This window comes from Canis aureus, chromosome X (assembly GCF_053574225.1).
Source record: "Canis aureus isolate CA01 chromosome X, VMU_Caureus_v.1.0, whole genome shotgun sequence".
Lineage (NCBI taxonomy): Eukaryota > Metazoa > Chordata > Mammalia > Carnivora > Canidae > Canis > Canis aureus.
The window spans coordinates 3,351,947-3,928,662 of NC_135649.1; the positions used below are offsets into that span (position 1 = coordinate 3,351,947).

At 38.3% G+C, this 576,716-nt stretch overlaps 3 protein-coding genes, 1 non-coding gene and 4 pseudogenes across 18 annotated transcripts; 5 read left to right on the top strand and 3 right to left on the bottom strand.

The window, feature by feature from the left end:
- Positions 1 to 19,458: 19,458 nt before the first annotated feature.
- On the bottom strand, positions 19,459 to 20,510 carry LOC144307856 (chromobox protein homolog 3 pseudogene; annotated as a pseudogene).
- A 6,033-nt stretch (positions 20,511 to 26,543) lies between these two features.
- Positions 26,544 to 27,358, bottom strand: LOC144308980 (small ribosomal subunit protein eS6 pseudogene; annotated as a pseudogene).
- Positions 27,359 to 72,069: 44,711 nt separating this feature from the next.
- GABRA3 (gamma-aminobutyric acid type A receptor subunit alpha3) lies at positions 72,070 to 398,767 on the top strand. Of its 2 annotated transcripts, none has more exons than XM_077889787.1 (10): positions 72,070 to 72,216; positions 153,690 to 153,864; positions 177,827 to 177,948; positions 268,513 to 268,580; positions 294,214 to 294,434; positions 324,522 to 324,604; positions 340,413 to 340,556; positions 362,857 to 363,009; positions 375,781 to 375,992; positions 396,492 to 398,767. In XM_077889787.1, the coding sequence occupies exons 2-10, from the start codon at positions 153,725 to 153,727 to the stop codon at positions 396,825 to 396,827; spliced, it is 1,479 nt and encodes a 492-aa protein (XP_077745913.1). In that variant the 5' UTR covers positions 72,070 to 72,216; positions 153,690 to 153,724; the 3' UTR covers positions 396,828 to 398,767. The 2 variants fall into 2 exon arrangements, with proteins under 2 accessions (XP_077745913.1, XP_077745912.1); XM_077889786.1 differs by lacking the exon at positions 72,070 to 72,216 and adding an exon at positions 72,523 to 72,732.
- Positions 192,674 to 194,241, top strand: LOC144307860 (dead end protein homolog 1 pseudogene; annotated as a pseudogene).
- Positions 299,620 to 299,724, top strand: LOC144309299 (U6 spliceosomal RNA). Its single transcript, XR_013375347.1, has one exon. It is a non-coding gene; the product is annotated as a U6 spliceosomal RNA (small nuclear RNA).
- A 98,906-nt stretch (positions 398,768 to 497,673) lies between the features above and the next one.
- Positions 497,674 to 504,245, top strand: LOC144307601 (uncharacterized). Of its 3 annotated transcripts, none has more exons than XM_077887489.1 (3): positions 497,674 to 497,812; positions 502,099 to 502,171; positions 502,333 to 504,245. In XM_077887489.1, exon 3 carries the CDS (start codon positions 502,353 to 502,355, stop codon positions 503,775 to 503,777), a length of 1,425 nt encoding a protein of 474 aa, XP_077743615.1. In that variant the 5' UTR covers positions 497,674 to 497,812; positions 502,099 to 502,171; positions 502,333 to 502,352; the 3' UTR covers positions 503,778 to 504,245. The 3 variants fall into 3 exon arrangements, with proteins under 3 accessions (XP_077743615.1, XP_077743613.1, XP_077743614.1); XM_077887487.1 differs by lacking the exon at positions 497,674 to 497,812 and adding an exon at positions 498,704 to 498,811; XM_077887488.1 differs by lacking the exon at positions 497,674 to 497,812 and adding an exon at positions 498,710 to 498,863.
- A 4,218-nt stretch (positions 504,246 to 508,463) lies between these two features.
- On the top strand, positions 508,464 to 515,123 carry LOC144307602 (melanoma-associated antigen 8-like). 12 transcript variants are annotated; one of them, XM_077887501.1, is made up of 3 exons: positions 508,464 to 508,558; positions 513,251 to 513,344; positions 513,506 to 515,123. In XM_077887501.1, exon 3 carries the CDS (start codon positions 513,526 to 513,528, stop codon positions 514,609 to 514,611), a length of 1,086 nt encoding a protein of 361 aa, XP_077743627.1. In that variant the 5' UTR covers positions 508,464 to 508,558; positions 513,251 to 513,344; positions 513,506 to 513,525; the 3' UTR covers positions 514,612 to 515,123. The 12 variants fall into 12 exon arrangements, with proteins under 12 accessions (XP_077743627.1, XP_077743619.1, XP_077743622.1 ...); XM_077887493.1 differs by having other exon boundaries at positions 508,465 to 508,558; positions 513,251 to 513,325; XM_077887496.1 differs by lacking the exon at positions 508,464 to 508,558 and adding an exon at positions 508,586 to 508,610 and having other exon boundaries at positions 513,251 to 513,325.
- A 49,990-nt stretch (positions 515,124 to 565,113) lies between these two features.
- Positions 565,114 to 565,836, bottom strand: LOC144308343 (large ribosomal subunit protein eL19 pseudogene; annotated as a pseudogene).
- Positions 565,837 to 576,716: the final 10,880 nt, after the last annotated feature.

The window sequence follows — 576,716 nt, forward strand, 5'->3', positions numbered from 1 at the left end:
CTGAAATGAATTAGATACAGACTTGCTCAAATGGCATGCATTTCAGTTAATTATGAAAGTTTGAGAGTTGACAAGTTTTACAAATTTGATGTTTAACAAGTTCTGTTAGCCCTTTTCATAAATATATTGATTTCTGAAAAAATATTTTTAGTAACTATATTTAGTTTTAAAAAATACATATTGATCAGAAGTGCAAATTAAAACTCTACTTATTAAATTAATAGTACTTATGATAATTAAAAATGGATTCACCTCTCAAACGAATGGATTCATCTCTCCACAAGTCTTTTTTTTTTTTAAAGATTTTATTTATCCAAGTTTATTTTTGCTTTTGTTTCCCTTGCCTCAGGAGATGTATCTAGTAAGAAGTTGCTATGGCCAATGTCAAAGATTTTAGGTTTCTTGTCTCACATTTAGGTTTTTCATTCATTTTGAATTTATTTTTGTGTCTGATGTAAGAAAGAGGTCCAGTTCCATTCTTTTGCATGTGGCTGTCCAGTTTTCACAGCACCATTTGTTGAAAAGACTATCTTTTTTTTCCCATTGGATATTCTTCCCTGCTTTGTTGAAAATTAGCTGACCATATAGTTGTGGGTTCATTTCTGGGTTTCCTATTCTGTTCCATTGATGTATGTGTCTATTTTTGTACCAGTGCCATACTGTCTTGATCACTATAGCTCTGCGATATAACTTGAAGTCCAGAATTGTGATGCCCCACTTTTGCTTTTCTTTTTTTAAGATTGCTTTGGCTATTCAGGGTCTTTTATGGCTCAATACAAATTTTAGCTAGCTCTGTGAAAAATGCTGGTGGTATTTTGATAGTTTTCAGAGTACAGGTCTTTTACCTCTTTGTCAGGTTTATTCTTAGGTATCTTATGGCTTTTGGTGTGATTGTAAATGGGATTGATTCCTTGATTTCTCTCTCTGCTGCTTCTTTATTGGTGTATGAAAATGCAACAGATTTCTGTATGTTGATTTTGTGTCCTGAGGTTTTACTGATAAGGCATTAATGTCCAAAATATATAAAAACTTATTAAAGTCAACATTCAAAAAAACATATAACCCAGTTAAAAAATGGGCTGAAAACATGAATAGATATTTTTCCAAAGAAGACATACAGACAGCCAAGAGACACATGAAAAGATGTTCAACATCACTTATCATCAGGGAAAAACAAATCAAAACTACAATGAGAAAAAAAAAACTACAATGAGATATAATTTTACACCATTCAGAATGGCTAAGATTATCAACTCAGGAAACAACAGGTGTTGGCAAGGATGCAGAGAAAGGGTCACCCTCTTACACTGCTGGTGGGAATGCAAACTGGTGCAGCCACTCTGGGAAACAGTATGAAGCTTTCTCAGAAACTTAAAAATAGAATTACCCTATGATCAAGCAATTTCACTACTAGGTATTTACTCAAAGAATACAAAAATGCTGATTTGAAGGGATAAATGCACCCCCGTGTTTATAGCAGCATGATCAACAATAGCCAAATTATGGAAAGAGACCAAATGTCTATTGACTGATGAATCGATAAATAAGTGGTATATACATACAATGGAATATTACTCAGCTACAAAAAGAATGAAATCTTGCCATTTGCAATGACATGGATGGAGCTAGAGAGTATTATGCTAAGCAAAATAAATCAGTCAGAGAAAGACAAATACCATATGATTTCATTATGTGGAATTTAAGAAACAAACAAAAAGTGAGCATAGGTGAAAAAAGAGAGGCCAGCCAAGAAACAAACTTTTAACTATGGAGAGCAAACTGATGGTTACCAGAGGGGAGGTGTGCAGGGGATGGGTTAAATAGGTGATAGGTATTAAGGAGTGCACTTGTGATGAGCACTGAGTGTTGTATGGAAGTGTTGAATCACTAAATTCTATACCTGAAACTAATATCACATTGTATGTTGACTAACTAGAATTTAAATGAAAACTTGGAAGAAAAAAAGATGCTAAAAATTGATGCCAAGTTACAAAATGAATATAAGAATATAACTAGAATGAATATAGAATAAAACTAGACAAAAGGTATAGGTTAGGTAAAAATGGAGGTTGAGTAGATGTCCTTTTTTTAATCCAAAAGTCCTTAATACACTAGAAAGATAGCTCAGTGGCTAGATGAAGTTAAGATTTACTTTTGGCACAGAGTCTGATGTGAGTTTAGTTGTGCTCATATGTCTTGTTCCCTCTGGAACATGTGGGCTTCTATATTACCAAGGCAGAAGAAGAGAGAACTTTGAACCCTTATGTTAGCCCTACTTGAGCCATAAAATCTAAAGTTTTTTCCTAGGGCAGCCCCAGTGGCCCAGCGGTTTAGCGCTGCCTTCAGCCTGGGGTGTGATCCTGGAAACCAGGGATTGAGTCCCACGTCAGGCTCCCTGCATGGAGCCTGCTTCTCCCTCTGCCTGTGTCTCTGCCTCTCTCTCTCTCTCTCTCTCTCTCTCTGTGTCTGTCATGAACAAATAAATAAAATCTTTAAAAAAATAAAGTTTTTTTCCTAAAAATAAAAAAGTGAAATTGGTTAAGTGTGATTTTAAAAGTAAGAAAAACACAGATGAGGGCAGCCCCGGTGGCGCAGCGGTTTAGCGCCGCCTGCAGCCCGGGGCGTGATCCTGGAGACCCGGGATCGAGTCCCACATCGGGCTCCCTGCATGGAGCCTGCTTCTCCCTCTGCCTGTGTCTCTGCCTCTCTCTCTAGCTGTGTCTCTATGAATAAATAAATAAAATCTTAAAAAAAAAAAAAGAAAAACACAGATGATATTGGAAATGATAAATGAGGCATAACCCAGAAGATGTTTTATTAAATAATACTATATTAAACATCTGCTAGGAATTTTGTAAATTTTTTCAAGAAGGGATAGAAAATCTAAATAGAAATAATTCCTGAATTACTGATAGAATTTCTGAATTAATCTTATATAAGAATAACTAATAGCTATAGATAAATTGGAAACATATGCAAAAGTTTATCCCTAAAAAATAATAATAGGTCCAAGTAATTTTATAGGTAACTTGTATCAAATCTTCAAGAAACAGATAATCTCTATGTTATATAAAAGGTTCTAGAGGATAGAGAAATATGGAATGCCATCCAACTTATTTTCCAAAGCTGTCACAATAATGACACAAAAACTAATCAAGGATAACACAAAAAAGGAACTGTAGACTAATTTTATGTATAATAATAGCATAATCTCATTGAGTACATACTATCATGCCAGACTTAGTTCAAAGTCTTTTAAGCACTATGCTGTCTCCCAAAATAATGGAGAAATTCCACTTCCAGTAATGGTGGAATAGGTTGTTCCATATTAACCCTCCCATTAAGGATAATTACCACTGAGAATGGCTTGAGAAGCTGAACAAAATATTTTAAAACACTTCTTAAATTCATCAGGGAGCTGCTAAGAAAAGATTTCCAGGGCCAACATCCCAGAGAAAATGGAAGTCAATAAGAGGAGTCTGGCATTTGGTGGGGCTTCACCATTCTAGGAAATAGCTGATTCTGAAAACCTGTGTATAAGAGACTAAGAAGTTGGCCTGAGCTTTTGCCAGACTCGTGGAAATCAATAAATCAAGAGTTTAATAGATATGTGTAAGAACTGATTTAAGTATAGCTGAAGAGAAAACTAGTGAACAGGAAGATAATTGTAAAGAACAATTTTTAGACTAAAGGACAAAGGGACAAAATGATAGAAAATACAGAAATGAAGGTTAGAAAGTATGGCATAGTGTGAAAAATATCTAACGTATCTGGGATTAGAATTTCAGAAGGAGGGAAAAGAGAGAAGCAATGTTTGATGAGATAATAGCTGAGATTTTCTAAAATTGATGCAACATGTTAAGCCAAAGATTCAGGAGTTTCTCCCACACACATCATAGTTAAGCTTCTGAAAACCAAAGACAAAGCAAAAATCTTAAAAGCAGCCAGAAGAAGAAAAGATATATTCTCTTCAAAGGAGAAACCGTAATGATAATGACTTTTCGTAAAAATAACAGAAGCCAGAAGCAAACAAAATGACATACTGAAAGTAATTAAATAAAATAACTGCCAATTTGGAGCTCTGTATTCATGAGGTTATCTTTTGTAAATAAAGGCAAAACAAAGACTTTCAAATAAAAAATGCTTTAGAGAATTCATCACCAACAGGCTGACACTAAAGGAAAAACCTTAAAGAGCATTCTTCAGGCAGCAGGAACATTACCCAAGAGGAAGCCAATAGATTTACAGAGCAATGGAAAAGTAATTATTACTATATAGAAAAATCTAAATAAATGTTGATTATGTTAAACAGAAACCATGTCATATAAATATAAATATTATATGTATACCTCACCATAAATAGCTCAAGTGACAGGAGAGAGTTAATGAGATTAAAGTGTTTTAAGGCCCCATATAGCCAGCCCTGTACTACTTCATAATTCACTCTGAAAATTCAGCCATACATTTGCATTCCCTAAATTAATTACTAAAAGAATAAGCAGATAAAAACATCTAAGTATATAGAACATGTATATGGTTAACATGCTTGGCCAATTGACATTTAACAATGGTGAAATGTACTTTTTTTCAACTGCACATGGAATATCTACCAAAATTGAGCATATATTGGACCATAAATGAAGTTTCAAAGAATTCAAATCATGCAGAATAAATTGTCTAACCATAGTAGAATTGAGCTAGAAATCGATAACAAAAAGATAACTGGAAAATCCCCACATATTTGGGAATTCAGCGACATATTGCTAAATAACCAATGGATCAGAAATGGAATCATAGTGGAAATTAACAAATACTTAGAAAGGCAAGGAAAATGAAATATAAAACTGTAATGGAAAGGAAAAAGGCAAACTGTCATTATGTACATTTCTAATTATAAAATCCAAGAAAATCAACCTGAAGACTATTGGAACTAATAAGCACTGAAAGAAATGACTTATGACCACATAAAACTCAATAGCTTTTTTATATGCTAGCAAAAGCTAATTGGAAGATATCATGGTAAAAATATTCCACATCACAATAGCAAGAAATCCTATCAATACCTAGAAAGAAATCTAACAAGAAACATTATACCTTACTGATAATGGATAGAAAGACATGAATAAATGGAAAAGCCTGAATGGGATGTAGTGTAGAGTTCAGAATACTGACTCTGGCTCCGGGAATCTGGAGCTTATACTGCTCAAGTTCAAATCCTGGATCTGTGACTTCCTAGCAGTCAGGCCTTAGCCAAGTTACTTAACCTCTTTTTGCCTTAGTTTCCTTTACCTGTAAAGGAGTGATAATTATGATAGTTTGTACCTTATATAGGAAGTACTAAATGAGATACTGTTCCACAAGTAATGTATGGAAAGCTATGACCTGTACCCTGCTGTCCTGACCCCTTTATTACCTTTTAACATGCTATGCCATTTACTTATTTCTTATATTTTTGCTTATTGCCTGCCTATTTCTGCGAAAATATATGCCCACTGAGGGCAAGAATCTATTATTATTTTTCAATTTTTAGAAATTTCTGTATTTTTTTGCAAATATATCCCAGATGCATAGAAAATTACCTGGCAAATAACAAGCACTATTCTTAAAGTGTCAATTCTCTAGAAATTATAAATGTAATTCAATCCCAATAGCTATCCCAGTGAGATATTTTATAGAGCTTGAGAAGCTGACTCTAAAATTCCTTAGAAAGAGAAATTAGGCAACAACAGCCAAGAAAAATTGTACAAAGAACATGGGGGAAGGGCTTGTCTTACTAATAATTAGCACAGGGCAGCCCTGGTGGCCCAGCGGTTTAGCGCCACCTTCTGCCTGAGGTGTGATCCTGGAGACCCTGGATCGAGTCCCATGTCAGGCTCCCTGCATGGAGCCTGCTTTTCCCTCTGCCTGTGTCTCTGCCTCTCTCTCTGTGTGTGTCTGTCATGAATAAAATAAATAAAATCTTTAAAAAAAACTAATAATTAGCACAACGAGTTATTGGCATGAGAATAGACAAAAAGATCAGCGAAATTTTCCCTGTGTGTGTGTGTAAAAATGGAATTTCATATAAGTGGGGGAAGAATAAACCCTTCCATACATAATGTGGAGGTAATTGGCTGTTAGTTATTTATCTATGAGATCACTCCCACACACTACAAGCTTAAAAGCAATTCTCAATGGTTTAAATAGCTTTTGTGTTTGATCATCTACTATCATGTTTTTTAAATTAAATCAATATTTTCTCATTACTGCTTACAACGATTTGAAGGTAGTTATGTATGAGCTCTGTACATATATTAAGCTGGACCCCAAATCAAAAGAGCCCTGGTTTAAACTCTTGCAGCTGCTACTAATTTTCTTTGTGTCCTTGAGCAAATCACTTCCCCTTTCAGTGCTCAGTTCCATTGTCTACAAAGTGAGAACATTTTATTAGATTAATTGATGCAGATCCAGACAGGTTCAACTATAATCTCTTGAGTTCCTGCAACTGTTTGGTGATATTAATTAATTCTCACAACTCCATTTTCTCCCTGTTTAGTTGAGGAAAGTAGGGGTGGTAAGAACATTTAGCCAACTTTGGGACCTACTGGGTTAAGGCACTGAAGGCAAAATATTGATGAATTAATTATTATATTTGGTACCATTATATCATTATGACATATAAAGTATTTATAATATTACATACTATTATTATTATCAATAGAATTTTCCATCAGCTTCCCCATGAATGGGTATGAAGGCTGGGAGGCTGTGTCACAGGCACCTTGCCTGCAGAGAACCAAGTAACCCAGAGGTTATCACACATTAAGGAGTTTGCCTCCTTCCTTGCCAGAGGGTGCCATATTTGGAAGAGCCTAACTTATTGGTGCTGCATCCTCCATTAGCACTTTCACAAGGTGCTTTAGCACACATTTGAGGCTTCCTGGGTTGAAAAGCCAACACAAGCAATTTGCAAAGATGTATCTCCTGGGATTTACAAAAGTACTTACAAATAAATCTCTTCTCTCTTATCCCCTAACTAGTGGGTCAGGTAGCTTTGTTTCACTTCTGTGTAGGATCTGCGCTGCACAGGGGTTAAGAGTCCAGCTGTAGAGTTGGTAGTGTCAGTGGACAAGGCTGGACCTACTCTGGAGCTAGTGAGGAAGCCAAGCTCTGACTGGAGTTCCAGGCCAAGGTGTGGCTCAGGAGCCAGTGCAAATCTGGAACTCACCTCTCACCTTTGCAACCAGCTTCCTGCCTTTCCCAACACAGAGGCTGGAGAAGCAGAGGTAAGTGACCATCATCTGGGTAAATTAGCTCATTACCAGTAAAATTTGCCTTGCTCAGTGTAAATTTTTGTGGGTTGTCACAGAAAAAGATGCAATTAGGGTGAAAGCCTACCTCTGGCTGCCAGGTAGGAGAAGAGTGTGAACAAGGGGTCTGCAGAGGCCAATCAGGCTCAGTTTACAAATGGGAGCTGAAAGTGCCTTGTCTGTTGGTCGAATTTATTTATAAGCCATATATTTTTGGACATGGGTAGAGGCAGCTTACAAAAAAGACACAATGATGCATAAACTATTTAGTTTAGTAAAAGTTAAAGTAAATAGCATTTGTTATTTCAGTATTTCCTCATCAAAGTCTCACCAGAACAATAATTCTGGAGCGCATTCAGAGTGGATGGATCAGTCCAATTACTAAACTACTGTAATTAAGGCTGAGCAAGAGGGATTTGCTATTACAAGGATAAGGTGCAGGAAAAAGAGAAAGGGCAATTGTTGATCTGTAGCGGGAGGTATTCATTACCCCAGTGAGGGCCAGGTTTGCTGAAGAAAGAAGCCTATCTATAAAGGTTTTGGTCTAAATGTTAATAGCATGGATACCACAAAAGCTTTATCAAGGATACTTTCATCAAAAGATAGATAAATTATGGAAAGTGAGAAAAAAGAGAGGCAGTTGGAGAAGGACATGAATGTATTTCAAGAAGAGATTTTGGACGATTTATTTATTTTTTAAGATTTTATTTATTTATTCATAGAGACACAGCTAGAGAGAGAGGCAGAGACACAGGCAGAGGGAGAAGCAGGCTCCATGCAGGGAGCCCCACATGGGACTCGATCCCGGGTCTCCAGGATCATGCCCTGGGCTAAAGGCAGCACTAAACCACTAAGCCACTGGGGCTGCCCCAGATTTTGGATGATTTAGAACAAGTTTGCTGGTTAAGTAAACAGAAAAGTAATGGTTAATAATCACCTAGTTATAACTACATATCAGACACTGTTCCAAATATTTTTTAAGATTTTATTTACTTATGAGAGAGAGAGAGAGAGAGAGAGGCAGAGACACAGGCAGAGGGAGAAGCAGGCTCCACACAGGAGCCCAATGTGGGACTCAATCCCAGGGCTCCAGGATTGCGCCCTGGGCCAAAGGCAGGCGCCAAACCACTGAGCCACCCAGGGATCCCCTGTTCCAAATATTTTACAGGTATTAACTCATATTTATGCTCACACTAATCTTATGTGGTAGATACTAGTATTATCACTCCCATTTTATAGTTGAAGAAACTATAGACAAAGAGAGGTTAAATAATTTTTCAAGGCCAAAATGCTAGTAAGTGTTGGAACCAAAACTTGATACCAGAAAGTCTGGTTCCAGACCCCATTCTCTCAATCAGGGGCATTCAAAGTGTGGTTCCTGAACCCACGGCATCATGAGCACTTTGGAACTTATTTAAAATGCAAACTCTGAAGCCACCTCCAACCCCCACAGACCAGCTGAGTCAGTAACCTCATTGGAGATCAACAATTTGGTCTAATCTAAGTTACCTCTCTTTCTCTCTGCATTTGTGTCTGGTAAAAATGTCAACACCGTGTGAACATAGAAAATAGAAGTCTCGATCCTATAATCCCACTTGCCAGAAATTATATATTAGTTTTTGATTGCTGCTATAAGAAATTACCACAGGGATCCCTGGGTGGCTCAGTGGTTTAGCACCTACCTTCAGCCCAGGGCGTGATCCTGGAGTCCCGGGATCGAGTCCCACATCAGGCTCCCTGCATGGAGCCTGCTTCTCTCTCTGCCTGTGTCTCTGTCTCTGTCTCTCATGAATAAATAAATAGAATCTTTAAAAAAATTTTTTATTGGCGTTCAATTTGCCAACATATAGCATAACACCCAGTGCTCATCCCACCAAGTGCCCCCCTCAGTGCCCATCAGTGAGGGTGACAAAACATGAGAGACACCTAACTCTGGGAAATGGGGTGACTAGGTAATAAATATAATCTATATAAAAAAAGAAATCACCACAAATTTAGTGGCTTAAAACAGGATACATTTATTATCCTACAGTTCTAAATATCAGAAATCTGCTACAGGTCTTATTAGGCTAAAATCAAGTTGTTGGCAGGTTGCAGTCCCTTCTGAAGGCTCTAGGGAAGAATCTTCTTGTAAACTCATTCAGGTGTTGACAGAATTCAGTGACCTGGCAATCCTGAGGTCCTCTTTGCATCACTGACTGTCTTCCAGGGGCTGTCCTTAGCTCCTGGAAGTGTCTTTCTGGTCCTCTCGCATGGCTTTGTACTTCTCAGAACTAGCAAAGGGTTGTCAAGGACTTCTCACACTGCCATCTCTTTGATTCATCTGGGGTTTTTCCACTTTTAAGGACACGTGTTTAGATTGGGTTTACCCAGATAAACCAGCATGATCTCCCTATTTGAAGGGCCACAGCCTTCATCACATCTGCAAAGTCATTTTTGCCATGTAAGGTAACATATTTACAGATACCAGGGATAAGGTGTGAATGTTTTTGAGAGACACATGTGTTTCTAGTAGATATGAATGTGCATGCATGTGTGCATGTCTATGTTTGCCCTATATATTTTATCTCTTTTGTTTTTAAGTAAACAAAGATTTTTACCAAACATTTTGTTGTGCACGTGGCTTTTTGTTCACTTAACAGTATATCATATACTTCTTTCCAAATCATTACATACGGTCCTGCCTCATTCTTTTGAATGACTGCCTAGTGATCCAGGAGACGGTTTCACCACCATTTCTATTAACCTATTATCATTAATAGACACATGAACTATTTCTATGCTTTTAAATGCAGAGGTAGTGATCATAATTGTACAATTCTACATGTTTGTTTTCTTTTTTTTTAATTTTTATGATAGTCAGAGAGAGAGAGAGAGAGGCAGAGACACAGGCAGAGGGAGAAGCAGGCTCCATGCACCGGGAGCCAGATGTGGGATTCGATCCTGGGTCTCCAGGATCGCGCCCTGGGCCAAAGGCAGGCGCCAAACCGCTGCGCCACCCAGGGATCCCCATGTTTGTTTTCTTAAAGTCTGTCCTCCACATAGCAAACAGGTTATGATCATTATATAATATAAGCTTAATGAATACCTTTCAATGTCTTCCCATCTCACTTAGCTAGAATTTAACTTCTTTACCATGGTCTATCAGGGCCTTCAGGATATGGCTACCTGTCACCTCCATGACCATCATTTTTCCTATTGCTCACTCCACTCCAGCCACAATGGCATTTTCTTAAACATACCAAGCCACTTTCTGCTTCAGAACCTCTGAATTTTCTGTGTGGCTCACTCCCTGACTTGCTTCAGGTCTCTCTGACATGTCATCTTATTAGAGAAGCGTTCCCTAGCTGTCCACCCAACAAACAATGATATCGCTCCAGTCCTCCTATTATGTTTTCTCTTTCATTTGTTATATATTATTTCATACATGTGAAATGCATACAAAATAAAGCATGCCATGTATATTTAGGTTATGAATGATTATGAACAAGGCAACAAAATGAACACAGCTATACTTTATTTTCTTTCAGAGCACTGATTACCATCTGACAGTTTTTGTAGTCTTACTCTCTACTGGAATATAAGAACCCTGTAAAGGATGCCTGGGTGGCTCAGCGGTTGAGCATCTGCCTTTGGCTCAGGGTGTGATCCCAGATTCCTGGGATGAGGTCCCACATCGGGCTCCTTGCATGAAGCCTGCTTCTCCTCCCTCTGCCTGTGTCTCTGCCTCTCTTTCTGTGTCTCTCATAAATAAATAAATAAATAAATAAATAAATAAATAAATAAATAATCTTTTTAAAAAAAGGAACCCTGTAAGACTGTAGCTTTAAGTTGTTTACTGCTATCTCTTCAGTGTTCAGCTCAGTATCTGGCACACAGTAGGTGTTTATTTGTTGGACAAATACATTTGTGAAGATGAATTACTAGAAGTGTAATTTCCAGATCAAAGGAATTTCAAATTACCTTTTAAAAGGCCACACTACTATACACTCCCACCAACAGTATATTGTTTCCATTTTAATGACTTTTTATGTGAGATACTGTTTTTGAAATATGTAGGTTGTTAGTTATAAATAAAAATGAATCATAGGACTCTGGCAGTAAAGAATAACTTTTTTTCTTACAGAGGATGTGCTGAAAGCTTGACAATGGAGGAGTTTATCTTCAGCTTGCTTTCCACAATTTTGGAATAGAAGGGCTTCTCTCTCACAATGTTTTTCAGCTGGAAGAAAACGTAGAGAGCAAGGCAAGAGAGTAAATTTCTGTGAAATAAAAGATTAGAGGTTAAATGCAGTCAGATAAAATGTTTTCTTCTCATGAAAGTCTTCTCAGACTAGTCTGTATAATATCATAACTCCCATCCTATTAGTTTTTTTATTTATCAGTTGTATTGAGGCTTTATTTACATAGAAATTCATACATTTTAAGTATTTTAAATGGTATATGGCCCTGAGGTACTTCTCTGGATAATTAGAAGATTGTTTCCTACCAGGAGGACACCCTGGATTTGGTGATTAACAATTAGCACTTTAATGTGAGGAGCTTGATGTAGGCAAGACAACTGGACTAGGAGATAGAAGGCCTGGTCTAGTTGCCATTAACTCCTGAATTCACAGACTACTTAGATATTTAAATCTGTATGACATATAACTGTGATATGAAGCAAAAAGAGCGTAAAATTTTCTAGAATATTCTTAGAAAAGTTCAGATGACAGAGAGATTAACTCCAGCTACTGGAATCAAGGGAAATTCCATGGAGGTGGTGGCATCTGAACTGGCACTTTGTGATTCTGGCAATCTGAATGTTTGGAAATACAGAAACAATCCAGGCAGAAACAGAGGACAGAAAGTTTGGTATATGTATAGGGAGCATTGGGTAATTGTTTTCTGAAATGTGGATTATATTGAGTAAAGAATCTGAGATGAATATGGAAAGATTAGTTAGAATAAGATCATGGAATGGATAACATTTTCCTTTAAAACTCCAACCGTGTATGATCCTACTCTTCCTTCCTTTGGCTTCTCTTGCTTGGTTGAATCATGTTGGTCTCTTCAAAACTAACTTGGCTAAATACTCAAAGAAGCCAGTAAAGAAACTGTCAAAATGCAAATGGGCACATGAAAAAATGTTCAACATCGTTATCCATTAGGGAAATGAAAATTGAAAACACAATGAAATGTCACTACACGTGGTATAGCTAAAATAAAAGACAGTGACAACACCAAATGCTGGTGAGGATGCAGACAAACTGGTGGAATGTAAAATGGTACAGCCATTCCAGAAAACATTTTGGCAGTTTCTTAATTAAAAAAAACTAAACACACAACTATAATCCAACTCAGCAATTGCATCTCTGGGCATTTATCCCAGAACAATAAAAACTTATATTCACACAAAAATCTATTCAAGAATGTTTATAGCTAAATATTGGGGGGAAACATTCATGTGTCCTTCAGTGGCTAAATGGCTAAATAATCTATGGCACACCCATATCATGAAATACAGCAAGCAATAAAAAATAATACACTTCTGATACATGCAAAAACTTAGATGTATCTCAGGGGCATTATGTTGAGTGAAAAAAATGAATCTCAAGTGGTTACACAGTGGATTATTCCATGTGTATAACATTTTCAAAATGAGAAAATTTGAGAGATGAACAATTGTTGGTTTCCAGGGACAGAAATAGGGATAAGAATGTGGGAGCAAAGTAAGCAAGGTTATAAAAGGGGAACATGAGGGATCTGTGTGGTGATAGAACTATTCAGGATCATGACTATCATTTTAGTCACACACACATATACACAAATGAGTACAGATAAAACAGGAAATCTGAATAAGATTGGTGGATTGTATCAATGTCAGTATCCTGGTTGTGATGTTATACTATAGTTTGGTAAAAATGTTACTGTTTGAGGAAACCAGATAAACTGTACCTGGGAACTCTCTGTATTAGTTCTTGCAACTGCATTAGAATCTACAATTAATAAAAATTTCTTTCTTTTCTTTTTAAAGATTTTAGTTATTTATTCATGAGAGACACAGAGAGGCAGAGACATAGGCAGAGGGAGAAGCAGGCTCCCTGTAGGGAGCCCGAAGTGGGACTTAATCCCAGGACCCCGGGATCACGTCCTGAGCCAAAGGCAGGCACTCAACCACTGAGCCACCCAGGTGTTCCTCAATAAAAATTTCAATTAAAAAATACCAACAGTACTTAGTTCTCAAACCCAATTTTTGGAACTACAGTAATTAACATGAAACCTTAAAAAGCACACGTCTTCATAGTTCCTCTGCCTGGCCCCCAAATCCCTAATTAATGTTTATGTGGTCATCTTATATTCCGTTTCTCAGAAACTGGTCAACGTATTCTCTCCTTTGAACATGTCAAAAGTCCATATTCTAACAGTGTCACCTACCTAGGATTCTCCCATTAAGCCTTGTTTTCTAATTCAAAAGACCTGCTTCAGTCACAGATGATTAGAATGAGTGGCTATAACTTCTGGGTGAAATTTGATCTCCTTGTGTGGCAGCCATGACAATGCATTGGTTGGATCTCTCTTTAAGAAATAGCTTGCTGGTCATCTGCAAGGAGTGCAGTGATCTGTGTTGAGGAACATCATCAGAAAGACTTGACATCCAATTGGTCTGTAAGCTGGACTCTGGCACTTGATGCTCCTCATCTCCTCTCCTGTCCTCGGAATTTGGGTTCCACTTGCCTTTTCCACTCCACTCCCAGAGGCTGTCCCAAGGACATAGCCTTGAGATAGTGATGTGGTGTTGGGAACACCTGCCTGGTATACATGACTGAACCAGTTAAAGCCTCTTTATAAATTTTTAAGATTTGGCAGATAGGTACAGGGACCCATTTATCTTGCCTCTGCCCAAGACAAGCCTCATATGTAACTTCCCATTGCTTATTAATACTGCTACTTACCAACCTGGGGTCTTTTGGGTCTTTCTTTGCCCTCTGAGTACAGGGGCTAGTTTCAGATTCTACCAGGGAAATTTCTGGGAGGTTATAAACTAACAAGCTGACACCCTCCAGGTGTAACATCTTTATGATCTGCCTTAGTGTTTGAGGGGAGGCTCAAGAGTGTCTTAGACCTGCATTTTGATCTGAAGCTCTCCTTGCCAAGTCTTTTTTCCTCCCCATTTTCCTTTCATAGATCCCAGATCTGCAGCACAGTTGGAAGGCTTTTTCTGCTCATCCTGTTTCTTTCCTTTCCTTTCTTTCTTTCACAGGCATTACTCCTCAGTAAGCCTCTTACACTCCTAAACTCTTCAAGACTTGCTTCCTGGACACCCAGACTGACATACAATAAAAGTACCTTTAAAAAGTCCTCCAGTTATATGCTTGCCATACAGTAATTCTTTAGCTGAATAGTAACCATGGCAACTCTACTCCAAGAATTATGAAAATTCAATAATAGGATGCTTGTCTTCTCATAGTAGTGGTTATATTCAGTACAGTCAGATGCTGTTTTATAGTAAAGTTGGCATAAGGTGATATGTGGCTGGAATGAAATGCAGATAAAGGAAGGAGGTCAGTGGGGTTAAAGTGTGAGGAGAACAGCATGGTTCAAGCATTCATTGGGACACTTATGGATGTCAAACTTCCAACGTCAAAAGTACAAGACAAATACCATACGATTTCACTCATGTGTGGAATTTAAAAAACAAAAAATATGAACATAGGGGAAGGGAAGGAAAAATAAAATAAATGAAAATAAAGAGGAAGGCAAACCATAAGGGACTCTTAACTATAGAGAACAAGCTGACGGTTGCTAGAAGGGAGGTGGGTGGGGGATGGGGTAATTGGGTGATGGGCATTAACGAGGGCATGTGAGCTGATGAGCACTGGGTGTTATATACAACTGATAAATTATTGAACACTACATCTGAAACTAATAACACACTATATGTTAACTAACTTGAATTTAAATAAAGGATTTTTTTAAAGTACAAGATAGGAAAGAAGAATCTCAGCAGTCATGCGAGACACCTACTTACTGGATTGGTTGAAATTTATGTTTCTTGGAAATTGAGTGGTGATCTCATTAAGGGCAAAGTTCGCAATCAATATGACTTTGCCAACTTCCGCCTCACTGCTTTAGAGAGAGATTTTGACTTAAGCTCATGACTGTTTATAAAATCCATGATAACTTAAAATTAGTGCAAGAATATTACAGGCTCTTAATTAAAAAAAAAAACAGGAAACCTAGAGGTTCCTGGGCAGCATATATATATATATTTAATCAGAAAGTCATTTCATATTTTGAAAAAGACACTCCTCCTCACATACTTACTCTGCCCTCTTAGGAAATGACTCCACTTCTGTTACTCCTTTTGATTTGTCAGATTTTCTGGCATGTCATTCTGACCCTACTGATCACAACTAGAATTCATGCTGGCAGATTCTCTGGGTACAGTGGGTCAACTAGAGAAAGAAAATAACTGTATTTGGTGAAGATGTTTTCTTCTCTGTTCTTAATGCAAATTAGGACTGTCTGAATTAGTTTATTTTGTGTAGTTCAAATTCTTTTAACTTTGCTTTAATTTTTGCTATTCATTGGGATTTTGAATTCATGATATTTTAATCATTCAGAGTTTATTTTAAGTAAACTAATGTGGGAATCAATTTTATTTTCCATATTAAGTATCTCAAGAAGGATCCAGAAATTGAAAGGCTGGGTAACCTGTGTATTATACATAACATATCTGGCTTGATACTTTTATTTTAGTTATGATGTGAAAATTAAGAATATTTAGGTTTCAGGTGACTCAACTTGACATGTGACTCTCTAGACCTAAATCATTCATCGATTTGTTTATTCTTTCAACAAAGTTTTGAGTACTTGCTGCATGCCAGGCTTGATTCTAGGTCCTGGAGTTTGCCACAGTAAATAAGACAATATCCCTGTCCTAATTTAAGCTTATAGATTAGTGGGAGAAAGAGACAATTAGATTTTTGATATTGTTTTTTTATATAATGGATATTGTTAAGTGTGAAGAAAAATAGAGCAGGGTGCAGGGCTAGAGATATCTAAGGCATTCTGTTTTAGAAAAGCTAGTCAGAAAAGTTCTTTTCAAGGAAGTATCATTTGGACACAGATTTCAAAGAAGTGAGAGTAAGCCATGAAGATTTCTAGGGAAGGAGTGGTCCATTTAGAGGAAACAGCAAAGGTGAAAGCACTGAGTAGGAGTTGCCTGGTATCTGTGTAGTAAGACTGCCATGTTTGGAGTATAGTGAGGTTTTGAAAGTCAGCAGAAGCAAGATACTGTAGGACTCATGATAAGGATAAGAATTGTTTCTAAGCATCACACTTCCATCATCTTTATCACCTTAATCCATCAGTCATCATATTTATCAGCGTTGTCAATAAGTGTCTGATCCCCTCACTCTAAATTGCCATTGGATTATTTAACACTCATTTGCTAGGCACCTATTTTGACTTAAGCACTGTGCTTATTGTGTTTAGCTGTGGACATAAAAAGAGAAACAATACCTAGTCTCTGCCCTTTGATTGCTAACAGTCCAGTGAAGAGATGCAGACACATGCAATATCACCACCATTTGCTTCTTGTTAGCAAACCTTGAGAAAAGTATGAGGCACTATGGAATACTGTCTGCTAATTTTCCTATTGTAAGGGAGAGAGTGCAGCATTAACACACCACAAAAATAATTTCTTACATTTTTAAAGTGTTTACTGTTTATAAGGCATTTTTCATTATGGTTATAATCTTTACTGAGATAATTATTTATTTATTTATTTATTTATTTATTTATTTATTTATTTATAAATTCCTGCACAGATTCAGAGAGAGGAAAACACATAGACAATAGTGAAAGGAATATACAGCATGTTGGGGCCTTTCACTCTAATGAGTTGGGGGATATGAATGTGCATGGCTGATATATATACAGAATCCCCAGACAAAAGGGAAAATTTTACTTAGCATAATGCCCTCCAGTTTCATCCACGTTGTCAAAAATGGCAGATTTTCTTCTTTATTAATGCTGAATAATATTCCATTGTATAAATACAGTACATGTTCTTTATCCATTCACCTGCCAACCTAAGTTACTTCTATACCTTTGCTACTGTGAATAATGCTGCTCTGAACATGGAAGTACAGGTATGTCTTTTATATAATGGTTTTGTTTTCTTTGGATATATTCCCAGATGTAGGATTTCTGGATCATAATGGTAGCTTCCTGCACCCATTTAAAAATTTCTTTGTTATATCCTATAATATTTATTAATGAAAGCCCTATTGGCTGTCAGAGTTAGGTGATTTGGAGTCTCATCCTGGGTGGCAGCTGCAAAAGAGTGACAAGTTTGTGTACAAGCTCTTTCCAGGGAGATACTGGTGGCTTGGTTTATCATTTGAGCCAGGAGGAAGGAAGGGGTGAGGGCAGTTCCCACTGGCTTCCCTATCTCTGAGGAGGATTGCAGCCAGCCTCTAAATGCATATTAAAGTTAGGATCCAGACTTTCAGGCAACACCTTGTAAAATACACAGACCACTTTCATGGAAAGACTGGGAGATGGGTGTTTCTGTCTGCTATCTCTGTGCCAAGACCTGGTGTACCTATGCTGAGCCTGCTTGTACCCATTAAGAATTGCCTCTTTGGGGCAGCCCAGGTGGCTTAGCGGTTTATTGCTGCCTTAACCCCGGGGCCTGATCCCGGAGACCTGGGATTGAGTCCCACGTCGAGCTCCCTGCATGGAGCCTGCTTCTCCCTCTGCCTGTGTCTCTGCCTTTCTCTCTCTGTCTGTCCCTCATGAATAAATAAAATCTTAAAAAAAAAAAAAAAAGAATTGCCTCTTTGTTTGCTATAGTTGTCCAGGTCTTATGAATGAAAACCCTGTTGTCTTTCAGATATAGGTGTTTTGGGGGGCCCATTTGGGGGTAAGAGTCTTAAAAGTTGGGGCACTAGAAGCAAAGCGTCAAAACGTCAAAGCGTCCAAACGCTTTGCTTAGGGCGGGGGTGGGGGTGAATGGGTGACGGGCACTGAGGGGGGCACTTGACGGGATGAGCACTGGGTGTTATTCTGTATGTTGGCAAATTGAACAACAATAAAAAATAAATTTATTATTTAAAAAAAACGCTTTGCTTCTCAGTGAGAAGCTGGGGACTGGGGGGTCCCTCCCAATTGTACAACACTTTGCTTGGGTGGGATTTTTGGTGAGAGTGTCTCAGCCTTTCCTACCCATTTTGCTATGGGTATTTTCTCAATTGCCTGATGTATAGAAGTTGCTCAGCTAGTTTCTGGGTTTCTTTCAGAGGAAATTGCTCCATGTGTAGCTGTACGTTTGGCATGTGCATGGGAGGAGGGAAGTCCAAGAGCCCTCTATGTCACTATCTTGTTTTTTGTTTTTTTTTAAAGGAATGTGAAACTATTTATTGACCACTGTTTACCAGTATTTACAATAAAGTAAACAATATACAGTTGGATAACATTCTGACTACAAAGTTATTGTTTTTCCTGGTTTCTGCTGAACCAGTAATTCAAATACTGAGAAGATTGAGCCTACATGTTAGGAATGAGTTGGGGTGAAGAAAAAACATGCAGGTCAAGAATTTGGATTATAGAAGTCTGTCCACCCATTTATCCCAGTAGGTGCTAAATTGCCAACATTTCTAACACCTGGTTATGATTAGGTTTCCACGAATGAAGTCTTAGACACTCCATGAATCATGACCTTTTAGTCAATATAGCACAAGGGTTTTCAACTTCTTGGAAAGGAATGGTTCACTAGAAGGAACCTTTAAATGCCCATTTAACTAAGTTTTGCTTACCTAATTAAAGTACACCAAAACTTATCTAGTTTTGCCCTTTGAGTGGGGAGGTTGTCCTTTCAGGGATCTTGCAAATAAACTTGCATTTATATGACTGTAACTAGGGATATGGATTCTTTTTTTGGGAAGGGTATGGATTCTTATATGGCTGCTTTAAAATTGTCCAATTCAAACTCTTTAATTATATTTATATTGTCCTAATTACAAAATTTGAAAGGCTTCAGGAAAAATTTCAATGTAACTTAAAATGATTTATTTCTTAAGTTGCTGAAAATTATAGCATCCCAGAAACATGGGCTTATCCATGGTTATAAAATGCTGTTTTTGGTTCGGTGAATGTTTCAAAAATAACAAATAGAAAAGAAAACCATTTATGTATGTACTTTTAAGTATACACACAAGAAGCCCTAAATAAACAAGAAACCCAGAATGGTCCTTAGGCATATAGGAGTTAAACACCAATTCTGACTGAATAACGACTATGAAGATTTCCCCCAACATTTAGAAAAGGTGTTCTCTAATGCAGGGGGATAGTATGCCATGGTCTCAAATATTCTTTTCTGATAAAGGAAACAACTACAGAAAGCTTTTATTTGTTCAAAGTAACTAGTGCTATAGATGCAAAAAACCCCAACAACTCCCCCAATACTACTTCAAAACAAACATATCAAACTTGATTTTCATTAGAATGTTATTTCTTCACTAATAAATAAAAAACAAAGACCCAGATTTTATATATATATACATAAATATATATAAAAAGCAACACAAACAATTACTGAGCTTCATCTTCTGGACAAGAATGACAAGTTAGTCTCTCTTCATAAAACACAATTACAATTTGAGAACATTTCATATTTGCCTCTTTTGCCAGCACCAAGTCTGCCTCATCTGAATCTTTCCATTTCATGAGAAACATTAATTCTCCACTGCTGTCTGTGGCACCAATTATTCGTTCAGGATCAAGACCTCTGGCAAAGCCTCTTGGTTTATTAGCCTTTTCACTTTGGCTGCTAAAGCATCCAGAACCAAATTTGTAGTCAACATTTTTGCTTCTCATAGCATCTCTTTTCTTCTTTGATTTTCTATCATGTGATTTGCTGTCAGATAAAGATTTTCTTTTTGTACCATCTTTTTCTTTACCAACTTTTTGAGAATTAAGAAATGTTTCAGTTAACTCTGGACAGTCTAAATTTTCTTCAGGTTCCCAAGTATAGTCAGCATCTATAAATCCCTTCCACTTCAGGAAATACTCCACTTTCCCATTCACTACACGGTGGTCCAGTAGGTTTTCCACCACAAATTCTTCAGGCTCCGCCTCTTCTACTTTTTTACTCTTTCCATTCTGTTTCTTTCCAATTTTTTTTTGCAATGTAGTTTTATTGGAGGCCATTTTTTATTGCAGACTTGAAGAGCTATTTATTACTCACCGCCTCCAAGGTGCTCCAGGGCCACGGTCTGCGGGGTCTCCTGTCACTATCTGGTTAAAGTCCTCTGGATGCTTTCTATTTTGATTGGACCATTTGCTAATTTACCCAGTTGACTGGAATTGTAAACATGTAGGAACTGCCAATGGAGGCAGAAAGCAACAAAACCTCTCAAGAAGCATTGCTCTTTTGGTTTGCATGTTAGATTATCACTGAGGAACTTGGTTCAGACAAATTTGAGTTAAATAGTTCAGCATATTTGGTCATTTGATACTTGAATGGAAATTTGTACCAGTCCTCAGGGGCAAGAGCTGAGAACATTGCCAGGAAGAATTTATTTAAGACTCTAAATCTATCTTTAAACAGGCATTACACCTCCTGCTCTGTTCTAGAGTTTCCAATTGCATGCAATGTCTGGAAAATTACAGAGTCCAGGAGACCTGGGAGAGTGGCTGAGCATAGCTTCTAGCAGCTGTTTCCTCTGTATTCCATTTCTCTCTGGGAATCCTATAAGACCTTTTGATTCAGAGTTCTATGAAGAAGAGGGCTGCTTTTGTATCTGGAGTCGCTTTTCCCTCTTGGATGGTCCTTCCTTTCCTTATTTTCCCTTTCATATTTACTAAGTGCTTGCTATGAACCAGCCCCTGCTCTGCCTTCATCCTCAATCACGAACACATGAGTTGATTCATCATCCTAAAGCTTAGCTCTGATTTATGCCACTTGCCTATTTAAAAAATCTTCGTGAATTTCTCTGTAGCATCTAACAGAAAGCTCGATCTCTGCCTTGGGCACTAGTCTTGATCTTTGCTTTGTGATCTTGGACTAGAGATTATCTGAGACTTCTCTCTTGGGGCTTGTGTGATTCCGGGCTAGGGGGCCCAGCTTAGGTTCCGACCTCGTTTATTTGTTTACTACTATATCCCTTAGTCAATACAACAGTGTATGATCCGTAGTAGTCACCCAATAAATACTAGTTGAGTGTATAAGACAAAATAAATTGCTTGTCTAATCTACCAAATCATGGCTCCCTGGAAAGATCCAGTTCTATATGTTGTCCCTGATCATTAATCATAAGAAAAGATGCTTAACTTCGTTTACATAAGAAACATGCAAATTAAAATTGCAATTATAGGGGCACCTGGGTGGCTTTGACAATTAAGCATCTGCCTTCATGATCCCAGGGTCCTGAGATGGAGCCCTGGATCAGGCTCCCTGCTTAGCAGGGAGGAGCTTCTCCCTTGCCCTCTGCCCCTCCCCCCCATGCTAGCTCATGCTCTCTCTTTCTCTCTCTCTCTCTCTCTCTCAGATGACTAAATCTTAAAAAAAGAAATAAAATAAAATTACAATTATATTACCTTCAACTGTTGGATTGGGAAAGGTGAAAATGTTTGATAGCATACCGTGTTGGCAAAAGCTTGGGAAAGCAGGCATTATTATATGTGGGAACGTGAACTAATACAACCTCAGAGGGTAATTAGGTAGTATTTAACAAAATTAGAATTGTATTACTCATGTACATATAGCAGTTCTATGTGCAGGATTGTTTTTTTTTTTGTACAAATGTACTAGTTCTTTCACCTTTAAGATCTTCTGAACAACAATTTGATTTTTTTCTCCTGGAATGTTGTGTCATAGCAGGAATGAATGTATCGCATACTGAATTTCTGTCCTTACTCCCAAACACAGTTATTGCACAATCTTCCCTTGTTAATATATGGCAAAGCAACCTTGTGGTTGTTCAGATCTAAAATCTTGTAGTCACTTTTGATTTCTCACTTTCATATATTTATTTAGGGCAGGGGACCTGAGTAGACGGTTTTCCAAGGAAGACATACAGATGGGCAACAGACACATGAAAGATGTTCAACGTCACTAATCATAAGGGAAATGCAAATTGAAAACATTTAAAAAATTTTCCTCTAGTTGTTGTAAGTTTTTATCTAGTTTATAGTCTTGCAAAGTTGATTCTGATATTTTTCGCCAGTTTATTGGTTGCTTTTGTGGAACACAGAGCTATGGAGTGCCCATTCTGCCATTTTCTGTGATAACATTATGTTCATTTTGATAAATTTATTGAATTTTCCTTATTCTTTTTTATTCTTCAGTGCTTGGTTGATTTTCATTTTTTACTTGTATTCTACTTGTGGTTACTTGAAATTTTTCTTTTCATCAATTTTATAAAAAGCAAATACCTGTGTTTATAAAGCTAAGACCTGTGTAATCATGATTCAGCTCAATGATAGAATATTAGCAGCACCCTGAAAGTTCAATGCATGTCCTTTAGAATTCATTTCCCTCTATTTCTTTCATAGGAGAAATAGATATCCTGAGTTTTCTGATTAGAATGTTTTTGTTTTCATTACAGTTTTACCATACATATATGTATCCCTACACAATATTGTATAGTTGTACATATTTTTTGAACATTATATAAGTATAATCACAGTGTATATATTTTATTATATTGGTTCTTGCTGCTTTCTCTCAATGTGAAATTTATGAGATTCATGCATATTTGGTAAAATGAGAGTTCAAGGATTTTGCCCACTTAAAGAATTAGGCTGTTTGCCTTTTTATTCTTGAAGTGTAGGAGTTTGATATAATCTCTATACAATTCCCTTGTCAGATATATATACTTTTTTCCAAGTTCTTTGTAAAAAACTTCTCTTAGTCTTCTTAACAGTATCTTTGGAAAAGAAAAAACCTTTAATTTTAATGAAGTCCAATTCATCACCTTTTCTTTTGTTTAAGATTTTATTTATTTATTCATGAGAGACAGAGAGAGAGGCAGAGACATAGGCAGAGGGAGAAGAAGGCTCCCTGCAAGAAGCCCAATGCGGGACTCGATTCCGGAACCCCGGGATAACGCCCTGAGCCAAATACAGACGCTCAACCGCTGAGCCACCCAGGCATCCTGCATCACCTTTCCTTTTAGATTTGTGGCTGTTGTGTCCTATTTAAAAAATATGTTCCTATTCCAAAGTCACTCAAATTTTTAAGTTTTCTTCTAGAACTTTTATAGTTTTAGCTATTACATTTAAGTCTATGATTGATTTCAAGTTAATGTTTTTATATGCTGAGAAGTATCGGTCACGGCTCTTTTTCTTCATATGGATATTTAGGTATTCCAGTACCATTTTGTTGAAATGATTATTCTTTTTTCACTTTATTGCCTTTTCATTTTGTCTGTATGTCAATTGGCCATGTATGTGTGAGTCTACTTCTACACATTTCACTCTGTTTTTTTTTAAATTTACTTTTTATTGGTGTTCAATTTACCAACATACAGAATAACCAGTGCCCATCACCCATTCACTCCCACCCCCCGCCCTCCTCCCCTTCTACCACCCTTAGTTTGTTTCCCAGAGTTAGCGGTCTTTACGTTTTATTGAACCATATGTTTATATTTATACCAATGCTACACTGTCTTGATTACTGTAGTTTTATAGTAATTCTTTATTTATTTATTTATTTATTTATTTATTTATTTATTTATTTTTTATTTTATATTTTGTAAGATTTTATTTATTCATTCATGAGACACAGAGAGAGAAGCAGAGACATAGACAGAGGGAGAAGCAGGCTCCTCACAGGGAGCCCTATGCAGGACTTGATCCCCAGACCCAGGATCACTCCTGAAGCCAAAGGCAGATGCTAAACTGCTGAGCCACCCAGGCATCCCTATAGTAATTCTTTAAATAATTATAATTATTTTCTTTTTCAAAATTGTTTGGTTATTTTGCATTTCCATATGAATGTTAGAATCAGTTTGTCAGCTTCTACAAAATAGTTTGCTGGGGTTTGATTGGCATTGCATTGAATATATAGATCAATATTAACAATAATAAATTTTTTATCTATGAATGTAGTATATTTCTTCATTTATTTTGGTCTTCTTTGGTTTCTCCCAACAAGGCTTTGTAAATTCTATTTTTCATGTCTTGCATATCTATTGTCAAAATTTTCCATTTTATTTGAACATTTTCTTATGCTATTTGAGAGTATTTAATTTTTCATTTTTGGGATGGTATTTTAATGGTAATTTGAAATTTGTATGTCAATTTCTAAGTGTTTATAGCTAGTACCTAGAAATGAAATTAATTTTATATATGGACCTTATATATTCTCTAAATTTTTTCATAGTTCATATTAGTTCTAGCAGCTTATTTGTGGATTCTCTAAAATTTTCTACACAGATAATCATGTCTCTACACAGATGACCATGTCTTCTGCTAATAAATACAATGTTTAATCTTTTTCTTTTCAAGCCCTATGCTTGTTTTCCTTGTATCTTTTCTTAATGCAGTGGATAGCACCTCCAATACAACTTTAAACAGAAGTCTTACCTTAAAAATGTTATACCACTTTTCATGTCAGAACAATACAGCAGTATGCTTCCATTTTTTCCTCAAGCTTTTGTGTTTTTTTAAATACATTTTATTTAAATTCAATTTGATTTTTGTGCTACTTTTGTTGCACATTTTACTGCTCTATGTTTCAAATGCCATACTCAGTATGTTGTCATTATTTTTTGTTAAAAAATTATATTCCCCCCTTTTTCACTTTTAACTTTTTTTGGCAAGATAACACTGCACAAACTGTTCAGTAACTATAACACAGCTCACACTGCATGCTAAATTCATGTACATTATCAGCAGCAAATTAAAAACAGAAAAAGACATTATTGAGCTATAAATCTTTTTTTTTTTAAAGTAAAAGGAAGAGGGATCCCTGGGTGGCGCAGCGGTTTGGCGCCTGCCTTTGGCCCGGGGCGCGATCCTGGAGACCCGGGATCGAGTCCCACGTCGGGCTCCCGGTGCGTGGAGCCTGCTTCTCCCTCTGCCTGTGTCTCTGCCTCTCTCTCTCTCTCTCTGTGACTATCATAAATAAATAAAAATTAAAAAAAAATAAAGTAAAAGGAAGAACAATATTAGTTAAGTCTGCTCTGAACAGCTGAAGATTTGAAGGAGCTTCTTCACCTGCCATCTTCTTAAGTTTTAATATTTACAAATGCCTAATTTAAAGGTAACAAATCAGCTGGTTGTATCTACGGCATACTATTCTGGTACCACATTAAAAAGCTTTCAGACATTATATGTTCTCATTCATTTGGGGAATATAAATAGTAGTGAAAGGGAATATAAGGGAAGGGAGAAGAAATGTGTGGGAAATATCAGAAAGGGAGACAGAACGTATAGACTGCTAACTCTGGGAAACGAACTAGGGGTGGTAGAAGGGGAGGAGGGCGGGGGGTGGGAGTGAATGGGTGACGGGCACTGGGGGTTATTCTGTATGTTAGTAAATTGAACACCAATAAAAAATAAATTAAAAAAAAAGCTTTCAGAAAGGAAGTTCATGTATATTTTCTTAGTAGCATCTAACAGATATCCAAATACCAAGAATCTTAACTTATGAATTATAGTGTTCTGATACTCAAAAGCAATCTGATAAATTAGTATCGGAATACAATTAAGTGTCTAAGAAAAGAAAAATCCCTTGTCAAAATCAGAATTCACAAACTAAGTTTTCCATTTTGCAGAACTACTTTTAATATTGGGCTTGGATCTATAAGATTATAGTTTTCATCAAATTTGTAAATTTGGCCATTATTTTTTCAAATAATTGCACTCACTTCTCAGTCACCAGTTATGCATATGTTAAGCCACTTGTTGTCCAATAGGTCTCTAATACTCTAATAATTTTAAAAAATATTCTTTCCCTCTGTTTCATTTTGGATAGTTTCTATTGCTATGTTTGAAGCTCTAGCAGGGTTTTTTTTTCTGCAATGCTTAATCTGTTGCTAATTTAATCCAGTGATTTTTCATCCCAGATATTATATTTTTCTCTAAAATTTTAATTTGGATCTTATATCATCTATTTCTTTGCTCATCATGTTCATATTTCCTCTACCTTCTTATATATATGGCATATACTTATAATTGATGTTTTGTCATCTTTGTCTACGAATTCTTTTTGGTTTTTTGTTTTTTTTGTTTTTTTTTTTTTTTTGGTGTCTGATCTTATTTATTTTGTCACTCTTAGAAAATCTCATTTTTGACTGGACTCAGACTTAGAGGTAGAAGCTCTCAGAGAGGACAGCCTCCGTCTCTTGGCAATCTGTTCCTGGCGTTTTTCTTTGGCCTCCTTCGTTCTCTTGGCCAAAAGTTTAGCATATTCTGCAGCCTCTTCCTTATTTTTCTTAGTATGCTGTTTCTTCAAAGCAATACGCCAACGTTTGTATTGGAGGACACGTGGAGTAACAAGACACTGAATCTTGGGTGCTTTGGTTCTAGGTTTCTTACCTTCTTTGTTTAGGGGCTTTCTAACAACATACTGGTGAACACCGTCTTCTTTTGACAGATTAAAAAGCCTTCGGATGCTGCTGGCTCTTTTGGGCCCCAGGCGAGGAGGCACAGTAGTATCAGTGAGTCCAGGAATATCCTTCTCCCCTTTTTTCACAATAACCAAATTGAGAACACTGAGATTGGCATCCACAATGCAACCCTCCCACAGATTTGCGCTTCCTCTCTCCAGTCCTCCTGGGTCAGTAGCAGGAATGCCTCTTTACTCAACAGCAGGCGCACATGGCCATGGGTCAAGACACCCTGCTTCATGGGGAAGCCTTGTTTGTCATTGCCACCACTGATTCGCACCACGTAACCCTTCCATTCCTCGCCCAGAGCATCGGCAGCAACTTCTGTCGCCATAGGCTTCTTATAAAAGGTACGCAGTTTGCACTCATCATCCACTTCAATGAGTTTCTAGCAGCCAGTAGCTGGGAAAGAGATGTTCAGCTTCATCCTGAAGCGGCCTACCGCCTCGGAAGCGCCACGAAAAAGAGCTTTGTTGTTGTTCTTGCTTGTTTTTTAGTTTTTTAATTTAAATTCAATTTATTTAACATATAATGTATTATTAGTTTCAGATGTAGTGTTCAATTATTTATCAGTTGTGTATAATACCCAGTGCTCACCACATCACATGCCCTCCTTAATGCTCATCACTCAATTACTCCATTCCCCTACCCACCTCCCCTCCAGCAACCCCCAGTTTGTTTCCTATAGTTAAGGGTTGTCTACTAATTATATCATGTGTCATTTACAGTTCTTTTTCTGTGGATTGATTTTTCTTACCATTAAGGATTTTAAGTTTTTATTTTTTTAAGTTTTTATTTTAATTACAGTTAGTTAACATACAATGTTGTATTCGTTTTAAGTGTACAATATAGTGATTCAACGCTTCCATACAACACCCTGTTCTCATCAGGACAAGTGCACTCCTTAATCCCCATCACCCATTTAACCCATCACCTACATCCTCCTCTCTGGTAACCATCAGTGTGTTTCTATAATGAAGAGTCTGTTTCTTGGTTTGCCTTTCTCTCTCTTTTTTTTCTCTCTGCTCTTTGTTTTGTTTCTTAAATTCTACATGTGAATGAAATCATATGGTATTGTCTTTCTCTGATTTATTTTGCTTCATGTCATACTCTAGTTCCATCTATGTCATTGTAAATGGCAATATTTTATTCTTTTTTATGGCTGAATGATATTCCACTGATGGACAACACTTGGGCTGCTTCCATCATTTGGCTATTGTAAATAATGCTGATATAAACATACAGGTGGATGTATCCCTTTGAATTAGTGATTTTGTATTCTTTGGGTAAATATCCAGTAGTACAATTGCTGGATCTATTTTTAATTTTTTGAGGGATCGCCATACTGTTTCCCACAGTGGCTGTACCAGTTTGCATTCCCACCAACCATATATGAGGGTTTCTTTTTTCTTCACATCCTTGCCAATACCTGTTGTTTCATGTGTTGTTGATTTTAGCCATTCTGACAGGTGTAAGGTGATATCTCATTGTCTGATAAAGGGCTACCATCCAAAATATATAAAGAACTTATAAAACTCAACACCCAAAAATGAATAATTCAATTAAAAAATGGGCAAAGACATGAACAGATATTTCTCCAAAGAAGACATACAGATGGCCAACAGACACATAAAAAAATGTGTATCATTACTTATCATCAGGGAAATGCAAATCAAAACTACAATGGATCATAGTTTTTATTTTTTGCATGCCAGGTAATTTTTATTGGATGCCAGACATTGTGTTGTAAATTGTGCATTGGATTATTTTTGTATTCCTCTAAATATTCATATATTTTTTTCTGAGACAAAGTTAAGTTACTTATAAAATTTTTGATCTGTTCAAGCCTTGCTTTTCAGTTTTATTAGGCAAGTCCAGAATAGATTTTAGTCTAGAGCTAATTTGTCCCCACTATTAAGGCAATATTCTTTTGAGGTCAACTCTTGATAGATTTATTCCAAACTAGTTTAGTTTTTATGGTATTGTAAATAGTATTTTTTATTTTATTTTATTATTGTTAATGGCTGTTATGTAGAAATACAGAAACCGTGCTACATTTATTTATTCTAATAATTTATAGATTCTTTTGGATTTTATATATATGCATGCTTATGCTGAGAATGGTAGTTTTATTTCTTCCTCTCAAATTGTACTCCTTTCTATTTTTATTGGCTATGACCTCTAGTACAATGCTGATTAAAAGTTGAGCTAGAAAAAAAAAAAGTTGAGCTGGTTATCATCCTGGCTCTCTCCTGATCTTGGAAAATTACTAAGATTATATTAAATATGATATTAGCTATAGATTTATTTGTAGCTACTCTTCATTAGATTAAGGAAATTCCTATCTATTCATAATTTTTAAGACTTTTTTTAAAAAAAGATTTATTTATTTTATTGGAGAGAGTGAGAGAGACAGAGAATGAGAGAGAGCATGAGCAGGGAGGAGAGGGAGAAGCAGGCTCCCCACTGGGGAGCCTGTCGCAGGGCTCCATCCCAGGACCCCAGGATCATGACCTGAGCCAAAGGCAGGTGCTTAACTGGTTGAGCCATTCAGGTGTTCCCCTAATTTTTAAGACTTTAAAAATATCATTGATGGAACACTTTTTATTTAACTATTGAAATGTTACATATTTTTTCTTCTTTATTTTGTTAATGTGATGAATTATATTGATTTAAAAATTTGTAGCCACCTGTGCATTTCTGAAATAGATTTAACTTTCTCATGATGTTTTTAAATCTTCTTTATATATTCCGTTATTCAGCTTGCTAACCTTTTGTTTAGGACTTTTGCTTCTATATTTATGAGTAATAATCACCTCTAATTCTCTTTCCCATACCATTTAAAATTTTTTTTTAAGATTTGTATTTATTTATGAGAGACCGAGAGAGAGAGAGAGAGAGAGACAGAGACAGAGACACAGGCAGGGAGATAAGCAGGCTCCATGCAGGGAGCCCGAAACGGAACTCGATTCCGGGTCTCCAGGATCACGCCCTGGGCTGAAGGCGGCGCTGAACCGCTGAGCCACCCGGGCTGTCCTCCCATACCATTTTTATCAGGTTTTGGTATCAAGGTTATGTTGATCTTATAATATGAGTTGAAATATTACCTTATTTTCTCTTTGCAGAAAGAGGTTACGTAATATTGGCCTTTTTTTTCTATAATTGTTTGATTGAATTCACCAAAGGTATTTTGAACTGAAGCTTTATCTGTGGGGAAGTTTCAATTACAGGGAATTTTAAATCACTATAGGATTAATCAAATAATATACTCCATCTGTTGTCTTTGTCTTGATTGTTATATTATTTTCCTTTCTTAGAGATTTCAGGGAGAATATCCTACTTAGGTCTTGCAAGTCACTAATTTAATCTTTAGCTATCGTTTTCCTCAGTTTTATTTTATGTTGAATTATTAAAACTTTAATAATAAGTATTTTAATTTATTAGAAATCAGGTCAGTACAGTTTCATAGCAGCATGTTCTTGTTTTATTGTTTTTGAATTCCTGTTCCTGTTGACTTTTTTTAAAAGATTATTTACTTATTTATTTATGAGAGACACAGAGAGAGAGGCAGAGACATGGACAGAGGGAGAAGCAGGCTCCTTGCAGGGAGCCTGATATGGGACTTGATCCCCAGAGCCGGGATCACTCCCTGAGCTGAAGGCAGACGCTCAACCGCTGAGCCACCCAGGTGTCCCTCCTGTTGACTTTCTAAGAAGTTATTAAGTAAAATCATTGTAAAGTCTTTCTAAAAAATTATCTCTCTTAGGGAAATTGTTGAATTTGTTCATCTTGTCTTTTGTCTTTGATTGCCATGGTTTTCTTCAAATATCTGGTGATTCTTGATTGCCTATTCATATTCACCAAGGAAGGTCTTGGTTCATGAATACTAGCCGAAATGGATTTATTTTGCAGTTATGAAGGGTACATTGTCTCAGTAAACTTCTTCAGTGAATGGAAGATTGAGTAGTTTTCCCTGTGTATAATTGAGTGGATGTGTTGATAGGCTTCCCTCCAGTGTACTTTGGTATAAAGCTGCTAGGCAAGCCAGAGATTGTCATTACTGTTGTTATTGCCAAAGTAAGGAAGTCTTCATCCTGGTGTAGAATACTTTAGTGTACTTACCTCCTATGCAAAGCCGTATTTCCACATATCCTACCTTTTTTTTTTATTTGAAGCTAACACTTGTAGTCCCAATACACATAATAGAAGTCTATCATGGAATATACTCCATGTTTTCAAAACTTACAACTGACGTTAGAGTCAAAATACTGTATGCAGGTACTCCCTATACATATCTTGGTATTTGTATTGGTGTTGGGAGATGTAGATAATTGTTTCAGCTGTTCTCCAGTATTTTGTCACCATGATGACTTTTCTATGACCTGCTTATGCTTACAGCTTTTGCTTCCTCAAAGCTTGTAATTTCCTCTTATCTCTGCAAGAGTTGCCTCCCTACTCTTCCTATTTCCTATGCTCTGGTTTTACCATCAATATTATACTTGCTTTCTATCTTGTAAAAGTTCTTCAGGGTTTCTTTTTTGTCTAATGATAGTTCCCCTATTTGTATTTTTCATTGTAATATATCATTTTCTTTACATTTTTCTATTATTTCAATGGGCACTTGGAACTCAAAGAGGTAAATAACTGAGCGCAATTCACAGACTCAAGAAAGAAATCCATGTTATCTCTCTAATATTGATCTCCTTTGCATTCCTTTTCCACTGGACTTTTCTTTCTGAGTTACAAGGAGGTAGTAGGTATTTCTTGTTTGTGTGTGTGTGTGTTTCTTTGCTTTATAGAATAATTGTCGCCTAATTTCAAAATGTTGAACTAATTTAATATACTTTTTTTTTTTTTTTTTTTTTTTACAGATAATCTTCTACAGCCCTTGGTGGTTGGGAGAACTTCTAAGATATTATTTCCAAAGTTTTCCTCCTCATGAAACAGAGTTATTAGCTTAAAGCCTTAAGTAAAGCTATTAATATAGGCTGCAGATAAATAGATGTCACATATAGTCTTGACCAAGGAGAATAGGCTAAACTTTTCCAATCACATTGTGTCAGAGGAAGATGGGCCTTTAAAGACCATTCAGACTAACTCCTTCATACATATGTGGGATAAACTGAGTTAAATAAATTGTTCAGGTTCACACAGATAGCTAGAGATAGAACCAAGGGTGAATCTTAGACCTTTTGTGCCTTACACTCTAACATGATGCTTCTTACCATAAAATAATGATAGTAAGCTCTGTTATTTAATGTTATCAGAGTGGTTTAAAGTCCAAATTCAATTTCCTGACTTTCAAATATTCTAGTCATGTGACCACCCCATCTGTTTTTTATTACTTTATCTGCTCTATCTATCTAGATAGATTGTTACTTGCAAACTTATCTTTCTGTATACTTTCCCTTTCTTTTGTGAACATCTTTTCCCCTTTTATCATGGATTATTTAATTTTTAATTAAATTATATATTTAATACTTTAAATAAAATTTAATTAATTAAATTTTAATTAAATTATTAAATATTTAATAAATTAAAGATTTATTTATTTTAGAGAAAGAGAAAGCAAGTGAGTAGGGGAGGGGCAGAGGGAGAGGAGCTTCAAGCAGGCTCCTCACTCATGGCCCCTGATACAGGGCTTAATTCCATGACCCATGAGATCATGACCTGAGCTGAAACCAAAAGCTGGATGCCCAACCAACTGAGCTACCCAAGTGCCCCTTAGTTGTTTATTATGCAGGGACACATTTCCCATGAAGACTTTTCAACCTTTCCCAGTCATCAGCAATGGTTACTATATTTATGTTCCTATAGTACTTCTTCATGTGCTTGTCATGGTGCTTATTTCATGATGCTCTTCAAAACTTGTGAGTTTTAAAATAGATTAGAGATTTTTATTTTATAATGGTTCCTTTGGGTTGACAATAGACCTCTTTCAGCTCCAATCTTGTGCCAAGAAGTGTAGAGGAGTCATATTACTTTATCGTGATATGACAGAAGAAGAGATACAATGTCAGTTTTAGAATTGGACTTAATATTCCCATTAAGGACAGGAGGTTGGGAGACAGAAGTCACTAGAATGGGTTAGACACTAGAGATAACAGAAATAGACCTGCGAAGTTCCCCTGTGGATATGAAGAATTCTCTGGTGAAGCCTTGACACCCTGTTGAATTCTGAGCAGACTTTACCTGAGTAAAACTGTTCGGAGTAGACCTGAGTAGACCATCAAAGACACAAATTTATTTGAGCCTGATAATAATGACTAATTTATTCTTGAAGGGAGATTTGTGATTGGTTCTGTCCAGTAACAAGACTATTCCTATGACATGGTTGTTGAATGTGCCAACAGTGAAAGAAATCCCATGAAGAAGTCTTACTTTCAAAGGCTAGGAGTTATGTTGGGTACTACTCACTGGGAGCTTGGAAGAACTGAGCATATGCAAATAGTTTTGAGAGATCAAAGAACATTGGCAGAACTTTGAGAGACTAAGAGAAATTTGGTCTTAATCTGTTGATGCTATTTTCTTTTAAATCAGATCTCTACCCACTCTGCCATCCAGGGGTGATATTCTAGGTGTAGGTTCAGCCAAACAAAGGGTGATAAATCTCTTAGTATGTAAATTATGCCTTTCATCCTAAATGAGTTGTTTTATACTTGTGTTATTCTCTCTGTTCAAATACAAGCACAGATGGAGCTGATACAGAGCAGATTGCATTTGTCTCAATGTTCCTTTCCTAGCTTTTCTTTTCTACTTTCAAACCCCTGGCTTGGCACAGAATTTGGTTCAGGGAGATGTTATTGACAGGATCGAGTGCATGTTGTAAGTTTCATTTTGTAAGCTGTATTGCTGGAGACATGGCCATGATGGGGGCAAAGTTGCTTTCTAAATATTTTCCTAAAATCTTAGTGACTTATTAAACATTTTTCTCTTTCTGTTGAAGACCAGGTCAGACCATTCATCCCAGTCCCATTAAATGATGGAGAAAAGTTTTTTTTTTTTTTTTTTTATAGCAGTGTGAGAGGCACCTCTAGTTACCAATGACCTTTCCCAAAGTTACAGATGGGCCAAATATTGCAAAGTTTGTATTTTAATTAAACAGTTTAACTTTTTGTTGGACAGCTTTATCATGCTCTCATCAATTCATCTATCTACCTCTCATTATCTGTACTCAATAACCTGCATCACTTCTATTTCTTTGAACTATGTGCACTTCCAATGTTAATCCCTCCACTTGTACAGCACTCCATTAAGTTTCACCTCTCTCTTGCATCACCAACCTTTCCTTTTCTACTGAATTATCTACATCTGTTGACTAACATGCTACAATACCTTCTATCTTAAAAAAAATGAAAAATGACTCCTTGGACTTCACTTTCACCTTCTGATTCCTTAAGTATGTCTTTACTTTTCTTTACAGCAAGTTTTCTCAGAAGAGTTTTCTATGCTTTCTGTTTCCTCTTTCTCTGTCCATTGTCTCATAAATCCATTGCAGTCAGGTTTTCAGCTTCATCACTGCAATGAAATTTCTCTTGTCAAGTTTGCCAAAGAACTTTATCAAATCCAATGGTCAAATCTCATTCTTCTTTGTACCCAATTTTTCAGAAGCATCTGAAACTTTATTTTCCTTTCCTTTTCTTCTTGAAATTCTATCTTCCCCTGGCTTCTGTCACCCCATTCTCTCTTTATTTTCCTGCCTTATTGGCCACCCTCCGTTTCTGTCATTCATTTCCTTTCCTACTTTCCAAATATTGGGGTGTCCCTAGGTTCAGTCCTAAGACCTCTTATCTCGATTTAGTCTCTTCCTAGGTGATCTTCTCAATGACTTTAAGTATGATCTCCATGGTGACAACTCATATCTCCAGGCTTATCACCTTTCCTAACAGGTATATTTCCAACTACTTAGCATTTCCACGGAGAAGCATGTCCCAAATCCAACTCCTAACTGTCTATGTCTCCTAAAACAGAAAACAAAAACCTAACAGCAATAAGCCATCACTATATACACCCTTCATTTTCCCTACCTAGATTATCCTTGAGGTTACCTTTATCAGCTACATAATTTGGAACAGCTGGTATAAAGTTAACAGATGTCAGACAGAAAGCAGAACTACTCAGCTTTCATTTTGTGCCCATATTTTCCAATAAGGAGAAGAGTCATCAAACTGGAAATGATAGATTGAGTCTCAACCAGCAGAGGTACTATTCCACTAGTGAGTGTTTGTTATCATATGTGTAGGTTCTATAGTTACACAATAACTGAAGGAGGGGAACATGTTGCTGGCGTTTAGTAGGCAGGACCTAGATATGCTAAAAGTCCTTCAAATTGCAGGATGGTATATGATAGAGAATTGTTCTACTCCAGATGCTACCAGTGCCCTCATTTCAAAAAAACTAGAGTACATTTTTTAGAGAAAGAATTACATTCTGAGAGAAGATGGAAAACAAATAAATACATAAATTCAGTTCATAACACAGGTGAATTTCATCTTAGAATGCTGAAAGAACTTTATGATATTATATTTGAAGCTTCGTCAATCTCCTTTGTAGAATTATAACCAGCAGATGGGAGCAGATCCAGTTTAGTAGTCAAACAAAAAATAGTCTTAATGTGTTATAGACCCATCTCATTCCTTATCAAACTTGTGTTCCTAAGCCCACTGTAATTCATTTTAGTTTAAATATAGGAATATTTATTGAGCATCTATTGCTTCTTAGCCAATGGTTAATCTTCTGTCCTTATCTTACTTGATCTCTCAGCTGCATAATCTTTGAAGTTCCTTCTAACCGTGGAATGTGAATATTCTGAATTTTGGGCTCTAAATGGTAAAAGCATTACTTGAAGCTTCTTCCAAGAAGAATAGCCTCTTATTGGGCATCAGCAACTTGAAGCATGTCTGTTTGGTTTGGGTAGAGCTATGCCTTGCTGTTGTGAAAGTAGTTATTGAATTATGAAGTTTTATATCCTTTGGGCAGCTGAATTAATAGCATGGGATGATGGGGCATACGTGTGTCCTGCTTTGGTTCTACAGAGAAAAATGGGCACTGCCTTCCCTGGCCAATCTTCCTTTCCAGTGCTTTTTCTATATGATGTACCAGCTTCTGCCATTAGGAAGAAGTGCAGAAGCATGGCTTCCATTACAAACCATTCTCCAATTCCTCCTTAGATGGGGAGGAGGAAAAAGCAGTTATAATATAATGTATGATTAATAACACAATTATAACTGCTTTTCCTTCCTCCCTAACTGGGTATTTGGTGGAGGGGTGGAATTGGAGAATGGTTTATAATAGTGATGCATAGAGCACACAACTTGGCTGCTGGTTTTAGTAAACAAACATACTCTAGTTATAGAGAATCTGACAGGTCATAGGTTTGTGTTGTTTTTCACAAAGACCAGTGACTGTGAGATAAATTGGTCCTAGAGCCTCTCCCAAGTGTCACATACAGTCTCAGTTCTGAAAATTCTCCAGGTAGTTTTACATTTCCTTGGAATTTTGATTCTACGTTTCAGCTGGCTGATTGTTAAGGCCTTAGTAGGTTAATATCTTACCTTCCAACCCTGATAAATCATCTATAATTTTTATGGGTTCTTCAATGTATAAAGATAATGGGATAGTTCTAATGGTGGACACAGCAATGTAACAGACTTGTGAGGACAGAGTTCTTTCTGGGGCATAAAATTAGACTTAGAGCCCATTCTCCCAAGTTTTCACAGACCCTGAGGTTTTTTTTTTTTTTTTTTTTTACTGCTCTATTTTATTTATTTATTTATTTATTTATTTATTTATTTATTTATTTATTTATTATTTTTAGAAACACAGCATGTCCGAGTGTGTGTATTTATAGTACAATTTTTTAATAAATTTATTTTTTATTGGTGTTCAATTTGCCAACATATAGAATAACACCCATTGCTAATCCCATCAAGTGCCCCCCTCATTGCCCGCCACCAAGTCACCCTCACCCCTTCCCACCTCCCCTTCCACCACCCCTAGTTCATTTCCCCGAGTTAGGAGTCTCTCATGTTCTGTCTCCCTTTCTGATATTTCCCACTCATTTTTTCTCCTTTCCCCTTTATTCCCTTTCACCATTTTTTATATTCCCCAAATGAATGAGACCATATAAGGTTTGTCTTTCTCTGATTGACTTATTTCACTCAGCATCATACCCTCCAGTTCCATCCACGTTGAAGCAAATGGAGGGTATTTGTCGTTTCTAATGGCTGAGTAATATTCCATTGTATTCATAAACCACATCTTCTTTATCCATTCATCTTTCGATGGACACCGAGACTCCTTCCACAGTTTGGCTATTGTGGACATTGCTGCTATAAACATCGGGATGCAGGTGTCCCGGCGTTTCATTGCATCTGTATTTTGGGGTAAATCCCCAGCAATGCAATTGCTGGGTCGTAGGGCAGATCTATTTTTAACTCTTTGAGGAACCTCCACACAGTTTTCCAGAGTGGTTGCACCAGTTCACATTCCCACCAACAGTGCAAGAGGTTTTCCATTTTCTCCACATCCTCTCCAACATGTGTTGTTTCCTGCCTTGTTAATTTTCCCCATTCTCACTGGTGTGAGGTGGGATCTCATTGTGGTTTTGATTTGTATTTCCCTGATGTCAAGTGATGCGGAGCATTTTCTCGTGTGCTTGTTGGCCATGTCTATGTCTTCCTCTGTGAGATTTCTCTTCATGTCTTTTGCCCATTTCATGATTGGATTGTTGGTTTCTTTGGTGTTGAGTTTAATAAGTTCTTTATAGATCTTGGAAACTAGCCCTTTATCTGATCGTCATTTGCAAATATCTTCTCCCATTCTGTAGGTTGTATTTCAGTTTTGTTGACTGTATCTTTTGCTGTGCAAAAGCTTCTTATCTTGAAGAAGTCCCAATAATTCATTTTTGCTTTTGTTTCTCTTGCCTTCATGGATGTATCTTGCAAGAAGTTGCCGTGGCCAAGTTCAAAAAGGGTGTTGCCTGTGTTCTCCTCTAGGATTTTGAAGAATTCTTGTCTCACATTTAGATCTTTCATCCATTTTGAGTTTATCTTTGTGTCTGGTGCAAGAGAGTGGTCTAGTTTCATTCTTCTGCATGTGGATGTCCAATTTTCCCAGCACCATTTATTGAAGAGACTGTCTTTTTTCCAGTGGATAGTCTTTCCTCCTTTGTCAAATATTAGGACCATAAAGTTGAGGGTCCACTTCTGGATTCTCTAATCTGTTCCATTGATCTCTGTGTCTTTTTTTGTGCCAGGACCACACTGTCTTGATGACCACAGCTTTGTAGTACAACCTGAAATCTGGCATTGTGATGCCCCCAGCTAAGGTTTTCTTTTTTAATATTCCCCTGGCTATTCAGGAGACCCTGAGGTTTATATAGTGATGAGGAGCAGTTCCTTAAGGAAGCTGATGGTGGAGGAGCAGGAGGCCAACTTTTTGGATATGGCAATTGCTGCTAAAGGAGATCTGAAGCAAATGTACACAATTAAAATTGAAGCACCATAATAATGATAGCTACCACTTATATGCAGCCTACTACATGCTGAGTATTACTCTAAGTACCCCTCCCATATTAATGCCTTTAAGGTATGTGGCAGGTTAGGTCTTATTCCCCATTTTACAGTTCAGAAGCTGAGGTACAGAAGCATCCAATAACTTTCACAAGATCACAGAATTAGAAATGATAGAACTGGGATTTTAACATAGCCACCTCTGGCTCCATAGTCTAGGCAATTTATTACTTGTTAATTTCTGCTTCCTCCTCCCACACTTCTCTTTGAGACTAGAACATTGTCTTTTTTTTAAAAAAATATTTTAGGTATTTATGCATGAGAGACACACAGAGAGAGGCAGAGACACAGGCAGGGGGAGAAGCAGGCTCCCTGTAGGGAGCCTGATGTGGGACTTGATTCCAGGACCCCAGAATCATGACCTGAGCCAAAGGCAGACACTCAACCACTGAGCCCCCCAGGTGCCTCCACATTGTCCTTTAAGCTTTAACTCTAGTAACTGCCTTTAGTAGCTGCATAACTTTGGGAAATCACTTTACTTCTCTATGTCTCCATTTTCTTGAGAGCAAAATGAGACCTTTTTGACAGGGCTGGTGTAAAGTTTATAGGAGTTCATGTATGTCAAAGCATACTTCAGAGCACTTAATAGGTGTTTTGTGTTAACATAATCTGAATTTAATCATCTAATTTTGCCTGATTTACTCGAGGGACTCTGGAACTTCCAGGTACATCAGAATCATCTGGTGTGTTATAAAGATGCAGAGTTGTGGGTTTCATCCCAACACTGACTCAGTAGTCTTTTGCAGCACACAGGAATTTTTATTTTGCAAGAGGTTCTGCTATACATAATTTTGGAACTACATTTTGAGAAGCATTGTATATGATAAAATGTCCTTTCCCTCCATACCTGCCCTGTTACTCTCTCTAAATATATTTAAATATAGGTATATGGATACTTCATTTGGGTAGTGTTCTATCTGTATTTGGCATGGGACTACAGCCTTTATGTAAGAGTAGAATACCATCTGTGAGGTCATTCACCAGGGAGAGAGAGGAGTATGATTTAGCCTAGAAGCCAGAAAGCCAGATCTGAGTGAATATAGGGGAATCAATTTCTTGTGTGTCTGTCTCTCTTTCTCTTTCTCTGTCTCTCTCTCTCTCCATTCAATGGATGTTATTAGCTTGTCCAGGGGGAATCTTTGGGTGGTAGGTTGATGTAAAAAAGAAAACACAATAGTCATAAGGTAAAGAAGGAATCAAGGCAAGGTGCTGCAAGATTGTGTCAGTTCTTTAGATCAAGACAGTGGATGGAGTCGGTGGGGACTTTTTGTGTTTTGTACTGTTTATGTTTGTTTTTAAAAATTCCTCTTTTTTTCAGATGATTATTCCATTTTATTTTTTATTTTATTTTGTTTTTTTATTGGAGTTCAATTTGCCAACATATAGCATAACACCCAATGTTCATCCCATCCAGTGCCCCCCTCAGTGCCCGTCACCCAGTCACCCCAACCCCCTGCCCACCTCCCTTTCCACCACCCCTTGTTCATTTCCTAGAGTTAGGAGTCTCTCATGGTCTGCCACCCTCACTGATATTTCCCACTCATTTTCTCTCCTTTCCCCTTTATTCCCTTTCACTATTTTTTATATTCCCCGAATGAATGAGACCATAGAATGTTTGTCCTTCTCCGATTGACTTACTTCACTCAGCATAATACCCCTTAATATTTAAAACAGGGTTTTTTTTTCTTTGAAAAAAATTCTGATCTTTCTTAGTTATGTTAAGGGGAAACTAAGTGATAGGATTCTGGGGGGCCAAAGTGTTAAATTGCACCCTTGAAGAAAAAGTGAGAGTCAGGGTGATGTAGAGTTAGTACTTATTAGGTATCTTCAACTTGAAATTCAATTTCTAGTATTAAACTTTTGTCTGTGTTTGATTTTACCACAGTAAGTACATGAGTCAACTTAATCCTACTAAAGATATGTTTAAGCAGCATCCATTCCCAGGACAAGAGCAGACATGGTTAGCATAGTTTAAGACTGGTAATATGTGTAGGGCATGCCAGATTCTTCTAGTAGCCTTGTGTAGAAAGTTTTGGGTCCTACCTCTAGGGCCACCATCATCCGTATTTATGACATAACAGTTCTGAGATCTTGACCAAATTTGTCTTGAATGCATATACATTTTAGTCCCTCAAATCCTTGCCAATGGCACTAAATATTGTTTTGATATAAGATGTACTTTGTTTAAAACTATTGAAAGATAATAGACTTCTTGAATCATTCACTCCCTCAGAGCATACATGTCCAAAACAGCACTGATTTGATTCTACCTAATATTGTATTTAGGTGACTAGCTTTCTACCTCCCTATTAGACTTTGATCTCCTTGAGAAAAGACACTGTGAGTTTCAATCTGAATCATTTCCCATAATTTATTCTCAGGAAATGCTAAATTGAAAAAATATAAGGAAACCAAGAAACAGCTGCATACAAAACTCATCTGTAAAAAACTAGTTATAGACCTAAAGGTCACCTTCATTTGTAGCAAACTGAGATGAGACTGTGCTCTAAACATTTCTGAGCATCTGGTCTCAGGAGGAGATACGGTCAGGCCCCACATTACTCTTCCTGTGGAGATCAACACAACTAGATGTTCTGTTCATTTCTCTTAGAATAAATCTCCCCAAGTGGCTTTCTTTAGCTACGTCTTCAGACAGAAACTATATATGTCTTACTCGGTTGCTGAGAGACTGACTTCAACCTGAGTCACTTGGCAAAGGACTTGGAGATGCCTGTCAGTGAGAGTGTGTTAGTCAGGTTTGGGTAGGCAATGCTGTGGTAACATATTCCTCCCTCTCCTCATCTTAATATCTAAACACAACTGACATTTGTTTCTTCCTTTAACTACCTTTCCAATGCTGATTAGCTTGGATAGCTTTGCTCCAGTCACTCAGGGACTCAGACTGATGGCATCTTATGGCTGCATCATTTGGCACATTGACCTTCGTGGTTCTCATGGCAAAATAAAAGAACTGAGGAATGATACAGGAGCTTTTCAGAACCTCACCATAGAAGTGGTACATACATACATTGAGTTGGCCAGAACTAGTCATGTGATGCTACTCAACATGAAGGGAACTGGAAAATATAGGAGAGCAAAAGAATATTTGGTGAACTTTAATGTCTCTGTCAGATAACCCAAAAGCATCTGGGACATCGAGTGGTAAATTCTGGCATTAGAGGAGAAGCCTGGCTGACTTACGGCTGGTGAGTAGTAGTATATATGAATAGTTGGCAGATGGATGGTTTTGAATTTTATATCAATAGAAGCAGCAGAGCGTCTTTTTGCCTTCTTTATGAATGTTATTGGTCCAATTAAAAAACCACCAGAATCCTAGTTGGAAAATACCTTACTGGTTACCTAATCCGACCTCCTATTTGGTGCACTAACCCCCTGGAAAAAAACCCTGTTAAATAGCCATCAAGGCTCTCTTTTCTCCCCGATGTGTATTGGTAGAGAAACTATGTAATACATAATCCAAATTGTAATACTTTTGTGAATAAAAGTGGACACTATGAATGAATATGCTGGGACAACAGGTAGAACCTGAGAGTTTTCTGCGCAAAATGGAATGTATGGTCACCATAGATATTGAAGACTCACTTACCATTTCTTATAATTCATTCCATTTAGAACAATTCTTTTAAAATTATTTTTTAAGGTAACATGTACATATAGTTATATCAAATAATACAGTCAACCTCCAAACTTAGATAAATGCCTGATACTAGAGCAGCTGACTAGCACTGGCAAAAAACTACAAAATTGGATAATTTGGTGGTTTGGTGCCAGTAAAACATCATTTTTTTCTTCCATTCTCGACTAAAACCTCAACACTGACATTATTTTTGTCTTGTGGTTGGCATATTGTTTTTCTTGTCCAAAAGTCATACAACAAACCATGAAATAATGCTGAGACCTCCACCCAATGTGCCTCAGAGAGACTTTCACAAAGCCTTTTTTTCCTATCAACATCACACATATACATGGTTTTATTTTTTTATATTTTTTATTTTTTTAAAGATTTATTTATTTATGATAGACTAGGGAGAGAGAGGCAGAGACACAGGAGGAGGGAGAAGCAGGCTCCATGTCGGGAGCCTGACTCAGGACTCAATTCTGGGACTCCAGGATCTCGCCCTGGGCCAAAGGCAGGCGTTAAACCACTGTGCCACCCAGGGATCCCCCATACACATGGTTTTAAAAGTCTGATAGTAATATTAAACTTCAAAAAAGGTTGTCTCCTTCCCTAATTCCCTTCATATCTAATTCTCTGTACCTGAACATAATCACTTGAAATGACACTTTTCTGTTAATTCCATATTTCTAAATAACTTTTATAAGCTGTTATTTCTTTATATTTTTCTATTTTTTATATTATCTATTTGCTTTTCTATATGAATGATAAGGACAACTTTCTCATATTCATTCTGATCAACCAACACACACACACACACACACACACACAGAGACATATACACACTCAGACACACCCACATATCTTTTTTTTCCATCCTCTCAATAGAACTTGGTAACATAGTATAACATGGTCACAGTTCTGTTATACAACCTGTTGTCTTCCCAGGAGTTCATGGTATCTTGTTTATTTGTCTGTTTCCTTTTACCCTGATCAATCATGAAGCATAAATATCTTTTATTTTCATTTTATTTTTTTATTTATTTATGATAGTCACAGAGAGAGAGAAAGAGAGGCAGAGACACAGGCCGGGGGAGCAGCAGGCTCCATGCACCGGGAGCCCGATGTGGGATTCCATCCCGGGTCTCCAGGATTGCGCCCTGGGCCAAAGGCAAGCGCCAAACCGCTGCGCCACCCAGGGATCCCATAAATATCTTTTAAATATGTTAATTCTTTCAAGAATAAATATTAGGTAAGCTCTCAATTACATATTTTTGGTTGGAGCCCTCAGTGTTGCTTTAGTTTGAACTGGTTGCTCTTCTAGGTCTGCTACACAGCTATTGTCCTAGGAATATCCATTATCAGGACAATTTGGGAATTTCCTTTTGTACTATTTTGGACTATAATTCTTGTTTATTTGTTTCTCATTTCTTTCTGTTTCTTTTTTTTATGATAGTCACACACAGAGAGAGAGAGAGAGAGAGGCAGAGACACAGGCAGAGGGAGAAGCAGGCTCCATGCACCGGGAGCCCGACATGGGATTCGATCCCAGGTCTCCAGGATCGCACCCCGGGCCAAAGACAGGCGCCAAACCGCTGCGCCACCCAGGGATCCCTTCTTTCTGTTTCTTAAATGATGACTATTTTACTGGAGCATCTCTTCTAGTAGCTCCCTGAGAAAGAATGTATTGGTGATAAAATGTTTTAGCTCTCAGATGTCTGTACAAACATTTATTTTGTTTTACTTTATTTTATTTATTTATTTTTGAAGTAATCTCTACACCCAACGTGGTGCTTGAACTCACAACCCTGAGACAGAGTTATGTGTTCTTCCAACTGAGCCAGCCAGACACCACTAAAAACATTTATTTTAGGGGAGAGGGGCAAGATGGCGGAAGAGTAGGGTCCCCAAATCACCTGTCCCCACCAAATTACCTAGATGACCTTCAAATCATCCTGAAAACCTATGAATTCGGCCTGAGATTTAAAGAGAGACCAGCTGGAATGCTACAGTGAGAAGAGTTCATGCTTCTATCAAGGTAGGAAGAGGGGGAAAAAGAAATAAAGAAAGAAAAGGCCTCCAAGGGGGAGGGGTCCCTGAGGAGCCGGGCTGAGGCCGGGGCGAGTGTCCCCAGGACAGGAGAGCCCCGTCCCGGAGACGCAGGAGCTGCACCAACCTTCCCGGGCGGAAAGGGGCTCCAGGGAGTTGGAGCAGGACCCAGGAGGGCGGGGATGCCCTCGGGCTCCTGGGGACACTAACAGGCACCTGCGCCGCGGGAGAGTGCGCCGAGCTCCCTAAGGGCTGCAGCGCGCACGGCGGGATCAGGGAGCAGCTCGGAGGGGCTCGGGGGCGGCTCCGCGGAGGGGACTGAGGGGCGGGAGCAGCTGGGGGGGAGCTCAGGCGGCGGCTCTGTGGAGAGGGCTGAGGGGCGGGAGCAGCTCGGAGGGGCTCGGGGGCGGCTCCGCGGAGGGGGCTGCGGGGTGGGAGCAGCTCTGGGGGCTCGGGGGCGGCTCTGCGGAGGGGGCTGCGGGGTGGGAGCAGCTCTGGGGGCTCGGGGGCGGCTCCCCGGAGGGGGCTGCGGGGCGGGAGCAGCTCGGGGGGCTCGGGCGGCGGCTTCGCGGAGCGGGCTGCCGGGCGGGAGCAGCTCGGGGGGGCTCGGGCGGCTCAGCGGAGGGGGCTGCAGGGCAGGAGCAGCTCGGGGGGCTCGGGGGAGGCTCCGCGGAGGGGGCTGCGGGGCGGGAGCGCGAATCCAACAGCGCAGGCCCCGGGGCACAGGGCGCCGGGACACAGCCCAGGATCCGGCCTCCCCCCGGGACAGGCAGAAGCCGGGAGGGCCCAGGACAGCAAGGACGCTCCTGCCCCGAGCTGAGCAGATCAGCGGCCCCGCCCCGGAGCCTCCAGGCCCTGCAGACAGAGAGCTCCAGAGTTCCTGCGGGAGCTGACTCCAGGGCTCCAGAGCTGGCCCCGCCACTGGGGTTCTTCCTCCTGGGGCCTCACGGGGTAAACATCCCCCACTGAGCCCTGCACCGGGCAGGGGGCAGAGCAGCTCCCCCAAGTGCTAACACCTGAAAATCAGCACAACAGGCCCCTCCCCCAGAAGACCAGCTAGACGGATAAGTTCCAAGGGAAGTCAAGGGACTTACAGTATACAGAATCAGAAGATACTCCCCCGTGGTTTGTTTGTTTGTTTTTTTTTTTTTTTTTTGATTTCTGATTGCTTCCCCCACCCTTTTTTTTTCACCTTTCTTTCTTTTTCTTTCTCTTTTTCTTCTCTTTTTTCCTTTTTTTCTTCCTTTTTTCTTTTTTTTTCTCTTTTCTTTCCTTCTTTCTCTCTCTTTTTCTTTTCCCAATACAACTTGTTTTTGGCCACTCTGCACTGAGCAAAATGACTAGGAGGAAAACCTCACCTCAAAAGAAAGAATCAGAAACAGTCCTCTCTCCCACACAGTTACAAAATCTGGATCACAATTCAATGTCAGAAAGCCAATTCAGAAGCACTATTATAAAGCTACTGGTGGCTCTAGAAAACAGCATAAAGGACTCAAGAGACTTCATGACTGCAGAATTTAGATCGAATCAGGCAGAAATTAAAAATCAATTGAATGAGATGCAATCCAAACTAGAAGTCCTAACGACGAGGGTTAACGAGGTGGAAGAACGAGTGAGTGACATAGAAGACAAGTTGATGGCAAAGAGGGAAACTGAGGGAAAAAGAGACAAACAATTAAAAGACCATGAAGATAGATTAAGGGAAATAAACGACAGCTTGAGGAAGAAAAACCTACATTTAATTGGGGTTCCCGAGGGCGCCAAAAGGGCCAGAGGGCCAGAATATGTATTTGAACAAATCATAGCTGAAAACTTTCCTAATCTGGGAAGGGAAACAGGCATTCAGATCCAGGAAATAAAGATCCCCCCCTAAATTCAATAAAAACCGCTCAACACCTTGACATTTAATAGTGAACCTTGCAAATTCCAAAGATAAAGAGAAGATCCTTAAAGCAGCAAGAGACAAGAAATCCCTGACTTTTATGGGGAGGAATATTAGGGTAACAGCAGACCTCTCCACAGAGACCTGGCAGACCAGAAAGGGCTGGCAGGATATATTCAGGGTCCTAAATGAGAAGAACATGCAACCAAGAATACTTTATCCAGCAAGGCTCTCATTCAGAATGGAAGGAGAGATAAAGAGCTTCCAAGACAGGCAGGAACTGAAAGAATATGTGACCTCCAAACCAGCTCTGCAAGAAATTTTAAGGGGGACTCTTAAAATTCCCCTTTAAGAAGAAGTCCAGTGGAACAATCCACAAAAACAAGGACTGAATAGATATCATGATGACACTAAACTCATATCTTTCAATAGTAACTCTGAACGTGAACGGGCTTAATGACCCCATCAAAAGGTGCAGGGTTTCAGACTGGATAAAAAAGCAGGACCCATCTATTTGCTGTCTACAAGAGACTCATTTTAGACAGAAAGACACCTACAGCCTGAAAATAAAAGGTTGGAGAACCATTTACCATTCAACTGGTCCTCCAAAGAAAGCAGGGGTATCCATCCTTATATCAGATGAACTAAAATTTACCCCCAAGACTGTAGTGAGAGATGAAGAGGGACACTATATCATACTTAAAGGATCTATCCAACAAGAGGACTTAACAATCCTCAATATATATGCCCCGAATGTGAGAGCTGCCAAATATATCAATCAATTAATAACCAAAGTGAAGAAATACTTAGATAATAATACACTTATACTTGGTGACCTCAATCTAGTGCTTTCTATACTTAATAGGTTTTCTAAACACAACATCTCCAAAGAAACGAGAGCTTTAAATGATACACTGGACCAGATGGATTTCACAGGTATCTACAGAACTTTACATCCAAACTCAACTGAATACACCTTTTTCTTAAGTGCACATGGAACTTTCTCCAGAATAGACCACATACTGGGTCACAAATCGGGTCTGAACCGATACCAAAAGATTGGGATCGTCTCCTGCATATTCTCAGACCATAATGCCTTGAAATTAGAACTAAATCACAACAAGAAGTTTGGAAGGACCCCAAACACGTGGAGGTTAAGGACCATCCTGCTAAAAGATGAAAGGGTTAACCAGGAAATTAAGGAAGAATTAAAAAGATTCATGGAAACAGGGATCTCTGGGTGGCGCAGCGGTTTGGCACCTGCCTTTGGCCTAGGGCGCGATCCTGGAGACCCAGGATCGATTCCCACGTCGGGCTCCCGGTGCATGGAGCCTGCTTCTCTCTGCCTGTGTCTCTGCCTCTCTTTCTCTCTCTGTGACTATCATAAATAAATAAAAATTAAAAAAAAAGATTCATGGAAACTAATGAGAATGAAGATACAACCATTCAAAATCTTTGGGATGCAGCAAAAGCAGTCCTGAGGGGGAAATACATCGCAATACAAGCATCCATTAAAAAACTGGAAAGAACTCAAATACAAAAGCTAACCTTACACATAAAGGAGCTAGAGAAAAAAACAGCAAATAGATCCTACACCCAGCAGAAGAAGAGAGTTAATAAAGATTCGTGCAGAACTCAACGAAATCGAGACCAGAAGAACTGTGGAACAGATCAACAAAATCAGGAGTTGGTTCTTTGAAAGAATTAATAAGATAGATAAACCATTAGCCAGCCTTATTAAAAAGAAGAGAGAGAAGACTCAAAATAATAAAATCATGAATGAGAAAGGAGAGATCACTACCAACACCAAGGAAATACAAACAATTTTAAAAACATATTATGAACAGCTATACGCCAATAAATTAGGCAATCTGGAAGAAATAGACGCATTCCTGGAAAGCCACAAACTACCAAAACTGGAACAGGAAGAAATAGAAAACCTGAACAGGCCAATAACCAGGGAGGAAATTGAAGCAGTCATCAAAAACTCCCAAGACACAAGAGTCCAGGGCCAGATGGCTTCCCAGGGGAATTCTATCAAACGTTTAAAGAAGAAACCATACCTATTTTACTAAATCTATTTGGAAAGATAGAAAGAGATGGAGTACTTCCGAATTCGTTCTATGAGGCCAGCATCACTTTAATTCCAAAACCAGACAAAGACCCCACCAAAAAGGAGAATTATAGACCAATATCCCTGATGAACATGGATACAAAAATTCTCAACAAGATACTAGCCAATAGGGTCCAGCAGTACATTAAGAAAATTATTCACCATGATCAAGTAGGATTTATCCCCGGGACACAAGGCTGGGTCAACACTCGTAAAACAATCAATGTGATTCATCATATCAGCAAGAGAAAAACCAAGCACCATAGGATCCTCTTATTAGATGCAGAGAAAGCATTTGACAAAATACAGCATCCATTCCTGATCGAAACTCTTCAGAGTGTATGGATAGAGGGAACATTCCTCAACATCTTAAAAGCCATCTACGAAAAGCCCACAGCAAATATCATTCTCAGTGGGGAAGCACTGGGGCCTTTCCCCTAAGATCAGGAACAAGACAGGGATGTCCACTCTCACCACTGCTATTCAACATAGTACTGGAAGTCCTAGCCTCAGCAATCAGACAACAAAAAGACATTAAAGGCATTCAAATTGGCAAAGAAGAAGTCAAACTCTCCCTCTTCGCCGATGACATGATACTCTACATAGAAAACCCAAAAGCCTCCACCCCAAGATTGCTAGAACTCATACAGCAATTTGGTAGCGTTGCAGGATACAAAATCAATGCCCAGAAATCAATGGCATTTCTATACACTAACAATGAGACTGAAGAAAGAGAAATTAAGGAGTCAATCCCATTTACAATTGCACCCAAAAGCATAAGATACCTAGGAATAAACCTAACGAAAGAGGTAAAGGATCTATACCCTAAAAACTATAGAACACTTCTGAAAGAAATGGAGGAAGACACAAAGAGATGGAAAAATATTCCATGCTCATGGATTGGCAGAATTAATATTGTGAAAATGTCAATGTTACCCAGGGCAGTTTACATGTTTAATGCAATCCCTATCAAAATACCATGGACTTTCTGCAGAGAGTTAGAACAAATTATTTTAAGATTTGTGTGGAATCAGAAAAGACCCCAAATAGCCAGGGGAATTTTATTTTATTTTAATTTTTTAAAAATTTATTTATTATAGTCACACAGAAAGAGAGAGAGAGAGGCAGAGACATAGGCAGAGGGAGAAGCAGGCTCCATGCACTGGGAGCCCAACATGGGATTCGATCCCGGGTCTCCAGGATTGCGCCCTGGGCCAAAGGCAGGCGGTAAACTGCTGCGCCACTCAGGGATCCCAGCCAGGGGAATTTTAAAAAAGAAAACCATATCTGGGGGCATCACAATGCCAGATTTCAGGTTGTACTACAAAGCTGTGGTCATCAAGACAGTGTGGTACTGGCACAAAAACAGACACATAGATCAATGGAACAGAATAGAGAGTCCAGAAGTGGACCCTCAACTTTATGGTCAACTAATATTTGACAAAGGAGGAAAGACTATCCATTGGAAGAAAGACAGTCTCTTCAATAAATGGTGCTGGGAAAATTGGACATCCACATGCAGAAGAATGAAACTAGACCACTCTCTTGCACCAGACACAAATATAAACTCAAATGGATGAAAGATCTAAATGTGAGACATGATTCCATCAAAATCCTAGAGGAGAACACAGGCAACACCCTTTATGAACTTGGCCACAGTAACTTCTTGCAAGATACATCCACGAAGGAAAAGAAACAAAAGCAAAAGTGAACCATTGGGACTTCATCAAGATAAGAAGCTTCTGCACAGCCAAGGGTACAGTCAATAAAACTAAAAGACAACCTACAGAATGGGAGAAGATATTTGCAAATGACATATCAGATAAAGGGCTAGTTTCCAAGATCTATAAAGAACTTATTAAACTCAACACCAAAAAAACAAACAATCCAATCATGATATGGGCAAAAGACATGAAGACAAATGTCACAGAGGAAGACATAGACATGGCCAACATGCACATGAGAAAATGCTCTGCATCACTTGCCATCAGGGAAATACAAATCAAAAACACAATGAGATACCACCTCACACCCGTGAGAATGGGGAAAATTAACAAGGCAGGAAACCGCAAATGTTGGAGAGGATGCGGAGAAAAGGGAACCCTCTTACACTGTTGGTGGGAGTGTGAACTGGTGCAACCACTCTGGAAAACTGTGTGGAGGTTCCTCAAAGAGTTAAAAATAGATCTGCCCTATGATCCAGCAATTGCACTGTTGGGGATTTACCCCAACGATACAGATGCAATGAAACGCCGGGACACCTGCACCCCGATGTTTATAGCAGCAATGTCCACAATAGCCAAACTGTGGAAGGAGCCTCGGTGTCCATCGAAAGATGAATGGATAAAGAAGATGTGGTCTATGTATACAATGGAATATTCCTCATCCATTAGAAACGACAAATACCCTCCATTTGCTTCAACGTGGATGGAACTGGAGGGTATTATGCTAAGTGAAGTAAGTCAATCGGAGAAGGACAAACATTATATGTTCTCATTTATTTGGGGAATATAAATAATAGTGAAAGGGAATATAAGGGAAGGGAGAAGAAATGTGTGGGAAACATCAGAAATGGAGACAGAACATGAACACTCCTAACTCTGGGAAACGAACTAGGGGTGGTGGAAGGGGAGGAGGGCGGGGGTGAATGGGTGACGGGCACTGAGTGGGGCACTTGACGGGATGAGCACTGGGTGTTATTATGTATGTTGGCAAATTGAACACCAATAAAAATAAATTTATAAAAAATTTATTTTAGCTTCAAAATTGCTTAGTACTTTGTCTGGTACAGAATTCTAGGTTGGAAATAATTATTTTCCAGAACTTTACGGTAATATCCCATTGTTTTCTAGCTTTCAGTGCTGATCTATAGAAGTATTTTTTTTATTAAACATATTGGATATTTGGTGATCAAGTTACCTGATTTTTCTGTTACTTAGTTTCCTAATGCATTAGAATTTGTGGTAATAATAATAACTATCAATTAGCATGATTTAGGATAGTAACAACTAATTAGTGTGGCTTTACATATAGCATCTTAAGGAATTAAGATTCAATAAAATTCAATTTAAATCCAAAAAATTGCTGCATGTAAAGTGTTTAGAACAATGGCCTAGTGCACAGTTAACACTATATAAGTGTAACCTATTTTACTTTTTGAATTACTCTTCTACCTTGTTGTAGGCTGAATGATGTCCTTCAAAGATGTCCATGTCCTAATCCCAGGAATCTGTTAATACTCTACCTGACATAGCAAAAAAGGACTCTTGCAGATGTCATTAGATTAAGGATCTTGAGATGGGGAGATTATTATTCATTATCTGGGTGGGCCCAGTGTAATCACAAGAGAAAGGTAAGAAGGTAAGAATCAGAGAGATATATTACAATGAAACAAGGAGAATAGAGGAGAGGAGAGGAGAGAGAGAAAGAGTGACAAAGATGTTAAGAATTGAAGATCCTGTGCTGCTGCTTTGAAGTTGATGGAAGGAGCCATGAGACAGTGATTGAGGGTAGGCACTGGAAGCTGGTAAAAACAAATAATAGATTCATCCCTAAAGCCTCCAACAGAAAGGTAGATTTTAGTTTTCTGACCTCTATAATTGTAAAAAAGTAAGCTAGTGTTGCTTTACCCCAGCAGGTTTCTGGTAATTTGTTATAACACTTTCAGGAAACGATTTCATTCCTGAATTGTATATCTCATCAGAATTCCTTTTAAAAACTAGGTAAACAAACCACTTATTTTTTCATTATTTTGCTATTGTTTATTAGAATGCTTTATATGAGGGAAGAGGGAATAATAGGTACAATGTTTCATTTGTTCATGTATTCTTTTTTTAAAAAGATTTTATTTATTTATTTATGATAGACACACACACACACACACAGAGAGAGAGAGAGAGGCAGAGACACAGTCAGAGGGAGAAGCAGGCTCCATGCAGGGAGTCTGATGCGGGACTCGACTCCGGGACTCCAGGGTCATGCCCTGGGCGGAAGGCAGGCACTAAACCCCTGAGCCACCCAGGGATCCCTGTTCATGTATTCTTTCAATAAATATTTATTAGAAACTTTTTGTATGTGAGGAGCTATTATATTTTCTGAGGATGAGCAAGTATAAAAAATTCAGGCAAGTTGTTTGCCTTGATAAAGATTATATTCTTGTGAAAGGATAGAAAATAAAGTAATAGATTTGGTCAAATGGTAAGCGCTATGGAGAACATAACACAGTAAACGGGAAAGAGTATGTGAGTATAGGTTATTGTTAAGTTTTAACTTAGTAAGATAGTAAACCACTCTATCGAAGTTACATCTGAGCAGAGACCTGAGTGAAGGGAGGGAGCCATGTGGGCAGAGTGTTCCAGGAAGAAGCGAACTCACACTTGATGTATTTGAGAATGGCAAAGAGTGAAGTGATGGAAAAGGAGAGTAGTAGTTTAAAAAGATAAAGTTTAAAAAGTTATTTAGGGTTTTGTAGGACATTATGAAAACTCTATCTTTGTTTTTTAAAAAGAGAGACACAGAAAGAGGCAGAGACACAGGCAGAGGGAGAAGCAGGCTCCCTGTGGGGAGCCGGATGTGGTACTGGATCCCAGGACTCCAGGATCATGCCCTGAGCTGAAGGCAGATGCTCAACCACTAAGCCACCCAGGTGCCCCAAAAACTCTGGCTTTGACTTTGAGTGATGTGACAGGTTGTAGAATTGTAAGCAGATGAATGACATAATATTTTGTCTATTTTGAAAGGCTCACTCTGGTTGCAGAGAGAAGAGGCAGTAGGGGTTCAAAGGTAGATGCAGGAATTCATGAGGCTATTACAATAGGCCAGGTTAAAGATAAGGATGGCCAAGACTATAGTGGTAGCAGATAAAATGGATGTAGTGAGATGTGATTGGATTATTAGTGTACTTCAGAAGCAGGGTCAAAAGGATTTGCTCATGGATTGGATGTAGGATGTGAGAAAAAGAGTGAAGTTAAGATAACTCTCAAGTTCTTTGTGGCATCTGTAATGGGAAGGTTGTAGTTGTTATTTTATGAGATTATGAAGACTGTAGGTTGAACAAGTTTAGTGGTAGAAATCTGTATTTTTGGTTTTGGATATGTTAAGTTAGAGGTGCCCTTCAGGGAAGTGATCCAGTCTAGAAATATAAATTTTGGAGTCATAAGCATATAAACATATTTAAAATGAAGAGGCTAGATGATATTACCTGAGGAATGAGCACAAAAAGAAAAGTTAAAAAAAGAAAAGTTTTAAGCACTAAACTCTAGGGTTTTCCAATATTAGTAGCAGAGAAATGAAGAATGGACAGCAAAGGAGACTAATGATAAGCAGCCAGTGGAGGAGGTGGAAAATAAAGAGGGAAAAGTAATGGTATTCTGGAAGCCAAATAAAGAAAATGTTTCAAGGAGTCAGTGCAATACTCATGTTGCTGAAAAGTTGTGTGCATTGTCCATCGGATTTGGATTTGGCAAAAGATTCAGCAAGGGTGAAGTTAAGTGATATTCTATATAAAATTATCAGTGGAGTGGTGGTGGTGTTCTCTCTCTCTCAAGAGAGAACAGAAGAAGAGAAATTTAGGATAGTGTGTTTAGACAACACTTTGAGGAGTTTTACTGTACAGGTGAGCAGAGAAATGAGGCTGTAGCTGACAAGAGATATGGAATTTAAAGAATGTTTTTACTGATGGGATATATTACACAATACTGATGAGGATGATTCAGTCAAGAGGGAGAAATGATGACACACAAGACAGAGGGTAGAATTTTTGCAGTTCTGTGCTTGAAGAAACATAGATGGCAACCAGTGCGAAAGTGGAAATGTAGGAGCAAGGATAGTTTATCCACAGTACTGAAAAGAAGGCATGATATATAGGCATGATGCTAGTTAGTGAATAGATATTGTAAACTGGTAGACATTTTCTTTGAATCCCCTGTCTTTTCTCAGTGAAACAGGAAGCAAGGTTACAAAGTGAGAGGGTGGGATGGAAAAAAGTATTGATGGTTTCAATAAAGAGAAAGTAGGACATAGTCTTCTAGGAGAGTCTGAGAATGGATCGAAAGGACATGTGGTTGGATTGTTGAGTACCATCAAGGACCTATTTGTGTTCAGACAGGCCAATTTGATTATATTTATTTTTTTGTCAAGCCACAATCACAGTATTTGTAAAAATGTGTAATGCACAGCAATCTAAATCTTACAAACAAAATGTTGAGGAAAAGAACATAAGCTTTGGGCATAAACCACATACTCAGAAATAGAAATAGCTTTTTAACCCAATTATTTAACCTCTCTAAGCTTCAGTTTACTGATTTGCAAAATGGGGATAAAAGTAGCAATTTAGAACATGTTTACATAAGGATTATGAGACTATACACATAAAGTAATTAAAATAATGTCTAGAGCATAAAAAACACTCAATAATAGTTTTAACATTATTGTTGTTTTTATTACTATTGTGACTAAGAAAATCCTATTCAGGTGAATTTTAAATTGTTTTTTATTTGACATCACAAGTAAAGACAGTAAAAGCAAAAACAAACAAGTGGGAATACATCAGATTGAAAAGTTTCTGTACTGCAAAGGGAATAATCAACAAAACCGAAAGGCAACCTATGGAATGGGAAAAGATATTAGCATATGACATACCTAATAAAGGGTTAAAATCCAAAATACATGGGCAGCCGGGGTGGCTCAGCGGTTTAGCACCGCCTTCAGTCCAGGGCCTGATCCTGGAGACCCTGGATGGAGTCCCACATCCGGCTCCCTGCATGGGGCCTGCTTCTCCCTCTGCCTGTGTCTCTGCCTCTCTCTCTCTCTCTCTCTCTCTCATGAATAAATAAATAAAATCTTTTTAAAAAGCCCAAAATACATAAAGAACTTATAAAACTCAACATGTACATGATGAGATGAGCACTGGGTGTTAGACTATATGTTGGCAAAGTGAATTTGAACAAAATTTTAAAAACACAACTCAATACCCCAAAATGAATAATCCAATTAAAAATGGGCAGAAGACATGAATAGACATTTTTCTAAATGTCTATTGGCTAATAGACACAGGAAAAGATGATCAACATCACTGATCATCAGAGAAATGCAAATCAAAACAAGATGAATTATCACCCCATGTGTCAAAATGGCTAAAATCAACAACACAGGAAACAACAAGTGTTGGCAAGGGCGTGGGAAAAAAAGGAATCCTTTTGCATTATTGGTGGGAATGCATATTGGTGCAGCCACTTTGGAAAGTAGTATGGAGTTTCCTCAAAAAGTTAATAATAATAAAACTAGTCTATGACCCAGTAATCATACTACTGGGTATTTACCCCCTTAAAACCAAAAACACTAATTTGGGCTAATGTTCAAAATACATAAAGAACTTGTAACACTTAATATCAAATAAACAAATAATCTAATTTAAAAATGGTCAAAGGACCTGAATAGACATTTTCCCAAAGATATACAAATAGCTAACAAGTACATGGAAAGGTAATTTTTTAAACCTTTTTTCACTTCTAAATAGATTTCATAATCAACCTATATAGTTGCACAAAATAAAACAAAAACCACTGCTAATATTTTTACTGTCTCATAGTTTTGCCTTTTCCAGAGTGTCATATGGTTGGAATCATACAGTACGAAACCTTCCCAGATTGGCCTCTTTCACTTAGTAATACACATTGAAGATTGCTCCATGCCTTTTCATGGCTTGATAGCTCATTTCTTTTTTTTAAGTTTTAATTTTAATTCAAGTTAGTTAATATCTAGTTTTATATTAGTTTTAGGTATATAATATAGTGATTCAACACTTCTAGACATCACCCTGTGCTCATCATGACAAGTGCACTCCTTGCTCATTTCTTTTTAACACTGAATAAGATTCCATCTTCTGATTGTATCATAGTTTATCTATTCACCTACTAAGGGACATCTTGGTTGCTTACAGGTTTTGAAAATTATGAATAAAGTTGCTATAAACACCTGTGTGTAGCTTTTCATATGGTCATAAGTTTTCAACTGCTTTAGGTAAATGCCAAGGAGCATGATTGCTGGATCATAGAGTAAAATTAGATTTAGTTTCGTAAGAAGCCTCCAAACTGTCTTACCATTTTTTTTTTTATTCCCAACGGCAATGAATGAAAATTCCTGTGCTCCACATCCTCACCAGCATTTCATGTGCCCAGGATTCTGGATTTTGGTACTCTACTAATTTTTTACTGCAAGTCATGCACCATGTATAAAAGAACCACAAAGGCTCTTGAGGAGATTTTTTAAAAAAGATTTTACTTATTTATTTATGAGACACACACACAGAGGCAGAGGGAGAAGTAGGCTCAATGCAGGGAGCCCAACGTGGGACTTGATCCCGGGTTTCCAGGAAGTCCTGGGTCTCCAGGATGAGGCCCTGGGCTGAAGGTGGCACTAAACCGCTGAGCCACCCGGGCTGCCCTTGATGAGATATTCTAAAGAGAGTTACACCTTTCCCCTTTTAGGCAGATAGGGTGAGGGGAATGCTTACCTCAGTCCAATTAGATATTGAACTGAGTGAGGGCTAGACTGCAGTTTTAGTAAATCTCAGTTTACTGGTTTGTTCTTCTTATCTAAAATATAAAACCTAAAAAAAAATAAAAAAATAAAAAAAATAAAATATAAAACCTTGGTGGGTCTTTTTTTTTTTTTAAGTTGTTGAAAGACTGCAAAGGATCCACATCTGCCATTCACAGTTTACAGCCTCCCATGACTTCAAATTCTAGCACATTTGTTTCCTAAAAACTGGGTGGTTTCTGGAGATTTCACTTTACTTTTTAGAAGTATTTGACCTAGCTCCCTGTATTCTTGTGTAGTACCAGAAGTCAGCAAATGTCTGGTAGGGGAAATCTGCTGAGCATTTAAGTCTCATCAACTTTTCAATTTGTCAACTAGCCCTGTCAAACTGTTAAAGGCTTTGTTGGTTTTTCTTTCTCCCAGTAGAGGCTTTTTGCCTGGGTAAGCCTGATCCTCAACCTGTTCTTAGTGTTGGTACATTTTCCAGAGGAGAAAAACAGTTGGGGATTGTCATTCCACTTTGGGAAAGTTTTGCCTTCCTTGGAATGTTGATTTATTTAATCCTTATTGTTTCTGTCACTGGTACATTTAAAATTATTTTTGTCAATTATTTAGTTTTTTTCTAGTTATAGAAGGATTTGTTGGCTCTCATGACTTCTCAGAGGTATATCTGAATAAATATTTTTGATCTTATAACTGGAATCTTTTAACTGCTATGTTTCCTGCTCATTTATAGAAAATTGATTTTTGTGTATCATTTTTATATCCAGCAATTTTCCTAAAGTTCTATCTTAATGTAATAGTTTATCCATAGTTTCTTTTATTTTTTTTTAAAGATTTTATTTATTTATTCACAGACACAGAGAGAGAGAGGCAGAGACACAGGCAGAGGGAGAAGCAGGCTCCATGCAGGGAGCCCGATGTGGGAATCGATCCCAGGTCTTCAGGATCACAGCCCAGGCTGCAGGCGGCGCCAAACCGCTGCGCCACCGGGGCTGCCCCATAGTTTTTTTTTAGATTTTTCGATGTAATTCATATAATCTATGAATAATGATAATTTTATATTTATTTTCCCATATTTATGTTTGAATTTCTTTTTTGGGAGGCAGGCTGGGTGGCTCAGCAGTTTAGTGCCGCCTTTGGCCCAGGGCGTGATCCTGGAGACCTGGGATCAAGTCCGGGATCCAGTCCTACATCGGGCTCCCTGCATGGAAGCTGCTTCTCCCTCTGCCTGTGTCTCTGTCTCTCTCTTTCTGTGTCTCTCATGAATAAATAAATAAAATATTTTTTAAAATTTTCTTTTTTTGTTCTTAATGAACTGAACTAAATAGGGCTTCCACTATAATGTTGAATAGTAGTGATGATGGCAGTCACCTTGTCATATTCTCAATGTCAAGGGAGTATTTTAATATATTACAGATAAGTGTGATGTTTTCAATAAGTATTTTTATAGATACATCCTACCATATTAAGGAAGCTCTTTTATATTCTTTGTTTTTTTGGAAAAGAATGATCATCAAATTTTATCAAAAGCTTTTTTTCTATGCCTTTTTGCATAATCAAAATATTCTTCTCCAAAATATTAACGTGGTGATTTACATTTTAAAATTTTTGACCAGAATAGCATTTCTGAGATAAACCCAACTAGGTCATGATATATTAGGCTGTTTATATATTGTTAAATATGATTTATGAACAATTTTTAGGATTTGTTCATTCATGACTATGAATAAGAAAAGACTTATAATGTTATTTGCCCATATAGTCCTTGTCAGGTTTTAGTGTCAAGGTTATGCTAGTGTCATAAAATTATTTTGGTACTGTTGTACCTTTGTTTACTCTATGGAAGAATTTTGTTAGATTATAATTATTTCTTTCTTAAATGATTGGTAGAAATTGCAGTAAAGCCAATTTGGCCTAGGGTTTCTCTGTAAGAAAATTTTAGTTTTTCACTTAATAGTTATAGTAATATTCAGATGATCCTTTTGTTTTTGTTTTCTAACAGTTTTATTATTATGTAATATGCATACAGGGGAAAATCCCCAATCTCAAATAAAGAAAAAGATGAATTTTGAAAAAAAGATACATTCATTTAAGCATTATCTAGATTGAGATAAAGAACATTCCATGATCCTAGAAAGTTCTCTGGGCCCCTTCTAGTCACTCTCCACTCCCTTAAGTTACCATTGTTCTGACTTCTCATTTATAGATTACTTTTGCCTGTTCCTGCTCTTTATAAAAATGGAACCATAGAGTATATACTCCTCTTTTATCTCACTTCTTTTGCTTAGCATCATGTTTTTGAGATCTGTGCATGCTGTATTTGTGAGTAGCTTGTTTATATATTCTATTGCTGTGGACTTTGTTTATCCTCCATTTTTTAGCTATTACAAATATAGCTGCTATGAGTTTTCTTGTACAAAGCTTTTTGTGAAAATATAATTTTCTTTCTATTGGTTATATAGCTATGAACAGTATTGCCAGACTATAGGTATAGGTTTATGTTAAATTTTATGAGAAACTGCCAAAGAGATTTTTCAACCATTTTGTACCATTTTATACTTCCACCCTTAATGTATGAGAGTTCCATTTGTTTACATACTTAATACAGTGAATATAAGTTTATCTTTATCCATCCCAGTGAATTACAGGGATATCTCATTGTAGTGTAAATTTGGCTTTCTATAATGACTAATGATGCATCTATACTTATCAGCCACTGTTTATCTTTTTTTAAAGAATTTACTTATTGACTTGACAGAGAGATAGAGTCAGAGAGCACAAGCTGGGGGAATGGAAGATGGAGAGGGAGAAGCAGGGTCCCCACTGGGCAGGGAACCTGACATGGGACTCCATCCCAGGACCCCAGGATCATGACTTGAGCCAAAAGTAGATTCTTAACTGACTGAGCCACTCAGGTGCCCCCTGTGTATCTTCATGTATCTTCTTTTTGCAGTATCTATAAAAGTAATTTTTCCAACTTTTTGTTATTTATAGATCATTTTGAAACTCTAGTATAAATGTCAAAAATATTAAAAATAAATGTGACTATAATAACTTTCAATGGATACATAACATAAAAAGATGTAAATTATGACATAAAAATATAAAATGTGTTTGGGGGAGTAACAGGGTAGTTTTTGTATGCAACTGAAGTTAAGTTGTTATTAGCTCAAAATAGGCTATTGTAACTATAATATGCTTTTTAAAAAGAGTTTATGTATTCATGAGACACACAGACAGAGAGGGGCAGAGACTTAGGCAGAGGGAGAAGCAGCCTCCATGCAGGGAGCCCGATGTGGGGCTTGATCCCAGGACTTCGCGTTCACGCCCTGAGCTGAAGGCAGAGCTGAAGGCAGACGTTCAACCGCTGAGCCACCCAGGCATCCCACCATAATATGTTTTATGTAAGTCTGGTGATAACCACAAAGTGGAAGCCCATAGAAGTTATACAAAAGAAAAAGAGAAAGGAATGAAAGTGTACATAAATCATCAAATCATAAAGGAAGATAGTAAGAGATGAAGATGGGAACAAAATGCTATAAAATAGAAAACAACAGGATGATAATATTAAGTTCTTATATATCGATAGTTACTTTACACATAAATGGATTAAATATTCCAACCAAAAGACACAAAGTTGCTGAATAGAGTTAAAAAAAAAACCTGAAAAAACAAGACCTAACTCTATGATGCTTATCAGAGATTTATTTCAGTTTTAAAGACACTCATAGACTCAAAGTGAAGGAACGGATATCAGGTGTAGCTATAATCACATCAGATAAAGTAATCTTCAGTATCCCAATTTCAATATTGAATAGATAATCCTGACAAAAAATCAATAAGGAAAACAGTAGATTTGAAATACACTAGGCCAAATGAAGCTAATATATACAGAACATTCCATTCAATGGCAACAGAATACACATTCTTCTCAAGTGTACATTGTACTTCCTCTAGCACACATCATATGTTGTGCCACAAGCGAATCTTAACAAATTTCAGATAAGTGAAATCATATCAAATATTTTTTTTGACCACAATGGCATGAGACTAGAAATCAATAATAGCAAGAAAAGTGGAAAATTTACAAATGCATGGAAAATAACACAGTGCTAAAAAAATCAGTGGGTCAGAAAAGAAATCAAAATGTAAATCAGAAAGTATCTAGAGACAAGTGAAAATGGAAACGCAGCATATGGAAACATATGGGATGCAGCAAAAGCATTCTAAGAGGGAAGTTTACGCTGATAAACACCTACAATAAGAAAAAGAGACCTTAAATAAACAACCTAATTTTATACCTCAAGGAACTAGAAAAAGAATAACAAATTAAACCCAAAGTTAGCATACAGAAAGATATAATAAAAATTAAAGCAGAAATAAATGGAATGGAGACCAGAAAGAAAATAGAAAAAAAAATCAAAACCAAGAGTTAGGGTTTGTTTGTTTTTTTTTTTTTTTTAGATTTTATTTATTTGAGAGAGAGAGAGAGAGAGAGAGAGGAGCAGGCATATGCATAAGGGGGTGAGGGGTAGAGGGGGAAGCAGACTCCCTGATGTGGGGCTTGATCCCAGGATCCTGAGATCATGAATTGAGACAAAGGCAGATGCTTAACTGACTGAGCCACCCAGGTGCCCCGAGAGTTAGTTTTTTAAAAAGATAAACAAAATTGACAGATCTACCTAGATTAACCAAGAAAAAAAGAGAGGAGTTAAACATAATTATAAATGAAAGAGGAAACATTATGACTGATACCACAAAATATAAAGAATCATAACACTACTATGAACAATTATATACAAATTGGATAACAGAAAAAAAAAGAAAAATTCCTAGAAATATATAATCTACTAAGACTGAATCATGAAGAAGTAGACAGTATGAACAGAACAGAGTGAGGATATTAAAGCAGTAATCAAAGATCTCCCAACAAAGAAAAACCCAGGAGAAACAGGTTCACTGGCAAATTGTGCCAAATATTTAAAGAAGAATGAAGGCTGATGCTTTTCAAATTCTTCCAAAAAACTGAAGAGAAGGACCACTACTGAACCGATTTATGAGGCCAGCAATACCATGATACCAGTGCCAGATAAGGACACTACAAGGAAATGAAACTGATGAATATAGATGCAAATATTACAACAAAACACTAACATACTAAATTCAGCAGCACATTAAAAAAAAAAAAAAACCATACACCATGATCAAACTGGATTTATCCCTAGGATGCAAGGATGGTTCAACGTACACAAATCAATAAATGCGATAACCATATTAATAGAATGAAGGATAAAAAAGCATATGATAATCTCAAAAAATGCAGAAAAACCAGTTGAAATAATTCTATATCTTTTTATGATAAAAACTCTAAACAATTTGGGTATAGAAGGATTGTACCTCAACATATTAAAAGCCACATATGAGAAACCCACAGCTAACATAATACTCAATGGTAAAAGGCTGAAAGCTTTTCCTCTAAGATCAGCAATAAGACAAAAGATCCACTCTCACCACTCCTATTCAGCATAGTATTGGAAGTCCTACCCAGACCAACTAGGCAAGAAAAATCAAAAGCATCCAAATTATAAGGAAGAAGTTAAATTTTCTGTTTGTAGATGACATAATCTTATATTTAGAAAACCCTAAAGTTTCCACAAAAATTGTTAGAATTAATAAATAAATTCAGCAGAGTTGTAGAGTACAAAATTAACACACAAAAATGAATTGTATTTGTATATCTTAAAAGTGAATGATCTGAAAAATAATGTAGAAAACAATTCCATTCACAATATCATCAAAAAATAATATCCTTAGGAATAGATTTAATTAAGGCGGTGAAAGATCTGGACACTGAAAATGATAAGACATTGGTAAAAAAAAAAAAAACTGAAGGAAATACAACTAAATGGAAAGAGATCCCAAGTATACAGATCAGAAGAATTAATATTGTTAAAATGCCCATACTACCCAAAGATATCTATAGATTTAATGCAATACCTATCAAAATTCCAATGGTATTTTCAATAGCAATTGAAAACAATACTAAAATTTGTATGGAACCACCAAAATCCCTAAATAGCTAAAGTGATTCTGAGAAAAAGTATCAAACCTGGAGGCATCATGCTTCCTAATGTCAAACTGTTTTAAAAAAGATATAGTAATCAAATCAATATGGTACTAAGAACAGATACATAGACCAATGAAACAGGATTGAGAGCCCAGATAAAAACCTACATATATATGGTCAACTAATACTTGCCAAAGCAGCCAAGAATACTCAATGGGGGGATCCCTGGGTGGCGCAGCGGTTTGGCGCCTGCCTTTGGCCCAGGGCGCGATCCTGGAGACCCGGGATCGAGTCCCACGTCGGGCTCCCGGTGCATGGAGCCTGCTTCTCCCTCTGCCTGTGTCTCTGCCTCTCTCTCTCTCTGTGACTATCATAAATAAATAAAAATTAAAAAAAAATACTCAATGGGGGAAAGGATAGTCTCCTTAATAAATGGTGCTGGAAAACTGGATATTCACATGCAAAAGAATAAAATTGAGATGGATTAAATCTTAAATGTGAGACTGGGAACCATAAAACTTCTTGAAGAAAATATAGGGGAGGGCAGCCCTGGTGGTGCAGCGGTTTAGCGCCGCCTGCAGCCCAGGGCGTGATCCTGGAGACCCTGGATCGAGTCCCATGTCAGGCTCTCTGCATGGAGCCTGCTTCTCCCTCTGCCTCTCATTCTCTCTCTGTGTCTCTATTAATAAATAAATAAAATTAAAACAAATATATAGGGGAAAAAAGCTCCATGACATTGGGATTGACAATAACTTTTTGGATATTATACCAAAAGTGCAAGCCACAAGTTAACAAATGGGAATACATCAAACTAAAATGCTTCTGCATGGAAAAAGAAACAATAAACACAATGAACAATGAAAAGGCAACCTACATGGGGATCCCTGGGTGGCTCAGCGGTTTGGCACCTGCCTTTGGCCCAGGGCGCGATCCTGGAGTCCCGGAATCGAGTCCCGCGTTGGGCTCCCGGCATAGAGCCTGCTTCTCTCTCTGCCTCTCTCTCTTTCTCTATCATAAAAAAAAAAAAAAAAAAAACTTAAAAAAATCTCCCTGGAGAAAACCTGGACATTAAAAAAAAAATGGCAACCTACAGAATGTGAGAACATATTTACAAGCCATGTATTTGATAAAGGGTTAATATCCAAAACGTAAAAAAATATCCAAAACATATTTTAATAACCTTCATAATATTCAATAGCAAAAACAAAAAAAAACCAAATAATTCAGTTAAAAATGAGCAAAGGACCTGAATAGACATTTTCTCAAAGAAGATATACAAATGACTGACAGGTACATTAAAAGGCTCTCAACATAAAAAAAATTCTCAATCAAAACTACAATTCAAAAAAGATAAGAGGCAACAAGTGGAGGATGTGCAGAAAGTGCAACTGCTACGCACTGTTGATGAGAATTTAAGTGGTACAGCCATCATGGTAAGCAGTATGGAGATCCTTCAACAAATTAAAACTACCATATAATCCACAAATCTCACTTCTAGTTATATATCTGAAGGAAGTGGCATTAATACCTCCAAGAGAAGTCTGTATTCTCAAGTTCAGTGTGGCATTATTTACAATATCCAACACATGGAAACAATCTAAATGTCTATTGATGGATGAATGGATTTTAAAAATGTGGTATATATATGCAGTTGAGGGGATCCCTGGGTGGCTCAGCAGTTAAGCATCTGCCTTTGGCTCAGGGCATGATCCTGGAATCCCGGGATCAAGTCTCACGTCGGGCTCCTTGCATGGAGCCTGCTTCTGTCTCTGCCTCTCTCTCCCTCTGTGCCTCTTATGAATAAATAAATAAAATCTTAAAAAAATATACATGCAATTGAATATTAGCCATAAAAAGAAGGAAATCCTGACATTTTTGACAATATGGATGGACGTTGAGGTCATTTATACTCAGTGAAATAATCAAGCAGAGAAAGACAAATACTGTATGATTTCACTTATATGTGGAATCTAAAAAAGCTGAACCCATGGAAACTAAGAGTAGATTGGTGGTTGCTAGCGGTTGGGCAAAAAAGGAAGGAACACTCCCAAAGTAATTTTAGGAGGCCAGCATTAATTACCCTGATACCAAAACTGGAAAAGGATACCACAAGAAAAGTATAGACCAATATCCCTGGTAAATATAGATGCAAAAATTCTCAGCAATTATCAACAAATTAAATTCAACAATTAAAGAATCACATACCATGATCAAGTGGTATTTATCCCTGGGATACAGGATAGTTCAACATACAAAAATCAATAATTGTGATACACCACATTAATAGAATGAAAGACAAAAATCATGTGATCATCTCAATAGGTGCAGAAAACGTTCTTGTGAAAAGACAGCATCCTGTCATGATAAAAACTCAGCAAATTGGTTATAGGAAAAATGTACCTCAACATAATAAAGATCATATATGACAAAACCACAACTAACATTATTTTCAAAAGTGAAAGGTTGAAAGCTTTTTCTCTAAGATTAGAAACAAGACAAGGGTGCCTACTCTCACCACTCTTATTCAACATAGTACTAGAAGTTTTTTTTTTTTAAGATTTTATTTCTTTATTCATGAGAGACAGAGAGAAAGAGAGGCAGAGACACAGGCAGAGGGAGAAGCAGGCTCCATGCAGGGAGCCCGACGTGGGACTCGATCCCGGAACTCCAGGATCACGCCCCGGGCTGAAGGCAGATGCTCAACTACTGCGCCACCCAGGTGCCCCAGTAATAGAAGTTTTAGCTAAAGCAATCAGGCAAGACAAAGAAGTAAAAAGCATCCAAAAAGAAAGGTAGAAGCAAATTGTTATTTGCAGATGATATAATCTTATATATAGAAAATCACAAAGCAAAATCTGTTGGAACTAATTAACGAATTCATTAAAGTTGCAGGGTTTAAGATCCATATGAAATTAGTTGCTTTCTATACAGTAGCAATAAAATATCTGAAAAAGTAATAAAGAAAACTATTCCATTCACAAAAGCATCAAAAACAGTAAAACAAATTTCAATATTTGATTAAATCATTTATTTTACTAAATAAATTTATTTTTAATAAATAATAAATTTTTATTAAATAAATATTAGTGATATTTATTAAAATTCATTTTATTGTTTAAATAAATAAATTTAACCAAGGAAGTGAAATATCTGTACAGTGAAAACTATAAATTTTGATGAAAGATGTTAAAGAAAACACAAATAAGTGGAAAGATATTTTGTATTCATGGATTGAAAGAATTAATATTGTTAAAAAGTCCATGCTACCCAAAGCCATCCATATATACAGTGCAATCCCTATTAAAATTCCAATGACATTTTTCAGAAAAAAGAAAAACTATCATAGAATTAGTATGGAACTACAAAAGACCCCAAATAGCCAAAACAATCTTGAGAAAGAAGAACAAAGCCAGAGACATCACACTTTCATGTCACATTTTATGATTTCAAACTATACTACAAAGCTATAGCAATTAAAACATGATTTTTTTTCTTTATCTTCAATTTTTCGTAGTTTGAGAATGATATACCTAAGTGTAGTTTATTTTTGTTGGGGGCATTTTTCATGCATGGCGTTCTATGAGCTCCTGGAACAGTAGTTTGTGAGACATTCTCAGTCAATATTGTTTCAGATATTTCTTTTGTTCCTTTTTCTTCCGTATCTGGTATTCCTATTATGCATATGTCACAGATTTTGTAGTTGTCCCAAATCTTTGGATATTGTGTTCTATTTTTTTCAGTCTTTGTTCTTTTTGCTCTTCAGTTTTGGAGTTTTTATTGATATATGCCCTAGTGTAGAGATTCTTTCCTTAGTAGACTGTGTCCAGTCTACTAATAAGCCCATCAAAGCATTCTTCATTTCTATTACATTACTTTTGATCTTGCATTTCTTTTTTTTTTTTGGCATTTCTTTTTGGTTCTTAGGATTTCTTTTTTTTTAAGATTTTATTTATTTTATTTATTCATGAGCGACACATAGAGAGAGGCAGAGAAATAGGTAGAGAGAGAAGCAGGCTCCCTGTAGGCAGCCCTATGTGGGACTCCAGGATCACTCCCTGAGCCTAAGGTGGATGCTCAGCCACCCAGGCATCCTTGGTTCTTTCTTAGGATTTCCATCTCTGTTTACATTGCCCATTTGTTCTTCATGCTGTTTTATCCATGAGAGCCCTTAGTGTATTTATCACAGTTGTTTTAAATTCTTAGTCCAATAATTCCAACATCCTTGTCATGCCTGTTTCTGATGCTTGTTCTGTTTCTTCAGATTGGGTTTTTTCACCTTTTGGCATGCCTCGTTATTTTTTCTTGGTAGTTGGGCATGATATACCACCTATAAGGAACTGCTCTATATAGGCCTTCACTAATGTGATGGTGAGATGTGGGGGGAAGTGTCCTATTGTCCTATGATTAGGTCTTAGTCTTTAGGAAGCCTCTGCCCTTGGGCTGTGAACTTCACATGTGCTTCTCAGTTCTTTTCTCTCAGGGGAGAATGAGTAGCCTGGGCTGGAATCAAACTAGTGCTGATTGGAGTTGGGTATTTCCTTTCCCCCAGTCACTCTCTGATAATACTCTAGCAGATTAGGCTGTGATTAACTAGGTTCTCCTGAGGGCGGGCCTTGTTAAGAACAGAGAGCTCAGGCATATTTCAAAATGGTTCCTTTTTCCCCTCCCACTGCCAGAAGCCCAAGGGATTTTTTTTCTTCAATATTTATCGTGAGAACCTGGTCAAGCTCTCCGAAGTAAATGTCACAATATTGTGAGGGCCCCCCTATTAATGAATTTCCCCTGGGATTTTTAACTCTCATACTTGCTCACACTGAGCCTCCAAGAATTCATGAAATTGTAATTCAGATTTTCCTACCTTGGCATTGGGTTCTTTGCCAGTTTCAGTGAGGAAGTCTCTGTTGTGAGTCCCTAAATTAATTTCTATGTCTCTCCAGTCTTGGAGGCAGCAGTTTGCTCTGTGTCTTCACCTCTTTTATGGATCCAAGACTTGTGTTTTTTTTTTTTCAGTCTGTTCAGGGTTTACTTGTTAGAATGAAATGGTGATTTCCAAGTTCTTCACATGGGGAACTGGAATATATATTTTTTTTTCTTAAATTTCAGCACTTTAGAGATAACTTTTTTCTAGTGAGAGGTCAACAATTGTATTGTTGTTCCTCAGTATGTTATTTTTTCTAGATTCTTTTAAGATTTTGTCTTTATATTTGATTTTGAGTAGTTTGACCAATTTTTTTTTTCAAGATTTTATTTATTTATTCATGAGAGACACAGAGGGAGAAGCAGGCTCCTCGCAAGGAGCCTGACATGGGACGCAATTCCAAGACCTGGGATCATGACCTGAGCTGAAGGCAGACAGTCAACTGCTGAGCTCCCCAGGCGTCCCTAGTTTGACCCATTTATCTGGCTGTGGTATCCCGCTTAGTAGGGGGCTGACTTTCTTGAATATACTAATTAATGTTTCATTATATTTGGAAATATTTTAGGCATTATTTTTCAAACATTTTCCCTCTCTTATTCTTTGCCTTCTGAGACTCCAATTATATATGTTAGAGTTTGAAATTATCCAACAAATTACCTAGGCTCTGTTAATCTTTTTTTAAAATTTTTATTTATTTATGATCGTCACACAGAGAGAGAGAGGCAGAGACATAGGCAGAGGGAGAAGCAGGCTCCATGCACCGGGAGCCCGACGTGGGATTTGATTCCGGGTCTCCAGGATCGCGCCCTGGGCCAAAGGCAGGCGCTAAACCACTGTGCCACCCAGGGATCCCTGTTAATCTTTTTCAATCTTTTCTTTCTCTGTAGTTCAGATTGAATAATATTTATTAATATGTCTTCAAGTTAACTTATTCTTTCTTTTCTCATTTCCAGTCTGCTGGTGAGCCCACTCAGGTAATTTTATTTCAGATATTTTCATTTTCAGTTCTGGAATTTGCATCTGACCATTTTTAATTGTTTCTATATCTCTGATATGAGTTTCTATTTGCTCATTTGTTAAAATGTATTGTCCTTTATGTTCATTAGTGTAGTTATGATAGATGACTTAAAATTCTTTTCTGCTAATTCCAACATCTGGTCCACATGGAGCTGTTGTCCCCTGATTGCCTTTTCTCTTGAGTAAATATTTTCCAGTCTCTTTGTGTTCTTTTTCCTAGTAATTTTGGAGTATACCCTGAACTTTGTGAATCTCTACATTCTTTTCTCTAGAAAGTAATGCTCTTTTAAAATTTTTTTTTAATTTTTAATTTTTTTTTAGGAGTCTCATGCTCTAATGACTGAGCTAGCCAGGTGCTTTTTTTCCTTTTTTGTTTTTTTTTTTAAGTAGGCAGTTAACTGAACTGAAACTCTAAACTCTCCCTTGTGGTGGGCAGCAGTGAAAACTGTTTAATTCGTTCAGCTTTATTTAGACTCTTTGGAATCTGTCCCCACATGCATAATTTATGGTTCCAACAGAGATTTGGTTGGGCAGTTTATACAAAGAATTGGGGTCTCCCACTGTGGTGTTCTCTCCATTCTTGAATTTCTCTCATCGCATTCCAGCTTCAGTGGTTATCCTGAATTTTGTCTTCTTGTTCTTCAAGCCACTAGGACTGTGAGCAATTGTGTTAGGCAGCTGAATGGCACTGGCTTGTGAGAGCCAACTGTGTACATCTCTTCCCAACTCTGTGTTGCTGGAATTGGCTGTGGTGGGAATATTTACACTATGGAAATTGAGAAATGCTATGAATCAGGCTTTTATTTATTTTATTTTCCTGAAGAGCCAGTTGTTTAACATTTAACAGCTGCAACACTTACAGTTTTTCTAAGTTTTAGTTACTGTTTTGGCCTGGGACCTGCCTCATGGGACCTGCCCACAGGCAAAAATTCCTTAAAAATGGAAATTCACTTTCTTATAATTGTCAATCTTTCATTGTTAACTCTTTCAATTTATGCCTGCTTATGATCAGTTTCCAAAGCATTCAGATTGTTGTTTTATTTTTGTCCAGAATTTATTGTTATCTGCAGCAGGATAGGCTTGATAGAAACTGCTTTATCACTACCAGTAGTGGTCTAGTAAAGTTTTTCTGTGGTTTGCAGTGAACTGAGAACGTTTATGAAAATGCTATTAATTTTACCCAGAGCTAAAATTGTATGATTTAAAAGAATAGCTTTTATTATGAGAATATCTTCATCTAGCTTATTTGAGTTAAAATATCTTTTCTTTATTTTTTTAGACTTTATTTATTTATTCATGAGAGACACAGAGAGAGGGGCAGAGGGAGAAGCAGGCTCCATGCAGGGAGCCTGATGTGGGATTTGATCCCTGGACTCCAGGATCACACCCTGGCCGAAAGCAGGCTCCAAACCACTGAGCCACTCAGGGATCCCTAAAGATTTTATTTATTCATGAGAGACACACACAGAAAGGCAGAGACATAGACAGAGGGAGAAGCAGGCTCCCCATGGGGAATCTGATATGGGACTCCATCCCAGGACCCCAGGATCACAACCTGAGCCGAAGGCAGATGCTCAACCACTGAGCCACCCAGGCGTCCCAATATCTTTTCTTTAAAAAGGATATAACAGATGGCTTATTTGTTAGTATCTTTATTTCACAAAAATAAAGTTTGCCACCATAGTGCGTTGAATAGCATTTCTCCCCAAATTCATGTACACTCAGAACCTAAGGATGTAATCTCATTTGGATGTGTGATCTTTGCAGAATTAAAGATCTCAAGATAAAATCATTCTGGACTTAGGATCGGCCCAAATCTAATGACTGGTGTCTTTATAACAAAACAGATGGGGAAATTTGGTCATACAGAGACACAGAGGAAAAGACAATTTGAAGATTGAGGCAGAGATTAGAGTGATTCTTCTACAAGCCAAGGAATGCCAGGAGCTACCAGAAGCTGGAATAAGCAAGGGACAATTCTCCTCTAGAGCGTTTGGGGGAAGTGTGGCCCTGCCAGCCAGCACTTTGATATTAGACTTTAGGTGGCCTCCAAAACTGTGAGACAATAAATTGTTGTTGTTTTAAGCCATCAAATTTATTGTAAGTTGTTATGGCAGACCTAGGAAATAACACAGCAGCCTTATGTCAGTTCATACATTTCTTTTTGCCATTTTGCTAATCCATTAAATCCAACAGACATTTATGTAAACAAATATGCTTGCTTTATGTAAAACTTACCTGTTGCTTTGGTGGAGAAAAATACTATGGGACCAGCAGACTGAGTGCTGGTTTTGATTTTATCACTAATTCACTATAAGATTGTGTGAGCTATATCAATTTCTCTTTTCTGCAGGTCAATTCTCTTCTGCAGGTCAATTTCTCTTCTGCATAATGAAATGGTTATCTCTCTGGGTCCTTTTAGCTCAGTGACTCTGAGCTTATGGATCCCTAACTCTCTGTATAATCAGTATAGGGGTATATGCTTTAGAAGAAGTGTGTTAGTTGAAGTGAACACATGTTTCTCACTGGACAAGAGTAGAGTATTGGGAATTCGGGGTAGGGGATAAAAATAGCCCACTGTGGGATAAATTTTAAATGCCTACCATGTCTGAGTCACTGTAGGTACATTGAGACCAGTATTTTTATGCTAAACATTGTATGTAGGCTAGGAGTAGCTCTTAAAACATATGCTTATATTCGTATTGCCCTTAAAACATTCAAAATGGAATGTCATGTCAGTGTGATTTGGGATCCCATTTGAGGACCCATCTTTGGAGAAATCTTGAAATTTGGTAGTATTTTTTCACTATCAACAAATGAATTTCTTCATCACCTGGGATTTTTTTTTCCTGTTTTAGAGCCTAGATTCTTAGGTATCAAAGAGTCTTTCAAGATCATCTACATCTCACCATTCGTTTTGCCATTGAAGATATACGTTGAGAGCCAGATTAAAGAAGTAACTTGTCAAGGTACAGTGGAGCAATTTTTAGAGGCAGGATTCAAACCTAAGTTCCTTTATTTTATTCTTAGCCTAGGTCTCTTTACCCTCTGCTACAATTCTTCTACATTTTAAAGAATCTCCTTCTCTTCTCCGTCCCATTCCCCCATGTGCAAATGCACATGAGGCTCACACACTTACCTATACCTATATTCCCTTCTGAGGTTCTTGAAAGGAAAGCATTGTGGTTCTGCAGCCTGTCTGTTTTGCCTAGAGGGAAGCTCCAATTGACAGTTCTGAATTGGTTTCACACCTACTTGGTGGGGGGTGGAGGTGGCAGTTAGGTCGTTAGGGAATCGATGTGGCTGAACCCTTTCTTCTTAGTGGAGAGGGAATGACAACCTCTTTGATGTAATTTTTTTTTTTTTAGCTCATTACTGTTCGTAGAGATGGAATGTGAACAGACAGGATTGTGAAACCTTTATTTGGAGCCTGAGCTAAGAAGACACACCCATAGGGATATAAGGGAGACAGACCGCTTGTTTTCTGTCTTGGAGCAGCTAGCAAGCATTACACATCAGCATGGTAATCCATACTTCCTTTATCCTCCTATTCACTGCTCTTACCCTTTTGCTCTCTTTCTCTTTCCCTTGCTTCCTCTGCTCCTCCCCTTCCCTCTGAGCTTCTCTCTATTTCTCTGCTGGAAACCTTAAATAATAAAATACTACTTTAGTCTTTCCTAAAAGCACCACAGATCCAAAGCCTTGCAGCACTGTATTCCGGAGCCCTAGCACAGCCGCGTGCTCAGCACCAGGGAATGGTGAATCTAAAGCCAGCAAGGGGGAGGGGAGGAGGGAAGAGAGAAGAGATAGGGAGAGGCGGGAGAAAGAGAGAGAGAGGGAGAGGGGGAGGAGAGAGAGGGAGAGGGAGAGCGTGAGCGCGCGCAAGCTAGCGAGCAAAGCAGAGAGACGAGAGGGACCAGGAGAGAGACCCAGAGAAAGAGAAGAGGAAGCCGAGCTCTGTGAGGACTCAATCTCCAACTTGTTTCAATACATTCATCCTTCTCTTCTCTCCGCTTCGGGGAAGTGACTGTGGCGCTTGGTAAGGAGCATAGCTGGCCCTCCTTCCCCCTCCCCCAAGCCCAGGTCTCCTTTAGCGATAGCATCTCTCCCCCGTACTGAGAGTCTCCTTGGGTTGGCCGGGGAGGCGAGACACGCTCTGCAGCTGTGATGCTATCCTGGGTTCCCCTGTGGGGCTGGTGGGAGCCCAGAGTTGGCATCTGGGCAGAGAGGAACTGGGGTAAAACCTGATTTGGGGAGGGGGGTTGTGATGTGGTGTATGCGTGATTTGCTTCATTGTCAGTGAATTGTTTTGTTCCTTTTTGGAAACAGGTCAGCCTTGACCTTGCAAATTGCTTGGGGGGCCCGGCAGCTGCTGCAGAAAGCCACCCAGTGTCCCCTAGCCAGAGCAGACAGCACAGTCATGACCCCCCAGACAGCCCTAGGCACGGGGATGGGGTAATGGCTGGAGCTTCCTTCCTCCTTTAACTCTTTCTCTGCAGCTGTTTCTCATTGCTGGAATTGAGAAAGAGGGAGAACACCATGCAGCCCTTCCCCTCCTCTCCCTGTTACCTTTCCCAAATGCAACTGAGTAGAAAGTTGTAAATAACTGCTTCCTTTGAAAGCAGCTTGAGACCTCCCCCCTTCCTTTAAGGGGTTCATTGTGGGGTTGGGCCTGAGTTCCTTTACAAACTTGGGAGGCTTCTCTTGCTTCCCCGTGGGAAGCCCCATTGCCTGCGCACTCCCCATCCTAGGTAGTTGAACAGATAGGCTAGACCAGGGATTCAGATACCCTACCCCATCCCACTGGCAGGCTTGGTATTAAGTCCAGCTACGTCCTTGAGAAGGAAGAAACACCTGATGGTTTGTCTGGAATTGGCCTCGCAGTTTGCTGGTCCTCTAATTGTGGCCGAGGGTGGCATAGGCAGGAGGACTGGGGGAGGGGTGGCTTTTGGATTTAGAGCAGGGTGAGGAGCCAGCATTCCTGGTGCGAATTGTATGGTTTATCGAGGATCAGCTGGTTCTGGATATCTGGAGGATTGGCTGAAGCTGTTGTAGTAAGCCCCTCTGAACTGGTAGGAGAAGGGATCTGGATGCTTGATGGAGCTTTCTGAGTTAGCAACACTGCCATGCTTATGGCAGTAATTATTACATCAATACTAATCGCTAACATTGTTGAGTGCCCAGTATGTTTTGGATCTCAGGCTGAGGGTTTAATGTGTATTCTTACACCAACACTATGAAGCAGATACTATTATTATCCTTGGTTTACTGATGAGGAAACTGAAGCACAGAGAGGTTAAGTAACTTGTCTAAGGTTACAGAGTAATTAAATGTCCCAGTTAGGAGTTAAAACACAAGCACCCTGGGCCTAGAATGCATAGTCTTGACGTTAAGCACTACTGCTTCCTTGGGGAAAATTTTGCACCTCTGTTGGTTAGGCAAGTGTAGGTGTAGTAGGAAGGGTACTGCTTGGCAAAAGAATTTTTTTTGGAAAGTAGTAGCCTAGCCTTTGTGTAAGGTAATAGGAACTTAGAGTGGGGGGGCCTAGAGGCTGGCCTAGTGGCTGGCCTAGTGGCTGGCCCAAGCTTCACCTGGGTTTCCTGGAGTTGCCGCCCAAAAGGCTTCCTTGGCCAGCCTTCTTTCCTTGGAAAGGCTACCTGGAAAGACTTCACTTTTTCAGTCGTCTATCTCATATCCACAAAGGCTGCCTTTTCTCAGGACCAGATCTTTCTCTTATTTTCTGAGGGCTTAGAGTCACCTTGTCCTGAAAATTTTAGAATATTAAAAACTTGGAACTGGAAGGTCATTAGGCTTTACTTCTCCACCCAGTTCTTCAATTTGTCCTAAGCATTCAATTCATTGACTGATTTCTATTTGATCTCCCTGCAGTGACAGGGAGCTCATTAGATGGCTCTTTTTATCTTTGACCAATTCTGGTTGCCAGAAAGTAATCCCCATTATAAGCCAAGGTCTGTCTTCCTGTAACTTGTATTCATTGGTTCTTTGGGACTAGCTGCAACAAATTTGCTTCTTCTTAATAATAGCTCTTCAGATAGTTGAAGACAGCAGTCATACTTCTGCCCTCAAAGCCTCAGATATGACAAGATCACAAGTAAAGGATCATCGCTTGCCTCATTTTGGAAGCTAGACTTTTATTAATATGGCGCAGTATCCCATTCTCTTGTTTGTCAGTCACAAACCGAGCATACTGAGCTTTCTTAAGCAGTCTTAATGGTGTATGTTGTCTTCCTTGGAAAAGCTTGCTTTTTGGTATCAGGTGGACTCGTGGGAACAAAGAAGCTCTCTTTTTTCCCCTAAAGACCAGAATCAGTTAGTGTTAGTCCTTCTGAAGCTCCAGAATGTCCATTATAGCAGCCAGAGAATAGGCATGTGGGAAGATTTGAGCAACAGGGATTAAGGGCAATTAGCATAAAGGAGACACTTGAAATAGTGGTGATTCAAGGTTCACACAGTATATGGAAGGTAGAAGAATATATTCTTGAGTCAGAAAGTATCTCAGAAACAGTGACATCACCGAGGGGATGGTGCAGAATGAGACTGGGTGGAGTAGGAGTGAACACCCAGTGTGTTAGAGTGGAGGACTGAGCTGGGAGTTAGGGAATTTGAGTTCTATTCCTAGCTCTGCTAATTTGCCAGTTTCCTTGGACACCTGAGTCCTTCTCCATGGACCTCAGTTTTACATCTAAAAATGATAAGGTGGATTGTATCACCAAGGGACTTTTCAGATCCATGATTCTCCATCTGAAGTAAATTATAAAATCTCAGGGTTCTTAGGGATTCCAAAATCATCTAGGGGAGTGCTTCTCAAACTTTAATATGCAAAAGAATCTCTTGGTGATCTTGTTAAAATGCTAATTCTGATTGATAGGGTCTGGGGGTATAATCTGAGATTTTTCCATTTTAACTAATTACCAGGTAATCCTGAATCTGCTGTTCCAGTGCTTTTCAAACTACCTTGTTCAAAGACCAGTTTTTAAAAATCTTTCAATCCATCATAGACTGTTAGTTCAATAAAATACATTATGAATTATTAGAAAATGAAAGAGAAGGCAAAATATAAGCCCACATTTTTATTACTAGATTCAATAGACATAAAAATAATTTTTAGGAACGCTTGGGTGGCTCAGTGGTTGAGTGGCTGTCTTTGGCTCAGGTCCTTATCCTGGGGTCCTGGGATCGAGTCCCACATTGGGTTCCCCATACGAAGCCTGCTTCTCTCTCTGCCTATGTCTCTGCCTCTCTTTGTGTGTCTCTTATGAATAAATAACTAAAATACTTAAATATTTTTTAAATTGCTATAATATTTTATAAGTGCTTATTCTCAATTTCTGCACCTAGGTCATTACTGCCTGGCAATAATAGTTTGCAGACAGGCATTGATCTGTAGACCACACTTTGAATGGCAATGCACTAGGCTGCCACTAATTTAAGAGGCCCACTTATAATTTCAAAGTCATTTTTGCTAAATGATTTTTCACCATCAGGTTAAATGTCTCCTTTGACAGAGAACTTAATATTCTTACAAAGTAGCATCACTTGTTGTGACTGTCATAAACATTTTTTTTAGATTTTATAAATGCCCCTCTTAGATATATATTACAAGTAAATTGTCACTCCAATTTATTGTACTAACAGCCACTATCCTAGTGTGTGGTGTAGAGTAGATGTTTAATAAATGTTCATTAAGTGAATGAACAAGTTACTTGGTGTTGGTTATGCCTTTTGAAGCCATACAGTCCTTAAAGAAAGGTAATTTTGGTTTCCTTCTAGTATTTGGGAGGCAGTATTTATTCTATTTTATAAATCTCTAATGATAAATATAAGGCCAGTTTACCTGGCATCCCTATTTTATTTTATTTTATTTTATTTAGATTTTATTTATTCATGAGAGAGACACACAGAGGCAGAGACACACAGGCAGAGAGAGAAGCAGGCTCCTCACAGGGAGCCTGATGCGGAACTCGATCCCGGGACTCCAGGATCACGCCCTGAGCCAATGTCAGGCGCTAAATGGCTGAGCCACCCAGGGATCTCCCCAATTTTATTTTAAATGAATTATAGCAAGCCAGGCAAAGATTTTATACACCCTAAGTCCCAAATCTTTACCTTTAAATTGGTTGTTCATCAATTTAGTGGTTCAACAGCTATTTATTCAGTGATGTGATTAAGCACCATGCAGATGATACAAGGGTGAGCAAAACAGATATGGCCTTTGCTTGCTTGGAACTTATAGTTTGATGGGGAAGAGGCCATAAATCAGATACTCACACAACTGTTATTTCAGTCAGTAATAAATGCTATGAAAGAAAAATATGAGGTTGGGGCTATAAAAGTATATAACAGAAAAAAAACTGATCTAGTGTGGGGTTTAAGAAAACCTTCCAAAAAAAAGAAAACCTTCCTTGAGGAACTGATCTTAAGGTTGAGTAGAGACATGGGGGGGTGGGATGAGGTTATGGTGGGGTGGAGCAGTTTTGTAGATTAAGAGAAGAGCATGCATGAGGGCCTTGAGATGCACAGTGAATTTAAGAAATCAACAAAAGCTGGTGTGGCTGAAGTGGGACATTTTAGGGATTTTGATGTTTATTCCAGAAACACAGGGACTGATTAAAGGCTTTTTAAGCAGGATGACTGATATCGCCTAAACTGAATCCATTCAGTATAAGGTTACTAAGTGCTATGAACCAAAGGCAATGTGGGAGATACAGGCTGATTTAGGAATAGCTTCTGCCCTCTGAGATGACAGAGTCAAGTAAGAGAGCGAAGAAATATATAAACAACTATAATTCTAGGAGAATGAAATCCACACACATAAAAGAAGGGCATGCAAGGAGATCAAAGACAGCTTCCCAGAAGTGCTGTTTGAAGTGGGCTTCAAAGATTAGGCAAACTTTGGAGACACAGTTTGCTGTTCTAGGAAGAGGCCAGAAAAGCAGAGGACATGGATTAGGAACAGTGAGGAGCTTAGTTATGTTAGAGTAAAATGTATGGTAAAAGTATGTAAGGAATATTCGGCTTGGCTGTAAAATAATGTTAAATGCTAGCTTGGAGAATTAGAACTTCTATATGCAGTAGAGAAGCAATTCCCTTATTTTATGGGTGATCCTGACTGATCCTGAGACGGGGAGTCACTTGATTTGACTGAGGTCACACAGGCCAGCTAAAGGTACTGGGTACAGTTGAAAGAAATGTGGAATTGGAGCTCTCAAAATAAGTCAGCTGGAGAGTGATTTGGGAGTAATTGATATAGACACAGTACTTGAAGTAGAAAGAATGGATCCAAAGATCTCTTCTTTGAGGAATGCTTATGCTTTAGGATATGAGAAAACAAAGATGAGCTTGTGTGAAGGCTACAGAGGAGAGGACAGGCGTGTGGAAGGAGCATTTGAGAATACAGCATGATGAAAGAGCCAGTAGAGGAGAGGTCTCATCTATTAGTTGGACAAATATTTCTTGAATACCTATCATTTACTAACATGGAGAATGTAATGGTGAGCAAAATAAACATGGTTTTTGCTGTTTGGGCTCACGAATTAGATACTGAGATAGACCTTATTCTACAAACTATTGAATTATGTGCTTGTACATTGTGATTAGTGTAGAGAGGAAAATATACTGCTCTAAGAAGGAAGGCTGGGTTACCATTATTAGACTTTTCAGCAAAACTGTGTACTGACAACACCCAGTTTCTAATAGTCCTCCCCGTTATGATGCTCACAGTGCTTACTAAAAGACTGGATGATCATATCCATTTTGCTGTTGTTTGGCAGATGATAGTGCTGTAAGGAAAGGTAAGATTCCCTCTAGTCTCATGTCCTCAAGAACACAGGCTTACTTGAAACCAGGTTATATGTCGTGCTGCTTAACTGAAATTCTCAATGAGTCAGCACTCTTTCCAGATGTTCACTCTTCCCATTCAACAAGTTAGAGAAAGACACACTTGATAAGACAAAAATATGAAGAGTTGGATATTAAAAAACTCTCTGAAGATGAGATTTCAGATAGCCTAGTCTAGATTCTAGTCTTAGTTTGGAGGCTTAGTTTCTTGTGACAATCACTTGTTTGAGCCTGTTTCCATAACTGTAAAATGAAGAAAATTGGACTAAACCACACTGAAAGATTGTATAGTTTATGCTCTATTCTTTACTACATTCTGATGGTCCAGTGCTGGTAGTTCAGGCTCAGTCACTTATTTGAGCAACACTCAGGATTTTATATGGAATTCTGAAGGTTGCTAATTTTGTTGGAAGTATTCATAGGGCTTAGAAGAGATCACAGGAATGCCCTTTCCTGTTCTATTCCTGAGATGGCTGAAATCATCACTGTTCTGAAAGCTAAGAAAAGAACTGACTGTGTTTTAAAATCTGTAGTAACTGAGTACTGGGTGATATTTTCACCACTGCTGATTATAATATGAACTAAGGGCACTGTAAAGAAAATGGTACAGGATACTGTGGAACAGAGGCAAGGTGATTATCTCATATGCTGAAATGTAGTGGTCCAGACAGTCTCTTCCTATGTGAAACATAGATGTGGTAAAGGGAAATACTGGTTGGTAATAGAAAAACACTTTTTATACTTAAAACATGATTTTAAAGGTATTGATGTTTGTACACAATGTCTCCTCACTATACACAGAAAGAAGAATAAAAATCTCCAGGATGTATATTTTGAAGGGTATTCTTTTCTGTTTAAAAATGATTTCTTAAAAGGAATCAAGTATTACATAGATTTTTGGAAGGGAAGGGGAGGTGGATGGGGGTGGAATTATGTAAGTGATCATAGCATAAAATAACTTTTTAAAATAGTACAAGAGGAGCTCAGAAATAGCAGGGTCCTTACCAATCATATAAAGGCAGTCTTATCAACTGATACATATGGTCATTTATTTTCAGTATGAATAGCTCTGGGAAAGGTTGCTTAACACCACCTGATAACTGTGATTGTTAGCAAGTTCTTTATACTGATCTGACATCTGTCTTCTGAATCTAACCCATTGGTTGCTCCTTGGAGCAACAGGAATGCTGACTAATTTCCATTTCCTTGCCCTGTAATTAGCCATTCAAAAGTTTAAAGAGAGTTTGTTCTTTTCATCTTTTCTTCAGTCCATATATTCCCAATTCTTGAGCTCATATGACATATATTTTGAGTATCTTCTATAGGAGATACTTAAGTTTTTAATATCACTCTTAATATAAAATATCCAAAGCTGGACCCAGTGTCCTTGACATGGCTGATTAGCACCACCATTTAAAAAACTTTGTACATTTATTAATCTTCCTTGAGACTGTAATATCTACTTCTAATTCTTTCTACTTATAAAATGAAACAACCTCATAATGGAAAATTTTTAAAATGGAGAGAAAACACAAATCACCTCTAAATGCCTTGTCCAAAGACAACTTGCTCTGCTTCCTCCCAGGTGTGTTTCCATGTTTACATAATTGGGATCATACCTTACATGTATTATTTCGTATCTGGCTTCTCCATTGGTATTACACTGTAAGCATTTCATCATATCATTCACCAGCCTTCAGACAGTTTTTAATGGCTTCATAATTTTCATTTGTACAGTTGTACCTACATTATTCAACAGATCCTTTATCAGTCATTTAAATTATTTTTAATCATAAGTTATCATGAATAACCCTGCAATGTATACCTTTATGCACAAAACTTTGCTTCTTTGAACCTCACCTGTTTTAGGCCTTTAATTCAAATGTTACCTCCATAAGGTCTCCTATAACAATATCCATAAAAATGTAAGCCCTACACCTCCAACACTCACTCTTCTCTTTTCCTACTTTATCTTTTTCTCCCTGATCTGTATCATAACCTAATAGTTCAGATAGTTTACTAATTTATTGTCTGGATCTTTGTATTAAATTGCAAGCCCCTTAAGCACAGAGATTTTTCTTTATTTTGCATTCACTATTGTACCTTCCAGTACCTAGAGCAATTTATTGATACATTATAGATCCTTACTAGATATTTGTTGAATAAATGATTTTCTTAAGATGGGTTTTTATAAGAGGCATTATTGTACCAAAGAATTAAATTTTTTTTTTCAAAGAATTAAATTTTTAAAGGCTCTTGATATATGTGTGAAGTTGTCTCACTGTATAAGACAGACCATTGCTCATACACCTATACTAATACTGGGTGTTTGTTCTTTTAAAATCTGCAAATATAATAGAGGCAAAATGATATCTTACTGGTTTAATATGTTTTTTTATTAAACTGAGTATGAAGACTATCTTGTGTTTCTTGGTCACTTTTGTTCCCTCCCCATGAACATATATTCATGACATGTATACATTTTTCTATTGAGAACTTACATGTCATTCATTTGTATGGACAGTGTATAGATTTAATAGACATTAGACCTTTCTTTGGTATATGTGGAAAATATTTCCCAGGTTTGTGTTTTAAATGAAATTTTATGCACAAATTAACATTTATGTAATTACATATATCTTTCCATTCGTATTTTTTAAGGTTTTATTTATTCATTTATGAGAGACACACAGAGAGAGGCAGAGACACAGGCAGAGAGAGAAGCAGGCTCCATGCAGGAAGCCGGATGCGGGACTTGATCCCGGGACTCCAGGGTCATGCCCTGGGCTGAAGGCAGGCGCTAAACCACTGAGCCACCCAGGGATCCCCTCATTTGTGTTTTTTTCTGAATTCATGTGTAAGTTTTTCCCCACCCAAGTTAGATAAGTGCTTAAATGGATTTTTTTTTCATTTTTATTGCTTACATTTAATTGTTTAATCCTTTTGGAATTTATTTTGGTGTGTGATACGACATAATTTTCTAAATTGTTTTCCCTTTCAATGTTTTCACAGTAACAAATACTGAATAATTAATCCTTTTCCACTGTTCTGTGATGCCACATTTAATATATATAAATTGTTATATATATAGTGGATTCTCTTTGGGATTTATTTAATTTCCATATTTTGTAGCCTGACTCTTTCTGTCCTAGTTACAAAGTTTAAATATTTTGTAGCTTTAAAATAATTTTTATTACCTCAGCTCTTCTACTTACCAGCTGGGTGGAATCTGACCCTCTATATATCTATCTCTATAGAGTGTATAATAGTAAGATTTATGTTATGCTTTTAATTTTGTGAAAGGGATCTTTCATTATTTCTGCTAATTTATTATGGCTGGTATACAGGAGATTTGCTATTTATAATTTTAATTTCTATTTCTTCATTTTGCTCAAATTTATTATTATAAATTTATCATTTATACATTTATTTTATGTTTCTTTTTTAAAGTTTTGAATACTCTGAAGTATTTAGAAACTCAGAGAAGCATCTAAAACAATGAGCAGATTACTACATATATTTGCCTGTATGTTGATCGGGACATTGGCTTGTAAGTTCTCTTTTTTAGTGGTGTCTTTACCTGATTTTGGTGTCAGGGTAATGTTACCCTCATGGAATAATTTGCAAGTTTTCTTTCCTTTCCTATATTTTGCAGTAGTTTAAGAATAGGTATTAAATCTTCTTTAAATAGTTGATAGAATCTGCCTGTGAAGCCATCTGGTCCTGGACTTTTGTTTGTTGGGAGTTTTTTGATTATCAACTTAATTTCTTTGCTGGTTAATGTTCTGTTCAATTTTTCTATTTCTTCCCTTTTAAGTTTTGGTAGTTTATGTTTCTAGGAATTTAACCATTTCTTTTAGGTTGTCCAATTTGTTGGCATATAGTTTTTCATAATATTCTCTTATGACTGTTTATTTCTGTGGTGGTGTTTATTATTTCTTCTCTGTCATTTGTGATTTTGTTTGAGTCCTTTCACTTTTTTTCTTGATAATTCTGGCTAGAGGTTTATCAGTTTTGTTGATTTTCTTGAAAGAACCAACTTCTTGTTTCTTGATCTCTTCTATTTTTTTATTTTATTTTTCAGTATCCATTCATTTATTTCTGCTCCAATCTTTATCATTTCCTTCCTGCTGCTGGCTTTGGATTTTGTTCTTTTTCTTACTCATTTAGGTATAAGGTTAGGTTGTTTGAGATTTTTCTGGCTCCTTGAGGTAGGTCTGTATTGCTATAAACTTCCCTCTTAGAACTGCTTTTGTTGCATCTCAGAAGTTTTGGACCACTGTGTTTTCATTTACATTTGTTTCCATGTATTTTTATTTCTTCTTTGATTTCCTGGTTGACTCATTCATTGTTTAGTAGCATGTCATTTAACCTCCATGTATCTGTGGTCTTTCCAGATTTTTTTCTTGTGGTTGACTTCTAGTTACATAGCATTGTGGTCAGAAAAGATTCATGGTATGAATTCGAACTTCTTGAATTTGTTGTGGTTTGTTTTGTGGGCTAGTATGCGATCTATTCTGGAGCATGTTCCACGTGTACTTGAAAAGGATGTGTATTCTGCTGTTTTACGATAGAATGTTCTGAATATATCTATTAAATCCATCTGTTCCAGTATGTCATTCAAAGCCCTTGTTTCCTTGTTGATATTCTGTTTAGATTATCTGTCCATTGATGTAAGTGGGATGGTCAAGTCTGCTACTGTTTTTTTTAAAGATTTTATTTATTTATTCATGAGAGAGAGAGAGAGAGAGAGAGAGAGGCAGAGAGACACAGGCAGAGGGAGAAGCAGGATCCATGCAGGGACCCTGATGTGGGACTCGATCCTGGGACTCCAGGATCACGCCCTGGGCCAAAGGCAGGCACCAAACCGCTGAGCCACCCAGGGATCCCCCTGCTACTGTTATTGTATTATTATTGATTAGTGCCTTTATGTTTGTTATTAACTGTTTTATGTATTTGGGTGCTCCTGTGTTGGGCTCAAAAATATTTAAAATTGTTATATATTCTCGTTGGATTGTCCCCTTTATTATTATTTTTTTAAAGATTGTATTTATTTATTCATGAGAGGCAGAGACACAGGCAGAGAGACAAGCAGGCTCCATGCAGGAAGCCTGATGTGGGACTCAATCTCGGGACTCCAGGATCACTCCCTGGGCCAAAGGCAGGCGCTAAACCACTGAGCCACCCAGGGATCCCCATCCCCTTTATTATTATATAGTGTCCTTCTTTGTCTCTTTTTACAGTCTGTTTTATTTTTTATTTTTTAAGAGATTTTATTTATTTATTTATTTATTTATTTATTTATTTGAGAGAGAGAAATAGTGAGAGAGCATGAACAGAGGGGAGAGAGAGAAGCAGACTCCCTAATGAGCAGGGAACCTGATATGGCACTCCATCCCAGCACCCCGGGATCATGACCTGAGCCGAAAGTAGACATTCAACTGACTGAGCCACTCAGGTGTCCTACAGTATGTTTTAAAGTCTTTTTTTTCTGATATAAGTATTGCTACTTCAGCTTTCTTTTGACATTCATTTGCATGCAAAATATTTCACCATCTTCTCACTTTCAATCTGCAGGTGTCTGTAAGTCTAAAATGGGCCTCTTTGTAGGCAGCAGATAGATGGTCTTATTTTTTATCCATTCTGTTACCCTATGTCTTTTGATGGGAGCATATAGTCCATTTACATTCAAAGTAATTGTTGATAGCAGTGTACTGTCGTTTTGTTATTTGTTTTGGGTTGTTTCGGGAGATTTTCTGTGATTCTTTCATGTTTTGCTGATTTTTAAATGATATATTCTTTCTCCTTATTCTTTGCATATTTATTAGTGGTTTTTGATATATTGTTGCCATTAGGTTTGTAAATAACCTCCTGTGTATGTAGCAGTTTACATTATATTGATGGTCATTGAAGTTTGAACTCATTGTTTTCTCCTCCCCACATGTTAGGTATATATCCTTTTTTGTGAGTTCCTTGACTGATTTTTAAAGTAGAGCTCATTTTGCTGATTTTTACTACTCATTTTCTGACACCATACTGTCGCTTTTGGTCTCTCCTTTCCACTTAAAAAGTATCCTTTAATATTTCTTGCAGAGCTGGTTTAGTGGTCATGAAGTCCTTTAGTTTTTGTTTGTCTGGGAAATTCTCTTATCTCTCCTTCTATTTGGAACCATAGCCTTGCTGGATAGAGTATTCTTGGCTGCAGATTTTTCCCATTTAGCACTTTGAGTATACCACGCTACTCCCTTCTGGCTTGCAAAGATTATTTTGAAAAATCTCTTGCTCGTCTTGTAAGTAATGACTTCTTTTGTCTTGCTGCTTTTAAACTTTTTTCTTTATCACAATATTTGCAAATTTAATTACAATATGTCTTGGTGTGGATCTGCTTTTGTTGATTCCGTTGGGGGTTCTCTGTGCCTCCTGGAATAGGATGTCTGTTTCCTTCCCCAGATTAGTGAAGTTTTCAACTATTCTTTCTTCAAATAAATTTTCTATCCCTTTTCCTCTTTTTCTGGGACTCCTATAATATGAATATTACTCTGTTTGATGGAGACACTGAGTTCCCTAAGTCCATTCTTGTTTTGCATAATTCTTTTCTCTCTCTTTTGTTCAGTTTATTTTCCATTACTCTGTTTTCTAGGTCACTAATTCATTCCTTTGCTTCTTTTTTTTTTAAAGATTTTTTTTTTTATTCATTTATGATAGTCACAGAGAGAGAGAGAGGCAGAGACACAGGCAGAGGGAGAAGCAGGCTCCATGCACCGGGAGCCCGACGTGGGATTCGATCCCGGGTCTCCAGGACCGCGCCCTGGGCCAAAGGCAGGCGCCAAACCGCTGCGCCACCCAGGGATCCCTTTTTTTAAAGATTTTATTTATTCATTTGAGACAGAGAAGGAGAAAGAGAGAGAGAGAGAATGAGAATATGAGAATACATGCATGAGAAGAGGCTGAGGCAGAGGGATAGGGAGAAGCAGATTCCCTACCGAGCAGGGAGCCCCACACAGGGAGCCCCACACAGGGCTTGACCCCAGTACCTAGAGGTAGATGCTTAACCATCTGTGCCACCCGGGTGCCCCCATTCCTCTGCTTCTTGCATTCTACTGTTCATTCTATCAAGTGTATTTCTCATTTCATTTTTTTGTGACCTTTATCTCTGCTACGTTATTCCTCATCTCTGTATTAAGCATCTCCCTCATGTCTTCCACTCTCTTCTCAAGTCCAGTGATTATCGTTATGATCTTTGCTTTAAATTATCTATCAGTTATGTTACTTCTATCTTCTTCTCTGGCGGTGGCCTTGTCTTGTTATTTCATTTGGGATAAATTTCTCTGTCTCCTCATTTGCCCCTCTGTGTCTATTTTTCTGTGTTAAGAAAGTCAGCTGTGCCTTCTGCTCTTGAAGGTAGTGATTTTATCAAGAAGAGATCCTGGAGTGCCTTGCAGTGCACTGTCCCCTGTTCACTAGAACCTGGCACTTCAGGAGAGTCTCCTATGTGTGTTGTTTATACCTTGCTATTCTGTCTATGTAGCTTTGCCTTTCAGTCCAGACTACTGCACTGACTCTCTGCCTGTTGTGAGCTGTTCTTGCTCTCTGTGGTGTTAGTGGGACACAGGCAGGCCAATTCTGAGGGGGTGTTCCCATTAGAGAACTTGGGAGCAGGGCAGCAGCATTAGCAAAATTTGTGCTGGGCCACTAGTCCTATGCTGGATCACCTGAAGCTATGTAGCAGCTGGGGGCCACATGCAAGGTTGGCCAGGGGTGTGAGGCTGGGTGTGACATGCTACAGTGGCTGAGGCCATGCAGGGTGGCACATGAAGTAGGCTGTGGGTGAGCAACTAAGTGCTGTGTGCAAAGGAGGGTTGGGCATATGCTCCATGGTGTGTGATGGCAGCTGAGGGCTTAAGGCTGGGTACAGCATCTCAGTGTCTGGGGATGTGTGGCCAGGCACATCACAGTGGATGTGTGCAGTGCCTGATGGCAGCTGGGTACCCAATGGTTGGGCAGGGTCCCTACATGGCTTTAACAAAATTTGCCATGAGCTCAGGGCTGAGTCCAGCAGGCTTGGAGTAGGTAAGTCCTTAGGATAGCTCATGGGTTTGGCACACTGCTAGCAGATTAAGTAGCAAGTGTCTATGCAGCCCTACATCTCACAGGTGTCTCTGTACTTATGCTGGGGGGTTGGGGGAGAAAAATGGTGTCTGCCAAGTACTTTGTTTTCAGAGAACTCCCCTAACAAGCTCCAAAATCAGTATAGACAGATCTATCTCCTGTTTGCCCCAGGCATTGTGTAAACTGCCATTTTTATTTTGGTTCATCTCTACAAGCTGCTGTCTCTTTAAGGGCCAGCACTCAGCTATCGCTTGCCCTCTGAGGTCACCCAGTGCTGTCAACTGGCTTTTAAAGATCCAAGCTTCAAGTCCCAGTGGTTATACAAACTTATGGAATTCAGCCCCTCTGATTTTTTTTTAAAGATTTTATCAATTTACTCATGAGACACACACACAAACACACAGAGAGGCAGAGACACAAGCAGGCTCCATGCAGGGAGCCCGACATAGGACTCGATCCGGGTCTCCAGGATCACACCCTGGGCCCAAGGCAGCGCTAAACCGCTGAGCCACCCGGGCTGCCCAGCCCCTCTGATTTTTAAAGCTATGTGGATTAGTCTTTAGTCTTCCCTGTGTGAGCTCCCTGGTTCAAGGGCCCATTTTTCTGCCCTCTGCATGCCCAGCTCCCTCCCTTCTGTGGGCAGCCTCCTTTGCCTTTCACCTTTTGCCTTTCTGACTGTCCCAATGTTTCAGATGCAGCTTCTTCTCTATATTTGGTTGTAGAGTTTTTCTGCCAGGCTTGGAAACATTGTCCAGTTTATTGACTTGGAAGTGGATGATATCTGGTTGTAAACATGGGACATGGTGAACTTAGGGTCCTCCTACTCTGCTATCTTCACAAGCTCCCAATAGAAAAAAAACCAAAAAAAAAAAAAAAAAAGCTCCCAATAGTGTCGTGTTTTTAATTTCAAATTTCAATTGTTTATTGCTGGTATACAGGAAAATAATTGACTTTTGTATATATTAACCTTCTATCTTGCCTTGTCTGTCTTTATTTTAGCCCTTCTAGTGAGTATATAGTGGTAGCTCATTGTAGTTTAATTTGCATATATATCCCTGTGACTATTGATGTTGAACATCTTTTCGTGTGCTTACTGGTCATCTATACGTCTTCTTTGGAGAAATGTCCATTCAAATGGTTTGCCTATTTTAAAATTGAGATATTTGTATTATATTTCTTTTATTAAGTCGTAAAATAAATGTATATTACAATCCTTTAAGAGACAGGTATTTTGAAAAATATTTTCTCTCATTCTGTGATTTGTGTTTTCATTTTCTATGTGGAGTTTGTATTATGACTTTATCTTTTGTATTCTGAGAAGTCTTTGCCTTAACTAAGTTCAAAATGGTTTTCTCATTTGTTTTCTAAAATTTTATAGTTTCGGTTCTTTGATTTACATCTTTACATCTTAAAATAAGTTATTATGGATCTTTCAGCTTTGTTCTTCACACAAAAATATTTTGCCTATTCTAGGTCCTTTGCATTTCCATGTCAATTTTATAACCAACTGATCAGTTTCTTCTCCCAAAAAATCCAACTGAAAGTTTTAATGGGACTGAAATCAATTCATACATTAATTTGGGGATAAATTACATCTTAATAATCTCGAGTCTCCTGAAATATGAACACGGTATAGTTTTGCATTATTTATTTCTTTAAATTCTCTCAATGTTTTTATAGTTTTCAGTGTACAAGTCTTGAATATATTTTGTTAAATTTATTCTTAGTATTACATTTTTGATGCTTTTATGGCATTTAAAAATTTCAACTTTTGAATGTTTATTTTTATATACAGAAATATAATTAATTTTTATATAGTGACTGCATTCTGTGACCTTACATAACTCACTAGTTCTAGTGACTTTTTTTCTTAGATTGTATTTTCTATGTAGATGATTATATTGTCTAAAAATACATTTTTAGGGGATCCCTGGGTGGCGCAGCGGTTTGGCGCCTGCCTTTGGCCCAGGGCACGATCCTGGAGACTCGGGATCAAGTCCCACGTCGGGCTCCCGGTGCATGGAGCCTGCTTCTCCCTCTGCCTGTGTCTCTGCCTCTCTCTCTCTCTCTCTCTCTCTCTGACTATCATAAATAAATAAAAAAATAAAAAATACATTTTTATTTCCTCTTTTCTAAATTGTATACTTGTTTTGTTTTGTTTTTGCTGTATTTGAACTGAATAGAGCCTGTAATACAATGTTGAATTGAAGTGGTTAGAGCAGATCTCCTTGCCTTGCTCTTGATCTTACTGGGGAAAGTATTCCATCTTTATCCATTCAGAGCATTAGACTTGTCTTACATGTCATTTTTAAGTTTGAGGGAGTTCTCTTCTATCTGAAGTTTGCTGAGGAATTTTATCATGAATATATGTTGGATTTTTTTTCAAATGATTTTTCTGTATCTATTGAAATAATCTTTTAAAAAAATCTGTTGAAAAAAAAATAAAAAAATAAAAAAATCTGTTGATGTGCAGAATTACAGTGATTATTTTTCCAGTGTTGAGCTACCTTTGCAGTCTCAAGATAAAACTCTACTTGGTTATGATGTATTATTGTCCTTTTACGTATTTCTGGATTCCAGTTGCTAATATTTTGTTAAAAGATTTTTATTTGTATGCTCATTAGGATTATTGGCCTTTAATTTTCTTTTCTTACATTTATTTGGATATGGTAGTTATTCTTGTCTCATAAAGTGAGTTGGGCGGTGTTTCTTCCTCTTTTATTTTTCTAGAAGAGTTTGTGTAAAATTGGTGCTATTTCTTCCTTAAGCATTTGGTAGAAATCATTACTGAAGCCATCTGGGCTTTTCAGAGTTTTTTTTTGTTTGTTTGGAATTTTCTTTATGATCAAAGTTTTAAACTATGAATTTAATTGATTTAATACCGAAAGGTCTATTCATATTATATATTCTTAAGAATTGGTGATTTATGTCTTTAAAGAAATTTGTTCATCTCATCTACATTATCTCTATAAACTTATTCATGTTTCTTTGTAATCCTTTTAATGTTTGTAATGTCTATAGTGACATACTTGTCTTCATAACTGATAATGGTAATTTTTATCTTGTCTTTTTCTCTATACCAGTTTGTATAAAAGTTTACTAATTCTATTGATCTTTTCGAAATACCAACCTTTTGCTTCACTTATTTTAAAAATTGTTTTCCTATTTTCTCTTTTATTGAATTCTTGTTTCCTTTCTTTTCTTCTGCTTTCCTTGAATTTAATTTGCTCTTCATTTTCAAGTTTCTTTTTTTTTCTTTAATTTATTTTTTATTGGTGTTCAATTTACTAACATACAGAATAACCCCCAGTGCCCGTCACCCATTCACTCCCACCCCCCGCCCTCCTCCCCTTCTACCACCCCTAGTTCGTTTCCCAGAGTTAGCAGTCTTTACGTTCTGTCTCCCTTTCTGATATTTCCCACACATTTCTTCTCCCTTCCCTTCTATTCCCTTTCACTATTATTTATATTCCCCAAATGAATGAGAACATATAATGTTTGTCCTTCTCCGACTGACTTACTTCACTCAGCATAATACCCTCCAGTTCCATCCACGTTGAAGCAAATGGTGGGTATTTATCATTTCTAATAGCTGAGTAATATTCCATTGTATACATAAACCACATGTTCTTTATCCATTCATCTTTCGTTGGACACCGAGGCTCCTTCCACAGTTTGGCTATCGTGGCCATTGCTGCTATAAACATCGGGGTGCAGGTGTCCCGGAGTTTCACTGCATCTGTATCTTTGGGGTAAATCCCCAACAAGTTTCTTTTTTCTTTAATCCCCTTTATCTATTTCATCTACCCCCCTGCCCTGTTCCAATCCACCTCTCCTCTGACAACCATCAACTCTCAGTATTTAAGAGTTTGTTTTTTGTTATCTGTGTTTCTTTGTTTGTTTTGTTTTTTAGATTCTACATATAAGTTAAATCATATGGTATTTGTCTTTCTCAGTCTGATTTATTTTACTTAGCATATTACCCTCTAGATCTATGTTGTCACAAATGGCAACATCTCATTCTCTTCTATGGTTGAATATATATATATATCTCACATCATTTTTATTCATTCATCTGTTGATGGACACTTGGGTTATATCCATATCTTGGCTATTGTAAATAATACTTCAATAAACATGATGTACATTTATCTTTTCAAATTAGTGTTTTTGTTTTTGGGGGATAAATCCTAGTAGTGAAAGTATGTTAGAGAAATTAGTGCCTGTGTTCTCTTCTAGGATTTTTATGATTTCAGGTCTCACTTTTACGACTTTAATCCATTTTGAATTTATTTTTCTGTATGATGTAAGAAAGTGGTCCAGTTCATTCTTCTGCGTATTGCTGTCCAGTTTTACCAGCACCATTTTTGAAAAGACTTTCTTTCCCCCATTGCATATTCCTGCCTCTTTTGTCATAGATTAATTGACCATATAATTGTGGGTTTATTTCTGGGCTATCTATTCTATTCTATTCTATTCTGTTGATCTACATGTCTATTTTTGTGTTTTGGTGTTCTTTTTAATGAAACCTTGGAGAAATATTTAACTTTAAATTCAATCTCCATATAATTTTGATAAAGGTCAAAACAGATTTAAAAAAATCATGACAGTATTACGAATAGCTTTAGGCCATTACATTAAAAAACAAAATAAATGGATAAATTCCTATGAAAATAATATAAGAAATTGCAAACTGGAAGAAACAGAAAATTGGACCAGGAGGTTAAACATTAAATCTCCCTCCATATACCCTGTATAAAGAGGGAATGGGATCACACAAGAATCAAGTCAGTGGTGTTAAACTATTATGAAAGTTAATCTTGACTTCTGCAAACTGTTCCAGAAACTGAAAAAAATTGAGCTATACAACCCGTTTTGTGAACTTAGCATAATGTTGATTTCAAAATTGAAGAGAAATAATAAAATCAACTTAATGAACACAGATAAATTTTAAAAGCGAAAACAAATACAGTCACATATAGTACATAGCCAAGTAGATTTATCCAAAAAATGAAAGGACAGTTCAGTATTAAATAATCTATCAATGTAATTCACCATTCTGAAAAAATGAGAAGGGTCCAGAAGGGGTTGAATTACCTACAGTAATTTAAAAATATGTATGTTAACATTATATTAAGAGAAATGTGTGAACAGCTCAATAAATGAAGAAAAAAGCATGCAATGAAAGTCTCCTCTTATTCATGATAAAAATCTTAGCATAGAGCCACAAGGAAACTTCCTTTATTTGAACAGTATCTACCAAAATCTACACCAAATGCTGTACTTAATGAAGACATTTTCAAAACAATCTCACTTAAATCAGGAACAAAACTAAAACTGCTGTATCCCTATCTCTAAGCAATATTCTTTTCTATGTCCTAGCCAAAATAATTAGAAAAGAAATAATACATCAATATAAGAATTTCAGAAGGGAGAAAACATAGTTAATATATGCAGGAGATATGAAACCATAGAATTTTTAAAAATAACATAAGAATGAATAAGAATCTTCAAAATTATATATATATATATATATATATATATATATATATATATCTCCAATTTTATACATTGGACTCCCCATAGAGAACCTGCTTCTCCCTCTGCTTGTGTCTCTGCCTCTCTGTGTCTTTCATTAATAAATAAATAAAATCTCAAAAAAGAAAAGCAAAGAAAAAGGATCCTAATTGAAATGGACGTGAAAATAAAAGGCATTTATCAAAAGTTATCAAATACAGCTAAATAAGTATTGAAGTATTTATAGCACTAAATGCATCTATTAGACAAAAACAAACATGAATCAATGACCTAAGATTCTACCTAAGAAATATGAGATCTAAAAAACATCTAAAAACTAATCAAGATCTAATAAACCTGAAAATGCAGAAATGAACCCATGCTTATATGGATCAATTGATCTGTCACAGAGGAGGCAAGAATTTACAGTGGGGAGAATACCGAATCTTTAGTAAATGATGCTGAGAAAACTGGGCAGCAACATGCAAAAGAATGAAATTGGACCACTTTATTATACCATATACAAAAATAAACTAAAATGGGATTAGAGACCTAAATGTGAAACCTGAAACCATAAAATTCCTAGAAGAATACATAGGCAGTAATTTCTTTGACATCGGCCTTAGCAACATTTTTTAAGATAGGTCTCCTAAGGCAAGGGAAACAAAAGCAAAAGTAAGCTATTGGGACTACACCAAAATAAAAAGCTTTTGCACAGTGAAGAAGACCATCAACAAAACAAAAAGACAACCTTCTGAATGGGAGAAGATAGTTGCAAATGATATATACAATAAGGAGTTGATAGCCAAAATATACAAAGAACTTATGCAATACAACACCAAAAACCCCCCAAACAATTTGATTTAAAAAAATGGCAGAGAACCTGAATAGATATTTTTCCAAAGAAAACATATATGGTCAACAGACACATGAAAAGGTGCTCAACATCAGTTATCTGGGAAATGCAAATCAAAACCACAATGAGATCTCTCCTTTTACCTGTCAGGATGGTTAAAATCAAAGACGAGTGTTGGTGAGAATGTGGAGCAAAAGGAGCCCTTGTAGTTGGTGGGAATGTAAATTGGTATAGCCATTGTGGAAAACAGTATGGAGTTTCCTCAAAAAATTAAAAATAGAAATACCATATGATTCAATGCTTTTACTATTGAGTATTTACCCCCAAAAAAATGAAACACTAATTTGAAAAGATAAATGCACCCCTATGTTTATTGCAATATTATTAACAATAGCTAAGATAAGGATACAACCTAAGTGTCCATCAATAGATGAATCAATAAGGAAAATGTGTGTATATGTACACACACACACACACAATGAAACATTATGAAGCCATAAGAAAGGATGAGATTGTGCCATGTGAGACAACATGGATGGAGCTAGAGTGTATTATGCTAAGTGGAATAAGGCAGGCTGAGAAATACAAATACCACATGGGTCCACTCATAAATGGAATTTAGAAAAAAAAACCCCAAAAGCAGAATCAAAAATGTAACTACACAGAACAAATGGGATGGTTGCCAGAGGTTAAGGGGGGGTGGGGGATTTGCATAAAATGAGAGAAGGGGAGAGGGAGATACAGGTTTCCAATAATGGAATGAATAAATCACAGGAATAAAAGGCACAGCATAGGGAATATAGTCAATGATATTGTAATAGCATTGTATGGTGACTTGTCAAATCACTAAATTGTACATCTGAAACTAATGTAACATTTTGTGTCAACTGTATGCAAACCCCCCCACCAAAATCAATAAGGCAACGTGCTCATTCCCAACACTTCTATTAAAAAAGAAAAAAAAAAACAGTAGTTCCCTGCCCTCTTCCCAGACACAACCAATTTCAACCCTTTTAGGTAATTTTTAGGTATTTATAACCTATCCGTAAATGACATGCTTATTATTGATCCTTCTTAATTTTAAATGTTTAGGCACTACTTCTTAACTTTCCACTCTGGAAGATAGAGATTTTGGTACTTTTAAAACCCCCTATCTGGACAATCTTCACACTGTTTAATCACAGCCTAATATTGATTTAATTTTGTGTTATTGTGACTATGTTAATCCCATTCATAGCTGAGCCTGATAATATATTGTATTCATTTTCTGTTGTCACTGTAACAAATTGCCACAAATCTAGTGGTTTTAAAAACAACACAAATTTATCTTCTTATAGTTCTGGAGGTTTTCCAGGGATAAAATCAAGGTGTTGGCAAAGCTGTGTTCCTTTCTTGAGGCTCTGGAGGAATATTCATTTCCATGCCTTTTCCAGCATCTAGAGGCTACCCACCTTCTTGGTTCTTCTGCTTCTTGGTTGGTTGTTCCTGTTGAAGAGTGGAACATTAAAACTGATTAGAAATGCTGAGTGAATTGATAGGTATATTATATGCTGAGGTTATTTTGTTGAGAACTAGGATGTCGATGTTTGTAGGTCCTTTCTTTTGGACTAACAAGGTTCAACGGAAATTAATATTCTAAGTATCTCCCTTGAAGGATAAAGATCTAATTCCTTGTATTCTGAGTGATAAATAGGGTTGAAGAAGTCTTGTACAATTTTTTTTGTCCCATCTCCCTTTCTCTTTGTTGGTTTTTGAATTAAATTCTTTTACTGCCAATTTACTGGGGTTTCAGTACAAAGCAGAAACAAATGCTTATGTTCAATTGACTATCTGTAGCTGCAAAGGACTCTTAAGTTTTTAAAAATCTTGTAGTTTGTAATTTTTTATAATTATTTTCTCTATTGAAAGTCTGTAGGTGGTAAATTCTCAGTTTAGTATATATACAAGTATCTTTCCTTTGCCATCACTATTCTGATAGTTTAAATTAGTCTAAAATTTGCCATTATCATTCCTCTGTACTCGTTATTTTCTACTTCTGGAACCATTATTAGGCTTTGTTGGAGCTTCTAAGTCTGTTCTCCAGGTCTCTTAACCTCTTTTTCATTTTATCAGTTTCTTTGTCTTTATCTCTCAGTGTTTCATTCTCAGGCTGGTTCTTAGAAACATCTTAAAGTTGACTATTTCTTCATCCATATCCAGTTCAGGGTTTATGCTCTCTTTTGCGCTTTTTTTTCAGAGTCTGTAGACTTGATTTACAGCATTTGTATTTTTTAATTTACACATTTTCTGATTTGCATGTCTTTTTATTTTATAATCTCTGTTCTTGCTCTTCATAAGCTTATTCCTATTTTTGGAGGATGTCAAACATTTGTTTTAAAGTCTTTCAAATTGCTATATTTCCCTAGGACTTCAACCTCACACTTCTTGAATTTATTATTTTTTCAAGATTTTTTTATGGGCTTGGAATTTTGCTGCAAACTTACCTTAAATGAGAAAATTCAGTTATTCTATCTGCTTTACTAATCCCTTTTAGGTCTGGCTGGATTATGTTTTATTTGATCAGCTCCCCATTCAGAAGAAGTGCTTATGTTGTCAGTTTGGGATTTTTGTTCCATGAGGATACAAAGGTCCAGTTTTTTTTTTTTTCAAAGGTCCAGTTTTTGAGCCAGTGGATGGTATGACACAAGTCTCAGTTGCATAGCTATCTCTAATACTTCCTATCACTCTGGTAACACCTCAGTTGCCAATCTCAGCTATGCATACATATCATAGAACATTTTTTTAAAGATTATTTATTTATTTATTTATGGGGGGGGGCAGAGACACAGGCAGAGGGAGAAGCAGGCACCATGCAGGGAGCCCGATGTGGGACTCGATCCCGGAACTCCAGGATCACGCCCTGGGCTGAAGGCGGCGCCAAACCGCTGCGCCACCGGGGCTGCCCTCATAGAACTTTTTAAGTCATAATGTACAGCTAGGAAATCCTTGTTTCCCTTTTTAGTTTTCTTTAGTAACCTAGCTTTGCTACTGTGCCACAATTCCCACAGAATTTGAACTCCTTTCTGCCTCTGCGTGTTTCCTAGTAGGTGAGTGACTTTAGGTAACTCTATTGCTAAGTTTCTTTTTTTTGTTTGTTTCAGCTCCATGGACATATTTTCTCTCTTTTTTTTCTATTTTCTTATAAAGCAATTGTGGTTGTGTTTTTATTCTTAAAGTATGTTTTATGATGTAGTTATCATTACTATACATTGTTTGGAGCTGAGGAGGGAATTTTTCCTATCTGAACCTACAATGCTAGCTTAATGTAATGATACCTTGGGATTTCTAGATGGACAATAATTTTCCTTTCAAATAATGACTACTCACCATTTGAAGCCTTAGTTAAAAGAGTTCTCCTTGATTAGTTTTCCATGCGTAATCTGTAATCATGGATTCTAACATTTATGTATCTGAGTTTCACTCTAGATTGTGAAGCAAGGGAGGCATGAGTCCACCTCAAACAGCAGGTGTTTTTGACAATAGAGGCAGGAACATTTGATTTGCCTAAAATTAGGGCTACAGACTGATTGCAGAGGATTTTTGTAGGTCAGGTGGACAGCAATGGTCACCCAAGCAGGAGGGTCTTGTGACAGATAGGAGGAAGAGACAATAGTAGTAAAAAAAAAAATCAGGATCCCTGGGTGGCGCAGCAGTTTAGCGCCTGCCTTTGGCCCAGGGCGCGATCCTGGAGACCCGGGATCGAATCCCACATCGGGCTCCCGGTGCATGGAGTCTGCTTCTCCCTCTGCCTGTGTCTCTGTCTCTCTCTCTCTCTGTGTGTGACTATCATAAAAAAAAATCATGGTCACTAGGTTGATGTTGGAACTTGAAACAGAACTGGAGGAAATTGATGAGGTAACAACTAACCTTTGGGGAGAAGACAATGGTTTTCATTGGTTCCAGAAGGGTGAATGGCCCAATGGAGGTTTTTCTATGGTCTTAGGTCATCTGTAAGGTTGGGAGTCAATGGTGCCAATGCATTAGAGATAGTGAGAGGAAGCTTATGTGGCATTGACACTGAGAAGCCAACTACTAGGAGTTCAGCCTGGAGGCCTAGGATTTTGCTAATTATTAAAGGACCTTTTAGGCCAAATTCAAGAGCTTATAGTCTTTTCCCAACTGCAGTAAGGAGGCTTTGAAGAGTTTTAAGCAGAGGAGTAAAATAATTTGATTTGCATTTTAATAGGTCCCTCAGATTGCTGTGTGAGGAATGAATTAAAGCAGTTTAAAAGTAGAGTGAATGTAAGGAGGCCAATACCACTTAAAAAGGTTGGTATATGGAAAGAGGGAGAGGGAAGGAGGGAAGGAGAAGGAAGATGGGTTTGAGTGATATATTAGAAGTAGATTAATAAGAATAGTCATTTGAATGTTTAGCAAACATTTGGATGTCCCACATGGCTGAACTTGTTCCAATTGTGTTTCTTTGCTTAAATTTATTTCCGACCAGTTTTTCTGACCTGTCTCATTCGCCTGTATATACTATAATTCTTCTTCCTCTCTTTTAATTCCATTCTTTTCTTCTCCTCTAACCTTTTAAGCTTCTGCTTTCTCTCACTGACACACAGGCTTGGCTATATTTTTGTATTTTTGTGCCTGAATCCCTTAATCAACCTCTCATTTTTTTTTTATTCTGCTTCCATGTTGGTGACTCATTAAGAGAATTCTTCATTTTCAGTGGTCTGTATTGCTTTCCCCCATTCCTTGCTTTCTTTCAATACATCTTTCTCAGTTTTTAGCTGGGTTTATTTTGAGAAAGAAACTCTTGTTCTAGGAGAGTGGGTGTATGCTTGCCAAATGTTTGCAAAAGGTATCTCATTGTTACAAGCAGCATTCCAGCAGCATTAACATCCAGGCAGAAATAAGTAGATATTCAGCCTTAGAAGTCATTCTCATCTTTACTACAGGAGTGATTTCCTCCTGCTTTTCGGGTGCCTGTTTAGCAATCCAGTCTCCAGAAACATTTGGGGATCCAGGACAATATCCATGTTACAACAATGCTCCCAGTTATATTCTCAGTGTGGTCTGGAAGCTGAAATTGGTATATATGAGCATAACCTTTCTGTGTTTTTATGTCTGGTCTGTAGATTTCCCATTTTTAGATAAAGGTATGTTGCCTGAACAATGAACATTGCACATTCCTGTTTATAGCTTCTGCACCCTGGAGACAAACTACAAATCTGCAGTTACTCTTCAGTATACAGTTTCATCTGTCTGCCTGCAGCCCCAGAGACAACTATTGAGAGAAGCTCTTTGGATGAGAGGCAGGACACAGCAGCATAGCATAGCTCCAGGGCTCTGAATCACTGTCTGTGGGGTGAATGTTTTGGAATCTGGATGCTGAGTTGGAAGGGACTATGAGTCAATGCACTCTTATAATAGAGCTAGTTGTAAATCAGGCCAGCAGCCTGAGGTGATTGTGTAAATTACACATGGTATCTTCTCTTCTTTGGTGATTTGGTTCTTGAATTACTGTCTCTAATTGGTGGGTCTGTGAGTCTCTGTCTATAAGTGGTTTTGTTGCTTTGCCAAGTACCTCCCAGAGGTAAGTAAAAAAAATAATTTGAATTATCACCTGTTAGGGTCATTTAAGTGATACATATGGATGGGTGACAGTTTTCCAGATGTTTTGGTGTGCTATAGCCCTAAGCAGAATTTACCTGTAAATATTGTGGCCAGAGTTGACAAGGTCAGTGTTCACTTATTAGAGCTTCTATGTCATCAGTCTCTGCAGAACTTCTTGGATGTCTTCAAGTTCTACTTTATGCATCCCTTTCTTTATTTTATTTTATTTATTTATTTTTAAAATTTTTATTTATTTATGATAGTCACAGAGAGAGAGAGAGAGAGAGGCAGAGACATAGGCAGAGGGAGAAGCAGGCTCCATGCACCGCGAGCCTGATGTGGGACTCGATCCCGGGTCTCCAGGATCGCGCCCTGGGCCAAAGGCAGGCGCCAAACCGCTGCGCCACCCAGGGATCCCCTTTTCTTTATTTTAAAAATGTTTTAAGGTTCTATTTATTTATTTGAGAAGAAGAAGAAAGAGAGCAAGCGAGAGAGCACATGCACGTGCACGAGTGAGAGTGTGAGAGCAGGGAGAGGGAGAAGCAGACTCCCTGCCAAGCAGGGAATCTGACTCAGGGCTCCATCCCAGGACCCTAAGATCATGACCTGAGCCAAAGGCAGATGCTTAACCCACTGAGCCACCCAGGTGCGCCTCTGAACCCCTTTCTTGAGTATTTTTTCTTGGTGAGAGAGAAAAGAACTTATAATTTTCGTTTAAATATCTATTTATTGAGTATGTTAAATACATCAGTTCACTGTGTTAGGTATTAGGGATATGATAGTGAATTATATAGACCTAGTCCTTGTTCTATTGGAGCTTACAATCTAAAATGGAAGGAATACTTTGAATAAGTAATTTGAAGGTTAGCTGAATGTTGTGGAGTAGGGTGTTATAGAGCAATTAAAATACACACTTAGCTTAGTTGGGGATATGAGAGACAAAGTTTCATTAGTGAAGTGATACTCAAGCTTAGAACATAAAGATCTACAACTGTTAGCCACTTCAGTAGTAATGGGGGTGCGAGGCAGGAGATGGAAAAGAAAATATTTCAGGGAGAGGAAATAGGTTTTGTGAAGGTCTTGGATTATTAGAAAATTCACATCTCATTTTAGGAGGCAAGAGAAGGCCAGTATGTCTTGAGTGTAGACAGAGAGAGGGATGAGAATAAAGAGAATATTATTCAGGTCATATCATGGTGTCTTATGGGCCATATCAAGTTTAGATCTTATTCTGCTGTCATAGATGAGTCATTAAAGGGCTTTAAATATAAAATGACAGGATCAAAATTGCATTTTTCAAAACTAATTTTGGCAGCAAAGAATGGGTTGGCTTTCAAGAAAGTCAAAAGTAGATACGAAGGAAGAATTAAATGATGGACAGATATGGAGGGAGATGAGAGCTCATGATGGTAACTTTTTCTCCACATTCTCACCAACACCTGTTGTTTCTTGTGTTGTAGATTTTAACCATTTTGACAGATGTGAGTTGATGTTTCCTTATAGTTTTGACTTGCATTTCCCTGATGATCAGTGATATTGAGGCTTAGGCTGCTGGTGTGGATCCTGAGCTCTGGCAGAGATTGTGGGGTAGGGAACAGGGAAGGACTCAGGTGCTTGCCATCTGTGAATGCTATTACTTGTAGGACAATAGCCAGTGAAATCTACAGGAAGTTTATGACAGCTATGCTGGCCATTGGTTTCTTCAGTGGGAAAAGTTATTGGAGTCCTCTGCACAGCAGATTGTGGATAACTAATACTGGGAGCCCCTCTTTTCTTCTTTGTTTCTATTCATCTCTATATGTCTCAGCTTTGCCAGCCTGGGTGAGCTAAAATCAAAGCACATTCTTTGTGTGGTATTTTGAAAGGCTGAGGAAGATGGTCACTCACTCCAATCTCCCTTTCCCAGAATGGGGAACTCTTTCTAGCTGCACCAGCACTGAACAGTGCCAGCCTAGAAGACAGGATATTGCCAGTCAAAACAAACTGTTCATCTTTTCCTTTGTGTGCAGTTATTCTCAGGTTTTTGTTCTACTGTGTTGCTGGTTTCTTCAATGGGCTCTTGAGCTCTCCCAGAGCTATTTTAGTTTATAAATAGTTATCTATGATCTTTTGGGGGAGATGGGGCCTAGGGCTTCCTACTTTGCCATTGTGGTGATGTCTTTAAAAGGGTTTTAAGTTACAGGTTCCATTTCTTTAATATTTTGGTACTGTTCTGATTTTCTATTTTGACTTGAGCAGGAATTTGTACATTTTAATTATAATTTTCAAATCAAAGACATAAAGTATTTCATAGTATCTTATATATTTAAAAAGTGTTATGTTTATTATTTTTTAAGTGAACCCTATACCCAAAGTGGGGTGCTAACTCATGACTCTGAGATCAAGAGTTGCAAGCTCCACCGACTGAGCCACCCAGGTGCCCCTATCTTATGATATTTTTAATATCTGTAGGACCTGTAGTTATATCTCTTTTATGTTCCACATTTTATTTGTGCTTTTTCTCTTTTTTTTAATTCATTGGTCCTTATCAAGTTTTATCAATTTTGTTATTTTCAAACAAACAACTTTTGTTTTGGTTGACCTTCTTTTTTTTTTTTTTTTGTTTTTTTTGGTTGACCTTCTTGATTATATATTTGCTTTCTGTTTCATTTCTTTCTGGTCTTATTTAGTTTATTCCACTTTCCTTGATGAGATGATGTTTAGCTTGTTGATTTTCAACACTTCTTTGCTAATTTTTTTTAAGATCACAAATGTCCCTCTGTGCATGACTTTAGCTGTAGCCTATAAGTTTTCATATCTATCATTTTCAATATTATTCAGTTTATTTTTTTTAATTTTTATTTATTTATGATAGTCACACACACACACAGAGAGAGAGAGAGAGAGAGAGAGGCAGAGACACAGGCAGAGGGAGAAGCAGGCTCCATGCACAGGGAGCCCGACGTGGGATTCGATCCCGGGTCTCCAGGATCGCGCCCTGGGCCAAAGGCAGGCGCTAAACCGCTGCACCACCCAGGGATCCCATATTCAGTTTAAAATATTGTCTAATCTTCAGTGTGATTTTTTTTTCCTAGACCCAGGGTTATTTAGAAGTGTATTTCTTAATTTGGAAATGATGTGGATTTTCTAATTGTCATTTGATTATTTCTTTCTTGCTTAATTGCACTGTGGTCAGAGTATACTCTGTAGTATTTCAATTTGAAATTTGTTGAGAGTTGCCTACAACAGAGGTCAGCAAATTGTGGTCCACAGGCCAAACTTGGCTTGTGACCCTCAATCTAAAACCATTTTTTTTTTACATTTTTAAAAGGTGATTAAAAAATATGTGACAACAATATCATGAAGCTCACAAAGCTTAAAGCATTTACTGTCTGGCCCTTTATAGAAAGAGCTTGCTGACCTTTGTCCTAAAGTATGTTCAGTATATGTCAATGTTCCATGTGTTTATGAAAAGAATGTGTATTCTTCAGTTGTTGAGTATCGTGTTCCATATATGTCAGTTAGGTCCAATTTGTTAATGTTATTCACTTGCTGTATATCCTTACTCATTTTTTTCTCCTTGTTTTATCAGTTACTGAGAAAGATGTATTAAAATCTTCCACTATGGGATCCCTGGGTGGCGCAGTGGTTTGGCGCCTGCCTTTGGCCCAGGGCGTGATCCTGGAGACCCGGGATCGAATCCCACATCGGGCTCCCGGTGCATGGAGCCTACTTCTCCCTCTGCCTGTGTCTCTGCCTCTCTCTCTCTGTGACTATCATAAATAAATAAAAAATTAAAAAAAAATCTTCCACTATGGTATTGTATTTCTTATTGTGGTTTTGCCTGGTTTTTCTTCATCTCGTATCTTCCTCATATCTTTTAAGGCAATATTAGGTACATACAAATTTAGAATTGTTATATCTTTCTGGTAAATGGAATCTTTTATCATTCTGGAATGTCTCTTTTTATTTCTAGTAATGATTTTTGTCTTAATGTCTACTTTTGTCTGATATTGATTTAGCTGAGCCAGCTTTCTTTTTTTTAAATTGAAGTATAATTAACATACAATGTTATATTAATTTCAGGCATACAACATATTGATTCAACAATTATATACATTACTCACTGCTCATGATGATAAGTGTAGTCCCCATCTATCACCATATAACATTATTATAATATTATTGATCATATTCCCTATGCTGTACCTTTCATCTCTGCAATTTATTTATCCCATAATTGGAAATTTGTACTTCTTAATCCACCTTTATCCACTTTACTTATCCCCACATATACCTCCCCCTTGGCAACCACCACCTGGTTTTCTGTATTTAAGAATTTGTTTTTTGTTTGTTTGTGAATGTAAATTGGTGCATACTGTGGAAAACAGGATAAAGGTTCTCCAAAATATTAAAAATAGAATTACCATATGATCTAGTAATTCCACTACTAGGTACTTACCCAAAGAAGATAAAAACATTAATTTGAAAAGATACATGCACCGCTACATTTATTGTGGCATTATTTACAATAGCCAAGATGTGGAAGCAACCCAAATGTCCAGTGATAGATAAATAGATAAAGAAGATGTGGTGTACATACACAGCAGAATATTACTCAGCCATGAAAAGAATGACATCTTGCCATTTGTGACAATACAGATGGACCTAAAGGACTATTATATATAGTAAGTGAGCAAGTCAGAGAAAAACAAATACCATATTATTTTATTTTTTATTTTTTAAAGATTTTATTTATTCATGAGAGACACACAGAAAGAGGCAGAGACACAGGCAGAGGGAGAAGCAGGCTCCACCCAGGGAGCCCGATGCGGACCCGATCCTGAGACCCCAGGACCACGCCCTGGGCCAAAGGCAGGCGCTAAACCACTGACCCACCCGGGGATCCCCCCTTATTATTTTACTTATATGTGGAATCAAATTAGCTTTTTAAAAATTAATGTTCGGTGAATCTCTTACCAACCTTTTATTTTCAACCTTTCTGCATCCTTCTATTTTAGATGTTATATCTTGTAACAGTTTTTGTGCATTTAGTCTGATAATGCTTGCTTTTAATAAGAGGATTCAGTTTATATATAGTGCAATTATTGGTGTGTTTGATTGCAAATACTAGTTATTAAAGAATGCTTTCTATTTAGTTCTGAGTGCTTTTTTTAAATTAAGAGTTTACTAGGCAAAGGGCTATTGAGTTTATGGGGATATGATGTCTATGCAAAATAAACAATATGGTGCATTGTAGGATGTGAAAGGAGGACCGTGTGGCTTGAGATTATGGTAGACCTGAGCCTGGTGTAGATAAAGGCTGAAAAAGTAGTTTGGACCTGATCATGCAGTTAATTTTTGCCTGGGTTAATAATTATTAATTCACTTAAGGTTATAGGCATATCTCATTTTATTGTGCTTCACTTGATTGTGGTTTGCAGATTTTTTTACTAATTAAAGGTTTACAGCAACCTTGCGTCTGGCAAGTCTATTGGCACTATTTTTCCAAAGACATTTGTTCACTTCATGTCTCTGTTATGTTTAGGTAATTCTCGCATTTCAAACTTTTTCGTTATTATTATCTTTGTTCTAGTGATCTGTGATCATTGATTATGACTCACTGAAAGCTCAGATGATGGCACTTTTTTAGCAATGAAGTATTTTTTAAATTAAGGTATGTACATTGCTCTTTTAGACATAATGCCATTGTGCACTTAACAGACTACAGTATAGTGTAAACATAGCTTTTAAAAAAATATTGTATTTATTTATTCATGAGAGACAGAGAGAGAGAGAGAGAGGCAGAGAGCTGGCAGAGGGAGAAGCAGGCTCCATGCAGGGAGCCCGATGTGGGACTCGATCCTGGGACTTCAGGATCACGCCTTGAACTGAAGGCAGATGCTCAACCACTGAGCTGCCCAGGCATCCCCAAACATAACTTTCATATGCACTGGGAAACCAAAAAATTTATTTGACTCACTTTATTGCTATATTTGCTTTATTGCAGTGATCTGGAACCATACTTGCAATATCTCCAAGGTATGTCTGTACTTTGAAGTCACTAATGTATTTAAAGTGGTGGGGGAGCTGCTGACAAAATCAGATTTTGAAATGCTAAACTTGACTGCAGTGTGTAGGTTGGTTTAGAAAGAAAGTAGGTTCCAGAAAACCAGTTAGCACTGTATCAGATACAAGGTAGATGCTTAGTAAATATTCCTGTGTGAATAAAGTTTTAGCAGTGGTAAAAGAGTGAGTACATGACAGCTTGCACTAGGGTTGAAATGGAACATGTGAAGAGAAATAATGTTTTGAGAAGGACTTGGAAGTAAAATTGGTAGAACTTTAAATAGAATAGTGTGGAAATGTTGGAGAGGGAGATGTGAAAGATGATTCTAGGTTTCTGATTCTGTAGTTGATAGATGATGGTACCATTCACTGAGATAGGGAATAATGGAAGAGTATTTGGTTTTGAAAAAATGCTGGGACTCTGAGAAAATGAATAGTACAAAAATAAAATAAATAATGATATAGAACATAAATTTTCTTCCTTTCGCAATCCTCATCAATCTTGTTTTCTTCCCCAACTCTACAACAGCTAACTTTTAAATTAATGTATTAGTTATCTTTCCATAGTTTTTAAATGCAAATGTCTGGTTGTTTTAGTTCGTATATCTCTAATTGCTATTGAGGTTGGGTATATTTTTATGTTTATTATTCATTTGTAATATTCTCTTGTGAATTGTTTTTTTTTTACATCCTTTGTTCAATTTTGTATTTTGTATCATCTTTTTGTTCCTGATTCATATTAACCCTTTATATAACAGAAACATTAATATTTTGTTTATAAATCCCAGTCTCTTGCTTTTCTCTAACTTTATCAGTGAGGGCTTTTTGTTGCAGAGAAGTTTAAAACTAACGTGTACTTAAGACTCTTGGTCTTTCCTTTCATGGCTTCTGAGTTTTAAGTTTTACTTTGGAAGCTCCTCTGTACCTCGAGTACATTTACTATTTGCTGTTTATATGTAGTAGCACTGTATTCCATTGTTCATGTGGGTGTGACATTTTAAAAATAAGTAGCCATTTGTCCAGTGCAATTTATTAAATTGTCCATAATTTCCTTATTGATCATAAATTGCTTGTTAATGCTACACTAAACTCCTATATACATATGGATCTGTTTCTGGGAACCTATGTTTGATTTCACTTATTCTTTTCCTGTTTTTACCTAAATATTAAGGTTTAAATTTTGTTAAACTTTTATTTCAATTCTAGTTAGTTGACATACAGTGCAATATTGGTTTCAGGAGTAGAATTCAGTGATTCATCACTTACATATAACACCCAGTACTCATCATAACGAGTACCCCGTTTAGTACCCATAACCCATCTAGCCCCAACCCTACCCTCTTCCCTCCACCAACCCTCAATTTGTTCTCTGTCATAAGAGTCCCTTATGGTTTATTTCTCTCTCTCTTTTTTCCTCCTTCCCCTATGTTCCTCTGTTCTGTTTCTTAAATTCCACATATGAGTGAAATCATATGGTGTTGTCTTTCTCTGACTGATGTATTTTGCTTAGCATAATACACTCTAGCTCTATCCAAGTCACTGTGAATGGCAAGACTTCATTCTTTCTTATGGCTGAGTAATAAGCCATAATTACTCCTTCCTTATCCATTCATCAGTTGATGGACACTTGGGCTCTTTCCATAATTTGGCTATTGTTGATAATGCTGCTATAAACATTGGGGTGCATGTACTCCTTCAAATCTGTATTTTTGTACCATTCAGATAAATACCTAGTAGTGCAATTGCTGGGGTGTAGGGTAGCTCTATTTTAAAATTTATGAGGAATCTCCATACTGTTTTCCACAGTGGCCACACCAGTTTGCATTCCTACCAACAGTGCAAGAGGGTTCCCCTTTTTCTGTACCCTCATCAACACCTGTTATTTCTTGTGTTTTTAATTTTAGCCATTCTGACAGGTGGAAGGTGGTATCTCATCATGGTTTTTATTTGTATTTCCCTGATGCTGAGTGATGTTGAGCATTTTTCATGTGTTTGTTGGCCATTTGGATGTCTTCTTTGGAGAAATGTCTGTTCATGTCTTCTTACCATTTCTTGACTGGATTTTTTGTTTATTGAGTGTTGAGTTTTATAAGATCTTTATTGATTTTATATATTAGCCATTTTTCTGATAAGACATTTGTAAACATCTTCCATTTCATAGGTTGTCTTTGAGTTTTGTTGACTGTTTGCTGTGCAGAAGCTTTTTATCTTGATCAAATCCCAATAGTTCATTTTTGCTTTTGTTTCTTTTGCCTTTGATAAGTTCTTTATAGGTTTTGAATTTAACTCTTTATCAGATATGACATTTGCAAATATCTTCTCCCATTCTTTAGCCTGCCTTTTAGTTTTGTTAACTGTTTCCTTTGCTGTGCTGAAGTCCCACCAGTTCATTTTTGCTTTTGTTTCTCGTCTCCAGTGATGTGTCTAGTAAGAAGTTGCTACAATCAAGATCAAAGAGGTTGTTGACTGTGTTCTCTCCTAGTTTAATGGTTTCTTGTCTCACATTTAGATCTTTCATCCATTTGGAATTTATTTTTGTGAATGGTGTAAGAAAGTAGTCCAGTTTCATTCCTCTGCATGTGGCTGCCCAATTTTCCCAACATCATTTGTTGAAGAGACTGTCTTTTTTTTCCTTTGGATATTTTTCCATGCTTTGTCAAAGATTAGTTCACCATATAGTTGTGGGTTCATTTCTGGGTTTTCTATTCTGTTCCAATGATGTATGTATCTCTTTTTGTGCCAGTACCATACAGTCTTGACCACTATAGCTTTGTAATATAACTTAAAATATTGAATCATGATGTCTCCAGCTTTGTTTTTTTTTTTTTTTTTTTTTTTCAGAATTGCTTTCACTATTCGGGGTCTTTTGTGGTTCCATAGTCATTTTAGGATGGTTTATTCTAGCTCTGTGAAAAATGGTGGTATTTTGATAGGTATTGCATTAAATGTGTAGATTGCTTTAGGTGGTATAGACATTTTAACAATATTTGTTCTTACAGTCCATGAGCATGGCTGTATTTCCATTTCTTTGTGCTCTTTTCAATTTCTTTCATAATTGTGTTCTATAGATTTCAGAGTAAAAATCTTTTACATCTTTGGTTAGGTTTATATCTAGGTATCTTATGGGTTTTGGTGCAAATATAAATGGGATTGACTCCTTGATTTCTCTTTTTGCTTGATATATAGAAATGCAACAGATTTCTGTATACGGATTTTATATCCTGTAACTTTGCTAAATTCATGTATTAGTTCTAGCAATTTTTTAGTGGAATCTTTCAGGTTTTCTACATAGAGTATCAGGTCATCTGCAGATAGTGAAAATTTGACTTCTTCCTTGCCCATTTGGATGTTTTTTTTTTGTTTGTTTGTTTCTTTTTGTTTGATTGCTGAGGCTAAGACTTCCAGTATTATGTTACATAGTAATGGTGAGAATGGGGGATCCCTGGTGGCTCAGCGGTTTGGCACCTGCCTTCGGCTTGGGGCTGGGGCGTGATCCTGGAGTCTCGGGATCGAGTCCCACATTGGGCTCCCTGCATGGGGCCTGCTTCTCCCTCTGCCTGTGTCTCTGCCTCTCTCTCTCTCTCTCTCTCTCTCTGTGTGTGTCTCATGAATAAATAAATAAAATCTTAAAAAAATAGTAATGGTGAGAATGGACATCCATGTCTTGTTCCTAACCATAGGGGAAACGCTCTCAGTTTGTCCCTATTGAGGATGATATTAGCTGTGGGTCTTTCATATATGATCTTTACCATGTTGAGGTATCCTTCTATCCCTACTTTGTTGAGGGCTGAATGGATGCTGTATTTTGTCAAATGCCTTTTCTGCAAGTATTGAGAGGATCATATGGTTCTTATCCTTTCTTTTATTCATGTGGTACATGAGGTTGATTGATTTGCGAATATTGAACTATGCTTGTAGCTCAGGAATAAATCCCACTTGATTGTGTTGAATAATTCTTTTAATGTACTGTTGGGTTTGATTTGCTAGTATCTTTTTGAGAATTTTTGCATCCATATTCATCAGAGAACTTGACCTATAATTTGTCTTTTCAGTGGGGTTTTGTCTGGTTTTGGAAAGAAGGTAATGTTGGCCTCATTGAAGGAGTTTGGAAGTTTTCCTTCAATTTCTATTTTTTCGAGCAGTTTGGGAAGGGTAGGTATTAACTTTTCTTTAAATGTTTGGTATAATTCCCCTGGGAAGCCATCTGGCCTTGGACTCTTGTTTTTTTGGGAGATTTTTGATTACTGAATCAATTACTTTGCTGGTTATGAGTCTGTTCAAATTTTCTATTTTTCCTTTTTGGTAGCTTGTGTGTTTCTAGAAATTTTTCCATTTCTTTTAGATTGTGCAGTATGTTGGCATATAATGTTTTTAATATTCTTTTATAATTGTTCATATTTCTGTGGTGTTGGTTGTGATCTTTCCTCTTTCATCTGTGATTTTATTTTGGGGGGTCCTTTCTCTTTTGTTTTTGAAAAGTCTGGCTATGGGTTTATTAATTTTATTAATATTTTCTAAGAATCAATTCTTAGTTTTGTTGATCCATTCTCCTGTTTTCTTGTTTGTTTGTATCTATATTGTTAATTTCTGGTCTAATATTTATTATTTCCCTTCTTCTGGCTTTAGGCTTTATTTGCTATTCCTTTTCCAGCTCTTTTAGTTGTAAGTTTAGGTTGTGTATTCGAGACTTTTCTTGTTTTTTGAGGTAGGCCTGTATTTCAATATCCTCTCTCTTAAGACTGCCTTTGCTGCATCTCAAAGGTTTTGGACTGTTGTGTTTTCATTTGCCTCCATGTACTTTTTAATTTTCTCTCTAATATCCTGGTTAACCCATTCATTGTTTAGTAGGATGTTCTTTAATCTCCATGAATTTGTGGACTTTCCAATTTTTTTCTTGCAGTTGACTTCAAATTTCATAGCATTGTAGAAAACATGCATGGTATGATCTCATTCTTTTTGTGCTTGTTGAGGGCTGATTTGTGATCCAGTATGTGATCTATTGTGGAGAATTTTCCATGTTCACTTGAGAAGAATGCGTATTTTGCTTCTTTAGGATGAAATGTTCTGAATTTATCTGTTAAGTCCATCTGGTCCAGTGTGACATTTAAAGCCCTTGTTTCCTTGTTGATCTTGTGCATAGATGATCTGTCCATTGCTGGAGGTGGGTGTTAAAATCTCCTACTATTATTGTATTATTATCAATGAGTTTATTTATGTATGTTATTAACTTATTTATATATTTGGGTGCTCCCAGTTTGGGAGCATAAATAATTACAGTTGTTAGATCTTGATGGATAGATCCATTAATTATGATGTTATGCTCTTCTTCATTTCTTGTTATAGTCTTTGGTTTGAAATCTAGTTATTTTGATATATGTATGAATAGTTCTGCTGTCTTTTGGTGCCCATTAGAATGATAGGTGGTTTTCCATTCCCTCCCTATCAATCTGCAGGTGTCTTTAGATCTAAAATGAGTCTCTTGTAGGCAGTATATAGACGTGTCTTGTTTTTTTTTCCCCCATTCTGACACCCTATGTCTTTTGATTGGATCATTTAGTGCATTTGCATTCAGAGTGATTATTGAATGTTATGAATTTAATGCCATTCTGTTACCTATAAAGTCGGTATTTCTGGTGATGTTCTCCATTGCTTTCTAGTCTTTGTTGCTTTTGGTCTTCCGCCACCAAAGAATCCACTTTAATATCTCCAGCAGGGCTGGTTTAGTGTTCATAAACTCCTTTAGTTCTTTCTTGTCTGAGGAAGCTCTTTATCACTCCTTCTATTCTGAATGACAGCCTTGCTGCATAAAGTATTCTTGGTTGCATATTTTTCCCATTTAGCATATTAAATATATTATGCCAGCCCTTTCTGGCCTGCGAGGTGTGTGGACAGATCTGCTGTGAACCTGATGTCTTCCCTTGTAGGTTAAAGACTTTTTTCCCTTTGCTGCTTTCAGGATTCTTTCCCTGTCTGTGTTTTGTGAATTTGACTATGATATGTCTTGGTGATGGCTGGCTTTTGTTGAATTTAATGGGAATTCTCTGTGCTTCTTGGATTTCAATGTCTGTTTCCTTCCCCAATTAGGGAAGTTTTCAGCTATAATTTGCTCAAGCAAACCTTCTGCCCCTTCTCTCTGTTTATCTTCTGGGACTCCTATAATATGAATGTTGTTTCACTTTAAGGAGTCACTGGGTTCCCTAAATCTACCTCATGATCAATACCTTTTTTTTCAGCTTCATTATTTTCCATAATTTTATCTTCTATATTACTGATTCATTCCTCTGCTTCATCCATCCTCATTGTCATGACATCTATTCGGGTTTTCATCTTGGCTATAGCATTTTTAATTTTGGCCTGACTAGATTTTAGTTCTTTTTTCTCTGCTATAAGGGATTCTCTAGTGTCTTCTATGCTTTTTTTCCAAATCCAGCCAGTATCCTTATAATTGTTGTTTTATTTTATTTTATTTTATTTTATTTATTCATGAGAGGCACAGAGAGAGAGAGAGGCAGAGACAGGCAGAGAGAGAAGCAGGCTCTATGCAGGGAGCCTGATGTGGGACTTGATCCCGGGACTCTAGGATCACACTCTGGGCGGAAGGCAGGTGCTAAACAACTGAGCCACCCAGGGATCCCCTGTTGTTTTAAATTATATTTTAGACATCTTATATCTGTATTGACTAAATCCTTGGCCGTTACTTCTTCCTATTCTTCCTTTTGGGGTAAGCTTTAATTTTTAAAAATTTGTCTTTTTCATAAGTAATTCATGTACAAGGGTCATAATCTAATGGCTACAAAGTGGTATAGAGTGAAAAGTAAATATTCTTATTCTTACCCAGTCACTCAGTTCCCTTTCCAGAAGGCAACATCTGTTACTAGTGCTTTGGTGCATACAGATATCAGCATGCAAGTGTTCTAGTTCTATAATGTTTTATTTTGTTAGATCTATAGTATGTTTTCTTTATTAGGTCAAATTCCCTTTTAAAAATTAGTTGCAAGCATTTTCCTATGAACTTTAAAATAAACCTGGCAAGTTTTATTTTAAGGAAATTGTTTTGGGACTTTTATTATGATTACATTGAATTATAAATAAGCTTGGGAACATCGGTGTCTTTTAATTAATTAGTTCTTCCCAGCCAGAAAACATGCTATGTTGTCATTTATTCTGGCCTTCTTTTCAGTAGTTTGTTATTGTTGTTTGTTTAAAGTAAAGTTTTTAATTGAAGTACAGCACATGTAAAAAATTCAGAATCATAAATGTATACCTCAGTGAATATTTTTCAAATGTACAAATTCCATGTAACCACCACCTGGATTGGGAAATTGAAAAATAACACCTCAAATCATTCCTCATGTGTTTTCTCAGTCACTGTCCATATTCCCCTTCTCAAAGGTAACTGCAAGCCTGAATTCTTATGCTACAGATAATTTCATCTGATATTGAACTTTATTTAAGCAATAATACAGTAGACGCTCCTTTGTGTATGGTTTGACACAATATAATGTTTTTGAGATTCATTCATGTCATTGCATTGGCTATAGTTAATTAATTTTCAGTGCTGTATATGATTCCATTCTATAAATAAATCACATTTTATATATCCATTTTACTATTACCAGGAATTTGGATTTATTATTTTTTTGCTGAATACATGTTTTCAATTCTCTTGTTTGTATAACTAGGAGTGAGATTGCTGGGTCATAGGCTATGCATATACTCAGTTTATTATAAACTGCCAAGGAGTTTCCAAAGTATTCACAGAAAGTTACATGTCCACCAATACTATACAAGAGTGCCTATGGCTCTCCATTCTTTCTAGCACTTAGTACTGTTATACTTTGAAATTTTAGCCATTATAATATTCATGTTTTGGCATCTCATAGTAGTTTATGTTTGCACTTCCCTAATGCCCTATGGGTTTGATTATGGTTTCATATGCTGTTTGCCATTTGAATGTCTTGAAAAAAATTTTTTGAAAGCCTGTCGAAATCATTTTTGCATTTGTCTATTCAATTGTCTATAATTTAACTGATTTGTAGTTCTTAATATACTGAGTACTATACCATGGTAAAATGTACGTATTGTATATATCTTTCCCTACCCTGTTAAGTTTGTCTTTTTACTCTCTTAATGTTGTGTTTTGATGAACAGTGATTCATAATTTTAGTGTAATCTAATTCATCAGTCTTTATTTCCTGGTTCGTACTTTTTTGTTCCATTTAAGAAATCTTTGCCTAACCCAATGTCATGAATATCTTTTTTCTAAAAGCCACACACAATACACACAATTTATATGTTGATAAACAAATACATAGATATACATATATCAATATATACATATATATAGCATATATCAATATATATGCATATGAGAGTATATGATGTAAGATATTATTAAAGAGCCTTTCATTTTGATGTGGATAGCCAAAAGATATTCAATTAATTGCAAAATATTTTAATAAGTCTTATAGTCTGGTAGTATAATTCTCTAACTTTGTCCTTCTCCTAAATTTTAGAATCAGGTTGCCAATTTCCATATAGTAAAGGACCTTCCTGGAATTTGTATTGCAATTGCACTAAATCTATTGTTCAGTGTTAGGAATAACTGTTATTTTACCAAATGGGGTCTTCCAGTCTGTAGACATGAATATCTGTCCATTTATTTAGATTTTTACTTTTCCTCAATATTTTATGTGGTTTATTACATATGGACCTTGCACAAGTTTAAAAAAAGATTATTTATTTGTTTTTTTATTTGTTCATTCATTCATTCAAGAATGTGAGAGAGACACTGTGAGAGTAAGGGGAGGAACAGAGGGAGAGAGATAAGCAGACTGTGCTGAGTGTGGAGCCTAATGTGGGACTTGATCAGGACCCTGAGATCATGGGCCAAAATCAAGAACCAGACGCTTAACTGACTAAGTCACCCAGGTGCCCCGATCTTGCACAATTTTAAAATTTATTCTTAGTTATTTAGTGTTATTTGGTACTATTATAAAGTGTTTTTAAATTTATAAAGGTCTTTAAAAATTTCATTTTCTTTTTCTTTTTATTTATTTATTTATTTTTTATAATTTTTTTAAATTTTTTTAAATTTATTTATGATAGTCACAGAGAGAGAGAGAGAGAGGCGCAGAGACACAGGCAGAGGGAGAAGCAGGCTCCATGCACCGGGAGCCCGATGTGGGATTCGATCCCGGGTCTCCAGGATCGCGCTCTGGGCCAAAGGCAGGCACCAAACCGCTGCGCCACCCAGGGATCCTTTTTTATTTATTTTTAAAAGATTTTATTTATTTATTCATGAGAGACACAGAGAAAGAGAGAGGCAGAGACAGGCAGAGGGAGAAGCAGGCTCCATGCAGGGAGCCCGACGTGGGACTTGATCCCAGGTCTCCAGGATCAGGCCCTGGGCTGAGGGCGGTGCTAAACCACTGAGCCACCTGGGCTGCCCTAAAAATTTCATTTTCTAACATTTTTGTCGTTAGACAGAAATATAATTGAGTCTTGAATATTGATCTTACAATCAGAGATACTGATGAGCCCAGTTATTAATAGTGCCAATTTATTTGCAGTTTCATGAAATCTTCAGATAATTCTATATTCATTTATTTCAAATTTTTATATGTTTAATTTTTCATGACTTATTTTATTGCCTAGTTCCTGTGGTACAATGCTGAATAGAAGTGGAGATAACTTATTTGTGGCCTGAGAAAAGATTTTCATTGTTTCACCATCAAGCATTTTTTTTGCTATAGCTTTGCAGGTGCTCTTCATCAGATTTAAGGAAATATTTTTTAATTTTTGGTTTACATAGAATTTTTTTTTAAATCATGGACAGGTGTTGAATTTTTTGCCCAGCTTTATTGAGATATAATTGACATATAACATTGTATAAGTTTAAGGTGCACAGCATGATGATTTGATATAAATATATATTGAAAAATGACTACCACAAAAAGATTAGTTAACACATAAATGCATGTTGAATTTTAACAGATTTTTTCTGTTGAGTTAATCACATTTTCTCTTTTGTTCTGTAAATGTGGTGAACTGCATTAATTGATTTTCAAGAGTTAAGCCAACATCTTATTCTCAGTATAAACCCTGCTTTTCCAGTTATTTTGCATAACAGCATGGAATATGTATGAATATTCATATGTGTGTGTGTATTTTAGAATGTTTGAATCCCTGTTCATAAGTGAGATTGGCCTTCAGTTTTCCTTTATTTGTCAAGTTCTTTGTTAGGTTTTAGTATTAAGGTTATGTTAGCTTTTAAATTGAATTGCAATACAAAATTTTTTTTATACTCTGGAAGAGATTATGTAAGACTGATGCTATTTATTCTTTAAATGTTTAGAAGAATTCATTGGTAATGCCATCTGGACCGCAGTTTTTCTTTTTGGGAAATTCTTTAGTTATAGATTCAATATTTTAGAGGATATAAGAGTATTCGGATTTTTAATTTTCTTTTATTGGTTATACTTTTTAGGAAATGTCCATTCTTCTAAATCTTTATATTTATTGACATAAAATCTCTTAAAAATAACATCCTTTCATCTTTTTAATCTCTATTGGATTTTTAATGACATATGCCTTTCCATTCTGAACATTGGTTATTTGTTTTCTTTGTTATTCATTAGTCTTACTGGTGGTTTTTCATTTTCATCAGAACTTTTTTTAAATTGAGGTATAATTGACATACAACATTATGTTCATTTCAGATGTACAACATGATAATTTAATATTTGTATATATTGCAAAGTAATCACCACAATAAGGTATGGTTAACATCCATCACTATATGTAGTTCCACATTTTTTCCCTGAGAACTTTAAAGATCTACTCTCAGCAACTTTTATTTTTTTAATTTTTTAAAGATTTTATTTATTTATTCATAGAGACAGAGAGAGAGGCAGAGACACAGGCAGAGGGAGAAGCAGGCTCCATGCAGGGAGCCCGACGTGGGACTTGATCCCAGGTCTCCAGGATCAGGCCCTGGGCTGAGGGCGGTGCTAAACCGCTGCACCACCGGGGCTGCCCTACTCTCAGCAACTTTTAAATATGCAATGCAGTATTGTTAATTATTGTCAACGTGATGTACATTACATATGCATGACTTATTTATTTTATAAGTGGAAGTTTGTACCTTTGACCCCCTTCACCCATTTCACCTTTGCCAATCCCCTACCTCTGGCAACCTGTTGTTTGTATCTATGAATTTTGCTGTTTTTTTTGTTTTATATTTCACATGTAACTGAGATCATAAGTATTTGTCTTTTCCTTCACTTAGCATAATACCCTCAACATCTATGTTGCCACAAATGGCAAGATTTCATTCTTTTTTATAGATGAATAATATTCCATTTTTTTTGTGTGTATCACATTTTCTTTGTCCATTTATCTGTTATTGGACACTTAGGTAGTTTCTGTATCTTGGCTATTGTGAATCATGCTGCAATGAACATGGTGCATATGTCTTTTCAAGTTAGAATTTTTATTCTTCAGATAAATATCTATAAGTGGAATCGCTGAATCATATGGTAGTTCTATTTTTTTTTTTTATGTTTTGAGGAAACTCCATATTGTATCACAGCCACACCAATTTAAATTCCCACCAACAGGGATGCCTGGGTGGCTCAGTGGTTGAGCATCTGCCTTTGGCTCAGGGCGTGATCCTGATCTGAGGATCGAGTCTCATGTCAGGCTCCCTGTGAGGAACCTGCTTCTCTCTCTGCCTGTGTTTCTGCCTCTCTCTGTCTCTCATAAATAAATAAATAAAATCTTAAAAAAAATTCCTACCAACAGTACACAAGAGTTTTCTTTTCTTCACATCCTTGATGATACTTGTATTAACTAGGCCACAAACCTCATTAACTGTATTGTACTGTAGTCATACGAGAATGTTTTTACATGCACTTATTTTTGTTTGTGTGTTTGTAGTTCCTTTTGTGTATGTTTGTGTTTGTAGTTATATGCAATTTAATCCCATGTGTAGATTTGTATAACTACCACCACAGTCAAGATACAGAACTGTTCAATCACCACAAAGAAATTCCTGTGTGTTACCCTTTTAAAATAGCACCTAAGGGGATCCCTGGGTGGCTCAGCAGTTTAGCGCCTACCTTTGGTCCAGGGTGTGATCCTGGAGTCCTGGGATCCAGTCCCACGTCAGGCTCCCTGCATGGAGCTTGCTTCTCCCTCTGCCTGTGTCTGCCTCTCTCTCTCTCCCTCTGTGTGTGTGTGTGTCCCTGATGAATAAATAAATAAAATCTTTAAAAAAATAAAATAAAATAAGATAGCACCTAATACTTCCCACCCCTGTCTCTTACCCTGGAAAACATTAATCTGTTTTCTATAGTTTTGCCAGTTTGATAATACTATATAAATATAATTCTAGGAGTGCCTGGGGGGTGCAGTCAGTTGGACATCTGACTCTTGGTTTCTGCTCAGGTTGTGATCTCACGGTCATGCAATTGGGACCTGTGTTGGGCTTGGCACTCAATACAGAGTCTGCTTAAGACTCTTCCTCTCCCTCTGCCTCTCTCCCCTGCTCTCTCTTGCTTCAATCAGTTAATCCTTTTTAAAAATGTAATTATATATTATGTATCCTTTTTGGGATTTGCTTTTAAAAATTAAAGAACTTTATTTTTAGAGCAACTTTAGGTTTACAGAAAAATTGAGCAGTAAGTACAGAGTACCCTTTTCCCCTCCCCTCCCAGTCTTCCTTATTATTGACATCTTGCATTAGTGTGGTACATTTGTCATAATTGATGAACAAATATTAATATGTTACTACTAACAAGAGTCCATAGTTTGCAGTTGGGTTTACTCTTTGTGTTCTATAGTTCTATGAGTTTTAATACTATATCTATGGGCTTATCTACCATTATCTGTACCATGCACAATAGTTTCACTAACCCTAAAAATCCCTGTGTTCTACTTATTCATCTCTTCCTCTCTCCTCCTTGAACTCCTGGCAACCACTGATCTTTTTAGTCTTTATATTATCACCTTTTCAAGAAGGTCCTGTAATTGGAATCATATAGTATATCGCCTTTTCAGACTGTTTTTTTTTTCACTTTGCAATATGCACTTAGGGATCCTCCATGTATTTTCATTGCTTAATAGCTCATATCTTATTGCTAGATAATATTAAGTTGTATGGATGTACCAAAGTTTTTTCAGTCATCCATTGATGGACATCTTAGTTGCTTCTATTTTTGGCAATTATGAATAATGTTGCTATCAACATTCATGTGTACATTTTTGCATGTAAATAAGTTTTCAGCTTGTTTGGGTAAATACTAAGGAGCACAATTGCTGGATCATATGGTAAGGCTCTGTTTAGCTTTGCAAGTAACTGTCAGATTGTCTTCTGAAGTGGCTGTACTATTTTGCATTTCTACCAGCAATGAATGAGAGTTCTGTTGCCCTTCATCCTTGCTAGCATTTGCTGTTGTCAGTATTTTGGATTTTAGCCATTCTAACAGGTGGTAGTGATATCTCATTATTGTTTCAATCTGCAACTCTCTAATGAGAAATGATATTGAGAATCTTTTCATATTCTTATTTCTCATCCGTGTATCTTCTTTGGTAAAATACTGGCATTTTTACTAAACGTGATACTTTTGAAATCCATTCAAGTTGTTGCATGCATCAACAGTTGATTCCTTTTATTGCTCAGTGGTATTCTATAGTATATAGTTATCAAAACTTGTTCAGCAATTTACCTGTTGAAAAACTTTTATATTGTCTCCAGTTTGGGGCTATTAAGAATAAGCTGTTGTAAGTATATATGTTTTTGTGTGTAATAAAATTTCATTTCTTCAGGACAAATACCCAAAAGTGTGATCTTATGGTATGAAAATGTTTACGTTTTTAAAAAGCCGCCAAACAATTTTCCATAGTGCTTATATAGTTGACCTTTGAACAATAGGGGTTTGAACTATGAACTATATCCATTCATATGTGGATTTGTTTTTATAAATACAGTGCAGTACTATAAATACATTTTCTCTTCCTTATGACTTTCTTAAAATTGTATTTAAAATCAAGTAATTAATGTATAGTGCATATTAGTTTTAGAGGTAGAATTTAGTGATTCATCCATTGCATGTAACATCCAGTGCTCATTACATCAAGTGCCTTCCTTAATGCCAATCACCCAGTTACCTCATTCCCCCAACCTACTCCCCTCTAGCAACCCTCAGTTTGTTCTATAGAGTTAAGAATCTCTTATGGTTTGTCTCTGTGACTTTGCCTTATTTTATTTCCCCTCCCTTCCCCATGTTCATCTGTTTTGTTTCTTAACATTTTCTTTTCTCTAGCTTACTTTATTATAAATATGCAGTATATGATACATATAACATATAAAATAGGTGTTAATCAGTTATTTATGTTATTAGCAAGGCTTCCACTCAACAGTAGATGATTAGTAGTTAAGTTTTTAGAGAGTTAAAAGTTATATGTGAATTTTTGACTGTGAAGGAGGTCAGTGCCCCTAGCCCCTGTGTTGTTCAAGGTCAAGTATATAGTATTTTATATTCAACCAGAATTGTTTTTTTAAAATTTTGCTTTACACATTAGTTGGTATTGTATCAAAGTACTAGTGTTGCAAGTTTTTATTACAAAAAGATGTTGGAATTTCTGAAGTTATTTTTCTATGTTGGTTGATATGATTCTATGATTTTGCTTCTTTAGCATTTGTTATGGTGTATTAAATTGATACTCAAACATTGAACCAACCTTGCATAACTGGAGTAGATCCTATTTAGTTATAGTGTACAATTGTCTTTATATATTATGCTGGATTCAATTTACAAATATTTTCTTAAGGGTCTAAGAAACCTATATTCATGTAGAATATTGGCTTGTAATTTTCTTTAAAAAATACTGCCTTGGGCAGCCTGAGTGGCTCAGCGGTTTAGTGCTGCCTTCAGCCCAGGGCGTGATCCTGGAGACCTGGGATCGAGTCTCACGTCGGGCTCCCTGCATGGAGCCTGCTTCTCCCTCTCCCTGTGTCTCTCTCCTGTGTTTCTCATGAATATATAAATAAAAATAAAAAAAATACTGCCTTTGGTTTTGGAATCAGGACAATATTGGCTTCATAAAATGAGTTTGCTACTGTTCCCTCCTCTTCTAATTCTAGAAGAAAATTTGTCAAATTTGTGCCATATCTTTAAAGTATTTGGTAAATTTTCTAGTGAATCATCTGTCCCTGGGTTTATTTTCTGAAAGTTTTTGATGAAAAATTAGGTGATAATCTTATTGAGGATCACTGGTATGTGATGCCACTTTTCTTTTGCTTGTTTCACAGTATTTTCTTTGTCTTTGAAAATTTGCCTATAGCATGTCTTGGTTTGGGATCGTTTTGAATTTGACCAATATGTAGTTTGTAAAAAAAAAAAAATATGTAGTTTGTTTAGGTTCTTGGGTGTGTAGATTTGTGTCTTTCTTCATATTTGGAAAGTTTCCAGTCGTTATTTCTTTAAACTCTTTTCTGTTTTTATACTCTCCCTCTTCCTTTGGAGTACTCATGCAGATGTCCCACAGGTCTCTTGGGCTTATTTATTGATTTGTTTATTACCACTTTAATTATTTTATTGTATATACTTCAGTGAGATTTAGTGTATTCACATTGTTTTGCACTATGTCCAGGTCCAGAATATTTTGTCACCTCAGTAGGAAAGCTTATGTCTATTACTAGGCACTCCATTGCACCCTTTCTCAAGCCCTTGACAGCCTACTAATTGGCTTTGTCTATCTATGAATTTACCTGTTTTACATATTTCATATAAGTGGAATCATACAATATGTGGCCTTTTGTGTCTTGTTTCTTAGAATGTTTTCAAGTTTCATTCATGTTGTAGCATGTATCACTACTTCATTACTTTCTATGCCTGAATGACATTTGATTGTATAGATATGCCACATTTTATTTATTCATTCATCTTTTAATGGACATTGGGTTATTTCCATCTTTTGTCTATTGTGAATAGTGCTATCTGTAAACATTTATGTACAATTTTTTGTTTAAACACCTGTTTTACAATTTTTTAGTTGTATTCTCAGGAGTGCAGTTGTTGAGTCATATACTAATTCTATGTTTAACTTATTGAGGACTTACCAAACTGTCCATTTTGCGTTCCCACCAACACTATATAACAATGCCAAATTCTCCACATCCTTACCAGTATTTGTTATTTTCTGTATGTTTCCTTTTCTTTATAGATATTTTAGTGGCTATGAAATGTTATCTTATTTATTATGGATTTAATTTTCATTTCCTGAATGACATTAGCATCTTTTCATGTGTTTGTTGGTCATTTGTATAGCTTTGGAGAAATGGCTATTCAAGTACTTTTGCCAATTTAAAAAGAATTGGTAGAAAGAAGGGAATTTTATGTGATACTTCTTTTTAACGGCTTTATTGAGATATAATCCACATACCATAAAATTTACCCTTGGTCCATCTTTTATAATTGGGTTGTTCGGCTTTGTTGTTGAGTTGTAAGAACTCTATATTCAGGATACTAGATCTTTATCGGATATACGATTAGCAAATGTTTCTCTCATTTGTCTTTTCACTCTCTTGATTGTGTCTTTTGATGCACAAGAGTTATTAATTTTGATGGAGTCCAATTTATCTATTTTTTCTTTTGTTTCTTGTGTTTTCGGTGTCTCTGAGAAACTGCTTAGTCCATATTTGTGAAGACTTACTTCTATTTTTCTTCTAAGAATTTCATATATCATAAATTTAGCTCTTATATTTAGGCCTCTGATTCATTTTGAATTAATTTTTGTAAATGCTGAGTAAAAAGGATCCAACTTCCTTTTTTTTTTTTTGCGTGTCTACATTCAGTTGTGTTCATTTTTCTCATTCTTTCATTTCTTTTTTCCTTCAGACTGAAAAACTTAATTGAGCTGTCTTCAAGTTTGATTTCTTTTTTTCTGCTACTCAAATCTGCTGAACCCTTCTAATGAATTTTTCATTCCAGTTATTGTATTTTTCAACTTCAGAATTTATAACTTCTATTTCTTTGTTGATATTCTCTGTTTGGTCAGACATTGTTCTCTTGTTTTTTTTTGAGCATATTTAAAACAATTGAAGTCTCTGTTTAGTAAGTCTAATATCTCAGCCTCATTTGGGATAGTTTCCATTTCTTGTTTTTCTATGAACATACCATATTTTCTCTTATCTTTACATGCCTTCTGATTTTTTTTTTTTTTGTAAAGTAGACATTATGGGAATATACTGTGTTAACTCTGGAGACCAAATACTCTCTGCCTCTACCACAGGGTTTGTTGTTGCTGCTTTTTGTGGGTTATAGTTTTTGTTTGTGTAGAAGTTCTTTTAAGCTAGTTTCTAAATACTGTATTCTTTGTTCTTGTGGTTGATGAAGTCTGTGTTTTGTTAGCTAGTCAGCTAGTGATTTAACAGAAATTTCCTTAAACAATGAAAACTAAAAATATCTTCTGATTCTTCTGCTTTCCCTCTGTTTAGAGTCCAGACCCCTCACTCAGCCACTACTGGTGCTGTATCCACAGAGGAAGGGATCATGAGGTCAGATTGTCTGTACTGTTGGATAGAGTTGGAAGTTCAAACTCCTTACTTGGACTCCTCTAGCCCTCACTGCTGGTGGTGGGGGGTTTGTAGTGGTTGGATAGGGTAGAGCAGGTATTATCAGTAAGTTTTCTGTTTTGCTGAACTGCTGTCTTTTTTCATTCTTTGGCTAGAGTGAGCAGGCTTTTCTTAGGGTGTTGTGTTTTTTTGTTTGTTTTTGTTTTGTTTTTGGTCTGCTGCTTTGTTGCAGGGATAGTTTGGGATAATTGGGAGGTAAAAAGAAAATGTAAGGAACTCATTGCTGTGTTGTTCCATAAGTCCCAAGGTCCTTAGCCAGTCTGCCTTTCTCTTTCTACCTCTCAGCATCCCTTAATGATTTTCTATTGCTTTATGCCTAGGGTTTTAATTATAATGACTTGGAAGGAATAGGGAGAAATAAATTTATTGTCATCTGGAAACAAAAGTTCTCCGTTATAATTTTTAGAAAGTATTTGCTTTAGCTTCTGGCAGGCAATTAAAATGGAAGCAGGTTACTTTAGTCAGATATTAAGATACGTCAAGGATGAGGTTGGTTGGTTGTTGTTTGTTTTGGTAAGGCATTGTATCTTTGTAGTCCACTTTTTACTCTTTGTGTAGTTCTTTAGCATCTGAACTGAAAATTTAGATGCTTATTATGGACTCCTCACCATCTTGGGCCCCAAGCTCCCTAAGACTGCTGATAACTGCCCACTTTGTCGTCATTTTAATATCTCTTTTCTATTTGTGTTCTCCAGTACAGCCATTTAGAAATAAGTGAATTTCCCACTATGGAAAATGTGGTGCAGACTATCATACTCATTTATTTACTCTTCTCTCTTCTCCCAAATCTTGTTATTTAAACCAGAGTTACTTGAATTTCTGAACTTTGATTTTTGTCTCATCATCTCCATGAAACTGTAAAAAGCTCTGTTCACCTTGTCTATTTCTTAGTAGCTGCTTTCTCCTTAATTTTTAAGCTTTTCTGCCTATGTTTCTTGCCAGCCAGCTAATTCCTACAGAGATTAAGAGGTGTAGTAGATCAGATCCACATCAGTGAGTTTCCCTTTACTCCGAGGCCTGTGCCCCTCAAATTCTGTTTGTCTTGCTAGCTTTTTGATGGAATAAAACATACACATACTTCACCTCAATTTTCTAGATTTTCTTAGTGGGTGTATTGGTCTGTATAAAGTCTTTCCCAACCATTTCAGAAGTTCTAAGTAAAGTTTTATAGTGTCCTTTAAATAGGTTTTTAAATATATTTCTCTATTTATTAAAGGTTCTACCTATTTATTTTACACACAGAAAGAGAGACAAACAAGCAGGGGGGAGTGGCAGGCAGAGGGAGAGGATGAAGCAGGCTCCCTATTAAGCATGGAGCCCAGCATGGGGCTGAATCCTCAGACCCTAGTACCGTGACCTGAGCCAAAGGCAGACACACTTAACCAAATGAGCCACCCAGGCACCTCATATTTCTCAATTTTTATAGTTTCATTTCTAATGTTAAATGTTGCTTTTTTTCCTGTTACATTTTCCAATTAGTTATTGCTGGTGTTTACAAAGGGTGTTAACTGGTATGTTTTTATAGCATAGAAATTCTTTATTCCAAAGTGATAGTTTTTTCTCTTGTAGCATTTATCCATTTTCCTTTCTTAGCTTAATTTACTGGCTTGGGTTTTATAATAATATATGATATAATACTGTTAAAAGTCAATTTTATCTTTTTTCTCACTTTATTGAGAAGTCTTTTAATGTTTCAACATCAAGTCTGAAGTTTTCCATAAACTTCATATGGATGTATTTTTACTGAATTTAGATGTTTAAACAAATATTCCTTGTTAAGCCAGGCTGTTTTTTTTAAAACAGGTATAAAGTATTAACTCTTACAAACATCTATCCAATTTCTTGATATCTTTTTCAAGTTTCACTAAGTTGTAAACTTCTTTCTCTAATTCTACACTCTTTTTGGTCTTTCCAAATCATGATTGATTTTTCGTTCTCCATTTGGCTAGCATCACATTGCTTATAATGTTGTTTCAGTTATTTATTTCTGCCTTAAAGTAAATGTTATTCTTTGTTTTTCCCCTTAAGGACTTTTTGCCTTTTAAAAATATCAGTATTCCCATCCCTAGTACAGTATTTGTCCCTTGCTATATAGTCAATAATTTCATGAAATAAATTTTCATTAATATTTTTACTATTACCTCAGAATTAATAGAGGTGGAGGTTTCTAATCCTAAGCAAAGCTTAGAGCTAGGGAAAAAAGGTAAATATGGACTCAATGCTGCTTATGTTCCTGCTTCATTCTCAGTTGATATTTCTCTGAATTATGGAATATTGGACCTGGAAATTTAGTTATCATCTAGTTCAAGCCATATATCAGTGATGTCTGTCTATGTACCATGGTTACTTCAGCACTTACCATGGTCATCTTTTCTTGATCTTCTTTAGGTAGAGCCAGGGCCTATAACTTCCAGTGTTCTGTACAACTTACATTTTTGGTAGTTCACCTTAACACAGACTATGACATTATATACTATTATTGGAGCTTTAAGCTACTGTAATATGATTATAAGCTCATGAATCATTGTTTTCTTGATATGTTACATTATTTAAATATACATATATGTATATACATATATATAAAGTCTTTTTATATACAATGTTGACTACAGTTAAAGATAGATACTTGTAAATGACTACACTCCACTTCTAATAGATAAATGTCAGCACACTTTACTTGACTGATATATATTCACTCATATATTATGGCTGACTGATAATATTTGGAGGTTTTCTGAGTGTGCATTTTGTTCAGATAGTAAAACTATAGAGAGATATATTTTTATATATTTACTTATACATTTAATCATGTACCATGACCTCTCCTTTTGCAACAATGCTATTTATATTAGTTTTTATTTATTTTTTAAAAGATTTTATTCATTTATTCATGAGAGATACACAGAGAGAGGCAGAGACATAGGCAGGGGAGAAGCAGGCTCCCTGAGGGGAGCCTGATGTGGGACTCGATCCCAGGATCCCGGGATCATGCCCTGAGCCAAAGACTGATGCTCAACCACTGAGCCACCCAGGCGCCCCATATTAGTTTTTAAAGGGCTGCTGTAACAAAGTACAACAAACTGGGTAGCTTAAAACAATAGAAATTTGTTTTCTCACGGTTCTGGAGGCTAAAAGTCCAAAATCAAGATGTTGGGAGGGCTATTCTCCCTCCAAAGGCTCTAGAAGAGTATCTATCCTTGCCTCTTCAAGTTTCTGGTAATCATCACTGAAATCTTTGCCTCTGTTGTTACAGAACGTTCTCTCTAAATTTCCCTCTTCTTATAAGGATACCAGCCATTGGATTTAGGACCTACCCTAATCCAGTATGATCCTCATCTTAAATTTGATTATATCTTCAAAGTCCCTATAACCAAATCAGGTCACATTTATAGATACTAGGAGTTAGAACTTCCAAGTCTGTTTTTGGAGGAGACATAATTCTACCCATAACAGCATCTACACTTAAAGATATTTATTCTTTAAAGCTTTTCAATAATATTTATTATTTACTTAAAATGCATTTAAAATTTTATACATGATGAAGCACTGAATAGAATTTTTGAAGAACCAAAATTGGTAGACCATTGCAATCAAGATTTAGAGTCTATCTTGATGAAGATGTGACATACTTACTGAAATGAGAGAATAACATTTTGGAAAATATGGTGAGTAAGATAATGAAATCTTCATCACTATTAACTGATACTTAACAGTTTCAACATTTGCTTTTCTTTGTTCTTCATGTTATGGTTTATTTATCTTAATTTTGTTATAATATGGAAGTAAGCATTTTGTACATTATGTCTCTGAATATGTATAATTTAAAAATTATTATTTATTTTGTGTTGGCACACAGAGTTACATTAGTTTCGGGTGTACAATATAATGATTTGACAAGTTTATACATCATGCTGTGTTCACTACAAGTGTGGCTGCCATCTGTCCTGATCCATTGCTATCATAATATCATTGATCATATTCCTTATGCTGTGACGTTTATTCCCATGATTTATTCATTCCAAAACTGAAAACTTGTATTTCTCACTCAAAATTTGCTTTTATGTTTGTTTGTTTATGTATTTATTTATTTTTTAAAAGTTTTTATTTATTTATTCATGAGAAGCAGAGAGAGAGGCAGAGGCACAGGCAGAGGAAGAAGCAGGCTCCCTGCAGGGAGCCAGACGTGGGACTTAATCCCAGAACCCTGAGATCACAACCTGAGCTGGAGGCAGACACTCAACCACTGAGCCACCCAGGTGCCCCTGGGTATTGACTCTTATATTGTGGTCATTAGTTCCTACACAATGGTTGTTTCCTCCGTATTTGCTGTCTACTTCTGTACCATGTCTACTAACTGTATCATAGCTGTTAGCTCACATAATGGCGTAGTTTGAGTATATAACAGGCTCAAACACAAATTCTAGATATTCATGATTATTTTTAGTTAGGCATTATGTTAATCTGAGTCTCCCTTTGTACCATTGTCCTCTTCTCCCAGACCAAAATCCTTCATTGCTTGTATGGTAACTTTTTTTTAAAATCACGTATCATATTTATCTGAGTAAGAATCATACCATAGTTTATTTCTATATCTTGTACATCTATGCCTGTATTGTAATTAACATCTTATGTCCTATAGGTGTGTGGTTGTGCATGTCCTACAGGTGTGTGGGTGTGATCTGCTCCTGGACTAATGCCATACATTCCAGTAACTAAAAAAACTTATCTGAGCAATTTTTCACTCTATGGTTCTTTGTTGGTGTACCATATAAGTCCCCTCTTTCATATATGAATTGACTCATTTTCCATGATAGTCTAAACGTGCATAATGAATTTCTGCTTATATACTATGTTTGACGTTATACTATGCATTTCCACTTAAACACTCTGCTTGTTTGAAAATACACTATCACTGTGTACTCTTATACTGGGAATTTCTATTTTGTACCATGTATATTAGTTTGTGCACCATGGTTTTGCTATTATAATGAGTTTTCTCTCCTTTTTCATCACTGTTTACTCCTATAACCTGGATGTCACTCATGTTGCAGGTTCTTCTGTGTGTGCATCATGGTCAAATGCTCAGACTCCTTGGTGGCTGCTTATGCACCATGAATGTTTGAGCATGTGCTATGGTGTCTACTTGTGCAACATCACCATCTGCTTTTGGAACAATGCCATTCATTATTCTGTTTTTAAATCTTCTATCATGTCTGTCAAAAGAATCACAGCATATTGACATTTATTGTAGTATTTAAGAGCCAAAATGAGTAGAATTGAATCCTGAATTATCCACTTACTAGCTGTGGGATCCTGGGGATATCAATTCATATTTCTATGCTTTGTTTTCTTGCAAAAAGACAGAAATAATACCTCATTAGATTATTGTGAGGATTATGTGAGTTATTATACATAAATATCTTGAACACTACCTGACATGTAGTAAGATGTATGTGGTGATGATTATGATAAATGATACTGTGTCCCTTGATTCTCTATCATGATTGTCAGCTCAAATTCTGGAGTTCTCTAGGTATCCATTATGGCATAATACTCAGACATTGTGCATTATACTAGCATTTAATGCACCATGACATGAGCGTATGCCATCGAGTCTCCCTTTGAATAACTGCTATCTGCACTACCCTATTAGCTCCTGCGTAATTGTTTTCAGCTCTTTTATCATCATTATCTCCCTTAATATTCTTGTTCATTTGCCCCTATATTGTGGTCCTCAGCTCCTTTTCATGGAGTGTCTGGGTGTACATCACAGTAATATGCTCAAACATTAGTGGTAGTTGTTTATGCACCATGATTGAACATTTGCCATGATATCCCCTCTAGCATTATTGCCATATGCTGCTGACCTAAAGAGAATGTATTCATGTATTGTTTCCTTTATCCATATGCCCAGTCTATCTAAGCCTATTCCACTACATGTTTGCTTTTGTATCACGCCCCCATACTTTTGTATTCTAGGTTTTTGCTCACACACATTGTTGTCTGAGCATGCAGCATGCTTGATGTTAGATGATAGATGTTTTTGCATGTCACTGGCTTCTCTGAGTGTGCATTACAGTGAAATGCCTGTGGTGGCTGTTCAGGTATCAGGTTGTTTGAACATGTACCCTAATTCCACCTGTTTCATCATTGCCATCTGCTTCTAAAGAAATACGTTGTGTTTTTAAAAATCACCAACCTTGTCCATTTCAGGAAGCATACTGGCATGTTTATTTGCTTCTGTGTCATTGCTTTTGATTCATGCTATAGGTTTGTGTAGGTAAGCGTCATAATCAAGTGCTCAAATACTAGGTGTGGCTCTTAATGCAACACGGTCATCTGAGTATCTGGTGTCAGGTCTCCTTTGGCAAATCTAACTTATAGTTATGGACAAAACTATTCATTCCTCTACCATGGCTTTTATGTAAAGCACAGTATCTGAGTATCAGATATCAGCACCATAACATGGTTTTCTTCTCCAAAAACAAGTTTTTATATCATAGCCTCTGTCTTGTGGCTCCTGTATCAAGACTGCTATAATATAGTATAGAGGGTTTTTGTTTACCTGTATACATTATAATCAAATGATAAAGCATTGCTGATGGCTTTCATCAAGTGTTATGTGAACATATTTCATGGTGTCTCTATATGGTATTGACATCTGATTCTGAAACAATCATTTATGTATTGAGATGTTTTGATTGTGTACCAAATTCATCTGTGATGTCTCCACTCATGGTTATTTTCTGTTGTACTTTGTCTCTTGACTCTAAATAGCTGTTGGTTCATCCTCTATAGTTATATAAAACTGCATAATGCATTCTACTTTTCTATTGTGCTTGAAGTTTTACTATAATGTTCTGTTTATTCATCATGTGTGTTAAAATGCACCATCACTGTCTGCTTTTTACTAAGAATGAAAATTTCTGTACCATAAATATCATTTTGTGCACCATGGGTATTTACCTCAATGTGTTTACTTCCTCCTTCGTCTTCAGTATCTACTCCTATACACTGGATGTCAGCTCATGTTGCAGGATCTTCTGAGTGTGCATCGTAGTCAAATGCTCAGACTCCTGTGGTGGCTGCTCATGCACCACGGATGTTTGAGCATGTGCTACGGTGTCTACTTTTGCTACATTGCCGCCTACTTCTGGACCAAAGCCATTTGTTCCTGTACTTTGTATTTTTAAATCTTGTACCATGTCCATTTGAGGAAGCATGGCACCATCAGTGTATATGCACAGTGCTGACTCTGAAGTTAGAATGCTTGTATTTAATCCCAGTTCTGCCATTTAATAGCTTGGTGTCCTTGCACAAGTCATTTCACCCCTTTGTGTCCCTGTTTTCTCAACTGCAAAATAATAGTAATGATAATACCTACCTCATAGGGTTGTTGTGAGGATTCAAAGTGTTACATGTAAAATGCTTAGATTAGTGCCTGGCATATAGTAAATGCTGACAATATTAAGTTAGTACGTCTTTTTGTTCTTTACTGTGATTGTCAGCCTGCATTCTGAGATTATCTGATTGTACGTCTCAGTCATATGCTACATTACTGGTGGTGGCTCTGCTTCCAACATGGTCATCTGATGTTATGCCTTATTTCTCCTTTCTGTAATAATGTCTCCCTCAATAAAGTCATTTATTGCTGTGTTATGTTCTTCATTACTCATCACATCTACCTGAGCAAGAACAGCACAAAGACTACTTTACCATTTCCACCTGTATTTGTATAATTGATATATGTTCAAAGCATATTGATATGTGTCATGTTCAAACAATTAACAGTGATTGATTGATTTTGCATTGTGATCATCTGAGCATATATCATATTTCCCCACCATTACCCTCTGCTCCTGGAGCAAGTAATTCCTTCCTGTGTTGTGGCTTTTTGATCTTATATTGTGATTATCTGTGCAATTTTCGCTAAGTGGTTATTTTCTTTGTTTTATATAGGTGTTGGCTCATTTTTCCTGGTGGTCTGAACATGCGTAAGGAATTTCTGTTCATATGATATGTTTGGGTTTATAGATTTCTACTCATATACTATGATTCTGTAAAAATGTAGTTATTGTCTACTTCTGAATTAGGAATGGAATCTTCTGTATCATGAATAACAGTTTATTAATTTTGACAGCATCTGGTTTGCCTATACCTGTGTAATCCTGGTATTAGCCCACATTGCAGGATGATTGGATTGTGCCTTGTGGTCAAATGTTCTACCTACTGTGGTGGCTGCTCATGCACCTCGGATGTTTGATAATGGGCTATGAATCTACTTAGGCAACAGTGTTCACTGTCTGTGTGAACAATATGGCCATTAGCTTCTTTACTGTGTATTTTTGATCACCCACCATGTATATCAGAGATAGCACAGCATCATTGATATATAGTGTGGTTAGACTGATGTAAAAGTCACTTCCTACCTTTATACCTTAGTTTCCTCAATCCTAAAATAATAGTAATAGTAATACCTACCTCATGTACCTGTTGTGAAAGTAAAATAATTATTATATGTAAAGTTCTTAGTTCCTGGTATATAATAAGTACTAAATAAGTATGAACTATTATCATCATCATTGGCATTATTATTATACTAGTATTGTTTTCCTTTCTCCATATTATGAGTGATATCCTATGTTCTGAGATTGTCTTGGTTTACATTATAGTCAAATGTTTAAGCACTCATGGTATCTTCACAACACACAAATGTCTGAGCATTTGCCATGATGTCATGTATTGAGTAATTGCCATCTGCTCCTGGACCATTCCATGTCATCTTATTTTATAATTTCTTAATTATTATATTAAGCCTACTTCAGTAAGTATTATTCTATGGCTTTCTCTACTTACTAACTTATATGTGCATCATGTTTATCTGATATGTTCATATACCATGGTTTTTGTGTATGACATAATCATGTCTACTGTTGTAATGAGATTGCCATTTTCAGTTTTACAGAAATAAGTTTATATAGCAAATTTATTTTGAACTCCCTTTTTATGGCTTCCAATTATTGCTGTCAGTTTCTTTTTTAAACATTTTTTTTAATTTTTATTTATTTATGATAGTCACAGAGAGAGAGAGAGAGGCAGAGACATAGGCAGAAGGAGAAGCAGGCTCCATGCAGGCTCCATGCACCAGGAGCCTGACGTGGGATTCGATCCCGGGTCTCCAGGATCGCGCCCTGGGCCAAAGACAGGCGCTAAACCGCTGCGCCACCCAGGGATCCCCAGTTTCTTTTTTAAATATTTTTTTTTATGAGAGAGAGAGAGAGAGAGAGAGAGAGAATGAATGAGCAGGGGGTGAGAAGAGGGAGAAGCAGGCTCTCCACTGAGCAGAAAACCTGATGCGTGGTTCCATCCCAGGACTCTGGGATCATAACCTGAGCCAACGGCAGATGCTTAACCAACTGAGCCACCCAGGCATCCCTATTGCTGTCAGTTTCTATATTACCCTTTTGCCTCTGTATCCTGGCTCTTAGCATATAATTTGATTGTACATTATAATTTGATTGTACATTAGAAGCTCAAGTGCCAGGGATCTTTGTTCATGCCCCATTGCTATTTGAGTATATACTGTGATGTTTCCCTTTTCACTATTTGCACCTGCTTTTGCCCCCAAATTTCTGTTCCTGTATTGTATTTTTGATCTCATACCATATCCATGTGAACAAGCTCTAAACCATGATTCTCTGCTCCTTTAAGTTTTTGATCATTCACCATGCTTCCATTTGTGCCTTTTGATCATTCACCATACTCATACTCCATATGACATATCATACTTTTCTTAGCATGAATCATTATCATTTGATCCTATACTGAAAATGCCATCTTCTGTACCTTGGACTATGTATTAGCTTATGCATGCTGTTTTTCAGGTCCGGGCTGAGGTATTCTTCTCCTTCACTGCTGTCTGCTCCTATACCATCTAAATAAATCATGGCTAAAAGCTTGTTTTGGAGTTTTCTGAGAAGTATTATGATTATGTAGTGTTCATGGTCTCCTTTTGCCTTATTGCTATCTACTATATTCCTTCATATGTCAATTACTGCCTGCACTTGGGTGATAGATATCTGCTCTTGAATCATTGCTCTCTCCTCTATAATAACTGGCTTCTTGTTCACAGGGCTTTCTGATTGTGCATCATTTTCAGATGCTCACACTCCTATAGTGCATCTTCAAAATGCACTGTAGTTTCTTGGGTATGCACCATGGAATCTCCATTTACATTAATTCCTTTAGCTCTTGGAGCAAAGCCATTTAAAAAAAACTCATGATCCATGTTTTAATCACATAGCAGCATTTGTGATTGCATCTTTACTATGTCCATTTATTCCTGCACTATGGCTGTTTCCTCCTGTTTCATAAATTTCAGTTAAGTTCTGAGATTGTGTGGTATGCATGATGGTCAAATTATCAAAAAGCTGTTGGTGGATATTCATGTGCCTTTTTGATCTATGCTAGAGTGGTCCCTTTTTACACTATTATCCTCTATTTCTGGGTCAAACTCATTTCTTTCATGTTTTGTGCATGTTTAATTCATGCAGCATATATACCTCAGTAAGCAGATCATTAATATTATTTCCTTCTGTCTTAAGTTGTAGAAGTGTACTTCTTTACTATGTGCTTGAACTTTGATTGTCCATACCAGTCCTGAGAATGAAGGATTTTTAAAAAAGATTTATTTATTTATTAATGAGAGATACAGGGAGAGAGGCAGAGACACAGGCAGAGGGAGAAGCAGGCTCCTCGCAGGAAGCCCGATGTGGGACTCGATCCCAGATCCTGGAATCATGCCCTGAGCCGAAGGCAGATTGCCCAACTTCTGAGCCACCCAGGCATCCTGAGAATGAAGGATTATAAGCATTAGATAATTGGCTCATGTACCATGATTGCCTACTTTTCTATCACTATTCTGCCCCTTTCTCATGTTCAGATGTCTATTGCTTCACACCTTTCAGCATGTATTGCAGATTGTTTCAGTGTTCATCATGATCAACTGCTCAAACTTAAGTAGTAGCTGTTTTTGAACCATGGGTGCTTAAATATGTATCAGTGTACTCTTGCATTGTTGCATCTGTTCCTGAAGCAAGTTCATTTGTTTCAATGTTTTTAAATTATATGCAATATCTATCTGAATAATTACTATTCTATCATTATGTGCTCCAGCACTACCATGACATGTTCCATGGTTGAATGACTTCATGGTAATATCATGGATTCTTTAATTCACCATGGTCATCTACTCATTTACTATTGACACTTTAGCATGCTTCCTGAGTTTATTAAAATATTAATGATTTCTCAAACACAATGGTTGTCAACTTATATTTATGAATATCTGCTCCTTTATGATCAAGTTCATTTGAGCACATGTAAGTTGATAATCCATAGTTGGGTCCTGATTATCATAACAGATCACTAATTCCTTTGGTTCTATGGCTAAACTCTTAGTAATGTCTATTTATCCACTGTAGCAATTGTATATAGGCAATGTACCATGATCAGAGGGGCACTCATATTGGTTATATGCTCCTATACCATAGTTATTCTCAGAGCGTTTCTATGTTCAATTCCATTCCCTGTTTTAACTGGTATTGTGACCTTCAGTAAGTCACTGCCCAAGTGACTTTGGGCAAAAACTTACCTTTCTGGATTACATATCCTGGTTTTGCACATATTTATATATCATATACATTTTCCCCATGTGAAAAGAGTTTTAAAATGTAATCTTCATTTATAGAACATTAATCGTTTTACCAATTTCTTAATATATTTAAATTATTTTAAATTTCACTAATATAGTATTGTAATAAATATTTTAAACATGAATTATTTTTTGCATTTCTGAATTTTTCTGTATAGTAGATTCCTAGAAGTAGAGTTGTAGAATCAGAGCATTTTTTATAGACTTTTTATTCATGCTGCCAAATTATTTTCAAGGAAAGTTGTATAGACTTATGCTCTCCTTAGCATAAAATTCCTTTCTTGTCCTGTCTTTAACAGGACTGTTTACCATTTTTTATTAAGTTTTTAATTTAATTTTAATTCCATTATAGTCAACATATAGTGTTGTATTAGTTTCTGGTGATTCAACAATTCTATACATTACTAAGTGCTCATCTTGATAAGTATACCCTTTAATTCACATCACGTATTTTACCCATCCCCCCCCCATCAACTTCCCCTCTGGTAACCATCATTTTTTTCTCTTTAGTTAAGAGTCTGTTTCTTGGTTTGTCTCTCTCTCTTTTTTCCCTTTGCTTGTTTTGATTATTAAATTCTATATATGAGTGAAATTATATGCTATTTGTCTTTCTGACTAATTTCACTTAGAGTTGTACTCTAACTCCATCTACGTTGTTGCAAATGGCGAGGTTTCATTCGTTTGTTTGGCTGAATAACATTACACTGTGTGTGTGTGTGTGTGTGTGTGTGTGTAATCACTTCTTTATCCATTCATCTATCCATAGACACTTGGGCTACTTCCGAAATATCTTGGTTATTGAAAATGCTGCTATAAACATAGGGGTGCATGTATCCCCTTGAATTAGTATTTTTGTATTCTTTGGGTAAATACCCAGTAGTGTGATTGCTGGATCATAGAGTAGTTCTATTTTTAACTTTTTGAGGAAACTCCATACTGTTTTCCAGAGTGGCTACACCAGTTTTCATTCCTACCAACACTACAAGAGAATTTTCCCACTACGAGAGAATCCTCGCCAATACCTATTGTTTCTTGTGTTGTTCATTTTAGCCATTCTGACAGTAGTGAGATACTATTTCATTGTAATTTTGATTTGCATTTCCCTGATGATGAGTGATGTTGAGTATCTTTTCATGTGTTTGTTAGTCATCTGAATGTCTTCCTTGGAGAAATGTCTTTTCATGTCTTTCTGTTTTTTAACCAGGTTATTCATTTTTGGGGTGTTGAATTTCATAAGTTCTTTATATATTTTGGATACTAACCTTTTATCAGATATGTCATTTGCAAATATCCTATCAGTCCATAGGTTGCCTTTTAGTTTTATCGATTGTTTCCTTTGCTGTGTAAAAGCTTTTTATTTTGATGTAGTCCCAATAGTTTAGTTTTGCTTTTGTTTCCTTTGCCTCAGGAGACATATCTAGAAAAATGTTGCTAACAGTTGATGTCAAAGAAATTACTGCCTGTACTCACTTCTAGGATTTATATGATTTCAAGTCCCACATTTAGGTCTTTAATCCGTTTTGAATTTATTTTTGTGCATAAGAAAGTGGTCTAGTTTCATTTTTTTTTTTTTGCTTGTTGCTATCCAGTTTTCCCAGCACCATTTGCTGAAAAGACTGTCTCTTTCCTATTATATCTTCTTTCCTGCTTTGTCAAAGATTAGTTGACCATAGAGTCAAGGGTACTTTTCTGGGTTTTCTATTCTGTTCTATTGACCTATATGTCTGTTTTTGTGCTGGTATTATACTGTTTTGACTACTAAAGCCTTGTAATATAACTTGAAGTCTGCAATTATGATGCTTCCATCTTTGCTTTTCTTTTTCAAGATTGTTTTGGCTATTTGGGGTCTTTTGTGGTTCCATATGAATTTTAGAGTTGTTTGTTCTAGTTTTGTGAAAAATGCTCTTGATATTTTGATAGGGGTTGCATTAAATGTGTAGATTGCTTTGGGTAGTATAGACATTTTAACAATACCTATTTCAGTCCATGAGCATCGAATGTCCTTCCATTTCTTTGTGTCATCTTCAGTTTTCTTTGTCGTTGTTTTATACTTTTCAGATTACAGGCTTTCAACCTCTTTGGTTAAGTTTTTTCCTAAGTATTTTACATTTTTAGTGCAACTTTAAATGAGATTGTTTTCTTAATTTCTGTTTCTACAGCTTCATCATTAGTGTATAGAAATACAACAGATTTCTCTGGATTGATTTTAGCCTATCACTTCACTGATCATTTATCAGTTCATGTAAGTAGTCTTTAGGGCTTTCTATACAGTCTCATGTAATGTGCAAATAGTGAGAGTTTTACATCTTCCTTTTTGATTTAGTTGCTTTTTATTTTCTTATGTTGTCTAATTGCTATGTTTAGAATTTATAGTATTTTGAATAAAAGTGGTGAAAGTGGACATCATTTTCTTGTTCCTGACCTTTGAAGAAAAGCTCTCAGATTTTCCCCATTGAGGATGATGTTCATTGTGGGTTTTGCATATAAAGCCTTTATTATATTGAGGTATGCTCCCTCTAAACCTACTTTGCTGAGAGTTTTTATCATGAATGGATGTTGTACTTTGTCAAATGCTTTTTCTGCATTTATTGAAATGATCGTATATGGTCTTGATACATTCTCTTATTGATGTGATGTATCATGTTGATTGACTTGCAAATATTGAAACACCCTTGTATCCCAAGAATAAATCTCACTTGATCATGGCAAATGATTTTTTTTAAATGTGTTGTTGAATTCAGTTTGCTGATATATTGTTGAGGATTTTTGCATCTATGTTCATTAAGGATGTATACCTGAAGTTCTCTTTTCTAGTGGTGTCTTTATATGGTTTTGATATCACAGAAATGATGGATATGTAGAATGAATTTGGAAATTTTCTTTCCTTTTCTATTTTTTTTTTTTTGGATAGTTTGAGAAGAATAGTTATTATCTCTTCTTAAATGTTTGGTAAAATTTACCTATGAAGCTCTCTGGTCCTGGACTTTTGTTTGTTTGGAGTTTTTTTTTTTTATTACTGATTTCATGTCATTGCTGGTAATCATTCTGTTCAAATTTCCTATTATTTCCTACTTCAGTTTTGGTAGGTTATATGTTTCTAGGAATTTATCCATTTCTTCTATGTTGTACAATGTTTTGGCATATAGTTTTTCATAATATTCTCTTAAAATTGTATTTGTGTGATGTTGTTATTTTTCCTCTTTCATTTCTGATTTGTTTGAGTCCTCTCTCTTTTTTGATAAGTCTGGATAGAGGTTTATCATTTTATTTTATTTAAAATTTTTTATTTATTTATTTATTATAGTCAGAGAGAGAGAGAGAGGCAGAGACATAGGCAGAGGGAGAAGCAGGCTCCATGCACCAGGAGCCCAACGTGGGATTCGATCCAGGGTCTCCAGGATCGTGCCCTGGGCCAAAGGCAGGCGCCAAACCGCTGCGCCACCCAGGGATCCCGCATTTAAAAAAAATCTTTGCAAAGAACCAATTCCTGGTTTCATTCTACTATTTTTTAGTTTCTATAACCTTTCTTTCTTTCTTTCTTTCTTTCTTTCTTTCTTTCTTTCTTTCTTTCTTTCTTCTTTCTTTCTTTCTTTCTTTCTTTCTTTCTTCTTTCTTTCTTCTTTCTTTTTCTTTCTTTCTTCCTCCACATTGTTTGTTTGTTTGTTTATTTATTTATTTATTTATTTATTTATTTTATTGGAGTTCAATTTGCCAACATAAGGCATAACACCCAGTGCTCATCCCATCAAGTGCCCCCCTCGGTGCCTATCACCCAGTCACTCCCACCCCCCGCCCACCTCCCTTTCCACCACTCCTTGTTCATTTCCCAGAGTTAGGAGTCTCTCATGTTCTGTCTCCCTTTCTGATATTTCCCACTCATTTTTTCTCCTTTCCCCTTTATTCCCTTTCACTATTTTTTATATTCCCCAAATGAATGAGACCATATAATGTTTGTCCTTCTCTGATTGACTTATTTCACTCAGCATCATACCCTCCGGTTCCATCCATGTCAAAGCAAATGGTGGGTATTTGTTGTTTCTAATGGCTGAGTAATATTCCATTGTATCCATAGACCACATCTTCTTTATCCATTCATCTTTCGATGGACACCGAGGCTCCTTCCACAGTTTGGCTATTGTGGACATTGCTGCTATAAACATCAGGGTGCAGGTGTCCCGGCGTTTCATTGCATCTGCATCTTTGGAGTAAATCCCTAGCAGTGCAATTGCTAGGTCCTAGGACAGATCTATTTTTAACTCTTTGAGGAACCTCCACACAGTTTTCCAGAGTGGCTGCACCAGTTCACATTCCCACCAACAGTGCAAGAGGGTTCCCCTTTCTTCACATCCTCTCCAACATGTGTTGTTTCCTGCCTTGTTAATTTTCCCCATTCTCACTGGTGTGAGGTGGGATCTCATTGTGGTTTTGATTTGTATTTCCCTGATGTCAAGTGATGCGGAGCATTTTCTCATGTGTTTGTTGGCCATGTCTATGTCTTCCTCTGTGAAATTTCTGTTCATGTCTTTTGCCCATTTCATGATTGGATTGTTTGTTTCTTTGGTGTTGAGTTTAATAAGTTCTTTATAGATCTTGGATACTAGTCCTTTATCTGATCGTCATTTGCAAATATCTTCTTCTATTCTGTAGGTTGTCTTTTAGTTTTGTTGACTATAACATTTATTTCTAATCTAATCATTATCATTTTCTTTCTTCTGCTGGTTTGGGATTTTGTTTGCTATTTTTCAGCTCCTTCAGATATAAGGTTAGGTTGTTTATTTGAGATATTTCTTGCTTCTTGAGGTAGACCTGTATTGCTATAAACTTCCTTCTTATGGTCTTTGTTTTATTCTCTGTTTTGTCCAGTATACTTATTGCTACCCTGGCTTTCTTTTCACTTCCATTTGCTTGATAAATGTTTTTTCCTTCCTTTTCTTTCAATCTGCAGGTGTCTTTAGGCCTGAAATGAGTCTCTTGTAGGCAGCATATAGATGAATCTTTTTTTTTTAAATATACTCTAATACTCGATGTCTTTTGATTGGAGCATTTAGTTCATTTACATCTAAAGTAATTATTGATAGTTACGTGTGCATTGCCATTTTGCTACTTGTTTTATGTTTTTTTGTAGTTTTTCTCTGATTCTTATCTCACTTGCTTTCATTGTTTACTGGCTTTCGTTAGTGATATACTTGGAATCATTTATTCTACACATATCTATTACTGGTTTTTAATTTTGATTTGTGGTTACTATTACATTTGTATATAACGTCTGCATATAGCATTCTATATGAAATTGATGGTCACTTAAGTTTAAGCCCTTTCTTTACTCCTCTACCGCCTCCCCATTTTTAGGTATATGGTGTCATATTTTATATCCTTTATTTTGCGAATCCCTTGACTGATTTTTATAGAAATAATTATTTGTACTACTTTTGTGTTTCTTATTTTTCATATTCTCACTTATGTCTTTCCTTTCTATTCAAAGAATCCTCTTTCATATTTCTTATAGGGCTGGTTTAGTGCTCCTGAATTCCTATAGTTTTTGTTTGAGAAATTCTTTACCTCTCCTTCTATTCTGAATGATAGCCTTGCTGGATAGAGTATTCTTGTCTGCAGATTTTTCCCTTACAGCACTTTGAATATATCGTGTCACTGTATTCTAGCCTGTAAAGTTTCTGCTGAAAAGTCTGCTCATAGCCTCACAAGGTTTCCTTTGTGTATAACTGTCTCTTTTCTCTTGATACTTTTAGAATTTTTTCTTTTTCACTACTTTCCCCCATTCTAATTGCTACGTTTCTTGATGTGGACCTCCTTGGGTTAAATTTGTTGGGGGATCTTTGTGCCTCATGGATCTGGATAGCTGTTTCCTTCCCCAGATTTGGGAAATTTTCAGCTATTATTTCTTCAAATAAAATTGCTGTCTCCTTTTTCTCTCTTCTGGTATCCCAATAATATGAGTGCTATTACACTTGATGGAGTCGCTCAGTTCCCTAAGTCAACTTGTGTATTTTTTTTACTCTCACTTAAGTAATACTCAGGTTGATTTCTTTCCTGTTCTCTGGCTTCCATTTCACTGATTTGTTCTTCTGCTTCATTTATCCTGCTGTTTATTCCATCAAGTATATTTTTAATTTCATTTATTTTGTTCTTCAACTCTTATTGGTTCTTTTTTATTTCTTTGTTATGGGTCGCACTGATGTCCTCTACTCTTATCTCAAGTCCAGGGAGTATCTTTATGATCATTACTTTAAATTCCCTTTCCAGCATATTACTTATGTCCATTTTGCTTAGGTCTCTTGCTGTGGTTTTGTCCTCTGCTTTTATTTGGGACATATCCTCTGTCTCCTAATTTTATATAACTCTCTGTGTCTGTTTCTCCCTGTTAGGAAAGTCAGCTGTGTCTTCTATTCTTAAAGGTAGCAATTGCCCTGCAGTGCAATGTCCCCTGTTCTCTATTACCTGACACTTCAGGGAGTGTCCTCTGTGTGTGTTGCCCTTGCCCTGCTCTTGGGTCCTGGTGCACCCCCTTTAGTCATCCACAGAGGTTCTGTTTGTCTGTTGTGGGTAGTGTTTGGTCCCAGCCACAGCAGAGCACATTTTAACAAGGAGTGTGCTGGTCTGCCTGTGAAATGAGACGTCCTATTGTTGGTGGAATTGAGGCCCTGCAAAATGTGTGGGTCAGGAGATACAGTGTTGGCAGTGTTTTTGCCAGTCTTCTGGGGATGGAGATCTGCAGCAAGAGCACTGAGGCAAGCATGACTGGGAAAGGTGGGTCTGTTGAATCATAGGAGGCCAGGGCTTGGTGTAAGCATGAGAGTAGGGTGTGTAGGTGGTGGGCTGGTTATTGTAGATGGCTGTGTGTTTATGCTGGGGTGGGGAGGGGAGTGGCACCTGCCAGCTCCCTTTGTTCCTGGAGGAGTCTACCTGCGATCCCTTCCTCTCTGAAATATGCTCTGAGATGGGTAAATAACTCTATATCCCATATGTCTAGCAGTAGAAATGTGGATCATGGATATGTGTGTTATCAACTTGACAATCTACTGCCAAACTTTTCTCTAAGGAGTTTGTGACATTTTAGACACCTGCCAAGAGTGTAGGAGAATTCCTTTTGCTTCATATCTTTGTCAAACTTGATGTTTATGAGACTAAAATTTTTGTCAATCAATGGAGGTGTAATGAGAATTTATTATGGCTCTAATTTTAATTTCCATGATTACTAATAAAACACTTTTTCTTGAAGTTAACAATATTTTGTAGTTCCTCTTTCGTGAAGTACCTCTTCAAGTCTTTTGTCCATTTTTGTTATTGGATTTTCTCTCTTTCTTATGGTATTATAGGAATTCTTCACATATTTTAGATGTTTCTTTATTTTTTTTTAAATTTAAATGTATGTTGTGTGACAAGAATATACCATTTTATGAGCTTCTTTTACTCTTTTTCTTACGTCTTTTGATGAACAGAGCTCTGAATTTTAATATGTTGTTTTATTAGTTGCTTCCTTTATAATTTACACTTTGTGTATGCTTAAGAAATATTTTCTTACTTTAGTTTGTGAAGAAGTTCACTTTTATTATGTGGTCTTATAATTTTGACTTTCATGTTTAAATCTTCAACCCACCTTTAGTAAATTTTTTCATGCTCTTGGTAAGGTTCCAATTTAATTGTTGTATGAGGTATGAAAATAAACAATGATCTTAGCACCATTTATTGAAAATCCTGTATTTACCAGACAATTCTTCAGTGCTACCTCAGCCATAAATCAAATGTCCATATATGCCTAGATTTTTTTTCCTGAATATACTTTTCTCTTTGCCTCTCCTGGCATCAATACCCTTCTGCCCATTACAATTTTTAAAATCAATCTTGATATTAGTAGAAAAAATCCTGTTACTGTATTCTTCTTTAAGACTTCAGAAAGAGGGACACTTGGGTTGCTTGGTGATTGGGTGTCTGCCTTTGGCTCAGGTCATGATCCCGGAATCCGGGATCAAGTCCCGCATTGGGCTCATGTGAGGAGCCTGCTTCTCCTTCTGCCTATGTCTCTGCCTCTCTCTCTCTACTGTCTCTCTCATGAATAAATAAATCTTTAAAAAAAGACATCAGAATTATATTCTTGGCCCTTTGCATTTCCATGCAAAATTTTAGAATCAGCTTGTCAAACCTGACCAATCAGTCAAAAAATAAACTGAGCAGTATTGACAACTTGACAGTATTCTGTTTAAAGTTGTATTTCTGCATTTATTTAGGTCTTCATCATCTCTTTACATTTTATAGTTTTATCTTACAGAGGCGTTGTACATCATTTGTTAGATTTATTTATAGGCCTAGGTGATTTTTAAAATTGAAATATAATTAGCATGCAGTGTTATATTAGTTTCAGGTATACAGTATAATGTTTCAACAATTATATATATATATATATATATATATATATATATATATATATATATATATATTACTCCGTACTCATGATAAATGTGCTTTTAATCTCCTTTATCTCACCCATCAACCCCAACCACCTCCCCTCTGGTAACCACCAGTTTATTCTCTGTATTTAAAAGTCACTTTTGGTTGTTATTTGCCTGTATTTTTTTCTTTGTTTTGTTTCTTAAATTACACATGAGTGAAATCACACAGTACTTCTCTCTCTCTTTCTGACTTATTTCACCTAACATTATACCCTCTGGGTTAATCCGTGTTGTTGCAAATAGCAAGATCTTATTCTTTTTATGGCTGATTAATATTCCATTATGTATGTATGTATGTGTGTGTGTATACACACACACACACACACCATGTCTTTATTCATTAATCTATGGATGGACAGTGGACACTTGGATTGCTTCCATATCTTGGCTATTGTAAATAATGCTTCAATAAACATAGGGGTGCATATATCTTTTGAAAATAGTTTTTTGGTTTTCTTTAGTTAAATACCCAGTAACAGAATTACTGGATCATATGATACCTCTTTTTTTTAAGATTTTATTTATTTATTCATGAGAGACAGAGAGCGAGCGAGCGAGAGAGAGAGAGAGAGAGAGACAGAGACACAGGCAGAGAGAGAAGCAAGCTCCATGCAGGGAGCCCGACATGGGACTTGCTCCCGGGACCCCAGGATCACACCCTAGGCTGAAGGTGGCGCTAAATCACTGAGCCACCTGGGCTGCTTCATATGATACCTCTTTTTAAAAAAAAAAAAAAAATATATATATATATATAAATTTACATTTATTTATTTATATAAATTTATATATATATAATTTACTTTTATTGGTGTTCAATTTGCCAACATATAGAATAACACCCAGTGCTCGTCCCGTCAAGTGCCCACCTCAGTGCCCGTCACCTATTCACCCCCACCCCCCGCCCACCTCCCCTTCCACCACCCCTAGTTCATTTCCCCGAGTTAGGAGTCTCTCATGTTCTGCCTCCCTTTCTGATATTTCCCACTCATTTGATCCCCTTTCCCCTTTATTCCCTTTTATTATTTTTTATATTCCCCAAATGAATGAGACCATATAATGTTTGTCCTTCTCCGATTAACTTATTTCACTCAGCATACATAATACCCTCCAGTTCCATCCATGTCAAAGCAAATGGTGGGTATTTGTCGTTTCTAATGGCTGAGTAATATTCCATTGTATCCATAGACCACATCTTCTTTATCCATTCATCTGCCGATGGACACTGAGGCTCCTTCCACAGTTTGGCTATTGTGGACATTGCTGCCTAGAAATATCGGGGTGGAGGTGTCCCAGCGTTTCATTGCATCTGCATCTTTGGAGTAAATCCCCAGCAGTGCAATTGCTGGGTCGTAGGGCAGATCTATTTTTAAATCTTTGAGGAACCTCCACAGTTTTCCAGAGTGGCTGCACCAGTTCACATTCCCACCAACAGTGTAAGAGGGTTCCCCTTTCTCCACATCCTCTCCAACATTTGTGGTTTCCTGCTTTATTAGTTTTCCCCTCCTGCTTTGTTAGTTTCCCCCCCATATGATACCTCTTAACTTTATGTTATACCATATGGATTTTAAAATTAAATATATAATTATTCATCTTGAGAATTTGATTTCTGGGTATTAATTTTGTATCCAGCTATTTTGATAAAGTCTTTTACAAGTTATAATAATTTATCTGTTGATTATATAGAATTTTCTATATACACAGTCATAGAATATCCAGGTAATGAGTTTTGTTTCTTCCTTTCCAAACTACCTCTTTTCTTAGTCTTATTTTCTTCTGCTACCTAGGACTTAGAATAGCAGTTGCATTATGTCCCTGATTTCAAAGGGACAGTTTTTATAATTTTTCTTTTTTGGTATGTTGTTTTCTATATGTTGTTTTGTAGATTCCCTTCAATAAATCAAAGAAATCCCCTTCTAGTCTTACTTTGATTGATATGGTCATAACTTAAAAAAAATCTGTTGATGTAGGTGAATTTTATTAATTAATATTCTAATATTCAACATTTTGAATATCTAGGATAAGCCCTATTTGGCTATGATGTATTATTCATTTTACATATTGTATACAATTTGCTAAATTTCTTCTGGATTTTTACTGGTAATTTTCTGTTCTCATGCTGTCATTGTCAGGATTTGGTATTAAGGTTATGTTAATCTAGTAACACAAATTTAGAGATGTTGTACCTTTTGTTATTTTATGAATAAATTTACATATAATTTACATTATTTCTTCCTTGAGTGTTCAGCAAAACTCACTGGCTAAATCATCTGGGCCCTGGGTTTTCTTTGTGGGCATATTTTTTACTACTATTTCCATTTATTTACTGTTTACAGGACTATTATTTTCTCTAATTTCTTGATTCTGTTTTAGTGAGTTATATTTTTCTAGGAATTTGTTCATTTCATCTAAATCTTCAAACGAGTTGTTAGAAAGTTGCTGAACTATGCACATGATCTGCTTCTTAGTTATTTTCAATGAATCAACTTTTGGCTTTCTTAATCATCTCTTTTATAAATTATTTATTTTCTATTTCAAAAATTGATGCTCCATCTTTATTAGTATCTTTACTCTATGAGCTTATTTTGATCATCTTCTTCCCTCATTAAGTTTTTTTTTCTTTTTGATATACAGGCCATGTCTTTTTCTTTAAGTACTGTTAGCTGCATACCCTAAGTTTTAATAGTGATTTTGGTTTTGTGCATTTATGATGTTCTCATTTGTATTTTGATTTTATTTGGCCATGAGTTTCATGTATATCCATATCCTATGTATATATATCCTATATTATTTTAATCATTTGAAATTTGTAATTTATTTTATAGTCTTGTACATTTTTGTAAATATATCCAGTGAGATAAAAAAATAAGGTGTATTTTTGCCATCAAAGGATACAGTATTCTGTATATTTCCCATTGTTCAGATTTGTTATTCATCTTGTTAAAATCTTTTCTATCCTGATTTTTAAAAGCTTTCTAATGTGTCAATTTCTGAAAGAGGTATGTTAAGGTACTCCATTATGGTCATAGATATGTCTATGTTTCTTTGTAGTTCTTTCCATTTTTGCTTTACATATTTTAGAGCTGTGTTATTAGGGATGCCGGGTGGCTCAGCAGTTGAGTGTCTGCCTTTGGCTCAGGGCGTGATCCTGGGGTCCAGAATTGGGTCCTCCATTGGGCTCCTTGCAGAGAGCCTGCTTCTCCCTCTGCCTATGTCTCTGCCTCTCTTTCTGTGTCTCTCATGAATAAATAAATAAAATCTTTAAAAAAATAATAAAGCTGTCTTATTAGATGTATAGAATTTTATTATACTTGTTAAATTGAACCTTTTACCATATGGAATTTTCCTCTTTATCTTTAATAAGCCTTTGAATTATAGTCTTTACTTTCTGAATATTAAAAAGTGTTTTGGTTAATATTTGCATAGCATTACTTTTTACTTTTACTTTCAATTTTTCTGTTCCTTTGTGTTTGAGATATGACTCTTATAAACAACATGCAGATAATTTAGTTTTAGTATTTTTAATCTAGTCTGATAATCTTTTTATTTCAAATGGGCCTTAGAGACTAAAGTTGCTAATATATCTGAGTTAGAAACTACCATCTTTTAATGTTTTCTATTTAGCATGCTTATTTTATGTTTTTTCTTTTATTTCTTATTTGGATTGGCATTTCTTAAGTCATTTTATTTTTTCTCCTCTTCTAATGTAAAAGATATGCAATCTGTTTCTATTTATATGTAACATGTGTCCTGCTAAGATATACATTTGACTTTTCAAAGTCTTTTTATTTCCAGAAGTTATATTTGATTCTTTTTCAAGTCTCCTGGTTTATTATTCATAATATTCTGTTCTCTGCAGATGTTTTAAGCTTTTATGGGTAGAGGTTATAGATATTTCATCATTCGTGTCTGATAGGGGATATATTTTGAATTGTATTAATCCCAAGCCAGGGAACCTAAAGTTTTAGAGGGTTCCCTCTAAAGGGGAAGCCCACTAAGAAGATAGAATAGAAATGGCCAGAGGTGTAGTATAACTAGGGTGGTAATATGGAGTTCAAGGAATTTCAGAGGAGGAGGTTGTGGCCAGTGCTGATTTATGTTTTTCCAGGCAGGTACAACAGAGTAAGAGAGAGGCAAGTGTGTTGAAGATACATACCAGAGAATGATTTTAATGATATTAATTATAGACTATGGGGATCCCTGGGTGGCGCAGCGGTTTGGCGCCTGCCTTTGGCCCAGGGCGCGATCCTGGAGACCCGGGATCGAATCCCACGTCGGGCTCCCGGTGCATGGAGCCTGGTTCTCCCTCTGCCTGTGTCTCTGCCTCTCTCTCTCTCTCTCTCTCTGTGACTATCATAAATAAATAAAAAAAAATTAAAAAAATTATAGACTATGTATATAACAAGTACGGCAAGAAAGGAAATAACATGAAGGTGATGATGGGCAATTTGAAGGTGGTGGGATCAAGGTATTACAGATTGGGAGGGTAGAAGAATTGACAGTAGGGTTGAGAGGATGTGGTCATATAGTTATTTGAGATCATGGATTTGTAATGACAAGATTTAGTATTTGACCATGAGAAAGTTTGACTGGATTAGGGTGAAGCCGAGGCTCATTGGAAGGCAAGAGGTCAAGGAATTGACCTGCATTTTATAGTGACCAAAGATTACTATATGTCAAACATAATGCTTAATTCTGCCCACAAATTATTCCATTTAATTGTCATAACACTCCTGTATGGCAGTATTATCATTATCAACATTTTATAGAGGAGAATGTTGAGTCAAATCATTCACCCAATGTCAGGTTTCTGTGTGGTATGTCAAGAATTGGCACTAAGATGTTTCTGGCTCCAGAGCTTTTAATAATGGTAGTACTTTGAGGCTAAGTGGAATTAGATGGCCTTAAATGAAACTGTTGTTTCAAACTGAGGCAACAAAATGTCAGAGTTTTGTAGTATGTGAGTAGCAACAATTGCGATGCCTCTGTTTAGGTAAAGTACTGGCAGATAGTGCCTCATAGCATCCAAGTGGGGTGCTGGTGGGTAGAGTGTTAGTATCTGGTAGTTTCTAGGCACTGAGGTAAAGAAGTTTTAAGAATCCCATTTGAAGTCCATGCCTTTTACATAGTAGATGCTCAAAAGTTTGTGATAAAATGAATTTGTATGTTGACAGGATCTAACAGCAAACTCATCCTGGTAGCAGGTCTTTTTTTTTATTTATTTTGAAGATTTTATTTATTTATTCATGAGAGTCAGAGACATAGGCAGAGGGAGAACCAGATTCCCTGCAGGGAGCCTGATGTGAGACTCTATCCCAGGACCCTGGGATCATGCCCTGAGCCGAAGGCAGATGTTTCAACCACTGAGCTACCCAGGCGTCCCTGGTAGCAGGTCAGGTATTTTATGTATATTATTTAATCTAGAATTAGATTATGAGTATTATTATTCCCATTTTACATTGAAGTAGGAAGTCTTTTAAAGCCTAACATGACTAGTATTTGGTAATGCTGAGTAGTCTCTTGATCTGGTAGTATGAAGGTGATCTTTATACTATTTTACCCCATTTATGGATGTGACTTTTTCAAAATAACATTCATTAATTAACTATTTATTAAGTATACATTATTTATTAGGCATTCTTCTGTGTATTGGGCATATATATGTGAATAAGATAAGCAAAATTCCTTGTCCCTGTTGGGCTTGTATTATACTGGAATAACAGACAATAACAAAAAACATGAAATATATCTTAGAAGTGCAAATGATGAAAAATAGAGCAACTGCATAGGAAGTATCCAGGATGTGAAGAAAGATTGAAATTTTAGATAGAGTGAAATTTTAGATAGGCCTCATTGAGAGAGGTGATCTTTGAGCAAAAACATGAAGTGAGAGAAGGAACAAACTATGTGGAAATTAGATGAAGAACATTCCCAGTGGAGGCAAAGGCCCTAGAGCTGGAACATGCCTGATATATCCAATTGGCAGCAAGGAGGTCACAGTGGCTGAAGTGGAGTGAGTAACAGAGGATGGTAGAAGAGGATAAGGTTAGCCAGCTATTTGGAGATTAGATCCTGTAGGTCCTTGTAGATCATAACATGGCTTTTGACCTGGGAAGCAATTGGAGGATTTTGAGCAGAAGAGAGACATGATCTGACTTAACACTTTTAAAGTTCACTCTGTTATATAGAGAAAAGACTTAAGGAAGCAAGAGCAGAGTCAACAAGCCCAATTAAGAGGCTTTTACAATGATTTCAGCAAAAGATGCTGAGCCCAAGTAGTAGCAGCAGAGGTGATGACCAGTGGTTTTATTTTGGATATGTTTCTTTTTTTAAATTTTTTTTATTTATTTATGATAGTCACACAGAGAGAGAGAGAGAGGCAGAGACATAGGCAGAGGGAGAAGCAGGCTCCATGCACCGGGAGCCCAATGTGGGATTCGATCCCGGGTCTCCAGGATCGCGCCCTGGGCCAAAGGCAGGCGCCAAACCGCTGTGCCACCCAGGGATCCCTGGATATGTTTCTTTTTAAATGGAATACCAATGAGACTTGTTGATGGATTGAATGTGGGATATGAGATTAAAAGAGGAGTCAAGAATGATATCAGGGTTTTTACTTTGAGCAAATGGAAGGGTAATTACTGTTACCTGAGATTAAGGGATTACAGGGGGACAGTGTTTTTGTATGTGTGCGGAGGTGAATGAATATCTGAACCTCAGATTTTAACATGTTATTTCTCAGACATCTAAGTGCAGGTGTGGGTTTCAGGACATATCTTGGATAGAGATATTAATTTGTAAGTTTATAGATAGTATTTCCCTCTGGTTTGTTACTTGTACTCTCCTTTAGATCTTGAGCAGAGTGAATTGGTTGATCATTTGCTATTTTGGCTGTGCAATCAGGTATTATGGTGGCTGGAGCATGTGTCATAATTGTATGTTCATGTACCATGGATAATCCATTCTAACACCAAGATTATCTGAGCCTGCACAAAGGTTATCCCCTCCTATTTCATAGTCAACCTGCTTCTTTCACAGGCATCTGCTATTGTGCCCATGGTTATCTGAATATGCTTATTGTTTGTAAGTTCATATGTCATTGGTGTTTATCCATGTGCTGTACTTATAGGAGCACATGTCATGGTTGTCTGCTTTTGCAATGTGGCCTGGCTTCTTTATACTAATTTTAAAACTAGTATTAGGGTTACATTCTGTTTGTGCAGCATAGTTGTTTAAATATCCATGGCATTATATGATGTTCCTTTACTGTAATTTTCAGTTTATTCACCATGGATGTGTGTATGCTATACTTCTTTGTTCATATGTTATAGCTAGCTCTTTACTATTGGTCATCATTACTAAAGAGATACTAGTTATTCATTGTGGCCACATGCATCTATATCTTATCTCTCTACTGCAGTGAGAAAAATTTTGAGCATGTCTGCTTACTCTTGGACCATGCCCTTCTGTTTCTGCACCATGGCAGTCTACTCCACAAGTATGGCCATCTACTCCTAAACAATGTCACTTAATTCCTGATCATGGTTGCTATGATACACACAGTGTGTGCACACATTATGGTTAAGGACTGATATACCAAATATCTCTAAGCATACTATAATTATCTATAGCTACATGGATACTTTATCATGTTTAAAGACTTTAAAGTATTACAGTTTTTGCACTACGGTCTGCTGTCTTACAGTCCTTGTTTGCTCTTCTTTGCTGGTCATCTGAGCATGTGTCATGGATACATGTTCATTTAATACTAGTTACTGCTAATGTGCCACATTTCTGTGTATACATGCCACAGTTGGTGACTGTTTTGTAGCTATTTGCTAACTTGCTAAGGCTACCTGTTCCAGTACAATTTTTTTAATTAAAAATTTAATTGTGGTTAAAAAGCACATAAAAATCTTAACCATTTTTAAATGTGCAGTTTTTTATTTTTTATTTTTTATAAAGATTTTATTTATTCATTCATGAGAGACAGAGAGAGAGAGGCAGAGACACAGGCAGAGGGAGAAGCAGGCTCCATGCAGAGAGCCTGACATGGGACTTGATCCAGGGTCTCCAGGATCATGCCCTGGGTTGAAGGTGGCACTAAACCGCTGAGCCACATGGGCTGCCCTAAATGTGCAGTTTAATAGTGTTAAGTATTCACATTATTGTGCAACAGTCAAGTGGCATGCTTTTGATCATGTATAATGTCTTAAGGAAGTGTTTACCAAGGTTCTGTTGTCTTGTTCGGTGATCATTAGGCTCACGTACTTTGGTTTTCTGACATATAGTGTGATCAAATGGTTTTATACATACATGTCTTCACATGCATTATAATAATGATGTTTGTTAACAAAATGTTATGGTAGTTGGAGGACACATATTATGTCCAACCTCCTCTATATGTGACGGCTGCCTTCTCATAGTTATGCAAACATGTACCTTAGTCTGAGTATATATAACATTGTTGTCCTCTTATGCATCATATGATATATCATAGTTTTCTTCTTCCAAATCATAAACGTTTGCTTCTGTATCATTTGCATCTATTCTTAGTGTGAGAACAATTGCTGCTTGTTTACCATAATCATGATCCATAGTATAGAGTAGGATAGTGTAGTTGAGCACACACTATGGTTTTCTTTGCTCATGCAGCATAGCTGTTTTCTTCTATACACAGGATTATTGCTCATATACTTAGGTTTTCTGAGGATCCATCATAGTTCTTTTTTATATTCCATGGGTTATTTTTGCATTTTGGGATTCATACCGTGTACCAAGTGTTTTTGTTCCTATAGGGTAATTGTCAATTTTGTATTATGATTATTTGAGCATTAACATTTGTCATGTAATCATACAACATTAGGGTATGCTAAAGCACTGTGGATGGTTAAGCATATATCATGGTTACTGTTCATACTACAGCTGATTTTCATGCCCCAGAATCATCTGCTCATGTACCATATTTTCTTACTTATATACTATGCTTTTCTGAACTGTACTGTTTCTGTTCATTTCTGTAAAATAAGCATTAACTCTTGTGTAGTTACTGAATCATGGATGCCACAGCCTATATATTAGATTTACCATAAAAATTTGCTGTTTTTGTAAAACAAAAATTGTCAAATATTGGCAATTTTATAAGATACAACCTAATTTTATGACTATTTTTATCTGTAATGTGGACACTTTCTCATGTCAAAAGTTCATCTTCTCCAGTATCATAGTTTTCTATGCCTGTACCAGATTCTGTTGAGAGAGAACCATAGCTCGTGTATTAATAATATGAAGATTATACCTTGATAAATTAAGAGGCACAAGCCACCCATATGAGGTCGACAGGTAGCTCCCCCAGCATCTGAGCTTCCACTTTGGGGAAGTGAAAACCCTGGGATTGTTTTGATTGCAGGTGCAGTTTTAATACATTCACACATAAAAAGTAAAGTCACAAGATTTATTTACTTACAAATCCCACAATTGGGCAGTAAAATGAGCTGGGGGGAAGGTCAGGTCATAAGCTAGCAAGAGATAGAAAGCAGAATTACAAGCATCTATTACTTATAAAGTGGTTGAGGTGGAGATCACTAACTTTTTGTGGGCTCAACTCTAAGGGGTTATTTTTAAAAGATACCTTGGGAAAAGCAAAGCAGAAACTTGTGGTGGGAATCCTAACCTTGGGTCCTTATCTAAATGTCCAGACTCTGGGTATGTGCAAGGTTGCCATACTGTAAAATGCCTAGGCAACAACTCAAGAATAGATGTTTTCTCATCACAAAGATTCAAGAAGACAATTGAATATAGAGCCTAGTGGCTACTTTTTTGGGGGTGGGATAAATTTAAAAAGACTTGTTCTTCATTTTCTCATCAACCGTAATAGCTCTCCAGCATGTATCTGTATTACATATTAGTCAATTGCATAAACTTTCCTTGGAAAAAAAGTTTTTAAATCCTTTCTTTCTCACTGGAAGTTAAACCACTGATATAACTTAAAAAGAATATGATATTGGGTCAGAATTAGGTCTCCTTTAAGTGGGCAATGTATCAGATTCAAAGAAGCCATAATCTTCAGAGAGAGCAAGAAAGTGCCATTTTATATTGTTTTTTTCCTTTTTTTTTCTTGTGCTATCCAAATGAGAAGTCTTTTTTTTTCAAATAAATTTATTTTTTATTGGTGTTCAATTTGCCAACATACAGAATAACACCCAGTGCTCATCCCGTCAAGTGCCCACCTCAGTGCCCACCACTCAGTCTCCCCCACCCTCCGCCCACCTCCCCTTCCACCACCCCTAGTTCGTTTCCCAGAGTTAGGGGTCTGTCATGTTCTGTCTCCCTTTCTGATATTTCCCACTTATTTTTCTCCTTTCCCCTTTATTCCCTTTCACTATTTTTTTATATTCCCCAAATGAATGAGACCATTTAATGTTTGTTATATTGTTTTTTTTTAACTCCATGTCTTAGGTAAATGTCCACCAGTCCAGAGTTCATAAAATAGCCTTGAACATAGGCAAATCTAAATCACGTAATTCTATCATCAGTATAATTTGCTGGCCTTTTTGAGTCTTCTGTACTAGGAGAATAGACTTGGATTTCTTATGTTGTGGCCCCTACATGGAGTTAACTTTGCCCTCAAATATCTTTACGGGGAAACATCCTATTTCAGAGGAAACAGTTCATCTACTCCAAGACCTTTGATCTTTTAGAAAATTGCTTAACTGTATTGAAATGAGAATCAATCTCAAAAATGCTATAGAGTTCAGGTCTTATAATATTCTCTACAATACTACACAGTTAACTATGGCAAAGATATTTGTGAGTAAAGATAAAATGGGATTTGGGGAAAATAAAATGAAGACATGAGAGATTCTTTTAAACTCTTGGATTATGAAAAAGTAACTAAAGCTGAGAGGAAACAGGGAAAGAGATGAAACTGCCACCTAAGACTGAATTAGTGATTTAGAGCTCTTTACTCTTTCTTGAATGGGTTTTGGTATATTCAAGAAAGGAGTTTGTTGGGAATGAATTTTGGTGGCATTTATAAACCGAGGAAAGGGGATTGTCATATTAATCATTTAGTAACTAGATACTAGGGAAGTTAAATGACTCTAATACAGTTGAATAATATATATATTTTTTTACCTTTTTTTTTTTTTTTTTGTCTTCTACTCCTTTTTCTTCCTCTTTTCCCCAAACACAGATCTCACAGGTCTCTCCAAGTTGTTGCCTAAGAAGATGATAGTCACACAAATGAGTCACTTCTACACAATCATCCTTGGGCTTCTTTTCCTGATTAATATTTTTCCTGGAACAACTGGCCAAGGGGAATCAAGACGACAAGAACCTGGGGATTTTGTGAAGCAGGATATTGGCGGGTAAGAACCCTTACCTCTTAAAAAAAAAAAAAAAGAAAACTGTGATAGATTCTTGCCTTAAACCAAAACTTTTTATTTTTTTCCTAGATGAACTCAGGTACACTAGTTCCTGCTGCTTAAACATTATATATATATATATATAAATTTAAAACATCAACTCAGACTCTCAAAGTAGAAATAGATCTCAAAGGTCTTCTTGAGCAGCTCCTTAGTCCATGCTGAAATTCCCTTTGCAACATCTTAAAAGCACTTCTCTCCAGCCATTTGCACTCAATTGTTTTTTTTTTCTTTCTTAGATCTTCAACTTGTCCCTTTTTATTTGCTGTGTCTTATTAGCATATAAATGTGATCTAGAAGCTCCCATGTTAAGTTTGAAAATCTGCCCTCTAAATAGTGCCTTAAGTATTTCCTCTTTTTCACACTCCTACTTTCTGACAAAACAGTTTTCTTTACTTTCTCTACTTACCTCTCATCCATTCTTCCCATGCTGCTGCCTGACTTCCAAGCTCATGACTTTTAAGCAATCCCTGCAACCAAGATAGCCAATGTTGGCTCTGTTACTAAAATGAACACTTATTTGTTCTTATATTACTCAACTTTTTATTTTTTACTTTTTTAGCAGCATGTAGCAACATTTAGCATTGTTTATTCTTCCTTCCCTCCTTAACTTCTTTTTTTTATGAAATAACACACACATATATAAACATGCATAACATAAAAATATGTGGTTTAACAATAATTCTTTTACTTCAGAGACATCACAATTCTCTGTTTCTTAGATTAAATTCTTTAGAAAAAAAAAGAAAAAAGAAAAAATAAATTCTTTAGAAGCAGGGCCTAAGACAAGTATTCAAAAGCGAATAATTTAGAGTGCTCTAAGAGAAACTTGTAAATGAAGCAAGGAAAGCAACATAGAGAAGGGGAAAAGGTAAACCAAAGATGTGATTTCACTTGAAGAGTAGCCTCTATTTGACCCCTCCGAGACGAATGGCACTACAGATTTGGCCCACCTTCAGGCAAGGGGCTGGACTTCTCCTATAGTCTCTTCCTAATCAGCCATTGCCTGTGGGCTACCTGGAGGAAGGCATACATTTCCAGGCATTTTAAAGCAAGGTGGCATCCTTCAGGCAATGTTAATATTCTGAAGTAGGAGAGAGATAGTTTCACTGGCCCAGTAAAAGGGATCTGGACATAGTACCAGTAGTGAATACTACACCTGATTTTCTTCATACTTTTATGGCTGTGTTTTCTATAGTATTTTCCACAATATTACACAGCTGTATTAAAGGCCTTTGTGATATAAATATCTTTTGTAGTCTTTTTGGTAATCTTCTTTTCCTTTGTTCACTTATATGCTGGTGTTTGTTTTGTTCTAGTAGTTATTACCGCACAGACTCTGGGTGATTTAATCTATCCCCATGACCTTTTATATATACCAATGACTCTCATCTCAATTGTTATTCCTAACTTGTCTTGAGTGTCAACCTCTATGTTCAACATCTATTAGACATGTCCACTTGGCTATTCCATAAACTCCTTTAAGTACGTTCAAATTAGCTTCATCATCTCTATCGCCCTCTTCTACTCTTAAAATAACAAACAAACATGATATGCTTATCTTCCATTTTCCTTATTTTAGTCAATAGCACCAGTATGCACCCCATTGCTCAAGCTAGAAACTTGGAATTATCTTTCCCAATTTTTTACCCTTTGCTTTCTAGATTGAATTATTCATCAACATATGTAATTTCTACCTCCCACATCTTTTGGATTCATTTACTCTTCTCCAACTTTCCAGCTACTACTCTAGTTTGATCCAGTATTGTCTTCCACTTGGACTACTACAAAAGTCTCTAGTTGGTCTTACTTCCTAAAGTCTTGCTCCCACCCAAACTAACCTCTATTCCGTATCCAATATTTCTTCTACAATGCAGGTTGAATCACAGCTATTCCAAGTCATTTAACAGGATCCTATTGTCCCTAGACTAAAGTCTGAATTCCTTAACATGATTTTATTAGGCCCATTGTAACCCAGGCTCTACCTATCTTGCAGACTTATTTCTTAGTTCTCCTGTCCTCAAACTCTGTGTTCCTCAGCTCTATTAAACTTCTTTTGATTTTAAAACCCTATCTCATTCAGAGAATATTATTACTAGAAATGATCCTCTTAAACCTTGACATATTTAAGTATTACACAGGATATTTTATTCTTTAATGGTGGCTTTTGTGTTATTGTTTTACACTTGGTTACTACCCTGTATTCTTGAAAGTATTAGGACCTATTCCTAATTATTTTTGCAGGGTTACTTAATACACTATGAGTCTTTCTATCCATCAGAAATAATTTTTGAGGCTGAGGGCTACAGAACTGGATTAACATGTCCTTAGGAGTTTGGGCAATGAGGCCCTCTTTGTTCTTTAATCCAGTCTGGAAAAACAGACTAATTCTATTTTATTAACTTGTCATGTATCTGATAGATGGTCTAAATAAGATGGAAGTTCTAAGTAAATGACCTTTATTTCTTCAAGTGTGAAAGCCCTCTAAATTTTAATTCTGAGAATAAAGTTCTCTAAGAATATATTGCATCTTATAATCTTAAATAAAAATATTGAACACAATAGTCCCTTCTCTTTGTGACTTTATGACCATCATAAAGAACATTCATTATGTTAATTCTGTATTTGTCTTTTTCTTCTTATATCTTCATGCTCAGTGTTAGTTGTAGCCTCTCCTGTTTACACTGGTTTGTTTACATCCTACTGGTGCTTAGGAAACCAGATAGCCAAACCTTTTAGTACTTATATTAAAGAAGACTTCAAGAAATCCTTGAAAAAGCCAAAATAGTGCTTAGATTTAATATATGGGCATTAGAAACTTTTTCAGGGAGATTACTTTCTTCCAAGTTCAGGGCAATTCTGATTTGGAGGGATGAGACTACTAAAATCCTGGCTCTAAATATTAGGGTTAGCACTGTATTTGTATTTTCTAGAAATAAAGAAACCAATACAACTTAGAACTATGTTCTAAGTATATATTGTATACTGGTATATACTGGTAGTTCTGATACTTGGCAGAGCTGCTTCTTTTTGTCTGCTTGTTTTCATACCTTCTTAATGATATTTTGTGTGTTGAAAAAAATCCATTTGCTGCATTGTTTTATCTTTTTTTCAAGATTTATTTATTCCAGTTAGTTAACATACAATGTAATAATAGGTGTAGAACTTAGTGATTCATCTTACATATAACACCCACTGCTGATCACAAGTGCCCTCCTTAATCCCTGTACCTATTTAACCCATCTTATCCTTCTCCCCTCCCCTCTAGTAACCATCAGTTTGTTCTCTACAGTTAAAAGTCTGTTTTATGGTTTGCCTCTCTCTTTTTTCACCCTATGTTCATCTGTTTTGTTTCTTAAATTCCATATATTAGTGAAATTATATGGTATTTCTCTTTCTCTCACTGACTTCTTTCACTTTACATAGTACAGTCTAGCTCCATCCATGTCTTCACAAATGACAAGATTTCATTCTCTTTTTATGGCTGAATAATATTCCTGTGTGTGTGTGTGTGTGTGTGAGAGAGAGAGAGAGAGAGAATGAGAGAGAGAGACTTCCTTATCCATTCATCAGTTGATTGAAATTTGGGCTCTTGATATGAGTACTGGGTGTTATATGCAACTTAAGAATCACTAACATCTACCTCTGAGACTTATAATACACTATATGTTAACTAATTAAATTTAAATTAAAAAAACATAAAAAGATTTGGGCTCTTTCCATAATTGGGCTATTGTTGATAATGCTACTAAAACATTGGGGTGTGTGTGTCACTTTGAATCAGTATTATTGTATCCTTTGGATAGATACCTAGTAGTACAATTGCTAGGTCATAGAGTAGTTCTATTTTAACTTTTTGAGGAACCTCCATACTGTTTTCCAGAGTTACTGCACCAGTTTGCTTTCCTATCAACAGTGTAAGAGAGTTCCCCTTTCTCTGAATGCTTACCAACATTTGTTGTTTCCTGTGTTGTTAACTTTAGCCATTCTGACCGGTGTGAGGTAATAATTCTTAGTAGTTTTGATTTTTATTTCCCTGAAGATGAGTGATGTTAAGCATCTTTTCATGTCTGTTACCCATCTGGATGTCTTCTTTGGAAAAATGTCTATTCATGTCTTCTGTGCATTTCTTAACTGGATTGTTTTTTTTTTTTTGAGTGTTAAGTTTGATAAGTTCTTTATAGATTTTGAATATTAACTCTTTATCAGATATATCATTTGCAAATATCTTCTCCCCTCCCAACGGTTGCCTTTTATTTTATTTTTTATTTTTTAGATTTATATTTATTTTTTAAAATTTATTTTTTATTGGTGTTCAATTTGACAACGTATAAAATAACACGCAGTGCTCATCCCATCAAGTGCCTATCACCCAGTCACCCCCACCCCCCACCCACCTCCCCTTCCACCACCCCTAGTTCATTTCCTAGAGTTAGGAGTCCCTCACATTGTGTCTCCCTTTCTGATATTTCCCACTCATTTTTTCTCCTTTCCCCTTTATTCCCTTTCATTATTATCTATATTCCCCAAATGAATGAGACCATATAATGTTTGTCCTTCTCCGATTGACTTATTTCACTCAGCATAATACCCTCCAGTTCCATCCACGTTGAAGCAAATGGTGGGTATTTGTCGTTTCTAATGGCTGAATAATATTCCATTGTATACATAGACCACATCTTCTTTATCCATTCATCTTTCGATGGACACTGAGGCTCCCTCCACAGTTTGGCTATTGTGGTGATAGGGATCACATTAAATCTGTAGATTGCTGGGTTTTATGGACATTTTAACAGGATTCTTCTACTCCATGAGTATGGTATATGTTTCCATTTGTTTGTTTGTTTTTTTAATTTAAGTAAATTATTATGTTTCCATTTGTTTGTGTCATCTTCAATTTCTTTCATGTCTTACTGGTTTTCAGAGTATAGGTCTTTCAACTTCTTGGTTAAATTTATTCCTAGGTATTGTGTTCATTTTGATGCAATTATAAGTGGAAATGTTTTCTCAATTTCTCTTTCTGCTACTTCATTATTAGTGTATAGAAATGTAACAGAATTCTGTATATTAATTTTATATCCTGCAACTTTACTCAATTCATTTATCTGTTCTAATAGTTATTGAGTGGAGATTTTAGGGCTTTTTATATACTGTCATGTCATTTACAAATAATGACAGTTTTATTTTTTCCAAACCAATCTGGATGCCTTTCTTTTTTTTTTCTCTCTCTTATTTGATTACTGTGGATAGGACTTCCAGTACTATGTTGAATAAAAAGTGGTTAGAGTGGACATCCATGTCTTGTTTCTGATCTTAGAGAAAACACTTTCAGTTTTCCCCCATTGAGTATGATGTTAGCTGTGGGTTTTTCATCTATGGCCTTTATTATGTTGAGGTGTATTTCTTCTAACCCCACTTTGTTTAGAGTATTATGAATAGATGCTGTATTTTGTCAAATGCTTTTTCTGCATCTGTTATGAACATCATATGGTTTTTATCCTTCCTTTTGATAATGTGATGAATTATATTGACTGGCTATCATTGAACCATCCTTCATCCCTGGGATACATCCCACTCAATCATAGTGGATTATTCTTTTAGTTTATTGTTGAATTTGATTTGCTAATATTTTGTTGAGGATTTTTGCATCCATGTTCGTCAGAGATATTGGCCTGTAGTTGTGTTGTTGTTGTTGTTGTTTTTTATAGTGTCTATCTCAGGTTTTGGTATCAGGATAATGCTGGCCACAAAAAATAAATTTGTATTTTTTCCTTTCTCTTCTATTTTTGGAATAGTTTGAAAAGAATAGATATTAACTTTTCTTTAAATGTTGGAGGAGAATTCCCCTGTGAAGCCATCTGTTCCTGGACTTTGTTGTGAGGTTTTTAAAATTATTATTATTGGTTCAATTTCATTATTAGTAATCTGTTCAAATCTCCTAATTCGTCCTGATTTAGTTTTGGAAGACTGTATGTTTCTAGGAATTTATCTATTTATCCTAGATTGTTCAATTTGTTAGCATATACTTTTTAATAATATTGTCTTATAATTCTTGTTATTTCTATGGTGTTATTTGTTATTTCTATTTCATTTCTGATTTCATTCATTTGACTCATCTCTCTTTCCTACTTGATGAGTCTGGCTAAAGGTTTATCAATTTTGTTGATCTTTTCAAAGGACAAACTTCTGTTTTTATTGATCTTTTCTATTATTTTTTAAGTCTCTATTTCATTTATTTTTGCTTTAATCTTTATTATTTCCTTTCTTCTACTGGCTTTGGGCTTTGTTCTTTTTTCTAGTTTCTTTGGGTGTAAAGTTAGATCATGTGAGACTTTTCTTATTTCTTGAGGTAGGCACATAAACTTCCATCTTAGATCTGCTTTTGCTGTATCCCAGTGATTTTGGACTGTTGTGTTTTCATTTTCATTTGTCTATGTATGTTTTGGTTTCCTGTTTGATTTCTTTATTGACTTTTTTTTTAAATTTATTTTTTATTGGTGTTCAATTTACTAACATACAGAATAACACCCAGTGCCCGTCACCCATTCACTCCCACCCCCCGCCCTCCTCCCCTTCCACCACCCCTAGTTCGTTTCCCAGAGTTAGCAGTCTTTACGTTCTGTCTCCCTTTCTGATATTCCCCACACATTTCTTCTCCCTTCCCTTATATTCCCTTTCACTATTATTTATATTCCCCAAATGAATGAGAACATATAATGTTTGTCCTTCTCCGACTGACTTACTTCACTCAGCATAATACCCTCCAGTTCCATCCACGTTGAAGCAAATGGTGGGTATTTGTCATTTCTAATAGCTGAGTAATATTCCATTGTATACATAAACCACATCTTCTTTATCCATTCATTTTTCGTTGGACACCGAGGCTCCTTCCACAGTTTGACTTATTGGTTGTTTAGTAGCATGTTGTTTACCCGTGTGTTTGTGTCTTTTCTGGTCCTCTTCTTGTACTTGATTTTTACACATTTCATTGTGGTTGAAAAAAAGATGCTTAATGTGATTTCTGTCGTTTTTAGATGGAATATTCTGTATATATCTGTTAGATCCATCTGGTCTAATGTGTCATGCAAAGCCATAGTTTCCTTATTGATTTTTCTGTCTGGATAATCTATCAATTGATATAAGTTAGGTGTTAAAGTCCCTTACTATTTTTTAAAAAATATTTTATTTATTTATTTGTGAGAGAGACAGAAGTAGAAGGAGAAGCAGGCTCCCTTTGGGAAGCCTGGTGCAGGACTCAATCTCAGGACCCCAGGATCATGACCTGAGCCAAAGGCAGAGGCTCAACCACTGAGCCACCCAGGTTCCCCAAAGTCCCTTACTATTATAATTACTATGAAATTCTCCTTTATGTCTGTTAATATTTGCTTTTTGTATTTAGGTGCTCCTATTTATATTACAAAAACATTTACTTTTGTTATATCTTCTTGTTGGATTGATCTCTTTAACATTGTGTAATGTCCTGGTTTGTCTCTTTGTTTTAAACTGTATTTTGTTTAATTGCATCTGTATAAATTTATTTAAAAACCCTCTATTTTGTCAATGTTATTTCCACACTGACTTTTTTTCACTTCCATGTGCATGGAGTATCTTTTTCCTTCTCTTCACTTTCACTCTATGTGCCTTTAGGTCTGAAGTGATTCTCTTGCAGGCAGACTATAGATACATCCTGTTTTTTTGTTTTTGCTTTTTTTGTTTTTTGTTTTTTTGTTTTTTAAATTCCATTCAGTCACCTTGTGTTTTTGATTGGAGCATTCACTTTATTTACATGTAAAGTAATTATAGGTACATATATATTGCCATTTTGTTAATTGTTTTCTGGTTCATATTTATTCCTTTCTTTTCTTGCTCTCTTCCCTTGAGATTTGATGGCTTTCTTTATTGTTATGCTTGGATTTTTTTCTTTTTTCTTTTTTGTGTATATATTCTAGATTATTTTTATATTCTAGATTTTTGATTTGTGATTACCCTTGAGTTCATATGTAACATCTTATTTATATAGCAGTCTATATAGTAAGTTTATTATTACTTAAGTTCAAACACATTCTAAAAGCACTACACATTTATTTACCCTCTCTATGTTTTATGTATATGATATCTTTTTTTAAATAATAAATTTATTTTTTATTGGTGTTCAATTTGCCAACATACAGAATAACACCCAGTGCTCATCCCGTCAAGTGCCCCCCTCAGTGCCCATCACCCATTCATCCCCACCCCCCGCCCTCCTCCCCTTCCACCACCCCTAGTTCGTTTCCCAGAGTTAGGAGTCTTTATGTTCTGTCTCCCTTTCTGATGTTTCCTACCCATATATGATATCTTTTTATTGTGTATATCCCTTGACTAATTTTTGTCAATACAGTTTTTACTGCTTTTGTGTTTTAACCTCCATACTAGGTTTATAAGTGATTAATCTACTAATTTCACTATATGTTTGCTTTCACCTGTGAAATTTTTCCTGTTCATGGCATTTATTCTTACTTCTATTTTTCACTTTCATTTAAAGAATTCTCTACAATCTTGTAAGGCTGGTATAGCAGGGTGAGCTCTTTTAACTTTTATCTGGGAAATTCTTTATCTCTTTTTCTATTCTGAATAATAATCTTGCTAGGTAGAATATTCTTGGGTCTAGGTTTTTTCCCTTTTAGCACATTGAATGTATCAATATATCTCTTTTGACCTACAAAAGTTCTGCTGAAAACTCAACTGATATCTTTGTGGGGTTTCTTCTGTATGTAACTTTACTTTTCTCTTGCTGTTTTTTAAATTCTCCCTTTATCGTTATATTTTGCTATTTTAATAATTATGTGCCTTGGTATGAGCCTCCTTGAGTTCATCTTGTTAGAGGTTCTCTGTGCTTCTTGCATCTGAATGTTTGTTTTCTTCCTCAGATTAAAAAGTATTTTACCTATTATTTCTTCAAATAAGTTTCCTGCCCACTTTTCTCTCCCTTCTTTGATCTCTATAATATTGCTATGCTGGATGATGTCTTCGAGTTCCTGTACCCAATTTTCATTGATTATTATTGTTCTTTATTTTTTCTGTTCAGGGTTGCTTTCCATTACTGTGTCTTCCAGCACAATGATGTGTTCTTCTGAATCCTCTAATCTGGTGTTGCTTCCCTCTAGTGTATCTTTCATTTCAATTATTGAATTATTCAGCTCTGACTGGTTCTTTTTTTTTTTTTAACATATTCTGTCTAAGTTCTCCTTGAGTTCACCTACTCTTTTCTTAAGTCCAATGAGTAACTATGATCATTACTTTGAACTTTTTATTAGGTGCATTGCTGACTTCCATTTTGTTTAGCTCTTTTATTGTGATTTTATTATCATTTTCCATTTGGAACATATTTGTTCTCATTTTGTCTAACTTTCTGTGTTTGTTTCTATGTATTAGGTAGGTGAGATACATTTTCCTGGTCTTATAAGTAGCCTTGTGTAGTTGAGGTCCTATTACACAATCTCTCCTGGTCACCAGAACCAGGTACTCCAGGGGTGTTTGCTGCATGGGCTGCATGCACCCTACTATTGTGGCTGACCTGCAATTGCCTTCAGCTCAGCCAGCTGCAATGAACCACCTTGCTGTGGTGGACACACTGTGTAGCATTTGCTCTCTATGATGTTGAGATGCCTGGATGCAGCTGCCTTGGGATTGTTGGTGGGTGGGGCCAGTATTCAGCCTGCTTGTTTGCAGTTAGCCTCTCTGCTACACTACAGGCACACTGTAGGGCAAGGCTTACTTCCTGTGTGACCAGCTAAGAGGCCCAGCTACAGCAACTGCAGGCACATTGGTGTCTGGAATTATCTATCCTCTTCCCCAGGGTGGGAATTCCCAGGTGCCAGTCCCAATTGGGTCTGCCTGCAAGGTGTGGTGTGGCAAGTGCTGCTTTGGAGGGACTTCTGTTGAGGCAGGTGGGTGAGCCTGTAGAAGAATGCCAGGGCAAGGCATATGGTGCAAGTGAGGTAGACAGAGGGCATTAGAACAGGCTCTAGCAAGCATCTGGCTATCTCAGCTAGGGGAAAGAAAGGGAAATAGTGCCATTTAGTCTTTTTTCCCCCAGAAAAAATCAATGCCTCTCTCATAAATGTTCTAAAGTTAGTCAACATATCTCCTTCATGTATTCACCAGGCACTTTTCAAACTGCTGATTTGGTGGTATGTCCTGAGCTGAATTATTTCGTACACTGGCTCTTTAAGGGCAGGAAGTAAGTTTTCTGTTCCTTAGTTTCTCTCTCTCCCTCTCTCTCTCTCTTTTTTCCTTTGTTCATTTGTTTTGTTTCTTAAATTCTACATATGAGTGAAATCATATGGTATTTGTCTTTTCCTGACTTATTTTGCTTAGCATTATACTTTCTAGCTCTATCCATGTTTTTGCAAATATCAAGATATTATTCTTTTTATGGCTGAATAATAGTCCACTCTATATACCACATCTTCTTTATCCATTTGTCTATCAATGGACACTTGGGCTGCTTCCATAGTTTGGCTATTGTAAATAATGCTGCTAAAAACATAGGAGTATTTGTATTCCTTTGAATTAGCAATTTTGTATTCTTTTGTTAAAAACCCAGTAATGTAATTGCTGGATCATAGGGTAATTCTACTTTTAACTTTTTGAGGAGCCTCCATACTCCATACTCCATACCACTACATTCCCACAGTGGTTGCACCAGTTTTCATTTACACCAACAATGCAAGAGGGTTTCTTTTTCTCTACACCTCAGCCAACACTTGTTTCTTGAGTTTTTGATTTTAGCCGTTCTGAGATGTGTGAATATGTCATTGTAGTTTTGATTTCCATCTCTCTCATGATGAGTAATGTTGAGCATATTTTTATGTGTCTGCTTGCCATCTGGATATCTTCTTTGAAGAAATGTCTGTTCATGTCTTCAGCTCTTTTAATTGGATTATTTATTTTTTGGGTGTTAAATTGTATCCATTCTTTATGTATTTTAGATACCAATCCTTTATCAGATAAGTCATTTGAAAATGTCTTTTCCCATTTAGTTGGTGGCCATTTAGTTTTGTTGATTGTTTCCTTCACTGTGCAGAAGCTTTTTATCTTGATGCAGTCTCAGCAGTTTATTTTTTCTTTTGTTTCACTTGCCTCAGGAGGCATATCTAGAAAGATGTTGTTAAAGCCAACATCAGAGAAATTACTGTCTTTGTTATCCTCTAGGATTTTAATGGTTTTAGGTCTCACATTTAGTGTCCTTAATCCATTTTGAGTTTACTTTTGTTTATGGTGTAAGAAAGTGGTCTGGTTTTATTCTTTAGCATGTAGCTATCTAATTTTCCCAATGCCATTGGTAGAAGAGACTGTCTTTTCCTCGTGGCATATTCTTGCCTCCTTTGTTGAAGATTAATTGACCATACAATTAAGAATTTATTTCTGGGTTTTCTAATCTGTTCCACTCATCTGTGTTTCTATTTATATGTCAGAACCATACTATTCTGATTACTATAGCTTGTGGTATAACTTGAAGTCTGAAATTGTGATGCCTCCAGTTTTGTTTTTCTTTTTCAAGATTGCTTTTGTTATTCTGTGGTTCCATACAAATTTTAGGATTGTTTATTCTAGTTCTGTGAAAAATGCTGTTGGTATTTTGGTAAAGATGGCATAAAGTATAGATTGCTTTGAGCAGTATAGACATTTTAACAATATTTGTTCTTCTGACCAGTGAGCATGGAATGTCTTTCCATTTCTTTGTTGTCTTCATTTTCTCTTATCAATATTTTATAGTTTTCAGAGTATAGATCTTTCACCTCTTTGATCAAATTTATTCCTAGGTATTTAATTATTTTGTGAGAGAGAGGCAGAGACACAGGCAGAGGGAGAAGCAGGCTCCATGCACCGGGAGCCCGACATGGGACTCGATCCCGGGTCTCCAGGATCACACCCTAGGCCAAAGGCAGGCGCCAAACTGCTGCGCCACCCAGGGATCCCTCCTTTAGCACTTCTTATAGGGAAGGTCTAGTAGTTATGAGTTCCTTCCTAGTAGTTTTCTACGGAAAATTTTTCATTTCTCCTTCATTTCTAAATGACAGCTTTGCTAGGGAAGGTATTCTTGGTTGACAGTTTTTTCTTTGAGTATTTTATATATATCATTTCACTTTGTCATGACTACAAGGTTTCTGCTGAGAAATCTGCTTATAAGTCCTATCAGAGTTCACTTGTATGTGATAATTCTTTTTTCTTTTGCTGCTTTTTTTATTAATTATTTTTTATTGGAGTTCAACTTGCCAACATATAGCATATCATCCAGTGCTCATCCCGTCAAGTGCCCCCCTCAGTGCCCATCACTCAGTCACCTCAACCCCCTGCCCACCTCCCTTTCCAGTACCCCTTGGTCATTTCCCAGAGTTAGGTGTCTCTTATGTTCTTTTGCTGCTTTCAAGTTTGTATTAATTCTTGAGAGCTTGATAATGTGTCTCAGTGAAGATATTTTTAAGTTGAATTCTGTTTGAGGATCTATGAACTTTCTGTACCTGGATAACCATAACTCTCCCCAGATTTGAGGAGTTTTCAGCCACTTTTTCTTTAAATAAAATTTCTATCCCTTTTTCCCCCTCTCTCCTCTCTTAATACAAATATTTTTTAAAAGATTTTTAAAAAGTTTTTTTCATGAGAGACCTACAGAGAGAGACAGAGAGGCAGAGATGTAGGCAGAGGGAGAAGCAGGCTCCATGCAGAGAGCCTGATGTTGGACTTGATTCTGGGACTCCAGGATCACATCCTGGGCTGAAGGCAGGCACTCAACCGCTGAGCCACCCAGGCGTCCCCAAATATTGTTTCTTTTGATTATGTCCTACAGTTCATGTAGTCTTTTGTTCACTCTTTTTCATTCTAATTTCTTTATTCTCCTCTGACTGGATAATATTAAGAGACCTGTTCTCAGGCTCACAGATTCTTCTGCCTAATTGATCCTACTGTTGAAAGTATCTATTGTGTTTTTTATTTCATTCATTGTATTCTTCATCTCCAGAATTTCTATTTGGTTCTTTTAATGATTTCTAGTTCTTTGTTGAATTTCTCGTTTTGTTCTTGTATTATTTTCCTGAATTCATTGATTTGTCTGTGTTCCAAAGCTCACTGAGCTTCCTTAAAATCATTATTTCAAATTCTTTTTCAGATAACTCACAAATCTCCATTCCTTGGGGCTCATTACTGGAGTATTATTTTGTTCCTTTGATAGTGTCATATTTTCTTGCTTTTTCATGTTTTTGATGGATTTGCATTGATGTCTGTGCATTTACGTGTACTGTTACCTCTCCCAATCTTTTCAAATTGGCTTTATTAGTAAAAGACTTTCACGTATAGATGACTCTAAAGGTGCCAGCTGGGTGGGATCCAGCATCTTTGGTTCCTGAGAAGGCATAGTGGTACAGTCTCTATGCTATTCTACTGGCTGAGATTGCCATTGGCCAGACTATAGGGATCTTCTATGGCTAAGGCTATTGAGGCCCTGCAGGTAGTAGTAGCAGGTAGGGCTTTTTATATCTTCAGAGGCTGAGGCTGCTGGGGTCTTCCTGTTCTCCCCTCTCTCCTTTTATGCCCATGGGAAGAATTTCTAGCTAAGAAGATCCTTCCCAGTGCCTGGTTGGGTTTCCTGATACTCAGAACCAATGTTGTAGAATCAGGTCATGTGGAACTACCATAGCACCAGGGTCCTGGGGCATAGGCACAGTTGCTGCAGCTATGGCACTAGTATCTAGGGTGTGGGCCTACATATATGTCTCATGGAACCAGTACATGGGTCTCAGGGGATTACTGCTATAATTCTAGCTGGTAGGAGAGAATACAGCAGTGGCATGGGCCCTGGGATGACAGAGTACAGTGGTAGCTTGGATCCAGGGGTCAGGATGCTGTACTAGCACAATCTGGATATGGTTGGTCAAAGTTTCAACTGTGTCCTCCAGGGGAAGCCACAGGATAGCAGCAGCACAACTTTTTGTGGCCTGTTACAAACATATGTAGGGATTCAGGGAACTGGGTACAACAGTGGCAGCACAGCCCTGGCAATGTCAGTTGAGAGCCATGTGACATAGGATCCAAGGAATGAAGCTCAGGGCAATGGTAGCCTGGTTGTAGCTCTTAGGGGTCAGACACCCAACCTGAAACCTTAGGGGTAGGGCTCACATTAGCAGTAGTACCTTGCAGTGATGGCTCAGAGCTTTGATTTATCGCAGTATAGAAGGAACCTGGCCCCAGCAGTTGGTCAGAGCCCTCTTTCTTGCTGGTGTCATCTTTTGTGCAGTAATTTTGAATTTGTTTTATTTGTTTTAAATTTTTATTTAAATTCAATTTGGTCAACATATTCTATATTATTAGTTTCAGAGGTAGAATTTAGTAATTTGTATACAACACCCAGTGTTCATTACCTCAAGTTCCCTCCTTAATGTGCATCACCCAATTCCCACCTTCCCCCACCCACCTTCCTTCCAGCAATTCTTTGTTTCCTATAGTTAAGAGTCTCTTATGATTTGCCTCCCACTCTGTTTTTGGCTTATTTTATTTCTCCTTCCCTTCCCCTATGTTCATCTGTTTTGTTGCTTAAATTCCACATGAGTGAAAACATATGGTGTTTATTTTTCTCTGACTTATTTCACTTAGCATTATACCCTCTAGTTCCATCCACATCATTTTGCAAATGGCAAGATTTCATTCTTTTTTGTGGCTGAGTAATATTCCATTGTATAAATATACCACTTCTTCTTTATCCATTCATCTGTCTAAGGATATTTGGGCTCTTTCATAGGTTGACTATTGTGTATATTGCTGCTATAAACATTGGAGTGCTTATGCCCTTTCTTTCTTTTTTTAAACGATTTATTTATTTATTTATTTTTCTGTGACTTTTTTTATTTTTATAAATTTATTTTTTATTGGTGTTCAATTTGCCAACATATAGAATAACACCCAGTGCTCATCCCGTCAAGTGCCCCCCTCAGTGCCCATCACCCATTCACCCCCACTCCCTGCCCACCTCCCCTTCCACCACCCCTAGTTTGTTTCCCAGAGTTAGGAGACTTTCATGTTCTGTCTCCCTTTCTGATATTTCCCACTCATTTTTTCTCCTTCCCTTTATTCCCTTTCACTATTTTTTATATTCCCCAAATGAATGAGACCATATAATGTTTGTCCTTCTCCAATTGACTTATTTCACTCAGCATAATACCCTCCAGTTCCATGTGGCTTATGTATACAATGGAATATTACTCAGCCATTAGAAACGACAAATACCCACCATTTGCTTCAACGTGGATGGAACTGCATGTGCCCTTTCAAATCACTATGTTTGTATCCTTTGGATAAGTACCTAAGAGTGCAATTGCTGAGTTATAGGGTAGCTTTATTTTTAAATTTTAGAGGAAATTCAATACTATTTTCCAGAGTGGCTGAATCAGTTAGCATTCCTCTTTCTCTGCATTCTTACCAACATCTGTTGTTTTCCTAAGTTGTTAATTTTAGCCATTCTGATGAGTGTGAGATGGTATTTCAGTGTGGTTTTGATTTGTATTTCCCTGATGCCAAGTGATGTGGAGCATTTTTCATGTGCTTGTTGGCCATTTGTATGTCTTCTTTGGAGAAATGTCTGTTCATGTCTTCTGCCCATTTCTTGACTGGATTTTTGTGTTTTGGGTATTGAATTTGACAAGGTCTTTATAGATTTTGGATACTAGCCCTTTATCTAATATGTCATTACAAATATCTTCTCCCATTCTGTAGGTTGCCTTTTAGTTTTGTTGACTGATTCTTTTGCTGAACAAAACCTTTTATCTTGAGTAAATCCCAATAGTTCATTTTTGCTTTTGTTTTCCTTGCCTTTGGAGGCATATCTAGCAAGAAGTTACTGCAAACAGAGTCACAGTAGTTGCTGCCTATATTCTCCTCTAGGATTTTGATGGATTCTTGTCTCACATTTAGGTCTTTCATGCATTTTGAGTTTATTTTGTGTATGGTGTAAGAGAATGGTCCAGTTTTATTCTTCTGTGTTTGGCTGTGCAATTTCCCAACAACATTTGTTGAAGAGACTATCTTTTTTCCATTGGATATTCTTTCCTGCTTTGTCAAAAATGAGTTGACCATAGAGTTGAGGGTCCATTTCTGGGTTCTCTAATCTGTTCCTTTGATCTATATGTCAGTTTTTGTGCCAGTACTATACTGTCTTGATGACTACATCTTTTTTTAAAATTTTTATTTATTTGTGATAGTCACACACAGAGAGAGAGAGAGGCAGAGACATAGGCAGAGGGAGAAGCAGGTTCCATGCACCGGGAGCCCGACGTGGGATTCGATCCCGGGTCTCCAGGATCGCACCCTGGGCCAAAGGCAGGCGCTAAACCACTGCGCCACCCAGGGATCCCGATGACTACATCTTTTAAAACAGCTTGAAGTCAGGAATTGTGATGTCTCCAGCTTTGGTTTTCTTTTATTTTTTTTATTTTTAAATTTTTATTTATTTATGATAGTCACAGAGAGAGAGAGAGAGGCAGAGACACAGGCAGAGGGAGAAGCAGGCTCCATGCACCGGGAGCCTGACGTGGGATTCGATCCCGGGTCTCCAGGATCGCGCCCTGGGCCAAAGGCAGGCGCTAAACCACTGCGCCACCCAGGGATCCCCTGGTTTTCTTTTAACATTATGTTTACATTGTCATGTTAACATTAACCACATTGTTTTGGCTATTTGGGGGTCTTAACTGGTTCCATACAAGTTTTATTTTTATTTATTTATTTATTTTTTATTTATTTATTTTTTTTATTGGTGTTCAACTTACTAACATACAGAATAACCCCCAGTGCCCGTCACCCATTCACTCCCACCCCCCGCCCTCCTCCCCTTCCAACACCCCTAGTTCGTTTCCCAGAGTTAGCAGTCTTTACGTTCTGTCTCCCTTTCTGATATTTCCCACACATTTCTTCCCCCTTCCCTTATATTCCCTTTCACTATTATTTATATTCCCCAAATGAATGAGAACATATAATGTTTGTCCTTCTCTGACTGGCTTACTTCACTCAGCATAATACCCTCCAGTTCCATCCACGTTGAAGCAAATGGTGGGTATTTGTCATTTCTAATAGCTGAGTAATATTCCATTGTATACATAAACCACATCTTCTTTATCCATTCATCTTTCGTTGGACACCGAGGCTCCTTCCACAGTTTTAGAATTGTTTGTTCCAGCTCTGTGAAAAATGCTCATGGTATTTTGATAGAGATTGCATTAAATGTGTAGACTTCTTTGGGTACTATAGACGTTTTAACAGTTTTTGAGCATGGAATGTTTTGCCATTTCTTTGTGTGTTCTTCAGTTTCTTTCATAAGTCTACTGTAGTTTTCAGAGTCCAGATTCTTTATCAATTTGGTTAGGTTTATTCCTAGGCATCATATATTTTTTGGTACAATTGTAAATAGGATTGATTCCTTGATTTCTCTTTCTTCTGCCTCATTGTTAGTGTCTAAAAATGCAATTGACTGCTGTGCATTGATTTTTATATCCTGTGACATTACTGAATGCCTTTATCAGTACTAGCATTTTTTTTCTAGAGTCTTTTGGGTTTTTTACATAGAGTATCATGTTGCATATAAAGAGTGAAAGTTTGACTTCTTCTTTGCTAATTTGAATGCCTTTTCTTTTTGTTTGATTGCTAAGGCTAGGAATTCTAGTACTGTGTTGTGCAACAGTGGTGAGAGTGGATATCCCTGTCATGTTCCTGACTTTAGGGGAAAAGCTTTTTCTCCATTGAGGATGATATTTGTTTTGAGTCTTTCATATATGGCCTTTATGATGTTGAGATATGTTCCCTCTATCTCTACATGGTGGAGGGCTTTTATCCAGAAAGGATGCTATTTTGTCAAATGCTTTTTCTTCGTCTATTGAGAGGATCATAATGTTCTTGTCCTGTCTTTTATTAATGTGGTGTATCACATTGATTGGTTTGTGGATGTTGAATCACCTCTACAGCCCTGAAATAAAACCCACTTGGTGGTGGTCAATAATCCTTTTGATGTACCATTGGATGCTATTAGCTAGTATCTTATTGAGAATTTTTACATCCATGTTCATCAGGGATATGGGCCTGTAATTTTCCTTTATATTGGGCCTTGCCTGGTTTGGGGATCAAGGAATTGCTTGCCTCATCAAAGGAATTTGGAAGTTTTCCTTCCATTTCTAATATTTGGAACATTTTCAGAAGAATAGGTGTTAATTCTTCTTTACATGTCTGGTAGAAATTCCCCTGGGAAGCCATCTGGCCCTGAACTCTTGTCCACTCACAATAATAGATCATCTAAGCAGAAGATGGACAAGTGAGCAGTAGCTTTGAATGACACAATGGACCAGAAGGAAATAACAGATATATTCAGAACATTTATCCTAAAGCAGCAGAATATGCATTCATCTCAAGTGCACATGGAACATTCTTCAGACTAGGTCACATACGGAGTTACAAATCATGTCTCAATAGGTACAAAAATATTGAGATATTCCATGCATATTTCAGACCACAATACTTTAAAACTTAAAGTCAACTACAAGAAACAATTTGGAAGGACCACAAATACATGGAGGTTAAAGAGCATACTATTGAAGAATGAATGGGTCAACCAGGATCTAAGGATAAATTTTTAAAATATATGGAAGCAAAAGAAAATGAGAACAAAACAGTTAAAAATGTTTGGAATGCAGCAAAAGCAGTCCTAAATGAAAGTATACAGTGACGCAGGCTTTCCTTATGAAACAAGAAAAGTCTCAAATGCACAACTTAAACTCACACCTAAAGGAGCTGGAAAAAGAACAGCCAATAAAGCCTAAATTCAGCAGAAGAAGAGAAATAATAAAGAGTAGAGCAGAAATCAATGCTATAGAAATAAAAAAAGAAATCAGTAGAAAAAATCAACAAAGCTAGGAGCTGATTCTTTGAAAGAATTAATAAAATCAAACTTATAACCAGACTTAGCAAAAAGAAAAGAAAAAATAAAATCATGAATGAAAGATCACAAGCAACACCACAGAAATACAAGCAATTATAAGAGAATATTATGAGCAATTATATGCCAACAAATTAGGCAACATGGATGGATGCATTCCTAGAAATACATAAACTACCAAAACTGAAACAGGAAGAAATAGAAACAAGAACAGATCTATAACCAGCAAAGAAATCAAGTATCTTCTGACAAACAAGAGTCCAGTCACTCTTGTCTCCTTGGTTTCTGTCTGAACTATGTTCATCCATCCTGTAACTGAGTGTTTTTATTCAGGCACACAACTAAATTTCAAGTCTCCAGATTTTCCTGACTCCTCCAACATGGACTCCCCACTGTTCCTTCCAGAGGAGGGAGGGGAGTCTCACTATGCTCCTGACTTTTGCTGGACCCCTGCCTGGAGAGTAGTCACACAATTGTGCGTCAGTTTGCAGTTTATGAGCAAAAGGCCGGTGCCTAGGCTGTTTTCAGCTGGCTTCCCCACTCTGTTGCCTGGGAGCTCTGCTGCACTCAGGCACCTCCCTTCTTCTTGCGACCCCGGGGATCCTGAGATCACACTGTTACACATGAGATTTCTACCCATTTCACCACCTGAACACCTTTAAGCCATGGACGTCCCCCACTGTAGCAGACTTCTAAAAGTTCTGATTTTGTACTCCACAGCTTATAATACTTTGTGATAGACTCCATAAGCTGGCTCCCTCCACTCCACCATATCCTCTGACATATCACCCAGGATTCAAGTCTCCACACCTCCTACCTTCCAAAACGTGGTCACTTTTCTATTTGTAGAAAAGAATTGCAGCATTTCTTTTTCTCAATCTACAATTGATTTTCAGGTGTTCAGAATGATTTGATAACTGTCTTGCTGAATTCCAGGGACCAGATGAACTTAGGGTCCCCCACTCTTCCACCATCTTAATTCCTCCAATTTGTTTTATTTTTAAAAATCTCTTCTCTTCCAGGAGATATACAGTATTAAGGAAAATGCCATCCTTTTAATAAAGTAAAATTCTCTTCTCTTTGGGTTGTTATATGAACTGTATCAGCAGCTCCATCTGTGCCTCTCCTGCTTCCCCCCAACATATATATACCTACATCCTCAAGGTAGTTGAAATAATGCTGTTACTACCAATATCCTGGGCTTAGTCCCAAAATGGTTAATGATCTTAATTGTCCCATAGCATAAGGGTGCCTGTATTTCTTTTTGTATATTAATCCATTTATTGAAGTATATTTCCTTGAACATAACTTATTTTTTTAAAAGACTAAGAAGGTTCAGTTATACTACTTTTAATTTGAAATATAGTTGGCATACAATGTTATATTAGTTTCAGGTGTACAACATAGTGTTTTGACAGTTCTATACATTAATCTATGCTCAACAGGATAAGTATAGTTACCATTTATCACTATGTAATGTTGTTACAATATTATTGATTATATTCCAAAGGTTTCTCACTACATTTTCAGAAGTTTGTGTGTGTGTGTGTGGGGGGGGCGCAGCAGGGAAAGGAAAGAACAACCCTCAATATATATGGAGCTTTACCATTTACAAAGCAAATTTATATTTGTTATCTTATTTACTTATTTATTCCAAAACCTTTCTAAAATAGGATATTATTATCTGCATTTTACATGTAAGGAAATAGGTTACACAGTTAGTGGCAGATGCAGGACTAAAACTCTGTTCATTTTACTCTAATCCTATGGACTTACCACTATTACATCTTTAGAACTAAAAAATGACTAAAACTTCCATACCTACACATTGTATATTAATAACATTATTTTCATGTTCAAACGATGGATTATTAATATTAAATCCAATTGGTAATAACAGATATGAGGCAAAACAGGCACAGTCACATCAATTTTATCAACTTAATATGCATGTGGCTTTGAACAGTGTCTTTCTCTCATCAGTGTCTTAGGTGCTTCATTTGTAAAATGAAAACAAAATAGTCATATGATCTCTAAGTCTCTCCATAATTCTGACATACCAAGAGTCTTTGTTGTTCCCAAAGACTACTTTGGATTGGAACAAACTACAGAACTTTCAGTTCTGACTTGAGTTCTAGATTAAAGCTTCCAACTCTGCAATAATTTAGTGCACATTAGAAGAAAAAATAACCAATAACTAAGTGCAAAATCACAGAAAAAGCTATTGAAAGTTGCTTTGGAGTGATATTTAATAGAAATATTTTTTTTTGCTTAAAAGTTTAAAGGTTATTAGTGTGGAATTCTGCTAGCATAATCAACACATCAGCAAAGAATGGAAATGCATTGCCATGGAAGTTAGTATTTTAGTAAAAGAGGTAGCATAGTGTATTAGCCTCATATTCAAAAATTCTAGTTCCAAATTTTAGTTTTCCCCATTAACATTCGGGGCAATTAAAAAATTATGTTCGGGGGTTTAGAATTCCCATCTATCAATCCACCTGGAGTGGATATAATCTCTGAAGCCCTTTATAGTTCATCTATAACTCTGTGAGGATTCTCCTTTCTAACTACTTCAATAATCAAGGAAATTGTTTTTCATTCAATTTATAGATCTATTTTCCAGGAATTGAATTAGGCTAACCAGGGCTAAGGGCACCCACAATGAAAGTTAAGGGATAATGAGTAAGTAATGTGCACAAAATCAATTGAGCCTCTCTCTCCACAGCCTATGTAAGATGGATTCAGAATATTGGTGGATTGAGCTAAGTGTGGGCTGTCACCTGAAGGGTGTCTGTATTTATCTCTTCAACATATTAGTGTCAGTTTGTTAGCTCTGCACTATAGTTCTCTTCTTTCTTCCCCCTTCCCAATGAGGTAATGGTATCACTTCTAGTGCTCTGTCCACTAAACCAGCCAATCATCTCTACTCTCCTTTGGGCTCCAGTGCCTCTCTGGCCAGAGTTTTCTTTATGGTTTTTGGCTGATAGCGGTGCCAATATTTGTTGTTACTATTTGCATTTGAATAATGCACTGAAGTGCATACAGTACTATTTCAAAAAAAGAAAAAAAATCTTTGAATACTTCCAGATATTAAACATTAAGCCTGGCAATTTTAATATATTATTTAATATTAATACAATTTATATGTGAAGTTATTTTACTTTTAAAGATGAGAAAGCTATTACTAGAGGTGTCATATGACTTGCCTAAGGTCACACTAATAAATTCAAATGTATGTCTTTAGACTCTTTAGGCCAAGTTCCCTTTTTCCTTCTATATATATCTATCTTATCATTTGATGCTCTCAGCAACCCTGTAAGCAAGGGAATGATTACTTCTCTTGTTTTACCTTTTTTTATTCTCTATCACAACACCTAAACAGTTAGAGGCACATAGATGATGCTCATTAAAGTTGTATTGAATGATTAAGTGAATTGAATTAAGTTTATAAATTAAGGAAATTGAGGTCTAAAACTACTTTTCCAAGATTATCTGCTGGAGAGTGGCAGTTTAGAGTGAGAACTATTCAATTTTGATGTTTCTATTCTGTAGATTTTTCTCAGGGTCTTTTTCATAAAAGGAACTTTTGTAGCCACTAAGAATAAATATTTGTGGGAAGACATATAGATTCTCTTGAGACTCCTTCTCAACTGTTACCTTATATTTTTTATAGACATGACTGGCTGCATGCTGGGAACAATTATAATATATCTATTAATGGAAACTTTCTGGGTCTATGGTAAGAATGGAGATTCAATAGTATAACTTGTTTAATATTCTATTTCAAATTATGAATACAGCTGGGAGTAGAACCAGGATTCCTGGCTCTTAGTTTATTGATTCTACACCATGCTTCTTGATCCTTAGCAACAGCCATCTGTTTCACTATACCTCCTTTTCTCTTAAACTACCCAGAGAGTTTCATTTTTAGTTCTGTCAAACACAACAAGCCCCTCCTCACAAAGTGAAAGTATCAGTCAATCTGGACCTGAGTAGGTGGTTAGCAAAGTGCCTGGCGCTTGGAAAGGCTTACAGAAGGCATCCAAACTGGAGAAGCAGGCAGTAGCTGAGGGTCAACAGAAAATCAGAAAACTTGGATTCCAGTTCTATTTTCTACCTCTCACTAGCAATATGATTGTGGGCAGATTTGGTGGTGTCCTCTTTGAGCTTATTTCCCCATGTATAAAATGAGAAAAATTAGGGAATCTCTTAAGAGGCCTGGTAGCTTTAACATTTAATGGAGTACTATTGTTTTGTTGCTCTATCTCTATAGGGTGGTAGGTAGGTAGACTAAATGTACTTCAACAGTCTGTCTCGCTCTGTTGTTCTGTGAACTTATGCTTCTCTAGGTTAGAAAGGATAAGTTCTTTGTAACAATTTTCTTTTTTTAATTTTGAGGACTATTCATTCATGTACACAATTTGGTGAATACTTCTTGAAGATTTATTTATTTATTTATTTATTTATTTATTTAGGCAGGGTGGAGGAGGGATAGAGGAGAGAGAGTATTAAGCAGATTCTGGGCTAAGTGTGGAGCCCAACCCAGGGCTCAATCTCATGACCCTGAGATCACAACCTGAACTGAAACCAAGAGTTGGACACTTAACCAACTGTACCACCCAGGTGCCCCTTGGTGAATGACTTTATGATGGGTACTGTTCCCAAACACCTTCTGTTAACAATTGCTGTTTGTATTTCTTCAGTACTAGGTTGGGGGTAGAGCATATTTGGTTAAACTCTTGCCATTGCTGAAGTAAGAGCTCAAGTATAGTGACCACCATCTGCCTTTTATTACAGATAATCATTGTGATGAATAGGAAGCGCTGATTTGGTTAAGATACAAGGCTATTTAATTGGCCCACTCTTTTGATGGAAATCTTCTTAAAGTGTTTAACCATGTAATTGTTTCCTTTAAGAATTCTTATATTTTTATCTCTTTTTCTTCTACTGTCTCAGACTCTCTCCTAAGCATGCCCCAGATATTCCTGATGACAGCACTGACAACATCACTATATTCACCAGAATCTTAGATCGTCTTCTGGATGGCTATGACAACCGACTACGACCTGGGCTTGGAGGTCAGTTACTATTTTGAGATCTTTTCTTGCCTATTGCCATCTAAAAAGATTCTTAAGGTAACTTCAGCACTCTATTGACCAATGATTTTAGTGCAAAGTTGACTTTCTTCCCTCTGAGCACTAGAAATTAGTTCTAACCCTTAATTTTAATGCTCAATCTCTCTGGTGTGGTTTTGGAAACTTTTGAATTTCACTTAGCTAAATGCATATAGGGCATCATACCACAACATTTGGCCAAGCCCATTTCTGGTAACAAAATACCAATCATTGCCTGAATGGGAGGCATGGCCCAGGCATATCTGAGAAACATGCTTTTGTTTTCAAAACCCCAAGCACATATCAGCCTGAAATTCCAATGAGGAGCAAGCTAGTGGCTAGGTGAGATCTTAGTTGGCCACTAGTTTACTAATGTCAGCAATATGATCACAATAAGATAAATGTGCTGTAATACATGATGGGCTATATTGAAATGGTTAAGTATGCAGATGTATGAATTTAATTTTTTCCTGAACCATTTGAGAACTAGTTGCAGATATCATACCCTTTTGTCCCTAAATACTTCAATTTGTATTTACTTAGAACAAAGAAATTAATTTATAAAGCTGATGACTAATAAAGTCCAAATAGTTCATTTTTGCTTCTGTTTCCCTTGCCTCTGGTGATGTGTCTAGTAAGAAGTTGCTATAGCCGAGATCAAAGAGGTTGCTGCCTGTGTTCTCCTCTAGGATTTTGATGGATTCTTGTCTCATATTTAGGCCTTTCATGCATCTTGAGTTTATTTTATGTATGGTGTAAGAAAGTGGTCCAGTTTTGTTTTTTTGCATGTTTCTGTCTAGTTTCCCCAACACCATTGTTGAAGAGACTTTTTTCCAGTGGATATTCTTTCCTGCTTTGTGGAAGTTTAGTTGACCATAGAGTTGAAGGTCCATGTCTGGATTCTTTATTCTGTTCCTTTGATCTATGTGTCTCTTTTTGTGCCAGTAGCATACTGTCTTGATGACACAGCTTTGTAGTGTAATTGTGATGCCTCCAGTTTTGTTTTTCTTTTTCAGAATTGTGTTGGCTATTCCAAGTTTTTCATGGTTCCATACAAATTTTAGGATGGCATGTTCTAGCTCTGTGAAAAATGCTGGTGGTATTTTCATAGTGATTGCATTAAATATGTAGATTGCTTTAGGTGGTATAGACATTTTAACAATATTTGTTCTTCTAGTCCATGAGCATAGAATGCTTTCCCATTTCTTTGTATCGTCTTCAATTTCTTTCATAATAGTTTTCAGTGTACAGATTTCTTGCCTCTTTGGTTGAGTTTATTCCAAATAAACTGGTATCTTATTGTCTTTGGTGCAATTACAAATGGGATCAATTCCTTAATTTCTTTTTCTGCTGCTTTGTTATTGGCATATAGAAATGAAATTGGTTTCTTTTTTTATAATTTTTTATTGGAGTTCAATTTGCCAACATATAGCATAACAGTGCTCATCCCGCCAAGTGCCCCCCTCAGTGCCCATCACCCAGTCACCACAACCTCCCACCCACCTCCCCTTCCACTACCCCTTGTTCATTTCCCAGAGTTAGGTGTCTCTCATGTTTTGTCACCCTCACTGATATTTTCACTAATTTTTATATTTTTATATTCCCCAAATGAATGAGACCATATAATGTTTGTCCTTTTCCGATTGACTTATTTCACTCAGCATAATACCCTCCAGTTCCATCCACGGGGAAGCAAATGATGGGTATTTGTCGATGAAACTGATTTCTGTGCATTGATTTTATATCTTGCAACTTTGCTGAATTCATGTATTCTAGCAATTTTTTGGTGGAGTCTTTTAGGTCTTCTACATAGAATATCATGTCATCTGCAAAGAGTTAAAATTTGACTTCTTCCTTGCCCATTTGGATGCCTTTTCTTTTTGTTGTCTGATTGCTGAGGCTAGGACTTCCAGTACTATGTTAAATAGTAATGATGAGTGGACGTCTTTGTCTTGTTCCTGACTGTAGGTGAAAGGCTCTCAGTTTTTCCCCAGTGAGGATGATATTAGCTTTGGATGTTTCATATATGACCTTTATGATGTTGAAGTATGTTCCCTTTATCCCTACTTTGTTGAGGGTTTTTATCAAGAAAGGATGCTATTTTTGTTGAATGCTTTTTTGGCATCTACTGAGAGGATCATATGGTTCTTGTCCTTTTATTAATGTGGTGTATCACATTGATTGATTTGTGGATGTTGAATCACCTCTACAGCCAAGGAATAAAACCCGCTTGGCTATGGTCAATAATCCTTTTAATATACCGTTGGATGCTATTAGCTAGTATCTTACTGAGAATTTTTACATCCATGTTCATCAGGGATATTATCCTGTATTTCTCCTTTTACCAAATTCCTATTTCCTAATTCCAAATCCAGAATTAAGGTAATGCCAACTTCATTGAAGGAATTTGGGAGTTTTCCTTCCATTTCTAATATTTGGAACATTTCAGAATAGGTATTCTTTAAGTGTTTGGTAGAATCCCCCTGGGAAGCCATCTGGCCCTGGACTCTTGTTTGTCAGGAGATTTTTGATTACTGATTCAGTTTCTTTGCTGATAATGGGTCTGTTCAAACTTTTTTTTCCTTATTTTATTTTATTTTATTTATTTATTTTATTTTTCTATTGTGTGTGTGTGTGTGTTTTCCTGTTTCAGTTTTGATAGTGTATGTGTTTCTAGGGATTTATCCATTTCTTCCAGAATGCCCTATTTTTTGGCATATAGTTTTTTCATAATATTCTCTAATAATTGTTTGTATTTCTGTGGTATTGGTTGTGATCTCTCTTCTTTCACTCATGATTTTATTTATTTGGGTCCTTTCTTTTTTTCGATGAGTCTGTCCAGGGGTTTATCAATGAAAATCATCAATTTTGTTAATTCTTTCAAAGAACCAGCTCCTAGTTTCATTGATCTGTTATGCTGTTTTAATTTTAATTAATTAATTAATCAATTTATCAATTAATTAATTTGACAGAGAGCCCAGGCAGGCAGGGGAAGAAGCAGAGAGCCTGGTGTGGGGCTCAATCCCAGAACCCGAGATCATGACCTGAGCTGAAGGCAGATGTTTAACTGAGGCACCCAGATGCCCCTATATGTATATCATTTATTTCTGCTCTAATCTTTATTATTTCCCTTCTGCTGGTTTTAGGCTTTATGTGTGGTTCTTTTCCAACTCCTTTAAGTATAAATTTAGATTGTGTATTTGAGACTTCTTGTTTCTTGAGGAAGGCCTGTAACACTATATAGTTCTCTCTTATGACCACCTTTGCTGAATCCCAAAGGTTTTGAACTGTTGTGTTTTCTTTTTCTTTTGCTTCCATGTATAAAAATTTTTTTTTTCTTTAATTTCCTGGTTGACACTTTCATTCTTTAGTAGGAAGTTCTTCAACCTCCCTGTATTTTTGGCCTTTCCAAATTTTTTCTTGTTGACTTCAAGTTTAGTGTTGTGGTCTGAAAATAGGTGTGGTATGATCTTGATCTTTTTGTACTTGTGATCTATTCTGGAGAATGTTCGATGTGCACTTGAGAAGTATGCATATTCACCTGCTTTTAGGATGAAATGTTCTTTATCTGTTAAATCTATCTGTTCCATTGTGTCATTCAAAGACATTGTTTTCTTGTCCATCTTCTGCTTAGATTATCTGTCTGTATCTGTAAATGGGTGTTAAAGTCCCCTACTGTTGTTGTGTTATTATCAATTAGTTTTTTAAAGTTTGTTATTAATTGATTTATATATTTGGGTGCTCCCAATTTAGGAGCATAAATATTTATAACTGTTAGATCTTCTTGTTGGATAGAATTCTTATAATATAGTGTCATTCTTCATCTCTTATTACAGTCTTTAGTTTAAAATCTAGTTTGTCTGATATAAGGATTGCTACTCTAGCTTTTTTTTTTTTTTGATGCCCATTAGCGTGATAAATGCTTCTCCATACCCTCCTTTTCAATCTGTAGGTGTTTTTAGGTCCAAAATGATTCTCTTGTAGGCAGCCTATAGATGGGTCTTGCTCTTTTAATCCAATCTGATACCCTGTGTCTTTTGATTGGAGCATTTAGTCCATTTACATTCAGAGTAACTATTGAAGGATATGAATTTAATGTCATTGTATTATCTGTAAAGTCATTGTTTCTGTAGATTGGCCCTGTTCCTTTCTAGTCTTTGTTGCTTTGGTCTCTCTTTTCTGCTCAAAGGGTTCCCTTCAATATTTATAGCAGTGCTGGTATAGTGTTCATGAACTCCTTTATTTTTTGCTTGTCAGAGATTCCCTGACAAGGAATCTTGTCTATCTGTCCTATTCTGAATGACAGAATTGCTGGATAAAGTAGTCTTGGCTGCACATTTTTCCCATTTAGCACATTGAATATACCATGCCTCTTTCTTCTGGCCTGTCATGTTTCTGTGGACAGGTCTTTTGCTCACTTTATGTGTTTACCCTTGTAGGTTAAGGACCTTGTATCTCTAGCTGTTTTCAGAATTCTCTCTTTGTATTTTGCAGGTTTCACTATAATTTGTCTTGGTGTTGAGGGGAGTTCTCTGTGCCTCCTGGACTTGAGTGCCTGTTTTCTTCCCTCAGATTAGGGAAGTTTTCAGCTATGATTTGTTCAACTAACCCTGTCCCTTTTTCCTGCTCTTCTTGGATTCATGTGATATGAATATTATTGTACTTTATGGAATTGCTGAGTTCCCTAAGTCTATGTTTGTGATCTAATAGTTTTCTTCTTCTTTTTTTCAGCTTCAGTATTTTCCATAGTTTTATCTTCTATATCACTGGTTCATTCTTTTCTTCTTCCATCCTCTTTGTGATTACATCCAGTTAATTTTGTATCTCAATTATAGTGTTTTTATTTGGCTCTGACTAGTTTTTAGGTCTTTTATCTCTGCAGTAAGGGTTTCTCTGATGTCTTCTATGCTTTTTTTTTCTAGTCAGTGTTGTTATGGCTGTTTTTTAAATTCTTATTCAGACGTATTGCTTATGTCTGTTTTGAGAAAATTCCTGGCTGCGGTTTCTTCCAGATCTTTCTTTTGGGGAGAATTCCTCTGTCTTGTCACTTTATCTAGGTTTGTGTCTTTTGCATGTTATAAAACCTTTTCATGTTTCTTGCTCCTGAAAGTAATGCTGTATTAATAAGGGGTCATACACCATACAGGACCTGACACTTCAGGAAATGTTTCTGGTGTATGCTGTGTGCACTCTGCTGTTGGGTTTTGGTTGTTCTTTCCCACAGGTCAATGCTTGGCAGAGTTCTTCCTTGCTTTCAGTGTGCATGTGTTTGGACCTTTAACTAAGTGTGTTTTGATTTGTCTGTTAAAATAAGCCTGGTGAAAATAAATAAAGAAATAATATAAGCCTGGTAAAACAAACAAACAAACAAACAAACAAACAAACAAACAAACGCCTGATCCAAAAATGAGAAAAGAAAAAAGAATAAGAAAAACAAGCAGACAAAAAAGTATAAGCCTGATTCCAAAGAAAAAGAAATAAAAAGAAAAAAGCCTAATCCAAAAAAGAGAAAAGGAAATAAACAAGCCAAAAATTGTAAACCTGATTCCAAAGGGATGGAAAAAAAAAACCCTGGTCCTATTTCCACCAGAACTGGAACTGACACTTTGAAGCACTCTATGACCAGTAGACCTGGTGCATGTGGGGGCCCTGTGCTGGTCCTCTGGGAGAGATACCTGCTGTAATGGCTCACAGTCAGTCCAACCCTACTAAAGATGACTCTGGAGGGAATGGAGGGTGGGGTTTGGTGTAAATGGCTCCACCTCCAATGGGGGGCGCTCTGTTGTTCCATGAAATCCCACCATGATAGTGTGAGACTACTCATCACATCACTCTCTTGTACCCATGAGGGAAAGTCACATCTACCACTGTTCAGAAAGCCCTCACAGACAAGTGAACAGTCTCCCCTCTTGTGTCCAAGGCTTCCATCAGATCCGTGCCCTCCACTTGCCTATGCCCAGGCCATCAGCATACCTGGATCCACACTCTTCTGTGTTTTATCTCTGGCATATGGCTGGGATTTAAAACTCCAAATCTTAAAAGAGCTGGCAAGGCACAGAGCCTCTCCTCTCCTCTAGAGAAGAGCCTCACAGCACTGTGTCTGGTGCTGTTTGGTCCCAGAAGAGCAGTTGCCTGGCCACACAAGTGCTTGGAGTTTATGGTGAAGCACCATAAAAAGATGAGACCAGGTTATCTGCCCTTTGCACATGATTGTGTCACTTGCTGATGAACGACCACTCAATGGTGCCTGGTGGGTCTTTTATTCTTGGAGAGGCAATATGTCCTCTTTCAGATGTACTCCAGGAAGGGAAACATTCTCTTCCAGTGCAACTCAGGGGATCCCTACACCATGTCCCCCACCATCCCAGTGGACAGTTGTCCACTATCTGCTCCTTGGCCTCTGCCCTCTTTCTCCCCAAGTGCTGCTGCCCACCCAGCTTGACTCTTGTGAATGGTATGGACTTCTAAAACCTCAAAATTTGAGGTCCCCTGTTTGTAAAAACTTGTGATAGTCAGTTCCTCCATATTTCCCAGTCAGTGGTTTTGGGGGAGTGTTTTTATTGTGTGACATGATGCACTGCTCTCTCTTCCTTTCTCTCGCTCTTTCTCCTCTCTCTGTGGAAAGGCCCCCTCTCCTCCACAGCACTGTGGATTTTTTTCTCCCCCAATTCACATCTTTTGCACCTCTTACCTGCCATGATCTCTGCTTCCTATTGTGCAGATTGTTCTCTTAATACTCAGATCAATTTCCTAGGTGTTCACAATAATTTGTTGTTGATCTAGCTGTGTTTGATGGAATGAGGCAAGCCCAGGGTCCTCCCCATCTTAAGTCCCTCCCCAGTGTTATTTTCTAAAATAGGGAACATCAGATGAGGAACATGGCTATTTAGTTTTAGTCTATTTCTTTTGGAGTTGTGGTTGAAACATACAAGGTAGGGGAAGAGGTGGAAAATAATTGGTTGTAGACATGTAGAGTTTGACTACTCATGAAAAATATGGTCCTTCTGGCTAACATAGAGTAACAAGGATCATATTTACCTGTATCACTAGTTCTAAGCAATTTGACCACATCACTTTGTGTAATTGTATTTATGTTTCTTATTTGTTAAGCTTCTTTGTGAAAATTATAATTTTCATCAAATTTAGAATGTTTCAACATTTTCTACTCCCCTTCAGATAAACAGAAAATCTTAAAAGCAAACAGTAGAATAAGATGTCCAGAGGGAAAAATGTTAGAAGGACAGCAGACTTCTTGTCAGAAATAGGCAAGCAAGGAGCACCTGGGTGACTCAGTGGCTGAACATCTTCCTTTGGCTCAGGTAGTGATCCTGGGGTCCTGGGATAGAGTCCCACATCAGGATCCTCACAGGGGGCCTGCTTCTCCCTCTGCCTATATCTCTGCCTTTCTCTCTGTGTCTCTCATGAGTAAATAAATAAAAGCTTTTAGGGAAAAAAAGGAAGAAGCAAGCAAAAATGTAGTTAGCAACTGCTTTGAAGTACTGGAAACAACATGTCAGTCTAGAATTCTATAATCAGAGATAATATATTTTAAAAATATAGGCACAATAAACACCTTTTCAGATTCATAGAAGCTGGAAAAATCACCAGTATAAGTACTAGAAGAAATGTAAATGGGTGCTCGGATGGTTAAGTGTCTGCCTTTGGCTCAGGTCATGATCCCAGGGTCCTGAGGTTGAGCCCTGTGTCAGGCTCCCTGATCAGCAGGGAGCTTCTCCCTCTCCCTCTGCTCCTCCCCAACTTGTGCTCTCTCTCTCATTCACTCTCTCTCCAATAAATAAAAAGATAAAATCTTAAAAAAAAAGAAATGTAAATGGACATGTGTCAGGCAGAAGGAAAATAATGCCAGATAGGAATATGGATCCATAAAAAGGAAGAAAGAGCAACAAAAATAAAGACATGAAGAGAAATCTCACAGAGGAAGACATAGACATGGCCAACATGCACATGAGAAAATGCTCTGCATCACTTGCCATCAGGGAAATACAAATCAAAACCACAATGAGATACCACTTCACACCCGTGAGAATGGGGAAAATTAACAAGGCAGGAAACCACAAATGTTGGAGAGGATGCGGAGAAAAGGGAACCCTCTTACACTGTTGGTGAGAATGTGAACTGGTGCAGCCACTCTGGAAAACTGTGTGGAGGTTCCTCAAAGAGTTAAAAATAGACCTGCCCTACGACCCAGCAATTGCACTGTTGGGGATTTACCCCAAAGATACAAATGCAATGAAACGCTGGGACACCTGCACCCCGATGTTTATAGCAGCAATGTCCACAATAGCCAAACTGTGGAAGGAGTCTCGGTGTCCATCGAAAGATGAATGGATAAAGAAGATGTGGTTTATGTATACAATGGAATATTACTCAGCTATTAGAAATGACAAATACCCACCATTTGCTTCAACGTGGATGGACCTGGAGGGTATTATGTTGAGTGAAGTAAGTCAACCGGAGAAGGACAAACATTATATGGTCTCATTCATTTGGGGAATATAAATAATAGTGAAAGGGAATATAAGGGAAGGGAGAAGAAATGTGTGGGAAATATCAGAAAGGGAGACAGAACGTAAAGACTGCTAACTCTGGGAAATGAACTAGGGGTGGTAGAAGGGGAGGAGGGCGGGGAGGTGGGAGTGAATGGGTGACGGGCACTGGGGGTTATTCTGTATGTTGGTAAATTGAACACCAATATAAAATAAATTAAAAAAAAACTATTTGGGTAATTTTAAAATAGTTTTTCCCCCAAATCTCTGTAAATGATAAATGACTACTTAGAGCAAAAATAGTAACAGTGTATTGTGTGGTTTGAAGTATAGATATGATTAAAGCAAAAATAGTAACAGCGTATTGTGTGGTTTGAAGTATATATATGAGGAAGACATATGACAACAATAGCATAAGCCCAGGAGAAGATGAAATGGAAATATACTGTTGAAAGTTTTGTATACGGCACATGACATAGTATAATATTACTTGTAGGCATATTGTGATAAGGATGTGTGCTGTAGAACTTAAAGAAAAATTATGGCTAATAAAGAATGAAATGTTATGAAATGGAATAATAAAAATAATTTATAGGAAGATAGAAAAACAGGAAAATGTAATAAAAATAGATGAAACAAATAGAAAAGCAATAGCAACCATATCTATGATCACATTAAATATAAGTAATTCAAACATCCAATTTAAAAGGCAAAGATGGTGAAGTTGGATCATTTTAAAAAGCAAGATCCAAAATTACTTACTGAGAGAAACCCACCTTAAATATAAAACTGTAAATAAGTTAAAAATAAAAGGCTGGAAATGTCAAATCTAATCAAAAGAGGGTTGGAATGACTATTTTAATATCAGAAAAAGAACACATTACAGCAAAAAAACATTGCTAGTAATAAAGAAGGCTGTTTCACAATGAAGGGGTCAATTCATTAAGAATACATAACAATCCTAAATATTTATGCACCTAATCACAGAGCATCTAAGCACATGAAGTGAGATGCCTCGGTGGCTCAGCAATTTAGTCTGCCTTCACCTCAGGTCATGATACCAACATCCTGGGATCAAGTCCTGCATTGGGCTCCCTGTGGAGAGCCTGCTTCTCCCTCTACCTATGTCTCTGCCTCTCTCTCTGTCTCTCATAAATGAATAAATAAAATCTTAAAATAAAAACACATGAAGCAAAGACTGAAAACTGAAATGAGAAAGAGGTGATCTCTAATTACAGAGGTTTCAACACTCCTCAATAAGCCATATAATAGTAGACAAAAAATAGGTAAAGGTAGCAAAAACAGGAACCATATTATCAACCAGCCTGACCTGATTGGTATTTATGGAATACTGTAGCCAATGACAGCAGAATACACGTACTTGTCAAGTATACCTACAACATTGACCAAAATAGACCATACTCTTTGTCATAAAAAAATTAAAGGAACTTATATAAAGTATGTTCTCTGGCCACAATGGAATAAAATTAGAAGCTAAAAATAGAAATATATCTTGAAAATCCCCATGTACTTGGGAACTAAGAAATATACTCCTAAATAAACCATGAATCAAAGAAGAACTCAAAATGTAAAACTTTTTTCAATTGAACAAAATAAAAAATATTATATAAAGCAGTGCTGAGAGGAAAACTTACAACACTAGATGGCTGTATCAGAAAATATTAACCTTAAATTAATGTTCTAAGCCTCCACTTAGGACATTAGGACACTCACTAGAAAAAAGAAGAGCTAACAAGAGAGATATAAGTAATAAATATAACAGCAAGAATCAATAGAGCAAAATCTCCAAGTCATGGCTCTGATTCTGAGGGTGAGAACAATGTCTCTGAGGGACAATTCTGCTTTAGTTACCAAGTGATAGATGAAGGGGTGTTGGTAGCAGCCCCAAGTTTTCTCAGCTTTCATTTTCCAGCATGGACCACTGACCCACAAACCAGATCAAGGGCACTTGAGACTACAGTACTCTAAGCAGTGCCTTGCCCAAATTACAGTCACTAGTAATGATGTACTCAAAGTGCTGAAAAAAAAAAAAAACCAAAACCAAGAATATTCTATCTGGCAAGGTTATTATTCAGATTTGAAGGAAACTTCATTTTCCAGACAAGCAAAAGTTAAAGGAGTTTGTCATCATGAAACCAGCCTTACTAGAAATATTAAAAGGGCTTCTTTAAGTGGAAAAGAAATAAGCTTAATTAAACATCAGAAAATTATAAATAAACACATGTAAAATATAACAGCATATGCATAAAACATGGAAGAGGATAGAAGGAGTAAAAAACGTAGTTTTTTTTTTAAAGAATGTGTTTGCACTTAAATGAGCATCAACTTAACATAGATTGTTATATACTTAAGATTTTATATATTGAAGCTCATGGTAACTGCAAACCAAAATCTCTAATAGATACACAGTAAGTAAAGAGAAAAAAAGCCAAACATAACACAATGGAAACTTACAATCACTGCAAAATAGAGCAAGAGAAAAAAGAAAGGAAAAGAGAAGAACTACAAAAACAACCAGAAAACAAGATTTCAATAAGTACATACCCATTAACGATTACTTTAAATGTAAATGACCTAAATGCTCCAATGAAAAGACATAGGGTGGTGGAATGGATTTAAAAAAGCAAGACTCACTTTTATGTTGCCTATAAGAGACTTGTCTCAAACCAAAAGACACATACACACTGAAAGTGAAGGGATGGAAAAAATATTTACCATGTAATTAGAAGTGAAAAAAAGAAGCATGGGCAGTAGTACTTTTATCAGAGAAAACAGACTTTATTTTTAAAAAATTTTTTTATCTTTTTGATTTTATTTTATATTTTATAGGGGGAGAGAATAAGAGAAGGAGAGGAAGGGCAGAGAGAGAATCTTAAGCAGGCTCCACCACACCCAGTATGGAGCTTGATGTGGGGCTATTTTTTAAATTGTTTTATCTTTTTGATTTTATTTTATATTTTATAGGGGGAGAGAATAAGAGAAGGAGAGGAAGGGCAGAGAGAGAATCTTAAGCAGGCTTCACCACACCCAGTATGGAGCTTGATGTGGGGCTGGATCTCACAACGCTGAGATCATGACCTGAACCAAAATCAAGTATCAGATGCTCAACAACTGAGCCACCCAGGCACCTCCAGACAAAACAGACTTGAAAAGAAAGGCTGTAACAAGAGACAAAGACAGGCATTACATAATGATAAAACAGTCAATCCAGCAGAAGGTATAAAAACTGTAGATATCTATGCACCCAAAAATGGAGTACCTGAATACATAAAGCAAATATTAATGGACATGAAAAAATGGTAATACAATGATAGTAGGGGATGTCAACATCCCATTTACATCAGTGGATAGGCCATCTATGCAGAAAATCAATAAGGAAGCAGTGTGTTTGAATGACACATTAGATGGATGGACATAATAGATAAATATAAAACATAAATCTTAAAACAACAGAATACACATTCTTTTCAAGGGTACATGAAATGTGCATCAGGATAGATCACATGTTAGGTCACAAACAAGTCTCCATAAATTTAAGAATATTAAAATCGTACCATGCATCTTTTTCAACTACAATGATATGAAACTAGAATCAATCACAAGAAAAATAAAAAGGAAAAAAACACAAATATGTGAAGGCTAAACAACTTGATACTAAATAACCAATGAGTTGATGAAGTAATCAAATTAAAAATTTAAAAGATACATGGAGACAAATGAAAATGAAAACTGCGTTCCAAAATCCTTGGAGCACTGTGAAAGCAGTTCTAAGAAGGAAATGTATAGAAATATAGGACTACCTTAAGAAACAAGAGAAGGGCAGCCCAGGTGGCTCAGTGGTTTAGTGCCGCCTTTGGCCTAGGGCCTGATCCTGGAGACCTGGGATCGAGTTCCACGTCGGGCTCCCTGCATGGGGTCTGCTTCTCCCTCTGCCTGTGTCTCTGCCTCTCTCTGTCTCTCATAAATAAATAAAAATCTTTTAAAAAAGAGAAAGAAACAAGAGAAAACTCAACTTCTATCTAAAGGAACTAGAAAAAGAAGAACAAAGCCCAAGGTGATTAGAAGAAAAGAAATAATAAAGATCAGAGCAGAACTAAATGAAATCAAGACAAAATCAATAGAAAAAACAATAAAACAAGGAGCTGGTTCTTTGAAAAGATAAGCAAAATTGATAAACCCTGAGCCAGACTCATCAAGAAAAAAAGAGAAAGTACTTAAATAAAATAAGAAAGAAAGAAGAAGTAGCAACTGACCCCACAGAAATATAAAGGATTATAAAATAACACTCTTGAAAATTATATACCAATGAATTGGACAACTTAGAAGAAATGGATAAACTCCTAGAAGCATATAATCTTCCAATACTGAATCAGGAGGAAATAGAAAATCTGATCAGACCAATTATTAGTAATAAAATTTAATTGGTAAGTAAAAACTACCAAAAATAAAATTCCAGGGCCAGAAGGATTTACAGGTGAATTCTATCAGACATTTAAGGAAGCATTAATACTTATTCTCTTTAATCAAACAAATAGAAGAAGAAGGAAAAATTTCAAATTTGTTTTATGAGGCCAACCTTATCCTGATACCAAAAATAAAGACAAAGGCACCACAAAAAATAAAAACTACAGGTCAATATTTCTGATGAACAAAGATGAAAAAATTCTCAACAAAATATTAGCAAACAACATTCAACTATATGTTAAAAGGATCATTTACCACAAACAATTGGGATTTATTCTGGGGATGCAGCTGTGGTTCAATATTCACAAATTAGTCAACATGATATGCCACATCAGCAATGAAGAATAAAAATTATATGATCATTTCAACAGATGCAGAAAAAGTATTTGACAAAATTCAACATCTGTCCATGATAAAAACTCTTACCAAAGTAGGTTTAGAGGAAACATGCCTAAACATAATAAAGGACAAATATTATATGAGCTCATTCATTTGGGGAATATAAAAAATAATGAAAGAGAATAAAGGGGAAAGGAGAAAAAATGAGTGGAAATATCAGAAAGGGAGACAGAACATGAAAGACTCCTAACTCTGGGAAATGAACTAAGGGTGGTGGAAGGGGAGGTGGGCAAGGGGTGGGGGTGACTGGGTGGACGGGCACTGAGGTGGGCACTTGACGGGATGGATGAGCACTGAGTGTTATTCTATATGTTGGCAAATTGAACACCAGTAAAAAAATAAATTTATTAAAAAAGCATAATAAAGGCCACTTATTAAAGGCCAGCTAATATCATACTCAGTACTCATCATACTTAGAGAAAAAGAGTTGCTCACAGAATTAAATAACACTAAAATTTGCATGAAACCACACACACATACACACACACACACACACACACACTCATTTAAAAGAAGAACCCCAAATAGCCAAAGCCATCTTGAGAGGACAAAGCTGGAAATATCACAGTTCTGGATTTCAAGCTGTAGTAATCAAAACAGTATGGTGCTGGCACAAAAATAGATGCATTTATGAATGAAACACAATATGGAGCCCAGAAATAAACCCGTGTTTATTTGGTCACTTAATCTATTATAAAGCTAACAAGAATATACAATGGGGAAAAGACAGTCTCTTCAACATGTAGTATTGGAAAAACTGGAGAGCTATATGCAAAAGAATGAAACTGGATTTGCACAAAAACAAATCGGATTAACAACCTAAATGTGAGACTTGAAAGCATAAAAATGGTAGAAGAGACATAGGCAGCAATTTCAGTGACATCAGCCCTAGTAACATTTTTTCTGGTTATGTCTCCTAAGGCAAGAGAGATATAAGCAAAAATGAACTATTGGGACTACATCAAACAAAAAGCTTTTGCACAATGAAGTTAACCGACAAAATTGAAAAGGCAACCCACTGATTGGGGGGAAAATAATTGTGAATGATATATCCAATAAGGGGTTAACACCTAAATACATAAAGAACATGCACAACTCAAAACCAAAAAGCCAAATAATCTGATTATAAAATGGGCAAAGGACTTGAATAAACATGTTTCCAAAGAAGGCATTTGGATGACCAACAAACACATGAAAATATGCTGAACATCACTCATCATCAGAGAAATGCAAATCAAAACTACAATGAGGTCATCTTATGCCTATGAGAATGGCTAAAATGAAAATACAGGGAGAGTCATGCAGTCCAAGCGCGAGTGTGAGCTATGGTGTGAGAGGGTGAATCCTGAGAACAAGGCGGCGTTGGAGGCGTGGGTCAGGGAGACGGGCATCCGCCTGGTGCAGGTGAACGGGCAGAGGAAGTATGGCGGGCCACCCCCAGGCTGGGTGGGCAGCCCGCCGCCGGCCGGGTCGGAGGTGTTTATCGGGCGGCTGCCGCAGGACGTGTACGAGCACCAGCTGATCCCACTGTTCCAGCGCGTGGGCCGCCTCTACGAGTTCCGCCTGATGATGACCTTCAGCGGCCTGAACCGCGGCTTCGCCTACGCCCGCTACAGTTCGCGGCGCGGCGCCCAGGCGGCCATCGCTACGCTGCACAACCACCCGCTGCGGCCGTCCTGCCCGCTGCTCGTGTGCCGCAGCACGGAGAAGTGCGAGCTGAGCGTGGACGGGCTGCCTCCGGGCCTGAGCCGCCGCGCGCTGCTGCTCGCGCTGCAGCCCCTGGGCCCCGGCCTGCAGGAGGCGCTGCTGATGCCCAGCCCTGGGCCGGCGCCCGCGCAAATTGCGCTGCTCAAGTTCAGCTCGCACCGCGCCGCCGCCATGGCCAAAAAAGCCCTGGTGGAAGGGCAGTCACGCCTCTGTGGAGAGCAGGTGTCGGTCGAATGGCTCAAGCCAGACCTGAAGCAGCGACTCCGCCAGCAGTTCATGGGCCCCCCCCTGCAGGGCCTACAGCCAGAGGGCAGTCGACTGGCCCCCTCCAGGGACAAGCTGGAGTCCCAAGGGGCCCGGGCTACCCTGCAGCTGTTGTGCCAACAAATGAAGCTGGGTAGCCCAGTGTTCCTAACCAAGTGTTTGGGCACAGGCCCTGCAGGCTGGCACCGCTTCTGGTACCAGGTGGTGATCCCGGGACACCCGGTGCCCTTCAGCGACCTCATCTGGGTTGTGCTGGCTCCAGAAGGGCAGGAAGGGCATGAAGTGGCTAAGGATGCTGTGTCTGCAAGGCTGCTAGAGGCACTGAGGGAGTCTGGAGCCGGCCTCTTCCGGTCTGCTGGGGCTGAGGCAGGTATGGTGGTTAAGCAGTGACCCTGTCTTCTTCACAGGCAGCCTGAACACATGGGCAGAGCCTGTGTCAGTCCCCAGCCCAGCAGGCCTGGGCAGCCACCATCTGATCTCAAGGAGGGAGACCACAGGTCCTGCCCTACCTCTGACACAGCCTCCCAGCTGGGGCAAGGCCCCAGGGCACCTGGGAAAGCTCAGGTTTGGCTAAGTGTGGGGAGGGACTTTGCTCTCCCCCTCCCAGCCCAGGGTCTGACTTGACCCTGTGGTATTCTGTAGCCATTCTCTGTGTGATACACATGCAAACACCCCTTCCTCTCCTCCCGTAGCTTAACATCAATCTCGTTTTCCTGATTTGTCAATCTTTAGTTTTATTTGGAGGCTGGCTGAGCCAGAGGGTCAGAATTCTGCCTTTTGTCCTCACTACTTAAGAGTCTGGTTACAGTGTATGTGTGATTTTGGGGTTTTTCTCTGCCGTTTGTATTTATATTAAACCCCTGGTTGGTGTAAAAAAAAAAAAAAGAAAAGAAAATACAGGATATAATAAATTTTGATGAGGATGTGGAGAAAATGGAACACTTGTGCACTGTTGGTGGGAATGTAAATTGATATAGCCACTGTGGAAAATAGTATGGAGGCTCCTCAAAAAATTAAAATAGAAATACCATATGTTTCAATAATTTTGCTAGTAGGTATTTACCCAAAGAAAATTAAAACACTAATTTGAAAAGATATTTGCAGCCTTATGTTTATTGTAACATTATTTACAATAGCTAAGATATGGAAGCAACCTAAGTGATCATTAATAGATAGATGGCTAAGGAAGATATGGTTTATGTACACACACACACACACACACACACACACACACACTGGGATATTACTCAACCATAAAAAGATAAAGTTATATCATTTGCAACAACATGGATGGACCTACAGGGTATTATGCTAATAGAAATAAGTCACATAGAGTAATACAAATGTCATATGATTTAGCTCCAATGTGGAAACTAAAAAAAAAAAAGAGTAAACCAGCAAAAAAGCAGAAACAGATCCATAAATACAGAGCAAAAACTGATAGTTGCGAGAAGGGAGAGGTAAGGAGGATGAGCTAAATGGGTGAAGGGGAGTGGAAGATATATGTTTTCGTGTATGGAATGAATGATTCATGGGAACAAAAGATACAGCATAGGGAAGATAGTAATACCACAATACTGTTGTATGGTGACAGATGGTAGCTACACTTGTAGTGAGCAAAGTATAACATATAGAGAAGTTGCTTTATTATGTTGTACTCCTGATACTAATGTAACGCTGTGTGTCAACTATACTCAAATACAATTTTAAAAACAAACTATGAATGATAAATCACCTTTGCATTCCTAGAACTGATCACAGTACATTATTATTTTATATATCATTGTATTTAATTTGCTAATACTTTGTTTTGGAGTTTTGCAATTTTTAAGTAGGCATTGGTCTATTACTTTCCTTTGTAATATACTCATTCAATTTTGGTAATAATTTTATGCTGATCTCATTAAAAGAGCTGGAAAAAAGTTGTCCCTCCATACCTATTCTCTGAAAAAGTCCATCTATTTTCTGAAAAATTCCAAGTGATATTAGTGTTATATTTTCCATAAAAATTTAGAAGAATTCACGGGTGAAACTATTTGAGCCAGTTGTTTTTATTTGTGAAACATTTCTTTAAAGCTCTTTGAAGTAGTTAACATTTTCAAAGGCTTTTCTTTTTTTTAAGATTTATTTATTTATTCAGAGAGAGAGAGAGAGAGAGAGAGGCAGAGGCAGAGACCCAGGCAGAGGGAGAAGCAGGCTCCATGCAGGGAGCCCGACGTGGGACTCGATCTCCAGTCTCCAGGATCACACCCCGGGCTGCAGGTGGCACTAAACTGCTGCGCCACCGGGGCTGCCCGTGAAACATTTTTAAATCAAGTATTAAACATCATTACTAGACATTAGACTATTCACATTTTCTATACCTTCTCTCATTTCTGTAGAAAGTATTTTTCAAGGATTTTGTCCATTTTATACAAGTTGTGAAATTTATTGCCAAGAAACTCAATATCCTCGCGCTCTCTCTTTTTTTTTTTCTTACATTCTGTAGCACCTGTCATGATAATCAACTTTCCATTCTTAATATTGGTCATTTTTGTTTTCCATCTTTTTTTTTTAATCTCCCTTACAAGGGAATCATCAATTTTATTTTTTTCAAAGAACTACCTTCAGCTTTATTGTTTTTTTTTAAATTTTTAAATTTTATTTTTTATTGGAGTTCGATTTGCCAACATATAGCATAACACCCAGTGCTCATCTCAATCAAATGCCCCCCTCAGTGCCTGTCACCCAGTCACACACACCCCCTTTCCACCACCACTTGTTCGTTTTCCAGAGTTAGGAGTCTCTCATGTTCTGTCACCCTCACTGATATTTCCCACTCATTTTTTCTCCTTTCCCCTTTATTCCCTTTCACTATTTTTTATATTCCCCAAATGAATGAGACCATATAATGTTTGTCCTTCTCCGACTGACTTACTTCACTCAGCATAATACCCTCCAGTTCCATCCACGTCGAAGCAAATGGTGGGTGTCTGTCGTTTCTAATGGCTGAGGAATATTCCATTGTATTCATAAACCACATCTTCTTTATCCATTCATCTTTCGATGGACACCGAGGCTCCTTCCACAGTTTGGCTATTGTGGACATTGCGGCTAGAAACATCGGGGTGCAGGTGTCCTGCCGTTTCACTGCATCGTATCTTTGGGGTAAATCCCCAGCAATGCAATTACTGGGTTCTAGGGCAGCTTTCTCTTCAATTCTGCTGCTTTTGTATTTTGTTGATTTCCTCCTATTTATTTTCATTTTTAAAATTCTCTAATATAAAATATCAAGGCTATACATTTCATCTAAGCACTGACTTAACTGCACCCTATGAATTATAAAATGTATCTTCATTATTATACATATTCAATGTAAAATATTTTCCAATGTCTGTTTTTAATTTCTTTTTAATCCATGAATTATTCAGAAGTTTATTGTTTGATTTATATAAAGTTTGTGATTTTCTTATTATTTTGAAACAGCTTAATTTCACTATGGTTAGAAAATAGTCTAAATGATTTTAATGTTGTGAAACATAAGGTAAATACACAGACAAATCTCTCTTAAAGACATTATATTAAGTAAAATATTTTTTTTAGTTTTATATCAAATCACTTTATTACCACCTTATTTTCATATTTTTCTCTATTTTCTTCAGTAGTTTTCTATATAAATATTTTTATCAGCAAGTAGTGACAATTTATTTTCTTTTATCCCTATTTCTATTCCATTACTTTGTGTTTTTTTTAAATTTTTATTGGTGTTCAATTTACTAACATACAGAATAACCCCCAGTGCCCGTCACCCATTCGCTCTCACCCCCCGCCCTTCTCCCCTTCTACCACCCCTAGTTCGTTTCCCAGAGTTAGCAGTCTTTACGTTCTGTCTCCCTTTCTGATATTTCCCACACATTTCTTCTCCCTTCCCTTATATTCCCTTTCACTATAAGTCAGAGAAAGACAAACACTGTATGTTCTCACTTATAAGTGAAAACTAAAAAATCCAAACTCATAGAAATAAAGAGTAGTATGGTGATTTCCAGGGGCTGAGTTAGGGAGTGGAAAAATGGAGAAATAACTTCCAGTTATTAAGATGAATAAGTTCTGGAAATCCAACTATGGCATAGTAGACTGTAATTAATTAACAGTGTACTGTTGAAAGTTGGTTGGAGAGTAGAACTTAGATATAATCACCCCCCCTACACAAAAAAGGTAATTATGTGAGAGGATGGAGGTGTTAACTAACCTTTTAGTGGTAATCATTTTACAATATATGCATGTATCAGATCATCACATTTCACAGCTTAAACTTATATATGTTATAGGCCAATAATATCTTAAGCTGGAAAAAACTATCCAATGTGTATATTTCTCCTTTTACTCATTTCAGTTTTTATTTTACAGATATAAATGTAAGATATTGACTACATACAGGTTATAATTGTGATATCTTCACGTCTGATTAACTCCTTTATCATTATAAAGACTCCCTCATATTTTTTTCCAGTAATGCTTCTTGCTCTAAAGTCTATGCACCTTGACTACAATCTGTATAGCTACACACTGCTTTTTTGGAGAAGAGGGGGAATTAGTATTTGCATTGTACATCCTTATCCATTCTTTGTTTTCAAAGTTTATACTACTTAAATATTTTTTCTACTTGGTCACCTTCTTTTCTATTTAATTGAGTATAGTTGATACACAATGTTACATTAGTTTCAGGTGTATAACATAGTGATTAAACTTCTGTATATGTTATACTATGCTCACTACAAGTGTAGCTACCACCTGTCACCATAAAACCCTATTACAATACCACTGACTATATATTCTCTATGCTGTACCTTTCATCCCTATGACTTATTCATTCCATAACTGGAAGCCTGTTTCTCCCACTGTCCCTCACCCATTTTGCCCACCCCTCTCCACCCCTCTGGAAACTATCAATTCATTTTCTGTATTTAAGGATCTATTTCTTTGTTTATTCATTTGTTTTATTTTTTTGGATTTCACATAGGGGTTAAATCATATGGTATTTGTCTCTCTCTGACTTATTTAACTTAGCATAATACCCTCTAGCTCCATCCATGTTGTTACAGATTCTAGTTGCCCACCTTCTTGTGTTTATTTTTGCCTTATTTCTTGCCTTTTATTGGATTGATTTATTTATATCAATTTACATATGTATATATACATACATATATATACAAACATCTAATAAATTTTGTTTATATGTTTTATGTTATAAAGGAGCCAAAGAACATTCAAATAATTATCTTCCACAAGAGACTTTTACCCTATCCTCTTATAGGCAAGAGACTGATGAACTTAATGATCTGATGTGAGGCTTGATAGAAGTTTTAGTGAGACTCAATCTATTTCCCATTCTGCTCTGTTCCTAAGTTGTGGCCCTCAAAGGTTTTTAATTAAGACCCCTGTATTGGCCTTTGTCTTCTCAGTGCTGAAATAGAGCTAGATATTTGGTTCTACTATTCAGATATGTTTAGCTTATTGCTTTAGCCTTCCACTTGTGAACATCTTCAAAATTTTGCAAGTGCTTGAGAGAGAAACTATTTGAAGCCCCTCTAATTTTCAATATTGTTACTCCAACCTCATTTGAACTCCAAATTCTCGTCTGGCTATTCTCTTTCCCTATAATGGCCTTCTTCCATGGGTCAGATGTGGATTCTCAACCACTCTCCATACCTAGGATCCTCAGATGAAAAGTGGCTGTAGGTCTTTTATAAGTCTTTTAAACTCTTGACTTTTTTGCTTTTGGTCCTCTGCTCCCTGGTGAGTCCTTGTTTCCTAAGCACTGTGAGACTACAGGTTATTTTACTATCCTTTTCAGATGTTTTTTGACTACCCTTTCAGCCTTTTGTGCAGCTTCACAATTCAACAAATGTTCTGTGGGAGGAATCTTGGAAAATTTCAAGTTCTATTATACCAGTCTCATGTAATCCCTAAGAGCTTTGGTGGTTTCTAAACAGTGAACCTTTCCCAGAACTATACCCAGATTATTGGCCTCTAGGAATTGCCTAGGATTAGAAAATGCCCTAGGAAGAAAAACAATTGCACATTCTCCTCTCACAGTTTGCATCTCAATGATTTTCCTCTCTTTGAATTGGTACATCTAAGCAAAGTTGACTTATACAAATGAAGAGGACCCATGCCTGTAGGAAGAAATTTTCAATAATTATCTGGGTTTAATTTGGTGAATTTAGTTCCAAAGCTTCCAAAGAGAATATCTGACTATAAAATTCTAAAATGAGAAGCAAGATAATGTTTGTGGGTAAAAGCAAAAGCATTCTAGGGCTATGTCATGCTTATAGTAGGACAGCTTCTGTGTACTCTACCTTGACCTGTATCTCTTCCCCTTCCAACAGGGATGGCAGCAGAGAACATTGGCTTTTTAGTCAGATAGAATAAGAGGTCTGTCCTATCTCTGCCAATTGTTCTAGCTATGTGAGCATGGAGCAGTTTCTTATCTTAGATCCCAAGTCTTTTTCTCATCTGTAAATATAGGGTTGAGATACATACTCTGTCAGGTTGTTCTGGAGATTAAGAAAATAAATTACATAAATCACTAGACAAACTCAATGAGTGTGAGTTAGTTTTGTTCCTCTTCTTCCACCTAAGTACTGAGAAGGAAGGTACTTGGAAGGTGCTTGCTGGGAGTGAAATAATAAACACAAGGTGGACAGAAAGGGTAAAACCTTTCCCAATTGGCAATTTTAATATAACATTCTTTTAGGGAAATGGTTTTCATTCTCCACAGGAAAAGAGACAAGAGGAATCAATGAATGGCTGTAAGCATTCTCTCCTCCATGAATTATGAAGAGAGAAGCCATATAAATAACGTATCTGACAGGGTAATGTTCATAGTATTAGATGGCAAGGAATAACACATAAATTATTTTCAAGTTGAAAGAGATATAATCTTATATATAACCAAAATAGCTTTTCAATTCAAGAGATAACTACAGCATTTTGGTTTTTAGCAAAAGCGAGTTAAATAGAAAATGTGGCAGTGTAACACACCAAGTCTAAACTTGGTTCATGGGGCACTTAACTCCTCAGGGAAAATTTTAATAACTAAACATAGATTTTTTTTTAATATTTTATTTATTTATGACAGATACAGAGAGAGAGAGGCAGAGACACAGGCAGAGGGAGAAGCAGGCTCCATGCACCGGGAGCCCGATGTGGGATTCGATCCCGGGTCTCCAGGATCACACCCTGGGCCAAAGGCAGGCGCCAAACCGCTGCGCCACCCAGGGATCCCCTAAACATAGATTTTTTTGAACATTAATTAGTTTTATATTAGAACCAAAGGGTAAGTTCCTTCTTAAGAGGACTCCACATAGACCCCTGTCATAGGATCTGAGGGGTTTGACATTGTGGGGATTGGGGATAGCTTAGACTGAGAGAAGACTTCAGTTATAGCCATAATTCTTCTACCAATGGCTTATTAACTTTGAGCAAACCCATTCCTGTCATTTACTTGATGAACTGTAAATGAGTTTAGATCCCCCCTCTTTTTTTCTTCTGTTTGAAAATTCTGGGTGTTACACTATATGTTGGCAAATTGAATTTAAATAAAAATGTAAAAAAAAAAGAAAATTCTAAAGCGCTGCATCTATTGTCTTACTGCCATGTAAGTTCTCACCCACTGTGTATCCTTTTCTGACCCCCTAGTATGCAATGACTTGCATAGTATGAAATTAAGTGTGGCACCTAATCTTTACTTTGCCAAGGAGCACACCCTGTGTATCCTTGCGTAAACACAGTCACCTAGTTGCAGTTCATTACTGAATCACTCTGTATATCAGAAACATAGTTGGAATGTCTGTTAAATCATGAAATGCCTATAAGCTGGTTAGTGAAGCACGGAATATTATCTCTTGAAGGAACTTCCAACTTTTTCTGGACCAGTCTCTCTTCCAGGATAGTAATTCCTTTTGTAGTGACTCTAATGGTTAGCTTTCTAGATTCTACTTGAAGATTTCTAGTAAATGGGGTAGTATTTCCACTTTAAAACTCTGTAGGGAATTCTTTCCATTGTTGAGCAGTTTTGTTTTTATTTTTTAAAAGATTTTATTTACTTATTCATGAGACACACAGGGAAGGCAGAGACATAGGCAGAGGGAGAAGCAGGCTCCCTTTAGGGAGCTTGATGTGTGACTCAATTCCAGGACACCAGGATCACGCCCTCAGCTGAGGGCAGATGCTCAACCCCTGAGCCACCCAGGCGTTCCTATGTTGAGATTTAATCAGAGAATTACTCCTATTTTGAAGAAGTTGACTATTTTTACCCTCTAAAATCTATTCCCCTTTACACATGACGAGCCTCTGGACATTTGAGGGGAATTCTATCTCCAGTGTCTTCAAGTATCTGTTATATTATCTAGTTTCAAGGCCTTCCACAAACCTGATCCAGTCAGCATTCTTCAAAATCTGTTTCACTAAATATTAATATCCTATGAGAAATCAATAAGTGACCCAGTCTTTTTAAAAATTATTTTATTTTTATCAAATGTTTGGGTAACTTAACAAAGTCAAATAGATTTTTATTTATTTTTTATTTTTTCTGTGTTCAAAGCATTTTCTTTTTTTAAAATCTAAATTCAGTTAGCCAACACATAGTATATACTTAGTTCAATAATTCATCAGTTGTGTAAAACACCCAGTGCTCATCACATCATGTGCCCTCCCATTACCCAATTACCCCATCTACCCACCCACTTCCCCCTCCAGCAACCCTCAGTATGTTTCCTATAGTTAAGAGTCTCTCATGGTTTTTCTCCCTGATGACTTCCCATTAATTCCTCCCTTCCCCTATGATCCTCTGTGTTGCTTCTTATATTCCACATATGAGTGAAATCATATGATAATTGCCTTTCTCTGATTGGCCTATTTCACTCAGCATAATACCCTCCAGTTCTATCCACATTGATGTAAATGGTAAGCATCCATCCTTTTTAATGGCTAATAGTCCATTGTGTGTGTGTGTGTGTGTGTGTGTGTGTGTGTGTGTGTGTGTGTATGCCACATCTTCTTTATCCATTCATCTGTTGATGGACATCTCAGCTTTTCCCACACTTTGGCTGTTGTGGACATTGCTGCTATGAACATTGGGGTGCAGGTGTCCCTTGAGATCACTACATTTGTATCCTTGGAGTAAATACCTAGTAGTGCAATTGCTGGGTTATAGGGTAGCTCTATTTTTAACTTCTTAAGGAACCTCCATGCTGTTTTCCAGAGTGGCTGCACCAGCTTGCATTCCCACCAACAATGTAAGAGGGTCCCCCTTTCTCCTCATCCTTGCAAACATTTGTTGTTTCCTGTCTTATTAATATTAGCCATTCTGACTGGTTGATGTGGTATCTAATTAAAGTTTTGATTTGTAATTTCCTGATGCCAGTGATGTTGAGCATTTTTTCATGTGTCTGTTGGCCATCTGTATGTCTTCTTTGGAGAAATGTCTATTCATGTCTTCTGCCCATTTTTTGACTGTATTATTTGTTTTTTGGGTGTGGAGTTTAATAAGTTCTTTATATATTTTGGATACTAGTCCTTTATCTGATATGTCATTTGCAAATGTCTTCTCCCATTCTATAGATTGCCTTTTGGTTTTATTGACTGATTCCTTTGCTGTGAAGAAGCTTTTTAAGTTGATGAAGTCCAATAGTTCATTTCTGCTTTTGTTTCCCTTGTCTTTGGGGACATGTCTAGCAAGAAGTTGCTGTGGCCAAGGTCAGAGATATTGCTGCATGTGTTATCCTCTAGGATTTTGATGGATTCCTGTCTCACATTTAGGTCTTTCATCCATTTTGAGTTTATCTTTGTGTATGGTATAAGGAAGTGGTCCAGTTTCATTCTTCTGCATGTGGCTGTCCAGTTTTCTCACCACCACTTATTGAAGACACTATCTTTTTTCCATTGGATGGTCTTTCCTGCTTTGTCAAAGATGAGTTGACCATAGAGTTGATGGTCCACTTCTGGGTCCTCTATTCTGTTCCATTGATCTGTCTGTTTTTGTACCAGTACTATACTGTCTTGGTAATCATGGCTTTGTAATATAGCTTGAAGTCATGTATTGTGATGCCCCTAGCTTTGGTTTTCTTTTTCAATATTCCTTTGGCTATTCAAGGTCTTTTCTTGTTCCATGTAAATTTTAGGATTGTTTGTTCCAGCTCTGTGAAAAATGCTGATGGTATTTTGATAGGGATGGCATTGAATATGTAGATTGCTTTGGGTAGCATAGACATTTTCACAATGTTTATTCTTCCAATCCATGGGCATGGAGTATTTTACCATTTCTTTGTGTCTTCCTCATTTTCTTTCATAAGATTTCTGTAGTTTTTAGAGTACAGATCCTTTACTTCTTTGGCTAGGTTTATTCCTAGGTATCTTATGGGTTTTGGTGCAATTGTAAATGGGATTGGTTCCTTGATTTCTCTTTCTTTTGCCTCATTGTTAGAGTATAGAAATGCAACTGATTTCTGTGCATTGCTTTTATATCCTGCCACATTGCTGAAATGCTGTATGAGTTCTAAAAATTTGGGGGTGGAGTCTTTTGGGTTTTCCATGTAAAGTATCATGTCATCTGTGAAGAGTGAGAGTTTGATGACTTCTTTGTCAATTTGAATACCTTTTATTTCTTTTTGTTGTCTTGATTGCTAAGGCTAGAACTTCTAGTACTATATTGAACAACAGTGGTAAGAGTGGGGTATTTCTGTTATATTTCTGAACTTAGGGTTAAAGCTCTCAGTTTTTCCCCATTTAGAATGGTATTTGCTGTGGGCTTTTCATAGATGGCTTTTATGATATTGAGATATGTTCCCTCTATCCCTACACTGTAGAGACTTTTAATCAAGAAGTGATGCTGTATTTTGTCAAATGCTTTTTCTACATCCGTGAGAGGATCATAGGGTTCTTGTTCTTTCTTTTATTAATGTGATGTATCACACTGATTGATCTGTGAATTTTGAACCACAACAGACCTATCCACAGAGACCTGGCAGGCCAGAAAGTGCTGGCATGATACATTCAGGTACTAAATGAGAAAAACATGCAGCCAAGAATACTTTATCCAGCAAAGCTGTCATTCAGAATGGAAGGAGAGATAAAGAGCTTTCAGGACAGACAGAACCTAAGAGACTATGTGACCACTAAGCCAGCACCACAGGAAATATAAAGAGAAATCACGTAAGCAAAGAGAGTGCCCCAAAGTAACATCGACCAGAGAGAAACAGGGACAATCTACAGAAACAGGGTCTTTACAGGTAATACAATGGCACTAAACTCATATTTTTCAATAGTTACTCTGAATGTAAATGGGGTATTCTTTGTTCCCATCAAAAGACATAGGTATCAGATGGGATAAAAAAGCAATAACTATCCATATGCTGTCTACTAGAGACTCATTTTAGACTCAGAGACACCTCCAGATTGAAAGTAAGGGTGTGGAGAACAATTTATCATGCTAATGGACTTCAAAAGAAAACTGAGGTAAGAATCTTCGTATCAGAAAAATTAGATTTTAACTCAAAGACTGTAGTGTGGGATGCAGAGGGACAGTATATCATACTTAAAGGGTCTTTACAACAAGAAGATCTAATAATTATAAATATTTATGCTCCTAACTTGGGAGCAGCCAATTATACAAACCAATTAATAACCTATTTAAAGAAACACGGTGATAATAATACAATAATAATAGGTAACTTTAACTCCCCACTCACTGCAATAGACCGATCACCTAAGCAGAAGATCAACAAGGAAAAGGGCTTTGAATGTCACACTGGATCAGATGGATTTCACAGATCTACACAGAACATTCACTGCGTCCTAATGCAACAGAATACACATTCTTATTGAGTGCACATGGAACATCCAGAATAAATCACATACTGGATCACAAATTGGGTCTTAACTATTGCCAAAAGATATTTTTAGATCACAGTACTTTGAAATTTTAAGTCAATCACAAGAGGAGATTTGGAAGGAACTCAAACACTTGAGGGTAAAGAGTATCCTGCTTAAGAATGAATAGGTCAACCAGGAAGTTAAAGAAGAATTTAAGAAGTTCATGGAAAGAAATGAAAATGAAAGCACAATGATTCAAAACCTTTGGGATGCAGCAAAGGCGGTCCTAAGAGGGAAGTACATTGCAATACAAGCCTTTTTCAAAAAATTAGAGAAATCTCAAATACACAAGCTAACCTTACACCTAAAGGAACTAGAAAAAGAGCAGTAAATAAAGCCTACACCGAGCACAAGAAAATAAACAATAAAGATTAGAGCAGAAAATCAATGAAATAGAAACCAGAAGAATAGTAGAACAGATCAAAGAAACCAGAAGCTGGTTCTTTGAAAGAATTAATAAGGTCAATAAACCCCTAGCCAGACTAATCAAAAAGAAAAGGATCCAAATTAGTAAAATCATGAATGAAAGAGGAGAGATCACAACTGATACCAAGTAAATACAAATGATTTTAAAAACGTATTATGAGCAACTATATGTCAACAAATTAGGCAGTCTGGAAGAAGTGGATGCATTCCTGGAAACTTACAAACTACCAAAAATGAAACAGGAAGATATAGAAATTCTGAACAGACCCATAACCAGGAAGGAATTTAAAACAGTAATAAAAAATCTCCAAAAAAGAAAAGTCCATTGCCAGTTGGCTTCTCAGGGGAATTCTACCAAACATTTAAAGTGGAAATAGTACCTATTATTTTGAAGCTGTTTCAAAAAATAGAAATGGAAGGAAAACTTCTAAATTATTTCTATGAGGGCAGCATTACCTTGATCCCAAAACCAGACAAAGACCCGATCAAAAAGGAGAATTGCAGACCGATATCCCTGATGAATGTGGATGCAAAAATACCAGGATACTAGGCAATAGGATCCAACAGTACGTTAAAAGGATTATTCACTATGACCAAGTGGGACTTAGTCCTAGGCTGCAAGAGTGATTCAACACTCAGGGGGGTTTTAATGTAGGACTACACAGATTCCTTAATATTTTAATAATAATTATGACTATATAGGAAGCAATTTCAGTATGTATTCTTATGACCATGGGACTTTTCCCCACCTCCAAGTACCTATTAACATTTCATTTAAATGTGAGTAATCCATAGATCAGTTTGGGATATACTGCTCTGGAAACTTTCCAGTTTATTAATATCCAATGTAAGCTGTACCTTGTGGAACTAAGCACAATACTCTAGATGTTTTCTAGCTATTTCACTGTACAATTAGGACTATTACATCTCACATTTTATGTATCATATTTTTATTAATGTAGCATAAATATAATTAGTCTATTTGTTGATAACATTACCCTCTTAGATTACTTTGAGCTTTTCAATCAAATAAAATCCACCAGATCTTATTGTCATGGCTGTTGGCTAGCCAATTGCTTCAATCTTATATATTACAATAATTATTTTTGAACATCGATGCAGGAATTTCAATTTATCCCTATTAAATTTCATCCTATACATTTCTCTCTAATCATTTCAACTCACATAAAACTTTGGAAATTTTCAATTTATTGACTATTCAATTATTGACTATTGGTTTTAGCTTAAAGCTATCTTTGTATTTGAATCAGCATGCCTTCTACATCTTTGAAGTTTTTAGCTAGCTTTACTGAGATATGAGTGACAAAGTTATAAAATATTTAAAGCATACATTGTGATGAATTGATATATGTATATATTGTGAAAGGATTTTTCCCATCTAGTTAATTAACACTTCCATTAGCTCACATATTTATCTTTTTCTGAGGGAGGCATGAGAATACTTAAATTCTACTCTCTGCAAATTTCAATTATACAATAAACTATTATCAACTTTAGTCACCATATTTTACATTAGAGCTTCTGAACTAATTTATCTAGTAGGTAAAGATTTGTACCCTTTTTCCAACTTCTATTTCCTCCACACTCAGCCCCCAGCAATTAGTTTGCTACTCTCTTTTTAAACGAGTTTGACTTTTTTTTTTTTAAGATTTCACATAAAAGTGATACCATGCAGTATTTGTCTTTCTCTGTCTGGCTTATTTCATTTAGCATAATGCCCTCATGATCCATCCATGTTATTGAAAGGGCAGAATTTCCTTTCTTTCAATGGCTGAATAGTATTCCTGTGTGAGTGTTTGTGTGTGTGTGTGTGTGTGTTACATCTTCTTTATCCATTCATTTCTTGATGGGCACAAGTTGTTTCAATATCTTGGCTATTGTGAATAATGCTACAATGAACACAGAGGTGCAGTTATCTTTTCTAGCACTCCAGCACTGTACTTCAGGGCCATTTTATTTTTTATTTTTTTTCCAGGGCCATTTTAAATGGTGAAGTCACCAACAAAAAAACAAATGCGAAAAATGTGGTAGTAAGTAAACCACGGAAAGGACATTTACTTATTTATAGTGAGAGAGCTGAAACAAGAAGGCAGGGGGTTGCCTTGCTAACCTTGGCTGGGAACATGCCTGGGTGACTCCAGTATTTCCCTGCTAAATGCACGCACATGTCCACAAATAACCACAAAAGTGCAGGGAGCACTGGTTTTGTGGTTGTGCATAAGAGGGTGGACTGTATTTCCTTCTGGAGGTTTGTGCACATGTCTAAGCACATATTAAGAGCTCAGAACACCACCTGGCACATTATTATATCACAGTAGATCTAAAACAAGGAAGCCCCTTTGGGGAGTAAAACAGACAGGAAATAAGTGGTCATCCTTTTAGACTTACAGATGGTACATTAGAGCCACTTACTGACAATATGGCCTATGGTCTCGGAGGCCAGCTCCACAGTGTTCCCTTTGTGATCTGAGGCTGCCTGGTGGAACACAGCAAAGATGTTTAAATTTTATATATATACACATACATACATATACATACATATATATGTGTATATGTGTATATATATATATATATATATATATATATATAAGATGTGAGATATATTGAGATATTTATCTATATATATTTATCTATTGATGGACACAAGCTGCTTCCACAATTTGGCTATTGTGAATGATGCTGCAATAAACAAAGGGGTTCATATATCCCTTTGAATTAGTGTTTGTGTATTTTGGGGCTAAGTACCAAGTAGTGCAATTACTAAATCCTTGCCAACACTTGTTTCTTGAGTTTTTGATTTTAGCCATTCTGACAGGTGTGAGGTGATATCTCACTGTGCTTTTGATTTGCATTTTCCTGATGATGAGGGATGTTGAGCACCTTTTCACATACCTGTTGGCTATTTGTATGTCTTCTGTAGAAAAATATATAATCAGGTCCTTTGTCCATTTTAAATGGATTATTTTCTCTTCTGTTATTGAGTTGTAGGGATTTGTTATGTATTTTGCATGTTAGTCCCTTATTCAATATATGATTTGTGAATATTTTCTCCCATTATGTGGGTTATATTTTCAATTTATTTATTATTTCCTTTGCTGTGCAGAAACCTTTTAGTTAAACACCGTCCCACTTATTTATTTTAGTTCTTGTTGCTTGTATTTTGGTGATCCAAGAGATCATTGCCTAGACCAATGTCAAGGATCTTTTCTCCTATGTTTTCTTCTATATAGTTTATGGTTTTTAGTTTTACATTTAAATCTTCAATTTCAATTTAAGTTTTGTGGTAAGTATAAGGTATGGGCCCATTTTCATACTTTTGCAAGTGGACATTCAATTTTCTCAGCACCAGTTATTAAAGAGACATTTTTCCCCCTATTGCATGTTCTTGGCAACATTATCAAAGATAAGTTGACCATAAATATGTAGATTTTTTCCTATGTCCTTTATTCTGCATTTTTCTATGCCAGTAGCATATTGTTTTTATTACTAAGGTTGTAATGTAACTTGAATTCAGGTATTGTGATGCCTCCAGCTTTGTTCTTTAATTCCACTATAGTTAACAGAGTGTTATATTAGTTTTGAATGTACAATATAGTGATACACAGTTTTATTCATTACTCAGTGCTCATCATGATGAGTGAACTCTTAATCCCCTTTACCTATCCCACCCATCCCCCTACCCACGTACCCTCCAGTAAACATTAGTTTGTTCTCTATAGTTAGGAGTCTGTTTCTTGGTGTCTCTCTCCCTCCCTCTCTCTCCCTCCTAATTTTGTTTCCTTAGTTCTACATATAAGTGAAATCATATGGTATTTGTCTTTCTCTGACTTGTTTTGCTTAGCATAATAGTCTAGATTTATCCATGTCATTGCAAATGGTAAAATATCAGTCTTTTTAATGGTTGGATAATATCCCATTGTGTATATATATTACAGCTTCTTTATCCATTCTTATTGGTGTTCAATTTACTAACATACAGAATAACACCCAGTGCCCGTCACCCATTCACTCCCACCCCCCGCCCTCCTCCCCTTCTACCACCCCTAGTTCGTTTCCCAGAGTTAGCAGTCTTTACGTTCTGTCTCCCTTTCTGATATTTCCCACACATTTCTTCTCCCTTCCCTTATATTCCCTTTCACAATTATTTATATTCCCCAAATGAATGGGAACATATAATGTTTGTCCTTCTCCGACTGACTTACTTCACTCAGCATAATACCCTCCAGTTCCATCCACGTTGAAGCAAATGGTGGGTATTTGTCATTTCTAATAGCTGAGTAATATTCCATTGTATACATAAACCACATGTTCTTTATCCATTCATCTTTCGTTGGACACCGAGGCTCCTTCCACAGTTTGGCTATCGTGGCCATTGCTGCTAGAAACATCGGGGTGCAGGTGTCCCGGCGTTTCATTGCATTTGTATCTTTGGGGTAAATCCCCAACAGTGCAATTGCTGGGTCGTAGGTCAGGTATATTTTTAACTGTTTGAGGAACCTCCACACAGTTTTCCAGAGTGGCTGCACCAGTTCACATTCCCACCAACAGTGTAAGAGGGTTCCCTTTTCTCCGCATCCTCTCCAACATTTGTTGTTTCCTGCCTTGTTAATTTTCCCCATTCTCACTGGTGTGAGGTGGTATCTCATTGTAGTTTTGATTTGTATTTCCCTGATGGCAAGTGATGCAGAACATTTTCTCATATGCATGTTGGCCATGTCTATGTCTTCCTCTGTGAGATTTCTGTTCATGTCTTTTGCCCATTTCATGATTGGATTGTTTGTTTCTTTGGTGTTGAGTTTAATAAGTTCTTTATAGATCTTGGAAACGAGCCCTTTATCTGATATGTCATTTGCAAATATCTTCTCCCATTCTGTAGGTTGTCTTTTAGTTTTGTTGACTGTATCCTTTGCTGTGCAAAAGCTTCTTATCTTGATGAAGTCCCAATAGTTCATTTTTGCTTTTGTTTCTTTTGCCTTCGTGGATGTATCTTGCAAGAAGTTACTATGGCCGAGTTCAAAAAGGGTGTTGCCTGTGTTCTTCTCTAGGATTTTGATGGAATCTTGTCTCACATTTAGATCTTTCATCCATTTTGAGTTTATCTTTGTGTATGGTATAAGAGAGTGGTCTAGTTTCATTCTTCTGCATGTGGATGTCCAATTTTCCCAGCACCATTTATTGAAGAGACTGTCTTTCTTCCAATGGATAGTCTTTCCTCCTTTATCGAATATTAGTTGCCCATAAAGTTCAGGGTCCACTTCTGGATTCTCTATTCTGTTCCACTGATCTATGTGTCTGTTTTTGTGCCAGTACCACACTGTCTTGATGACCACAGCTTTGTAGTACAACCTGAAATCTGGCATTGTGATGCCCCCAGATATGGTTTTCTTTTTTTAAATTCCCCTGGCTATTCGGGGTCTTTTCTGATTCCACACAAATCTTAAAATAATTTGTTCTAACTCTCTGAAGAAAGTCCATGGTATTTTGATAGGGATTGCATTAAACGTGTATATTGCCCTGGGTAACATTGACATTTTCACAATATTAATTCTGCCAATCCATGAGCATGGAATATTTTTCCATCTCTTTGTGTCCTCCTCAATTTCTTTCAGAAGTGTTCTATAGTTTTGAGGGTATAGATCCTTTACATCTTTGGTTAGGTTTATTCCTAGGTATCTTATGCTTTTGGGCGCAATTGTAAATGGGATTGACTCCTTAATTTCTCTTTCTTCAGTCTCATTGTTAGTGTCTAGAAATGCCACTGACTTCTGGGCATTGATTTTGTATCCTGCCACGCTACCGAATTGCTGTATGAGTTCTAGCAATCTTGGGGTGGAGACTTTTGGGTTTTCTATGTAGAGTATCATGTCATCGGCGAAGAGGGAGAGTTTGACTTCTTCTTTGCCAATTTGAATGCCTTTAATGTCTTTTTGTTGTCTGATTGCTGAGGCTAGGACTTCCAGTACTATGTTGAACAGCAGTGGTGAGAGTGGACATCCCTGTCTTGTTCCTGATCTTAGGGGAAAGGCTCCTAGTGCTTCCCCATTGAGAATGATATTTGCTGTGGGCTTTTCATAGATGGCTTTTAAGATGTCGAGGAATGTTCCCTCTATCCCTACACTCTGAAGAGTTTTGATCAGGAATGGATGCTGTATTTTGTCAAATGCTTTCTCTGCATCCAATGAGAGGATCATATGGTTCTTGGTTTTTCTCTTGCTGATATGATGAATCACATTGATTGTTTTACGGGTGTTGAACCAGCCTTGTGTCCCAGGGATAAATCCTACTTGGTCATGGTGAATAATTTTCTTAATGTACTGTTGGATCCTATTGGCCAGTATCTTGTTGAGAATTTTTGCATCCATGTTCATCAGGGATATTGGTCTGTAATTCTCCTTTTTGGTGGGGTCTTTGTCTGGCTTTGGAATTAAGGTGATGCTGGCTTCATAGAACGAATTTGGAAGTACTCCATCTCTTTCTATCTTTCCAAACAGCTTTAGGAGAATAGGTATGATTTCTTCTTTAAACGTTTGATAAAATTCCCCTGGGAAGCCATCTGGCCCTGGACTCTTGTGTCTTGGGAGGTTTTTGATGACTGCTTCAATTTCCTCCCTGGTTATTGGTCTGTTCAGGTTTTCTATTTCTTCCTGTTCCAGTTTTGGTAGTTTGTGGCTTTCCAGGAATGCGTCCATTTCTTCCCGATTGCCTAATTTATTGGCGTATAGCTGTTCATAATATGTTTTTAAAATCGTTTGTATTTCCTTGGTGTTGGTAGTGATCTCTCCTTTCTCATTCATGATTTTATTAATTTGAGTCTTCTCTCTCTTCTTTTTAATAAGGCTGGCTAATGGTTTATCTATCTTATTAATTCTTTCAAAGAACCAACTCCTGGTTCTGTTGATCTGTTCCACAGTTCTTCTGGTCTCGATTTCGTTGAGTTCTGCTCGAATCTTTATTAACTCCCTTCTTCTCTTGGGTGTAGGATCTATTTGCTGTTTTTTCTCTAGCTCCTTTATGTGTAAGGTTAGCTTTTGTATTTGAGTTCTTTCCAGTTTTTGAATGGATGCTTGTATTGCGATGTATTTCCCCCTTTGGACTGCTTTTGCTGCATCCCAAAGATTTTGAACGGTTGTATCTTCATTCTCATTAGTTTCCATGAATCTTTTTAATTCTTCCTTAATTTCCTGGTTGACCCTTTTATCTTTTAGCAGGATGGTCCTTAACCTCCACGTGTTTGAGGTCCTTCCAAACTTCTTGTTGTGATTTAGTTCTAATTTCAAGGCATTATGGTCCGAGAATATGCAGGGGACAATCCCAATCCTTTGGTATCGGTTCAGACCCGATTCGTGTCCCAATATGTGGTCTATTCTGGAGAAAGTTCCATGTGCGCTTGAGAAGAATGTGTATTCAGTTGAGTTTGGATGTAAAGTTCTGTAGATATCTGTGAAATCCATCTGTTCCAGTGTATCATTTAAAGCTCTCGTTTCTTTGGAGATGTTGTGCTTAGAAGACCTATCGAGTATAGAAAGAGCTAGATTGAAGTCACCAAGTATAAGTGTATTATTATCTAAGTATTTCTTCACTTTGGTTAATAATTGATTTATATATTTGGCAGCTCCCACATTCGGAGCATATATATTGAGGATTGTTAAGTCCTCTTGTTGAATAGATCCTTTAAGTATGATATAGTGTCCCTCTTCATCTCTCACTACAGTCTTTGGGGTAAATTTTAGTTTATCTGATATAAGGATGGCTACCCCTGCTTTCTTTTGAGGACCATTCGAATGGTAAATGGTTCTCCAACCTTTTATTTTCAGGCTGTAGGTGTCCTTCTGTCTAAAATGAGTCTCTTGTAGACAGCAAATAGATGGGTCCTGCTTTTTTATCCAGTCTGAAACCCTGCGCCTTTTGATGGGGTCATTAAGCCCATTCACATTCAGAGTTACTATTGAGAGATATGAGTTTAGTGTCATCATGATATCTATTCAGTCCTTGTTTTTGTGGACTGTTCCACTGGACTTCTTCTTAAAGGGGAATTTTAAGAGTCCCCCTTAAAATTTCTTGCAGAGCTGGTTTGGAGGTCACATATTCTTTTAGTTGCTGCCTGTCTTGGAAGCTCTTTATCTCTCCTTCCATTTTGAATGAGAGCCTTGCTGGATAAAGGATTCTTGGTTGCATGTTCTTCTCATTTAGGACCCTGAATATATCCTGCCAGCCCTTTCTGGCCTGCCAGGTCTCTGTGGAGAGGTCTGCTGTTACCCTAATACTCCTCCCCATAAAAGTCAGGGATTTCTTGTCTCTTGCTGCTTTAAGGATCTTCTCCTTATCTTTGGAATTTGCAAGCTTCACAATTAAATGTCGAGGTGTTGAACGGTTTTTATTGATTTTAGGGGGGGATCTCTCTATTTCCTGGATCTGAATGCCTGTTTCCCTTCCCAGATTAGGAAAGTTTTCAGCTAGAATTTGTTCAAATACATATTCTGGCCCTCTGTCCCTTTCGGCGCCCTCGGGAACCCCACTTAAACGTAGGTTTTTCTTCCTCAGGCTGTCGTTTATTTCCCTTAATCTATCCTCATGGTCTTTTAATTGTCTGTCTCTTTTTTCCTCAGTTTCCCTCTTTGCTATCAACTTGTCTTCTATGTCACTCACTCGTTCTTCCACCTCGTTAACCCTCGTCGTTAGTACTTCTAGTTTGGATTGCATCTCATTCAATTGATTTTTAATTTCTGCCTGATTAGCTCTAAATTCTGCAGTCATGAAGTCTCTTGAGTCCTTTATACTTTTTTCTAGAGCCACCAGTAGCTGTATAATAGTGCTTCTGAATTGGCTTTCTGACATTGAATTGTAATCCAGATTTTGTAACTCTGTGGGAGAGAGGACTGTTTCTGATTCTTTCTTTTGAGGTGAGGTTTTCCTTCTAGTCATTTTGCTCAGTGCAGAGTGGCCAAAAGCAAGTTGTATTCGGAAAAAGAGAAAAAGAGAGGAGAGAAAGAAGGAAAGAAAAGAGAAAGAGAAAAAAAAGGGAAGAGAAAAAAAAAACAAAAAAAAAGAAAAAAAAAGAAGAAAAAGAGAAAGAAAGAGAAAGGAGAAAAAAAAGGGGGGGGTGGGGAAGGAAACAAATCAAAAAGCAAAACAAAACAAAACAAAAAAACAAAAACAAAAACAAAAAAAAAAAACCAAAAACAAAAACAAAAAAAGAACCACTGGGGAGTATCTTCTGATTCTGTGTTCTTTAAGTCCCTTGGCTTCTCCTGGAAGTTGTCCGTCTAGCTGGTGTTCTGGGGGAGGGGCCTGTTGTGCTGATTTTCAGGTGTTAGCAGTTGGGGGAGCTGCTGTGCCCCTGCCTGGTGCAGGGCTCAGTGGGGGTTGTTTACCCCGTGAGGCCGCAGGAGGAACAGCCCCAGTGGCGGGGCAGCTCTGGAAACCTGGATTCAGCTCTGGCAGGAACTCCGTCTGCAGGGCCTGGAGGCTCCGGGGCGGGGCCGCTGATCGGCTCAGCTGGGGCAGGAGCGTCCTCGCTGTCCTGGGCCCTCCCGGTCTCTGCCTGTCCCGGGGGAGGCGGGATCCTGGGCTGTGTCCCGGCGCCCTGTGCTCCGGAGCCTGCGCTGGTGGATTCGCGCTCCCGGGCCGCGCAGCCCCCTCCGCGGAGCCGCCGCCGGAGCCCCTCCGAGCTGCTCCTGGAACCGCGCAGGCCCCTCTGCACGGAGCCTCTTCCTCTGCCCGAGCCCGGCCGAGCTGCTCCCGGGGCCGCGCAGCCCCCTCCGCGGAGCCCCCGCCCGAGTCCCCCCGAGCTGCTCCGGGTCCCGCCGTGCGCGCTGCAGCCCTTAGGGAGCTCGGCGCACTCCCCTGGGGCGCAGGTGTCTGTTAGTGTCCCCGGGATCCCGAGGGCATCCCCGCCCTCCTGGGTCCTGCTCCACCTCCCCGCGAGCCCCTTTCTGCCCCGGAAGGTCGGTGCAGCTCCTGCGTCTCCGGGACGGGGCTCTCCTGTCCTGGGGACACTCGCCCCGGCCTCAGCCCGGCTCCTCGCGGGGCCCCTCCCCCTCGGAGGCCTTTGTTCCTTTATTTCTTTTTCCCCGTCTTCCTACCTTGATAGAAGCGCGAACTCTTCTCACTGTAGCATTCCAGCTGGTCTCTCTTTAAATCTCAGGCCGAATTCATAGATTTTCAGGATAATTTGAAGGTTTTCTAGGTAGTTTGGTGGAGACAGGTGATTTGGGGACCCTACTCTTCCGCCATCTTGCTCCTCCCCCTTCTTTATCCATTCTTCTATTGATGGACACTTGGGCTGCTTCCTTATTTGGTCATTGTAAACAGTGATGCAATAAATAAGGAGTGAATATATCTTTTGAAATTGATGTTTTTGCATTCTTTGGATAAATACTCAGTAATGGAATTAATGGAAAGGGTAGTTCTAATTTTATTTATTTTTAAAAAATATTTTATTTATTCATGAGCGACAGAGAGAGAGAGAGGCAGAGACATAGGCAGAGGAGAAGCAGGCTTCCTGCAAGAAGCCCAATGCGGGACTCGATCCTGGACTGATCCATATTCAGATCCTGGGATTCAGATCCAGTCTGAGCTGAAGGCAGACTCTCAACCACTGAGCCATCCAGGGGTCCCAGGTATTTCTAATTTTAATTTTTGAGGAACCTCCATACTGTTTTCTGCCGTGGCTATTGCAGTTTGTATTCCCACCAACAAATGCATGGGGTTACTTTTTCTTCACATCCTTGCTGACCCTTGTGGTTTCTCGACATTTTGATTCTAATCATTTTGATAGGTGTGAGGTGATATATCACTGTTTTGATTTACATTTCCCTGATGATGAGTGATGTTGATCTTTTCATGTTTTTTGGCCATATGTATGTTTTTGGAAAAATATATATTCATGTCTTCTTCCCATTTTTTAATTGGATTATTTGGTGTTGAGTTGTATATTTATATATTTGAATACTAACCCTTTATCGGGTATGTCATTTGCGATTATCTTCTCACATTCAGTAGGTTGTCTTTTCATTTTATTGGTTGATTCCTTCACTATGCAGAAGCTTTTATTTCTTAAAAATTTTTAGATATTTTATTTATTTGAGAGAGAGAGAAAGAGAGTGAACACAAGAGCAAGAACAAGTGGCAGGGAGGGGTAGAGGAAGAGGGAGAAGCAGACATCCCACTGAGCAGAGAGCCCAATGTGGGCCTCAATCCCCAGGATCATGACCTGAGCTGAAGGCAGACACTTAACCAACTGAGTCACCTAGGCACCCCAAAATATTTGTTTTGATGTAGTTCCAATAGGTTATTTTTGCTTTTGTCTTCCTTGCCTCAGAAGACATGTTGAGAAAAATGCTTTTATGGCTAGTTTCAGAGAAATTACTGCCTGTCCTCTCTTTCAGGATTTTTATGATTTCAGGTCTTACATTTAGGTCCTTAATCCACTTCAAATTTATTTTTGTGGTAGCATAAGAAAGTGGTACAGTTTCATTCTTTCACATGTAGCTGTCCAGTTTTCCCAACACCATTTGTTAAAGGGACTTTTTCCCATTGGATATTCTTACCTGCTTTGTCGAAGATTAAGTGACCATACAATTGTGGGTTTATTTCTGAATATTCTGTTCTACTGATATATGTCTATTTTTGTGCCAGTACCATACTGTTTTGATTACTATAGGTTTGTAGTGTATCCTGGAATCTGGGATTTTGATGCCTCTGGTTCTGTTCTTTTCCAAGATTGCTTTGGCTATTCCGTGTCTTTTGTTGTTTCTTAATAATTTTAGGATTTTTCTTTAGGTCAATGAAAAATGCTTTTGGTACTTTGATAGAGATTGCATTCAATCTGTAGATTGATTTTAGTAGTATCAACATTTAACTATGTTCTTCCAATCTATGAGCATGGAATATCTTTCCATTTGTTTATGTTGTCTTCAATTTCTTTCAAAAATGTTTTATAGTTTTCAGAGTACAGGTATTTCATTTCTTTGGTTAAGTTGATTCATAGGTATTTTATTCTTTTTGGTGCAGTTGTAAATGGGGGTTGTTTTCATAATTTCTCTTTCTTCTACTTCATTATTACTGTATAAAAACCACAAAAGATTTCTATATATTGATTTTATATCCTTACTGAATTCATTTATTTCTTCTATTAATTTTTTGGTGGAGTCTTTAGGGTTTTCTATTATCTGCAAATAATGTGATATTATCTGCAAATAATGAAAGTGATACTTCTTCCTTACCAATTTAGATGCCTTTTATTCCTTTTTGTTGTCTGATTGCTGTGGCTAGGACTTCCAGTACTGTGTTGAATAAAAGTGGTGAGAGTGGACATCCTTGTCTTGTTCCTCACCTTAGGGGGAAAGCTCTCAGTTTTTGACCATTGAGTATGATGTTAACTATGGGTTTTTCATCTGTGGCCTTTATTATGTTGAGGCATGTTCCCTCTAAACTTACTTTGTGGAGGGTTTTAATCTTTTTTTTTTTTTTTTAAGATTTTATTTATTTGTGTGTGTGTGTGTGAGAGAGAGAGAGAGAGAGAGAGAGAGAGAGAGGCAGAGACACAGGAAGAGACACAGGCAGACATGGAGCCCAATGTGGGACTCGATATCCCCCCCCCCCCCCCCCCCCCCCCCCCCCGCCCAGGATTACACCCTGGGCTGAAGGCGGGTGCTAAACCGCTGAGCCACCCGGGCTGCCTGCAGGGTTTTAGTCTTGAATGGATATTGTACTTTGTCAAATGCTATTACCATCTATTGAAACAATTATATGGTTTGTATCCTTTCTCTTGTTGATGTGAACTGTTACGTTGATTAATTTGTAAACATTGAACCACCCTTGCATCCCAGGAGTAAATCCCACTTGATCATGGTAATGATTTTTTTAGTGTATTGTTGCATTTTGTTTGCTAATATTTTGTTGAGGAGTTTTGCATCTCTGGTCATGAAAGATATTGGCCTCTAGTTCTCTTTTTTGTGGTTTCTTATATGGCTTTGCTATGCTGGGTCACACTGGCCTTGTATAATGAATTTGGAATCTTTTTTCTTCTTTTTATAACTGTTTGAGAAAATAGGCATTAAATCCTCTTTAAATGTTTGATAGAATTGCTCTGTGAAGCCATCTGGTCCTGGTTTTTTGTTTGTTGAGAGTTTTTTTTTTTTTTTTTCTGTTTCAATTTCAATCTGTTTCAGTCTGGTACTCTGTTCAAATTTTCTATTTCTTTCTGAATCAGTTTTGGGAGGTTATATGTTTCTAGGAATGTTTCCATTTCTTCTATGTTTCTAGTTTGTTGGCATATAATTTTTCATCACATTCTCTAATAATCCCTAGTATCTCTCTGATGTTGGTTGTTATTTCTCCTGTTTCATTTCTGATATTGTTTATTTGAACCCTCAGTCTTTTTTTTTATGAATCTGGCTAAAAGTTTATCAGTTTTGTTGATCTTTTCAAAGGACCAGCTCCTGATTTCATTTATTTGTTCTATTGTTTTTTAGTCGCCATTTCATTTATTTTTGCTCTGATCTTTAGTTCCTTCCTTTGACTGGGCTTGGGGTTTGTATGTTTTTCTTTTTCTAGCTCCTTTAGATAGGTGTAAGGTTAGGTTGTTTATTTGAGATTTTTCTTGCTTCTTGAGGTGGGTCTGCATTACTATAAACTTCCCTTTTATAATTGCTTTTGCTGCATCCCAGAAGTTTTGGACCATTGTGTTTTCATTTTCATGTGTTTTTAGATTTTTTTTTGGTATCCTCTTTGATTACTTGGTTGATCCATTCATTGTTTAATACCATGCTCTTTTTTTTAAGGATTTTATTTTTATTTAATTATTCATGAGACACACACACACACACACACAGAGAGAGAGAGAGAGGCAGAGACACAGGCAGAGGGAGAAGCAGGCTCCATGCAGGGAGCCCGACGTGGGGCTCGATCCCAGGTCTCCAGGATCAAGCCCTGGGCTGAAGGTGGCGCTAAACTGCTGAGCCACCCGGGCTGCCCTAATACCATGCTCTTTAAGCTTCATGAATTTGTATTATTTCCAGATTTTTTCTTATGGTTGATATTTAGTTTCAAAGCATTGTAGTAAGAAAAAAATGCATAGTATGTGTTCCATGTTTTTAAATCTGGTGAGACTTGTTTTGTAATATATTCTGGAGAATGTTCTATGTACTTGAAAACATGTGTATTCTGATCTTTTAGGGTGCAATATTCTGAATATATCTGTTAGATCCATCTGGTCCAATGTGTCATTAAAACCCACAGTTTCCTTATTGGTTTTCTGTCTGGATGATCTATCTTTTGATGTAAGTGGGGTGTTAATGTCCCCTAGTATTATTGTATTACTATCAATTACTGCCTTTATGTTTATTATTAACTCCTATATGTATTTGATTGCTCTCATGTTAGGTGTATAAACATTTAAAATTGTTAAATCTACTAGTTGGATTGTTCTCTTAATCATTAAGCAGTGTCCTTCTTTGTCTATTATTACAGTCTTTATTTTAATGTCTATTTTGTCCAAATTAACAATAACATTTACAATTGCAACCGCAATAATAAGATACCTAAGAAAGGGATCCCTGGGTGGCTCAGCAGTTTAGCGCCTGCCTTCAGCCCAGGTTGTGATCCTGGAGACCTGGGATTGAGTCCCACATTGGGCTCCCTGCATGGAGCCTGCTTCTCCCTCTGCCTGTGTCTCTGCCTGTGTCTCTCTCTGTGTGTCTCTCATGAATAAATAAATAAAATCTTTAAAAAAAAAGATACCTAGGAATTAACCTAACCAAAGAGGTGAAAGACCTGTACTCTCAAAATTATAAAACACTGATGAAAGAAATTGAAGATGACACAATGAGATGGAAAGATATTCCATGCTTATGGACAGAAGAACAAATATTGTTAAAGTGCCTATACTACCCAAAGCAATCTATAGATTAAATGTAATCCTTATCAAAATGCCAATAACATTTTTCAGAGAACTAGAACAAACATTTTATATGGAACCATAAAACACCCCAAACAGCCAATGGAATCTTGAAAAGCAACACTCAAGGCATAACAATTCTGAACTTTAAGTTATGTTACAAAGCTGTAGTAATCAAAACAGTACAGTGCTGTACAACCAATAGACACATAGATCATTGGAACAGAATAGAGAACCCAGAAATGGACCCTTAACTCTATGGTCAACTAATCTTCAACAAAGCAAGAAAGAATATACAATAGAAAAAAAAAACAGCCTTAGGACATCTGAGTGGCTCAGTGGTTGAGCATCTGCCTTTAGCTCAGGGCATGATCCCAGGGTCCTGGGATTGAGTCCCACATCAGGCTCCCTGTAGGTAGCCTACTTCTCCCTCTGCCTATGTCTCTGCCTCTGTGTGTTTGTCATGAATAAATAAATAAAGTCTTTTAAAAAAAGAAAAGAGATAGTCTCTTCAACAAATGGTGTTGTGAAAACTGGACAGTAAGATGCAAAAGAATGAAACTGGACCACTTCATTACACCATACACAAAAATAAATTCAAAATGGATTAAGGACCAAAATGTGAGACAGGAATCTATCAAAATCCTAGGAGAGAACATAGTCATCTAACTTGATATTGACTCTAAAACCCTAATTCAAAGGGATATGTGCACATTTAGAATAGCCAAGCTATGGAAGTGTCCATCAGTAGATGAATGGTTAAAGATGTACACACACATAATGGAATATTACTCAGCCTTAAAAATGAATGAAATCTTGCCATTTGCAACAATGTGGATGCAGCTAGAGAGTATTATGCTGAGTGAAATATGTCAGTCAGAGAAAGACAAATACCATATGTGTAATTTAAGAAACAAAGTAGATGAACATAGGGGGAAAAAGAAAGAAGTAGACCAGAAAACAGACTCTCAAATATAGAGAACAAACAGGGTTACTGGAGGGGGAGGAAGGTAGGAGAGGTTTAAGTAGGTGATGAGGATTAAGTAGGGCACTTTAATGAGCACTGGGTGTTGTATGTGATGAATCACTAAATTCTGCAACTGAAATTAATATCACTGTATGTTAATTAACTGGAATTTAAATAAAAGCTTGAAGGAAAAAATTAAACAGTAAAAAAAATCTGTCTTTCAAAGATTAAAAAAACAAGCAATGGAAAAAAAATAAGAGAGAGAGAGGGAGAGGGAGGGAGGGAGGGAGAGAGAGAGAGAGAGAGAGAGAGAGAGAGAGAGAGAGAGAGGTGTAAAGCAAGAAACAGATTTAATTTTAGAGAACAATCTGATGGTTACCAGAAGGCAGATGGGTGGGGGGATTGGTTAAATAGGTGATGGGAATTAAGGAGTACAGTTGTCCTGATGAGCACAGAGTGATGTATGGAACTGTTGAATTACACTTGAAACCAATATAACACTGTATGTTTACTAACTGGAATTAAGATAAAAACTTAAATAAAAAAATTTTGAAAACTTAAATAAAAAAATAACATCTATTTTGTTCAATGTAAGTATTGCTACTCGGCTTTCTTTTCACTTGCATTTGCCTATGTCTTTAGGTCTGAAATATGCCTCATAAGCAGCATATAGATGGTTATAGATGGTTCTTGCTTTTTAAAACCATTCTGTTAACCTATGTCTTTTAATTGAACCATTTAGTCCATTTACATTCAAAGTTATTGTTGATAGGCATATACTTTTTTATTTATTTATTTTTTAATTTATTTATGATAGTCACACAGAGAGAGAGAGAGAGAGGCAGAGACACAGGCAGACGGAGAAGCAGGCTCCATGCACCGGGAGCCTGACGTGGGATTCGATCCTGGGTCTCCAGGATCGCACCCCTGGCCAAAGGCAGGCGCTAAACCGCTGCGCCACCCAGGGTTCCCTGATAGGCATATACTTATTGCCATTTTGTTACTTGTTTTATATTTGTTTTTGTAGTTCTCTGTTCCTTTCTTCTCTTGCTGTCTTCTCTCATGGTTTGTTGGCTTCCTTTAGTGATATACTTGGGTTCCTTTCTCTTTATTTTTTTTCATATCTATTACTAGTTTTTGATTTGTGGTTATTATTAAGTTTGTATATTATGCATATGGCATTTTTAAAAAAGATTTATTTATTTATTCATTCAGAGAGAGAGAGAGAGAGGCAGAGACACAGGCAGAGGAAGGAGCAGGCTCCACGCAGGAAGCCCCATGTGGGACTCGATCCCAGGTCTCCAGGATCACACCCCGGGCTGCAGGCTGTGCCAAACTGCTGTGCCACCAGGGCTGCCCTGCATATGGCATTTGATGTTAAGTTAATGATTCCTTAAGTTTCTATCCATTCTTTATTACTCCCCCTCCATGTTTAAGGGATATGGTGTCATACTTTACATCCTTTTATTGTGTGAGTCCCTTGACTCGTATTTTAGATATATTTAATTTTATTGGTTTTGTGCTTCCTACTTTTCTTTGTGTGTGTGCGTGTTTCCTATTTTTCTTAGTTCTACTTATGGCTTTTCCTTTCCACTCAAAGAGTCCCCTTTAACGTTTCTTGTAGTGCCAATTTAGTGCTTATGAATTCCATTAACTTTTGTCCAGAAAACTCTTTAACTCTCTTATTATGCATGATAACCTTGCTAGATAGAGTATTCTTGCTGCAAGTGTTTTTCTTTCAGCAATTTGAATAAATCATACTACTCCCTTCTGGCTGGCAATGTTTCTGCTGAAAAATCACCTGAAAGCCATTTGGGGCTTTCCTTGTATGTAACTATTTTCTTTTGTCTTGATGATTTTAAAATTCTCTCTTTATCACTACTTTTTGCCATTTTAATTTCCATGTGTATTGGTGTAGACCTTTTTGGGTGGGTTTTCTTGGGGTCTCTCTATGCTTCCTGGATATGGATTTCTGTTTCCTTTCTCAGATTTGAGAAGTTTTCAGCTATTATTTATTCAATTAAATTTCTGCCCCCTTTTCTTTTTCTTCTCCTTCTGGGATCCCTCTAATTCAGTTGTTAATCAACCTTGATGGGTTTGCTGAGTTCCCTACATCTATTTCCATTTATTATTTCTGTTTCTCTCTCCTGTTCAGCTTGATTGCTTTCCATTACTCTCTCCTCCATGTCACTGATCTGTTCTTCTGCTTCCTCTGGTCTACTATTTATCCCATCTAGTGTATTTTTAATTGCATTTATAGAGTGCTTCATCTCTGATTGGTTCCTTTTTATGTTTTCTATCTCTTTGTTAAGGGTGTCACTGAGGTCCTCCACTCTTTTCTCATTTCCAGGGAGTGCCTTTATGACCATTACTTTAAATTCTCTATCAAGCATGTTATTTATCTTTGTTTTGCTTAGATCTCTTGCTGTGATTTTTGTCCTATTCATTTCTTTGGGACATATTCCACTGTCTTCTCATTTTATCCAATTCTCTGTGTCTGTTTCCCTGTGTTAGGAATGTCAGATAGGTCTCTTGCTCTTGAAAGTAGTGGCCTTATGAAAAAGCGGTCTTGAAGTGCCCTGCAGTGCAATTTCTCCTGTCACCAGAACTTGAAACTTCAGAGACGTCTCCTATGTGTGTAGCATGTGCCCTGTTGTGGCTTAGCTATTTTGCCTTCAGTTCAGTCATCTGCATGGTTCTTTTAGCCTGCTTTTGGCAAAGTTTGGACCCTGTGTTGTCAGTGAGCCAGTCTGGGTCTGCCTTGGGCTTAGGATGAATAAGACCAGGCATTTGCCAGACATGCAGTAGCTGTGAACTGCAGGAGAATGCCAACAAAGTCTAAGCCATCAAGAGGGGACCTTCAGCCACCATCAACTTGGGCAGACCAAGTTGAAGGGGTGGGCAGATGGTGTTAGCAAGGTTTTGGGGGGTCTACTATGGGAGGGGACAGAGCATCATGGCCTGGGACAGGAAGTATGTCTATAGGAGAATGTGGGGGCATGGTGCACTGTTAACAAACTATATAGCAAGTGTTGGTGATGCATTGGTATGAACAGGTGTCCGTGTGTTTATGCTGGATGGTAGAGGAAGGAAATGACACTGCCAGCTTTGTTCCTAGAGAAGTCTCCTAACAATCTCTGTCCTTCCAGCACATGCTCTGAGATTAGTAAACAAATCTCCTTCTTGTATACCCCATGAAAATTTCAAATTGCTGCTTCTATACTGTATGTATGTGGGCTGTTTGTTGTGTTGTCCCTTTAAGAGCAAGGGCTCAGTTTCTTCTCACCCTCCTGGCTCTTCCTAGGAACCCACTAATCTTTAAATTTGCAGGTTTTAAGATGATTTTAAGACTTTGCAATATTTGGACCCTCTGTTTTTTTAATGTTTTATTTATATGAGGGATAAAGAGCACAAGCAGGGGTAGGGCAGAGTGAGAGGGAGAAGCAGGCTCCCCACTGAGCAGGGAGTCCAAAGTGAGGCTTGATCCTAGGACCCTGGGATCATGACCTGAGCTAAAGGCGGATGCTTAACCAACAGCCACTGGCACCTCAGGCTCTCTGGTTTTCAAAGCCAAATGTTACTGGGGATTTGTCTTCCCCATCTGGGCCACCTAGTGTAGTTTTTTTCTCTTCCCCTCTCCACATCCACAGCCCCTCCCTCCTGTGGATAGTCCTGCAGATCTATTTAGCTCCCTACCACATCTCTGCCCTTATTACCCTCTTCAATGTAGGCTCTTCTCTATATTTAGCTGTGGAAAATCTGTTCTGACAATCTTCCTGTTTTTTTTTCTGGGTTATTTACAATGATAGGCCTGACATCTAGTTGTATCCATGGGATGGGGTGAGCTTAGGATTCTCCTACTCCACCATTTTCTCTGGGCATATTTTTTGATGTCAAATTAAAATTTTTACCAAGATCAGTGTCAAGGAGCTTACCTCTTATGTTTTCTCATACCAGTTTTATAGTTTTAGGGCTTATGTTTACATCTTTATCCATTTGAGTCAATTTTTGCATATGATGTAAGCTGGGGTCCAGATTTGTTCATTTGTGTGTGGCTCTCCAGTGTTTCCAAAACCACTTATTGAGGAGAGTATCTATTCCTCATTGTATATTTTTGGTCCCTTCGTTATAATTAATTGACCATAAATGCATGAGTTTGTTTCTGGGCTCTCTGTTCTGTTCCATTCATTGATGTGTTTGTTTTTGTGTCAATATTTAGTATTTTAAAAACACAATTCTTGCATTATTTAAGTACAAAAGCTTATTTTAACCATCAGAGTGTACATAAATATTTGACATTGACCTGATAAGTAAAATCTTTGGATATGTTTTCACCAGCTAAAAATATACATAAATATATTCCAATCTATTCCTTTTTTATATGTCCTCATAGATGAACAATAGTTTGTTAGTGCCTTGATGAGATTCAGATATACCTTTTCAACAGATCCTCTCTCCAATGTACCAATTTCATTTTCCATAAAAGATAGCCTTGCCATAATTTATATTTTAGTGAACTCACGACAGCTCTTGCTAGTGATTATCTTTTTCCAATGTTCATGGTGTTTTTATGTACCAATCTGATCTGGAATTTTACTGTGGATTGACTTAACTTTACATAGATTGAAGTATTTGTTTTATTCATTTACTAAGTCCCTATTATAAGCCAGATGTACTGCTAGGTGCTCTGAAGTATAAAAGAATGAATAAGATGTATATTTTTCATAAAATATTATAGATAAATATAATTAGCTCAGTGAGACAAAGGGTAGTTTCCAAAGTTAAGATGTTGTGTTATGGGAAATAAACTTAGTGAAAATAAGGAGAGGGACCCTTTGATCTTTTGGGAGTTCCTTTGTTCTGCTTTGTTTTTTTCAAATAGTGATTTAATGTTCAGGTAAGTTATGTGTTTCAGCCTTCTGAAAAGATAACAGTGTAAATGTAAATAGTATTATGTGCATATGTCTTATTAGAATGTTGGTGTTAATTCTTTTTTAAATAAGAAACAATTACAATCAATTTTCCCTTTAGGAAAGTTGCTTCAAAGAATGTGAAGATAAACATATACCCAAGAATATATTACTGATTTATAAATTGCTACTAATAAATAAATAATTCATTCTCTATTTAGAAGAGAAAATGGAGATTCCCAGTGTCCTTTTTACCCTTCATAAATGTATAGAGTGACACTTTTTTTTTAAAGATTTTATTTATTTATTCATGAGAGACACAGAGAGAGACAGAGACACAGGCAGAGGGAGAAGCAGGCTCCATGCAGGGAGGCCAAGGGACTCAATCCCAGGTCTCCAGGATCATGCCCTGGGCTGAAGGCGGTGCTAAACCACTGAGCCACCCAGGCTGCCCGTGTGACACTTTGATGTCTATTTAGTCTTTCATTTCTTACTTTGTTCTCACAATATCACTGAGAGAGTGCAAAGTCATAGATGGTGAAACCAAGGCAAATGGAAGAAAAGAAATATGCCCAAGTTGACTCAGTTCAAGGAATAGAACATTAGCCTCTTAAACTCTGGTTCACTGTGTTTGCTGCTATCCCACTGCTACCTATGCTAGAGCTGAAACTCAAGATAAAGTGAAAAATAAAAGTAAAAAAGAATAAACGATAACCATGATGGAGGTAGGTATGAGAATAATAATAAATCATATCCCACTCCAAACTATTTGGTAATGGTTTGATAGAGATAAGGCCATTGGGATGACTAAGACTTGAGGCTAAGTCTTATTTATTTTAAATAATTTATTGGAGTAAAATCTACATAGCATAATACTAACCATTCTAAAGTGAATGATTCAGTGGCATTAGTACATTTACAATGTTGTGCAACCATCACCTCTACCTACTTCCAAAGCCTTTCATCATTCAAAGTAAAACCGCATACCCATTAAACAGTTTCTCTTTTTTCATCCCTCTCCCCAGTCTTTTGTAACCATCAGTCTCTGTTTTGTCTCCATGTATTTGCTTATTCTGGATATTTCATATATGTAGAATCATATGATATGTGCCCTTTTGTGTCTGAATGTTTTCATTTATAATGTTTTGGAGATACATCCATGTTGTAGCATATATCAGCATATTATTCCTTTTTCTGGCTGAACAATATTTCATTATGTGTATATACAATTTATTTATTTGTTGATGACTATTTGGGCTGCTTTTTGCTATTGTGACTAGTGCTCTATGAACATTCTTGTACAAACTTTTGTTTGAATAATTTTCAGTTCTCTTAGGTTTTGTTAAATTGTGGGCTCAAAAGGTAATTCTATGTTTAGGTTTTTGAGGAATTGTTACACTGTTTAAACTAATTAATTTATGGTGGGGAAAGGGAAAGAGAAGTCTATGTTTGAAATGAAGGTCTGCGTAATTTGTATAAATCTCACTATTTGTCATCGAAAATTGTGAGGAGGATTCTTTTGCATAAACACCCAAAAAATGGAAAGATGCTTATGGACATTTTCTGGATCACTGACTGATGAGGAGGGACGGTTTATATGGCAACGGGAAGACTACAACCATATATTCATAAACGGTTTGACTTTCTGATGAAGAGGTTGAATAAAATTAGGGCTTAATATAAATCTCCACAGAGTGGGTTTGGATCTGGAGTTAGACCAAAGAGATACCTAAGGGTTAATACAGGGAGTCATGTGTCATATCACCAATGAGGCCAGGAAGTCTTCAAGCCAGTGGTGCCCAAATTTTGATGCACATTATAATCCCCTGGGCTTATTTTTAAAATACTGATTTCCTTGTATTTTACTATAACAGAAATAACTGATTCCTGGCTCCTATCCTCAGATGTTCTGATTTAACTGGCCTAAGGTGGAACCAGGACACCAAGAGATTTAAAAGCTTTGTAGGTGATTCTAATATGCAGCTAACTTTGGGAACCACCACTTTAACTTTATGAGTCCCTGCCTAGAGAGGTATAGGAAAGTAATCTTTTTTGTGCTTTATCTTTTCTTTTTATTCTCCACCTTGATATTTCCAATTTCTTTCAACCACATCCTAAACTCCATACTAGAGAAGACTCTAGAACATGAAAAAACAAAACAATTTATGATCAAATAGATGATTACCAGATGCTCAGTAGATGAGCAGACTTTGCCACAAATAATCAAGCAGCATAGAAGCAGTTTTTGTTGTTGTTGCTGTTTTTTGTCAAAGCCTTTATTAGGTTGGTCAGGGTGGGGTAGGGGGAAAGAACAACAAACTATTGAAGATTATAAAGACCTGAGAAGCTTGATTCTCTACCTGATCAGTGTTAAGAATGACTGACAGTACGGTCACCCAGGTGACTTAAAGGAAGATATGTCTGACATCTTTCCATTTATATGCCTGCCGATCCTTTCATTCAACACTTCTTTTGATCACCAGCTATCTGCCAAACATTGTGCTTGGTGCCAAGGTTAGATTAGTAAATAAAATGGCAAAAATTTTTCATATTTATAATATAGTCCATGGGAGAGACTAACATTAAAAACAATCACACAATTTCTAATTACAAACTGATGGGAGATAAAATAACAGTACAACTGAATTCAGATTCAGGAGAAGGAATCAGGGAATACCTCTCTGATATAGTACCATTTATGCCAAGACCCAAAGAATAAGTGAATATTTACCAGCATTTCTCAGATGGAGAGAGCACAGTATGTAAAGAATCTGAGGTTGATAAAGGCCTTGATAACAGAGACAAAGAAACAGTAAAACAGCTATTGGGGCTGGAACATCATAAAAAAAAAAAAAGAGATGGAGGAGACAATGAAACTGTAGAGGTGGACCAAAACCAGATCATGCAGATCTTATAAGTCATGATAAGGACTTGAGTTTTATTCAAAGTATGTTCTGAAGATACAAGGTTTTGAATGGGAAAACCATCCCTGTAGGGAAATGATAAGATTTTGCTTTTAAAATAAATCATTCCTATGGGGAATGACCAGTTTGACAGCTTCATTCATTTATTTAATTCAACCAATATTTATAGGTCTCTTGGTATTGGGGCACTACATAGACACAAATGAGCAATATTTGATTCCTACCCTCAAGAAGCTAAATGTAGGTATTACGCTAAATAAGTCAGAGAAAGACAAGTACCATATGATTTAACTTATTGTTGAATCTAAAAATAAAATAAATGAACAAACAAGAAGCAGAAATAGACCCAGAGAATAAACTGATGGTTGTCAGAAGGGAAGGGGTGGGGGGTGCAGAATGGGTGAAGGAGGGTGGAACATATAGGCATCCAGTTATGGAGTGAATAAGTCATGGGGATAAAAGACACAGAATAGGGAATATAGTCAATGGTATTGTAGCTCACAGTAGCTATGCTTGTGAGCATAGCATAGCATACAGACTTGTTGAATCACTATATTGTACACCTAGCATAACATCGTGTGTCAACTATATTTCAGTTAAAAAATAAGCTAAATGTATTGGGCAAAGCTGAAGTTTATAAAATTACAATAGGGTGTGATAAAGACAATAGAAGTATGTGTATGATACTGAGAGAGCAACAAGGGGTGTAGCCAGGGAATAAAGAACCAGAAAATGCTTTGAAAGGGGAAATATGTGTATGTTAGAGGAAAAGTATTTGATAAACAGACAAGATGGCAGAGGGCATCCCAGGAAAAGAAGTACAGAATACAGGATGTATAAAATACTGCATATGTGCCTAGTCATAGCAGAGCTAGCTATCATGGACGCTTCTCACAAACTAACCTTGCTGACAATCATCCTGCCAATAAGCTGCCTTTGAGCTGATTCATCTTCTGAATACATTCCACATCACACTCCATCTTCTACATTGTCACACATTCAAGGGTTTTCACCCTCTCATCCATCACCAACATTTCCACATTTTAGTCTCTCTTTAATTTGATACATGAGAAGAAGATCCATTTTTAAAACTCATCCCTACAATAGTAGCTCTTGCAATTGCTTGCCATTTCTATAAGTTATCTGCAGTTCTCTTTTATAGTCTTCCTTTAAATGGATCTGAGACCTAGCTGTTACCACAAATCTGCTGTTAATATAGCTTCTTCCTGCTATAACTCTTCTCTAGACCGTTTCTTTCCTGAGATCCTATTATTGTGAAGAAGTAGAGAGCTACTAACTACTGTTAGAGAAGGCATAGGTCTAGAAAGCTAGAATAGGCCTAAGGTCAGAACTGCAGAAATTAAATCATGTGTTTGGCTTTAAGACCAACTTATCATATAACATCAAATGAGTACTTTGTCTTATAGTACAAAAGTTACCACACAAGAATTTTAGTATATGTGCTGCCAAAGCGAGCACATTATCACACAAGAATAAACTATTTTTCTGATAGCAATAGCACATAAGTAACTTAAAAATTCACTTTCAAATAACCAGAACAGTGTTTCCATATCATGGTGATTATTTAGGATCACCAGATGGTCACCACTATTTCTGAAAACATGACAGAAGGAAATAATAGCAGAATGTATTTAAGATAGAAGAACTGGGAAGAACTTTTGGAATATCAGAACATTACCTTTTCTGCCTTTCTAATGAGGCTTTATGGACATAATTAACACTAATGTTTTAGTCAAGCTCTGATGGGATTTCTCCATTGGGATTCTTTGCCAGATCAGTCTCCCTTTCTGTCACTGAAATTCATTGGTTTTAGGTACAAATAGCAATCTGGAAGCCTTCACACTGAAAGGAAAGGCATAAGGCAAATCAATGAGTAGAAAGTCTCTTCTGTCATTCAATCCAAAGTACCACCTTTGCAGTCCAATATAATGGATTTTGGAAATGATTTCTAAGAGAAACAGTACTAGCTACATAGTGGACAATAACATGGTTCTGTATTCTATCTTCTTTGATCTTCCTCTTCCCCAGCAAATTACCTTAGGGTAAAAACCATGTCCTATCAATTGCTCTATACCCCTGCAGTGCTGAGCATAGGGCTTTGCCCATAGAAGTATAGGAAAACCATAAATGAGAAATAATTGATAGATTCCTCTTGTAATCCACAGGCCATGATTTTTCTCTCTCTTTTCTTCTTTTTATTTTTTTTTTAGTTGAGTACAAAGCTCATATAAAAGATTTCTTTTCTTTCCCTCCTTCTCCTTTTTTCCTTCTCCTCCTTCTCCTTCTTCCCTCTGTGGTATTACCTTCTCATTCTGTCTCACTTAAAGAGAGTTGCAAATGGATTTCTTGTGCCTGTCTACTCACTGATTTCTGTCTTGGATTCTTTGTCAGTTCACCATCTGAACTGTGAGCAGCAAGGTTCCAAATCAGTACACACCAGCTTTTTGACTAGTTCCTGTTCACTGTGACCTTTCACTGCTTTTTGTCTGATCTGTTTCTATTAGTGTCTCTCATCTATCATCTTTTGGTTTCATGCTTGATTTCTTTGCTCTCTCACTCTCTCTCTTTTTCTTTCTCTTTTAATTATTAATCTTTCTCTTCCTCTGTGTTAGGTGATTCCGCATTCAACATAGGAGCCTCCCTAATAGAAATGCCATCAGTAGTTTAGAAACCTAGAAATGGATTCACTCAGGCCATGCATGTCCTCGTAACTCTTTACCATTCAATATCTTATTGTTTCTTCAAAACTTGATACAAGGGCTTCTATGTGGGCTAGAAGATTAAATTCACAACTTTATTTCAGTTTATTCTGGCTGAGTGACCTCAAGAAAGTCACTTGACTGACCTTTCTGAATCTCCTTGTCCTTCCTGTGGTTACAAAGTGAGGATAACCAGTATACCTTCTAGCTCTTGAGGAAACTTGGGTTCTCTTCCAAATCCAATTCAGTAATAAATTATACATCAAAACATCCAAAAATCTGATCAATTTCCACCACCTCTATCACTACCAACTTGGTCTGAGCGACCATCATTTATCACCTGAATTATTATACAAGTCTCCTCTTGCTGAAATAGCACCTTCTCGGTGAGGCCTTTTCTAGTGATCCTATTTAAAATTTCACATCCCATTCCCAGGTTTATTTTATCTATAGTACTTATTGCATTATAATAGTTTATTTATATATTATCTGATTTTCCCCCACTTACAAGAATGCTTTATAGGGTGTCGATTTTTGACTACCTGGTTCATTGCTAAATTGCCAAATGCTGCCCAGTCCATAGTAACTCCTCAATATTTGTTTAACGAGTGTATACTTACATTACAGATTTAGCGTGAAAATCCAATGAGGGATCCTTGGGTGGCTCAGCAGTTTAGCACCTGCCTTTGGCCCAGGGCGTGATCCTGGAGTCCCGGGACCGAGTCCCACATCAGGCTCCCTGCATGGAGCCTGCTTCTCCCTCTGCCTGTGTCTCTGCTTCTCTCTATATATAGCTCTCATGAATAAATAAATAAAATCTTTAAAAAAATCAAATGAAATTATACACACACACATATATAAATATAAATATATATGGAAGAGCTTCATAAGATTAAACATTATAAATGTGAGCTGTCATTTTTATTATTTCCCTCAGTTGGAGTTGGACATTTCCTATCCAAAACTCATGTCTGTTGGTAAAATCCCAGTAGCACTTCTTTGCTTGAGGAGGGGTTATTTAGGTGTCTATATTATAATTTTTTTCTCTCTAGAAAAAGTGAAGGCCCAGTATCCTAAATTTAGGTTGGAATTGTTAATGTCAGACCTGGGTAGATAGTAACTAACATGTGGGCTACAAACGTGGAGATAAGAAAGATCTGAAAGGGGGCACTGGGCTGGCTCAGATGATTAAGCATCTGCCTTCAGCTCAAGTCATGATCTCATGGGATCAAGCCCCATGTTGGGCTCCTGGCTCCCTGGGGAGTCTGCTTCTCCCTCTGCCTCTCCTCCTGCTTGTGTTCTCTTTGTCTCTGTCTCTGTTACTCTCTCTCAAATGAATAAATAAAAAAAATATTTTTTAAAAAAAGATCTAAAAGGTTGTCCTCAGGACTGAAATTGAAAGAGAGAGCTCAAGCAGACAATCCAACTAGTACAAACAATGCAGAGTAAGAAACCAGTTACCAGGCAACAACATGGAATATCATAACAGCAGAGCAAGAAAAGTAGGTTTTCTGAGTGAGATAAATAGAAGGAAAGGTAAAAGAAACTGGGGAGTTTTCTGAGATGTTGTTGCAAAACCACAGAAATACGCTATACATTATCTTTGGCCTTGCCTATGGGAGCTACTGATAGTTATGAGCTGGTTCAGATACCACCTCTCTGTAACCATTGATGTAGGTAGAATAAGACCATTGTTTCCCTGGAGACATTAATTAGAAGACTTGGACAGTCTGTAACATTCTGAAAGTGGGAGACAGCATCATTATGGCTTTTCTGGGGATATCCCACTGAATCAGATATCAGAGCTAGCCAATGAATTGTATGTTTAACATCTCCTTTGAAATATGCCCTACTTTTCTGGATTATCCCAACTGATCCCTAAGAAAGAGAATCTAGATGAAAGCATTAATGAGTAGAAATGCCCACAAGTCAGCTCCAGAGTCAGAAGGGAACTAGATTGATGATTACTGTTATCTTCAAGGGCACAGGAGAGTAAATGGTCATTCAGCTTTGAACACTGAGCTCAGATTTGGGATCGTAATTTAAATCTATTGAGAGGAGTGCCAAGTATCATCTTTTATTTCCCCAAGGTCCAGTATGGGTCAGCATACCTCTTATCCTAGCCCTTGGTCTGCCAGATATAATGAAGGTCACTTTGGGAAACCTCATTTACTCAGGGAATGACAAGCTACCAGGGTGTCACTTATGGTAGTCATTTTGAGGAAATCATGTGGGTAGAAACTGCTCTGCTTTATGGAAGAGAGTCTTTTATAAGAAGGAGTGCACCAAGATAAATTGGTCAGGGGCAGTATCACTGGGAATATAGTAGTGTTGCAGTTTTTCAAGGACCCAGCTGATAAGCTCAAAACCCATGTGGACAGAAATGAGGTAGTTTGGTTGCCCATTGAGTATAAACACATTTTGAAAAACAGGATAAGAACGAGCAGCAATGAGTGGTGCATCATCCCATTGGAATATGAGATCAAAGATCAAAATCCAAGATAATAATGCTCAGGGGATACTGAGGGTTGGGAAAAGTTGCAGTAAATTCTAGGGCCACATAGGTGTCACAGATAATGATATAATGTAGCATGATATTTCTCACTTGAGGCCATCAAAGATACCTGAGAGCCATACTCATTGTTATAAGTGAGATTGATTTACTGGAGTGGCTTATTGGAATGCCTAGATATAGATTTCCTCTTTCAAAATATACATTGATTGACAGTTGTCAGCGTTCTATGTCTCTAAGGACTGCTGTTTATACAAATATAAATATTTAGGTGATTCCACTGAGTATTGGTACACTTCCTATGCATGCTAGACTACTTTCAGCAGACATACAGGATTAAATGACCGCAAAATTTTCTATTATTACATCAAGTTCTCTATCTCATAATCTTTCAGCTTCCAGGAGAAGAATCAGAGAGATCATAAGTAGAAAAAACTGAAGAATAAACCATCCATCAGTGGTATTGGTCAAACCCAAGAATTTCTGAGTATATTTAATGGACAGGGGATGAAAAGCCCTCACTTCAGAACTATTGACACCTTGCTAAGCATCACACAGACCCTGTGAAGGATAAGATGTGGCTCAGAAATTCCATCTTAGGAGTAGCAGATATGTATTCCTTTTGGTTGGCCCAGAGAAGATGCTGATATAAGTAGTACAAAATAAACTGAGTCAGGTATTCAAGAAATTTTGAGTTTGTAATGACAAACGGAAGGCTGATCAAATAAACTATTGTATCCAGAAGCATTATTTAAAAATATGGAGGTCATGAAGACTGAAAGGTAGCTTGGATGTTACACAGATCGTTATAAGCATACCCCTCTTGGTGAAGACCTATCTGGAAGACTGTCTTCCAATCATTACTTTTTTTATATGCATGAAATGGACTAGACTTATTGAATCACTCACTGTGTGTGTACCTGAACCTAATATAACATTGTGTGTCAACTATACACAAATTGAAAAAGATTCCTGTTTCCAAACTCATAATAATACTTTTTAAAAGCATGTTAAGTTCATAGAAGTCAATGTGGTCAAGGACAGTTCAGTATTTGTTTGCTCAAAAAAGATGAGATCACAAATGTGTTAGCAAAAAAACCCTACTCTAACTAATAAATAAATTCAGGAAAGTTGCAGGATACAAAATTGATACCCAGGGATCAGTTGTGTTTTTTATACACTAATAATGAAGCAACAAACAAAACAAAACAATGAAGAAAACAATTCCATTTACAATTGTGCCAAGAAGAATAAAATATCTAGGAATGAACTTAACTGAGGAGGCAAAATACCTGTACTCTGAAACTATAAAACACTGATGAAAGAAATTGAAAATGACATAAATGGAAAGATATTCCATGCTCATGGATTGAAAGAATTAATATTTTTTAGATGTATGTACTACCCAAAGCAATATATGGATTCAATGCAATTCCTGTTAAAATACCTACAACAGGGGATCCCTGGGTGGCGCAGCGGTTTAGCGCCTGCCTTTGGCTCAGGGCACGATCCTGGAGACGCAGGATCAAATCCCACGTCAGGCTCACGGTGCATGGAGCCTGCTTCTCCCTCTGCCTATGTCTCTGCCTCTCTCTCTCTCTCTGTGACTATCATAAATAAAAAAAAAAATACCTACAACAGTTTTCACAGAACTAGAACAAACAATCCTAAAATTCATATGGAACCACAGAAGATCCCAGATAGCTGAAGCAATCTTGAGAAAGAGGAACAAACCTGAGTATATGACACTCACAGATTTCAAGATATACTACAAAGATGTAGTGATAAAAACAGTATGGTACTGGTACAAAAGTGGACACATAGATCAATGGAATAGAATAGAGAGCCCAAAGATAAAACAATGCTTATATGGTCAATTAATCTATAACAAATTAGGCAAAAATATACAATGGGGAAGAGATAGTATCTTCAATAAATGGTGCTGGAAAAACTGAATAGCAACATGCAAGAGAATGAACCTGGACCACTTTCTTAGACCATGCACAAAAATAAACTCAAAATTTATTAAAGACCTAGGTGTGACACCTGAAAACATAACAATCTTAGAAAAAATATAGACAGTAATTTCTGTGACATTGACCATAGAAACATTTTGCTAGATATGTCTCCTGAGGCAAGGGAAACAAAAGCAAAATTAAACTACTGGGACTAAACCAAAATAAAAAGCTTTTGCACAGTGAAGAAAACCACCACCACCAACAAAAAAAGGCAACATGCTGAATGCAAGAAAATATTCACAAGTGATATATCCAATAAGCAATTAAAATCCAAAATATATAAGGAACTTATAACACCATAAAAACCTCCAAATAATTTGCTTTAAAAGTGGGCAGGGTGGGTGGAGTTAAGATGACAGAGGAGTAGGGGGCCCCTAAGTTTGTCTCATCCCTGGAATACAACTAGATAGGTATCAAATCATTCTGAACACCTGATCAATCAATCAGCAGTCTGAGAAAACGAATGCTGCAAGTCTACAAGTAGAAAAGTGACCACTGTTCGGAAGGTAGGAGGTACAGGGACTTGAATCCAGTGTGGAATAGTTGAGGATACAGTGGAGGGGAGGGAGCCTGCTTAAGGAAGCTACCACAAATTATTATAAGCAGGGGAGTGCAGAACTGGCATTTTTTTCTTTTTCTTTTAATTAAAAAATTTTTTATTGGAGTTCAATTTGCCAACATTTAGCATAATACCCAGTGCTCATCCCGCCAAGTGCTCCCCTCAGTGCCCATCACCCAGTCACTCCCACCCCCCTGCCCACCTCTCCTACCACTACTCCTGGTTCATTTCCCAGAGTTAGGTGTCTCTCATGTTTTGTCACCCTCACTGATATTTTCACTCATTTTCTCTCCTTTCCCTTTATTCCCCTTCACTATTTTTTATATTCCCCAAATGAATGAGACCATATAATGTTTGTCCCTTTCCAATTGACTTATAGCACTTTTAGAAGTCTGCTACAGTGGGGAACCTGCCTGGCTTAAAAGTGCTCAAGTGACGAAGCAAGGTAGAACCCCAGGTATAACAGTATGGTCTCAGGATTCCCCAGGGTCCCAAGAAGAACAGGTGGTGCCTGACTGTGGCAGAGTTCCCAGACATAGGAGTGGGGCAGCTGGCTGAGGAAGGAGTCTTGGTGCCAGCTTTCTGCTGAGTGTTGCCACAAACTGAATGGTCATGTGACAGCTTTCATGGGAGGGGTCCAGTAAAAGGCAGAAGCTTGGTGAGACCCCTCTCCCTCCGTCAGTAGAAACAGCATGGTGTGTGCCTTAGGAGTCCATAAAATTTGGAGTTTTGAAACTCAGTTGTGTGCTTGAGATAAAAACGCTTGGTTACAGGCCAGGTGAAAACAGAGTTCTGATAGAAACTGGGGCCACAAGAGTGATTGATTGCTTTTCTATGAAGACTCCCTAAAGCATGAGGGGTGTGAATTTTCAGCTCTGGGGCTAGAGAGCAGGGCGCCACCATATTCATCCTACCCATCAATGCTGAAAGCCATCAGAGAGTAAAATAGCATCACGTAATAGAGTCCATTTGACCCAGCCATGCCTCTGCATACTGGAGGCACATTTCCACTAGGGCAGTCTACCCAAGAATCAGCACAGTAGGCCCCTCCTCCAGAAGACCAGCACAACAACAAGCTTATATAAAGTTTACTGATCATAGAGGGCTGCAAAGCTTCAGCTCTTAGGGAAGACCATATGTAGCATCTTTTGTGTTTTTAATTCTTTGGTCTTTTACTATTTTTTTTCAGTGATTTTCTTATTTTTTCAATTCTTTGTTTATTTTTTATTTTTATTTTTATATATACTTTATATATTTCTTAACTTTGTTTCCTTCCATTGTATTTTATGTTTTCAAAATATCTTATATTTATATATATTATTTCATATATTTTAAATATTTTTATATTTTTTATATTTATACTATATTTATATCATATACACTTATATGTTTTTCTTTCTTTTTTGGGGGAATCAGTTTCTTTTAACAGGCAGACCAAAACATACCCAGGATCTCTTCTTGTTTTTATTGATCTTTTTGTTTTTGTTGTTTTTTTCTCTTTCTTCTCCTTTTCTTTTCTGGATAAAAGAATGAAATGGAGAAATTCACCATAAAGCAAAGAACAGGTGGTAATACTCACTGCCAGGGATTTGATCAATATGGATATAAGTAAGATATCTGAACTAGAATTTAAAACAATGATTATAAAGATACTAGCTGGGTTTGAAAATGCAGAGAAGATACTAGAGAATCCTTTACTGTAGAAATAAAAGAAATAAAATCTAGTTAGGCTGAAATTAAAAATGATACTACCAAGATGTAATTCCAAGTAGAGTCTGTAAAAACAAGGATGAATGAAGCAGAGAGGGAATCAGTGATCTAGAAGGGAAAAAAAATGATGGAAAATAAGGAAGCTGAAAAGAAGAGGAAAAAAAAACCTGTTAGGTCACAAAGGTAAACTTAGGGAACACAGCAATTTCATAAAGCAATATAATGTCCATATTATAGGAGTCCTAGAAGATGAGGAGCAGGAGAAAGGGGCAGAAAGTATATTTGAACAAATTATAGGTGAGAACTTCCTAAATCTGGGGAAGGAAACAGGCATTCAAGTCCAGGAGGTACAGAGACACCCCCCCCCCCCCAAGATCAACAAAAATAGGTCAGCCCTTGACATATTATAGTGAAGCTTGGAAATTACAAAGATGAAGAGAAAATCATGAAAGCAGCTCAGGACAAGAGGTCCTTAAACTACAAGGGTAGACACATAAGGCTGGCAGCAGGCACAGGGACCTGGCAGGCCAGAAATGACTGCCATGATAATTCAAAGTGCTAAATGGGAAAACCATGCAACCAAGCATACTTTATCCAGCAAGGCTGTCATTCAGACTAGGACAGATAGTTTCCAGAACAAACAAAAACTAAAGGGGTTTGTGAACACTAAACCAGCCCTGCAAAAAATATTAAAAGGGATACTTTGTTCAAAGTAGTACTTTGTTCAAACTAACAAGTAACTTCAAAGTATCCCTAAACAAACTAACAAAGACCAGAAAGGAATAGAGATAATATACAAGAACAGCGACATTACATATAATACAATGTCACTAAATTAATATATCTCAATAGTTACTCTGTATGTAAATGGATAAAATGCTCTAATCAAAAGACATAGGGTATCAGAATGGATTAAAAAAAAAGACTGATCAATATGATGCTTACAAGAGACCAATTTTAGACCCCAAAACACTTCCAGATTGTGAGAGGTGAACCATTTATCATGATGATGGACCTCAAAAGAAAACTGGGGTAGGGGCACCTGGGTGGCTCAGTGGTTGAGAGTCTGCCTTCGACGTGGGGCATGGTCCTGGAGTCTCGGGATCAGGTCCTGTATCAGGAGCCTGCTTCTCCCTCTGTCTATGTCTCTGCCTCTCTCTTTGTCTCTTATGAATAAATAAAGTATTTTTAAAAACTGGGGTAGCAATTCTCATATCAGAAAAAATTAGCTTTTAAACCAAAGCCTGTAGCATGGGATGAAGAGGGACACTATGTCACACTTAAAGGGTCTTTCCAACAAGAAGATCTAACAAATATAAATATTTATTCCCCTAGTGTGGGAGCAGCCAAATATATAAATCAATTAATAACAAAGTTAGAGATCCCTGGGTGGCGCAGCGGTTTGGCGCCTGCCTTTGGCCCAGGGCGCGATCCTGGAGAGCCGGGATCGAATCCCACGTCGGGCTCCCGGTGCATGGAGCCTGCTTCTCCCTCTGCCTCTCTCTCTCTCTCTCTCTCTCTCTCTCTCTGACTATCATAAATAAATAAAGAAAAAATATTAAAAAAATAACAAAGTTAAAGAAACTCATTAATAATAATAATAATACAGTATAGGAGGGGACTTTAACACCCCACTTACAGAAATGGACAGATATTCTAAGCAGAAGATTAACAAGGAAACAAGGGTTTTGAATGACACACTGGACCAGATGGACTTAATAGATAAATTCAGAACATTTCATCATAAAGAAGAATACACATTCTTCTTGAGTGCATGTGGAACATTCTCCAGAATAGATCACATACTACATCAAAAATCAGGTCTCAACTGGTACAAAAAGATTGAGATCATACCATGCATATTTTTGGAATATGATGTTATAAATCTTGAAGTCAAGCCCAAGAAAAAATTTGGAAGGACCACAAATACATGGAGGTTAAGGAATATGCTACTAAAGAATGAATGGATTATCCAGGAAATTAAAGAATTTAAAAGTGCATGGATGCAAATGAAATGACAACAGTTTGAAACCTTTGGAATGCAGCAAAGGCAGACCTAAGAGGGAATATAGGCCTTCCTCAAGAAACAAGAAAAGTCTCAAATGCACAACCTAAACTTACGCCTAAGGGGGATTGAAATAGAACAGCAAATAAAGCCTAAATCTAGCAGGAGAAGAGAAATAATAAAGAGTACAGCAAAAATCAGTGATATAAAAATAAAAAAAAACAGGGATCCCTGGGTGGCGCAGTGGTTTAGCGCCTGCCTTTGGCCCAGGGCGCGATCCTGGAGACCCGGAATCGAGTCCCACATCGGGCTCCTGGTGCATGGAGCCTGCTTCTCCCTCTGCCTGTGTCTCTGCCTCTCTCTCTCTCTCTCTCTCTCTCTCTCTCTCTGTGACTATCATAAATAAATAAAAATTAAAAAAAAATAAAATAAAAATTAAAAAAAACAGTAGAACCAATCAACAAAGCTAGGAGTTGTTTCTTTGAAAGAATTAATAAGATAAATAAACCCCTAACTAGACTTATAAAAAATCATAAATGAAAGAGGAGAGATCACAACAAATACCAAAGAGATAAAATCATAAGAAATATTATGAGCAATTATATGCCAACAAATTAGGCAATCTGAAAGAAACGTATACATTCCTAGAAACATATAAACTACTACAACTGAAACAGGAAGAAATAGAAAAGCTGAAAAGACCCATACCCAGCAATGAAATTGAATCAATAATCAAAAATCTCCGAACAAACAAGAGTCCAGGGCCAGATGGCTTCTGAGGGGAATTCTACCAAACATTTAGAAAATTAATACATATTCTTCTGAAACTGTTCCAAAAAAAATAGAAATGGAAGGAAAACTTCGAAACTCATTCTCTAAGCCAGCATTACCTTGATCTCAAAACCAGACAAAGGCCCCACTAAAAAGGAGAATCACAGACCAATATCCCTAATGAACATGGATGTAAAAATTCTCACCAAGCTAGCTAACCAGATCCAAGAGCACATTAAAAGGATTATTTACCACAACCAAGTGGGATTTATTCCTGGGCTACAGAGTTGGCTTAACATCCACAAATCAATGTGATCTACTGCATTAATAAAAGAAAGGACAGGGGATTCCTGGGTGGCTCAGTGGTTTAGCACCTGTCTTTGGCCCAGGGGTGATCCTGGAGTCCTGGGATCGAATCCCACATCAGGCTCCTGGCACGGAGCCTGCTTCTCCCTCTGCCTGTGTCTCTGCCTCCCTCTCTTTCTCTCTCTCTCTTTCTTTCATGAATGAATAAATAAAATCTTTAAAAAAAATAAAAGGACAAGAACCATATGATCCTCTTTGTAGATACAAAAAAGGTATTTGACAGAATACAGCATCCTTTCTTGATAAAAACCCTCCACCATGTAGGGATAGAGGGAACATACCTCAACATCATAAAAGCCATCTATGAAAAGCGCACAGCGAATATCATTCTCAATGGGGAGAAACAGAGCTTTTCCCTGAAGGTTAGGAACATGACAGAGATGTCTATGCTCATCAGTGTTGTTCAGCATAGAACTGGAAGTCCTGACCTTAGCAATCAGACAACAAAAAGAAATAAAAAGCATTAAAATCAACAAAGAAGTGAAACTTTCACTTTTCACAGACAACATGATACTTTATGTAGAAAACCCAAAAAACTCCACCAAAAAATTACTAGTACTGATAGAGGAATTGAGCAAAGTTGAAGGATGTAAAATCAATGCACAGAAGTCAGTTGCATTCTCGGTGTTCATCAAAAGATGAATGGATAAAGAAGATGTGGTCTATGTATACAATGGAATATTCCTCAGCCATTAGAAACAACAGATACCCACCATTTGTTTTGATGTGGATGGAACTGGAGGGTATATGCTGAGTGAAATCAGTCAATCGGAAAAGGACAAACATTATATGGTCTCATTAATTTGGGGAATATAAAAATTAGTGAAAGGGAATAAAGGGAAAGGAGAGAAAATGAGTGAAAATATCAGTGAGGGTGACAACATGAGAGACTCCTAACTCTGGGAAATGAACAAGGGGTAGTGGAAGGGGAAGTGGGCCGGGGGTTGGGGTGACTGGATGACGGGCACTGAGGAGGGCACTTGGCAGGATGAGCACTGAGTGTTATGCTATATCTTGGCAAATTGAACTCCAATAAAAAATTAAAAAAAGAAGCCAGTTGCATTTCTATATGCTAATAACGAGACAGAAGAAAGAGAAATCAAGGAATTGATCCCATTTACATTTACATGAAAAACCATAAGATGCCTAGATATAAACCTAACCAAAGTGGCAAAGAATCTTTACTCTGAAACAATAGAATACTTATGAAAGAAATTGATGAAGACACAGAGAAATGGAAAAACATCCCATGCTCACAGATGGAAAGAATAAATATTGTTAAAATGTCTATGCTACCCAACGCAAACTACACTTTCAATGCAATCTCTATCAAAATACCATCAACAGGGCAGCCCAGGGTGGGGGTAGGGGGGCTCAGTGGTTTAGCGCCGCCTTCAGCCCAGGGTGTGATCCTGGAGACCCAGGGATCGAGTCCCACGTCAGGCTCCCTTCATGGAGCCTGCTTCTCCCTCTGCCTGTGTCTCTGCCCCCCCCTTCTTTGTGTGTGTGTGTGTCTCATGAATAAATAAATAAAATCTTTAAAAAAATACCATCAACATTATTCACAGAGCTGGAACAAATAATCCTAAAATTTGAATGGAACCAGAAAAGACCCTGAGTAATCAAAGGAATCTTGAAAAAGAAAATCAAAGCTGGGAGCATCACAATGTCTGACTTCAAGCTGTATTACAAAGCTGTGATCATCAAGACAGTGTGGTACTGGCACAAAAAAAGACACATAGATCAATGGAACAAAATAGAGAACCCAGAAATGGGCCCTCAACTCTGTGATCAACTCATCTTTGACAAAGCAGAAAAGAGTATCCAATGGAAAAAAGACAGTCTCTTCAACAAATGGTGTTGGGATAAACTGGACAGCAACATGCAAAAGAATGAAACTGGGCCACTTTTTTACACCATACACAGAAACATCAAAAATGGTTGAAAGACCTGTGAGAGGGGAATCCATCAAGTTCCTAGAGCAGAAGAGAGCAGGACTTCTTTGACCTTGGCCACAGCAACTTATTGCTAGGCATGTCTCCAAAGGCAAGGGACACAAAAGCAAAATGAAGATTTGGGACTTCATCAGAATAAATGTGTTCTTCACAGCAAAAGAAATAGTCAATAAAACTAAAAGGCAGCCTACAAACTGGGTGAAGATATTCATAAATGACATATCAGATATAAGGCTAGTATCCAAAATCTATAAAAACTTATTGAACTCAACACTCAAAAAAACAAAAAATCCAGTCAAGAAATGGCAGGAGACATGATCAGAAATTTCTCCAAAGAAGACATACAGATGGTCAACAGACTCATGAAAAAATGCTCGATATCACTCAGCATCAGGGAAATACAGATCAAAACCACAATGAGATACTACCTGACACTGGTCAAATTAGCTAAAATTAACAATTGAGAAAACAAAAGATGTTGGTAAGGATGTGGAGAAAGTTGGTGTGAATGCAATCTGGAAAGCAATCTGTGAAACGACTCTGGAAAACAGTATGGAGGTTCTTCAAAGGTTAAAAATAGAACTACACTGAAATCTAGCAATTGCAATACTAGGTATTTATCCAAAGAATACAAACATAATGATTCAAAGGGGCACATGCACCCCAATATTTATAGCAGCAATGTCCACAGTAGCCAAACTATGGAAAGAGTAATATTGGAATATTACTCAGCCATCAAAAAGAATGAGAGCTTACCATTTGCAATGACATGGATGGAACTAGAGGATATTATGCTAAACGAAATAAGTCAGTCAGAGAAAGACAGATGCCATATGATTTACTTCATTTGTGAAACTAAGCAATAAACTAATAAAATAGATGAACATATGGAGGGGAAGGAAAAATAAAATAAGATGAAAACAGAGAGGGAGACAAACCATAAGAGACTCTTAACTATAAGAAACAAACTGAGGGTTGCTGGAGGGGTGATGGGTGGGGGGCTGGGGTAATTGGGTGATGGGCATTAAGGAGGCCACTTAATGTAATGAGCACTGCGTCTTATATGTAAGTGATGAATGAGTCTCTAAATTCTACCTCTGAAACTAATAATATAGTATAATGGTAACTAAATGGAATTTAAATAAGACAATTGTAAAAATTGGCAGAGGGGGATCCCTGGATGGCTCAGAGGTTCAGCGCCTGCCTTTGGCCCGGAGCGTGATCCTGGAGTCCTGGGATCGAGTCCCGCATCAGGCTCCCTGCATGGAGCCTGCTTCTCCCTCTGCCTGTGTCTCTGCCTCTCTCTCTCTCTCTCTTTTTCTCTCTTTCTCTCTCTGTCTCTCACGAATAAATAATAAATAAAATCTTTAAAAAATAAAATAAAAAATAAAAATAAAAATTGGCAGAGGATCTGAATAAACAGTGTTACAGAGAAGACATGCAGATGGCCAATAGACACATTAGGAGATGCTCAACATCACTTAATCATTAGGGAAATGTAAATCAAAACCATATTGAGATACTACCTTGCTCCTGTTAGGGTGACTAGAATCAAAAAGATAAGTAATGTAAAAAGATGTATGCACCCTTTATTTATTATATAATAATTTACAATAGCCAAGATATGTAAGAATTCATAATCCATCCATAGATAAATGGATAAAGAAAATGTGATACATTTTCATATACACATACTTATATATAATGAAATATTACTCAGCCAGTAAAATGATGATATGTTTCCTTTTGCAACAACATGGACACACCTAGAGGGCACTATGCTAAGTGAAATAAGTCAAACAGAGAAAGACAAATACCATAAGAATTCACTTATATGTTGAATCTAAAAAGCAAAACAAATGTATAAAATGCAGAATAAGACCTATAAATATTGATAATAAGCTGACAGGAAGGAGTGGCATGATGGGCAAAATAGATGAAGGCGAGTAGGACATACAGGTTTCCAGGTATGGAATGGATAAGTGTGACAAGAAATACAGCATAGGGATACAGTTAATGATATTGTAATAACTTTGTGTGGTGACAGATGGTAACTATATAATGTATAGACTTGTTGAATCACTATGTTGTACACTTGACATTAATATTGTAAGTCAAGTATACATCAATAAAGAAAAGGAAAGAAAAAAGTGCTAGAGGAAGTGAGGTTATCTGCATATTAAACATGGAGCCACTTATCAGGGATGCAGAAGGATACATAACCCTGGGCTATAAATTGAGATGCAGATTAATGGAGAGGCCCTCTGCTTCAGAAGTGAAAATGTATATTTGATTGCTGGAATTTGAGCCTAATAGGCCAAAACCACTCCTCAGTCACATTCATAATGAGAATGGGGAACTGAGAGGTAAGGAAAGTCAGGAAGCAAATTCTTTGCTTCCAAATCTCTTAACAATCTTTTAATGGCATACTGGTCTAGAATCTTTGGCAATAGGATAATAGGCAGAGGTGGCCTAGCATGGGAACAAAATAATGTTGGCAGTAAAAGTCCAAATTGAAGTCATAAGGTATAGGTCTTCCATAAACTGCAACCAGAAAAGGCCAAGACCAGTAATAAATGTAGACATCAAATTACAAATAACAGCTGCCTTTCAACATTATTATTGTTTTCTTTAGTTATTTCCTTGTCTCCTAATGAGGATATGTTTACTGGGGAGGCAGCATTAGATCAGGTGGGGAGCAGAGCCAAGGTTTAATCTGTCAACAATTTTATCTGACTCAAGACTTTACTAAAGATCCTACACTATGAGTGCCACTTAAGAATTTCAGAGTATTTTTTTCCAATCTAGCATTTTTTATCTAACTTTATCTAATTTATTATTTAACTTCTCTCAATGGAACTGTGAGGGCAATTTTTTAAAAAAAAATCTTTGTTTTATTGCTATTGAACCCTTACTGAACCCTTGTGCACTGTTGGTGGGAAGGTAAAACAGTATGGAGTTTCCTCAAAATATTAAAAAATAGTCATACCATATAAACCAGTAATTTCACTACTGGCATTTACCAGAAGAAAATGAAAACACTAACTCTGAAAGATATATATACCCCCATGTTCCTTGTGAGGGCAAGTATTGATATCCTCATTTCATAATAGCAGAAACTAAGACTAAAATGATTAAGGTACTTAGTCAGAAAATAGGAAGTCCAGGACCCAATGTCAGGGCTACTGATTCTGTGTTTTAGGGAAAGATTAAAGCAGGGTAAGAGTGAACAGCATACCCTCACAGTCCCAGTCTTCCAATCTATGAATGCCTGGATTTGGTGAGATGTGGTATGTTTTCTAACAAAGGGTACTGAATCAAGGCCTAGCTATTTAAAAGCTGGAATAGGCAAAACTAAGAGCAGCATAGGTATATGTCAACATAGAGGATGGCTCCTTAAGAAAATTTAAAAAGAGCATGTTCTAGCTAATACTGATGTAAGAAAATAATATGAGAGTTTTCTGGCTTAACACAAGGTTAAGAAAAGACAGCTTGGCTGACAGTATGTTTGGAAGATGAAATTCTTCAGAATGGGGTCAAAGGTATAGGAAAACAGTAATAAAGACATGGGAGGAGGGACTCCTGGGTGTCTCAGTGGTTGAGCGTCTGCGTTCGGCTCAGGACCTGGTCCCAGAGTTCCGGGATTGAGTCCCACATCAGGCTGCTGCATGGAGCCTGCTTCTCTCTCTGCCTGTGTCTCTGTTTCTTTCTTTGTGTCTCTCATGAATAAATAAATAAAATCTTAAAAAAGAAGACATGGGAGGAAAAACTACTGATTTTGAGTTGCAAAACAAAGATGTCTGATTCTAGGCAGAAAGCCTGGGTTATGCTCAATTCAGCCAAGCATATCTCATTAATTCATCCCATGACAAAGAATGAAACAATATCTTGCTGGCCACACATTAATCTACAGTGATTGCAAAGGAATACCTATTTCTGATGGAAATAGCCAATCCTTTTTGCTGAAAGATACCTATTAACTACCATTAAATCTAAACAGTACCGCTTTCAAACACTGAATGGACATGGTTGTACATGTCTCTTTGTACACATGTGTGAGGGCTTCTGTTCTGTTTCACTTCCTTACCAACAGTTGGTACAGTCATGCTTCTAAATTTTTACCAGGTTGATAGCTATAAAATGCTACTTCCTTTTAACTTGCATTTCCTTGAATATCTAATGATTTTGGTTGTCTTATATTCATTGACTATTCAGATTCCTTTTCATGAACTGTTGTTTCCTACTTAAGTTATTCAATACACTGGCAATTAATGTTTATGTGTGTTCTGGGATAGGAATGTAGTTTTTACACATGAATAACCTGTATTCCTGGCACATATTTCAGCAGCACATGCTTTTCTGATATATAATACCTTTCCTGCCATGTATCAAGTTTTCATATATTTATAGTTTCTGCATGTACTATTCTGTTTCATTGGTTTTAATGTGTAGGCTCACTTCGGATGGGAGTGTTTGTGCTTCTTTTTACTTTTTTTGTTTTTATTTTATATTTTTAAGATCTTATTCATTTATTCATGAGAGACACAGAGAGAGGCAGAGACAGAGGCAGAGGGAGAAGCAGATTCCCTGCGGGGAACCCAATGTGGGACTCCATCCCAGGACTCTAGGTTCATGACCTGAGTCAAAGGCAGATGAGCTCGCTCAACCACTGAACCACCCAGGCACTCCCTTTTTTGTTTATTTTAGTTAAATTTTGTATTTAAAAAAATTAATGTATAATTTACATACAGTATAATTTGCTCTTTGTGGTAAACAATCATTTAACTACCAATACAAACCAGACATAGAACAGTTCTATCAACTGTAAAAATTCACTTATGCTTCTTTTTTGTTATTCCCCCCCCCCCATCAGCCTGTAGCACCCACTGATCTGGTTTTTGCCTCTACAGTTTGGCCCTTTCCAGAATGTCATATTAATGGAATCATATAGTAGTAGCCTTCTGTGTCTGGCTTCACTTAGATAATCCATTGAAATTCATCCATGATTGTTGCATCTATTAGTAGTTCCTGTTTTTGCTGAGTAGTATCCTATTGTAGTTTATGGATTTACCACTGGAAAAACATTTGGAATATATTTATGGAATAAAGATTCTATAAACATAAACCTAAAAGTTTTAGTGTGACATAGTTTATATTTATCTTGGGTTAATACCTAGGAGTAGGATTGCTGAGTTGTATGCTTAACTTTATTAGGAATTAGTAGCCTCTTTTTCAAAATGGACATACCATTAAATTCCTACCAGCAGTGTATCATAATTCTAGTTTTGAATCCTTGCAAGCACTTCATATTGCCTTTTGTTTTTTTTTCTTTTAAAAAAAATCCTAAAGCTCTTTGAATAAGTTGCTAATGGTACCACATTATGGTTATAAATTGCATTTTCTGATTGCAGTTTTTCAAGTGTTTGTCATCTATGTATTTTCTTTGGTGAAATACCTATTTAGACCATTTGCAAGAAATTATGGGTTGTTTTTGGTTTCTTATTACTGAATTTTAAAATTTCTTTCTATATTCTATATACAGGTCCTTTGTTAGGAATAGAATATAAAAATATTTCTTCTAGGGACATCTGGGTGGGTCAGCTGGTTAACCATTTGCCTTTGGCTCAGGTCATGATCTTAGGGTCCTGTAATTAAGTGCCATGTTGGGCTTCCTGCTCAGCCAGGAGTCTGCTTCTCCTCTACCTCTCCTCTGGCTTGTGTTCTCTCTCTCTTTCAAATAAATAAATAAAATATTTAAAAAATATTTCTTCTAGTCATTGAATTTTTTAAAGCATTTAATAAGTGTCCCTGAATAAATTCTGATTTTCACTAGTATTTCTTTTATTTATCTATTTATTTTTCATAATGGTAAATATAATCTTTTATCCCCATCACCTATTTCACCCATTCTCCCACCCCCCTTCTCTCTCGTAATGAACATTTTACTCTCTATAGTTGAGAGTCTGTTTCTTGATTTGTCTCTTTTTTTCCTTTGCTTATTTGTTTTGTTTCTTAAATTCTACATATGAGTGGAATCATATGGTATTAGTCTTTCTCTGACTGACTTATTTAGCTTAGCATTATAACTCTCTAGCCCTATCTATGTTGTTGAAAATAGCAAGATTTCATTCATTTTTATAGCTGAATAATATTCCATTGTGTATATATACCACATCTTCCTTATCCACTCATCTATCAGTGGACACTTGGGCTGCTTCCATAGTTTGGCTATTGTGAATAATACTGCTATAAACAAAGGAGTTCATGTAGCCCCTTGAATCAGTATTTTTGTATTCTTTGGGTAAATATTCAGTAGTGCAATTGTTGGATCATAGGGTAATTCTATTTTTAACTTTTTGAGGAATCTCCATACTGTTTTCCACAGTGGCTGCACCAGTTTCCATTTACACCAACAATATACAGAGGGTTCCTTTTTCTCTGCATTTTTGCCAACACTTGTTTTTTCTTTAGTTTTTTATTTTAACCATTCTGAGAGGTGTGAGGTGATGTCTCATTGTAGTTTCGATTTGCATTTCCCTGATGGTGAGTGATGTTGAGCATCTTTTCATGTATCTATTGGTCATCTGAATGTCTTCTTTGGAGAAATATATGTTCATGTCTTCAGCCGATTTTTATTTTTATTTATTTATTTTTTTAAAAGATTTTATTAATTTATTCATGACACACACACACATATATGTGTATAGAGAGAGAGAGAAAGAAAGAGGCAGAGACACAGGCAGAGGGAGAAGCAGGCTCCATGCAGGGAGCCTGATGTGGGACTCAATCCCAGGTCTCCAGGATCAGGCCCTGGGCTGAAGGCAGCGCTAAACTGCTGAGCCACCCGGGCTGCCCTTCAGCCCATTTTTAATTGGATTATTCATTTAATGTGTGTTGAGTTTTACGTTTTTTTTATTTTTTGAGTTTTATAAGTTTTTAATATATTTTTGGATTCTAACCCTTTATTGGATATGCCATTTGCAAATATATTTTTCTATTCAGTTGGTTACCTTTTAGTTTTGTTGATTGTTTCCTTCACTGTACAGAAGCTTTTTTTTAATAAAAGATTTTATTTATTTATTCATGAGAGACTTAGAGAGAGGCAGAGACACAGGCAGAGGGAGAAGCAGGCTCCCTGTGAGGAGCCTGATATAGGACTTGATCCCAGGACCCCGGGATCACAACCTGAACTAAAGGCAGACACTCAACCACTGAACCATCCAGGCGTCCCTGTACAGAAGCTTTTTGTCTTGATGGAGTCCCAGTAGTTTTTTTTTTTTTTTTGTCTTTTTACAATTTCTGAGTAATTTACTTTTCCAAGTATGATAAAGTAAAGCTCTGTAATATATTACATATTAATAGACAGTTGTAAAGAGAAGATTTTCTGTATCTGGTTGATGTGTGAGTGTGCACCTGCATACAAACATATAAATATACAAACAATATGTATTTTTTGTTTTCCTTACCTCAAGAGACATATCTAGAAAGATATTGCAACTGACATCAGCTGTGTTACTGCCTGTGTTCTTTTCTAGGATTTTTATGGCTTCAGGTCTCACATTTTGGTCCTTAATCCATTTTGGGTTCATTTTTATGTATGGGTGTAAGAAAGTGGCCCAGTTTCATTCTTTTGCACAAAGCTGTCCAGTTTTCCCAACACAATTTGTTGAAGAGATTTTTTCCCATTGGATATTCTTGCTTCCTTTGTCAAAGATTAATTGACCATATAATTGTGGGTTCGTTTCTGGGTTTTTTCTTTTGTTTCATTAATCTTTTTTATAAATTTATTTTTTATTGGTGTTCAATTTGCCAACATACAGAATTACACCCAGTGCTCATCCCATCAAGTGCCCCCCTCAGTGCCCATCACCCAGTCCCCCCCACCACCCGCCCATCTCCCCTTCCACCACCCCTAGTTCGTTTCCCAGAGTTAGGAGCCTCTCATGTTCTGTCTCCCTTTCTGATTTTTTGCACTCATTTTTTCTCCTTTCCCCTTTATTCCCTTTCACTATTTTTTATATTCCCCAAATGAATGAGACCATATCATGTTTGTCCTTCTCCGACTGACTTATTTCACTCAACATAATACCCTTCAGTTCTATCCATGTCAAAGCAAATGGTGGGTATTTGTCGTTTCTAATGGCTGAGGAATATTCCATTGTATACATAGACCACATCTTTATCCATTCATCTTTCGATGGATACCGAGGCTCCTCCCACAGTTTGGCTACTGTGGACATTGCTGCTATAAACATAAAACATTGGGGTGCAGGTGTCCCGGCGTTTCATTATCTTTGGGGTAAATCCCCAGCAGTGCAATTGCTGGGTCATAGGGCAGATCTATTTTTAACTCTTTGAGGAATACACTCTTGATTTGTATTTCCCTGATGCCAGTGATGGGGAGCATTTTCTCATGTGCTTGTTGGCCATGTCTATGTCTTCCTCTGTGAGATTTCTGTTCATGTCTTTTGCCCATTTCATGATTGGATTGTTTGTTTCTTTGCTGTTGAGTTTAATAAATTCTTTATAGATCTTGGAAACTTAGCCCTTTTTCTGATACGTCATTTGCAAATATCTTCTCCCATTCTGTAGGTTGCCTTTTAGTTTTGTTGACGGTATCTTTTGCTGTGCAAAAGCTTCTTGATGAAGTTCCAGTAGTTCATTTTTGCTTTTGTTTCTCTTTCCTTCATGGATGTATCTTGCAAGAAGTTACTGTGGCCGAGTTCAAAAAGGGTGTTGCCTGTGTTCTCCTCTAGGATTTTGATGGAATCTTGTCTCACATTTAGATCTTTCATCCATTTTGAGTTTATCTTTGTGTATGGTGTAAGAGAATGGTCCAGTTTCATTTTTCTGCATGTGGATGTCCAATTTTCCCAGCACCATTATTGAAGAGACTGTCTTTTTTCCAGTGGTTAGTCTTTCCTCCTTTGTTGAATATTAGGTACCATACTTTCTTGATCACTACAGCTTTATAATACAGCTTGAAGTCTGAAATTGTGATACCTCCACTTTTGTTTTTACTTTAGATTGTTTTGGCTCTTTGAGGTCTTTTTTGGTTCCATACAAATTTTAGGATTGTTTGTTCCAGTTCTGTGAAAAATGCTGTTGGTATTTTGATATGTAGATTGCTTTGGATATGTATGCATATTTTAACAATATTTGTTCTTCTAATTTTTGAGTATGCAATGTCTTTTCATGTCTCACCTTCAACTTATTTCATTAGTGTTTTATTGTTTTCAGTAAAGGTCTTTTACTTATTTGATCAAGTTTACTCCTAGGTATTTTACTATATAGGTACAATTGTAAATGGGATTCTTTTCTAATTTTTCTTTCTGCTGCTTCATTATCAGTGTATAGAAATGCAGTGGATTGGGGATCCCTGGGTGGCTCAGAGGTTTGGCTCCTGCCTTAGGCCCAGGGCATGATCCTGGAGTCCCAGGATGGAGTCCCACATCCGGCTCCTTGCATGTAGCCTGCCTCTCCCTCTGCCTGTGTCTCTGCCTCTCTGTCTCCCTCTCTCTCTCTGTGTCTCTCATGAACAAATGAATAAAACCTTCAAAAAAAAAAAAGGAATGCAGTGGATTTCTGCACATTAGTTTTGTATCCTGTGACCTTCCTGAATTCATTTATCAGTTTCTAGTGTCTTTTTGATGAAGTCTTTAGGGTTTTGTATATATAGTATCATGTCATATGCAAATAGTGCGTTTTACATCTTTCTTACTGTTTTGGATGCCTTTCTTTTCTTGTTTGATTGCTGTGGCTAGGAATTCCCGTAATATATTGAATAAAAATGGTGAGGGTGGACATCCTTGTCCTGTTCCTGATCTCAGAGGGAAAAGCTCTCAGTTTTAACCCATTGAGTATGATATTGGCTGCAGGTTTTTCATATAAGGCCTTTATTATGTTGAGGTATGTGTCTTCTATACTTCTTTTGTTGAGGGTTGTTATCATAAATGGATGTTGTACTTTATGAAATACTTTTCCTATATCTATTGAAATGATCATATAGTTTTTATCCTTTCTTTTATTGATGTGATATATCAGATTGATTGATATGTAAATACTGAATCATCCCTGTATACCAGGAATAAATCCCCGTGATTATGGTGAATGATTTTTTTTAATGTTTTGGTGGATTTGGTTTGCTAATATTTTGTTGAGGATTTTTGTATCCACGTTCATCAGAGATACTGACCTGTAATTCTCTTTTTTGTTGTTGTCTGTTTGGGGGTTTTTGTTGTTGGTGGTGGTGGTGTGTGTGTGCGTGTGTGTGTTTATTGGAGGTATGCTGGCTTCAGAATGAGTTTGGAACTTTTCCTTCCTCTTCTATTTTTGGAAAAGTTTGAGAAGAATAGATATTAACTCTTATTTAAATAGTTAGTAGGGTTTACCTATGAATCCATCTGATCCTGGACTTTTATTTTTTGTGTTTTTTTGATTACCAATTCAATTTCATTAACCAGTAATCAGTCTGTTCAGAGTATCAATTTCTTCTTGATTCAGTGTTGGAAGATTGTGTTTCTAGGAATTTGTCCATTTTTTTCTACGTTGTGCAATTTGTTGGCATATACTTTTTCATAATATTCACTTATAATTCTTTGTATTTCTGTGGTGTTGGTTATTTCTTCTCTTTAATATCTGAATTTATTTATTTAAGTTCTCTCTTTTGATGAATCTGGATAGAGGTTTATCAATTTTGTTGGTCTTTTTGAAGAACCAGCTCCTGGTTCCATTGATCTGTTCTATTTTTTTTTCATTTCTGTATCATTTATTTCTGCTCTAGTCTTCATTATTTCATTCCTTCTGTTGGTTTTGGGTTTCTTTTCTTTTTCTAGCTCCTTTAGGTGTAAGTTTTTGTTGTTGATTTGAGATTTTTCTTACTTCTTGAAGTAGGCCTGTATTGCTATATAGACTTCCTTCTTAGAACCTTTTTTGCTCCACCCCAAAGATTTTGGACCATTGTGTTTTCATTTTCATTTGCCTCCAGGTATTTTTTTTATTTCCTTTTTGATTTCTTGGTTGACATATTCATTGTTTAGTAGCATGTTTTTTAACTTCCATGTATTTGTGCTCTTTCCAAATTTTTCCTTGTGATTGATTTCTAGTTTTATTGTGTTGCAGTCAGAAAGATGCGTGGTACAACTCTTATCTTCTTAAAATTGTGGAGACTTGCTTTGTGACTTAACGTGATCTATTCTGGAGATTGTTCCATGTGCCCTTGATAACAATGTGCATTCTGCTGTTTTAGGATAGACTGCACTGAATATGTCTATTAAATCCATCTGGTACCATGTATCATTAAAAGCCATCGTTTTCTGGGATCCCTGGGTGGCGCAGCGGTTTAGCGCCTGCCCTTGGCCCAGGGCGCGATCCTGGAGACCCAGGATCGAATCCCATGTCGGGCTCCCGGTGCATGGAGCCTGCTTCTCCCTCTGCCTATGTCTCTGCCTCTCTCTCTCTCTCTATCATAAATTAAAAAAAAAAAGCCATCGTTTTCTTGTTGATTTTCTGCTTAGATAATCTGTCTGTTGATGTAAGTGGGGTGTTAACGTCCTCTACTATTATAGTATTACTATGGATTAATTTATTTTTATTTGTTAACTGTGTTTTGTACTTGGGTGGTCCTATGTTGGGTACATAAATATTTAAAGTTGTTGTATCTTCTTGTTGTATTGTCTCCTTAAATGATTATATAGTGTCTTTCTTTGTCTCCTATTACAGTCTTTGATTTAAAGTCGATTTGGTCTGATATAAGAATGCTATCCTGACTTTCTTTTCACTTACATTTGCATGTTTAATGTTTCCTCATCCCTTCACTTTCAATCTACTTGTGACTTTAAGTCTGAAGTCTCTCTAGGCAGCATATAGATGAGTCTGTTTTTTATCCATTCTCTTAACCTATATCTTTTTATTGGAGCATTTAGTCCCATTTAAATTCAAAGTAATTATTAATAAGTGTGTATTTATTGTAACTTGTTATTTGTTTTGTGTTTGTTTTTGTGGATCTTCTCTGTTACTTTCTTCCCTTGCTCTCTTCTCTCGCCGTAAGTTGCTTTCTTTAGTGATATACTTGGATTCCTTTCTCTTTTGTTTTTGTATATCTGGTACTGGTTTTTGATTTGTTGTTACTATTTGGTTTGTATATAACATCCACTGTATATAGCTTTCTATACTATGTCAATAATTGCATAAATTTGAACCCATTCTTCCTCTTTTCACCACCACATTTTAAGTATATGGTGTCATACTTTATAATCCTTTTATTTTGCGAGTCCCTTGACTGAGTTTTACAGATATATTTACTGCTTTTGTTTTTCCTATTTCTCTTACTCTTACTTATGGTCTTTCCATTCCACTCAAAGGGTCCCCTTTAACATGTCTTTTAGGGATGGTTTAGTCATCATTAAAGTCACCTTTAATTTCTGTTTGTCTCAGAAATTCTTTATCTCTCCTTTTTTCTGAATGACAGCCTTCATTTTTTCCCTTTTTTTTAAAAAAATATTTTATTTATTCATGAGAGACACACAGAGGCAGAGACATAGGCAGAGGGAGAAGCACTTGAAACAAGCACTTTTAACAAGGTGGTGCTGATCATCTTCCACAGGGGACATGCATCTGCTGTGGAGACTGGGGTAGCCTGGACTTTCTTTTGCAGGGTGTGCAGTTTTAACAAGGTGCATGCATCCTCTGCAGGAAGTGACCAGCTGCCACTGCCACTAGGACCGATGCCCCACAAAGTATACAATGGGAGATGTTCTGTTGGCAAGGTTTGTACCTGTTTTCTCAGGGAGGTTACCCACAGTGCTGGAACTAAGGCAACCTTGAATAGAGGAGGCTGGGTAAAGTATCAACAAGTTAGGTAATGAATGTCAGGTTGTGCTGGTTACAGCAGGTGGCTATGTGTTTATGCTGGGGGTAGAGGAGGGAAATGGCTTACCATCTCCTTTATTCCTGGAGAAGACCTCAGGGAACTCTAAGATTAGCAAATAACTCTCCCTACCAAATGCCTCAGGTGGTTTTCAAACTGTTGCCTCTATACCATATATCTGTGGACTCTTTGTTGCACTGTCTCTTTAAGGGTAGGGACTCAGTTTCCTATTGCCTTCCAGGCTGTCCCAAAGCTGAGCCACCAATTTTTAAAGTTCTAGGCTTTAAGTCCCACTGGTTTTAAGAACTCAAGAAATTAGGTCCTTGTGGTTTTCAAAGCCAAATATGGGGATTCATCTTTCCCAATCAGACTCCACACTGTGACAGTCTGTTTCTCTTCCCTCTCTGCACCTGTAGCTCTCTCCCTCCAGAGGTCAGGCCCACCATGTCTTCTCCTTTCCTACCCTCTTCTGTGCAGCCTCTTCTCTACATTTAGTTGTGGAGTTTTTTCTGCCAGTTTGGGTTATTTTCTGGATTATTTACACTAAGGTGAGTATTATTTATAGTTGTGTCCATGGGATGAGGTGTGCTTAGAATCCTCCTATTCCACCATCTTCCCCAAAAGTCCTCTTGTTTTAGCGGACAATCCACTTGATTAAATTCAGTCTGCAAGGTTTGCCTTGGTCTCTGTGGGTGGTGATGCCCATCTTTTTCAGTTTTCAAAGCCTTTGCTACCTTTGCTATGGTGCATTTGTTTTATCTCACACATGTATCTGTAGAAGATAGTCTAAGACTCAAGCCGTGATTTACATATTAGCTCATATTTCAATTTTCAAAATCTTTGCTGTGCTTCTTTTGGTCTGTCCTATACTTTACTACTTAAGATTAGTCTGATATTGAGGTTGTAGTTTAAATCATTGTGTACTTCTCAAAGTCTTTGGTATGGTGCCTTTCCTATGCATGTGCTCAAGGGTAAGCCTATGATTTTAGGGGTTCATATACTGAATGAGTGCATCCTTTTCTTTAACCCCCTTCCCTTTTGGATCTCCCCCACTGTCTTGTCTGCAGTGGCCCTTTTCCCCTGACTGTCTGGCAAGACAGATAGGGCTTTTTATTCAGAGGTTTGGCTGCTTGTGCCAGTGTCCCACTATGCAGCATTGCCTTTGAGGCGGAACTGCAAGAAAAAAGAATAAATCCAGGAAACTTATTTCCCTGTAGATTGCTTCTCCAAGTTTTAACTTCCCTTTATAACCTTTATAACCCACCTGTTCTTTTTAACTTTTCACAGTCCTTGGGTAATTGCTTTTATATTTTGTCCAGAGATTTTATTTATAATCAGAGGAAAATAAAGGCTGTAGTACACTTACTCCCTTACTCCACAATGCCAGAAACTAGTTTGGGGCAAGATGGTTTTGTTTTAATTTTAGTTTTTACTTTTACTTGCTGTATAGTGGTTTTGTGGTTTGCTTATACCCTGATCACTATCCTAAAATGGACTTAAAATAATATTTTGAAGTTTCTTCTCCTGTGATCTGCTGATCCATTCCTATTCTAACAAGCCACTTGGCTTAATTCCTAATCCCAAGACTATGTCTTAATACATCATGTCATCCCAACCCACCTGCTAACCCTAGCCTGTGGCCTCAATCAGAGCCTTATACTAGGCATCAATCCAGCTTCACTTTTCTAGCCTCTTTATGAGGAGAGCCCCAAATCTGACAGGTACTCAGCCTGCTTCCAGCCACCCCTTTTGTACAGAAAAAGTATTTTAGTCTTCTTAAATTATTAGTTTTTACTATTATTATGTTTTACTATATTATTTTTTTAATTTTATGACTGTCTTAATTTTATTTTTTTCTTATTTTAAATGTAAGCATAATTAACACACAGTGTTATATTGGTTTCAGGTATACAATAGAAGGATTTAACAATTCTATATGTTAGTCAGTGCTTATCATAAATGTACTCTTAACCCTCTTCACCCATTTAACCCATCTCCCTCTCCCCTCTGGCAACCACCAGTTTGTTCTCTATATTTAAGAATTTATTTTGTTCATCTCTTTTTTCTTTGTTCATTTGTTTCTTAAATTCTACATAACATGGTTTCATATGGTATTTGTCTTTCTCTGACTTATTTCACTTAACATTATAACCTCTATATCCCATCAAATCCCATCTATGTTGTTACAACTGGAAGATTTTATTCTTTTTTTTATGGCTGGATAATATTTGTGTGTGTGTGTGTGTGTGTGTGTGTGTGTGTGTACATCACAATGTCTTTATCCAGTTATCTATGGAAGGACATTTGGGTTGCTTCCATATCTTGGCTATTGTAAATGATGCTGCAATAAACATAGGGGTGCATATATCTTTTTGAATTACTGTTTTTGCTTTCTCTGGGTCCAGTACTGGAATTACTGGATCATATGGTAATTCTATTCTTAAATTTTTGAAGAATATCCATACTGTTTTTCAGGGTAGCTGTACCAGTTTACATTCCCACCAACAGAGCATAATGGTTCCCTTTTCTCTACATTCTTGCTAACACAACCTATTTCCTGTGTTTTTTATTTTAGTGATTCTGACTGCCATGAGGTTATATCTTATTTTGGTTTTAATTTGCATTTCCCTGATGATGAGTGATACTAATCACTCTGTATGAGCACTGTTGGTCACCTGTATGTCTTCTTTGGAAAAATGTCTCTTCAGGTCCTCTTCTCATTTTTAAATTGAATTTGTGTTTTGGGTATTGAGTTGTGTAAGTTCTTTATATATTTTGGATATTGACCCCTTATCAGATACGTCATTTGCAAATATCTTCTTTCATTCAGTAGGTTTCCTTTTCATTTTGTTGATTGTTCCCTTCACTGTGCAAAATCTTTTTATTTTGGTATAGTCTCAGTTTAATTTTCTTTTGTTTTTTACACATTTCTTAAGGAAAACAGTGTATGTGCCTCTGGTACCCTTTTCTAATCTATTATGGCCTTGTAAGCCATAATATTTTTGGTATTAGAATCATGGCAAAGTCAACCCCCCCGTTTTTTTACAGATAATAAAACTAAGTTATAATTTGAGTCAGAGGAATTAGGCAAGAAACAGAAATAAAAGATATCCAAATTAGAAAGGAAAACATAAAGCCATCACTATTTATTTATTTTTTAAAATATTTTATTTATTTATTTATTTATTTATTTATTTATTTATTTATTCATTCATTCATTCATTCATTCATGAGAGACACAAAGAGAGAGAGGCAGAGACACAGGCAGAGGGAGAAGCAGGCTCCATGCAGGGAGCTTGACGTGGGACTTGATCCTGGGTCTCCAGGATCACACCCTGGGCTGAAGGCGGTGCTAAATTGCTGAGCCACCCGGTCTTTCCATCATCACTATTTATAGATGACATGACAGATCTATAGAAAACCCTGAAGACTCAACCAAAAAAACTGTTAGAACTAACAAATTAATTTAGTAAAGTGGCAGCAAACAAAATTGATATACATAAATACATAAATCTGTTGTTTCTATACACTAATAACAAAATACCAGAAAGAGAAATTAAGAAAACCATCTCATTTACAACTGCATCAAAAAGAATAAGATACCTAGTAATAAATTTTACCAAGGAGATGAACTACTTCTACACTAAAAACTATAGGACACTGGTGAAAGATATTGAAGCTGACACAAATAAGTGGAAAGATATTCTGTGTTCATGGATTAGAAAAATTAATATTGTTAAAATGTCCATATTACCCAAAGCAACCTACAGATTCATGCAATCTCTATCAAAACACCAAAAGCATTTTTTCACAGAACAAAAAATACTAAAATTTGTACAGAATCACAGAAGACCCCAAATAGCCACAACAATTGTGAGAAAGAACATAGCTGGAGGTATCATGCTCCCAGATTTCCAACTACACTACAAAGCTTATAATAATCAAAATAGTATTATATTTGCATAAAAACAAACACCTAGATTAATGGAACAGAATAGAGAGCACAGAAGTAAACTCATACCTATATTGTCAATTAGTTTACGACAAAGGAGCCAAAAATATACACTGGGAAAAGGACATTCTCTTCAATCAGTGATGTTGGGAAAACTGGATAGCCACATGCAAAAGAATAAAATCTGACCGCTATCTAACACCATACACAAAAATCAACTCAAAACGGATTAAAGACTTGAATATAAGACCTGAAACCATAAAATTCCTAGAAGGAAATGCAGATGGTAAGTTCCTTGACATCAGTCTTGACATTGAATCTTTGGATCTGATGCCAAAGCAGAGACAACAAAAGGAAAAAATAGAGTAGTGGGACTACATTAAACTAAAAAGCTTCTCCAAAGCAAAGGAAACCATCAACAAAGTAAAAAGGCAACCTATTGAATGGGAGAAAATATTTACAAATTATATATCTAATAAGGGGTTAATATCCAAAATACATAAAGAATTCAACTCAATAACAAAAGAAACAAACATATAAATAAACCAATTAAAAAATGGGCAGAAGATCTTAATAAAAACTTTCCAAAGAAGATGGCTTCTTATATCTTCTATAGATGATAGGCTTCTATAGGCTTCTTCATCTTCTATAGATGGCTAACAGGCACATGGAACAATGTTCAACAATACTAATTATCAGGGAAATAAAAGTCAAAACTACAATGAGATATCATCTGACACTTGTTAGAAGTTATTATTAAAAAGACAAAAAATAACAGATGTTAGGACATGGAGAAATGGGAACCCTTGTACACGGTTGTTGGAAATGTAAATTGGCACAGCCACAGTAGAAAACATTTTGAAAGTTCCTCAAAAAATTAAAAAAAATAGACCTACCATGTGATCCACCTATTCCACTTCTGGATATTTATCTGATGAAAATGAAAAGAGACAAGAGAAAATACTAATTCAAAAAGGTATGTGCACCCTTGTGTTCATCACTGATAGATGAATGAATTAAAAAGATGTTACACATATATACAATGAAATACTACTCGGCTGTTTAAAATAAGGAAATTTGGCCATTAGTGACAACATGCATGGCCTTGAGGGTATTATGCTAAGTGAAATAAGGCAGACAGAGAAAGACAAATACCGTGATTTCATATATATAGAACAAATGAACAAACAAAATAAAAAATACTCATAGACACAGAGAATAGATTGGTGATTATCAGAGGGGAAAAGAATTTGTGGGGTGGGAGAAAAGGGTGAAGGGGGTCAATTGTATTGTGATGGATGGTAACGAGACTTATTGTGGTGATCACTTTGTAGGGTATACAAATATCAAAATCTCATGTTGTACGCCTGAAACTAATATTCTGTTACTTACCAATTTTACCTCACTTTAAAAAATATATTTGCTGGGACATCTGGGTGGCTCAGTGGTTGAGCATTTGCCTTCTGCTCAGGGCATGATCCTGGGGTCCCGGGATCGAGTCCCACATTGGGCTCCCCAAATATATGTTTATTTGCTGTACATTCCAGGTACCTGACACTAGATGGAGTAGCATAAACACAGTCCTAGGCTGCTAGCCTACCAAATATTAAAAGCTGTGAGCCTTGCCCAAACAGTCTGTAAAAGAGGGTGTGAGTCAATTGCAGAGATTAGATTAGAGCTAACACAGACTCTTGTAATTTCTACTCCCTTAAATCACCTTTTTGTTACTTCTCTGGAGAGTTTATCTGTAATTAATACTATTGGGGGGTGGAGTCACTGAGGACTTACGGTATCTTAGTCCCAAAGGGTTGTCAAACAGAAAGGCTATTAACATAAGAGAGCATTCCAGCTCTCAGATCTGTGAAAACCTGTCCATAAGTCACTGTAACTCACTCTCTAAATTCATGTAACTAACCAATCCAGACAGTCACATGGGAGCTCATTTCCTCCAGTCCAGTCTCTCTTCCAGATAAAAAGTATATACAACAATAAGTGCTGCTTCTTCAATATTCTCAGTGATCTGCAAATAAGAAAATGAAAAGTTAAGGTTTTGTTCTCCTAGCCAAGGTTCCAGGCCTCGAAGTCTCACTGTTCTTAGGAAGATTGTCATTAGAAAGAATTGAAGAGCCCATTGTGGCCTATAATGAGAAAAAGGGTATAGCTAGTAGGCTTTTGTTCATAGCATTCATCTTATGAGCTTGTCTCTAATGGAATTGTGACAAACTTTCACCACAAATCATTTTGGTGTCAGTAAAAAGAAAAAAAAATCAGACCGGAGCCAGAAGAAAGTGAGTAAGGGATAGTGAGGATGCATAAAACCATGTCAAAGGGAGAGGAGACATAGTCAAAAGAAGTCAGAATATTTAGTCTGGAAAGAAACAAGAAGAGCAAATTTAGGGGTATCACTATCACTTTCTTTCAATCTCTGCAGGTCTTTAAATCTCACAAGATTAAGAAGCAAACTTTGTTGTGTGAATCCAAAGGGCGGTGCTAAGACCAATGTTGATATGTGTGCTAAGGCGAAACAGCTAGAGTTGGGAAACCTACTTTGATTTTTGCTCAAAGGAGAAAATTCGTGATTTCTTGGGAACCTATTTGTTTGTTTGTTTTATTGATAATATTTAAGTATATATCCTTTTTTAATGTATAAATTTATTTTTTATTGGTGTTCAATTTGCCAACATGTAGAATAACACCCAGTGCTCATCCCGTCAAGTGCCCCCCTCAGTGCCCGTCACCCAGTCACCCCCCACCCCCCACCCACCTCCCCTTCCACCACCCCTAGTTCGTTTCCCAGAGTTAGGAGTCTTTCATGCTGTCTCCCTTTTGGGAACCTATATGAAGTCCAACTAGAAAATACAGAATGTTATGAACAACATGTTCAATGTAAACACAGTGATCACTCACTGATTGGCTTATCTTTACTCTTTCAGATCAAAGTTAGCAGAAATAATATTGGGACTGATTGGGAGTACAACTGAGGGCTAAGATCATATGCGTTCAGGAGCTTCAAGCACTTCCAATATCATGGCAAATTTGCAAAAGGAAAGCATAATTTTGTTCTCCTTTTGTTTCAAAGGAAGGAAGGAAGGATCCACAAATCAAATAAATCACCAAGGAGCATCTGAAAATAATTGTTAAGCAGTGGAGGAGAGGCCCTTTTATCTCTCCATAAACTCATATCTCACATTTGTTTCTCCTAAGACTATGAATAGGGGCTATACTATGAATTGTAGCTCTCAGCAGTTCTAGTCTAATTCACTGGTCTTTTCATTGATTTAAATGAAAGAGCCAACTCCTAGTCATTCTTTCATACAGAGAAGCAGGAATAGTGAGTGGACACTCTCTTCTATGTCTGGGACCCAGGACCTTAGATTTTTGGGTGATTTTTGTCTATTTTTCTTTTACCCATTTATTCTTCCTTGCTTTTTCCTTCAATCCTTTTCTGCTTATCTCTTCTCTCCACCCCCCCCCAGTTATTTACTTTCCTTTTTTATACCAGTGTACTAGACCAAACTTCCCAACTCTTTCCTTGCTGCAAAGGCAGGAAAATGTCTGAAGCTTGAATGAGCCCTAATTCATTGGGAAAGCATCTATTCTCCACTGTTTCCTTCTTAGCAAGCAAGGGGTGCCTTTTAAGTAAAAGTGAATAGTTGAGAGACAGGAGGGGCACCAAATTTCCATAAAACCTCCTACTTTCCTCAGGCAGCTTACTTCTTCTTGTTACCAGTGGGTACCTTTAGTCAGATGCTTTTTGCTTGGCCTTACAGTTAGAGTTCCTAGTTAGTACAAAAAAAATCAGAATTTGGATGGTCCCATACCCTCATTGTACAAGAACACAGCTAAAAGGAAAACGGTCTTGTTCAAGTTATTCAGCAAGTCAGGGGCAGAGATCCAGAACACAAGCCTTGCCATCTTAGCCCAAGACTCTTTGTTATAGCCATTCTCTTTCTACCCACAGTGACTCCACTCTCCCTTTGGTGCTCTCCTGCAACTTAACTTTACCACCATTATCTTTCTCCTTTTTTTTCCCCTGTAGTCTAGGTAACCAACCTGTTTTTAGTCTGCTTAACTATCTTACAATTTTACAGTGATGTTGGTTTAGAAAGTTGTTCTATATCTAACTATATCCTGCCTAGAATATTCAAATGTAGTTGTGCTCTCTTCCATTAATGAGTTAAATTTTTTTATGTCCTCAGGGGTAGGGCAATACTTCTCTAGCCAAATAACCTGGGAGTGTATCTGAAGGGACAAGTTTTCAAGGAGGCATGTTCTGGGTCCTGAAGTGTTTTGTCTTCTTCAAGCATAGAAATGGCTCTGAGAGAAGCCTATACCCTAGATGAAAAACAAACTACTTAAAACACAGCTCTAAGGGTGCTAGGGTGGCATAGTCTGTTAAGCAACCAATTCTTAGTTTTGGCTCAGTATGTGATCTCAGGGTTGTGAGATCGAGCCCCATGAGATTGAGCCCTGCAAGATTGAGCCCCACAAAATCGATCCCCACAAGATCAATCCTGGCAAGAGTGAGCCCTGCAAGGGCAGGCTTTACATTGGGCTCTGTGAGGCTCTGTGCTCAGTGTGGAGTCTGCTTGGGATTCTCTTTTCCTCCCTCTCCCTCTGCCCCTACTTCCCTGCTCATGCACATACACATTCTCTCTCTAAAATAAATAAATAGATCTTTAAAAATAAGTAACACACAGCTCTAGTTTCAAAGATATTATTTGCTGATTAAGCCTGGGAGTAAGGTGTGTGGTTTTTTGTTGTTGTTGTTGTTGTTGTTTTGTTTTTTAAATAATTTTTTATTACATTTAGTTTTATGCTTTTATGTGCAAAATAATAATTACCACTTAATTGCCACTTTTATATATAATACCTGCTTTCAGAGATGTTAAATTTCTTTCTTTGCATTTTATTTTGAAATAATTTTAAACTTAAAGAAAAAAAATAAACTTAAAGAAAAGCTGAAAAATGTTACAGAGAATTTTTATGTATGTTTCACATAGCTTCGCTGCATAATTAGAGGACCAAACCAAGGAAATAACTTTGGTACAATACTATTAACAAAACTACAGACTTATTTTCATTTTGCCAATTTTTCCACTAGTATCTTTTTTCCCCAGTTTCCTGTCCATTTAGTTTGCATTGCATTTGGTTTCAGATCTCCTTGGTTTCCTTCAATCTGTGACAGTTTCTCAGACTTCCCTTGACTTTCATGACTTTGACACTTTTGAAGATTAATAGTCAATTTTTAAAAAGATTTTATTTATTTATTCATGATAGACATAGAGAGAGAGAGAGAGGCAGAGACACAGGCATAGGGAGAAGCAGGCTCCATGCCAGGAGCCTGACACCGGACTCGATCCACGAACTCCAGGATCATGCCCTGGACCAAAGGCAGGTGCTAAACCGCTGAGCCACCCAGGGATCCCCATTAGTCAATTTTCTAAATAGAATGTCCCTCACTTAGGGTTTGTTTAACATCTTGTTATGATTATGTTGAGACTGTACATAGGCAAGACTGCCAAAGAAGTGATATCTCCTTCCCACTGCATCATATCAAGGCTACATGATGTAGTTATGTCTTATCAATGTTGAGGTTAACCTTGATCACTTGATTAAGATGGTGTATGCCAGGTTTCTCCACTATAAGGTTAACATTTTTACCTTTAAAATGAATAATTATTTGGGAGAAAGTAATTTCAGACTATGCAAATATCTCATTTCTAATGAAATCTTCATCCATAAATTTTAGCAACCATCAAAATATTGGGTCTGCAGCAATTATTACTGTGATGCTCTAATGGTGATTTTCCATTTTTCTCATTCCTTTTAAATTTTTCAATTAGTGCCCTTTTGTAAGAAAGAGCTATCTTGGGGTGTGTAGGTGGCTTAGTCAGTTAAGCATCTACCTTTGGCTCAGGTAATGGTCTCAGGGTCCTGAGATAGAGCCCTGCATCAGTCTCCCTGGTCAGCAGGGAGTCTGCTTCTCCCTCCCTCTCTCCCCGCCCCTCCCCCTGCTTGTGTGTACTCTCTCTCCCCCAAATATATAAATAAAATCTTTTTTATTTTTTATTTATTTTTTATTTTTTTATAAATTTATTTTTTATTGGTGTTCAATTTGCCAACATATAGAATAACACCCAGTGCTCATCCCGTCAAGGTGTGTGTTTTGATGAGTTGACTATAGTGCTAATTATTCTTCTTCTTCTGAAAATGTAATTTTAGTGGCTATGCACTGTGGCCTTGAATATACTCAGTGCCTGAGTAGAAGAACAGTGTATTAAGCCCAAGGGATGGTTCTAGAAAGTAGGAAGCCAACAATATCTAAAGTACATCTGGACCAGAACCCAGGATGGGATGAATAGAGTGAACATGTTTCAGATGGAGTGTGTTCCCTACCTCTCTGTAAGATAAAAGAAATAGTGCTATAGACTACATAATCAGCCTCATTTATATTATTTATATTTATATTTATAAATATATAGATGTATTTAAATATATATAAATATGCATCACATCTTATGTAGGCCCTATTGGTATCGGCTGTGCTACTGGTGTACTCTACTGGGGTTTGGTGTGCTGGGCCAAAGTGGGATTTATTTGAATTTAATATAATGATGAGGTATTTTGTAGGCTGGAATAGGCTGCCCTGTGTTCTATTTTAGGAATGCTGGAGTATGTGGGCTAGTTTGAGCTACAATGGGGTAAACAGGGCTGGCTGAAGCAGGAAGAGAGAGAAATTTAGCAATGAAATCACTTCACTTCTCTGAGTATCATTTTCCAACTTGTCAAATATGTGAGATTCATTCATTTATACCAAAAATGTTCAGTGAGTACCATCTAAGTAATAGGCTCCTTTTTAATGTACTGAGAATACAGAGATAACAAAACAGGGACACTGCCATACAGGAGCTTTTGGGTAAGTTGGGGGAGGTAGCCAAGTAAATAGACAGTACAATAAAGAAAAATAAATGCAAAGAGAATGTATCAGGTAATATCAGTCATTTTCAACTCTCAGTCACTTAACCCAATGAAAGTTTATTTCTCATTCATGCAAAGTCTGTTATGGACCCAGGCAACTTTCCAGGGCAGTTATCCTTTATGTGTTAGCTCATCATTCCAGGCTGTTTCAATCTTATGGTAGCTCTATAACGATATGTTTCCATGATGGCCATGGCAGGAAGGGTCTTGCATTGGATATTAATTGTTCCAGCCAGAGAAGGACACATATAACTTCCTCCCACAGCCAAAAATAGTCACATAGCCTCTCCCTATGTTAAGTGGGCAGGGGAGTGGGGGTACAAACATTCTATGTTTCTGGAAGTATTAAAGTTGGATATTAGAACATTTGCAACTTACCACAGGTAAGAGTAATCCGGATGTGGAGGTCCAGCACATATAAATGCCAATGATCTCTCAGGGCTTTTCTTAAACTTGGAGCTTGGGGATTCTGTTGTCATTCTCAATGATATCTAAAGGGATAAACTTTGTACCTGTACCTAGCACATAACGTGAAGAAATAGTACAGGTCAGAGGTTTTCCATCATATGTCAGGTAACCTTTCTCAGAAGTAGCAAGTTAGCTGTCATTTGGAATACTGCACTGGACTCTTTCTGAGCTTAGGGAACTGATTTTCATGACACTCTGCTTTTCTGCTTTCTTTGGCCTAGATGCGGTGACTGAAGTGAAGACTGATATCTATGTGACCAGTTTTGGCCCCGTGTCAGACACTGACATGGTAAGTATAATTCCTGCAAAGGTAAAAGTGAAAGATGATGCAACAAATCAAAGAAAACAAATTGGAGTTTATAGCTATGTTCTAGGGAGAAGCCTTCTCTCGTATGAATTCCCTATCTTCACTATCCTACATTTCGCGAAATTCATCTTTTTCCCTGCTCTCCCTACCCATTCACATATAAAGCATATACCTTCATCAGGAATACCCTTTCTTTCCACAACACATCTTTCAAAGTTCAGCTTGTATCCCTATCCTCAATTAAACTTTCCCTGTCTTCTCATTTTGTCAGCACTACACACATATTTACAGAGATAAGTCATGTGAGGAGAACATTGTGGTGGGGACTTTCAAAGAGTCAAGCAGCCTGTGGTATCATCCAAGAAGTCTGCTCCTTGTAAACAGGCCCTATTCACAGGGGTAATAGACTGACCATGGTGATGCAAAATATTTGGAGAAGGAGTCAAAATCACTTCTGGAAATTCGTCCTTCTACAGATGTGAGCAGGGGAAAGCTTCAGAGTAGAGTCAAGGAATAGAGCATGGCACAGCAGAGCTAGTAAGGGGAAACTCATGAGCCATCTTCAAGGACTTCTCCTTCCATTACCTCTTGTTGTCAAAGCAAAGAATGCAGTGGAAAGTTGAGGCAGGAGACCCCATCCTAATGGGCCACCTGATCAATACCTACTAAGTATCAGATATTTGATTGAATAATGATCATGTAAGCAAACAAAGAACTATTATATGCTCAGTATGCCTGGCAGTTAATAGATGCTCAAAGAATTTTTGTTGAGTGAGTGACTTTGTATGGAAAATAAAAATCTTAAAATCAGAAAATGTTTAAAGAATATGAAGTGTCCAAAAATATGAAATGTCCATGTTCATTACTTAAATTTTTTTCTGTGTATCTTCATTGGGACTACTACTTAGCAGAGGATAAGGCTTCTTTAGACCTTTTGGGTAAATATAAACAGTTGTATAGGAATGTGATAGAGTTTACCTGTAGGTAATATAGAATGATTGAGTGTATTCGAGTAGGGCAGTCAAAATATACATGTGTTGTTTTAGAATGATTGAGAATGACCTATCAGTCTGTACAGGATGGACTGCAGGGGGGAAAAGATTGGAGGCTGAGAGTTGGTTTAGGTATGTTGACTTTACATGGCTCTTTCTTCAATCAGGCAAGGTCTACAAGTCAGTTGGACAAGAAGACTAGTTTTCAGCAGAGGGAGTCATGAGTGGTTGTGAGGCAACGCCTGTACTTTGTCTTTTAAGTGCGGAACAAAGAGGATACTGAGATATAACAGATTCCCTGTATACTCCTTAAGGACAAGTACCAAGTCCTCATGGCTTCCCTGATACTTAATAGAGTACTTGACACATAGGGAGAGCTCAGTAAGGGGCATGTTTGATGTACGAGGGGTGGAGGAGACAGGTCTCTCATAGGGGTATCAGGAAAGCCTGTGTATCTAGATTGCTCCCTCTCAACTGCTCCTGGTCTCAACTTGACTACTAATGCCCACAGTCTCAGATCCAGGCATGTGTTAAAAATATTGTCAGTTGGTCATTCAACAAGTACTCCTCAGAAGCCTAACTTTGCATTTCGGGCTCTAAGGATCCCTATATTTAGAGAGCTTATAGGCCACTGGAGGTAATCAGATTCACCAGGGATATGCAGCTCTCTCTTTGTATTGCTGGGAACTACTGATGGATTAGGATTTTTACAAGAAAGTGACTGTAGCTACTCTTTGAACACATTTACGCTTACACTCACACACTCTCCTTTACTCTCACTCATGCACCAACATCCACAAATACATTCAGAAAAATATACATGCACACAAGAAAATACATACAGAATAAAAAGAGTCCAGATGCTATCCCAGGTACTTCATGAACACATGTGTGCAAACAGATACCTAAATCCAGGAATACTACAGAAACACACATGTAGCCCTTACCGAAACCAGCTCCTCTCCTTGCTCCTTCCCCACCCAAGTAGGCACACATAGGAATGCAGAGGCCCTGGAGACATTTCAAACACTCCAGATTTTATATATCTTGAAGTTTCATATTCTACTTTATTATTTGTTTTTTTCCCCTTATGGTTTTTTTTTTAATTTTTTATTGGTGTTCAATTTACTAACATACAGAATAACCCCCAGTGCCCGTCACCCATTCACTCCCACCCCCCGCCCTCCTCCCCTTCTACCACCCCTAGTTCGTTTCCCAGAGTTAGCAGTCTTTACGTTCTGTCTCCCTTTCTGATATTTCCCACACATTTCTTCTCCCTTCCCTTATATTCCCTTTCACTATTATTTATATTCCCCCAATGAATGAGAACATATAATGTTTGTCCTTCTCCAACTGACTTACTTCACTCAGCATAATACCCTCCAGTTCCATCCACGTTGAAGCAAATGGTGGGTATTTGTCATTTCTAATAGCTGAGTAATATTCCATTGTATACATAAACCACATCTTCTTTATCCATTCATCTTTCGTTGGACACCGAGGCTCCTTCCACAGTTTGGCTATCGTGGCCATTGCTGCTATAAACATCGGGGTGCAGGTGTCCCAGCATTTCATTGCATTTGTATCTTTGGGGTAAATCCCCAACAGTGCAATTGCTGGGTCGTAGGGCAGGTCTATTTTTAACTCTTTGAGGAACCTCCACACAGTTTTCCAGAGTGGCTGCACCAGTTCACATTCCCACCAACAGTGCAAGAGGGTTCCCTTTTCTCCGCATCCTCTCCAACATTTGTGGTTTCCTGCCTTGTTAATTTTCCCCATTCTCACGGGTGTGAGGTGGGATATCATTGTGGTTTTGATTTGTATTTCCCTGATGGCAAGTGATGCAGAGCATTTTCTCATATGCATGTTGGCCATGTCTATGTCTTCCTCTGTGAGATTTCTCTTCATGTCTTTTGCCCATTTCATGATTGGATTGTTTGTTTCTTTGGTGTTGAGTTTAATAAGTTCTTTATAGATCTTGGAAACTAGCCCTTTATCTGATATGTCATTTGCAAATATCTTCTCCCATTCTGTAGGTTGTCTTTTAGTTTTGTTGACTGTATCCTTTGCTGTGCAAAAGCTTCTTATCTTGATGAAGTCCCAATAGTTCATTTTTGCTTTTGTTTCTTTTGCCTTTGTGGATGTATCTTGCAAGAAGTTACTGTGGCCGAGTTCAAAAAGGGTGTTGCCTGTGTTCTTCTCTAGGATTTTGATGGAATCTTTTTTTTTTAAAATTTTTATTTACTTATGATAGTCACAGAGAGAGAAAGAGAGAGAGGCAGAGACATAGGCAGAGGGAGAAGCAGGCTCCATGCACCGGAAGCCCGATGTGGGATTCGATCCCGGGTCTCCAGGATCGCGCCCTGGGCCAAAGGCAGGCGCCAAACCGCTGCGCCACCCAGGGATCCTGGATTTTGATGGAATCTTGTCTCACATTTAGATCTTTCATCCATTTTGAGTTTATCTTTGTGTATGGTGAAAGAGAGTGGTCTAGTTTCATTCTTCTGCATGTGGATGTCCAATTTTCCCAGCACCATTTATTGAAGAGACTGTCTTTCTTCCAATGGATAGTCTTTCCTCCTTTATCGAATATTAGTTGACCATAAAGTTCAGGGTCCACTTCTGGGTTCTCTATTCTGTTCCACTGATCTATGTGTCTGTTTTTGTGCCAGTACCACACTGTCTTGATGACCACAGCTTTGTAATACAACCTGAAGAAAGAGAAATTAAGGAGTCAATCCCATTTACAATTGCACCCAAAAGCATAAGATACCTAGGAATAAACCTAACCAAAGATGTAAAGGATCTATACCCTCAAAACTATAGAACACTTCTGAAAGAAATTGAGGAAGACACAAAGAGATGGAAAAATATTCCATGCTCATGGATTGGCAGAATTAATATTGTGAAAATGTCAATGTTACCCAGAGCAATATACACGTTTAATGCAATCCCTATCAAAATACCATGGACTTTCTTCAGAGAGTTAGAACAAATTATTTTAAGATTTGTGTGGAATCAGAAAAGACCCCGAATAGCCAGGGGAATTTTAAAAAAGAAAACCATATCTGGGGGCATCACAATGCCAGATTTCAGGTTGTTTTTCCCCTTATGGTTAAGTAGAAGCAATAGAATGGCTTTCCTGATAGGAAGGGCAGATTTGATCAAATAAATTTCAGGTTATTTTTAGCTGCACTTCCATCCTGTTACAAGGTAGAATAGCTATGATCACTCAGGCTGGGAAACACATTAATGGTGCTTTTAAAAATTTCTTCTTCTGTACTACTTCATATACTGTGGCAATTGACCCTGGGTCAGGGATGACTTTGGGTGAAGCATCAGAAAGTTGTCTGACTTTAGCAACTAGCTGAAGCAATAACCCACACTCCCCTGAGACTACAGACTGCTTGGATGAGTAGATGAAAACAAGAGCTGGCTGTGTTCTTGACTCAAAACAGCCAAATGGAATTTTGGTCCAGAATACTTTCCTAAGGAAATAGAGACAAGTTTCTTGTTCATAAAGAGGAATAATTGTGGTGCCAATTTGAGCATTGAACTAGTATCACCCAAACCCTTTGCAACCATTATATTCCTTACTCAAACACTGATCCCCACAGACATAGATCCTGAGTTTGACAAAAAGCTCCATGAGGGCCATACCTATTTTGTTAATCCTGTACTACTAATACCTAATGAATGTTTGGCACTTGGTAGACTCTCAACTATTTGTTAAATGCAAGAATAAATGAGATGGAACAAATTAAATTTGAGGGGAAAATTATGACTGTGTTCCTTCACTTGACTGAAAGTCCTTCAAAGGTGGAGAACATGTCAGGTATATTTCTGTGTCTCTAGTACCTAGCATAGAACCTGATACAGATTCTTTGTAAATGTTATGAAACATTAATAGCAAGTTGTGCAAAGAGTAAAAGTAGCTTTCTTTAGAAGACACTATGGAGTAGCAAGAGTAATGAGTCAATGATTGATGGCTCCAAGCTTTGGGCTACTGATTTTGGTGGCTGCTCCACTTTTTTAATGTAAGGAACTGTGACAATAGGGAATTAGGCAGAGACAAAAGCGAACAATAGTAGATATTTCTAAGGGAAAAGTCAGAGAATGAAAATGTATTAAAGAGTACAAGATATAAATTGGAAACTACAATGGGAATTTTACAGGCATCACAAATGAAAGCCTTGTGTTAACCATTTTAACAAATAAAGCTTGATGGTCAAAAAAAAATACATGCTGCTCCTCAGCAGTAATATCAATCCTGTACCTATGGTCTTCAAGGAGAGAAACAGAATAAGGGATACAATCCCAATTTGAATTATCTAAGGCCATATGACCTTCTATTACTTTCTATTTTCAGAAGAATTTACACCATTTTCTCAATCCATGTATGGGAAGACAGTATAGTGGCAATGAGGGGAAGACTGCAAAAGATTTAGTGAAAATGCAGTTTCATTGCCACTTCTCTCTCAAATTGGGTATGTCCATTCCTTACCAGTGAGCAATGTCTCTTGGCAAGTGGAAATTTTCCCTGGTTTCCCAAGATCCTTTGAATTAGAATGTAGAGAAAGTGGGATACTGACTTAAAAACGGAATGCTATGCATATGGTCAGTGATTGAAAAGGAAGGTAGAAAGGTGACAGTTGATATTTTCTGAGAGACCTTAGGTGTTCTTACCACACATACAAACACACACACACACAGGTGATAAATGTGTTAATTTGATTGTGATAATCATTTTACAATGTATACATATATTAAATGATCACATTATGCACCTTTAGAAATCACATTGTACAACCTAAATACAATTTTTAGTTGACAATTGTATCTCAATAAAGCTGGGGGAAAAAGAAAGCTAACAGCTGAGAAAAAACTTTGGATGCTCTTCTGCTCCGAAACATCTTCTGAGGGACGCCTGGGTGGCTCAGAGGTTGAGTGCCTGCCTTCGGCCCATGGCATGATCTGGAATCCTGGGATCGAGCCCACATCAGGCTCCCTGCATGGAGCCTACTTCTCTCTCTGCCTGTGTCTCTACCTCTTTCTCTCTGTCTCTCATAAATAAATAAATAAAATAAAATAAATCTTCTGAAAAAAAAAAAACTATTCTAAATCTTATCCTAAGGTCCCAGGTTCTGACATGCCACAGGTTCGGGGACCCGGTGTCCTGAATTATGTATTTAATGAGTATTTATCTGAAAATACTGATAAAACTAGTGAGCAAATAAAGAGGACAAAGAGTAGTGTTAGTAGAGTCAGAACAAGAATAACTGGGAAACTTAAGATGCCAATTCTATGTATTGTCAATTTCAGTCTTTTCCCAGGGATACTTTAACTCTTTAGATACCTGCTAGGTAACAAGTGCCAGCTGCTGCTTGCCAACAGAGAAACTTCCTAGAGTATACAGTGGACAGCTAGGTAATGAAGCAAGTACAATTCAATAAGAGAACTAATCATATAGCATAATGAAAAAAAAGAAAATAGAGGCTTGGGAAATATGAATTCATGAAAGATATAATTCTTGATACAGATGGCATATATTTTGATGTGACTTCTTGTGAAAATCATGCAAAGTTACCAGAGTATCAAAGACCATAGAGGAAAAAAATGATGTTGATTAAAAAGAAAGTAGTAGCAAGGGACCTCTTTCTTGGTGGCAGTGGCCATGAAATTATTGTTTCCCACCTAGCACTGGAAAAGTGTCAATATTCACTTCAAGCCCTCACTTACTGGTAGTCTCAGGCACAGAATGAAAGGGGGCCTTTATCTATTTTGAAAGCCTGTTGGGCTGTCAGTTTCCTTTTATTCTATAGGATACCATGTTTCTAGTTACATTATAGAAAGGAGTCCATGTCTGTGGGGTTTTGCCTAGGAGTCCATGACCAGGAATCTTCTGGGCTACTTTTATGTAAAATAGGCAGGACACATAAACAATGCTAATAAGACTATTTCAAGGATTAAATGCAACTGAAAGGGGCAGGTGGACTATGATTCTTCAAAATTCAGAATGATAGTAAGAAGGCAAAGAACAAAGAGAAGACTGGATAGTCAAAATAAGGGGGGGCAGTGTCCTGCCTATGAGGCACTAACAATGCCTTCACTGTAATGCAGTTGTCAAGTATCTTGGCTCCAGACTCTGCTAAAGCTAAATCAGCCTTGCAGTCCCTTTCTGGCAGGCTGCTTTGATACACTGCACAGTGTTAAAGAATTGAAGACATTCAGGGTCTAACACCAAACCAGAAATTTCCTCCCAAGTGGTACATATCATCTTTGCCTAGTGTAGTACCTTTCCCAGGAGGCAGATTTAGCCAGCCTTATTATCTGGAATATTTTATTTCAGTGCCTCACAAAACAATGAAATTTATTTGTCAATTTGGAGGCCACCATTTTTGGAAAGTATATGATTCAATCTGCAAGGAAGGAATTGATTACATTGCTAGAATGGTCAGTTCAAAATTGATTGCTTTTGGTCAAAGGTCATTGGATACTTATGGAGCAAATAATCACTATCTGATTTTCCCCAGTAGTTCTGACTGTACAGAAAATAATATATTAAAAAATAGGTACTCATCACTCAACTTTTTAAATCTTAAAAATCTTGCCATATTTTTTCTCATAAGAAAAAATCTTTACTGATACAGATGAAGTCCCTTGTGTACCTTATCCTGATCCCATTTTTCTCCTCCCCCCCAACTAGAACTAATTAAAACTATGAGTTTTCTTTTCTTTTCTTTTTTTTTTTTGGTAATTTCCACACATATTATAGACTTAAAACTAAAGATGTATATATCACATGCAGTGACAAATATAATAAATGACACAAAGTGGTTTTCATGCTTTCAAACTATAAATATATTTCAAACTGTAAAGTGCATCATAGCTTCTGTATTATTTTACAATTCATTTTTTCTTTTTTTTCCTTTTTTTTATTGGAGTTCAATTTGCCAACATATAGCATAACACCCAGTGCTCATCCCGCCAAGTGCCAATTCACTTTTTCAACCATGTATTGGAAGCATTTCTTTCTGATGCATTTAACTCTGATTGATTTATTTTAACTGCTATAGACTATTCCAGTGTATGCATATTTTTTATTTATACATTTGTCCAATTCTTGTGACAATGTGCATTTAGACTCTTTCCAAATTTTTCCTACTACGAACACTGATAACAACAAACATTCTTGTATACATCTTCTTGAGAATATGTTTGAGTTTCTGTAGGGTATGTACCTGCAGATAACATTTTTTATTTGTACATTTTTAACTTTCTTCAGATAGGACCAAATTACTCACTTGATGGGCTGTGCCAATTTATAATCCCACTGGCATTGTATGGTCCATTTCGCTGCACTTTTGCTAACTTTCTTTTTTTTTTTTTTAACTTTCTATTATTATAGTTTTTTGCCATTCAGATGAGCATGAAATGGTGTCTAATTGATATTAGTGGAATTTTCCTGATTACCTTTGAAGTTAAGCACTCTTTTATGTGTTTAGTGGCCATATTGGCCACTAAAAACAAGGTGCCTTTGCCACCACCTGCACTACCCCACAGCAAAAGTAGAAACTCCATGCAGATCCTATTTCTTGTTGACATTTCTGAAGTTTCCTGTGGGATGCATGTGTACATGCATGTGTGTGTGCATGTATATGAGTGTGTATGTTTGTGTGATTGCTATTTCTTAGGTCACTAATCTGATTCTAGATAAAAAAATGGCAATTTAAGTTTTGACTCCTTTTTTTAAATAATAACTTTATTTTTTATTGGTGTTCAATTTACCAACATACAGAATAACACCCAGTGCTCATCCCATCAAGTGCCCCCCTCAGTGCCCATCACCCATTCACCCCCACCCCCCGCCCTCCTCCCCTTCCATCACCCCTAGTTCATTTCCCAGAGTTAGGAGTCTTTATGTTCTGTTTCCCTTTCTGATATTTCCCACACATTTCTTCTCCCTTCCCTTATATTCCCTTTCACTATTATTTATATTCCCCAAATGAATGAGAAAGGATGTTTTGACTCCTAATTTAGGAGAGCAGAAGTCATGGGAATGTCTACAAGATTTTCTAGAAAGGCCAAATGACAGTAAACAGTAATAAATATGATAGATAGATCTACTCTACATCTGTTCTTAGTTTTTTAAGGTGTGTATGTGTGTGTTATATATGAAAATTTGCAACTTCTCTTTTGATCCCTATTAAGATGATTGCATGATTTTTCTCCTTTAATCTCTTAATGCAGTTAATTACATTAATAGGTTTCTCTGATGTTAGGTCATCTTTTACATTCCTTGAAAGAATCAAACTTGATAATGATTTTTGAATACATGTATTGATTTTAACTATTATTTTATTCATGGTTGTTTGTATCTGTGTTCATAGGAGTTCCCAGCTTAAACTGCTTCTCATTACCTCAACTGGTAGTACTCTGATTCAGGCCACCCTTGCCTCTAGCATATCCAACTGTAAAAATCCCTTAACTGATTTCCTTGTCTGTACTCTTGTCACCCTATTATCTATAGGATGGTAGTGATTATATATATATAATACAAATATACACACAATAATTTAATGCAATTGCTCAGTTCAAAAATTAACATTTTTTGCAAATCTTATTTAATCTGTATTCTTACCCCTAACCCCATGTGTTCTCCCCATTTTATCTCTTTTTCTTTATTAAATTTATCAGAAGTTTTCTATATTGTTAATGTTCCCAAAGTAACCTGTTTGGGGTTTTTTTCATCACTCACATGTATTATTTATTTTTGTTTTTTGTTTCACCACTTTTTGCATTTGTCTGGGTCATTTTTTTCTTTTATTCTTCCTTCTCTTTCTCTCTCTCTCTCTCTCTCTCTCTCTCTCTCCTGTCCATCCATATTTACTTTCTTTTCTTTTTTTTTTATTAGAAGCTCATCAGATCTCCACCATCTATTGGGCCATGTGGAGGAGCACACAGTGAGGGGACTAACACACACATCGTGAGCAGTGGGAGGGGGTGGAGGCAGCAGGGTGGCTCCAGGGTGCCCATGGATGGTTGGAGGTTGGGGAACAGGGGCAGAAATCAGAGATTTCTCCTGCCCCTGCTGTACCCCTGCCTTCCACACAAACGTCAGTTATCTTTTTCTTTACTTTACTTGGGTACTCTGTGGTCCTTCTGGTTTCTTGAGGGAGATTAGCTTTAGGCTTTTACTTTTTTAAGGCAATCTTTAAGGCTTCTTTACAGCTATCAATTTCCTTCCAAGTACCACTTGAGTGTCCCACTACAAGATTTCATATTTTATAAGCATCTTTACTGTTGTTCAGTACTACGTATTTTCTAATATCCTTTATGATTTTTCTTTGCTTCTTGAAATCTTTATAGTAGGATTTTCAATTTTTACATATAAAACTTTGTTATTAATTTCTAATTCAATGCCTCATATTGAAAAAGGATGGCTTGAAGGTTATGAAATATTTTTGTATCTTGAGATTTGCTTTATGACTTAGCACATGATCACTTATTTTTGGTAAAAAATGTATTTTTACTAAGTGTCAGGTGGATAAGTCTATATATATATATATATATATATATATATATACAGATACGCAGTGTTTTTTTTTAATTTTTATTTATTTATGTATGATAGTCACAGAGAGAGAGAGAGGCAGAGACACAGGCAGAGGGAGAAGCAGGCTCCATGTACCGGGAGCCTGATGTGGGATTCGATCCTGGGTCTCCAGGATCGCGCCCTGGGCCAAAGGCAGGCGCCAAACCACTGCACCACCCAGGGATCCCTATATATACAGATACGAAAAAAAAATATATACAGATATGTATCTATATAGAGATATAGAGATAGGTTGATAGATATCTGCATATATATACATATATGTCTATATATCCCTTAGCTCATCTTGTCAATGGATTGTATGCATATTTTAATCATGCAAATTGTTGTTCTGATCATTTATTGAGAATCTATGGGTTTGTCACATTCTCCTTGTAATTCAAATTTGCTTTATGTTTTTTAAGTCTATGTTATCTTATACATAAAAATTTAGAATTGTTATTTTTCCACTGAAGATACTTTGCTTTCTAATGTAATGATATTTTATCCCAAAGAAAAATGTTTGTCTTACAGTCCACTGTGTACTTTATAATTCTACCACATTATTTTGATAGTATTTGCTCATATATATGTTTCTATTACTTACTTTCAACCTGTGTTTTTAGGTTTCTTTAGGAGTGACTCTTGTATATACATAGCATGTAGCTATACTGTTTATTTATCCTTAGAGTACAGTAAGTTTGTTTCTACTATCTTATGGCTTCTTTTCCCCATATTTTTCCATGAATTATTTTTATTTGTTTTCTATAGATTAAAGCATTTTCTATATCGCCAATTGCTTTTCTCTACTGCTTTATAAGCTTTATATTTTATGTCTGGTACATTCTTTAGTGGTTTCTTTAAACATTAACATACATACTTGACCTGAAGTTTAGTATCTCCACCCTCCTCCCAAGTAATACAATAATGCATTAATCAACATATCCCTACTCCCTCCTTCCATTAGGTTTACTCAAGTTATTTATTCCACCTAGTTTTTATAGTCCTTATTATTATTTGTAGAGAGCCATTATTTGTTTAATTTAACCATATGTTAGTTAATACTTGGTGCTGGCTATTTCTACTTCCATCTTCCTGCTGTTTTAGTTTTCAACTACATAAAGAACTTATTTTAATAGTTCTTTTCATGAGGATATAGTCAATCATTTATTTATCAAAAGTATTTATATTTTCTGAATCTCTTTGGTAGAGGGGTACAAGATGGTGGAGTAGGAGGACCCTAAGCTCACCCCTTCCCATGTTTACAACTAGATATCACATCTAAGTCAATAAACCTGAGAGTGATCCAAAGACTGGTAGAACAAACTCCACAACTAAATGTAGAGAAGTGCATCAGAGAGGTTAGGAAGGGCAGAATCTGTAGTGTGGAGCTGCCCACAGAAGGGAAGAAACAGCAGTCATGGAAAGGAGAAAGGACAAAGCAGCCCACAAAGGGAAAATGAATCCCAGTAACATCTGGCCTTGAAAACCAGAGGGGCTGAATTCCATGAATTTGTATAACCAGCAGGACTTGGAGCCTGCAGCTTTAAAAGTCACCTGACTCAGGGCTGGGTAAGCTAGGAGGATGAGTGATAGCCAGGTCCCTGCTCTTAAAGAGACAACAGATTCAGGAAAGGCAACATAGAAGTAACAGCTTGCACAACTGGAGGGAGATCTGTTTATACTGTTGTGGATTTTATTGGGAGACTTCTCTGGGAACAAAGGAGCTGGCAGCTGCCATTTTCCTCCCTACCCCCATCATAAACTCAGAGCCACCTATGACAGGTGGTACCATGCAGACACTTGCTACCTAACCTGTTAGCAGTGTGTCCCACCCATGAGTTTTCCTGAGGATTGTCTGACTCCAGACCTGCTGGCCTCTGCCCTGGACCTAGTATAAGCTTTGTTAATACAACACATGTCCTGCCCAGCTGCTGCCTTCCTATGTTCCACCCATATGGCGACTATACTTAGGAATCCTGCCTAGGACTAGTGGCTCAGTGAAAATATTGTTAATGCCACATGTGTGCCTTGACCAGTGGCTGAGTGCATAGTTACCTTGTACGCCTGACCACCTCTGCTGTTGCATGCCACACCCGAGCTACCACCATGATTCGAGGAATTAGCCTAGGAATAGCAGCTCAATGCAAATTTTGCTAACACCAACACTCCACTCCCCAGCCCTCTTATGGTTATGCTCTACCTCAGAGCTAGCCTGTATGGGTCTCACACTACAGAGTGCAACCAAAGCTGACAATGGGCAGAGAGTCAGTGTAGAGTCTGGACTGAAAGGAAAAGCTACACACACACACAATAGCAGGACATAAGCAACACACATAGAATACTGCCCTGAAGTGCCAGGTTCTGATGAACAGGGCACACTGCACTGCAGGGCACTACAAAACCTCTTCTTCATAAAGCCACTACTTACAAGAGCAAAGATGTAGCTGACTTTCCTAACACAGAGAAACAGACACAGAGAAGTAGACAAAATGAAGAGACAGAGAAATTTGTCACAAATGAAAGAACCCAACAAAATCACAGCAAGGTATCTAATTGAAACTGAAATAAGTAATATGCTTGATAGAGAATTTAAAGAAATGATCATAAAAGGTACTCATTGGACTTTAGAAAAGAGTAGAGGACATCACTGAGACCCATAACAGAGATAAAAAATAACATATCAGAGATGAAGAACTCTGATATAAGTATTGCTACTCCAGCATTCTTTTGACATCCATTTCCATGATAAATGTTTCTCCATCTCCTCACTTTCAATCTACAGATGTCTTTTAAGTCTGAAATGAGTCTCTTATAGGCAACATATGCATTGGTCTTCTTTCTTTTTTTTTAATTTATTTTTTATTGGTGTTCAATTTACTAACATACAGAATAACCCCCAGTGCCCGTCACCCATTCACTCCTACCCCCCGCCCTCCTCCCCTTCTACCACCCCTAGTTCGTTTCCCAGAATTAGCAGTCTTTACGTTCTGTCTCCCTTTCTGATATTTCCCACACATTTCTTCTCCCTTCCCTTATATTCCCTTTCACTATTATTTATATTCCCCCAATGAATGAGAACATATAATGCTTGTCCTTCTCCGACTGACTTACTTCACTCAGCATAATACCCTCCAGTTCCATCCACGTTGAAGCAAATGGGGGGTATTTGTCATTTCTAATAGCTGAGTAATATTCCATTGTATACATAAACCACATCTTCTTTATCCATTCATCTTTCGTTGGACACCGAGGCTCCTTCCACAGTTTGGCTATCGTGGCCATTGCTGCTATAAACATCGGGGTGCAGGTGTCCCGGCGTTTCATTGCATTTGTATCTTTGGGGTAAATCCCCAACAGTGCAATTGCTGGGTCGTAGGGCAGGTCTATTTTTAACTCTTTGAGGAACCTCCACACAGTTTTCCAGAGTGGCTGCACCAGTTCACATTCCCACCAACAGTGTAAGAGGGTTCCCTTTTCTCCGCATCCTCTCCAACATTTGTTGTTTCCTGCCTTGTTAATTTGCCCCATTCTCACGGGTGTGAGGTGGTATCTCATTGTGGTTTTGATTTGTATTTCCCTGATGGCAAGTGATGCAGAGCATTTTCTCATATGCATGTTGGCCATGTCTATGTCTTCCTCTGTGAGATTTCTCTTCATGTCTTTTGCCCATTTCATGATTGGATTGTTTGTTTCTTTGGTGTTGAGTATAATCAGTTCTTTATAGATCTTGGAAGCTAGCCCTTTATCTGATATGTCATTTGCAAATATCTTCTCCCATTCTGTAGGTTGTCTTTTAGTTTTGTTGACTGTATCCTTTGCTGTGCAAAAGATTCTAAAGCTGTTTGGAAAGATAGAAAGAGATGGAGTACTTCCAAATTCGTTCTATGAGGCCAGCATCACCTTAATTCCAAAACCAAAGACCCCACCAAAAAGGAGAATTACAGACCAATATCCCTGATGAACATGGATGCAAAAATTCTCAAAAAGATACTGGCCAATAGGATCCAACAGTACATTAAGAAAATTATTCACCATGACCAAGTAGGATTTATCCCTGGGACACAAGGCTGGTTCAACACCCGTAAAACAATCAATGTGATTCATCATATCAGCAAGAGAAAAACCAAGAACCATAGGATCCTCTCATTAGATGCAGAGAAAGCATTTGACAAAATACAGCATCCATTTCTTATCAAAACTCTTCAGAGTGTAGGGATAGAGGGAACATTCCTTGACATCTTAAAAGCCATCTATCAAAAGCCCACAGCAAATATCATTCTCAATGGGGAAGCACTGGGAGCCTTTCCCCTAAGATCAGGAACAAGACAGGGATGTCCACTCTCACCACTGCTATTCAACATAGTACTGGAAGTCCTAGCCTCAGCAATCAGACAACAAAAAGACATTAAAGGCATTCGAATTGGCAAAGAAGAAGTCAAACTCTCCCTCTTCGCCGATGACATGATACTCTACATAGAAAACCCAAAAGTCTCCACCACAAGATTGCTAGAACTCATACAGCAATTCGGTAGCATGGCAGGATACACAATCAATGCCCAGAAATCAGTGGCATTTCTATACACTAACAATGAGACTGAAGAAAGAGAAATTAAGGAGTCAATCCCATTTACAATTGCACCCAAAAGCATAAGATACCTAGGAATAAACCTAACCAAAGATGTAAAGGATCTATACCCTCAAAACTATAGAACACTTCTGAAAGAAATTGAGGAAGACACAAAGAGATGGAAAAATATTCCATGCTCATGGATTGGCAGAATTAATATTGTGAAAATGTCAATGTTACCTAGGGCAATATACACGTTTAATGCAATCCCTATCAAAATACCATGGACTTTCTTCAGAGAGTTAGAACAAATTATTTTAAGATTTGTGTGGAATCAGAAAAGACCCCGAATAGCCAGGGGAATTTTAAAAAAGAAAACCATATCTGGGGGCATCACAATGCCAGATTTCAGGTTGTACTACAAAGCTGTGGTCATCAAGACAGTGTGGTCCTGGCACAAAAACAGACACATAGATCAATGGAACAGAATAGAGAACCCAGAAGTGGACCCTGAACTTTATGGTCAACTAATATTCGATAAAGGAGGAAAGACTATCCACTGGAAGAAAGACAGTCTCTTCAATAAATGGTGCTGGGAAAATTGGACATCCACATGCAGAAGAATGAAACTAGACCACTCTCTTGCACCATACACAAAGATAAACTCAAAATGGATGAAAGATCTAAATGTGAGACAAGATTCCATCAAAATCCTAGAGAAGAACACAGGCAACACCCTTTTTGAACTCGGCCATAGTAACTTCTTGAAGATACATCCACGAAGGCAAAAGAAACAAAAGCAAAAATGAACTATTGGGACTTCATCAAGATAAGAAGCTTTTGCACAGCAAATGGTCTTCTTTCTTTATCCACTCTGACACCCTGTGTCTTTTGATTGGAGCATTTAGTCCATTTACATTCAAAGTAATTACTTTTATTACAGTAATTACATCTATTTTATAAAAGTAATCACATCTATTTTATAATAGTAATTACATTTATTTAAATGCAAATAAAAATGCAATAGATGGAATACAGAGTAGGCTACAAGAAGCAGATTATCATATCAGTGACCTGAAGGATAGAGCAATGGAAAGCTGAACAGATGAGAGACAAATATAGCATCATGAGACTAGAGTTAGGGAACTCAGTGACTCCATTAACCATAATCACATTGATATTATAGGGATCCCAGAAGGAAAAGAGAGAGGAAGGGAGGCAGAAAATGTGTTTGGAGAAATGGTTGAAAACTTCCTGAATCTGGAGAGGGAAACAGATGTCAAAATTTAGGAGGCATAGGGATCCTCCAACAATTTCAACCTGAGGAAGTCCACATAGTAATAAAATGCCAAAAAAATGACAACGAAAGATGAATGGATAAAGAAGATGTGGTTTATGTATACAATGGAATATTACTCAGCTATTAGAAATGACAAATACCCACCATTTGCTTCAACGTGGATGGAACTGGAGGGTATTATGCTGAGTGAAGTAAGTCAGTCGGAGAAGGACAAACATTATATGTTCTCATTCATTTGGGGAATATAAATAATAGTGAAAGGGAAAATAAGGGAAGGGAGAAGAAATGTGTGGGAAATATCAGAAAGGGAGACAGAACGTAAAGACTGCTAACTCTGGGAAACGAACTAGGGGTGGTAGAAGGGAAGGAGGGCGGGGGGTGGGAGTGAATGGGTGACGGGCACTGGGTGTTATTCTGTATGTTAGTAAATTGAACACCAATAAAAAAAAAAGAAAAAAAAAGAATTTTAAAGATTACAAGAGTAAAGAAGACAATTACATACAAAGGAAACCCAATAAGGAAATAAGCTGATTTTTCAGCAGAAACTGTGCAGGCTAGAAGAGAGTGGTATGATATATTCAAAGTGCTGAAAGGGAAAAAAATCTGAACCCAAAATACTCTATGCAGCAAGGATATCATTCAGAATAGAAGGAGAGATAGAGTTTCTCAGACAAAGAAAAAAGTAAAGGAGTTCATGACAACTAAGCCATATCTACAAGAAATACTAAAGGGGATTCTTTGACAGGAAAGGAAAGACCATAACTAGGAGTAAGAAAAGTAAAAAACACAGAAGCAGTAAAAATAAGTATATCAGTAAAAATCAGTCAAGGGATTCATAAAATAAAAAGATTTAAAATGTGATATCAAATATCTGAAACAAAGAGGGGGCAGAGTAAAAAATGGATTTAAAATTAAATGACCATCAGCTTAATATAGACTGCTATATGCAGATGTTATATTTAAACCAGATGGTAACCACAAATAAAAAAAACAGTAATATAAATGCAAAAAATAAAGAAAAAGGAACTCAAGTATATCACTAAAGAAAACCAACAAACCATGAAAGTGAGAAATAGAAAAAAAGATGAGAAAAAACTACATAAGAATAAAGCTACAACAAACACAAAACAAATAACAAAATGGTAATAAATACATAAATAATAGTGAAAGGGAAAATAAGGGAAGGGAGAAGAAATGTGTGGGAAATATCAGAAAGGGAGACAGAACGTAAAGACTGCTAACTCTGGGAAACGAACTAGGGGTGGTAGAAGGGGAGGAGGGTGGGGGGCGGGAGTGAATGGGTGACGGGCACTGGGTGTTATTCTGTATGTTAGTAAATTGAACACCAATAAAAAAAAAAAGAAAATAAAAAAAAATACATATCTACCAGTAATTACTTTTTTTTTTATTTATGATAGTCACAGAGAGAGAGAGAGAGAGAGAGGCAGAGACATAGGCAGAGGGAGAAGCAGGCTCCATGCACCGGGAGCCTGATATGGGATTCGATCCCGGGTCTCCAGGATTGTGCCCTGGGCCAAAGGCAGGCGCCAAACCGCTGCACCACCCAGGGATCCCACTACCAGTAATTACTTTGAATGCAAATGGACTAAATGCTCCAATCAAAAGACACAGGGTGTCAGAGTGGATAAAAAAAAATAAGACCAATCCATATGTGGCCTATAAGAGACTCATCTCAGACTTAAAATACACCTGTAGATTGAAAGTGAGGAGATGGAGAAACATTTATCATGGAAATGGATGTCAAAAGAAAGCTGGAGTAGCAATGCTTAGATCAGACAATATTGTTTAAAACAAAGCCTATAAAAAGACACCCAGAAGGACACTAGGTAATCATAAAGGGAACAATCCAACAAGATGACATAAGAATTATAAATATTTTTCACCCAACATGGGAGCACCCAAATACATAAAACAGTTAATAACAAAAAGGAACTAATTGATAGCAATTCAATATTGGTACAGGACTTTAACAACACATGTCAATGGACAGATCATCTAAGCAGAAAATCAATAAGGAAACAGTGGTTTTGAATGACACACTGGACTAGATGGATTTAACATATATTTAAAATATTCTATCCTAAAAGATCAAAATACATATTCTTTTCAAGTATACATGGAACATTCTCCAGAATAGATCACATATTAGGCCATAAAACAAGTCACAATAATTTAAAAAAAATCAAAGTAATACCATGCATGTTTTCTGACCACAATGCTATGAAACTGGAAATCAACCACAAGAAAAAAATATGGAAAAAAGTAAAGATTCATGGAGGTTAAATTACATGCTACTAAACAATGAATGGGCCAAACAAAAAATAAAAAAGTATGTGGAAACAAATGAAAATGAAAACACAATGGCCCAAAACCTTTGGGATGCAGCAAAAGTGATCCTAAGAGGGAATTTATAGTAATACAGGCCTACCTAAAGAAGCAAGAAATATCTCAAATAAACAGCTTAACATTATTCCCAAAGGAGCTAGATAAAGAACAAACAAAACCCAAAACTAGCAGAAGGAATGAAATAATAAATATTAGAGCAGAAATAATGATCTAGAAACTAAAAAAGAAATTGAACAGATCAATGAAACCAGGAACTGGTTCTTTGAAAAGATCAATAAAATTGAGAAACCTCTAGCCAGATTAATCAAAAAGAGAGAGAAGTACTCAGAAATGAAGGAGAAATAATAACCACAACAGAAATACAAGCAATTATAAGAGAATATTATGAAAAGCTATTTGTCAACAAATTAGACAACCTAGAAAAAATAGATAAATTCCTAGAAATATATAATATACCAAAACTGAACCAGGAAGAAATAGAAAATTTGAACAGACCAATTATCAACAATTATATTGAACCAGTAGTCAAACCACCCCGCCAAAACAAAAAAACAACCCAGCAAACAAAAGTCTAGGACCAGACAACTTCACAGGGAAATTCTAACAAACATTTAAGTAAGAGTTAATATCTATTCTCAAACAATTCCAAAAAATACAAGGAAAGCTTCCAAATTCATTCTGTGAGGCCAGTATCACCCTGATACCACAAAAGAAGAGAACTACAGGCCGATATCTCTCATAAACATGGATGCAAAATTCCTATACAAAATATTAGCAACCAGATTCCAACAATATATTTTTAAAAAATCATCACAATCAAGTGGGATTTATTCCCAGCATTGAGAGTGGTTCTGTATTCACAAATCAATTAATGTGATACATCACATCAATGAAGGGTTAAAAACCACATGATCATTTCAACAGATGTAGCAAAGTACATCAGTTTCACAAAGTACAACATTCATTCATGATAAAAGCCCTCAACAAAGTAGTTTCGGAGGGAAGCATACCTCAACATCATAAAAGCCACATATGAAAAACCCACAGCTAATATCATCCTCAATGGGGAGAAACTGAGAGAATTTCCCCTAAGGTCAGGAATAAGACAAGGGTGTCCACTCACCACTTTTATTCAACATAGTACTGGGAGTCCTAGCCACTGCATTAGACCAAAAAAAAAAAAAAAAAAAAAAAAAAAAGCATACAAATCAGTAAGAAGTAAAATTTTCACTCTTTGTAGATGACATGATACTATATGTAGAAAACCCTAAAGACTTCAGCTAAAACCTACAAGAACTGATTAGTGATTTCAGCAAAGCCACAGGATACAAAATCAATGTGCAGAAATCTGTTGAATTTCTATACATTAACAATGAAACAGCAGAAAGTGACATTAAGAAAACAATCCCATTTACAATTGCACCAAAAATAATCAGACACCTAGGAATAAATCTAACCAGAGTGTGGAAGGCATATACTGTGTAAACTAGACAATGCAAAGAAATAGACATTCCATGCTCATGGGTTGGAATAACAAATATTGTGAAAATGTCTATACTACACAAAGCAATCTACACATTTAATGTAATCCCCCTCAAACTACCAACAACTTTTTCACAGAACTAGAACAAACAATCCTAACATTTATATGGAACCACAAAAGACACCAATAGCCCAAGCAATTTTGAAAAAGAGAAGCAAAATAGGAAGTATCACAATTACAGATTTTAAGTTCTATCACAAAGCTGTAGTAATCAAAGCAGTGTGGTAGTGGCACATAAATAGACACATAGATCAGTAGAATGGAATAGAAAACCCGGAAATAAACTCACAATTATATGGTCAACTAATCAACAAAGAAGGCAAGAATATCCAATGAGAAAAAGACAGTTTCTTCAGCAAATAGTGTTGAGAAAACTGGACCACTTTCTTTTGCCATGCACAAAAATGAATTCGAAATGAATTAAAGACTTGAGTGTGAGACCTAAAACCATAAGAATTCTAGAAGAGTGCTCAAGCAGTGATGTCTCTGACATTAGCCATAGCAACATTTTTCTAGATATGTCTTCTGAGGCAAAGGAAACAAAAGCAAAAATAAACTATTAGGACTACATCAAAATATAAAATTTATGCACAGCAAAGGCAACAACCAACAAAAGTAAAAGGCAACCTACTAAATGGGAGAAGGTATTTGCAAATGATAATCCAATAAAGGTTAATAATCAAAATATGTAAAGAACTGATACAATTTAACACCCAAAAAAACCAGATAATCCAATTAACAAGTGGGCCAAAGACATGAACAGACATTTCTCCAAAGAAGACATCCAGATGGCCAACAAACACATGAAAAGATGTTCATTATCATTTAACATCAGGGAAATGCAAATTGAAACTACAGTGAGAAGTCACTTACACACCTGTCAGAATGGCTATAATCAAAACCATAAACAACAAGTGTTGGCAAGGAAGTGGAGAAAAATGAACTTTCCTGCACTGTTGGTCAGAACGCAAACTGGTGCAGCCACTATGGAAAACAGTATGGAAGTTCCTCAAAAAGTTGAAAATAGAACTATGCTACAATTCAGTAATCATACTTCTAGGCTTTTACCCCCAAAATGCAAAAATATTAATTTGAAGTGATACACGCACTCCTATGTTTATGGCAGCATTATTTACAATAGTTGAACTATGGAAGCAGCTCAAGTGTCCACTGATACATGAATGGATACGGAAGATGTGGTATATATACACAATGGAATACTATTCACCCATAAAATGAGCTCTTGCCATGTGCAAGGTGGAGAATATACTGCTAAGTAAAATAAGTCCAAGAAAGACAAATACTATATGATCTCACTCAAATGTGAAATTGAAGAAACAAAAGAAAGGAACAAAGGGGAAGGAGAGAGAGAGAAACCAAGAGACAGGCTCTTAACTATAGAGAAGAAACTGATGGTTACCTGAGGGGGGAGGTAGGTGAGGAATGGGTGAAATAGGTGATGGGGATTGAGTGCACTTGTCATGATAAGCACTGGGCGATGTATGGAATTGCTGAATCACTATATTGTATACCTGAAACTAATATAACACTGTATGTTAACCCTAGTGGCATTAAAATAAAATTTAAAAAAATGTTTATGGAGCACCTATTGTATGCCAGGTGCTAGAGTTATAGTAGCAAATAAACCAAAGTCTCAGCTCTCATGAAGCTTCCATGCTAGTGAAATGAAAGAAATAGTAACCCCCCCAAAAAAAAGAAAAATAGTAACCAAATAAAAATATATTTTATCAGTGCTGACAAAATAATGCATGAAGAAAAATAATACAAGGGAAAGGGGAATTAGTGTTTATGATAGAATATTGCTTCTTTGATATGATTACTTCTGAATAAGATCTGAATGCTGTGACTGATGTAGCCATGAAACTATGTTACTTCTTTCATTAAAAAAATGAATGGATAAAGAAGATGTGGTTTATGTATACAATGGAATATTACTCAGCTATTAGAAATGACAAATACCCACCATTTGCTTCAACGTGGATGGAACTGGAGGGTATTATGCTGAGTGAAGTAAGTCAGTCGGAGAAGGACAAACATTATATGTTCTCATTCATTTGGGGAATATAAATAATAGTGAAAGGGAAAATAAGGGAAGGGAGAAGAAATGTGTGGGAAATATCAGAAAGGGAGACAGAACGTAAAGACTGCTAACTCTGGGAAACGAACTAGGGGTGGTAGAAGGGGAGGAGGGCGGGGGGTGGGAGTGAATGGGTGACGGGCACTGGGTGTTATTCTGTATGTTAGTAAATTGAACACCAATAAAAAAAATAAATTAAAAAAATAAAAATAAAAAAAAATGATCTATATTTGGCCTTGCTCTTAAATGATAATCTTGTTGGCTATATAATTCTTTTGGTTTCTGTTACTGTTTTCATGAAGTCTTCTATCAGTGAAATTGTTATTTCTTTGTAGGTAATATGCCTTTTCTGTTTTGCCATTTTTAAGATCTCTTCTTTGATATTCTTCAAATCTACTATGTGTTGGCTTGGGTCTATTTTATATATTGAGATTGTAACTCATTATGGGCCTCAAAGCTAGGGATGCATATATTTTAGCAATTTTAAGAAACCGTCATCTATTAGTCCTTCAAATATTGTTTCTCACTCATTTTCTCTATTCTCTAACTTTCAAATTTTATTAGATTATGCTGAACCTTTTCATTTTATCCTCCTGGTACTATACCTTTCTTTCATGTGTGTTTTTCATCATTTATCTGTCTGAAATGTGCACTGAGCCATTTTTCTTCAAAAGCATTTCCAGTTTTCTAATTTCTCTTCATTGATGTATAACCTTGTACGTAACATATTCATTAAGTTTTTATTTTCAATGTTCTTAATCCCTCCTTTGGAACCTTTATCATTTTAATTATATTTCTTTTATAGTATCTATTTGAGTATTCTGTTATGTGAAGGAGGGGTCTAATTCAGTTACATGTTGTATCAGCTAACTCTCTCTCATAACCATTTCCTTAGGTGTTCTGTTGTGCATTGTAAGCTTATTTTAGCAAGCATTTATTTATGGTCATGTCCTTCCAGAAATGTTTTTTCGTTTTGTTTTTTAGATTTTTTTTTTAAATTTGTTCATGAGAGAGAGAGACAGACAGAGACAGAGAGACAGAGACAGGCAGAGGGAGAAGTAGGCTCCATGCAGGGAGCCCCATGCAGGACTTGATCCTGGGACCCCAGGATCATGCCCTGGCCCAAAGGCAGGGGCTACACTGCTGAGCCACCCAGGGATTCACCCCCCCCCCCCCGGAGTGTTTTTGTGTTTGCTTTTGCAAGTCAATATAGAGTCATCCCCACTTTGAGGCAAATTCATGTGTTAATTTCTCAGTTTGTAAGCTCAAAACCAGGCAGATACTGTGTATTTAAACATCAATAATCCCATATAAGTATGGACTTAAGGTTGCTAAATCTCAGTAGAAATGCTTCCCTTAAACCTCTCTCCATTCTGAATCTATGCTTCAATAGACAAGTTTCCTTTTTGAATTTTCATGTTGTAAATTGGTTTTGTCTAGTTCATTTTATCTAACTCTCTTTTGCTGAAGTTAGAGCCATTCAGGGTCTTGGTTTTAGGTAGAGGTCTAGTTCCAGCTTTTTACCTGGCACAGTCCTGGTTTACACCTCTTGTCCTGGTGTAATTTTTGATAAAAACTCTTCTGACTTTGAATGTGTCCCAAGTTAGATGATATTTATAGACTATTCTAATCCTTAGTCAGTAATGTACTTGGTATGCTAGAGAAAGAGAAAACCCAGACTGGCTAATTGTTAGAGGACAGAATGGTTGGAGAAGAGCTCAGAGAAGAGAAGGGTCATATTTTTTAAGTATGGGAAGGATATTTAAACTTATTTTATATTATGAGTAAAAGCCATTAAGGGATTTTTAAGGCACAGGATTTTAGGCTACTTCTTTAGTTTACCTGGATACCTAGAAGTGTCCGCTATGCCTTGTGTAGTTTAGTGGTCAGAGATTTGGGCAGGATTTGCACTCAGATTTGGGGACTCACCCTCTCAGTGGCTCTCATCCTTCCAGGGCCTTGTCATGAATTTTCAGCCCTTTGACCAGGCTTGGGGTCTATCCTCTGAGATAATAAGCCAATACATTTTCTAATTTCTGCTAAACTTACAAGCATTACTCAGCACAGTTTTGTCATCTGTCATTTTGTGGAAGATTCCCCTATAGTTTCTGGCTGCATTTTTTTAACAGAGTCCCCAAGTCTTGCTTATGTGTGTATGGTATAATAGCCAAAATTTGGGGCAGGGTATATATGCAGACTTGAGGCCCCATCCCTTCTGTCACTGTCTTACTTCCAGGAGTACCACCCCTAAATCTCCAGATTATCTGCCAGCTTGAGCCAGTAAAACTGTGGTATCTGCCATGGGAATTCTAGATTTGGGGGAGCACCCACTGCTGCTGCCATCTTTCAGGAGTAAACTTTCCTCAAGTTTTTGTCTGCTTTTAGTTGCACCCCATTGCTTTTAATAGATTCTTCCTCCCTTCTTCTCCCCTTCTCCTTTTATGTTTTAATTTTATAATTAATAGCTACAAGAAGATACAGTCAAGCAATTTAGTCTGCTGTTGCCAAAACCTGAAACATTTATTGTTATTTTATGTTTAGATTAACAGCAATTTTGAAATTTTTTGTGCATGCTTCTTAGCAATTTTTATCTATTTTATGATTTTTTGTTATTCTATTTACCATTTTCTATTTGTTTTTATTTATAGGTAAGCATTCCTTATTTATTGAAGATAATAAAATATAAACTCATCAGATGTATCATTTTCTTGAGACTCAAATGTGTTTTAAAGTTTAAGGTTTTGGTTTTATGATGATTGTTATATTGGCCTTTGATATTCATATGGGATCATTTAGTAAAAGAGATGAGGTAAAGAATTTGTTATTATTAGAGATGCCACTGAACAAAGAAGGGAGCTCTTGCCTTTTCATAAGGCAGAGTCTTATGGTCAGCTTGTATGATGCCCATGGCAGTGTTGGTAACAACCTCCCTAACAAAATCTTGTCAGATGTAATATTTTCATACTTATTGATCACCATAGCTTTATTTTTCAATCATAATCATTTGCCATACTTACCAGTAAGTACTATTAATAGACTGCTGCTTCTGTGCATTGGAGGAAATATTGTATTGAAGGTGATTAATATTTGCTAAGTGCATTGTGTGCACCAGAACTCTGTTCAAACATTGTTCTCTCTTTTTGTCTGTAGGAGTACACCATTGATGTATTTTTTCGACAGACATGGCATGATGAAAGACTAAAATTTGATGGACCCATGAAGATTCTTCCACTGAACAATCTCCTGGCTAGTAAGATCTGGACCCCTGACACCTTCTTTCATAATGGCAAGAAATCAGTAGCCCATAACATGACCACACCTAACAAGCTGCTCAGACTGGTGGACAATGGAACCCTCCTCTACACAATGAGGTCAGAGAGTGGTACCTCCCATCTAAAGTATATGGGGGGTGGGGTGAGGGGTAGGACTGGACTTGAAAGCAGTGTTTTAGGCTATCTATTGAAAGTTCTATAAAAAACAAACAAAGTTCTATCAAGTTTACAGATTAGAAAAACACATGTAGGTATATAGTTCTTAACATATTTGCAGGTACACATGTTCACAGACATATATTATAGATATACAAATAAATAGAGAATTGAACATATGAACATTCTCAGACACACAGAGATATATGTTCATGATGTATAAAATGTATGCATATGCAGAGACACATATGGACCGACACATAAACATACACATTCAAGGACCCGTAAATATAGATTCATAGCTGTATACACAGGCAGAACACTGTGACAAAATAAGCTATTTAACTGTAGCAACAAACTTCCCCTGTGATGTAGAATTGTGAGAATCAAATGAGATAATGAAGGATATTTTCTGAAGCATACAATGTTATATATAATATATCCAAAATTACAGCAACACATCTTTTATGCCACATTGCCTGGGAATGCTGAGGAGTTTGATGTAAATGAGGTTTCCAAGCAACCTAACAATGTTTCATCCATTCATTCATTCATTCATCTATTTTTAAGATTTTATTTACTTATTTGAGAGAGAGGAAGGTAGAGAGAGTGGACAAGCAGGGCAGGGGGCAAAGGGAGAAGCAGACTCCCTGCTGAGCAGGGAGCCCAACACGGGCCTCAATCCCAGGACCCTGAGATCATGACCTGAGTTGAAGGCAGCCACTTAGCCAACTGAGCCGCCCACCCAGGCACCCCAGAATGTTTCCTATAAATATCATTTATATACAAGGGCACCTGGGTGGCTCAGTCAGTTAAGCATCCAATTCTTGGTTTTGGCTCAGGTCAGTATCTCAAGGTCATGAGATGGAATCATGCATCAAGTTCTGCACTCAGTAGGGAGTCTGCTTGAGATTTTCCCTCCTCTTATATTCTCTCTCTAAAATAAATAATCTTTAAAATAAATAAAATCATTCATATACATATATACACATATATACACACATACACAATTATATGTATTACATATAATTTTGCTTTCAAAAATAATGACTTTAAAAACATTTCCAGTTCCATAATATTCTTTGCTCCAACACCAAAAAAAGTCCTTGGTTCTTGTTTTATGTTTTTGCTAGCTCCTGTACTGACAGTTATCCTGAAGATCCCTCATACATGAATGAGTGTCAGTTTTAAGTAACTGGATTCATATTATTGAATGGAGAAATGTGATTTTTCAGTGCATATTCTGTGGCTGTTTTAAATTTGAGTATTTGTTATTTTGTACAATGAAACTGAAATATGTGGTGAATACATGAAGTGTCCTTGTCCATATGCTAGTCTTTCATTATATTAACTTTGTTGTTTATTAGTGTTTTTTTCTGAAAGAATTTGGTAGATGAGAGGATAGGCAAAGAAGAATGGATAGCAAATGGATACTTGGAGAAAAATTGAATTAGACAGGAGGAGCTGAGAAACTAGAGGAGAAATGAGAATAGAGGAGATAATGATGGAGAAAAGAAAGTGAATAGAAATGGGTGAAAAGATGGTGAAAAGAAGGGAAGAGTAATCTGGAGAAAGGGTCAATAAAATCAACACATATATTTTATTGATCTCTTTCCAGATCGTACATATTTACGTGTGTGTGTGTGTGTGTGTGTGTGTGTGTGTGTGTGTGTATAGAGCACCTGATTATTAGTATTAGCATTCATTTTGGTACTATTCAGTAAGTAGAATGTATTCAAAATAATTATAGATGTAAAGTGGAGTAAAGACAGGAAGTACATTCTAGGCAGAGAAAACCAAGTGAGCAGTTGTAAGAAATGGAATTGTTTCCTTCAATAGAAACAAGAGAATGAGGTGATCAGTTTTTATTTTATATATGGCTTTCCAGTTACTGTATAAAGCATGTATTTGAAAGGAACAGGGTACTTGATGGGATGAGCACTGGGTGTTATACTATATGTTGGCAAATCAAACTTCAAAAAAATAAATGAAAAAAATGAAAGGAGCAAAACTGGAATTATGGAAACTGGTTAGCAGACAGCTTAAATAGTCTAGGCAAGGAGTGGTAAAGTTCTAATTCAGAGCAGTGGATTAAGATGGAGAAGGAGAGAGACGCTGAAGAAATGGTAAAAAAGAGCCATTGTTAGAATGACAGGAGGTATAGGAGTCAAGGTAGTCAAGTATCCAAATAACATGGATGAAAGATGGTGCTACAAACTGGGGCAGATCATATAAAAGTTAGGAGAAATTTAGATAGGATAAATCTGCAAGGTTAATTTTGGGCAAGACAAGCCTTAAAAGATTGTGGTTATCCAGGGATAGAAGTCTTATAGCATTTGGATATACAAATCTTAAGATCAGGAGATGATATGAGCTAGAGATGTAAAGTTTGGTATTGTTAGTATATTGGGATGACCATGGGATTGGATGTGATCATTTCAGGAAAGTATACAGAGTGAGAAGAAAATCATGCCAAGGATCCAATCGTGTAGTATCATATCATTAAGGCAGAAGGTGAGAAAGAGGAACCTGTGAAGGAGACCAAGAAGAAAAATTAAGAAAGGTGTTGATAGAACCTCTAGTGTGCAGTATCTTGGAAGCTAAGTTTGATAGTCAGTACTGCTACTTTTGTATTCTAATTCATGTTCTTCTGTGTACATGGTCGTATTGTACTTCCATAAAGCCTTGAAGTTAGGCATGTGTAGATGACTTTGGCTAACCAAATGTAACTAGAAATAACATGTATCAGTTCTGAGGGACGATGGGAAGCTTTTAAGAGTAGTACATATTTTTTCATGTTCCTGACCACAGTGAGTAACATTATGCCAGATGTCCTTGGCTTTATCATTCTGTGCCCCTATTGAAGATGACACAGAAGATAGTGCCCCTCCCTACAACCTGAGATAGACAAATAGTATGAGTGAGAAATAAATCTTTGTTGTTTGAGGACACTGAGATTTGGGGATTTTTTTTTTGTTAGTGCATACTAACCTGACCCATTTTGACTGAAATTATATCAAAGAGTAAAAGGTTTCAAAAAAGCTGACATTGATCAATAATAATAACAACACCAGTAATAGCACAAATATAATAGTTAACATCAATATAGTATTTATAATGTGCCATGCACTGTTCTTATCCCTTCACTTTTGTAAACTAACAACTCTGTAAATAGAATGATAGGTAAAATAGGTACTATTATTCTCACTTTTCAGATGAGGAAACTGAGACACAGGTAGATAAGAAAAAATTTTAAGATCACTTAGGAGTAAATGGTTGAGCCAGCATTCATACTCTACAAGTTTGGCTGCAAGTTCATGATATTCACCATTATTTGTACATTTTTACAGCATTGTTGATTATTACAAAGAGATCAAGTAATATAGAGAATTAAATGTATTAGTTTTGGCAACATGGAAAACATTGGTATTCTTCACATGCACAGTTTCAATGTAGTATTTAGTGCAGTGGTGAGTTTTTAGGAGTTGACATAGAAGTAGTGAAAATACTAAACAATACTTTCTGAGTCTTGTTTAAAAATGAAAGGATGAATATATAATAGATACATTCAGAAGTAAAAGAAATAGTTGCTTTTTTTGAATGCAGATACTGGCACTTTTTCATGAGATAGCAGAAAGAGAAAGATTGAAGATATAGTAGAAATGGAGTTCTACTGACATCAGGTTGCCAGAGAAAACTGTAAGTGGAATGGTATCAAAAGTATCTTGAAAGTTTTACTTATAAAGGAAGAGGGACACCTCTTCTCAACACTGCATGAAAGGATATGAGGTTAGATAAAAATGGAAAAGGAGATAGGGAGGGTGGGACAGAGTAGAAGTATGAATAGATAATGTATGAAGGAGAATTGGGGGCATAAGTGGAGAAATATAAGAGAGACATACTTGTAACAAAGTGCACAAAAGAGTTTGAAGAAGAGATGGGAGTGTGCAAAGTTATTGAAAGAATGAAGCAGAGTATACATAAACAGAGGAGGGGATTGTGGAATGAGGTAGTTGGACAGACGGATAAGGATGATTACTAGATATGAATGGGTAAAAAGATATAAGAAAATGAAGACAAAGGGGTGCCTGGGTGTCTCAATTGGTTAAATGTCTGCCTTTGGCTCAGGTCATGGAGTTGAGCCCTGTGTCAGGCTCCCTACTCAGCAGGGAGTCTGCTTCTCCTTCTCCCTCTGCCCTTCCTCTTGTTCTTATTCTTATTCTCTCCCTCCTTCCCTTAAATAAAATTAAAAAAAAAACAGAAAATGAAGAGAAAGTGATGAGCAGGAAGATCGAAGAGAAAGAATAGAGAGTGAATGAGAACAGGAGAGTGGAAAGAGTGAATAATAAAAGAAAAAGGATCAATGATAGGTTTGAGTTTTGGAGGAGGAGTAGAAAAGAAGAAAGAAGGGAGAGTGGGAATGTTGAAATATGAAGAAGATAGAAAAATGATGAAATACGAAGATTGAGGAGTACAGAAGATGAAGCAGATCAAAGGATTAGTCACCTGATAATAAAGTTAGATGAATGGGAAGAAGATGACCATTGAGTCCTTCATTCTATTCTGAATTGGATAAGAAAGTGGAGTTTGATAAAATAGGATTCTATGTGGGATGCCCTTGTGTTTATTCTGAAGTACAGAATAAAAGAAACACAGAAATTCAGAAGCATGATAAAGTCATTGGTTCCCTTACATAGTAGATGATTCACTATGGATCCAGGAAGGTGGGTCTGGAGGAAGACCTAGGTTCAAAACTGAAAATATTAAAGCTTGGCTCTATTCATGGCCCCACAATTTATTCATTTAGTGACTTTTTCAAGACACAAATTATCTACTTTCTTATTCTGATAATAATGTAGCTACTGCCTGTCTTACAGACAGATGAAAAGTATGAATTAGATAAGGCCTAAAAGAACACTTTGAATTTTTCAGGTAGTGTTATTCTATAACATTATCATTATTATTTTGACCCTTGGAAATCTTACCTAGATTTCATGGAAAGCTACCGAAGGTCAGCTTCTTAGAAAAATCTGACCAAGGATTGCATAGCTATGTAACTAGGACAGTTTAGAATGAAACCTCATCTTGGAACCTCGGAACAAACATAAAAATGCAGGCTCATTACCTGGTGCTTGCTTCAGCAACACACATACTAAAATTGAAACAGTACAAAGGAGATGAACAGAGCCCAGATTAGGATGATATATAAGTTCAGTAAGTGTTTTACATTTTTTCCATACATGGATATATAGGAAAAGCTCATTTCTATTAATGACATTTATTGATGAAGATATAGGTAAATATAGTCATCGTATTGCTCTTTATATATATTGTACATAAATGTCCATAATATATAATGCAATAAAAGCAAGTTACACTGATTATTTGAGTAGGAGGGATAAGTACTCATTTGATTTAGATTTTATCCCATTTTATTAGATTTTAAATCTAATATCCAAATTAGATTTAATTAGATTTAATTTATTCATTCAACACATTTATGAGTGCTTATTATGTTTAAAGCTTTGGGATGTGTGCTGAGCTACAGAGATAAAGAAGATGCAGCTTATGCTTTTAATGACCTTACAGTCTAGTAGTTAAAGCAGACATTGTATACATATAGCTGCACAATAATATAAAAGCCCTTAAACTGAAGGAGGTGCAAAATGTGATGGAGTCACAGGGTAAGGATCATCCATAATTATATAGAGGCAAGGAAAGTTGTATAAAGGAGCCAATTAATCCTGTATCTTGAATCTTGAAGGAGGTATAGGTAATTATTAAGCAGCTGAGAGATGAGGTAAGGTATAGGAGGGTATTCCAGGCAGAGGAAATAGCATGCACAAACATAGGTATTCATGAATTGACGTCATGCATCAGAAAATTCATATCTCTTGTTAGAGGTTTCATTTATTTATTCTTCCAAAAACCATTTCTAGAGGGCTTAATGACATCTAAACAATATTCTGGGTACTAGGAATAAAGTGGTGAGCAAAAATAGATGTGGTCTTTGCCCTCACATAACTTACATTCTAGTGGGAAAAACAATTAAACCATAATGATAACATAGAATAAGATCAGGGAGCTAGGGACGCCTGGGTGGCTCAGTGGTTGAGCGTCTGCCTTTGGCTTAGGACATGATCCCGAAGTCCCAGAATCGAGTCCCACATCAGGCTTTCTGCATGGACCCTGCTTCTCCTTCTGCCTATGTCTCTGTCTCTCTTTCTCTTTGTGTCTCTCATGAATAAACAAATAGAATCTTTTTTAAAAATCAGGGAGTTACAGAGTGCTATGGAAGCATCTAGCAGGGATAATGAAGGGAGTCTGTGGGGGAATATCCACAAAGAATTTCAGAGGAAATCTTTTTTTTTAAGAGAAAGAGAGAGAGTGTGAGGGAGGAGGTGGAGAGGGAGAGAGAATCTCATGGAGACTGTCTGCTGAGCACAGAGCCTGATGCAGGGCTTGATCTCACAATCCTGAGGTCATGACCTGAGCCAAAATCAAGAGTCTGATGCTTAACTGATAGAGCTCCAGAGGAAATTGCTTTTAAATAGAGACATAAACGATGTGTAGAAATAAATTAGACTAAAATATAGGAAAGACATGTTTCAGAGAGGGAAAGGACAGCAAATATAAAGTTGAGGGGGATGAAGTGTGTGTGGGGGTGGTGGTAATAATACACTAAAGAAATGAAAGGAAGTTAAGTATGACCAGACCATAGAATAAAGTGCAGAAAAGTGACCTCAGGTGGAGAGGAATGCTACATTGGCATAAAAGTGATAGGGATCCATTAAAGAGTTTATTACAGGAGAATGGCATAGATTTGCATTTTAGACAGATTGATTGCTTTGGAAACCATGTGGAAGGTAGATTGGAAGAAGGCAAGGATGAAGATGAGTGATAATACTCTAACATAATAACTAATACTTTGTGTTGGACACCTACTATGTGCCAGACGCTTTATGTAAAACATCTCTAATCTTCGCAAACTATTCAGTATAGGCATTATTATCCCTATTGAACTGATCCAGAAAGTGAAGCTTAAAAAATTAAAAATGGGAGGGGTTCCTGGGTGGCACAATTGGTTAAGCATCCAACTCTTGTGATCTCAGGTTCATGAGGTCAATCCCCATGTCAGACTCTGCTCTCAGCATTTAGTTGGCTTAAAATGATCTCTCCCTCTCCCAACCCCTCTCACGTGTGCTCTCTTTCTCTCTCTCTAAAATCAATCAGTCAATCAATCAATCAATCAATCTTTTAAAAAATGGGAGAAGTGTTAGGATGGTGGACAATCAATAATCTTTAAAAAATGGGAGAAGTGTTAAGATGGTGGAGGAGTAGGGGGACCCTATGTTTGTCTCATCCCTCAAATACTTCTAGATAGTTATCAAATCACTCTGAACACCTGAGAAATCAATTGGAGATCTGAGAAAAGAAATGCTGCAAGTCTACATGTAGAAAAATGACTATCTTTTGGAAGGTACGAGATGTGGAGGCTTGAATCTAGGTTGATATAGCTGAGGATACTGTGTAGAGGAGGAAGCCTGCTTAAGAAGGCTACTGCAAAGTATTATAAGTTGTGGAGTGCATAATCGGAACTTTTAAGATTTTTATTTATTTATTCATGAGAGACACAGGGAGAGAGGCAGAAACACAGGCAGAGGGAGAATCAGGCTCCTCGCAGGGAGTCCGATGTGGGACTGTATCCCCAGACCCTGGGATCATGCCCTGAGCCAAAGGCAGACACTCAACTGCTGGGCCACCCAGGCATCCCCAGAACTTTAGAAGTCTGCTACATTGGGGGACATCCTGGCCTCAAAGGTGCTCAGGTGATGAAGCAGAGTGGAATCCCAGGTGTGCTCTCAAGTTCCCTGGCATCACAAGGTGTGCTCTCAAGTTCCCTGGCGTCACAAGAAGAATGGGTGGCATCTAAGTGTTGCACTGTTCCCAGGCAGAAATGTGGAAGCTGGGTAAAAACAGCAAGCATAGGTGCCAGCTTTCTGCTCTGCAGAGCTATAAACTGTGAACTGCTACACAGTTGTGTGACTGCTTTCCTAGGCAGTTTCCAGCAAAAGGCAGAAGTGTGGTGATACCCCCTTCTCTCCCCTGGAAAGAACAGTATGGGTCCATGCCACAGGAGTCCATAAAATTTGGAGCTTTGAAACTCAGTAATGTGTCTGAGATAAAAACATTTGGTCATAGGGCAGGAGAACATAGAGTTCTGATTGAAACTCAGAGACAAGAGTGATTGATTGCTTTTCTGTGAGGCCTCACTGAAGCGTGGAGGGTATGAACTTTCAGCTCCAGGGCTACAAAGTGGGGCACCACCATAGTCATCCCACTCATCATTGCTGAAAGCCTTTTGGGAACAAAAGGGCATCATGTCCAGAGCCGCTTACCCTGAGCCCTCCTCTGTGCAAGGGAGGTGCATTTGCAATAGGCCAAGTCCACTTGAGAGTCAGTACAACAGGCTGCTCCCCCAGAAGACCAGGACAATCAACTGGCTCACTTCAAGTTTACTGATCATAGAGGACTGCAAAGCTTCAGCTCCTGGGGAAAATTGTATACAGCATTCTTTGTATATTTATTCCTTAGTCTTTTATTTTTTTAAAGATTTTATTTATTTATGCATGAGAGACACAGAGAGAGAGGCAGAGACACAGGCAGAGGAAGAAGCAGTCTCCATGCAGGGAGCCTGATGTGGGACTTGATCCCTGGACTCCAAGATCACGCCCTGGGCCAGAGGCAGGCGCTAAACCGCTGAGCCACTCAGGGATCCCCTTCCTTAGTCTTTTAGTATTTATTCACTTATTTTCCTGTTTTTTAATTTTTTTAATTTTTAAACTTTTATTTTTATAAATACATTATGTATATGTTCTTATTTGTTTCCTTTCGTTGTATTTCATATATATATATGAATGTATATATGGTTTTCTTTCTTAATTTGGGATTTAGGTTTTTTTTGACATGCAGACAAAAATGTATCCAGGATCTAGTTTTTATTTTTTCCTGTTGTTACTGATCTTTTTGTTTTCGTTTTCTCTTTCTTCTTTTCTTTTCTGGACAAAATGATGAGATGGAGAAATTCACTGCAAAAGAAAAACGGGAGGGAGTACTCACTGCCAGGGATTTAATAAATATGGATATAAGTAAGATGTCTAAACTAGAATTTAAAACAATGATTATGAAGTTACTAGCTGGGCTTAAAAAAGCAGAGAAGCCACTAGAGAATCATTTACTGTAGAAATAAAAGAACTAAAATATAGTCAGGCTGAAATTAAAAACACTATTGCCAAGATGCAATTCCAAGTGGAGGCCATGAAAATGAGGATGAACAAAGCAGAAGAGTGAATCAGTGATCTAGAAGATAAAATGATGGAAAATAAGGAAGCTGAAAAGAAGAAGAAAAGAAAACTATTAGATCATGAAGGGAGACTGAGAGAACCCAATGATCCATAAGGAGAAGTAATATCAATATTATAGAAGTCCTAGAAGATCGGGAGTGGAGAAAGGGACAAAAAACTTATTTAAACAAATTATAGCTGAGAATTTCCCTAATATGGGGAAAGAAATAGGCATTCAAATCAAGGAGGCATGGAGACCTCCCCCTCAAAATCAATAAAAATAGGTCAATATTTTGACATACAATATTGAAGCTTGCAAATTTCAAAGATAAAGAGAAAATCCTGAAAGCACCTCAGGACAATAGGTCCTTAACCTACCAGGGTAGACACATAAGGCTGGCAGCACACCTGTCCATAGGGACCTGGTATGCCAGAAAGGACTGGCATGATAGATTCAACGTGCTAAATGGGAAAAATATGCAGCCAAAAATACTTTGCCCAGCAAGACTGTCATTCAGAATAGAAGGAGAGATCAAGAATTTCCAGGACATTGGGCAGCCCGGGTGGCTCAGTGGTTTAGTGCCGTCTTCAGCCCTTTGAGTCCCACATCAGGCTCCCTGCATGGAGCCTGCTTCTCCCTCTGTCTGTGTCTCTGACTCTCTCTCTGTCTCTCATGAATTAAATTAAAATAAAATAAAATAAAAAGAATTTCCAGGACAACAAAAACTAAAGGAATTTATAATCACTAAACCAGTCCTGCAAGAAATATTAAAGAGGATTCTTTGAGCAGAGGCCAAAAGTAATAAAGACCAGAAAGGAACAGAGACAATCTACAGGAACAGCAACATTACAGGTAATACAATGGCATTAAATTCATATCTTTCAATAATTACTCTGAATGTAAATGGACTAATGCTCCAATTAAAAGACATAGGATTTTAGGTTGGATTAAAAGAAAAAGACCAATCAATATGCTGCTTATGAGAGACTCACTTTAGACCCAAAGATGACACCTCTGAATTGAAACTGAGGGAATGAAGAACCATGTATCATGCTAATGGACATCAAAAGAAAGCTAGAGGGGTACCTAGATGGCTCAGTCAGTTAAGCATGTGCCTTCAACTCAGGTCATGATCTCAGGGTCCTATGATTGAGCTCCACATCAGGCTCCTTGCTCAGTGCAGAGTTTGTTCCTCCCTCACCCCCCCCATCTCTGCCCTTCTCCAAACTACTTTGCTCTCTCTTACACACACACTCTCTCTCTCTAAAATAAATAAATGTTTAAAAAAGAAAGCTAGAGTAGCCATCTTTATATAAGACAAAATAATTTTTATTTTTTAAAAGATTTTATTCATTTATTTGAGAGAGAGAGAGAGAGAGAGAGAGAGAGAGAGAGAACAAGAAAGTATACAAGCCAGGGGGAGAGGCAGACTCCCTACCAACCAGGAAGCCCAAAGTAGGGCTCGATCCCAGGACCCTGGTGATCATGACCTGAGGTGAAGGCAGACATTTAACTAACTGTGCCACCCAGGCACCCCAACAAACTAGATTTTAAACCAAAGATTGTAGTAAGCGATGAAGGACACTACATTATAATAAAAGGGTCTATCCAACAAGAAGATCTGACAATTGTAAATATTTATGCCCCTAACTCGGGAGCAGCCAAATATATAAACCAATTAATAACAAAATTAAAGAAACTCATTGAAATACTACAATAATAGTAGGGGCCTTTAACACCCCACTCACAGCAATGGACTGATCACCTAAGCAGAAGGAAATAAGGACTTTGAATGGACCAGATGGGCTTAACGGATATATTCAGAGCAATCATCCTAAAGGAGCAGAATACACATTCTTTTTTAGTGCACATGGAACATTTTCCAGAATAGATCACATACTGGATCACAAATAAGGGCTGAACTGTTACAAAAATACTGAGATCGTACCATGCATATTTTCAGACCACAATGCTATAAAACTTTTGAGGTCAACAACAAGAAAAAATTTGGAAGCACCACAAATACATGGAGGTTAAAGTATATCCTACTAAAGAATGAATGGGTCAACCCAGAAATTAAAGAAGAATTTAAAAGTCTATGGAAGCAAATGAAAATTAAAACATGACAATTCAGAACTGTTGAGATAGCACAAAGGCAGTCCTAAGAGAGAAGTATATAGTGATACAAGCCTTCCTTAAGAAAAAAGAAAAGTCGAAAATATACAACCTAAATTTACAGCTAAAGGGGCAATGATATAGAATTAAAAAAACACAGTAGAACAGATCAACAAAGCTGGGAGCTTGTTCTTTGAAAGAATTAATAAGATCAATAAACCACAAACTATATTTATCAAAAAGAAAAGAAAACATAAAATCATGAATGAAAGAGGAGATAATAATCAACACTGAAGAAAAAGTATAAGAGAAGTATAAGAGAATATTATAAGCAATTGTATGCCAACAAATCAGGCAATCTGGAAGAAATGGGTGCATTCCTAGAAACATATGAGCTACCAAAACTGAAACAGGAGGAAATAGAAGAGCTAAGCCGACCCATAACCAGCAAAGAAATGGAATCCATGATTGTCCTTCTCTGATTGACTTACTTCACTCAACATAATACCCTCCAGTTCTATCCACGTTGAAGCAAATGGTGGGTATTTGTCATTTCTAATGGCTGAGTAATATTATATGGTTTCACTCATATGAGGAATATAAAAAATAGTGAAAGGGATTAATGGGGAAAGGAGAGAAAATGGGTGGGAAATATCAGAGAGAGTGACAGAACATGGGAGACTCCTAACTCTGGGAAATGAACAAGGGGTGGTGAATGGGGAGACAGGGTTACTGGGTTATGGGCACTGAGGGGGCACTTGACAGGATGAGCACTGGGTGTTATACTATACGTTGGCAAATCAAACTCCAATAAAAAATATACCAAAAAAAGGGATCCCTGGGTGGCGCAGCGGTTTGGCGCCTGCCTTTGGCCCAGGGCACGATCCTGGAGACCCGGGATCGAATCCCACATCGGGCTCCCGGTGCATGGAGCCTGCTTCTCCCTCTGCCTGTGTCTCTGCCTCTCTCTCTCTCTGTGACTATCATGAATAAATAAATAAAATCTTTAAAAAAAATATACCAAAAAAATGGGAGAAATATAAAAAAATAAAATGCTTGGATGGATCCAGGGAAGGAAAAAAAAAAGAATTAATATCTATTTTTTGAAACTGTTCCAAAAAACAGAAATGGAAGGAGACCTTCCAAACTTATTCTATGAGGCCAGTATTACCTTGATCCCAAAACCAGACAAAGATCCCACTAAAAAGGAGAATTATAGACTAATATCCCTTATGAACATGGATGCAAAAATTCTCAAGACACTAACAGGATTCGATAGTACTTTAAAAAGATTATTTGGGCAGCCCCTGTGGCTCAGTGGTTTAGCTTTAGTGCCGCCTTTGGCCCGGGGCGTGATCCTGGAGACCTGGCATCCAGTCCTGTGTCAGGCTCCCTACATGATGGAGCCTGCTTCTCCTTCTGCCTGTGTCTCTGCCTCTCCCTCCCTCTCTGTCTCATAAATAAATAAAATCTTAAAAAAAGGATTATTCACCACAACCAAGTGGTATTTATTCCTCAGTTGCAAGGGTGTTTCAACATTTGCAAATCAATCAATGTGATACACCACATTAACAAAAGAAAGGAGAAGCACCATATTATTGTCTCAATAGATGTAGAAGAAGCATTTGACAAAATATAGCATCTCTTCTTGATAAAAACCTTCTACCATGTAGGGATAGAGGGAACATACCTCAACATCATAAAAGCCATATACAAAACCAAAAGACTCACAGCAAATATCCTCAACAGGGAAAAACTGAGAGCTTTTCTTCTAAGGTCAGGGACATGACAGGGATTTCCACTCTCACCACTCTTGTTCAACATAGTGCTGGAAAACCTAGCCTCAGCAATCAGACAACAAAAAATAAATAAAAGGCATCCAAATCAGCAAAGAAAAAAAGTGAAATTTTCACTCTTCACAGATGATGTGATACTTTATGTAAAGAAACCAAAAAATTCCACCAAAAAAATTTCCGAGAACTAATACAGGAATTCAGCAAAGTTGAAGGATATAAAATCAATGCACAGAAGTCAGTTGCATTTTTATACACTAACAATGGAGCAGAAGAAAGAGAAATCAAGGAATCAATCCCATTTACAATTGCACCAAAACCCATACGATGCCTAGGAATAATACTAACCAAAGAAGTTTCTGTACTCTGAAAACTATAGAATACTTATGAAAGAAATTGAGGAAGATAGAAGGAAATTAAAAAAAAAACATTTGAACCTCATGGATTGGAAGAACAAATATTGTTAAAATGTCTATGCATTTTAGAATGCATAGACATTTTAGAATGCTACCTAAAGCATTCTACACATTCAATGCAATCCCTATCAAAATACCATCAGCATTTTTCACAGAGCTGGAATAAACAATCCTAAAAATTGTGTAGAACCAGAAAAGACCCTGAATAGCCAGAGGAATGTTGAAAAAGAAAACCAAAGCTGGAGGCATCACCAATCAGGACTTCAGGCTGTATTACAAAGTTGTGATCATCAAGATGGTGTGGTATGGGCACAAAAAGAGACACTTAGATCAATGGAACAGAATAGAGAACCCAGAAGTGGACCCTTAACTCAATGGTCAATTAATCTTCAACAAAGGAAGAAATAATATCCAATAGAAAAAAGAGAGTCTCTTCAACAAATTATGTTGTGAAAATTGGACAGCCACATGCAGAAGAATGAAACTGGATCACTTTCTTATACCATACACAAAAATAAACTCAAAATGCATGAAAGACCTAAATGTGAGACAGGAATCCATCAAGATCCTAGAGGAGAAGGCAGAGGCAGCATCTTCTTGTTAGACACATCTCTAAAGGTGAGAGAAACAGAAGCAAAAATGAACTATTAGAACTTCAGGATAAAAAGCTTTGCACAGCAAAGGAAACAGTCAACAAAACTAAAAGACAACCTACAGAATGGGAGAAAATACTTGCAAATGCCTATCCAATAAAGAGCTCGTATCCAAAATCTATAAGAAACCTATCAAACTCAACATCCGAAAAAAAAATCTGGTCAAAAATGGGCAGAACAGCTAAAGCTTGACATTTAATATTTTGAAAACAAAGCCGGCAGAAATTTTTTTTTTTAAATTTTTTTTTTAAATTTTTTATTTATTTATGATAGTCACACAGAGAGAGAGAGAGAGAGAGGCAGAGACATAGGCAGAGGGAGAAGCAGGCTCCATGCACCGGCAGCCCGACGTGGGATTCGATCCCGGCTCTCCAGGATCGCGCCCTGGGCCAAAGGCAGGCGCTAAACCACTGCGCCACCCAGGGATCCCCTTTTTTTTTTTTTTAATTTTTTTTTAAATTTTTTATTTATTTATGATAGTCACACAGAGAGAGAGAGAGAGGCAGAGACATAGGCAGAGGGAGAAGCAGGCTCCATGCACCGGCAGCCCGACGTGGGATTCGATCCCGGCTCTCCAGGATCGTTTTTTAAATTTTTTTTAAAATTTTTTATTTATTTATGATAAGCCGGCAGAAATTTAAAGAAGAGTTTTTCACATAGCTGGGGTATATTCTGCAGCTGTAGTTGAAGAAGCAGTCTTTAAAAGTTGGTATGAGCACAAGCCAGCAGGTAAAAATTTAAGCTGCACTGTTAAGCTATATTAGAGGTAAAAACAAAACAAACAAACAAAAACTAGTTTTCATACTGGGCAGGCATTGGCCAGTTGGTGTAGAATTGGAAGTTTCAAGAAAGTTAGTTTACCTTTGCTTTAGGTCATAAGTTTCTTATGTGATTGCTGTATATGAACACACAGTTCTTTTTAACATTCTCTATTTGGTGATTTGAAACTACTCAAGACACCAGTGTCCTGCTTCAGGGTACATTGTAGAGCTGAACTTTGAGTTACTGTGCAAGATTTTTTTCTTTTCTTTTCTTTTTTTTTTTTGCAATATTTTTTTCATGCTGTCATTTATAATATGTTTGTGAAAATCCTTGGAATTAAAGTTTTGGTTACAAAAAAAAATGGGCAGAAGACATGAACAGACCTTTTCCAAAGAAGATGTACAAATGACCAACAGACACATGAAAGATGCTCAACATCACTGAGCATCAGGCAAATACAAATTAAAAGCACAATGAGATACTACCTCACACTGGTCAGAATGGCTAAAATTAACAACTCAGGAAACAGCAGTGTTAGTGAGGATGCAGACAAAGGGGAACCCTCTTACACCGTTGGTGGGAATGCAAACTGGTGCAGCTACTCTGGAGAGCAGAGTTTTTGTGGAAGTTCCTCAAGAACTACTATAAGCTACTCTATGATCCAGCAATTACACTACTAGGTACTTATCCAAAGGGTACAAACCTAGTGATTCAAAGAGGCACATGCACCCCAATGTTTTTTTTTTAATTTTTATTTATTTATTTATGATAGTCACAGAGAGAGAGAGAGAGAGAGAGAGAGAGAGGCAGAGACACAGGCAGAGGGAGAAGCAGGCTCCATGCACCGGGAGCCCGACGTGGGATTCGATCCCGGGTCTCCAGGATCGCGCCCCGGGCCAAAGGCAGGCGCCAAACCGCTGCGCCACCCAGGGATCCCCACCCCAATGTTTGTAGCAGCAATGTCCACAATAGTCAAACTATGGAAAGAGCCCAGATGTCTATAAACAGATGAATGGATAAAGAAGAAGTGATATATTTGTACAATGCAATATTACTCAGCCATCAAAGAGAATGAGATCTTGCCATTTGCCATGATGTGGATGGAACTAGAGGGTATTATGCTAAGTGACATAAGTCAGTCAGAGAAAGACAATTATCATGATTTCACTCATATATGGAATTTAAGCAACAAAACAGATTAACACAGGGGAAGGGAAAGGAAAATAAGAGAAAAACAGAAAGGGAGTCAAAACATTAGAGACTCTTAACTATAGGAAACAAACTGAGGGTTGCTGGAGGGGAGATGGGTGGGCAGATGGGGTAACTGGGTAATGACCATTAAGGAGGGTACTTTGAAATAGCACTGAGTGTTATATGCAGCTGATGAATCACTGAATTCTACCTCTGAAACTAATAATACAGCATATGTTAATTAAATGGAATTTAAATAAAAAGTAAAAAAATAAATGAATAAATAATTTTTAAAATAGATTATTTGCTGAAATGATGCATTTATTGAGCAAATGCAGGTCTGTCTCAAGCTACTGCTTTTTCCACTAAATAAGTTTGAAAAAGGAGATGGATATACAACATGTAGCATTGGTGGTATTTGGTGCCTAATTGGAAGTTGGTGATGATCAGTATGTCGTGAGTGCTCCCAATAAGTAAAGAAGTCCCTTGGGATAATGGAAGTATGGTTAGAGAAGTGATAATAATTCAAGTATTAACATTCATATTGAATGTGGAGCAGTAAATAAGCTTTTGGAGAATGGCAGTGATAAGGTGGGGTAATGCTAAATATAGCCACATAGCATGCCTATTTGGAAGAATTTTGCATAACAGATAAGGGATAATAATCTGGAAGAGATACAGAGTATATTCATTCTGTACTTATAGGGAAGCATTATTAGTTTTTCTAAAAAGGAGCAGCATGCTCAGATCATTTATGTGACAATTTTGTGAACCCAAAAATGTGTAGTAGTTTAAACCTGATGGAAGTGTATTTTTTGCTCTATAAATTTCAAAGCAGGTGGCTCATTCCTAAGTGATGTTTCAGGGACCCAAGCTCCTTTCATCTGGTGTTTCTACCATATTCAATACATGTCTTCCAAGACCACTGTGCTTCTCTTTATCAAGTGAGTTGAAGAGGAAAGAGCATGGAGGATTGTATGTGGGAAGTGTTTAAAGTCTGGATTTGAGTAGTATACTTATTTCTACTGATATTTCTTTGACTAGAATGAGATCACATGGACATGCCTAACTGCAAGACAGGCTGGGAAAAGAAATGGATTTGGTGAACAGCTGACAATTGTCTGCCAATTCCAGAGGTTTTTTTTTTTTTTTTTTTTTTTTTTTAATTAAAATGTCAGGTTGCACTCTGGAGAATCAATTCGAAGCAGGGATACCAGTTAGTTGACCATCTTGTAGTCCAGAGAAAACTATTTATGGATGAAGCAAAGGCAGCAAAAAGTAAGAGTGGAGAAGAAAAGAGAGGTTTCAAAAGAACTTGGTGTCTAGCTAGATGTGGGATAATGAAGAAGAGAGCATAATGAGAATGTCCCTTACAACTCTCCCTGGGTACTGAGAGGATTGTGATGGTATTTTTTTAAAGCAATGTAAAAGAAGCAGCAGATATTTTATAGAGAGGAAATTGTGTTTAGAGAATTTACACTTATTTAAGATTTTCTATATACCAGGTGATGTGCTAGGTGCTTCACATATATTTATCTCATTTCTCATGGCAGTGATTGTGCATTATTGCACACAGCAATGTGATTAAGAAGATAGGTTCTTCAGTAAGACTACTGCTAATCCTTTATCTATGAAAAGGATCATTGTTATGATTCACAGTGCCTGTCTCATATGGCTGCTGTGGGATGTAAATGTGATAAGCCTTATGAATTGCTTGATACATGTCCTGGCACATGTCCACTCTGGAGATTTTTGTGTTAATAACCCCCACTTTTATATTTAATAACTGAAGTTTCAGTAGAGCCAAAGTCATACCAGTAGTAAGTGGTACAGCTGGTACAGAAACCCAAATCATTCTTAGGTTAAAGCAAAAAGTTTTTTCTCTAATCCATCCTACCCTTTTCTCTAACAAAGGAATGTAAGGGATATAAAACTTAAGCATAATGAGTCTGAGGTGCACATGGCAAGCTGCAGTTGGAAATTCAGTTCTGAAACTCAGAACTTCGACACAATGGGATTTTGATAAAATTGAATACATTGCACAAGATGTCTTTTTGTGTTAAGCTACACAGTAATATTGTCCTACATTTAGCTGAAAATTAGAGAAAACAAGAACTCACTTTCTATGTTGCATCATTGAGAAGAAATGAAAAGAGGCTTCCTGCCATATTCTGACCTTCATGCCTTCTTTTATTCTTTGATTGTACAATTGGGTCAGTTTTGCTTATGTACTTGGGATTTCCAAAGACAAATTATTTCAAAGGTAAATGGTGAAAATGATAACAGGAAAGCTAGTCTTTTCCTACTTTAGATGCAAATAGCTTGCACATGAATCTTTATTATAGAGATTGCCTCTGAAATGGCCAGGAACCAGGGAAGGCATTTGGATCACACTGTTAGCTCTGTAGGATTTAATGTAATCGAATCAGCCACGCGCCAATAGCTTTGTTTCCCAGTCCTTTTTTTTATGGCTTTTGCCCTTCATTGTTGGCTTTTTGTGAAAATTCTAATATGCCTCGTAGTACAATGAATGATCTGTTCCTCTTCCATTAAGCTAGAAACTGACTCACGGAACCATACTTAGTGAGCCTCACTCTAATGAACAGAGGTAAGGGCATAGAAGATGTGGAGTGGCTCATTTTGGGCTCTGAGAAAGCTTACAATGAGGTGAGAAGCAAGTAATAGTAGAAGTCCTCAATCAATCACAAATTATGCCACATACTCTGTGTGGTGATATCAATTCCTACCTTCCATGAACTCATATCCTGGCAGGAAAGATGGGACAGATCATTCATTGTACTACGAGGCATATTAGAATTTTCACAAAAAGCCAACAATGAAGTGCTTTGAACTAAAGAATACAGGTTTCCTTATGACTTGGAGGCAAGGGTCTAAATGTGGAAGGGTTTCACAGGAGAACTGGCATTGAGCTGGAGGGAGGAAAGGAAGAATGTATTAACAAATGGTCAGCTGCAAGAGGAAATCAGGGCCTCGAAATAACAAGAATTGCCTTTATTCTTAAAGGCAAGAAGCTGATCTCCAGACAGATTGAGTCTGTTTAAAAAGCTCATTCTAACACAAAGGGGGAATGGATTTACAGATCACCAGAAGAGTCCCTCTAATCCCACAGAATGAAGCTATTTTAGATGCTACTCCTAGACATAATGGAGACTGTATGTCCTAGTGAAATGAACTTTATTTTTTTTAAATTTTTATTTATTTATGATAGTTACAGAGAGAGAGAGAGGCAGAGACACAGGCAGAGGGAGAAGCAGGCTCCATGCACCGGGAGCCCGATGTGGGATTCGATCCCGGGTCTCCAGGATCGCGCCCTGGGCCAAAGGCAGGCGCCAAACCGCTGCGCCACCCAGGGATCCCTGAAATGAACTTTAGAGTAGGAAGTAGGAGCTCTGGGTAAGAGCCCCAACTCTGGCCCATATCAGCATGTAACCATGGACAAGGCATTTCCCCTCTCTGGGCCCTAGTTTCTTCTTCTGGGAAACAGGATTGAAAATAACTGCTTTATCTTACAGAATATTTATTAGGTCAAGAAGCATTTATTGCCTATCTCCTATGGGCAAACCACCATAATAGGTGTAGGATTATAATGATAGAGACTCTTCTTTCAAGTTACAGTCCTGTTCAGGAGGCAGACACATAAACAGATCCTGATAATCTTATGTGCTACTAAAAATGATTAAAGAAAACAATTTAGTAATACTAACAAACTTTATTTCACTTCATGAAGTGGACAGTCTCTTTTTGCAAAATTGAAAAATGAGGCAGAAGATAGAAAGCTTTCATAGGATAAAGAATAAAGAAGTAGGAAGAGAAAGGTAGAAAATATCTGATTGGCCAGGGCCACATAGTCAACCTTGTTTGGGATGAAAAGGTCCAGTGTTGGCTTGGCATTTGGGGATTGGCTGACTAGATGTACTGTGTTTCTGGTTAAGTAGAATATTTATAGGAACACAGAAGTCATCTAAGTTTCAGTTTGTTGACGTAGCTTCCAAAGCAGGAACAGCTTCATCTTGGGCCTAGAAAGTTTTTTGAACAGTACTAAAAACTAAAGTATTTGTCCAAAGAACTCTGGGATTCCTGTGGGCTGGAGAACTCACTATGCCTACAGCACATATACAAAGCATTATGGAAGAGGTAATATTTGAGCAAGGACTTGAAGGAAATTTGTTACACATATCAAGGGAAATGACATTTTAGGCAAAAAAAAAACAAAAAAAAAAAACACAATGTGTCCAAAGACAGAAACATGAGAGCTTTGTGTGGTGAAGTCACACATATCTGCAGATGGCTGGAGAGTCAGGGAAAGTGTGAATGTTAGAAAATGAGGCTGGAGCTACGCGTCTGAGGTAATTGTTAAAACTTATGTGTACTCCCTAAAAGGCTAAATGCAGTGGTAAGTGGCGGTCTTCCAATTAGGAAGCCCAAGGGCCTTCCAGTGTACTAAGCCTTTTGCCTATACCTCAAGGATTTAATGGTAAGCCTGCAGACATGTGGGATTCTTATGACTAATGTGCTGCTTGGTTTGGGTGTTTGGTAGTTGTATATCTGAAATGGCTCATCCTCTACTGATAATGGCTAGTAATGATTTACTCTCTTTTCTTTTTTAGCATAGATTTCACATCCTGTCCTTTATTCTATGGTCATAGAAAGAGACTGCCTCGCCTCTCAATCACTTCTGGAATAGTGTTTTTTACCCTTTGGTTTTTAGAAAGAACATTTCTCAGAATTCAGAGCAGATTATTCCATTTGTAAAACACCAGGTGACATATTGTCTACAGTGAGACTCATACTGAACTCCAGAGACCCTTGTGCCAACTAAATTTAAGCTTCTCCTTCCTTTATTAATGTGTTGACTATCTCACTGAACAATGAGTGCATATACTCAATAAAATTGAGTATACCCAAAAATACTCAAAAATCTTTAACCTTTAAAGCTTCAGTTCAGAAACTTCTCTAGATTTTTTTCCTATGTTATGCCTCTACTTTAAAAAAATTGGTATTCTATATGCATAAATCTAGAAATAATGTGATGTTTTTCTGTGTGGCAGTTGAGAACTAGGTGATTCATTTTGATTCATATTCATTTTATAGTTTCTAGAACTCTTGAGGTATGACATGCATATTTTGGGGTGTACAAATGTTATGCATATAGCTCCACAGTGTTCTAGATAAGGAATGTGTTGTAGGCATTGCAGTAGTAGAAGGCTAAAGAAATGGCATGTAGCTTATTAAAGTGAGAAGTATTATCAAGATATGAGGACCAGAGACTCATTTTCCAGGAGGATTGCTTTCTTGGGCCTAAGGCAAATGGGTACTGAGAACATGGATGCATTAAGCATCTGAGTTGGAGATTTTTTCTTGTTGGGTTAGTACATTTGGGTACATTACCACCTAAAAGCAAATGACTTATGTGTGGTATTCAGTCTAGTTCAGGAGACAAGTACCAAAAAAATTCTAAAAATGCAAAGCACTATATAATAAATATAAAGTAAGCCTTGGCTTTTGTGTCAATGATATAGTAAAAAAAAATCAGCAAATCACATAGTAAGAATAGTCTCTGATATGTGTGCTCATTTTGGAAATGTACTTAGATATTTCCATTGGGGATGAGATAGGGCACCAAATAACCAAGTCACAAATTTGTCTCAGTTCCAAAGGAGTAGAAAAGAAACTATTGACTCAGTGGCTCTAAGTCACTAGCAGGTATTCTAAATGAGATGGCATAGCATGATCATTGGAGTAAACATTTTCAGACCACCATAGTCAGCCTGTCATTTACCTCCTTATTTCATGCTTCCTTTCCACTTTGAGATTCTGATACATACCTTCTAAGAGAGGTAAAATTTATACTATCCATTGGTAGCATAATATAGGAAATAGATGAGATCTTGACAATCACTGGTATTAGGATCCATTGTAAAAGACATTAATCCAATTGTTGTACCCTGAATCTCAGCCCTTAGACTTCTTGTCTTCCTTCATAACGTTATCCATTTTTAGAACTTTAATTAGCATTTGTAAAATGTAAGCTAACAAAGCACAGAGAACTGAAATAACTTGCATATAGCTACTAAAAGGTAGAGTTGGGCTGTAAATATTATAGTCTAGCTTTGGAATCCATGCTCTTAAAAGCTATGCTATAATGCCTCTCTTGCTTTTTTTAAATTTTATAAGAGCTCTTTTTGAAATATTATTTACATATGATAAATTTACCTGTTTTAAGAGTACAATTCAATGATTTTTAGTAAATTTACAGAGTTGTGCAACTATAACCACAGATTTAGAATATTTCTATCACCTCTAAAAAATTCTCCATGAATCTGTAGTCATCATTGATTCCCAACCCCAGTCTCAGGTAACCACTAATCTACTTCATGTCTTTATAGATTTGTCTTTCCTGGACACTTAATGTGAATAGAAACATACAGTATGTGACCTTTTGTGTCTGGTTACTTTCACGTAGCATAATGCACTTGAGAATCATCCATGTTGTCCTTATGTTTGTTTGTTTTTAGAGAATGAGTGAGAATGTGCAAGGAGGAGGATGGGGAAATGGAGAGTAAGAGGGAGAGAGAGGATTTTAGGCAGGGTCCTGCCCAAGTGCAGAGTCTGCACAGGGCTCTATCTTGACCCTGAGATCATGAACTGAGCTGAAATCAAGAGTTGGGTGCTCAACTGAGCCATCCAAGTGCCCTCATGTTGTTGTCCTTATTCCTTTTCATTAATGATTAATATTCTATTGTGTGAATCTACCACATTTTGTTCATTCATTATTTGGTGGACATTAGGTTGTTCCCAACTTTTGGCTATCGTAAATAATTCCATGAACAAGTCTTTCCATGGACATATGTTTCTCTCTTGGATAAAAAAGAATTAGAGTGGAACCACAGGCTTTTAATGGAAGTATATGTTTAATTTTTTAAGAAACTGCCAAAATGTTTTCCAAAGTGTGCTTTAGCATTATACATTTCCACCAATGATTTATGAGGTTACATTTTATCCAAATTCTTGGAAACACTTGATATTGTCAGTCTTTTTTTATTTTAGCCATTCTAATACACATGTAGCAGTATCTCACTGTGATTTTAATTTGTATTTCCCTAAATGACTAATGAGGTTGTGTATCTTTTTAAGTCCGTATTACTTGACAAAATTTTTTTAATTAAATGTATATTTAAATATCTTCCTCATTTTCAAATTGGGCCGTTTTTCTCATTTTTGAGTTGTAAGAATTATTTATATTTTCTTAATACAGATTCTTTATCAATACATGATTCACAAATATATTTACCCATTTTATGGCTGTCTTTTCATTTTCTTTTTTTCTGTTTTTTCTTATGGTGTCTTTTGAAGAGCAAAATGTTTAAATTTTGATGAGTCCATTTTTTCATACTTTTTATTTTTTATAGCTCATATTTTTGTTGTTCTAAGAAATCTTTGCCTGACTTCAGATTATAAAGATTTTTCTTCTATGATTTTTTAGTACTTTTAGCTCTTAAATTTTAGTCTATGTTCCATTAGAGTTGATTTTTGTTTATGATATAAGAGTCTATGTTCATCTTTTTTTGCATGTAGATATTATCCCAGCACCATTTATTGAAATTGCTATTTTTTTATGCATTGAATTGCCTTGAACCTTGGTCAAAATCAACTCACCATAAATGTGGAAGTTCATCTCTGGACTTTCTATTCTTTTCCTTTCATCTATATTGCCTATCTTTAGACCAAGTCCATGCTGTATTGATTACTGTAGCTTACTGGTATATTTTGAAGTTGGGAAGTAAAAGTACTCACAGTTTTTTTTTCTTTTTAAATATGTATTACCTATTCTAGATTCTTTGTATTCCTATATAACTTTTAGAATCAGCTTGCTATTTTTACAAAAAGAAAAGCTTCTGAGATTTTGATAAGGAATGTGTTGAATCTATTGATTAATTTGGAGAGAATCTTAATGATGTTAGGACTTCTATAAATATGGAATATCTAAAAACTGTTACTTGAAATTAAAGACAGTTTTGCCTCTTATTTTCCCTTTTTTATGTCTTTAACTTCTTTAGCTTGCCTAAATTTTTTAAAAGATTTTATTTATGTATTTAAAAGAGAGAGAGAGAGAATACACACCTGAGCAAGGGGGGAGGAGCAGAGGGAGAGGGAGAAGCAGACTCCCTGCTGATCAGGGAGCTCAATGTGGGGCTCCATGTGGGGCTCCATGTGGGCCTTGATCCCAGGACCCTGAGAACATGACCTGAGCCAAAGGCAGATGCCTAACCAACTGAGCCACCAGGCACCCATAGCTTGCCTAAATTTGTAAATAGCTTTACTGAAATATGATTCACATGTCCCATAATTTACCCTTTTAAAGTGTATAAGTAAATGTTTTCTGATATATTTACAGGGTTGTGCAGCCATCACCAATATGTAACTTCAAAATATTTTAATTGCTCTAAAAAAGAAACTCCATAACCATTAGCAGTCACTTCCCATTGCTTTTCTTCTTAGACTGATTAAAATCTCCAAGAAAATGCTTAATGAGAGAGAGTGGACATCATTATCTTGTTCATGATTGTAAGAGGAAGTAGTCTTTCATCATAAAGTATGATTCTAAATGTAGATTTTTCATAAATATTATTTATCAGTTGACAAAGTTACCTTCTATTTGTAGTTTTTTGAGAGTTTTGGATCATGAATGGGTGCTGAATTTCATCTTCCTGCTGTTGCCCTGCAAGTTATTCTTTACATAGCTGCCAGAATAATCCTAAAACATTAGATCAAATCACCATTCTACTAAAAATCATGCAATACCTCCATATTTCATTTAAGGTGAAAACCAAAATATTCTAGGAAGGCCATTTTCCCATAATTTCCTCTTTAAATTTGTCTTTTATTAATCTTTTCTCTTCATGTCTCCACTATAGCCACAGTGGTCTACTTGCTATTCCTTGAATATACTGGACAAACTTCTACCTCAAGGCCTTTGCATTTATTACTCCCACTACTTTTAATGTTCTTCCTCCAAGTGTCTACAAGGCTCAGTCTCATTTCCTTCAGGTCATTGCTCCAATGTCACCTACTCAGTGAGGTATTCCCTAAACACCCTATTGAAAATTGCAATCCCTCTCTAATACTTTTTACTCACATATTATTTTTCTTCCTGAGGCATATTACCTTTTACTATATGATTTATTTATTTATTTTCTTACTTATTTACCTTTTAATTTTTTTTGGTCTTCCCTCTACTCAAATGTAAGCCCTAGAGAGCAGCATTCTTGGTATGTTTACTAATGTACTTAAATTGCTTAGAATAATAACTGACACCTAGTAGGTGGTCAAAAATCTTGATGAGGGACGCCTGGTTGGCTCAGTGGTTGAGTGTCTGCCTTCAGCTCAGGGTTTGATCCTGGAGTCCCAGGATCAAGTCCCACAATGGGCTCCCTGCGAGGAGCCTGCTTCTCCCTCTGCCTATGTCTCTGCCTTCTCTCTTTGTCTCTTATGAATAAATAAATAAAATCTTTAGAAAAAATATTTGATGACTCCACCAAAGAATCAGGAAATTTTTAGTCAGCTCTGGACCAGACTTGTTAGGTGATATGGACAATTTCCTTCCCTTCAGTTTCATCATATGTAAAACACCTGAGGAAATAAAACCAGATGTTTTCAATAAGGCAGCAAGGAAGCCAGTGTGGCTAGAACAAAGTGAACAATGGAGGGCATTGTAGGAGATAAGCCAGAGGGGAACAGAAGGTCATACAAGACCCTCTCAGCCATGACAAGGACTTTGGCTTTTTGTCTGTAGGAGATGAGGAATCATTAGGGGCACCTGGGTGACTCAGTCTGTTAAACATCTTGCCTTTGGCTCAGGTCATGTCCTGGGCTCCTGGGATTGAGCCCCATGTCAGGCTCCCTCCTCAGCGGGGAGTCTGCTTCTCCCTCTCCCCCTGCTTGTATGCATCCTCTCTCTCTCTCTTTGTCAAATACATACATACGTATGTACATACATGCATGCATACTTAAAAATGATAAGGAAGCATTAGAAAGCTATTGTGTGGAGAATACACTGTAAAAGCAAAGGGTGACAGCAGAGAGACCAGTTAGGGGGCCATAGCAGTAATAAAACTGTAACTTTTTACTCTGGTGTAATAGAAACCAACTGTTGAGCAGCAAAGGGTAGGGTGACAAGGAAGCCAGGATGCTGCAAAACACAGTAATGGAGGGGAGGGGGAGTGTGTGCATGTGTACACATGTATGCACACATGCAGTGCTAAAAAGGGCTTCCTTTCTATCCTGTATCCTTTACCCCTAGAGAAAGAGATTTCCTGAATTGCCTCTTATTTCCTGAATTGCCTCTTACTTCCTGTCTTGTTTTTTTCTTTTTTTCCTGTCTTGTTTTTGCATAAGAATCAAAGCAGGCCAAACCTTGGACTGGAACACAGTCCCTATGATCTGAATGTCACATTTTGAGGGGCCTCTGGCCTTTCATGAAAAACCCACTAAAGATAATTTGCTGTACAATAGGTCTCTAGGACTTATTTACCTTGTAAAACTAAGACTTAGTACTGTTTCACTAATATCTCCCCCTTCCCTCCCCACCAGGCCCTGGCAATCACCATTCTACTCTCTGCTTCTATGAGTTTGACTATTTTAGATTCTACATCTAAGAGAGATTATAGTATTTGGAGTTATTTATCTTTCTTTCTCTGGTTTATTTCACTTAGCATAATGTCCTCTAAGTTCATCAATGTGGTTGAAAAGGCAGGATGTCCTTTTTTTGTTAAGGCTAAATGATATTCCATTGTATGTTTATATACATTTTCTTATCCACCTATTGATGAATACTTAGATTGCTTCCATGTCTTGGCTATTGTGGATAATGCTGTAATGAACATGGGAATGCAGATATCTCTTTGAAATCCTGATTTCAGTAACTTTGTATATATATTCTTAAAAGTAAGATTGCTGGATCCTAAGGTAATTCTATTTTTAATTTTTTGAAGCACCTCCATACTGTTTTCCCTAGTGGCTGCACCAATTTACATTCCCACTAACAGTGCACAGGGTTGCCTTTTCTCCACATCCTCATCAACACTTGCTATCTCTTGTCTTTTTTGATAATAATCTATCTAACAGGTATGAGGTAATATCTCATTGTGGTTTTCATTTGCATTTCCCTGATGATTAGTGATATTGAGTACCTTTTAATATACCTGTGTTATATGTCTTCTTTGGAGTAATATCTATTCAGGTCCTTTTCTCAATTAACAATATTCTATAGTATACTTAAAAATTTGCTAAGTGGACAGATCTTATGTTAAGTGTTCTTGTCATATGAAACAACAACAATAATAAAAAGAGAGTGGAAGGAAACTTTTGGAGGGGATGGAAATGTTTATGACATATAGTGATGAGGATATTAGTCTGAGTATAGTTAGTCTGCTTTCTGCTGCAGAGAAGCTTGAAGGGGTCTTGAAAGTTCTAACAAGGTAAAGAGAAGGAAGAAAGGAAGAAGACAGTATGACATGGGATGTCAGAGAGCATTAGGATGTGCTTAAGAACCAATGAGAAGGGATGCCTGGGTGGGTCAGTGGTTGAGTGTCTGTCTTCGGCTCAGGGTGTGATCCTGGGGTCCTGGGATTGAGCCCCACATAGGTCTCCCTGCAGGGAGCCTGCTTCTCCCTCTGTCCATGTCTCTGCCTCTCTCTCTATCTCTCATGAATAAATAAATAAAATCTTTTTTAAAAAAGGACAACATTTTAAAAAAAGAACCAATGAGAAGAACACGGCACATTGGGGCACCTGGGTGTCTCAGTCAGTTTGGCATCTGCTTTTGACTTGGGACATGAACCCTCGGTCCTGGGATAGAGCCCCACATTGGGCTCCCTGCTGAGCAGGAGCCTGATTCTCCCTTTCCCACTGCCCCTCCTTCTGCTTGTACTCTCTTTCTCTCTCTTAAATAAATAAAATCTTAAAAAGATCACAGTATAATCTGGCTTGTGAAATACCCTGCTCTCACCCACATCTGCTCTCTCTTCTCTGCTGTGTGCCTAGGTAGGATGAGCGCAGAGTGTGTGGGAAAGAAGACAGAAAAGTTATATAAATAAGATCCTCCATTAATCAGAAATCAGTACCCTTTGCATCTTGCTTTGATAATCTATTTGTTGTGGTCTTATTTGCCATGTCTCCAGGACTGCTGGGTAGACATAAAGTAATTTCCCCTTGGTATTACTCATAAAAGGCAGTGTCTTAGAAATACTAATATAAGTGGAAAGAAGGAACACAATTTTCTTTATTAAACCCTCATGAAATCTTTTAAGTATCCAACACAAGGAACAGGTTTCTGAGTAAAATACATTTCCGTGTGTCAAATTCCTTGAATTATGAAACCCCCTTTATTCCTTGAGAATAAAGAGTGAATTGGTAGGATATTGCAGGCTGACTTGAGAATTAAGCTTTTGTCCAAGACACATGGAAAATTTTATGAATATCAAAGGGATTAATTAGGTCTACAAGGACACTTGCCATCTAGTTTCTATCTCTTACCGTTTAGATAGGAGAACTAAAAATAAGAGATGGGCATATACTTGTTTTCTGCCTTTTATCCTAGAGTTGTTGCTAATACACACCTGAACATATTTTTTTTAAATCAGCCTGCTTTGTACATTGTCTAGTATTGTTCCTCTGATCATTTGTGAAGTGTTACACATTCATCAGGTTTAACAATTAACTAGGGTTGGAGATGCTGGCAAGTTGGCCACCTAGAACTCCAAGAGGATGGCATAGATTGAATCCAGTATAACTGGGAGATATACTGATTAACTAGAAATAACTAATTAGAGCTAGGCTCCAAAGAACTCTGAATTTTTGCTGTGTAGGTCCCATTTCTACATAGGAGGCTACTATCTATGTAGGAAAGGAAAACTAAAGCTCAAAATTCTTTAAAGAACCCAGAGGGGAAATCTTGAATAGATAATTTAAGCAGACTAAAGCAGAAAAATGAATATGTGGGCATGGCAAATCATACCCCATTCAGATTTTCATTGAGGAATCCATAAAGTCTCTCCTACATGTTATTCCTATAAAGAAAGCATGAGATCTTTAGACTTAACCTCTGAGGTTTTTGATGTCCCCTATTACCTTTATATATTTTTTCCTGACTAGTTGTGTGTGTATGTGTCTGTGTGTGTGCACGTGTATGCATGTGCATGCATACACAAGTGTGTATATGTGTTCCCCAAGAGTCATCTTCTTCAACAAAGCTATCGCAGTTGCTGTACGCAGCAGAGCCATCTTTTGTTCTTATTCATTATCAGGGTAAAGATATTCATCTTTCCAGTGCAGTCTTTAAATTGGTTAACTTACTTGATAGCCTGTTGAGAATTACTTAATAAATAACTAAACTGCTACCAGGAGTGAATGAGTCAGGATCTTGTGTTTTCAGGCTTCTTTGAGGAGGAGAGCTGAGTAAAGGAACTCAGCTACAGAAGATAATTATATTTGTTTCTCTAAAAGCGGTAAGATGGGATTCAAATCTGATCTAAAAATCTGAATGCTGCTTTGAGAGACTCTCTAGTTCATTTAATTCATCCCTTGTGTTCATAAAGACTTCAATCTCACTAAACCTAAATAAACAAAACCCCATTATTCTTAGAGGCACCCCATTGTTGATGAATAGGAACTCAGTTCTGTTTTTAACCCCATTCAGTTTAGCTTAATCTCATTTTCTGTTCTCCTTTCTTTTAGGTTAACAATTCATGCTGAGTGCCCCATGCATTTGGAAGATTTTCCTATGGATGTACATGCCTGCCCACTGAAGTTTGGAAGCTGTACGTATTTTGTCACTTTCTGTTTACCTGATCTTCTTCCAAAAGAAACAGTATTTCCTGTTCTGTCCCCTAGTAGTTTTTAAAGCTGAAATCTAAAGCTGAACCAGGCTGGTATGGGAATGGGGTAGGAGCGTGGGGTTGAATAGTACTAACTGGTCAGGAGGAGACTTAGCTTTTAATTGTTTTCTTTCTAGATAGCAAATATTATCTCACCATTTCAGACTCATTTTTGTCATTAGATTGAAACATTAACATCTGTTTCCTAATTGTCCAGAAGGTATAGCAAGACAGAGTTAATATATTGTGATGAACACTGAGTGTTGTACATAAGTGATGAATCACTACATTGTAACACCTGAAACTAACAGTACACTGTATGTTAAACATTGTAACACCTGAAACTAACAGTACACTGTATGTTAACTAACTGCAATTTAAATAAAAACTTGAGAATGAATGAATGAACAACAACAACAACAACAAAAAAAAAAACCAGAGCCAATATAGAGTATAGTAGCAGCTTCCAAAGGACAAGATCTCCAAAAGAGAACGTGTTTATATTTTTGAAATGCCTATTTTACTTGCATCTCATATAGTTCTATCTAATTCTCTGCAGTAAATGGTAGATAGAAAGAGACCCTGGAAATTTTCTCATTTTTACAGAGTATTGCCTTTACCATTAACTGTAAATCTGACAGAGAAATGAGTAAATACATAGCCCATTTTCAAGAAAGTTAGAAAAATCAAAATTGAATAGAATTTGAGTGAGTTTCTAACTCTAAGAATTTTAAAGTAAATTTCATATAGGGAGTCATCTGAGCAATATATCAAGGTCTGTGTTGATTGTGTCTAAATTAAATTTAGCTGTATATTTTAAAGTAGAAAGTACATTTGAAATGACCCAAATAATTACATGTGACATATTTTTTCAATCATTGTAAAATACTTATAGATTGTCTCTTATGTGCCAGGCTCTATTGTAGGAGTTTAGAATACATCCATGAATAAAACAAAGACCCTGTCTTTGTGGAGCTTATAGAGGAGAGAGGGATGGTGGAAGAGAAAATAAACAACAGATTGAAATGTAAAGTATAAAGTGTGTTGTAAAGTGAAAATTACCATGGGAAGACATAAAAGTACTGCAGAATAAGGGGTATCAGTCTTGTCTAGGTGGAAGATAGGTGTTGCCATTGAAATTTAAAATAGGGCAATCAGCATAGGCATCTTTGAAAAAGTGACAATTAAGCAGAAATTTTAAGGAGATAACAGCATTAACAATGCAGATATTAGAGGAAACTGCTCCAGGTAGAGGGAACATCCAGGGATAAGACCCCAAGTCAGAAAAGTGTCTGGCTTCTCCAAGGAACATCCAATATAGCTAGACACAGTAAAGGGGAAAGTACTAGGAGAGGATGAGATCAAAGAAGAGGCCATGTCATCCAGAGTCTTGTAGGACATTAAAGGGCTTTGAATTTTAAGAGAAAATGAGGAGTGGTTGGAACATTTGGAACAAAATGATTACATTATATGACTTATGTTTTAAAAGAATCATTATGGATACTCTATTAAAAATATAAATATAAGAAGAATAGAAGAAGGAAGTCCAGTTAAAAGGTTATTGCAGTAATTCAGATGAGAAATGATAATAACTCAGATTACAGTGACAGTGGCAAAAACAGTGAGAAAGAGTGTCTGTGGGTGAACAGTGCTCCCCTCATGAACAATTAGAAAACCTAGTACAGTAGAAGCAATGAGAACCAAAAGACAAAAATTCTGGAAAAAGAATAGAATCTCTTATAGATGAATTTGTGATCTGCAGCTTCTTAATTTTTTTTTGTGGTATTTGACAATTCTGGCCACAGATTGCAGGTTAGAATTCAAGTTTGGCCCTAAGCTTGGGGCTGCTGCTAGATGATAGGGGAAAAAACAATAGTTTTGATGGTCATGATGGTCACAGAGAGCTAACGTGATAAAAATAGAGATCTAGATGGTCTCAAACTCTTGGCTAATGTCCCTCTCAATACAATTGCTAAATTTTGAATATGCACAAATCATAAGGCTAAAAAAAAATATGAACACCTCTGAAAAGTGAAGCTGGTTTACCAATGCTATAAAAAATAAGTCATGCCAGGCTATCAGTTTAAAACTCCATAGAAGCTATGTCCTAGTTACAGGGGAACAGCAGAGACATACCAAATTTAACCAAAACTATAATCCAACTCAGTCTCTTATGGGATTAAGGTAATAATTCTCCCACACTAGCTGTTTAGCAAGGAAAGAATGAAGCCTTTCTGGTGGAAATCAACATCATCTGAAAATTCTACAGTTTGTTATACTATGTCTGCAAATCAATAGAAAAATCATTAGGCATAGCAACAGAGGACCATATGACCTTTACCAAGATTTTAAAACAAAAATGGAATATGGGAATAGATCAGCAGGTGACCCAGATGTGAGTTTATAGACGAAGACTTTTAAAAACAATGGTTAATATGTTTAAGAAAAAGAAGAAAAGATGAATAAAATAGATAAGAGATAAAACAGAATTTCAACAGAAAATTAGAATATATAAAGAAAAACAAATTAGATATTACTTATATGCAAAATTCAGAATTCAATGCATAGATTTAAAAGTAGAATACAGAATTGGATAACATTAAAAAATGGGTAAACAAAAAAGAACAAAACTGAGCACAGAGAGATGAAATACAGAAAAGAGTAAGAAACATGTGGGATACAGCAAAATAAATTGTAGTGAGTGTAATTTTGCAGAAGAAAAACAGAAGAGAAAGGAGCAAAAACAATAATTAAGTAGCTAAAGGCTAAATGCTTTTAAAGTTATCAATCCAGGGCACCTGGGTGGCTCAGCAGTTGAACATCAGCCTTTGGCTCAGGTTGGACTCCCTGTTGGGCTCCCTGCAGGGAGTCTGCTTCTCCCCCTGCCTGTGTCTATGCCTCTCTCTCTGTGTCTTTCATAAATAAATGAATAAAATCTTTAAAAAAATAAAAAATAAAGTTATCAATCCAAAGATTCAAGAAGTTGGTAAACACCAAAAAGGATAAATGCAAAGAGAACAACACTGATTCCAAAGTTGTTTTTTTTTAAAGACTTTATTTATTTATTCATGAGAGACAGAGAGAGACAGACAGAGAGAGAGGGGCAGAGACACAGGCAAAGGGAGAAGTAGGCTCCACCCAGGGAGCCCGATGTGGGACTTGATCCCAGGACTCCAGGATCACGCCCCAGGCCGAAGGCAGGTGCTCAACCACTGAGCCACCCAGGGATCCCTGATTCCAAAGTTTATATAGAAATATAAAAGTGCCAAAAATAAATAAGGCAATCTTGAAGAAGAAAAATAAAACTGGAGAACCTACAATCAAATCAAATCTAGTACCAGTATCAAGACTTATATTTTAAAGTTTTAAAGCTATAGGTATTATTGTTGGAAAGATAGGCAAGTAGATTAATGGGATATAATAGAAAGTCCAAAAAAGAGAGGGAAAGGGAAAAGGAGGGAAAGAGGGAGAAAAGGAAGGTAGAAGAAAGAGAAATCTTGACTTGTATCTCTCATTATACATAAAAATGAATTCCAGATGGATATAAATAGATATAAATATAAAATGGTGAAAGGTAAAACAATAAATTTTTTAGAGGAAAATATTAGAGAATGTCTTCATGATCTTGAAAGAGGTAGAGATTACTTAAACAGGACTTAGAATAGTGCCAATCACAAACGTAAAAGAGGATGACTTAGAATATATTAAAAATTCATTCTTTTTATCAAAAGACAATGGTGAAAAGGCCAGCCATAGGATGAGAGAAAATTTTGCATTGCATATACATGACAAATGACTCAAATCCATAATTATTAAGACCCTCCCCCTACAAATCTATAAGTAGTAGACAGAAACCTCAATAGAAAACAAAAGTCAAAGTGTTGAACAGGCACCTTGTAAAACAGGGTTTCCCAATCACACACACATGTAAAGTGATCCATTACATTAGTCAGCAGGGAAATGCAAATTAAAATCCAGAGGGTACTACTCCATACCCACTCGAATAACTAAAATGAAAAAAGATAGAAAATACAAAAACCTGGTGTGGATATGGAACACAACTGTACTCTTATGTACTGTTAATAGGAATGTAAAATTGTACAAAGTTTCTAGGAAATTGGTGTTATCTACTAGTATTGGACAGACACATATAATCTAGCATTTGTAATTCTGAATATCTCTCTCTTCTTTTGAACATTTATTTATTTATTTGAGAGAGAGAGAGAGAAGGCAGGGAGGGGCAGAGGGAGAGGGAGAGACAGTTTTATGCAGACTCCACAATGAGCGTGGAGCCCAACTCAGGGCTTGATCTCAGGACCCTGAGATTAGGACCTGAGCAGAAACCAAGAGTCTGACGCTTTAACCAACTGCATCACCCAGGCACCCACTAGTCCTGTGTATATTTCTAAAAGTCAATCAGTATTTAGGTCTACCAAAAGGCATACACTGAATGTTCATAACAGAGCTAATTTTAGTTGAGCCAAACTGAAAACTAATATCCATCAGAACAGATTAAAAAATCTATGACATATTCACACAATGAAATGCTATACAATGACAAGTATATCATACTCAGAAACATGAATGAGGTTACAGATTTGATGCTGAGCAAAAGCTAGACACATTAGGTATATGGTGTATGGTTCCATTTATATCATATACAAAACCCAGCAAAATTAATCTGTAGTATTAGAAGTCTTTAATAGTTTATCTACCATTGCTATTGATAATATTTTTTTTAATTTATTTTTTATTGGTGTTCAATTTACTAACATACAGAATAACCCCCAGTGCCCGTCACCCATTCACTCCCACCCCCCGCCCTCCTCCCCTTCTACCACCCCTAGTTCGTTTCCCAGAGTTAGCAGTCTTTACATTCTGTCTCCCTTTCTGATATTTCCCACATTTCTTCCCCCTTCCCTTATATTCCCTTTCACTATTATTTATATTCCCCAAATGAATGAGAACATATAATGTTTGTCCTTCTCCGACTGGCTTACTTCACTCAGCATAATACCCTCCAGTTCCATCCACGTTGAAGCAAATGGTGGGTATTTGTCATTTCTAATAGCTGAGTAATATTCCATTGTATACATAAACCACATCTTCTTTATCCATTCATCTTTCGTTGGACACCGAGGCTCCTTCCACAGTTTGGCTATCGTGGCCATTGCTGCTATAAACATCGGGGTGCAGGTGTCCCGGCGTTTCATTGCATTTGTATCTTTGGGGTAAATCCCCAACAGCGCAATTGCTGGGTCATAGGGCAGGTCTATTTTTAACTGTTTGAGGAACCTCCACACAGTTTTCCAGAGTGGCTGCACCAGTTCACATTCCCACCAACAGTGTATGAGGGTTCCCTTTTCTCCACATCCTCTCCAACATTTGTTGTTTCCTGCCTTGTTAATTTTCCCCATTCTCCCTGGTGTGAGGTGGTATCTCATTGTGGTTTTGATTTGTATTTCCCTGATGGCAAGTGATGCAGAGCATTTTCTCATGTGCATGTTGGCCATGTCTATGTCTTCCTCTGTGAGATTTCTGTTCATGTCTTTTGCCCATTTCATGATTGGATTGTTTGTTTCTTTGGTGTTGAGTTTAATAAGTTCTTTATAGATCTTGGAAACTAGCCCTTTATCTGATATGTCATTTGCAAATATCTTCTCCCATTCTGTAGGTTGTCTTTGAGTTTTGTTGACTGTATCCTTTGCTGTGCAAAAGCTTCTTATCTTGATGAAGTCCCAAGAGTTCATTTTTGCTTTTGTTTCTTTTGCCTTCGTGGATGTATCTTGCAAGAAGTTACTACGGCCGAATTCAAAAAGGGTGTTGCCTGTGTTCTTCTCTAGGATTTTGATGGAATCTTGTCTCACATTTAGATCTTTCATCCATTTTGAGTTTATCTTTGTGTATGGTGAAAGAGAGTGGTCTAGTTTCATTCTTCTGTATGTGGATGTCCAATTTTCCCAGCACCATTTATTGAAGAGACTGTCTTTCTTCCAATGGATAGTCTTTCCTCCTTTATCGAATATTAGTTGCCCATAAAGTTCAGGGTCCACTTCTGGATTCTCTATTCTGTTCCACTGATCTATGTGTCTGTTTTTGTGCCAGTACCACACTGTCTTGATGACCACAGCTTTGTAGTACAACCTGAAATCTGGCATTGTGATGCCCCCAGATATGGTTTTCTTTTTTAAAATTCCCCTGGCTATTCGGGGTCTTTTCTGATTCCACACAAATCTTAAAATAATTTGTTCTAACTCTCTGAAGAAAGTCCATGGTATTTTGATAGGGATTGCATTAAACGTGTATATTGCCCTGGGTAACATTGACATTTTCACAATATTAATTCTGCCAATCCATGAGCATGGAATATTTTTCCATCTCTTTGTGTCTTCCTCAATTTCTTTCAGAAGTGTTCTATAGTTTTGAGGGTATAGATCCTTTACATCTTTGGTTAGGTTTATTCCTAGGTATCTTATGCTTTTGGGTGCAATTGGCAAAGAAGAAGTCAAACTCTCCCTCTTCGCCGATGACATGATACTCTACATAGAAAACCCAAAAGTCTCCACCCCAAGATTGCTAGAACTCATACAGCAATTCGGTAGCGTGGCAGGATACAAAATCAATGCCCAGAAGTCAGTGGCATTTCTATACACTAACAATGAGACTGAAGAAAGAGAAATTAAGGAGCTATTGATAATATTATCCAAACTTCTGACATATTGAACTATAGGATTTAGGAATAAGAGTTGGAATGCCTAAAAATTTTATAAATCAAATATTATTCCTAAAACATTTCCAACCTTCTTCATGTTCCTTACTCATTGCTATGAATATCCAACTTTTTAAATAAATAAGACATAGTTTATAAGCAGTAGCAAAGACCAGTAGCATATAAAAGATACTCAAAAACTGAAAAACACCAGGAAATCTTACTATATAGTATTTGAATAACAATATTTTTGGATCTCTTAGCAAGGTAAACAGCACTACACAGGATCAAAAGTCAAAACTGCCAATTTAAGGGTTTATTTTGCTTCTCAAACTAATTCTTGAAAGAACACTTGCAGACTATGCATGTATATATTGTATATTGTATACTATGCATGTAGATTTATTAATGTACAATTTATAAGAATGACTCACCATTACCAGAATACAGGGCCACAAACATACACTTAAAATAAGCAGAATCAACTGATAAGATCATCATATACTTCTTTACTGATACCTGGACATTTTACAACTTCTGACTTGATATGCCAGCATTTCTTGGTCTTGCTTTTGACTTGACATTGGTAGGTTTCTTCAAATAAGTAATATGTCTATGTCCATTGTTAAGCTTTAGTAGTTATAGAATTATAAAACTTTTTCCATTTTGCTCATTTTCAACTATTTTTATCAGTATTTAATATTCAGAAAAATATATAAATTTTCTAATAAATGCCAGGAAAGAATTTCCACATAGAAACAATATTCAGGGGATCCCTGGGTGGCGCAGCGGTTTGGCGCCTGCCTTTGGCCCGGGGCGTGATCCTGGAGACCCGGGATCGAATCCCACATCGGGCTCCCGGTGCATGGAGCCTGCTTCTCCCTCTGCCTGTATCTCTGCCTCTCTCTCTCTCTCTGTGACTATCATAAATTTAAAAAAAAAAAAAAGAAACAATATTCAGGAAAGTGGTTACTTGTGGTGGGGTTGTGTTTAAAAAGGGACACAAACAGTGCTTCTGAGTGCTGATTATATGGGATGTTAAGTCTGGTGTTCAGAAAAGATGACTGGAGATTTAATTTAGGTGACATCCATAAAAATAGCATTTAAAGCCATAGGTGGGGAGAGATCACTTAGGAAATGACTGTATATAGATAGAAGTATCAAGGATTGTCTCCTTAGTATAATATTTAAAGGCTACAGAGAAGAGAATAACTCAGGAAATATGGAGGCAAGGAAAGGTGAAGTATGAGGAAACTTAAGGAAGCACATCATCCTGAAAGCCAAAGAAAGTGTATTAAGAAGGAAAGAGTAATTTAAGTTCTTAAATTCTTAAGTGGGCAGTGAAAATCAGCCTTAAAATAATCTCTAATGAGGGATGCCTGGGTGGCTCAGTGGTTGAGCACCTGCCTTTGCCTCAGGTGGTGATCCTGGGGTCCTGAGATCGAGTCCCACCTCGAGCTTCCCACAGGGAGTCTGCTTCTCCCTCTGCCTATGTCTCTGCCTCTCTCTCTCTGTGTCACTCATGAATAAATAAATAAAACATTTAAAAATAAATAAATAAAGATGGCCTTCCTAACCCCGAAGTCATGGCGCATCATGATAACTTTTAAAAAGTAATAATCTCTAATGAGAACAAAATGGTGATTACCAGAGGGTAGGTGGATGGGAGGATGGGTGAAATAAATGATGAAGATTAAGAAGTATACTTGTAATGAGCACTGGGTGATGTGTGGATTTATTGAATCACTGTAATGCACGCCTGAAACTAATATAACACTCTATGTTAACTATACTGGAAATAAAATATAAAATAAATTGACAAAACCCCCATCTATAATGAGGAAGCAATTCTGAAATGGTAGAGTAAGGACTTCTGAAAAATCTCTTCCATAAAACCAAGGAGAACTGAAAATTATCAAAATAAACTTTCTCTAAACTCTCACCAAAGGCTCACAGCAATCTATGGAGTGTTATTCAAGAAAAGTGCTTATTCTCAGTAAAATCAGGGAGTCCTGTTCCCATCGTCTTCCTCTGCATTCTGACGAAGCCTTGAAGATTTTGTAATAATAGAAAGATCAATCCATCAGGAAGTTATCATGATTATAAAGATATATGAACCTAACCACAGAACCCCAATATACATGAAGTAAAACTGAAAGAATTTAAAGGATAAATAGACAACAGTAATAACTAAAGATTTCACTACTCCACTTCCAACAGATCACTAGACAGAACATCAACAGAGTAATAAAAGCCTTGAACAAAATTATAAAACAACTAGATCTGACAAACATACCACACTCTACCCAACAGTATCAAAAAACACATTATTCTCAAGAGCACATGGAACATTTATCTGGAGTAGACCATATGGGTTTTTTTGTATATTTTTTATTGGAGTTTGATTTGCCAGCATATAACATAACACCCAGTGCTCATCCTGTCAAATGCCCCCCTCAGTGCCCATCACCCAGTCACCCCGTCCCCCCGCCCACCTCCCTTTCCACTACCCCTTGTTCATTTCCCAGAGTTAGACCATAAAACAAGACTGAGTACATTTAAAAGTATTAAAATAACATAAAATGTGTTCAGTTGAATGAAATTAGAAATAAATAAGGGAATTTGAGAAATTCACAAATGTGTTGAAACATGCAGTTCTACATAAACAGTGCACTCCTAGATAAAGAATGGGTCAAAGAAAATATCACAAGGGAAATTAGAAAATATTTTGAAATGAATGAAAATGATGCACAATATACCAAAATCTATGGAATGTATCAGCTTAAAGCAGTGTTCATAGGGAAATTTATAACTATAAGCCTATATTGAAAAGACAGATAAAGAAGTAATAATCTGACCTACTTTAAGAAGCTAGAAATAGAAGAGCCAACTAAACCCCAAACAAGTAGAAGGAATAAAATAATAAATATTGGAGTGAAATTAAATTAGAGAATAGAAAAATATTAAAGAGAATCAAAGAATCTAAAAGTTGGTTCTTTGAGAAGATTAACAGAACTGGTAAACCTTTAGCTAGACAGACAAACCCAGAAAAGAAGAATTGAAACTACTAAAACTAAAGGAAGGGACATTACTACTGACCTTACAGAAATAAACAGGATTATACAGGAATACTATGGGCAACTGTAGGCCAACTCCTTAGACACCCTAGACAAAATGGAAAAATTCCTAGAAATATACAAATTACTAAAACTAACTAAAGAATAAATAGAATTTTTATTGGACCTATAACAAAGCGATTAAATTAGTATTGTAATAATTCCCCCTGAAAAAACAGACCTAGATGGCCTCACCATTGAATTATACCAAATATTTAAAGAAGAATTAAAACTGTCTTCACAGAGTATTGCAAAATATAAAAAAGGAGGTAACGTTTCTTAACTCATTCAATCTGGTCATTATTACTCTGAAAAAAAAACACAAAGACACAAGAAAACCACAAATATTTATTATGAGGATAGACAGGAAAAATCTTTAACAAAATACTAGCAAACTGAATCAAGCAACTTATAACCAACTGATTAATTTTTCTTTAAAACCTATTGTGTTCCATTTCTTAATTTATTAGATTCTGCATTCTGGTCGTTATATACCTCTTTAACTTTATTTCCCTTTTCCCTTTTGCATAGCAAAGCTAAAGTAGCAGAAGGAGGCAATGAAATGCTTGTGCCATCATAGTCCATCCAGTATATGTTGAAAGGGCCATTCTGGGAATGTGATAGTTCTAATCCTCTGGTAGCTCTCCTTTCTTCAGCATCCATCCCCCAATACACACACTCTATCCCTGCTTTTCCGTGAAAATAGAATGATTGGAACTGAGAAGAAAGGGTAGGGAGGAAAGGTGTGGGAGGAAAGCTGAGACGTTAAAGGAGCCCAAGGTACATGAAGGAAAGAGAGAAGAAAGAGAAAGGCTAAAGGAGAAGAGTTCTATTCCCCAGTGAGTGAATGAATTTCATCATTATCTATGACTTGCAAAAGCTACAATTTTAAGGTCATGTAAAATTCTTCCTTAAATGTCCTCCATTCCTTTCTTAATCTTAATGAAAAGCTATCAGTTATAATCCATTCTACCTCTGAAATCTCTTCTCTGTCCCACTCAGTTCAGCCCACTATCTGTTACCATATGTTATGCTGTAAGGGTCACTTACACCAAACATTGTGATGGCTTAACTGATGTCTTAGCTTTAGTTTCACTATTTCTAGCCAGTCATTCATACTGCAGCTAGCACAGTCCTTCAAAAGCATATATTTTGCTATATCATCTCTCTACTTCAGGCACCTCCACAACTAATAGCCTATGGACTAAAACTCTCATTTTTATTGTAGGCAACTAGGGCAATATTACCTCAGCTTCTCTCTAGCCTGTAAATCCAGGGATACCATTAATTTCCTTAATACTGGTGCCCTTGTATGCTTTTTGCCTTTGCTGTATTATTCTTTTGCTAGGAATGTCCTTCTGTCACCTTTTAAAAGTGGTCTCATTTTCTAAGCATTTTCTACTTTATGAACCCTTCCCTCATATTCTACTCTGGGCAGAAGCAATGGCACCACCCCCACCTACCACCACCATGAGTGCTTTTAACTTCTGTTTACTATTACAGAGTTAGGCTGTGAACAGTCAAATAGTTTTCAATTTGTTTTTTGAATTTATTTCTCCTTCTTCTTTCTCTTCCTTTTTTAGTTCCTGCCTTTCCTGCTTTGACCTTCTTCATACAAGAAGACATATTTCTCCATAAATCCCTCTGTTCCCATATATTAGTGTCAAAGAAATAAAACTATTTCTTTTTGCTTAATGCAAATTGTTACTCTGGGCCCAATGAAGTTTCTAAGGTACTGATAGCTGCATGTTTTATTGTCACATCTGTACTAGGACATGCTAGGATTTCTAGGCCCAATATTCAGGATTATCTGCTCAAAGCAGTCAGCTTAAGTTAAGAGGCCCACCAAGAAATTCCTTCTCTTTCTTAGGGGTGAAAAATATCTTCCATCTGCTACACTTTTCCTGAACAGACATGTTCTAGTCTTTACATTGTCAAGATCTTGAGTATATTGGGCAGAGCATCTCATTATCTTTTAAACATAGGGAATGGGCACCTGAGTGGCTCAGCGGTTGAGCATCTGCATTTGGTTCAGGTTGTGATCCCAGAGTCCTGGGATCGAGTCCCTCATCAGGTTCCCAGCAGGGAGCCTGCTTCTCCCTCTGCCTATGTCTCTGGCCCCTTTCTCTGTGTGTCTCATGAAAAATAAATAAAATCTTAAAAAAAAAAAAAACATAGGGAGTTAACGGTCACGGTATAACGGTAGTAAAACGGTCACAGTCCCTCAGCAAGGTGCGCAGGGGGGCGGGTGGGGACGGTGCGGCCACCCCACCTCCACCCGACACAGAAGGGCAGGCTCCCTCTGTAAATCAGCTCGCAGGCATCCCCCAGCTATGCATGAGTGATAAGGGGAATAACTCGGCACATAATGAGCAGAATTCCCAAACACCATCTCCAACGGACTGCCTATCGTTTATTCTTAGGAGGCAAAGTGTCTTGACCTTGCACGGCCCTGACCCGGAGCAGGCCCGATGGAGCTTGCTGACCGCCATCCGCTCGGGGGAGGCCGCAGCCAGGCTGAAAAGGGTTACTGTTCCATCAAATACAATATCTGTGAACGGAAGGTCAAGACTCAGCCATTCCATGTCCTCTGATGCCCAGGATGGCCACTAAATGTTGCCCTGTTACAATGCACACTTCACCTCTGCTTCACAGAACAACTTCATACTAATGGAGAATGTTGGCAAATGTATATCCAGATGTACACTAATATATTGTCAAAGTGTAAGAATTTGTGCTGTGGCTTTTAATGCCAAAAGAAGAATTACAGAATTTATAAGTTATGATATTTTTTGGCCTTTTTTTTGCCTTAAAAGCTGAATATGCTGCTTTAGAACTTTAAGACAAGGTGTTAATGACTTTCATTTTTTTTTCAAATGAGAAATAGTCACCTTTTGTTGATTTCACTTACTGACACATTCTCTACAATGGTGACTTCAACAAAAGGATACATGAAGATTCGTAGACTTATATTTGTGTGACACATAGCAAATGTAGATCTAACATTTACTGCCTCAATGTTACAGTTTAATTGGAAATGTTTATAAGTTATATTAAAGTCTCTTTTGGCTGAAAGTATGATCTAGAGAACTAATATCAAACAAGTATATTCGGTTCAACAGTTAATTAAAATGATGAATCACTTAAATATATATATATATATATATATATATATATATATATATATATATATATATTGGTAATTCTCTGTTTAGGAAGAGTAGAACCCCAAACATATATACTGAAGATGGAAGGCACTGGGGAAAATGAGAGGACAGGGCCTTGTGATAGTCTTCACTTAAAAGTCTTAAATACAGGAGTGAGAAAAGTCCTGAGGAGAGGATTTCCCTTTCCTCTTGGTAATAATAGTGTAAAGATCTACAATTCCATTTGGGGCCCCTAGATACCCCATAGGCAACAGTGGATGCTTTATTTCCAAGGTTGAATCACAAAGGACCATAGCTGTCTATAGGGAAGATCTCTAGACCAGAAGTTGCAAATTGGTGATTTGCAAATGTGATTTGTTTGATCCATGTAGTGTTTATAACTTTTTTTTTAAATGTTTATTTATTTATGATAGTCACAGAGAGAGAAAGAGAGAGAGGCAGAGACACAGGCAGAGGGAGAAGCAGGCTCCATGCACCGGAAGCCCGATGTGGGATTCGATCCCGGGTCTCCAGGATCGCGCCCTGGGCCAAAGGCAGGCGCCAAACCCCTGCGCCACCCAGGGATCCCTGTTTATAACTTTTAAAATTATTAGCAAAGATTTGAAATTTGGGAGATGTCACATAAAACCCCAGATTTGTTTGTGTTTTATGAAATCAGAAGATATGACAAAATTGGTCTCAAATTCTCACATTGTCACAATCAGCTAAGTGGTGGTTGTCCTTGTAAGTGGGCACGTGCTTGTCCATTCCCCCAAATCTCCATCCCTTTCCCTGAAAAAGGGTCCAATGTCATTTGCCATTAGTCAACTCATTTGCACCTTTGTATTACATATAGTAGAATTAACAGCTCCTAGGAGAATTAAGAGGAAAGTGACATAGTTCTTGCTATCAAAACTTAAGGAAAAAAAACAAAGACTGAGAGAACTGGGTGTCAGGCACTGAAGGGGACACTTGACGGGATGAGCACTGGGTGTTATTCTGTATGTTGGCAAATTGAACACCATAAAAATAAATTTATTATTAAAAAAACAAAACAAAACCAGGGGAGTTTGCATTTCCTTATAGAAATGAAGAATATTTCTGCATCTTTACTATGCATACAAAGTATGCCTTTGTTGGAGAAATAAAACCAGATATTAACGTTATGTAATTTGTTATAAGGAACTATATATAATTGATATATAAAAAGGATGTACAATGAAAGTCTTAATTAGCTTTAAAACAGACTGAAAGTTCAACAGGTTTTGTGTTTAAATGCATACACTGAGTGTTGCTGCTGGGAAATACAATTGTATATTAAGCAACAAAACTTCCCAGGTATCAAAATATTTTATAGATGCCAAATTTATTTTAAAAATGTCTATTGCAGAAAAATTATATGTTGAACTACAAGTATTTTTGTTTGTTTTGAATAAATGAGACCATATATAGGGCATATTATGTGGAAAGCTGGATTTCTTGTGGTATTTTCTTCTGTAGCTTATGAAAGCGCAGATATTAAAAAATACTGCAGAGTTGTGTATATTTTTTCATGATTTCAATGAGAATTTTGATGTGAATGAAGAAATTTTTGGCTGTTGCCTATTACAACCAAATCAGAAGATGGTTGGAGTATATTGAAAAAAGTCTTAAGAAGTATAATATAAGCAGACCACAATTAGTACATGTGAGTGTTAATGTCAAACTTATTAAATGTATGTCCAATGTTGCAAAGTTTTGTAGAGACACAGAATTTATGTTTGTTCACTGGTAGATTCACTAGGAATTATTTGCTTTGTGGTAAAAGGCTTAAATAGAGCATATTATATAGACAGCAGCTGTCACCACCAGCCGGAGACCTCCCACTGACTTGAAGGACAGCTCAAAAGTTGGGTGAAATGAGTGAATAGTATGGTTTGGCTTCTCTTTATGAACCTAGGTGCCTGAGTTAGGTCAAGATGCTCACCCCAAACATAAAACCCATTGTACAAAGAGTAAATCCATGTCTGGAAAGAAAGCGACGTTCTTCCTTTAAGATACTGACTTAAACTAAATAACCTCACTCCTTATTCTTCCACCATTTCCCTTACCCACAGCCCTATTAAAACTAATCCATACTTAAATTCTGTACACAACATGGGAATTCCAAATACAAGACCTGACATTAATACTTTGGTGCAGAAGTAAAGGGGACAGATTTCCATTTTGCAAATCAAAATGGTAATAATTTTTAAAAGAACATTGTAATAATTAATTATTGCTATTTTTAATTTGAGGTTTTTATGTTTTTAATTTAAAATATCTCTACTATAATTTTTTGACCTTATATGCTCATCCCATGATAATTAAAATTGTACTACACTTCTGACAGTTGATTTTTACAACTATCCTGATTTAATTATTTAAGATCCCACGCCTACAGGCATTTGATTTTGGGACATCTGCATTAGATAATATTTTAGCTATTCCACCCCTTGCCTCTACTGCCTATCCTCCAACACAAGGAAAAGTTTAACAATTTATTATCAGTCCAGAATACTGTGAAAGTAATTGAAAGAAGAGACCACTTTGGGTTCACTCCTGTCTACCCAGCATAAACTATAGTAGTTATTCGGTGAGTGTTTACTAGATGGATGGATAAATGTAATTCAGTTGAAGACAGAATGCATACCCAGAACTCTTCCAGGATGGAAGCCGTATTTCAATCTCCTGCAAGTTCAGTTTTAAGGATAATTATTTTCTTTTCCCTTAAACTTCTTCTTGACCCTTTTCTCCCATAGATGCCTATACAACAGCTGAAGTGGTTTATTCCTGGACTCTTGGGAAGAACAAATCTGTGGAAGTAGCGCAGGACGGCTCCCGCCTGAATCAGTATGACCTGCTGGGCCATGTTGTTGGGACAGAGATAATCCGGTCTAGTACAGGTATTTATTTATTTTATTAATAAGCATTTTTGTAACCAGACCACATACCAGTGCTCTTAACTATGATACCTTGCTTTCTAAATGGGTTAGAAGGTTAAGGACATTAAGGGCTGTGGACCGCTCTCTCTGAGAGGATTTTGGGGTTTGGCCATGGAGTTGGTAATTGCTGGACCAGGCTGACTAGCTGGGCAGACACTAATGCACATAGCTGGCCCAAGTCCAAGAGTTCTCCCTCCAGCCAGTGTGAGTTAGCTGCTGGAGCCAGGTGCCTGGTTTTGGAGAAAGTATACAGGTGCTAGAGATGAATGTGCCCAGGCCACCTGGATTTCATTACTTTGCTCCAAAGAGCACTCCATGCCTCCACGGGTGGTCTACTCTGCTCCTAGGGCTCAGATTCTGGCTATGCCTCCTATCCTCTGGAAGCATTGAAACTGTGGTCTGGGGCCAGTTGCCCAACTTCCCCAACTTGGTTTTTTCACACTGGATGTGTACCATGGTATAAGTATTGCCCACTGGTTGCAGACCTAGTGCTAAGTTTGCATGTCCTGACCTGTGAACTGGGCACAGGCCTTATTATTAGAGTGCTCAAAACCCACTTACTTCCTGGGACTCCATGAAAGGGTAGGGCCAAGGGTACCTCAGCTGGACTTCAGTTTTATGAGTGTGTATATGTAGGGGGTAGTCTTCCCTACCTAGACAGTGGTTCTGCTCTCCCCAAGCAGGAGGAGGGATCAGAATCTTCAGCACCCGCATGTGCACACTGCATTCCTTCTGTCGTTTGGTACCCCTTAATGTTTTCAAGCAGAAGCCTTTGTCTTGCTCCCGGGTGCATCTGCATTGTGCTGCCTTTGCAGCTGGGGCCAGGACCTCCCTTCTGTGATCACATACTTGAAAGCATGCCTGTTCTCCATCCCACTTGAGCTGTGGGCAAAGGATCCAGGATCATAGAGGAGGTCATGTGTGTTTCCATGGGTGACAAGGCTCTGCTCAGAGCAGCACAGAGGTACCCTAGAGGCCCAGGGCACACATGACCATTGAATATCTATGCTGGGGGAGGGAAGAGAATTCCCTGCTACATCCTCACTTCCCAGTCCTTCCTTGGCATGGCTCACTTGGCATCAACTTTTGAGATCCATCATTAGCTCTCCAAGCATCCCCAGCTCCCATTTCATTTGGTTAAGCTCCTGTTTGTTTAGTTTTTATCACACAGGCAATGCACATTCATTATGGGAAAAATAGAATACACAGAAGAGCAAAATATGGAAATTAAAATATTCTTTAATCCCATCATTAACTGATTATTGTACATTTTGGTGTATAATCTTTAAGAAGTTTCCCTTTGCATTTTTTTACATAAATACCATTGATACTGTTTTTAATTTAATTTTATATTTTAAGTTAGTTTTCTTGTCACCAAATATACAAAATCCAAATAAAATATACATGCATTAGTAATATTTGTATTGAAATATACTTGACATTATATTAGTTTCAGATATACAACCTAATGATTCCATTTTTATATATATAGCAAAATGATTATCACAGTAACTCTGGTTACCATTTGTCAACATATATAGTTACATTTTCTTTTCTTGAGAACTTTTAAGAACTACTCTCAGCAACTTTCAAATATGCAATACAGTATTATTAACTATAGTCACCAGGCTGTACAGTACATACCCATGACCTATTTAGTTTATAATGGAAGTTTGTACCTTTTGACCACCTTCACCCATTTTACCCACTGCCCCTCCCACACTCCTGGCAACCACCATTCTGCTCTGTGAATCTATGAACTTGGTTTGTTTGCTTGTTTTTTGTTCTTTTTTAAAAAAATTCCATATATAAGTGAGCTCATACAATGTTGGTATTTATCTGACTTTTTTAGCAATAATGCTAAATAAGGTCCACCCATGTTGTGGTAATTGGCAAGATTTCCTTCTTTTGATGGCTGAATAATATTCCACTGCATATATGTGTGTGTGTGTATGTGTGTGTGTGTGTTTGTGTGTGTGTATATATATATGTATATGTATATATATATATATATACATGTATATATCTGTATATATCTGTATAAAATGTATATACATTCACAGCACATTTCTTTACCATTCATCTATTGATGGACAATTAGGTTATTTCTGTATCATCTTGACTATTGTAAAAATGCTACAATTAACATGGGAGTACATATATCTTTGCATTAGTGTTTTCATTTTCTTTGGAAAAATACCCAGAAGTGGCATTGCTGGATCATATGGTAGATCTATTTTTAACTTTCTGAGGAACCTCCATACTAGTTTCCATAGTGGCTGCACCAATTTATATCCCATCAACCAAAGCGCACAAAGGTTCCCTTTGCTCCACATCCTTGCCGATACTTGTTGCTTCTTGTTAGTCAGTTATAAATAATAATATTTAAGCAATTAGAATAGGCATAATAAACATTTATTATTAGTTGTTTTAGGTACTTTAAAAAGAAAATTAAGAAGCACTCCAAGGCTACAGAATTCTTGACAGTGATTTGATTAGTATTGTTATCACTGGAAAGTGTACCATTTCATCGTGAAACTCAATAAAATAAGATCTTCATTTTAATAGCCTCATATGTGTGGATCATCATCCATTTAACTAATCATTTAGTATTATCTTCTGTGTTTTATGCTATAAACAACACCGTGAAGACCTTCTTTTCCTATATCACATTTTGTCCCTGTGTAATCATCTGCCTAGGAAAGTCAGAATATTGAGATTACTATTTCAGAAAGTAGACACATTTTTCACAATTTCAATACATATTGACAAATTGCCATTTTAAAAAAGGTTAAACAATTCATGCTCCCATTATCAGTGTATTAGCATGTCAATTTCCCTTCACTATTGGCAATGCAGATGTAATGGGTTGAATTATGTCCCCTCAAAAGATATGTTGAAGTCCTGATTCACAGTACCACAGTAAGTGACCTTATTTGAAAATAGATATAATTATATTACATCTCAAATTAGTTTTGAAAACTGATACAACATGTATCAGTAAAGAGGTGGTTTAATGTATTAAATTCGTTGACATAATACTATGCAGCTGAAGAAGGAATGAGGACATTCTTGATGTATCATTCAAAGGAAATGTCTTCAGGACATACTGAGTGAAAGAAAGCAAAACACAGAACACTGAACAGTTAGGGATATATACTGGTATAAAGATAATATTTCTAGAAGGATACACAAGAGGTTGTTGTTTTTGTTGTTTTGTTTTTTAAAAAAGAATATTGTAGAAATTACAACTTTTTAAAAAAGATTTCATTTATTTATCTTGAGAGATGGAGAAAGAGTGCATGCAAGCCATGAGCAGGGGATGGGGCCAAGGGAGAGAATCTCAAGCAGACTCCATGCTGAGCACAAGCCCTACACAGGGTTTGATCCCACAACCCTGAGATCATGACCAAGAGTCAAAAAAAAAAAAGTCAAAATAAAAAAAAAAAGAAACCAAGAGTCAGACAATCAACTGACTGAGCCACCCAGGTGCCTCAAGAGGCTGTTAATCATAGGAGGAGAAATGAGAGGGGTGGTTTGGGGGCTTCTATGGGAGGGAGACTTTTTGCTGCACATTCATTGATACCCTTTGATTTAGGAACCATATTAATATTATTACCTCACATATATGTGTATTGTTTTCATGTGATTATAAATTATGGACATTATTTTCTGGATTCTACTCCATGTGGGGTCCAGCACATTAATGGAATGCTGGACCAGAGAAAGACCCATAATCTGTGGATGTTCAGTTTTATGAGTGGCTTTCCTCTCTGAATGCTCTCAGTCCTCAGTATGAAGTACAGACATACCTCGGAGATGCTGCCAGTTGAGTTTCAGACCACCAAAATAAAGCAAATATTTCAATAAAATGAGTCAAGTGAATTTTTGGATTCCCTGTATATATAAAAGTTATGTTTATAATACATTTTAGTTTATTAAGTGTACAATAGCATTATATATATTATGTCAAAAAACTGTATATACCTGAATTTTGAAAATACTTTATTCCCAAAAAGTGCTAGCCATCACCTAAGTTTTCAGCAAGTCATAATCAGTGATCACAGATTATCATAATAAATATAAAAATAATGAAAAATTTGAAACATTGCAAGATTTACCAAAGTGTAACACAGAGACAAGAAGTGAGCAAATGCTTTTGGAAAATTGGCACTATAGACTTGTTTGACAGAGGGTTGCCATAAACATTCAATTTATTAAAGACACAGTATTGAGGTATTTACTTAAAGAAAACAACAATAATTAGAAAAGATATATGCACCTCTATGTTCATTGCAGCATTATTTATAATAGTCAAGATATGGAAGAAAATGAAGTGTCCACAATATACAAATGGGTAAAGAAGATATGATACACACACGCATATGCGTGCACACACACACACACACAAACACTCACACATACTAGAAAATTACTCAGCCATAAAAAATGAAATCTTGCCGTTTGGGACAACATGGATGGTCATAGGGGGTATTATGCTAAGTGAAATAAGTCAAACAGAAACACAAATACCACATGATTTCACTTACACGTGGAATCTAAAAACAAAACAAAAGAAATTAACAAGATATAGAGAAGACTCATAAACACAGAGAACTGGTGGTTTCCAGAGGGGAAGGGGTGGGTTATGGGCAAAATAGATGAAGGGGATTAAGAGGTACAAAATTCTAATTATAAAATAAATATGTTATGAGGATGAAAGGTAAAGCATAGGGAATATAGTTCATAATATTGTAATAACTTTGTATAGTGACAGTAACTACGCTTATCATGTGAGCATTGTGTGATGTATAGTATTGTCAGATCACTCTTTTGTGCTCTTAAAACTAATATAACATTTTATGTAAACTATACTTCAATAAGATAAATAATCAAGTAAATGAAATGAGATATGCATGTAATTCTAAGCAGAGGACTCCTCTTCTTTGCTCCAGATTCAATATTGTGTTAAATAAATGAATAAAAAGTCCTCAAACTCTGTGTTTAGCTGTTCATACCATTCCCTATTTCAGCACCAATTCCATTTTCTCTCATTTGGCAAAATTACATTAATTTTCTAAGTAGAGGATGTGGATATATGATCTTATTTTTCCATTCCTAGAAATTTGACCATTTGTTAGAATAACATTTTTATTACTGTCATTGTATATATTATGTTTCTAGACATGTAGTCTAGATAAATAATCAGAAAATAAGAGTAAGACACAAAGACAAGTCAGAGAGATGGAGATGAAAGGAATAAAGAAGGAAAGATAAAAGTACAAGGAACAGAAAAAGAGAATTGAAAGATGAACAAATTTAAGAAAATATATCCACTCAGTATAATGAGTTAATTTGCCAAGCTATTTAAAAAATCTTCTTGTGTCTTTCACAACCTTTGATACTAGTTAAATTGTGAATGTGTTTTACATTGTATTGTCAAAATTTCACATTTAACACAAATGGAACTTAATAGGCTGGAATGCAAAGGCAGGGGAAAATTCCCCAAACCACTTAGAGGGTCGTCTTTCATAATCAGACACACAAAGAGAGGCATCAAGAAGAGGGGAATATAATGATCCACTTTATAGAAATATATTCAGTTATATAAAGCATTAATTTGCTGAACTGTTCTGTGTTTCTAATCCATAGATAAAAACTAATTTGTGAATACATATGAATTTTATGTTTTATATTGTACACTTCAACATTTCACACACAACACAGATGGTACTTAATAAGCTTAATAGTAAGATCTGTATTTTTAATCCATAGATAAAAACTAACTTGTGAATACTATGCATTTTATGTTTTATATTGTACCCTTCAATATTTCACACACAGCACAGATGGTACTTAATAAGCTTAATAGTAAGCTGAGAGTAAGGGTGGAAATAAAATGAAGAAATTGTAAAAAAAATCTTCCAATCTGATCAAAGCTTTGGTTCTTGCTTAGGTAGAGAAGAGTATGTAAAGAGATACAAAATTATCAGAGTTATATTAAGAGGGGGGAGGAGCAAGATGGCGGAAGAGTAGGGTCCCCAAATCACCTGTCTCCACCAAACTACCTAGAAAACCTTCAAATTATCCTGAAAATCTTTGAATTCGGCCTGAGATTTAAAGAGAGACCAGCTGGAATGCTACAGTGAGAAGAGTTCGCGCATCTATCAAGGTAGGAAGACGGGGAAAAAGAAATAAAGGAACAAAGGCCTCCAAGGGGGAGGGGCCCCGCGAGGAGCCGGGCTGAGGCCGGGGCGAGTGTCCCCAGGACAGGAGAGCCCCGTCCCGGAGACGCAGGAGCTGCACCGACCTTCCCGGGGGAAAGGGGCTCCAGGGAGGTGGAGCAGGACCCAGGAGGGCGGGGATGCCCTCGGGCTCCCGGGGACACTAAGACACCTGCGCCCCGGGAGAGTGCGCCGAGCTCCCTAAGGGCTGCAGCGCGCGGCGGGACCCGGAGCAGCTCGGGGGGCGGGCGGCGGCTCCGCGGAGGGGGCTGCGGGGCGGGAGCAGCTCGGCGGGCGGGCTCGGGCGGAGGAAGAGGCTCCGTGCGGAGGGGGCTGCGCGGTTCCAGGAGCAGCTCCGAGGGGCTCGGGCGGCGGCTCCGCGGAGGGGGCTGCGCGGCCCGGGAGCGCGAATCCACCAGCGCAGGCTCCGAAGCACAGGGCGCCGGGACACAGCCCAGGATCCCGCCTCCCCCGGGACAGGCAGAGGCCGGGAGGGCCCAGGACAGCGAGGACGCTCCTGCCCCAGCTGAGCCGATCAGCGGCCCCGCCCCGGAGCCTCCAGGCCCTGCAGACGGAGTTCCTGCCGGAGCTGAATCCAGGTTTCCAGAGCTGCCCCGCCACTGGGGCTGTTCCTCCTGCGGCCTCACGGGGTAAACAACCCCCACTGAGCCCTGCACCAGGCAGGGGCACAGCAGCTCCCCCAACTGCTAACACCTGAAAATCAGCACAACAGGCCCCTCCCCCAGAACACCAGCTAGACTGACAACTTCCAGGAGAAGCCACGGGACTTAAAGAACACAGAATCAGAAGATACTCCCCGGTGGTTCTTTTTTTGTTTTGTTTTGTTTTGTTTTGTTTTGTTTTGTTTTGTTTTTGTTTTGTTTTGCTTTTTGATTTGTTTCCTTCCCCCACCCCCTTTTTTTCTTTCTTTTTCTTTCTCTTTTTCTTCTTTTTTTTTTCCATTATTTTTCTCTTTTTCTTCCCTTTTTTTTTCTTCTCTTTCTCTTTTCTTTCCTTCTTTCTCTCCTCTCTTTTTCTCTTTTTCCCAAACAACTTGCTTTTGGCCACTCTGCACTGAGCAAAATGACTAGAAGGAAAACCTCACCTCAAAAGAAAGAATCAGAAACAGTCCTCTCTCCCACAGAGTTACAAAATCTGGATTACAATTCAATGTCATAAAGCCAATTCAGAAGCACTATTATACAGCTACTGGTGGCTCTAGAAAAAAATATAAAGGACTCAAGAGACTTCATGACTGCAGAATTTAGAGCTAATCAGGCAGAAATTAAAAATCAATTGAGGGATCCCTGGGTGGCGCAGCGGTTTGGCGCCTGCCTTTAGCCCAGGGCGCGATCCTGGAGACCCGGGATCGAGTCCCGCATCGGGCTCCCGGTGCATGGAGCCTGCTTCTCCCTCTGCCTATGTCTCTGCCTCTCTCTCTCTCTCTCTGTGACTATCATAAATAAATAAAAATTAAAAAAAAATAAAAAAAAAATCAATTGAATGAGATGCAATCCAAACTAGAAGTCCTAACGACGAGGGTTAACGAGGTGGAAGAACGAGTGAGTGACATAGAAGACAAGTTGATAGCAAAGAGGGAAACTGAGGAAAAAAGAGACAAACAATTAAAAGACCATGAAGATAGATTAAGGGAAATAAACGACAGCCTGAGGAAGAAAAACCTACGTTTAATTGGGGTTCCCGAGGGCGCCGAAAGGGACAGAGGGCCAGAATATGTATTTGAACAAATTCTAGCTGAAAACTTTCCTAATCTGGGAAGGGAAACAGGCATTCAGATCCAGGAAATAGAGAGATCCCCCCCTAAAATCAATAAAAACCGTTCAACACCTCGACATTTAATTGTGAAGCTTGCAAATTCCAAAGATAAGGAGAAGATCCTTAAAGCAGCAAGAGACAAGAAATCCCTGACTTTTATGGGGAGGAGTATTAGGGTAACAGCAGACCTCTCCACAGAGACCTGGCAGGCCAGAAAGGGCTGGCAGGATATATTCAGGGTCCTAAAGGAGAAGAACATGCAACCAAGAATCCTTTATCCAGCAAGGCTCTCATTCAAAATGGAAGGAGAGATAAAGAGCTTCCAAGACAGGCAGCAACTAAAAGAATATGTGACCTCCAAACCAGCTCTGCAAGAAATTTTAAGGGGGACTCTTAAAATTCCCCTTTAAGAAGAAGTTCAGTGGAATAGTCCACAAAAACAAAGACTGAATAGATATCATGATGACACTAAACTCATATCTCTCAATAATAACTCTGAATGTGAATGGGCTTAATGACCCCATCAAAAGGCGCAGGGTTTCAGACTGGATAAAAAAGCAGGACCCATCTATTTGCTGTCTACAAGAGACTCATTTTAGACAGAAGGACACCTACAGCCTGAAAATAAAAGGTTGGAGAACCATTTACCATTCGAATGGTCCTCAAAAGAAAGCAGGGGTAGCCATCCTTATATCAGATAAACTAAAATTTACCCCAAAGACTGTAGTGAGAGATGAAGAGGGACACTATATCATACTTAAAGGATCTATTCAACAAGAGGACTTAACAATCCTCAATATATATGCTCCGAATGTGGGAGCTGCCAAATATATAAATCAATTATTAACCAAAGTGAAGAAATACTTAGATAATAATACACTTATACTTGGTGACTTCAATCTAGCTCTTTCTATACTCGATAGGTCTTCTAAGCACAACATCTCCAAAGAAACGAGAGCTTTAAATGATACACTGGAACAGATGGATTTCACAGATATCTACAGAACTTTACATCCAAACTCAACTGAATACACATTCTTCTCAAGCGCACATGGAACTTTCTCCAGAATAGACCACATATTGGGTCACAAATCGGGTCTGAACCGATACCAAAACATTGGGATCGTCCCCTGCATATTCTCAGACCATAATGCCTTGAAATTAGAACTAAATCACAACAAGAAGTTTGGAAGGACCTCAAACACGTGGAGGTTAAGGACCATCCTGCTAAAAGATAAAAGGGTCAACCAGGAAATTAAGGAAGAATTAAAAAGATTCATGGAAACTAATGAGAATGAAGATACAACCGTTCAAAATCTTTGGGATGCAGCAAAAGCAGTCCTAAGGGGGAAATACATCGCAATACAAGCATCCATTCAAAAACAGGAAAGAACTCAAATACAAAAGCTCACCTTACACATAAAGGAGCTAGAGAAAAAACAGCAAATAGATCCTACACCCAAGAGAAGAAGGGAGTTAATAAAGATTCTAGCAGAACTCAACGAAATCGAGACCAGAAGAACTGTGGAACAGATCAACAAAACCAGGAGTTGGTTCTTTGAAAGAATTAACAAGATAGATAAACCATTAGCCAGCCTTATTAAAAAGAAGAGAGAGAAGACTCAAATTAATAAAATCATGAATGAGAAAGGAGAGATCACTACCAACACCAAGGAAATACAAACGATTTTAAAAACATATTATGAACAGCTATACGCCAATAAATTAGGCAATCGGGAAGAAATGGACGCATTCCTGGAAAGCCACAAACTACCAAAACTGGAACAGGAAGAAATAGAAAACCTGAACAGACCAATAACCAGGGAGGAAATTGAAGCAGTCATCAAAAACCTCCCAAGACACAAGAGTCCAGGGCCAGATGGCTTCCCAGGGGAATTTTATCATACGTTTAAAGAAGAAACCATACCTATTCTCCTAAAGCTGTTTGGAAAGATAGAAAGAGATGGAGTACTTCCAAATTCGTTCTATGAAGCCAGCATCACCTTAATTCCAAAGCCAGACAAAGACCCCGCCAAAAAGGAGAATTACAGACCAATATCCCTGATGAACATGGATGCAAAAATTCTCAACAAGATACTGGCCAATAGGATCCAACAGTACATTAAGAAAATTATTCACCATGACCAAGTAGGATTTATCCCTGGGACACAAGGCTGGTTCAACACCCGTAAAACAATCAATGTGATTCATCATATCAGCAAGAGAAAAACCAAGAACCATATGATCCTCTCATTGGATGCAGAGATAGCATTTGACAAAATACAGCATCCATTCCTGATCAAAACTCTTCAGAGTGTAGGGATAGAGGGAACATTCCTCGACATCTTAAAAGCCATCTACGAAAAGCCCACAGCAAATATCATTCTCAATGGGGAAGCACTAGGAGTCTTTCCCCTAAGATCAGGAACAAGACAGGGATGTCCACTCTCACCACTGCTGTTCAACATAGTACTGGAAGTCCTAGCCTCAGCAATCAGACAACAAAAAGACATTAAAGGCATTCAAATTGGCAAAGAAGAAGTCAAACTCTCCCTCTTCGCCGATGACATGATACTCTACATAGAAAACCCAAAAGTCTCCACCCCAAGATTGCTAGAACTCATACAGCAATTCGGTAGCGTGGCAGGATACAAAATCAATGCCCAGAAGTCAGTGGCATTTCTATACACTAACAATGAGACTGAAGAAAGAGAAATTAAGGAGTCAATCCCATTTACATTTGCACCCAAAAGCATAAGATACCTAGGAATAAACCTCACCAAAGATGTAAAGGATCTATACCCTCAAAACTATAGAACACTTCTGAAAGAAATTGAGGAAGACACAAAGAGATGGAAAAATATTCCATGCTCATGGATTGGCAGAATTAATATTGTGAAAATGTCAATGTTACCCAGGGCAATATACACGTTTAATGCAATCCCTATCAAAATACCATGGACTTTCTTCAGAGAGTTAGAACAAATTATTTTAAGATTTGTGTGGAATCAGAAAAGACCCCGAATAGCCAGGGGAATTTTAAAAAAGAAAACCATATCTGGGGGCATCACAATGCCAGATTTCAGGTTGTACTACAAAGCTGTGGTCATCAAGACAGTGTGGTACTGGCACAAAAACAGACACATAGATCAGTGGAACAGAATAGAGAATCCAGAAGTGGACCCTGAACTTTATGGGCAACTAATATTCGATAAAGGAGGAAAGACTATCCATTGGAAGAAAGACAGTCTCTTCAATAAATGGTGCTGGGAAAATTGGACATCCACATGCAGAAGAATGAAACTAGACCACTCTCTTTCACCATACACAAAGATAAACTCAAAATGGATGAAAGATCTAAATGTGAGACAAGATTCCATCAAAATCCTAGAGGAGAACACAGGCAACACCCTTTTTGAACTCGGCCATAGTAACTTCTTGCAAGATACATCCACGAAGGCAAAAGAAACAAAAGCAAAAATGAACTATTGGGACTTCATCAAGATAAGAAGCTTTTGCACAGCAAAGGATACAGTCAACAAAACTCAAAGACAACCTACAGAATGGGAGAAGATATTTGCAAATGACATATCAGATAAAGGGCTAGTTTCCAAGATCTATAAAGAACTTATTAAACTCAACACCAAAGAAACAAACAATCCAATCATGAAATGGGCAAAAGACATGAAGAGAAATCTCACAGAGGAGGACATAGACATGGCCAACATGCATATGAGAAAATGCTCTGCATCACTTGCCATCAGGGAAATACAAATGAAAACTACAATGAGATACCACCTCACACCAGTGAGAATGGGGAAAATTAACAAGGCAGGAAACAACAAATGTTGGAGAGGATGCGGAGAAAAGGGAACCCTCTTACACTGTTGGTGGGACTGTGAACTGGTGCAGCCACTCTGGAAAACTGTGTGGAGGTTCCTCAAACAGTTAAAAATAGACCTGCCCTACGACCCAGCAATTGCACTGTTGGGGATTTACTCCAAAGATACAAATGCAATGAAACGCCGGGACACCTGCACCCCGATGTTTCTAGCAGCAATGGCCACGATAGCCAAACTGTGGAAGGAGCCTCGGTGTCCAACGAAAGATGAATGGATAAAGAAGATGTGGTTTATGTATACAATGGAATATTACTCAGCTATTAGAAATGACAAATACCCACCATTTGCTTCAATGTGGATGGAACTGGAGGGTATTATGCTGAGTGAAGTAAGTCAGTCGGAGAAGGACAAACATTATATGTTCTCATTCATTTGGGGAATATAAATAATAGTGAAAGGGAAAATAAGGGAAGGGAGAAGAAATGTGTGGGAAATATCAGAAAGGGAGACAGAACGTAAAGACTGCTAACTCTGGGAAACGAACTAGGGGTGGTAGAAGGGGAGGAGGGCGGGGGGTGGGAGTGAATGGGTGACGGGCACTGGGTGTTATTCTGTATGTTAGTAAATTGAACACCAATAAAAAAAAAAGAGTTATATTAAGAGAACCTAGTCAGTTAATTGACACAGTGAATTAATTTGCTAAGCTTTCTAAACATTCACTTGTGATTTTTTCACCCACAGAAAGTATCTAGGCTATTAAAAAAATTTATTGGAGTTCAATTTGCCAACATATAGCATGACACCCAGGGCTTCTATGGTTACAACTGTTTTAGATCCCACACAGTATTTGTCTTTGTCTTTGCCTTATTTCACTCTCAATAATGTCTTCTAGGTTCATCCATATTGTCAAAAATGGCAAGATTTTTTCATTTTTTACAGCTGAGATAGTACTCTTTGTGTGTGTGTTTAACTATATATCACATTTACTTTATTCATTCATCCAGTGATGGACAGTTAGGTTGTTTCCATGTCATGAATATTGTGAATATGCTGCAATGAATATAGGGGTGCAGATATCTCTTCTATATACTGATTTTGTTTCCTTTGGACATACCCAGAAGTGAGCCCGCTGGATCATATTCTATTTCTATTTTTAAGTTTTTGTAAACCTTCCATAGTAGTTTCCATAATAGCTGTGCCAATTTATATCCCACCAATGATGCACAAGGGTTCCTCTTTATCCACATCCTCTCTAACACTTGTTATCTCTTGTCTTTTTGATGGTAACCATTCTATTAGGTGTGAGGTGATATTTCATTGTGGTTTTGATTTGCATTTCCCTGATGATTAGTAACATTGAGCACATTTTCATGAACCTATTGGCCATTTGTATGTCTTCAAAAAATTCCATTTAGGTCCTTGGCCCATTTTTAATTGGATTTTTTAGTTTGTTTTGTTTTTTTGCTATTGAGTTGTAAGAACTCTTTATATATTTTGGAGTATAATCTTTTTTAAAGATTTTATTTATTTATTCATAAGACACACACACACACACACACATACACACACACACACACACACACAGGCACAGACACAGGCAGAGGGAGAAGCAGGCTCCATGCAGGGAGTCCAATGCGGGACTCAATCCCGGGACTCCAGGACCACACCCCAGGCTGAAGGCGGCGCCAAACCACTGAGCCACTCGGGCTGCCCTAGAGTATAATCTTTTATTTTTTTTTTTTTGTTTTGTTTTTTTGTGTTTTTAATAATAAATTTATTTTTTCTTGGTGTTCAATTTGCCAACATACAGAATTACACCCAGTGCTCATCCGTCAAGTGCCCCCCTCAGTGCCCGTCACCCATTCACCCCCACCCCCACCCTCCTCCCCTTCCACCACCTCTAGTTCGTTTCCCAGAGTTAGGAGTCTTCATGTTCTGTCTCCCTTTCTGATATTTCCTACCCATTTTTTCTCCCTTCCCTTCTATTCCCTTTCACTATTATTTATATTCCCCAAATGAATGAGAACATATAATGTTTGTCCTTCTCCGACTGACTTACTTCACTCAGCATAATACCCTCCAGTTCCATCCACGTCAAAGCAAATGGTGGGTATTTGTCATTTCTAATGGCTGAGTAATATGCCATTGTATACATAAACCACATCTTCTTTATCCATTCATCTTTCGATGGACACCGAGGCTCCTTCCACAGTTTAGCTATTGTGGACATTGCTGCTATAAACATCGGGGTGCAGGTGTCCCGGCGTTTCATTGCATCTGTATCTTTGGGGTAAATCCCTAACAGTGCAATTGCTGGGTCGTAGGGCAGATCTATTTTTAACTCTTTGAGGAACCTCCACACAGTTTTCCAGAGTGGCTGCACCAGTTCACAGTCCCACCAACAGTGTAAGAGGGTTCCCCTTTCTCCGCATCCTCTCCAACATTTGTGGTTTCCTGCCTTGTTAATTTTCCCCATTCTCACTGGTTTGAGGTGGTATCTCACTGTGGTTTTGATTTGTATTTCCCTGATGGCCAGTGATGGGGAGCATTTTCTCATGTGCATATTGGCCATGTCTATGTCTTCCTCTGTGAGATTTCTCTTCATGTCTTTTGCTCATTTAATGATTGGATTGTTTGTTTCTTTGGTGTTGAGTTTAATAAGTTCTTTATAGATCTTGGAAACTAGCCCTTTATCTGATACGTCATTTGCACGTATCTTCTCCCATTCTGTAGGTTGTCTATATATAAAATTATGTCATCTGCAAAGAGAGACAATTTTACTTCTTCCTTTCAAATTCTGATGCCTTTTATTTCTTTTTCTTACCTGATTGCTCCAGCCAGGACTTTCAGTATTATGTTGAAAGGAGTGCTAAGTGTGGAGACTTATGTCTTCTTTTGATCTTAGAGGAAACGTTTTCAACCCACCATTGAGTACAATGTTAGTTGTGAGCTTGCCATATATGGACTTTTTTATATTGAGGTACATTTCTTCTATACTCAATTTGTTAAGAGCTTTTTATCATGAATGAATATTGAATTTTGTTAAATTATTTTTCTGCATCTGTTGAAATGATCATTTGATTTTTTTCTTTCATTCTATTAATGTGATGTATCACAGTTATGGAATTGCAAATGTTGAACCATTCTTGCATCCCAGGGATAAATCCCACTTGAATCATGGTGTTTGATTCTTTTAAAGTGCTGTTGAATTTCTTGTCAGTATTTGTTGAGAATTTCTGTGCCTGTATTCTTCAGGGATATTGGCCTGTACAGTTGACCCTTGATCAACACAAGTTTGAACTGTATGATTCCACTTGTATGTGGGGTTTTTTCAAGAAATATATTGGAAAAATATCTGGAGATTTGTAACAATTTGAGGAAACTCACAGATGAACCACATAGCCTCAGAATATCAAAAAAATTAAGAATAAGTTTGATATGTCATGAATACACAAAATATATGTAGATACTAGTCTATGTTTTTATTTGCTACCATAAAATATATACAAATATATTATAAAAAGTTAAAATTTATCAAAAGTTATGCACATATACAGAAATGGCTCAGGGATCATTCACAGTTGAAAGAAATGTAAACAAATGTAATGATGCAGTGTTAAATCATAACTGCATAAAATTAACCACAGTACATACTGAATTATATTAAGAATTTTATAGCCACCTCCTGTTGCTCTTATAGTGAGATCAAGTGTTGTATCCACTTAAAACACTATGTGATACTAATCATCTCCCTGTGAGCAGTTCGTCTCTACAGTAAATTGTGTGTCACAGTAGAAGGTGATCTCTCATGGTTCTTACATATTTTTCATCATGTTTAGTGCAATACCTTGAGTAACACCATGGAAACCATACAAAGTGCCACTAGTGATTCTAAGAGAGCTTCTAAGATGCAGAGAAGTCATAACATTACAAGAAAAGTTCAATTGCTTGATAATGTACCATAGACTGAGGTCTACAGCTTCAGTTTCCCACCATTTCAAGGTAAATAAACCCAACATAAGTAAGGACCATTACAAAAAGAAAAAAGGAAATTTGTGAAGGTATCACTGCAACCACATCTGCAGGTAAAAACCTTGTATTTTTTGTGAAATATCTTTGTTTTTTTCATTGAAAGTGCAGCTTTTATGTGCAGGATTGCTATAAGAAAAGCATATCTGTAATATGATTTAAGAAAAAGTGAAATCATTATATGTCAATTTAAAGTAAAGGGAAGGTGAAGGACTTAAAGTATGGGAAGTTAATGGCAGCAAAGGGTGGTTTGATAATTTTAGAAAGAATTTTGGCTTTAAAAATGTCAAAATAACAGGAGAAAGAGATCTTGTAACCAAGAGGCAGCAGATGAGTTCCCAGACACCATTAAAAAATCATTAAGGAAAAAAGATATCTGCCTATACAGGTTTCTAATGCATAATTTCTAATGCACAAAATGAAAGTGACCTATCTGGAAAAAAATGCCACAAAAGACATTTATTAGTAAGGAAGATAAGGGAACACCAGGATTTAAGGATGGGAAGGACAAGACTAACTCTACTGTTTTGTGAAAGTGTAGTCAGGTTTATGATCAAGACTGCTCTTATCTTTAAAACTGTTAACCCTCCAACCTTAAAGGGAAAAGATCAATACCAGCTGCCAGTCTTTTTGTTGTATGGCAAGAAGGCAAACACTTCTTCTGGATTCTTCCATCAATGTTTTGTCCCTGAAGTCAGGAAGTACCTTGTCAGTAAGGGACTGTCTTTAAAGTTTTTTTTTTTTTTTTTGATATTTAACAATGCACCTGGCCACCCAGAAACCCATAAGTTCAACATCAAAAGTATTGAAGTGGTCTACTTGCCCCCAAACACAACACCTCTAATTCAGCCTCAGCATCAGAAGGTCACAAGGACCTTTAAGTTTCATTATACATGGTACTCTATGTTAAAGATCATCAACTCTGCAGGAGAACCCCAATACAGAGAACAACATGAAAATCTGGAAGGATTGTAACACTGAAGATGCCATCAAGTCTGAAACAATCAATTCCTGCTGGAGAAAACTGTGTCCAGATGTTGTGCATGACTTCACATGATTTATGATAGAACCAAAGAAATAATGAAAGAAATTGTGGTATGGCAAAAAAAAAAAAAAGTGGGGATTGAAGGGTTTCAAGATATGGATCTTGTAGAAATTCAAGAGCTAATAGACACCACATCTGAGAAATTAACAGAAGACAACTTGATGGAGATGAGTGCTTCTGACCAGTGCCAGACAATGAGGAAGATGATGTAGAAGTAGTGCCAGAAAACAAATTGACATTAGACAATCTGGAGGAGGGGTTCCAATTATTCGAGACTGCTTTTGACTTTTTTATGACATGGACCCTTCTATAATATGGACACTGAAACTAAGGCAAGTGGTGGAAGAAGGATTGGTACCATATAGAAATGTTTTTAGAGAAATGAGAAAACAAAAACAAGTCAGACGGACATTAGAATGTATTTCTGTAAAGTTATGCTGAGTGTGCCTGCCTCTCCTACCCCCCCCTTCTATCTCCTCCACCACTTCCATCTCTGCCACCCATGAGGCAGAAAAACCAATTCCTCCTCTTCCTCTTCCATGTACTCAACTGGAAGACAAGGAGGATGAAGACCTTTACAATGATCCAATTCTACTTAATGAATAGTAAATAATCATCATGGCCTATAGTTAATTAACTTATCTGTTATGTGTTTGTGTCCTTAAGTGAATATCTAATAACTGTACAGCAAGAATTGTATGAGACATTATTGTGTCATCATCATTACCTAAATATTCATTGTGAAGAACATCCTGTGTTAAGGCTTGCATGGATGTGGATAGCCAATCCTTACATAAACATAAAGTGAGTGATATTTTATATAAAACTAATAATGTATTAGTTTTCTGTTTTATAACTTTGCTTTCAAAGAATTACATTAACATACAGTAATTCTCTCTTCTAATTGGAGATAATGCATATCAGTCTATCATCACAGGCAAGTGTTTTCTTTTAAGTATCAGTGTTTCCAATACCACATTATGAATATGACTATAATACTGTATCCATAAAAATGTTATGATGATTCATTCATCAGTGTATGGGCTAAGCCACCATGAAGCAATTGTATTGATTATACTAGGCTACCATAAAGCAATCACATTGCTGCTTCTTTGATATCAATGCATGAATTGTTATATTTGTAAATAAATATTAATTTCTTTTTCACATTTTCATTTTTGATGTCTAGTGTCAGCTACATGTATAGCATTTATAATGTTTTGTATTATAAAGACAGTATTGATGTAGGCACCAACAGATGGTTTGTCTTATAAATAGATGAGGTAAACTTATAGTATCAATAAATACAGTACTATAAATATATTTTTTCATCCTTATGATTTTCTTAATAAAATTGTCTTTTCCCTAACTTTATTGTAAGAATACAGTACATGATACTTATACAAATTGTATGTTAATCCAATGTTATTGGTAAGGCTTCTGGTCAACAGTTGATTATAGTAGTTAAGTTTTGGGGGAATCAGAAGTTATAGGCAGATTTTCCATCATGTGAGGCTTTGGTGCCACTAACCCCAGCATTATTTAAGAGTCAACTGTAATTTTCTTTAATTCTAAATCTTTATCTGGTTTTGGTGTTAGGGCAATGCTAGCCTTCTAAAATGACTCTGGAGGCACTTTCTCCTTTTCAATTTTTTGGAAGAGTTTAAGGAGGATTGGCATTTATTATTCTTTAAATGTTTGGTTACCCATGAAGCTATTTTGTCCTCAGCGTTTCTTTGTTGGGAGTTGCTTTATTACTGATTATATCTCCTTGTACCATATTGCTCTGTTTAGGTTATCTATTCATGATTCAGTGATCCATGCTCTACTATTCAGCAGGGCCACAGGAGGCCTCTGTTGCATGGGGAACTAGCTACTTGGCAGCAGTTGGGTACCGCACTATTTTGAAACACAGGTTAACCCTGGCATGCTCTACTGCTTGAGGGCAGGGATCCCTAGGTATTACAATGGGCCTGTTTCAACTTACTTATGGAGGTCATCACTTTGGGGATTAGAATGCCATGATCCCTTCCCCCTCTCAGCAGTGCAGCAGGAGGTATTGACCTGTGGGGGTTTCCATTTTGGTAGTTGGGGGTCACCATGACCCCCAGGCAAGACAGCCAGGCTGTTTTAGACCTGTGCAGATCACTATTTTGGTAGGTGGAGACAGGACATCAAGGGGTATGATCGTTTTGTCTAGACTACCACCATTAGGTAAGGCCTCTGCTGGAGTTTTGCTACTGGTCCAAACTCTGCTGTTGGATAGTACCTCTGCCTGTACTCATCTGTTTGCCAGAGTTGCAGGCTGCTTTCAGAGGTTGAGTTTCCTGTACAGGTGGGGACAGACTGCTGGCTGGATTCTGATCAGGCAAGTTTGCTAGCAGGGACCCCGTATTACCGCCAAGATCCAAGCACAGGTGGCTGTAAGTTTCATCACCCCCCTTCTTTCTTCCTAGTTGACTCCAAATGGTCTAGCCTTCCTGATTCCTCCAGTAGGCAAGACAGAAATGGGCCTCCACAGGAATACTCTGGAATACTGGGGGAAACTGGTTATCTGCCTTAGGCTCTCCTTTTCCCACTAGAAAAACCCCAGACCCAGAGGAATCCTCTAGGTGCTACATTGGCCTGGCCTGGGGGAGTGAAATAGGTGGCGAAGTGAAGCCATTTCTCTTACCTTTCTAATGTGGCTTGTCTTGGATTTTGTGCTCCAAGAGGATGCTTCAGTTTTACTCCCCTGGTTCTCAGACTTTAACAAAGGTATTATTGTCTGTAAATAATTACTAATCTATATATTTGTGATAGGATACTGGAGCAGGGATGTCCTATTTCACCATCTTGCTCATCTTAGGCATACTCTTTGCTTCTTTGGAAATGAGATAGGAAGACAGAAATTGAAAGAAAGAAGGTTATAAAAGAAGATTGAAGGAAATATATTCAGTTATTTAAAACTAATGCCTGATTTGATAAGTTTTTTAAAAGTCCACTTGCTTTGTCTTTTAGATCTACAAATATAACTAATTTATGAATAATATTTATTATACATTTTATATATTAAATATTCCACATGATCAGATACAGGATTAATAGGAGTTTAGAGATATGAGACTAAGATGTGGAAGAGGAAAAATTGTCCTAGTTAATCAAAGTCCAACTTTCATTAAAAATAAATCTTCAGTGCATTTTCTTTGGAGAGAGAGAGGCTGAAGGGAAGAATAGGGGGAGAAAGGAGTGGAAATGCAAGCAGACAAGAGAGGGGGATGGGGAGAAGGAAAGAGCAGATGAGTACAGGGAACAAAGGCAGAAATAAAAGCATTGAAAAAGAAAAGAGAAACTCCAAAGTTAAAATGAAGAACACATTTTATAATTTTGTATGAGAGTTCTTTGCTAAATTAAAAATAAGCCAATTTTTATTTTCCATATTCACATAAACAAGTTGGAAGCTGAATACACACACAATATAGATTGTATATCAGGGCTCCTGAGTGGCTCAGCTGGTTAAGCATCCAACTTTTTTTTTAGATTTTATTTATTTATTCATGAGACACACACACACACACACAGAGAGAGAGAGAGAGAGAGAGAGAGAGAGGCAGAGACACAGGCAGAGGGAGAAGCAGGCTCCATGCAGGGAGCCCAATGCGGGACTCGATCCCGGGACTCCAGGATCATGCCCTGATCATGCCCAAAGGCAGGCGCCAAGCTGCTGAGCCACCCAGGGATCCCAGCATCCAACTCTTGATCTCAGTTTAGATCTTGATCTCAGAGCCATGAGTTCAAGCCCAGCACTGGGTTCCACTCTTGGCATGGAGCCTACTTAAAAGGAAAAAAAAAAAAAAGGATTGTATCTTAAGCTTTGGATGACCAGAGCTGCTTCCTATGCTTAGGTATGAGGAAGTGGGTGGGGTAACAAAGTGGGAAATTGCCTATGGGAGACCTGCCAAAACCAAATGTGGGTAGAGGGAGAGAGATGAAAAATAATAAGCTCTAATAAGTAAAATAGTAGAGCAATCAGATTGCATGGGCCTTTGGGGACTATTTTGGGGAATTTGGCTTTTTTTTTTAACTCTGAAAGATGGGAAGCCACTGGAGTCTTAAGCAATAGAGAGACCAGATCTGACTTATGTTTTAATATGATCGTTTTTGACTACTATACTAAGAATGCTTTGAAGGGGGTGAGACGAATTAGAATTAGAAAGCTATTACAGGATCTAGGGAAGAGATGAGTGGTAGTAGTGGAGGTAATGAGAAGTAGTCAAAGTATGAATTTTTTTTAAGAAGGAACTGTCAGGGTTTGTTGATTGATTGGATACCTCTGTGTGTGCACATAGATGCACGCATGAAAGAAGGAGGGAGAAAGAGAAGTCAATGATGGTTGCCAGCAATTTGTGGCATTCCCTGGCTAATGGATGCATCTCTCCAATCTTTGCCTCTATCATCACATGCCATCATATATCTCCCTGTGTGTGTCTATCTTCTTTTTATACAAACATCTGTCATAGTGGTTTAGGGACCATCCTACTCCAGTATGATCTCATCCCAACTAATTATACCTGCAACAACCTTTTTAATTTTTTTCTAAAGAAGGTTACATCCTGAAGTCCTCAGGGTTAGGACTTCACCATATCTTTCTAGGAGACACAATGCAACCCATAACAAGTAGGAAGCCTAGGTGGAAGATTTTTTTTTTTACTTTTTTAAAATGTATTTGAGAGAGAGGGCAGAGGCAAAACACTCAAAGTTGTTTGTCACATAGTAAGTAAGTGTTCACTATTCTTTTGGAATGGGGTGATATATGCCAACCCACATTCTGCTATATGAACTTTTGGTTCTAACTCTGTAAGTCCATTCAAACAGCAGAGTGTAATGGTTTAAAAAGTATAACCTGTGGAACTCATATGGCCTTCAATTCAGGCTCCACTGCTTAGTAGCTGGATAACCTTGTATAAGTTGTTCAATGTCTCTTTGCCTCAGTTTATTGGACTATAAGATAAGGATAGCAATAGTATCTACCTTATAATATTTTTATAAACGTTAAGTATTTTAAGATATTAAATGTTAAAGTGCTAGAAGAGTGCCAATCACATAGCAAATGCTGTAGAAGAGACTGGTTTTTTATTATTATTTAAGACACTGATTTATTTGGATGGATCTGTATCAAAATTGCTCTGAACAAGCTGTGTTGGTACAGTGTTAGCATACATTTTTGCACAAAAAATTGTACTACTTCATGATTATTAAAGAGATCTGGATATGTGAACTTGGGAGGTGCTGGAATGTATTGGAGCCCACCTTGGTTTAACAATGTTTATGCAGCTATGTATTGCCTAATTTTACTCTCTCTCCAGGAGAATATGTCGTCATGACAACCCACTTTCATCTCAAACGAAAAATTGGCTACTTTGTGATCCAGACTTACTTGCCATGTATCATGACTGTCATTCTGTCACAAGTGTCTTTCTGGCTCAACAGAGAATCTGTCCCTGCCCGCACGGTCTTTGGTGAGTGTTGTTTTATGGATAATGAGCAGGTGGGGGCATTGGCAAAGTCATACAATGGACTGTCAGAGTAAGGATAAGGAAAGTGGATGGGAGCAATGCCTCAGCCCAATGTTAGTAATTGAGACATCAGATCCTGGTGTTTCAAGCAACTGAATTCTTAACAAAAAAGTGGAAATAAGAAGAGTGTTGGAGTAGTAAGATTACTAAAATGCCTCCTGTCTCAGTCACGTTTGCTTCAAGAACTGGGGAGGGACTGAGCCTTCAGTGAAAAAGAGGAAATTAGTGAGCAGAGCTAGAGATGGTGACAAGTGGGAAACTAAGTTGACAGCAGAGAATTGGATTGAGTACTTTTTTATGATCATTTTTTTTATAATCATCTGACATTGCTGTTTCTCCTCTAGCTTTTTTGAAAGTACAAATTATCAGTAAATGCTACACGAAGTTTGAAGGGTTTTTCAATAGTACCCACAATCAGGGAAATTTACTTCAATAGAAAGTTACTGATGTCTTAAAAGAGATTTATACATCATTAGCATTTTCTCCTGGGAGACTTAAAACATATAGAACATTTTCTGCTTGTTTTCCCTTCATGGCAGTGGTGTCTGTGAGGCATACACATGGATATACTGAGTACCCACACAGAAGGCCAATATTTCCTACCAATATCCTGAAGCTATACTGTGTAGTTAAATAGTAAATAATGTCTTAGAAAGAAGCAGTATTTAGGTCAGGTAGAAGAGACAGCAGTAGAGAAAATGAAAGAGTAACCTGTAAAGTAGGGGGAAAAAAACTAGAAGGATGTGATAGCATGGATGTCAAGAGGAGAATGTTTCAAAAAGCAGGAAATAATAATCTGGTGTAAATTCTGTGTTTTTTAGGTAAGAAGCATGTAGAGACTGTTGAGTATGGTGATATGCTTGGTTCTTGAAAAGTTCTAATGAAGTGGAGAGAGCAGAATCTATAAAGGAGTCAACAATTTTTAGAAATATAACAAACTACACACCCTGAAAAGTCTTCTACAAAATCCTAGAAAAGCTAGACAAAATATAAAAAACATTATTTTTAAATATCTTAGCTGATAAGAAATTAAAGGAAATACTCAAGGACCCAAATGGAAGAGGGAACTAAAAATTGGAGTGTTAATCACATGAACTGATACTGTTATAGTTTAGTTGGAAGATGGACTACTAGTCTTAGTAAATAATATTTTGAGTTTTAAGGTTACACAAGAAAGGCTTTGAGCCCGAGTGAAGTTTAGGATTATAACTAGGGCTGTGGTAGACTAAATCATGGCCCCCAAATAGTTCCATGTCCTAATCTCTGGAACCTGTGAATGTTATCCTATGTGGCAAAGGGACAGTGCAAATGTGTAGTAAATTAAGAATCTTGAGATGGAGAGATTACCCTGGGTTATCTGGTTGGGCCCTAAGTATAATCACAAGTGTCCTTATCAGAGGGAGGCAGAAAGATATTTGAATACAGAGCAAAAGGCAGTGTGATGTAGGAAGGTGGAGAGATTTGAAGATACTATATGCTATTGGCTCTGAAAGAGGGGGAAGGGGCCCATAAAACTGCCAGACCTCTGGCCTTCAGTAGTGTAAGAAAAAATATTTGTGTTGTTTTAAGCTACTAAATGTGTGGTAGTTTTTTCACATAAACCATAGGAAATGAATACAAAGATTCATCCCATAAATCCAATACCTTTGAAGGATTATGCCCTAGAAAGAACATTAAGAAAAAATACAGTAATCAGTGTGGAATGTCTATTTTGACCTGATCTCTGTATAAAATATAGGATTCCTTAAGAATTTATTATTTAATTTAAACGTGGCCCCACATGAGTTTAGAGTTCATATTTACACTAACTGCATTGATGTAAGAACCTCCAACATAAAAGGTTAATTTAAAAAGTGATTACAGGGATGCCTGGTTGGCTTAGTGGTTAAGCATCTGCCTTTGGCTCAGGTGGTGATCCCAGGACCCTGGGATCAAGTCCTGCATCGGGCTTCACGTGGGGAGCCTGCTTCTCCCTCTGCCTATGTCTCTGCCTCTCTCTCTGTGTCTCTCATGAATAAATAAATGATCTTTTAAAAAATAAATAAATAAATAAAAAGTGATTGCAGACTTTTTATGAAAGAAGAGCCAAGAATAGCCAATATCTTCCTGAATAAGGACAAAGTGGGGGCACCTGGGTGGCTCAGTCAGTTAAGCATCTGACTCTTGATTTTAGCTCAGGTCATAATCTCAGGGTTGTGAATGTTGGGCTCCACATTCAGCAGGGAGTCTTCTGGAGATTCTCTTTCCCCCTACTCCCAATTATGTGCTCTCTCTCTCTCTCTCTCTCTCAAATAAATAAATAAATCTTTTTTTAAAAAAGAACAAAGTGGAGGGATTTGCCCCACTAGATGTCAAAAATGATTTAAAAACTATAGCAATTAAGAGTGTGTGTTATAGACATAAGGGAAAAAAACAAATACTATAAAGAGAGTAAAAGTAGGCCCACGTAAATGAAAACTTGATTTATGACAGAAATGGCATTGTAGAGAATTAAAGATTGATCACAGGTTTAAATATAGAAGCTAAAAATGTCATGCTTTTAGAACATGTCTTTGTAGCCTTTGGAAGGCAGAAATTCCTTAATGTACAAAGAATAAGTGAAGAATAAAAGAATAAGTTGTATTTCATTAAAATTAAAATTTTCTACTCATCAAAGAATAACATTAAGAGAATGAGAAAGCAAGCCATAGACTGGAAGAATGTGTGTGTATGTGTGTGTGTGTATGTGTGTGTATGACAAAGTATATATTGGAGATCCTAAATTTCAATGATAAAAATACAAAGAGTCTAATTTTAAAACTTGGCAAATACATGGTTAGACGTTTCATCAAGAATAAATGTAAATTCCCCATAAGAACATGAAAAGATATTTAACATCATTTTATATCAGGAAAATACAGGTTAAAACCACATGGAGACATCACTTTATAAATACCATAGTAGCTAAAATTAAAAAGACTGACAATTCCAAATATTCATGAGGTTGAGGAGCAATTGGAATCCTCATACACCACTGGTGAGGATATAAAAGGGTACAACCACTTAGGAAAGACAGTTTTGCCATTTCTTATAAAGTGAAAAAATACATTTACCCTAAAATCTAGGTACCCAATCTTCATACCCAAGTGAAATGACAATATATATATAAAAGGCTTATACATATATAAAATGCTTATACAAGAATGTTCACAGTAGCTTTATTTGTAAAATCTTAAATTTGAAAATATCCAGATATACATCAACAAGTGAATGGGTGTTTATTTTTAAAGATTCTATTTATTTATTCATGAGAGAGAGAGAGAGTCAGAGACACAGGCAGAGGGAGAAGCAGGCTCCATGCAGGGAGCCCGATGTGGGACTCCATCCCAGGACCCCAGGATCACGCCCTGGGCTGAAGGCGGCGCTAAACTGCTGAGCAACCCGGGCTGCCCTGAATGGGTGTTTATATTGTGGCATATTCATACGGCGTATTGACAACTATTGATTCACAAAACAGTATAAGTTAATATCAGAAATTATGTCAAACTAAGAAGCCAGACACAAAATAGCATATATGATTTCATTTATAGAAAATTCCAAGACAGGCGAAACTAAGCTACAATGTTAAAAACCAAAGCAGTGCTTTCCTCTGGAGTGGTAGATTGACTGAAAATGGGTATAAGGGAACTTATTGGTTTGGTAGAATATTCTATATCTTCATTGGGGTAGTAATTATACAACTGTGTACATTTGCCCAATTTGAAATGCACAACCACACTATTTTTACTTTGTTACATATAATTTATAGCCCAATTAAAAATACTAACCTACTATAACTCCAGATATTTGAGTTATCAAACTTTCAAATAGCTGTGATGAACATGTTTAAGTAGGTGGAACTAACATGATAATTCTATCATGTAGACAGTGTGTTGTGTAGAGAAAACACACGAGAGAGTAAGCATACTGGAAATTCTAAAACTTGAAAATATAGATAAAAACTCAGTGGTTTACATACAGTTGAAGGGAAAACCCATGAACTGAAAGAAAATAGTTAGAATGAGACTCAGAAAGACAAAAATGTATAAAATGCAGAAGAGTGAGAAACAATATATAATTTATTGAAAAGGTATAACACAGAAGTAATTAGAATTCTAGAAGAAAAGTGAGAGAATGGTATAAAAGCAAGTTTTGAAGAAATAATGGCTGAATCCTATCTAAGCCTGATAAAGGACATAAAAGGAACAAGTACAAAAAGGCTTTATGAATCCAAGTAGGATAAATTAAAAGACAAGAGACATATTATGGTGAAACTTTTGGAAACAAAGAAACAAAGAGAAAAATCTTTAAAGTAGCCTAGGAAAAAGTGCATTGCCTTTAAAGTAATAATAAATAGACTATCCTGACTTCAACAAAATAATAACCCTTTCAAACAAAAAAATAAAACTAAAAATGTATTATCATCAAACCATCATTAAAGGGAGTTCTTCAAGCAAAAGGAAAATTATCCCAGAAGGAAGGTTTAACATGCATTTAAAAAGTAAAATTAACAAATATATGGGGAATGCTAAATGACTATTGAATGTATAAAATAATAAGTGGGCATACAATATATTTTGAATAAAAGACTAGACCATAATGTAGCATATTTAAGTTGAGATAGAGATAAAATGCTCTAAGGACTTTCATTGTCAGGGTTTATGTATATAAAGGTACCAATTAATATTTAATTTGCATAAGTCAAAAGTCTATGCTGACTGAAACTCATACATCCAATGGAAATGTTAAATGGTACGAGCACTTTAGAAAACTGTTTGGCAATCTCCTATAGTTACACATATACTTACAATATAATCATGTAGTCCCATCCCTAAGTGTTTACTAAGAAAAATGAAAACATGCTCACACAAAGACTTATATGTAAATCTTCCCAGCAGCTTTATTCATAATAGTTGAATACTGGAAACAGTCCAAATGTCTATTAATAGCTGAATGGGTAAACAAATTATATCAATGCAGTGGAATGGCACTCTGAAATTAATAGGAATGAACTACAGATAGATGCAACAACATGATGAACCTAAAGAATACTATGCTGAGTGAGGAAAGCCATACACAAATGAGTACATACTGTATGATATGTATGAAACTCTAGGGGGAAGAAATCTAACCATACTGGAAAAAAAGCAGAGAAGTGGTTACCTGGGGCCAAGGAGGGGATGGAATGGTCACAAAGTAGCCTTTAGGTTGATGAAAGTATTCTATAGACAATATCTATGAGAAAGGATGAAGAGGGGGTAATGGTAGAAATGGTTATGGTAGAAATAGAAATCTCACAGCACAGATTACCATAGACTATGATAGTGTAATGGCCTAAGCAATACTAGAGATCAAGGAAAATACATACCTCTATATCTTGAGTTCTTGATTCTGAAGGATCAACCATGTTTTGAGAACTGAAACTAGTACATTCAATATGAGGGTCAAGTTTTAGTTAAGATCAAAAGAGGTTGTGCTTTTGAAGAAGTTGGGAATATAAGTGAATCTGCTGGTCATAGAATAGCAGAGTTGGAGAATTAGAAGAGTTTGGGAGAAAGGGGTTGTAAAGAAGAAATGAGTGACTGGGTCATACTCAGTAATGTACTTTCTGGATCAGGATTAAGCCTGAGTGACAGTGAATTAACAAAAAGCTTTGCCCCCCCCCCAAAAAAAAAGCTTTGCCTTTGTGGTGGTGTCTGAGTTCAACAGGTACATGATGTATGATTAACTCTAATTGTCTCCTGGTGAAAGTAAGCACTCATTTTGAATGTTGTGGTCTGAAATGTTTTGGTTTTTGTGTCCCTAGGACCTAACTCTGTATGGCACAGAATAGACAACTTGTTAATGTTGGGAGGAAAGAAGAGAATAAGAACTAATATAATAATAACAATATAGTTACTCTAAGAAAAGTAGTACATTATTCACTCTGATGGGAACACATGTATTGCAGTGCCACATGGGTTGCAGGCTGGGTGGAGCAATTTCAGTCATCACATCACACATGTACTATGCACTTACTCTGTGCCAGGTATTCTATTCAGGGTTGAGGGGATAGAGATAGATTACTCATGATCCCTATTCTTAAGCAACTCCTGCTTTAGTAGTATAGACAGACATGTGTTATCAAAGAAGTGTCCTAGCTTTTAGAAGTTCTCAAAATAAATGCAGTTGGAGCAGTCATAAAATTCTAGAAGAGTCTTGAAAAAGAAGCACTGGGTGGTAGGACTGGATCTCTTACAATGCCAAACCTCATTTCCATCTGTAAAGTGTAAATGCTTGATTGAGGGTCCTACCAGCTGACTAGCTAAGAGCTTAGAGCTCTTCACAAGATAATTATTCTAATTAAGCTCTAGAGGCTAGAATTCTAAAAACTTCTACTGAGATATGGTATAGAAACATTTATATTGCAGTATAGTTCTCCCCATTTATCCAGTGACACACTGCTATTACTGTGCCAAGGTAGACAATTCCATTTGTTAATAACCATAAATGAGGTAGCTTGTTTCTCCCATGAATCACTCCTTGCCCAGTGTGGTCAGAGGATTACTGAGCCTTGGGATCCATTCCGGAACTTACCAGGCTACAAATTCAGATAGTTTGTTAATAAGTCCTAGTTATGTGGCTAATTCCTGACAGGGCTTAAAATTTGATTTGCTAATCAGCCTTGATAACTACTTTGTTTGTACAAAGGCAATAATTTGGAGTCCTCTGTTGAAATCATACTATCATTTCCAGTATGAATTGTCATTTACATAATAAATGAGTAAGTAAGGTACTGGAGGTAACAAGATATGAAAGAAAACCAAGAGGCTATAGCACACACAGCTGACTCTCTTGGCAGACTTAATAGGCCTTTTCTCCTTGCTTTTCAATTTTTTCAACTTTTTACTTAAATTCAATTTAATTAAAATACTGTATTATTAGTTTCAGAGGTAAAATTCAGTGATTCATCAGTTGCATACAACATCCAGTGATCATTACATGAACTCCCCTCCTCAATGCCCATCTTCCCACCCACCTCAGTTTGCTTCCTATAGTTCAGAATCTCTTCTGGTTTGCCTCCCTCTCTGTTTTCCTCTTACTTTATTTTCCCTTCCTTTCCCCTATGTTCATCTGTTTTGTTTCTTAAATTTCACATATGAGGGAAATCATATGGTATTTGTCTTTCTCAGATTTACTTATCTCGCTTAGCATTATACCCCCTAGTTCCCTCCACGTCATTACAAATATCAAGATTTTGTTATTTTTGGTGGCTGAGTAATATTCCATTGAACAAACATACCACTTCTTCTTTATCCATTCATCTGTCTACAGATATCTGGGCTCTTTCCATAGTTTGGCTATTGTGGACATGGCTGCTATAAACATTAGGGTGCATGTGCCCCTTCAAATCACTACATTTGTATCCTTTGGATAAATACCTAGTAGTGAAATTGCTGGGTCATAGGGTAGTTCTATTTTTTTACTTTTTGAGGAACCTCCATACTGCTTTCCAGAGTGGCTGCACCAGTTTGCATTCCCACCAACAGTGGAAGAGGGTTCCCTTTCTCTGCATCCTCACCAACATCTGTTGTTTCTTGAGTTGTTAACTTTAGCCATTTTGACCAGTGTGAGGTGGTATCTTATTGTGGTTTTGATTTGTTTGTTTGTTTTTAATTAATTAATTTATTTTACATTTTTAAAATTTAAATCCAATTTGCCAACATAGAGTATAACACCCAGTGCTCATCCCATCAAGTGCCCTCCTCATTGCCCGTCCCCCAGTTACCCCATTTCCCTACCCACCTCCCCTCCCACAACCTTTGTTTGTTTCCCAGAGTTAGGAGTCTCTCGTGGTTTGTCTCCCTCTCTAATTTTTCCCACTCAGTATGCTGAGTGAAATAAGTCAATTGGAGAAGGATTATAAAGGAGAGGAGGGGAACTGAGTGTGGCTTGATTTGTATTTGCCTGATGCTCAGTGATACTAAGCATTTTTTACATGTCTGTTGGCCATTTGTATGTCTTCTTTGGAAAAATGTCTGTTCATGTCTTCTGCCCATTTCTTGACCAGATTTTGTTTTGTTTTGTTTTTTGAATGCTGAGTTTGATGAGTTCTTTATAGATTTTGGATACTAGCCCTTTAATATGTCATTGCAAATATTTTCTACCATTCTGTAGATTATCTATTAGTTTTGTCGATTGTTTCCTTTGCTGTGCAAAAGCTTTTTATCCTGATGAAGTCCTAATAGTTCATTTTTGCTTCTGTTTCTCTTGCTTTTAGAGATGTGTCTAGCAAGAAGTTGCTGTTTTATTTGGGTCCTTCCTTTTTTCTTTTCAGTAAGTCTGTCTAGGGGTTTATTGATCTTATTAATTCTTTCAAAGAACAAGCTGATCTGTTCTTTTTTTTTTTATTTCTCTATCATTGTTTTCTGCTCTACTCTATTATTTCTCTTCTCCTGCTGGGTTTACATTTTATTAATTGTTCTTTTTCCAGCTCCCGTAGTTGTAAGGTTAGGTTTGTATTTGAGACCTTTCTTGTTTCTTGAGAAGGGCCTTATTGCTATGTACTTGCCTCTTAGAACCATCTTTGTTGTATCCCAAAGGTTCTGAATTCTATGTTTTCATTTTGTTTCACTTCCATGTTTGTTTATTTTTAAAGATTTTATTTATTTATTCATAAGAGACAGAGAGGCAGAGACATAGAGAGGGAAGCAGGCTCCCTATGAGGGCCTGATGTGGGACTCAATCCCAGGACCCTGGGATCATGACCTGAGCCAAAGGTAGACACTCAACCACTGAGCCACCCAGGTGCCCCACTTCCATGTATTTTTTAACTCTTCTTTAATTTCCTGGTTGGCCCATTCATTCTTTTGTAGGATGTTCTTTAATCTCCATGTATTTGTGGTCATTCCAAATTTTTTTTCATGTAGTTGACTTCAAGTTTTAAAGCACTATAGTCTGAAAATATGAATGGAATAATCTCAATCTTTTTTGTACTGCTCAAGACCTGATTTGTGACCCAGTATTTGATCTATTCTGGAGAATGTTTTATGTGCACTTGAGAAGAATATGTATTTTGCTGCTTTGGAATGAAATGCTCTGAATATATCTATGAAGTCCATCTGGTCCAGTGTGTTATTCACAGGCCTTCTTTCCTTGTTGGCCTTCTGTTTAGATGATCTGTCTATTGATGTCAGTAGGGTACTAAAGTCCCCTACTATTATTGTATTGTTATCAATGTGTTTCTTTAAATTGTTGTTAATTGGTTTATAGATTTGGCTGCTCCCATGTTAGGGACATAAATACAACTGTTAGATCTTCTTGTTGGATAGACCCTTTTAGTATGTTATAGTGTCCTTCATCTCTTCTTACAATCTTTGATTTAAAATCTAGTTTGTCTGATATAAGGATGGCTACTCCAGCTTTCTTTTGATGTCTATTTGAATGATAAATGGTTCTCCACCCCTCACTTTCAATCTGGAGGTGTCTTTGGGTCTAAAATGAATCTCTTATAAGTAGCATATCAATGGGTCTTCTTTTCTTTATCCATTTTGATACCCTATGTCATTTGAGTGGCACATTTAGTTCACTTAAATTCAAAGTAATTATTGAAAGATATGAATTAGTGCCATTTTATTACCTGTAAAATCGCTGTTCCTGTAGATTGTTCCTTTCTGGTCTTTATTACTTTTGGGCTCTCTCTTCACTGAGAGGATCCCCTTTAATATATCTTGCAGGGCTGGTTTAGTGTCACGAAATCCTTTAGTTTTTGTCCTGGAAACTCTTTATCTCTCCTTTTCTGAATGACAGCCTTGATGGATACACTATTCTTGGCTGCATATTTTTTCCATTTATCATGTTGAACATATCATGTCAGTCCTTTCTGGCCTTCCGGGTCTCTATGGACAAGTCTGCTTGTCAGCCTTATATGTCTATCCTTGTAGGTTAAGGACCTCTTGTCCCAAGCTGCTTTTGCTTTTAGAATTTTCTCTTATTCTTTGAAATGTGCAAGTTTCACTATTATATGGCGAGGTGTTGACCTATTTTTATTGATTTTGAGAGGGGTTCTCTATGCCTCCTGGATTTGAATACCTATTTCTTTCCCCAGATTAGGGAAGTTCTCAGCTATAATTTGTTTAGATAAGCCTTCTGCTCCTTTCTCCACTCCTGATCTTCTAGGACTCCTATAATATGGATATTACTTCTCTTTATGGAAGCACTAGGCTCTCTCTGTCTCCCTTCATGATCTAATAGTTTCTTTTCCTCTTCTTTTCAACTTCCTTATTTTCCATCAGTTTGTCTTTTATATGCTGACTCTCTATTCTGTCTCATTTATCCTTGCTGTTAAAGCCTCCATTTGTGACTGCATCTCAGTAATAGCATTTTTAATTTCAATCCGATTATATTTTAGTTCTTTTATTTCTATAGTAAGGGATTCTCTAGTGTCTTCTATGCCTTTTCAAGCCCAGCTAGGATCTTTATAAGCACTGTTTTAAATTCTAGTCCAGACATTTTACTTATATCTAACAATTCAGATAAATCCCTGGCAGTGAGTATTACCTCTTGTTCTTTCTTTTGAAGTGAATTTCTCTGTCTAGTCATTGTGTCCAGAAAAGAAAGGAGGAAAGAAAAAAAAGAAAAGAAACCAGCAAAAAACAGCAATAACAACAACAGCAACAACAAAAACTTCCCAAAGTCTTTCTGGTGTATGCTATGTACGTTCTGCTCTAGTGTTTTGGCTGCTCTTTCCCACTGGCTCTTCCTGCTTCCTTGTAGTTGGGAGTGTTTGGACCTTTAAGTAGGTGTGCTTTGATTTGTTTGTCAAAATAAGCCTTGCATCTGCCAGATTGTCTCCCTCCAACTGTGAAGATTGTTTCCTTAATCCTCAGATCATCTTCCTCATTGTTCAAAATAGTTGATGTTGGTCTAGTTGTATTTGAAGGACAAGGCAAGTTCATGGTCACCCTAATACTCCAACATCTTAACTCTGCCACTCTACTTGCCTTTCTATGTAATATATCTCACCTCATTAGGACTCCTTCCACTCTCTACTTAACCCAGACTCACATTCCCCATCCTCTTGAGCATGCCAACACTCAGAAAGAGGATCTGATTACTCCTCCTGCCTCAATTCTGGATTGCTTTGGGTACAATTGCCTTGTCAATATCCTAAGGTATAGAGACTGTAGGAAATATTGATAGATGAGGAGAATGGAGGCACAGAGAGATCAAGTAAATTGCCCAAGATACAAAGCAAGTAAGTGGCAGAGCTCAAGACTTACAATTTCTAGTGTAGATATTGGAGGCTAGAATACTACTGCTAACAATAATAAAATAATTATTATAATGTTATTATTTATAATGTGTTTATAATATAATTATATAATTATGATATTGTTAACAGTAAAAATAGGAGCAATGTTAATTGTAGAAGCTACTATTTCTTGAGTGTTTACTCTGTGCCATATATTATGCTATGGGCTTCATAAACATCATCTCATTGGATCCCCCAACAAATTTCTGAGTCTGGTATAATCACACATTTTACACATAATAAAACAGGCTTAGTGGGATACATTATCTTGTTCAAGGTAGTAAGTGGAATTACCAGAATTTCAGCCTATTTTCTTTCTTTTTTTTAAAGATAGTTATTTATTTATTCATTCATGAGAGACACACAGAGAGAGGCAGAGACATAGGCAGAGGGAGAGGCAGTGATGTGGGACTTGATCCCACGACCCTGGGATCACGACCTGAGCCAAAGGCAGACGCTCAACCACTGAGCCATCCAGGTGCTTCTCAGCCTATTTTCAATCCGACTGTAAAGCTCATGTTGTTAGCCACAATACTATATAGCTCATATGTAAATTTAAAATATAAACAGATTAGAAAAATAATTTTAATAGAATTTGAAAGTAAATAAAGAGAAGTCTTAAATTTAGTTTAATAACACCACCAAGAAGAAGAATCAATAGATCTAAAAGCAAGCTCTGGTTTGACAAAAACTCACAAGAAATAGGTTTTGGAGTAGCTTTGGTTGTCCACAAAGCTCAAAAGGACCTAAACTGCGATGCAGCTAAAGTACCATTTTCTACAATGGTTATTGCAGTATTAGGAGAATAGCGTTCACAGTAAGGGAAGTGAAAATCCTGAGTCTTGGGCTCATATTCTGTGTAGTTCAGAGGAGAACTACCATTATGAGGAAGGAAGAGAAACAAGAGAAGGAAGTGGCCATGTCCATTATGGAGATTAACAGACTCATGAAGAATCATGACCACCCTCTCCAACTCTCTGAAGGCCTGTCCTGGAAAGGAGGGAGCAGGCTTCTCTTTCCTGTGTTGCCACAGAAAGAACTCTGAAATCAGTTAGTGGGCTAGGAGTTAAAGGAAGGCAGGTTTCAGCTCAGCAGGCAAGGTTTTCTGCTTGAAAAGTGCTCTTACCATGAAACAGATTACTTGTTCTTCACTAGAAGTGTTAAGCAGAGGCTAGAGGACAACTTTTAGAAGTGCTTTACTGGAGATTCCTATTTCTGTGATAACTGGGATGGAGTAATTACTAGGTAGAACCATCCCATGTTAACATTCCCTGTGTTTTACTTTAAAGGGGCCATTTTGAATGGGGTATAGCTCCTCCTTATAAGTAAGAAGTTGGTGATCTCATCATGTATGCTCTAAATGTCTCCCAGTGGCAACTGGTTCTCATCTTTTCTCTCCCCAGGTGTCACCACTGTTCTCACCATGACCACTTTGAGTATCAGTGCCAGAAACTCCTTACCTAAAGTGGCATACGCGACGGCCATGGATTGGTTCATAGCCGTCTGTTATGCCTTTGTATTTTCTGCGCTGATTGAATTTGCCACTGTTAACTACTTCACCAAGCGGAGTTGGGCTTGGGAAGGCAAGAAGGTGCCGGAGGCCCTGGAGATGAAGGTGAGATACAGTGAGGGTGGGGGCTGGGAAGCACTCCCTGAGAGAACTGTATTGGAACCAGGAGTGGGCAGCCTGCAGCCTGTGGGAACTGGCCAAGGCTGTGTGCTATTCACTGGGGTCATCAATCCAATTCTCAACTGGAGTGCTTCTTGGCAATGTGGAGTGTTTTCTGGGGTCAAAGAAAAGAGGGTAGGTATCATAGAAGGTTGATGTCTTGTGATGAGGGACCGACCCTGAGTACGATACTGCTAGAATCAAGGGGAACACATTGTGTACTTTTCTGAGTGGCTCTATAAATACAATCTCTAGGGCTAACTCTGCCCTTCACTTTTCAGTGTATTCCCACTACAATCAAACTAAAGTGACCATTATTCCTTCTGGGTCTATGCTTATTTATTTATGCTGTACCCAGAATATTCTTTTATTTTTTCCTGCCTAGTGAAGATCTACTCCTTTTTTTTCCTACTCATTCTTCAAGACACAGATTAAAAGCTATTTTCTCCATAGAATCTTTCCAAGAATCATCCAAATAGTTTTAGCTTTTCTTTCAGTAGGGAGAGGGTGCTCCTACTATTAAAATCCTGTATTTGTATTAGAGTTGTTTATCCGCTTACTCATTAGACTGGACATCTTGAGGGCAGGGGCTTGTCTGCATCATCTTTCTAACTAGCCAGTATTCTTGCACAACACCTGATTCATAGTAAAAGCTGAATAAATGTTAGTTGGATTGGTGGAGAAATGGGAAGGAGGGGGATTAAAAACCCAATAAACCAACTAGAGTTGGTAGGAATAAAACAAATACTGTGAAATCAAGATTATTGTCCTTGGCTGCTTTAAAAGAGTTCAGATCTCTAGATCTAGATGAAGACTATCCAAAGAGGCTAAAAAGAACTGGCAGATGTGGTCCCAGAACCATTCCAGTACTATGAAGAATCATGGAGAAGAGAAAAGATAATGAAGATTTTTCAAACTGGAGGAAAAGATATATTTCATAGAATACAGACTGGTGAGTTGGCAAAATTTTAGAATAGATTTTCACTATATAGATAGAATTTATTAAGTCCTTGCTATAAATTATGAAGAAATAAGCTTATTTCTACTAACTATATCTACTCTATCATAGGAAATTTTGGTTGGTTTTATTATTATACTTAGTGTAGTTGTTTCCTTTGTATCCTTAAAATATTTTGATCCATCTAATACTTGATTTGTCATCTATGAACAACGTCTATTGACCCCTCACACACTACAAGACAAGGAAAATAGTGTACTTATCTCTCACCTTCTCTGTTCTTGTCATTTCCTAATTTTTGTTTGTTATAATGCTGTCAATGCATTGTCAAACTATTTCTGCATTGTTGAGGCTTATAACATTTACATGCTTTTGTGCATCCATAATTCCTATAGTTGTTTAGTCATAGTTCTACATTTAAATGGATAAAAGGACTATTTTAAGAAGATAGCCCATTTTTCCATTCATTGCTTAGTTACCTCAAGGCTATCTTCTAGAATTTTTTTTCCTTTTTAAAGCTCATGGGAACTTTATTTCCTACTATCTTGCATGTGTTAAATTATCTGTCAACTGTGTTTATACTTGAACTGTAGTTGGGCTGTTGTACAATTCATGGGTCCCATTCTCTCTTTGATGTCCATGTAGACACTGATTGCTATGCTCAATTCTATCACTGTTGTTCTGAAGAATTTTTAAAGAAGAGTTTATGTATTTATTTGAGAGAGAGAGAAAGAGCAGGTAGGAGAGGGCAGAAGGTGGAGGGAGAAGCAGGCTCCCCACTGAGCGTGGAGCCCAATGTGGGGATCAATATCAGAACCCTGAGATTATAACCAGAGCCAAAGTTGGATGCCTAACCAACTGAGCCACCGAGGCACCCTTGTTACGAAGAAATTTAAAAGCCAAACTGAAAATCTCTTACAGAATAGAGGATTTGATTTTATGGCCTAGAAGCCCATACATATGTATCTTATTACAAATTCCAGTTACTTTACAAGGATATATTTTGGTCTATCTGTATGAAATTTTTCCTAGGAGAGCATGTGGGTTTTTTTTCAAGTTTTTATTTAAATTCCAATTAGTTAACTACAGTGTTAATATTAGTTTCAGATGTCCAACTTAGTAATTTATCACTTACATACAACACTCAGTGCTCATCAAAACAACTGCCTTCCTTAATCCATTTAATCCACCCCCCTACCCACATCCCCTCCTGTAACCATCAGTTTGCTCTCTGTAGTTAAGAAGTTTATTTTATAGTTTGCCTCTCTTTCTCACTCTGTGTTCATTTGTTTTGTTTCTTACATTCATCATATGAGTGAAATCATGATATTTGTCTTTCTCAGACCAGTTTATTTCACTTAGCATTATACTCTCCAACTCCATCAATGTCATTGCAAATGTCAAGATTTTGTTCTATTTTATGGCTGAGTAATATTCCATTGTATGTATGTGTGTCTATATATACAAATACATATATACAACTTTTTAAAAACTCAAATTCAATTAGTTAACATATACTGTATTAGTTTCTAATGCAGAGTTCAGTTATTCATCAGTTGCATATAACAGTGCTCATTAGTCTACGGCCATACCACCCTGAACGTGCCCGATCTCGTCTAACAGTGCTCATTATATCACATGCCCTCCTTAATGCCCATCACCCAGTTATCCTGTCTTCCCACCCTCCTCCCGTCTACAACCCTTAGTTTGATTCCTATAGTTAAGAGTCTCTTATGGTTTGTCTCCCTCTATGATTTCATCTTATTTTATTTTTCCCTCCCTTCCCCTATGATCCTGTTTTATTTCTCAAATTCCACATATGAGAGAAACCATGTTATAATTGTCTTTCTCTGATTGACTTATTTTGTTTAGCATAATACTCTGCAGCTCCATCTACATCATTGCAAATGTCAAGATTTTGTTATTTTTTATCCTCAGTAATATTCCTTTATATATAATGAAAGTTGTGAGGTATATATATCTCACACAACTTCTTAATTCATAAGTTGATGGACATTTGGGCACTTTCCATAATTTGGCTATTGTGGACATTACTGCTACAAACATTGGGGTGCATGTTTCCCTTACAATCAATATTTTTTGATCCTTTGCATTGATACCTAGTAGTACAATTGGTAGATCATGGGGTAGTTTTATTTTTAACTTTTTGAGGCAACTCCATACTGTTTTCCAGAGTGGCTGCATCATTTTGCATTCCCACCAACAGTGCAAGAGGGTTCCCCTCTCTCTGCATCCCCACCAACATCTGTTGTTTCCTGAGTTGTTAATTTTAGCCAATCTGACTGGTGTGAGGTGCTATCTCATTGTGGTTTTGGTTTGTATTTCCTTGATGGTGAGCGATGTTGAGCATCTTTTCATGTCTGTTGGCCATCTGAGGTCTTTGGGAAAATGTCTTTTCATGTCGTCTGCCCATTTTTTAACTGGATTATTTGGTTTTGGGATGTTGAGTTTTATAAGTTCTTCATACATTTTAGATACTAACCCTTTATCAGATATGTCATTTACATATATATTTTCCAATTCTATAGGCTGCCGTTTAGTTGTGTTGTTTCCTTTGCTTTGCAGAAGCTATTTTGATGAAGTCCCAATAATTCATTTTTGCTTTTGTTTCCTGGCTTTGGGAGACATACTTTAGTAAGAAGTTGCTCTGGCTACATCAAAGAGGTTGCTACCAAAAAAAAAAAAAAAAAAGAGAGGTTGCTACCTGTGTTCTCCTCTAGGAATTTGATGATTTTCTGTCTCACATTTAGGTCTTTGATCCATTTTGAATTTATTTTTGTGTATGGTTTAAGAAAGTGGTCCAGTTTCATTACTTTGCATGTTGTCCAATTTTCTCAACACCATTTGTTGAAGAGATTATCTTTTTTAAACTGAATATTCTTTCCTAGTTTGCCAAAGATTAGCTGACCATATAGTTGTGGGCTCATTTCTGGGTTTTCTATTCTTTTCCACTGATCTATGTGTCTGTGTTTGTGCCAGGAGCATACTGTCTTGATTACTACAGCTTTGTAATATAACTTGAAATTCAGAATTGTGATGCCTCTAGATTTGCTTTTCTTCTTCAAGATTGCTTTGACTATTCAAGGTTTTTCGTGGTTCTATACAAATTTTACTATGGTTTGTTCTAACGCTGTGAAAAATACTGTTGGTATTTTGATAGGGACGGCATGAAATGTGTAGATTGCTTTGGGTGGTATAGACCTTTTAGCACTGTTTATTCTTCCAATCCATGAGCATATAATGTTTTTCCATTTCTTTGTGTCATCTTCAATTTTTTTCATCAGTGTTTTATAGTTCTTAAAATACAGATCTTTTATCTCTTTGGTTAGGCTTATTCTCAGGTATCTTATGGTTTGGGGTACAATTGTAAATGGGATCAATTCTTAGATTTCCTTCTGCTGCTTCATTGGTGGTATATAGAAATTCAACAGATTTCTATATATTGATTTTGTATCCTACATCTTTACTGAATTTGTAATTCACTTCTAGTGATTTTTTTTTTTTTTTGGTGGAGTCTTTGGGTTTTCTATATAGAGTACCATGCCATTGCAAGTAGTGAAAGTTTGACTTCTTCCTTGCTGATTTGAATGCCTTGTATTTCTTGTCTGAATGCTGAAGCTAGGACTTCCCTATTTAAATAACAGTGGTAGTGGTGAGAGTGGACATCCCTGTCTTGTTCCTAACCATAGAGGAAAAGCTCTCAGTTTTCCCCCATTGAGGATGATATTAACTGTGGATTTTTCATATATCGCCTTTATTAATGATGAGGTATGTTCCCTCTATCCCTACTTTGTTCAGGGTTTTTATCATGAGTGAATGTTGTGCTTTGTTAAATGCTTTTTCTGCATCTATTGAAAGGAATATATGGTTCTTATCCCTTATTAATGTGTTGTATCACAATGATTGATTTGCAAATATTAAACCACCCTTGTAGCAACAGAATAAATCCCACTTGGTCGTGATGAATGATTCCTTTAATATACTGTTGGATTTGACTTGCTAGTATTTTATTGAGAATTTTTGCATTCGTGTTCATAAGATATTGACCTGTAGTTCTATATTTTAGGGGAGTCTCTGTCTGGTTTTGGAATCAGGGTAATGTTGGCCTCATAGGATGAATTTGGAAGTTTTCCTTCCATTTCTGTTTTTTGAAATAGAAGAAGCTTGAGCTTTCCTAAAACATATCTATCTGTGTTCTGTTCTCTTCCTAGAGCACAAATTATACATATCATAGAGCTTTGTCTTCCATATCTATTATTTTTCTCTAATAATTTTTAACTTATTTTCCATTTCACTTTGCTCATTTTTCTCAAGCCTGTCTTCGATGTCTCTGATCATTTTTACCAGTGTGTCTTCATCTTCATAAAATTCATGTAACGAAAAATAACATGCCACAAAATGGTCTTTGTTAACCTATTTTTTATGTGTTTTATGTTTGCTTTTTCATGCTGTTCCACAACCATTTATTGGTAACTTCCTTCCTTTTGCAACATATTTTACGTCAGTACCATATTAGTTTGTTTTCAGTTATTACTTGAGTTGCATTAAGGGAATTCTTTACTAGCCCTGCTATGCGTGACAGTATCATTTTGGGGAGGGACTGAGAGAGTGAATAGGATAGTAGGAAGTAGTTGAGACTACTTAATTTGAGTACTATTATCTATATAAATTCTTGGGAGTACTCCTCATTGTAGTTTTGATTCTGCTTCTACCTACCAAGATGTTTTCCTTGCTCATAGGAAAATCCTCTATGTATGGTGTAGAGGTGTGTGTGTGTGTGTAGTATTATATCCTTTAATTTTTCTAGTCTCTACCTCCTCTGACACGAAATGGTGGTCAAACAATGTTTCGGGATGTTCTCACCGTCAGTCTGAAAACTTATTTTGTTTCAAAATGGGAGTCATTTGTTTCCTCACTCAGGTCTTGCCACTTACATTTTAAGACTATTCTTGACCCGAAATCCAGAGTAGGAGGCATGCTCAGTGTCTTTTTTACCCTGATCCAATTTTACTGCTCTTGGGAGCCTTACTTTTTGGGATCAGGATTAAAAATGCTTTCACATTTCATCAAAACTAGAGTTTGAGTTTCTGTCTCCCATTTTCCTTACAGTTTTTACTTGGTTCCAGAGAGGAGAAGGAAGCAAAGATGTCCTTACTCTGACATATTAAACTGAAAGGTCCCTAGAATATATTAGTAAGCAGATGTTTAAGAGCAATTAGCACTAATCACTGATATTCAGCCTGAATTCACTAAGAAGAAATTATGCCAAACTAACCTTAAGAAATTATATTAAAAGTTTACTAGGCTGGTAGACCAGGGAATATCATATACTTTATCAAAACATCTAACTACGTTTTTTAAAATTATGACTTCATGAAGAAGAAATAGCAGTTGAAAAAATAGTACAATTAGACTGATGTCACTGGTTAACTAACTGAAGTCAAATAGAATTGACTGATGGATGGGAGTCAACCTGAATGGACATCCCTGTGATAATACACAGAGGTCCATTTGATCCTTTCCTCTTAATTGTTATCAATAATTCAAATTTATAAGTTCCATTAATGAATGTTGGTTGGAGAAGATTATCTTCTGAATTATGAATCAAAAATAATTTCTCAAGTTCAGAGAACAGGCTGAAATCAAGAGATTAATATTAGCTGAATCAAACAAATTCTTACACATAGATTTAAAAACATTAGTTCTTGATAGGAAAGCTTAATAATAATTGCCCATTATAAGTAGGATGCTGGGGTATAGGGGAAAAGCAAATTTAATGTAAGCATTCCATGTGGGACAACTTTCAAAAAGCCAAATTTGATTTGAGTTTGAGTTAACAATTACCTAGAACAAGTGAGATAATAATCTCTTTTTATTCTATACTGTCTGAGCCATGTTTAAAGCATACTGTTCTAGTTTGGTTACTATACTGGAGAAGGGGCACATACTTCAAGGGAATTATGATCACTAATTTCAGATATCTGAAAGACTGTCATGTATGTCTTTTGAAAAACATGGTGGACTTTTTTTCCCCATAGCTCAGAAGAGATGCAGGAATGGTTTGAAAGCAGAGAGAGAGAGAGAGAGAGAGAACTAGAATAGATTAGTAAGAGACTTTGGATGACCGTTTCTCCAATTCCAAGGAGGGCTGAAAATGAAAAAAGGACAAAAAGAATAATCTAAAACTCTTCTGCAAAGATGGTGATATCAGTCTTTTTTCCTAGTCCCTCTCCATGGTCAATCTATTTAAGCTATCTAAAAGAAAGCGATTATGAGATTTGGAGGGAAAAAACCCTACGGAACACAAAAATCATGGATCTTTAATATGAAGATGCTATGTTATGTCTATACCACTACAAGTAAAGGATCTAACAGTGAGAACCACTGACCCACATAAAAAGTGAAATGCATTGAAAATTAAAATACTGTTACCTAATTATAACTCAGTTTAATTTTTTCCTCCTTTAAAGAAACATATTAAACTTTATTTGCTTTATAAAGCTAGAATGGATTTAAAAATAATATAAATGATTCAAAATTTATTTCTGATTTATACTATGATTAGGGATTAGGTAAAATGTGAGGGGAAAGATTATAAAGGAAAGGAAAAGAAGGAATAGGTAAAAACAAAACCTAATTTACAAATGAAGACAAAAAAAAAAAAACAAATGAAGACAAATGACGACCTTATAATTGCATTCTGAAAAGTAGATGAACTGTGGGCTTCTGAGGATCAACTATGTGTTTATCACTGCTTCCTCTGACAATCCCACTAAAATGAGAGTAAAGAAATAAAATAGGTATAAATAAGTACCAGGAAAAGGAGAGAAGGGATTTCAGTCATACAAGAGATTTTAAAACATTGTTTTAGAAGAATGAATGTGGTAAGTGAAAATAACTAATCTATTAAGCTGGAGTAAGATAGAATCCGAGAGAAACTCAAGGATTGAGGTGCTTGGTATAACAGAGAATAAAGCAACTAGGGAGATTGCTTAAAAGCCTTTGTATAGAGTAGTCAAGACCTCAGAGCATGCCCAACATGTGAAATATCTGCAGCCAAATGTATACTTTCCAGAAAAACGGCAGAAGTTTCTAAAGAAGCTGAATGTCTCCAGAATAAAGACCATGACATACTGACAGTTTGAAGTACCCCATAAAGTACCTGCTTCCAAATGATCTTAAGTCATCCACCAGTCAACAAGCTCAGCTCAGATACACTTAGTATACAGACATCTTTTATGTTGTCAAATGACATTGGCAAGGATTACCAAAGTGAAGTTTGCAATATGAAAGAGAAACGATTTTTTATAAAAACTCATCTTGGAGGAACAGAGATAATTTAGGGAATTAAAGAAAATTCTAACCTTTATATTTGTAAATATATCCATAAAGCAATAAAATACTAATATAAAAGGAAATTGAGATAAGGAAGAGCTCTTGAAATTAAAAAGAAGTGCCAATATAAAAATTTTAACAGAGAGATGGGAAAATAAACTGAGGAAAATCTCCCTACAAGCAGGGCAAAATGAAAAAAAAAAATACTGAGAATGTACAAGAAAAAGAGACAGGAATGAATCCAGGAAGTAATCCAACTCAGAAGGTGCAGAGTGAGTGAACAGAGAAAAGGAATGAAGGAAATTAACAAAGAACTAATAATAAGACCTTTTTATAAACAGAAATACATAAGCATCCAGATTGAAAGTGACTTCATAGGCCCACATAAAGGCACATTATCATGAAATTTCAGAAAACAAGAGATAAAGTGATAGTCTATAAAGATTCTAGAAAGAAATTTTTTTGCAAAGGAATGGTTAACAGAATTGCATCAGACTTCTCAAGTATACTAGATGGTGGAAGACAGTGGAGTAATAAATTTCATAAATCTGAGAGACAAATGATTTTCAAACTAGAGTCCTGTGTTCAGACCTCTAAGATCTCAGAAATGTCACTTCCCATTCACTCTACCTTAGGAAGATACTGGAGGATGTGTTCTACTAAAACAGAAGAATAGAACACAAGAAAAGGACATTGGATCCAGAAAAGAAAGTATCCAACAGAGGACATAGTGAACAGAAGTCCTTTAAAATGAAAGCTATGCAGCAAGCAAACAGAGAGCGCAACTAGTCCAGTTTGGTTGGGGCAGGAGGCTAGATATAGTTATATAATCATTTATAATGATGTTATCATTGATTATTGATTGAACTAAAAAGTTATAATTGTATTGGAGGATGGAGGGAGGGTTGCATTAATGAGGTAAGTCATTATCAAAAAAGATTGGTTATGTGTGAAACTAACAACAGTATAAGCATATTATTTAGAAATTTAGAAACATCACTTAAGAGAATTAAAAATAATTAAGACTTGCTGGACAAGGTGAGTACATTGAGGTAAGCCTTTAAGTTCTTTTTAAAAATATGTTACTTTGATTAACCTTTTGAAAATTAAAGATAAGAGCAAATAAAACGAAGAAATAAGCCTCTACATGTAAAAGGATTATTCTTAGAACTGCCTTTTGAGGCACCTGGGTAGTTCAGTTAGTTAAGTGTCTGACTCTTGATTTTGGCTCAGGTCATGATCGCCCAGGGTCATAAGATTGAGCCCCATGTTGGGCTCATGCTGGGCGTGGAGCCTGCTTGAGATTCTCTCCCTCCCTCTGCCCTTCCCCCCCTAAAAATCTTTTTAAAAAGAACTGCTTTTTTTTAATAAATTTATTTATTTATTTATTTTTTATTGGTGTTCAATTTACCAACATTAAAATGGTCATATATTCTTACCTAAATCTTGGAAATACAGTAATTCTTAGCCTTTTTCTTACTATAAGAATACTTGAATACTCTAGAATAATATTTTACTTTAGTGAAAGTACTCAATCTCCATCCACATCATGAAAATCTTAGTTTATTGTTATTAATGGCTTTTAAATCTGTAGGGCATTCCTGTAAATATAGCCAAAAATTAGAGACACCTCTTGGTATTTTCTCTGTGGGGTAAATATTATTCCCTGTGGGTTAAGTTGTGGTCATAAACTGGTAATCCTCCCACCCTGTTCTATGGTAGATATAAATGCCCTAACAACAATAGTACTCTATCATTGGTGAACTGATTGAAACAAAAACAAATAACAATCATTTCTGGAATATATGTGGGATGCAGAACTAAACATAGTATGGTCCTAGTACTCGGAAGCTGATGATCTAAAGAGGAAAGTAAGATATATATGCATATACATACTAGCCCTGATACAGGACCAAGTGTGGACTATCACAGGAAAGAGAAAACCAAAATACTTTCTCTCCATTTTTTTTTCTGTTTACCTTAACTTGGCTGTTTCTTGAAGGAACTTCTTCCTCAACTAATATTTCAAGTGAAGGCCACTCATCCATTCCTTCCTTGCTGCTTCCTGGTCATTACCTACACCTTTACTTCATGGAAACTGCTTTGTCCTTTAATGCTCACCTCATGTGGCTATCTCTGTTTTTCTTTATCATCTTTCCAATGTTATTGTCTCCTGCCTGCTCATTTTATATATAGGATTTTTACAACTAGTTTACATTATTTGTAACCATTCCAAGGTCAGTCTTTGTTTTTCACTTGGATGACACATGTGACATCATAAACTAGTATTGAGCCTATGGCCAGCTCTATCAAATGAACTCTGTGTTGTCCCACTTGCCAAGCATTGTTACTGTTTCCACCACTAGGTAAGGACTTTGGAAATAAATTGGTCTGATAGCCTGTATACTTGTTCTAGGGTTTTGTTTTTCCAGGAAGACCATAAAAGTTAAGTCAGCCAATGGTATTAATATGTTAGGAATGGCCACAAGATATCAAAGCCTCATGAGAAATTTCACTGTAGACATGTGAGGTTATGTGCTCTACAGGGCTTACCTCAAAGTCACCCCAAACAGTGTTTTAATTATTTCTTGTATGGTTATTTATCCTCCCCTCACTTCTTTTAAGATTTATTTATTTAAGAGAGAGAGCGCTCACAAGTCGGGGAAGGGGCAGAGGGACAGAATATTCCTGAGTGCAGAGCCTGATGTGGGGCTCTATCTCAAGCCATGAGATCAAGACCTGAGCTGAAACCAGGAATCAGATACTTAACCGACTGCACCACCCAGGTGCCTCTAATCTTCCCCTCACTTATTATCTTTATACTGTACTGTGCTTTTTTCTAGACTTATCCTCCCATCCTTTATAAGCTTCCCCCTACTTCTCTCAGGAATTCCTGTTAACTGGGAAATAAACCATTCTGTATTATTAGCTTTTTTTTTTTACTGAAAATATTTATTTTTTACTCCAGTAACTCCTGTCTTAACTGACACTCATTTCTCAGCTGAAACTTCCCTTTTGCTGCCTTTTTGCTTGGCAGAAGCTGTTAATCTCACCCCATTTTCTAGAAGTGTAGTTCACATCTACCTAACCCCAATATTGCTTTCACACCATTAATCTTTCACTCTTTTATACTAAAGATGTCTCTTCTGAAGCTCCAGATGTTCACTTGGATTCTCATATATCGGGATTTCATGTTGTTCCCTTTTTCCTTGATATTTTTCTTTTCACATAAGTCTCCATATCTGTTGCTAGCCTCACGGGATTGGACTCTTAATTTTATTCCTCCACTAACCATTTATTTCCTATTCAATAGTCAGAATGATCATTTAAAACTATAAATTAGAAAAATTTTGCTCAAAATACTTTAATGGCTTCCCAACACACTTAGATCAAAATCCATAATCCTTACTATGACTTTCAAGGCTTTATAGGATCTGGTCCCCAGATCTATGATGCTACCTTTTACCATTCTTTTTTTTTAAGATTTTATCTATTCATGAGAGGCACAGAGAGAGAGAGAGAGAGAGGTAGAGACACAGGCAGAGGGAGAAGCAGGCTCCATGCAGGGAGCCCGACGCGGGACTTGATCCTGTGTCTCCAGGATTACACCCTGGGCTGAAGGCGGCACTAAACTGCTGAGCCACCCAGGCTGCCCTATTCTTTTTTATTATTATTTTTTATCATTCACTCCACTTAGGTCACAGTAGCCTCCTTTATTATCTTTATACAAGTCATTCTCCTTCTAATGGCAGATGCTTTGTCAGTACTATCCTTTCTCTCTGAAAGTTTTGTTGTTCAGATCTTCTCATGGCTTGCTTCCTCATTTTATTCAGATTTCTGAATTTTATTTAGATCTCTGCTTACCTTCTTAGAGAGATTTTCTCTGACTAGTATATATTATACTGCTCTACCCCTGATCTGCTTTTAAATACTATGTTTTCGTGGGTAAAAAGGTACACAGTGAGTTAAAGTAAATTTCATATAATGGTTCTTACATCCTTCCTGGAGAAGGTAAAAGGAATTGTCAAGATTTAAAATAGATTTTACAGGAAATAGCAAACGGAATTGATTATGGACACAGAGAAAGATTGCAGGCATAGATTGAAGGACTAAAAGAATTCAAGAATAGAAGCTTATAAATGCCACCAATCCATCAATGGCAATGGAAATTTTTTTCAGAAACAAGTAGAAGAATTGAATTGAAATGACTGAGGAGGTTGATGATGCTGGGGAGTAAGTACAATAATACATCATCTGGCCAGGTCTAGTTAAGAAAGCATAGAAAACAGAATAATGGATTTTGAGAAACTGCAGAGTTATTCATTCATCTAAGTAGTTACTGAATGTCTACTACATGGTAGGTTCTGTGTTAGTTGCTGAGGGTACAGCAGTGAACAGTAAAACATGATCCCTTCCCTCAAGGAGGTCACGTTGCAGAACTTTTTCTCTTACAAAATTGAAACTCTACTCATTAAACAGTTCATCCCCATTCTCCCCTCCATCTTCCCCCTAGCAACCATTATTCTACTGTCTCTTTGAATCTGACTACTCTAAGTACCTTCTTTAAGTGGAATCATATAATATTTGTCATTTGTGACTGGCTTATTTCACTTAGCATAATGTCCTCAACATTCATTCACATCATAGCATGTGTCAGAGTATCCTTCCTATTTAAAGCTGAATAATATTCCATTGTGTGGATAGACACATTTTGTTTATCCATTTTTTTTTCTCTATAGACATTTCAGTTGTCCGCCTTTTGGCTTTTGGCTCTTGGAATTATGCTGCTATGAACATGAGTGTACAAATATCTCTTTGAAACCTTGCTTTCAATTTTGGTGGGTATATACCCAGAAGAATTGCTGGGTAACATTTTAATTCTATTTTTCATTTTTTTGAGGAACCAACATACCATTTTCCATAGTTGCTGTACCATTTTACATTCCTAATAATAGACAAGGATTCCATTTTTTCCACATCGTTGCCAACACTTGTTATTTTCTGTTTTATTGTGATTGTTGTTGATAGTAGACATCCTAATGGCTGTGAGGTGGTATGTATCTCATTGTGGTTTTATTTTTTTAATATTTTAATTATTTATTAGAGAGCACAAGCAGGGGGAGGGGCAGAGGGACAAGCAGACTCCTGCTGAGCAGGGAGCCCAACTCAGAGCTCCATCCTAGGACCTAGAGATCATGACCTGAGCTGAAGACAGATGTTTAACTAACTGAGCCACCCAGGTGCCCCTCTCATTGTGGTGTTCATTTGCATTTTCCTAATGACTAGTGCTGTTAAGCATCTTTCCAAATGCTTGTTGGCCATTTGTATATCTTTAGAGAAATGTTTATTCAAGTCCTTTGCCATTTTAAAAATTGGGTTGATGGGATTTTTTTCAATTTTGTTTTTGATGTTTTTTTGCCTTTTTTGTTGAAGTATAACTGATAATACCTTATTAGTTTCAATATTTTACATACTTTCTTAATAGTATCTTATTAATTTTGAGAGTATACAGTGATTTAACATATTTTATACATCATGAAACAATCCCCATACGTGTAGTTACTGTCACCATACAAAGTTATTATTGACTGTATTCCCTATGCCATATATTACATCTCCATGGCTTATTTATTTATAACTGGAAGTTGGTACCTCTTAATCCTTTTCACCTATTTTACCTGTTCCCCCAATCCTTCCCCTCTGGTAACAAACCTGTTCCCCCAAACTTTCCCCTCTGGTTTCCTATATCTATGAGTCTGTTTCTGTTTTGTTTGTTTTCTTAGATCCCACATATAAGTGAAATGATATGGTATTTGTTTTTCTCTGAGTTATTTCACTTAGCATAATACCCTATAGGTCCATCCACGTTGTGGCAAATGATAAGTTTAAATTATTATGGGTGAGTAATGTTCCGTTGTAGATATATGCTATATCTTTACCCATTCATCTATTAATGGGCACTTAGGTTGCTTCCATATCTTAACTATTGTAAATAATGCTGCAATAAACATAGGGTCTATGTATCCCTTCGAGTTAGTATTTTCTTTTTCTTTTCTTTTTTTTTTTAAGATTTTACTTATTTGACATTGAGAGAGCACAAGCAGGGAGAGCAGCAGAAAGAGAAGGAGAAGCAGGCTTCCCACTTCCCACTGAATAGGGAGCCCAATGTGGGGCTCCATCCCAGGACCCTGGGATTATGACCTGAGCCAAAGGCAGACACTTAGCCTACTGAGTCACTAGTGTTTTCATTTTCTTTAGGTAAATAACCAGTAGTGGAATTACTGAGTCATATGGTAATTCTAATTTTTTGAGGAACTTCGATACTGTTTTCCATAGTGGCTGCATTCATTTACATTCCTACCAACAGTATGTTCAGGTTCCCTTTTCTCCACAACTTCACCAAGGCTTTTTTTGCGTCTTTTTGGTAATAGCCATCCTGACCAATGTGAGGTGATATTTCATTGTAGTTTTGGTTTGCCTATCCCTGATGATTAGTGATATTGAGCATCTTTTCATATGTCAATTGACCATCTGTATGTTTTCAAGTTCTGTGCCAATTTTTTAATTAGGTTTTTTTTATATTAAGTTGTGTAACTTCCTCATATATTTTGTATATTAACCTCTTAGTGGATGTATGATTTGCATATATCTTCTCCCATTTAGTATGTAGTCTTTTCATTTTGTTGATGGTCTTCTTTGCTGTGTAGAAGCTTTTTAGTTTGCTATAATCCCATTTGTTTATTTTAGCCTTTGTTGCCATTTCCTGAGGAGATTTGTCTTTAAAAAAATTGCTAAGACTGATGACAAATAGCTTACTGCCTGTTTTTTTCTAGAAGTTTTATGTTTCAGGTCTTCCACTCAGGCCTTTAATGCATTTTGAGTTTATTTTTGTATAAGATACTGGTCTAGTTTTGTTCTTTTTCCTAGAATCATTTATTGAAGAGACTGCCTTTCCCCCATTTGATCTTTTTACCTAACTTTGGTCATAGATTATTGGCTATATATTCATAAGTTTATTTTTGGACACCCCTATTCTGTTCTATTAGTCTGTGTATCTATTTTCATACCAGTACCATACCATTTTGATCACTATAACCTTGTAGTATGGTTTGAAATCAGAGAGCATGATACATCCAGCTTTGTTCCACTTTCTCCAGATTGCTTACCTATTTGGGGTCTTTTGATGATTTCATACATATTTTATAACTTTTTTTGTTCTAGTTCTGTGAAAAACACCATTGGTGTTTTGACAGGGATTGCATTGAATTCATATATTGCTTTGGGTAATATGGACATTTTAAAATTGTTAATTCTCCGAATCCATGAACACAGTATATATATTTTTCCATTTGTTTGTGTTGTCTTCAATTTCTTTCATCAATGTCATAAATCACCTTTGGTTAAATTTGTTCCTGGATATTTTATTTTTTTAATGTAACTGTGAATGAAATTGTTTTCTTTCTTTGCGTTTTTTACCTAAAATTTTTTTTAATTTATTTTTTTTAATTTATTTTTTATTGGTGTTCAATTTACTAACATACAGAATAACCCCCAGTGCCCGTCACCCATTCACTCCCACCCCCCGCCCTTCTCCCCTTCTACCACCCCTAATTCGTTTCCCAGAGTTAGTAGTCTTTACGTTCTGTCTCCCTTTCTGATATTTCCCACACATTTCTTCTCCCTTCCCTTATATTCCCTTTCACTATTATTTATATTCCCCAAATGAATGAGAACATATAATGTTTGTCCTTCTCCGACTGACTTACTTCACTCAGCATAATACCCTCCAGTTCCATCCACGTTGAAGCAAATGGTAGGTATTTGTCGTTTCTAATAGCTGAGTAATATTCCATTGTAGTCAACAAAACTAAAAGACAACTTACCTAAAAATTTTAAATTCAATTTAATCAACATATCCTGTATTACTAGTCTCATAGGTATAATATAGTGTTCATTGGTTGCATACAATACCCAGTGCTCATTACATCAAGTGCCCTCCTTAGTGTCCATCACCCCATTCTCCCACCCTCCTCCCCTCCAGCAACCCTCAGTTTGTTTCCTAGAGTTAAGGGTCTCTTATGGTTTGCCTCCCTCTCTGTTTTTATCTTATTTTATGTTTCCTTTCTTTCCCCTATGTTCATCTGTTTAGTTTCTTAAACTCTACATGAGTGAAATCATATGGCGTTTTCTTAATTTCTCTGTTAGCTCATTAGAAGTGTAGAGAAATGCAAGTGATTTCTGCATGTTAATTTTGTATCCTGCAACCTTCCTGAATTTATTAGTTCTAGTAGTTTTTTTTTTAGTGGAGTCTTTAAGGTTTTCTATATATAGTATCATGTCATCTACAAATAAGAGCAGTTTTATTTCTTTTGTAATTGGAATGACTTTTATTTCTTTTTTGCTGTGGCTAAGACCTGTAATACTATGTTGAATAAAATATGATGGGAGTGGACATCTTTGTCTTGTTCCTGATCTTAGATAAAAAGCTTTCAGCTTTTCACCTTTGAGTATGTAAACTGTGGGCTTGCCATATATGGTTTTTATTATGTTGAGGTACACTTTTATCCTCCATTTTTTGAGAGTTTTAACCATAAATGGATGCTGAATTTTGTCATATGCTTTTTTTCTGCTTCTGAGATGATCATATGATCTTTATCCTTTTTTTGTTGTTGTGGTATATCACATTCATTGATTTGTGGATTTTGAACCATCTTTGCATCAGTGGAATAAATCTCACTTGATCATGGTATTAATCCTTTTAATTTATTGTTGAATTTGATTCCATAATATTTTGTTGGGGGTTTTGGCATGTATGTTCACCAGGGATTTGGGCTGTAGTGTGTGTGTGTGTGTGTGTGTGTGGTGTCTTTGGTTGTGATATCAAGGTTAATGCTGGCCTCATAAAATGAATTTCAAAGTGTTCTCTCTTTTATTAAATGTTTAATAGAATTTACCCATGAAGCCATCTGATCCTGGACTATTTTTGTCACTTCTCTGATATGTCTTTGAATCCCTCATAGCATATATGCCATTACTTTGCTCCACTTATGAAAACTGGAGTTCAGGAAAGTTGGATGTCTGTTAAAGGATAGATTCAGAAGTACTAGGCCATATCTGCATATACTCTGAGGTCCTGGCTGAGTATCAAGTACATTCAGAGCTCCAACTAACCCTGTAATTAGCACTTCTAGAACAATAGACAAGAGTGCCATCTGAGGAAAACCCTTGAGTTGGACATGCATTGGTCTACAAAAGTTTTCATTGCCTCATCCCAAAATCCACATGAAGTGGCTTTCTAGAAGGAAAGGTGTCCTGAGAGCCATACTGCTTGGGGGAATTTGGAGTCAATTTCAGTTTGGTGGTGTGGGAATTACTCCAGCTGAACTATAAAGTTATGTTCTCTGTATAGGAGAGGTCAAGACTAAGGAGTAACAAACTGGAAATCACATTGAGAATCTTCGATGGGAGAAGGGTTTTCTTTTTATTCAGGAAACATCTATCACATGCCTAAGTCAGGCACTGGCTAGGAAGGAAGGAATAGAATCACAACTTGATCAAAATTAAGTCTAGTTTGTATCTATCAAATTCCAGAGCATAGGAAAGTATTGAAAACTAGATACAGAAATGGATAAATATTAACCATTAATATCTGCCTTCTGTTTCTGTCTTCTTGACTCTACAGCTTTTGCTTTGATTTTCTTCTTTGACAATTTAGGTAAAAATTAGAATGGTTGACTAAAATGTGCCATGTTGGCAAGGGAAATTAAAAGGTAATTTTCCTTTATTGCTTTAAAAATCTGAGATTAAATCAACTGCTGCTTCTCTTCACCTATAGAACACAAAGTACTTATAGAGCTAAAGAAAGTGTTTGCTGTTTGGAATGATTGTTTCAGAGACTTGGTCATAACCAGTTTATATGGTGACTAAATGAAATAACTTGAAAGCTTCTAGCAAAGTCAAGGTAGTGGGGTTCTTTTCTTTCCTTTCTCATTTTTGTCTATCCACAAAAACAGAGATTAGTAAGCAAATTAATAAGTAAGCAGGAAAACAAGTAAAGTGCTATTTAATAACAGAGGCATTTAGCAGCAGGCCTCTATTCACACAATGAAGTTACTAATTATAAATGAGTCCCATGTAGTATTTAAGGCATTTACAAGGCTCTTAGAAGTCTTAGAGCTCTGTCCCCCTTCTACTTGTAGCAATGTGGCTGCAATTCTTAAAGAGAAAGAACAGTATTGCTTTATAAAAGTCCTATTAGTGAGATGGTTCATTTACTTAAACCAACACTCTCTCATTTATCCCACACCCCCTCCCTGATTAAAAACCCCAAAGTCAGCATGGGTAGGCAGAGAAGGACACAGCATACAAGGCTTTTGCCATGTCCACTGTGATCCAGCTACAGCAGACTTCTTGTCATCTCCTCAAACAAGTAGTGCCCTTGGCTTGTGCTGCATCTTCATCTGACAAGCTCCTGTTTATCTTCTGTAACCCAGCCCACAAACCTCATTGCCTTCTCTGAGCTACCTTTTCCAACATCTGTAGGTATTTTCCCATACGTGTTAGAACTACTGATCATATTATATAGCACTAATGTGTTCCTACAGCCCTCTTCCCCACTGGACTGTAAATTCCTGGAAAACAGGAATTGAGATGGATTCATCTTTTAACCTTCCCATTTAGACCCTAATACCTAGCATAGTTTTGACCAAGTAGATATTCAGTAAATATTTGGCAAGGTTATACTAGGACCAGGAAGGTAAATGGCAGTATGGTCAAAAAGGGATAAAAGATCAAAATGGTGGGGACTCTGATGTAAAGAAGAAAAAAGAGATTAGGAGAAAGAGGTCAGAGGAGAAGGTGGCAGAGAAACCCTGGAAGGATATAAGTAATAAGCAGAAGAGTAAAGTAAAATACAGATGCTTCAAGGCAAAGTAACATTGAGAAAGGAAACAAATGAGGTGTATGCAATTATAAAAATGCAAGTAGTTGTCACTTTTTATCAGATATTCTTGGGCATTTCTGAAGCTCATCTATCCACACTTTTTCCTAAAAATAAAAAGAGATGAAAAGGAGAAAAGGCCAGAGTGCAGAGGGAGGCAGCAAAAACTATAGACTATGACCTCGGCCACTCTGTTCTGATCTAGACCTGAGCTTTGTTTCCTCTTCTTGTTTACACAAATCATATATGTGGGAAAAAATGAGCACATGTGTGCATGTTTGTTTCCCGTTGTTTTTTGTTTTTGTTTTTGTTTTACAAAGGGGAGTTTCTTAACAAAAGCAGAAACATCCAGGGGCTTGCTGTGTCAGAGGGAAACATTTGCATAGCTCCCTGGGGAGGCCTTGGCTCCTGCCTGCAGCCATGTATGAGTGGAAAACCCTGGTGTGCCTCCTAGGTTGCTGAACACATTTACAGTGCATGAAGGGTGAGATACTGTTGTAATGATGCATGTAAACATGCCATGGTATTTATTATGTCTTTAAGATGAAATGACTTTCAGACTCACATAGCTCTCTTCCTCACAGGGGATGTGCCACTTGATGGTTGAAGCCTTTTGGAGTTATTTCTCGGGTAACCAAAAAGTGCCTCGCACCTATAGAAAGCAACACAGTACAGCCTGGATAAAAGTCAGGAGCCCAGGTTGCTAGTGTGGGCTCTGCTACTCAGTATGAGGCTAAGTTTTATCATCTGTCAAATAGGAGTAATCTCACCTACCTACTTGATAGGGTTACTGTGAGGATCAAATCATGTGATTATATAAGACCCTACATGTGACCAACATTTCAGTTTTCCAGTGATTCTTACCACCATTCTTTCATATGATCCTCTCAACAACCCTGCCAAATATTTTGATTTTCATTTTACAGATGAAGAGCCTAAAACACAAAGAGGAGTGAATTGGCCAAAGCCACATTGCTAGTAAACCAGGATGATACAAGTTTTCTGTTTTCAAGCTCATCTTCAATTATCCTTAGACACAAACCTGGCTACTCAGTGCTATTGGCTTCCTGGCCCCTGTTTCTTAACTTCCCTCATGGCTCCTCCTTCCTACAGCCTCTAAAGGTGCTCTGTATAATGAATTAATTAGCTTTTGTTTTGTCCCCCCTTCTCCCCTACGTTTTCTGGCTCCTAGAAGAAAACACCAGCAGCCCCAACAAAGAAAACCAGCACCACCTTCAACATCGTGGGAACCACCTATCCCATCAATCTGGCCAAGGACACTGAGTTCTCTACTATCTCCAAGGGCGCTGCTCCCAGTGCCTCCTCAACCCCAACAATTATTGCTTCACCCAAGACCACCTACGTGCAGGACATCCCGACTGAGACCAAGACCTACAACAGTGTCAGCAAGGTTGACAAAATTTCCCGCATCATCTTTCCTGTGCTTTTTGCCATTTTTAATCTGGTCTACTGGGCCACCTATGTCAACCGGGAGTCAGCTATCAAGGGCATGATCCGCAAACACTAGATAGTGGTGATGCAGCAACCAGAGCACTGTATACCTTAGGAAGCATCCAGGCACCCAAACCCCAGGGGTCCCCTTTCTGTGTTTCAGGATTCTTCTTTTTAACTATCAAGTTGTGACTCTCAATTCATATTTATGAATCTCAATGAAAAAATAATAACAAAAATTACTTGTCCCTCTGACATTGCTGAGTATACCCTCATCAGAGCCAAACACTGCCATTTGTTCAGTTGCTCATCTTAGCCTGCCAGTCTCCCCCAGCTGAGGGCACTGCATGTATTTTATTGCACTCTGCCCACTGCAGAAAGAATAGGAGACTCTACTACCTATAGTGGGAGCCTTGGCTATTTGAGTGGTCCAGACCAAGGAGGATTATTGACTGGTCCAGATCAGATGATTCTGACTCACCTGGGAGACAGGCTATCCCATGTGGTCCTGGCTTGCCATTTCCTTTTGCCCAGTAGGCAAAAAGGTACTGATAGCAAAGGCAGGAGCCAGTGCCAACCTCTAAACTTGGCCCCAGCCTCTTTATTGGAGGTTAGTGGGGACAGTTGAGGCTCACCACTGTCAATAATATATTGCCAAAACAGATAGAACCAACTATACCAGCCTGGCCCCAAGATGGCTGATGCTCTGTCGTGTTCAGCCCCTCAGGAAAATAGTATCTTTCTTGGTATATCTCTCCTTCAGGAAAGCCCTTTGACACCACCGCCCCCATCTCCTAGGCCTTGTAGCCAGCTGGACACTGCTTAGTTTGGACTCATTACTGCCTGCAAATTCTTCAGGAAAAGGATCAAGTATTTTTGTAATTTATACTAAAAAGGGACAAACAGAAACAAAAAGATCTAGATCAAATGCCTACACAATATTTTTTTTTAAATTAGATCAGAAAGTTATCTTCCTACAAAAGTAACTAGTCAAATACTGGATGGGGCAAGAGATTTGAGCTGGGTGGTAAAAGCTTAAAGTCTGGTTCAAAAGAGAAGGCCAATGGAAAGTAAAAGTCAAATTCTTCCTTCCATGCCCTCTAAACCTTAAATGCTATCCCAGGCCTAAGAACTCTGTTCTCACTATGTCAGTGAACTCTGATCCTCTGTTGATGGCAATTCTTAGAGGGGTGAATTGGAATCTAGTTGATTTTTTAGTCAAGTGAATCACTATTACCAGTTTGCTAATGTATTATTTAGGGGGCATTTGATCTCATTTGTTCTTAATGTAGTATAATTGTAAAAATTTGTATAAGGTAGATAAACTGAGTCTCAAATGTTTGAATGACTTGCCTGGGCACCTTACAAGTGTCTGAAATAAAGAACTATAATGGGTCTCTTTCCAAAGACCAAAATGAAGACAGGACTGAAAAGCCAGGTCCACTTGACCTCTGAATCAGGACAACCTCAACAGTCCTGCTGACTCCTGAATACAGTTTGGCTGGACACCAAAAAGATTTGTAGAAAGAAGTGATAATATGTCCAAGGAGACCACTTCTAATAGTCATGGCTCAATGGAATGATACTGTGTAAGATGGCAGTCCCAGCCACTAGTCTAGAGTAACCTAGAAGCTCAAAGTAAAGCAACGATGGCACCAAAATCAGACTCCCCCTGTCCACTCCTTAAGCAAAGCTCCTAAGGGATCTATCATTAGCCACTGGTTGCTTTTGTACCCATTCTTCTCCCCCATCCCCCGCTTCCTTGCCATTGCTGGGATAATGCATGCCAGTCCCATTATTTCTAAGAGTATGTCTGTAGGCAAATTCATGACTAGATGAGTGTAGTGTTGTGGATATGTGGGGTTGGGGGGTGGTGGGGTGGGTGGGGCTGTTAATGATCGTCTAAAGGAGTTTAGAATGAAAGCCTGACCTTTGCCTTTCTGTAGAAATTGTGTTTCCAAATGCTTTGGTGCAATGTTTAGCGGCTGTTTATTAAACTTCTGAATTGTACTCAGACTGAAGGACTTTTTTTTATTTTAGATTTATTTATTTATTTATTTGAGAGAGTGTGCATGAGTGGGGTGGGGAGGGCAGAGGGAAAAGGAAAGAATCTCAAGCAGATTCTACAGAGTGCAGAGCCTGACCTGGGATGTAGGGCTTGATCCCATGACCCTGAGGCCATGACCTGAGCCAAAATCAATAGTTGGATGCTCACCTGAATGAGCCACCAAGGCACCCCAAGGTAACTTTTTTGGTTACTCTTTGCCTATGATAGGCAGTACTCTTGTCTTTCACCCCTACTCTCAAGACACCCTTACTTTATATTTCTTAACACCACTGAAAAGGTGTTATCTGGAAAAGGGTTATCTCCAGAACAAGAGACCTATTACAGTGATCCAAAATGGAACCCATGTGCAAACATAGCTTTGATTGACTCAAGGGTCTCATTACCTAATGAGAAAGAGAAGGAAACACTTGCATTGTTTCCTCTACTAAATTCACCCACTTCCAGGAAATAGTTATTCTCATTGAAATTCTAAAGGCTTTCTCTTCCCCTTTGATTACCATTTTTCTTAGGTAATAGTTCCCTTAGGCAATATATATTAGGCAGAGTGGGTATCTGGTTGACACATGGTTGATTCATGTGTTGGGAAATGGATGATGACCCTTATTTCTTACAGAGTTAGGAAAAGCCTGGGAAATAATCTCATGATATCTGCTTGAGGAAATCAACTGGCTCCTAGATGATGGGGGTAATCTCTTTTTAAGAGCATTTCAAATCACATAAAAAGTTTTCTTGTCTGAAATAAAATTAGAGACTTGGCCAATCTGACCCTCATTGCATGTTCTAGCCCTGTGGCCATCTAATGGATGCCCTGCTGCTGCAACAACCTCATAGTTCCTTGACCAGTTCAACCCTACCCCCATCATCTAGGAGCCAGGTGATTTCCTCAAGCATAGCTCATGGGCCTGTCTAGGATGCATCTGTGTTATGACACCCTTCAGAGGGCTTCCCAGTCTGAGCTTAGGAAGGAGGCCCTCTGGAACTCTGAATTCTTCCAACAAGTCTAGCAGAACATGGAACAAGAAGGAAAACAGGAAAGGAAGAATGCAATTAGGGGAAATTCTGTCAAATGAGTCCTAGAATTGGAGGCAGGGATCTTTCTTCAGTCTCAACAAGAATTATACAGGCTCTCTTCTACCTAGAAATGTTAATCCTGTGGCCATCCATTAGAGTGAAGTTTAAAGGTGTCTGTCCTTGTTGACTGGGCAAGCTGCCCTCTCAGGCCTAACTACTCTTTTCCATCAGAGAGCAACCTGGATCTTTTTTGCCTTGCTTCTGGACCTCCAACAATTTGATATCATGAGGAAAACACTGGGAAGAATGAACACCTGGATTTTAGCCAGGGCTCAACCCCATCACAGATTGGGCTCAGAGTTAGTTTCCAAATTAGTAAAATGGAGTTCTGATTAGAGCCAAGTCAAGAGAGTATGCTTTCTTTCTAGCAGCCACCCTAGTAGCTCACTCTACCTCTGCATGTCACCATATCCTGGGGCCCCCACATCAGCCCACCTCAGGAACACAAACCCCATCCTTTGGTTGCCTGTCACACAACTCGTATGTATTAGCAGCTTCAAAAGAATTTGGTTAAACACCAAGACAACAACATAGCTAAATGGAGGAATGCAGGGGCCAAACTCAGGTCTAATAATGACCTCTCCAAGTCCCACATCATGTCCTTGGCCTGATCTTGATGTGGCAGGGTCTTGTAATGACATATAGGATTTTTAGTAGTTCAGCTCTGGTCCTATCATGAGAAAAGCTGGATCCTACCTTGAGAAGATTAAGGGGGTGCTGGCATCAGGCAGAGGTCCTCCAGGTAAGCTAAGAGCACATGCTAGGAAATAAACACCTCTCCTTTTGTTTTCCCCTCTAAAGGTTCAGCTTTGGGGAGAACAGAAACCATCAGAAGGAACTCTAAACTTCTTGTGAAGAAATCAACAGAAATTGTGGTATCTTCACATATTATCACTCCCTTCCCTTTTGTCATAGGCAAAAGCTGGCCTCCCTTCCAAGACCAGTCTTTCCTTTGTTCTTCATCCCTGCTCCTCTCTTCTAAAAGAATTCTATTTCTATTATTTCCTTTCAATAAAGCTACTCCTGCTGAGTCACCACTGCCCTGGTTAACTAAAACCTAAAGGCATTTTTTCAGTTTTCTCACTTGACCTATCAGCAGCACTTGACACTGTTGACAATTACTTCATTTTTTGGTTTGTATGACATCACAGTCTCCTGATAACCCCTACTTTTTCCCCTGTTACCTTTTTTTTTTTTTGGTCATGATTTTCCTATTCAACTTCTCTCATCTCTTAAAGCCTGGGCTTTCCTAAAGTGTTTTTCCTCTTCTCTTGTCACTTTATACATTTGTACTGAATGATCTTACCTGTCTTGATAGCTTCAGTGACTACATATTTCAATTATCTTTTGTTATGTGACAAACTACCCCCAAATTTAATATCATAAAACAGCAACTGTTACTATTTCTACGGGTCAGGAATGTGGACAGGGCACATCAGAGATGGCTTGTCTCTCTGCTCCACAATGCCCAGGACCTCAGAAAGGAAGACTTAAATAAGCAGAAGTGACTTAATTGACAGGAACATCTGGTGATGAAGAATATTCTTTAAAGTTCCATGTGGCAGGGGATTTTGTGGTAAGATAGAGGCATAATAGTTGCTCATCTCCAGTCCTGTCCATCAGGGCAAAGGCCGGGTTCTAATCCAAGAAGATAAGGGAGGTTCTGGGTTCCAAACCAGGTAGGAGGTAGTGTCCTTAATTCATATGTCTGGCAGCCAGGCTGTGATGGTTGAAGGAAAGTTTCAACTTTGATTATTGACTGGAGCATCCATACATGGCCTTTCCTTATGGTTTCTCACAGCATGGACACTGGATTCTGAGAGGTACTATCTCTAGAAGAAGCCTCATGGAGAACAGTGTTCTGAGAGAAACAGTTGGAGGCTGTCTGGGTTTTACTGTCCTAACCTGGGAAGTAACTGTGTTTTGTTGGTTACAACAGAATTATTAAGGCTAGCCCAGATTCAAGAGGAAGGGCACAGACCTCACCTATTAATAGGAATGCCAAAAAACCTGTAGACATGTATAAAAACTGTCACACCTCCTTTATATTGTTGATTAGCAAATCAACATCTCTAGTCTAGCTCATTCACATCAAATTTAGTATGTTCAAAGAAAAACTATTGACTCCTCAACCCACATAATCCTTCCCTTGGTCATTATTACTTCATCTTTAACAAAAGCAGCAGCATTTGCCCAGATGCTCAAGCCTAAAAACATAGAAGGAATTCCTGACACCTCTCTCTCATCCCCACATTAATCACATCTAACAATCTTGTGCACTCAGCCTCTAATTTAAATATCATATTGGACCACCTCTGCCCCACTTCCATTACCAGCACCCCAGTCCAAGCCTTCATCATGATCCCACCTGGATCACAACACGGCTAGCCTTTTAAACTATAAACCAGATCATGTTACTTGTCTATTTAATACCCTTTAAAACTCTTGCTTAGCCTCCTGTTACCATAATGCCTGCCTCACTCATAACGCATCAGCCATATCAACAGCACATCAAGTATTAATATGTCTCAGGGCCTTTATGCAGAGTGTTTTCTCAGTCTGGAATGTTTCTTCCCTTCCTGCCTTGACCTCATTGACTCCTACTTATTCCTCAGTTTGTACTTGAAAGGTCATGTCTCTCATGCCTTGCCCTCCATCGAAAAGCCATGTGCTTGCTCCCACTCCATTCTGTATTGCTCTCAGTATCCCAACAGTTACTATTGCAATCTCCCACTAGACTAAGCCGTATAAAGAGGAGATGCCCCCGCACACCACCATGTGGAACTAAAACCACAGTCCAAATTAAGCAAATAACTTATTGAATTAAATAACTATTTAGTTGAGCTTTTTTTCCCATTGGAGTTCAATTTGCCAACATATAGCATAACACCCAGTGCTCATCCCATCAAGTGCCCCCCTCAGTGCCCATCACCTAGTCACCCCCACCCCCCACCCACCTCCCTTTCCACCACCCCTTGTTCGTTTCCCAGAGTTAGGAGTCTCTCACGTTCTGTCTCGCTTTCTGATATTTCCCACTCATTTTTTCTCCTTTCCCCTTTATTCCCTTTCACTAATTTTTATATTCCCCAAATGAATGAGACCATATAATGTTTGTCCTTCTCCGATTGACTTATTTCACTCAGCATAATACCCTCCAGTTCCATCCACGTCGAAGCAAATGGTGGGTATCTGTCATTTCTAATGGCTGAGTAATATTCCATTGTATACATAGACCACATCTTCATTATCCGTTCGTCTTCTGATGGACACCGAGGCTCCTTCCACAGTTTGGCTATTGTGGACATTTCTTAGCTGAGCTTTAAAGGATGATTCATAATTTGCCAGGCAAAGAAAAGAAGAGCATGCAAGGCAGTTGCACAAAGGCCCAGAAATGCAAAAGACCATAATGAGATATATGGCTAAATTTATTTGTCCTGTCTAGGCATTCTACTCATTAGAATGGATGGTGAGTATAGTGGCTCTGGACCTAGAATGTGATGTGGGGGGCATAACCTATTATCTACCTGAGAACCTGACTACAGACCATCATCTTACTGGCCTATGACAGATGGTTGGCTTCTATAAACATTGAAAGATGATAGCAGTACATGTGAGCTGCTTTGGGGAAAGCCACTTGCTGGTGCCTAGAGTTGATGGCTCCATTCCAGGCCAACTTCTTACAGACCCAGAATCTTAGAGTCTCTCATGCTTACAGCCACTCTCCAGCCTTGCTATACAACAAGCACTTTTACTCACACTATTCCAAAGCCTACAGACCTTTTCTCACATCATTAAAGTTTCAAATGAAATGAACAGAAGTCCATGAAGGAGAATATTAATAATACTGCTAGGTTACACTGCAGACCACTAAATTTTGTCATGGTCTCAGGACAACCCTGCAAGCTGCACCAGGCTGGGGCTTAGGACTCTGCATTCTAGCAGATGGAGTTTTGTGCCTACTAGTGTCATGTTGGGCAAGGGCTCTCAGATCTCTATACACTTTAAGCTGGGTCTCCTTTCTGAAAAAGAGATCTAGCCTATAATAATACCAGTGCCCTCCCTGCCTCTTCATGGGAGGAGAACTAGGAAAGCTTAACAAATGTTTATTGGCAAAGTGGAAAGCTAGAGAGCTCCTAGTAGAAATAGTATCATCCAGTGAAATTCAATCTCATTCATCACCAAACTCCCTCTGTGCTGATGTGAGGAATAGCTAATACTGACTCTGAAATTAATTTCCTCAAGCCACATTCATGCTGTGCTTATCTTCTATGATGAGCTACAAACTTTTCCAGGCTTCTATGGCACTAGCAGGCCTCTACCAGGTTAAGATCAGTGGAAAATTATACCCAAGGCTGGTGGCTCAAGTTAGTGGTGTCTCATCTGGGAATTTGTTCTATATACTTTGGTCTTAGGTCACAAACCATACTACTATACCCTTGAAAGAGCCATGATGACTGGTGCAGAATAATCTCAACCTTGGGCAGATGACCACCTCCTCTTATAAGTATTAATATGTGGCCATGTGAGAGGTTTGATTCAAATTAGCCTCTCTCCAAACCCATGAGAAGAATGAGATATCAACTAGGTCATAGAGGAAAGCTGGTGGTTGTTAGAACAAGTATGAGTGGTAAAAAGACACAGGAACTGGAAAGCAAGAATACTGAATTGTAATCTGGGTTATACCATAGTCTCACTTGTAGGACCCTGGGGAGTCACTTATTTCTATATAATATGAATGTAGTAAGAAAACTTCCAGGGAACACTAGGACTGAATGAGCTACTGTACATGGAAGATCACTGGAATCTTTAATTGCTACTCATACATAGGGAATAAATATTTTAATCCAAACACTGTTATTGAGAGTGATGTCACCAAGATGGTGACATAGAAGTCATTCCTGATTTCACCCCCCCCATAAGAGGAACAACTGATAACTATTCACAGACAAGATGCCACTGAGAAAACCCAGGACATAGGACTGAGGCTGAAACCCCACAATCCTGTATCACAGAGGCCAAGACAGATAACATTGGAAGGGTAAGACTACACGTTAACTGCACACTGCCCCTCACCCAGGACAATCCATCTCTATACAAAGAGGTCTCACCTGAGCCTCCAGTTCCTTCATTGGGAAAAGAGAACCCATGGGGGACAACCAGCCTTCCCCAGCTTTGTGGGATCCCCTACTCTGGTCTCACACCATGAGGATTGCAGGGGAATTTGCATGAACCAACCACTGGGAATCTGACGGTGAGGGAGAACAAGGAGGGGCCTGTAATAACGAGCAGACTGAGTTTGTCCCAGCAGGTCACAGGTAGTAATCCCAACCAGTGGCTTTACTCATGTACAGCACCAAGTTGGGGACATAGTCTGCCCTAGGAACTCAGTGTGGGTGCAGATCTACCTGATTTGGATCCTTGGTGGATCCAAGGAGTTTTGGTGGCACTACAGCTTAGTTTTCCCACAGCCTGGCCAGGTGCTGAGCAATAACCCTGCCCACTGTGGAAAGTGCTTTCCAGTTCCACCCAACTGGAAGGACTGGTGAGAACTCCCAGACTATGTGAAGCCCAGAGTTGCCTGAGCCAAGAGGTGAGCAGGTGGAGTAGATCGTCCCCAGAGCAAAGGAATGCCACACATAAAGAACTGCAATGTTACACATGGGCAGTGGTATTAAGTAATAGAAATGGCCGAGGATAGCTCCCAGCCTCTTCCAATCAAAGCCTTCTTGGGAAATTGAGGTAGTCTAGAGCAGCCCCTCCCCTCTCCTATCCAGGTAAGGGGGCTAAGACATAGTCCTACCTGCCATAGAGAGCCCCATCTGACCAGAAGGGCTGTTTAAAACCACCTAGAAGCTGTGAAGCCCAGCAGTTCTCAAGCTGAGAGAAGGGCAGGCAGAGATCATAGTTTGCAGGGCAAATCCAGAGGCCCTATTCAGCCAGGGAATTTGGAATGTGGGTAGGCTTGAGTTCAGACAACAAATAAAGAGCTCTACTGGTTTTAGAGCTGCTTCTCCCACTGAACCCAAGTTAGAATAATTAACGTGTAGCCTGCTTGATTAGGGAAACTTACCAAAGCACAGAAGCTGCATAGCCTATTCAATAGCCCTACATACAGCGGCACCTGAACAGAAAGCACAGCCCATGGCCTTCCCTATCTCCAGAGCAAAAGCAGTGGCCTTACATGACCAGGAAATTCAGTGCACACCTTGGTCTGATTTGGATCCCCAAATAATGAGCCATGCAGGCCCTAGGTCCTGTCCTGTTGTTCTACCAGGTCAGAAAAACTAATTCATAGCCCCACCTGCTACTGAATATAGCACCCAGTGCTGAACATCTAGTAACTCTGCTCAGAGATTCTAGGAAACCACAGAGCCCATCCTACAGACTCACTTGGGTAAGGAACCAAGTCAGCAGTTTTATCCAGCTGGTCTCAGCCAGAGGCACACCACCCACCCCTCACCTCAGAGTTCAAATGGTTTCCTCACCCCAAAATAGACCCTAATGGCAGGCCTCACCAGCCCAAGGACATTACTGGAAGATAAATCCAGAAACTGAATCTGAGCTGCCTGGCAAAGAACTACATCTGCCAAAGCAAACATAAAAAGTCCTATGAGGAGACCACTTATTCAAATGTGCAGATATCAGTACAAGGAATCAAGGGTCATGAAAAAGCAGGTAAATATGGTGCCACCAAAAGAAATTGGTAAAGCTCTAATAACTAACCTTAAGAATACAGAGATCTGTAAAAATATCAGACAAAAAATAATAATCTTTTAAGGACGTTTAGTATGGGGTACTTGGGCAGTACAGTCAGTTGAGCATCTGACTCTTGGTTTCAGCTCAGGTCATGATCTCAGGGTTGTGAGATGGAGCCTACATTGGATTCCATGCTGAGTGTGGAGCCTGCTTGGGATCTCTCCCTCTTCCATTGCCCCTCCCCCCCACCCACTCTCACTCGCACTCTCTCCCTTTCTAAAAAAAAAAAAGAATGAAATCTTGCCATATGCAATGATATGGACAGAGCTAAATAGCATAATGCTAAGCAAAATAAGTCAGTCAGAGAAAGACAAATTCCATATGATTTCATTCATATGTGGAATTTAGGAATGAATAAAATGAACAAAGAGGAAGAACAGAGAGAGACAGAGACAGAGACAAACCAAGAAACAGATTCTTAACTATGGAGAACAAACTGATAGTTACCAGAAGTGAAGTTGGTGGGGAGATGGGTTAAATAGACGATGGGAATTAAGGAGTGCACTTGTGATAAGCACTGGGTATTATATGGAAAGTGTTGAATTATTATACTGTACTCCTGAAACAGATATGATACTGTATTTTAACTGAGCGGAATTTGTATAAATAAAAACTTAAAAAAGAAAGAAAGAAAATTGAGAACAGGAAGACAATAGGTAATATTAACTAAACTTTGAGTTGGTTCTCTGAAATATCAAAGTGACAAAACTTTAGCTAGACTAACCAAGATAAAAAGAGAAGACCCAAATCACCAGAATTACATATGAACAATATCCCATAAATTACATATGAACATACCCCATAAATACATAGGATCCTAAGAGAATAGTATAAACTATGTACCAAAAAACTGGACAGCCTAAAGAACATAGAAAATTCTTAGAAACATAGAATCTACTGAATACATACTGGAATATACAAAGACTGACTCAAGAAGAAACAAAGTATTAATATATTAATTACTAGTAAGGAGATTGACTCAGTAATCAAAAATTCCTCAATGAAGATAAGGCAAGGACCAAATGGCTTCACTGATGAATTTCCCAGACATTTAAAAAATTAATGCTAATCCTTTTCAAACTTCTCCAAAAAAAAATGAAAGAGGGAGAAGCACTCTCAAACTTATTTTATGTGGCCAGCATTACCTGATACCAAAGCGATGAAATGACACTACTAGAAAACTATAGATAAATATCCCTGATAAATATAGATGCAAAAATTCTCAATAAAATACTAGAAAAATAAATTCAGCAACACATTAAAAGAATCATTCAATGGAATTTATACCTAGGATGCAAGGATGTTTCAACATACACAAATCAACTAATGTAATACAGCACATTAATAGAGTGAAAGAAAAAAATCTTATTATCATCTCAGAAGTAGAAAAAGGATTTGATAAAATTTAGCAGCCATTCATGGTAATAACTAATTAGGTATAGAAAGAACATACCTCAATATGATAAAGGTCATAAATGATAAGCCCACAGATAACATCATACTCAACAGTAAAAGGTTGAATTTTTTTTTCCTTTAAGATCAAGAAAGAGATAGGGTATGCACTCTCACTGCTCTTATTCAACATAGTATTGGTAGTCCTTGCCAGAGCAATCGGGTAAGAGAAAAATAAAAGGCATCAGAATTGAAAAGGAAAAAGTAAAACTGCCTCTATTTGCATATGGCATGATTATATATAGAAAATCCTACTTTAGAAAAAAAAATGGTTAGATCTAATCAACTAATTCAGTAAAGTTGCAGGATAAAAATTAACATGCAAAATGAGTAACATTTCAATACACTAACTGAATTATCTGAGAAAGAAATATAAAAAATGACCCCATTTACAATAACACTAAAAAGAATAAAATACTGAGGTATAAACTTAACCACGGAGGTGAGGGATCCCTGGGTGGCGCAGCGGTTTGGCGCCTGCCTTTGGCCCAGGGCGCGATCCTGGAGACCTGGGATCGAGTCCCACGTCGGGCTCCCGGTGCATGGGGCCTGCTTCTCCCTCTGCCTGTGTCTCTGCCTCTCTCTCTGTGTGTGTGTGACTATCATAAATAAATAAAAATTAAAAAAAAAGAAGAAAAAAAAAACCACGGAGGTGAAATATCACTATTCTTAAAACTATAAGACTGATGAAAGAGGGATCCCTGGGTGGTGCAGCGGTTTGGCGCCTGCCTTTGGCCCAGGGCGCGATCCTGGAGACCCGGGATCGAATCCCACGTCGGGCTCCCGGTGCATGGAGCCTGCTTCTCCCTCTGCCTGTGTCTCTGCCTCTCTCTCTCTCTCTCTCTCTCTCTCTCTCTCTCTCTGTGTGTGACTATCATAGATAAGAATAAAAAAAAAAAAAGACTGATGAAAGAAATCAAAGGCACAAATAAATGCAAAGATATCCCATGTTTATGGATTGAAAGAATATGTTAAAATCATATACTACCAAAAACCATTGATAGATTCAATGCAATCATTATTAATATTATTTTTATTTTTCATTATAAATACTCTAATGAGATTTTTCAATAGATGTACAAGGAAGAATCCTAAAATTTATATGGAACCACAAAAGACACTGAATAGCCAAAGCAAGCCTGAAAAAGAACAGAGTGGGAGGCATCACACTATTTTATTTCAAGGTATACTATAAAGCTATAGTAATCAAAACAGTATGTTACTGGCATAAACAAAGAAATAGACCAATGGAAAATAATTAAAAGCCCAGAAACAAAACCAAGCATATAAAATCAATTATATTTGAGAAAGGAGTCAAGAATACTCTCTGGAGGAAAGAGTCTCTTCAATAAAGAGTGTGAGGAGAGACGCCTGGGTAGCTCAGTGGTTGAGCATCTGCCTTCAGCTCAGGGTGTGATCCTAGGGTCCCAGGATTGAGTCCCGCATTGGGCTCCCCCAAAGAGGAGCCTGCTTCTTCCTCTCCCTATGTCTCTCCCTCTCTGTGTGTCTCTCATGAATAAGTAAATTAAATAAATAAATATCTTTTTAAAAAAATGTGGGGAAATTGGATATTTGCATGTAAAAGAATGAAACAAGATTGCTATCTTATACCACTCACAAAAAAGTAACTCAAAATGGATTAAAGATTTAAATGTAAGAAGTGAAACCATGAAAATCCTAGAAGAAAATATAGGAAAAAACTCCTTGACATGGGTCTTGGTAATTTTTCGGATATGACACCAAAGAAAGCAAAAGTGACATAACCAAAAATAAATGAGGGTGATTACATCAAATTGAAAATCTCTTGCACAGCAAAGGAAACCATCAATAGGGTGAAAAGACAACCTATGGAACTGTAAAAAAAATTGCAAACCATATATCTGATAAGGGGTTAATATCCAAAAAATAAATTCATACAAACCAACAGCAAAATAACAATAATCCAATTTAAATTTGGACAAAAGGAGCATCTGAGTAGCTCAGTTGGTTCAGTATCTGATTCTTGATTTTGGCTCAGGTCATGACTTCAGGGTCATGAGATAAAATCCCATTTGGAACTCCACACTTAGTGGGGAATCTGCTTAAAATTCTCTCTCCCCCTCTCTTTCTGCCCTTCCCCAAGCAAGCACTCTCTCTAAAATAAATAAATAAATTTTTGTAAAAAATGGACAAAAGACCTGAGTAGATATTTTCCCAAAGAAGATATAGATAGATGGCTAACAAGTACATGAAAAAATTTTCAAAATCACTATTAGAAAATTCAAATAAAAAACCATAATGAGTTATCACTTCATGCCTGTTAGAATACCTATCATCAAAAAGACAAGAGACAGGAAAATGGCGGAGTAGGGAGATCCTGACCTCACCCTATCCCACAGGCACACTGAAATAACAGCTACATCTGTACATCTGTACAACTAATTATTTAAATTACCGGAAGACTAGCAGAACAAACTCCACAGTTAATCTTAGAGTAGAGGCCACATCGAAAAGGTAGAAGAAACAAAGACACAGTTGGGAGCCAAACCACCCATGAGACTAATAACAAATGAGAGGGACACCACAAGCACTGAGAAATGAGAAGATTAAACACCATACCAGGCACCTCAGGCTCAGGGGATCCACACTGGGAAAGCAAGTTCCCATAACATTTGGCTTTGAAAACCAATGGGGCTTAACTTTGTGAATTTTTACAATCAGTGGGGATTAACTCTGGCTTGAAAAACAGTGGCTTTTGCTTCATGAGAGCTGGAGGGTGATATGAAACAGTCCCCATACTCAAAAAGCTGGCATAATAAATAATCTGGCTGAGACACAGCATAGAAGCAGCAGTTTGAAATACATCTGGGATATATATCAAGGAGGTTTATTTACTAATTTCATAATATGTTCTGGAGGGGCAGAAATCTTTAGGAAACTTTTTGAAGAACAAAGGTGCTAGTAGGTACCATTTCTCTTTCCCCCATCTAGCCTATATAGCCACACACATGCAGAAATGAGCCAGAACACTCCTGCTCTATCTTGTTAGCACTGGATGCCCCACTCCTACATTCCCCTGTGGATCTGCCCCATCCAACTGTCCCACTTATCAGGCATCCTTCCAAAGTGGCTCCTGCCCTGATATAGCCTACAAACAACCCTGGTGGGGACCTGGCACCACTCCAGAGACTCCTGCCTGGGGAGAGGAAAAATAACACAGACCGTGCACGCACAGTCCCAGCAGCCAAACCTTATAGGAGACAGCACAAAGACATCATCCTGCTGATCAGTGCAACTACACCTTACAGATGGACTAGGGATAGGCACCTGGTCTAACTGACAGCTCTGCCCATCAGTGAAAGCCTCTCAGAGGGCAGCACAGGGAAAGTGCCCTGCAGTTCAGTTTGACTACAGCTCCAGCATATGAACTGGGGGCAGGAATCTTGTCTGACTGTTGGTTATGTCCACCAACAAAAGCCTCTTTGGAGTAGCACAGGGATAGAACCCTCCAGTTTGGCACAAATGCAGATGGGTTGAGGTGGGTATCTGGCCTGTGGTGGCCTCAGACAAGCCTCTTAAGAGCACAGGTACCAAATCCTGCCCAGAGTGCTCACAACAGTCAAACTGGGCCATTGAAGCCAACTGGACTGAAGGAAAATGTAGCTCAGTTACAGCAGTAGAATGCATGCAGCCCACATAAGGAGATAGCCCTGGAGAGCCTGGCTCTGGTGAACAGGGTATATTATGCTACAGGGCACCACAGAACTTCTTTATAAGGCCATGTCTTTCTCCTTTCCCTTCCTCTTCCCTTTTCCTTCCCTTTCCCTTCCCTTCCTTTTCCTTCCTTCCTTCCTTCCTTCCTTCCTTCCTTCCTTCCTTCCTTCCTTCTTCCTTCTTTTCTTCCATTTCTTCTACTTTCCTACTTCCCTAATACATAGAAACAAATTCATAGAGGGTTAGGCAAAATGAGGACACAGGAAAATATATCCTAAATGAAAGAACAGGACAAAACTACAGCAAAAGAACTCAATGAAGTAGAGAAGAGCAATATGCCTGATAAAGAATTCAAAGTAATGTCCATAAAGATACTCACTAGACCTGAGAAGATTGGAGGATCTCAGTGAGACCTTCAAAAAAGAGATATAAAATATAAAAGGGAACCAGTCAGGGAAGAAGAGCTCAATAACTGAAATTAAGAATACACTAGAGGAGGGATCCCTGGGTGGCGCAGCGGTTTGGCGCCTGCCTTTGGCCCAGGGCGCGATCCTGGAGACCCGGGATCGAATCCCACATCGGGCTCCCGGTGCATGGAGCCTGCTTCTTCCTCTTCTTATGTCTCTGCCTCTCTCTCTCTCTCTCTCTGTGACTATCATAAATAAATTTAAAAAAAAATTTAAAAAAAAAAAAAAAAGAATACACTAGAGGATAGCAGTGGTAGATTAAAGGATGTAGAACAGATCAGTGATCTGAAAGACAGGACAATGAAAAGCAACCAAGCTGAACAACAAAAAGAAAATAGAGTAAAAAATGAAAATAGGTTAAGATAACTCTGCACATCATTAAGCATAATAATAACATTCATATTATGGGGATTCCAACTGAAGAGAGAGAGAGAAAATGGCTGAAAACTTATTTGAAGAAATAATAGCAGACAATTTCTATGAAAACAGACATCCAGATTCAGGAAGCACAGAGAGCCCTCAACAAATGACTCCAAGAAGGCCCACACCAAGACACATAATTAATATGGCAGCCACTCTAGAAAACAGTATGGGGGTTCCTCAAAAGATTAAAAATAGGGATGCCTCGGTGGCTCAGGACTTGAGCATCTACCTTTGGCTCAGGGTGTGATCCCAGGTCCAGGGATCGAGTCCCACATTGTGCTCCCTGCGAGGAGCCTGCTTCTTTCTCTATGTCTCTGCCTCTCTCTGTGGGTCTCTCATGAATAAAGAAATAAAATCTTAAAAAAATTAAAAACAGAACTACTCTATGATCCAGCAATTGTACCACTATGTATTTACACAAAGGATACAAAAATACCGATTTGAAGGGACCCATGTATCCTGATGTTTATAGCACCATTATGAACAATAGCCAAATTATGAAAAAAGCCTAAATGTCCATTGACTGATGAATGGATAAAGAAGAGGTGGTACACACACACACACACACACTGGAATATTACTCAGCCATCAAAAAGAATGAAATCTTACCATTTGCAATGACATGGATGGAGCTAGAGTGTATTGTGCTAGGCAAAACAAGTCAGAAAAAGGCACATATCATATGATTTCATTCATATGTAGAATTTAAGAAACAAAACAGACAAACATAAAGGAAGGGGGAAAATAAAAGCAAACCATAAGAGACTCTTAACTATAAAGAACAAACTGAGGGTTGGTGGACGAAGGTAGATAGAGAAGGGTTAAGTGGGTGATGGGTATTAAGAAGGGCACATGCTGTGCTGAGCACTGAGTATTATAAGTGCTGAACACTGAGTATTATAAGTAAGTGCTGAATTACTAAAATTCTACTCCTGAGACCAATATTATACTATATGTTAACTAACTAGAATTTAAATAAAAACTTTAAACAAAGACATAAAATTTTTAAAAATAATTACGATAGCAAAAAATAGTGATAGAGAACTTTAAAAGCAGTAAGAGAAAATAAAACATTTATATAAAAGGGAAACTCTATAAGTCTATGAGCTGATTTTTCAGCATAAATTTTGCAGAAAAGTGGCATGATATATTCAAGGTACTGAAAGATTAGAAACTTATAGCTAAGAATACTCTAGCCTACCATGTCTGTCATTCAGAACAGAAGAAGAGATAGTTTCTTGGAGAAACAAAAAGTTCACCATCATTAAAATACCCTTATAAGAAATATTAAAGGGAAATAAACGGCCATAATCAGGAGTAAGAAAATTAGGAAAGGAAAAAATTTCACAGGTAAATATGAACATATAAAAAAGGTAATAATAAAAATAATAGATTAATTACCTATAAACCAGTATGAAGGTTAAAACACAAAAGCAGTAAAATCAATTATATCGATAAAAATCAGTCAAGAGATTCACAAAATAAAAGGATGTGTAATATTATGACATCATATGCATAAAATGTGTGTGTGGGAAGTAAACATTTAGTGCTTTTAGATTGGTTTCAAACACAAGTGACCATCAACTAATATAGTCTGCTATATACATAAGATGTTATATATAAACCTAATGGTAATCAAAAATTTAAAAACCTATCAGACATAGACATGGCCAACATGCATATGAGAAAATGCTCTGCATCACTTGCCATCAGGGAAATACAAATCAAAACTACAATGAGATACCACCTCACACCAGTGAGAATGGGGAAAATTAACAAGGCAGGAAACAACAAATGTTGGAGAGGATGCGGAGAAAAGGGAACCCTCTTACACTGTTGGTGGGAATGTGAACTGGTGCAGCCACTCTGGAAAACTGTGTGGAGGTTCCTCAAACAGTTAAAAATATACCTGCCCTACGACCCAGCAATTGCACTGTTGGGGATTTACCCCAAAGATACAAATGCAATGAAACGCCGGGACACCTGCACCCCGATGTTTCTAGCAGCAATGGCCACGATAGCCAAACTGTGGAAGGAGCCTCGGTGTCCAACGAAAGATGAATGGATAAAGAAGATGTGGTTTATGTATACAATGGAATATTACTCAGCTATTAGAAATGACAAATACCCACCATTTGCTTCAACGTGGATGGAACTGGAGGGTATTATGCTGAGTGAAGTAAGTCAGTCGGAGAAGGACAAACATTATATGTTCTCATTCATTTGGGGAATATAAATAATAGTGAAAGGGAATATAAGGGAAGGGGGAAGAAATGTGTGGGAAATATCAGAAAGGGAGACAGAACGTAAAGACTGCTAACTCTGGGAAACGAACTAGGGGTGGTAGAAGGGGAGGAGGGCGGGGGGTGGGAGTGAATGGGTGACGGGCACTGGGTGTTATTCTGTATGTTAGTAAATTGAACACCAATAAAAAAAAAAATAAAAAAAAATAAAAATAAAAAAAAAATAAAAACCTATCAGATACACACAAAAAAGAAAGAAGAATTCAAGCATAACTTTAAAGAAAGCCATCAAATCACAAGGGAAGTGACAAAAGAAGAAAGGAATGGAGAACTACAAAACCAAGCATAAAACAAAGAACAAAATAGCAATGAGTACATACCTATAAATAATTACCTTAAATGCATATGGAAGGAATGTTCCAATCAAAAGACATAGGGTAACTAAATAGATAAAACCAAGACCCATTTATATGCTGTCTATAAGAGACTCACTTCAGATCTACAGACACATGGAGATTGAAAGTAAAGGGATAGAAAGACATTTACCATGCAAATGGAAGTGAAAAGATAGCTGAGGTAGCAATACTTCCATTGGACAAAATAGACTTTAGAACAAAGACTGTATCAAGAGACAAGGAAGGACACTACTTAATGATAAAGGGAACAATCCAACATGAGAATATAACAATTATAAATATCTATGTGCCCAACATGGGAGCACCTATAGCAACTATTAATAGGCATAAAGGAAGAAATTTTTGGTGATATAATAATAGTAGGGGACTTTAACATCCACTTATGTGAAAAGATAGATCATCCAGACAGAAAATCAAAAGGAAATGGTGGCTTTGAATGATATATTAGACCATATATACAACAGATTATATATAACATTCCATCCAAAAAAGAACAGAATACACATTCTTTTCAAATGCACATGGAACATTCTCAAGCATAGATCACATGCTAGGTCACAAAATAAATCTCAATAAATTCAAAAAATTGAAATGATATTATGCATCTCTTCTGACTACAATGATATGAAACAAAATCAACCACAGGGAAAAATAATCTGGAAAGAATACAAATACACGGAGGCTAAATAACATGTTACTAAAATAATGAATGGGTCAACCAAGGAATTAAAGAGAAATTAAAAAAAATACATGGAGACAAATGAAGATGAAAACACAATGGTCCAAAATCTTTGGGATATAGCAAAAGCTATTCTAAGAGGAACTTTAGTAGCAATGTATGCCTCCCTCAAAAAAAACAAGAAAAAATCTCAAATAAACAACCTAATCTTACATCTAAAAGAGCTTAAAAAATAAAAAGAAGAGAAAATGAAGCCCATAGCCAGTAAAAAGAAGGAAATAATAAAGATTAGAGCAAAAAGTAATTGATACGCATAGGCATATAGGTAAAAAAAAAAAGAAAAGATGAATGAAAACAGAAGATGTTTCTTGGAAAAGATTTAAAAAAAACTTGATAAAACTTTAGCCAGACTCATCAAGAAAAAAAGGGAAAGGACTCAAATCAATACAATCAAAAATGAAGGAAAAGAACTAATCAACATTACAAAAATACAAAGAATTATAAGAGAATATTATGAAAAAATTTATGTCAAAAATTGGACAACCAAGAAATGGACAAATTCCTAGAAACATATAATCACCCAAAACCAAATCAGGAAGAAAAGAAAATTTGAACAGACCAACTACAAGCAATAACATTGAAACAGTAATCAAGAAACTCCCAACAAATACAAGTCTAAGATCAGATGGATTCACAGGTGAATTCTATCAAACACTTAAAAATACATTACCTATTCTTCTCAAACTATTCCAAAAAACAGAAGAGGAAGGAAAGCTTCCAAATTTACTCTACAAGGCCAGCATGATCCTAATACCAAAATTGGATAAAGATACCACCAAGAAAGACAACTGCAGGCCAATATTCCTGATGTACGTAAATGCAAAAATCTCCAAAAAATATAAGCAAACTGATTCCAACAAAACATTTAAAAAATCATTCACCACTGTCTAGTGGGATTTATTCCAGGGATGCAAGGGTGGTTAAATATCTACAAATCAATGTGATACATCACATTAACAAAAGTAAGGATACAAACCATATGATTGTTTCAATAGATTCAGAAAAAAAACATTTGATAAAGTGCAACATCTATTTGTAATGAGAAAATCCAACAAAGTAGGTTTAGAGGTCACATACCACAACATAATAAAGGCCATATATGAAAAATCCATGGCTAACATCATACTCAATAGTGAAAACCTGCGAGCTTTTCCTCTAAGATCAGGAACAAAACAAAAATGTCTACTCTTACCACTTTATTTCAACATAGTACTGGAAGTCCTAGCCACAGCAATCAGACAACAAAAAGAAATAAAATGCATCCAAACTGGTAAGGAAGAAGTAAAACTTTCACTATGTGCAGATGATATGATACTATACATAGAAAACCCCAAAGACTCCACCCAAAAAATACTAGAACTGATAAATGAATCCAGTAACATCACAGTATACAAAATTAATATACAGAAACCTGTTGCATTTCTGTATACTAATAATGAAGTACAATAAAGAAAAATTAAGCCAGATTTCAGGTTGTACTACAAAGCTGTGGTCATCAAGACAGTGTGGTACTGGCACAAAAACAGACACATAGATCATGGAACAGAATAGAGAATCCGGAAATGGGCCTCAACTCTATGGTCAACTAATATTCAGCAAAGCAGGAAAGACTATCCACTGGAAAAAAGTCTCTTCAATAAATGGTGCTGGGAAAATTAGACAGCCACGTGCAGAAGAATGAAATGACCATTCTCTTACACCATATACAAAGATAAACTAAAAATGGATGAAGGATCTAAATGTGAGACTATATTCCATCAAAATCCTAGAGGAGAACACAGGCAACACCCTTTTTGAACTTGGCCACGGCAACTTCTTGCAAGATACATCCATGAAAGCAAGAGAAAGAAAAGCAAAAATGAATTATTGGGACTGAATCAAGATAAGAAGCTTCCGCACAGCCAAAGAAACAGTCAACAAAACCAAAAGACCACCTACAGAATGGGAGAAGATATTTGCAAATGACGTATCAGATAAAAGGCTAGTTTCCAAGATCTATAAAGAACTTATTAAACTCAACAGCAAAGAAACAAACAATCCAGTCATGAAATGGGCAAAAGACATGAACAGAAATCTCACAGAGGAAGACATAGACATGGCCAACAAGCACATGAGAGAATGCTCCGCATCTTTTGCCATCAGAGAAATACAAATCAAAACCACAATGATATCCCACCTCACACCAGTGAGAATGGGGAAAATTAACAAGGCAGGAAACCACAAATGTTGGAGAGGATGTGGAGAAAGGGGAACCCTCTTACACTGTTGGTGGGAATGTGAACTGGTACAGCCACTCTGGAAAACTGTGTGGAGGTTCCTCAAAGAGTTAAAAATAGACCTGCCCTACGACCCAGCAATTGCACTGCTGGGGATTTACCCCAAAGATACAGATGCAGTGAAATGCCGGGACACCTGCACCCTGATGTTTATAGCAGCAATGTCCACAATAGCCAAACTGTGGAAGGAGCCTCGGTGTCCATCGAAAGATGAATGGATAAAGAAGATGTGGTCTATATAAACAATGGAATATTCCTCAGCCATCAGAAACAACAAACATCCACCATTTGCTTTGACGTGGATGGAGCTGGAGGGTATTATGCTAAGTGAAGTAAGTCAATTGGAGAAGGACAAACATTATATGTTCTCATTCATTTGGGGAATATAAAAAATGTGAAAGGGATTAAAGGGCAAAGGAGAGAAAATGAGTGGGAAATATCAGAGAGGGAGACCGAACCTGAGAGACTCCTAACTCTGGGAAACAAACAAGGGGTAGTAGAAGGGGCAGGGGAATGTGGTGATTGGGTGATGGGCATTGTGCGGGTCACTTGATGGGATGAGCACTGGGTGTTATACTATATGTTGGCAAATTGAACTCCAATATAAATATATACAAAAAAAAAGAAAAATTAAGAAAACAATCCCATTTACAATTGCACCAAGAAAGTTGCCTACAAAATAAACTTAACCAAGGAGGTGAAAGTCTGGTACTCTGAAAACCATAAAACACTGATGAAAAAATTGAAGATGACACAACCAAATGGAATGATAATCCATGCTCATGCTCATGGATTGGAAGAATATTCAAATGTCTATACTACACAAAGCTATCTATAGATTTAATGCAATCCACATCAGAATGGCACTATTTTTCACATGACTAGCACAAATAATCCTAAAATTTGTATGGAACTACAAAAGATCCTGAATAGCTAAAGCAATCTGGAAAAAGAACAAAAATGGAGGTATCACACTCCCAGATTTCAAGATATACTGCTAAGCAAAATAAGTCAGTCAGAGAAAGCTAAATATCATATGATTTCACTCACACATGGAGTTTAACAAAACAAACAAAGAAAGGAAAGAGAGAAAGAAAGAAAGAGAAACCAAGAAACACACTCTTAACTGTAGAGAACAAACTGAGGGTCACCAGAGGGGAAGAGGTGGGTGGGGTATGGGTGAAATAGCTGATGGGGATTAAGGAGTGCGCTTGTGATGAGCACCGGGAGATGTATGGAAGTGTTAAATCACTATATTGTGCATCTGAAACTAATATAACATTGTAGGTTAACTATACTGGAATTAAAATAAAATTTAAAAAATAAAAGACAGGCAAAAGAAACAAATAAACATTTCTCCAAAGAAGACATTCAGATGGCCAACAGACATATGAAAAGATGCTCAAAAAAAGAAAAAAAAAGATGCTCGTCATCACTCATCATCAGGAAAATGCAAATCAAAACTACAATATCACCTCACACCTGTCAGAATGGCTAGAATCAAAAACATAAGAAACAACAAATGTTGGCTAAGATGTAGAGAAAAAGAAACTCTAATGCATTATTGGTAGAAAAGCAAATTGGTGTAGCCACTGTGGAATACAGTATGGAGATTCCTCAAAAAGGTAAAACTTGAACTACTTATGATCCAGTAATCTCATTACCAAGTATTTATCCAAAAAATACAAAAACACTAATTCAAAGGGATACACACACCCTTATGTTTATTGCAACACTATTTACAATAGCCAAATTATGTAAGCAGCTCAAGTATCCATTGATAGATGAATGGATAAAGACAATGTGGTATAAATACACAATGGCAAGTTTTTCAGCCATAAAAATGAATGAAATCTTGCCATTTGCAATGAAATGGATGGAACTAGTGAGTATAACACTAAGTGAAATAAGACAGTAAAAGAAAGACAAACATTATATGATTTCACTCATATGTAGAATTTAAGAAACAAACAAAAAAAACAAGCACAGAAAAAGAGGGGGGAGAGAGAGAGAGAGAGCAAGAAACACTCTTAATCTCTTAATTCTGGAGAACAAATTGGTAGTTATCAGAGGGGAAGTGGGTGGAGGACTGAATGTGTGAAATAGGTGACCAAGATTAAGGAGTTCACTGCTTCTGAGGAACACTAGGTGATGTATGGAATTGTTGAATCACAATATCAGAATAGTAGACCTGAAACTAATATAACATTATGTCTTAAGTATACTGGAATTAATTTTTTAAAAGCTATAGTTCAAAGTTATAGTGATCAAAACCATATGGTACTGGCACAAAAACAGATACATAGATCAATGTAACAGAATAGAAAGCCCAGAAATAAACCCAAGCTTATATAAGTCAATCTATGACAGAGGCAGTCAGAATACACAATGAGGAAAAGACAGTCTCTTCAACAAATAGTGTTGGGAAAAGTGGAAAATTACATGAAAAGAATGAAACTGGACTACTTTCTTACACTAAACACAAATAAAAACTTAAAATGTATTAAAGACCTAAAAGTGATGTCATAAAACTCCTAGAAATATAAGCAGTAATTTCTTTGACTTTGGCTGTAACAACACTTTCTAGATAGGTCTCCTCAGGCAAGGGAAACAAAAGCAATAATAAGCTATTGGGACTATACCGAAATAAAAAGCTTTTGCACAGTGGGAGATACCATCAACAAAATGAAAAGGCAACCTACTGAATGGGAGAAGATATTTTCACGTTGTGTATCCAATAAAGGATTAATATCCAAAATATACAAAGAGCTTATATAATGCAACACCAAAATAATAATATTCTGATTAAAAAATGGACAGATGACTTGAATAGGCATTTTCTCCAAATCAGACATACAAATAGTCAACAGACACATGAAAAGATGTTCAACATCACTAATCTTCAAGGAAATGCAAATCAAAACCACAGTGAGATATCACCTTATGCCTGTCACAGTGCCTAGAATCAAAAAGACAAGAAATAATAAGTGTTGATGAGGATGTGGAGAAAAAGAGACCTTTATGAACTCTTAGTAGGAATGCAAATTGATGTAACCACTGTGGAAAACAATATGGAGTTTCCTAAAAAAATTATATATATAATATAGTAATTCCACTACTGGGTATTTACCCAAAGAAAGCAAAAACACTAACTCAAAAAGATATGTGCACCCCTATGTTAATTGCAGCATTACTTACAATAGCCAAGATATAGAAGCAACACAAGTGTCCATCAATAGATGAATGGGTAAAGAAGACGTGGTGTATATCTACAATGAAATATTACTCAGCCATTAAAAAGAATGAAATCTTGACATTTACAACAAATGGATGGATCTAGAGGGTATAATGCTAAGTGAAATAAATCAGGCAGAGAAAGACAAATACCATATGATTTAATTCATATGAAAATAAAAAACTAAAGAAATGAACAAAGAAAAAAGATACCAAAAAAACAGATTTTTATTTTTTTAAGATTTTATTTATTTATTCATGAGAGGCACAGAGAGATAGAGAGAGGCAGAGACGCAGGCAGAGGGAGGAACAGGCTCCATGCGGGGAGCCCAACATGGGACTCGATCCCGGGTCTCCAGGATCACATCCTGGGCTGAAGGCAGCACTAAACCGCTGAGCTACCTGGGCTGCCCAAAACCAGACTTTAAAATATAGAGAACAGTAGCACCTGGACGGGTCAGTGGCTGAGCATCTTCCTTCAGCTCAGCCATAATCCTGGATCCTGTGTCAGGGCAGGGCATAATCCTGGATCCTGTGTCCTGGGATTGAGTCCCACATTGGGCTCCCTGCATGGAATCTGCTTCTTCCTCTGCTTGTGTCTCTGCCTCCCTGTGTGTGTCTCTCATGAATAAATAATTAAAATAAAATCAATCAATCAATCAAACTGGTGGTTGACAGAGGGAAAGCTGGGGAAGTGAGAAAAATAGATAAAGGAGATTAAGTGTACACTTATTATGAGCACTGAGTAATGTATAAAATGTTGAATCATTATACTATGTGACTCAAGCTAGTATAACACTGTATATTATTTACAGTTCAATTGAAAATATGAACATAATTTTTTAAATCCCCCAAAGATAAAAAAGATAACAAATGCAGTTGTGTACTGTTAATAGGATTATAAATTGATACAGCCACTATGGAACAGTATGAAGGATCCTCAAAGAATTAAAAATAGAACTACCATATAATCCAAGAATTCTACTTCTGGGAATATATCCAAAGAATTGAAAACATTAATTCAAAAAGATCTGCACTCCCATGTTCATAGCAGCATTATTTACAATATCCAATACATGGAAGCAACCTACGTATCCAACAATGGATGAATGGTTACAGAAGTTGTGGCAGACACACATGTAGGCACACATAATGTAATATAATCCAGCCATAAGACATGAGGAAATATTACCATTTAGGACAAAATGGATGGACCTTGAGGGCATTATGCTAAGTGAAATAAGTCAGACAAAGAAAGATAAATAGTATATTATCTCATTTATATGTGGAATCAAAAAAATCTCAAAGAAAGAGAAATCAGATTGGTGTTTATCAGAGGCAGGGCTAGGGCAACAGGGAATTGGATACAAGAGGTCAGAAGTACAAACTTCCAGGTATAAAATAAGTAAGTACTAGGGATGTCACATTCAACTTGATGACTATAGCTAACACTGCTGTATGATATATAAGAAAGTTATTAAGAGAGTAAATCCTAATATTTCTCTTACAAGTATTTTTTCTTTTTATTGTATCTATATAAGAAGATGGACGTTCACTAAATTTATTATAGTAATAATCATTTCACAACATGTTAGTCAAACCATTATATTGTACACATTAAACTTATACAGTGATGTATGCCAATTATATCTTAACAAAACTGGTGCAAATAACCCAAAACCAAATACTGTTCATAACCTGGGCTAGGCCCCTCTACATTTCTGGGTCTTAAATATTGCCCTATATAATGAGTATTCTGAGCTATGTGATCTTTAAGGGCCTTTCTGGTCTGATCATTGAGGATTCTAGCCAATTATATTGGAGTTGAAGTCAATTGTCTGTGTACAAGACAGTGTGAAATGGTTTTTTATTGTTTATATTAAGGAAATATGCAGTGTGCATTTTGGGTGCAAATGACAGCAAGGTAGGCATTGAAGGGAGGGAAATCCAATGCTCCTGAAGTCCCAGAGTCCTGGTGCCTGGAAGGGTAAAAATTGACTGCCGTGCTCATGTTTGTCCCTTGAGCTGTAATCAGATCAAAGTAAAGTGTAAGGTATTATCACATTTCTCAGTGCAATTATTTGCTTTAGAATATGGGTTGGTAATTTATGGCTTTCTTAATTTTGAATTTTTAAATTTCATCTTGGTTGTCTGTCCTTTGAGAACAAAAATCCCTTCCTTGGGAAAAAGTCTGCTTTTTTGAGAGGAGGGGTACTGGCCTAATTAAGAAAACAGTATGTATTAAATACCTAATATGTAGTAGGCATTTGAATTTCCTTTTTTTCTACCTCCCTCTTTGTATCTCTTCATTCACAGACACCAGCACATAGTAAAAGGCTCAAGAAACGGGTGTTAAGGGATCCCTGGGTGGCGCAGCGGTTTGGCGCCTGCCTTTAGCCCAGGGCGCGATCCTGGAGACCCGGGATCGAATCCCACGTCGGGCTCCCAGTGCATGGAGCCTGCTTCTCCCTCTGCCTATGTCTCTGCCTCTCTCTCTCTCTCTCTCTGTGACTATCATAAATAAATAAACATTAAAAAAAAAAGAAACGGGTGTTAAATAATAAATGAATATGATGGGAACCCTTTTCCCCAAGTCCTAACCCATAATAATTTTAGAGGATGAAAGGCTTACAGAGGATCATATGGCCAGATTAAGTAAATGAATGCACTGTAAGGAATAGCAATCATAACAAGACTAATGCTGAGAGCTTCCCAGGTGTCAGTTGGTTAGCCAAGTGCTAACAATAAAACTTTGGAATGGATACCATTATTATCTCCATTTGACAGATTATAAAACTGAGGTTCAGGGAAGTCATATGATCCACTTAAGGCCTCATATACTGAACAAAGTTCCATCCCATTTATTTAGCAACTATAGTTAGGAAAATTTCTGATGCTTCTTGAGACTTGCCATAACAGTGTGAGTCAGGTTGACTGGTTGGGTTGGGAGATATAGAGTCACTTCTGTTCTAGGACCTGGCTGTGGGTATGTATCTCCTGGCATCCAGACATTCTGAAGATCATGGAGAAGGTCCAAGGAGTAGGTTAGAAGTTGTGTTTGTGTATTGTCCATGGGCGAAGTCCTCTGCATGGCCTCAGTGGCTAGTATAATTGTTTTCAAGATGCTGGCCAATTTTATTACTGTTAGGTGTAACAAATGGAAAGGGCTTTATTTGCTTAGCAGATATTTATTGAAAGCCTTTTATTCTGCATGAGTGCCAAGTCCTCTGCAAAGTTCTGAAGTTTCCTCAGTGAAGACAGGCATGGAGTATGCTCTACAGAGGTACAATATAATGGTAGAGAAACAGGAAAAATGGCATGATAACATCGAGTGTTAGGGGTTGGGGGAGCCTGAGATGCTCAGGGAAGGCCTTCCTTGAAAAACTGTCACTTAACCTGCGACTTGAACTAAGTTAGTCTGTCCTTATTCAAAATGGAGTGAGGATAAAGTGGAAAGGCGGAGAAAGAGAAGTAATTGAGCAGAAGGAATATGTGTAAAGATTACAGCCTCTAAGAGCATAAAGATTTCAAGAAATGTAAAATGGCTAATTATGGCTAGAGGGTAGACTAAAAGACAAAGAGGGATATTAGATGAGGCTAGAGAGCAAGGAAGAGGCTAGGTCATTTGTAAAGAACTCTGTAAGGGTAGGACAAGGCCATTAGACCTTATTCTCAAAGCCATGAGGAGACACTAAAGGATGTTAAACAGGAGGGGTGATGGTAGTAGGTGGAGTGGCAAGAAAATTACAGGGTCTGACTTGTGTATTAGATGAGATTCTCAAATTCCAGTGGGAGAATAGAATGAGAAGGCAAGTGTAGATACAGTAAATATAGGGCAATCATCTGCTTATGAGATGATGGGTCCTGAATCATAGTAGTGGAACCAGAAGTGAAGAAGGAAGGACCTGAGACTTAGGATCTGAAATCAATAATACATTAATATACAAAAACTAACTGAATTTGGGGCCTAAAGAAGAGGAAGCATCAAGGACAACAACTAGGCAAGCATCTGATTTGAGTGACTGGAGGAATGTAGGTAACATTTCTGGATATGGGGAACACTGGAAGAGCAAGTTTGAATAGAAGATGGTAAGTTCAGTGCTGGACACATGAAAATGAATGTGTCTATGGAGAAAGTTTGGCAGAAGTGTCCTGAAGACACTTCGGGTATCAAAGTCTGGAACTAAAGACATTATTCAGAGATAAATAAAGGCTTGTAGTAAAGGTAGTAACTGAAGCCTTAGAATCTCCTGAGGTGCCCTTCCTCCACTCTACACCCCTAGCCATGAGAAGGAGAACAGAGGAAGAAGAGAATGTGGCCCAGATGAAGCCCAAAGAGGAAGGGTAGTACTTAATGGGTGAACCTAGGATCAGCAGCCTCCAATGGAGACTGAGAATGGTTAGCCAAACAAAGAGAGAGTAAGAGGAGGTGATCCTATGGTCGGAAGTAGAGGGAGGGAAGAGAGTGTTTCCAGAAGGATAGAGGGGTAGGGATGTTTGATGCTGTCATCTGCTGCTGCTGATTTCAAGAAGGACAAGGATTGAAAAATCTCTTGAATTTATGGACAAATATGTCTTTGGTGAAGTTTGTAAGAGCACTTTCTGTGGGGTGACAGGAGCAGAAGCCAAACTGCAGATATATTACCTTATGTGGTAAAAAGGAATAAAGGGTGTTAATCAGCTGACCTTCAAATAGGAAGATGATCCGGTATTTTCTGGGTGGGACCAATGTAAAAACAGGAGTCCTTAAAAGTGGAATAGGGAGGCCAAACAGCAAACTGGAAAGATGGCAGCCTAAGAAGGACTCAGGCCAATGTTGCTGGTTTTGAAGATGGAGGAAGGCAGCCAGGAGTCAAAGAATACAGGAACATTCTAAACACAGAAAAAAGCAAGGAAACTGATTCTTTCCTAAAGCCTCCAAAAGGAATACAGCCCAGTAAGATTCAGTTTGGACTTTTGACCTCTAGAATTATAAGATAATAAATGTAGGTTAGTTCCCTAAGTTTGTGATAATTTTATTACAGTAGCCATAGGAAAGCAGCACACCTCCCCTCAGTTTTCTTGCTTTTCAGGGTTCTAATCACTGGAAAATAACCAAGGCTCACCAGTTGAATGTGAGATTCAGTGCTGGCTTATTAATTTTTGCATATATTTCGTACCCCCAGAATACAAGACCCTTGTTTAAGTTCTGTTGAAAAATATGACTTGGGGCAACAGGAAACCAATTCCACAAATATCTATTGCACACACAGCACTATACTAGATACTAGGAATATAGCAGAGAACAAAACAGACAAGACTGAATAGTGCTAGCCTAGAGGGAGTTTTCTCATAACATACAATAAAAATGGGGCATCTGTAGCACAGGTGTCCAATCCTTAGCTTCACATCTTTAGAAAGATCCTGTCCTATGGCACAAAAACAAAAATCATGTCCATTGGCACATAGATCAATGGAACATAACAGAGAACCCAGAAATGGATTCTCAACTCTGAGATCAACTAATCTTCAACAAAACAGGAAAAAATCTCCAATGGAAAAAATATAGTCTCTTCAACAAATGGTGCTGGGAAAACTAGACAGCAACATATAGAAGAATGAAATTGAACAATTTTCTTACACCAGACACAAAAATAGACTCAAAATGTATGAAAGATCTAAATGTGAGATAGGAATCCATCAAATCCTAGAGGAGAACACAGGCAGCAACCTCTCTGACCTCGACTGCAGCAACCTCTTGCTAGACGTGTCTACAGAGGCAAGGGAAACAAAAGCAAAAATGAACTATTGGGACTTCATGAGGATAAAAAGCTTTTGCACAGCAAAGGAAATAATCAACAAAATTAAATGGCAACCTACAGAATGGGTGAAGATATTTGCAAATGGCATATCAGATAAAGGGCTAGTATCCAAGATCTATAATGAACTTATCTAACTCAACACCCAAAAAACAAAAAACAAAAAAATCTGGTCAAGAAATAGGCAGAAGACATGAACAGACCTTTTCCAAAGTCACGTAAGGAAAATACATTCAAAACACAACTATATGAAAAATATCTGGTAGCCAGTATGTATTTAAAAATCCAGTCAAGAAATGGGCAGAAAATATGAACAGATATTTCACCAAAGAAGACATACAAATGGCCAACAGATATATGAAAAAATGCTCAAAATAATTCGGTACCCAGGAAATACAAATCAAAACCACAATGAGATACCACCTCACACCTGTCAGAATGATTAACATTAACAACTCAGGAAACAACAGGTGTTGGTGAAGATGCAGAGAAGGGGGAACCCTCTTATACTGTTGGTGGGAGTGCAACCTGGTGCAGCTACTCTGGACAACAGTGTGAAGGATCCTCAAAAGGTTTAAAATAGAGCTACCCTATGATCCAGCAATTGCACTGCTGGGGATTTACCCCAAAGATACAGATACAGTGAAACACCAAGACATCTGCACCCCAATGTTTGTAGCAGCAATGTCCACAATAGCCAAAATGTGGAAGGAGCCTTGGTGTCCATCGACAGATGAATGGATAAAGAAGATGTGGTCTATTTATACAATGGAATATTCCTCAGCCATCAGAAACGACAAATACCCACCATTTGCTTCGATGTGGATGGAACTGGAGGGTATTATGCTAAGTGAAGTAAGTCAATCGGAGAAGGACAAACATTATATGGTTTCACTCATACAAGGAATATAAAAAATAGTGAAAGAGAGTAAAGGGGAAAGGAGAGAAAATGAGTGGGAAATATCAGAGAGGGAGACAGAACGTGAGAGACTCCTAACTCTGGGAAACGAACAAGGAGTAGTGGAAGGGGAGGTGGGCAGGGGGATGGGATGACTGGGTAGCAGGTACTGAGGGGGGCACTGGACGGGATGAGCACTGGGTTTTATATTATATGTTGGCAAATTGAACTCCAATTAAAAAAAATATACAAAAAAAGTTTAAAAATAGAACTACCTTATGGCCCAGCAATTGCACCAGTAGGTATTTATCCAATGGATACAGTGATTCGAAGGAGCACATGCACCTCAATGTTTATAGCAGCAATGTCCACAATAGCTAAACTATGGAAAGAGCCCAGAAGTCCACCAAATTATGAATGGATAAAGAAGTGGTATGTATATATACTGGAATATATACTGGAATATTACAAGGGATATATGCTGGAATATTACTCAGACATAAAAAAGAATGAAAAAATCTCCATTTGCAATGATGTGGATGGAACTAGGGGGTATTATGCTAAGTGAAATAAGTCAGTCAAAGGAAGACAAATACCAAGTTTTCACTAATATGTGGAATTTAAACAACAAAACAGAAGAACATAGGAGAAGGGAAGGAAAAATAAAATGAGATAAAAACAGAGAGAGAGGCAAACTATAAGAGACTCAACTATAGTTGCTGAAGAGGGGGTGATTGGAGGGATGAGTTAATTGGGTGATGCACATTGGGTAGTGAGCACTGGGTGTTATATGCAACGGATGAATCACTAAATTCTAACCCTAAAACTAATAATTACTTTGTTAACTAAAGTGAATTTTTAAAAAAAATTTTAGTTATTTATTCATGAGAGATACAGAGAGAGAGAAGCAGAGACACAGGCAGAGGGAGAAGCAAGCTCCATGCAGGGAGCCCGACATGGGACTCGACTCCGGGTCTCCAGGATCACACCCTGGACCAAAGGTGGCGCTAAACCACCGAGCCACCTGGGCTTCCTAAAGTGAATTTAAATAAAAAAAAATTTTTAAAGAAAATCCTGTCCTAGTTCAGTGATTTTGTCAGCAATGCTGTTGTCTCATGAGTAAATGAGGAATACCTTTAAGATAGAGGAATACCTTTAAGACTGCCCAGGCTTTTTCCTAAGAAGTGAAGGACGTGTGTGGGTAGGGAGAAGCCATACAAGTTGAGGTTTTGACAACTGCCAGAGCAAAAGGGCAAGGGGCCAAAGCACAAGAATATATGTAAAAACAACAGAGGTGATTAAGGACCTGGAGGGCAGTGATGCCAGGAAGGCAATGTCACACCAGGAGAAATTATAGGGACTGATGTTCTGGATGTCCAAGGATATATAACTGTTCACTGTGGATGTTCCTGTTCTAGTTCTCCCACCCATCATGCTCTGATTGCTCTAGCTCTGACAGCAGTGTGTTGTTAGTGCTGGTTACCTGGCTATCTCTCACATGACTGCTTATGTCTAGACTTTCCAGGTCCATGCAAGTGCCAGGCACAGAATAGTCCCTTTTTCTCCTCCTCTAGGAAGTGTGGGGACAGAGAGATGCACAGAGACTACAAGCCACAGAATATGAGATAGATAACTCTGAAGGGGAGACAAGGAGGGAGCAAGGATGGGAGGAAAAGGTCATAATTTTTTACCTTTCATTGTGTGGCTGCCAGCCCTCCAAACCCCTTCCTCCATTATTGACCTTTTCATTCCCTCCAACCTCCTCCTTGAGAGATTGACAACTAAATGAAACTACTTGAAAGATGTCTTCAGTGAGCAGTCAGGGAGGGAAATCCCAGCAGCCACAGGATTGTGGGAACAGAGACTGGTGCATTTAGGGTTTTATCTGTGAATCTTTTGGGACAGCCCCTGAGCTCTGGCTTCTAGGAGGGCTGCTCACTTCTTAGTAAATCACTTAGGGCCTCAGATTCCCAGGTTATAGCAGGCCCAGGGACCAAGAAGAGTGAGCCCCTGATCAGCAGTGTCTCAGCGGAGCCCCCCTGGAGTAATCATGGTACAGGAAGGACCCTGAGCTTATCACACTGTATCAACTAGGAAAGTTAAACGCATCTTTCCAGAGAAGGGGCTTTCCAGGGAAGAGAGGACTGGTTCTGGTTCTTCTGCCATAAGTACCAGCCTGCTTTTACAGCCTTGTCCCATCACCCTGGTTCCCAGAAAAACATTAAATTGAAGCCAGTAACTGCTTAATTTTATGACATCAGCTCAATGTATTACAGTTATCCATATCAGAACATTTTTGTATAGTATAACTTTCCTCTGATGTAAATATATATACATATTTTTTTGTGCAGAATGAATTTTTAAATTGTCTTTTATAAGGTGTGTAAATCAGCAAACCAGACCAAGGCTACTGCATTAATGTTTCTTCTGTCTCTGTGGATCTCATACTTCAGAGCTAGCAGAAGTTTCACAAGTTTCACAATTTGTTCCTGAGGGAAGAGTGTTCTCAGGACCAGGGTTAAAGGATGCAGCTTGAAACCAAGAAAGAAAAATGATGCAGCATCATCTAGGAGCTATGTGGGAAAAGGTCTTTTTGGAAAAATGCCCCTCTTTAGTTCTCAGCCCTAGGCTTGACACAGAGTAAGGTCAAGAGTTCTCAGCCCTAGGCTTGACACAGAGTAAGGTCATGAGTAAGTGAATGAATGCATTAATAAATGAATGAATGAACTAATAATTTAAGGGATTCTAGGAGTCCTCCTAGAAAAATGTGGGGCCCAGTCAAAATGATTCCTGTTTCAGAACCATATTTAGGATCAATAAGGTAAAGAGAAAAGCTTTGAGAAATTCCCAAAGTCACCCTAAAAGAATTATGTAGATTCCCCAGGGGTTCATCCCACGTTAGCTTTGAAACTGGTCACTAATGCCCTAAACCCTATTCCAAGACCTTGCTCAAAGCATCCATGGGAGTATTGAGCCTGTCTATGGAGGATGAAGTCTGGAAAAAGATAGAGACACCCACTCTGCCATCTGGAAAACTCCTGCTTCCTGTCCCTACATGCCACTTGGCCTAATTAGAGTTCAGGATTTGGGAGTGTTTGCTCTTTTGGGTCCCCTTAGAAAAGCTTCTGAGGATGGAGTTGTCCCTGAATAGGTCTCATTCTATAGGAAGTTAGGGCTTTCTGATCTAAGAAGGCCTTTAACATACCCCCAAATCTTTGTAGCAGAGGCCCTAGTAACTCCAGTTTGAAATATGAAGTCTAAATTTCACAGTAAAACAGGCTTCTGTTTACTGACTTCCTATTATTCTGATGTCACTTTTGGTAAGGGTTATAAACACAAATAATTGCAACAGAATTTTTAAGAGTGTTATAGGTATGGAATGAAAAAACACTAATGATTGCATTAATGGATAGAAATGATATTAGGCTATGTAACTTTTTCTGGTATAGTAACTGCAGAATGTAAAGATAATAAATACAACATTAAATGTCAACAACATGAGGACTGGGTAGAGCAAAAGCTTAGTCATCATTGTGAAAACTTTACTTCCCATTCAAACTGTGCTTGCATCCACACAGAATGAAAGCAAGTGTTTAAAGTCAGGTACCTCACACTGTAATATATCTATGGACCCCTTGGAGATCTTGTTAAAATGCAGATTCTGATTTGGGGCAGGCCTGAGACACTGCATTTCCAACAAGCTCCCAAAGGTTGCTTCTGCTGCTGATTCCTGCCTGCAGCTGGGGTAGCAGAGACTGAACAAGGCTCAAACCCAATCCTACATGGGCCAGGCAAGGGCAGCCACCTGGTGCCTGATGGGAAATGCCCAGGTGGGAGTGCCATCCTTGGGGATTAGGTAAATAAAAATGTTCACAATAATGATCACTACTAGTACTAGACTCACAGCTGGGATTCCAAGGGCCTGATCTAAAGGACCTCCCTTTCCTTATGAAGTTCTGGATTTAGAGAGGCAAATATGTGAATCATATGGGTGAAGATGGAAGTAACAGCTCTGTAACTGGTAAAGTGTGGATGAGAGGTCTTGGTTTAGATAGGTGGTCACTGTGGGCTTGCCAGTCTCTCTTGCAGTTCTGCAGATGAGCCCACCAGGTATTAGTACAGTTTGGTCAATCCCCTGCTTTCTCCTGAGTCTAGGCCTTTTTCTGACTGGCAGAGAGCACATAATATAAGCTTAACTGCATCCTGAAATGGAGAAGGAGGAGGGGACTGTGCAGGAGGGAAGAAATTATAAAGTTTTTTTCCATACTTATCTTCCACTTGAGTTAGATGTGTCTGTGACTCAAAAAGTTATGGGTCAGGCACTGTGGCAGAGTCAATAGACGGGGAGCTGGCTGTGAGATTGTAAGAGCCTGTCACGAGGACCAGAGAGTTAGGAAAAGTATCAGAATGATGTGAACTCCAGTTGACCCATGAGCTTAACCCAGATGATCAGGGGCTCCTCACCCCCTCCCCTGTCCTTAGAATGTGGGTTCCAATTTCCTTTCCCACTCCCAGAGGTTGCTCTAAGTACATAGCCTTGAGATATTGATGTGGTTTTGAGAACACCTGCACCATATATGTGACTGAACCTAATTAAGGCCTCCATATAAACTTAAGATTTGACATATAGGTGTGGAGATCTACTCATTTTACTCCTGCCCAACATGAGCCTAGTATGTAAGCTCCCTTTGTTTATTGATAAAACTGCTATCTACCAACCTGGAGTGGCCTGCCTCTTTCTTTGGTCTTTCCCATACCTCCATGTTTGGGGGACAGTTTAAGATTATACTTGGGAAGCTCCCAAGGAGTCTAGAAAACCAACACATTGATAATCTACTCTCAAAGCAGCTTATTGTGTTATTTTCTTCAGCTAAAGTGTGAGTCTGCTATGGTAGTTCTGCACGTATCTTCAATGTGCATAAGGGATATAGAGCCCCTGCAATGCTTGCCCCCAATTCCAACATAGTCAATATTGTATAATCAGAATCTTGAGTCAGTGCATAAGTAACAGGGAATTTTACTTATTCTGTGGTATTACACAGAGCTATTAATATTGATCAGTCTAGATCAGATTCTCTACTTCCCTGGCTTTTTGTAATCACTTGGATAGCTTTAAGTACTAACACTGAATAGTGGTTACCTTTGGGAAGATATTAACTGAAAGGGACAAAAAGTTTTCTGTAGTTCTAGACATGGTGTATATATGGGGTCAGACATGCTCATTTATCTATATATTTCCCCTGGCTGCTTTTCAACAACAAGGTTTGAGTAGTTGTAACAAAGAATAGCTGAATATTTGGCCCTTTCCAAAAATGTTTGCCAACCTTTGGTCTATATATTTATCTCAGTCATGATGCATTATGTATGTGTGTGTATATGACTCGGATAAAGATCTACTGAACTACACTTACTGCTTTTACATTATACCATGTGTAAACTATACCCCCAAAAAAGTAGTAAATAAAAAGAGAAAATTCAAGTGCTTGGACACCACTTCCAGATAAACTTTGTTTAATTGATCTATGGTATGGTCTGCATATCAGGGTTTTTTAAAGTTCCCAAGGCAATTCTAATGAGCAAACATGGTTGAAAACCACAGAGTTGGGTCCTCATTTATATGAACAAACAAGGATCACCAAATATTTGATGAAAACTAACAGCATGGATGTAAGACACCAAGTGCACAAAAAGAAGGACCAACCCCTGAAGAAATAGTAAAGAAAATAAAGAGAACCCCAAAATAGATGCCATTATTATTCCCTAAAAATATAAGAGGGTAGCACATTCACTAAACAAGAAGAGTCAGCTATGGAAAAAAATTAATCAGAGAAACCAGTTATTATGAACTGACAATCATTATTGTCAAAATGCCAGTAGAATAATTAAATAGCAGAAAGATAATATATGTATCACAAACTAGTGATTTGGAAAATTTATTGGTATCATTCTCCCCATATGTGGTATTAAACAAAAAGATTATGGCAGAAAAGTTAGGAGACTAGGAAAACAGATCTAAAAAAAAGCAAAGGTCTATTTAACAGGAGTTCTAAGAAGAAAGGAACAGAGAGAATGGAGAGAATAAAATAGAACTGAATAGTGAAGCAAAATTTCCCTGAATTAGAGAAGGTCCTTAGTCTTAAGATAGAAAGTGTCCACCTGATTAGATAGATGTATTTTCCTCAGATCAACACTATTTGAAGAGGGAAATGGGAAAGGTTTGGCTAACAAACCTAGAATGCACTAAGTTGGTATATCAAGAGAGATCTAGAGAAAACAGAGTAAGATACATTGAAGCCTGCTTATTAACTTACTCCACTGACCAAGACAAGTCAAAACACAATTGGAGTTCAACTTGAATGTTCCAGTGAGACTTAACTATGCAAATATCACTCCCAAAAGGGAACCCTCTTGCCCTGTTGGTGGGAATGTGAAATGGTGCAGCCACTATGGAAAACTGTGTGGAGGTTCCTCAAAGTGTTAAAAATAGACCTGCCCTACGACCCAGCAATTGCACTGCTGGGGATTTACCCCAAAGATACAGATGCAGTGAAACGCCGGGACACCTGCACCCCGATGTTTATAGCAGCAATGTCCACGATAGCCAAACTGTGGAAGGAGCCTCGGTGTCCATCAAAAGATGAATGGATAAAGAAGATGTGGTCTGTGTATACAATGGAATATTCCTCAGCCATTAGAAATGACAAATATCAGAAAGGGAGACCGAACGTAAAGACTGCTAACTCTGGGAAACGAACTAGGGGTGGTAGAAGGGGAGGAGGGAGGGGGTGGGAGTGAATGGATGACGGGCACTGGGGGTTATTCTGTATGTTAGTAAATTGAACACCAATAAAAAATAAATTAAAAAAAAAGAAATGACAAATACCCACCATTTGCTTCAACGTGGATGGAACTGGAGGGTATTATGCTGAGTGAAATAAGTCAATCGGAGAAGGACAAACATTATATGGTCTCATTCATTTGGGGAATATAAATAATAATGAAAGGGAATAGAAGGGAAGGGAGAAGAAATGGGTAGGAAATATCAGAAAGGGAGACAGAACATAAAGACTCCTAACTCTGGGAAACGAACTAGGGGTGATGGAAGGGGAGGAGGGCGGGGGGTGGGGGTGACTGGGTGACCGGCACTGAGGGGGGCACTTGACCCCGGATGAGCACTGGGTGTTAATTCTGTATGTTGGCAAATTTAACACCAATAAAAAATAAATTTATTATTAAAAAAACAAATATTGGGATCCCTGGGTGGCGCAGCGGTTTGGCGCCTGCCTTTGGCCCAGGGCGCGATCCTGGAGACCCGGGATCGAATCCCACATCGGGCTCCCGGTGCATGGAGCCTGCTTCTCCCTCGGCCTGTGTCTCTGCCTCTCTCTCTCTCTCTCTCTCTGTGACTATCATAAATAAATAAAAATTGAAAAAAAATATTAAAAAAAAAACAAATATTGCTCCCAGGTATTCTGATTTTAGGCTACTTCTTTATATGAATTATATTGCAGTGAGAAGAGCTATGTGGAAGTAAAATAACTAGCAATTTGGAAAAAAAATCACATGATCTAGCTAAGCTTCCCCTTAGAGGAAGATCAGGGCAAGAGATTTAGAGGGAATTGTGTAGATGAGATGGGATAAAATAACATAAGTATATTCTTAGGCTAAGTAAAAAGGATTTTACTGAGCCTGTGTGGACTCATAGAGAAAACAGTCCATGTTTCTGCACAGCTAGGGCTTGCTGAGCAAATCTTACTGAAACTTGGACCCTGGGATAAAAAAGGGAAGCCTTTGAAGGTAATTTACAATTGTACAGTGAGAGAACTCCAGAGAGATTTATCATTAGATGAGTTGCATTTCATCCCTAGATTGTAAAACTGGAGACAATGGTCTTATCTTTCCCCTAGAGAAATTTATTTAGATTCCAAAAGGTTAGAGTAAGAATACCAGATTCTTTCCAAGGGGCAAAGTTTTTTCTCCCTCCTTTCAAAAGGGACAGCCCCTCTCTCTTCTGTATAAATGACCAGGTTCACTTCTTCTGCATCTCTTGCCTGCAGTATAAATTCTGTTTGTGTAGGGTGACATCCAACCCTCGTCCTGTCATCCTCAGTATAAGAAATCAGGGCAGAGGAAAACTACAAAATTATTATGTGCTTGAAAAGTAAGTGATGATTAATCTACTCTGTTCCAGAAATCTCATATGTGCATTCAGAATAATATTATAAATAGGGATACTAAAAACTTAACAGCCTACAAACTCTGGACCTTCTTCACCTCTCATTAACATGGTTGCATGGTTGCAGTGAGTATAAGTAAATCAGATGTTTGCGCATCTATTTTTTATTGTTGAAATATCTTTTTTTATTTTAAAATTTTAGTTCATTAGTTAACATAGAGGGTTATATTAGTTTCAGGTATACAAGATAAGTGTACTCTAATCCTCTTCACTTATTTCACCCATCTCCTCACTCCCCTCCCCTCCGGTAACCATCACTTTTGTCTCTATACTTAAAAGTCTGTTTCTTGGTTTGTCTCTTTTTTGTCCCTTTGTTCAATTTCTTAAATTCCACATATGAGTAAAATCATATGGTATTTGTCTTTCTCTGACTGGCTTATTTCACTTGGTATTAAACTCTCTAGATCCATCCATGTTGTTGGAAATGGCAAGATTTCATTATTTTTTATACTGGAATAATATTGCACAGTGTGTGTGTGTGTGTGTGTGTGTGTACCATATCTTCTTTATCCATTTATTTATCGATGGACGCTTGGGCTGCTTCCATATCTTGGCTGTTGTAAATAATGCTGCTATAAACATGGGGTGCAGGTATCCCTTTGAATTAGTGTTTTTTATATTTTTTATTTAGCAGGATTACTAGATTGTAGGGCAGTCCTATTTTTAATTTTTTGAGGAATCTCCATACTGTTTTCCACAGTGGCTGCAGCAGTTTGTATTCCCATCAGCACTGCAAGAGGGTTCCTTTTTCTTCACATCCTTGCCAACATTCGTTATTTCTTGAGTTTTTGATATTAGCCATTCTGACAGGTATGAGATAATATCTCATTGTGGTTTTGTTTTACATTTCACTAATGATGAATGATGTTGAGCATCTTTTCATTTGTCTATTGGCCAGCTTATTTTGTATTTGTCCTGTGTACACTTGTACTTTCAGAAAGAGCCTATGTGTCTAATTTCTAATTAGCCTGCTCCTAGGCCTGCTCTGGACTTGAAGGCAGTTACTTATTTTTTGTTGTTGTTGTAGAAAGAACTTCTAACATAATAGTTATTTTTAAACACAATTTTAAGTGTACAATAGAGTATTGTTCACTATAGGCACAATGTTATACAGCTGATCTCTAGAACCTATTCATCTTGCATGACTGAAACTTTATACATTGAATAGAAACCCCATTTCTCCCTTGTCCCAGCTCCTGGCAACTACATTGTACCCTGCTATTTTAGATACCTCATATGTATTAACTAGGGTGCTCTAGAGAAACAGAACCAATAGAAGATGTATAAAGGAAGATATGTGATAGAAAGATAGAAAGATAGATAGATGATAAATAGATATAGATATGTACATACATACACAGGTTTATTATAGAAATTGTCACACATAGTTTGGAAATTGAAAAGTATCACAATTTGTCATCTGCAGACTGTAGAGACAGGAAAGTCAGTGGTATACATCAGTCCAGTTCCAAAGGTCTGAGAATCAGGGTGCTGCTATTGCAAGTCTAGAGTCTGAAGGTCCAAGAACCTGGAGCTCTGACGTCCAAGAGCAGGGAAAGATGGACATACCAGCTCAATAAGAGAGTGAATTCATCTTTCTTCTGCCTTTTTGTTCCATTCGGGCCTTTATTTATTTATTTATTTATTTTAAATTTATTTTTCTTTTTTTAATAAATTTATTTTTTATTGGTGTTCAATTTTTCAACATACAGAATAACACCCAGTGCTCATCCCGTCAAGTGCCCTTTCAGTGCCTGCCACCCAGTCACCCCCAACCCCCATGCACCTCTCCTTCCACCACCCCTAGTTCGTTTCCCAGAGTTAGGGGTCTGTCATGTTCTGTCTCCCTTTCTGATATTTCCCACTTATTTTTTCTCCTTTCCCCTTTATTCCCTTTCACTATTTTTTTATATTCCCCAAATGAACGAGACCATATAATGTTTGTCCTTCTCCGATTGACTTATTTCACGTTGAAGCAAATGGTGGGTATTTGTCGTTTCTAATGGCTGAGTAATATTCCATTGTATACATAAACCACATCTTCTTTATTCATTCATCTTTCAATGGACACCGAGGCTCCCTCCATAGTTTGGCTATTGTGGACATTGCTGCTATAAACAGACACATAGATCAATGGAACAGAATAGAGAATCCAGAAGTGGACCCTCAACTTCATGGTGAACTAATATTCGACAAAGGAGGAAAGACTATCCACTAGAAAAAAGACAGTCTCCTCAATAAATGGTGCTGGGAAAATTGGACATCCACATGCAGAAGAATGAAACTAGACCACTCTCTTTCACCATACACAAAGATAAACTCAAAATGGATGAAAGATCTAAATGTGAGACAAGATTCCATCAAAATCCTAGAGGAGAACACAGGCAACACCCTTTTTGAACTCGGCCACAGTAACTTCTTGCAAGATACATCCACAAAGGCAAAAGAAACAAAAGCAAAAATGAACTATTGGGACTTCATCAAGATAAGAAGCTTTTGCACAGCAAAGGATACAGCCAACAAAACTAAAAGACAACCTACAGAATGGGAGAAGATATTTCCATTCAGGCCTTTAAAGGATTGAATAATGTCCACATGCATTGGTGAGGGTAGATCTCTTTACTCAGTTTACTGACTCAAATGTTAATATCCTCGAAAAACATCCTCACAAATACACCCATACATGTTTTATCAGCCATTTGGGCATCCCTGAGCCCCTTCAAATTGGTGCATAAAATTGACCATCACATCATATTTAAGTGAAATCACGTGGTATTTGTCTTTCTGTGACTGGCCTATCTCATTGAGCATGGTATCTCCCAGATTCATCCGTGCTGTTTAATGTTGCAGAATGCATATACACATTTTATTTATCCATTCATCCATGAATGAACATTTAGGTTGCTCTATTATCTTGGCTACTGTATATAATGCTTCAATGAACATGGGAGTGCAAATATCTCTTCAAGACCCTGCTTTCAATTTTCTTGGATAAATACGCAGAAACAGGATTGTTGGATCACATGGTAGTTCTATTTTTAGTTTTTTGAGGAATTTTCATACTGTTTTCCATAATGACTGAACATTTTGCATTCCTACCAGTAATATGCAAGGTTTCAATTTCTTCCCATCTTCTCCAGTGCTTGTTATTATTTTTTTATAATGGCCATCCCAACAGGTGTGAGTTACTATCTCATTGTTGTTCTGATTTGCACCTCCCTCATGATTACTTATGTTGAGAATATTTTTACATATCTGTTGGTCATTTGTATATCTACTTTGGAAAATGTCTATTCAAGTCCTTTGCGCACTTTTAATCACGTTGTTACTTTGTTTTTCCTATTGAGCTGTAGGAGTTCTTTATATGTTTCAGATATTAACCCCTTGACATCTCTGTGATCTGCAACTATTTTCTCGCATTCCATAGGTTGCCTTTTCACTATGTTAATTTTTTGCTGTGCAGAAGCTTTTTAGCTTGATGTAGTCCTGCTTTTTTAGTTTTGCTCTTATTGACTGTTTTTTTTTTTTTTTGGTGTTAAATCCAAGAAATTATTGTCAACACCAATTTAATGAAACTATTTCTTTCACTTTTTCATCTGCTTCTTACTTTCCAAAATAATGCCTCTTTTATTCCTGTCAATACTCCTTTATTGTTCAAGAAGTGGCAGTAAATATGTGTATTCAATCTGCCCTACTCTGCTACAGCCCTAATGTTTGTTTTGAATTTCATATATATCTGGATTCACAAAGAAGTCAAACTATTACACTTCAGTTGTGTTGTTAGTGACAATAACAAAAAGAGCTATTATTGCTGAACACTGCTATTTTCCAGGTACTACCTTAAGAACTTTGCATTCATTATCTTATATAAGTCCCCAAAACAACACAGAGATTAGTACAGTTATTACCCACATTTTATAAAGAAATTGGGGCTTAGAGGTTAGACATTTATCTAGTATCATAAATCTCTTAACTGTAATTTTCCACAAGGCGTGGAGTGAGTATTGACATCCAGGTACTTCCATTTCACATCTCAAGCTTTAACCAGAATGAACAAATGTTTTTATGATAGCTTAAAGGGGTATATGTACATCATCATTAATACCAGTATAGATAGGCTTTCCTGATAACCTATACTGCATATTTCTTGGCAGAGGTGATTTAGAGCAAAAATCAGAAGACTATAAATTATATCTTGTTTAACAGTAGTTTCCCCATTATATAGCTCTACATTTTCAATGTAATCCAAAGGAGGAAATAAGCATCCCCTCTTAACTAGAGTCCTCACACTTTCTAGAAAGAACTAAAAAATTACTCATTGTAAACCAAAATGACTTTTAATTTTCCAGGTTAATATACTTTAACTAGAAGTACAAAATATCAAACTAAACTATGCTGGTAGATAGATAACAAAATTACCACAATACTCCAATCCTCCCTGTATCTTAGTTTTTGCAATGTGACTTTGTAGTTTTTCCATCCAAGAGGTGGGGTCTTCCTTCCTATACTTTAACTCTTTTATAATTCTTTATTTTAGTTCCAGTATAGTTAGCATACAGTGTTATGTTAGTTTCAGGTGTACAATACAATGATTCAACAATTCTATACATTACTCAGTACTCATCATGATAACTATAATCTTTAATCCCCATAATCTATTTCACCCACTGCCCCATCTGTATGTATTCATTGAAGAAATATCTATTCATGTTTTCTGCCCAGTTTTAATTGGATTCTTTTGGTGTTGACTTAACAGAAGTTCTTCATATATTTTGGATATGAACCCTTTATCGGATATGTCATTTGCAAATATCTTCTCCCATTCCATAGGTTGCCTTTCAGTTTAGTGGTTGTTTCCCTTGCTGTATGGAATCTTTTTATTTAGATGTAGTCTCAATAGTTTATTTTTGCTTTTGTTTCCATTATGTCAGGAGACCAATGTCAGAGAAATTACCGCCTGTGCTCTCTTCTAGGATTTTTATGGTTTCAGGTCTCACATTTGGATCCTTAATCAATTTTGAATTTATTTTTATGTATGGTGAAGTGGTTCAGTTTCCTTCTTTTGTATATTGCTGTCCAGTTTTCCCAACACTATTTGTTGAAGAGATTATCTTTTTTTCCATTGCATATTCTTGCTTCCTTTGTCAAAAATTAATTGACTATATAATTGTGGGTTTGTTTCTGGACTCTTTTCTATTCTATTGATCTATGTATCCATTTTTGCACCAGTACCATATTGTTTTGACTACTACAGTTTTGTAATATAAGTCGGGAATTGTGATACTTCCAGGGTTTCCCCCCCTCCTTTTTCAAGATTGCTTTGGCTATTCAGGGTCTTTTGTGGTTCCATATAAATTTTAGATTTGTTCTAGCTCTGAGAAAAATGCTGGTGGTATTTTGATAAGGATTACATGAAATGTATAGATTGTTTTGGTAGGAGAGACATTTTAACAATATTTGTTCTTCCAATCTAAGAAAATGCCATATCTTTCCATTTCTTTTGTGTAATCTTCTATTTCTTTCATCAGGGTTTTATAGTTTTCAGAATACAAGTCTTCTACTCTATTGGTTAGGTTTATTCCTAGGTATTTTATTTTTATTGCAATTGTAAATTGGATTGTTTTCCTAATTTCTCTTTCTCCTGTTTCATTATTAGTGCATAGAAATGCAACAGATTTTTGTACATAGATTTTGTATCCTGAAACTATCAAATTCATTTATCAGTTATAATAGGCTTTTAGTGGAGTTTTCAGGATATTTTATATGCACTATAATGTCATCTGCAAATAGTGAAAGTTTTACTTCTTCCTTACCAATTTGGATGTCATTATTTCTTTTTGCTGTCTGGTAGCTGTGATTAGGATGTCCAGCATTGTGTTGAATAAAAATGGTGATAGTGGACATCCTTGTCTTGCTCCTGACCTTAAGGGAAAAGCTCTGTTTTTCCCCATTTTAGTATGATGTTCACTGTGGGTTTTTCATATTAAAGCCTTTGTTATGGTGGGATGTGTTCCCTCTAGACCTACTTTGTTCAGGGCTTTTATCATGAGTGGATGTTTTATTTTGTCAAATGTTTTTCTGCTTCTGTAATGATCATATGGTTTTTATCCATTCTCTTACTGATGTGATTTGCTGCGCTGATTTGATAAAACAGCAGAATGCACATTCCTTTCAAGTGCACATGGAACACTCTCCCGAATATATCATATATTAGGCCACACAAAAAATTCAACAAATTCAAGAAAATTGAAGTCATACCATGCATCTTTCCTGACTATAATGTTATGAAACTAGAAATCAACCAGAAGAAAAAAAAATCTAGGGAAAGTACAAATAATGGAGGTTAAATAACATGATACTAAACAATGAATGGGTCAATGAAAAATTTAAAAATACATGGAGAAAAAAATACATGGAGAGAAATGAAAATGAAAACACAATGATCTAAAATCTGTGGGATGTAATGAAAGCAGTTGTTAGTGGGAAGTTTATAGCAATACAGGCAAGGAAAACTCTCAAATAAACAACCAAACCTTACACCTAAAGATGCTAGAGAAAGAACAACACATGAAGTCTAAATCCAGCAAAAGGAAGGAAATAATAAAGATTAGAGTAGAAATAAATGATATAGAAACTAAGAAAAAACAATAGAACATAAGAAGCTAGGAGATGATTCTTCAAAAAAAATTTAAAAATTGATAACCCCTTAGCCAGACTTAACAAAAAGAAAAGAGAAAGGACCCAAATAAATAAAATCACAAATGCGAGAGAAAAAATAACAGTAATACTACAGAAATACAATTAGAGATTATTATGAAAAACTACATGCCAACAAATTAGACAACCTAGAAGTAATGGATAAATTCCTACAAGCATTTAAACTACCAAAACTGAAACAGGAAGAAATAAAATACTTGAACAGACTGATAACCAGCAGAGAAACTGAATCAGTTATCAAAGAACTCCCAAAAAACAAAAGTCCAGGACCAGATGGATTCACAGTTGAATTCTACCAAACATTCAAAGAAGAGTTAATATCTATCTTTCTGAAACTATTCCAAAAAATATAAACGGTAGGAAAACTTCCAAATTCGTTTGATGAAGCCTGATACCAAAACCAGATAAAGCATCCTTTAAAAAAGAGGACTACAGGCCAATATCCCCAATGAACATAGATGCAAAACTTCTCAATAAAATACTAGCAAACCAAATCCAACAGTGCATTAAAAAATCATTCACCACGATCAAGTAGTATTTGTTCCTGGGTTGCAAGGGTTTTTCAAGAAAGGACAGAAACAATAAATATGATTATCTCAATAGATACAGAAAAAGCAATAGAAAAAGTACAATATCCATTCGTGATAAAAAGCCTTGAGCAAAGTAGGTTTAGATGAAACATACTTCAACATAATAAAGGCCATATATGAAAAACCTACAGCTAATATTCATCATCAATGGTTAAAAACTGAGAGCTTTTCCTCTAGTCAGAAACAAGACAGATGTCCACTCTCACCACTATACTATTTAACATAGTACTGGAAGTCCTCTGTTAACAGAAAGAAGTAAAGGCATCCAAACTAGTAAGGAAGAAGCGAAATTTTCACTATTTTAAATAACATGATATTCTATATAGTAAACCCAAAAGACTCCACCAAAAAACTGCTAGAACTGATAAATTCCATGAAGTCACAGTATACAAAATCAACATATAGAAATCTGTTGCATTTCCAAATGCCAATAATGAAATAACAGAAAGAGAAATTAGGAAATCAAAGCTATTTAAAATTGTTCTGGGCATCCCGGTGGCTCAGCGGTTTAGCGCCGCCTTCAGCCCAGGGCGTGATCCTGGAGTCCCGGGATCCAGTCCGGCGTTGGGCTCCCTGCATGGAGCCTGCTTCTCCCTCTGCCTGTGTCTCTGCCTCTCTCTCTTTCTCTCTCTCTCTCTCTGTCTCTCATGGATAAATGAGTGGAATCTTAAAAATTTTTTTTAAATTAATAAATAAAATTGTTCTTTCTCCTTTTAAAACTCTCACTACATTTTTTGCTGTTTTATGCACTATGTATTTGAGGGTGGACCTTCTTTTGGGGGCTCTCTCTGCCTCCTGGATCTGCATATTTGTTTCTTTCCCTGGATTAAGGAAGTTTTCAGCTATTATTTCTTCAAATAAGTTTTCTGCCCCTTTTCTCTCTTCTTCTTCAATACCTATAGTGTGAATATTATTATTAATGCTTGATAGAGTCCTTGACTTCCCTAAGTCTATTCTTATTTTGCAACATTTCTTTTCTCACCTGCTCAGCTTAATTATTCTGTCTTCCAGATCATTAATTCCCTCCTCTGCTTCCTCAAGCCTACTATTTATTCCATCTAGTGTATTTTAAATTTCATTTATTGTGTTTTTCATCTCTGGTTATTTGTTTATGTTTGTTATAGATCTCACTGATGTCCTCCATGTTTTTCTCAAGTCCAGTGAATATCTCTATGATCATTACTTTAAATTCCCTATCAGGTATGTTACTTCTATCTGTTTCACCTAGATCTCTTGCTGTGGTTTTGTTCTGTTATTTAATTTGGGAAATATTCCTCTGTTTCCTCACTTTGTCTCTCTGCGTCTGTTTCTCTGTTAGGAAAGCCAGCTATGTCTCCTGCTTTTGAAGGTAGTGGCCTTATGAAGAAGGGGTCCTGTAGTGCCAGTGTTCCCTTTTCATTAGAACCTAGGACTGCAGGGGCTATCTCCTATGTGTGTTGTGTTCTGGATGCTTTTTCCTTCACTCCAGTCATCAGTAGAGGCTCTCTTAACTGTTGTGGGTAGTGTTTGGTCCCCAGCTAGGGTGGGGTACAGTTTTACAAAGGTGCATGATGATCTGCTTGCAAATACGATTTGCTGCTGCCAGGCTAGGACAGGGCCAGCATGAGAGATTCATAAAGTGAGCAAAGTGTCCAGGGCATGTAATTTTAACAAGGTATACCTCAACCTTCCACAGGATCCACTGGCACCTCTGCTGCCACCACTGGGACCAAGACCCCATAAAATGCACAGGTTGGGAGACAGTGTTGACAAAATTTGTGCTCGTCTTCTGGATGAGGGGATCTGCAATTCCAGGACTAATGCAAGCATCTCTGTGAAGGAGGGATCCACCAGGCACAGGGAATAGGTGGTGCTTGGTGTAAGCATGTTATGTAGTGAGTGTCAGCACCAAGGTGACTTTGCAGGTGGCTGTTTATGCTGAGGGGCATGAGGGAAAGGAGATGGCACTTCCCAGCTCCTTTGCTCCTGGGGAAGTCTCTCAGTGATCCCTGACCCTCCAAAACATGCTCCAAGATGAATAAACTACTCTCTCTCCTGTATGTCCCAGGCATTTTCCAAAGTGCTGTGTCTATGCTAGAACTCTGTGGGATTTTTGTCATGCTGTCTCTTTAAGGGTGGGGACTCAACTTCCTATAACCCTCTAGGCTCTCCCAGAAGGAGCCTGCTGATTTTTAAAATTCCAGGCTTTGAGTCCTGCTGATTTTAAGAACTCATGAAATTCAGCCCTTCTCCGCTTTCAAAGCCAAATATCATGGGGATGCATCTTCCCCATGTCTGGCTCCCCAGTGTGATAGTCTGTTTTTCTCCCTTCTCCACACCCACAGCTCCTTCCCTCCCTCTGTGTACCACTGCAGTCTCATTGCCCATTCATCTCCACACTTTCTACCCCCTTCGATATGGCCTCTTCTTTATCTTTAGTAGTGAAGTTTTTTCTTCCAGGCCTTGGGTTGTTTTCTAGATTACTTATGCTGATGTGAGTGTTATCTAGTTGTATCCATGAGACAAAGTAAGCTTAGGGTTCACTTACCTTACCATATTCCTAGCCTCCTTTGTGTGCAGTCATATGATGCCATGCTTTCTACCAGTTGTTTTGCTACACAGGAGGAAATCCCAGAGATGGAAGATGGGAGATATCATTCTCCTTATGGCTTTTATGGATTTCCTTGGACAAATAACTGTGGCACCACCTTACTGACTTGATTGTTTAACATGTTCCTGACTGCCACTAATGAAAACCATGCTTACCCATAGACTCAGAATGAGTAGATTCAACACCCAAAAGGCATAGGGCAGCTGAAATGGGGAAAAAGAATTAAAAAGAAGACAAAAGACCAAACTGCATTAGTCAGGCTAGGCTCTAGCCTGGTAGAGCCAGGTAGTAAACTACCTCAATCACAGAGCTTAACCCAACAAAGGTTTATTTCCTTCTCAAACTATGCATCCATTACAGGTTAACACAGGACTCTTCATTATAACCACCCAAGGACCTACACTGATGGAGACTTTATCAAAACACATTTCCATTATCACATAGGGTAAAACAACGTGGAAGATCATGGTTCTTAAAACTTGTCTTCAGGTGAAAAATATAACTTTGGTTCACATTTCTTGGGCAAAGAAAATCACATGGCCACATCTGACTTCAAGGGGTGGGGAAGAGCAATTCTACCTACCATGTGCCTGAGAAGAGAACTGGAATGTTTGGTTGATAGCACTTAAAACTACTCCAGTCTTCCTTTCTCGTCACTGAATACTTTGTCTACTCTCCTTTCTTCATGTAGAACACATTTACCCCTACCCAAGAGAGGAATATAAAGTCCCATTCGATCACTCTTTCAGTCTCAAAATCTAGGCTTTCTGAATAGTGTTTAGAGGGGTTTTTTAAATCTGTGTTGTAAAAATAAATAAATAAATAAATAAATAAATAAATAAATAAATAAAAATAAAATCTGTATTGTAGTGTCCCTTCTTAGTCCAGAAAACTATGAACTAAAAAGAAAAGTTGTCTGCCACTTCATATTCAATATCCACTGGTGAAATAGGAAAAGATAACTGCAATAAACAATCACTTTTGGAGAGAAGAGTAGGAATCACAACACAATCACTGGTTAATAGCAACTCTTAAATCCCACTAGACAGAGGCAAAAAGAGTCCCCTGTGTAGGAAGTTAGAATGTTCCTTAACTAAGCCCTGATTCTGCTCCCTGGGAAGAGATTCCTGGTCAATTTTTATCCATGAACCTTGTTTCTGTCTTCAGAGGGTTTCTTTCTTTTGTGTCACACTCCTTGACCACATCTGGAATGAGCATTGGAAAATATATATTCCTTAGAGGCTGAAAAGCTCATAACCTGCATCCTGTTTATAGTAGATTTGGAGCCCAAGGGTCATTTTAAGCCTTAAACAGTAACAGTAATTTATTCCAGGCTTCTTATTTAATTTGATTCAGCTCCAAATGTCAATAACCATACCCACAATTCATTACTACACACACTTTGCATATTTGCTATATTTATTTGCTTTCTCATGGTCATGTTTCTCACAACTTGTGAGTATTTGGAGCCTATCAGGTTTTTATGGGAGAGCTAGACTGTAAGTTTATTTTCCCTCAAACATTTGTCCAAGAGAAAAGATTTATTTGCGGCAACAGCCCTAATTTGATCTTTCCTTTGAGATAACACAGTCCATTCAGACATTTTTACAATAGTCAAATGGCCATGCCCTTGATTTAATCCTGCTATAAGGCTGTTTTAAGAAGCTTTTGTCACCAAAATACTTTGTTTTGCCTTTTACTCATTGAAGTTAGAAGCAATTGCCTCTTCCCATCATACAAGTCCTCACATTTCTGGATTCTATATTCCCTTTCATCACACTGCTTGCAAAACAGCCAATTCTCTTCTGACCTCAGCACTTTCTTGTAATAACTTGTCAAATGTGGTGAACAATGACTAACACACAGTGCCAACATTCTGTATTACAATCTCTTCCCTTAGAGCTAAACATTCATTAGGTAAATTATGTGCCTTACAAATTAATGCAGGCAACAGTTTCAGCAAATATTTCATCACTACAAAACACGGATCACCATTCTTCCAGCCCCTGATAACAGTTTATTTTGTATCCACTATCTGGTACCTCAGCCAATGCTACTTATTATTTTTTTGTCATGGTAATATTGTCCTGTTTCAGTCAGAATAGGCTAGATTATGCAGTAAAAATAAACAATCCAAAAATATCAGTGGCTTGAAACAATAAAAGATTTATTTCTTTCTCATACTGCTTGTTCAATGTTGGGCAGCCAGAGGGCTTTGCTCATTGTAGTTACTGAGACCAGGCTTATAGACATTTTAGATCAATGTGGGTTTTCACAATTACTATTGCAGAGAAAAGAGGATATGGCAAACTCTATACTGTTCTTAAAGCTTCTCATGGAAGAGATATGTCATTTCTTCTCAAATGTTAGCCAACATATGTCACATGGGCACAGATAACTTCATGGGGTTTGGGAAATACAATTTACCATTTGCCCAGGAAGAGAACCAGAAACATATGGATGGTGGCACTAATAACTTATCACGGGAAAGCTAGACACATCCTAGATCATTTTTCAAATTTCATTGTGAAGAGGAAACACTAATTTTCTACAGAGAAAGAAGGGATTCTCTATAAAAACAATGTGAATGAATCCAAGTCATATCAGACTTCTGATCTACAATGCAAGGTGTTAGAAACAGTAGAGTAAGGTCTATAAAGTGTCAAGGGAAGAGGGCTTTTAAACTAGAATTCACTAGCTAAGAAAATTATCAATCAAGTATGATGGCAAAATAAAGGCCATCTCAGCCATACAAAGACTCAAGAAACTCACATGCCATTTAGTATCACTGAAATAATTATTCTGAAACATACTCTGGCAAAAGGAAAACAGAACTCAAGCAAAAGAAAGGTAAAATGGAGGAAATAGTGGTAAGCAAAAAAATAAAAATTGCAGTTCACAATAGTTATTAATAATAAAGCTATAAAATTAATAATTTTATGTAATGGTTTATAAAAGAGAAGGGAAATACTATTAAAATGATTTGAAATTTAGTTGATGTCAATAAAACCTAGATAATATGGGAGGGGCAGAAAATAAACAAAAGCTTACAAAAGTCTTATTTGGGAGAGAAGCTAAAATTGTTGATGGAGATTGTAAACTTAAATGTATTTGGGAAATTTTTTTAATAAATTAATTTTTATTGGTGTTCAATTTACCAACATACAGAATAACACCCAGTGCTCATCCCGTCAAGTGCCCCACTCAGTGCCTGTCACCCACTCACCCCCACCCCCCGCCCTCCTCCCCTTCCACCACCCCTAGTTCGTTTCCCAGAGTTAGGAGTCTTTATGTTCTGTCTCCCTTTCTGATATTTCCCACACATTTCTTCTCCCTTCCCTTCTATTCCCTTTCACTATTATTTATATTCCCCAAATGAATGAGAACATACACTGTTTGTCCTTCTCCGATTGACTTACTTCAGGGAGATTTGAAGGCAACAACTTGCAGAATGGAAATAAAAAGTAGAATTTACAAAATAGCAGATTATGGTAGAGGGGAGAAATACAATGCTATCCATCTAGAAAAAATGAGGGAAGAAGAAAATGGAGAAATTACATGGAAACCAAGATAAACACAAAAATTAAAACCAAGTAACAAAAATTATATCAGGGGAGTTCCATTTCTTGCACTGGTAACACGATGAGCTCCATGGGTTTATTCTCCAGTGAAATTTGTGGAAATTATTTTTAAAACAATCATTTTAAATATTTGGAAATGGTCCTAAGGACATATACAAATGAAACTTATTCAAACACATTTACTGACACTTAGTAAGAACAGGGAGGGTTTATGGCACTGACCATATGAACCATGACCCACTCCCTCCCACCTGCCTCCCAGAACAGTCTGAAGGTAGCTGCAATCCAGATGGGTGCAGCCAAGAATATAAGGCTCCCCCTCCACCCCAACTCACACATAAGGGCTTCAGTTTTTTTCTGGGAAGAATGGGAATCAGCATTTCTCATCTCATCCCAAGCTACCTGTTGCAGAGGCTAAATTCCAGGAGAGTGAGGCTAAGAAGTGCAGGCTCCGTTTTTCCATCCAGCCCTCACTTGTGTAACAGAGACTTCATTTACCATGGGAATAGTGTACTGTGAGTACTGGGACTCAAATTTACCTCTCCCTGGCATAGTTACCATTCCAGGAGAGACAAGCCAAAAATATCTCAGGCTACTGATCACTTCCTCTCCATGCCATGCACCAAGCTAGGAAACTAGGGTCATTACTAAGAAATAAGTAATCCACTGTCCCTACTTACAGCTTCAGAACCATGGCTCAGAGATTACGACAATGAAGAGGCAATCCATAAAAACAGACCTCCAAAGCTCTTTCTAAAAGAACTGACTTCATTTGATCTCGTTTGTACAGATAAGGGAGAAGTCCAAGCCTAAAAGCACTCTCAAAAGCAATGGAGGTTTTTTTTTGTTTTGTTTTTTGTTTTTTGTTTGTTTTTTTTTGCTAGCAATGGAGGTTGTGATGAAAACCTAGTAAGTGGATACTGTAGATAAACACCATGGAGGTTGTGATGAAAACCAAGTAGATTGATACTGCAGATCCATTACAGATATAAGCTAAACAAGACATGTAATAGTCATACACTGAAAACTATAAAACATTGCTGAAAAAAAGACTTAAATAAATGGAAAGACATACTGTGTTCATGGATTGGGAGACTTAATAGTGTTAAGATGGCAGTGCAACATGAATTGAGGTACAGATTCAATATATTCCTTACTGACATTCCAATTGCTTTTTTTTTGCAGAAACGTAAAATATAAAATTTCCCTTCCTAAAATTTGTATGGAATCATAAGGTACACTGAATAACCAAAATAATCTTGAAAAAGAATGAAGTTGGAAGATCCAGATATCCCAATTTTAAAATGTACTATAAATCTACAGTCATAGAAACAGTATGGTATTGGCACAAGGATAGATGTATATAATAGGAATAGGAATAGGAGAGCCCAGAAATACACTTAAACATTTATGTTCATTTGATTTTAGACAAGAGTACCAAGAAAAATCAATGCAGAAAGTATAGTCTTTTCTTTTTTTTTTCTTTTTTTTATTTTTTTTATAGGTGTTCAATTTACTAACATACAGAATAACACCCAGTGCCCGTCACCCGTTCACTCCCACCCCCCGCCTCCTCCCCTTCTACCACCCCTAGTTCGTTTCCCAGAGTTAGCAGTCTTTACGTTCTGTCTCCCTTTCTGATATTTCCCACACATTTCTTCTCCCTTCCCTTATATTCCCTTTCACTATTATTTATATTCCCCAAATGAATGAGAACATATAATGTTTGTCCTTCTCCGACTGACTTACTTCACTCAGCATAATACCCTCCAGTTCCATCCACGTTGAAGCAAATGGTGGGTATTTGTCATTTCTAATAGCTGAGTAATATTCCATTGTATACATAAACCACATCTTCTTTATCCATTCATCTTTCGTTGGACACCGAGGCTCCTTCCACAGTTTGGCTATCGTGGCCATTGCTGCTATAAACATCGGGGTGCAGGTGTCCCGGCGTTTCATTGCATTTGTATCTTTGGGGTAAATCCCCAACAGTGCAATTGCTGGGTCATAGGGCAGGTCTATTTTTAACTGTTTGAGGAACCTCCACACAGTTTTCCAGAGTGGCTGCACCAGTTCACACTCCCACCAACAGTGTAAGAGGGTTCCCTTTTCTCCGCATCCTCTCCAACATTTGTTGTTTCCTGCCTTGTTAATTTTCCCCATTCTCACTGGTGTGAGGTGGTATCTCATTGTGGTTTTGATTTGTATTTCCCTGATGGCAAGTGATGCAGAGCATTTTCTCATATGCATGTTGGCCATGTCTATGTCTTCCTCTGTGAGATTTCTGTTCATGTCTTTTGCCCATTTCATGATTGGATTGTTTGTTTCTTTGGTGTTGAGTTTAATAAGTTCTTTATAGATCTTGGAAACTAGCCCTTTATCTGATATGTCATTTGCAAATATCTTCTCCCATTCTGTAGGTTGTCTTTGAGTTTTGTTGACTGTATCCTTTGCTGTGCAAAAGCTTCTTATCTTGATGAAGTCCCAATAGTTCATTTTTGCTTTTGTTTCTTTTGCCTTCGTGGATGTATCTTGCAAGAAGTTACTATGGCCGAGTTCAAAAAGGGTGTTGCCTGTGTTCTTCTCTAGGATTTTGATGGAATCTTGTCTCACATTTAGATCTTTCATCCATTTTGAGTTTATCTTTGTGTATGGTGAAAGAGAGTGGTCTAGTTTCATTCTTCTGCATGTGGATGTCCAATTTTCCCAGCACCATTTATTAAAGAGACTGTCTTTCTTCCAATGGATAGTCTTTCCTCCTTTATCGAATATTAGTTGCCCATAAAGTTCAGGGTCCACTTCTGGATTCTCTATTCTGTTCCACTGATCTATGTGTCTGTTTTTGTGCCAGTACCACACTGTCTTGATGACCACAGCTTTGTAGTACAACCTGAAATCTGGCATTGTGATGCCCCCAGATATGGTTTTCTTTTTTAAAATTCCCCTGGCTATTCGGGGTCTTTTCTGATTCCACACAAATCTTAAAATAATTTGTTCTAACTCTCTGAAGAAAGTCCATGGTATTTTGATAGGGATTGCATTAAACGTGTATATTGCCCTGGGTAACATTGACATTTTCACAATATTAATTCTGCCAATCCATTAGCATGGAATATTTTTCCATCTCTTTGTGTCTTCCTCAATTTCTTTCAGAAGTGTTCTATAGTTTTGAGGGTATAGATCCTTTACATCTTTGGTGAGGTTTATTCCTAGGTATCTTATGCTTTTGGGTGCAATTGTAAATGGGATTGACTCCTTAATTTCTCTTTCTTCAGTCTCATTGTTAGTGTATAGAAATGCCACTGACTTCTGGGCATTGATTTTGTATCCTGCCACGCTACCGAATTGCTGTATGAGTTCTAGCAATCTTGGGGTGGAGACTTTTGGGTTTTCTACGTAGAGTATCATGTCATCGGCGAAGAGGGAGAGTTTGACTTCTTCTTTGCCAATTTGAATGCCTTTAATGTCTTTTTGTTGTCTGATTGCTGAGGCTAGGACTTCCAGTACTATGTTGAACAGCAGTGGTGAGAGTGGACATCCCTGTCTTGTTCCTGATCTTAGGGGAAAGGCTCCTAGTGCTTCCCCATTGAGAATGATATTTGCTGTGGGCTTTTCATAGATGGCTTTTAAGATGTCGAGGAATGTTCCCTCTATCCCTACACTCTGAAGAGTTTTGATCAGGAATGGATGCTGTATTTTGTCAAATGCTTTCTCTGCATCCAGTGAGAGGATCATATGGTTCTTGGTTTTTCTCTTGCTGATATGATGAATCACATTGATTGTTTTACGGGTGTTGAACCAGCCTTGTGTCCCAGGGATAAATCCTACTTGGTCATGGTCAATAATTTTCTTAATGTACTGTTGGATCCTATTGGCCAGTATCTTGTTGAGAATTTTTGCATCCATGTTCATCAGGGATATTGGTCTGTAATTCTCCTTTTTGGTGGGGTCTTTGTCTGGCTTTGGAATTAAGGTGATGCTGGCTTCATAGAACGAATTTGGAAGTACTCCATCTCTTTCTATCTTTCCAAACAGCTTTAGGAGAATAGGTATGGTTTCTTCTTTAAACGTTTGATAAAATTCCCCTGGGAAGCCATCTGGCCCTGGACTCTTGTGTCTTGGGAGGTTTTTGATGACTGCTTCAATTTCCTCCCTGGTTATTGGCCTGTTCAGGTTTTCTATTTCTTCCTGTTCCAGTTTTGGTAGTTTGTGGCTTTCCAGGAATGCGTCCATTTCTTCTAGATTGCCTAATTTATTGGCGTATAGCTGTTCATAATATGTTTTTAAAATCGTTTGTATTTCCTTGGTGTTGGTAGTGATCTCTCCTTTCTCATTCATGATTTTATTAATTTGAGTCTTCTCTCTCTTCTTTTTAATAAGGCTGGCTAATGGTTTATCTATCTTATTAATTCTTTCAAAGAACCAACTCCTGGTTCTGTTGATCTGTTCCACAGTTCTTCTGGTCTCGATTTCGTTGAGTTCTGCTCGAATCTTTATTAACTCCCTTCTTCTCTTGGGTGTAGGATCTATTTGCTGTTTTTTCTCTAGCTCCTTTATGTGTAAGGTTAGCTTTTGTATTTGAGTTCTTTCCAGTTTTTGAATGGATGCTTGTATTGCGATGTATTTCCCCCTTAGGACTGCTTTTGCTGCATCCCAAAGATTTTGAACGGTTATATCTTCATTCTCATTAGTTTCCATGAATCTTTTTAATTCTTCCTTAATTTCCTGGTTGACCCTTTTATCTTTTAGCAGGATGGTCCTTAACCTCTACGTGTTTGAGGTCCTTCCAAACTTCTTGTTGTGATTTAGTTCTAATTTCAAGGCATTATGGTCCGAGAATATGCAGGGGACAATCCCAATCTTTTGGTATCGGTTCAGACCCGATTTGTGACCCAATATGTGGTCTATTCTGGAGAAAGTTCCATGTGCGCTTGAGAAGAATGTGTATTCAGTTGAGTTTGGATGTAAAGTTCTGTAGATATCTGTGAAATCCATCTGTTCCAGTGTATCATTTAAAGCTCTCGTTTCTTTGGAGATGTTGTGCTTAGAAGACCTATCGAGTATAGAAAGAGCTAGATTGAAGTCACCAAGTATAAGTGTATTATTATCTAAGTATTTCTTCACTTTGGTTAATAATTGATTTATATATTTGGCAGCTCCCACATTCGGAGCATATATATTGAGGATTGTTAAGTCCTCTTGTTGAATAGATCCTTTAAGTATGATATAGTGTCCCTCTTCATCTCTCACTACAGTCTTTGGGGTAAATTTTAGTTTATCTGATATAAGGATGGCTACCCCTGCTTTCTTTTGAGGACCATTCGAATGGTAAATGGTTCTCCAACCTTTTATTTTCAGGCTGTAGGTGTCCTTCTGTCTAAAATGAGTCTCTTGTAGACAGCAAATAGATGGGTCCTGCTTTTTTATCCAGTCTGAAACCCTGCGCCTTTTGATGGGGTCATTAAGCCCGTTCACATTCAGAGTTACTATTGAGAGATATGAGTTTAGTGTCATCATGATATCTATTCAGTCTTTGTTTTTGTGGACTGTTCCACTGAACTTCTTCTTAAAGGGGAATTTTAAGAGTCCCCCTTAAAATTTCTTGCAGAGCTGGTTTGGAGGTCACATATTCTTTTAGTTGCTGCCTGTCTTGGAAGCTCTTTATCTCTCCTTCCATTTTGAATGAGAGCCTTGCTGGATAAAGGATTCTTGGTTGCATGTTCTTCTCATTTAGGACCCTGAATATATCCTGCCAGCCCTTTCTGGCCTGCCAGGTCTCTGTGGAGAGGTCTGCTGTTACCCTAATACTCCTCCCCATAAAAGTCAGGGATTTCTTGTCTCTTGCTGCTTTAAGGATCTTCTCCTTATCTTTGGAATTTGCAAGCTTCACAATTAAATGTTGAGGTGTTGAACGGTTTTTATTGATTTTAGGGGGGGATCTCTCTATTTCCTGGATCTGAATGCCTGTTTCCCTTCCCAGATTAGGAAAGTTTTCAGCTAGAATTTGTTCAAATACATATTCTGGCCCTCTGTCCCTTTCGGCGCCCTCGGGAACCCCAATTAAACGTAGGTTTTTCTTCCTCAGGCTGTCGTTTATTTCCCTTAATCTATCTTCATGGTCTTTTAATTGTCTGTCTCTTTTTTCCTCAGTTTCCCTCTTTGCTATCAACTTGTCTTCTTTGTCACTCACTCGTTCTTCCACCTCGTTAACCCTCGTCGTTAGGACTTCTAGTTTGGATTGCATCTCATTCAATTGATTTTTAATTTCTGCCTGATTAGCTCTAAATTCTGCAGTCATGAAGTCTCTTGAGTCCTTTATACTTTTTTCTAGAGCCACCAGTAGCTGTATAATAGTGCTTCTGAATTGGCTTTCTGACATTGAATTGTAATCCAGATTTTGTAACTCTGTGGGAGAGAGGACTGTTTCTGATTCTTTCTTTTGAGGTGAGGTTTTCCTTCTAGTCATTTTGCTCAGTGCAGAGTGGCCAAAAGCAAGTTGTATTGGGAAAAAGAGAAAAAGAGAGGAGAGAAAGAAGGAAAGAAAAGAGAAAGAGAAAAAAAAGGTAAGAAAAAAAAACGAAAAAAAAAAAGAAGAAAAAGAGAAAGAAAAAGAAAGGAGAAAAAAAGGGGGTGGGGGAAGGAAACAAATCAAAAAGCAAAACAAAACAAAAACAAACCAAAAAAAAAAAGAACCACCGGGGAGTATCTTCTGATTCTGTGTACTTTAAGTCCCTTGGCTTCTCCTGGAAGTTGTCAGTCTAGCTGGTGTTCTGGGGGAGGGGCCTGTTGTGCTGATTTTCAGGTGTTAGCAGTTGGGGGAGCTGCTGTGCCCCCTCCTGGTGCAGGGCTCGGTGGGGGTTGTTTACCCCGTGAGGCCGCAGGAGGAACAGCCCCAGTGGCGGGGCCAGCTCTGGAAACCTGGATTCAGCTCCGGCAGGAACTCCGTCTGCAGGGCCTGGAGGCTCCGGGGCGGGGCCGCTGATCTGCTCAGCTCGGGGCAGGAGCTTCCTTGCTGTCCTGGGCCCTCCCGGCCTCTGCCTGTCCCGGGGGAGGCGGGATCCTGGGCTGTGTCCCGGCGCCCAGTGCTGCGGGGCCTGCGCTGTTGGATTCGCGCTCCCGGGCCGCGCAGCCCCCTCCGCGGAGCTGCCGCCCAAGCTCCTCCGAGCTGCTCCTGAAACCGCGCAGGCCCCTCCGCACGGAGCCTCTTCCTCTGCCCGAGCCCCTCCGAGCTGCTCCCGGGGCCGCGCAGCCCCCTCCGCGGAGCCGCCCCCGAGCCCCTTCAGCTGCTCCGGGTCCCGCCGTGCGCGCTGCAGCCCTTAGGGAGCTCGGCGCACTCTCCTGGGCGCGCAGTTGCTCTGTTACTGTCCCAGGGAGCCCGAGGGCATCCCCGCCCTCCTGGGTCCTGCTCCACCTCCCTGGAGCCCCTTTCCCCCGGGAAGGTCGGTGCAGCTCCTGCTCCTCCGGGACGGGGCTCTCCTGTCCTGGGGACACTCGCCCCGGCCTCAGCCCGGCTCCTCGCGGGGCCCCTCCCCCTCGGAGGCCTTTGTTCCTTTATTTCTTTTTCCCCGTCTTCCTACCTTGATAGATGCGCGAACTCTTCTCACTGTAGCATTCCAGCTGGTCTCTCTTTAAATCTCAGGCCGAATTCATAGATTTTCAGGATAATTTGAAGGTTTTCTAGGTAGTTTGGTGGAGACAGGTGATTTGGAGACCCTACTCTTCCGCCATCTTGCTCTCCTCTCTAGTCTTTTCAATAAGTGGTGCTGGAAGAACTGGATAGCCACAAGGAAAAAAAACTGAAGTTGGACCACTGCCTCACTACATATACAAATATTAACTTAAAATGGAAGAAAAACCTACATGTAAGAACTAAAACTATGAAGTTCTTAAAAGAAAACATAAGGGTAAATCTTCATGTTCTTGTATTTATTATTTTTTTATGTTCTTGGATTTAGCAATGTTTTCTTTGATAGGACAGCAAAAGCACAAGCAACAAAAGAAAAAGTAGATAAATTTTCTCAAAATTAAAATTTTTGCACTTCAAAATGACAGTATTGAGCAAGTGAAAAGTATTGAGCATGGAATGGGGAAAATTATTTACACATCATGTGTTATATCTTGTGTGTATCTAGAATATATGAAGAACACTCATAACTTAACCACCCGAAGATAAGCAACTCAATTTAAAAATGAGGAAAGAATTTAAATAAGTATTTGTCCAAAGAAGATATTTAAATGGCCAACAGGCTCCTGAAAAGATGCTTCATATAAAAATAGTCATAATGGAAATTAAAACCACAATGAGATACCACTCAACACTCAGTAAGATGGCTACAATCAAAATGAAAGATAGTAACAAGTGTCAATGAGCATATTCAGTAATTGGAACCTTTATACACTGCTAGTGGAAATGTAAAATGGTACAACTACTTTGGAAAACAGCTTGGTACTTCTTCAAAAAGTTAAACATAGAGTTGTCATTTGACTCAAAATTGCTACTCCTAGATGTATGCTCATGAGAAGTAAAAACTAATGAATAAATAACTTGTACATGAGTACTTATAGTGGCATTATTTATAATAGGCAAAAGGTAAAAACAATTCAAATATCCATCAATGGATAAGTGGAGTTAGAATATGTGATAGATCCATACAATGGAATATTATTCAGCCTTAAAAAGGAATGAAGTACTGATACATTTTAAAACATGGGTGAACCTTGTAAACATGCTGCATGAAAGAAACTAGTCATAAAATATTGCATGTTATATGATTCAACTCACATGAAATGTACAAAGTAGAAAAATCTATAGAGATAGTATGGATATGAATGGTCTTCTATATTTAGCAAAAATGGAGCACATTGAGAAATAATAATTACAGTATACGGAGTTTTTCGGGTGATAAAAAATGTGCTAAAATTGACTTACTTTGGTGATGGTTATACAGCTCTGAATATACTAAAAATCATGGAATTATACATAGGTAAATTGTATGGTGTGTGAAAGTATTAGATCTCAATAAAGCTGCTATAGAAATTTGCATTAAATATATGTGTGATTTAAGTATAGGTAAGTTAACTAAACATATCCTATTAAAAGAGAAAGACATGCATACTTATTTTAAAAAGGAAATCTAGTTACATACCCTTTCTATGACGTTGCTAAAACAAAATGATAAGAAAGTAGGAAAATATACAGAAGGCGAATGCCAAAATAAAGGAAAAAGTAGGGACAATATTATCATCATACAAAATAGATGTCAAGGTAAAATGCATTAAATATATTAAAATATATAGTTTTTTATAATCCTTAATATTTATTCACTTAAAAATATAACTTTAAAATGTTCAAAGCAAAAAAAATCAGTAATGCAAGAAAAAAATGGACATATGCACAATTAGAGTGGGAAATTTTGGCAATTCTTTCTCAGAAATGAACAGGTTAAAGAGATAAAATTAATAATAAACATATATAAGATTTGATAAACATTATTTAATAATTCTGAATTCACATATATAGAAAAAAATTTGTCACATATTGTGACAGACTTGTTACACCTGGCTATCCAGTTAGTCTCTTATTTCCAGCCTTCCTTTTAACAAATAAGGCCATGTCACTAAGTTTTTTCGTATGTCACATAAGCAGCTATGATGTGTACAAATTCTGCATAAGTTAATGAAATTTTTTAAAACTTGCACTAGACATCTTCTTTCTCTCCCAATGCCTGGAATAAATATGTGCTTGAGTCCCAGCTCAAATCTTCTAAATAAAGAAAACATTCAAGAGATAGTAAAGCAGCAAAATGGAAGGACTGTGGGTCTCAGAATGAGTAAGTAAAGAAAAGCTGTCTGTACACCTATGTTACATCATAAAGAATTGCATGAAAGAGAAATTAATGACTATTTTCCTTAACTCATATTGTTTCAGGCTATCTTTGTTATAGGAGCTTGGACTTAACCATAGATAGATAGTAGACAGCTAATAGATGATATTTAAATATACATAAATAGATAGAGCTTTGTACCCAAACTACCAAAAAAAAATGTTCTTTTTAAATGTTCATGGAACATTTGCAAAAGTTGATCATGCACTAGCAAACTAAAAATTCTTTCATTTTCCCAAATAGAAACACACAAGCCATATTCTTGTACCATAATGGACAGGAAAAATAAGCAAACATACAATAGACTGATAATGAAATAGATGGATGATAGAGAAGTAATTAATGATGGATGGATGGTTGAATAAATTAGATAGATAATAGATAATAGATAGATAGATAGATAGATAGATAGATAGATGATAGATAAAAAGAAAGCACCTAGAAAATATCACTATGTTTTTAAATATCTCTTGGGTAAAGAGGAAATAAAACTAAAATATCTGAATTTGTATGCAATATAATGAGGCTACTACATATTAAATACCTATGGAATTCATGCAAGTGACGATATTCAGAAAAATATATAGTCTTAAATGCATTCATTAAAAATTATTTAGAAAACAAAAAAACACTGAAATTAAATAAATTAAAGATTCAATTCAGGAAGCTAGAATTTAAAAAAAAACAATATTATCCAAAGGAATACAGGACAAAGGAAACAATCAAAATAATATTAGACACTAATAAAAAAGAAAATATACAAACAAAAGCAAATAAAAAGTAAACTTGACAAATAAATGTAAACATCAAGGTACTTCTTTAAAATAATAAAACAGGGGCACCTGGGTGGCTCAGTCCATTAAGCATCTGCCTTTGGCTCAAGTCATGATCTCAGGGTCCTGGTAATCAGCCCCTCTCTGCTCCATGGGGAGTTTGCTCCTCCCTCTCCCTCTGTTCTCTCTTTTTCACTCTTACACTCTCCCTCTCTCAAATAAATAAATAAAATCTTTAAAAAATAAAAATAAATACAATAAAATAATAAAACAAATCTCTAGCAAGTCTTGAGAAATTAAACTAAAATGAACAGGAAAAATAAGAAAAAGGGGCCCTTAGACACAGTTGGAAGATAGCAGCAGAATAGAAGGACCTTAGGCTTGCCTCATCCCACAAATACAACTAGATAACTATCAAATCATCCTAAATACCCCAGAAACTGACCTGAAAACTGGCAGAACAAACTCTACAACTAAAGATAGAAAAAAGACCACAAAGATAGTAAGAAGTACAGAAATGTGGTTTGGAAAACAGATCATGGCCACCTCTGCAGTGGGGAGGGAGCTGCAGTTGCAGAGAAAAGCAAGATACAGACCAGCATACAGGGGAGCATATGAGGAAAATGAATCCCCATAGTGGTTGGCTTGGAAAGGAAGAGGGGCCAAATTTTGTGAGTTCTGGCATCCAGCAGGGCCTAAAGCCTGGAGTTTTAAAGGTCAGCAGACTTGGCTGGAATGGAGCCTGGAGGGCATTGCACTGCTCCTTGGAGAGAAGGCAGGCAAACAACCTGTGCACATACAGCATGGGAACAGCAATCTAAAGGGCACCTGAGGCACACAGTGAGGAAAGTTATTCATTCATCTCAGAGAACATCCCAGAAAGACAGCATTCACAGAGACACTCTTCCAGTAACAAAGGAACTGGCCAGTGCCATTTCCCTCATTCACCACTCAGCATAAGGACAAGGCCACCTGCAAGAAGCAGCACTGCACTGACATTTGCTACCTAAATTGCTTACTCCAAGCCCTGCTCCACTCCTGCTGTGGTGGAACCACCCCTCCCAGTCACACTTGCCTCAGTCCCAGCCTAACAAACCCTTTCTCTCAAAGACAGTCCCAAACCCCTACTCATACTGTATCTTCTGATACAGGAGTCTATTGGTACCTCAGTTCCTGCAGCAATAGCAACAAGTCTCATTTCACAAGCAGACAAGAGCATACCTAGTTAAAACTCATCACATTCAGGCCAGGGAACAAACACTGCCCATAAGAGGCAAAGAGAGCCTCTACAGATGACTAGCCTAAAGCAGCCAGGACACAACAGCAGAGTACATGCAGCACACATTGGAGACACTCTGGAAACAACAGGCCCTGGGAAACAGAGGACACTACATAGTAGGGCACTAAAGGAACTCTTTTTCATAAGGCCATTTCCTCAAGAACAGGAGATATAGCTGACTTTCCTAATATGCAAAAATAGGCACAGAGACCTAAACAAAATGAGAAAATAGAGAAATTTAGCCCAAATGAAAGAATAGGAGAAGGTCATTGCCAGAGATCTAAGTAAAACAGATATAAATAACATGCCTGATGAAGAATTTAAAGTAATGATCATAAGGATACTCACTGGGCTTGAGAAAAGAGTGGAAGAGTGAGACCCTTAATACAGAGATGAATAACATAGCAGATATAAAAGGATCAACATAAGAAATGAGAAACACACCTGATGGAGTGAACAGAAGGATGGAAGAAGCAGCGGAACAAATTAGTGGCCACAAAGACAGAGTAATGGAAAATAACCAAGCTGAACAAAAGAGAGAAAAATAATTATGCAAAACAAAAATAGATTTAGGGAACTCAGTGACTCCATAAAAGGTAGTAACATTGGATTAAAGAAGCTCCAGAAAAAGAAAAGAAGAATAGAGGACACAAATTTTTTTGAAGAAATAATACTTAAAATTTTCCTAATCTGGGTAAGGAAACAGCTATCCAGATCCAGGAGGCACAGAGAGCTCCCAACAAGATCAACAAAAGCAGGTCCATACCAACACATACCATAACTAAATAGGCAAAAAATAGTATAAAGAAATAATTTTAGCACAGCCTGGGTGGCTCAGAGGTTTAGCACCACCTTCGGCCCAGGGCCTGATCCTGGAGACCCGGGATCAAGTCCTACGTCGGGCTCCCTGCATGAAGCCTGATTCTCCCTCTGCCTGTGTCTCTGTCTCTTTTTCTCTGTGTGTCTCTCATGAATAAATAAATAAAATCTTGAAGAAGAAGAAGAAGAAGAAGAAGAAGAAGAAGAAGAAGAAGAAGAAGAAATAATTTTAAAAGCAGCAAGACAAAAGAAGACTAACCTACGAGGTAAAATCCCTAAGGGTAGCAGGAAATTTTTTAGCAGCAACTTCCCAAGCCAGAAGGCAGTGGCATAACATATTTCAGGTATTGAACGGGAAAAATCTGCAGCCAAGAATATCTTCCCCAGCAAGACTATAACTTAGAATAGAAGGAGAGAGAGAGTTTCTCAGACAAATAAAAACTAAAGAACTTCATGTCCACTAAACCAGAGCTGCATATATAAGGGAAGGGAGAAGAAGTGTGTGGGAAATATCAGAAGGAGAAACAGAACATAAAGACTCCTAACTCTGGGAAACGAACTAGGGGTGGTGGAAGGGGAGGAGGGCGGGGGGTGGGGGTGAATGGGTGATGGGCACTGAGGGGGGCACTTGACGGGATGAGCACTGGGTGTTATTCTGTATGTTGGCAAATTGAACACCAATAAAAAATAAATTTATTATAAAAAAATAAACCAGAGCTGCAAGAAATATTAAAGGAGATCGTTCAAATGGAAAAGAGAGACAAAGAGTGACAGCATAAGGGTAGGAAAAACAAAAGAAGTAAAAATGAATGTTTCTGTAAGAAATCAGTCAAGGAACTCACACAATAAAATTATGTAAAATATAAAAACATATACCTAAAACATGGGGAGGAGAGGAGTAAAAATTGAACTCAAACCTAAATGACTACCAACTAAATACAGACTGCTATATGCAGAAGAATTTATATACAAACCTAATGATAGCATATATAAAAACTACTAATAAATATGCAAAGAGTAAAGAGAAAGAAATTCATATATATCACTAAGGAAAATAGCAAGTCATAAAAGATAAAGATCAGAAAGGATCATAGAAAATCCTCAGAAACAATCACAAAACAAATAATAAAATGACAATAAATACATTGCTATCAATAATTACTTTGATTATAAAAGGACTAAATGCTCAAATCAAAAGATATTGAGTATGAGAATAGGTAAAAAGGGAAATCCAAGACCCATCTATATTCTGCCTACAAGAGATTGATCATAGACCTAAAGACACCTGCTGACTAAAAGTGAGAGGATAAAGAAGCATCTATCATGCAAATGGATATCAAAAGAAGGCTAAAATAGTAATACTTATATCAAACAAAATAGAATTTCAAACAATGACTGTAACATGAGGCAAAAAAGGACATGATATAATAATAAAGGGGACAATTCAACAAGAAGATGTAACAATTGTAAATAATTATACACCCAACATATGAGCACCCAAATGCATAAAACAGTTAAACATAAAGGAACTAATTGATAATAATATAATAACAATAGGGGAGTTGAACATCCTTCTTACATCAATGGACAGATCATCTAAACAGAAAATCAACAAGGAAGCAATGGCTTTGAATGACACACTGGAAGAGATGGATTTAACATATATTCAGATATTCCATCCTAAAATATCAGAATACACATTCTTTTCAAATGCACATGGAACATTTTTCAGAACAGATCATATAATAGCCAACAAAATAAGCCTCAACAAATTCAAGAAGATTGAAGTCCTACAATGCATCTTTTCTGACCACATGCTTTGAAACTAGAAGTCAACCACAAGAAAAAAACTGGAAAGACCACAAATATATGGAGGTTGAATAACATGCTACTAAACAATGAGTGGGACAATCAGGAAATATAAGAAGAAATTAGAAAGTACATAGATAGAAATGAAAATGAAAACACAATGGTCTAAAACCTTTGGGATACAGCAAAAGTGGTTCTAAGAGGGAAGTTATAGCAATACAGGCCTACCTCAAGAATCAGAAAAAAATCTTGGGGCACCTGAGTGACTTAGTTGGTTTAAACAACTGCCTTAAAAAAAAAAAAATTAACAACTGCCTTCAGCTCAGGTCATGATCCCAGTGTCTTGGGATCAAGTCCCATTTTGGGATCCCTGTTCAGCAGGGAGCCTGCCCTCTCCCCCCACTCATTCTTGTCCTCTCTCTCTTTTAAATAAATAAATAAATAAATAAATAAATAAATAAATAAATAAATAAAATCTTTTACAAAAATGAATCAAGAAAAATTCTCAAATAAGCAACTTAACCTCATACCTAAAGGATCTAGAAAAAGAACAAATAAAATGTAAAACCAGTAGAAGGAAGGAAATCATAAAGACTAGACCAGAAATAAATGATTTAAAAAACCCTAAAAAACACAATAGAACAGATAAATGAAACCAGGAGTTGGTTCTTTGAAAAAAATCAATAAAATTGATAAAAGAGAAAGGACTCAAATAAAATTGCAAAAGAAAGGGGACAAACAACAACCAATACCACAGAAATACAATTATAGGAGAATATTATAAAAAACCTATTTACCAACAAATTGGACAACCTAAATAAAAGAAGTGGATAAATTCCTAAAAACATATAAACTACCAAGACTGACAAAGGGAGAAATAGAAAATTTGAATAGACTGGTAACCAGCAAAGAAACAGTCAGTAATCAAAACACTCCCAACAAACAAAAGTCCAGGACCAGACAGTTTCACAGCCGAATTCTACCAAACTTTGACAGAAGAGTTAATACCTATTCTGCTCTAAATTATTTTTTTTAAAAAGGGGGAAAATAAAAAAAAAAAAAAGGGGGGAAAATATCATTGAAAAACATCATTCACCATTATCAAGTAGGTTTATTCCTGTGTTGCAAGGGTTCTTCAATATTCACAAAGCAATCAATAAGATACATCACATCAATGTAAAAAGATAAAAACCATGTAATCTTTTCAATAGATGCAGAAAAGGCATTTCACAAAGTACAACATGAATTCATAATAAAAACCCATATCAGGGACACCTGGGTGGCTCAGCAATTAAGCTCCTGCCTTAGGCTTAGGACATGATCCCGGAGTCCCGGGACTGAGTCCCACATCAAGCTCCCTGCTCCTGCTCCCTGAAGCCTGCTTCTCCCTCTGCTTATCTCTCTGTGTCTCTCATGAATAAGTAAATAAAATCTTTAAAAAAACCCATATCAAAGTAGGTTTGGAATGAACATATCCTCAATATAACAAAAGACATATACGAAAAACCCACAATTAACATCATCTTCAGTGGGGAAAAACTGAAAGGACTTCCCCTAAGGTCAGGGACAAGACAAGGATGTCCACTATCACCACTGTTATTTAACGTAGTCCTGGAAGCCCCAGTCAGAGCAATCAGACAACAAAAAGAAATAAAGTCATCCAAATCAGTAAGGAAGAAGTGAAACTTTCACTATTCATATAGGATATGATACTATATATATTGAATACCCAAAAGACTCCACCCAAAAACTGCTAGAAATGATAAACAAATTTATTAAAGTCGCAGGATACAATATCAATGTACAGATATCTGTTGCATTTCTATACACCAATAATGAAATAGCAGACAGAGAAATTAAGAAAACAATTCCATTTACAATTGCACCAAAAGTAAGATATCTAGGAATAAACCTAAGCAAAGAGATGAAAGACCTATATTCTGGAAGCTATAAAAACCTGGTGAAAGAAATTGAAGCTGACACAAAGAAATAGAAAGACATTCCATGCTCATGGATTGGAAGAACAAATATTGCTAAAATGTCTATACTATTCAAAGTAATTGACACATTTAATGCAATTCCTAACAAAATACCAACAGCATTTTTCACAGAGCTAGAACAAACAATCCTAAAATTTGTATGGAACCACAAAAGACCCTGAATAGCCAAAGCAATCTTGAAAAAGAAAAGCAAAGCTGGAGGCAACACAATTCTAGACTTCAAGCTGGATTACAGAGCTGCAGTGATCAATACAAGGTGGTACTGGTATAAAAACAGACACATAATTCAGTGGGAAAGAATGGAAAACCCAGAAATGAACCCACTACAATGTGTCAGCTATTCTTCAACAAAGCAGGAAAGAATATCCAATGGGAAAAAAGAGCGTCTTCAACAAATGATTTTGGGAAAACTGGACAACAACATGCAAAGGAATGAAACTGGACCACTTTCTTACATCATACAGAAAAATAGATTCAAAATAGATGAAATACCTAAATGTGAGACAGGAAACCATCAAAATCCTAGAAGAGAACACAGGCAATAACCGCTTTGACCTGGGCCATAGCAACTTCTTACTAAATATATCTCCTAAATCAAGGGAAACAAAAGCAAAAATAAAGTATTGAGATTTTTTCAAAATATAAAGCTTCTACACAGTGAAGGAAATAATCAACAAAACTAAAATGCAACCTATGGAATGGGAGAAGATATTTGCAAATGACATATCTAATAAAGGGTTAGTGCCCAAGATATAAAGAACTGATACAACTCAACACCCAAAATACAAATAATCTAATTTAAAAATGGGCAGAAGACATAAACAGTCATTTCTCCAAAGAAGACATCCAAAAGGCCAACAGACATATGCAAAGATGCTCAACATTGCTTACCATCAGGAAAATGCAAATCAAAACTACAATGGGATAGCTCCTCACGCCTGTCAGAATGGCTAAAATCAACAACAGGTGCTGGCGAGGATGTGAAGAAAAAGGAACCCTCTTGCACTATTGGTAGGAATGCAAACTGGGGCAGCCACTCTGGAAAACAGGATGGAGGTCCTCAAAAAATTAAATAACATCTATCCGATGATCCAGCATTTGCACCACTGGGTATTTACCCAAAGAATAGTAATTCAGAGGGATACATGAACCCTTTTGGTTATAGCAGCATTATTTACAATAGCCAAGATGTGGAAGCAGCCCAAGTGTGCATCAGTTGAAGAATGGACAAAGACGTGATACATTTTATATATATACATACATGTATATACATACATACATATATATACACACATATATTCTATTATATGTAATGTTCCATATAATTCCATTATAATGGAATATATATACACATTACAATTATATATACATTATAATGCATATAGTTATAATGGAATATATATAATATATAAATGTGTATATATATTCCATTATATATTGTATATATGTGTGTGTATATTGTATGTATAATGTGTATATATATAATGTATATATATTCCACTATAAATATATGCATTATAGTATGTGTATATAATTGAATATATTGAATATTTACACACTTTATAATGTATATATGTATAATGTATAATGTATTATAATGTGTATATACACTATATATGTATACATTATAATATATACATGTATTATAATGTGTATAATTATATTGTATATAATGTATATACATGTGTGTATATATGTGTATTCCCAATGTGTATATAATGTATAAGGTACTGTAATATAGAGGGAGGCAAGATGGTAGAAGAATAGGAGACCTTGTTTCACCTGGTCCCTTAAATTTATTCCTGGGTTGTAATGGTGATTCAACATTCACAAATCAATCAACATGATACATCACATTAATAAAAGAACAAGAACCATATGATTCTCTCAATTGTTGCAGAAAAAGCATTTGACAAAATACGGCATCCTTTCTTGATTAAAACTCTCCACAGTGTAGGGATAGAGGGAATATACCTCAATCTCATAAGCCATATATGAAAAGTACACAGTGAATATTATTCTCAATGGGGAAAAAAATATAAGCATTTCTCCTAAGGTCAGGAAAAGACAGGGATGCCTACTCTCACCACAGTTGTTCAACATGGTACTAGAAGTCCTAGCCTCAGCAATCATACAACAAAAAGAAATAAAAGGCATTCAAATTGGCAAAGAAGTCTGATTCTCACTCTTTGCAGATGACATAATTCTTTATGTAAAAAAAAAAACATATTAGACTTCACCTCAAAATTGCTAGAATTCATACAAGAATTTAGCAGTGGCAGGATAGAAAATCAATGCACAGGGGCAGCCCGGGTGGCTATGCGGTTTAGCGCCACCTTCAGTCCAGGGCCTGATCCTGGAGACCTGGAATCGAGTCCCACATCAGGCTCCCTGCATGGAGCCTGCTTCTTCCTCTGCCTGTGTCTTTGCCTCTCTCTCTCTCTCTCTCTCTCTTTCTCCGTGTCTCTCATGAATAAATAAATAAAATCTAAAAAAAAGAAAATCAATGCACAGAAATAAGTTTCATTTCTATACACTAACAATGAGACAGAATAAAAAGAAATTAAGGAATTTATCCCATTTAAAATTGCACCCCAGGAAAGGGGAACACTCTTGCACTGTTGGTGGGAATGTGAACTGGTACAGCCACTCTGGAAAACTGTGTGGAGGTTCCTCAAAGAGTTAAAAATAGAACTATTCTATGATCTAGCAATTGCACTGCTGGGGATTTACCCCAAAGATACAGATGCAGTGAAACACCGGGACACCTGCACCCCAATGTTTATAGCAGCAATGTCCACAATAGCCAAACTGTGGAAGGAGCCTCAGTGTCCATCGACAAATGAATGGATAAAGAAGGTGTGGTCTATATATACAATGGAATATTACTCGGCCATCAGAAACGACGAATACCCACCATTTGCTTCGACGTGGATGGAACTGGAGGGTATTATGCTGAGTGAAATAAGTCAATCAGAGAAGGACAAACATTATATGGTTTCACTCATACAAGGAATATAAAAAATAGTGAAAGGGAGTAAAGGGGAAAGGAGAGAAAATGAGTGGGAAATATCAGTGAGGGTGACAGAGCATGGGAGACTCCTAACTCTGGGAAATGAACAAAGAGTAGTGGAAAGGGAGGTGGGCGGGGAGGTGGGGTGACTGGGTGACGGGCACTGAGGGGGGCACTTGATGGGATGAGCACTGGGTGATATGCTATATGTTGGCAAATTAAACTCCAATAAAAAAATAAAAAATAAAATAAAATTGCACCCCAAACCATAAGATATATAGGAATAAAGCCAACCAAAGAGGTAAAGAATCTATGCCCTAAAAACTACAGAACACTTATGAAAGAAATTGAGGAAGACACAAAGAAATGGAAAAAACATTCCATAATCCATAATGGATTGGAAGAATAAAATTTGTTAATATGTCTATGCTACCCAGAGTAATCTACATATTCAAAGCAATCTTTGTCAAAATATAATCGATAATTTTTTCACAGAGCTGGAACAAATAACTCTGAAATCAGTATAGAATCAGAAAAGACCTCGAATAGCCAAAAGAATGTTGAAAAAGAAAACCAAAGCTGGTGGCATCACAATGCTGGACTTCAAGCTATGTCACAAAGCTGTAATCACCATGACAGTATGCTATTGGTAGAAAAAAAGACACACAGACCAATGGAACAGAATAGAAAACCCAGAATGGACCCTCAACTCTGAGGTCAACTAATCTTCAACAAAACAGGAAAGAATCTCCAATGTGAAAAAGTTAGTCTCTTCAATAAATGGTGTTGGGAAAACTAGAGAGCAGCATGCAGAAGAATGGACCATTCTTGAAGAAACTGGACCATTCTCTTATACCATACAAAAAGATAAACTCAAAATGGATGAAAGACCTAAATGTGAGACAGGAAACCATCAAAATCCTAGAGGAGAACAGACAGCAACCTCTGTGACCTCGACTGTAGCAACTTCTTGCTAGACACATCTCCAGAGGCAAGGGAAACAAAAGCAGAAATGAATTATTGGGACTCCATGAGGATAAAAAGCGTTTGCACAGCAAAGGAAATAATCAACAAAATTAAATGGCAACCTACAGAATGGGAAAAGATATTTGCAAATGACATATCAGATAAAGGGCTAGTATCCAAGATCTATAAAGAACTTACCAAACTCAACACCCAAAACACACAGAATCCAGTTAAGAAATAGGCAAAAGAGGGATCCCTGGGTGGTTCAGCGGTTTAGCACCTGCCTTCGGCCCAGGGCGTGATCCTGGAGTCCCAGGATCGAGTCCCATATCAGGCTCCCTGCATGGAGACTGCTTCTCCCTCTGCCTGTGTCTCTGCCTCTGTGTGTGTGTGTGTGTGTGTGTGTCTCATGAATAAATAAAATCTTAAAAAAAAGAAATAGGCAAAAGACATGAATAGACATTTCTCCAAAGATGGCATACAAATGGCCAACATACACATGAAAAAATGTTCCACATCTCTTGGCATCAGGGAAATGCAAATCAAATCTACAATGAGATACCACCTCACACCAGTCAGAATGCCTAAAATTAAGAAGACAGGAAACAACAAATGTTGGAGAGGATGCAGAGAAGGGAAACCCTCTTGCACTATTGGTGGGAATGTAAGCTGGTGCAGCCACTCTGGAAAACTGTATGGAAGTTCCTCAAGATGTTAAAAAAAAAAAGCTACCCTATGACCCAGCAATTACACTACTAGGTATTTACCCAAAGTATACAAATGTGGTGATCTGAATGGGCACATGCACCCCAATGTTCATAGCAGCAATATCCACAATAGCAAAAGTGTGGAAAGAGCTGAGCTGTCCAAAAGATGAATGGATAAAGAACACACACAGACACACAAACACACACACACACAAGCACACACACAATTGAATATTAGTCATCAGAAAGGATGAATACCCACCATTTGCTTCAATGTGGATGGAACTGGAGGGTGTAATGCTGAGTGAAATAAGCCATTCAGAGTAAGACAAATACCATATAATTTCACTCATGTGGGAATTTAAGAAATAAAACAAATGACCAAAGGGGATGAAAAAAAGGGGGGGGGGTAAACCAAGAAACAGACTCTTAATTATAGGGAATACATTGATGGTTACCAGAGGGGAGGTAGGTGAGGAATTAAGTTAAATAGGTGATAGGGATTAAGGAGTGCACTTGTAATAAGCACTGGGTGAGGCATGGAGTTATTGAATCACTATACTGTACACCTGAAACTAATATAACACTCTATGCTAACTAGAATTAAAATAAAAACAAAATCACAAAAAGGAAAAAGAAGAAAAAGTAACATGTAGAAATATATTAAAGAATTCAAATCTTAAGATAAAAACATTGAACAATCTGCAGCCAGAAGACTTGAAAATTTATATTAATTGGAATATATTTTAGGAAATATATCACTAATATATTACCAAGGTTGACTAAAGAATAGAAAATGTACATATCCTTTGATCTTGAATCATTCCACTACTATTAATTCATTCTAAAGATGTACTCACATATATGCAGAACAACATACATGCAAGGTTACTGGTAGTGTCAGGGTACACAACGGTAAATAATAGAAATAACCAAACCAAATGACCCATTGAAGCCACAAATTCTGCTCTTACAACACCATACCTCTCTTAGTACAGACCCAGAAATATTGTAATAGACTGGCCTTAAACTTCAGTCTCAGATCCTCAAATTAAGCCATAAACTGTGGTTATAACAATCTGTTCAATATAAAATCTGGTAGTGGGTACTCAGATGTCTGTGACATTATTTTGTACCTATTTTTTTAAGTTGTCAAAATAAAGTTTTAAATTTTTATTAAAAATGTGGCAGACTTTCCATTTTTGCTGTCACATGTAAAGTTCTTAGAAGTTTTCACTCCTATCATTCCAACAATAACAACAACAAATTCTGAATTAACTGAAAATCAATACCTTTTGTCATCAGAGAACTGAAGTTGCATGTAAAACTGTCACTCCAAAATTGGGAAAGATTGGTGAATAAAGACAAACACAGTGGAGATCAGCTTAGCAGTAGTAGAAGTCATCAGAGTTATAAACTGGTAGAAATACTTAAGTGATGTTACATTAATTAAATAAGGAGTCCTTTAGACTGAGGAAGCTCTAATGCCATGGTGGCCTACATAAGCAAACAAAAATCTTAGCCTTTAAATGCATACATTCAATGAAATTGAAACTTAAAGACAACCAATCACAGTCAAGTAGGCTTTAAGATATGGCCAATCAATAATTTCCTTACTTTGCTTCCATGTATCCTCTATAAAATATCTTCCTGGGCTCCTGTAGGTAGAGTGCTGCTAATCACTTCTGGTTTGGGGCTGCCTGCTTGAAGTTAATCTTTATTCAAATAAACTCTTAAAAATTTTCAAAAAAAAATTTTTCATATGCCTCTGTTTATCTTTTAACAATGGAAACATTGACAAATTGCTAGAGGCTGAATATGAACTAGCATTAAAATGAAAATCTCTTGGATATACATTTTTAAGGGAGCCTCATACTTTCATGGATTTTTACTTCCAAAAGCCCCATTAAACTCTCACAGTGAGAAGCCAGGAAAAGTCATCTTAGTTATTTGGCAGTGGGAACGGTAAAATAATCATTTTTAAGTACACACAATGAATTCTCCAAATCAAAGAATTACTCTCCAGTGGAAAAAAAAAACTTAACAAGATGGTCTTATTTCATATAGGCAGAAGGCAATTACCCTACTTCAGCCACCTTTAGCATGAATGTCTTACCTAAGTGGAGAGGGAAGGTAAGAAAAATTTCTGAAGGACACAGCTTAAGAAAATAGACATAAGGGGCAGCCCAGGTGGCTCAGCGGTTTAGCACTGGCTTCAGTCCAGGGCCTGATCCTGGAGACCTGGGATTGAGTCCCACCTCAGGCTCCTTGCATGGAGCCTGCTTCTCCCTCTGCCTGTGTCTCTGCCTCTCTCTCTCTCTCTCTCTCTCATGAATAAATAAATAAAATCTTTAAAAAATAAGAAAATAGACACAAAAGACTGAGATTTAATTATAATATAGAAAATTCCCCCTCTCCTGTACCTTACCACCGTATCAATATATCTTTATTATAATAAGAGTAGATTATAGCTGAAACTATGGCAAGATATATGATCTATTTAAGATGTAGTTCCTAGGGAAACCCACAGACAACAGAGGAGAGAAAAGAGAAAAGAAAGGACATTATATAAAACATAAGTCTCTGGCTGTTGCAGCTGCAATATTAGACTACCATAAAACCTCACACTACAAAGACCTACTTACTTCAGTTTCTACTGTCCAGTATATCTGGCTTTTTGACAAGTTGCATGGTATGCTAAAAGAAAAATACAGTTTGAAGAGACAAAGCAAACATCAGAAACTGACTCAAATATGAAAAATAGGTTGAAATTATTGGACAGGGAATTTAAAATAACTAGGACATATGTTAAAGGTTTTGTAATGAGAAAAGGAGAAAATATGCAAGACAGGCAAGTGGATGTAAGCTGAGATATGGGAACTCTAAGAAAGTTTCAAGAGGAAATTCCAGAAGTTAAAAAAAAAAAAACACTGTAAAATAAATTAAGAATGTTTTTAGTGAGCTCATCAATAGACTGGACCTGGCTGAGGAAAGAATCAGTGACTTTGAAAATATGCCAACAGTTTGTAGCAGCAATGGCCACGATAGCCAAAATGTGGAAGGAGCCTCGGTGTCCAACGAAAGATGAGTGGATAAAGAAGATGTGGTTTATGTATACAATGGAATATTACTCAGCTATTAGAAATGACAAATACCCACCATTTGCTTCGACGTGGATGGAACTGGAGGGTATTATGCTGAGTGAAGTAAGTCAGTCGGTGAAGGGCAAACATTATATGGTCTCATTCATTTGGGGAATATAAATAATAGTGAAAGGGAATATAAGGGAAGGGAGAAGAAATGTGTGGGAAATATCAGAAAGGGAGGCAGAACGTAAAGACTGCTAACTCTGGGAAACGAACTAGGGGTGGTGGAAGGGGAGAAGGGCGGGGGGGTGGGAATGAATGGGTGACGGGCACGGGGGGTTATTCTGTATGTTAGTAAATTGAACACCAATAAAAAATAAATTAAAAAAAAAGAAAATATGCCAACATAACCCCAAATTGAAATTAAAAGGAAATAAATAGATAAATAAATAAATCTCAGAACAGAATATCCAAGAAGTGTGGACAATTTCAAAAGGTATAATACTTAGGTAACTGGAATATCAGAAGGAGAGGAAAGGTAACGTAACTTGCAAGTTAAACAACACATTTCCAAATACCCCTGAGTCAGGGAAAAGCCTCAATATAAATTTTAATATATCTTGAATTAAGTTAAAATAAAAATGCAAATTATCAAAATTTGTGGAATGCAGCAAAAACAATGCTTAGGGATAAATCGATAGCATTAAATGTATTAACGAAAAAAAGATCTCTAACCAAAACTTAAGATCGCATCTTAGAAGTCTAGAAAAAGAAGAGTGAATTAAGCCTATGGCTAGCAGAAGAAAATAAATAAGGAAAATTTTTTTTAAAGATTTTATTTATTTATTCATAGAGACACAGCTAGAGAGAGAGAGGCAGAGACACAGGCAGAGGGAGGAGCAGGCTCCATGCAGGGAGCCCAACGTGGGACTCCATCCAGGGTCTCCAGGATCACGCCCTGAGCTGCAGGAGGCGCTAAACCGCTGCGCCACCGGGGCTGCCCCCCCCCCCTTTTTTTTTTAAAGATTTAGGAAAAATTTTTAAATCAATATAATTATAAAGAAGAATTAAAGAAGATGTGGTTTATGTATACAATGGAATATTACTCAGCTATTAGAAATGACAAATACCCACCATTTGCTTCAACGTGGATGGAACTGGAGGGTATTATGCTGAGTGAAGTAAGTCAGTCGGAGAAGGACAAACATTATATGTTCCCATTCATTTGGGGAATATAAATAATAGTGAAAGGGAAAATAAGGGAAGGGAGAAGAAATGTGTGGGAAATATCAGAAAGGGAGACAGAACATAAAGACTGCTAACTCTGGGAAACGAACTAGGGGTGGTAGAAGGGGAGGAGGGCGGGGGGTGGGAGTGAATGGGTGACGGGCACTGGGTGTTATTCTGTATGTTAGTAAATTGAACACCAATAAAAAAAAAAAATAAAAAAAAAATAAAATAAAAAAAAAAAAAAGAAGAATTAAAAAGAAGAAAATCAAAATCAAAACTAGTTATTTGAAAAGATCAACAAAATTGATAATCTTTTGTCAAGGCTAATTAAGAAAAAAATTAGAAGACACCAATTACCAATATCGAAAATGAGAAAGGGGTCATTGATACTGATACTATGGACCTTAAAAGGATAATGAAGGAATTAAAGGAATACTATGATAACTCTATGTCTACAAATGTAGTAAATTAGATAAAATTACCTTTAATAACACAAACTACAAAAACTCACATAAGGATAAAAAGAAAATCTGAATAAACCTATATCTACTAAATAAATTAAATCAATAATTGATATCTTTCAAAAGGCAAATCACTATGCCTAGATTGTTTGGTAGAGTTTGCCAGTGTAACTAAGAAGAACTAACAGCATTTCTTCACAAATCTTCCAAAATAGAAAGCAGAAGGAAGGCTTGAACTTCATTCTATGAGACCATTATCCTAACACCAAAAACTGTTAAAGATATTACAAAAAAGGAAAACTACAGACCAATATTGCTCATAAACATAGATCAAATTATCTTCAAAAAAATAAGCAAATTGAGTCCAACATATATAAAAATAATTATATACCATGACCAAGTGAGATTTATTCCAGGTATCCAAGGCTGGTTTAACATTCAAAATCAATTAATGAAACTGATGACATCAATAAGCTAAAGAAAAAAATTACATTAATTGATGGAGAAAAAGCATTTGATAAAATTCAACACACATTCATGATTTAAAAAAATAGTTTCAGTAAACTGGGAATAGAAGTTCCACAATCCTTTCCACCCAAGGTCAGGAAAAAGGCAAGGATATCTCCTCTGACAACTCATATTCAACATTGTACTGGAAGTCTTATCTAGTACAATAAAAAAAAAAGAAATAAAATACGTACATTTGGGGAAAGAAAAATATGGCTCGCTTGGTTCACCAAGGAAAAGTTTGTTTATGGAGAAAGCACCAAGGAATTGATAACAACAAAATCTCTTGGAACTAAAGTATAATTATAGAGGTGCCTGGGTGGTGCAGTTGGTTGTGTCAAGCTCTTGATTTCAGCTCAGGTTGTGATCTTGGGGTCATGGGATCAGGCCTACAACAGGCTCTGTGCTCAGTACAGAATCTACTTAGGGTTCTTTTTTTCCCCTCTCATTCTGCCCCTCCCCCTGCTCTCTCTCAAGTGAATAAGTGAATCTTAAAAAAAAAAATGTAATCATAGCAAGGTTACAGAAAACAAGACTAATATTAAAAAGCCAATTGCTGGGATCCCTGGGTGGCACAGCGGTTTAGCGCCTGCCTTTGGCCCAGGGCGCGATCCTGGAGACCCAGGATCGAATCCCACGTTGGGCTCCTGGTGCATGGAGCCTGCTTCTCCCTCTGCCTGTGTCTCTGCCTCCCTCTCTCTCTCTCTCTCTCTCTGACTATCATAAATAAGTAAAAAAAAAACTTAAAAAAAGCCAATTGCTTTTGTATATAGCAGTAATGATAAATGGAATTTTAAGTAAAAAATGCCATTTACAATGTTCCCTTCAAAATGAAATACTTAAGTGTAAAGCTAACAAAACCTAGGTATAAACCTAGACAAAATTTTACACCTTTTATAAAAATTAACCCAAAATAGCTTGTAGACTTAAGTGAGAAATGAAGAAACTACAAAATCTGTTAGAAAAACAAAAAACAAACAAAACCCATAGGAGAAAATCTACATAACTTCAGAATCAGTGATGAGTTTTTTTTAAAGATCTTATTTATTTATTCATGAGAGACACAGAGAGAGAGAGAGGCAGAGACATAGGCAGAGGGAGAAGCAGGCTCCCTGCAGAGAGCCAGATGCGGACCCACAGGTCATGCCCTGAGCCGAAGGCAGATGCTCAACCACTGAGCCACTCAGGCATCCCTAGTGATGAGTTTTTAAATCCAATACCCAAAGCATGATCCGCTAAAGAAAAAATTGGTAAGTTGGACTTTGCTTAAAAAAATCTAAATATGTGCTCTGTGAAAGATGCTACTAAAAGAATCAAAGAGACAGGGAGAAAATAAAGGACTTGCATATAAAATACAAAAAAACTCAGAACTTAACAGTACAAAACAATTCGCTAAAAAAATAGAAGATCTGAGCAGATACCTCATGAAAAAAAAACATACAGGTAGCAAGTAAGCTTAGGGAAAGATGCTGAATATTATTTGTTATTAGGGAATTGCAAATTAAACAACAACAAAATGCCTCTACCTACCTACTGGAATGTCTAAAATTGAAAATAACTTACCAATCCAATGACTGATGACAATGCCGAGCAAGAGGACCTCTCATTCACTTCTGGTAGGAATGCAAAATGGTACATCCACTTTAGAAGCTAGTTTGTCATTTTCTTTAAAAATTGAACACAGTCTCACCATGAGATCCAGCCAGCACACTCCTCGGTATTTTTACCCAACTGATTTAGAAACTTATGACTACACAAAAACTTACATGTGAATATTCATAGTTGCTTATTTGATAACCACCAAAATCTGGAAGCAACCAAGAGATTCTTCAATAGATGAATTGATAAACTATGGCACAACCTTACAATTGACACTAGTCATCAATAAAAAATAGTGACCTATGAGATGTGCAAAGTCTTGAATGAATCTTAAATGTGTGTTGCTAAGCGAAAGAAGCCAGTTGGAAAAGGCTGGAAAGTATTTGATTACACTTATATGACATGCTGGAAAGGGAAAAATCATAGAGATAGTAAACATAGAGAAAAAGGCTTAAATAGTTTAATTACAAGGGATTTATAAGGACAACAAGCTATTTTATATGATACTGCAATGGAGTATGCATGAAGTATGTATGTCAAAAAAAGACAACTTGACAACACAGAGGAAACATTAATGTATGAAAGTGAAAAAAAATAATTTAGGAGGTCAAGGAAACTAGGAATGAAATGCAGAATGTGGCAAAATATTCTAACTGAAAAAAAAAAAGGATGGAATAACCTCCCCAAAGGATATAAAGGGAAAGTTGCCACCCTAAGTAACTTTGGAAATGAATGCTATAATACTAAAGTCAAAAGGAACTATATGTGTATATTGGAATTGAACAATTAATTGAACTGGCAAATGTAAGAGCCAGGTTCTCACTGTTGATTGGGATTTTACAAGTAAGCATGGAGAAGAAGCTAAAATGATCTTTGGGTTTTTTTTTTTTTGTCTATTTTTTTATTGGAGTTCAATTTGCCAACATATGGCATAACACCAGTGCTCATTTCATCAAGTGCCCCCACAGTGCCTGACACCCATTTACCCATTTACCCCAACCCCCCACCTACCCTTTCTGCCACCCCTTGTTCATTTCCCAGTGTTAGGAGTCTCCCATGCTCTGTCACCCTCTCTGATATTTCCACTCATTTTCTCTCCTTTCTCCTTTATTTCCTTTCACTATTTTTTATATTCTCCAAATGAAAGACCATATAATGTTTTTCCTTCTCTGACTGACTTACTTCACTCAGCATAATGCCCTCCAGTTCCATCCACATAGAAGCAAATGGTGGGTATTTGTCGTTTCTAATGACTGAGGAATATTCCATTGTATACACACACCACAGCTTCTTTATCTTTTCATCTTTCGATGGACACCGAGAATCCTTCCACAGTTTGACTATTGTGGACATTGCTGCTAGAAACATCGGGATGCAGGTGTCCCGGCGTTTCATTGCATCTGTATCTTTGGGGTAAATCCCCAGCAGTGCAATTGCTGGGTTGTAGGGAAGCTCTATTTTTAACTCTTTGAGGAACCTCCACACAGTTTTCCAGAGTGGCTGTACCAGTTCACATTCCCACCAAGAGCGCAAGAGGGTTCCCCTCTCCAACATGTGTTGTTTCCTGTCTTGTTAATTTTAACCATTCTCACTGGTGTGAGGTGGGATCTCATTGTGGTTTGATTTGTATTTCCCTGATGGCCAGTGATGCGGAGGATTTCCTCATGTGCTTGTTGGCCATGTCTATGTCTTCCTCTGTGAGATTTCTGTTCATGTCTTTTGCCCATTTCATGATTGGATTGTTTCTTTCATTGCTGTTGAGTTTAATAAGTTCTTTATAGATCTTGGATACTAGCCCTTATCTGATAGGTCTTTTGCAAATATCTTCTCCCATTCTGTAGGTTGTCTTTTAGTTTTGTTGACTGTTCTTTGACTATGCAGAAACTTTTTATCTTGATTGAGTCCCAATAATTCATTTTTGCTTTTCTTTCTCTTGCCCTCATGGATGTATCTTGCAAGAAGTTGCTGTGGCCAAGTTCAAAAAGGGTGTTGCCTGTGTTCTCCTCTAGGATTTTGATGGATTCTTGTCTCACATTTAGATCTTTCATCCATTTTGAGTTTATCTTTGTGTCTGGTGTAAGAGAATGGTCCAGTTTCATTCTTCTGCACGTGGCTGTCCAATTTTCCAAGCACCATTTATTGAAGAGACTGTCCTTTTCCCAGTGGATAGTCTTTCCTGCTTTGTTGAATATTAGTTGACCATAGAGTTGAGGGCCCATTTCTGGATTCTTTATTCTGTTCCATTGATCTATGTATCTGTTTTTGTGTCAGTACCACACTGTCTTGATGATCACAGCTTTGTAGTAGAACCTAAAATCTGGCCTTGTGATGCCCCCAGCTCTGGTTTTCTTTTTCAATATGCCCCTGGCTATTCAGAGTCTTTTCTGATTCCAAATAAATATTATTATTATTTGTTTCAACTCTGTGAAGAAAGTCCATGGTATTTTGATATGGATTGCATTAAATGTGTAAATTGCCCTGAGTAGCATAGTAGCATTGACATATTCAGAATATTAATTCTTCCAACCCATGAGCATGGAATATTTTCCAACTCTTTGTGTCTTTCTCAATTTCTTCCAAAAGTGTTTGGTAGTTTTTAGGGTATAGATCTTTGCTTAGTTTATTCCTAGGTATCTTATGTTTTGGGGTGCAATTGCAAATGAGATTGACTCCTTAATTTCTCTTTCTTCAGTCTCATTGTTAGCGTATAGAAATGCCACTGATTTCTGGGCATTGATTTTGTATCCTGCCACACTGATGAATTGCTGTATGAGTTCTAGCAATCTTGGGGTGGGGTCTTTTGCGTTTTCTATGTACAGTACCATGTCATCTGCGAAGAGGGAGAGTTTGACTTCTTCTTTGCCAATTTGAATGCCTTTTATTTCTTTTTGTTGCCTGATTGCTGAGGCTAGGACTTCTAGTACCATGTTGAATAGCAGGTTGAGACTGGACATCCCTGTCATGTTCCTGAAGGCTGCCAGTGTTTCCCCATTGAGAATGATATTTGATGTGGGCTTTTTGTAGATGGGTTTTAGGATGCTGAGGAATGTTCCCTCTATCCCTACACTCTGAAGAGTTTTGATCAGGAATGGATGCTGTATTTTGTCAAATGCTTTCTCTGCATCTATTGAGAGGATCATATGGTTCTTGTTTTTTCTCCTGTTGATATGATCTATCACGTTGATTGCTTTACGAGTGTTGAACCAACCTTGCCTCCTGGGGATAAATCCCACATGGTCATAGTGAATAATCTTCTTAATGTACTGTTGGATAATATCAGCTAGTATCTTGTTGAGAATTTTTGCATCCATGTTCATCAGGGATATTGGTCTATAATTCTCTTTTTTGGTGGGATCTTTGTCTGGTTTTGGAATTAAGGTGATGCTGGCCTCATACAACGAATTTGGAAGTATTCCATCCCTTTTTATCTTTCGGAACAGCTTTAGTAGAATAGGTATCATTTCTTTTTTAAACATTTGATAGAATTTCCCTGGGAAGCCATCTGGCCCTGAACTTTTGTGTTTGGGGAGGCTTTTGATGACTGCTTCAATTTCCTCCCTGGTTATTGGCCTGTTCATGTTTTCTATTTCTTCTTGCTCCAGTTTTGGTAGTTTGTGGTTTTCCAGAAATGCATCCATTTCTTCTAGATTGCCTAATTTATTGGTGTATAGCTGCTCCTAATATGTTTTTTAAATCATTTGTATTTGCTTGGTATTGGCGGTTATCTCTCTTTTTTCATTCATGATTTTATTAATTAGAGTCTTTTCTCTTTTGTTTTTAATCAGGTTGGCTAATGTTTTATCTATCTTATTAATTCTTTCAAAGAACAAACTCCTGGTTTTGTTGATCTGTTCTACGGTTTTTCTGGTCTCTATTTCATTGAGTTCTGCTTGAATCTTTATTAACTGTCTTCTTCTGCTGGGTGTAGGTTTTATTTGCTGTTCTTTCTCCAGTTCCTTTAGGTGCAAGGTTAGCTTATGTATTTGAGTTTCTTCCAATTTTTTGAGGGACGTCTGTATTGCGATGTATTTCCCTCTCAGGATGGCTTTTGCTGTATCCCAAAGATTTTGAACAGTTCTATCTTCATTCTCATTAGTTTCCACGGATCTTTTTAATTCCTCTCTAATTTCCTGGTTGACCCTTTCATCTTTTAGCAGGATGGTCTTTAACCTCCACGTGTTTGAATTTCTTCCAAATTTCTTCTTGTAATCGATTGAGTTCACGTTTCAAAGCATTATGGTCTGAAGGTATGCAGGGGACAATCCCAATCTTTTGGTATCAGTTAAGACCTGATTTGTGACCCAGTATGTGGTCTATTCTGGAGAAAGTTCCTTATGCACTTGAGAATATGTATTCAGTTGCATTTGGGTGTAAACTTCTGTAAATATCTGTGAAATCCATCTGGTCCAGTGTATCATTTAAAACTCTTGTTTCTTTGGAGATGTTGTGCTCAGAATATCTGTAATTTGCAGAAAACGCCATGTTGAAGTCTCCCAGTATAAGTGTATTATTATCTAATATGTCTTAACTTTGGTTATTAATTGATTGATATACTTGGCAGCTCCCACATTAAGGACATAAATATTTATGATTGTTAGGTCCTCTTGTTGGATAGATCCTTTAAATATGATATAGTGTCCCTCTTCATGTCTTACTACAGTCTTTGGGATAAACTTTAGTTTATCTAATATGAGGATTGCTACCCCTGCTTTCTTTTGAGGACCATTTGAATGGTAAATGGTTCTCCAACCTTTCATTTTCAGGCTGTAGGTGTCCTTACGTCTAAAATGAGTCTCTAGTAGACAGCAAATAGATGGGTCTTGCTTTTTTATCCAGTCTGAAACCCTGCGTCTTTTGATGGGATCATTAAGCCCATTCACATTCAGAGTTACTATAGAAAGATATGAATTTAATGTCATCATAATACTAATTCAGTCCCTGTTTTGTGGCTTATTTCTTCGGGCTTCCTCTTTCTTTTTTTTTAAGATTTTATTCATTCATTCATGAGGGACACACACACAGAGAGAGGCAAAGACACAGGCAAAGGGAGAAGCAGGCTCCATACAGGGGGCCCAACATGGGACTTGATCCCAGGTCTCCAGGATCACACCCTGGGCTGAAGGTGGTGCTAAACTGCTGAGCCACCAGGGTTGCCCTCTCTTTCTTTTACAGAGCCCTCCTTAATATTTCTTGCAGAGCTGGTTTGGTGGTCATATATTCTTTCAGTTCCTGCCTATCTTGGAAGCTCTTTATCTCTCCTTCTATTCTGAATGAGAGCCTTGCTGGATATTCTTGGCTGCATGCTCTTCTCATTTAGGATCCTGAATCTATCCTGCCAGCCCTTTCTGGCCTGCCAGGTCTCTGTGGAGAGGTCTGCTGTTAATGTAATATTTCTCCCCTTATAATTTAGGGATCTCTTGTCTCTTGGTGCTTTAAGGATCTTCTCTTTATCTTTGAAATTTGCAAGTTTCACTATTAAATGTTGAGGTGTTGAATGGTTTTTATTGATTTTGGGGGGGGGGGGCTCTCTATCTCCTGGATCTGAATGCCTGTTTCCCTCTCCACGTTAGGGAAGTTCTCTGCTATGATTTGTTCAAATACACTTTCTGGTCCTCTGTCTCTTTTGTGGCCCTCTGGAACCCCAATTAAACGTAGATTTTCTTTTTTCCATCTGAGGCTGTCATTTATTTCCCTTAACCTTTTTTCGTGGTCTAATTGTTTTTCTTTTCTTTCCTCAGCTTCCTTCCTTGCCATCAACTTATCTTCTATGTCACTCACTTGTTCTTCTACCTCATTAACCCTCATGGTTAGGACCTCCAATTTGGATTGCACCTCATTTAATTGTTTTTTTAATTTTGGCCTGATTAGATCTCAATTCTGCAGTCATGAAGTCTCTTGAATCCTTTATGCTTTTTTCCAGCGCCACCAGTAGCTTTATAATTGTGCTTCTGATTGGCTTTTTGACATCGAATTGTAATCCAAATTTTGTAACTCCGTGGGAAAGAGTACTGTTTCTGATTCTTTCTTTTGTGGTGAGTTCTTCTTTCTAGTCATTTTGCTCAGTGCAGAGTGGCTAAAAATGAGTTGTACTTGTTAGAAGCACAAACTCTTCTCTCTGTAGCATTCCAGCTGTTCTCTCTTTAAATCTCAGGTCGAATTCATAGGTTTTCAGGATGATTTGAAAGTTATCTAGGTAAGTTGGTGGGGATAGGTGACTTGAGGACCCTACTCTTCCGCCATCTTGCCCCGCCCCCTAAAATGATCTTTGTGATAATGGATTAGAATTGCAATTATGAGCATCAACTCATGTTCAACTTAATGTAGATACAGATAGTTACCTATATAGGTATTTACACACATGTATATATATGGGTTAATATACACATATTTCATTGCTGTTACCTGAGAGGGCTTATAAGAAACAAGTCTCCAGTAGCAACAAGCATACATTATACTGAGATCTAGATTTTTTTTAACTATAATCCAATCAAAGAAACTAGGGCTTTTTGGAGAAATGGTAATTCTAGGACTGGGGCAGTATATATCCAAAATGAACCTGGGCTATCTTGTAGTGTTAGAAAGTAATTTCTGAAGAACATGTTAAGGGATATTACAAACATGGCATTCAGCAAAATCCATACTGTGGGTAACTGAACAGAACATAAATGCTGTTTTTTAAAAATAATAATAGTTTCAAGGAAAAAGAGTTAATGAGGGAAGGAATCATAGATTAAAAAAGATTTAAGTGACATAAAAAACAATTGCAGTGATTAGATCATATTCAGACACTGATTCAAAGAAACTTTTTTTTTATTTTTTTAATAAATTAATTTTTTATTGGTGTTCAATTTACCAACATACAGAATAACACCCAGTGCTCATCCCGTCAAGGGCCCCCCTCAGTGCCTGTCACCCACTCAGCCCCACCCCCCACCCCCCACCCTCCTCCCCTTCCACCACCCCTAGTTTGTTTCCCAGAGTTAGGAGTCTTTATGTTCTGTCTCCCTTTCTGAGATGTGTGGGAAATATCAGAAACTTTTTTTTAAAGTATATATCTGTTAGGTAAACATGAAAATTACCTGGGTATTTAATGATTATTTAAATTTTTAGAAAAGATACTTGTATTAAATTTATATTTTATGAAAAGGTAAATATGTTTTATAAATGTATGTGAAATATTTAGGAAAAAAGCGTATGCAAAAAAAAAAAAAAAAGAAAAAAGCGTATGCTATTTTGGGTATGCTTCAAATTATTCCAATAGCAAAAAAAAAAAAAGGGAAGAAAGTGAAGGTATAATTGGAACCATATTGTATTGAAGATGGTTGATGCTGAATGTCAGGTATACTGGGCACATTATATTATTCTCTTTATTGATGTTTTTTTCTTTGATAATTTCTGTAATAAAAGGTTTTATTAAGAATATTATGCCATTAAATTTGAAATTCTAAGGACATTGACTGCTGAAAAGTTTTATCAACAATAAAAAAACTGAAACTATATTAAAAACTCCAGCTGCCATCAAATGTTCCAGGACACAGCAATTTGGGAGGCCAGTTCTACCAAATATTCAGGGAAAAACAAATTACCATCTTATGTACACTCTTCCAAAGCATATAAAATGGGCAATTATTCAACTCATTTTGCCCTGCTAGTGCTCTTTCATTCAAAAACCAGATGAGAACACCCCATGAAAAGAACACCTGAGCTAAGCTCACTCACATAGCAGCAAATATTCTAAATAACTTAATAGCATATTCAACATAACAGTGAATTAAATGAACAAATAGGCTGTACCTGAGGAACAAAAATATGATTTTACATTAGAAAATACTTTCAATTATAATTCCCTATACAAATTAGAGGGAAAAAACCCACTTGATCATGTCAATGGGTACATAAAATGTCTCTGAAAAAAATTCAAAACAAGTTCATGGTTTAAAAAAAAGTAAACTAACATTAGACTAGAACTTCAAATTCCTAAATTCTAGAGCAAACACACTTAAATGTGAAATGTAAGAACATTTCCCATTAAATCAAGGAACAAAAATGTGTGCTCTCTCCTCTACTGTTCAAAATTTCACTGGAACACATAGAGCTATGAATATCAAAATAAATAAGATATGAATATTGAAAAGAAAGATAACATTTGGTGACAATATTGTCTATAAAATATGTTTATCTAAGATGGGGGAGTAGTAGGAGGACGTTAGGCATGCCACCTCCCTCAAACACAGCTAGATACATATAAAATCATTCTGAACACCTAAGAAATCAATCTGAGGACTGACAGAACAAACTGCACTCGAGGGAGAGAAGAAGCCACATTATGGATAATAGGAGGTTCAGAGACATGATTTGGGAGAGAAAGGGATGACAGGTGCTACAGAGGGGAACCCTGATCATAGAAAGAGGAGAGGGAGGAGAGAAAAAAGAGGAGAGACAGAGAAGTGCACAGGGGATCACACAAAGAAAACACCTCCCCAACGCCACTGACTAGGAAAATGAGAGGGACAGATTTTTGTTGCACTTTATTACAATCTCCAAGCTCCTGTTCTTTGGTGTGACTGCCCTTCTGGGAAAAACCTGCACCAGCCCCAGCAAGGTGAGACCCACCCTCAGAGGACCAGCATGGGCCTGCACCACAGGAGGTCCCTAAGGTTTGGAGTTTTAAAACTCAGCCAGTCTGACTGGGAAAAAACAGGTGTGCTGTGCTCCCACATGGGTAGAGAGCCCAGATATAGGCAGGGTGAAGGCAGGGATCTCAGGGACACTCAGAACACACGAGGGGAGATTATTTGCTCTTTTGTGAAGGCTTCCCAGACTGCTGTGGGCATGAACCCCCTTTCCATGGATGTCAGAGGGGACTGGCACTATTTCTCTTCCCTGCCCCTTAGTATGAAGTAACCTCATGAAGCAGCACAACACTAACAGTGGAGGCATAAACTGCTTACACCAAGCCCCACACCCTGTGCTCTATAAATGATGCTTTTCTAGGGTATGCATGCCTGAGAACCAGAGCAGTGGGTCCCTCCCCCTGAGATCATATATAACAACCCCCCCGAACATATCATGTTGACTGACCATAGAGTGCTGTAAAGCTTCAACTCTCATGGAAATAGCATCAGGTTTGCCTTAACAAGTAGATCAGAGCACACCTAGTTATAACTTGCCATACCATTGACAAAGTCCAAAAACTCCCCACTGTATGCAAGGAGAAATTCTGCAGAGGACTGACATGAGGGAAAGAGCAGCCAAAATACAGCAGCAGAAGTGTACACAGCATACACCAGTAACACTTTGTGAAGTGCCAAGTCCTGGACAGTATATGACCTCTTCTTAATAAATCCAACATTCTCAGGAGCAGGAAACTTAACAGGCATTCCTAACACATAGAATACAGAGATCTAGACAGAATGCCAAGAAGGAAGAATTCATCCCAAAAGAAAGAATGGTCATGGCCAGGGATCTCATCAAAAGAGATATAGGTAATGGGCCTAATCCAGAATTTAAAACAATAATTATAAGCATATTAGCTGGGCTTGAGAAAAGCATAGAAGACACTAGGGAGGCTCTTACTACAGAGACAAAAGACCTAAAAACTAGTCAGGCTGAAATAAAAATGCAATAACCAAGTTGTGAAAGTGACTGGATGTAATGACCACAAAGATGGAAGAAGCAGAGGAATGAATCAGTGATATAGAAGATTAGATTATGGAAAATAGTGAAGCTAAAAAGAAGAGGGAAAGAAAAATATTGGATCATGAATATAGACTTAAGGAACTCAACAACTCCACAAAGTATGATAACATTTGTAGCATAGGAATCCCAAAAGAATAAGAGAGGGAGAAAAAGGGGGGCAAGTTTACTTGAGGAAATTATAGCTGAAAACATCCATAATCTGGGGAAGGATACATATATCTAAATCCAGGAGGCACAGATGACTCCTATCAAAATCAACAAAAGCAGGCCAACACCAAGACATATCATAGTTAAATTGGCAAAGTCTAGAGATAAAAATCCTAAAAGCAGCAAGAGAAAAGTCCCTCCCTAATTTACAAGGGAAGACAAATAAAGTTAGCAACAGGCCTCTCTGCAGAAACTTGATAAGCCAGAAGAAAGTGGCATGATATATTCAACGTGCTGAAAGGGAAAAATCTGCAGCCAAGAATACTCTATCTAGCAAGGCTGTCACTCAGAACAGATGGAGAGATAGAGTTTCCCAGATAAACTAAAGGAGTTTGTGACCACTAAGCAGTCCCTAAAAAATATATTAAAAGGAAGTCTTTGAGTGGGAAAGAAAAACCAAAGGCAACAAAGACTAGAAAGGAATAGAGAAAATCTCCAGAAATGACTTTACAGGTAATACAATGGCACTAAATTCGTATCTATCAATAGTCACTCTGAATGTAAATGGACTAAATGCTCCAATCAAAAGACATACACTGTTAGAATGGGTTAAAAAATAAGACCCATCTATCTGCTGCCTACAACAGACTTATTTTAGACCTAAAGACAACTGCAGGTTAAAAGTGAGGGGATAGATAACTATCTGCCATACTAATGGACATCAAAAGAAACCTTCAGTAGCCATAGTTATATCAGACAAACTAGATTTTATTCCAAAGACTGTAACAAAAGATGAGGAAGGCCATGATATCATAATAAAAGGGTCTGTCCAACAAGAAGATGTAACAATTGTCAATATTTATGCTCCCAATGTTGTAGCACTCAAATATATACAAAACAACAAACATAAAGGAACTCATTCATAATAATACAATAATAGTAGGGGACTTCAATACCCCACTTACAGCAATGGGCAGATCATTTAAACAGATCAACAAGGAAACAGTGGCTTTGAATGACACACTGGACCAGATGGATTTAATATACTCAGAACATTTCATCCTAAAACAGTAGATTACACATTTTTCTCACATGCACACGGGACAGTCTCCAAAACAGATCACATATTGGGTCACAAATCAGATATAAACAAGTACAAAAAGATTGAGATCATACCATGCCTATTTTCTGACCACAACTCTATGAAACTTGAAGTTACCACAAGAAAAAATTTGGAGAGACCACAAATACATGGAGATTAAAGAATATTCTACTAAAGAGTGAATGGGTCAACTAGGAAATTAAAGAAGAAATTTTTAAAAAGTACATGGAAACAAATGAAATGAAAACATGATGATCCAAAGCCTTTGACATACAGCAAAAGTGGTCCTAAGAGGGAAGTGTATAGCAATACAGGCCTACATCAAGAAGCAAGAAAACTCTCAAATACACAACCTAACCTTACATCTAACAGAGCTAGGAAAAGAACACCAAATGAAGCCTAAAGTCAGCAGAAGAAGGGAAATAATAAAGATCAGAGCAAAAATAAATTATGTAGAAATAAAATTTTAAAAACCCAGGAAAACAGATCAATGAAACCAGAAGCTGTTTCTTTGGAAAAAAAAATCAATAAAATTTATAAACTCTTCACTAGACCTACAAAAAGAAAAGAGAAAGGACCCAAATAAAATCACAAATCAGAGAGGAAAAATAACACCATTAGAGAAATACAAAGAGAATACTGTGAGCAATTATAGGCTAATAAATTGGGCAATCTGGAAGAAATGGATAAATTCCTAGGAACATAAACTACCAAAACTGAAACAGGAAAGAATAGAAAGCTTAAACAGACTAATAACCAGCAAATAAATTGCATCAGTAATCAAAAATCTCCCCCCCCCCAAAAAAAAAAATCTAAGGCTAGATGGCTTCCCAGGGGAATTCTTTAAGACACTTAGAGAAGATTTGGTAAGGATTTCTACCTATTCTTCTCAAAGTGTTCCAAAAAATAAAAATGGAAGGAAAACTTCCAAACTCATTCTACGAGGCCAGCATTATCTTGATTCTAAAACCAGACAGAACTTCTTGCAAGATACATCCATGAAAGCAAGAGAAACAAAAGCAAAAATGAATTATTGGGACTTAATCAATAAAAAGTTTCTGCATAGCAAAAGAAACAGTACACAAAACTAAAAGACAGAATGTGAGAATGGGAGAAGATATTTGCAAATGACCTATCAGATAAAGGGCTAGTATCCAAGATCTATAAAGAACTTATTAAACTCAACAGCAAAGAAACAAACAATCCAATCATGAAATGGGCAAAAGATATGCACAGAAACTTCACAGAGGAAGACATAGACATAGCCAACAAGCACATGAGAAAATGCTCCGCATCACTGGTCATCAGGGAAATACAAATCAAAACCACAATGAGATCCCACCTCCCCCCAGTGAGAATGGTGAAAATTAACAAGGCAGGAAACCACAAATGTTGAAGAGGATGTGGAGAAAGGAGAACCCTCTTGCACGTTGGTGGGAATGTGACCTGGTGCAGCCACTCTGGAAAACTGTGTGGAGGTTCCTCAAAGAGTTAAAAATAGAGCTTCCCTACAACCCAGCAATTGCACTGCTGGGGATTTACCCTAAAGATGTAGATGCAATGAAATGCCGGGACACCTGCACCCCAATGTTTATAGCAGCAATGTCCACAATAGCCAAACTGTGGAAGGAATCTCAGTGTCCATCGAAAGATGAACGGATAAAGAAGCTGTGGTTTGTGTATACAATGGAATATTACTCAGCCATTAGAAACGACAAATACCCACCATTTGCTTCGACGTGGATGGGACTGGAGGGTATTATGCTGAGTGAAATAAGTCAATCGGAAAAGGACAAACATTATATGGTCTCATTCATTTGGGGAATATAAAAAATAGTGAAAGAGAATAAAGGGGAAAGGAGAGAAAATGAGTGAAAATATCAGTGAGGGTGACAAAACATGAGAGATACTTAACTCTGGGAAACGAACAAGGGGTAGTGGAAAGGGAGGTGGGCGGGGAGTTGGGGTGACTGGGTGACAGGCACTGAGGTGGGCACTTGGCGGGATGAGCACTGAGTGTTATGCTATATGTTGGCAAATTGAACTCCAATAAATAATAATACTAATAATAAATTTTAAAAAAGAAAAAAGAAAAAGAATAAAAAGAACAAAATAAAACCAGACATTCAACTAAAAAAAGAGAATTATAGTCCAATAAACCTGATGAACATGGATGCAAATATTCCAACAAATTACCAGCAAATCAAATCCACCAGTACATTAAAACAATTATTCACTAAGATCAAGCGAGATTTATTCCTGGGCTGCAAGGGTGGTTCAATATTCACAAATAAATCAACATCATATACCACATTAATAAAAGAAAGGATAAAGACCACATGATCCTTTCAATAGATGCAGAAAAAGCACTTGACAAAGTACAGTGTCCATTCTTGATAAAAACCCTCAACAAAGTAGGGATAGAGGAAACATACCTCAACATCATAAAGGTCATACACAAAAGACCCACAGCTAATAGCATCTTCAATGAGGAAAAACTGAGAGCTTTTCCTCTAGAACCAGGAACAAAACAGGGATGTCCACTCTCACCATTGTTACTTAACGTGGTACTAGAAGTACTTCCTCTGCAATCAGATGACAAAAATAAATAAAAGGCATTCAAATCAGCAAGGAAGGAGTGAAAACCCAAAAGACTCCACCAAAAAATTGCTAAAACCGATACACAAATTCAGCAAGTCACAGGATACAAAATCAACGTACAGAAATCTGTTGCATTTCTATGCACCAATAATGACAATGGCTATAGCACCTTCTTACTAGACACATCTCCTGAGGCAAGGGAGACAAAAGCAAAAATAAAATATTGGGATTTCATCAAGATAAACAGCTTCTGCACAGCAGAGGAAACAATCAACACAACTAAAAGGCAGCCCATGGAATGGGAGAAGATATTTGCAATGACATATCTGTTAAAGGGTTAGTATCCAAAGTATATAAAGAACTTATCGGGATCCCTGGGTGGCGCAGCGGTTTGGCGCCTGCCTTTGGCCCAGGGCGCGATCCTGGAGACCCGGGATCGAATCCCACATCAGGCTCCCGGTGCATGGAGCCTGCTTCTCCCTCTGCCTGTGTCTCTGCCTCTCTCTCTCTCTCTTTCTCTCTCTCTGTGACTATCATAAATAAATAAAAAAAAATTAAAAAAGAAAAAAGAAAAAAAAAAAAAAGAACTTATCACACCCAACACCCAAAAAACAAGTAATCCAGTTAAGAAATGGACAGAGGACATGAATAGACATTTTTCAAAGAAAATATACATGCCCTGCAGATGCATGAAAAGATGCTCCACATCACTGACCATCCGAAAATACAAATCAAAACTACCATGAGATATCACCTTACACCAGTCAGAATGGCTAAAATTAACAACACAGGTAACAACAGATGTTGGTGAGGATGCAGAGAAAAGGGAACTCTCTTACATTGTTTGTGAGAATGCAAACTGGTGCAGGAATTCTGGAAAACCGTATGGAGGTTCCTCAAAAGATTAAAAATAGAACTACCCTACAATTCAGCAGTTGTACTACGAGATATCTATCCAAAGGATACAAAAATACTGATTCAAAGTGACACAAGCATCCTGATGTTTATGGGATCATTATCAACAATAGCTAAATTATGGGGGTGCCTGGGTGGCTGAGTAGTTGAGCAACTGCCTTTGGCTCAGGTCATGATCTGGGGTCCTGGGATCGAGTCCCGCATCAGGCTCCCCACTGGGAGCCTGCTTCTTCCTCTGCCTATGTGTCTGCCTCTCTCTCTCTCTCTCTGTATGTCTCTCATGAATAAATAAATAAATAGAATCTTTTTAAAAATACCTAAATCATGGAAAAAGCCCAAGTGTTCATCAATATATGAATGGATAAAGAAGTTCTGATATATATATACACATATATACATATATATATTTGTGTGTATATATACATATATTTGCATATATATAAATATATACATATATGTATGTATATATACATTTTTATATATACATATATAAAACATATATATACACAATGGAATATTACTCAGCAAAAAGAATGAAATCTTGCCATTTACAAGGACATGGATAGAGCTAGAATGTATTATACTAAGTGAAATAAGTCAGTCAGTGAAAGACAAATACCCTATGATTCCACTCATTGAAAATTAGGTTACAAAACATCACTTGCCATCAGGGAAATATAAATCAAAACCACAATGAGATACCACCTCACACCAGTGAGAATGAGGAAAATTAACAAGGCAGGAAACCACAAATGTTGGAGAGAATGTGGAGAAAGGGGAACCCTCTTACATCGTTGGTGGGAATGTGAAATGGTGCAGCCACTCTGGAAAACTGTGTGGAGGTTCCTCAAAGAGTTAAAAATATATCTGCTCTAGGACCTAGCAATTGCATTGCTGGGGATTTACTCCAAAGATACAGATGCAATGAAATGCTGGGACACCTGCACCCCGATGTTTATAGCAGCAATGTCCACAATAGCTAAACTGTGGAAGGAGCCTCGGTGTCCATTGAAAGATGAATGGATAAAGAAGCTGTGGTATATGTATATAATGGAGTATTCCTCAGCCATTATAAACGACAAATACCCACCATTTGCTTCAACATGGATGGAACTGGAGGGTATTATGCTGAGTGAAATAAGTCAATCGGAGAAGGACAAACATTATATGGTCTCATTCATTTGGGGAATATAAAAAACAGTGAAAGGGAATAAAGGGGGAAAGGAGAGAAAATGAGTGGGAAATATCAGAAAGGGAGACAGAGCATGAGAGACTGCTAACTCTGGGAAACAAACTAGGGGTGGTGGAAGGGGAGGTGGGTGGGGGGTGGGGGTGACCGAGTGACGGGCACTGAGGGGAGGCACTTGACGGGATGAGCCCTGGGTGTTATACTATGTGTTGGCAAATCGAACTCCAATAAAAAAATATACAAAAGAAAATAATTCCCCCACCTATCCTATCATCTCCATCTAGGCAGCCTACAGCACCTCCCAACTTCCGGGCTTCTCCCCACCCACTTGTCCCAGACACTAGCACCAGATCAGCAATTTTCAGGGTCCCCACTCCTGGCTTTCTCAGTTTTGTTTAGATTTTTTTGGAAAATGTTATATGGAATATTCCATTGTATACATAGACCACATCTTCTTTATCCATCATCTGTCGATGGACACCGAGGCTCCTTCCACAGTTTGGCTATTGTGGACATTGCTGCTATAAACATTGGGGTGCAGGTGTCTCGGTTTTTCACTGCATCTGTATCTTTGGGGTAAATTGGTGGGGGAATGATTTTCAACTTCTGCCTCTACTTGAAGAAATATGAGGCAGGGCCTCAGAGCACTGACGCCAGCAACCTTGGGGTAATATCAGGACAGAAGGATACCTGAAGGTAGTAAGGCCCCCTCAAAAAAAATGTTAATAAATACCTGAAATCATTTTTTTAAAGATTTTATTTATTCATGATAGAGAGAGAGAGAGAGAGAGAGAGAGAGAGAGACGGGCAGAAGGAGAAGCAGGCTCCATGCAGGGAGCCCAACGTGGGACTCGATCCCGGGACTCCAGGATTGCGCCCTGGGCTGAAGGCAGGCGCCAAACCGCTGAGCCACCCAGGGATCCCCCTACCTGAAATCATTTTAGCATGTTAACAATCAAAAAGAAATGCAGACCAGCCTTGAAAACTTCCTGAACAGACAAGACCAGCTAAGCCATACAAACAAAGCTTAATTTACCTTATTTTACAAGACTAGCAAGCTGAATCATTTCTTGCTTATGCCTCTGGAAATCATAAGAAAGACTTAAACTGTTTTTCCAAAACTGATATGAGGTGACTGCTAACCAATTCCCTGTTGTTTGAGAAAATTCTGATATTATAACATCACTGTGAGGAGTAAAAAGCCTCTGCCTTCTTACTATATAAACTGCTTTATAACAATACACCTCTGAGCCAATTCTATGTTTGGTTTGAGTGCTCCCAGTTCACACACTGTATTTTTGGTTTGTGCACAATAAACTTTTACTAATTATTACCTTGGTGATTCATTGGTTTTACTTCTGTCATTTTTGAACTTTTGACAAGCGAAAACCAGCCTTTCAAAAAAAATTATTTTAATAGAAGACTGGACTGGAAAGACTCATAAGTACAAAGAACAAAACGGTAGTGGCAAGAGAGGAGGGGATGGTGGGGTGGGTGACATAGGTAAAGGGGATTACAAAATACAAACTTCCAGTTATAAAATAAATAAGTCATGAGATGGGGAAAAAATGGACTGGGAATAGAATAGGAAGTGTCAGAGCGATCCACACACAGTAAGTATAGGTATTCTTTCGTGATATTTTATGTGTATGCTAAATAGAAGCTCTGTAGAGATATAAAATACATATATTTTAACTAGGGATGAAGGTTAAGAAAGTGAGAACCATTGTACTCCATGATACAATGTTAGATATCCTAAAAACAGCAAGATCTCTTCAAATCCTGCAGCTCAGCTTCTTCCACGTGGAAAATAAATCTTTTAGAACAAAATGTTTCTGAAGCCTGTTTGGTAAAGAAAAACCACCGGAAATTGTGCTTCTCTGACCCTCCACTACGAGTCATGGGTGCTGTAGCTGTCCATTAGTATCTATTCTGGGACACTGAGTCATTCTCTGCATGGGTTGTAGCTGAGCAAATACTTGGATATGACAGGAAAGGGACAATTCCCAACTAGCATTTAATCAAAGAACCAGGAGCTAAGATGAGGACCCTTGCTAGTATGGACTGAGGGGGTCCACCCTCCCCAGAGGGCCCAGAGAATCCAGTTCCAAATGTGATGACAGGCTTGGGAGACCCCAGTAGAACTGTCAGGCTGAGAGGTCCCCTCTTTCTACCTTAGGGGTCCCAGAGCAATGAAACCCTTGGCCAGAAGGGGAAGGGACTCAGGTCAGTAGAGGGAGGAGTCTAAGGCCCTTCCAGAAGTCAGAGTGAGGATCTTCAAGGAGCATTGAAGGAACCTCCCAAAGCATAATAGATGGATCCCAGCTTCACCCTGTCCCTGTGGTCATTCCCTGGAGGACCCAATTCAGAAAGATGTAGAGGCCCCTGAATTCCTTCTGAAGAGGAGGGATACAGGTCTCACAAGATCAGCAGAGAAAGGTGTACCAGGACCTGCCAGGAATTAAGAAAGGATCCTGATAAAGGACTAAAAGGACCCTTGACTTCAGAAAAGAAGGGTCATCAGACCCACCCTGAACCTGCTATTGGCTCTGGGAGGCCCCAGGAAAACACAGCCCTATATGGTAGCCTTTGAGTTCTTCTGGCAAGAGGGTGCATCTCAAGGAGGGAAAGGCCTTGATCTGAAGGAGCTGGACACAGGTCAGTAGAGGGAGGGCCCACATCCTGTCAGTAATCAAGGTGCAGATTCTGAGGGAAGATTGAGGGGCTTCTCCATGCCACAAGAGAGGAAACTCCCACCAGCAACAAAACCCTACTCTAGCTGTCAGTTGTGGGAAGCCCCATGACAATCTGGCCTGATGTATTGTATTTTCACTTCTGCCTTGTGATTCCTAAAGAGGTTTCAGTTGGTCTCAGATGTGCACTCTCAGGCCAACACAGGGAGGAGTCTCAGACATGGCCAGATGTGAAGGTAAGTAAAGACACTAAGGGAGGACTGAAGAGGACTCAGGACCCCAGGACAGAGGGCATTTCACAGACAACAGGCACTAGTGTCAGTTCAGGAAAGCCCATGGGGGGATGGGGACATGCACTGAGACCTGACTTGTACATCTGGGTCTCAGAAACACTGTGGGCCAGGTGTAAGGAGTAGGGTCTCAGGTCAAGAGAGTGGAGGCCCCGGTTGGTGTTAGGATTCAGAGGAGGACTAGAAAGGAAGTAAGAGCTTCTGGACTTCCAAAATGAGTCAGTCACTGGATGGCCCTGGGCAGGGCGGGATAAAACATGCTGTACATCTGGGTATTAGAGAGTTCAGAGGCCTGATGTAAGAAGCAGGGCCTCCCTTAGGTGGGCAGAGAGGGGACCCCAGGTGCTGGGACACGTGGTGAGATGATGCAGAGGGATGACTGAGGGACACTAGAATAGAGTCAGTCCGGGAAGATCCAAGTGGGTTGGGGTGGGGGGTGGAGGGTGGGAACACACAGCAAGTCCAGACTTCTGTAATTGGTCCTCTGAGGGACTAAGGGCCTGGGATAAACACCAGGCCTCCCCCCCTGAGGTGGGCAGAATGGCCCCCAGTTCCTGATGGGATTCATTGTGAGGATGCAGAGGGATGACAGAGGGACTCTGGAGTTCAGAATAGTCAGTCCGAGAAGGTCCACATGCATTGGGGTGTGGGTGTGGGGTGAGAACACAGGGTAAGCCCAGACTTCCCCATCCCAGTCTCTGAGGGATTAAGGGCCAGGGGTAAAGAGCAGTGCTCCCCCTCAGGTGGACAGAGTGACTCCCAGGTCATGAGAGGCTACATGGTGAGGATTCAGAGGGATGATGGAGGGGCCATAAACCCCAGGCCAGAGTCAGTCCCGGAAGGTTCCTGGGGGTGGGAGTGCTGTGGGGGTGCTGGGATCACGTGAGGAGTCCAACTTCCACCTCTGATGTCTAAAGGACTAAGGGCGTCCTGTAAGGAGCAGCTCTCTGGTCCTCAGAGAAGCTGCCCCAGAAGGTAATGAGAGTCAAGGGATGGACCCTGAGGGGGACAGAGGGGACCCGGCGGATGTCAGGGCCCACGGTGAGCCCGGGAAGGCCGCGGAGGAGCGGGATGGGGCCGGATGGTGGCGGCGGGTGAGGCAGGCCTGGCACATCCGGGTACCCGAGAGCCTGGGGCCTGGTGTGGCGGGAGCAGACGCTGAGGGAGGTGGAGGGAGGGTCCAAGGGCTAAGGGGAGGCGAGGGATGGACCCTGAGGGAGGACAGAGGGGACCCGGCGGAGGTCAGGGCCCACGGTGCGCCCGGGAAGGCTGTGGGGGAGTGGGATGGGGCCAGATGGTGGCAGCGGGTGTGGCAGGCCTGGCACATCCGGGAACCCGAGAGCCTGAGGCCTGGTGTGGCGGGAGCAGACGCTGAGGGGGGAGGGGAGGGTCCAGGGGCTAAGGGGAGGCGAGGGATGGACCCTGAGGGGGACAGAGGGGACCCGGCGGAGGGCAAGGCCCACGGTGAGCCCGGGAAGGCCGCGGAGGAGCGAGATGGGGCCGGATGGAGGCGGCGGGTGCGGCAGGCCTGGCACATCCGGGTACCCGAGAGCGTGGAGCCTGGTGTGGCAGGAGCAGACGCTGAGGGGGGCGGAGGGGGGTTCCAGGGGCTAAGGGGAGGCGAGGGATGGACCCTGAGGGGGACAGAAGGGACCCGGCGGAGGGTCTCCTGTGATGGGAGCACGCCCCCCAATCCCGGGCCGACTGGAGATCTTCCGTTGTGCAGGTGCCAGTCAGACTTTCCCGTCTGGGTCCCTAAGAGACTGGGGTTCCTTGGCGTCAGGAGCGGGGCCTAGACGGTGGGCAGAGGGGGGTGGGGGGACCCAGGCGCCGCAGGGATTTCCGGTGAGCATGGGGAGGAGGGGCGGGATGCGGAACCCTAGACTCCAGGGGGTCAGTCCCCGGAAGGTGGGGGGGGGTTGATGGGGCATCAACACGTGATGAGGGCCCAATTCCGCATCCGGGTCTCTGTGAGACTTGGCACTAGGAGCGGCTCTTAGGTGCTCAGAGTCCACGGCTGAGGAGCTAAGGGGAGGCAAGGTACAAACCCCGAGGGAGGACAGAGTGGACCCGGAGGAGGGCAGGGCCCACGGTGAGCCCGGGAAGGCCGCGGAGGAGCGGGATGGGGCCGGATGGTGGCGGCGGGTGCGGCAGGCCTGGCACATCCGGGTACCCGAGAGCCTGGGGCCTGGTGTGGCGGGAGCAGACGCTGAGGGGGGCGGAGGGAGGGTCCAGGGGCTAAGGGGAGGCGAGGGACGGACCCTAAGGGGGACAGAGGGGACCCGGCGGAGGTCAGGGCCCACGTCAGCCCGGGAAGGCCGCAGAGGAGCGGGACGGGGCCAGATGGTGGCGGCGGGTGCGGCATGCCTGGCACATCCGGGTACCCGAGAGCGTGGGGCTTGGTGTGGTGGGAGCAGACGCTGAGGGAGGTGGAGGGAGGGTCCAGGGGCTAAGGGGACCGAGGGATGGACCATTGACAGGGTCCCCAGGGCTGTGAGGCCCCCGTGGGGATGGGTACCTGCTCTCACGTGGGAGTATGGGTGCTCAGACTTCCACATCCGGGCCTCCCGAGACACTGGGGACCCTCACGACAGGAGCAGGGCCTAGGACACGTGGGCAGAGGGGAGGGCCCCGGGTGCTGCTGGGAATCCTGGTGAGGATGCGGAGGAGCCCCGGGGGACCCCGCACCCCAGCCCAGAGTTGGTCCCGGGAAGGTCGTGGGTGGGGTTGGGAACACGTGGTGAGGCCCCACTTCCGCATCCGGGCTCTGAGAGACCAGCAGGCTGGTGTTCAGAGCAGGGCCTCCCTGAGGGGGCAGACGGTGGGCCCAGGTCCTGCTGGGTTCCAGGCGAGGATGTCCATGGAGGACGGACGGACCCTGCACCCCAGCCCAGAGTCAGTTCCGGGAGGCAGGCCGAGTGCGGGACGGGGCCACGCCGCGTGTCTGTGTGCATATCCCGACCGGCGCATCCGGGTCCCCGAAGCTCTGCCCGCCCCTCGTGTCCGTGTCTGGGAGCCGATGGGCCGGCAGACAGTGGAGCCAGGCAGAGGCCCAGGCATGCAGGGAGCCCCGCCAGCAAGGGGGGAAGAAGGGCCCAGGGAGCCTGTCCCCCGCCCCCCAGCTCAGCCCCCTCTGTGAGCCCTGGGAAGTCCCCTGGCTGGGTCATGGTCCTGATGGAAAGATGGTCACTCCCTGTCCCCGGTGGGGTCTGGGAGGAGGGGAGGGCCTGGGTGTGAGCGCCCTGGACTCCGGTAGTCTGCCCGAGGGGCCCAGGGTCAGCTAGGGCTGGAGGCGAGGATCCCCGAGGGACTGAGACCTCCGAGGGAGTGGGTTCCCAGGGAGCCCCGAGCACCACGGCCCTGCCCCTGCTTCAGCCTCGGGAGGCTGCCGGGGGTTGGACCAGTCCCGAGCTGCGCGGACGCTTATGTGACAGGGCCTCCCACACCTGTGGCGGTTGGGCTGGAGCACTGCCTCCAGGGTGTGGGCGGCGGTGGGGTCGGGTGGAGTGGGGGGCAATGGCCCACGTGTGGCTGGCGGCCAAGGCCAGGACCATGGGGGCACTGCAGCCCTAGGGACACACACTAGACTGGGTCCTGGGGGCCCAGTGACCACCTGGGGCATGCTCTGGTTTGCCAGCCAAGTCTCCTAGAGCCTGGGGGCTTGGTGGAAGGAGCAGGCTGGGGGCCAGCCCGGGGCCTGGTGGGATTAAAGGTGAGGACCAGAGGGAGGACTGATGGACCCTGGGCCCTAGCACGTGCAGTCCAGGGAGGCCGGAGGCCCCCATGCAGGATGAGCCCATGCTACGGTCCTGATGTCCACACCTGGGTGTTAGGGCCTGAGGGCTTGTGCTTCAAAGGAGCAGGGCCTTGGGGGTGGTTGGGGTGAGGGTGTGTGTGGAGGGCACATGACCTGGGGGGAGTCAGAGTGAGGACCTTGGGGACACCCTGGCTCGCCCCACCCGGCCCGTGAGCAAGGAAGCCAGTGCAACAGAGTGGGTCCCTGCCCCGTGGGCTGCCCATGGAGGATGGGAGAGCGCTGGCCCTCAGTGGCATGCTCACTTGTCCCTGAGGCGGGTGGGCGGCAGGAAAGTGGGCTGACATGGTGAAGGTGAGGTCTTGGTGTGAGGGGCACGTGTCCTCTATGGGAGGTTGGGGGCCTGGAGGAAGAGCAGGCCCTGGCAGGATAATGCTGAGGACCCTCCCGGGAGCCTGAGGGCATTCGCGCCCCAGGCAGAGGGGCCGGAATCCAGGCCTGCCCTTCCTGATCTTGCTGGGGGACTGGGTGTTGGGGGTGGGGTTGTGGCTGTGACCAGCCTGGACAGAGACACAGGACAGGACAGGGACACAGGATACGACAAGGTATCTCCGCTTGCTCCTCTCCAAGTTCTCAGGGAGTTGAGGACCCCAATGGGAGAGGTCCCGTCAGCGCTTGGGAGGAAGCCCACCTGGGGAATGATACCCAGGAGACCCAGGTGCCTGCCAACAATCAGCGTGGGCCCTCCCCCCGCCACCTACCCCTCATTGAAGGGGTGAGGGGTTCCCAAGCCAGCCCTCCTGGCCCAGGAGGGAATGGCCCAGAAATCTGGGTGCTCTCCCTGGTAGCCCTGGGAAGGGAACCCGGGGTGGGGCCTCTCCCATGGAGCCCCTTCTCTTCTCCAGATCTCTGGGCTCAGGGAAGGGAGGGCCTGGGCCTGAGGGTCTGGACTCAGGTCAGCAGAGAAGGCGGGTGCCCTGACATGGCCCTGGTCCTGGCCCTGCTGGGGGTCAAGGTGAGAAATGAGGGGATGCCTCCCACAGCAGAATCCCTAGGGCTCAGGCCGCCCTTACTGCTTTTGTGGGCCATGGGGAGAGGCGGGACGGGTGAGCCGACTGATTTCTCTGGACTTTGGCTGGTGGCAGGTCGTGTCAGGGGCCCTTGCAAGGAAGGTGCAAGGAGGGTGGCCTCAGGGCTAGCCGGAGAGTCTTCCCAGGGTTACATGGGGTTCTAGGTGAAGAGTAAGAGGTGCCCCCTCCCAGCCCAGATGGAAGCCAGAGCTGGCCCATCCCTTGTGCATGATCCAGGACGAGTCCTGGAGACTTTGGCACGTGTGGCCACAGCTGGGCCCCTGGCTTCCCTCTGTAGAGTCTCAGGGCCCTGTGGTCTTGCAGGGACACTTTGGCCTGAAAGGGACAGGGCCAGGAAAGTCCCTTGAGAGGCCAAGGAGGAGACCACCCCACCTGGACTGCAGGGGACCTCCCAGAGTGCGAGCCAGCCCTCCTGTCCACAGGGGGCCCAGAGATGGGCTGGCAGTCTGCACCCTGAGGCACCTCCTCCTTCCCTCCTGCAGGGACTTCAAGAACTGGCAGCGGGGTCCCTCAGGACACAGAGCTGAGGAGACGCGGCCAGAGCCACTTGTGCAGGTGAGGTGCACGCTCTCTCCGAGCCTGGTGTCAGGGGCTCTCCCAGCCCAACAGAAGGGAGCCCTCTCCAGGGAGCCCAGCACGGCCCCCTGTCAGCCCTGGCACCTTGGGGTGTCTTAGCCGGGCTGCCCCCTGACAGGCCTTCCCTCCTGTCTCCTCAGGTCAGCCAGAATCTGACACCATGTCCCTAGGGAAGAGCAATGAGCTTTGGGAGCTGGGAGACGACCCGGAAGAGGCCCAGGGCCTGCTGAATGCCCTGCAGTCCACAGCTGAGGAGGAGGAGGAGGGGCAGGTTCCATCTCCCTGGTCTCTTCCCTCTCTGTCCTCTTCATCCCCTTCCTTATCCTTATATGGCCTCCTTGGCCCCACAGAAGAGGGGTCTGCTACTGAGGGGTCCCCGAGTCCTCCCCAGAGCTCTCAGAGTGCCAACTCCTCCCCCAGTGGCAGGGCAGCCAGGGGCCTTGGCCAGCCCCACCCTACCAGCCCCAACAGCCCAGGGCAGGTGGGCTCAAGTGGAGGTGAAGGGCAGGAAGATGCTGTCTCCTCCCCCTATGATGGGGCAGCCATTGGCCTTGGCCAGCCCAAGCCTGCTGGCTCCTACACACCAGGGGAGGTGGTCCCAAGGGGAAGTGAAGGGCAGGAAGATGCTGACCCGTACCCCTGTGGTGGGGCAGCCAGTGGCCTTGGCCAACCGCAGCCTGCTGACCCCTACAGCCCAGGGGAGGTGGTCACAAGGGGAAGTGAAGGGCAGGAAGATGCTGACCCGTACCCCTGTGGTGGGGCAGCCAGTGGCCTTGGCCAGCCCCAGCCTGCTGACCTCTACAGCTCAGGGGAGGTGGTCGCAAGGGGAAGTGAAGGGCAGGAAGATGCTGACCCGTACCCCTGTGGTGGGGCATCCGGTGGCCTTGGCCAGGCCCAGCCTGCTGGTCCCTATAGCCCAGAGGAGGTGGGGTCATCCCCACCTGAACAGCAGGAAGATGAGCAGCCCGAGGGCAGTTTCCACATGAAGACAGCTGAGCTGGTGATGTTCCTGCTCCTCAAGTATCGCATCAAACAGCCCATCAGCAAGGCACAGATGCTGGAGGTCATCACCCCAGAATTCCAGGACGACTTCCCCATCATCTTGAGCCAAGCGTCCCGCTGCTTGCGGCTGGTCCTTGGCCTAGACGTGATAGAAGTGGATCCCAGCGAGCACTGCTATCACCTCAACATCATCCTGGGCCTCACCTGGGATGGGATGGTGAGCGGTCAGGGGGGCCTGCCCAAGACCAGCCTCCTGGGGCTGGTCCTGGGGTTGATCGTCCTGGAGGACGACTGTGCCCCCGAAGAGGAGGTGTGGGAGGCACTAAGGGTCATGGAGGTATACGATGGCCAGGAGCACATCATCTATGGGGAGCCCAGGGACCTCCTCACCAATGTCTGGGTGCAGGAAGGCTACCTGGAGTGCCGGCTGGTGGCGGGCAGCGACCCTGTCCGCTACGAGTTCCTGTGGGGGCCCAGGGCCCATGTGGAAACCAGCAAGTTTCAGGTCATGGACTACGCGTTCCAAGTCAGTAGCAGCCTCGTGGTTTCCTCCCTGGCCCTGTGTGAACAGATTCTGAGATAAGGAAGAGGGGGCCACAGCCCTAGAGGCGGCCAGGCCCCTTCCGAGCTTTTGTGGGGCCGGCATGAAGGGAGGCCTTAGGGTGCTTCGTCCCGGTGTTGTCCTGTTGGGTGAGTAAAGAGAAAGTCCTGGGCGTTAGGGCCAGGGCAGGTTGGGGGAGAGCATGGCCGAGAGCCTCTCTGGGGGCCTGGGTTCTGCAATCACCCTGAAATACAGAGCTTCGTGTCCTTGAGGAAGCTCTCTAATTTTTGTTCCTTGGGATACAAGGTTTCCTCAGCCCAGTGTATGAGTGACACACACCCCTTTGCGTTCGTACTTCCCAGTTCAAGAGTTAACAGTTTTGTCATGTCCTGTAAAGAAGTTGGGAGACCTTCCCTCTTTCTTTGGGTTGTGGATGAAATCACAGAGCATTGGCGTTGGAATCTGTTGGAAAGGGCAAAAGTGGAGCAGGCAAGAGCCAGAGTGTGCAAATAGGAAAATAAACCTTGTTCACTTTAGCTTCTTTCCCGTACCGTGTGTCATTTTTCCACAGTAACGTGATGTGCGCTCGTGCATTCACTTGGTTTTTCGGGAACGTGAGAGAAGGGTACTGAGGCCAGGGGAGCTCTGCTGGCGGCTCCCTCATGGCCACACAGCGGCTGAGCTCTGCTCCCTGCAAGGCCCTCTGTGTGAGCAGTGAGGACACGAGGACCCCGGGGCCACGCAGCCTTTGGGGACTGTGTCTAGCGGCCGCTGTCCTGCAAAAAGGCGGGGAGGGGTGCCCTGAGACCTGGGCCAGCCTGCCAGCCCCAAGTGGCAGAAGGATGAGGGGGTGGGGCGGCTCCTGGGCCAGGCTCTGCAGGGGCCAAGGCCCCCGTGGCTGGAGTTCTCTCGTCACGGTACTCCTTGTGTGCAGCTGATGACCATGATGTTGAGGGGTGACACGCCCGTACATGGAGACAGGGTGCCGTAGGGGTGGGAGCAAAGTCTAACATGGTCAATTGCTCTGAGAATTTCCTTCTGGATCATGGACAAACCAGAGAGAGTTATGTCTTCCAGGGGCAGGAGAGGAAGCTGTCCTGCACTCTGGTCCCAGGGCAGTGGAACACAGTGCACAGACTAGGTAGGTGTTTTATATGCATCCTGTGCAAGGATTTCCGGGGGAACACAGTCCTATATTCCTTGAAGTGGAGCCCCGAAGACTCTCGACTGACTCTTGTTCCTGACCATGGATAGTCAGAACCCACGGCATCAAAAAGACATTTAATTTGGTTATCTTGGGTGTCACTGGGAGAGCTGTATGTCAGCAAGGTCTAGGTTTGGGTGGGGAGGATTGAAGGAAAGCAGTGGTTTGGGTGCAAGAGCAGCCGGGAGGGAGGGAAGGAGTCGGTCTTTGACTCGAACTGTAGGCTTGTCGCACCTCTGTGTTGTATCCAGCTGGGACAACTCCCCGCACCCAAGTTCCACACATAGCCTCCTATAGCCCACATACAGCCCCTGATTTAGAAAATGGATTGAGTTTCATATTTGAAGCACCCTCTCTGGCCGATTAGCTGTTCCAGGTCAGGTTGAGCTGCAGGTACTCTAACTCTGGCCGGGCTAACAAAACCTATCCCAGAGGAGAGCGCGGGAGGCCCCGGGGTCAGGACAGCATTCAACATAGCTGCCGTTCATCCAGGTTCCAATATATGCCAGGCGCTGTGCAAGGTGCTTCCCGTCCCCAAAACACACATTGCTGTCGTCCGATAGGGTGGGGCGGCTCCAAATCACGTACTTCACCAGTGACAACCCCGAGGCTCTCAGGGTTGGTCCTTTTCCCAGCATCACATGGCTGGTGAGTGACGAGGCAGAGACTAGAACCCTGGTGTGAAGCCATGTCGAGTCCACGCTGTCCTCTCCCTGCCCAGCATGTGGCCAGCCTTCTGACTCCTACATCAGGAGTGAGGACAGCGTGGTGTCTCCCAGGTGACAAAAGGAAGGTTGCCGTGTCGATGCTTCTGAGACCTGGTTACGGAAGGCAGGTGACAATGAGAATCAAACAGGATTTGGGTCGTGTCTGTGGGCTCGTTAACCTAGAGTTCTTCTGTCTGAGCCTCAGAGGTCTTCAGGAACTGGCTGCCCAGGTGCTGGCAATGTTTCCAGACTTAGCACTTTCCCAAATGACAGCGCCTTCCCCTGGTTTTCCCCTCGTGTTCTTCTGTCTACCTCTTGGACCTGGCCCGCTAATGAGTCATCACTGGTCCGTGTAGAACAGGTAGGAATCATCTTCTCTCCCCCAACACAGAACCTTACTCTGTAGTAGCCTCTGGCCATTAAATGCATAAAGCGAATCGTCCCCGCTGAGATTACAGAATCATTTGAAAACTAGACGTGGTCCTGTATTTGGAAGTATTTGGAAGTAGGTGTCACACAAGAGATGCTTGAAAAAGTTCAAAGAATTCCAAGGCAAATGTGACCTCAGAAACTCCTCCCAGCGATAAAGTCAGTTGTCATAACAAATCATGTAGTCGCGTTTGGTTGAGCACCTACTGTGTAACGATAGTGTCCCTGGCTCAGGAGGCCTCCCGGGGCTTTTGAGGTCGTGGCGTAGCAGGGGCGCGAGTCACGTGCTGTGGCATGATGGCTCGCCTGTGTCACCAGGACTGGCCCAAGGTGCACGTGTTTGCGGGGTGGGTGGGCATCCTGTGGAGATGGCGCCTTTTCTTATTCAACTGGTGAGGAAGGGTGGGTTCCAGGGCAGGAGAAGGCGCATGCATGGGCTGGGGAATCTCCTGATAGACGTTTCCTAGGAAGGAAGCCCCGTGGATCATCCTGTTGAGAGCATCCCCACCTCCAAGATGGTGTTTGGACCTGGGAAGAGACGTCCATGGTGATACCCTCAATATTAGTTTCCCTTGGAATTCTCGCGTATGTGAGCAATTGGAGAACTGTGAGTTTTATCCATGAAGGTGGAAGGCCCAGGCAGGGGGCACGCTTCACATTCTGTGTCAGTGAATGACCTATGGCAACTTGATTCACATATGCATATCTATATGTATGTATGTATATATGTAATTTGTAAGGAAACATGGAAAAATTCCTCTGATAGGTGGATTTCTGGTTGAGTACAGGCATATATATGCCATTTTGGGTTACTTTTTTTTTTTTATCATTTTGGGTTACTTTTATTTATTTATTTTTTTTAATTTTTTATTTATTTATGATAGTCACACATACAGAGAGAGAGGCAGAGACACAGGCAGAGGGAGAAGCAGGCTCCATGCACCGGGAGCCCGACGTGGGATTCGATCCCGGGTCTCCAGGATCGCGCCCTGGGCCAAAGGCAGGCGCCAAACCGCTGCGCCACCCAGGGATCCCGGGTTACTTTTAATACTCTGCTCCTGACATCCATGTTAAGGCTGGGCATAGGTCCACCAGTATTCAATATTTACTTCCTCTAACCTTGCATCAGGCAGCTGGAAGCTCTGCAGTAACTAAAAGTACTCATGAAAAACAGAGCAAGGACAACTTTGGGTCCAGGAGGTAGCTTTCCATGAATCTGTCCTAACGCCCTTTACCTAAGTGGAAAATGTCCATGATGCAGGGAGGACAGAGGGGACCTCACAGGGGTCAGGCCCCAGGGTCAGCCCAAAAGACCCCAGGGCTGCATGGGGACAAGGTCAAGTGTGACTTCTGCATCCAGGTCCCAGAGAGCCTGTGGGCCTGGTGGCAGGAGCAGATGTTCAGGCAGGAGAGGTGAGGGTCCTGCGGGTATCGGGAGGGAAGGCAAGGGATGAACCCGGAGGGAGGACAGAGGGAACCCCAGCAGAAGGCCATCAGCGATGTCAGGCCTGCAGGGCCCCTGTGCTGGGAGGGGGAACCGCAGGGAGGGGGCAGCACAGCCAGATTTCCACATCCAGGTTTCCCGAGAGACTGACGGCCCTTGGATTCAGAAGCAGGGTATCCCTCAGGTGGACAGAGCGTGGAACCAGTTCCTCCTGGTGAGGATATGGAGGGATGATGGAGGGACTCGGGACTTCAGAAACGTCAGCCCGGGAAGGCCGCGCAGGAGTGGGATGGGGCCAGATGGAGGCGGCAGGTGCGGCAGGCCTGGCACATCCGGGTACCCCAGAGCCTGAGGCCTGGTGTGGCGGGAGCAGACGCTGAGGGGGGAGGGAGGGTCCAGGGGCTAGGGGGACTGAGGGATGGACCCTGAGGGAGACAGAGGGGACCTGGCAGAGGGCAGGTCCCACGGTGAGCCCGGGAGGCCGTGCAGGAGTGGGATGGGGCCAGATGGAGGCGACAGGTGCAGCAGGCCTGGCACATCCAGGTACCCGGGAGACTGGGGCCTGGTGTGGCGGGAGCAACGCTGAGGGGGGAGGGAGGGTCCCGGGCTAAGGGGACTGAGGGATGGACCCTGAGCAGGACAGAGAGGACTCAGCAGGTCTGCAGGGATGGGAGCCCTCCAACCCCAGGCCCACTGGAATCTTCTGTTGTGCAGGTGCCAGTCAGACTTTCCCACCTGGGTCCCTAAGAAACTGGGGTTCCTTGGCGTCAGGAGCGGGGCCTGGACGGTGGGCAGAGGGGGGCGGGGGGAGGGCCCCAGGCGCCGCAGGGATTTCCCGTGAGCATGGGGAGGAGGGGCGGGATGCGGAACCCTGGACTCCAGGGGGGGTCAGTCCCCGGAAGGTGGGGGGCGGGGGGTTAATGTGGCATCAAACACGTGATGAGGGCCCAATTCCGCATCCGGGTCTCTTTGAGACTTGGCACTAGGAGTGGCTCTTAGGTGCTCAGAGTCCCCGGCTGAGGAGCTAAGGGGAGGCAAGGTACAAACCCCGAGGGAGGACAGAGGGCACCCGGCGGAGGGCAGGGCCCACGGTCAGCCCGGGAAGGCCGCGGAGGAGCGGGATGGGGCCGGATGGTGGCGGCGGGTGCGGCAGGCCTGGCACATCCGGGTACCCGAGAGCGTGGGGCCTGGTGTGGCGGGAGCAGACGCTGAGGGGGGAGGGGAGGATCCCGGGGCTAAGGGGAGGCGAGGGACGGACCCTAAGGGGGACAGAGAGGACCCAGCGGAGGGCAGGGTCCACAGTCAGCCCGGGAAGGCCGCGGGGGAGCGGGACGGGGCCGGATGGTGGCGGCGGGTGCGGCAGGCCTGGCACATCCGGGTACCCGAGAGCCTGGGGCCTGGTGTGGCGGGAGCAGACGCTGAGGGCGGAGGGGAGGGTCCCGGGGCTAAGGGGAGGCGAGGGATGGATCCTGAGGACAGAGGGGACCCGGCGGAGGGTCCAGGGATGGCAGCCCCTGCCACCTTGGGCTGACTGAAGGTCTTCCATTGGGCAGGTGCCGGACAACCAGACTTTCCTGTCTGAGTCCATAAGAGACTGGGGTTCCTTGGCGTCAGGAGCGGGGTCTGGACGGTGGGCAGAGGGGGGTGGGGGGACCCAGGCGCCGCAGGGATTTCCGGTGAGCATGGGGAGGAGGGGCGGGATGCGGAACCCTAAACTCCAGGGGGACAGTCCCCGGAAGGTGGGGGGGGGGGGTTGATGGGGCGTCAACACGTGATGAGGGCCCAATTCCGCATCCGGGTTTCTGAGAGACTTAGCGTTAAGAGCGGCTCTTAGGTGCTCAGAGTCCACGGCTGAGGAGCTAAGGGGAGGCAAGGTACGAACCCCGAGGGAGGACAGAGGGGACCCGGCGGAGGGCAGGGCCCACGGTCAGCCCGGGAAGCCCGCGGAGGAGCGGGACGGGGCCAGATGGTGGCGGCGGGTGCGGCAGGCCTGGCACATCCGGGTACCCGAGAGCCTGGGGCCTGGTGTGGCGGGAGCAGACGCTGAGGGGGGTGGAGTGAGGGTCCAGAGGCTAAGGGGAGGCGAAGGATGCATTCTAAGGGGGACAGAAGGGACCCGGCGGAGGGTCTCCTGTGATGGGAGCACACCCCCAATCCCGGGCCGACTGGAGATTTTCTGTTGGGCAGGTGCCAGTCAGACTTTCCCGTCTGGGTCCCTAAGAGACTGGGGGTTCCTTGGCGTCAGGAACGGGGGCCTGGGGCAGAGGGGGGCGGGGGGACCCAGGCGCCGCTGGGATTTCCGGTGAGCATTGGGAGGAGGGGCGGGATGCGGAACCCTAGACTCCAGGGGGTCAGTCCCCGGAAGGTGAGGGGCGGGTGATGGGGTATCAAACACGTGATGAGGGCCCAAAACCACATCCGGGTCTCTGAGAGACTTGGCACTAGGAGCGGCTCTTAGGTGCTCAGAGTCCCCGGCTGAGGAGCTAAGGGGAGGCGAGGTACGAACCCCGAAGGAGGACAGAGGGGACCTGGCGGAGGGCAGGGCCCACGGTCAGCCCGGGAAGGCCGCGGGGGAGCGGGATGGGGCCGGATGGTGGCGGCGGGTGCGGCAGGCCTGGCACATCCGGGTACCCGAGAGCTTGGGGCCTGGTGTGGCGGGAGCAGACGCTGAGGGCGGAGGGGAGGGTCCCGGGGCTAAGGGGAGGCGAGGGATGGACCCTGAGGGGGACAGAGGGGACCCGGCAGAGGGCAGGGCCCACGGTGAGCCCGGGAAGGCCGCGGAGGAGCGGGATGGGGCCGGATGGTGGCGGCGGGTGAGGCAGGCCTGGGACATCCGGGTACCTGAGAGCCTGAGGCCTGGTGTGGCAGGAGTAATCGCTGAGGGGGGCGGAGGGAGGGTCCAGGGGCTAAGGGGAAGGGAGGGAGGGACCTTTTGGGTCAGAGGGAACCCTTGGAGAGTCTCAAGGTTTGTGAGGCCCTTCGCGGGGGGGCGGGGGGACCGGGACCCGCCCTTGGGTGGGCAGCCCGGCGGCAGCATGACCAGTCTTCCACATCCGGGCCTCCCGAGACACGGGGCACCTGGCGTCAGGAGCAGGGCCTAGGACACGTGGGCAGAGGGGAGGGCCCCGGGTGCTGCTGGGAATCCTGGTGAGGATGCGGAAGAGGCGCGGGGGACCCCGCACCCCAGCCCAGAGTTGGTCCCGGGAAGGTCGTGGGTGCGGTTGGGAACACGTGGTGAGGCCCCACTTCCGCATCCGGGCTCTGAGAGACCAGCAGGCTGGTGTTCAGAGCAGGGCCTCCCTGAGCGGGCAGAGGGTGGGCCCAGGTCCTGCTGGGTTCCTGGCGAGGATGTCCATGGAGGACGGACGGACCCCGCACCCCAGTCCACAGTCAGTCCTGGGAAGCAGGCCGAGTGCGGGACGGGGCCACACCACGTGTCTGTGTGCATATCCCGACCGGGACCAGTACTGGAGACTTTGGCACGTGTGGCGCATCCGGGTCCCCGAAGGTCTGCCCGCCCCTCGTGTCCGTGTCTGGGAGCCGATGGGCCAGCAGATAGTGGAGCCAGGCAGAGGCCCAGGCATGCAGGGAGCCCCGCCAGCAGGGGTGGGGAAGAAGGGCCCAGGGAGCCTGTCCCCCGCCCCCCAGCTCAGCCCCCTCTGTGAGCCCTGGGAAGCCCCCCGGGCTGGGTCGCTGTCCTGATGGAAAGACGGTCACTCCCTGTCCCCGGTGGGGTCCGGGCGGAGGGGAGGACCTGGGTGTTAGCGGCCCGGCCTCGGGATGGCTGCCCAAGGTGCCTGGGGTCTGCTAGGGCTGGAGGCGAGGACCCCTGGGGGACTGAGTCCCCCCGAGGGTGTCGGTCCCCAGGGAGCCCCCAGCACCACGGCCCTGCCCCTGCTTCAGCCTCGGGAGGCTGCCGGGGGCGGGGGTGGACAAGTCCCGAGCTGCCTGGTGCGACAGGGCCTCCCACACTGTGGCCATTGAGCTGGAGCACTGCCTCCAGGGTGTGGGCGGGTGGAGTCGGGTGGGGTGGGAGGCAATGGCCCACATGTGGCTGGCGGCCAAGTCCAGGACCACAGGGTACTGCAGCCCTAGGGACACACACTAGACTGGGTCCTGGGGGTCCCCGGGGCCCGATGATCACCTGGGGCACCCCTGGCTTGCCAGCCAGGTCTCCTAGAGGCTGGGGGCTTGGTGGAAGGAGCAGGCTGGGGGCCAGCCCGGGGCCTGGTGTGATTGAAGGTGAGGACCAGAGGGAGGACTGATGGACCCTGGGCCCTAGCACGTGCAGTCCAGGGAGGCAGGAGGCAGGAGGCCCTGTTGTAGGATAAGCCCATGCTGCCGTCCTGATGTCCACCTGTGGGTGTTAGAGCCTGAGGGCTTGTGCTTCAAAGGAGCAGGGCCTAAAAAAAAAAAAGGAACAGGGCCTCCAAGGTGCTTGGTGAGGGTGTGTGTGGAGGGCACGCAGCCTGCGGGGAGTCAGTGTGAGGACCTTGGGGACACCCTGGCTTGCCCCACCTGGCCCGAGAGCAAAGAAGCCAGTGCAACAGAGTGGGTCCCTGCCCCATGGGCAGCCCATGGAGGATGGGAGAGCACTGGCCCTCAGTGGCATGCTGTCCCTGGGGCGGGTGGGCGACAGGAAGGTGGGCTGACCTGGGGAGGGTGAGGTCTTGGTGTGAGGGGCACGTGTCCTCTATGGGAGGTTGGGGGCCTGGAGGAAGAGCAGGCCCTGGCAGGATAATGCTGAGGACCCTCCCGGGAGCCTGAGGGCATTCGCGCCCCAGGCAGAGGGGCCGGAATCCAGGCCTGCCCTTCCTGATCTTGCTGGGGGACTTGGGGGCGGGGGGTTATGCGGCTGTGACCCACCTGGATGGGGACACGGGACACAACAGGGTACCTCCTCCTGCTCCTCTCCCAGTTCTCAGGGAGGTGAGGACCCCACTGGGAGAGGTCCCAGTCAGGGCTTGGGAGGAGGCTCACCTGGGGGATAGATACCCAAGAGTCCTAGGGCCTGCCAAGATTCAGCCCGCCCACCCTATATTGAAGGAATGAGTGGCTCCCAAGCCAGCCCTCAGGCCCAGGAGGGGATGTCCCAGAAATCTGGGTGCCCCTCCCTGGCAGCCCTGGGAATGGAACTTGGGGTGGGGCCTGTGCCATGGAGCCCCTTCTCTTCTCCAGTTCCCTGGGCTCAGGGAGGGGAGGGCCTGGGCCTGAGGGTCTGGACTCAGGTCAGCAGAGGAGGCAGGTGCCCTGCCCTGGCCCTGATCCCGGTCCTGGCAGGGGTCGAGGTGAGAAATGAGGGGAATGAGGGAATGCCTCCCACATCAGGATCTCTAGGGACCAGGCCTCAGGGACAGCTGGGGAGTCTTCCCAGGCCTTGCGTGGGGTACAGGTGAAGAGTGAGAGGCGCCCCATCCCAGCCCAGATGTAAGCCAGAGCTGGCCCATCCCTTGTGCATGATCCAGGACCAGTACTGGAGACTTTGGCACGTGTGGCCACAGCCGGGCCCCTGGCTTCCTTTTGTGGAGTGTCGGGGCCCTGTGGTCTTGCAGGGACACTTTGCCTGAGAGAGACAGGGCCAGGGAAGTCCCTTGAGAGGCAAAGGAGGGGACCCCCGCACCTGGCCTGCTGGGGACCTCCCAGAGTGCGAGCCAGCCCTCCTATCCACACTGGGGCCCAGGGCTGGGCTGGCAGTCTGCACCCTGAGGTGCCTCCTCCTTCCGTCCTGCAGAGACTTCAAGAACTGGCAGCAGAGGCCTCGGTCTGAGGCGGGGGTCCCTCAGGACACAAAGCTGAGGAGGCACAGGTCAGTGCCACTTGTCCAGGTGAGGGGCATGCTCTCTCTGAGCCTGGTGTTAGGGGCTCTCCCAGCCCAACACAGGGGAGCCCTCTGCAGGGGAGCCGGGCACGGCCCCCTGTCAGCCCTGGCACTCGGGGTGTCCTGGCTGGGCTGCCCCCTGACAGGCCTTCCCTCCTGTCTCCTCAGGTCAGCCCGAATCTGACACCATGTCCCTCGGGAAGAGCAATGAGCTTTGGGAGCTGGGAGAAGACCCGGACAAAGCCCAGGGCCTGCTGGATGCCCTGCAGTCCAGGGCTGAGGAGGAGGGGCAGGTTCCATCTCCCTGGTCTCTTCCCTCTCTGTCCTCTTCCTCCCCTTCCTTTTCTTTCTATGGCCTCCTTGGCCCCCCAGAGGAGGGGTCTACTACTGAGGGGTCCCCAAGTCCTCTCCAGAGCTCTCAGAGTGCCATCACCTCCCCCTATGATGGGGCAGCCAGGGGCCTTGGCCAGCCCCAGCCTGCCGGCCCCTATAGCCCAGGGGAGGTGGGCTCAAGTGGAAGTGAAGGGCAGGAAGATGCTGACCCATACCCCTGTGGCTGGGCATCCATTGGCCTTGGCCAGCCCCAGCCTGCTGGCCCCAATGGCCCAGGGATGGTGGGGTCAAACCCACCTGAAGAGCAGGAAGATGAGCAGCCCCAGGGCACTTTTCACGTGAAGACGGCTGCCCTGGTGATGTTCCTGCTCCTCAAGTATCGCACCAAACAGCCCACCAGCAAGGCAGAGATGCTGGAGGTCATCACCCCAGCATTCCAGGACGACTTCCTTATCATCTTGAGCGAAGCGTCCATATGCTTGCGCCTGGTCCTTGGCCTAGACGTGACTGAAGTGGATCCCAGGGAGGACTCCTACGACCTCAACATCGTCCTGGGCCTCACCTGGGATGGGACGGTGAGCGGTCAGGGGGACCTGCCCAAGACCAGCCTCCTGGTGCTGGTCCTGGGGTTGATCGTCCTGGAGGATGACTGTGCCCCCGAGGAGGAGGTGTGGGAGACCCTGGGGGTCATGGGGGTGTATGATGGCCAGGAGCACATCGTCTATGGGGAGCCCAGGGACCTCCTCACCAATGTCTGGGTGCAGGAAGGCTACCTGGAGTGCCGGCTGGTGGCGGGCAGCGACCCTGTCCGCTACGAGTTCCTGTGGGGGCCCAGGGCCTACGAGGAAACCAGCAAGTTGCAGGTCATGGACTACGTGTTCCAAGTCAGTAGCAGCCTCGTGGTTTCCTCCCTGGCCCTGTGTGAACAGATTCTGAGATAAGAAAGAGGGGGCCACAGCCCCAGAGGCGGCCAGGCCCTTTCCAAGCTTGGTGGGGCTGGCATGAAGGAAGGCCTTAGGGTGCTTCCTCCCGGTGTTGTCCTGTTGGGTGTGTAAAGAGAAAGTCCTGGGCGTTAGGGCCAGGGCAGGTTGGGGGAGAGCATGGCCGAGAGCCTCTCTGGGGGCCTGGGCTCTGCAATCACCCTGAAATACAGAGCTTGTTGTCTTTGATGAAGCTCTCTAATGTTTGTTCCTTGGGATACAAGGTTTTCTCAGCCCAGTGTGTGAGTGACATGCACCTCCCCTCCCCCCTTAGCGTTCTTACTTCCCCAGTTCAAGAATTAAGAGTTTTGTCATGTCCTGTAAAGAAGTTGGGAGACCTTCCCTCTTTGTTTGGATTCTGGATGAAATCACAGGGCATTGGCGTTGGAACCTGTTGGAAAGGGCAAAAGTGGAGCAGGCAACAGCTGGAGTGTGCAAATAGGAAAATAAACCTTGTTCACTTTTGCTTCTTACCCGTGCCGTGTGTCATTTTTCCAAAGTAATGATGTGCACTCATGCATTCACTTGGTTTTTCGGGAACGTGAGAGAAGGGTCCTGAGGCCAGGGGAACTCTGCTGGCGGCTCCCTCACGGCCACACAGCGGCTGAACTCTGCTCCCTGCAAGGCCCTCTGTGTGAGCAGTGAGGACACGAGGACCCGGGGCCACGCAGCCTTTGGGGACTGTGTCTACCGGCCGCTGTCCTGCAAAAAGGCGGGGAGGGGTGCCCTGAGACCTGGGCCAGCCTGCCAGCCCCAAGTGGCAGAAGGATGAGGGGGTGGGGCGGCTCCTGGGCCAGGCTCTGCAGGGGCCAAGGCCCCCGTGGCTGGGGTTCTCTCGTCACGGTACTCCTTGTGTGCAGCTGATGACCATGATGTTGAGGGGTGACACGCCCGTACATGGAGACAGGGTGCCGTAGGGGTGGGAGCAAAGTCTAACATGGTCAATTGCTCTGAGAATTTCCTTCTGGATCATGGACAAACCAGAGAGAGTTATGTCTTCCAGGGGCAGGAGAGGAAGCTGTCCTGCACTCTGGTCCCAGGGCAGTGGAACACAGTGCACAGACTAGGTAGGTGTTTTATATGCATCCTGTGCAAGGATTTCCGGGGGAACACAGTCCTATATTCCTTGAAGTGGAGCCCCGAAGACTCTCGACTGACTCTTGTTCCTGACCATGGATAGTCAGAACCCACGGCATCAAAAAGACATTTAATTTGGTTATCTTGGGTGTCACTGGGAGAGCTGTATGTCAGCAAGGTCTAGGTTTGGGTGGGGAGGATTGAAGGAAAGCAGTGGTTTGGGTGCAAGAGCAGCCGGGAGGGAGGGAAGGAGTCGGTCTTTGACTCGAACTGTAGGCTTGTCGCACCTCTGTGTTGTATCCAGCTGGGACAACTCCCCGCACCCAAGTTCCACACATAGCCTCCTATAGCCCACATACAGCCCCTGATTTAGAAAATGGATTGAGTTTCATATTTGAAGCACCCTCTCTGGCCGATTAGCTGTTCCAGGTCAGGTTGAGCTGCAGGTACTCTAACTCTGGCCGGGCTAACAAAACCTATCCCAGAGGAGAGCGCGGGAGGCCCCGGGGTCAGGACAGCATTCAACATAGCTGCCGTTCATCCAGGTTCCAATATATGCCAGGCGCTGCGCAAGGTGCTTCCCGTCCCCAACACACATTCCTGCTGTCCGACGGGGCGGGGCGGCTCGAAACCACCGTGTCTGTGGGCTCGTTAACCTAAAGTTCTTCTGTCTGAGCCTCAGAGGTCTTCAGGAACTGGCTGCCCAGGTGCTGGCAATGTTTCCAGACTTAGCACTTTCCCAAATGACAGCGCCTTCCCCTGGTTTTCCCCTCGTGTTCTTCTGTCTACCCCTTGGACCTGGCCCGCTAATGAGTCATCACTGGTCCGTGTAGAACAGGTAGGAATCACCTTCTCTCCCCCGACACAGAACCTTACTCTGTAGTAGCCTCTGGCCATTAAATGCATAAAGCGAATCGTCCCCGCTGAGATTACAGAATCATTTGAAAACTAGACGTGGTCCTGTATTTGGAAGTATTTGGAAGTAGGTGTCACACAAGAGATGCTTGAAAAAGTTCAAAGAATTCCAAGGCAAATGTGACCTCAGAAACTCCTCCCAGCGATAAAGTCAGTTGTCATAACAAATCATATAGTTGCATTTGGTTGAGCACCTACTGTGTAACGATAGTGTCCCTGGCTCAGGATGCCTCCCGGAGGTTCTGAGGTTGTGGTTTAGCAGGGGCGCGAGTCACGTGCTGTGGCATATCACAGCAGTGGCGTGCAGTCACGTGCTGCTCCGCTGGCCTGTGTCACCAGGACTGGCCCAAGGTGCACATGCTTGCGGGGTGGTTGGGAATCCTGTGGAGATGGTGCCTTTTCTTATTCAACTGGTGAGGAAGGGTGGGCTCAAGTGCAGGAGAAGGCACATGCATGGGCTGGGGAATCTCCTGATAGACCACGTTTCCTCTGCATACTAGCACACTACCAACCCCTTTCTTGCTTCCCTAAATTCTCATCAACCACCCCCCTAACCTAGGTACACATAAGACACACACCATCCTCCTGCCTACCTTTCTCTGTTCTCAGCACAGGACTGGCTATTCTCCCTCCGATTCCCTGCTGCCCCCCACCCTCTGTGTTTTGCACAGGCTCCTCTGCTAACACCAATCTCTGGCTCTACCTTCCCAGACCTGGGTCTGCTTCAAACTTTCTCTGGGCAAGAGTTCTCTCCCTGATCTAGTAGCCTCTCAACACTGTGTAGTTCCCCTCTAACTTTCCACCTGTGCTTCCATATTTTGAAATTATTCTTAAATCATGTTCAAGTATTCTCCATAATAATGTGGATTTTGGTTCCTTTTGCTTTTACCCGTTGCCTGTGCTCACAACAGAGCACACAGTCCACATGACTGATATTCATATTCCCTAATCTCAACCAGAATCTGTTAAAGCTGTGTAGCTTAATCCTCTTTAAGAACACAGGGAAGGTGGTTTCAATAAAGGTCCTTTATTCAACAGAGAGCAAATAAAAATTTGGATGTGCAGTTAACAGCAACTCTTCTAGTCACATTGAATTCACATTTAAAGGGTGCGTTCAGTTTTGGGCCTGTTATATGTGTGCTTTTCTGGTCACTGTGGTAAGGCTTTGGGTACAAAAAGGCTATAGTTGGCCATACCCACTGTATCTCACAATAAATACTAAAAACAACAGTATACTTCCATTTCTCCACCTTAGCCTTTCCTCTACTGTTGGCATACATTGTACTGTTACATATTTAAAAACTCCACCATACATGGTTGTTAATAGTCAGTTATAAAATAGAAATTCAATAAAAACAAAATAGTATAGTGAATTATCCTTTAAAGACATTTACATAAGTAAGAAAATATATACATTTTACTACCTATGTTAAAACTCCACCATACATTTCTTTTTTTCCCACCATATATTTCTGTTAAAATAGTTATCTCTTAGGGATCCCTGGGTGGCGCAGCGGTTTAGCGCCTGCCTTTGGCCCGGGGCGCGATCCTGGAGACCTGGAATCGAATCCCACGTCAGGCTCCCGGTGCATGGAGCCTGCTTCTCCCTCTGCCTGTGTCTCTGCCTCTCTCTTTCTCTCTCTCTCTCTGTGTGACTATCATAAATAAATAAAAATTAAAAAAAAAACTTTAAAATAGTTATCTCTTAAAAACATTTAAATAAATAAGAAAATCATCTTTATGTTTACCCATGAAGTTGAAATTCCTGATGTTTTTCATTCTTTTGTGTTTATCTAGGTTTCTATCTGGTGTCTTACTGTCTGCCTGGAGGACTTTAACAGTTCTTTTAAACATTCTTTAACATTTTTTGTAGTGCATATCTCTTGGTGATTAATTCTTTAAGGTTTTGTATTTTAGAAAAAGTCTGTATTTCACCTTTGTTTTTGTAATACATTTTCACAGCAAATAGAATTCTAAGTTGACAGTTCAATTTTTTAGTACTTTAAATATGTTTTTCCACTCTCCTCTTGCTTTCATTGGTTTCGACAAGAAATATACACTTATGGTTATCTTTGTTCCTCTGTAGTAAAGTGTCTTTTATCTCTAGGGATTTTTAAGATTTTCTCTTTAGTACTAATTTTAAGTAGTTTTGATTATTATGGGCCTTTGTATGGTTTTCTTCAGCTTTTCTGTTCCTGGTACACCTTCAGCTTTAGGAATCTGTGGGTTTATAGTTTTCATCAACTTTGCAGGTTTTTCATTCAAATAATTTTTCTATCTTTCCCTTTCCCTCTCCTTTGGGGTCCAGATGTATGTGCATAGGCCACTTGAAGTTGCTTCACAACTCAGCAATAATCTATTCATTGTTTCCAGCATGGTGTTCTCTGTGTGTGTTTTATTCTGGAAAGTTTTATTGCTATATTATCAAGTTCACTAGTCTTTTCTTCTTACATGTCAAATCTGCATTAATCCAAACCAGTATATTTTTTCTACTCAACATTGTAGCTTTCATATCGCAAAGTTTGTTGTCTTTTTTTTTGGTATCTTCCATGTCTGTTTCTCGCATGTTTAACCTTCCTCTTATCTTTTGACCATCCAGAACATAGTTATATATAATACTATTTTAATGTCCTTGTCTACTAATTCTGTTATCCACTTCATTTCTAGGTCAGCTTTAATTTATTTTTTCTTATTGTCGATCTTACTTTCCTGCTTCTTTGAGTGGCTGGTAATTTTTATTATATGTCAGAAATTGTGAATTTTACCTTGTTAAGTACTTGGTATTTTTGTGTTTCTATATAGAAATATTCTTGAGCTTTGTTCTGGGACACAATTAAATTACCTGAAACAGTATTATCCTTTTTGGTCTTGCTTTTAAACTTTGTTAGGTGAGATAAAAGCAGTTTTTAGACTATGGCTAATATTTCCTCACTTCTAAGGCAAAACCATTCTGTGTATTCTGATTCCCATAAATTATGAGGTTTTTCCATTCCTATGGCAGCAACAATAATTCCCAAACCTACATGATATCTAGAGAGTTACATCTGTGGGGCTCTCTTCTCTCTGGAATTTTATCCTGCAAGCTCTAGCCACCTGACATCCCAAGGCTGCCAGCTGCACCTTCTCAACTCAGGGAGATAGCCAGATTGAAAGACTGTAGGACATGTATAAATGTTAATATAGACATACATACAAACTGGGAGTATATACAATAAAATAGCAATGATACTTTCCTCCTGCTTGTGGAAATATAAGCAATTTTTATTCTCTTATTTATGCTTTCTTTTTTTTTAATTTATTTTTTATTGGTGTTCAATTTACTAACATACAGAATAACCCCCAGTGCCCGTCACCCATTCACTCCCACCCCCGCCTCCTCCCCTTCTACCACCCCTAGTTCATTTCCCAGAGTTAGCAGTCTTTACGTTCTGCCTCCCTTTCTGATATTTCCCACACATTTCTTCTCCCTTCCCTTATATTCCCTTTCACTATTATTTATATTCCCCAAATGAATGAGAACATATAATGTTTGTCCTTCAATATTTCAAGCACTTCTAAGACACATAAAAATTACCATTGTAATAACAGAATACTGTAAATATTTAAAAATGTGATTTAGACTACCAAAAATAAGCACTCATCATCTGGATGTTTTGTTGTAATATTCTCCAACCTCTTGCTGGATTCTTTCCAGCCCCTACCATACTTGCTGATTACGTAACTATAAAGAAACAAACAAAAAAAAAACTTTAAAATCTAATTAGTAGACTATGTGCAGTCATTTAATTTCTCTCAGACTTTCAAATACAATGCTTCACAGTTAAGGATCTATATAGTTTTTAAATACCATTTCTCCAGAAAAATAAATCACATTTTTTAGAAGGGAAATTATATTTAAGTGATTTTCCCAAAGGCATGGTATCAGATCTAATATTTATGGGCAGGATTGTATATAGGCAATAATGACAGAAGGAATTATCACAATTACTTGAATTATTGAGTGTTGTTTATATGTGCCTTGTCAAAGGTTGTTTATATGTCTCTTGTAACAGCCTGTAATAAAATAATTGTTATTTAAACTTTCTCTAGGGGGAGGAGTTAAGATGGTGTGGGGGATACCTTGTTCCTCAAACACAGCTAGATAATTATCAAATCATCCTGAACACCCAGGAAATCAATTGAAGTCTGAGAGAACAAAATTGCAAGTCTACAATTAGAAAAGCAACCATAAAAAAAAAAAGCAACCATCTTCTGGAAGGTAGGAGGTATAGAGAGTTGATTTGGGGGAGATAATAGCAGTGGGTGATGTGGAGGGGAGGGAGCCCTGCTTATGGAGACTACTACAAAGTGTTATAAACAGTGGAGTGCAAAATCTGAACTTTTGGAAGTCTGCCACCACTGGGATCATGCCTGGCTAAAGGTGCTCGGGTGCGGAAAGAGGGTGGAGACCTGGGAGCAGACAGTGTGGTCTGAGGATCCCCTGGGTTGCAAAAACAGGAGGTGCCAATGTGCTGTATTGCTCCCAGGCATAGGAGCAGGGACTCTGGCTGAGGGCATTGAGCCTGGGTGCTGGTTCCCTGTTCCACTTTCCCATAAACTCTGAACTGCCACGTGGTTGTACAACTGCTTTCTTGGCACGGGTGGCAAATGGCAAAAGTGCCACAAGACCCTCCCCCAGAGGATCAGTGCAGGTCTGCACCTTAAGAGTTCCTAAAATTTGGTGTCTTGAAACCAAGCTAAAACAGCTCAGACACAGGCAAGATGAAGGTAGGGATCTGATGGGAGCTGGGGACAAAAGAAGGGCAATTGATTGCTCTTCTGTGAGGGTTCCCTGAAGAGAAGCAAGTGTGAACTTTCAGCTCCAGGACTAGAGACTATGGCAGGGCCATATTCATCCTACCCATCAGCACTGAAAGCCTTCAGGGAGCAAAACAGCACCACCTGGTGGAGCCTAGAGCTACTTACACCAAGCCTGCGCCCCCTGCATCCTGGAGGCACATTTCCACTGAAACAAGTCAGCCTGAGAATCAGTGTAGCAGGACCCTCCTTCAGAAGACCAGCATAAACACCTCCTAGGCATGAAGTCTACTGATTCATCGAGTGCTATAAAGATTCAGCTACAGGGGAAATAGGATTTAGCTTCCTTTTATTTTATTTTATTTTATTTTATTTTTTAAAATTTTTGCATCCAGCTTCTTTTAACAAGCACACCAAAACACACTCAGAACCTAGTTTGTTTTTTTTTCTGGACAAAATGACAAGATGGAGAAATTCACCCCAAAAGAAAGAATGAGAAGTAGAACTAACAGCCAGGGATTTAATCAATACAGATATAAGTAAGATATCTGAACTAGAATTTAAAACAACAATTATAAGGATACTAGCAGAGCCTGAAAAAAGCATAGAGGACACTAGAGAATCCCTTACTGCAGAGATAAAAGAGGTAAATAGAATCAGGTTGAAATTAAAAATGCTATAACCTAGATGGCACCCAAATGGATCCCATGACAATGAGGACAGACAAATCCCAGGCATGAATCAGTGATATAGAAGATAAAATTATGGAAAAAAAAGAAGCTGAAAAGAAGAGAGAATGAGAGGTAATGGGTTACAAAGGTAGACTTAAGGAACTCAGTGACTTATTAAAACATAATAACATTCAGGGGCACCCGAGTGGCTCAGTGGTTGAGCATCTGTCTTTGGCTCAGGTCATGATCCCAGGATCCTGGGATTGAGTCCTTCATCAGGCTCCCTGTAGGGAGCCTGCTTCTTCCCTCAGCCTGTCTCTGCCTCTCTCTGTCACTCATGAATAAATAAATAATTTTTTAAAAACATAATAACTTTCATATCATAGGAGTCCCAGAAGATGAAGAATGAGAAAAAAGGGCAAAAGGTTTATTTGAGCAAATTACAAATGAAAACTACCCTAATCTAAAGGACACAGATATCAAAATCCAAGAAACACAGAAAGCTCTCATTAAATTGAGCAAAAGCTGGCCATCACCAAGGCATATCACAGTCAAATTTACAAAATACACAAATTTACAAAATACTCCTTCCTGAAAGGAACAAGGGAAGGAAGTCCTTACTCTACAAAAGAAGACGATCAGATTTGCAGGAGATCTATCAACAGAAATGTAGCAGACCAGAAGAAAGTGGCAGGAAATAGTCAATGTACTGAATGGGGAAAATATGCAGCCAAGAATACTTTACCCAGTTATCTAGTAAGGCTGTCATTCACCATAGGAGAGATAAAGAGTTTCCCAGACAAACAAAAACTAAAGAAGTTCATGATTACTAAACCAGCCCTGTAAAAAAAAATATTAAAAGGGACTCTGGGGATCCCTGGGTGGCGCAGTGGTTTGGCGCCTGCCTTTGGCCCAGGGCGCGATCCTGGAGACCCGGGATCGAGTCCCACGTCGGGCTCCCGGTGCATGGAGCCTGCTTCTCCCTCTGCCTGTGTCTCAGCCTCTCTCCTCTCTCTGTGTGACTATCATAAATAAATAAAAAAAAAAAATTTAAAAAAAAAAAAAAAAAAAAAAGGGACTCTGAGTGGGGGAGAAAAACACAAAAGCAACAGACGAGAAAGTAACAGAGAACATCACCAGAAATACCAACTCTATAGGTAACACAATGACACTAGATTCATAACTTTCAATAATTACTGTGACTGTAAATGGACTAAATGATCCAATCAAAAGACATAGGCTATTAGAATGTGTTAAAAAAAAAAAAAAAAAACAAGACTCATCTATCTGCTGCCTACAGCAGACTCACTTTAGACCTAAAGACACCTGCGGATTAAAAGTTAGAGGATGAGAACCATCTACCATGCTAATGGACATCTAAAGAAACCTTCAGTAGCCACAGTTAAATATCAGACAAACTAGGTTTTAAAACAAACACTGTAACAAGAGATTAAGAAGGGATTATATTGTACTTAAGGTGTCTATTCATCAAGAAGATCTAAAAATTATAAATATTTATACCCTCAGTTTGGGAGGACACAAATATATAAATCAATTAATAATAAACAAATAAACTCATTGATAATAATACAATAAGAGTAGGGGAATTTAACATCACATTTATAGCAACGGACAGATCACCTAAGCAAAAAATCAAAAAGGAAACAATGGTTTTAAATGACACACTGGATCAGATGGACCTCAGAGATATATTAAGAACATTTCATTCTAAAGCAGCAGCATACACATTCTTTTCAAGGTCACTTGGAACATTTTCCAGAATATATCACATACTGGGTCACAAATCAGGCCTCAACAAGTACCAAATATTGAGATTGTACCATGCATATTTTCATACCACAACACTATGAAACTTCAACCACCAAAAATTTTGGAAAGATCACAAACACATGGAGGTTAAAGAATATCCTACTAAAGAATGAATACTTAGACAGGAAAATAAAGATGGAATTAAAAAGTACATAGAAGCAAATAAAAATGAAAACAGAATAGTCCAAAACCTTTAAAATGAAGCAAAGGCAGTGCTAAGAGGGAAGTATATTGTGATACAGGCCTACCTCAAGAAACAGAAAATTCTCAAATACACAACCTAGTCTTACACCTAAAGGAGCTAGAAAAGGAACAGCAAATAAAGCCCATGTCCAGCAGAAGAAGGGAAATAATAAAGATTGGAGCATAAATAAGTTATATAGAAACAAAACCCAGTAGAACAGATCAATAAAACTACGAACTGATTCTTCAAAAGAAGTAATGAAATTGATAAAGCCCTGGCCAGACTTATCAAAAAGAACAGAGAAAGGTCCTAAATAAATAAAATTACAAATGAAAGAGGAAAGATCACAAACAACACTACAGAAATAAAAATAATGATAGAATATTATGAAAAATCATATGCCATTCAACTGGGCAACCTGGAAGAAATGGATAAATCCTAGAAACAAATAAACTACCAAAACTGATAGGAAAAAAATTAGAAAATTTGAAAAGACCCATAACCAGCAAAGAAATTGAATCAGTAATCAAAAACCTCCCAACAAACCAAAGTCTGGGGTGGGGGTGGGGGTGGTAAATGGCTTTCCAGAGAAATTCTACCAGACATTTGAAGAAGAGTTAATGCCTATCCTTCTCAAACTGTTCCAAAAAATAGAAACGGAAGGAAAATTTCCAGACTCCTTCAATGAGGCCAGCATTACCTTGAATCCAAAACCAGACAGAGACCTCACTAAAAAGGAGAATTACAGACCAATATCCATGATGAACATGGATGCAAAAATTCTCAACAAATTATCAGCAAATCAAATCCAAACAGTATATTAAAAGAATTATTCACCAAGATCAGGTGGGCTGCAAGGGTGTTTCAAAATTTGCAAATCACTCAATATGATACACCACATTAATGAAAGAAATGATAAGAACCATATGATCCTCTCAATAGATACAGAAAAACCATTATAAAAAGTACAGCATCCATTCTTGATAAAACTCTCAACAAAGTAAAGATAGATGGAACATACCTCAACATCATAAAGGCTATATACAAAAGACCCACAGCTAATATCATCCTCAGTGGAGAAAAACTGGGAGCTTTTCCTCTAGGATCAGGAACATAACAGGGATGTCCACTCTCACCATTACTATTTAACATAGTTTTAGAAGTCTCAGCCTCAGCAATCAGGCAACAAAAAGAAATAAAAGGCATCCAAATTGGCAAGGAAGAAGACATACTTTCACTATTTGAGACATGACACTCTATGCAGAAAACCCAAATGACTCCATCAAAAATCTACTAGAACTCATACATGAATTCCACAAAGTCACTGGATAGAAAATCAACATACAGATATCGGTTGCATTTATATACAGCAATGAAGAAGCAGCAGGAAAAGATATCAAGGAATCAATCCCATTTACAATTCCATCATAAACTTAACCAAGAGGTGAAAGATCTGTACTCTGAAAACTATAGAACACTTATGAAAGAAATTGAAGATGACACAAAGAAATGGGAAAAATGCTATGCTTATGAATTGGAAGAACAAATATTGTTAAAATACCCAAAGCAATCTACTCATTTAATGCAATTCCTAACAAAATACCAGCAGCATTTTTCTACAGAGCTAGAACAAACCATCCTAAAATTTGTATGGAACCAGAAATGACCTCGAATAGCCAAAGCAATCCTGGAAAAAAAAAAAAAACTGGAGACATCACAATGCCAGATTTCAAGCTGTATTACAAAGTTCTGATCACCAAGACAGTATTGTACTGTCACAAAATCAGACACATAGATCAATGGAACAGAATAGAAAACCCAGAAATGAACCTTCAACTCTATAGTCAACTAATCTCCAACAAAGCAGGAAAGAATACCTGATGGAAAAAAGACAGTCTCTTCAACAAATGGTATTGGGAAAACTGCATAGCCATGTGCAGAAGAATGCAACTGGACCACTTTCTTACACCAGACACAAAAATAAATTCAAAATCGATGAAAGATTTAATGTGAGACAGGAAACCAAGCTAGAGAAGAACACAGGCAGCAACCTCTTTGACCTCAGCCCCACCAACTTCTTAGTAGACACATCACCAGAGACAAAAGATTAAAAAAGTAAAAATCGACTACTGGGACATCAACAAGATTAAAAACTTCTGCACAGCAAAGGAAATAATCAACAAAACTAAAAGGAAGCCTATAGAATGGGAGCAGATATTTGCAAATGACAGATCTAATAAAGGGTTAGTATCTGTGATCTACAAAGAACTTATCAAACCCAACACCCCAAAACAAATAATCCAGTTAAGCAAAGGGCAGAAGAAATGAATAGACACTTTTCCAAAGATGAAATCCAGATGGCTAACAGACACATGAAAAGATGCTCAACATCACTCATTATCAGGGAAATACAATCAAAACCACAATGAGATACCACTTTACACCAGTGAGCATGGCTAAAATTAACAAGGCAGGAAACAACAGATGTTGGGAAGGATGGGGGAAGGGGAACCCCCTTACACTATTGGTGGGAATGCAAAATGGTGCAGCCACTGTGGAAAACAGTGTAGAGATGCTTCAAAAAGTTAAGAATAGAACTATCCTATGTATGACCCAGCAATTACACTACTACATATTTACTCAAAGGATACAAAAATACGGATTTGAAGGGGTACATGCACCCTGATGTTTATAGCAGTATTAACAATAGCCAAATTATGGAGAGAGCCCAAATGTCCATCGACTGATGAATGGATAAAGAAGATGTATATATACACAATGTGGTATTAGCCGTCAAGAAGAATGAAATCTTGCCATTTGCAATGATGTAGAAGGAGCTATAGTGTACTAAGTGAAATAAGTCACTCAAAGAAAGACAAATACTATATGATTTCAGTTATATGTGAAATTGAAGAAACAAAACAGATGAATGTATGGGAGGGGGAAAAGAGAAACAAATCGTAAGAGACTCTTAATGATAGAGAACAAAGTGAGGTTCCTCAAACAGTTAAAAATATACCTGCCCTACGACCCAGCAATTGCACTGTTGGGGATTTACCCCAAAGATACAAATGCAATGAAACGCCGGGACACCTGCACCCCGATGTTTATAGCAGCAATGGCCACGATAGCCAAACTGTGGAAGGAGCCTCGGTGTCCAACGAAAGATGAATGGATAAAGAAGATGTGGTTTATGTATACAATGGAATATTACTCAGCTATTAGAAATGACAAATACCCACCATTTGCTTCAACGTGGATGGAACTGGAGGGTATTATGCTGAGTGAAGTAAGTCAGTCGGTGAAGGACAAACATTATATGTTCTCATTCATTTGGGGAATATAAATAATAGTGAAAGGGAATATAAGGGAAGGGAGAAGAAATGTGTGGGAAATATCAGAAAGGGAGACAGAACGTAAAGACTGCTAACTCTGGGAAACGAACTAGGGGTGGTGGAAGGGGAGAAGGGCGGGGGGTGGGAGTGAATGGGTGATGGGCACTGGGGGTTATTCTGTATGTTAGTAAATTGAACACCAATAAAAAATAAATTAAAAAAAAAAAAGAACAAAGTGAGTGTTAATAAGGGAAGTGGGTAGGAGATGGGCTAGATGGATGATGGGTATTAAGGAGGGCACTTCTTATGATGAACATTGGGTGTTATATGTAAGTGATGAATCACTAAATTCTATTCCTGAAACCAACGTTACCCTCCCTATATGCTAACTAACTAGAATTTAAATCAAGATTTGAAGGCAGCGCAGGTGGCTCAGCGGTTTAGCACAACCTTCACCCCGGAGTGTGATCCTGGAGTCCCGGAATCAAGTCTCTCACATCAGGCTCCCTGCATGGAGCCTGCTTCTCCCTCTGCCTGTGTCTCTGCCTCTCTCTCTCTCTCTCTCGAATAAATAAATAAAATCTTTTAAAAAAAAGATTTGAAAAAAATTCTCTTGAAACATGAGTTAGTCAAAACAAGATGTTGTTCAATCTCCAAATATTTGGGGAATTTGCAGATATCTCTTGTTGTATTCTTTAATTCCATTATAAGTAGAGAATATACTTTGCAGGATTTAAATTCTTTTACATTTGTTAAGAGTTGTTTTATGGACTATGTTGGTGAATATTCCATGTGTACTTGAAAATAATGTATATTTTTCTGTTGTGTGGAGTATTCTGCAAATGCTAATTAGATGAAGTTGTTTGAGAGTGCTGTTTGGGTTCTTCAATGTCCTTTCTATCCACTTTTCCTATCATTTACTCAGAGAAAAGTGCCATATTCCCCAAATATAATTGTAGATTTGACTATTTGTCCTTTCAGTTCAATTAATTTTTGTTTCACGCATTTTGAAGCTCTGCTTTTAGGTGTATACACACTTAAGATTGTTGTATGTTCTTGAAGAATTCTTATATAATGTTCTATAATATTATTTTTCCATAATAATTTTTCCAATGAAATAGTTTTTTGTGATATCAATGTAGTCATTCCAAGTGTTTTATTTCTTACTTTAATCTTCTTAAATTATTAAATAATAAAATCATATTTTTTATTTTGTTATACATTTAAAGCCCATATATAGATTCATGTAAGCACAATCACGATCATGATTTAAAATAGTTCCATAACTTTCCTCTAACTCAGGCTTACAGAGACAAAAACTCCCATATGCTATTCCTTTATAGTTTTGCCATCCTCTCTTGCCTAATTTTGACAGCCACTCAACTGTCTTGCATCGTTGTAGCTTTGTCTTTTCATCAATGTCGTTTAAATGGAAGACTAAGTAACTCTTTGAAGCACTTTTACTCAGGAAAATGCCTTTGAGGTTTATCCAAGTTGTGTGTTATTAAGAGTTCATTCCTTTTTATTATTGCTCAGTGGTAATCCATTGTACAGACACATCACAGTTTGTTTATCCATTCACTCATGGAAGGACAACACTCATGGAAGGACAACAATTTGGATTGTTTCCTGATTTTGGCCTATATGAATGGAACTGATATAAATATTCATATGTAGGTTTTTGTATGAATATAAGTTTTTATTTCTCCCTGGAGTGGCTTTTCTGACTCATATGGAAAATGTACGTTTATAAGAAATTACCAAATCGCGTTCCATAGAGGCTGCATTTTTATATTTCCGCTACTTATGTACAAAAGTTCAAGTTTTTCTTCATCCTTGGTAGAACTTAGTAATGTTAGTATTTTTTTTAATTTTAGTCTTTCTCAGATGTGTGTTGTGATATCTCGAGTTTAGCTGATTTCTTCTTACCTGATTCTTTGATGCCTCTTACTCTCGTGCTCTTCCAAACTTGAAAGAATTCATGTGTTCTGTCTCTCCTTGGAGGAGATCACCATCCTTTGGAATTCAATTCTCTCAATTGCCTTGTAACACCAACTCTGAATGGTTTGAGAAAAGTTATGATTTTATAGAATATCCGGATTCTTCTCATTGTTTGAATGAGTGTGATATTCTCTTGTAATTTTTTACCTCATAAACAGAAGCAGAATTTGGGCAACCTAGATTTTGACCTCTATATACATAAAACCATAAAGTATATACTTGTTTTTCAATCTGGCCAATTTCACTCAATATTATATTTATGACATTTGTCCATATTGTTAATGTAACTCTAGTTTCCTAGCTTCATTGGTGCACAATATGATATTATAGGACTATACCTCAAATAATTCATCCATTATACAGTTAGTTGATAGACACATAACTTGTTACCCTGTTTTCCAAAGTGGTTATAATTTATATTGTACTCTGAGCTTATGAGAATTCATTTCACTTCACATCTTTGCTAATATTTTCATTGACAACTTTAATATAAATTTCTTATAGAAATGTACATATAGAGAAGAGCACAAATAAGAAGTGTATGTTAGCCACCTATGTCTTTTTTGGAAAAAATGTTAATTCAGGTTATCTGTCCATTTTTATTTTTTAATAAAGATTTTATCCATTTATTCATGAGAGACACACAGAGAGAAGGCAGAGACACAGGCAGAGGGAGAAGCAGGCTCCATGGAGGGAGCCCAACGTGGGACTTGAACCCGGGTCTGCAGGATCACGCCCTGGGCTGAAGGCAGGCACTAAACCACTGAACCACCCGGACTGCCCATATCTGCCCATTTTTAAATTAGATTTATTTGTTTTTGGTTTTTTAGTATTGAGTTGTATGAGTTCTTTATATATTTTGAACATCACCCCATTATTGTATATATCATTTGAAAATGTCTTTTTCCATTCACTAGGTTGCTTTTTCATTTTATTGATGGTTTTATTCACTGTGCAAAAGCTTGTTATTTTGGTGTAATCTCAATAGTTTACTTTTTTATTTCTTTGTTCCTTTGTTTCCCTTGCCTGAGAAGACATACCATAAAAATGTTGCTAAGGTCAATGTCCAAGAGATTGCTGGCTATATTTTCTTTTAGGAATTTTATGGTTTAAGGTCCTACACTTAGGTCTTTAGTCCATCTTGAGTTTATTTTTTGTGTATGCTATAAGAAAGTGGTCCAGTTTCATTCCTTTGCATGTAGCTGACTAGTTTTCTTAGCACCATTATTGAAGAGACTGTCCTTTCTCTATTGTATATTTATTCTTGCCTCCTTTGTTGTAGTTAATTGACCTTATAGGTAGGGTTTATTTCTGGGGTCTCTATCCTACTTCCTTGATCTATTTGTTAATTTTTGTCCTGGTTCCATACTGCTTTAATCACTATAGATTTGTAGTGCATCTTGAAATCTGGAATTTGGATACCTCTAATTTTGTTCTCTTCTCAAGATTGCTTTGGCTATTGGGGGTCTTTCATGGTTCCATACAAATTTTATTATTTGTACACATGAAAAGATGTTCAACATCACTAATCCCCAGAGAAATGCAAATCAAAACTACAATGAAACATCACCTCACACCAATCAGCATGGCCAGTATCAAAAAGATAAGGAAAAACAAGTGTTGGCAAAAATGTGGAGAAAGGGGAACCCTCATACACTGTTGGTAAGAATGTAGATTGGTGCAACCACTGTGAAAAACAATAAGGAGTTTCCTCCAAAAATTTAAAAACAGAAATGCCCAGTAATTCCACTGTATATTTTTCCAAGGAAAATGAAAACACTGATTTGAAAAGATATATACACCTCTATGTTTATTGCAGCATAATTTACAATAGTCAAGATATGGAAGAAACCTAAGTGTCCATTGGTAGATGAATGGATAAAGAAGATGTGGTACACACACACACAAATATTATTCAGCCATAAAAAAGAATGAAATCTTGCCATTTGTGATAACATGGAGGAGATAAAATCAACCATGTGATTTTACTTACATGTGGAATCTAAAAAACAAAACAAAACAGAAACACACTCCTAAATATAAAGAACAAACTGGTGGTTTCCAGAGGGGAGAGGGAGGGAGAATGGATAAAATATGTCAAGGGAATTAAGACGTACAAACTTCTGGTTATAAAGTAAGTCAATCGGAGAAGGACAAACATTATATGTTCTCATTCATTTGGGGAATATAAATAATAGTGAAAGGGAATATAAGGGAAGGGAGAAGAAATGTGTGGGAAATATCAGAAAGGGAGACAGAACATAAAGACTCCTAACTCTGGGAAACGAACTAGGGGTGGTGGAAGGGGAGGAGGGCAGGGGGTGGGGGTGAATCGGTGATGGGCACTGGGGGGGACACTTGACAGGATGAGCACTGGGTGTTATTCTGTATGTTGGTAAATTGAACAACAATAAAAATAAATTTATTAAAAAAATAAGTCACAGAGATGAAAAGTATAGCATAGGGAATATAATCAATGTTAATGTAATAACATTGTATGGTGACAGATGGTAACTCTCCTTACTGTAGTGAACACTGAGTAAGGTATAGAATTGTTAAATCAATGTTGTACACCTGAAAATAAGATAACATTGTGTGTCAACCATATTTCAATAACTATCAGCACCCCAGAAGTCTCCCTTATGATCTGTCAGTCATTAATCCCCCAGCAATAGGCACTATTCTAACTTCAATCACCGTAAATTACTAATGTTTACTTTTTGTTTAAAAATCAACTTTATTAAGAGGTGCCTGGGTGGCTCAGTTTGTTAAGTCTCTGATTCTTGGTTTGGACTCAGGTCCTGATGTCAGGATCCTGAGATCAAGCCCTGCATCATGCTCTATGCACAGTGCAGAGTCTGCTTCAGATTCTCTCCCTCTGCCCCTCCCCTTCCACCCATACATGTGCTCTCTCTCAAATAAATAAATAGATAAATAAATAAATGAATAAATAATAAATAAAATCTTAAAATATCAACTGTATTAAGAAATGTTTTACATTTAATAAAATTTACCCATTTTATACACACAGTTCAATGAATTTTGACAAATGTATATAACTGTGTTACTGCTACCATAATCAAAATATAGAACATTTCTGTTACCTTAAGAATTTTCCTTATATCCTTTTACAATCTGCCACAACCTCTGAACCCAGGCAACTTACTTATCTGCTTTTTTGGTACTATAGATTAGGTTTTTTTCTTTTCTAAAATTTTATTTAAATAGAATCAATAATTTATATTATTTTGTATTTGGCTTCTTTTTCATCATGATAGTTTTATGTTTCAGCAATATCATTATGTGTATAGGCAGTCTGTTCCTTTTTGTTGTTGGGTAATGTTCTAGTTTTTCTTATTTTTGAGCTATATATATGGAATCATACAGTATACATTCTTCTGTGTAGAGTTTCTTTCTCTAATGCAATCTTATGTCTATGAGATTCATTCATGTTGGTGATTTAGCATTCATTTGTTCATTCTTATTACTACATAGTATTCTATTTTATTAATAATCTGTAATTTTAAAACCCAGCTTACTAGTGGAGTTTTTCCAGTTTGAAGCCATTATGAATAAGTCTACCACGAAAATTCATTTACATGTCCCACAGGAATTGCTGAGATATATAGTATAATCATTTCTTCAAATATAGTGAATAATGACCTATTGCTTTCTCAAGTGCTTATAGCAATTTACACTCCCACCAACAGAGTTTGAGGGTTCCTATTGTTTTACGTTCTTACCGGAATTTGGTTTATACAGTTATTTTATCAGTTGTGGTGAGTATGTTGTAGTATCTTATGGTGGAATAAATTTGCATTCCTGTGTTTAACAAATAGGTTGATCAATGTTTTATATGCTTGTGGGCTGTTTGTGTATCTTTTTTTGTGAAGTTTCTTTTCATGTCTCTTGCACATTTTTTATATCATGCTACCTTTTTTTTTTCATGCTACCTTTTAAGAATTGATTTGTAACAGTTATTTATACATTCTAGATGGGAGGCTTTGGTTTATTTTTTGTTACAATGTCTTCTATTACAATGTATATCTTAGTCTGTTTGGGCTGCTATAACAAAATACCACAGAATGGATGGCTTATAAACAGTAGAAATGTATTGATCTCAGTTCTGGAGGCTCAAAGTCTAAGATTAGGGTACCAGTATGGTGAAGTGAGAGTTTCCCCCTGGGTTGCAGAATTCTCTTTTATGCTCACATGATGGAAGGGGCTAGGGAGCTCTGCAGGATCTCTTTATAAGAGCATTAATCCCATTCATGAAGGCTCCACTGTCATGACCTAATCAATTTCCAAAGGTCTCTCACCTAATATCAACACACTGAGCATTAGGTTTCAACATATGAATTTTGGGGGGACACAAACATTCAAATCATTGCAGTGTGGCTTGCCTTTTCATTGTTTTAATGCTTTTAAAAATAATAACCAAAGTTCTTAATTTTAGTGCAGTTCCATTTATCAATCTTTTCATTTATTATTAGTGCATTATAGTTAGTTAAGTCATTATCTACCTAAAGTCACAAAATATTCATCTGTAATACCTTCCAGAAGTTTTATTGATTTGCTTTTCTCATTTAGACTTATGATCAATATTGGAATAGATTTTTGTGTAGGTTGTGAGGTAAAGGTCAAATTTGTTTTTTTCATATGGCTCTTCATTTGCCTGAATAAGATTTGCTGATTGAACCATCTATCCTTACTGTTCAGCAATGCCACTTTTGTCATAAAACATATATCTACATATATATGGACCTATTTCTGTGATATCCATCAGATCCCATCAATTTATTTGGTACTTGAACAAGCATCACACTGTCTTAATTCTTGTATTTTTATGATTACAAGCCTTGAAGTGACTTTTACTTTGGCAATGAATTTTTAGGTTCAACACCAAAAACATGATTTATGAAAGAAAAAATTAAGTTGGATTTGATTAAAACTAAAATATTCTGCTCTGCAAAAATACCTGTTAAAAGAATGAAAATACAAGCTACCAACTGGGAGAAAATACTTTCAAAAACACATATATGATAAAAGACTTCTGTCCAAAATATAAAAAAAGAACATTTAAAGCTTAGAAATAGTAAAAAAAAAAAAGCAAAACAAAACATAGAACCAGATTAAAAAGAGATAAAAATCTCTTTTTTTTTAACACCACACCAAAGAAGATATGCATATGTCAAATAAGCACAGGAAAAGATGCTCAACACCATTTGTGATTAGGGAATTACAAATTACAACTATATGCTACCTCTACTCACCTACTAAAATGGCTAAAAACCAAAAACTATAATACTAAATACTTTTGAATACAGGGCAACTGGAATTTCCATTCATTGCTTATAAGAATGTAAAATGATGCAGCCACTTTGGAAGACAGTTTGGCAGTTTCTTAAAAAGCTAACATAATCTTATAAAGCTATATATATATGACTTGGCACTTATGATCCTAGATGTTTCCAAAACCAATTTGAAAATGTATGTTCACACAAAACATGCACATGAATGTATAGCAACTTTATTCATAATAGCCAGAAACTGAAAACAACTGAGATGCCCTTAAGTAGGTGAATGAATAAATAAACTATAGTACATTCATTGGAATATTATTTAGCTATAAAAATAAATTAGCTACTGAGCTATGAAAAGATCTGGATGAACATTTAATACACATTGTTAAGTTAAAAAAGGCAGTATGAAAAGGCAACATAATGTATGATCTCAATTTTATAACCTTCTGGGGAAAAGGCAAAACAATAGAGCCAGTAAAAAGATAAGTAGTTGCCAAGAATTTAGGCTACTGAAGGAGTGTTGACTAGCTGAAACACAGGCAATTTTTAGAATGGTAAAAATAATATGTATGATACTTCAATGCTAGTATGTAATGTTATGCATTTCTTTATGATAGAATTTTACAGCACAAAGAATGAATCACAATGTACACGATTTTTTTATTTATTTGAGAAAGAGAGAGAGAGCATGCATGAGCGGGGGAAGGGGCAGAGGTAGAGAGAGAGGGACAAGCAGACTCTGCACTGAGCATGGAGCCCAACATGGGACTCAATTCAGGGCTCACCACAGAGCTCTATCTCATGACCCTGAGATCATGACCTGAGCCAAACCCAAAAGTTGGATGCTTAACCAACTGAGCCACCCAGGTGTCCCAATGTATGCAAATTTTTAAAAATCACTTAGATGGTCAGAAAGGGATTATGACAAGATTACCTGTTTTATACTTGTATAAAACGATCACAGTAAAAGGGTTGGGGGGAAGATGCTATGTTAAATAACTTTGGAAATGAGAAATATCTGTAAGAAATCAAAAGAAACTGCATATAAGTGTTGTACTCTAGTTGATAAAGTTGTGTTCCTTGGGATTAAAGGCCAGAAATTCTATACTGTTATATATGTATGTTGTAATTAAACAATTAAGTAAATGAATGGCAGATCAGAGAGCCAAGTCTCTCACTGATTGAGAGATACAATAAGTGAGCCAAATCTCTCACTTATTAAGGGTAAGCAAGGGAAGAGGCTATCTTGTGGTAATAATTATAATGATTTAGAATTAGAAACATTAATTTGAACTCACATTCAGCTCAAAAAATACAGATGGTTTCATATATTAAATATTTATAGACATGTGTATATACAGAGATTAATAGACACATATATGTCCTTGTTCTGTTAGCTTAGAGGAACTAGAAGCAATGAATCCCCAGTAGCAAAAAGCACATCAAGCAGTTGAATTTAGGTTTCTAAAATCTCTCTCTAGTAAATTAACCTCGGATCCTTGAAGAAATGATTCTAGGACTGAGACAGTTAACATACACAATAATCCAGAGCATCTTATAATGCTAGAAAATAATGAAGTGATTAAAAATAAATCTACATTGAGAGGAGGTGAAATGGTGGAAGAGTAGGGGTCTTTGTTTCATCTGGTCCTCCAAATTTAGCTAGATAACATTCAATCCAGCCTAAACACCTATGAATTCAACCTGAGATGGAAAGAAAGAACAGATGGAACACTACAGAGAGAAAAGTGATCACTTCTTACAAGGTAGAAGTGTGAAGAGAAATGGAGGGTATATATTGGAAGATAAATTGCAGGGAAGAGGTAGCCTTTGTAAGCTGGCTGCAGGATAGTGATATAGTGCACAATTGGGACCTTTAGAAATCTGCTCCTGATGGAGTCTTCTCTGCCTGAAAAGGGCTCAGTGGTGAAATAGGGCAGAATTGCAGGAGGGGCAGTGAAGTCTCAATATTCCCGGAGACACAGAAAGAACAGGGGCACCCAGAAGAAAGCTCAATTGTGCTATAAACCACAAACTGCAGTTGGATTGGGGGACTGACGACGTCCTAGGTCCCAGTAAAGGACTGGAACACAGCAACCCTCTGCAAGCACCTGGGAGAGGTAGAGTGGTGCACACTGGAGAGGGTGAAGGCTCTCTGCCCCAGGGCCTGGCGGCCGACAGAAGCAGGCTAACCTCTGTTCCCTCCAGGAGAGGCAGAGAGTGCACAAGACGGTAAAAGCTCTCCCTCTACCAGGTATCCTTCAAATTGTAGAAATCAGTGCCCCCACGCTTGCCCCCAGGAAGATCTGAACCAGTGCACACTAAGAGACTACAGTTCGGTACTCACTGGAAGCTCTTGGCTCTGGGGCTGGAGATCTGGCTGCGGCCATTTTTTCCCCTTTCACCCTGGAGAGGTATGGCCTCTAGAAAACAAAGGTCTTATAGGGCAAACAGATTCACACTGAGCCCGGCCACCTGGCAAGGGGCGGGGCATTTCCACCCAGGCACAGGCACCTGAGAATCAGTGCAGCAGGTCCCTCCCCCAGAAGAACAGCTGGAAGAACAAAGGAACAGCAGGTTTACTGACCAAGCAGCACTGAAAAGCTCCAGGACTGAGGGAAAATAGAATAGAACTCGAGGGTTTTTCCTTATGATTCATTATCTTTCAGGTTAAAAATTTCCAATATGCTTTCTTTTTTCCTGTCTTAACTACAATATTTTAATCAACTCTTTGTTTTTAAGGTGTTTTTTTTATTTTGACTTTCATATTTTTACAATTACATGTCATAGATATATTCTTCATTTTTGGCTTCCTTTCAACATATTCAATTTAATTTTTGTAGATACATAAGCTTTTGGGTTTGGGGGGGTTTGTTTTGTTTTATTTTATACTTTTGGAATTTAGTACCTTCTAACATATGGACCAAAATACACTCAGAACCAAGTGGAGTGTCATGTTGGTCCACTCTGTGAGAATATATTCTCTCTTCCTTCCCATTCTGCCTCGTCTTTTGTTTTCTTGTTTCCTCTATAAGTTTTGTTTTTTTATATAAATTTGGAATTTAGTATCTTCTAACATATGGACCAAAATACACTCAGAACCAAGAGGATCACCATCTTGGTTCATTATGTGAGACTATATGCTCTGTCTCTCACCATTTTCCCACCCCCACCACCACATTTAAAAATTTTTTACTACTTTTTTAAAATTTGTTTTTCACTTTTATTTTCTTGTCCCTAGACTCTTCAGAATTGTCTAGGGAGTATTTTATTTAGGTTGTAGATATTTTTGACTCTGCTCACTCATACAGCCATTTTGTACTGGAGAAAACTAGAAGGAAGAATTCACCACAAAAGAAAGAACCAGAAGAAATACTCTCTGCCACAGATCTAATGGTATGGATTTAAGTAAAATCTTGGAGATAGAATTCAGGATTACAATTATAAAATTACTAGTGGCTCTTGAAAAAAGCATAAAAGACTCTAGAGATTCTCTTACTGCAGAATTGAGATCAAATCAGGCCGAAATTATAAGTACTTTAACTGAGATGCAGTTTAAACTGGATGCTCTAACAGCCAGTGTTAATGAGGCAGAAGAGAGAGTGACTGACATAGAAGAAAAGTTGATGGAAAGGAAAGAAACTGAGGAAAACAGAGAAAAACAATTAAGAATCAGGAGGAGATGGACACGGAGGCTCCTTCCACAGTTTGGCTATTGTGGACATTGCTGCTATAAACATTGGGGTGCAGATGTCCCGGCATTTCACTGCATCTCTATCTTTGGGGTAAATCCCCAGCAGTGCAATTGCTGGGTCCTAGGGCAGCTCTATTTTTAACTCTTTGAGGATAAAGAAGCTGTGGTCTATGTATACAATGGAATATTACTCAGCCATTAGAAATGACAAATACCCACCATTTGCTTCAACGTGGATGGAGCTGGAGGGTATTATGCTGAGTGAAGTAAGTCAATCAGAGAAGGACAAACATTATATGGTCTCATTCATTTGGGGAATATAAAAAATAGTGAAAGGGAATAAAGGGGAAAGGAGAGAAAATGAGTGGGAAATATCAGTGAGGGTGACAGAACATGAGAGACACCTAACTCTGAGAAATGAACAAGGGGTGGTGGAAAGGGAGGTAGGTGGGGGGTTGGGGTGACTGGGTGATGGGCACTGACGGGGGCACTTGACGGGATGAGCACTGGGTGTTATGTTATATGTTGGCAAATTGAACTCCAATAAAAAAAGAAATAAACAAAATCTTAAAAAAATAAAGTTAAAAAAGTAATACTAAAAAGAAAAATAAAAAGAACCAGGAGGAGAGACTCTGGGAGTTAAGTGATAGTTTGAGAAAGAATAATATTCATCTCATTGGGATTCGTGAGGCTGTGGAGAGAGAGACTGGACCAGAAAGTGTGTTTGAACAAATCATAGCGGAGAACTTCCTTCATCTGGGGAAGAAAACAGGCATTCATATCCAAGAGATAGAGAGGACTCCTCCCAACCTCCCAAAATCAACAAAAACCGATCAACACCCCAACATATAATAGTGAAGATATAAAGAGATAAAGATAAAGAGAAAATCCTAAAAGCAGCTTGAGACAAGAGATTCCTAACTTACATAGGAAGAAATATCAGATAAAAAGCAGATCCATCATCCACAGAGACCTGGCAGGCCAGAAGGACTGGCATGATATCTTCAAGGTACCAAATGAAAAAGATATGCAGCCAAGAATACTTTATGCAGCAAGCCTGTTATTCAGAATAGAATGAGAGGTAAAGAGCTTCTAGGATAGACAGAAACTGAAAGAACCACCACCAAACCGACACTGGAAGAAATATTAATGAGCACCCTGTAAGTAAAGAGGGAACCCAAATAAATAATCTGAAGAGGGACGCCTGGGTGGCTCAGCTGTTGAGCACCTGCCTTTAGCCCAGGGTGTGATCCTGGAGTCCAGGGATCAAGTTCCACATCAGGCTCCCTGCATGGAGCCTGCTTCTCTCTCTGCCTGTGTCTCTGCCTCTCTCTGTGTGTGTCTCTTATGAATAAATAACATCTTTTTTAAAAAAGGAAATAATCTGAAGAAACAGGGACTGTATAGGTAATAGTAAGACACTAAATTCATATCTTTCAATAGTTACTCTGAACGTGAATGGGCTAAATGATCCAGTAAAAAGACAGGGTATCAGACTGGATAAAAAAAAAACAAGACCCATCTATATGCTATCTACAAGAGACTCGTTTTAGAACTAAAGACACCTTGAGACTGAAAATGAGGGGGTGGAGTACCATTTACCACTCAAATGGTCCTCAAAAGAAAGCTGGGGTGGCAATCCTCATATCAGATAAATTTGGATTTAAACCAAAGATTGCAATAAGAGATGAAGAGGGACACTGTATTATACTTTAAGGATTTATCCAACAAGAGGATCTAACAACTGTGCATATTTATGCCCCTAATGTGGGAGCAGCCAATTATATCAACCAATTAATAACCAAAGTAAAGAGACACATAGATAATACATTAATAATAGGAGTCTTCAACATGGCACTCTTAGCAAAGGACATATCTTCTAAGCAGAAGATCATCAAAGAAACAAGAGCTTTGAATGACACACTGAGCCAAATGGATTTCACAGATATATACAGAACATTCCATCCTAATGCAACTGAATACACATTCTAGTGCATATGGAACTTTCTCCAGAATAGACCACATACTGGGTCACAGATCAGGGCTCACCCTATACCAAAAGATTGGGGCTATTCCTTGCATGTCTTCAGACCACAATGCTTTGAAACTAGAACTCAATCACAAGAAGAAACTTGAAGGAACTCAAACACATGGTGGTTAAAGAGCATCCTACTAAAAGATGAATGGATCAACCAGGAAATTAGAGAAGAATTTAAAAGATTTATGGAAACTAATGAAATGAAAGCACAACTGTTCAAAATCTTTAGGATACAGCAAAGGCAGTCCTAAGAGTAAAATACATCTCTATAAAAGACTCCTTCAAAAAATTGGAAAAATCTCAAATACACAAGCTAAGCTTACACTTAAATGAAGTGGAGAAAGAACAGCAAGTAAAACCTACACCAGGAGGAAGAAGGGAGATAATAAAGATTTGAGCAGAAATCAATGAAATAGAGACCAGAAGAACTGTAGAACAGATCAACAAAACCAGGAGCTGGTTCTTTGAAAGAATTAATTAGATAAACCCCTAGCCAGACTTACTTAAAAGAAAAAAGACTCAAATTGATAAAATCATAAATGAAAGAGGAGAGATCACAATTGATACCAAGTGAATACAAACGATTTTAAAAATGTATTATGAGGGGATCCCGGGGTGGCTCAGCAGTTTAGCGCCTGCTTTTGGCCCAGGGCATGATTCTGGAGTCCCAGGATCGAGTCCCACATCGGGCTCCCTGCATGGAGCCTGTTTCTCCCTCTGCCTGTGTCTCTGCCTCTGTGTGTGTGTGTGTGTGTGTGTCTCTCATGAATGAATAAATAAAATCTTTAAAAAATAAAATAAAAATGTATTATGAGCAGCTATATGCCAACAAATTAGGCAATCTGGAAGAAATGGATGCATTGCTCGAAACCTATAAATTACCAAAACTGAAACACAAAGAAATAGAAAATCTGAACAGACCAATAATCAGCGAAGAAATTGAAGCAGTCATCAAATACCTCCCGAGAAACAAAATTCCAGGGCCGGATGGCTTTCCATGGGGAATTCTACCAAACATTTAAAGAAGAAATAATCCCTCTTCTACTAAAGCTGTTTCAAAGGATAGAAATGCAAGGAATACTTCCAAACTCGTTCTATGAGGCAACGATTAACCTGCTCCCAAAACCAAAGACCCCACCATAAAGGAGAATTATAGACCAAAATCCCTGATGAGCATGGATGCAAAAATTCTCACCAAGATAGTAGCCAGTAGGATCCAACAGTACATTAAAATGATTATTGACCAAGTGGGATTTATACCTGGGATTCAAGGGTGGTTCAACATTCATAAAACAATCAACATGATAGATCACATCAATAAAAGAAAAGACAGGGATCCCTGGGTGGCACAGCGGTTTGGCGCCTGCCTTTGGCCCAGGGCGCGATCCTGGAGACCTGGGATCGAATCCCATATCAGGCTCCCGGTGCATGGAGCCTGCTTCTCTCTCTGCCTGTGTCTCTGCCTCTCTCTCTCTCTGTGACTATCATAAGTAAATAAATAAAAATTAAAAAAAATAAAAGAAAAGACAAGAACCGTATGATCCTCTTAATAGATGCATAGAAAAAGCATTTGACAAAATACAGCACCCATTCCTGATTAAAACTACAAAGTTTAGGGATAGATGGAACATATCTCTATATCATAAAAGCCAACTATGAAAAGCCCACAGCGATTATCATTCTCAATGGCAAAAAACTGCAAGCTGTTCCCCTTAGGTCAGGAACATAATAGGGATGCCCACTCTCACCACTTTTGTTCAACATAGTACTAGAAGTCTCAGCATCAGCAATCAGACAAAAAAATAAATAAAAGGCATTCAAATCGGCAAAGACGAAGAAAAACTCTCCTCTTTGCAGATGATATGCTATTGTATATAGAAAACCCAAAAGACTCTGCCCCCAAATTTCTAGAACTCATACAGCAATTTAACAATGTGGCAGGATACAAAGTCAATGAACAGAAGTCTGTCGCATTTTTACACACTGACAATGAGACTGAAAAAAGAGAAATTAAGGAATCAAACCCATTTGCAATTGCACCCAAAACCCATAAGATACCTAAGAATAAATCTAACTGAAGAGATAAATGATTTATACTCTAAAAACTACAGAACACTTATGAAAAAATCAAGGAAGATGCAAGGAGATGAAAAAATTTCCATGCTCATGGATTGGAAGAATATATATTGTGAATATGTCAATGCTACCCAGAGCAATGTACACATTTAATGCAATCTCTGTCAAAATACCAATAACTTTCTTCACAGAGTTGGAACAAATAATCCTAAGATTTGTATGGAACCAGAAAATACCCTGAATAGCCAGAGGAATGTTGAAAAAGAAAACCAAAGCTGGGGGCATCACAATGCCTGACTTCAATCTGTATTACAAAGCTGTGATCATCAAGACAGTGTGGTACTGGCACAAAAACAGACACATAGATCAATGGAACAGAATAGAGAATCCGGAAATGGGCCTCAACTCTATGGTCAACTAATATTCGACAAAGCAGGAAAGACTATCCACTGGAAAAAGGACAGTCTCTTCAGTAAATAGTGCTGGGTCAGCTGGCGGGATGTGGGTGTAGTGGACCCAGGGAGTAATCCTGTCGACCTTGAGAGTGATGGGAGTGGTCAGAATCACGATGTAAGGTCCCTTTCCAGCGAGGTTGAAGTGTCTGGTGTTGGTATCTCCGCAGGTACACCCAGTCACCTGGCTGATATCAATGGGGATCCGAGGGTGGCCCAGTCTCATAGAGGGCCCTCAGCTTAGGCCACACCTGCTCATAGGTTCGTTGTAACATTTGGAGGGAGAAAAGAAGTTGGTGATCATCAAACTCAGCAAGCACCTCAGGTTTTAAATTGGGGATAATAGGTGGAGGAAGACCGAACATGATCTCATAGGGAGTCAGTCCCATCTTATATGGGGAATTCCTCACCCTATATAGGGTGAAGGGGAGGAGAGTCACCCAGTCTCCTCCAGTCTCCAGGGCTAATTTAGTTTAGGTCTCCTTTAATGTTCTGTTCATCCTCTCTACCTGTCCTGAGCTTTGGAGCCTATATGCACAATGTAATTTCCAATCTGACCACTCCCATCACTCTCAAGGTTAACGGGATTACTCCCTGGGTCCACTACACCTACATCAGGCCAGCTGACCCACACGCCGTTTTCGAGGACTTTGCTCCAGAATGGAAAAGCCAACTGAACAAGGACAATCCCCTAAAGCTAAGACTGCGCCGTTCTCACTTATTTCCCACCTCCAAGACTCCCTAGTCTGAGGTTGTCCTTCAAAATAAAAGGGGATTAGACTTAGTCTTCTTACAACAAAGGGTGGGGGGGGTTATGTGCTGCCTTAAACTAGGATGTTGCTTCTTCACTGGAATGTAAATGGGAGCGAGAACAGCAACAAGGTTGGTTAGAATCCAGGTTTAATCATTCCCCCTGGCTCACTCTGAGAGCAACCTGGACCCATGATTGGGTCCTTCCTCAGGTTCCTCTGAGAGGGGGAAATGTGGGGCTGAGAAAATTAAGGCCATTCCACTTTAAGTTCAGCGTTAGCACAAGTACAGCCATCCCAGGCCCCTGGGAATAAGCACTGAACTTTACCTTACTTCTGTTACAGGAAGAAAACAGCTTACAGCTTAATGTCCTAGAAAGCCTCATATTAGAATAAAAACACCCCAAGCCAAGGGCAGGAAGCCCCTATTAGAATAAGAACAGAGCTCAATGCACTTGAAACCCCCATATCAGAATGTAAACAGAACTTGAGAAATTCCTCCACCCCTTCTGGGGGTCCCCTAGACCAGCCCTTAAAACTAAGCTGAAACCCACCTCGGGGTCCAAGTCCCTGCTCCGCTGTGTCGGGTACACTTGGGCCCAAGCTCGAGCTTGTAAATAAACCCTTGTGTGTTTGCAAAAAATAAAAATAAATAAATAAATAAATAAATAAATAAATAAATAAATAAGATGTGGTTTATGTATACAATGGAATATTACTCAGCTATTAGAAATGACAAATACCCACCATTTGCTTCAACGTGGATGGAACTGGAGGGTATTATGCTGAGTGAAGTAAGCCAGTCGGAGAAGGACAAACATTATATGGTCTCATTCGTTTGGGGAATATAAATAATAGTGAAAGGGAATATAAGGGAAGGGGGAAGAAATGTGTGGGAAATATCAGAAAGGGAGACAGAACGTAAAGACTCCTAACTCTGGGAAACGAACTAGGGGTGTTGGAAGGGGAGGAGGGCGGGGGGTGGGAGTGAATGGGTGACGGGCACTGGGGGTTATTCTGTATGTTAGTAAATTGAACACCAATAAAAAAAATAAAAAAATAAATAAAAATAAATAAATAAACATGTGGGATGCAACTAAAAATAAATAAATAAATAAATAAATAAATAAATAAACCCCCCAAAAAATAAATAAATAGTGCTGGGAAAATTGGACAGCCATGTTCAGGAGAATGAAACTAGACCATTCTCTTACACCATACACAAAGATAAACTCAAAATGGATGAAAGGTCTGAATGTGAGAATCCATCAAAATCCTAGAGGAGAACACAGGCAACACCCTTTTTGAACTTGGCCATAGCAACTTCTTGCAAGATACATCCATGAAGGCAAGGGAAACAAAAGCAAAAATGAATTATTGGGATCTAATAAAGATAAAAAGCTTCTTCACAGCAAAAGAAACAGTCAACAAACCTAAAGTACAACCTACAGAATGGGAGAAGATATTTGCAAATGACATATCAGACAAAGGGCTAGTATCCAAGATCTATAAAGAACTTATCAAACTCAACACCCAAGAAACAAAAAATCCAATCATGAAATGGGCAGAATACATGAACAGAAATTCCACCAAAGAAGACATAACACATGGCCAAAACACATGAGAAAATGCTCCACATCACTTGCCATCAGGGAAATACAAATCAAAACCACAATGAGATACCACCTCATACCAGGGAGAATGGTGAAAATTAACAAGACAGGAAACAACAAATGTTGGAGAGGATGTGGAGAAAGGGGAACCCTCCTACACTGTTGGTGGGGATGCAAAATGGTTCAGCCACTTTTTAAACCAGTGTGGAGGTTCCTCAAAAAGTAGAACATAGAGCACCCTACAACCCAGCAATTGCACTACTGGATATTTACCCCAAAGACACAGATGTAGTGAAACAACAAAACATCTGCATCCCAATGTTCATAGCAGCAATGTCCACAATAAGAGCCACAATGTCCTTCCACAAATGAATGGATAAGGACGTGGCATATATACATAATGGAATATTACTTAACCATCAGAAAGGATGAATACCTACCATTCGCTTCAATGTGGATGAAGCTGGAGGGTAGTATGCTGAGTGAAATAAGTCAATCAGAGAAGGACAATTACCATATGGTTTCACTCATATGTGCAATATAAGAAATAGTAAAAGGGACCATAAGGGAATGGAGGAAAACTGAGTGGAGAAAATTCAGAGAGGAAGGCATACCCTGAAAGACTCCTAACTCTGGGAAACACACAAAGGGTTGCAGAAGGGGAGGTTGGTGGGGGGATGAAGTAACTGGGTGACAGGCATTAAGGAGGACACATGATGAGATGAGCACTGGGTGTTATACTATATGTTGGCAAATTGAACTTAAATAAAATATTAAAAAATAAGTAAATAAATCTACATTGATAAGGGTATGTCAAAGGAACAAATTAGCCAACTGAAAGAGCTCCCAATGTTCAAGGCTACTATTTGAACAACAAAATAAGCTAGTATTAGATTATAACCTAAAGCATAAAATAAGTTTTAATGAGTCCATATTGATATAAGTTATTGAATAAATAAATAGGTGGGAGAGAAGAGATAAATAATCCTTGCAGAAGAATTCCAAAGAATATTTGTAGATATTTCAACCTCAAGGAGAGGGAGTATAAATCCTCATTCCCTAAGTATGGGCTGTGAATAGTGGCTTCCTTTCAAAGTCTGGGAAGGGGAAAACAAGAATAATTTCATAGTGGAGAAATCTGACAACCATTACCTTAGCCAGATGATGAAAGTTAATATCAAGTCATGTTGATAATATGTACCCTTGATAGGATGTGATGACTATGGCACTTTATCTCTGTGGTCTTCTGTCCAAAGTACATAACTGTGGTTTAACTCTTTCAGGTATAGATGGTTCTACTGATGAATTTTATCAAACAGTTGTTAAAAAAATAATAGCACTTTCACAAAAATTCTTACAGAAAATTGATGAGAAGAAAATACTTTCCATCTCATTATATTAAACTCTCCTTGCCCCAAACAGAAAAAGACATTACAAGAAAAGGAATCTATTGACATATGTCCTTTATTAACATCGGTGCACTGATTTCTTTTTTTTAAAAGAATTTATTTAGCCATGAGAGACACAGAAAGAGGCAGAGACATAGGCAGAGGGAGAAGCAGGATCCTTGCAGGGAACCCGATGTGGGACTCAATCCCCAGACTGGGATCATGCCCTGAGCCAAAGGCAGACGCACAACCACTGAGCCACCCAGGAGTCCCAGTGCACTGATTTGAAACAACATTTTAACAAATTGAATTCAACAACATAAAAAATAATAATAGACCTGGTACAACCTTGATTTATGTCAGAGATGCAAAGTTGATTCAACATTTGAAAATCAAATAAGTCTCCATATTAACGACAAAATGAAAGGTGGTATAGCCCTCTCGCTAGAAAAGAAAAGAATATTTGAGAAATTTAACATTCTTTTATGATAAAAACATTCTACAAACTAGGAATAGAAGAGGAAACTTCCTCAATTGGATGATGACCATCTCTGAAAAGCCCATAATACTTAATGGTGAAAGACTGAATGGTTTCCTTCTAAGATCAGGAACAAAGCAAGGACATCCACTCTCACCACTTCTAATTAACATTGTACTGAAGGTTCTACCTCTGCCAAATAAGCAAGAAAAAGAAATGAAAGGCATCCATTTTTGAAAGGAAATAATACAACTGTATTCACAGAAAACATAATCATCTACGCTTATAATCTTTTTTAAAAAAAGATTTTATTTGTTTATTCATGAGAGACACAGAGAAAGAGGCAGAGACATAGGCAGAGGCAGAAGCAGGCTCCCTTCAGGGAACCTGATGTGCGACTTGATCCCTGGACCCTGGGATCCCACCCTGAGCTGAAGGCAGATCCTCAACCACTGAGCCACCCAGGCATCCCTACTCTTATAATCTGATGAAATCTTTAAAACTGTTACTATAAGTAAAACATAAGTTTGGCAAGATTGCAAGATATAATACCATTACAAAAATATATTTTATTTCTATGTACTACTAATTAACAATCAGAAATTGAAATGTACAAATATAATATTAATTACAACAAATCAAATTATGAAACATTTGGGGGAAAATATCACAAAGTATGGACAAGATATATATACTGAAAAAGGGCACCTGGGTGGCTCAGTTGGTTAAGCGCCTGCCTTGAGCTCAGGTCACAATCTCAGGGTCCTGGGATGAAGCCCCACATTTGGCTTTCTGCTCAGCAGGGAGCCTGCTTCTCCCTCTCCCTCTACCTGCCACAGTGCCTACTTGTGCTCTCTCTCTCTGTCAGATAAATAAATAAAATCTTAAAAAAAAAGACATATATACTGAAAACTCTAAAACATTGTCGAGATAAATTAAAAAAGACCTACATAATGGAGAAATATATTCTGCTGGTAGGTCTCAAGACAAAATATCGATAAGATATTAATTTTCCCAAATTGTTCTATAGATTTACTACAATTCAAATCAAAATGACAGTAAGCATTTTTTTTTTTGCAGACTTGACAAGCTAATTCTAAAATTCATATGGAAACACAAATTACCTGGAGTAGCCAAAATAATTTTGATGAAGAAGAACAAAGAAGACTTGCACTTTCCAATTTCAAGATTTATTATAAAGCAAAAGCAATCAAGACAGTGTATCGTTAGCATCAGTATTGACAACCAAGTCAATGGAGCTGAAGAGTCTAGAAATAAACCCTTACATATGTAAGGACAACTGATTTTCAATAAAGCTACAAAGTTAAGACAGTGGAGAAAAGATAGTCTTTTCAAAAACTTTTCTTTTCAATTTGGCTATGTATATGTCAATCATGTATGGGTGAGTTATGAACTACCTCAAACCATGCATCAAAAGTATCTCCAAACTAGATAAAACCAAAATGTAAACCTCAAAACCATAAAACTTCTAAAAAATATTTATGGTCTACAGATTTTTTAGACCAGCTAGACTAAAACCATGATCCATCAAAGGACAAAATTATAATTAGACTTCATAAAAATGAAAATTTCTGTTCTTAAAAAAACACTGGTAAGAGAATAAAAGGCAGAGATAGGGAGAAAATTATTGCAAGTTATATCTCATAAAGGACTTTATCTAGATTGTATAAATAACCCTCAAAACTCCACAATAAGAAAACAAACATCCTATTAAAAATGGGCTATTTCAACAGACACTTTACCAAGGAAGATATACAGATCACAAGCAAGCATAGGCAAAAATGCACATCATTAGTCATTAGGAAAAAGCAAAATACACTATAATGATATATCATTATACACCTGTTAGTATGACTGAGAATCTGACATGCTGGGAAACTCCATATTCCCAGGGAAATCTAAATGGTTGGTCACTCTAATTACACTTGTATAAAATTTTATAAAATGCAAACTAATATTTAGTGGCAGAAGTTATAACAGGGGTTGCCTGGGATTGGAGAAGGGGAGGGAATGAGTGAGGGAGAAGCTACGAAGTAGTACATGGAAACTTGATTGTGATAGATATGCTCATTGTCTTGATTGTGGTGATGTTTTCATGGGCATATATAAATGCCCAAAGACTAAAATTGTATGCTTTAAAAATGTACAGTAGTATGTAAATTATACCTCACTGCTATGCTAAAATAAAAACAAACAAAACAGGGCAGCCCGGGGGGCTCAGTGGTTTAGCGCCGTCTTCAGCCCAGGGTGTGATCCTGGAGACCCAGGATCCAGTCCCACATCGGGCTCCCTGCCTGGAGCCTGCTTCTCCCTCTGCCTGTGCCTCTGCCTCTCTCTCTCTCTCTCTCTCTCTCTCTCTCTCTGTGTGTGTGTGTGTGTGTGTGTGTCTCATGAATAAATAAATAAAATCTTTTAAAAAACCAGACAAAACAAACTTGGTTATATCTTGAAGGCTTCATATATGTTGCTTTCACTATCATTAAGTTCTAGGGGATTGTTATATTTCCATTGTGATTTCTGATTAAATCCTAAGTACATTTTTAGATAATTTCTAAATGCACGGTTATTTATCTTTTTTGTTATTACTTTCTTATCTAATTTTGCAATGGTAAAAGACTGTATGATATCCAAGCTTTAAAATCTGTTAATGTTTTCATTATAGACTAGATCATGATCCTTTTGGTGGGCTTGTAAATACTTTATGGATGTGAAAAATCTGTGGTCTGTAATGGCTGGCTAAAACTTTATTTATGTCCATTAGGTCAAGCTAATATGCCTTTCCCCACCATTCATGAAACTGGTCCTTCTTGATCTAGCTGGACTTGATAATGCTCTCTACTGTCTATCCATTAGTATATTTTTGCTATCACTATTGTAACATTTATCTAATATGATTTGATTGTGGAGATTTTATTTTTTATTTTTATTTTTTTAATAATAAATTTATTTTTTATTGGTGTTCAATTTGCCAACATACAGAATAACACCCAGGGGAGAAGTGTAGAATTCTTACTTAATATCAGGAGTACCTACTAGGAAAAACCCTTTCCTGAAAGCTATTAATAGGAGTAGTGCATGTGGCTATGTATATGCCCTATGGAAGTAGCTAACAATACATGAGATCTCTATCTGAATAAAGAAGGAAAACATAGTCTCACAGGAGTCACTAAGCCTAGGTGGTCTAGAACTCACGACTGCTGTGAAAAGGGATTTAATGGTCTGGTGATACAGTATGGAGGGTCACAAACACTGATGTTGCACTACTGATGCAGGACATGGGAAGCTGGTACTAAAACCATGGAGGCCAACTACTGGCTCAAGAAACAAGTGGTGCTAGATAGCTCCACTGCCATTATTTCCAACCAAGTAGATTCTGTACAGTCACTTCTTTCCATCTCTAGCCATAGAGTCTAGGCAGCCAAAATGAATGACAGTCATTAAAATTCATCACTTTGTTTTTTCATATCTACCTTTGAACACACACACACACACACACACACACACACACACCTTTCTTTCCCCTACTGAAAATAATGATATTTAACACCTTTACTATTAAAAAAAAAAACACTCAGCCCCATCCCACAAAGCATAAATTCAAAAGCTCATTAGTTCATGCAACCAAATCCAAGTCTAGGATCTCTACATGGTATCCATATCTCCTATACTTCCATTAGGATCCTGTACTAGTAGTGTAATCTATGGATTAAATTAAAAAAAAAACTATTCTCCAACACTCCTCATATGTATAAGTCAGTGTCCAGGTAGTAGACAGGAACCACACCAATTTTTCTTAACAGAGAGAATATAATATAAAGAATTTCTAATTAGCATAACTTTTGTTAGTTAGGTAACTGAAAGGTTAAAAAAAATCTCTAAGCTATCATAGAGGTAGTGACTTCAGAAAGTAGAGTTGGTGGAACAGAGAAGCGATCAAAATTATTGAAACTCTTGGAAACTTACAGTAGCTGAAACCCAGAAGCAGGCAGGAAGAGTAAGTCATATTTCCATCTTCCAGTCTTGCAATATTCCTTGAGCATCCCTTATTGGTAAAGCATATTTTCAGAATCTCAGCTTCAGCATCACAGAGCAGGGCATAGAAAGGTAGGTGTGAAGTTGAGAGAAAATTACTTAATATCTGGCATAATCTAAGTACCCCTTTGGTCGTTCAACATCCATAAATGCCCTTTTACATTCCTATACCATACTTCTAAATTTTAATGCAACAGCCAACAACTCTGTTTGACAAGATACAACCATCCTTTATATAATATAAGACATTCTTACATTCTCTTCAAAGTGAAGTCCCCAAAATTATTGTATCTACCTTACATGATCAATCTCTGAGATATATTAATTTCTCCTCAAATTCTGTCATAATATATTTGACTATTATTTTATATTAAGATAAAACTTTGAAGTTAATCACCAACAAAACTTGTATTAAATAATAGGGGAAGGAGAAGAGAAGGGAAGAAATTGAATAAATAGTCTGTGTTTCTTTTTTTAAAAGATTTTATTCATTTATTCATGAGAGAGAAACTATATTCCATGTTATATATAACACAGAGAGAGAGAGAAGGAGGCAGAGACACAGGCAGAGGGAGAAGCAGACTCCATGCAGGGAGCCCGACACAGGGACTCGATCCCAGGAACCCAGAATCACGCCCTGGGCCAAAGGCAGGTGCTTAACCACTGAGCCACCCAGAGATCCCCCTAGTCTGTGTTTCTTCTATATCTGGTCATGATAACCTCTTTCTTCCACTTCTCATTCCATAGTTCCCTTGCCCTCAGCTATGACCTCAACTGGTTAGGATTTTTTATCTGATGGCAAATCCAAAGGTTCATCCCTGAAGGATCTGAAGCTTTAGTGGTCCTGCCTTTTTCTTCTTAGTTGCTATAATGTTCCATTTACTTTTATTTTTGGTATAAAAGTACTTTTTTAAGGAACTGGAGTCTCCTGGGTTCCAGACATGATGCTCAATGTCCTCATTTTATACCAGCAATCCAATTCCCCTTTGATAACTAGGATCAGTCACCATAGTCTATGTAATGATCCCTTTCTTTATCTCTTGGTTCAGTAGAGTGAAGAACCCAAAATGGTTAGGTAGTTCTCTTACCTTGTATTCAATGGAACTATTGTTGTAGTCCCTCATAAAAGCAATGATCCTCTAGAAACGAAGATTATCAAACCACAAATTCTCTGAGTTGTGGACACTAATAAGCATAAAGTTCACAAATATGTTATTAGGTATTAGGTATAATTATGAGAGAAGACATCCTTACTTCTATTCTTTGATGAACAGACCCATGCATTTTGGCTAGGGGAGAGACAGTACCATATACTGTTGTTATAGACTGAATTTTTCCCTTAAAATGTATATGATAAATCCTTAACCCTCCATGTAACTGTGTTGGGTATAGGGTCTTTAAGGAGGTGACTAAGGTTAAATGAGATCATAAGAGTGGAGCCCTATATGATAAAACTGGAATCCTATAAGGATTCTTCTATAAGAAGAAAAAAAAACACTAGATCGCTCTCTCTCTCTCTCTCTCTCTCTTTCTCTCTCTTCCTCCCTCTCTCCTTCTCTCTCCAACATGTGAGGACACAGTGAGAAGGCAGCCATCTGCAAGCCAGGAAGAGAACTTTCACCAGAATCCAAAACCTGTTGGAAGTTTGATCTTGGACATTCCAGCCTCCAGAACTGTAAGAAAATACATTTCTATTGTTTAAACTACCCAATGTATGGTATTTTGCTATGCTAGCATGAGCAGACTGAGACAATTGGTCTCTAATTCAAAGTATATACCATATCTTATAAAACAGAACTACATCATTTCAGGTTGTTTTATCCTAGCAGAATGGTCTTCCACTATCTATTATGCCAGATACTTCTGAGTAATGAGGTTTGTGGTAAAACAGTGGATTACATGGACATGAGCCTATTGTTACACTGTTTTTTTTTTGCAGTCAAATTATTTTTTTGATGAAAAACATTGTCATGCTAAACACCATTATGGGGCAGCCCTGGTGGCTCAGTGCTTTGGCCCCGCCTTCAGTCCAGGGCGTGATCCTGGAGTTCCGGGATCGAGTCCCATGTTGGGCTTCCTGCATGGAGCCTGCTTCTCCTTCTGCCTGTATCTCTGCCTCTCTCTCTGTGTGTGTCTCTCATGAATAAATAAATAAAATCTTTTTAAAAAAACACCATTATGATAGATTAGGCAACCAATGAACTCATGAATTGTGATAAGAGCAGAAGTATTTCAGATAGGGAGGGCAAACCCATATTTAGGATACATCTATTCCTATAGAGATAAACCTCTTCCTCTTCCATGTTAGAATACAGCCATAATAACCAGGCTGCCACCAGATGACTAGCTGGTGTCTCTCAAGGAAATGGTGCCATATCAGGAACTTAGTGTTCTGTGATGTTGGCAGATAAGACGCCCAACAGTAATGATGACCAGGTAAGTTGTTGAGCCCATGCATAATTTCCAACCCTGCCATCATGGCCACTCTGTTCATGGAATCACTGAATGAAGATTTGGATGGCCAAGAGATAGCCTGGAAGAAACTGAAAGAAATTACATTTTTTAATTTCTTATTTTAAAAACTTTTTGAGGTATAATTGGTATACAACATTATATTAGTTTCAGGATTATAACGTCAATATTTGTATATATTGCAGAATAACCATTGCAATAAGTATAGTTAACATCCATCACCATACATAGTTATGGAACTTTATTTTTGCAATGAGAAATTCTAAGGTCTACTCCATTAGCAGCAACTTTCAAGTATGTAATACAGCATTATTAACTATAGTCACCATGCTACGAATGTACCCTTTTGTCTATGTAATCACTGAGCTGCCTCTGCAATATATGCCATTAGTGAGCATTCACATGGTACAAAAGTACCTTCATACTTTGTGACCACTGTAAAAGGTCCTTTATTGTCACCAGTCTTCCAATTCTGCCACTTCCAAGGCCCTGACCATAAAACTAAACCATTGAGAAATGCTTATGAGTTAGCATAAATTTGTACATCTGGCCATCTTTCATCCCAGATCAAATTGACAACAAAATGTACAACTTGAAACTTTGCCCACTGGGAAACTTTTCCTTCACCACTGTCCTTTGGCGTTACCTCTGAGTGGGGCTTTAATGCTATAGATGTCCACTTCCAGAATACCCTACAGAAAATCAATAAAATAGGCCTGATAGTTCTTCCTCAGTCAACTCATATAAAATGTTACCTATGAAACCTTGGATGTGAATGCAATGAGAGGAGTCAATGTAGCAAGTGTCAGTCACCTGTTAATGCTAATTACTTTAGTCTTTAAGACCTGCCTCACCTGTTAGCTATCATTTCCACCTGATGATAAATTTCTGCTGTGCATGCTCAACTTTAAAGCTTTCCGGGTCAAATAATAACTAGTTCATGATAAGAAAGTGAGCTGCATGATCATTTGATATCTCGTGATTGGGTATTCATTCTATATTAAGGCCTAGAAGCAATCCAGGTCTGTTTCGCAAAAACTGTTTTCTTCAGGAAAAAGTATACATTTTCTCCAAAATCCTAGAGACATGGTATATAATTCTCATATCATGCTTCCCAGAGGTTCCATATAGCATCCCTATATACCACAGGTAATGAATCTGCTGGATCATAAGGCCAAAATGGAAAAGCAGCTTGCACTGTTCTGCTACAGCATGCACTTGCTGCTGAGTCTTGTCTTGCTCTGGCCCTCATCAATACTGGTAACCTTATGGATTGCTGAGCAAATAATACAATTAGTATATTCAAATGTAGTATATATTGTCTCAAAATAGAAAAAAGAATAATGAAATCAAATTGTGCCTCTTTCTTTGATAAGTGGTAAAAAGTGGGAGGATTTTTCTTTCCTTTTGGAGAGACTATATTGATTCTCTGAACCCCTGAACCCTCAGAAACTTCACTGAGGTAGTGGACCCCTGAATTTCATGTTTTTTTTTTCTCTTCTACCCTCTGGTTCATATATGTCTTACCAAGGCAATTAAAGTACATGCCATTCCCTGTACTTCTTGCTCATCATATGTAATCAGCATAATACTGTCAATACAGTAGACCAGTGTGTAGTATGAAATATGCAAACAATCAAAATTTCTAGGCTTTATATTTTAAGAAAAAGCAGAATAATTGATGGATCCTTGAGGAAAGACTGTGAAGATGTACTACGGGCTCTTCTGGGTAAAGCAAACTTTTCTGATGGTCTTTAAAAATTAGTCTGGAGGAAAAGCATTGTAAAGAAGAAGAGCAAATGTCAGGAGCTATGTTGATTTTTTTCAGTAGAATCGCTATATCCCCAAGAGCAGCTTAAAATTGAAATCATTGCCTGATTAAGATAAAAACAACCAATTATTATTCTCTAGGGTCTTTCTTCTTAACAGGCCAAAAATATGAGTTAAATGGGGAGTTTTAACAGTATCACCATCCTTGAATTTGGTGATCTGTTAAATTTAAGTTATCTTGTAATTTTATAGCCAGTATAATTTTGTTTTTTGCCTTATTTTCAGTAATATTGACCCCACAGCTATACAAAATAAATTATTTTGGGTCACCACAGCAGCTCTCTGGTTCTCTATGATTTGAGTTTAAAGTGTACAGACTTATTGTTGTAATTTTCATTCAACACAAACTCCATTTTAATGAAAAGAACGCACCCAACCCTACAGCCCTTGTAATCATAATTACTCTCATAGCAGTCAATATGGCAGTAGCCTGGGCTTCCAAAGAATATATGTTAATAAGAATTTCATGACAGTCAACCAAAGATATATATGAATTACTAACATCCCAGTTTCTATTGACTCAGAGCTCAGCATTCTGCTCTATCCCAAAGATACAACTAAAGTATGATTTCAGGGTGTTTCCTGGAACCACATCTGTTATCACCTTCTTTACAAACCAGGAGACTGAATAACACAAATAATTTGAACAGAGAGGATTTAATATAAAGTATTATTTATTATGTATAAAATTATTAACTACATGACTTTAAGAGTAAAGTGAGAAAGCTCAAAGGGATCATGGAGGTGACAACTACTGGAAGTAGCAGGGCTGGTGGAACAAAGCAGAGAGGTTGGAATTGTTAAAACTTTGTAAAGACTGAGGGGAGGGGTCTTTTGGAATTGAAGCACAGACTTCTTTTTTAAAAAATTTTTTTATTGGAGTTCAATTTGCCAACATATAGCATAACACCCAGTGCTCATCCCATCAAGTGCCTTCTGATAAAAGAAACTTCTCAGCTGGTGTCAATTTTCCTGAGCTTAGAGGAGCCTGACAACCAGACTTCTGGACTAGACACTATTTATCTGATTTCACCAAAAAGAGTTCAATGAAATTAGTTTTGCAAGGGTGAGAAAAACTGCAAACGGATTCATTGGCTTCTATCAGAAAGAACTTCATATGCCTAAGTGAAGAATCATTGCTGGAATGATGCCCAGAGGAACTGCAAGAAGACCATAGAAGCAAATAGGAAGAAGCCAGTCTCTCTTTTTTCCTCCGAATGTTTTATCTTATTAGTACAGATTAACAGTCATTCAGCAGGTAATGTAGAAATCTGGTTTACAAAGGTCCAGGCCAAGAATCACAAAGCAGAGTACAAAAGAAGAATGAAAGAAAGTGATAAAAATTGACTGATATATAAAAAGCATACAGGCACATGGGTGGCTCAATCATTTAAGCATCTGCCTTTAGCTCAGGTTATGATCCTGGGATCCTGGGATGGAACCCCTGCGTTGGGCTCCCTGCTCAGCAGGGAGTTTGCTTCTCCCTCTCCCTCTGCCCTTGCCCCCTGTTCATGCTCACTCTGCCTCTATCAAATAAATTTTAACCTTAAAAAAGTATATATGATGTAGCAAGTTAGAGTTATGAACAGTTAATCTTTATTTCTGAAATAGGACATGAGGCTATGGGTGATATTTATGACTTCTTTTCTTCAGTATAATTTCGAGCTCTCATTTTTAAGTATTTTGATAGATGTATTATATACATACCTAAAAGTAGGCAAATTATATATATTCATTAATATCCAGAAAGTATCATCATTGTATCACACCAGGGTCACAAAAAATCAGGTCAAGAAATAGAACATAACTAGCATCCCCTCAATGACTTTTCTAATAACTCCCCCATCCAACCAACCCAAAGACAATCACTGTTCTGATTTAGCATTACAGTTTTACACTTAAAAATATTTATTTATTCATGAGAGACACACAGAGAGAAAGGCAGAGACATAGGCAGAGAGAGAAGCAGGCTTCATGCAGGGAGCCTGATGCAGGACTCAATCCCGGGACCCCAGGATCACGCCCAGAGCTGAAGGCAGATGCTCAATCACTGAACCATCCAGAAGTTTTTCATTTTACATTTTTAACTTTATCTTTTTTTTAAATTTTTTTATTTATGATAGGCACACAGTGAGAGAGAGAGAGAGGCAGAGACACAGGCAGAGGGAGAAGCAGGCTCCATGCAGGGAGCTCGATGTGGGACTCGATCCCCGGTCTCCAGGATCGCGCCCTGGGCCAAAGGCAGGCGCCAAACCGCTGCGCCACCCAGGGATCCCATTTTTAACTTTATAATAACAGACTCACACAACATGTATTTTTCTCTATCTATATTTCTATATTCTTGCTTTTTAAAAAATGTATGTTATTTATTCATGAAAGAGAGAGAGACAGAGAGAGAGAGAGAGGCAGAGACACAGGCAGAGGGAGAAGCAGGCTCCATGCAAGGAGCCTGATGTGGGACTCAATCACCGGACTCCTGGGTCCCTGAGCCAAAGGCAGACCCTCAACTGCTGAGCTGCCCAGGCATCTCTATTCTTGCTTTTAATAGTAGTTTGTTCATTTTTATTAATTTGTTGGTTAGGGTTCTCTAGAAAACACACACAAATGTATTCATAGGGAAATAAAAAAATACTCATGAAGATTATATTTATTTTTTATTTAAAAAAATTTTTATTGGAGTTCAATTTGCCAACATTTAGCATAACACCCAGTGCTCATCCCGCCAAGTGCCCCCCTCAGTGCCCATCACCCAGTCACCCCAACCCCCTGCCCACCTCCCTTTACACTACCCCTTGTTCATTTCCCAGAGTTAAGTGTCTCTCATGTTTTGTCACCCTCACTGATATTTTCACTTATTTTCTCTCCTTTCCCTTTATTCCCTTTCACTATTTTTTAATATTCCCCAAAGGAATGAGACCATACAATGTTTGTCCTTTCCCGACTGACTTACTTCACTCAGCATAATACCCTCCAGCTCCATCCACGTTGAAGCAAATGGTGGGTATTTGTCATTTCTAATGGCTGAGTAATATTCCATTGTATACACAGACCACCTCTTCTTTATCCATTCATCTTTCGATGCACAACGAGGCTCCTTCCACAGTTTGGCTATTGTGGATATTGCTGCTATAAACATCGGGGTGCAGGTGTCCGGCGTTTCACTGCATCTGTAACTTAGGGGTAAATCCCCAGCAGTGCAATTGCTGGGTCGTAGGGCAGATGTATTTTTAACTCTTTGAGGAACCTCCACACAGTTTTCCAGAGTGGCTGTACCAGTTCACATTTCCACCAACAGTGCAAGAGGGTTCCCCTTTCTCCACATCCTCTCCAACATTTGTGGTTTCCTGCCTTGTTAATTTTCCCCATTCTCACTGGTGTGAGGTGGTATCTCATTGTGGTTTTGATTTGTACTCATGAAGATTATAGTCTTCATTTTTATAACTGGTTACATGGTCATAGTTGGTATTTACAACTACCTTCTTTAACTATCTATTTTGTATTCCCTTTACCTTCAGCAAGTACCTCAGCTAGTCAGGGTTCTTTATCTGGTAGAATGGGCCAAACTTTCTCTGCATCATTAGTAATCCTGCCTGCATTGAGTTATAACAGTTTTTCCATTGACCTTAACCATAGGGTATGGTAATACGAAGAGACACCCTAAGGAATCCCGTGTATTCCAGACATACTCTTTTTCACCTATGTTGTAGAGTAGTAATCCAATTTCCCCTTGGTAGTCAGGATCAATCATCTCAGCCAGCACAGGCATGAGAAGTCCAAAGTGGCTGGGTAGCAATCTTAACTTCTAGTTCAATGGAATCAGTGCTTCCTGTTGGAGATAGGACTTTCCTCCCTTTGGATCTAAAGGAGTCTAGAACAGCAGAACATAAGGTCACAGGAACAAGAAGCAAAAATGTTGCTAGTGGGTCACTAGGATTAATAAGGAGTGGTGCCTCTCCCATTTCTTCTCCTTGATTCCTGGGCACATGAATCTTGGCTATGAGGGAAACAGCCCTATTTGTTGGATGGTGATTCAGAGCACCTACAGCTGCCTAATCACCTGGGGGAATGGTGCTGTATGGAGTATTGGTCTCTCTTGCTGGCAGACTGGGCACTCAGCAGTGGCTGTAGCCAGATTAGGCTTGGTGAGTGGAAGTCCATGCTGCCGAGCCCATGTATTACCTCTATCACTGCCACCATGGCCACTTCATTCATGAGACCACCTGAAAGCTGAGGTGACTGAGGAAAGAGATTGACTGGTATCCATAGAATGGGCAATTCTGTAACTTGATTATGAAATCCTCCTCTGCTGAACATTCACATACCTTAATGTTTTTTGGCCTATTCATAGAAGCCTATCCACATACCTCTTTCTCAGATATTTCTGTCACCAATTTTCTATTTATGTTCCTTCCAAGTCCCTCGCCACCCAGTCCACTCATTGGCCACAGCCTATGGATTGGTATATAATCATACATCTAGCTTTGTCCTTCCAGCCAAAGTGGACAACCTAGTGCACTACTCAAAATTCCACCTGCTGGAAGGATTTCTCTTCACCACCTTCCTTCAAGGATGTCCCAGAGAGGAGCTGTAGTGCTAGAACTGTACACTTTCAGGTGGTGCCTGCATGTCGTGCAGAACCATTAAACCAGGCCCAATTCTTCTCTTCCTCTGTCAACTGATAATAGGGAACTCCTAATGAGGTCATAAATGCAGGCTGGGGGAGAGAAGGCATTGTAGCAGGAATGGAGACCATGGGCATTTAAGCCACTTCTTCATGTGTCTGCCTCGGGCTGATCACATATATACCACTTCCATTTGGTAGTAGATTGTTGCTGTGTGTAAATTAGATAATACTTTATGGCTTAGTGAATTAGATAATACTCAGTTCATGATGGGCAGTTCATGTCACATGGTAACTTAATGGTCCATAGTTGATAATTCAATCTACTGAGGCCCAGAGACCAAGAGCCATTTCTCCAAAGGAGAGTAGTTATTTGTGGATAATGGCAGAGCCTTGCTCCAAAATTCTGAATGCCTGTACTGTGATTCATCCATAGAGGTCTGCCAAAGTCTTCAAATGACATCTCTAACTGCCACTGATTCTTCAAGTAGAGCATATGGCCCAGTAGCAGAGCAAGCATTTGCATAGCAGCTTGGACCTGTTGCAGAGCCTTCTCTTGTTCTGAGCTCTACTTAAAACTAGCAGCTTTTGGAGTCACTCAGTAAATGGGCCAAAGTACCACACCCAAATGAGGAATATGTTGCCTCCAAAATCCAAAATGGCCCACAATATTCTGTGGTATTGGCAAAAGCATAAACAAACAGGAAATAGGACAAATAGAGATAACAGAAGACCCACAAATATATGGTAAGTTGATTACTGACAAAAATTAAAGGAAATTCAATGAAGAAAGGGTAGTGTTTTCAGCTAGTAGAGCTGATAGAATTGGATATTAAAAAAACTTTGATCACTATCTTATACCAAATGCAAAAGTAACTTGTTTTGTATCATAGTCTTAAATTTTATTTTATTTTTAAAGATTTATTTGTTTACTTATTTATTTATTTATGAGAGAGAGAAACAGACAGAGACAGGCAGAGGGAAAAGCAGGCTCCATGCCAGGAGCCCAACGCGGGACTCGATCTCGGATCTGCAGGATCACGCCCTGGGCCAAAGGCAGGCGCCGAACCGCTGAGCCATGCAGGGATCCCCTCCCCTCCTTTTTTAAGATTTACATAGACTTAAGTTTTAAAATAAGAGCTGTAAAACTTAAATCCAAAATATAGGTGAAAATCTGTGAATCATTGGACAAGACAAATAGTTCATAGAACACAAAAAGCAAGAACCTTAAGAGAAAATGTGAACTAATGAGTTAATAGAATTTCTGCTCTTTGAAGAACATTGTTATGAGAATGAAAAAACAAGTCACTGATTTGGAAAAACTACTCGCACATTACATATTTGATAAAGGACTTGTATCCAGAATATATTTAAAAAACCTCAAAATTCAATAATAAGAAAATCAGCTATAATTTAGTTTCATGTATCTTTTCATCTGTTTTCAAATCCTAAACAAACAATACATTTCTAGAATAAACCTCAGTCTGTGCTCTCTTTTTCGTATTTTTCTAGATTCAATTTGAAAATGCTTTGTTTGGGATTTTTTTTTCATCTATAGCTATGAGGGACATAAGCCTATAATTTTTCTTTCTTATAGCGTTCTTGTCAGATTTTTGTATCAATGCTTTTCTAGTCCCATAAAATAAGTTATAAAATGGTGCCTCTGTTTTTAGTCTTTAGAAGAATTTGTATAAGATTGGTATAAGATTGGTGTTGCTCCATTCTTTTTCTAAAATTGTAAAATACACATATAAAATTGACCTTTTTAAATATTTAGAGTGTACAATTCAGTGACATTTAGAATTTTCACAATTTTGCATAACCATCCATCACTCTAGTTTCAGAACATTTTTATCACCACATCATAGCCACTAGTCAGTCCCTCCCCGTTAATTTATACCCCCAGCTCCCAGCAAACAAAATCTTTCTGTCTCTATAGATGTGTCTATTCTAGACATTTAATGTAAACAGAATCATACAATATGTGGCCTTTCATGGCTATCTTTTTTAGTATAATGTTTTCAAGTTTCATTCATGTTGCAGTGTGTACTAGTACTTCATTCCTTTTTATGGTTTAATAATATTCCACTGTATGGACATATCACTTTTGTTTATCCATTCATCTGTTTTTTTTAATTTTTTTATTTATTTATGATAGGCACACAGTGAGAGAGAGAGAGGCAGAGACACAGGCAGAGGGAGAAGCAGGCTCCATGCACCGGGAGCCTGACGTGGGATTTGATCCTGGGTCTCCAGGATCGCGCCCTGGGCGAAAGGCAGGCGCCAAACCGCTGCGCCACACAGGGATCCCCATTCATCTGTTGATGAACATTAAGTTTTTTTCCACTTATTGGCCATGAATAATACTGCTATAAGCATTTATGTACAACTTTTTGTATGAAAATCTGTTTTTAATTATTTGGAGGCATATACACCAGAGTGGAATTATTGGGGTCATATGATAATTCAATGTTTAATTTCTTGAGGAACTGCCAAACTATTTACCAAAATGTTCACAACATATTGAATTTCCACAAGCAATATGTTAGGATTCCAATTTCTACATATTCTCACTAGTGCTTGTTATTTTGAGATTTTTGGAGTATAGCCATTTTAATGGATATACAGTGGCTTTGGTTTGCATTTCCCTAATGACGGATTTTGAACATATTTTCATGTGCTTTTGGTCGTATATCTTCTTTGGGAAAAGGTATTTTCAAATCCTCTAGCCGTTTTTCATAATATTATTTTTGTTGTTGATTTTTAATAGTTTATATGTATTCTTTGCAAGTATTTTTTTACCATCCTGTAGATTATATTTTCAGCACCTTGATAGAGTCTTTTCATGAACAAAATTTGAACTTTCATGAAGTACAACGTATCTATTTTTTCTTTTGTTGTTTTGATTTTATTTTATTTATTTATTTTTAATTTTTTTTTATTTATTTATGATAGTCACACAGAGAGAGAGAGAGAGAGAGGCAGAGACACAGGCAGAGGGAGAAGCAGGTTCCATGCACCGGGAGCCCGACGTGGGATTCGATCCCGGGTCTCCAGGATCGCGCCCTGGGCCAAAGGCAGGCGCCAAACCCCTGCGCCACCCAGGGATCCCCCTGTTGTTTTGATTTTAAAATCATCTAAAAACCATTGCCAAATCAAAAAATCATAAATATATGCCCCTATGTGTTCTCCTAAGAGTTTCATAGTTTTTTTTACCTATTGCATTTAAGTCTTTGATCCATTTTGAGTTGATCTTTGTATATGGTGTGAGGTAGAATTCCACTTTATTCTTTTGCATGTGGTTATCCTAGCATTATTTGTTGACAAGATTATTATTCTCTCCACTAAATTAGTCTTGGAACCATTGCTGGAAATAAATTGAGCATATGCATGCATATTTCTTTCTAGACTCCCAGTTCTAGTCCATTCATCTATATATCTATCCTTATGCCCATACCATACTGTTTTGAAGTAACTTTTCAAAATAAGAACAGTAAGTCCTCTAACTGTTCTTTTTCTCAATATTGCTTCGCTATTCAGGGTCCCTTGCAATTTCATATGAATTTTAGGATCAACTTTTCCATTCTGCAAAAAAGACCATTAGAATTTTGTATTGAATCTATAGATCACCTTGGGGAGTATTGCCATCTTAGCAATATTAAGTTTTCCAATCCATGAACCTGAGATTTATTTCCATTTATTTAGATCATCTTTAATTTCTGCCAATAGCATTTTATACTTTTTAGTATACAAATTTTGTACCTCTGTGTTTAAATTTACTATTTTATCTTTATGCTATTATAAATGGAATTTTATTATTTTTTGAAATTGTATTTCTTAAGTTGCATTTTTAGATTGTTTATTGTTAATGTGTAGAAATACAGCTTATTTTTACAAGTTTATCTGGTACCCTGCAACTTTGAAGATTTAACATATTAGCTCTAATAGCTCTCTTTGTGAATTTTCAAGGATATTCTATATATGGGATCATATCATCTGTGAATAGTTTTCAATCTTTCATTATCATTTGGATGGCTCTCATTTCTTTTTCTTTCCATATTGCTCTGACTAGGACTTTTACTACAATGTTGCATTGCAGTGGTGATTGTTGGCATCTTTGTCCTTTTCCTGACCTTAGAGAAAAAACCTTCAGTCTTTTATTATTGAGTATATTATCTTTTAGGTTTTCATAAATGCCCTTTATCATGTTAAGAATGTTTCCTTCTACTCCTAATTTATATCTTTATTATGAAAAGTTATTGGATTTTGTCAAATGCTATTTCAGCATCAATTGAGATAATCATTTTCCCTCTTTATTTTATGCATATAGTGTATTGCATTAATTGAGGCTTGTATGTTGAACTATACTTGGTCACTGTGTATAATCATTTTTATATGTTCCTGGATTCGGTTTACTAGCATTTTTAAAGGAATTTGCATCTACATTCATAAGGCATATTGACCTGTAATTTTCTTGTAGTGTCATTATTTGGTTTTGGTATTAGGCTAACGCTGCCTTCACAGGATAAGTTAAAAAGCATTTCATCCTCTTCTATTTTTGGAGAGAGATTGGGAAAGACTTATTTTAATCCTTCTTATTTTTTAAAAAAAGATTCTGTTTATTCACTCATGAGAGACACAAAGCTAGAGAGGCAGAGACATAGGCAGAGGGAGAAGAAGGCTTCATGTAGGGATCCCAATATGGGACTCGATCCTGGGACTCCGGGATCACACCCTGAGCCAAAGGCAGGTGCTTAACCGCTGAGCAACCCAGGTGTCCCTGATTTTAATTCTTCTCTAAGTGTTTGAAGAATTCCTCATATTTCCGTTTTTTATTGGATAATTTGATCCATCTATATTAAGAAGGACTCACTTCTGCCATTTTGTTATTTTTCTTTTTTTTCTTTTTTGACAGGCAGATAAAGGTTTGTTTTATTGAATAACTGATCTGATTCATGCTGAGGCCACTGTGTACAGACAAGAGAGAGGGAGTTTTGTTCCTTGGTCTCTTCCTCCTTGGAAAGAGTCTTGATGATTTCCTCCTTCTTGGCCTGGAGCCGCTCTTCACGGCGCTTGCGGGCCTCCTTGGTCTTAGATCTGCGGGCCTCAGCCTGGTCAGCCACAAGCTTCTTGTGAGCCTTGTCTGCCTTCAGCTTGTGGATGTGTTCCATGAGAATCCGCTTGTTCTTGAACACGTTACCCTTCGCTTTCAGGTATAGGCTATGATACATGTGGCGGTCAATCTTCTTAGTTTCACGGTATGTTCTGAGCAGCCTGCTGGAATTCTCATCCTCCTCATCCACGTTACCTTCTCAGGCATTCGAGCATTGGCAGTACCTTTTCTCTTACCAATGCCCATATGCCTGCCCTTCCGGCGGGCCAGAGTGTTTTTCCGGCACCGAGCTCGGGAATGGACAGTCACAGGCTTCCGGATTATCAACCCATCTTTGATCAGTTTTCGTATCTGCTGACGGGAGTTTGCATTGGCGATTTCATTGGTCTCATTGGGGTCCAACCAGACCTTCTTTTTGCCACAGCGGAGGACACTGGAGGCAAGCCTCTTCTGAAGCCTGAGCATACTCATGGCTGCGACCGCAGCGCCGAAAGGAAAAGTGTTATTTGTTTTCTGTATGTCTTATATCTTTTTTTTTTGTCAACTTCTTCATTACTATTTCTCTAATTCCTCCAAAACACTGCAAATGTGCTGAATTGGCTTTATTTCCTATTGTGTGTATATTTAAAGATTATTCTTAGTGGCTACAATTAATATTATAAATTTATAACAATCTAGTTTGAATTGAAAGCAACTTAGCTTCAATAACACACAAAAACTATGTGTCTATATAGTTCAATGCCCTCTTTTATACTGTTATAATCACAAATTATGTCTGTACATTGTGTGCCAAGTAACATAGATTAAGCTTCTTTTATGCATTTGCTTTTTATATAGGAGAAGATGATCCACAAATCAAATATACAGGAATCTGTGATGCCTCATATAATATATATTTATTTATTTATAAAATACAGAAATATTAAAAAATAAAAAATACAGAAATATTATATAAAAATATAAATATATAAGAAATATATTTATATAAAATATCTAAATAAATATAAATATATAAATATTTATAAATATATACATATTTACCTTAACTAGAGTTCTTTGTGTTTTCATATGGCTTTGAGTAACCATATAGTTTCCTTTTATTTCAACCTGAAGGATTCCCTTTAATACTTCTTATAGGTCAGGTCTACTAGAGACAAATACTGTCAGTTTTTTCTTTTTTCTTTTTTAATCTGGAAATGTAATAATTTATCCTTCATTTTTAAAAAAATTCTTTTTATTGGAGTTCAATTTGCCAACATATAACATAACACCCAATGCTCATCCCATCAAGTGCCCCCCTCAGTGCCCGTCACCCAGTCACCCCAACCCCCCACCCACCTCCCTTTCCACCACCCCTTGTTCATTTCCCAGACTTAGGAGTCTCTCATGTTCTCTCATGTTCTCCCTCTCTGATATTTCCCACTCATTTTAGCTCCTTTCCCTTTTATTCCCTTTCACTATTTTTTATATTCCCCAAATGAATGAGACCATATAATGTTTGTCCTTCTCCGATTGGCTTACTTCACTCAGCATAATACCCTCCAGTTCCATCCACGTCGAAGCAAATGGTGGGTATTTGTCATTTCTAATGGCTGAGGAATATTCCATTGCATACATAGACCACATCTTTATCCATTCATCTGCCGATGGACACCGAGGCTCCTTCCACAGTTGGGCTATTGTGGACATTGCTGCTATAAACGTCGGGGTGCAGGTGTCCCGGCATTTGCTCTATCAGCTCTGAGCAGCCAATTCTCTACCAAGTTGAACTCTATAAACCACATGACAAAGATGGAAGATTCTCTGAAGAAGGAAGGAGCTTTTCTCTGAGGAGTCCACTTCTTCAATAGCCTCTATAGTCCCTATTCTTTACCCAAACCTTAGGGAAGTCTCTTTATACTCATTGCCCATGAGGATCAATTGTGTACACACATGCCTTCTTACTCCTGTAAATAAACTACCAGGTGAACCTCATCTCACATGCCATAACTTCCACTTCCCCCTACTTAAGCTCCCTTCTCTCTAGGGAATGGGGCTTTCTCCATCAAGGCCTCCTACCTATCCATAATACATTCTTGAAAGCTATTCGAACAATATGTTCATAATTGTCTCTTCTGGTCTTGTGTTGCTGTACAACAAACTATCTCAAAGCTTAGCAGCTTAAAGCAATAGACATTTTATTATATCTCACATTTGTGTGGGTTAGGAATCCAGGCAGCATTGATCTGGGTGATTATTCTGTTCACATGGCCTCAACAAAGATCACTCAGCTATATTCAGCTGGAGGATAGACTAGTCTGGTGAGTCCACCACAGCTTCACTCGCATATCTAACACCTTGGCAGAGATGGCTGGAAGGCTAGGCTCAGCTAAGACTGTTAACCAGAGCAGCTACACATGTCCTTATCAGCATGGCGGTCTCAGGGTGATTGGAGTTCTGAGATGGCAGCTCACAGCTCCAAGAGCTATTATTTCAGTGACCCCAGTGGAATATGCATGGCTTTTTATGACCCAGCCTCAGGAGTGATATAGCATCATTTCTCCAGTACTCCACTGATTTTAGAAGTCCTAAGCCCATCCAGATTCAAATGGAACAGAGATATGTAGGTGTTACTCCTCAAGAAGGAGTGTAAAGAATTTGCAGCTATATTTTAAAACTTTCATAGATGTCTCACAAGAATAAACCAGGCACGGAGGGTCCCAAGGCTTTCCTGAATCTTGGCTCTCCCTACTTTGTAGATCAAAAGTCAAATGAGCTGAAGTATAAGGTGATTCATTCCAAGAAGCCTGCTCTTGGAGAGTAAAATAAAGGAGCCACAGAGCATAAAACAACCCCCTTACCACACTTGTCCACATCTCCTTTCCTAGTGGCCAGAAAATAAATGAAAACGGTAACTAACTCTTATCCTTCAAGCACCATTGGAAAGGACATGAGGGAGGTGGCCCCTTATAGAAAAATATCTTGTGGGGCAGCCCTGGTGGCTTAGTGGTTTAACACTGCCTTCAGCCCAGGGGCTGATCCTGGAGACCTGGAGTCCCATGTCAGGCTCCCTGCATGGAACCTGCTTCTCCTGCTGCCATCTCTCTCTCTCTCTCTCTCTCTCTAGTCTCTCATGAATAAATAAATAAAGTCTTAAAAAAAGAGAAAAATATCTTGTGAATCCAGCACTCACTTTCTGAGGAATGTTGGACAAGTCTATTTTACTTTCTAGGCCTTACTTATTTAACTTTGTGGTGGTGATGATTTCTATACTACACCTAGGTCAATGAGTAAAGCCTGTAACATATGGCCTACAGTGTATGATACCCATTGACTGCAATACAGAAGTTCTAGAGGTGTGATATTTACTCCTGCTCACAATGTCCATAATTTGTTATCCTTTTAGCATTCTCATGACTAATTGTTAGTTTTCCTGCCTCTTCTTTGTTGTTCTTCCCTCCAACGTCAGTATGGCTTTCAGGCTTTCTCTAAGAATACTTAAAGACAAGCTGAGATTGTTTATTTTTTCATATCTCATATTTTCAGAGTCTAGAATGGCATTGGTGTCCTCTTTGCTCCAGATGATGACTCTTCTACGTTGTTGTAAAACAAAACAAAACAAAACAAAAATAAACTTCCATTTAAATCCTATGTCATTTAGATATCCAACATTCCTCTTCCTTTGCTTTTCTAATCTATAGATCTGCTAGCCATCACTGAGAACTTGACAACTAGCTCACAGTGTTCCTTTGCACCTGAGTTCTGCTATCATCGTGGATGACTTCAGCGTCAATGTATGTGGTTAATTCCCTCAACTCCCCAGGTTCCAAATCCCTTAACATCCTTATTTCCAAAGACCCTCTCATTTGATCTTAGCCACCCACTTCCATTGTCACACCATAGACCATTTTCTGTTATTGTTCCCCTCCAGATAGAGTATTTCAAGTATCTTGCTCTCTGACTACAAACTCCTCTTCTTCTGGATTGCTTTCTCTACTTTCCAGCACGATTATTCTTCAACATCTAGGGGCTCACCATATATTGACATTTTTGTCTCTTCCAATCTTCTATTCCTTGCCTCTTTTTTCCTGACCCCTTATCTTATTTGGGTGAAGTGGCTCATTAATTCAGTTGCACCCTTGCTAATGCCTTGCCTAAAAACTCCCTTGCCTCTCGCTGTGTAACCTTAAATCTGCATAAACTGAACAATCTGCTTTCTCTGTGCTTGAGTCTCAGCACCTAAATAATGCTGGAGAAATTTGCACTTAAGGAAGGTTTATCTCATTCTAAATGCATAATTATCAATTTCAAAGAGTTCTCCAACACTGCATAGCAATTCTACCGCAGGCATCTGGTCAACTTACCACTCTCCTCCATTAATCCAAAATAACTATTTGAAACCTTATTTACTAACCTCAAAACTCTAACTTTCTCCCATAATTCTCTCTCACTGTCAGCATAGAATTTCCCAGATCACACATATACACAAAATAAAAACCAATAGAAGGAAATTTCCCTATGCCATGTATATTAAATCTACAAAACTAAATCTACCAGCGTCAATCTATACCTGTGTCATTATTCTCTTAAGGGTCTTTTCATTTTTTTAAATTTCTTTTTATTGGATTTCAATTTGACAACATATAGAATAACACCCAGTGCTCATCCCATCAAGTGCCCCCTTCATTGTCCATCACCGAGTCACCCCAACCACCTGCCTACCGCCCTTTCCACCACCCCTTGTTCGTTTCCCAGAGTTAGGAGTCTCTCATATTCTGTCACCCTCTACGATATTTCCCACTCATTTTCTTTCCTTTCCCCTTATTTCCCTTTCACTGTTATTTATATTCCCCAAATTAATGAGACCATATAATGTTTGTCCTTCTCTGATTGACTTATTTCACTCAGCATAATACCCTCCAGTTCCATCCACGTCGAAGCAAATGGTGGGTATTTGTCGTTTCTAATGGCTGAGTAATATTCCATTGTATACACAGACCCACATCTTTATCCATTCATCTTTTGATGAACACCGAGGCTCCTTCCACAGTTTGGCTATTGTGGACATTGCTGCTATAAACATCAGGGTGCAGGTGTCCGGTGTTTCACTGCATCTGTATCTTTGGGGTAAATCCCCAGCAGTGCAATTGCTGGGTCATAGGGCATATCTATTTTGAACTATTTGAGGAACCTCCAAACAGTTTTCCAGAGTGGCTGTACCAGTCCACATTCCCACCAACATGCAAGAGAGTTTCCCTTTCTCCACATCCTCTCCAACATTTGTGGTTTCCTGCTTTGTTAATTTTCCCCATTCTCACTGGTGTGAGGTGGTATCTCATTGTGGTTTTGATTTGTATTTCCCTGATGGCCAGTGATGGGGAGCATTTTCTCATGTGCATGTTGGCCATGTCTATGTCTTCCTCTGTGAAATTTCAGTTCATGTATTTGCCCATTTCATAATTGGATTGTTTGTTTCTTTGATGTGGAATTTAATAAGTTCTTTCTAGATCTTGGAAACTAGCCCTTTATCTGATATGTCATTTGCAAATATCTTCTCCCATTCTGTAGGTTGTCTTTTAGTTTTGTTTACTGTATCCTTTGCTGTGCAGAAGCTTCTTATCTTGATGAAGTCCCAATAATTCATTTTTGCTTTTGTTTCTCTTGCCTTCATGGATGTATCTTGCAAGAAGTTGCTGTGGCCAAGTTCAAAAAGGGTGTTGCCTGTGTTCTCCTCTAGAATTTTGAAGGATTCTTGTCTCACATTTAGATCTTTCATCCATTTTGAGTTTATCTTTGTGTCTGGTGTAAGAGAATGGTCCAGTTTCATTCTTCTGAATGTGGATGTCCAATTTTCCCAGCATCATTTATTGAAGAGACTGTCCTTTTTCCAGTGGATAGTCTTTCCTGCTTTGTCGAATATTAGTTGACCATAAAGTTGAGGGTCTACTTCTGGATTCTCTATTCTGTTCCATTGATCTATGTGTCTGTTGTTGTGCCAGTACCACACTGTCTTGATGACCAAGGCTTTATAATACAACCTGAAATCTGGCATTGTGATGCCCCCAGATATGGTTTTCTTTTGTAAAATTCCCCTGGCTATTCGGGGTCTTTCCTGATTCCACACAAACGCTAAGGTGATTTGTTCCAACTCTCTGAAGAAAGTCCATGGTATTTTGATAGGGATTGCATTAAATGTGTACATTGCCCTGGGTAGAATTGACATTTTCACAATATTAATTCTTCCAATCCATGAGCATGGACTATTTTTCCATCTCTTTGTGTCTTCCTCAATTCCTTTCAAAAGTGTTCTGTACTTTTTAAGGTATAGATCCTTTAAATCTTTGGATAGGTTTATTCCTAGGTGTCTTATGCTTTTGGGTGCAATTGTAAATGGGATTGACTCCTTAACTTCTCTTTCTTCAGTCTCATTGTTAGTGTATAGAAGTGCCACTGACTTCTGGGCATTGATTTTGTATCCTGCCACACTGATGAATTGCTGTATGAGTTGTAGCAATCTTGAGGTGGAGTCTTTTGGGTTTTCTAGGTACAGTAACATGTCATCTGCGAAGAGGGAGAGTTTGACTTCTTTTTTGCCAATTTGAATGCCTTTTATTTCTTTTTGTTGCCTGATTGCTGAGGCTAGGACTTCTAGCACTATGTTGAATAGCAGTGATGAGAGTGGACATCCCTGTCGTGTTCCTGATCTTAGGGGAAAGGCTCCCAGTGTTTCCCCATTGAGAATGATATTTGCTATTGGCTTTTCGTAGATGGTTTTTAAGATGCTGAAGAATGTTTCCTCTACCCCTACACTCTGAAGAGTTTTGATCAGGAATGGATGCTGTATTTTGTCAAATGCTTTCTCCGCATCTATTGAGAGGATCCCATGGTTCTTGTTTTTTCTCTTGCTGATATGAACAATCACATTGATTGCTTTTACGAGTGTTGAACCAGCCTTGCATCCCGGGCATAAATCCTGCTTGGTCATGGTGAGGAATTGTCTTAATATACTGTTGGATCCTATTGGCTAGTATGTTGTTGAGAATTTTTACATCCATGTTCTTCAGGGATATTGGTCTATAATTCTCCTTTTTGGTGGGGTCTTTGTCTGGTTTTGGAATTAAGGTGATGATGGCCTCATACAACAAGTTTAGAAGTATTCCATTTCTTTCTATGTTTCGGAACAGCTTTAGTAGAATAGGTATGGTTTTTTTCTTTAAACGTCTGATACAATTCCCCTGGGAAGCCATCTGGCCCTGGACTTTTGTGTCTTGGGAGGTTTTTGATGACTGCTTCCATTTCCTCCTTGGTTATTGGCCTGTTCAGGCTTTCTATTTCTTCCTGTTCCAGTTTTGGTAGTTTGTGGTTTTCCAGAAATGTGTCCATTTCTTCTAGATTGCCTAATTTATTGGCATATAGCTGCTCTTAATAGGTTTTTAAGATCGTTTGTATTTCCTTGGTATTGGTGGTGATCTCTCCTTTCTCATTCATGATTTTATTAATTTGAGTCTTTTCTCTCTTCTTTTTAATAAGGCTGGCTAATGGTTTATCTATCTTATCAATTCTTTCAAAGAACCAACTCCTGGTTTTGTTAATCTGTTCCACAGTTCTTCTGGTCTCTATTTCATTGAGTTCTGCTCGAATCTTTATTAACTCCCTTCTTCTGCTGGTGTAGGATCTATTTGCTGTTTTTTCTCCAGCTCCTTTAGGTGCAAGGTTAGCTTTTGTATTTGAGTTCTTTCCAGTTTTTGGATGGATGCTTGTGTTGTGATGTATTTTCCCCTCAAGACTGCTTTTGCTGTATCCCAAAGATGTGGAACGGTTGGATCTTCATTCTCATTAATTTCCATGAATCTTTTTAATTCTTCCCTAATTTCCTGGTTGACCCTTTCATCTTTTAGCAGGATGGTCCTTAACCTCCACGTGTTTGAAATCCTTCCAAACTTCTTCTTGTGATTTAGTTTTAATTTCAAAGCCTTATAGTCTGAAAATATGTAGGGGATGATCCCAATCTTTTGGTATCGGTTAACACCTGATTTGTGACCCAGTATGTGCTCTATTCTGGAGAAAATTCCATATGCACTTGAAAAGAACGTGTATTCAGTTAAGTTTGAATGTGAAGTTCTGTAAATATCTGTGAAATCCATCTGGTCCAGTGTGTCATTTAAAGCTCTTGTTTCTTTAGAGATGTTGTGCTTAGAAGATCTGTTGATTGTAGAAAGCTCTACATTGAAATCACCAAGTATAAGTGTATTATTATCTAAGTATGTCTTAACTTTGGTTATTGCTTGATTGATATACTTGGTAGCTCCCACATTCGGGCCATAAATATTCATGATTGTTAGGTCCTCTTGTTGGATAGATCCTGTAAGTATGATATAGTGTCCCTCTTCATCTCTTACTACAGTCTTTGGGATAAACTTTAATTTATCTGATATGAGGATGGCTACCCATGCTTTCTTTTGAGGACCATTTGAATGGCAAATGGTACTCCAACCTTTTATTTTCAGGCTGTAGGTGTCCTTATGTCTAAAATGAGTCTCTTGTAGACAGCAAATATCGGTCTTGCTTTTTTTTTTTTTCCAGTCTGAAACCCTGCGCCTTTTGATGGGGTCATTAAGCCCATTCATGTTCAGAGTTACTATTGAAAGATATGAATTTAGTGTCATCATGATACCTATTCAGTCCCTGTTTTTGTGGATTGTTTCCTTGGACTTCCTCTTTCTGTTACAGAGTCCCCCTTAGTATTTCTTGGAGTGCTGGTTTGGTGGTCACATATTCTTTCAGTTTCTGCCTATCTTGGAAGCTCTTTATCTCTCCTTCTATTCTGAATGAGAGCCTTGCTGGATAAAGGATTCTTGGCTGCAGGTTCTTCTCATTTAGGACCCTGAATATATCCTGCCAGCCCTTTCTGGCCTGCCAGGTCTCTGTGGAGAGGTCTGCTGTTATCCTAAAGCTTCTCCCCATAAAAGTTAGAGATTTCTTGTCTCTTGCTGCTTTAAGGATCTTCTATTTGTCTTTGGAATTTGCAAGTTTCACTATTAAATGTTGAGGTCTTGAGCGGTTTTTATTGATCTTAGGGGGGGATCTCTGTATCTCCTGGATCTGAATACCTGTTCCCCTTCCCAAGTTAGGGAAGCTCTCAGCTATTATTTGTTCAAATACATATTCTGGACCTCTGCCCCTTTTGGCGCCCATCGGGAACCCCAATTAAATGTAGATTTTTCCATCTGAGGCTGTCATTTATTTCCCTTAACCTATCCTCATGATCTTTTGTTTTTCTCTTTTTTCCTCAGTTTCCCTCCTTGCCATCAACTTGTCTTCTATGTCACTCACTCGTTCTTCTACCTTGTTAACCCTCGTCGTTGGACCTCCTGTTTGGATTGCATCTCATTTAATTGATTTTTAATTTCGGTCTGATTAGATCTAAATTCTGCAGTCATGAAATCTCTTGAATCCGTTATGCTTTTTTTCTAGAGCCACCAGTAGCTTTATAATTGTGCTTCTGAATTGGCTTTCTGACATTGAACTGTAATCCAAATTCTGTAACTCTGTGGGAGAGAGGACTGTTTCTGATTCTTTCTTTTGAGGTGAGTTTTTCTTTTAGTCATTTTGCTCAGTGCAGAGTGGACAAAAACAAATTGTACCGGAAAAAGAAGAAAAAGAGAGAGAAAAAAAAAGAAGTAGAAGAAGAGAAAAGAAAGGCGGGGAAACAATCAGAAAACAAAAAACAAGGGGGAGTATCCTATGATTCTACATACTGTAAATCCCTTGACTTTCCCTGGAACTTTCTAACGCTGCTTGGTCGATAACTTGCTTTTCCCCTCTCCTTCTAGCTGGTCACCTGGGGGAGGGGCCTGCTGTGCTGATTCTCAGGTGTGTGCACCTGGGGGAGCTGCTCAGCCCCTTGCCAGGTGGACGGCTCAGTGGGAGGTGTTTATCCTGTGAGGTCCTTGCTCAGTCCCCGGTACAAAGTGACACCAGGAGGAACAACCACAGTGGCTGCGGCCAGCTCTCCAGCCCTAGAGTCAGCTCCTGCAGTCACTATCGCAGCTCTCAGTCCACAGGGGCCTGGATGCTCCAGGGGCTGGGGGCATTGATCTGCACAGCTCGGGGGCGCCAGCGGCAGGAACGTCCTCACTGTCCTGGGCCCTCCTGGCCTCTGTCTGTCCTGGAGGGAGCGCCAGATCTTGGACTGTGTCCCCAGCGCCTTTGGTTCCCGGGCCTGCACTGGTGGAATCGCTCCTGGGCTGCACAGCCCCCTCCGTGTGGATCCGCTACTTGAGCAGCCGGCCGAGCTACTCCTGGGGCCGTGCAGCCCCCTCCGCTCGGAGTACCTGTTTCATTCTTTATGTTAGAGAATGTGGCCACCTTTCTGTTTTGGTTGAATCCTCTGCCCTTGGTTTGATTCACAGCTGGTCCCAATTTCTCATAGTCTTACCCTATCATATTCTTTCTCTTGGAATTTGAGTGGTGGTAGAGCTGGGACTCTGTTGACTTGGTCAGAATATGTGTGTAACTGACTTTTTAAAAGATTTATTTATTTATTTGGGAGAGAAATAAAGAGAGAGCATGAATTTGGGGAGAGGAAAAGGGAAACGGAGAAGCAGACTTCCCACTGAGCATAGGGCCCCATTCTGGACTTGATCTTAAAGTCCTGAGATTATGACCTGAGCTGAAGAAAGATGCTTAGCCAACTGAGCCACCCAGGTGCCCTGTGTGGAATCTACTTTTACTGGAAGCAAATTCAGTGCACTTCCAGAGAATGGTGGTTTAGAACAGCATTCTCCAATATGAGGTGCATGGGAGTGATTCATTGTGATATGAGAAAGAAGACACTATAACTTGTTTTTATGTCTTTATTTTTTTATTTTATTTATTAATGAGACACAGAGAGAGGGGCAGAGACACAGGCAGAGGGAGAATCAGGCTCCACACAGGGAGCCCGATGTGTGACTAGATCCCAGGTCTCCAGGATCACGCCCTGGGCTGAAGGTGGTGCTAAACCGCTGAGCCACCTGGGCTGTTTCTATGTCTTTAAATGTAAAAAGTGAGACAGAAATTCATCTTCCCATTATGAAGTATGCATGTTGACCTATTATCCTCATCTCATTTTGACCATTTACGCCATTCATGTCCTGAGCCCTGTACTATGGAAGAGGTACCCTGAGGTAAAAGGAAAGATGCACGGTATTCTAGCATTTATAGTAAATTCTCATGACTGTGTCAGCGTTTTGGGCAAGTCATGTATGCTAAGTAATATGGATTTATAGATATCAACCAATTTATTTCATAAGAGTTTTATTGAAGTATAATTCACTTACTACAAAATTCAGTGGGTTTTAGTATATTCACCAAGTTCTGCTACCATCAACACCATAGAATTCCAGAACATTTTAT

Excerpts from the sequence above, each read along its gene's own strand:
- GABRA3 (XM_077889787.1), top strand. The coding sequence starts at position 153,725 with ATGATAGTCACACAAATGAGTCACTTCTACACAATCATCCTTGGGCTT. Across the intron at positions 294,435-324,521 it reads ACCCTCCTCTACACAATGAG|GTTAACAATTCATGCTGAGT; the intron begins GTCAGAGAGTGG and ends CCTTTCTTTTAG. Across the intron at positions 324,605-340,412 it reads CCCACTGAAGTTTGGAAGCT|ATGCCTATACAACAGCTGAA; the intron begins GTACGTATTTTG and ends TTTCTCCCATAG.
- LOC144307601 (XM_077887489.1), top strand. The coding sequence starts at position 502,353 with ATGTCCCTAGGGAAGAGCAATGAGCTTTGGGAGCTGGGAGACGACCCG.
- LOC144307602 (XM_077887501.1), top strand. The coding sequence starts at position 513,526 with ATGTCCCTCGGGAAGAGCAATGAGCTTTGGGAGCTGGGAGAAGACCCG.